Genomic DNA, 545325 nt, shown 5'->3' with positions numbered 1-545325 from the left:
AACACCACAGTTCCCTTAATTCTAGAACTAGGCTGCTCCTACCTTTCGTTCTTCTATCTCTAAAGCTCATCCTGGTTGTTGGTAGATAGATTTTGTGAATTTAGGAATAAAGAATGCCTTCACCCTTTTCTGTCTCACCCCCCCCCCCTCCAATTTTTCTAGAACTAATGGCTATTCTTCTCTAATCTCCCTACTGTTCTCTAATCCCCCTACTGTTCTGAATCAAAAAGCTATTACAAAGCCCCTTTGCTCTGTTAGGTTGTTCTTTATGTCCTGCCCACTCCCTCCTCTATTGTTCTGGATCAAAGTGTATTTCCTCCCAAGGTCAAGTGCCCTCCTACCTCTCTGAAAAAAGTCCAATTGCCATACATATGAAATGGAAGGAAATACAAAATAATGAGGGGTCCCCCCCCCCCCCCCCGTCCACGCACACACACCAATTAATAGCTGTGGGAGTAAGGCTGTTGTCCTAAGTATAATAAACAGGTGGCAAATTTAAAAAATTCGAAATGGGATACTGTCCCGCTGATATGCAACTATTATTTCATATCAATTCTCAAATTCAGTTAAGTTAAATTCGATTTCAGTTCATTTCAATTAGAATCCTGTTCACTTAAAATCCTGTTCAACTTCAATTCAATTCAAATTCAGTTCAATTTAATTTCAATTCAATTTAAATTCAATTCAATTTCAGTTCAGTTCAAAAATAGGGAAGTCAGTTTTAGTTTAGTTTTAGTGATGTCATGTTCTGTAGATCATTTTCCTGATTCTTTTATCGATATGATGTGAAACAGGTCAGATTAGGAGATATATATATACACACACATGAGCAGTGCTAATAATATTACTCAAATTTTTAGTTCTACACATGCAACTACATCTAGAGGCACAATCTTTTTTTACCATTTCTGAAACAGAAACAGAAACCTCTAAGTTTAGAAATGTTGCTATCACAGTTGTCAAAATTTAAACAATAGCCACTCTGATATCACAGTGTAAACCACACCAGTTACCCTAAGTTCAAAATCCAAGACTTCATTACTCCTATGTTTTAAATAGTAGGAAAATTCAAATCCACTTATTGTAAATTTAGACTGGTCTTAAATTCCCGTATGCTCTTTCCAAAATGAAGTGAAGTGCACTAGTTGTCAGAACTAGACCGCTTGTCCTAACATTAAAAGTGTATGACAAATACCAAATCGACGAATGTGGGGGTGGGGGGTTCTTTTCCGTATCAGACAATGCTGGGTCAAGCTTCTGCAGTCTCCATGTGTCGGAGTAGGTCCACGTCACTGCCGCAAAGTCCCACCACCACCATTCCACATGGCAAGTGATCTGCGCATGTTGAGACCATGTGATGTTGTGCCATAACTCTGTCATCTCCACAGCTGGTGTCAAACTGCTGACAGACTCCAGTGCCAGGCTACTCCAGACTGCACAGTGCGCTGCTACACAGAGGCTGCATTTACCTACGAGTCAGCACCACGCCATCAAGTGGATGTGTAGACAGTTGTTCGTCGCCTATCATACTCTATAGGTAGTGCACCTGTACCACAGCCAGCTACATCATTTTGCACTGAATATGTATACGGCCTCGTATTGTGCTGTTTGCTGGACCCCCCTCAGCTACCGCCTACCGCCTGCTGCAACCTTTGCACAGCAATACCGTCTCCACCCTTGCCCACTCATTGCAGTAAAGTTGTGATACATATCTGAGGCTTGCAGTACATTGCAGCATACGACCTCACTCAACAGACGCTTACACAGATGTATTCCCAAGGTGTTAACGCCACCTCACTTTTAGATCTGGGTGGCACACTACTGTGCTATTCATCATATAAACAGACACGACCGTTATGGCCACAAACCGACACCCACCACGTGCCAGGGTGTGTAGGCGTACCTTTCGCGAAACATTAGCACCAAATTTTACAGAAAACACAGTAACAATGGCGACTGAACACAAACCTACAGTCCTCAGACCTGTTTTAAAGTAAAATCAGCCAGGCAGTATTGCACAGATCTGTTGGAGATCCACAGATATTACTACGATGTAGGTACCAGGCGTTTTCCTCTCTCCATAAATAAAGCTACTTGACAATCAACACTTAATGTACAGGAGTACATTCACGTTCGACCATCGCTAAGGTACTGTCACTTTATGGCTAAGACTATCAGTCAGATAAATCGTTTGTACTGAAATCCGAAAACAAATGAGATTGACCGCCAGTGCTTGAGATGGGAATAACTTCTTAATAGAATGTCTGTCTACGTTACTGTGCCGGTACTGTGCTGCACAATACGAGAATGCTGTTGATGTCATTGCCACCTCTCGAATATGACACAAAACGCAGAATCCACCGTGTAATGCATTGTATTTTCCAATAAAAATTGCATGTTACGAAGTTAGAGAATAATTGTTCTGTAACTGCGAAAGGGTTGCATGACTGTAACAGTAACGGTTTGAAAGGTGCACACTGATGTGACGACTTAATGTTGTTAAGATTATGACAATGAAAAGTTTCGGAAAATGACAAGGATGTGATTGTCCAAACAGTTTCCCCATTTACTAGAATGTAAATAAAACGAGATGGGTTTTCTAACTATGAAATAGGACGATCAGTAGGTGTCGTTGCAATTCAGAGATGTATGGACGTTCTTTTACTGTAACATTAATGTGACAGCTGTGACAGGCAGCAGGACGATTCATATCACCCTTAAGGACCTCGAAGACTTGAGGAATAGGTACTCATACGGAAGCATACACTTGTTTTCCACCTCGCTAAAGTATCATTTCTTGATGCTCTGATATGTTTTACACGAAGCCTAATGATAAAATTTCTCATTAGGTCAATATTACCGATATGGACTTATACACAGACTCGAAGATGGTTCATGAGAAATGGGAATGTATACTTAATAGCGTGTTGGTCCACCTTTCTTCGCACACAACAGAGTGGCATGATTCTGTGTTACATGGATAGGACGAGCCCTGATAGGTCGAAAGGGGCTAAAAAGTGTAATTTTAGAACCAGAATTTTTTTAATGAAATATATTCAGGTGGAACGTTTCCTGCTGAAACCGACATATGCACACAAGGTGAGAGAATAGAACCCACAATGGGAGCATATTGATTATGATTTACCGCCACCCAACAGAGATTTTTTGCATATGTTAAAGTCAAATCATCTGAGCACTACTGCGCTGATCTGCAGCACACATGCCTTCAAGTGCTGTATTGCCACCTGACATTTTCCTCGCAACGTGCAATGTAACTCCATATAAGAATGTTCACATTCGGCAGTATAAAGTTTTTGAATGTTATAGCTACAATATATTACCAACAATAACAATTTGCTTTATGTTCTTTCTACATTCTGCTTAGAAGTATTACGTAAGAATGATTACCTGTGACAGATAGTTTCACATGCATGCATGCATGTCCGAAGGAGCGTTGCATAGTACCTCTTAACAACATGGGAACTGCAATATAGTACACACATCAAAAAAAGTTTTGCATCACCCCGGTTCCCAGAACTCCTGAAGATAGAAGTTGACTGTGGATATTGCTTCATAGACACAGTCCCTTTGACAGATACGTGGGGAGGCTCTGGCGCCAGTCGCTTACTCCGTTCGATTCACTCGGATCGATTGTTTCCCTCTGGTGTTACTTATCTTTGCCTCGTTGGACGGTGGTGATGTTGGTAGGCTGGCGGGCAGACTGGGTTTTGGCTTCGGAACGGCCGGTACGTGTCGCTGCTCAGAGAGTGAAACTTGTGTTTGCGTGGAGTTAGCTGGATTTGACCGGTGTATGTGGCTCGGAGTGCGGAAGCGGGCCTGTTATTGCAAGTTCTTGAGGCGTGACTGGGCCATGGCCTTCTACACAGGACGCTGAGCAATGTGTTATTCATTTTGGCTAGTGGTGTTGAACTATGTACCACGCAGCTGTGTATTGAAGAAGTAGACATTCAAGCTTTCTAGTTTTGCACTCGGGCCTACCCGTGTTATCACTAGCTTCTACCTTTTCTTGTGAGTGCAAATATTATATTGGAACTGCGACATACTGGTGTAATAATATTATGCTTTGTCTTATCGTTGCCCTTTTAAAACTAGTTTGTTTGTGCTGGAGCAATTTTACATGTTTTGAAATTTGAGGTCTACAGTTCATTCTTTTAACCATTTTTAATTTGCCTTTGTCTTGATGTGATTTATCTTCGCAGAATTTTATCTTACTACATTCTGGGGCTGTTAACATTGTTTCTTTTGGCTGTGGCTGTGTGTTTGTGCTTTTCCGTTGCAGCGCTGCATCGGGCACCTAGTCCATGTCTAAATCGATGTCCGGAGTACGACGCCTCGGCCGACCAGTACCAGAGGGAAAGGGAGGCTCTTTTGGCCGCGGGGAAAATGGCAACCGATACGGCGGCCACTGAGTTCTTCGGGTTGCAGAGAGTGGAGATCTTGCATTAAGTTAAGTTTCCTCTGCATTGGGACGCCAAGGCGTCTGTTCCGTTTGCTATACTGCTTATATATTTACCTTCAAAACCATAAAGGAAGGAGACTATGGTTCTGAATTATACCTTACGTGGAGCGGGAGTTGAACTTATGTACGTATAAAAGAGAAATACTTGATGGGTAGCGGAAATTGAAAATTATGTGAATTGTCCTATTGCGCTTGCTAAGGTGACCTATTTAAAAGAAACTTATTTGACCTTTATTATTCAAGTGCCCTTTGTTAAATGAAACTGATTTTATCTTTTATTATTGAAGTGCTTACAGTTAGTGTAGAAGTTATACAAAGCTCTTGTTTGCAACTGATTCAATCAGAAAGGTTTTGTGTAATGTATTTTTCTGACTTGTGTATTTTTTTCAAAAGAAACTTTTGTCACCTTTATTATTCAAGTGCTCTTGTTAAATGAAACTGATTTTACCCTTTATTATTGAAATGCTTACAGTTAGTATAGAAGTTATAAGAAGTTCTTGTTTGCACCTAATTCAATTAGAAAGGTATTGTGTTGTTGTTGTGGTCTTCAGTCCTGAGACTGGTTTGATGCAGCTCTCCATGCTACTCTATCCTGTGCAAGCTTCTTCATCTCCCAGTACCTACTGCAACCTACATCCTACTCAATCTGCTTAGTGTATTCATCTCTTGGTCTCCCCCTATGATTTTTACCCTCCACGCTGCCCTCCAATACTAAATTGGTGATCCCTTGATGCCTCAGAACATGTCCTACCAACCGATCCCTTCTTCTGGTCAAGTTGTGCCACAAACTTCTCTTCTCCCCAATCTTATTCAATACTTCCTCGTTAGTTATGTGATCTACCCATCTAATCTTCAGCATTCTTCTGTAGCACCACATTTCAAAAGCTTCTATTCTCTTCTTGTCCAAACTATTTACCGTCCATGTATCACTTCCATACATGGCTACACTCCATACAAATACTTTCAGAAATAACTTCCTGACACTTAAATCTATACTCGATGTTAAGAAATTTCTCTTCTTCAGAAACGCTTTCCTTGCCATTGCCAGTCTACATTTTATATCGTCTCTACTTCGTCCATCATCAGTTATTTTGCTCCCCAAATAGCAAAACTCCTTTACTACTTTAAGTGTCTCATTTCCTAATCTAATACCCTCAGCATCACCCGACTTAACTCGACTACATTCCATTATCCTCGTTTTGCTTTTGTTGATGTTCATCTTATATCCTCCCTTCAAGACACCATCCATTCCGTTCAACTGCTCTTCCAAGTCCTTTGCTGTCTCTGACAGAATTACAATGTCATCGGCGAACCTCAAAGTTTTTATTTCTTCTCCATGGATTTTAATACCTACTCCAAATTTTTCTTTTGTTTCCTTTACTGCTTGCTCAATATAGAGATTGAATAACATCGGGGAGAGGCTACAACCCTGTCTTACTCCCTTCCCAACCACTGCTTCCCTTTCACGTCCCTCAACTCTTATAACTGCCATCTGGTTTCTGTACAAGTTGTAAATAGCCCTTCGCTCCCTGTATTTTACCCCTGCCACCTTTAGAATTTGAAAGAGAGTATTCCAGTCAACATTGTCAAAAGCTTTCTCTAAGTCTACTTCTAAGATAAGTCGTAAGGTCAGTATTGCCTCACGTGTTCCAGTATTTCTACGGAATCCAAACTGAAAGGTATTGTGTAATGTATTTTTCTGACTAATGAATAAGAGACACTTGTAGAAAATATTTGGTAAATACTGTGCCCTTTGGGTTAAACTGTTGATCAGTAATAAATTACTTGCATCTTGCAAGTCATCTCTACTTGTTATTATTTCACTTGTCACCGGTTTGCACGTAAACGCCACGTTGCAGAGATGTCACTAAACCCGCCTAGAAAGCACGACCAGCTCCTATTAGACGGATGGGGTCCGACAGCCGACCAGTTCATCATTCTAACAGGAAGGAGGTACACAGCTCTTGTTGTCTGTAGTTCAATCACGCCTAGACGGTCACCACTGCGGTTCGATCGCACCGGCATTGTTAACTTTGTGCTAGGAAGGGTATCAACAAAGGAAGTGTGCAGGCGTCTCGGAGTGAACCAACGGGAAGTTGTTCGGACATGGAGGACATACAGAGAGAGACAGGAACTGTCGATGACATGCTTCGCTCAGGCCCCTCAAGGGCTAATACTGCAGTGGATGACCACTACCTACGAATTGTGGCTCGGAGGAACCCTGACAGCAGTGCCACCATGTTGAATAATGCTTTTCGTGCAGCCAAGGCCGTCGAGTTACGACTCAAAATGTGCGTAATGGGCTGCATGATGCGCAACTTCAGTCCTGGCGTCCACGGCAAGGTCCATCTTTGCAACCACGACATCACGCAGCGCGGTGCAGATGGGCCGAACAGCATGTCGAACGGACCACTCAGGACTGGCATCACGTTCTCTTCACCGATGAGTGTCGCTTTTGCCTTCAACCAGAGAGTCGTCGGAGACGTGTTTGGAGGCAACACGGTCGGGCTGGATGCCTTAGACACACTGTCCAGCGAGTGCAGCAAGTTGGAGGTTTCCTGCTGTTTTGAGGTGGCGTTATGTGGGGCTGACGTACGCCGCTGCTGGTCATGGAAGGCGCCGTAACGGCTGTATGATACGTGAATGCCATCCTCCGAACGATAGTACAACCATGTCGTCAGCATATTGGCGAGGCATTCGTCTTCATGAACGTAAATTCGGTCCCCCATCGTCCACATCTTGTGAATGACTTCTTTCAGGATGACGACATCGCTCGACTAGAATGCCCATCATATTCTCCAGTCATGAACCCTCTCGGACATGCCAGACAGATTGAAAAGGGCTGTTTATGGACCCACCAACCACTCTGAGGGATCTACGCCGAATCGGCGTTGAGGAGTGGGACAATCTGGACCAGCAGTGCCTTGATGAACTTGTGGATTGTGTGCCACGACGAATAGAGAACCTGCAACTGGGTGTTAGAGGTTAGGGTGTGTGCAGCAATCTGGACCACCACCTCTGAATGTCTCGCTGTATGGTGGTACAACATGCAATGTGTGGATTGCATGAGCAATAAAAAGGGCGGAAATGATGTTTATGTTGATCTCTATTCCAATGTTCTGTATGTGTTCCGGAACTCTCGGAACCGAGGTGATACAAAACTTTCTTTGATGTCTGTATATTCCTCTTATTAGGTTGCTACCAGGCGGAAATAGTTAATTTTATCAGAAAAAAGTAAATATTAGTATGTGATGGTTAACAGAAAGAAAACTCTTCTCTGAAAATCGAACATGACCGTGTTGCCTAAAATGGAAACGCGTCTCTTAACTCCACGGTTATTAAAGTTCCTCAAATTTAAGTTGAAATATGATGCTTTGAGAGGATAAGAGTGCAGATCATTTTACGTCGTTTATTCCAGTTTTGCACGTTACCCACTTCCTAACAATCTCTAAACACAATCGTGTTCGCATTAACGTTAAACGTATTTCACTTTGACAATGAAGAATACCATTGCTGTACTGCTGTTCCAAACTACTTTTTCAGATTACAGCTGTCCTCTATAGCCTTTTTGTAACTCTTCAAGCAGTAATATGCTACATCAACGGATGCCGCTAGCTAACAATAACCATACTGTTTCGTCCACGGTTGTGAGCACTATTACGCGCATCCACTGTCCGCCACCGTAGCTGAGTCGACAGCTGCCGGCTTGTCATGCTGGGGGGCTCGGGTTCGATTTCCGGCTGGTTGGAGGTTTTCTCCGCTCAGGGACTGGGTGTTTGTGTCTTCATCATCATCATTTCATCCTCATCGACGAGCAAGTTGCCTAAGTGGCGTCACCTTGAAAGACTTGCACCAGGCGATCGGGTCTACCCGCCGGGAGTCTCTCGCCACACCATATTTCATTTCATTTCAGCGAATAAACGGTATCGTTGCTGGTTACCTTACCTACCGATGTAATACCTCCGAGTTAGTAAATCAGCACTTTAACATGCTATTAAAATAATTCCGGTGCAACGCATCTACACTATCTAACAAAAGTATCCAGACACCTATTAATGGACATTAATACGAGTTTGTCCGTCTTAATGACGGCTTCAGTTCTGCTGGTGACACTTTCAATGAGATGTGGGAACGTCTGTGAAGGAATTGTAGCCCATTCTTCCAAAAGCGCCGAAACCAAATAAAGCAGTTATGTTGGATCTAGGGTCTGGAGCGAAGTCAACGTTTCTACCTCATACCAAAGATGTTCCATTTGGTTCAGGCTGGAACTGTGAGCAGACCAGTGCATTTCAGGAATGTTGTTGTCCACAAACTATTACTTCAAATATGCTGCTTTACAATAGGATGCATTGTCATCCTGATGCTGTAATCGTCTCCTACCTCTTCCTCTGCTGTATGCAGTATACAACATTGTACAATGTGTCATATCTTTCCACATTTACCATTTGCTTAAGCACAATAAGGGGAGCTATCTCGAAATTACCACTGAGTCCAGTAGTGGAAGATACCAAATGCACATACCGATAAATAAACACATACAGTTTTTAGGTAATACTATTATATCAGATAAACCTAATAAAAGCGGAAAGCTGCAACATTCGAAAACAACAACAAAGGCCATCAGCTGGAACTACAATATTTCTTTAACACATGTACAGTTCAAATATTAAAATGAGGTAAAGAGCACAAAATCGTACAACAGCTTCAAAAGTTATTGCCAGCTTCGGCTTTCCAAAACGATATGTTCTGAAATAATAGTTTCTCAAACAGGCTAATCATGATACGGAGGGGATCACACTCGTCAATGCCCTAAAGCACATGTAAGAAACAATTATAACACATGTCTTAAAATGAAGTAAGCAACTACATCCTTTGTGGTCTAAAAGGAGGAGGAACACTTTCTAGGGTAACGTGACCTGAAAACCAAGTAACAGAGCTAAAACCGATCTTAAACCAGGTGCCCCATTGAATAAAAGTCTGCTAGTAACTATGACTTCAAAAACAAGGTTTTACCAGTACTTGAAATGAAGATCAGGCATTAAAAGATTAAAAAGAATTTCCTACCCCGTATGATTTCAAGATGAAATCCCCGTATGAAGATGAAATGGGAGATATGATACTGCGTGAAGAGTTTGACAGAGCACTGAAAGACCTGAGTCGAAACAAGGCCCCCGGAGTAGACAATATTCCATTGGAACTACTGACGGCCGTGGGAGAGCCAGTCCTGACAAAACTCTACCATCTGGTGAGCAAGATGTATGAAACAGGCGAAATACCCTCAGACTTCAAGAAGAATATAATAATTCCAATCCCAAAGAAAGCAGGTGTTGACAGATGTGAAAATTACCGAACTATCAGCTTAATAAGTCACAGCTGCAAAATACTAACACGAATTCTTTACAGACGAATGGAAAAACTAGTAGAAGCCAACCTCGGGGAAGATCAGTTTGGATTCCGTAGAAACACTGGAACACGTGAGGCAATACTGACCTTACGACTTATCTTAGAAGGAAGATTAAGAAAAGGCAAACCTACGTTTCTAGCATTTGTAGACTTAGCGAAAGCTTTTGACAATGTTGACTGGAATACTCTCTTTCAAATTCTAAAGGTGGCAGGGGTAAAATACAGGGAGCGAAAGGCTATTTACAATTTGTACAGAAACCAGATGGCAGTTATAAGAGTCGAGGGACATGAAAGGGAAGCAGTGGTTGGGAAGGGAGTAAGACAGGGTTGTAGCCTCTCCCCGATGTTGTTCAATCTGTATATTGAGCAAGCAGTAAAGGAAACAAAAGAAAAATTCGGAGTAGGTATTAAAATTCATGGAGAAGAAATAAAAACTTTAAGGTTCGCCGATGACATTGTAATTCTGTCAGAGACAGCAAAGGACTTGGAAGAGCAGTTGAATGGAATGGACAGTGTCTTGAAGGGAGGATATAAGATGAACATCAACAAAAGCAAAACGAGGATAATGGAATGTAGTCGAGTTAAGTCGGGTGATGCTGAGGGTATTAGATTAGGAAATGAGACACTTAAAGTAGTAAAGGAGTTTTGCTATTTGGGGAGCAAAATAACTGATGATGGTCGAAGTAGAGAGGATATAAAATGTAGGCTGGCAATGGCAAGGAAAGCGTTTCTGAAGAAGAGAAATTTGTTAACATCGAGTATAGATTTAAGTGTCAGGAAGTCATTTCTGAAGGTATTCATATGGAGTGTAGCCATGTATGGAAGTGAAACATGGACGATAAATAGTTTGGACAAGAAGAGAATAGAAGCTTTCGAAATGTGGTGCTACAGAAGAATGCTGAAGATTAGATGGGTAGATCACATAACTAATGAGGAAGTATTGAGTAGGATTGGGGAGAAGAGAAGTTTGTGGCACAACTTGACCAGAAGAAGGGATCGGTTGGTAGGACATGTTCTCAGGCATCAAGGGATCACCAATTTAGTATTGGAGGGCAGCGTGGAGGGTAAAAATCGTAGAGGGAGACCAAGAGATGAATACACTAAGCAGATTCAGAAGGATGTAGGTTGCAGTAGGTACTGGGAGATGAAAAAGCTTGCACAGGATAGAGTAGCATGGAGAGCTGCATCAAACCAGTCTCAGGACTGAAGACCACAACAACAACAACATGATTTCAAAAGCACCTTCAGAGCCAAAATCTTGCTCTCTAAGGAAAATAGATCACTAATCTTAACTATGAAATGGCTCTGAGCACTATGCGACTTAACTTCTGAGGTCATCAGTCGCCTAGAACTTAGAACTAATTAAACCTAACCAACCTAAGGACATCACACACATCCATGCCCGAGGCAGGATTCGATCCTGCGACCGTAGCGGTCACGCGGCTCCAGACTGAAGCGCCTAGAACCGCACGGCCACACCGGCCGGCTCTTAACTATGAGCAGACCTATAAAAATATAAAAGCGTTTAAAATAATTCCATGAAAACATTTAGCAAGAAAAAAAGGTGCATGCTCACACACAATTTTTAAAACACTGCACCAATGTGTATCAACATGAGTATAGAAAGTTTAATAGCAATCAAATAAATCAAATTATTTAAATATCGGAAAGCGTCTGACCACATAGTGTACCACCCGTAATACAAACTTAAACACATTGCTCTCAGACACCGTCAGGACACAGTCAGACTATTAACAAGATTAATCAAATGGTTCAAATGGCTCTGAGCACTTTGGGACTTAACATCTGAGGTCATCAGTCCCCTAGAACTTAGAACTACTCAAACCTAACTAACCTAAGGACATCACACACATCCATGCCCGAGGCAGGATTCGAACCTGCGACCGTAGTGGTCGCGCGGTTCCAGACTGAAGCGCCTAGAACCGCTCGGCCACACCGGCCGCCCAAGATTAATCCATAGCGTACATCAGTACCAAAGCTGACAAGTGTTTGCGTAACAAACTGTAAAGCTCTCTGTTTATTACCCAGAAAATCCACAGGCTGTGAGGCGAAATCCAGGGAAATTACTAAATGCCCCAACTGGCGGTGCCGCTTGACCTTTAGATGAAACAGACAGCACATTCAGCGGCACGCAAACGACTCGTAATCCCGACGGAGGATCAGCTGATCCAGAAAGCATAATTATTTCACGTCAAAGCTCAGTTTACGCTAAAAACGTAACTGGAACTCCACATTACTTGCAGGTGGCTCTGCGAACATCTCATTCGCTGTAGGTGACAAGCCCGTGAGCCGCTCCGCGTACAGCCTATAAGGGGACTGATTCGTGAACGCAAGGGGAAATTTTGAAAAAGTTGTCAGTTCTGTAAATAGCGTAGCTCAAGAATAAGAGTTGTAAGCCATGTAATGCTTACCCTCTCTTAACAGATCTTCTGGGTACACATTCATGTATGAGCCACAGCTTTTGGTCTCAAATAGTTTTCTGGATTCTGTTTTGTGTAACAAGCGAAATAAAGCATGTTATTTATTTATGTGCAGCATAGATACATATACTCGAAATTAAAACAAAGCAGAAGCTTGTATTTCTCTAGAAGTTCGTTACACTATTTTGTTTAAAGCTGACTTTTAAAAACGATGTTGCTTTCATAAATTATGGTTCAACAATTTTTTAATGGCGATTATCAAAAATGTCAGTAATTATCGCATAGTTTTTCGTTAAAAGAAACTTTCAGCTTCCAAATTTAAGTCACAAAAATAGTCTACTTTTTAGTTCAGTATGTTTTCGGCGAATATACAAACTTCAGCCCTCTATAATTGTTTTTATATAATGTCTACCAGAATACTAAAAAAGTGAACTTGCTGGAAATTCAAATTAGCTACCCTCCATAACGCTAATGCATCCTACGTCCTTATTCATCTTCTTTCTGGTGTTATCTCTCCCTATTCTTTTTCATACTAATTATTCTTGCTTCTTTGGTGGCTTCCTACAATGATTTGTCTGCTCTGGAGAATCTCCTGAGGCCAATGGCAATTAAAGTTCTTTGCGTATTTAGTCCACCAGGCACTCCCATCAGTTTCATACTCTCAACATTAGAAAAAAGACTACATCCCTTTCTTACATCCTTTTTAATTCGAGCACTTCGTTCTTGGTTTTCACTCTTACTGTTTCCTCTTGGCTCTTGTACATATTGTTTATCACCCGTCTTCTCCAATAGCTTACATCTTGCACCATTGACAGCGTCAAACGCTTTTTCAGGTTCACAAATCCTATGAACGTGTCTCGATTTTTCTTTAGTCTTGCTTCTGTTATCAACCACAACTTCAGAACTGCCACTTTGGTGCCTTTGCCGTTCCTAAATCCAAACTGATCGTCATCTAATACATCCTCAATTTTCTTTTCCATTCTCCTGTATATTATTCTCGTCAGTAACCTGGATGCATGAATTGTTAAGCCGTTTGTGCGATAAATCTCGTACTTCTCAGTTCTTGCATTCCTCAGATTGGAGTGGGTGGTAATTTCCCGAAAGTCAGATGGTATATCGGCAGACTGATACATTCTACACACCAACGTGAATAGTCGTTTTGTTGCCACGTTCCCCAATGATTTTAGAATTTCTGATTGTATTTTATCTACCCCTTCTTGTTTATTCGATCTAAAATCTTCCAAAGCTCTTCAAAATTCTAATTCTACTACTGGATACCCTATCTCTTCTAAATATATTCCTGGCTCCTCTTATATCACATCAGACAAATCTTCCTTTTCATAGAGGCCTTCAATGTATTCTTTACACCTATCCGATTTCTCCTCTGCATTTAATAGTGGAATTCCCATTGGACTCTTAATGTTTCCATCCTAATTTCACCGAAGATTTTGAATTTTCTGTATGCTGAGTCAGTCATTCCGACAATCACTTCTTTTTCGATTTCTTCACATTTTTCATGCAGCCATTTCGTTTTAGCTTCACTGCACTTCCCATTTATTTCATTCCTCAGCGAATTGTATTTCTGTATTCATGAATTTCCCTGAACATTTTTGTACTTTCTTCTTTCATCGATCAACTGCATTATTTCTTCTGCTACCCATGGTTTCTTCGCAGTTATCTTCTTTGTACCTATGTTTTTCTTTCCAACTTCTGTGATTGCCCTTTTTAGAGATGTCCAATCCTTCTCAACTGTGCTGCCTACTGAGCTATTCCTTATTGCTGTATCTGTAGTCTTAGAGAACTTACAGCGTACCTCGTCATTCCTTAGTGCTTCCGTATCTCACTTCTTTGCGTATTGATTCTTCCTGCCTAATCTCAGACTTCAGCCTGCTCTTCATCACTACTACATTGTGACCTGAGTCTATATTTGCTCCTTACGCCTTACAATACAGTTTCTCATTTCTGAATCTCTGTCTGACCATGGTGTAATCTAAGTGAAATCTTCCCGTATCACCCGGCCTTTTCCAAGTATACCTTCTCCTCCTGTGATTATTTTCTTCTACTCCTCAATGTTGACAGTGTTTCGCGGTTCAGACTGTAGTTTAACGAACGCCGCGCTATGTGCGCTTGAGAATAAACGTATTTGGAGCGGCGAAAGGAAGTGACTGCGAGAAGGAACTCTGTGTAGGCGATGTTGCTCTTTGCTGATATGGCATCCTTGACACTCGATTCGTAATGGTTTTTACTGTGGCTTGAGATACTCCAAAAAGTCGTGTTGTCGGAGTGGATCTAATTGTATTGTTGCATGGCAGTCATTACGGAATTAGTTGGAGAATTAAGTTTATTTCAGTGCTGAGACGTAATACCGTGTGAACAGAAATACTAAAATGGTTGTTTTGTTACAGATAACTATTGTATAAATAAATATTTATTTAACGGTGAGCAGTTTCATCATTTTAACAACTTTGGAAATTTGTGCTTTAAGATTACATACACGCACGATTAGACATTCGTCTCTGCGACCTTATGAGTGGTAGTTCGAGACTGCATGCGGTCCGATCCTGTGTCAGTAGACTTTCATTTACTAATATTTTCAACCCCCGCCGAGGGCGGAGGCTACAGCTTCGTTTTGCTACCATTTGATCATTACGGCGACTGTACGAACCTACATCATACAAGTAAACGTAATAAACATAAAAATAGCTGGACAGTCCTGAAAGCTTAGATCCATTTAAAGACCCTCTTAGCTAAGGGGAAAACTTCTTTGTGAAGCACATTAACACTTAACTTAAAGTTCAAGTAACATTCATTTCAAATTTAACATTTCAATTTTACTATTCATTGAAGTAAATAGAAGTTTAAATTTCTCTCCCTTTGTTTTCCTGTCGCCATGTAAAACAGTCCCCCATGACTATTAGATTTTCATCTCCCTTTACGAACTGAATTATCCATTCTAAATTCTCATATACTTTCTCCATATCATCTTCCGATTGCGACGACGGAATGTATACCTGAAATATAGATGAGAGGAATGCATGATAAAATTCTCCTTCACTTTGACATTCGCGAATGACCGATCGCATTCTTACAGTTGGTTCATTCTCTAAGCAGCCACACATAAATTCTAATCTGTGCTCTAATAACTAGTTGGGAGGAAAACAATGAGAGAATTGCTGAAGCCACGGTTGTGGAAGAATTTCGTTGCCAGAGTTCTTACATGTTTTGAATTTACGTGTAGTAATGAACAGCTTATAGTCAAAATCATCATGAAGGTGAGTCGCATATCGGTCATTGTTACGTCGTGTCGGCGGTTCCATCTCTCAATTCGGTGCACCTTGCCAATTTCTTTCAAAATTTCCAAAATGCTCTGTGTTATTATTTTGTGGCGTTTTCGTATTTCTAAATCCTTCTTCCCGTATTGGAGCGTGAATGTCCTCTGAAATATGTAATTCTTGTATTACTTGTGCCAACTGATCTTGTACTTCGTAGATTTCTCTTTTGTGTTGCGTATTAATTTGATTCTGATTTTGTTTGAGTTTCCTAATTTGTTCGTACTCTTCTGTGTCAGTAAAGGCTACCCGTCTTGTCTCATTCAGATTATCATCTACTTTCGTAAAATTATTTAGCTGACTCGAAAGTTCGATTTCTTTCTCTGATAATGAACTGATTATCTCCGTGCGTCTTTCTGAACCAAGTTTCAGTGTGTCCATTTGTGTTGAAGCGTATTTACTGTGTCCTTTAAGATTTCCTGAGTTTTTGCAAGTTGCGTAACCGAATCGGTAGATGCAACTGAGTCAATTTTAGCTTGCAAGGTCTCGTGATTTTCATGAACAATAGTTTGCAGTTCATTTATGGTTGCTTCGTGATTCTGTAATGCATTTTCATGACGCGAAAAAATAGGGTGAAAATGCTCACAAATTTGTGTTTTTACGTCATTACAGACTTTCTGACATTTCGATTCGACTTTAAGTAACTCAGCAGTTAAATCTTCACGTGTTTGTTCAAGCATTTGCTCAGATGTGTTTAACTTTTTAAGATTTTGTTCCATTCTGTCTAACTTTTGTAGCTGTTGCTGTGTTCGATCCTGATTTTGTTCCATTTGTTGCTGTGATGCTTTTGATTTTGTTCCATTGCGTCTAACTTTTGAAGCTGTTGTCCCATTTATTGCATTAGTTGTAATAAGAATGCACTGGTGTCTGAAAAATGTTACTCTATACTTTTCGGCAGTGCATATGCACCGGAAAAATTCGCATTTTGAAAAGCAGAAAATGTGTCTTGCCTTTATTGAGAAACGGGTAATGACGCAAAACCTGAATCTACAGTATTTGCAAGATTGTGTCCTGTCATTTCGGATTCCTGGGGCGAGCTGTTGCCGACCGATCTATCTACAATACTACCCTGTTCAACAGCTGTTTCACTGTCTACACCATTATTTATTGTCTGGTCCATTTCCCTATGCACAATTAACAAATTACTATTCTGAATATTTGTTAATTCATTACATGGAGGCGCTAACACACTACTCTCGTCTTCACTGTCATTTCTCATTTTACTTTGCAGCCCAGTGTTACTTTTTTCACAAGCCATAATCGTTAAAATAATTCACACGATAACACAGAAAAGCACAATTTGAAGAGCAAAATAAGAAAACACATTAACATAGCACTGAAAATAATATCTAATTAATTGCAAGAACGGCTGCGAAATACTTGGTGCAAATCTACATGCATGTCACAACTGTTTTACAGTACAACAATGAAAAACAACTACAAAGGAAATTCTCTCAACAATTACGCGCTAGCAATAAACAATAACTACACTAATTACTGAAGCTACAAGAAAAAAGCAGAAGATTCCAGTGAGGTATCCTCGACTAAGGGTCGACTTACGAAAAGTCCCCTTAGATGTCCGTACAACCTTGTTCTGCACAGAAGATGGCACTCCAGTCAACGGACAACCACGCCGACGATAACGTCAGAGCACCTATCAAACAGGATAGTGAAACTTCCTGACAGATTAAAACTGTGTGCCGTACCGAAACTCCGCAGAAGAGCTTCTGCGAAGTTTGGAAGGTAGCTGACGAGCTACTGGCAGAATTGGAGCTGTGAGGACGGGTCGTGAGTCGTCCTTGGGTAGCTCAGTTGGATTCGGTCAGAGGGTTAGCTGCCATCTGTAATTTTAAAAAAATGAGTTAGTGGATCAACGACGAACTGAAACGGGTGTCTTGCGACGTCCGCCACAAGCAGATACAACGAACGAAAACGAACAAAATGAGATTTAAAAAAAAAAGTTGGTAGAGCACTTGCCCACGAAAGGCAGAGGTCCCGAGTTCGAGTCTCGGTGCAGCACACAGTTTTAATCTGTCAGGAAGTTTCATATCAGCGCACACTCCGCTGCAGAGTGAGAATCTCATTCTGGAAACGGGATAGTGTTTGCAGGGTAGTCCCACACGCACGGTCGCTTTGTAGACAGGCAGAGACGGTGCAGTATGGCACAGAGAAGATACCCACCAGACACTCTGTGGTGGAGGACCGTAAGAATGGAAGCAGGACAGTCGCAAATTCATGTGGCCCGATGGCTTAATGTGAATCATTCTGTTGTTTCTCGGATGTGGTGACACTTTACAGAATTCGAAACTGAAGACCAGAGCAGGGCCGACCATGTGTGATATTGGACAGAGAGGAGTGTTATTTGGCTGTATGCGCACGACGGCACCGCCTTAGTACTTGCACGGCAACTGGCATTTGACCTCGCAGATATCCACTACATGTATTGAGACAAAAGGTGACAGCAGGCTTCGGCAGAATGGCCTTTATTGACAGAGACCTGCTGTTTGTGTAACTCTGGCGCGTCTTCACAGAAGGGAACGTCTGGAATGGAGTTGTCAACATACCACCTGGACGTCGAAGAGTAGGCCACTGTTCTTTTCTCAGGTGAGTCGCGATTTGGTCTGGAGAGTGATTCTCGACGGATTCACATCTGTAAGGAACGTGTAACACGATTTCAGGACCCAAAACATTGTGGAAAGAGACCGATATCGAGGAGGTTCGCTAATGGTGTGGACAGGGATTATGTTGACCACTCGAATACCTCTTCATGAAATTGTCCTGGTGAATCATCAAAGTTTAATAGCTGTCACGTATAATGACGAGATCTTGGGACATCATGTGCGATTGTTGCGGCGTGCTGTGGGCCCAGACGTCGTACTAATGGACGATAATCCTCGATCTCGTGATTGATGTTTCCTTGGAAACGAAAGCTGTTGCACGCATGGCGTAGCCAGCTCGCTCTTCCGATTTGAACGCCGTGGATCATGTCTGGGATGCACAAGGGAGACGGGTTGCAACACGTCAACATCCTCTAGCCTCTCTCCAAGACTTGCAAGCGGGTCTACAGGTGGAATAGCGTTATTGCCTCAACATGAGATTAATGACACCATTCACAGCATACTCCGTCGAAATTCTCCCAGAGGTGGTCAGCCCCCATACTGAGCAAATCCGCTAAGAAGGAAAAAAAGGAAGAACCTTTTTGCCTACCGTAATGCATGTTGCACTTATTTACGTTCTACATTCTTTACATTGTTTCTACTTTACTATCACCTGTTTATACTGCTTTGAGGTAAAATAAACGTAACCTTGCAGAATTTATGATTGTTGCTATAATTTTGGACACCAGTGTAGTACAGTTCTCTTACAGGTATAATAAAATGTTTTAAACACTTTAGTTTCCTTTTATTACACATTCAACTGCCTCTCTATTGTTTAACTTTTTGAGAGAATGGTTCATAAAAATAATTATATGTGCAGTTACTTTTTTGCTGGACAGAAAAATGGCAACATTTACGGAAACAGTCCACTATGATACTACCAGATAGCCTAGCGTGTTACATTTACATAACTTCAGCTCATACATCAAAATACCTCACACAAATTTATTAAATGAAACTAATAAATAAACGAATGAAAATCATTGCTATGCCTTTATGTTTTTCTTGTGTGTGTCTTAAATATATGTTAATGACTTTACTGTATCATTACAAAGTCTCCCTTCTAGCTCACTGAAATGGTTTACTTCGTCTAATTAATGTACTTCTAAGCTGAATATATTGAGAGTTTGATTTTAAAATAATAATAACTAATAGGTTACATAGTAATCTGTATATTGAGCAAGCAGTAAAGGAAACAAAAGAAAAATTCGGAGTAGGAATTAAAATCCAAGAAGAAGAAATAAAAACTTTGCGGTTCGCCGAGGACATTGTAATTCTGAAATGGCAAAGGATCTGGAAGAGCAGGTGAACAGAAAGGACAGTGTCTTGAAAGGAGGATATAAGATGAACATCAACAAAAGCAAAGCAAGGATAATGCAATGTAGTCGAATTAAATCGAGTGATGCTGAGGGAATTAGATTAGGAATTGAGATACTTGAAGTAGTAAATGAGTTTTGCTATTTGCTAAAATGTAGACTGGCAATGGCAAGGAAAGCGTATCTGAAGAAAAGAAATTTGTTAACATAGAGTATAGATTTAAGTGTCAGGAAATCGTTTCTGAAAGTATTTGTATGGAGTGTAGCCATGTATGGAAGTGAAACGTGGACGATGAATAATTTAGACAAGAAGGGAACAGAAGCTTTCGAAATGTGGTGCTACAGAGGAATGCTGAAGATTAGATGGGTAGATCACGTAACTAATGAGTAGGTATTGAACAGAAATTGAGAGAAGAGAAATTTGTGGCACAACTTGACTAGAAGAGGGGATCGATTGGTAGGACATATTCTGAGGCATCAAGGGATCACCAATTTAGTATTGTAGGGCAGCGTGGAGGGTAAAAATCGTAGAGGGAGACCAATAGATGAATACAGTAAACAGATTCAGAAGGATGTGGGTTGCAGTAGGTACTGGGAGATGAAGAAGCTTGCAGAGGGCAGAGTAGCATGGAGAGCTGCATCAAACCAGTCTCTGGACTAAAGATCACAACAACAACAACAAGAGTAATTACACACGCTAGTTTGCACAGAACGTCATCTGCCAGAGGCCTCCTCACATCTTCCGTGGAGATTGGTGAGATCCGTTATTGGACGCATCCTGGAAGCACTGGGTCATGTCAGTCAGCTAATCCGTAGTCTACCGGCGAACAAGCTGGGACGTCAGATAAGATCACCGTGGCCTAATTGTAGGCGGGCTTAGAGCTTGAACTGAATCGGCAACTATGCGGCACTGTGTTCAGTGGGTTCACCACACAGACCTTGCCTCGGCCGCAGTGAACTTTGCAGAACGCCGATGCGGCGTTAGTCAGCGGTAAACGTCTTGTCAGGCGAGTCTGACGCTGCAGTACACCTGCTGCGTGTGATCACGACGAGCTCTGATAAACACGGGGCAGGAATGCCAGTCCGGATGCGGTCTGAGTCACGCCCGCATATAAGGCTCGCCGATCGGGACCCCGGTGTGGGCCCGTTAGGCGCCCTAGCGGCACCACAGCGCGGTCGGTGTGGTAGGTGCGTGTCTACACGGGACGCCGCCCGTCAGGCGTACGTCACCTCGACTGCTGCCTTGCTTCGTCCCTTCTCCTCTCGATTTTTTTAAACTCACAGATCTTTCATCGGGGCAATATACAGGATGGTCCATTTATAGTTACCGGGCCAAATATCTCACGAAATAAGCGTCAAACGAACAACTACAAAGAACGAAACTCGTCTAGCTTGAAGGGGGAAACCAGATGGCGCTATGGTTGGCCCGCTAGATGACGCTGCCATAGGTCAAACGGATATCAAATGCGTTCTTTTTAATAGGAACCTCAATTTTTATTACATATTCGTGTAGTACGTAAAGAAATACGAATGTTTTAGTTGGATCACTTTCGTAGCCTTCGCGCGGTTCCAGGCTGTAGCTCCTAGAACCGTTCGGCCACCCTGGCCGGCCGGACGGTATTTGCTTCGTGATACATTACCGGTGTTAAAATGGACCGTTAACGAATTTCGGAAAAGGTCGATATCGTGTTGATGTACAGCTATTGTGACCAAAATGCCCAACGGGCGTGTGCTATGTACGCTGCTCGGTATTCTGGACATCATCCAAGTGTCCGGACCGTTCGCCGGATAGTTGCGTTATTTAAGGAAACAGGAAGTGTTCAGCCACATGTGAAACGTCAACCACGACCTGCAACAAATGATGATGCCCAGGTAGGTGTTTTAGCTGCTGCCGCGGTTAATCCGCTCATCAGTAGCAGACAAACTGCGGAGAATTGGGAATCTCAAAACCGTCGGTGTTGAGAATGCTACATCAACATCGATTGCACCCGTACCATATTTCTGTGCACCAGGAATTGCATAGCGACGATTTTGAACGTCGTGTACAGCTCTGCCACTGGGCACGAGAGAAATTACGGGACGATGACAGATTTTTTGCACGCGCTCTATTTAGCGAAGAAGCGTCATTCACCAACAGCGATAACGTAAACCTGCATAATATGCACTATTGGGCAACGAAAAATCCACGATGGCTGCGACATGTGGAACATCAGCGACCTTGGCGGGTTAATGTATGGTGCGGCATTATGGGAGGAAGGATAATTGGCCCCTATTTTATCGATGGCAATCTAAATGATGCAATGTATGCTGATTTCCTACGTAATGTTCTACCGATGTTACTAGAAGATGTTTTCGCTGCATGGCAGAATGATGATGTACTTCCAATATGATGGATGTCCGGCACATAGCTCGCGTGCGGTTGAAGCGGTATTGAATAGCATATTTCATGACAGGTGGATTCGTCCTCGAAGCACCATACCATGGCTCGCACGTTCACTGGATCTGTCGTCCCCGGGTTTCTTTCTGTGGGGAAAGTTGAAGGATATTTGCCATCGTGATCCACCGACAACGCCTGACAACATGCGTCAGCGCATTGTCAATGCTTTGCGAACATTACGGAAGGCGAACTACTCGCTGTTGAGAGGAATGTAGTTACACGTACTGTCAAATGCATTTAGGTTGACGGACATCATTTTAAGCATTTATTGCATTAATGTTTTATTTACAGGTATTCACGCTGTAACAGCATGCGTTCTTTGAAATGATAAGTTCATAAAGGTACATGTATCACACTGGAACAACCGAAATAAAATGTTCAAATGTTCCTACGTCCTGTATTTCAATTTAAAGAACCTGCCTGTTACCAATTGTTCGTCTAAAATTGTGAGCCATATGTTTGTGAGTATTACAGCGCCATCTATCACAAAGCGAAAAAAATGGTCCAACCAAAACATTCATATTTCTTTACGTACCACACGAATATGTAATAAAAATGGGGGCTCCTATTTTAAAAAACGCAGTTGATATCCGTTTTACCTATGGCAGCGCCATCTAGCGGGCCAACCATAGCGCCATCTGGCTTCACCCTTCAAGCTAGACAAGTTTCGTCTTTGTAGTTTTTTTGTTTGACGCTTATTTCGTGAGATATTTGGCCCGGTTACGATCACTGGACCGCCCTGTAGTGCTACGACTTACAAGAGAGTCTTTTTCTACGACTAATTCAGTTGCCCCCCCCCCCCCCCCCGTGAACCCATTGTTTCGCAAGTTGATCGACAGGTGAACACTAAAGATAAAAGCTTTATCTGTGAAATACGTAAGTTACAGGAGACGAGTATTAATAGACGGTACTTTTAGGGTTTCTTACCTCAGTCGGTAAAAACGGACCCCATATACGATCACTTTGTTGTCTGTCTGTCTATCTTTCTGTCCGACTGTGAAAACCCCTTTTTGCTAGTAACGGGCAGAGACATCAAGTTGAAAGTTATCTCACGTACTCTAGTCTACGGCCTCTTTTCGGTTGCAAAAATTCAAGCTTCTAAGTCAGTGTAATCAAAAGATATGGTCACTTAGTCACGTAATTTGACACTGGGAAACTCACTCATGAAAATCTATAGGGTACTTCCCTTTGACCTAGAATCATGAAATTTGCCAAGAAGCAAGGTATCTCAGTATGAGTGAAGGGAAAAAAAATAAAATTGGTAAATTGCTATTGTACCAACTATTTTTTCCGTTAATCACTCTTTTAGGACTCATTTTTCTCCAGAATGTGTATAGATATCAAGTTGATATTTATGTCAGGTACTGAAGTCTATAGTCTCTTGTAGTGTAAGAAATTTAAGCTTCTAAGTCAGTGAAAACAAAAGATACGGCCATTTATGTTACATATTGTGATAGTCGGAAACTCACTCATCAAAACCTATGGGGTACCTCCCGTTGACCTAGAATCAAAAAATTAGGTAACGATCAAGGTCTCACAGTACAAGTAAAGGAAACAACACGAGTATATTTAATTTTTAATTATACCACAGATTGTCTTTTATTTATTTTTTGCCATTTGTTGTCTGTCTGCCTGTCCGTCTGCTAAGACCGGTTTTCGTCAGAAAGGGGTAAAGGTATTGTGTGAGTTGAGATTTATGTTAAGTACTAAGATCTATGATACCTTGGAGGTGTAAAAAATTTAAGCTTCTAAGTCAGTGCAACCAAACGATAAGGCCCACCTGCAAATACTCCTTTTTGTTAGGAACGGGTAGAGATATCAGATTGAAATTTAGGTAAAATACAGAAGTCTTTGGTCCCTTGGCAGTGCAAATAATGTAAGCTTTCAATTCAAAGCAATCCGAAGACACGGCCATACGTGTCACATATTTTGATACTCACAAACCTATGGATGACTACCCACGTAGCTGTCGAGCTTGGTGATCCAGTGGAGCCAGCAAGATACTCATCGTATTCGGTCAGAGGGCTGTCCACCCTCCGTATGAAAAGAAAATCCAGTGAAGTTTTCAACAAAGTACTTGAAGAGCCGTCATGTGACATCCGCACAATCCAAATTCCGAGAACATTGCATTGGCGAACAAACGAACAAAATTGGGGGGGGGGGGGGGGGAGGCGGTAAAGTGTGTGCCTGGAAATGAAGATGTCGCAAGATCGAATATCGCTTGGATTGCGGAGTTTTTAGTCTTTATTTTAACCTAGCCTTCACCGAACGAGGTGGCGCAGTGGTTAGACACTGGACTCGCATTCTGGAGGACGACGGTTCAATCCCGCGTCCGGCCATCCTGATTTAGGTTTTCCGTGATTTCCCTAAATCACTCCAGGCAAATGCCGGGATGGTTCCTCTCAAAGGGCACGGCCGACTTCCTTCCCCATCCTTCCCTAATCCGATGAGACCGATGACCTCGCTGTCTGATCTCCTTCCCCAAACAACCCAACCCAACCTAGCCTTCACCTCTCAGTAATACGACGAGACGCCAGAAACTACACGTGGGTCGGATTCAGCGTTAAGCCCTAGGTTCCCTTTCCCCGGTTGGATAACTGCGTTCGGTTAGAGGCACGCGAGTCTCTGAAGTGGCGTCCACTAGTAAGACTTGCGCCAGGCCACTAATCGACAAGAAATCGCTTTTATTAATAGTATTATTATTATTATTATTATTATTATTATTGCTATTATTATCGTCTAAATATATATTCAAGTTTGTACGGAACCCTCAGAGCGCGAGGCCTTCTTTCACTTACACCGTACTTTTTTTAATAACAATGCAGTCTCTTCCTGTGGCTTTGCTAAGTCAAGCAGTCATGTATCCACTGCAAGTACTCAGACGATCTGCTACAGCATTCACGTAAATTAGGATGAACGATAACACGTCCACAAAACTTTCCTGCGGTATACCTGATTTTAATGTTCGTTTTCGAAGCTGGTTCTCCGTCTGAACATACGTACGTCCTGGTATTTAATAATTTATGTCCTCTATCGAACGTTGTATACATGGAAGAATCCTGGAGATACTAGAAGGTATCAGATAGATTATATAATGGTGAGACAGAGATTTAGGAACCAGGTTTTAAATTGTAAGACATTTCCAGGGGCAGATGTGGACTCTGACCATAATCTATTGGTTATGAACTGTAGATTAAAACTGAAGAAACTGCAAAAAGGTGGGAATTTAAGGGGATGGGACCTGGATAAACTGAAAGAACCAGAGGTTGTATGGAGTTTCAGGGAGAGCATAAGGGAACGATTGACAGGAATGGGGGAAAGAAGTACAGTAGAAGAAGAATGGGTAGTTCTGAGGGATGAAGTAGTGAAGGCAGCAGAGGAACAAGTAGGTAAAAAGACGAGGGCTAGTAGAACTCCTTGCGTAACAGATGAAATATTGAACTTAATTGATGAAAAGAGAAAATATAAAAATGCAGTAAATGAAGCAGGCAAAAAGGAATACAGACGTCTCAAAAATGAGATCGACAGTGCAAAATGGCTAAGCAGGGATGGCTAGAGGACAAATTAAGGATGTAGAGGCTTATCTCACTAGGGGTAAGATAGATACAGCCTACAGGAAAATTAAAGAGACCTTTGGAGAAAAGAGAACCACTTGTATGAATATCAAGAGCTCAGACGGAAACCCAGTTCTAAGCAAAGAAGGACGATGTACTTGAGGACAATATTATGGAAATGGAAGAGGATGTAGATGAAGCTGAAATGGGAGATACGATACTGCGTGAAGAGTTTGACAGAGCACTGAAAGACCTGAGTCGAAACAAGGCCCCAGGAGTAGACAACATTCCATTAGAACTACTGATGGCCTTGGGAGAGCCAGTCCTGACAAAGCTCTACCGTCTGGTGAGCAAGATGTATGAGACAGGCGAAATACCCTCAGACTTCATGAAGAATATAATAATTCCAATCCCAAAGAAAGCAGGTGTTGACAGATGTGAAAATTACCGAACAATCTGTTTAATAAGTCACGGATGCAAAATACTAACGCGAATTCTTTGCAGACGAATGGAAAAACTGGTGGAAGCCGACCTCGGGGAACATAAGTTTGGATTCCGTAGAAATATTGGAACACGTGAGGCAACACTGACCTTACGACTTATCTTAGAAGAAAGATTATGGAAAGGCAAAACTACGTTTCTAGCATTTGTAGACTTAGACAGCTTTTGACAATGTTGACTGGAATACTCGCTTTCAAATTCTAAAGGTGGCAGGGGTAAAATACAGGAAGCGAAAGGCTAATTACAATTTGTACAGAAACCAGATGGCAGTTATAAGAGTCGAGGGGTATGAAAGGGAAGCGGTGGTTGGGAACGGAGTGAGACAGGGTTGAAGCCTCTCCCCGATGTTATTCAATCTGTATATTGAGCAAGCAGTAAATGAAACAAAAGAAAAATTCGGGGTAGGTATTAAAATCCATGGAGAAGAAATAAGAACTTTGAGGTTCGCCGATGACGTTGTAATTCTATCAGAGACAGCAAAGGACTTGGAAGAGCAGTTGAACGGAATGGACAGTGCCTTGAAAGGAGGATATAAGATGAACATCAACAAAAGCAAAACGAGGATAATTGAATGTGGTCGAATTACGTCGAGTGATGCTGAGGGAATTAGATTAGGAAATGAGACACTTAAAGTAGTAAAGGAGTTTTGCTATTTGGGGAGCAAAATAACCGATGATGGTCGAAGTAGAGAGGATATAAAATGTAGACTGGCAATGGCAAGGAAAGCGTTTCTCAAGAAGGGAAATTTGATAACATCGAGTATAGATTTAAGTGTCAGGAAGTCGTTTCTGAAAGTATTTGTATGAAGTGTAGCCATGTATGGAAGTGAAACATGGACGATAAATAGTTTGGACAAGAATAGAATAGAAGCTTTCGAAATGTGGTGCTCCAGAAGAATGCTGAAGATTGGATTTGTAGATCACATAACTAATGAGGAGGTATTGAATAGAATTGGGGAGAAGAGGAGTATGTGGCACAACTTGACAAAAAGGAGGGACCGGTTAGTAGGACATGTTCTGAGACATCAAGGGATCACAAATTTAGCATTCGAGGGCAGCGTGGAGGGTAAAAATCATAGAAGGAGACCAAGAGATGAATACACTAAGCAGATTCAGAAGTATGTGGGTTGCAGCAAGTACTGGGAGATGAAGAAGCTTGCACAGGATAGGGTAGCATGGAGAGCTGCATCAAACCAGGACTGAAGACCACAACAACAACATCGAATTCATATTTACTTGTAAGCTTATACTAGTGCAACGCAATTGCATCGTGTCCACAACTACATCCATAACTACATGGATACTCTGCAAATCACATTTAAGTACCTGGCAGAGGGTTCATCGAACCACCTTCACAATTCTCTATTATTTCAATCTCGTATAGTGCGCGGAAGGAATGAATACCTATGTCTTTCTGTACGAGCTCTGATTTCCCTTATTTTATCGTGGTGATCGTTCCGCCCTATGTAGGACAGTGTCAACAAAATATTTTCGCATTCGGAGGAGAAAGTTGGTAATCGGAATTTCGTGAGAACATTCCGTCGCAATGAAAAACGCCTTTCTTTTAACAATTTCCAGCCCAAATCCTGTATCATTTCTGTGACACACTCTCCCATATTTCGCGATAATACAAAACGTGCTGCCTTTTTTAAACTTTTTCGATTTTCGATGTACCCCGTCAGTACTACCTGGTAAGGATCCCACACCGCGCAGCACTATTCTAAAAGAGGACGGACAAGCGTAGTGCAGGCAGTCTCCTTAGTACGTCTGTTACATTTTCTTGTCCTGCCTTCCCCACAACATTTTCTATGTTTTCCTTCCAATTTAAGTCGTTCGTAATCGTAATATCTAGGTATTTAGTTGAATTTAGGGCTTTTAGATTCGACTGATTTATCGTGTAACCGAAGTTTAACGAGATACTTTTAGTACTCATGTGGAGGACCTCACACTTTTCGTTATTTAGGGCCAATTGCCACTTTTCGTACCATTCAGATATTTTTTCTAATTCGTTTTGCAGTTTGTTTTGATCTTCTGATGACTTTATTAATCGATAAACGACAGCTTCATCTGCAAACAACCGAAGACGGCTGCTCAGATTGTCTCCCAAACCGTTTATATAGATAAAGAACAGCAAAGTGCCTATGACACTACCTTGGGGTACGCCTGAAATCACTTCTGTTTTACTCGATGACTTTCCGTCAATTACTACGAACTGTGACTTCTCTGACAGGAAATCGCAAATCCAGTCACACAACTGAGACGATATTTCATAAGCACGCAATTCCACTACGAGTCGCTTGTGTGGTACAGTGTCAAAAGCCTTCCGAAAATATACGGAATCGATCTGAAATCCCTTGTCATTAGCACTCAACACTTCATGTGAATAAAGAGCTACTTGTGTTTCACAGGAGCGATGTTTTCTAAACCCATGTTGACTGTGTGTCAGTAGACCGTTTCCTTCGAGGTAATTCATAATGTTCGAACACAATATATGTTCTAAAATCCTGCTGCATAGCGACGTTAACGATATGGGCCTGCAATTTAGTAATTTAGTGGATTACTCCTACTACATTTCTTTATTACATCTATTACGAGGGAACTTCAAAAATCAAGTTAAACATTATTATGGTAGACTGTACTTCATTTGAAGTGGCACACATAGTCGGCACAGTTTTCCAACACAGTCACCAAACGTCTGAATGCATAGTCTCTCGGCGATATGGGTTAATAAAATCTTGGGTCTGCAGCCACGTCAGGCGGTTAAAAACCTACAAGCTTTCGGCCAAGCTCTCCTCGGCCATTGGCAGGTGGTAAATGACTGCCGTATCGCCGTTACGTAGCCACGACGCTGGCTGAGACGCCACTGGTACGCTCTCCCTTGCCAGCTGCGCTAATGTTTTCGTCCAGCGTCCGTCGCGCCAGCTACAATGTCGCAATGACCGCGTCTCAGCTGTGTTGAGTTGCAAAATGTCGTTCTTGTTGATGGTGTTTTCAGAAATGATTATTCCTACCGTTTCTTTTATAATGCTATCCCATAATCCCTTCGTCCTCATAATGACTGATATTTCGTCGAATAGAATTCGGCGTCGATTTTCTAAAGCGTGTTCTGCCACGGTTGATTTTTCAGGGATTGCTCCACTGTGCGTACTGTTTGGCCGACGTAGCAGCAGCCGCATTGGCACGGTATTGCACTCATTACAGATGTTGTAAGCCGTAGATCGTCTTTAACAGTCCTCAGCAGCTGTCGTATTTTTGCTGGGGGCCTGAACACTGATGAGACGTTGTGTCTCTTCAGGAACCGGCTAATCTGCAGTGACACTGTGCCACAGAAAGGTAAAAACGCAAGTGTCTTGTTCTCTCTTTCGGTGGTGTTTTTCCTGCGTGTCTCGCCAGGAATAGCCTGTGGTACCTGGCGATGATTATAACCGTTTTCCCGAAAGGCTTTTCACAGATGTCTTGCAAGGAGAGACCCCAGCGGTGAGCTCGACTTTTTGAAATTATCAGTACGGTGATGTAGGTTAAGATTCCAGGTACCACACACTGCAGCCATTCACCATAGTGAATCCTCGTTTGCTAGCAATCAGCGAAAAAAAAATTCGGTATTTTATGTGACACTTGACAGTCTTAAAAAAATTACGTTATATACTGTGGTTGTGCTGTGTAATGAGTAGCAAAACAGTTTCTCTTGTAAGACGTTATTGATTCGAATCTCATTAGGCGCAGAAAGTTATTTTTATTTTTAAATCTTTATCGAAGTTACTTCGATCATTATTTTTCTAAATTAATTAGTTTAAACGTAATTTTATATTTCTATTCCTTTGTCACATCATTTTAATCACCATATGAAGATTTTCATTTGTTTCATTTTTTGCGTCATTTTTTAAACACTCGGAGTTTTTGTGAAGATAAATTTAATTATATCTATCTATTATAACATTCAGAAAATTCTGATCTATCACTTAAAACCAAAACACGCAATAATTTATTTAAATTTGTGCAGTGGTGTGCAATTTTTTGCCTCGTAATCGTCATACAAACATTTAAAACATAACCTAAATACTTATTGCACTATGTACAAAATAACGCAGACGAAAATTTAAACGGAAAACCGGTTTATATGAAAAACAAAATTCAGGCAAAATGAGAAATCGATATAATGAACGGAATGATGTGAGCGAAAAAAGAGGGTGATAAAACAGAAGAAATTAAATCGAAATTAATATATAAAATTAGTTAAAAACACATGAACAAAGATTTTAAGTAGAGAAAGAATGATAGGAAACAAATGAGAGCAAATGAAGAAGTTGATATTATGATTAGAATTATGTGACAAAAGAATGGAAATAAAAAAATTACTTGTAAATCAGTTAACTGAATAAAAATGATGATAAAAGTCATTTTTATAAAGATTTAAAAATGAAAAGAAACTTACCACACCTGACAGAAGTACACCACATAACCTGCGTTCATAAGGCAACTTTTTTAACGCTAATGAGTGTCACACAAAATTCCGATTTTTCTTTTCCTCAGTTACTCATAAACGAGGGCCCACTGGGATGAATAGCTGCAGTGTTCTGTAACTGCAGTCTTAATCTACATCATCATATAAATAGTTCCAAAAAGTCGAACGCACCACTGGGGACCATCCCTTGTTAGTTATAGTGGCAGATTTTCAGCGTCTGAAACAACTTCAGCCCGGTGGACGAGGAAGTTCAGAATGCCACGTTTTTGGGCCAGCTGGTGGTGGCTAAGAGCGTGCAGATGCCGATCCGTGTGTGTAGGTTTCATGTAAACACTATGGCTCAGGTGTCCATTGGTTTTCCGGCGTCTCCGAGTATCTGTAAACAACGGTCGGAACATTTTACCAATCATGCAATTCCTCGACGTCAGAACTCGCCTCCCCGGCCACAAAGCCATTCGAGAACCGCTGTGTGAACATACTCATCGCCAGAAAATCTTTTTCCACCCCAGATGTTTTTCCAACTAGTTGACAAGGTCTAAACCAAATGTGCGAGATCTAGACTTTCCGACCGGCATCACTCACGCCTGTGCGAGTGAAATAGTTACCTACATTTCGCTACGACTGGATGTGACATTTGATTTGATCCATTTACCGCCAGAATTTCATGGTGAACCTCCAGAATGAGATTTTCACTCTTCAGCGGAGTGTGCGCTGATATGAAACTTTCCTGGCAGATTAAAACTGTGTGCCGCACCGAGACTCGAACTCGGGACCTTTGCCTTTCGCGGGCAAGTGCTCTACCAACTGAGCTACCCAATCACGACTCACGCCCCGTCTTCACAGCTTTACTTCCGCCAGTACCTCGTCTCCTACCTTCCAAACTTCACAGAAGCTCTCCTGCGAACGTTGCAGAACTAGCACTCCTGAAAGAAAGGGTCCTTTCTTTCAGGAGTGCTAGTTCTGCAAGTTTCGCAGGAGATCTTCTGTAAAGTTTGGAAGGTGGCTGTGAGGACGGGGCGTGAGTCGTGCTTGGGTAGCTCAGTTTGTAGAGCACTTGCCCGCGAAAGGCAAAGGTCCCGAGTTCGAGTCTCGGTCCGGCACACAGTTTTAATCTGCCAGGAAAGTTTCATGGTGAACTTGTTTGCAGTTTAGACTCTTTGCCCACAAGAGTAGTAGTGCTGCGGGTACTTCAACTTCTTAGTACATTTCCAGTACGTTTCCCCGCCCGGGACTGGGTATTTGTGTGATCTTCATCATTTCATCGTCTTTCGGGAAAGTAACGAGACTGGACAGTGAAAAGATTGGGAATTTGTACGTGCACTGGTAACCGCGCAGTTGAGCGCCCAACAAACCAAGTATCATCACCATCACCATCATCATCAGTTGCTGTGCCATCTGAATCGCATAACGCGATGCATCTGTTATCTGTACCGCATCAGAAATGTCTCTGCAGGAAACTCGGAACACGTACTCTCTTCTGAAAATATGCCACTCTTGTTGCGGAGTGGCATTAGCTTGAGACGAGATGTGCAGCTTACTTCCTGAGCTCCCTACGTGCTAATATTTATAATACGCGCAGCCGTGTTCTTAACCGATACGTTTCCTTGAGTAGAAATATACAAACATTCGGAAATGTAGAGGAGAACGTGGTTCCCATTAGGGGAAGGCGGGTTTAGTGCTGGTAGCGTTTCTCTTTCCCCTGACGAGCGATACTCGGTCCGTGCTGCCAATCTGCCCGCCGTAGATCACCGACAAAACGGTCCGTGCCGACGACTGCCTACAGTGCTGTTTTGTCTGTCTGCATTGTGCCCCCGTAGCTGTTTCTAAAGTGATCGTCTTTCTGTGAATCTGGCTATGACCTCGATGTGAATATTTCACTTTACCTTGCACAGTTCAATCTGTTTCCTGGTAATCGTTAACAGACTCACGAAGACACTCTCGTCTTATGCCCAGTGCGACATATGTCTTTCTTTAATTAGTCTTGATACTGGTTTGACGGTGTCCTCCTTCTTCTCCTATTTGGTACTAATCTTTTCATCTATACTTATCTACTGCACCCAACATCCCCCGTAATCTTTATTTTGCATATTCTAGTATTCGTCCGCCCCTAACATTTTTCCCCTCTATTGCTCTTCCTCCGCCTGGATAACTATTCGCCGCGCGGGATTAGCCGAGCGGTCTCAGGCGCTGCAGTCATGGACTCTGCGGCTGGTCCCGGCGGAGGTTCGTGTCCTCCCTCGGGCATGGGTGTGTGTGTTTGTCCTTAGGATAATTTAGGTTAAGTAGTCTGTAAGCTTATGGACTGATGACCTTAGCAGTTAAGTCCCATAAGATTTCACACACATTTGAACATTTTTGATAACTATTCACGGATGCCGTAGCAGACTACCAGAGTATCTGCTAGTTCTTCCAGTAACAGCATTCCACAGAATCCGTTCTTCATCAGCTCTTGTCAGTACTTCAGTGCATTTAATTTGTAACATTCTTCGATAGGATCAAATTTCGAATATTAATTCAGATGGTTCAAATTTCTCTAAGCATATGGGACTTAACATCTGAGGTCATCAGTCCCCTAGACTTAGAACTACTTTAACTAACCTAAGGACATCACAAACATCCATGCCCGAGGCAGGATTCGAACGTGCGACCGTAGCAGCCGCGTGGTTCCGGACTGAAGCGCCTAGAACCGCTCGGCCGCTAATGCCGGAGAATATTAATTGGTTCTGCCGTCGTTGTCAAGTATAAAAGCTTCATATTTATAAATCGGAAGCACAAATAATTCGTCTGTTCTACTGTAATAGTTTATTTGGATAACCAGTTTTCGGCTACACGCATTCCCCCCCCCCCCCTTGTCTTATCCTCGCCCCCTTCCATCTAAAAACCTCACACACACACACACTGTTTTAGTCTTAACACTTACTGGCGTGTTTCATCCACATTTATTTACTTTTTAGCTTAAACATTTTCCGTTGTGTTATAACTGCTCTTTCGAAGAATGCATTTACTCCGTTTTTTAATTTCACTATAGGCCTGTATCCACTGTGATGAGAATAGTCACGATAGCGTTGTAGTCCAAATTCCAGTTAACTAAGTAAATTGATACTATTGAGCAACTACATTATATCGTTGTGTAAACATCTCAGATGCTTTCAGTACCTCCTCTGGATTTCCAATGGCCCACATTTCACTGTCATGAATTGCTGCCCTGTGTATTCTTCGTCATATCTATATCAGTATCTGCTACCATTTGTAATAGTTTCGGTGGTGCGGACACTGTTACAAACTGAAGTCAGGGCATAGTATAAGGTGACCAGTTCGCCATTGCGGCAAGCCTGGGACATCGCACCACATCCGCGTGTGGTAGCCGCGGGGTCTCAGGCACCTTGCCACAGTTCGCGTGTTTCCCCCATTCGGCGGTTCGAGTCTTCCCTCGGGCAGGATGTGAGTGTTAGTTTCAGCTAGATTAAGTAGTGCGTAAGCCTAGGGACCGATGACCTCAGCAGTTTGATCCCATAGGAACTTACCACCACCACCACCACCTTGCACCAGTCCTGCCCGGCAGTATTCCGGCCCTGGCACCATGTTATCGTCCGTCCCTGGTAGCTGAGTGGTCAGTGCGGTGGAATGTCATACCTAACGGCCCGGGTTCGATTCCCGCGCTGGGTCGGAGATTTTCTCCGCTCAGGGACTGGGTGTTGTGTTGTCCTCATCATCATTATTTCATCCCCATCGACACGCAAGTCGCCGGAGTGGCGTTAACTCGAAAGACTTGCACCAGGCGAACGGTCTACCCGCCGGGAGGCCCTAGCCACACGGCATTTCCATTACAATGTTATCCAGACAGCTGGCTTCTCCGCCTGGCAACGTGTTAAGAAGTGGAGGGGTGCTGGAGCAAAACAGTAGAGATGTATTACTGAAGAAAGCCGCTTCTGGTGTTTCCTTGTTTCGAGTATCCTCCTGCAATGGTGCTACCTAGACGGGAGAAGTCCTTCATATCTCGCACGACTGTATCGTTTTAGATTCTACTGCTCTTCATCACTTTCGTCTTTACGGCATGTTCTATGCTTACAAGGATACGGCCATAGACACAGGCAAACGATTCTGCTCCTATTTGGCAGGTAGCTTGTGTACAACCTAAATGGAAGACTCTAAAGTATTCTGAATCAGTGATCCCGTTTTTGAGAAAACTACCCCTAATGTTCATAACACTCAATCTACACAAAAGTGATGGGATCGGTAGGTAACTGAAAACTTAACATTTTTCATCATCACATATGGAGTCCGCAAATGCATATTTTCCTAGAAACATTTTCGTCTGATGCTTATGTACCAATAAGGTAAATACTGTTCCTCAAAAGTGCCTCCTGGCGAAACGACCAAGGCATCTGACTGACTAGCAGGGAACCTCTGTTCGATTCCCAACTGCAGCCTGTAGTTTCTTTTTTCCCATATCGAAATTGGTAGGAATAGTAGCGTTAATATGATAAGTAAATGAAAAATTAAAGCATTAAATGTTTGTGTATTTGACATACGTATCAAGCAATACAATATGTAAAAGAAATCTTTATACGTCTCTGTACATTTATTTCGACACATCGTATTTTTTTCTTTCCTCTCTTATACGTAGAATCACCTGAATTGTCTAATCATAGAAATAATTTTATTGCCTCTTGGCCAGAGACTGTAATTAACGAACCGTACTTCAAGAATTTGGGGAGCAAAATAACTGATGATGGTCGAAGTAGAGAGGATATAAAATGTAGACTGGCAATGGCAAGGAAAGCGTTTCTGAAGAAGAGGAATTTGTTAACATCGAGTATAGATTTAAGCATCAGGAAGTCGTTTCTGAAAGTGTTTGTATGGAGTGTAGCCACGTATGGAAGTGAAACATGGACGATAAATAGTTTGGACAAGAAGAGAATAGAAGCTTTCGAAATGTGGTGCTACAGAAGAATGCTGAAGATTAGATGGGTAGATCACATTACTAATGAGGAGGTATTGAATAGAACTGGGGAGAAGAGGAGTTTGTGGCACAACTTGACAAGAAGAAGGGACCGGTTGGTAGGACATGTTCTGAGGCATCAAGGGATCACACATTTAGCACTGGAGGGCAGCGTGGAGGGTAAAAATCGTAGAAGGAAACCAAAAGATGAATACACTAAGCAGATCCAGAAGCATGTAGGTTGCAGTAGGTACTGGGAGATGAAGAAGCTTGCACAGGATAGAGTAGCATGGAGAGCTGCATCAAACCATTCTCAGGACTTAAGACCACAACAACAACAACTTCAAGAAATATTCAGAAGTCTGTCTATCGATTATTTTATAAATGAAACTAGCTGTATCCACTTATTCCTCATGCATATTTGCGCCTTTTTCTTGACTGACGTCGAGCTGAGAAAAGTAAGCGGTAACCTGTTACTGGGCCTAAATAGATTATAATGTAATCTTAATGGAGATTCTATTCATTTGAAAACATTTTAACCCTCCTAGTTTCCTGTTTAGTGAATTTGATTTTACATGTATTTCTCTGCTTTTACAGTGGCCACATCGAAAAGACAGTGCGGATTGTTCGGTTGTATAACGACTGGACACCTCACGTGTTATTAATCCCTCGGTACAAAACAGAACCACCCTGACATTTATTTTCCGATCGTAAGAATTTATTCATACTGGTCGTCGTGTACCAACGAAAAATGACGTCGTCAGTTGCCTCGTTGGTATGATGTTCAAGGCCCCACTATTGAATTTCATAAATGCATGCTGACTTCTAATCCGTTAGGATTTTACAGCATTTTGTCTAAAAAGAGACTAACTTTTATTTACTGTCATCGGTGCTTTCTCTTAGTGGTATTAGAGTTACATAAATTTTCTCGGTATTTATAATTATCTTTATATCATGACCTACTGTGAAACATGTTATTTGAAATATCTCAGTCCTCAGAGAGAGAAGGAGGAACGGCTCAATATGATAAGTACCATCCATCTATTTGTTCTAAGGAAGGTGAGGACGTGTAACAGAGTGAGTGAAAGAACCATTGTTAAGCGACAAGGACTAAAATTTTAATTTATTAGTAAGCTAAGCTGTTTAAGAAATTTACTGGCTAACCTTGTTACTATTCCTTATTCATTTTCTTGCGTTATTAACCCTTCAATTCCTACTAATTTCGGTGCGGAAAACAACACTGCAAAATTTATTTGAGAATCGAACATGGGTTATCTGCTGCCCAGTCAGATGTCATGGTCCCTACGCCAGTAACGATATCCCTTACCTCATGGGTGCAGTAGTTTGGCGCCCGCTGCTTCGCTTTTGGAGTCTGTATGGTCCGCACAGAGTTTTTTTGTTTCTCTTTAATAACATTTTTATGTTGTTCAACCCTTCTAAACTTTTCACGCTAATTAAGGCTACAGAAGTATGATTTTTTCCGAATTTGCTTCTGACCAAAAAGCGATTTATACACATCAAAAAACGTTTTGCATCACTCCAGTTCCCAGAACTCCTGCAGATTGACGTCGACTGTGGGTACTGTATCACACGCACAGTCCCTTTGAGTGTCAACAAGGGAAGTGTCCAGGCGTCTCGGAGTGAATCAAAGCGATGTTGTTCGGACATGGAGGAGAAACAAATAGACAGGAACTGTCTATGGCATGCCTCGCTCAGGCCGCCCAAGGGCTACTACTGCAGTGGATGACCGCTACCAACCAATTATGGCTTGGGGGAACCCTGACAGCAAAGCCACCATGTTGAATAATGCTTTCCATGCAGCCACAGGACGTCGTGTTACAAATAAAATTGTGCGCAATAGGCTACATGATGCGCAATTTCACTCCCGACGTCCATGGCGTGGTCCATCTTTGCAACCACGACACCATGGAGCGCGGTACAGATGGGCCCAACAGCATGCCGAAGGGACCGCTCAGGATTGGCATCACGTTCTCTTCACCGATGACTGTCGCATATGCTCTCAACCAGACAATCGCCGGAGACGTGTTTGGAGGCAACCCGGTCAGGCTGAACGTCTTAGACACATTGTCCAGCGAGTGCAGCACAGTGGAGGTTCCCTGTTGTTTTGCGGTGGCATTATGTGGGGCCGAAGTTCGCCGCTGATGGCCATGGAAGCCGCCGTAACGGCTGTACGATACGTGAGTGCCATCCTCCGAACTATAGTGCAACCATACTGCCGGCATATTAGCGAGGCATTTGTGTTCATGGACGACAATTCGCACCCCCATCATGCACATCTTGTGAATGACTTCCTTCAGGATAACGACATCGCTCGACTAGATGGCCAGCATGTTCTCCAGACATGAACCCTATCGAACATGCCTGGGACAGATTGAAAAGGGTTGTTTATGGACGACGTGACCCACCAGCCGCTCTGAGGGATCTACGCCGAATCGCTGTTGAGGAGTGGGACAATCTGGACCAACAGTGCCTTGATGAACTTGTGGATAGTATGCCACGATGAAAACAGGCATCCATCAATGCAAGAGGACGTGCTACTGGGTATTAGAGGTACCACGTGTACAGCAATCTGGACCACCACCTGTGAAGGTCTCGCTGTATGGTGGTATAACATGCAATGTATGGTTTTCATGAGCAATAAAAAGGGCGAAAATAATGTTTATGTTGATCTATATTCCAGTTTTCTGTACAGGTACCGGAACTCTCGGAACTGAGGTGATGGAAAACATTTTTGGTGTGTGTAGTAGCTGGAGTCTAAGGTTTTTGTTAATCGTGCACTTTCTTGGGGTGACGTGTCCATAGGAACTATCGTCTCCTAACACATATTTCTTTACATCAAACCGAGAAGTGAAATACCAATTTTCATAGATTTAGCGACAATTTTTTTAATCTAACAAAATATTTTATTACAAATTTTCAGCTCCTATTTCATCTCTAAAGGGTTGAATTTCCAAAAAAAGGTGAAACACGTATTTTATTATTTGTAACAGAGATGCCAAGTACAGATTTTGATAGATTCAGTTTTGAAATTATTTCCATAATGAAATTTCATTGATCTTTTCAGTCCTATTTCAACCCCATAGGGAGCTGTACTTACAGAAATACTGAAACACATACTTTTGTTATTTCTAGCTGAAAAGTCAAATACCAGTTTTCATAGATGTAGCTTAAAAATGCTTTCACAATGAAATATTTTCGTAAAACATATCATCTCCTATTTCACCCAATTAGTGGTTTAATTTCCAAAAACACATGCATTCTTTTTTTTTTTGTTTCTATCAAAGAAGTCAAATGCAAATTTCCACTAATTTAGCTTCAAAAATGCTTGCTTAATGAAATATTTCCACAAAGAATTTCATCCCTTATTTCATCCCCATATTGGGTACACACGTATGTTTTATTTCTAACTGAGAAGCCAAATGCAAATTTTCATAGATTTAACTTTGAAAATCCTTTCATAATGAAATATTTCATAAAACATTTCATCTCCTATTTCATCCCTTAGGGGTTGAATTTCCAAAAACACTGAAATCCGTGTTTTTTATTTGTAACTGAGAAGTCACATACCAACTTTCATAGATGTAACTTACAAAAATACTTTAGCAGTCCTTTAATTTTGATTTATTTTCAAAACTCTTTCACCCACTATTTCACCCACATAAGGGTTAAATTTGGAAGGAGGCTGAGAAACCTGTTCTTTTATTTATGACCGAGAAATGCGATACCGATTTTCGTAGGTCTGCTTCCTAATTGCCTTAATAGCGACATACTTGCAAAACACATTTCATTCTTTGTTTCACATGCTTATGGGTAGAATTTCGAAAAATCTCTTCTTAAATGGCTTGGGATGAGCGATGATGAGTCAGTGAGTGATTGAGTCAGTCAGGACATTACTTTTATATGTACAGAGATAAGCGGCAGTCGAAAACCTTTATCTTCCTCTATTTCTAGGTAAAACGCTTTCGTGGATCACATATATGGTGATGAAAAATGCTCAGTTTTCAATTATCTATCGCCCAGTCAATATTGAACAGATTGCACGTCATGTAATTTAAGGGTGGTATTCTCAAATACAGGAAGGAATTGAGCCAAAACATTTTAGTCTTTCATTTTAGGATGTAGCTCGTGACATATGTAGTATGAGCCGATTTGATGGGCCATGTCTAAGGCTTTCCTCTGATTATTGTGCTTTTTATTGCTTTGAACAGTTCTGTCTCTCCCTTACACTACTCTGAGCCAGAGGAGTTACGTTGTGTGTGAAACTCATCATTATTATCTCTTCCCCTTCCACTCTTACTCCTTTTTCGATAATTTATTACACCTTCTTCTTATGAGTTGTAACTCTGCCTTCCATTTTCTTAACACGAACTTGCCTATGCCGACCTTCCGTCTTTATTCGAGCTATAAACATTGTAAACTGTCCAACAGTGGCTTTAGTACAGACAAAGTATGTATTAAACTTAATTTTATACCGTAATGCCACATAAACTGTGAAATCAGGAAGTGTCCATCACGTTAGTATTAAAAGTTGTGAGATAATTTTTAAGAGCTTTGTGTTCAAAACCAGTGTGGAAAAATAAGTGCAGTGACCTTTTGTTTGTAACTTTCACGTGAACTATCGTTTAAGTATCATGCATATCATATCGAGTATTTATGCGCCGCAGCCAATAAGCCTTACGCTTTTATGAGTACTTACTTAGACGTTACCTAAAAGTAGGGGGACAAGGATGGTGCCAACCCACGTTGCATTGTTGCCAAATTTATACAATATGGCGGCGATGACGTCATCCAATATGGCGGCATGTAGACTTGGCAACAGCGCATGACGTCATCCAAGATGGCAGATTTTGGCAGAAGAATAGTCCAATTGTGCTATGTCCACTAACCTAACCTCAAGAAAAAATGGCGGGAAGTTTGAATTTTGGTGGGAAAATAGTCCAGTTGTGCTACGTCCACTAACCTAAGCCTCCAGAAGAAAAAATGGCAGGAAGTTTGAATTCCTACAGGATAATGCATGCATGGACCGTACTTGTCTTTTTATTACTATTGATTATCATTCATTAACAACCATTATTATTTATTATAATTTATTATTATTTATTATCATTTATTATTATTTATTATCATTTATTTTTACTTGTTATTATTGACCTGCCTCCATTAGAAAATTCCCTCCAAATTCAAATTCCAACACGATAATCCCTGCAAAACCTTACTTTTGTGTATTATTTATTAACATTCATTAACATTTATTATTATAGGCCCACCACCACTAGAAAATTACGCCAAATCCAAATTCCAACGCGATAATATCTCGAAAACTGTACTTCTATGTATTATTATCATTTATTATTTATTCAAGATGTCCGATTTTCTCGGTGAGAAAGCCATTTTACTTACATCCATAACAAAAATCTATCACAAGTTCAAATCCCCAACACCATAATAGATCACATATACGAGCATTCTCCGTCACTTATATTTTTCACTGGTAGCCTATCATAATCGCGTCAAATAATAAACTGCACATACAGTAACGTAATTCAAGTCCTTTGATTTTGCAGGGGGTAAGGGACTGAAGACTTTATTTCAAGCAGTAAGGTCATCACTTGTTCTCCAACACAGTCAGCACACACGTCTTTGATACCACAGTGTGGTCACCACGACGTTCGCCCTCCAACTGAATTAGCTCAAATCCTCGCCACCCCCTGGCCAGCGCGCGGAGACACTGCCTACGCCAGTCACGTGAGGCGGCCGGCCATTAGCGCTGGGGGCCAGCCCAGCGATCGCTCCCACGTCGTAAACATTTTTTCGCTGGACACGCTGGAACTTGTCGAGTTTGATGTCATAGCGGCCCCTTGTCCGCTCACCATGTGTATTCGTCGCCTACGCACGTTTCCCGCCAAAATTGTCTGCCTCGGAGCTGAATCACACAACGGTCGACCATTCACTACCACGTTCAAACCTGTCGATGCCGACCGCTCACCGTCCACCACGTGTCCCTGTGCGAGCGGGAATGCAGTGCTACACTTTTGGCGGCAAAAGTTTGCTCGACAGTGGAATCCGCCATGACTATATAACAACACGTTTGGACCGCACTTGAACGCCCGCTAATTGACTCGCTCTCGCGCGCGCGTAATATCTGTACAATCGCTTAGCCGCGGCCCGCTTACGTCACACACCGTCTATACACTCAACGGACATAGCCTTCTGTAAATACCTGGAAAATGTCTGTTTATTTCAGACACTACGGTCATGCAGGTGTGTCCCAACTGACTTTTCCATGCTCACACAGCGAAACTCCAGAGCGCAGATGACGTACGCGCGGCCGGCTGAGCCCGCTCCATCGACAGCTCCCTGGCCGGCTGCCGTCAAGCGACCAGCGGTGCCCGCACAGCCCCCACGGCCAGCGTGCCAGGTAGGCGGCGTCTCAGAGTCCGACTAGATAAACATCTTTCCTCGACCGCGAGCACTTAATGTCTGCCACGATGGAACCTGCCGACCGCGTGCCAGGCAAGGGATACGTGTGGCGCCAGAGTCTGACTGACAGTGGAATACACCGTGACCGTATAACAACACGTTTGCTCGTCGCGAGAACGCTCGCTAATTCACTCTCACCACCCCGCTATATTAAATAATTGAATTTACAATTCCGTATACGTATGCAAACGTGTTCATCTCCCTAATTTCAACTACTTTTCGAGGACCAGACCGCCACCTCCTCCTCCTAGGAACCAGCGCCAAGTTTGAAATCTGCCAATAAACTAAGCTCACTTGCGCTTCCGCCACCAACCTAAGAAAATTGTTTCAAACTAAGCCACCAGCACTCAGCCTGTTCCTACACGTTTCTGGTAAACAGACTCACCCTGCACTAGGTCCATGGATGGAGGAACTAATTTACATTATTTACGAATGGAGTATATGCATCACACCGACATGTTCCACATCATACAGACCTGCAAAAAACTCCTACATAACTCATTTATAATGTTCTAGACACACGCTTGCTAATTGTAAACAGTTAAAAGTAACTCATAGCACAGCCTACAGACACGCGAACCGCTCGTAAATAATGCAAAACATTTACCACCAAATAGCCAAACAACAGCTAATTTTCGGAAATAGTTTCAGAGCATATCCTAACAACGCATAGCAGAGCCTGCAGATCCGCTTGCAAAATAACTCAGCAGACGTGCGCAGGTACCCCCACTCTGCACCCTGCCCACAGGATCGTGAAGTCACCCATCCGTCTGATTTCAGACCTCGCACAGCCCCTACTCGGCTTCCGCAAGCGTGAGTTGGCGCGGTCAACGCGCTCGTCAGCGGTCAAAGCACACACATACGTCCGTCCAGGACCGCCATCCCGAGCAGCAAAAACCAAACGCGGATGAAAGTCAACTTTATATCAACACAGCATAATTCCAAAGCGCAGCCACCATACGCTAGACACATCATAGCAGCACATGTCTTTACCTCCTATGACACTGTAGCACACTGCACATTGCTCCTCACAAGACATTACACGGCCCTTTAACTAAACATAACTACACATCCCTGTTCTCTCCTCGTAGCGTGGCCAGCCATCTAAAAACCGTCTCAATATTATTCCTACTTTACACATTTTTTTAAAAATAACATCTAATTTACACCTCCCACCACACCTAACCTCATGCCCGTTCCACCATCAACATATGCAAGCGTCCTTAACCCTATCTTGACACTCATATATCACCCCACAAACCATGCCCATCAATCAATTTACCATTCTCATCCCCTACTTTCGAATTACAAACGTAGCCTCTATCTAAACACCAATCAACTCATCTTTCTCGCACTTTCAACAGTAAAATTAACTTTACACACACCCAGAAATACCAAACGCAATTAAAGAGTCAAACTTTTATACAGAGCATCAAGCACATACGACAATATTCCAAGCCTGGTCCATATTTACCACATCCACCTGCAATTAAATATTATTACCATTGCCGCAACATTCTGCCAGCGCTCGATTTCTACCTATTTTTCCGCTCTTACTCACCCCGCCGTTGAGAGACTCCTATATTCGAACACATAGCATCATTTAACTATCACTTGCTCCCATCTATTAACTCATCCATCAGGTCTGGGGGCAAGGTCATCCCTTTCTTTCTTTGTTTCTTTCTGTCAGCAGCAGACAGCTATTTTCTTTACAGTGGTAGCTAAACTGCGCCATCAACTTAACATCATCAATCGCGAAACATATATTCAAATACATAACCACACTTACTCAATTACACAGCGGTCCCGCTGAGGACATGACCTTCAGTATTACAGTTCTTAATCCAATAACCACCGAAACAAGTACTAAATGCTCGAACTAATCCCATAGCGCCTTACAAAGCGAGTGTCCGAGCGCCGCCGGCGGCATGTCAAAGCCACACAGCTGTCCATCTAAACAGCCATCTACTCAGCCCCAGGACCAGAATGCTGAAGTGGGTTCTCCCTATACCTGCTCTCCAGCTATTGTCTAACGACATACAGTGCACAAGTGGATTCCTGAATAGCGCAGATCTCTATCTCCCCCTTGCATCTCCAACAGGACATGTAAACAGTGTCTCCCCCAGCCAGCGAACCCAACGTCATTCCCCCTTCGCTCATAATTTCCACTCGCATATATAAAACCATATTCACTCCTGCCAAAACACACTTAATGATAGAAAAGCATTCTCCCGTTCTAAGCATAGACGAGTATGTATTTATCTTCACCCATCTGATCTCTGCAATTTAAGTCAGAGAAAGACATATCTATTACTTTATGCAACCTGTCTATAAACAGAACGATCTCAGTTACTACAACAGGACCTTGCTTTGGCCATTCGACGGAAATGCCCGCAATGTTGTACGCCTCAAACTAGGTACAAGTACATCAGATCCTCAACACCCTATCAACTTTAACTCTACCATCAAATAGTGAAAAAGTCACGAAGGCACCAATGCGATCCACCTCCAGCGCGGACAAACGGAATTCACAATACTCCCCCCGAATAACTCAGAGTGCAACCATCCAAGAATTCCTAACAGCTCACCAAATCCAACACCTCAATCTACAAATGCTTATATGAACAAGATCATATTAAATATACACAGACGCTGCAGAGAGCCCTTTAAAGTTTGATCACCCATACTCTAAGCGAATGAGAAGCTGCCTCTGGCCCTTGTTCAAACAGTGTTTTCTAACACGCTTTTGCACACTGCCGAGCATTCGTCTTTCTGCCGCGACTTCGAAGTCGTTGTCTGATTCTAAACAGACATTAACACGGACTGATGCACGGTCTCTCACAGGAAACTATACCTTGCACCTTATAAATCATATTCTTACAGTCGATAGCATAACATTGAATGATTTTAAATAAAGGACACCCACAACACAAGGAAAATAGAAGAGCCTCCTGGCGTTGTAGCCACTTCCCTCGAAAGTGATTGACCACCTCTACATTTAAACTCATGTGTCGCAGTGACCGAATAGTTTATAACTCTGCAGTCAATTTCTAGTGATTGGTCATTTTTGCACACAAGTACAGGATCACCATTTTCGGTGCTCTCAACCCTGGAAGTTGCGGTCCATCAACCAAAATTTCTCCCCCAACTCAAGAAAGCATTGTCAGTCAATCATCGTGTCATACCCAATGGACAGATGCGATGGATAAGACACCACCGATCTACTGTAATATTATCTAAAAATGGCTGTGAGCACTATGGGACTCAACTGCTGAGGTCATTAGTCCCCTAGAACTTAGAACTAGTTAAACCTAACTAACCTAAGGACATCACAAACATCCATGCCCAAGGCAGGATTTGAACCTGCGACCGTAGAGGTCTTGCGGTTCCAGACTGCAGCGCCTTTAACCGCACGGCCACTTCGGCCGGCTAATATTATCTATCACAGCTGATGTAGCGAGAAATTTTACAGTAAGTCCAACACTGGCCAATCATGTGACGGCTTGTTTTCTTAATTTCAGTATCATAGCTAATCCATACATGCTCTACTTTGCAAGTATCATTGCGACCATTCATAGATGACTGCTCAGCACGTTCATTCACACTTAATTCTCGAACACATAAAGACGATCAAATTATACCAGACAACGCTATACATATTTCTAAGACCTCGCGCATAGTACTCGATCAATCTCTCTGCGTATGGCGGTCGCAGAGCTATCTAGTCCTCTTACGTTAAAAGACCATCCTCACCTCGGCATTGACCTACCTACCCCACAACATCGCTACCAAATTATTCCTCAACCGAGCAGACGAATACAGCTACACTCCACCTATCTTGACTGAATAGAGCTTTCCTAGTCCTAATCCATCCAAGTGCACCACATTTCTCGAAATGTAACTAAGTCTTGGAGCTTTGCACACCATATCGATCTATAGTAACAGATCTCAATGTGCCTTAATTTAATAGCATACAGTTAAGAAGAACAAGAACGGAGCGATATTTATACACAACGTAGTTCGATAGATTTTTAAGCAAATCGTCCAATCTATCATGTGTAAAGTATTGTTATAGAGTCCATGATCGGTGCATCGAAGGTTCCGGTAGGAGAGAGAGAGAGAGAAAGAGAGAACATAAACACACACACACACACTCCTAAGACTAGAACGTTCAGCACTTAAAAACGGGCAATAACCTTAGATCGCTTACTTTTCCGTCCTGTCAGACATACATCCTTCTCTCCGGTCACCTTACGCTGAGATATCTCTACCCCAATCGTAAAACTTTTCCTTTCTATGATACGAGCCCAATATACCCCTGCGGACACGTCTAGTGCCCAATGATCACACCAGATCACGAGTCAGAAATAATACTATTACTCCATCAGGTCTATATAATAAATGATAGTTATTAGCAGCCGGTACATCCTACAAGCAAACAGATACGTATAACAGCAGCGTCCAACCTGTGAAAATTAAAAGTCATCCCGTCACCGACTCCGTAAACACCCGTCTGTTGGGTAAGTGTGTACACAATGATTACAGCCCCTCACAAATACCCACAGCTAACTTAGTTATGACGCTGAAGTCTCCATTTACACCAAGCATGCGACAGGGTGGGGATCGCGTAAATCAAATTGCATTTAGAGGAATGTGTCAACCTTCATCACACATGAGAGGGAAGTCCTCTGATGGCCGACGGGTTCACCGTTAACCATCGCAAGTAGACAGCGCTTTAAACCACATACCGAACACGGAGCCACATACGACTAGAACGCTGGCTATATCACGTGACTAAAACATCCAAATAGAATACTTGAAAAAGAAATCTACCTTCAGCAACTTGTCCTTCTCTAGAATAAATGTGTCAACGTTGGAATCGCACTAGTTTCAGCTCTGTCTCAATCGATCATCCAGTACACCCTCTGTTATGATTTGACACAGATGTAAGTTTAGACGTGAATGATTCTCTGTCCTCCTGAAAAGCTCCAAATACAGTATTCAACTCGCGTGTATCACTGCTACCTCAGTAGACATACACTATAATAGGAACTCAACGAGAAAAATTGACTGCCTTCCTTATTCGGCTCGCTTCGAAGTCATCGTTTTCGTGCATTCCTCTTGTTGCCGCATACTTGACTCCATGTACAAATTCCACCCTGCGAACCAGAAGATAAGCAAGTACGTCCTCATTTTCACCGCATTTCGGTGTATATTAGTTTAGTTTATATCTATGCGCTAATCAGTTTTCGCATTTCTTTCGATTTTATGTCAGATCCATCCATGCGACCGCGACATAAGTTATCGTTCTGTGTTCTAGAATTGACTCTAGGTAACAAAGGCGTATCCAGTCACCTCCACATTCGGAGAGCGCTTGCTCTGTTTTCTGTATCTCTTTGTATATGCACGCCTCGCGCAAGGCTCCCAGGACCGGCGGTAGAATAGGGTTAACGTTCGAATGTGGATCCACCGCGAGTTATATGGAGAGCGGTGTTCGGATGCGGCAACAAGAGGAATGCACGAAAACGATGACTTCGAAGCGAGCCGAATAAGGAAGGCAGTCAATTTTTTCTCGTTGAGTTCCTATTATAGTGTATGTCTACTGAGGTAGCAGTGATAGACGCGAGTTGAATACTGTACTTGATGCTTTTCAAGAGGACAGAGAATCATTCACGTCTAAACTTACTCACATCTGTGTCAAATCATAACAGAGGGTGTACGGGATGATCGATTGAGACAGAGCTGAAACTAGGTGCGATTCAAACGTTGACTCATTTATTCTAGAGAAGGACAAGTTGCTGAAGGTAGATCTTTTTTCAAGTATTCTAGTTGGATGCTTTAGTCACGTGATATAGCCAGCGCTCAAGTCGTATGTGGTACGTGTTCGGTATGTGGTTTAAAGCGCTGTCTACTTGCGATCGTTAACGGTGAACCCGTCGGCCATCAGAGGACTTCCCTCTCATGTGTGATGAAGGTTGACACATTCCTCTAAATGCACTTTGATTTACGCGATCCCCACCCTGTCGCATGCTTGGTGTAAATGGAGACTTCAGCGTCATAACTAAGTTAGCTGTGGGTATTTGTGAGGGGCTGTAATCATTGTGTACACACTTACCCGACAGATGGGTGTTTACGGAGTCGGTGACGGGATGACTTTTAATTTTCACAGGTTGGACGCTGCTGTTATACGTATCTGTTTGCTTGTAGGATGTACCGGCTGCTAATAACTATCATTTTTTATATAGACCTGATGGAGTAATAGTATTATTTCTGACTCGTGATCTGGTGTGATCATTGGGCACTAGACGTGTCCGCAGGGGTATATTGGGCTCGTATCATAGAAAGGAAAAGTTTTACGATTGGGGTAGAGATAGCTCAGCGTAAGGTGACCGGAGAGAAGGATGTATGTCTGACAGGACGGAAAAGTAAGCGATCTAAGGTTATTGCCCGTTTTTAAGTGCTGGACGTTCTAGTCTTAGGAGTGTGTGTGTGTGTGTGTGTGTGTTTATGTTCTCTCTCTCTCTCTCTCTCTCTCTCTCTCTCTCTCTCTCTCTCTCTCTCTCTCTCTCTCTCTCCTACCGGAACCTTCGATGCACCGATCATGGACTCTATAACAATACTTTACACATGATAGATTGGATGATTTGCTTAAAAGTCTATCGAACTACGTTGTGTATAAATTTCGCTCCATTCTTGTTCTTCTTAACTGTATGCTATTAAATTAAGGCACTTTGAGATCTGTTACTATAGATCGATATGGTGTGCTAAGCTCCAAGACTTGGTTACATTTCGAGAAATGTGGTGCACTTGGACGGATTAGGACAAGGGAAGCTCTATTCAGTCAAGAGAGGTGGAGTGTAGCTATATTCGTCTGCTCGGTTGAGGAATAATTGGGTAGCGATGTTGTGGGGTAGGTAGGTCAATGCCGAGGTGAGGATGGTCTTTTAACGTAAGAGGACTAGATAGCTCTGCGACCGCCATACGCAGAGAGATTGATCGAGTACTATGTGCGAGGTCTTAGAAATATGTGTAGCGTTGTCTGGTATAATTTGATCGTCTTTATGTGTTCGAGAATTAAGTGTGAATGGACGTGCTGAGCAGTCATCTATGAATGGTCGCAATGATACTTGCAAAGTAGAGCATGTATGGTTTAGCTATGATAATGAAATTAAGAAAACAAGCTGTCACTTGATTGGCCAGTGTTGGACTTACTGTAAAATTTTTCGCGACATCAGCTGTGATGGATAATATTACAGTAGATCGGTGGTGTCTTATCCATCGCATCTGTGCATTGGGTACTACATAATGATTGACTGACAATGCTTGCTTGAGTTGGGGGAGAAATTTTGGTTGATGGACCGCAACGTCCAGGGTTGACAGCACCGAAAATGGTGATCCTGTACTTGTGTGCAAAAATGACCAATCACTAGAAATTGACTGCAGAGTTATAAACTATTCGGTCACTGCGACACATGAGTTTAAATGTAGAGGTGGTCAATCACTTTCGAGGGAAGTGGCTACAACGCCAGGAGGCTCTTCTATTTTCCTTGTGTTGTGGGTGTCCTTTATTTAAAATCATTCAATGTTATGCTATCGACTGTAAGAATATGATTTATAAGGTGCAAGGTGTAGTTTCCTGTGAGAGACCGTGCATCAGTCCGTGTCAATGTCTGTTTAGAATCAGACAATGACTTCGAAGTCGCGGCAGAAAGACGAAATGCTCGGCAGCGTGCAAAAGCGTGTTAGAAAACACTGTTTGAACAAGGGCCAGAGGCAGCTTCTCATTCGCTTAGAGTATGAGTGATCAAACTTTAAAGGGCTCTCTGCAGCGGCTGTGTATATTTAATATGATCTTGTTCATATAAGCATTTGTAGTGTGAGGTGTTGGATTTGGTGAGCTGTTAGGAATTCTTGGATGGTTGCACTCTGAGTTATTCGGGGGGAGTATTGTGAATTCCGTTTGTCTGCGCTGGAGGTGGATCGCATTGGTGTCTTCATGACTTTTTCACTATTTGATGGTAGAGGATAAAGATGATAGGGTGTTGAGCATCTGTTGTACTTGTACCTAGTTTGAGGCATACAACATTGCGGGCATTTCCGTCGAATGGTCAAAGCAAGGTCCTGTTGTAGTAATTGAGATCGTTCTGTTTATAGACAGGTTGCAGAAAGTAATAGATATGTCTTTCTCCGACTTAAATTGCAGAGATCAGATGGGTGAAGATAAATGCATACTCGTCTATGCTTAGAAGGGGAGAATGCTTTTTTATTATTAAGTGAGTTTTGGCAGGAGTGAATATGGTTTTATATATGCGGGGTGGAAATTATGAGCGAAGGGGGAATGACGTCGGGTTCGCTGGCTGAGGGAGACACTGTTTACATGTCCTGTTGGAGATGCAAGGGGGAGATAGAGATCTGCGCTATTCAGGAATCCACTTGTGCACTGTATGTCGTTAGACAATAGCTGGAGAGCAGGTATAGGGAGAACCCACTTCAGCATTCTGGTCCTGGGGCTGAGTAGATGGCTGTTTAGATGGACAGCTGTGTGACTTTGACATGCCGCCGGCGGCGCTCGGACACTCGCTTTGTAAGGCGCTATGGGATTAGTTCGAGCATTTAGTACTTGTTTCGGTGGTTATTGGATTAAGAACTGTAATACTGAAGGTCATGTCCTCAGCGGGACCGCTGTGTAATTGAGTAAGTGTGGTTATGTATTTGAATATATGTTTCGCGATTGATGATGTTAAGTTGATGGCGCAGTTTAGCTACCACTGTAAAGAAAATAGCTGTCTGCTGCTGACAGAAAGAAACAAAGAAAGAAAGGGATGACCTTGCCCCCAGACCTGATGGATGAGTTAATAGATGGGAGCAAGTGATAGTTAAATGATGCTATGTGTTCGAATATAGGAGTCTCTCAACGGCGGGGTGAGTAAGAGCGGAAAAATAGGTAGAAATCGAGCGCTGGCAGAATGTTGCGGCAATGGTAATAATATTTAATTGCAGGTGGATGTGGTAAATATGGACCAGGCTTGGAATATTGTCGTATGTGCTTGATGCTCTGTATAAAAGTTTGACTCTTTAATTGCGTTTGGTATTTCTGGGTGTGTGTAAAGTTAATTTTACTGTTGAAAGTGCGAGAAAGATGAGTTGATTGGTGTTTAGATAGAGGCTACGTTTGTAATTCGAAAGTAGGGGATGAGAATGGTAAATTGATTGATGGGCATGGTTTGTGGGGTGATATATGAGTGTCAAGATAGGGTTAAGGACGCTTGCATATGTTGATGGTGGAACGGGCATGAGGTTAGGTGTGGTGGGAGGTGTAAATTAGATGTTATTTTTTTAAAAAATGTTGTAAAGTAGGAATAATATAGAGACGGTTTTTAGATGGCTGGTCACGCGACGAGGAGAGAGCAGGGATGTGTAGTTATGTTTAGTTAAAGGGCCGTGTAATGTGTTGTGAGGGGCAATGTGCAGTGTGCTACAGTGTCATAGGAGGTAAAGACATGTGCTGCTATGATGTGTCTAGCGTATGGTGGCTGTGCTTTGGAATTATGCTACTTTGACACAAAGTTGACTTTCACCCGCGTTCGGTGGTCGTGGCTCGGGATGACGGTCCTGGACGGACGTGTGTGTGTGTGCTTTGACCGCTGACGAGCGCGTTGACCGCGCCAACTCACGCTTGCGGAAGCCGAGCAGGGGCCGTGAGAGGTCTGAAATCAGACGGATGGGTGACTTCACGATCCTGTGGGCAAGGTGCAGAGTGGGGGTACCTGCTGAGTTATTTTGCTAGCGGATCTGCAGCCTCTGCTATGCGTTATTAGGATAGTTTACGAGTACTGAGCGTACCTACACATCTGTGTGATGCATCATTTAGTAGCAGTTTGCTATAGTGTGTACTGGAATTACGATTGGGTGCGTATCTGTGGGCTGTGCAACATGCCCCAGGGCACATCTGGAATTGGTGTTTTGTGATAGCGTGATAGATACACTGTATGTTAAAATAAGTTGTTCGAAAAAAATAATTAGAGTGTTCTCAATGATAACACACGCCTGCAGCTCAGATCTGAGTGATTTGGTTTTTCCGTCACCATCTCGGTTGTACGCGAGTAGTAAATGTTTTCCCGACCGCGTTAATCGAGTGTGTCAACGAGCTATGAGCTATTCTGAGAATAGACGTGAAGGCAGGTCCAGACCTGAGACGCCGGCGGTATACATGAGAAGAACAATGCAGCTTTCGCATGAGTCGGCTGTGACGAGCGCTCGGAAGCTGAACTTGGCTGGAGACTCTGGATACCCCTTCCCCGCAGGACTGCACGCGCGCGCGGCCTGCCTTGAAGCGTAATCTAAGGCGCATAGGCGATATCAATTTCTCCGGTGATAGGTGCGAATGTGACTGTGTAGAGGTCATGTTTGAGGGAGGCCAAGCAGAGACTTTTGGTCGGTTTGGCAGCTGGTGGTGTTTGGTCGCGTCTGTTGCACTATTTTGCGAGCATGTCTATGCACTGTGCGGTGCTTTATTTGCAGAGTTTTAGAGTACAGAGCTCGTCTGCTGAAATTGTGTACTGCATTATTTGAGAGCTGTTCGCTATTGTGTGGCGAAATTAGGTGTTGTTTACGTGTTTGTGGCCTGTGTCAGATGACCACAGTCGGATCAGTGCGAGTGTTTTGTGGCAAATATACTCCACGACTAAATAAAAGGGCTCCAAATAAATAGAGTGCAGCCCTTCCTTACTTCCCCGAGCAGCACAGTGCAGTCTGAGCTGTTTTTGCGCAATAACGGCAATCTGGTCAGATTGTGAGTGAGTAGACAAATAACTGGACAAATTTATTTGTAGAGGAGTTACAGGTCTGGATTGCAATGAATATCTTGATGGGTGTGGTTGTGTTGCCAAGTGTAGTACACTACTGGAGTTCAGAAACTGCCTAATGTGAGCGTTACATATCGAAACCTATGAGAAGTAAAAGTTTCAACAAGATATGTCGCAAATAAGTAAAGTACACTTGTTCCTCCTTCCATCAGCCTATGCACTGAAATTATTTCCGAAAATTAGCAGTTGTTTGGCTATTTGGAGGTAAATGTTTTGCATTATTTACGAGCGGTTCGCATGTCTGTAGGCTGTGCTATGAGTTATTTTTAACTGTTTACAATTAGCAAGCGTGTGTCTAGAAAATTATAAATGAGTTATGTAGGAGTGTTTTGCAGGTCTGTATGATGTGGGACATGTCGGTGTGATACATATACTCCACTCCTAAATAAAGTAAATTAGTTCCTCCATCCATGGACGTAGTGCAGGGTGAGTCTGTTTACCAGAAACTTGTAGGAAGAGGTTGAGTGCTGGTGGCTTAGTTGGTGACAATTTTCTTAGGTTGGTGGCGGAAGCGCAAGTGAGCTTTGTTTATTGACAGATTACAAACTTGGTGCTGGTTCCTAGGAGGACGAGGTAGCAGTCTGGTCCTCGAAAAGTAGTTGAAATTCGGGAGTTGAACACATTTGCATACGTATACGAAATTGTAAATTCAATTATTTAATATAGCGGGGTGGATTCCACTGTCAGTCAAACTCTGGCGCCAAACGTGTCCTTTGTCCGGCACGCGGTCGACAGGTCCGGCGTTAAGTGCTCGCGGTTGCGGAAAGATGTTTATGTAGTCAGACTCTGAGACGCTGCCTACCTGGCACGCTGGCCGTGGGGGCTGTGCGGGCACCGCTGGTCGCTTGATGTCAGCCGGCCAGGGAGCTGCCGATGGAGCGGGCTCAGCCGGCCGTGCGTACTTCAGCTGCGCTCTGGAGTTTCGCTGTGTGAGCATGGAGAAGTCAGTTGGGACACACCTGCATGACCGTAATATCTGAAATAAAGAGGCATTTTCCAGGTATTTACAGAAGGCTATGTCCGTCGAGTGTATGGAGGGTGTGTGACGTAAGCGGGCCGAAGCGCAGCGATTGTACAGTTATTACGTGCATGCGAGAGTGAGTCAATTAGCAGGCTTTCTAGTTCGGTCCAAACGTGCTGTTATATAGTCATAGAGGATTCCACTGTCGAGCAAACTTTTGCCGCCAAAAGTGTATCACTGCGTTCTCGCTCGCACAGGAACACGTGATGGACGGTGAGCGGTCAGCATCGACAGGTTTGAACGTGGCGCCAAAAGTGTGGCAGCGAACAGTTGACCATTTCGTGATTCAGCTCCGAGGCAGACAATTTTGGCGGGAAACGTGCGGAGGTGACGAATACACGTGGTGAGTGGACAAGGGGCTGCTGTGACTTCCAACTCGACAAGTTCCAGCGTGTCCAGCGAAAACATGTTTAAGACGTGGGAGCGATCGCTGGGCTCGCCCCCTGTGCTAGTGGCCGGCCACCTCATGTGACAGGCGTAGGCAGAGTCTTCGCGCGCTGGCCAGGGGGTGGCAAGGATTTGAACTAATTCAGTTGGAGTGCGGATGTCGTGGTGACTGCACTGTGATATCAAAGATGTGTGTGCTGACTGTGTTGGAGAACAAGTGATGACCGTACTGCTTGAAATAAAGTCTTCAGTCCCTTCCCCCTCCAAAATCAAAGGACGTGAATTACGTTACTATAAGTGCAGTTTATTATTTGACGCGATTATGATAGGCTACCAGTGAAAAAAGATAAGTGACGGAGAAAGCTCATACATGTGATCAATTATGGTGTTGGGAATTTGAAATTGTGATAGAGTTTTGTTATGGATATAAGGAAAATGGCTTTCTCACCGAGAAAATCGGACATCTTGAATAAATAATAAATGATAATAATACATAGAAGTACAGTTTTCGAGATATTATCGTGTTGGAATTTGAATTTGGCGCAATTTTCTAGTGGAGGTAGGTGTGGTGTCACCACTAGACACCACACTTGCTAGGTGGTAGCCTTTAAATCGGCCGCGATCCGTTAGTATACGTCGGACCCGCGTGTCGCCACTATCAGAGTTTGCAGACCGAGCGCCGCCACACGGCAGGTCTGGAGAGACTTCCTAGCACTCGCCCCAGTTGTACAGCCGACTTTGCTAGCGATGGTTCACTGACAAAATACGCTCTCATTTGCCGAGACGATAGTTAGCATAGCCTTCAGCTACGTCATTTGCTATGACCTAGCAAGGCGCCATTACCAGTTACTATTGATACTGTAAAACATGTACCGTCAAAAGCAATGTTCACCATTTATAGATTAAAGTTAAGTATTCCACAGCTACGTCCATTTTTGCTAGTCTAATTTCCTTTACCTGTTCCAGACCTCACGCCAGCCTGCATGAGCTAAAACGCATGCCTTTCGGCTTCCTCTCATAGTGGGTTGGCTCTCTTGCCAATCCACAACAGTAGGCCTATAATAATAAATGATAATGAATGATAATAAATGATAATGAATGTTAATAAATAATAATGAATAATAATAAACAAAAGTAAGGTTTTGCAGCCATTATCGTGTTGGAATCTGAAATTGGAGGGAATTTTCTAGTGGAGGCAGGTCAATAATAACAAATAATAATAAATGATAAAACAAATAATAATAAATGATAATAAATAACAATGAATGTTAATCAATGATAATCAATAGTAATAAAAAGACAAGTATGGTCTTTGCATACATTATCCTGTTGGAATTCAAACTTTCAGCCATTTTTTCTTCTTGAAGCTTAGGTTAGTGGACGTAGTAGAATTGGACTATTTCCCCGCCAAAATTCAAACTTCCTGCCATTTTTTCTTGAGGTTAGGTTAGTGGACATAGCACAATTGGACTATTCTCCCGCCAAAATCCGCCATTTTGGTTGACGTCATGCGCTTTTGCCAAGTCTGCATGCCGCCATCTTGGATGAATAAATTTGGCAACATGCAACGTGCACTGGCACCAACCTTGTCCCCCTACTCCTAAAGCCTGCTGTAGGTTACTTTCGTTATTCAGGAGCTAATTTAGTAGTTGTGCAGTTCCTTGATAGTGGAAACTGTTTATGTGTGTGGAACACACATTATCAAGAAATCAAAACTTGAATATAAAAACCATCCAGAGACATTTCGTTACATATGAGGTGAATTCACGAGGAAACTAAGACGACCAGTTTCTAACCTACTCAGAACGCCTTATCGTTTATATTTCAGTTGGGAGATCAGGGTAAAGACTGACCATATCATAAAACGTACACTAGGTGTACCACTACACTAATTCAATGGCTAAAAGCCAAAAAAAGAACATTTACAATTTGGCATACCAATGACCTGGCGAGTGCCTCAAAACTGTATTAATGATTGCTAATTCTGTTTGACAGATTGTAAGCGTATTGTCATATCGCTGGCTTGGTTGAGGAGTATCATTGCGGGCAGCCGCGTCTGTAGAGAGTCGAGCACGGACACGAAACTGTTATGTTGTGTAGTGTGTAGCTCTGCATGTTGAAGCATTGTTAGTATTCAGGTTGAAGTGTTGCTAGAAGTGCTATAACAGTAAAGTGATTAAATATGGAAGTAATTCAGAGGAAAGTGCGCCAAGATGTAAGTAAAAATGAGCAGTGCCGCCGATAACGTATTTGTGTATCCTCTCGTTGCGGGTCGCACAGTATCAATCATCCGCGCCGTGTTCGGTCTCCCAGAATGAACTGATGTGAATCAGTAGAAATTAGTTACTATAAAAGAGTGCAGTCAAATGCCAGTGTCTTGTAGCGAGCGTGAGGACATGCGTTCGATCATCGAGTTTCCGCATTATCAAAAATCAGCCGCGCCGCGACGGTTATGGGCACGCTCGTACAAGTGAGAACTTAGAACTGAAAGATTCACTTAACGAACAGTGTTATATCTTTACTAGATACAAGGAGGACTGTTACCAGATATCTGTATGTGTGACGAGCGTAAAAACTTTCGTTCGATCATTCGGCTTCCGCATCATCAACAATCACCCTCGTCGTGTCAGTTACGCATACGCTCGTCTGAATTTTTGGACTGTTAATCATCAAGATTGTTAATTGGGATAAACATTTACGATTTAGAGTGTAAACAGTGCAACCTGTGGTTTCCATTTCGTCTCAGAATATAGATGTTCAGGCCAGACATAGGACAGTATTGTGGAGTGTGGAGCCGAGCAGTACGGCCGCCGCGGGATTATCAGGTACGTGGTGTGGACAGGGCGCACGGTCAAGAAAAGCAACGGTCACGAAACGAGAAGTTGGTGTAAAGTACCCCACCCATTTGTACTACCGGGCATGTTACATGGCGACCATGACAGGACTTGCAATTTTCGGATAAGAAGAGCCGTATAATTTGTTAGGAGAGTGAACCATTTGTGTACAAACACTGATTCTTAGTTTATATTATTGAGTGACGTCATGCGAGCTTTGGGGTGTGTACGTCAAAGAACTTGTGACACAGTGTATATAGCAAAGAGCTAGTGCTACTAAGTAAACATACTCCACAGTGGTGCGCTTTTAACGACGCTAGCGGCATCTATGTGTGAAAGGGAACAGTTATTTGGCAGCCATTATGGAAGACGGCGCTAGTGGCACCTATGGGCGAAAGTGAAAACTTTTTGGCAGCCGTCACCGTGTATGACGTGAGCGGCGCCTAAGAGCGACGCAGCAAATATTACCAGTCTTTGCGGAGAGGGTGCAGTGCTGACAGCCAGGCGACGTCAACCAACGCCGCAACTGAGTCGGCGCAACGCAAGTCTCGGCTACTGAGCCAGAAGACAACGCAAAGTAAGTCGCGTATCACAACGTTACCTCACGCAACTGAAGCAACGAGAGTAATTAACTGGCAGTGCAGATTGCATTCTATAATTACGTTATTACAAACAGTGACAGTTTTAAATTCATTTGTATAACCAAAATTACGAGACATTGCTTACTTGCCAATCGTATAGTAAAGTAAATGTCGCTGTCAGATCGTGCTTACTTAGCAGTCTAATTTTTAGCAACAGTTAATACAATTGCAGAACTATATTTATGTTTGCTTATATTTAATTTTTTTTCTTTTACGTGATCTTGTATATTATGTGTGCTTCTGAGCACGAATAACAACGTTGAATGCATATGGCGTTGTAGTTTGGTTGTGGTTATTGCCATCCATTCTGTGTTGTTCTGGTTTGTTTATTGCTCGCTTGGGTGACTTATCTGTGGTTCAATATGACAGCTAATGAGGTTCGTGCAACTGCAGTAGACAAGGAGGTGGAGACGAAAACAGAAGCAAGGAGTAGCGGAGTGTCGGATTCCTGTATAGGTGACAGTAATATATCAATAGAGATGGGAAGTCCTAATGCAGTGTCATCACCAATCATGGAAACGCCTAGAAGGGATGAGTGTAGATTTAGGTCTGACATGTCTATCGTTGACATGTTCAAAACGTTATTACATGATAATAAACAATTGAAAGAAGACATTAAGCGCCAGAGGGAAGATATTATGTGCCAAAAAGAAGATATTAAGCAATCGGTAGAGCAGATAAACGAACGAGTCAGTAAAAAGATCGATGAGGCTAATGAGGCTCTAAGGAAACTGGCTAAGTCAAGTCATCAGAGGATAGATGAACTGACCGTTCGGTTTGAGGAGAACGTTGCAGGCAATACTAAACGTTTTGAAAAGGTAGAATCGGAAGTCAAAGAAGTGAAGGAAGAACTTACTAAAAAGGTTGAGGTTTACAACAGGCATTTCGAACAACTAAGTGAGGAAGTGAAATACTGTAAACACAGGACAACGGCTGTTGCGCTAAGCCAGGGTGCTTATGCATGCCGAATAGAAGAGGTGTATAGTGAGGTAGGAAAGACTAAGGAGCAGGTTGGTCAACAGGTGGAGAACCAGGTGAAATCACTATTACGTAATGGAAACATTGTGGGAGGCAGCTTAATTGGTATACAAAATGATGAGGTCTTCCTTGGCATAGGGAATTTTAAGGACTTCGAACCAAATGAGAGGTGGCATCCTAAGCATTTCTTAGATCAATTTAAGGGCGTGTTGCCTGTATTATGGGACGAGCAAAGAAAGGTACGCTTCGTTGCAGCAAGATTGGAAGGTGAAGCTGGTACCTGGTGTATGAGAATAGGACATAAGTGTAGAACCTTTACTGAATTTGGAAAGGAATTTTTGCAACAATATTGGTCAAGATGGAAGCAAAATGAGGTACGTAATAGTCTATACCAAGGTAGAAGGTTTGAGAGAGGGCGTGACCAGAACTTATAGAAGTTTTTGCAAGATAATTACGAGAGGAACTTGTATTTAGGTGAACCAGTGATGGCAGAAGCAATAGTGTCCCTGATCATAAGTAAGCTACCAACTGGAGTTCAGGATACGTTGCTAGCTATCACTAAAGGTGATGTAGAGGCAATGAAATTAGTCTCAGGACAATTAGATAAGTTATATGAGTCACAAGGTATGGGAGGAGGAGTAGATGATAGAAGAGTATCAGGGAGCAACGAACCCAATACAGATACCCATTCAAACCATGACAATATACATAGTGGACGACATTGGAATAATTATAATGACAGGAGACATTACGGTGTTTTCTGTGTCCATAGTGGTCACAGAAGCAACGATGGCGGCTACGGATATCAGAATTCAAGCACAATGCATCGGATGACCAGGTGCGAAACTGGAAACATAGGAAGTGGGAAGAGTATACAACCTATTTTGAGGGTGTAATCAACAGCATACCTCATGCTACGAGGGCAAACACCATGTGGAAAACAATGAACTATACTATAGTGAGCAAGATTAATGACTGATTGATATATTGTGACGTGTCTGAATCTGTATATATGTCACCTGCTATTCTCATTAACTACAGACATTAATTTCTGCTTATTATGAGGTTTCATGAGGACACTCTAATCGAGTGAGATTTAACTAGGATGTGTTACTGCCATATGCAATTTTTTTTCTTTTTTTTCACTTTCTGTCTATTCAACCTAGATTATTTGTATTACATTTCTTCTTGCCCACACATTGATGTGGTTTGAGTGATTACTAGTCTCTAGTGTATGTAGGTTGTGCTATCCAAAGGTTTTTCATTTAAAAGTTTCTTACTACTCCTGCTTAATGATTGCTATTAATTTTTGTACAATTCACTTAGCAACTAAATTTAATTTAGTGGACATCCATATATTTTTCTTCTTAACAGCGTATGTGTTTATTATGTCATCTACAACATCGTAATGTTTACTGTAGTAGTAACGGACTATGAGTAAGTTGGATACGTATTGCTAGGACAACACCGAGACCATCATTATCCTGTTTCATGTACGGCAATGGACAGATTACCGCGAGGCGAGAGTGGCGAGCTAACGACTATACTGCACATCTGCCGATCGGCGCAGCATCGACGCTACAGTCACTCCCCGCCCCTTTCAATGCAAAGAATGCTCCCTTGTGACGCAGTGTTGTGAGAAGTGAATATTTTTTTTTTGCTTGATTCTGGCGGTCTAGTGCTGATGGAGGTTTTTTAGTTTTTTGCCTAATAGTGCCACCAGTGATGTTGTCTACTTGGAATAGCAGTGAATGCGTGTGTTTTCCTACTTTTCTTTATCTCCTTCTTTCAGGCATCTGTGTATCATGTCTAACCTTTTGTATTTGTAAACTTTTCTATTTCAGGGACTTGGTATTCTTGTGTCTTATTGTATGAACTCTTTGTTTATCAACTGTGTTGTAACTGTGTTTTGCTATACAGGTTGCACTGTAGGTAGGGATCTTTTATTATGTAACATTTTGCGTATTTGACAACTGTTCTTTATGTTTACATGATTGTGAATAACTCACGTCTGGTCCACAATGTGGCAAGTGGTCTATGCCCGTCGGATGGGGCAGTATACCCCCCTCCCCTCACATCATCTCACTAACAACCTTCAGGAGGGAATTATCTAGATTTTTCGATATTCTCTTCGACAAGTCGAAAACTTTTTTCGTGCAGGAATGTAATCGTATTGTCATATCGCTGGCTTGGTTGTGGAGTATCTTTGCGGGCAGCTGCATCTGTATAGAGTCGAGCATGTTGAAGGATTGTTAGTATTCAGGTTGAAGTGTTGCTACAAGTGTTATAACAGTAAAGTGATTAAATATGGAAGTAATTCAGAGGAAAGTGCGTCAAGATGTAATTAAAAATTAGCAGTGTCGCCGATAACGTATTTGTGTATCCTCTCGTTGCGGGTCGCACAGTATCAATCATCCGCGCCGTGTTCGGTCTCCCAAAATGAGCTGATGTGAATCAGTAGAAATTAGTTACCATAAAAGAGTGCAGTCAAGTGCCAGTGTCTTGTAGCGAGCATGAGGACATGCGTTCGATCATCGAGTTTCCGCATTATCAAAACTCAGCCGCGCCGCGACGGTTACGCGCACGCTTGTACAAGTGAGAACTGAGAACTGAAAAATTCACTTTACGAACAGTGTTATATCATTACTAGTGACAAGGAGGACTGTTACCAGATATCTGTATGTGTGACGAGCGTAAGAACTTTCGTTCTATCATTCGGCTTCCGCATCATCAACAATCACCCGTGTCGTGATGGTTAGGCGTACGCTCGTCTGAATTTTTGGACTGTTAATCATCAAGATTGTTAACTGGGATAAAAATTTATGATTTAGAGTGTAAACGGTGCAACCTGTGGTTTCCATATCGTCTCAGAATATAGATGTTCATACCAGACATACGACAGTGTTGTGTTTTAACGTTGGTGACTCCGCTAAACCCGCTTCCATATTTCGATAGCTAATTTCAGGCAAGCCAAAAGCAGTGTGGAGCAGAACAGTACGACCGCCGCGGGATTATCAGGTACGTGGTGTGGACAGGGCGCACGGTCAAGAAAAGCAACGGTCACGAAACGAGAAGTCGGTTTAAAGTACCTACCCATTTGTACTTCCGGGCGTGTTACAAGATGTAAACTGCTTTTCATCAGAGACTAAAAAGAATGCTGAGTATCTTAATCTGTTCCCCATAGCGAAGACCTATAGGTGCCAGCTCCTCCTCCATGTGGGAAGAACGTCTTATTTCTGAACATGGATCTACAAACTCAGAGGAAGCCCAGTGTCAGTAAAATGAAAAGGATCACTTTCCAATACAAAAATCACATTAAATAACACTAGGAGACCTGAAAGGTCTAGTTCGTGATTTATACTTATGCAAGAATCATGGGTAAATTTTATCTTCACGTTTTAAAGAATAGAAGTTACTCCATGAAGGAATTATTCAGACAACGTAATAAAATCTGATAACATATTACTGTATGGTGAGCAACTTTTGTGCTTGTAGTGATTTAATACGTTTCATGAGACAATCAAACATACCGTATCGTGAATGGAGGACGCATACCTCCACTACTATCATGCTGCAGATTAATGTTTGTTTATAGGCACTTCCAGGACAAACTTGCAGGCTTACAGGTAAATCACATCAATGCGTTCCCATCTGTGCATGTTGGATTCTTTGAGAGAATGAAACAGAATTGCTTCAATTTATCAGAGAGAGCGCTGTGGATGTGATACGCGGGTTGCAGTGGCAATCATCAAAGCAAAGTCCTTTTCGTCGCGCCGAGATCTTTTCACGACGTGTCAGTCACCAACTTTCTCTTCTGAATGCGAAAATATTTTGTTGACGCACACCTACATAGTGAGAAACTATCATCAGAATAAATTAGAGAGAACAGAGATCGAACGAAAAGAGTTCAGCGTTAGTTTATCCTAAGCGCTACTGGAGAGTGGAACGTTAGAGAAATGGTCTGATGGTGTTTCGTTGAAACCCTGCCAAGCAATTAAGTGCGAACTGCAGAATAATCAGGTAGGTGCAGAAGCTGTTAACAACGACGGCGAATCAGAAAGTCTTTGCCTATATTGTTTATGCAAATCACGGCTGTAAATGCGAAGCCAGCACAATGCATCTTTCATGGAGCAGACCAGCCTTATCTGCTGGTAGCCTCGTGGGACGGTGCTGCTGTCAGTAGTTTAAGATGGCGCTTGTGCTTCACTCATCCACAACGTACGGGCTACGAAGTGTGATCCATTTTCTGTGGAGCAAAGGACGAACTACCATCGAAATTCATGGGGAAATAAAGCCTACATTTGGAGAGAAGTGTCTCCCATTGACAAGGGTGAGTTGTGGTGTTCTGAGTTCGCAAAACGCCGTGAAGACGCATGACAATAAGCTTTCATGGAGTCCACATTCGTCGCTGACTGACTGCAACATATCTCTGGTGAAGACAATTGTGAAAGCAAATCGGCGTGTTCGCCTCAAGGACATTTGGCATTTGGCATTTCATATGGGAATGTTTACAAGTTACAACAGTGTTCACGCCAATGTGAGACCACATGTGGCCATCATAACTGCTGACAAGCTCTCGTCATTTCTCTGGGAAAGTCTGGACCACCAGTCATACAGTCTCGACGTTTCCCCCAGTCATTTCCATGTTTTTGATTCTCCGAAGAAGTTCATGGGAGAACAGCGATTCACGATCAACAATAAAACCAAGCCAATACTTCGATGGTGGATCCACGGTCATCCACACCACTTTTCACACAGGGGCATCTCAGGTTTGGAGGATAAATGTCTGAACGAGGGGGGAGGGAGGGGGAAATTGTGTGGAAATACAGTGTAAGGCACATAGAATAGTGCATATACTGTTAATTACAAGTTTGTACATTATTCTGGATAGTAAAAAATAGGGGCAAAGATTTGCCCTCACGTAAAGAAGACAATAGGAAAATGTGTGGCAGTCTTAAAGTAATTGTTTTATGAATTGGTCTCCAGAGTGGTTTCATGGTTATTACTGTTTCTTTGTCTATGGAACAGCCATGCAACAGACAAACATTATGCATTTCAACAATGGTCATCAAGAGAGGAATTGGCTCTAGGGAAACTCCTTAGTGTTTCTACCTTTGGTATATTTTCATTATGTCTTCCTTCACTTGCTGGATATAAAACTCGGAATTACTAAGAATTCTGTAAAAGGGATAGATAAAAGCGGTAAGTCTTTCATTCAACTACATGAAGTGTTCCTTGAATTAAGTAACACAAAATTGAATAAAGATTAGGAAATTAATGCATGATAAGAACTCTGAAGAAAAATTAAATCAATTAGAGCTTGTAACTTTGTGTTCTTTTAAGAATGTCACTGAAGTTTCCTAGGGAATGCAAGGGCAGAAAACAGTGACACATCAGTGGGAAATCTTATAGAACCACATAACCTTGGCTGCAGAATATGTCTCCAAATACTTTTCCTTCATCAACTTTCATATTTCTCCCCTACTAATTTGGGAGGTGTTAGTGAGGAGGGTGTGGAAAGTTTCGGTCAGGTCATATTGCAGTTTGAAACCCGCTACAAAGGTAGATGGAAACATTCAACTTTAAGTGACTACTGTTGGTTTTTGAGGCGTGAACGACCTGTGATACATATAAGGAAGTTTTCATCAAAAGGACCCAACAATCCATCATCAACATCACCATCCAGCAAATAAATGTTGCATGTTTGATTGTAAAAATCTACATTAGGTTTAGGACAAATGGTTCAAATGGCTCTGAGCACTATGGGACTTAACTTCTGAGGTCATTAGTCCCCTAGAACTTAGAACTACTTAAAGCTAACTAACCTAAGGACATCACACACAACTATGCCTGAGGCAGGATTCGAACCTGCGACCGTAGCAGTCACTCTGTTAAAGACTGTAGCGCCTAGAAACGCTCGGGCACCCCGTCCAGCGTTTAGGACACTACAGTAACTTAGTTTTATGACATTAAGTTTATTATAATCCTACAAATCAGTGAAAGAACAATGCAGATTGGATTAGATTGCATGTATTCTCTGCTTTAGACACGGATATTTTAAAAACTCCATAACTACAAAAACATGGCAAAACACTAACTGCAATTTCAGAATCAGTTGGCCAATTAGTTTCATACACCATGTTTAATCTCTGTTCTGCATCCTGATCTGGATCTTCTAAAGGTTTTAAGGGCCTTATTTTCATCTTATATTGTCGACCATTTTCTCTAGGGCCGCAAATGCTAAGGACATAAATATTTCTTCAATCTGCTTTCCATTTCTATGATGCAAGATTGCATGATCGTTACTCTCGTAGTTTTGTCTCTGTCTGAAAATAAAGCAGTCCAGAACACTTTCAATTTTTCTTCATATTCTTCTGAATATTGTTCCAACGATAAGTTGGAAAATTTGACTTTCCAGGGCGATCGTCTGATAATTTCCACATTTATCCACAAGCACCTTCTTTGGTAATGCTTTTCTGGAAACATAGAACACTTATTCCCACTTTGAGATATTATTTCTCCCTGTTATCTGTCATCTTAAAATATGAAATGTCTATATTTGTCCAGTTTTCTTCATAATAATGAAATATCAAGTCATCAGTATTTGCTGAATAGAAGGCTCTCCATGAGTAACGTCAATGAAAAGCTTAGCTTCTTTCACCTCTGTTCAGTCAATCAGCAACAGATCATCCTCTTGCACAAATTTTTGGTGACTGAATATGTTTTATCTGTTCCAGTTGTGAGATGTTGATGTACAAATTTATATCTGTGTATATATAATCGAGTAGCTACTGTATATTATATGGTGGAAGTTTCTTTGTAACAGTATTAGCAGCTATATCTCCTATTCCATTTGCCTTGAAAACGAGGGGAAAATGACGTGGTACATGTGGTGTACATAGGGCACCACCTACCCTAATGTCTCACATTATCATTATAAGCCCTATGCGAGGTATACGATGGATGTTGTGGAATTGTAATATTGATCAGAACTGCTATGGTTTCTCAGTGCATATATGAAGTGAAGAAACCAAACTATTCTGCCCAAATATTTGTATTTATTCCAGAATAATTGTAAGAAAGTTGTCACTAAATGTTGTACATTCCATTCTCAGAGCTGTATTAATTTTATAGTTAGCAGTACCAACTCTACTTTCTCACAATGATCTATAGCAATTTATGCTACAAGTATTATAATCCAAAAGAATGCAGTTCAGTTGTGTTTATACCATAGAAAATGATTACAGTAAGTCAGTTCTGCTACAATTGTGATAAATATATTTCTTCATAATTTCACTGGCTCTTTTGCTTTGTTTTATTATTGGTCACGTAACAACTAATATATGGGATAAAATATGTTGCTACGAAAAGAGCCCCAAATACCTTTTAGTGATGCTGTGCTGTGACTTTCTTTGGATCATTAATTATCAACGAAACAAAATCTATTATGTTAATACTATTCTGGATCTGGCTTTCTATTAAAGGAACATTGTTACGTTACTGTAACTCGCCATGAAGTTCAACATATCTTCCTTACTTTACAGTTATTGAAAAGGTTACTGAAAATTATTTCGTTATCAATACTGATGTTACAGTACGCAGTGTTTGTTCAACATCAAAATTTTGCAGTGGATTTTTGTTAACAGTAAAACACCAATAACTACCACGACTAACACAAGGACATGAGACTATTATCAGAGAAAAAGATGTTTTTACTATAATGTTTGCCAGACCAGAACAACACACAGCAAGATTTCTTTTATGTTATGAAGGTAAATCATCTTTATGCACTGTTAATAGTATATCATCTGTAGCCCGCCTCAACCTGTAAAACACATCATAAAATCTGCTGCTCTGCTCTGCAATTCCGAAAGCTGAAAGAAATAATTTTAGTTCACTATTACCTGTCCACTTATATGCGGTATGATTGGTTTCATTTAATGGAGTTTGAATGCGCCACAGCAGCGGCTCGTTCGTTCGTAGCGCAGCTCTTTACAATGAGTATGTAATGGTATACATCTCTCAATCTTGACAAAAGAATGCTAAGCAAGCGTACAATATAATATCACAGGCTCTTCCTACTCACGTAACTCCAAGAACTCGACAGAGAAATTAATGTTCGGTTACTACTATTTATTCTTGTCACATATTCTCATCTTTGTTTGATATTTAATAAGTATCATCTGTGGCGGTTTCAGTACTCGCCAACACAGATATTATCTTTAAAAAAAATCGGTACATAATTCTATACAAGAACAAAACATGACACATAATGCTTTCTCTTTATTACATAAAGTTCACACAATCGTTGTCCACACAATTACAATCATCCAGTTCAATTATTCTTTTCTCCTTTTTTTACCACATATAATCTGTGTTTTGCTAACAGGCGTTACAATAATCATGAAATGGAATAAGATTTTCTAGATAAGCAGCAAATAAATAGCCAAAGTTCGATCTTTGGAACATATTGACTAGCTGTACTACAATACGAACTTCTGCATAAGACAGCAATTAGTTTCATGTTCTTCTTTTTCGTCCCAAGAAGTATTATGCCTCAGGCACCTGCTCCAACTTCATAGGATTTATTCCTATCTTTTCTTTGGTCTACCCACACTTCTTCTTCCAGGTGGCTTTTATCTAATTACTGCTTTTAGTAGTCTTCTTTCATTAATCCATTCTAGATGATCTTTCCATCTCTTTATGTAATTGTATTTTAGTATTTAGAATAAGTATTTGCAACTCTTTCTAATCTATTCATTTCAAAATCAACATCATTTGGAGCATCCTGTTGCAGATGTTAAAAATATTATTTCCGCTGTCTGAACGCGACTTTTGTCTTTCTCCCTCTCATTATTGATGACTCATGTGTATGAACAGCAGAGGGACAGCCATGACATTATTCAATGTGAGTTAGGTCTCTGTTCACGTATTGTTTTCTAATATTTTCTTATTGTGGTGTATATCATTTGGAACGTATTTAATTTGATATCTATGTCGCTGTTGTCACCAAAAGATAAGAGTATATTACATCAAAGTTAGCTAAAGTTACAGACTTATTCTATTAGTTGGTTATTGATCATTGTTTTGGGTCTTAGGCGATTTCTCTCGAAGACAGTCATCACTTCCATTTGGTTATGGAAATATTTAGAACATATTGCATTGAACACAGCTTCAAGTTATGAAATGTTCTTTGTACTCCATTTTCTGTTTTATCTATATGCAACATGTTGCCAGCAAATAGCAGCATATTAAGAAACTCCCTCTGTTGTATGTTAATATCTTGCATTCAAAGTGCACTATGCCACATAGGGGTGGTATCTTCTAAATATTTATTAGCAGTGTTGAAGAATGACTACATCCTTGTCTTCCTCTTTGACTTACAGTTGATACTTGCTGTTCTCTTTCTTTTTGTAAAATGATCTGTGTGTTCAATACAGTCCATGGGGAGGCACTTTCATGTTCAAAGCAGATACATCTTAGATTCTCAATAGTGCAATTTTTCCAAAACTGCTAAAAATTTTTTGAAGAGTTATCTGCCATTTGTTGCTCTTGTAACTATGATATTAGCAGCAGAAATTACTATGGATAATGTTACTGACAATTCTCTATCTAATATCGCTAGCAAAAGAGACTGTATCTCATTTAGTGAGGAGTGTTTTACTATTCATTTGGGTGAAAACAGAATAAATGTACCTTAAACATTTCAGAAAATATCTGACATCAGTCACCCTGTATGTTCTGCAAATCACTGTACAGCACATGATGAGAACACTTCATGCCAATACTAACGATTTTCTGTCATATTTCATTTGTACATAATAATTTCAAAATTTTGAACAATATTTATTGTTTCTAAAAATCTGTTCTATGAGATTCTGTATTTCCTTTATATTTTCCACTTAAACGTAGCCCAAAAATTTAAGTCTTAGTAGTGGGTGTGACATTTCACAGCAAATGTTACACATCAATATATCTTTAAAAACACTGTTGTGAATAACAGTCAACAACAGTTTACTAAATTTGTATTTTTTAAGGTGAACATATAGAAGTTTTATTACTTGTAAGAAATTAATGCTATACACTCATTAACACTGACAAAGGACAACATTGATATCAAATGTTAGTCTAATAATTAATAAACATGAAAAATAACTCACAGTGAAAATTACTCAGTCTTTAATGAAAAATCTGAAGTTCCCTGATACCGATATCTCATTCAACAATGTTTTCAAACAACACACAACTCAATGCAACTAAATAAAAAATATTAACCTCAGTCCTCTTTGTACACTTTTCTAATCCCATTACATCTCATTTTGCTAGTCAAATCTTTCTCCACTGTTTCACAATATTCAAACACAAATCATTTTACTTAAAAACATATGCACTAAATTTTACATCTACATTGCCATCAATCCTCTGCCCAGTGTCTGTCAGTACTGTAGTGTTGCAGAATAGTAAAGAGTTGGAAACATGGAATCTTGTCAAAGTTTCGTTGCCTATGCCGAGAGCCAGAGGCAGTAAGTTAGCCAAGAGGTAAGAGGATTGCACATATATGGAATGTGTCGTCAGGCAGGGGCAATGGCCTGGTTACACACAACAGGCGAGAGAGAATTGCTTATCACGCGGGTTTGTGTTAAACGGAGACTTTCGTAGAGTGCAAGACAGAGGTATAGCATCGGCTGTAATGCACTTCACAACTTCGCGTAAGTCTGCCGTAACATCACATAACTCTGTCGCAAGAACACCTAAGGGGCGAGTACGACAGATGAATCAGCAGTATAAGTGGAACGAATGCGTTCATTACAAACGAGCATGACGTCAGGGCGTCGCTCGTGCTTCCTTTAAATACGCCAGCTTTGATAGCAACAAGGCACTCGCACTCGCAGTTAGACTTGCAGTTAGATGTGTACTGGGTCGCTGCATAGCGCTCAGCTCGGTGATCGACATGTTAATCTTTATTCAGTTCAGTTGCAGTAAGGACGGCCCATCCAGCATCAAACGTGATGGCACAGTACCAGCTTTGGTCCTCTCTGCTGCCGCTCTCAATCATCAATCCAGGATTAGCAGACATCGCGGCAGACTCGCTCGCCGCCAATGCTGACCACATGAGTGAGCCGCCGCCGAGAGCGTGCGGGCCTAGGCCCTGTGCCGCCTCACAACCGAGTGAGCCGACGACGCTGGGGGACTTCAGCCTGTTCCGTCCACCACGGACGAGCCACCAGGAGGAGCAGGGAAGAAGACGGGGTGGGATAGAGTACACTCCGCACTACAATAACGCCTCTCGTGCCGACAGCGCCGGGGACTCTAACACAGAGCCTCTACGTGCAGCAGCCCGCTGTCCGCCGGGACCCGGCCGGCCAGTCGGGCGCCGCCAGCCGTGCGCGGCCAAAGTAAGGGCATTCCTCCGCTATGTCACAGCACGCGGTGCTGTGCTAGCAAGACTGTGCGGCCCGGATCTGGTGCCATCTCTACGAGTCAGAGAGGACTCGGGGAAGATCGGTGTTATGAATTAATAATGTTTCTTTGGCGTTTCTGACGCGTCTACAGCCATTTCCTAGAATCCCGACAAATGGAGAGGTCACCGCTCGGCCATCCAATCCACCGTAGGCGACCGGGACCACCGGGGCGCCTACAGTACTCCTCTAACGACAGAACTCCCACGCTCCTCACTGCCAAACAGTGATGACAAAGTAAGCACATTTTCCAGCAACACAGCTACTCTGACCAAAGACTGTGTGCAAATAATAAGCAAACACTATGTGTCACATAGTGTGAGACATCCAAATTATGTACAAATTCAAGAAATGAAAATAACAAGCTCCCAGTAGACCTGTTTCAGTTCAAGTGGTGGTATCAGAGCCTAAAGAACCGAAAGCAGATTTTTAGTTTTGACAGAGACGAAGAAGAAAGGTAGATGCAATTAAAAAATTTGCATTAGTGTTGACGAAGGGCTATGGGCTGAAGCTGGGATGTAAGTTTTGGTAAAGAACAGTTGCAAAGGGAGATAAATGACAGGTTCTTGAAGTTCATGACCGTGATGCTACATAGTGAAGTAATTCTAATAGCAACATATTCTCCCTGTGACATTGTTGCCATCATAGAAAAAGAGGAATACTTTGCCTTCCTTGTGGATATTACTGAAGCAAGTTCCCCACATCAAGAACTGTTTGTCCTCTGAGACTTAAACAGTAGAGTTGGGTCTTGAATAAACAATTAGGTGGCTGGGTAATTTGGTGAAGAAACACTGAATAACAATGGTAGTAGAGTAACTGATGTTTACATTCAGACACAATGTCAAATTATGAATGGGTTTTTTCAAGATAAGGACATCCTTAAGAACTACATTATTACAACCAGTTAGAAATTTAAGGCCAGTTATAGATTTAGTAACTGCCAAGCAGAATAGAAATTCGGTAGTTCAGGATATGATAGTGTTTGAGGGTCAGGATGTGGATCAAATCACCATATGGTATTGGGAAGAGTGATAATCCTCTAAGATCCAAAGATATAGAGAGGGAATATGAATAATAACTCAGTATCGAAAAGTCATGGCTGAATGTAGGTCTTATACAGGATTGGAGTATGTGAGATCTACAGCAGACATGAGTTGAGCAGCAACTCAGACTGGGTAAGGACGCCGCTCCAATATCACAATAGCACTATATAAGGACTTAAAATTATGTTTATTGGTAGTTGCTGAGGATGCTCAAAGAGGGCGGAGGAGCGGATAGACGTTTAGGGCACTCTCTTGTCCTAGGGGTGGGAAATTGCCCCTAAAGGCAGAAGAATCAGCAATGATCAACGACATGAGGATGCAGAAGGCAATGGAAACCACTGCATTAAAGACACGTGTATCCACAGGACATGTGGCCTGTAATTGAAGAAGTGTCATGATGATCTCTCCATTGGCAAAAGATTCCGGAATAGTCCCCCATTCAGATCTCCGGGAGGGGACAGCCAAGGGGGAGGTTACCATGAGAAAAAGATTGAATAATCAACGAAAGGATAACGTTCCATGAGTCGGGGCGTGGAATGTCAGAAGCTTAAACGTGGTAGGGAAACTAGAAAATCTGAAAAGGGAAATGCAAAGGCTCAATCTAGATATGGTAGGGGTCAATGAAGTGAAGTGGAAGGAAGACATGGAATTCTGGTCAGATGAGTATCGGGTAATATCAACAGCAGCAGAAAATTGTATAACAGTGGTAGGATTCGTTATGAATAGGAAGGTAGGGCAGAGGGTGCGTTACTGTGAACAGTTCAGTGACCGGGTTGTTCTAATCATAATCGACAGCAGACCAACACTGACAACGATAGTTCAGGTATACATGCCGACGTCGCAAGCTGAAGATGAACAGATAAAGAAAGTGTATGAGGATATTGAAATGGTAATGCAGTATGTAAAGGGGGACGAAAATCTAATAGTCATGGGTGACTGGAATGCAGTTGTAGGGGAAGGAGTAGAAGAAAAGTTACAGGAGAATATGGGCCTGGGACAAGGAATGAAAGAGGAGAAAGACTAATTGAGTTCTGTAACAAGTTTCAGCTAGTAATAGCGAATACCCTGTTCAAGAGTCACAAGACGAGGAGGTATACTTGGAAAAGGCCGGGAGATATGGGAAGATTTCAATTACATTACATCATGGTCAGACAGAGATTCCGAAATCAGATACTGGATTGTAAGGCGTACCCACGAGCACATATAGACTCAGATCACAATATAGTAGTGATGAAGAGTAGGCTGAAGTTCAAGACATTGGTCAGGAAGAGTCAATACGCAAAGAAGTGGGATACGGAAGTACTAAGGAATGGCGTCATACGTTTGAAGTTCTCTAACGCTATAGATACAGCAATAAGGAATAGCGCAGTAGGCAGTACAGTTGAAGAGAAATGGACATCTCTAAAAAGGGCCATCACAGAAGTTGGGAAGGAAAACATAGGTACAAAGAAGGTAGCTGCGAAGAAACCATGGGTAACAGAAGAAATACTTCAGTTGATTGATGAAAGGAGGAAGTACAAACATGTTCCGGGAAAATCAGGAATACAGAAATACAAGTCGCTGAGGAATGAAATAAATCGGAAGTGCAGGGAAGCTAAGACGAAATGGCTGTAGGAAAAATGTGAAGACATCGAAAAATATATGATTGTCGGAAGGACAGACTCAGCATACAGGAAAGTCAAAACAACCTTTGGTGACATTAAAAGCAACGGTGGTAACATTAAGAGTGCAACGGGAATTCCACTGTTAAATGCAGAGGAGAGAGCAGATAGGTGGAAAGAATACATTGAAAGCCTCTATGAGGGTGAAGATTTCTCTGATGTGATAGAAGAAGAAACAGGAGTCGATTTAGAAGAGATAGGGGATCCAGTATTAGAATCGGAATTTAAAAGAGCTTTGGAGGACTTACGGTCAAATAAGGCAGAAGGGATAGATAACATTCCATCAGAATTTCTAAAATCATTGGGGGAAGTGGCAACAAAACGACTATTCACGTTGGTGTGTAGAATATATGAGTCTGGCGACATGCCATCTGACTTTCAGAAAAGCATCATCCACACAATTCCGAAGACGGCAAGAGCTGACAAGTGCGAGAATTACCGCACAATCAGCTTAACAGCTCATGCATCGAAGCTGCTTACAAGAATAATATACAGAAGAATGGAAAAGAAAATTGAGAATGCGCTAGGTGACGATCAGTTTGGCTTTAGGAAAAGTAAAGGGACGAGAGAGGCAATTCTGACGTTACGGCTAATAATGGAAGCAAGGCTAAAGAAAAATCAGGACACTTTCATAGGATTTGTCGACCTGGAAAAAGCGTTCGACAATACAAAATGGTGCAAGCTGTTCAAGATTCTGAAAAAAGTAGGGGTAAGCTATAGGGAGAGACGGGTCATATACAATATGAGTGGACGATCAAGAACGAAGTGCTCGTATTAAGAAGGGTGTAAGACAAGTCTGTAGCCTTTCGCCCCTACTCTTCAATCTGTACATCGAGGATGCAATGATGAAAATAAAAGAAAGCTTCAGGAGTCGAATTAACATACAAGGTGAAAGGATATCAATGATACGATTCACTGATGACATTGCTATCCTGAGTGAAAGTGAAGAAGAATTAAATGATCTGCTGAACGGAATGAACAGTCTAATGAGTACACAGTATGGTTTGAGAGTAAATCGGAGAAAGACGAAGGTAATGAGAAGTAGTAGAAATGAAAACAGCGAGAAACTTAACATCAGGATTGATGGTCATGAAGTCGATGAAGTTAAGGAATTCTGCTATCTAGGCAGTAAAATAGCCAATGACGGACGGAGCAAGGAGGACATCAGAAGCAGACTCGCTATGGCAAAAAAGGCATTTCTGGCCAAGAGAAGTCTACTAATATCAAATACCGGCCTTAATTTGAGGAAGAAATTTATGAGGATGTACGTCTGGAGTACAGCATTGTCTGGTAGTGAAACATGGACTGCGGGAAAACCGGAACAGAAGAGAATCGAAGCATTTGAGATGTGGTGCTATAGACGAATGTTGAAAATTAGGTGGACTGATAAGGTAAGGAATGAGGAGGTTCTACGCAGAATCGGAGAGGAAAGGAATATGTGGAAAACACTGATAAGGAGAAGGGACAGGATGATAGGACATCTGCTAAGACATAAGGGAATGACTTCCATGGTACTAGAGGGAGCTGTAGAGGGCAAAAACTGTAGAGGAAGACAGAGATTGGAATATGTCAAGCAAAGAATTGAGGACGTAGGTTGAAGTGCTACTCTGAGATGAAGAGGTTAGCACAGGAAAGGAATTCGTGGCGGGCCGCACAAACCAGTCAGTAGACTGACGACCAAAAAAAAAAGAAAGAGGATGCTGTTGAATGAGGAGGAAGAAGATGGACAGGTGCTTTGTGGATGACAAACGCTTTAAGACAAGGACCAAAAAAAAAAGAAGAGTGCTTACCAGAAGAATTAAACTCTGAAAGGCATGAAGATACAGATCAAGACAACACAGTTAAAAGAGAAGTATAAAGGATATTTATCTGAGTTAAAGACGAGATGTGGTATAACAAATATGCTGATGTAGAGCATTTAGCTGGTTACAGTGAGGTTTCAGAACCTTGGTGATTTATATGTCAGTAGCATGTCAGAGAGTTCTGGACCATAGAGCATTTCTGAGTCAGATTTCCATGATGCCAATGAACAATCTGATACCACAGTTACAATTTTCAGATCTTACTGAACTGAGAAGTGGGTTCAAAAAAATATAATTTGCCTATACGAAAAAAAAATACATTTCCAGGATGCCAAACATGAATCTAATTTCTCAGTTTCCCCCAACCAAAAAATCTAATTTCCCTGCATTCAAAAATTAAATTTTACATAAATACAATGGAAAAAAGGTGAACTGAGCTATTCAAAAGAACTTAAAAAATTACAGCAAATAAAATCATAATTTACGTGATACAAATCATAAAACTTTTAAATTTTTTTGAAACTCATTAATATGAATAAATCGAACTTTATTTCCTTTTTAAATCAATAAATAAAATCAAAATTTATAAATTTATCTTATTTATCACCATCATTTTTAAAGATTTTAATATATAGATCTGGAAGTTTAATTTTATATTTTTCACTTAAAACTAATAAAATTTTATCACCAAATTTAGTTGGTTAAAATTCAGCTTCTGCAATTGCATAAGACTTATATTTTTTAAGTTCTGATAATTTAGTGAACACTTCTGAACAACCATTACTAGTTGTTAAGTTCAGTTAATAGATTTTCAGTGCTACCATTCATGGTCGTTTTTATTTATATACAAAAAATTTATGAATAAAAATTTAAAATGTTTAAGGTAGACTTTTCGTCGACTTCAAGCTTTTCAATTTTTTAAGAACTGAAGTTTTCACTTTTTATCATTTCTAGTCTTCTGAGAAAATTTCAAAAGGACATGACAACAAGAACATAAAAGATATTTAAATTTCTCTAATGTTTCACTAATTTATTTAAGTAGAAATTTTCCGCAAGCATTATTTGTTGGTAATCTTAAGTTAAATTCTTTTTACCATACATAATAATACAGGCAATAGTAACATTTGGAATATTCCCATTCAAGAATGCACATAATTTCATTGTTGCTTTTTGAGTAGTCACAACATTCATTCTTCTAATCATATTAAGTACATAAATAGGATAATATTTAATAAAATTGAAAGGACTTATTATTTCACTGAGCTATTCTTTTAAAACTTCTGTAAGAATCATAAGCTTTTAAGAAGTTATTCAGTGGATTAAGTTTCCATAATTCTTGTGGAAAATCTTCATTTCTTCCATTTTTAACACAGATATTTTGTAATGATTGAATAAAGAATAATCAAGTAATTGATTATTCTCGATTAGTTTGGAAAACAACGAAAACAAAGTAAGGCATTGCAAATTTTTAGAATTACAGTAATTAGCAATATCCATTTCAAAATTTCTTTTTCCCTGTAAACCAGCAAATTCTATAGTTTGAAGTTCAAAGAAAGGAATTAGAATTTTACGATTTTTTGTCTTTCCTGCTCAAATTCAGTTGAATGTTCTGGTACATTTTTAACAACAGGAATACGAATTTCCATACTTTTAAAACAATTTTACCATTTTTGGTAATGTTGAACATAAATGACAAACATAAATGTTAAAAATAGAAATCTATAAAAAGGGAAATGAAATAAAAGAGGAAAACGACAATTGCAAGAAGAGCTTAAGAAATGGAAATAACAAACAACATCTGAACACGAAAAATTTAAGGAAGAAGATCAACCAGTTACCGATACAATAGAAGAATTTAAACAAGGAATTGAAGGATTAGAAGAAAAAGCAATTGAAGAAAATAGAGAAGTTGAAAAACAAATGGTTGTCATTATTTAGAAGAATTTAATAATATTCCACTATGTTGATGGACTGATGATAATCCTGCAAAGTATGATGACACAGTAAGTGCACAAGAAGTTATTAGTTTATTACAGAATCATAGAAAAGGAAGAAAATTAGAGAAAATGAAAAATACATTAAAAATTATTGCAAGTGAAAGAATTTTAGAATTTATTAATCAAGGTGAAGATGCTATTTTTGGATTAAGACCTGTTGTTCCTTATAAATATGTTGTAAAATTACCACTAGAATTCAATTGTTTTAAAAACAGGGTGTATACGACCTGGGACAACCGGGAAATACGGGAAAAACCCGGGAATTTTTTCATCCGTGAGAAAACCGGGAAAAACCCAGGAATTTTTCGGAATTCCGGGTATTTTTCATTGTTTTAGCTTTCAATTAAATTTGTTGTAATTTTGACTGCAGAATTGATTCTCTAGCAAAGAATGTTATTGTATCCTGCTACTGGAGAATGATACTGCAGCAATAAAATATAAACAAGAGGGAAAAAAATAACACTTTAATGGCAAAAGAAATCTGCAATTTACAACAACAAAAAACCGTGCATGCACAAGCGTCTGCAAATAGCAAAAATATGTCAAAGGCTGTAGGCTGCAGACTGTAATTCTTCGTAACAATAAACTGCTTGCTATGAGCATGGCATCACAACTGTTCACATTAGGTTTGTTTGACCAATTGCCAGTGGTCTGTTGCACATGCGCATTTGACTCACGTGTAAGCAGTACCTTCTCCCGCTACTTGAAGTTTGGCTGTTAGCTGTATCGGTAGTTGCAGCAAGCAGCCAGATACAAATGAGAAAAATTTTTCCTGCACACCCTAGCTGCCAGATTCACACTTGCACAGAGTTGTCGTGGGGAGCGGGTTAACCTCCACGTGACCCGTGTTTACGTTAAGTGACTTCGCTGCTTCTCTTCGTGTACAGCTCCCACGTCAAATGAAAACAAAACGGGTTTCTTTGGCTGGGAGCTATCAAGTGAATTAAAATACATTCACATTATCACGGAGGGCAAAAATATATTATTAATTTCAGTTTTCTGATTTTATTTTATTTCCAAGTTAGTAGCAGTCAAGCATTAATCACCTTGCAGAACAGTGAAGTTATTTTTGCAAGTTTGCTACAGAAATTTGGCTTTATTAATCTTTCTGCCGAGGCAATCATTTTATTTGAAACGAAGTGTTTCATTCTGCAGTATTGGCTAGTTCCAACTGTTCGCTGAATTTCAAGTGCAAATTCAAGTGCATATTATCATCCTCTGCCATATACGGCATTATGCGATAATAAAGAACCAAAAAAGAGATCGTAGAGCACTGGTACTCCAAGAAAATTTACATCCCAAAAACCACACTGAAAAGCTTAATATCAGATGGGACCTACTTCATTGTGAATCTGGAAAAAGCCAATTTGCACTTCAAGCCGAATTATGCATTTTAGCATGGTTTACGAAATTCCACTTCTCTTTGGAGTATCCTCTGATGCACTGTTTCATTTATGGTGTAATGTAAGCTCTCTTAATGCTTTATACACACGAACATACAGGCTTCCTACACCACTGCAGTTGCACATGCACAATAATACCTGTTTTCTGGCGCTCTCTGGTAACTGGTAAATCGAACCTATTTCTAACAGTCTCTGGATAGTATTGCGAACAGTGGTTAGAAAAGCGTTACTTTCAAAGTAAATTTCTTTTTATGCAAGATGAATTATGTTACATGTGAGAAAGTGGGATGGATATCTAAATCACAGAGCATTCGAAACTGAACAGTTTGAGGACGAGCCACTTACAAGAATTTCGAGCCAAGACATTTATGTCATAATTTTAAATTTACTGGCACATTTGTGTGATGTGGCTTAAAGTATAAGACACGCAAAAAAAGATCAATATTAAATGTGAAAACTTAGCTTCTGTTGTAGCATGTTAATCATAGAGACTAACATTATATGTGAAAGCTTAGCTTTTCTTGTAGATATACGGTACTATGTACATTAACGTAAACGGTTAACTGTTCCTCTTGCGTGTTCGCGCTATGTAACCAGTGATCTTGCTAATGGCTGACTATAACACGTGTCCTATGCTCTGAATAGCTGCTGTCATCGGCTGACGAGATCTCGTGGCTTGAGATATGACTCGCTTACAAAAGGACATCGCAACCTCGGTTTCAATGCTCCAGAAACTAACTGTGTTTGGTGCAATTCGAATTTATACTTTCGTAATACGAAAATACGCAGCGTATATGTTGCTGTAAATCAAACGTCTTTCCAAAACTTCTCTTCTTTTTTTTTATTTTTATTTATTTTTTTTATTAAAAGTCTCTCCAAAACTTCTTTGCCCTATCTTTTCTTTTCTTCCGGGAAGTTCTATGCGATTGTATAAAACGTTAACCACTCAAAGGAATGATAAGTTTTACAGTTCTGAGGGAAAATCTACGAAAACCTTACTGTCACTTAGCACAGAAAAAGTGTATTTTCGCCCGGGAAAAAGCATATTTTTTAAACGGGATATGCAGGAGAAATCCAGGAATAATCCGAGAATTTTTTTTCTTTGTCCCTGTATACACCCTGAAAAAAGAAATTGGCGGAAAAGAATAGAAGGAATAGATAGATTAATGGAACTTTTAACTAGAAAACAAATAACCATGGATGATTTGGGAACAGAATTTGACTCTCTAGATTTAAAAATCTTTGCAAGAATTTTATATGATTCAAATGCAGCATGTAATGAAAGTAATCAAAATGAAATAATATCAAGTACAGGAATTAAATATTACTATTTAATAAAACAATAGTCAAGAACACTTGCGTAGCTTTTCAGAAAGAAATCTTACTGATACATTAGAAATAGTTGGTAAAAAATATTCAGAAAATCCAGTCGAATATGTTTGGGTGGACAGTGTTAGAGATTTAATTGTGAAGAATTAGCAGGAAATAAAAATTACCATAATGAAACAGTTGAAATAGCACAGATGTTAATAATTTTAGTGATTTCAAGATCGATAATCCAAAAGGAATTTCTTATTTTATTAGATTTATGAATAACTTATAACATACACTTTGCAAATGTTAAAAATAATGAAAATGATTAGTTAATAGTTTTACTTAAAATTACCATCCGAAATACACATTTAGGCTATAAATTTTTTGGCCCAGGAACCAAATTAGAAGAAAGATTAGCTAGAGGAAATCAAGGAATTAATCTGTAAGACAAAGTATATAAAAACATTAAATTTCTTTTATAGATAATAAAGAATTAGAAAAAAGATATAATGCATACAACTGATGCTCTAGTTGTAGATATTTCTAGAATAAAAATAAATGACTTTCACTGTGATGTTATGCAACCAAAATATAGTGAAAATATTGATTTATGTTATATGGATACCGAATCTTTCATTTACAATTTAAGAACTGAATATTTCTATAAATATAAGAAATCAGTGATACACAAATTTTGTACATGTGAATATCAAAAGGATAAAATTTGTGATCCTAGTAAATAAGAAAGTTTTACAAATAATAGAATGTAAAAACTGTGGAAAAATTATGTAAGAACACCTTAGTTTATGAGCAAAAATTTTCACTAATAAAAAAAACCTAAAGGAGTTTAGAAATCAATTGTGAAAAAGGAAATTACTTTCGATGATTATAAGTCATGTTTAAATAATAAAATAAACCAATATAGAATAATTAATTTGATTATATCATTAAAATATGAATAATATACAGTAGAATGTAATAAAAATGTTTTTAGTTCTGATGATGATAAATGTGTTGTATTACAAAAAAGTAAACCCAAATAAAATAAAATAAAAAAGATTTCTTGCAAGAATGAAACAGTTATACAAACGACAAGAGTGAATTATTGAGGGAATTACACACTTGCATAAAAGATTAAATAAAAGATAATGAGTTTTTAAGATTTTTCCTTGATATGGCATTTTTTGATGTCTTGATAAATAAAATTTTCAAAAACATTTTCCAAGAGAGCATTCAGCTTTTAGATAATCTCATTCTTTATCATTTTTATATTCTACATCTATTTCTCATCATTCAGTAGTCACAGTTATTGATTAATATATGTAGAAGAATTTTTAGTTTCCTTTCTACATTTCTCAGATATACATTTTTTAATATACCAGTTGTGAAGTTGTTCTCTTGGTGCCTTTCTTTGACTATCTTTACAATATAAACTGACGGCAAATTACGTCTTGTTATTTTAATTAATTTTTAAATTTCGTTTTCTTCATTCCACAGTGGACACATCATTTTATTTTTGCTTGTGGATTTAAAAAATAATGAACCTATTTTAATAATAAGAATATTTTAATAATTATTGATGAAAATTACAATCCATTGTTCAAAGCAAAATATCTAGCTGAAATATTGGAATACAAAGTCCTCTAGAAATACCGTTTAGAAGCATGTAGATGAAGCAGTAAATTAAGTTTACAAAATTTCAAGATCCTCGATATGGAGCGTTTTAAAAGAAAAGAAAAGAAAGTCATCACATTTATTAATGAATCTAGTTTATATTCTCAAATATTAAAATAAAAAGGAAGAAAACAATTTAGAAAATGGCTTACTTCTGATGTATACCCATCCATTAGAAAACATGGTGAACATCAGATTAGAAAAGAAATAGTAGATTCCTACAAAAATTAAATGAAATATTTACGAGAATAAATAAATTGGATGAGAAACGAATAGAAAATTTGGAAGAACAATTAACATTGCTTCAGAATTCAGAAAAAAATGAGCAAATAAATACAATGTTACCACATGTTGTTCCTCAATTAAATGATGAAAATTTAAGACCATCTTTTGTTATTTTAAGATATGTGATTATGATTTTAATGTTATTATTATGTTATTTGAACACAATTTACCAATGTAAATATCAAATATATATTATCAGAAATAGATATCCAAATTGTGAAGAATTTTCTAGAATTAATTAGGTAGCCAATTCAGTAAATTCGTATAAACTAATGAAAGACCGTTTATTAATTGATGGTATCGAAATTATTTTAACATTTTAGATAAATATTCACGAGAACAATTGTTTGAAATGCAAGAAAACTTACAAATGCTTCTTAAAATACGAAACTATATTTCTGTTACTTTTTTCCAAATTAAATTTTTAATAACATTAATAATTATTTTATGTGGCTCTAATAAACAAACTCCACTAGGTCCATTACTTGATGCTATCAACTAATATTTAAATTACCCAAATAATTTTGACAGTTAATCGTTTTTGTAAACGTATATTTTATTATCAAAATGAATATTTCCTTTAATGAAGCAATAAACATTTTGAAAATTATATCCAATACCAAACATATCTAAGTTTTCAATGATGAATTCCATTTATACATAAATTTCTTATTATGATTTTAAAAACTTTCTTTAGTTTTATTCAACCAACTATTCTGTGAATTATTGAAACTCATCCATTTAGCAAGAACTTTACTACCCTCCTTATTTAAAATTTGAACAGCTAGAAGATTCGTTTTTAATAAGTTGTGTTCATAAAATTTCATGTTAATGATGCACCATTGAAATCTTTCAGTTTATATGTGATTGGATTGGAATGACAAACATCTTCTATTTAGAAAATTTCTGTTCAACAATTTACTGTACATCCTTTTTCAAAAAGTCCTTTAAGTTTACTTATTCTTACTTTATCAGCGATTTTATATTTATTTTCAGTATCTAACTAATTCATTATGTAAACAGATTTCAATAAGATTTTTTTAGTTTCTTTGTTTGTCTTTTCGGGCCATTTTTACTGTTGAATGATTTTTATTATCGTAGTCATCAATTAATTTCAGAAGTAAGACACTCTGTTTGCAATTTCATTGAACAGCAAATTTCTTATACATCTTTTATGTGTTGTATTAAATTGTTCAACAACAGAATCTTATAATTCACTAAAGGTACAATAATGATTAATATTAAATTCTTCAAATTCTTTATTAAAAAATTCTTTACCATATTTCAGCCCTCCAGGGAAGGATTTTTTTCGATATATTTAACTAAATTTTTACCTATTCTATATGTAACATGAATTGCCCAAGCAATTTGGATTAAATGATTAAAACAATTAATAAATATTTATATCCTTAATTTATTTTCCAAACCTTATCGACTTTCCAGAATCCATTTCGACTAAATCAGATTGCCATAAATCAATTCCAAAAGAAGTTAAATTTCGTCTTTTGATATTCTGTCTTAGTGATTAATATAATGCATTAATAATTTGTTCACGAATATTTCGAGCTTCACCTACAACATTTTTAATGGGTTTACTTTTTTAATTTTAAAAATTGAACAATTTCCTTCAATTGTTGGTTTTCGATATTTAGTTTTTAATCTATGTGGATGAAGTGTTTCAGTAAACTTCTTGTACTTCAAACAGTAAATGTTTATCATTTGTCATTTATGTAGAATAAAAAACAATTCAATTATTTCACCAAATACAATGATCATCACATCACCTAGAACATTTGTAACGGAATCTTTTAATGTTATGGTTAGAAAATTTGATTTGCAAACTATTTTGTTTGAGTGCACTCTAGGGTTTATTTTGTAAAGTTTGTCAACAACACTCTCAGAAGATCAAAATCACTTAATGTCAAATCTCAGTTTATCTTTTGACCTACAACAAGAAATATTTAAGTATAAATTCATATTCACTGGATTTGTGTAGTTTTTGTTCACCTCCAGTCATAAAAGTAATATTGTTGTTAAGTTCTAAAAGTTTTGTCTCCAAATATCTCTTACTAACTGCATCAAAATCACCAATGTATAATAAATATTTACAGTTCTATTTTTAAAATCAATGTAATGCATACCTACTTTAAAAACAGCATTTAATATTTTTCTGAACTTGCCTAGCAAACTGTTTATTTGTGTATATATGTGATTGAAAATCTTTGAGTTTATTTCGAAAAATGTCCATTTATTAAATACAAAATTTTGTTAAACTTATAATTCACGCAAAATAGTTTTAAAATAGACAAGCACAAATGACAACATATTACTTCATTGAAATTTTGTATGCTCTCATCTTTTAGTTTAAATTATTTTTTCCGAAATAGTTAACTAATTATATTGGGACTTTTCCTCAATACGAATCAAAAACAAATTTTATATCTTTAGTTTTATAATATGCTCATATGGATCTAAATATACTATTCAACATTCAAAATTTTTTGGTTATTTATCTAATTCACCCATCATAACGACCCCACCAAATGATTAATTTTTAATTGTTTGACTATTGTATCTATGTCAAAATTAGGTAAAAGATTATTAATTTTTCGATTATTTCTTTGAAATTTTGTTTTCCTTTTCTTTTTCGTTTCCAAATACCACTTCTTGTTTCTTAAATTCCTTATAACTTTTTTCTTATTCAGAATAGCATTTGCAATTGTTGTTGAACCACCAGTAAGTAAACTAGTAGTCACTAAATAAGTCAATGCATCTTACAGTAAAAGAAGAAATTCACCTTTGTGTGGTATTAGTCCAGATCATTCTTTGTATGTTGTTAGATATTCAGTAATCTTTTTCGCAGCAAGAATAGTTAATGAAACATTTAAATATCCATGTTTGAATATCAGTTAAAAATGGTTCAATAATATTTAATTGTTCATTACTGAGCTTTAGTGTCATTGATTTTGGTTTAGTTTTGCCACTTGGTAGCAAAGTATAATAAATCAAAAGTTATTCATTTAATTATATATAAATTTAAAAAATAGAGAATATCTATAAACCACACCCATTTTTATCAACTTCTAGGCTTCCTCCTAATTTTCGTTTTCCATACATAGCTCCTCTTACTGCAGTACTCATTCCAATATAAATTGCCTTTTTTTATTTTATGGTCTTCTTGGACCACTCTAGAAAACTTTATACAAAGAATTTTTTAGTTTCCTGTCAGTGCAGTACTTCTTCATTCTCTCATTTCTCATCCTTCTTTCTTCATCAGAATTCAAAATTCCCATTGCCTGTTTGCTGAATCTCGTTTGCAGTCTGGTTTGTTTCTCTGTGAGTTTTCTGATTTTGTCAGGCTTATTTTGTAAGGTATAAAATGGTTTGTTAAACAGTATTTTATTTTCTTCAAATGAACTGCTACAAAATTTTATGAAAATCCATTAGTATGTTAATAATTTGGTTTTTAAATATAATGTGTATACTTTCCTGGATCTGATTCGATTTCAATATTTTGTCGATTTCTAATGTTTACCATTGTTTTTCTGAACTAATCTTTTTCAAAATCGTTAGCTGCCTTCTTTCATATTTCTGATCTAAAATCAAACAAATCTTTTTCAAAATCGTTAGCTGAATTCTTTCACATTTCTGTATTAAAATCAATATATTTCCTCTACCATTGCCTAATATTTCTATAATGTAAAACATTTTTCTTTATTATTTTATTTTGTTAATAATTAATTTCCTCCTTCAGGTGCTAAGGGTAAATCTTTATTTAAATTATGTAATCTTCTTTGTTATTCGAAATCAACTTTGAATATAGCCATATTTATAATCATGTGGAAATTTAAGTATTTTTTATGAGTAAAATACTTTGGATCCATGCAACCGAATTTTTAAATGGTGGATTTTGAGACATTGCTGAACCATACTAATTATTTGCATCTAAATATGAAATATAATTTGTCTGTCTGTTGGTTTCTAACTTTTCACATATTTGTTATTTGATTTTGTGTATATTTTAATAGTTTAAGAAATTCCATCTCGAATTTCTTTTTCAATAAATAGACTCATATCATATTCATGTAATAAATCTAATTCAGTTTTTATCATTTTAACATTAAGTCCCAAGATAGTCCTGGAACTGTAAAGTATGAAAATGGTTCAAGTTTATAAGATTTAATACATGTCATTCTAAATTTTTTTAAATCTATTGAAATTTCAAGATACTATTTTTATTTAATTTTCTATACAAACCCAAATTTTTTGTATTGAACTTTTTGGAAACTGTTTTTGCTCTTTCATAATCTGTATCATATATATTATCTTTATAACTCTTCAATAAAAACACTCTTTTTTAGGTAATTTTATCTTGTAATTTTTCTTCAAATACATATATTCATATGGGTAAACTCCTTATTTGTGTATTAAAACTAATTGTTCACCTTTCTCTAAATTTTTCTTTTGTAAGATTAGATGGTGATTTATCAATACTTGAAGCCATAAATTTAAATCTATCTAAAAATCTTATCGTTGATCCAGCTCTAACATGTTTACTAAAAGAAATACATATTTGTTCATAATTTAGAATTGCTTCAGTATCTTTACTAACAACTGCTTATTCTTCAATAAATAAACTAACGTTGTAATTTGATAAATTCTGATTATAAACTGGATTAAATTTAGGATTTTATTAATTAAGATTGCCATTCTCAATATTTTCCTGTTAAATGGCAATGATCTTTTACTTCCTTTTCTCCAAATTCAAATTATTTTTCACAAATATGACAAGTTTCCGAGTTTTTATAATGGATTACATCTTTTTTAGTCAGTTCCATTGGAATATTTCGTATATATATTCTAGCAACTTCTCTTGATTCATCTTAGAACATTTCAACGAATTTTTGTGCTGCATCATTACCTGTATAAGTAATTTGACTTTTATATTCACCATTAGAATATTTAACACAATAACCAACTAAAATTGGTAAATGTTTATGATATTTGTGATAATATTTTTCAGGATCTGGTTCACAAGTTTTAATTTTTTATAAGAAACGTTCGAAATCTGCATAAATTAAAAATGAACTTATAATTAAATATTATAATTTTAAAATTCAATTTTTGACTTTTAGAAACATATCTATTATTACTTCTTTATGTTCTTTGCAATCGTTTTCATGAATGCCTAATTTTACTTGTGAATGAATATATCTTAACCATCGACTGCAAAGATAAATTTGATATCCATTTGTTCTTTGTGTACTACTTAATACAGAAAATTTTTTATCCAACACTAATGTGAATAATTTTCGTTTAGTGTTCAAAGAATATTAACATGTTTGTCTTGTTCATTTTGTGTGTGATAAAGAGGATATATAACTTTATCTTCTTCAGTGCTTTCACATGTGTAAACAGTAATTGAAATGTTAGAGTTCTTTCAAATTTTGGAATATCTGTTAACTGAACAGGAAAATTAATTTTCTCTTTTTCAAAAATTTCATCCAATTTGATTCCAATATTTTAATTCTTCATGATCATTTAGTAGCTACAAAGCTGATTTTATTGAATAAAGAAAACATTTTTATATTTTTTATGTTAATTACAGCTTTTTTATCTTCAATTATGTAGTAAATTGATCTAAGGAGAGAGAAAAACTGGATTGTGTCGGTAAACATTTAATTCTAAATTATCCATAGCAACCAGATTTTTTCCCTTGTGTTTCTTCCATTTCAGTTAATAGTTTATTTGGTGATTTTTTATAAAAATCTTCTAAATCAGTTGTTCTAAATAAAACTTGATCTAATGTTTTAAAATTAAGGTCTTGCCTTTCTTCTTGTCTTTTACAGTTACAATAAAATTTTATGTTAACTGTACTTGCTCTTCTCTGAATTAAAATATTCTTTGATTTAGTGATTATTTCTTCTTTAATTTGATTAAAAATTCTTGTGATGCCATGATGTAATCAATATAGTTAATTCTATAAGGTATTATTCTTGATGGGAAAGGTGAAGCTTTTCTATAAATTTGTGTAGTTGATATGAAAAAATCTTCATCATCCAGAAAATTGAAACCTGGTTAATTTTTCTGATAATTATTTTGGTTAATGTCTTGATATTTATGTACTAGAAACTTTTGAAAATAATTCTCATTGTCGTTAATGGTTCTCCCACAGAGCAATTGACAAGATCGATTAATTGTTGCTTTTTAAGATAAATAAAGTTTTTTTAATTTTTTGTTTTTCAGCTTTTACAAAGATCATTTTATGATTTTTTGCTGAAATTGTTAACGTTTTTAATTTTACTTTCAGGTTTTTTGATAAGATTAATTAATTGACTTTTTCTACATTTAGTACAATGTTTTATATTTTTCCCTATACAGATTTGATTAATTCCTTTTCAAGTATTTTATTCAATTCGTTATTGTTATCACTGTTATTAATATTATCAACAGAATTTACATTAAAATCAATTAATTGACTTTTTCTAAGTATATAACACTTCAGTTTCTCTGTTTCGGCAACTGATTGAAGTTTTTTTAAAGTTTTATGTTTTGGTCCTGTCTTCTCTATTTCATTACTTATTTCTTTCCTGCTAAAATAATCAATAAATTCATACAGATATTTTCTAGTTACATCTGAGTAACTACTTTCTTTAGAGTAATTTTCTGTATCTTTATAACTCAATTGACACTTTCCTTTGCAATAATTTTCTAAGCCATTAAGTAACTCAACTTTCTTCGAAGTTTTTTCATAGTATTTCTAGGGAAGGTAATTTCATTTTTTATGTTATTATAACATTTACTGTTAAATGTGCCTTTTGAGATTTTAGGTTTGGAGGTTCTTATTTATAAAGAATACAATTTATTAAATTAGAAAATTTTGAAAATTAGAAAATGAGAATTTGGTTTTTTCAGAATAGCTAAATGAGATTTTTAAATTTTTTTATTTTTCTTTTATTTAAATTAAGATTTCCTTTGCTATAAATCTCTAAGCTTCTTTAAAATAGCTCACTTTTGCTCACCATTTTGTTTCCTTTGTATTTATGTAGAATTTAAGTTTTCGATATAAGGGAAATAAGATTTTTTGGTTGGGGAACTGAGAAATTGGATCCTTTGTCGGTATCTTGGAAATTTGACTCAGAAATGCTCTTTGGTCCAGAATCAGCAGACACATACTACTTACATGAAGTGAGAGCTCCTGCTAAAATTAGAAGAGGTACTAGAGTGACTGCCATTTCGGAATGGAGTGTACATTTTAAAGATCTTCTTAAAGAGGACAGTGAAGATTTATGAGAAGGGAGAACAATGTGGGAACTGCTCTTGTGGAAGAGATGGCTGATAATGAGGTTTATCACTCCCTTTAAAAATCAGAAAATGGAAAGGCAGTGGGTCCTGGAGATATAGTAACAGAAATATTTAAGTACAAAGGACCAAAAGTACCAGCAGCGCTTAAGTGGTTAAAGTGGATGAAATAGCTAAGAACAGAGGATGCCATATATTACAGCTATATAAAAAAAGGAGCAGGACAGGACCACCTTATTGCACAGGAATAAGTACAATGGTTTCAATGAGTAGGTTTTTCAGTACTATAGTAAAGAACATGGTGGAAAATGTTGCACATGTTATTGTATCTCAGGGACAGTCAGGTTTTACTTCTGGAAAAAGGTGTATTGATAACATCTTTTGTGTTCGCCAGATGTGTCAGAAAATGATTGCAAAAAGTAAAGATCACCATTTGATGCTTGTTGATTTAGAAAAGGTCTATGATTCCATACCATTTGTTGATTTAGAAAAGGTCTATGATTCTGTACCAGTGACATTACCGTAGACAGCATTGGAAAATGTTGGAGTGTGTGGTGCATTAATAGAGTTGGTGAAATGCATATACCACCATTGCAAGGCAGTTGTAAAGGTTGGTGGTAAGATACAGGAAAGCATTAAAACAACTAAGAGAAAAAGACAATGATGTTCTAATTAAGTGGTATTTAAAAGTTGTTCTTGGCTACTGGCATAGACAATGCAGAAGCTTGGATATGGCAGACAGCATCAACATTTACATTCATTACTGTTTGCTGACATTCAAGTACTTGTGGCTCTGGATAAGGGTGACATCACATATCAAATGGGAAAGTTAATAGACACTTATAAATAATGGAGACTCACAATTAGTATGAATAAACTGGAACAACATTTATTGTTGGAAGCGGGCAAGATGAGGATTTTGGATTTGAGCTTGGCCTGATAAGGAACATGGAATCGTTCAAGTATCTGGATTCACTGTTTGCTAAGGCTGGCCAGAGTGAAGTGGATGCACCACACAGGATAAGTAAAGCAAGGCTAGCCATTAGATTTTTAGATGGTATCTTTTAGAGGTGGCACGTATCACAGAGGAAAAGTCAAATGAGGGTAGCTATTAGATCATTAAATGGTTGTTTTTTGGAGTTTGCTCATACCTGGATGAACAAAGGAAATAGTGCTACATACTGTGGTTGAAAGGATTCTGGTATATGGCTCTGATTTTTGGACATTAAATGAGAGACAAAAAGGGAAAACTGAGGCTGTCGGAATGGGTGGAACATGAGAGCAGCCTGGTTGTATCGACCAAGGACACAGTATGTAAGAATGGAGATGGACGTGGTGGAACCAGTCACAGTTAGTCGAGTATTGAGGTGGTATGGATATGTCCAACAGATGGAAGAACAACAATGGCTGCAGTGTTTGTTCCACTGGTCTCCACCAGGGGAAGGAGCCGAGGGAGACCAAGGGCAAAAATAAGGGGAACTGTAGCCAAAGCCGTGGGAAGGAGACGTCTTTCAGAAGAAGATTTACAGGATAGAAGTTGGTAGCATCTGAGGACAGGCAAGTGCTGATAAGTGGATATGCCTGCTATAGTATGTAATTATAAAATTTGTACACACTTATAGGCATTCTTTCAATGTAGAAAATTTAATGCTATTTATACGACCCTATGTACGACCTGAGAAGCATGTGGATTTACATAGAGTTACGTGGACAAGAAAGACCTGTCTATTTCACCAGAAAAGAAACTTAAATTCGTAAACTCTCTAGTATACCGACTGAGTGCTGAAAGTGAAACATTACTGATCTAAAAGCATAAGAATTAATCTCTAGTCCTGTTCCATGTGAGAATGTGGCTGAAAAAAGACACAAGGTTTCAAGTTCCCACAAATCGTTCATAACAATAAGAAGTTTAAACCCCATTAAGCGCAAACATTTCCCTTGAATTTATTTGATACACTGACAGTGAATTTACATTATCGATCGTTCAAAAGGAAACTGTTTCTTCTTACTGCCATCACATGTGGTAGCAGTTCAACTGCAAACAGCGTACTTCCTACAGAATTCATAGTTATTTGTGCACATCACTCCCAAAAAAACAAATACCACCATAATTTCCCACTTACATCCACAAGCTGAAACAAAATTATTCAACAGAATCACGGCTTACTTCCAAAACATTCCAAAATCTGTAGCCATACCATAATAGAGGTTCTACCAAGACACGACTGATCTTGCCTAGATGCGCTGAAGGAGCATCAGATAACAGATCCTGATCATCGGACCTTAACATAAAATCCCTGAACAACAACTCGTCCTGACGTAACAATTAAACTGTCCTACCACTCTGCCTACATTCCTTCCTTGGCAAAACTGTTATAGCAGACTACAGACTTAAGTTGCCTGCAAGAAATATGCATTCCTATCAAATACAACCATACATTCTGGGTTTTATTACAGGATTAGAACACAGGAGACCATCAGGCACACAAAATATAGATATAATAACTGCGAACAACGATTCTTTCCTGTCTTGATCCCTGCCACCATTGCGTATGGGCTGACAGAGGTAATGAAACACAGAAATCATTCAACATCAAGGATTAATTGTATAAACTGGGTCTAAAGTATCTACTTTACCCTCCATTATCAGTCGTCGACCTCTGCACTCTCTTCAACTATCATTCTTTTCCTCTACAATAATCTGTGATTCTGATAACCAAGTCACATACATAAACCTATAAAATTCCCAGAAAAGCTTTCTGGGCGAAAACCATGAATGTTTGTTGACCCTTAATGTACTGATCCTATAAAGATGATGAAGATAAAAACAGAAAAATATGCATAATAAATCCCACTCATACAATCATTGTTCCCCTGCTCCATTCGGGAATAGAAAAGGAAATGAACAGTAAAATGTGACATAACGAGAAGTACCCTCTCCTACACACCTTATGGTGATTTACATTGTGCAGATAGAGATATAACAATGAAAAAATGTTTTCATTTCACTCTAAACATTACTCCACCATAACTTTCATGTTATTAATTGTTCTGTGTATAAATATTTAGCCTTTATTAATCCAAGAACCTCTTGCTACAGCTAGTCGACAAGCGATTTAATGCTAACGTCAAAATAATATCTCAGTAAAATAGTATGGTCTTTTCAAAATGGACATAATAACTTAACACTAAAACCACTATTAAATTTATCGTAGAGTGTAGGTGGTATTGGTAAAATTATTTACTGCTCAAGTCAACCAGCAGTTCTCCTCTCTTCAAATTCTTTATATAAATATTAGCCACCAACTGAAGCTATTCTGTTTAACATTCACTGCATGTTTCGCCGACAGGCTGTTCTCTTTTTACAGAGCAGCTGTTTCCTAACGAATTTTCCATCTCACTGAAAATGCTTGTCAGCGTTAAATCTTTGACAACAAAAGTACTTTTGATCGCAGAATGAAACTCCAGTTTGTCATTTATAAATGGGGAGAAATAATTGCTTTTAAAATGCTGCAAACGAAATACTATTTCAGAGGGAGACAAAGCTCATATGGTGTCAGCGATATTTATCCCCTGCAGTCTGCCAGATTTTACGTAAATTAAATAGTCATCATTTCAAACGCTATAAAACGGTTGTAAACATTGCTCTCCACAGTAACTCTCATTTTAGATTTCACGAAACTCCGTTCGCACTGTCTCTCGCTTTTGTCGAAGTATTTAGGCGCTTTTCTCGTAATTTCCTAATTTGTCATAATTATATCAACTGCCAACTATTACATTGTCGGCCACGACAGTTTCTAGGTTAAAATCATACACTTTATAAATAATAAATTTATAAGGATGAAGCTTATCTATCAAATTATGAATTACTTACAGACTGAAATGTTTCACTACTGACACATGTTTTTCATTTCCTGCTTCCGGGGACGAGACTGTTAACACAGGCTAAAGCGATTGTTGACGAGCTCCAGATTTCGCTTTGAATCACAATAGGGCGATGAAATTATAATCAGAAGTACTTGATTGGTAAATGTAGTAAATGGGGTTCACAGTACTACTCGCAGTCTAGTGGGATAAATTACAAACCTATCAGCAGTCTTACGTGGAGTGAGGATATGTAACACTAACATTAATTGAATTTTGCGTTAGTGTTTGGTAGAACATATCAACAATATGAAATAGGCATTTAAAAGCTTATCACAGCCTCCTACATCATCGTGATACATATTTCTACCATCTCATGTTCCTCTGTCCGTCATAAAGCGTTGTGTGCTATGTATTCACATCTTCCCTGCAGTGTGATGGTAAAGTAAATGGTTGAGAATATCTGTTATGGCCTCACGCCAGGTGAGCTCTACGGAACTTTGCTGTCCTTCTCTACATATTTTCTTTTTTCTTCACTTCATACAAATGGTGAGACACTTACAACGACAGACAGTACCTTATTTTTGTAAATTTCTGGAAAATAACTGAAAGTTAACATTTTCAATAACTGACAGTTAACATTTACTGCGAGGAAGCGTGTATAGTTTCTTAACCATGTGGAACGTACCTAACCAGAGTAACAGAATGACAATGTAAGATTTGGCACAAGTACCTGCTTGGCTGATTACGAGAACTGGCGTTTTATTGTACATACAGAGTTATTATTTTAAAAGTTTGATCATGGTTAAATTTACTTGGGTTCAGTAGCAGTTACCCCTTCCTTCATTGATTCAGTTTTCCGTTGTTATGAGTATTATACTTCTGTGCGGTGTACGTGCGACGTGCTTGGTGCCCAGTTATCGATGCTACCTGCCCTGTGTATGCCTCTGTACTGTTGCTGAGAATCGGGAGCACGTCTGCCCACAAGTGGGGCGCGCACGACCATTAGACGGATATCTCGAGGGCGGCGACCTAGCCTGTAGAGAATTATTGGCGCCATCACGCCAGATGGAATTTAATTGTCAGCTGCCCGACCGTTGTACGAAGCGGGCCTACTCGGGAAACCGTTGCGAGCCTATATTGTGGACTTTATAGTGACCCTTATCCTGTTACGGACAGTAATTCCGTTCCTAACTGAAGTGTGACCTACTGCATCTTGGTTCCTTTCGGATCTAGCTGGTATTTGTAGTCGTTCCTCCGATATTCTGTTGTGAATATAGGCGCTCGTTTTTATTTTTCTGTCAGGCTGTGTGTAGCCGATTATCTGGACACGTATTCGCGATTTGTCGTGAACGTGGATTGTACTTTTTTATTTTGATTCCTACTGACCACGTTACTAGGCAGCGTGGCTTGGTTGACTGTGTTCGCAAGCGTATGCTTACCATTAATTTTTAATAGCTACCTGTTCAGCGTTAGCCAAGCTTGTTTTATTTATTGGTTTAGATTAAAGTTCAGTCTTGATCACGTCTGTTTTAATGGGTAACCGGTTTCGGTTTTTTTTATAAAACCATCATCAGACCCATTGGCTCCCTTGGGTTGGTAGGTGGAGCTCTCCTTGCTGCTGTGCAGTCAACTGATCAGTTGACTGCACAGCAGCAAGGAGAGCTCCACCTACCAACCCAAGGGAGCCAATGGGTCTGATGATGGTTTTATAGAAAAAACCGAAACCGGTTACCCATTAAAACAGACGTGATCAAGACTGAACTTTAATCTAAATATAACAATTGATCACTGTATTCCAAAAATGTTTACCAAAATTATTTATTGGTGTTTTATATTTCATTACAGTAGCGTTTAATTCTGCTTACATATGTGTGTTGCAGGAGAGATTAGTATTACTTCAGACGCGTTTGGAAGTAAGTTCAACATCCCTCAAGATAACTACTAATGGCATCTTATGTTCTTAAACAAATTTCGTGTACTAGTAAATCCTAAGGCACCTTGGCCCATTGTAAAACTTGCTTGCATGGCCGCCAACTGTAGATTCTGTTATCCCGTATCTGCCTTAAGCGTTATTAAAGTTTTTTGAATTAGTGGAATTTTGTTCGCTTAAGACTGGCCAGTGTTACCTAAACTGGTCTTTAGCGCCAAAGCATCTTGTTTCGTAATAAAACTTTTATGAAACCTTTAAGTACCTGAAAGGGCTTCACCGTGGCAGAAATTTATCAGTGGACTTTGAGCCGTTTCTGCAGTTGCTAAGTGTAGTTATTTGTTTAATCAGTTCCAGTTCTTGAGCTGCGCTATGGCAATACGTAATTCTTACTGTAATTGCACAGTATTTTAAATCACACTGACAGAAAAGGAAACGTCACAACACCGAGGATGAGTTGTGCGACATAAACGGAAGTTGGTAGGCGTGCTTCAGCGTGTGAAAGATGATGTCTATCAGATTTTGATATCTATCAGATTTCACGCCAGTCGTAAAAGAGTAGCGGTAGTAACGCCGTTATGAGGATGCAAATCAGATTTGCTTTAAACACACGCTACAACGGTATGGAGCCTTAGTTACCTTTGAGATTAGACGCAGTGAGTTGATGTTAGGAAACAATGCCTTTAAGGCGACAAAGACGCCAGTGCGTACATCTCACTGAGTTTGAACGAGGTCGTGAAATATGGCTATGAGAAGCTGGACGTTCCTTCTGGCATTGTGCAGAGAGACTTGGCAGGACTTTAGACACTGTACGTGATTTCTGGCAGCGATGGTCATGAGAACATCCGGTCGCAACAAGACGGACACGTGGTACTCGTGCTACCAAGAAGGAAGACCATCGTGTTCGGTATGTGGCTCTGTCTCGTAGTACTGCATCTGTAGCAACAATTTCACCAGCAACTGCCACGACAATGACACAAAGAAGTATTCCAAATCGGTTACTTCAAGGAGATCTCCGAGGCAGACGCCCTGCAGCGTGCAATCCACTAACTCCAAACCAACGCCATTTGAGACCTGAGCGATGTCAAGCGAGAGCTCATTGGAGGGCGGGGCGGAGGTTTGTTATGTTTTCTGGTAAAAGCTAGTTCTGCATCGGTGCCAGTGATGGTCTTGTGTTGGTTAGGAGGACGCCAATGGAGGGCCTGTAACTAACCTGCCTGTGTGCTAGACACACGGGACCTATGGTCGTATGACACCAGGGGCACTTTCATGGTTATCCTACGCACCCTGACTGCAAATTTGCACGTCAGTCTCTTGTTCGACTGTTGTGCAGCCATTCATAAACAGCATTTAAAAATGGTTCAAATGGCTCTGGGCACTATGGGACTTAACATCTGAGGTCATCAGTCCCCTAGAACTTAGAACTACTTAAACCTAACTAACCTAAGGACATCACACACATCCATGCCAGAGGCAGGATTCGAACCTGCGACCGTAGCAGTCGCGCGGTTCCGGATTGAAGCGCCTAGAACCGCTCGGTCACCGCGGCCGACTAAACAGCCTTCCAGGGGTTGTTTTCCAATAGGATAACGCTGTCCCACAGAAAGCTGTTGTAACCTAACATGCTCTACCGACTATCGACGTATTGCCTTGGCCTATTCGATCGGCAGATCTGCCTCCAGTCAGGTACATACCGGACATCATCGAACGACTATTCCAGCGTCATCCACGAACAGCGTGATCCGTCCCTTTATTGACCGACCAAGTGCAACAAGCGTGGAAATCCATCCTACAAACTGTGACATCCGACAACTGTACAACACGATCCGTGCTTGTAGCGGCATTCCACATTTACAATGGCTTACCTCGCGCTTACATTAACCCGTGTTCTTGCAATGTTAATCACTTAGATACGTTACCTAGAGAAATGATTCTTGAAATTTCATTTCTCTACCTTAATTATTTTTTAGTGTCACAATTTTTTTCCATCAATGTATTTTGATACGAAAAAGATGGCTAAATTATTCTAGGTGCACCAGCGTGAGGCGACGTTTATTAATTAATTAATTTATTTATTTTAAGTATTACCCTGCACCCAAGCATTTTAAGAACTGTACTTATCAATGTGGTGAACACTGTGTTTAACTGCCTTATTACTGCTCATCAGTGCTCAGGTTATTAAACTGTGTAACTATAAAGTTTTCAATTGCTTTCTGATAATAAACTGCAGTGTAAGTATATACAATTTTGTTGTCCCGGCAACTTGCTACTCCCCAACCACCTGCCTTAACTCCGTCTCGTAAACTGACACACAGCCGAGAGAGCGGTGAGCTGACCACATGTCCCTCCATATGAGCCTCCAGTGACGCCTGTGGTCGGAGGATGACACGGCGACCGATCGATACCGTTGGGCCTTCATGGCCTGTTTCGGGCGGAGATTAGTTTTTTACCTGCCTCAATTTCATTTTCATCTTTAAGTCAGTTTAAAGAGACCTATTGTATTACTCTACTGGTACTTCGTGAACGTATTACAACAGGGGAGAGACTGCAATGAATGTATGACCTTCGTCAATATACAGGGTGTTACGAAAAGGTACGGCCAAACTTTCAGGAAACATTCCTCACACACAAATAAAGAAAAGATGTTATGTGGACATGTGTCCGGAAACGCTTAATTTCCATATTAGAGCTCATTTTAGTTTCGTCAGTATGTACTGTATTTCCTCGATTCACCGCCATGATTTCATACGGGATACTCTACGTGTGCTGCTAGAACATGTGCCTTTACAGATACGACACAACATGTGGTTCATGCACGATGGAGCTCCTGCACATTTCAGTCGAAGTGTTCGCACGCTTCTCAACAACAGATTCAGTGACCGATGGATTGGTAGAGGCGGACCAATTCCATGGCCTCCACGCTCTCCTGACCTCAACCCTCTTGACTTTTGATTTATGGGGGCATTTGAAAGTTCTTTTCTACGCAAACCCGGTACCAAATGTAGAGACTCTTCGTGCTCGTATGGTGGACGGCTGTGATACAATACGCCATTCTCCAGGGCTGCATCAGCGCATCAGGGATTCCATGCGACGGAGGGTGGATGCATGTATCCTCGCTAACGGAGGACATTTTGAACATTTCCTGTAACAAAGTATTTGAAGTCACGCTGGTACGTTCTGTTGCTGTGTGTTTCTATTCCATGATTAATGTAATTTGAACAGAAGTAATAAAATGAGCTCTAACATGGAAAGTTAGACACATGTCCACATAACATATTTTTTCTTTGTGTGTGAGAAATGTTTCCTGAAAGTTTGGCCGTACCTTTTTGTAACACCCTGTACATGGGATAGGCAAAATATTGGGAACACTTACTTGGAAATGGTTAATTAATAAGGGGCTGGACCCCCATTTAGCTGTAACACATCTGCGATTCTTCTTCGAATACTGGCGTATAATTATTGTATAGACTCCAGTGGAATGTTATACCACTCTTCTAACCCCTTGTAGTGACGAGGGAGGCGGAAATCTGCTTCGGAGTCTGCGCTCCAATACCGCCCACTAGGGTTCGATAATGTTCAATGTACTGGCCAGGGAAGACGCTGCAATTCAGTTTCATGCTCTTCATACCACCATTGTACTGTCCTGACAGTGGGAATTCGTGCATTACCGTCCTGAAATATGGCATCATTGTTGGGAACAATATTTGAATCATGTGGTTGATCTGGCCACCTAAAATGTTCACATAATCGTTGGCTGTAACAAGGCCTTTGAGAATAATGATGGGATCAGCAAAATACCATGATGTGGCTACCCACACCATCACACTTCCACCTCTATACTTAACCGTTGGAATCAAGCAATCAGGATTGTAGGTTTCTTTGGCATTCTTCAGACGTAATCCCAGCCCGATGTTGGAAATGACGAAAACGTTGACTCGTCGGACCATATGACGTGCTTTCATTGATCAACCGTCCAGGATTTATGCTGCTGACACTATGTTTTACGCTTTGTAATGGGTTTGCTTAGAGAAATATTATTGTGTGGCGTATTTATCACTAACCATTTCGGAGCAAGTTAATTTTTGCAAATTTTCGTAGCTGAAATAAGAGAAAGCCCTTACGCGGCAACCGCCAGAATTTAAAGAAAACTACTGTTAATCTTTTTCAAATAAATCAAAATGACACCGAAGGTTAACAATACAATTAAACTGAAAGCTTTGTAAGTTATTTCCGCGGCTCTGTGCCGTTTAATATTGACAATATTCAAATGAGACGTTGCTGACGTGCAAATGGCTGACAACAATCTTTCATAGGGTAGCGCTGTATTGCGCGATTTGTTGTTCTAAGAAAATAAGCCAGTAGTTTTCTAGCATGTAGGAATGCTAAAGATACATAAATGATGGTTTTAAGAGCAAATAAACAAGTAAATTTAATCAAAATGCATCATAAGTACACTTACAATGTCTCTCACGTTGGTTATCGTCACTAATGGTTTCGACATAGCGGCTCGTCCATGGATATTCGCATTATGGAGTTCTCGGCGGACAGTGTCGATAGATATGGCGTCTAGAAGATGGCAATTGAGCTCTGCAGTCACTTTAGCCGCCGTAGTTTAGTGCTGTTTTCACAATTCGTGTTAGCGTACGACGATCTTTGTCATTTAGTTTTGATTTGCGTCCACTATTACGTTTACACGGTGACGTCTTTCCATGTTTTGTGTAGGCTGTCATGACTGTTGAAACAGTTGCTCTTGAAACATTCAGTAAGTTGGCTGTCTTGGATACTGATGTTCCAGCTAATCGGGCCTTACAAACTGTCCTCTTTGTAGCTCTGTTATGTGTTTCATTGCACGTCGACCTCGGCCTCTGAATGCAAATACGAAGTGTGTACTACTTGCCGGCCGGGGTGACCGAGCGGTTCTAGGCGCTACAGTCTGGAACCGCGTGACCGCTACTGTCGCAGGTTCGAGTCCTGCCTCGGGCATGGATGTGTGTGATGTCCTTAGGTTGGTTAGATTTAAGTAGTTCTAAGTTCTAGGGGACTGATGACCTCAGCTGTTAAGTCCCTTAGTACTCAGAGCCATATTTTTCTGTACTACTTGCAAACAACCTGCACTGATCCCTAGTCGCCGGCCGAAGTGGCCGTGCGGTTAAAGGCGCTGCAGTCTGGAACCGCAAGACCGCTACGGTCGCAGGTTCGAATCTTGCCTCGGGCATGGATGTTTGTGATGTCCTTAGGTTAGTTAGGTTTAACTAGTTCTAAGTTCTGGGGGACTAATGACCTCAGCAGTTAAGTCCCATAGTGCTCAGAGCCATTTGAACCATTTTTTTGACCCCTAGTCGGCACTGATCACGTACAGTCCAGCGAGACACGTGCCTTACCTACGTTGTTTACCGTCAAACACAACCATCCCATTACTCCCTACGTACCCATTATTTTGCCTATCCCCTGTACGAAAACTGAATGTGGTGAAAGGACTGACTGACACTCTGTCAGTATAGTAGATGCAAATGTCAGGAACCCTGCCGCCACACTACAAAGCTTTCCGAGGGTAAACCACCGGTTAAACAATTAAAAATTGAAAGTAAGGACATTTTTTAGGAACATTGATAACGATTTTGGCCACCAAGAGAAACAGTCGGACAACCAAAATACCTTAGAGTCTGACAGCTATTACTTTGAAATAATGTTGCTCAGAATTTAGCCCACTCAGTGCTCTTTTTGCCTTTTTCACTGTTTTTGGTACAGCCACAGCGTGTCTTCACTGCACGTTTGACTAACGTATTTCAACGCGTATCTGTAACACTTTCATGCTTTAATGTTTAATCTATGCAGATACGCCAGTGTGCAAGTTAACCCCCGCTGTACTACACTGTTACGTGGCCAGCTCCCATTGCTAAGGGCAAAGTAGCTCAAGCTCTCCCAGTCACTCTATTAGCACGTTTTACTGCGTGGGGTAGTCCTGTGGAATGCGGCCCGAAATTTTGTTCTATCCAGAAAATTAAAATAGAACGTAGTTTACTTGATAGCGATAAATGTAAAATGTATAATCGAATTCGAGACAGTACCTGAAACGGCAACTGTTAGTTTTGCTTGACGGTAATTCGAGAGATAGTAAACCAATTATTACCATTTAGTTAAAGGATAAAACTCTGGTCGGTTATTCAGTTTGAGTGTGTAGACGACATAAATAATCCAAAAATTTTGTTTCAGTTTTATGACGAAGAGAAATTATTCGTAAAAGTCAACCTGAATCACCTTCTCGTACTTGTGATTGTGTTGAGTCCAGCTGGGCGAGCAATACGAGCGAACTTTGTGGTTCTCTCCAACATTTAAGAAAACACGCTGTGCTTCATAAAGACATTGCTGAACATAATGAGAAGGTGACATTTGAATTTTTGTTCTAGATACGGTATTCGTAACCGGATCTCTCGCTTTTCCATGTGGTCGATTTTACCAAGTAGGCATTCGAGCACCTGATGCAACAGACACAAATTCTCAAAATCACATTAGTTTGTCTCAGCTTTTTTCCGAACATATTGTGTTGTTTTTTAATCTATATGTTGTGTTCCGTTCTGTATGTCAAGTTGTGTGCTTTAATTGTGTGTACACGTGCAGTTCATTAAACTGTATGATTTATAGGCACATATAGATATAATTAAAAATCACAGTACACACTAAAGCGACAACACAACTTATCACGGGCAAGTTACGCAGTCATTTTATGGAAGTATTATTTGAAGGTTTAATGCCGGCAGTATGAAATACATAAAGAGCCTGTTAACAAAACATCTCATTTTATTCTTGTATTACAATTTCATTAAAATTAATACTGTTTTAATGTCATGGATTTGCTTAGAGAAATATTATTGTGTGACATATTTATCACTGATCTTTTCGGAGTAAGTTAATTTCTGTGAGTTTTGGTAGCTGAGATAAGAGAAAGCCGTTATGCGGCAACCGTAAGAATTTAATGAAAACTACTGTTAATCTTTCTCAGATAAATCAAAATGACACAGTAGGTAAATAATACAATTAAAATGAAAGCTTTGTAAGTTATTTCCGCGGCTCTGTGCCGTTTAATATTGGAAATATTCAAATAAAACGTTGCGGACGTGCAAATGGCCGACGACAATCTTTCATAGGGTACCGCTGTATTGCACGGTCTGTTGTTCTGAGAAAATAAGCCAGTTTTCTACCATGTAGGAATGCTAAAGATACATAAATGATGGTTTTAAGAGCAAATAAACACATAAATTTAATCAAAATGCATCATAAGTACACTTACAATGTCTCTCACCTCTATCCTCATTCGCGATCAAGACCAGAGTAAGCAATTACGTAAAATCATTCCACTGTTTCACGGCTGTTAGTATTTTAACATAGCACAGAAAACAATATACACAATAAACCGATACTGTTTTTAAATACAATTACGTTGAATGATAAATATTTTCTGTACATTTTTACGTACGTCTTTCAAGAACTATGAAATTCTTAATTCATAGCACTGTTCGTAATTCCATCTGAATAAATATTGTTCTCCCCAGGGCAACCAGTACAGTATGCTTCAGTTTGAATAGTCTGATCATGGTATGCGGTGGCAGCAGGCGTCAAACAATAGATGTTCATAGTTGCTTATTACATTGCCTTGAAGATACATCACGTACACTGTCATTTGCGTGCCTCTTGATATGGTACAGAGCAGGGAGCTTGGAGTGGAAACTGCCAGTACAAGCCCATTTACCACATTAAAAAAAAAAGAAAAAAAATGCCTCTGAGCACTATGCGACTTAACTTCTGAGGTCATCAGTCGCCTAGAACTTAGAACTAATTAAATCTAACTAACCTAAGGACATCACCCATATCCATGCCCGAGGTAGGATTCGAACCTGTGACCGTAGCAGCAGCGTGGTTCCGGACTGAAGTGCCTAGAATCGCTCGGCCAGAGCGGCCGGCATGGTCTCTGTCACCAAGATCTGAAGTGCACACCGCATGGTAAAGTGATGTGAATGAATGAATGACAAAAAGCCTGTGTTGTCCCATTGAGGGCAAAGGCCCCCTACAGGTAGGGGTAGCTGCTTTTAGAGATTCATGTGGTGAGCTAGTCCGCTTAAGAGGGTACCGCACTTAATGGACACTACACACTGAATTACACTTGATCACTTAGTTGTAGTTCCAGTTCTTTCCATTCCTTTCTGTTTCTGGCTATGCAGGTCCACTCTCTTTCTGCTTGTTTTCTGAATAAGTCCCACCATTTGCGTCTTGGTCTTCCTGGAAGTCTCTTGCCGATGTATGGGTCCCATGTGGCACCTCGTGTCGTCCATCTGTCGTCTTGCAGCCTCGCCACTTGGCCGCTCCGTTTCCATTTGGTCTTCGTAGCTGTTGTGCTATGTCTATTGTGGCAGACATCTTGTGTATCGAGGTTTTCGATATTCTGTCTTTCAGAGATGCCAAGGATCTTCCTCTGCATTTTCCTTTGGCATGCCTGTAGAGTGTTTCTCTCTTTCGCTTTGAGAGCCCCTGTCTGTCATCCACATAATAACAATGGAAAACGCAGCTTTCGAGTGCCTCCATTTTGAGACTCCTTCTCAGCGTTCTGTGTACCAATATGAACATTAAGGTCCAGAAAGCTTTCCAAGCTAAGGAAACTCTTCGTTTTATTTCTTTCTCCATTTTGGTGTTAAAAGAAATTATTTGGCCTAGGTATATGTATTGTGATGCATACATTAGTTCCGTTCCTTCAAGACATATTGTCGTTTCTAATCCATTTCTCATTACTTGCGTTTTAGATTTGTTCATTGTGAGTCCTGCCATCTTGCTTTGTGTGTTAAGCTCCTGGAGCATTGATTGCAATTCCCTTGCGGTTTTGGCGAAGAGGACTACGTCGTCAGCGAACCTCAAATTTGTTAATTTCTTAAAAAACTTGGGGCTACATAAAAAGCTGGTCTCATTTAAATTCGTTCTACAGCAAAGGCGCATAAATACATGAATACTAATTACCTTGTTGTAGGTCGATGTAACAATATGTAGGAAGATTCTTCATCAAAATGATGAAAGATGCAATCGCCATCCACAAATCGCTCTTCAACTGTGGGAAGGATGTGCTTAAAACATCAATGTAGGCCTGTGCTGTGATAGTACCACACAAAACAACAAGGGGTACAAGCCCCATCCGTGAAAAACACGACTACGCCATAACACCACCGCCTCCGAATTTTACTGTTGGCACTACACACGCTGGCAGATGACATTCACCGGGAATTCGCTATATGCATACCCTGCCATCGGCCCCACGAAGCCCCTTCGTCAACAAGGCACTGTGCAAGTTGGTGGTGGTTCCATAATGGTGTATTTACATGTAATGGTACGGGTCCTTTGGCCGAACTGAACTTATCATTGACTGGAAATGTTTACGTTCGGCTACTTGGAGACCATTTTCAGTCATTCATGGATTTCATGTTCTCAAACAACAGTGTCATGTCACCGGGCTACAATTGTTTAAGACTGGTTTGGAGAACGTTGTGAACACTTCGAGCGAATGATTTGGCGACCCACATCGCCCGACATGAATCCCACCGAATATTTATGGGACATAATCGAGAGGCCAGCTCGTGCACAGCATTATGCACCGGCAACTGTTTCGCAATTACCAACGGCTATAGAGGCAATATGGCTCAATATTTCTGCAGGGGACTTCCAACAACTTGTTTAGTCCGTGCCACGTCAAGTTGCTGCACTACACTGGGCAAAAGTAGATCCGACACGATATTAGGAGATATCCTATGACTTTCGTCACCACATTGTACGATGGATCAGTGTTTCCGTACAGCTCACTGACTCAGCATCGACTGTTGCAACGTTGCTCCTCTTCAAATACGAAGACAGAAGGAAAGAAAAATTAGCACACGGAAGTCCGTTTCATCAACTGGCCGCGCCATATTTTTTTGGCTCCTCTACCGGCCTGCCGTGAAACTGGGACTCAGTCTCTGTCAGACGACGCTTACAGAAAGGTGACGTCTTTCGCATAAACATGCTACGAGATCTATTAGTTTGTGATTACACTACTTCGCGAACCATTGGAATCAGGTGCAACATTCACAGGAGTGTCTGCCGAGAGCAACCTTGAATGAAATAACAAGTAAATTTAGTTGCGGAAATTGTACATGCTAGTCTAAGGAAAATTAGTTCATTACGAAAGAAATGGCTTACATACCACTCCTCCCTACGATACTGTTCGTCAATCTGGGACATTAAAAGTGTTAGAATAATAGAAGAGATAGATAAGATCTAACAAAGAGCAATAATTTCGTCACGATATCCAGTAGTAAGTGTGAGAGCGTTAATCCAGGGGCAGACGTTGCAAGAAAGGCGTTGTGGTTCGTGGAAGCATTTTATTACGAGAAGAGTCGGACAACATAGATATCTCAAGTAAGGAGCATGGCGTGAAAACCAGGGAAATTCCACTTCTTACGGAGACAGCTATCCTCCCGTGAAAGAGAGGAAGAAAGACCTACTGAAAGCTATGGTCCAACGATCACACACTATGGGTTAAAAGAAAACCGAAGAAAGACGAAGATACTGAGGAGTAGCAGAATTGAGATTAGCGATAATCTTATCACCAGAGTTTGGGGACGACGAAGTAGACGAAGAGATGGAATTCTCCTAGCGTGGAACCAAAACCACGCATAACGGACGAAGCAAAGAGGATGTAAGAAGCCGGATAGCACAGTCGAAGAGAGCGTTCTTCGCAGAACGACGTCTACTAGTATCAAACGTTGGCCGTAATTTGAGAAAGAAATTTCTCACAATGTACGTTTGGAGCACTGTATTTTACGGTAGTGAACCACATACTGAGCGCAAACCGCAACGGAAGAAAATGGAAGGGTTTCAGATGTGGTGCTACAGAAGAATGTTGAAAATCGGGTGGACTGATCACGTAAGGAATGAGGAGGTCCTCCTCAGAACAGCCGAAGAGATAAACGTGTGGAAAATATTGACAAGAAGGGTCGGTATGTCAAGACGTGCATTAACACGTAGGGAATAACTTCCACAGTACAAAAGAAGCTGTAAAGACTATAGAGCAGTGGTTCCCAACATTTGTGAGATCATTACCTGTGAATGCAGTAAAATATTTGCCAGTACGCCTCTCCCCGCCCATCCGTGACCCCCCCCCCCTCCCCCCATCATCACTTTTTAACTATGAATTACGTAACGTCAAACAAATTAATTAAAGAATAACGTCAGCTTTGCTATTAAAGAATAACGTCAGCTTTGGTAATAAATACAGCCACTTATTATGAAAGCCCACCAGCAGCTAATAGAGTATAGTAAAACAGAGAAAGAGAATAAATTTCAGAGGGAAGATTTAATTTGTTATTATTAAGCAAGAGAAAGAAATCCTAAGAAGAGGTTACATAGTTTGTTGTAAAAGGGAAGGTTATCAGGAAGACAAGAGGTATAGAGGAGACGGGAAGGTTTAATCGCAGATTCATATGCAGGTGTAGATGTTTCCAACATTGTCATTTCCTACTGGGTGGGACCCCGCGTAATGCGAACGCGGAGTGTTCGGTGGGAAATTCCTGCGCCAGCGGCGCGTCCGTGTGATGGTGGTGAGGCGTTGGCGCGCACCCCTCCCAGAGGAGGGGCAGAGCCAGAGGTACCGTACGCCGGCCGGCCGCCAGGTGCGGCGGCCTGGTTCCGCACAGTGCTGCGACGGCCGACGACCCGCGTGGCCACCGCGATCCACTTGCTGCCACCTTGAACCCAGCGAAGGACGCGCGCCGGCCGCCCATTCTCAAGGACATGGCGCTCCTCAGGGGACCCTGCTGCTGCCTGCTCGCGGTAAGTCTCCGCCCGGCTCACATCTGCAGGCGTGCATTTCGCGGGCGCATTCTGCACCTCCATTCTACTCCAAAAGCTTCCATTCCGTTTCTGGGTCAGGAAGGCAAGTGAATGTTATCCTCCACCCCTCTCCTATCCCATTCGCGGACGATATGAGAAAGAAATGTAACTGCACGCACGCTTCGTGATGTTTCCTGATCTCTCCTATTTTAATACTGACTTTTTAAATTTATTCATTTACTTACTTAATCTTGCAGTATTAGGGCCATCGGGTATTCTGTTACAACTAACCAGGGATTCTAAATAATTTACATTCTAAAAGAATACGTTGTCCATTGTAGGCTGTGTTGTACTTTATTATGAGGCGTATTCGGAAAATAAGGTCCGATTTGGCGCGAAATGGAAACCACTGTGAAAATCCGATGGAACTTTGCAAAGATGTGATGGGCAGTGTCTTTTGTGTGCCTGTCGATCGCTTCACGTCGCTCTTTTCAGTTCAGAGCCCAAAGTGATCGTGCAGAAATGCCTACAACAACAGTGTCTCCAGCCAAGTATGTGAATCTGGGCCGGCTGCGGTAGCCGAGCGGTTCTAGGCGCTTCAGTCTGGAACCGCGTGACTGCTACAGTCGCAGGTTCGAATCCTGCCTCGGGCATGGATGTGTGTGATGTCCTTTGGCTAGTTAGGTTTAAGTAGTTCTAAGTTCTAGGGGACTCATGACCTCAGATGTTAAGTCCCATGGTGCTCAGAGCCATTTTTGTGGATCTGGTGAGAGATTTCGCCTGAAGCTATGCAGCCCACATAACATAAGTGTTACACGCTTCTTTCTTCGAGACAATTTTCAACCGCGTTCTGCAGGGGCAATGAAGACACTCCTGCAGCGTTTTCGATGGGAAGTGTTTGATCACCCATAATGCAGCCCTTAATTGACTCCCTCCACGGTTTATCTCTGCTCACCTGAACCACTGGCTACGAAGACAACATTCTGGCAAAACCGACGAAAGGCAGACCAGCGTAGAGAACTGCCGGAAAGCATAGGCGGCTGCTTTCTGTCTACCGAAAAGTTTGTACAACGCCACGACAAATCTTTAAGTCGGAGTGGTTACTATTTAGAGAGACAGCTGGGAGATGGGGCTAACTTTTGCACATAAGAACTTTTTGATTTTGACTGTGGTTTTCATTTCGCGACCGATCGGACCTTACTTTCCGAACAGCCCTTGTAAAACAGTACTGATAGCTAATTTTGGCCGTGAGTCATTATCAAGCACATTTGCTATGTCGTGTATTGCATATCGTGATATAGCAAATGTGGTTGATAATGCCTCACGGCCGAAATCAGCTAACAGCACGATTTTAATAAAACACAATACAGCCTACAACGGACAATGTATTGTTTTACTAAGCACTTAGATGCTTAGATACCCACGGAAGCAAAATTTACAATACTTTCAGCACATTAAGAATGTTGTAAGTTACATTTAATGTCCACCATTCTTAAATTACTATGACTAAATAGCGCAGAAGAAACACAGGCAGGTGGGTTTAAACTACTAGCACTAGCTACAAGTAATGGATCCGGAAGAGGGGGTTGGGATGGGGAGAGAAAGTGTAACGTAATAAAACACAAATAATACAGATAGATAAAAAGAAAGGAGTGTAACTGACTGAGAAGTGAAAATACAGAGAAGCGCAACTGTGAGAAGACAGAAGTATTTGCTTTACTATTTGACGGAGGGAGATGGACAAAATATGTTGATTTTTTGCGTAAACGCTGACGTCACTGCACTGAACTGTGCGCAGAGTACAGGGTAGCTTGTTCCAGACGGGGGTAACAACAATAGGTAACGAGTCAGCGAATGTTTTTTTTATGGTTGCGTACAGCTATGGCACTATATAAATGACACCTTGCGTTTCGATTATGATGGGATGGCTTGTACCAAGTCTGTGATGCTAGGTACCGGAACCAATGCGTATTGAAGAGATATGCGGATATACTCTCTAAAGAATGAAAATAGTCGTATAAATAATGTTCATCTACAAGTGCGCATTGTATGGTATTTTATTGCTAGACCCAGTCTCTATATCAAGCAGTAACCTTGTACGTTACAGTTCTTACTGGGAGCCACCTTTCTCAAGCCGACAACACAACGTTCTTATCATTATAGACGGTTTTTGTGCCATTCGCAGGTATTGTGGTAAGTTTCAGTTCTATATCTGATAAACGACTTCTATAAATCGACACCTTTAAATGGCGTCAAAATGAATTGTTGCTTTAATGAGGTTGTGATTCGGAGTTTTTAAACTTTTTTTTAAACTAGTGATTTAGTACAACATCTGCATGTCACCATATTAAAACTGCCAGTTTCTGTCAAATAACAGACCATCCTGAAACTTAAACAATGTTAATTACAAGGCACGCGTCCATTCATGATTACTTTTATTTAGATCAGTGCTTCGCCCTGTTAACATATGGCCTAAAGTAAAATTTGAGAAACTTTCGTGCAATCTATAATTTTTGTGGAGTTGATGGGAACATTGATCTAGATACATGTGATCGAGACAGGATGCATACCCTGTAATTGACGTCCAACTATAGGTCACAGAATGATCTGCTTTTGACCGAAAGTGGTACTTCTAGTAAAGTACAGCTATTGTGCCAAATCACAATGTTTCGAAGTAATTACTCTTCGAGCACTGTTCGGGACTAGCCCACAACGAATCTTAAGCTGGCACATCCAAGCTACTGTCAGTTGTTTTAGTCTTGGGGAAAACTTGAAAAATATAATCATGTAAATATGTGGTAACCTGTTGAAGCTTCAGCAGGTGACCAATTCGACTCAAGCCACGCTTTTTGGTTCTGAGCTGTGTACGTTATTCAGTTCTACAATGGTTCAAAAGTATTGACCTGAGAAACATCAAATGAATCATTAGTTTAGTTTTATAATTCTCTATCCAGAAGTGCAACTCACGCTCAAGGCCAGGATGAATTTATCGATCCAGTCTCCAATTTGACTGAATAGTCCGTAGGTGCGCAGCTTACTGGCGATACTACACCGCGAATAAAACTTTCCACAGTTCAACAAACATGGGATTAAATGGGAAGCCGTCTCGTTGCTCTCGTAAATAAAATCAACGAACTGGTTTTCGCGCAATTGCTACTTCCCATCGAACAGGAATCAGTAACTAGGAAGTGTGACGGTTCTGCTACCTGTTCTGTTTACGGAGCTCATCGAATCTAGTCAGTCTGCTTTTATTCAAAGATATTCTTTATTTATTTTCAACACTGGACACATAATTCCGTGTGTTCTTGCCTTCGTAGTCCTGTAACTCTTCGGATCCTTAGCTAACAAAAAAATTCTAAAACCACAACTGCAGCCATCAGACGCTATTTTATAGTATTACCTGCCAACAATCGTATCTGTAGCCACAAAAGAAGACAAAGAAAACTTCTCGTTTCATGCATCTATGTTAAACAAATTATCACAGTAACTTAAATCATATCGCTGTCATTCACATGTGCTTCTAATAAGTTCACTATCCAGTTAAATTTTACAATTCCCGGCGGGGTCAGGGATTTTCTCTGCCTCGTGATAGCTGGGTGTTGTGTGATGTCCTTAGGTTAGTTAGGTTTAAGTAGTTCTAAGTTCTAGGGGACTAATGACCTCAGAAGTTAAGTCCCATAGTGCTCAGAGCCATTTGAAACATTTTGAACCATTTAAATTTTACAACAGTCGTTTATGGCCTGAAAATAAAATTCGAGCTACTTGATATACATGTCTGGTTAAAAGGAAGTCATAATAATGAACCGTCAACAGTTGCTTGTAAAGAAAAACTCGCTACCACGTTAGATCGAAATTTTATACTGTCTGATGATGGTCGCTTCTATCTAAATTGGCAGTGAATCAAGGTTTATGTCATCAGCAGTTCATGGTTGCTCTTAAATATGACTTTCTTTAAATATTTATGAGCTGTGGATCGTCACCTGCACAACATACATTATGTCAGGTGTTTCAGTTCTGGCTCCTTAGACATCATATGCAAATGAATTCAACAAATGAGTTAACAAAATATAAATTCAGCTACAAATTAAATAACTATTTCGGAGATAGAAGCAGTATTCAGTCGGGTGATCGGGATCTACTACAGAACATCGTCAAAGTCTTCGACCAGGAGTAAATTTATTTCTTATAATGACCGACACTAAATCCGTATTCAGCTGGTGTCAGGCAAATCGAGGCTGTTAACTAAAATATTTTGATTGACTTAACTCAGCAGCAACATTTCTGCTGCTTCTGAAAACAAGACCGCACATTATCTTCCTTCATCAGTTGAGCGTGCCGTATCATTTTGGCTTCTACAGTGGTATACAACGGTACTGTGACATGAGGATTTCAATGTGTACCAGAACTGCAGATGTATACCTGCAAACAAATAATTATATAACTTAATTTCTTTTGTAGAGTAGGAAATCAAAACTTTATGATCACCCGTCTCAGAAAATGCGGACAGGTGAATAAAACTAAACGGTAAACATTACAGCACGAGGAAATTTCAGTGAAATCCGAAGCACAACATTTTGAAACGGGCGTAATGTAATATCCAGGTATGTATTTTGCAGCAACTGCAGAAGTTAAATACATTTTATCCTGGAAGGTAATTTTTAAGCGTGCGTCAGTTATAGGGCGTGGGTCCATAGGTCGCTTTTCCTTTTGAAGAGGCAGTTTCAGTTTCCCGCGAGTCCTCATTCTGGCGGCGTCCCGACCCGTCACGGGAGCGGCTGGACTAGTTCTGCTTCTTCCGCGAACGGCTGCCACTGACTGCATCGAGTACGTCACGATCCGACGGCGTCAGCTGTCTGTTTCGCAATGAGGGCGCCGGCCGGCAGCCAGCAGCCGAGTAAAGCGCGGTCGAACCTCTCTGAGTTCCTTTCAAAACAGCAATAAATTCCTTGTAATACTTGAGCTTGCCCCGGCGTATCGAATGTTGAAACAGACGAATACAACCGCGTGTAACTTCCTCTACAATTACCGAATAAAAAGAAGATTTCTGTTATTATAGAACAATCTCCTTTCTTGAAGTAGCACGCCGGTCCAGTGGCTTGGTACAGTGTTCCAAAAAAGGTCCTCAAACATAATCATATTATTTTTTAATTCTGTTACGAAAACAACCCGCACCAGCAGTCCCTAATTGCTACTATGTAAGACAGAAAAGTTATAAACCTGCAGTATAAATCATTACATACAAGGCGACACACACAGTTAATAAAAGCTCTACCAATGAAAATGAAATCTGTGCCGAAAACAATTACACCCCCACAAGTTACACATATGGCAACGGCCTTGCCGCAGTGGATACACCGGTTCCCGTGAGATCACCGAAGCTAAGCGCAGTTGGCACTGTTGGAATATTCACTAGTGTAGTGCTGGGCAGTTGGATGTGAACAGTGCGTAGCGCTGCGCAGTTGGAGGTGAGCCGCCAGCAGTGGTGGGTGTGGGGAGAGAGATGGCAGAGTTTTGAGAGCGGACGATCTGGACGTGTGTCCGTAACTCTCCCAAAGCACGGCCACTAGCATTACAAGCCACTAGCATTAGCGAGTCAGTCACAGCTATTTCGAGATTAATAAAATGCTGTCTCACCAGATTCAATGGGAGTCCAGTGTATTGATGAGATTCACATAATGCCTCCGGTGAAGATAAATGCGCTTCACCAGTCGCTGCAAGGCATGCCGGGCGCCCACACGTACGCCTTCGTAGCTAGAGGCCAACCAAGAGTTTGCGATTCGCTCGGTGGTAAATTCACGTTTATTTTTTCGGATTGTTCCAACCATTGTCAGCTTGTCATTTTCCAACAAGTCAGCCGCAAGTGGAATAGATGTGAACCAATTATCATATGTTACATTCCTACCAGATTTGGATATGCATTTCACCATTCTTTTGACAATAGCGTGAGTTGTGTATCACAGAGATAAAGCCCATCCACTTGCTTTCCACAATATATTTCTAAATGGCTGGTATAGAACATCCTTGCATCTGTAAGTGCAAACATTTTTATACCATATATTGCCGGTTTTGATGGAATGTATTGTATAAATCCATATCTGCCCCTGAATGCATGCAGCATATCATCTACTGTAACTAGTTCTGGTAAACTATTATGTTTCTTGCAGTTTTCATTGAACTGATCTATCAAGAATCGGACAGCAGCTAATTTGTCTGTTTCCTTCCGATGAGCTCTGTTTCTGACGTCATCAAATCTCAGACATGTCAGCAAGAAACGAAAACGGTTTATGCCCATTGAAAGTCTGAAGTACTGCACTCCAGTACGATCTGCAGCCCAGAGACCTAGTAAATTTGTGTGTGATGGTCCGTAGCACACCCGCCAAGAAAAGGAGTCCTAAACGAGCTTTGATTTCTGTAATGTTAGTGTCTGCAGCATCTCTTTCTCTGGAATATTTAGAACGGATAGTAGCAACGTAAATATTAGTGCAGCGAACAATTTCTTCTATAATGTCATCTGTGAGGAAAAGTAGTAAGCAATCAATTGGACGCTTGGCATTTTTTGCTTCGCCTATGACTCCTGGTAAATGCTTGACAATATTATGTTGAGGTCTTCTTACTCTTCTGTTTTGGATTAGAGGTCGATGGCTCCATTGCATAACGTCTTTCCCAAAACACCAGTCAAATTTTTCGATAGAATCACTTTCGTCCAGCGACTGTTCACTGTCTGAATGGTGATCACTTTCGGTTATTGACTCCAGATCACTACATTCTTCATTACCAAGCTCTTCGTCCAACCACTGCAAAACCTGATCGTCATCCACCGTTCTACTGAAAAAAAAGTGTATAACTTATTTCATAATCGGTGTTGGTTAGTGAAAAAGCTCATAATTGTATGACAGTTTGGATAATGAATAAAGAAAAAAAGTTTCTAAACGAAACTGTCTATGTTTTTTAATATTATAAAAGAAGAAACCTCCTTACCTGCAATATATCGTAAAAGAACTGATGATAGAACCGCGCCACACGAATGCACACTCGCGGACTGACACTCCGCACCTCAGGAGACTGCTGCTTCTGGCAATAATGACTAACTTCAATTGTTTCCAATAATTCGCTACGGAAGGAGGAGAAGGTAGAAAAAGCCGCTAATGGAAATCCTGAATTTATAAGTGATTGTTGATGGAAAGATAAAACTACGGACTCACAGTCCGCGGTGCGTGTAACGGAGGGTTAAAAACAACAGTGATATTCATGATTATAATACCATAAAAATAGAAAGACTTACACTATCCTCTGCTCAACCTATCTTTGGCACAGAGAGGGGTAAAATATGCTGCTATAAAAATTTTCGACAAATTACCAGATGAAATAAAGTGTCTGGCAGACAACAGTAATAGCTTCAAAAATAAATTGAAATCATATCTCCTTGACAACTCCTTCTATACCACAGATGAATTCTTGAATAGGAATAAATAAATCTATAAATATAGTATATGCAGTTTGTGCCACTTAAGGGAATGGGGTAAATAATGGAAATATTAATCTTTAACTCTGTACTGTAATATACACTCCTGGAAATTGAAATAAGAACACCGTGAATTCATTGTCCCAGGAAGGGGAAACTTTATTGACACATTCCTGGGGTCAGATACATCACATGATCACACTGACAGAACCACAGGCACATAGACACAGGCAACAGAGCATGCACAATGTCGGCACTAGTACAGTGTATATCCACCTTTCGCAGCAATGCAGGCTGCTATTCTCCCATGGAGACGATCGTAGAGATGCTGGATGTAGTCCTGTGGAACGGCTTGCCATGCCATTTCCACCTGGCGCCTCAGTTGGACCAGCGTTCGTGCTGGACGTGCAGACCGCGTGAGACGACGCTTCATCCAGTCCCAAACATGCTCAGTGGGGGACAGATCCGGAGATCTTGCTGGCCAGGGTAGTTGACTTACACCTTCTAGAGCACGTTGGGTGGCACGGGATACATGCGGACGTGCATTATCCTGTTGGAACAGCAAGTTCCCTTGCCGGTCTAGGAATGGTAGAACGATGGGTTCGATGACGGTTTGGATGTACATATATACACTCCTGGAAATGGAAAAAAGAACACATTGACACCGGTGTGTCAGACCCACCATACTTGCTCCGGACACTGCGAGAGGGCTGTACAAGCAATGATCACACGCACGGCACAGCGGACACACCAGGAACCGCGGTGTTGGCCGTCGAATGGCGCTAGCTGCGCAGCATTTGTGCACCGCCGCCGTCAGTGTCAGCCAGTTTGCCGTGGCATACGGAGCTCCATCGCAGTCTTTAACACTGGTAGCACGCCACGACAGCGTGGACGTGAACCGTATGTGCAGTTGACGGACTTTGAGCGAGGGCGTATAGTGGGCATGCGGGAGGCCGGGTGGACGTACCGCCGAATTGCTCAACACGTGGGGCGTGAGGTCTCCACAGCACATCGATGTTGTCGCCAGTGGTCGGCGGAAGGTGCATGTGCCCGTCGACCTGGGACCGGACCGCAGCGACGCACGGATGCACGCCAAGACCGTAGGATCCTACGCAGTGCCGTACGGGACCGCACCGCCACTTCCCAGCAAATTAGGGACACTGTTGCTCCTGGGGTATCAGCGAGGACCATTCGCAACCGTCTCCATGAAGCTGGGCTACGGTCCCGCACACCGTTAGGCCGTCTTCCGCTCACGCCCCAACATCGTGCAGCCCGCCTCCAGTGGTGTCGCGACAGGCGTGAATGGAGGGACGAATGGAGACGTGTCGTCTTCAGCGATGAGAGTCGCTTATGCCTTGGTGCCAATGATGGTCGTATGCGTGTTTGGCGCCATGCAGGTGAGCGCCACAATCAGGACTGCATACGACCGAGGCACACAGGGCCAACACCCGGCATCATGATGGGGGGAGCGATCTCCTACACTGGCCGTACACCACTGGTGATCGTCGAGGGGACACTGAATAGTGCACGGTACATCCAAACCGTCATCGAACCCATCGTTCTACCATTCCTAGACCGGCAAGGGAACTTGCTGTTCCAACAGGACAATGCACGTCCGCATGTATCCCGTGCCACCCAACGTGCTCTAGGAGGTGTAAGTCAACTACCCTGGCCAGCAAGATCTCCGGATCTGTCCCCCACTGAGCATGTTTGGGACTGGATGAAGAGTCGTCTCACGCGGTCTGCACGTCCAGCACGAACGCTGGTCCAACTGAGGCGCCAGGTGGAAATGGCATGGCAAGCCGTTCCACAGGACTACATCCAGCATCTCTACGATCGTCTCCATGGGAGAATAGCAGCCTGCATTGCTGCGAAAGGTGGATATACACTGTACTAGTGCCGACATTGTGCATGCTCTGTTGCCTGTGTCTACGGGCCTGTGGTTCTGTCAGTGTGATCATGTGATGTATCTGACCCCAGGAATGTGTCAATAAAGTTTCCCCTTCCTGGGACAATGAATTCACGGTGTTCTTATTTCAATTTCCAGGAGTATATATATATATATATATATATATATATATATATATATATATATATATTAAAAATTTTTGTTTCTTCTACATCTACATCTACATTTATACTCCGCAAGCCACCCAACGGTGTGTGGCGGAGGGCACTTTACGTGCCACTGTCATTACCTCCCTTTGCTGTTCCAGTCGCGTATGGTTCGCGGGAAGAACGACTGCCGGAAAGCCTCCGTGCGCGCTAGAATCTCTCTAATTTTACATTCGTGATCTCCTCGGCAGGTATAAGTAGGGGGAAGCAACATATTCGATACCTCATCCAGAAACGCACCCTCTCGAAACCTGGACAGCAAGCTACACCGCGATGCAGAGCACCTCTCTTGCAGAGTCTGCCACTTGAGTTTACTAAACATCTCCGTAACGCTATCACGCTTACCAAATAACCCCGTGACGAAACGCGCCGCTCTTCTTTGGATCTTCTCTATCTCCTCTGTCAACCCGATCTGGTACGGATCCCTCACTGGTGAGCAATACTCAAGTATAGGTCGAACGAGTGTTTTGTAAGCCACCTCCTTTGTTGATGCACTACATTTTCTAAGGACTCTCCTAATGAATCTCAACCTGGTACCCGCCTTAGCAACAACTAATTTTATATGATCATTCCACTTCAAATCGTTCCGCACGCATCCTCCCAGATATTTTACAGATGTAACTGCTACCAGTGTTTGTTCCACTATCATATAATCATACAATAAAGGATCCTTCTTTCTATGTATTCGCAATGCATTGCATTTGTCTATGTTAACGGTCAGTTGCCACTCCCTGCACCAAGTGCCTATCCGCTGCAGATCTTCCTGCATTTCGCTACAATTTTGTAATGCTGCAACTTCTCTGTGCATTTCTTGTGCACTTGACATGTTGCACATCATAACGGCTACTGTACTGTGCGACTGATCAATGGAACACGCAACCAACTTACTAACTAACCAAATCTTCCTATCATCTATCATAATATTTGCAGATAATGAGAAGAGCAGCTGAATACGCGTTGTATGCAAAGACGAAGAAGTGCGCAGGCACACTTACACTTGTTTACTTTAGCGTAAACCGTAAACAAGAAGGAGGAGGTGGAGCCGGAGTTACGGTATAGCGTGTTCGGCATAGCCCCGAACGGCCGACGGCCGCGGTAATTACGGTGACTAACGACGGGAGGCCGGTTCGCCGAACTGGGACGAGCGCCCCTCCATCGGGACGGCATTCCTCCGCCCACGCCTCGCGGGCTGCGCCGGCGCCACAATACGACCGGCCGCGGGGTCAGCCACCAGCCCGCCCGGGCCCTCACCACACACACGCGCGAGCGCGCGCTCAGCCGCAGGTGCGCGCCAAACTTCCGCATTGTTGTGCGCCGTACGTCAGCCGCAGCGCCGCCTCCGCCGCTACCAGCCTCCCTGTCCCGCGCGGGAGCGGGGGGCGGGCCGGCCTCCGCAACAGAGGGCAGGCCGCGTTGTGCTGCGCAATCCTCCACTCCGAGGGCCCCCACTCAGAGACACCGGCGCGCTAGCGTGACGCAGCGGTTCTCGGCACGCTCCTCTGCTCTACATCTGTAGCGCCTGTCGCCAAGTCGCTCGTCTCGCTGGGCTTGCAGGCAAGGATGGGAAAAGCCGACCTGTTAAAACCGATATTTTAGTTCCAAATGAACAATATTTTTCGGTATTTGTTTCATGCCTGTTATAATAGTTGTTTTCTGTTTTTTTACTAATAGCTGGGAAAAATATCGAAATGTCAATTAGCCACAGAAGCAGTACTAAGATTTTTACTACATCTACATCCCTACTCTGCAGTTCCCGCTTAGGGGCCTGGCAGAGGGTTCATCGATTCACAATAATTCGCTATTATTCCACTTTCGAACAGCGAGCGGGGGGGAAAAAACGATAACTATATCTTTCCGTGCGAGCTCTGACTTCCCTTATTTTGCACTCATGCTCATAAATTAACTGCAGAATGTGGTGCCACGCGACGTGGCACTACACAAAACTGTCGCTAATAGCATAGGCACATAGGGAACACACACGACACAGATCTGTAAGTCCACGGTATTGGTGATAAGTTGAGAAAACCGTCCCGAAATACATGTGCTACAAAAGGTCACTGTTTCCTGCGCATGTACCCCGACATTAGTATGGGATATGACCATCGTGCACACGTACACAGACCGCACAACGGGTTGGCATACTCTGGATCAGGTGGTCGAGCAGCTGCTGGGGTATAGCCTCCCATTCTTGCACCAGTGCCTGTCGGAGCACTTGAAGTGTCGTAGGGGTTTGAGGATGTGCAGCGATACGTCGACCGAGAGCATCCCTGACGTGCTCGATGGGGTTTAGGTCTGGAGAACAAGCAGGCCAATCCATTCGCCTGATATCTTCTGTTTCGAGGTACTCCTCCAAGATGGCAGCTCGGTAGGGCCGTGCGTTATCATCCATCAGGAGGAAGGTGGGACCCACTGCACCCCTGAAAAGGCGGACATACTGGTGCAAAACGACGTCCCGATACGCACTACCTGTTACAGTTCCTTTGTCAAAGGCATGCAGGGGTGTACATGCACCAGTCATAATCCCACCCCACACCATCAAACCATGACCTCCATACAGGTTCCTTTCAAGGACACGTAAGGGTTGATATCTGGTTCCAGGTTCACGCCAGATGAAAACCCGGTGAGAATCACTGTTCAGACTGTACTTGGACTCGTCCGTGAACATAACTGGGACCACTGTTCCAATTACCATGTACTGTGTTCTTGACAACAGGATTTACGCGTTCCCCTGTGACCAAGGGTCAGTGGAATGCGCCTTGCAGGTCTCCAGGTGAGTAAACCGTCGTCTGTAGACTGTGTGTCTGGAGACAACTGTTCCAGTGGCTGCGGTAAGGCCCTGAGCAAGGCTCTTGCAGTACTCCGTGGCCGTCTGCGGGCACTGATGGTGAGATATCGGTCTTCTTGTGGTTTGTACACTGTGGACGTCCCGTACTGTAGCGCCTGGACACGTTTCCTGTCTGCTGGAATCGTTGCCATAATCTTGAGATCAAACTTTGTGGCACACTGAGGGCCCGTGCTGCGACCTGCTGTGTTTGACCAGCCTCCAGTCGCCCTAATACTCTACCCCCTCATAACGTCATCAATATGTGTTCTTTGAGCCATTTGCAACACACAGTCAACGTTAGTACATCTCAAAACGTCTGCACACCTACTGTACCGTACTCTGGCATGTACCAACACACTTCTGCGTATGTGGACTGCTACCAGCGCCACCGTGCCACGACCGCAGGTCAAATTCACCGCATGGTCATACCCCGAGGTGATTTAAACCCGCAAACCGCCCACCACAGCGTTGTTTCACCATGTATCAGCATTATCCTTAATTTATGAGCATGAGTGTATTATAATGATCGTTTCTCCCTACGTATGTCGTCTTCCACAAAATTATTTTCGCGTTCGTGGGAGAAAGTTGGTGATTGAAAATTCGTGAGAAGAACCACCCATAATGACAAACGCCTTTGTTTTAATGATGTGCGCCCCAAGTCCTGTATCATGTCCGGGACACTCTCTCTCCTCTCTCCTATATGGTAAGGATCCCACACCGCGCAACAATATTCCAAAAGAAGACGCACAAGCATAGTACAGGCAGTCTCTTTGGTAGATCTGTTTCATCTTCTAAGCGTTACGCCAATAAAACGCAGTCTTTGGTTCGCCTTCCCCACAACACTTTCAATACCGGTACGTTCTTTCCAATTTTAGTTGTCCGTAATTGTAATTCTTTGGTATTTAGTTGAGTTTATGGCCTTAAGATTTGACTGATTTATCGCGTAACCGAAGTTAAATGGATTCCTTTTAGCACTCATGTGGATGGCCTCACACTTTTCATTATTTAGGGTCAATTGCCAATTTTCGCACAGCACAAATACCTTTTCTAAACCGTTTTGCAATTTGTTTTGATCTTCTGATTACTTTACTATACGATAAACGACAACAACTTAAGATGGCTGCGCAAATTGTCTTCTAAATTATTTATATAGGTAAGGAACAACAGCGGGCCTATAACACTACCTCGGCGATCGCAAGAAATCAATTACATTTTACCCGAAGACCTGCCGTCAATTGCTACGAACTGTGACCTCACTGACAGGAAATCACGAATCCAGTCGCATAACTGCGGTGATATTCCGTAAATGCGCAATTTGATTACAAGCGTCTTGCGAGGTACGGAGTCAAAACACTTCTGGAAAGCTAGAAATAAGAAAGCAGTTTGAAAGACCTTGTCTGTAGCTGACAACACTTTTTCAATAATCTTTTTCAAAGAACGACTAATTTTTATTCGTAAAATCTGCATTGCTTTCAAATACTGCGTTATCGTACAAAACGAGGAAAAGCAATCAGTGCTATTTTATAACAATACCGACAGAAACGAGCAACAAACACATGGCGCGAGCAACAGTACAATAATGCTAAGGCAATAATGTACCTGTTACCATGTGGCGTGGCCTATTAGATGGAACCGGTGGACGTTCAGTGTGAAAGACTTGGACCATGTGTTCTATACGGTAATTTCTCACTGTCATCGTCGGACATCAATCGCTTTACAGAATAGCACCTGCGCCGGCCGCTGTGACCGAGCGGTTCTAGGCGCTTCAGTCAGGAACCGCGCTGCTGGTACAGTCGCAGGTTCGAATCCTGCCTCTGGCATGGATGTGTGTGATATAGATCTAAGTCTAGGGGACTGATGACCTCTGACATTAAGTCCCATAGTGTTTAGAGCCATTTGAACCATTTTTTTGAATGGCACCATCCACAGCCTGGAATTATTTTACGAAGTACGGTACCAGTGAAGTTCAGAGCTCCATTTGCTTTAAAAGGTCAAAAGCAGGAGGAGTCACACCAAACTTGCGACATAATACAAGGAGAACACTTAAAACCTAACAGTTCATTCAACATTCACAATAAAAATAGAAGGCAGCCCATCTACTATATGTCTCAACTGTGAAGACATCTTATTTTGCAATAGAGCTCCATTTGCTTTAAAAGGTCAAAAGCAGGAGGAGTCACACCAAACTTGCGACATAATACAAGGAGAACACTTAAAACCGTCTGTTCATATATCTTTGATGTTATAACGCATTTTTCTTTTGTCCTGTAATATGGAGATAAAAGCTGTTTTCTAGATGTATTATGTAACTGGAAATTATTTCTTTTTTGTAAGTAGATAAATATGTTTAGAGTTTATTGGTTGTGGAAAGCTTTAATTTTTGTTTGTTTATCGTTTACAGCAATAAGTTTGGTAGAAAATAGTTGTGTAAAGATATGTCTAATTTACTTTGGTGTTGTATAAACTGTGGGCGAGAGTATTGAGAAAGAGAGTGAGCAATATCGATAGTCGATCCAACAAAGTGGTGTGTGTTATTGGGTAGCTAGAGAGGCGGACAAATGTTTTACTGTGGGAGTTGTGACTTTTACGAACTAGTGAAGATTGAGTTTAATGGCAAGTACGTATTGAATGACTGTTTTATACCAGTACGCGATATGATAATAGTGAGTGTAGAAACTGGGCGAAGTAAATACTGAGACTGTGCCGTGAGACGAAGTAACTATGACAATGCAACCTAGAATGGGCGGTATTGTAGCTTTGTGTCTGTGAATTGAACTGCACCTGTGTTTTGACTGTGTTTTCGTACACTCAAGTACTGTGAACTTACATATTTACTCGCGTTTCGATGAACTGTCGGACGCCTACAATCAGTAACAGTCGTTATGAACTTATGCGAACTGTCTATTGTGTGTGAGTACATTCCCGCCCAGGACGGTTTATCGCGATCGCGGCAGTCATAATACGAATTGACTTTCTATAGAATTCGCCGTCGGCAAGTTTTATAAACTGTGTGTGGCATAAGTAAACTTGAATTGTGTGTGCCAGAAACATTAATACTGTTCACATACGGACATCCGTAACAATAATTACATCGACCAACCTGTGGCCTGTAAAACGCCACTGTAATCAGCTTTGCAGCTTAATGAATACCACCGCCCGCCCGATTACGAGGAAAAACCATCAGCTGCAATCACACGACCGTGGGAGCAGATCTCAGCGTTTCACCAGGACCAGCCAGCTGCCGTCGATATCGCGACCATCGTATCAACACACAAGATAAGATTTGAAAAGCCGGCCGAAGTGGCCGCGCGGTTCTGGCGCTGCAGTCTGGAACCGCTAGACTGCTACGGTCGCAGGTTCGAATCCTGCCTCGGGCATGGATGCGTGTGATGTCCTTAGGTTAGTTAGGTTTAACTAGTTCTAAGTTCTAGGGGACTAAAGACCTCAGCAGTTGAGTTCCATAGTGCTCAGAGCCATTTGAACCATTTTTTTTTAAGATTTGAAAGCAGCGCTCTCCTCTCAAACACTCAAAATTATTGCAAACAATTTTAATTTCCTTTTGGCTGACATACACGTAACATTTCTCTTCTTTAGAATGAAAGTGTTCCCCACGAAGTGGTGTGTTCTATGTAGACATTGTTGACTTCAATTAGCAGTAGCCATTTCCCTTTTAATTATTTTCATTTTTTTTCTTTACATTTTAAATCCGCTGCCGCTGCATGTGTATTTTTTTATAACTTTTGGAGGGTGTGTGTCTAAATCGTGTGCCGTATCATTTACCAGAAGTATTGTAATGCTTTGCTACTTGGACAACGGCGCCCGCCATTAATTTCTTAAACGTCGGCCAATGACAGTGAAGCTCGCTTGCTATTGGTGCCAACATTCTATAGTGGGTAATTCAAAGGCGGGTAGCTGTCAAACCACACGGGTTGTGATTACTTTGAATGAGAGTCGTGTAAAATTGTGGGTTCATCACTCAACTTTGGTATTCTTTTGTTTATTGACGTTAGAAACAAATTTTTTTTGTCAATGTCCTTAAATCTTATTTAATATGGTTATTCTATGCTAAACTGGGATAAATGCACGGTCAGATATTGTGTTGGGAAGTAAAATTTGGAGAAACGTCTATTTAGACACGGCTTGATTTGGACTGCATTAGTTAACACGGTATTTTTCGGGTATTTTGGCGATACTTAGTGACAGGGTAGAATCGCAGTCGTCACACTCCACATCAAGCCTCTATCTGCTTTTAGCCGTTGAAAACGGACAAATTAAGGAGAGAAATAGAGTTCTTTCTTACGCTTTAGCCCTGACTATTCGTAATATCCAAATAGTGGTGTGATTCTCAATTAGAACATGATCTTTGAGCAGACTTTTAAAAGATTAGAATCAATAGGAGAATACTAGTGGTTTTTTGTAGTGGTCAACCACTTACCATTTTTCGAGAAAAGCAGCGAATGGTGAATGGACTTTCTTTTATTTGCCTGTTTGATGTAATATTTTGATTCTACGTGTCTTGAAAATGAGAGAGTCAACATTTTTTTAATCTTTCTTCTATTCGTAAGTTTATTACAGGAAATAATAGGAATCAAAAACCTACAATCAGTTATTGTCAGCGGCTTTAACAGTCCGGTTAAACTGGCGTTGAGGAAAAAAAAAAAGTGGAGTTCCTTAACGCGGTAGCTGCTTGGCTGCAAGGACGTGGCAGTGCTGTGCGTTGATATTCATACGAGGGTTGTTTGAGAAGGCCTCCGAATGGAATAGAAAGAAACGATTGACCTCGGTGAAACTTTTTTGTGTTTCATTGTAGTCTCCCTGCACGTTAATGCACTTGGTCCAGCGATGTTCCACTGCCTTGATCCCCTGCAGAAAATTAGATTCCTCCAGGGCTGTAAAATACCCATCAACTTCGGCTGTCAGTTCTTCGTTTGAAGAGAGTCTCCATCCACCGAAGGGAATTCTGAATTTTGGGAGGAGATGGAGATCCGATGGAGCCAAATTAGGCAAATAAGACGGTTGTGGTAACAGTTCGTATCTTCATTTTTACCGAGGCAACGACACTTATATTTGGGCACGCAGTGACTTGATGAAAAATGATTTTCTTCCTTGCCAAACCTGACCTTTTTTCGCGCATCTTTTGCTGTAGTTGGTCCAGGAGGTTAGCGTTGTATCCTGTAATTTCCTAAAAGTGCATCGGTAAATTCTGTTCAAGGTATGTTTCGTTTAAAGTTTGGCAAAACCATCTGCCGATGACACAGTCAATTCGAAATGATCTCGTGTGAGTGTAAAGGGAAAAAGCACGGGACAACCAAAAGTGTCTGAAGAGGATGTTGACCGTGTCAGAGCATCTTATCTCCGTAGTCCTAAGATGTCTTTTAGGAAACCAAGTCCTCAACTTCAGCAGCCAAAGACGAAAGTTTCAAGAAAACATTTATACATGGGTCCATAGCCGTTACAGATAGTACATGCTTTAAAGCCACATACAATGTACTGTAGGCCTGCTTTATAACTTTGCAAGTGAAGTGTAGCAGCCGGAAGATGAGTTTTTTGATCGTGTAGTGCTCCGTGATGAGGTATTTCTTCATCTAAGTAGGAAGGTAAATACCCATAATGCTTGTATCTGGGGTCAGAACATCATCACGAATCTGAACAATATAAAAGAGATTTCCCAAAATGTAACGTTGTGTGCACTGTGTCCCGATAGCAAATGTACGGACCATTTTTATTTTATTTTATTTAACTGGTGCTACCATAAAAGGAGTAGCTTATTTCGGTACGTCGCAAGAATGGTTCTTCCCCCGTGTAGAAGGTGAATCTGAACACTTTACTTGGCGGCAAGATGGAGCCCTTCTCAACTGGCATCAATTTGTACGTGAGTGATTGAACGTCCAAGTCCCTGACTACTGAATTGGTCGTAGTGGTCAAAACGACAGAGCTCTTTTCTGCTGACCTCACGCCAAGCGATTTCTTCCTTTAGAGCTTTACAAAAGATCATGTCTACGTTCCACCGCTACCTAACGAGTTCTTAGAGTTGAGACACAGAATTGAAGAGGATATTGCTTCCACTACTCCAAACTCGTTACCCAAAGTGTGGTAAGAATTGGTTGGATGTGTGCCGTATAACTAAAGGTGCATGTATTGAATGTTTCTGAAAAACACAAGGTTAGTTTACCTTCAACTTGGTCTATGATTTGTTGTAAATAGTCTAAATTAAACTGTTGCAATATGACATTGAAAGTGGGACATTATTTTACCAACACCGTTTGTAATGAGTTGCCGGCCGGGTTGGCCGAGCGGTTCTAGGCGCTACAGTCTGGAACGGCGCGACCGCTACGGTCGCAGGTTCGAATCCTGCTTCGGGCATGGATGTGTGTGATGTCCTTAGGTTGGTTAGGTTTAAGTAGTTCTAAGTTCTAGGGGACTGATGACCTCAGCAGTTAAGTCCCATAGTGCTCAGAGCCATTTGAATTTGTAATGAATTGGTAACTACGCTGCAGGGATCGGGTAAGTTATCTAAGTTAGTTCATTCTACATATACACGCACTAGGCATTTAGTCCATTAAAAATAGCACCATCACTATCTCAAGGCAACCACACTGCGCTAAATTTTGAACAAGTCATCGACTTAACTTTCTTGTACAAATTAACAGATATACACACACCAAGTCTTCATACTTGTGTCTCAGATATATTTCCCCACGAATAAAACAGAAATAGTCCTAATCATATGTTCTAACCGAGATTCTCGGAGGGTTTCGCTCTGTTCTAGGGCAAATGTTGGAACTGGTAATACATCATCGTCTTCAAGGATTAAGCCTACTGGCCTGGTTCACCTCAGAAATGTTCACGTCAGCTCTTTAAGGGACGTCCAACGTTCCTCTTGCCGGTTGGGTTGTATTGTATTGCCGCTGTAGTTATTCTCCCATTAGACATACGTTAGACATGGTCTTTCCAGAACAGTCGGTATTTTTTATTTACATTTGTAATAGGTTCAACTTTTAGTTCTTCTCTAATATCGCCGTTTCTTTAACGGTCCAACAATGGATAACCCGCTACAAAGCAGAGGAACTTTATCTCTGATGATTCGATTCGTCGTAATTAATCAGATGTTAGGGTCCAACATTCGCTACCATACAGTAGCAAAGATAGCGCTGTAAACTTGTAGAGCTTAATCAATGTCTCTTTCCGTACGATTATGATTTAATATACGTTGTATAGTTCCACAGAAATGTCTGAATCTAGCTAGTTTAAGCTCTGTATCATCCCACTTGGGAAATTTAAAATTGCGTCCTAATATACAAATTCTATTACTTCTTCAATTATTCGTCCATCTACAACAATTTTGGCTCATATGGGTTGCAATCCTTGAAATGTCAGCACCTTTGTTTTTTCTGCCGACATTCTCTTCCCGTATTTAGCGGCAATTTGACTCAATTTGTGTACCGAAATTAAAACCTTTTCTTAAGATTCTCGTGCTATAACCTGATCGTGTCCAAATAGCATCGTCATAAAATTCAAATGATAACTTCTTAATGCATCATTTAATGAAGTGTACCATTTACGAATGACATCATCAATGTAAGCGCTAAAAATGGTAGGCGACAGTGGGCAGCGTTGCCTGACATCAGCGGATTCTGTCGCACAGTACAGATCCTCATTTTATTATTTTTATATAATGACTGAATTGCCGTAGTCAGCTGTGCCGGAACTCTGAATTCCTTAAGTGAGTGCCATAGCATTTTCCGCTTTCCCTTGTCAAATGCCTCTTCATAGTCGATAAAAACAAGGTAAGTTGGCAACCTAAATTCCCTTCTTCTCTGAGGTATGTTAATGCGTCAGGATTGGCCTGGGGGGGAGGGGGGGGGGGGGGAAGCAGTAGGGACCCGTCGAGGTGAAGAATAAAACATAGTTTAAACTGTATCAAGTTTTAATGCCGTAAAGAAAGGCAGGCCTGGAGAAGGCACCGAGATTGAATGGGCTGCCGCCCAAGAGAGGAGGTGACGAGGGCGTCTGATCGATTTGGAAGCTGCCAGCAGAAGAGAGCGAATGGTGTGTCCGCTCCCGGCAGCTGGCCGCAGTTCCACCCCCACTTGACCACCTCCAAGCCTCGCTATTGGTCGGTCAGATCGTAAGACGCGTAGTTCGGTAGCGTTACCTCGTCAGCAACACGTGAGTTTAGCTGCTGATGGTTCAGCACGTGAGTTTCAGGGTCGTTCTATCCGGTTCTGGGCAACGTGACTGAGACACTGCAACTTACCGCCATGCAGAAGGCAACGACGAACATCAAGTGAAAAAATAAAAATCAAACTTCATACTAATAAATCCATTCAGTATCGGCCCACACTGTACAGTTATTAGTTGCGAAGTGAAAAGAGAATCAGAACATGAGCTACCTTTCCAAATCCATGCTGTAACCCTAACATACACGCTTCCGCTATTGGTATTGTTGTTGTTGTTGTGGTCTTCAGTCCTGAGACTGGTCTGATGCAGCTCTCCATGCTACTCTATCCTGTGCAAGCTTCTTCATCTCCCAGTACCTACTGCAGCCAACATCCTTCTCAATCTCCTTAGTGTATTCATCTCTTGGTCTCCCTCTACGATTTTTTCCCTCCACGCTGCCCTCCAATGCTAAATTGGTGATCCCTCGATGTCTCAGAACATATCCTACCAACCGATCCCTTCTTCTAGTCAAGTTCTGCCACAAGCTCCTCTTCTCCTCAATTCTATTCAATACCTTCTCATTAGTTATCTCATCTACCCATCTAATCTTCAGCATTCTTCTGTAGCACCACATTTCAAAAGCTTCTATTCTCTTCTTGTCCGAACTATTTACCGTCCATGTTTCACTTCCATACATGGCTACACTCCATACAAATACTTTCAGAAACGACTTCCTGACATTTTAATCTATACTCGATGTTAACAAATTTCTCTTCTTCAGAAACGCTTTCCTTGCCATTGCCAGTCTACATTTTATATCCTCTCTACTTGGACCATCATTAGTTATTCTGCTCCCCAAACAGCAAAACTCATTTACTACTTTAGCGTCTCATTTTCTAATCTAATTACCTCAACATCACTCGATTTAATTCGACTACATTCCATTATCCTCGTTTTGCTTTTGTTGATGTTCATCTTATATCCTCCTTTCAAGACACTGTCCATTCCGTTAAAATGCTCTTCCAAGTCCTTTGCTATCTCTGACACAGAAGTACAATGTCATCGTCAAACCGCAATTTTTTTTATTTCTTCTCCATGGATTTTAATACCTACTCCAAATTTTTCTTTTGTTTCTTTTATTTCTTTCTCAATATACAGATTGAATAACATCGGGGACAGGCTACAACCCTGTCTCACTCCCTTCCCAACCGCTGCTTCCCTTTCACGCCCCTCGATTCTTATAACTGCCATTTGGTTTCTGTACAAACTGTAAATAGCCTTTCGCTACCTGTATTTTACCCCTGCCACCTTCAGAATTTGAAAGAGAGTATTCCAGTCAACATTGTCAAAAGCTTTCTCTAAGTCTACAAATGCTAGAAACGTAGGTTTGCCTTTCCTTAATCTTTCTTCTAAGATAAGTCGTAGGGTCAGTATTGCCTCACGTGTTCCATCATTTCTACGGAATCCAAACTGATCTTTCCCGAGGTCGTCTTCTGTCAGTTTTTCCATTCGTCTGCAAAGAATTCGCGTTAGTATTTTGCAGCTGTGACTTATTAAACTGATAGTTCGGTAATTTTCACATCTGTCAACACCTGCCTTCTGGTATTAGTCTCTTATTTACAATTGTAGCACATAGTTTGTACAAGGAATTTAGTACACTTAGTCCACGATAATTTGTGCAGTGTGATAATTCTAACATTCCAAATCAGGAACCACTTTACCCTATTTTCAATTCACTGGGGTTTGGGTGAAAAGAAACGAGCATCGAATCGAAAAGTTATAGAAAATGTTATAATGCGGGATAAAAGGTGGAATACAAGTTACGGACACGACAGGAGCTATAAACGGGACACAACTCCTGCACAGTGACGTCTTTCGCACGAGTATGTCTCCTGTGTGCGCCATATGTGTCTTTCCAAGCAATATCAATCGGGAACTCTTGTTAGCTGTTATGTTAGCTGCTCCGCGACATGGATCGATACATATTTTCTCCTAGTGAGCAGCTGAGTGTGAAATGAATCCCTGCAGTTGAGCCGATTAATCAAAGGGACTGCCTTGAAGCACGGCAAGCGGCAATGATAATACTCCGCCTGGCAGATCAAGTGGCTGGCGAGATTTGCGAGGCGGGCGTAAGCCGCTTAAAACAAACCGCGGCAGCACGCCGCGTTTTGGGCGCCTGGTGTGTTGCGGCAACAGGAGGTAGGGCCGCACCGCGCAACCATAGCGCCGGCCCTGACGCCACAGGTTGCGCCCTGAGGAACGCAGGCTGCGGCAGCGGCGGTTGCCGGCTGCTACCGGACAGCCGCGGCCCCTCGCGGCTGCGCAGCGGGTCGTGGCGAGACCTCGGTTTTATCTGCCGGATGCGAGATAAACCTTGCCCTGAATAGGGTCACTGGGACTCTGTTCCGATAGCGAGTCCCGCCCCAGTTGCCGCCCGTCATCCTCTCCGTGTTCACTGGCGCTGCTGACAGCATTTATTTATTTAAATGTCAAGTTCCGTAGGACCAAATTGAGGAGCAGACCTCCAAGGTCATGGAACGTGTCAGTAGCATTCGCTCTGGAAAGCAGTGTCTCAGAAACGCAGGCCCGTAAAGTAACCAACTACTGCACTAAATTAATTCAATACCTAATTGGGAGAAACATGTTACTAACTACAGGTGGTCGACAAAAATATAGAAGCACCAAGAACGCAACACGTAACCATGCCTAACAATGTGTAAGAAAACCGGCTGGCATTCAAAGCAGCTTCCAGTCGTCTTCGAATGGGTTAACACAGGTCCTCAATGTTTTCTTCTAGTAAAACAGTGGCAAGTTCATGTAACTATGGTGGACGTGGATAGCGATTGTAAAGTATGTACACTACAGGCCATTAAAATTGCTACACCACGATGATGACGTGCTACAGACGCGAAATTTAACCGACAGGAAGAAGCTGCTGTGATAGGCAAATGATTAGCTTTTCAGACCATTCACACTAGGTTTGCGCCGGTGGCGACACCTACAACTTGCTGACATGAGGAAAGTTTCCAACCGATTTCTCATACACAAACAGCAGTTGACCGGCGTTGCCTGGTGAAACGTTGTTTTGATGCTTCGTGTAAGGACGAGAAATGCGTACCATCACTTTTACAACTTTGATAAAGGTCGGATTGTAGCCTATTGCGATTGCAGTTTATCGTACGCGACATTGCTGCTCGCATTGGTCGAGATCCAATGACTGTTAGCAGAATATGGAATCAATGGGTTCAGGAGGGTAATACGGAACGCCGTGCTGGATCCCAAAGGCCTCGTATCACTAGCATTCGCGACGACAGGCATCTTATCCGCATGGCTGTAACGGATCGTGCAGCCACGTCTCGATCCCTGACTCAGCAGATGGGGACGTTTGCAAGACAACAACCATCTGCACGAACAGTTCGACGACGTTTGCAGCAGCATGGACTATCAGCTCGGAGACCATTGCTGCGGTTACCCTTGACGCTGCATCACAGACAGGAGCGCCTGCGATGGTGTACTCAACGACGAACCAGGGTGCACGAATGGAAAAACCTTTTTTTTTTTTCATATGAATCCAGGTTCTGTTTACAGCATCATGATGGTCGCATCCGTGTTTGGTGACATCGCGGTGAACGCACATTGGAAGCGTGTATACGTCGTCGCCATACTGGCGTATCACCCGGCGTGATGGTATGGGGTGCCATTGGTTGCGCGTCTCGGTCACCTCTTGTTCGCATTGACGGCACTTTCAACAGTGGACGTTACATTTCAGATGTGTTACGACCCGTGGCTCTACCCTTCATTCGATCCCTGCGAAACCCTACATTTCAGCAGGGTACTGCACGACCTCATGTTGCAGGGCCTGTACGGGCCTTTCTGGATACAGAAAATGTTCGACTGCTGCCCTGGCCAGTACATTCTCCAGATCTCTCACCAATTGAAAACGTCTGGTCAATGGTGGCCGAGCAACTGGCTCATCACAATACGCTAGTCACTACTCTTGATGAACTGCGGTATCGTTTTGAAGCTGCATGGGCAGCTGTACATGTACACGCCACCCAAGCTCTGTTTGACTCAATGCCCAGGCGTATCAAGGCCGTTATTACGGCCAGAGGTGGTTGTTCTGGGTACTGATTTCTCAGGATCTATGCACCCAAATTGCTTGAAAATATTATCACATGTCAGTTCTAGTATAATAATTTGTCTAATGAATATTCGTCTATCATCTGCGTTTCTTCTTGGTGTAGCAATTGGCCAGTAGTGTATGTAGGACTGTAAAAGGATCTTAACCACAGGCTCGACATACGCTACGTACCATGACTAATGGAGATGTAACCCGTGTGCGCAATTTCTGGTTAAGCAACCTCACAAGGACAATTATAAATTTAAAACTTACAAGGTCGTCACGAGCCCAAGCCCTTCCTAACATTTAAGAAAAGACCGAACTGGATATTATCAGTTTAATTAATATGAATTTAATTATAAGAATGCAGTTTTTTAAAAGAAGCTAACAAGATGTACAGCGTTGTATGTCGTATATCAATGAGCTTAATCAAATGTGATCATTTCTTAATTTTGAGACAGTACACTGTTCACTTTGATTTTTTTCCCGTTTTTGTTCATCACAAGCAACTTAAAAAAAATCAGGGAATAGAGAGTTAATTTTAAAAATGGCATCCATGAGAAAGATAAAGGACGCAGAGTTTATCTTTTACGTAGCACATTTATTTCATTACTGAATTTCATGCACATCCTATGAATACACATGACTAGTGCCTCAATGAAAAATTTAACTAAATAATTCGCCAAAAAACGGTAGAATAGCGCAATTAAAAAAGGAAAAACACACAAAAGGGAATTGGAACACAATAATTCAATAATTCCATCTACATACCCACGACAGAAATAGTTCAAAGAGATAACTATCACCATTATGCTCATGCACTAGCTTGGAAAGAGGTTTATCCGATTCGCAAGGTTCGTATAGTAGATATATGACATGGAATCCGTGCCTGCCGCTTACGAACGGCCGAACTTCAGCACGTATTGAACTTGATTACGAGTTAACTGTTCAGAAACTGGAAATTAAACCAGGCACAAATGTAAGAAATTTTAATGGTGCAATAGCAGAATGATTTCGCCGTCACGAAATAAAATTAACTCGGCAAGACAGAAACCCTCTCTAGGAGCTACGAACTGTACTCACCAACCGGTAGCTGCAGAGTGTCTTTTCGCCACCGAGCTTCGCCAAACTACGGGTGCAGCGGAAGCTACCAGTCGGGTAGGCTTCTGCCACCATCCTGAAAAACCAACCTCAGACTAAAATGGGTAAACCTCTCTGTCCAGGCACTGGGATCCTAAGTTGGTCATCCTGTGCTACCCTCCAAACGAGAAGCAAACATCACCTGCTCCTAGCAGACGACAACCAACTCAGCGTCCCCCCAAAAGAAACCCGGAACCACTCGTAAAAACACTCATTCAGTCACGTAAAAGCACTCATTCAGTCACATTCACGCACACATAGGGTAGGGTGAAGGGAAAGACGTAATAAATACAGGACATGACTTCCTATAAAACACAAAAAAACATAATATCATTTAATAAGCCTTAGTTTGATTGCTCAGTCTTTCTGGGAGAGTTAATAAATTAAACCGCAATCAGGCGGTGGTCAGAATAGGATGCACAGAATCCAGTGAGACAAGAGTCTTATGAAACGACTCCACAGAGACGTTTCAGGATCACGCACCCTCCTCTCCAAAAAAGATCACAAACGCTTAATAATACTGACATGAGATAACTTTGGTGGCCAGATGAGGTTCAGAAATTGATCTTCGTGCTCACAAAAATCAGTCCTAGACGACTCGAGCTGTGTGAACCAGGCCCTGTCGTTTTGGAACACAGCCTCACAATTGGGGAGCAGACATTGTATCACGGGATGGACCTGATCAAACGAAATGGTCACATAATCCGTGCCACTAATGTTGCCCTGCATAGCATTCTTGGGGGCCTGTGGAATACCACGACATGGCTGCCCAACTCGTCACCGAATACCCGCCATGTTTCACTCTAGGAACGTAAGCTGGGCCAACAGTTGGAAACAGCGTCGAACGAGACTCATCCGTTCGCGTAACTTTCTTCCGTTGTCCACGTTTTATGGCTTCGGCACTATTTTTTCCTGTTACGGGCATTTTCTTCACTGATGAGTGATTTTCGTATTCCAACTCGCCCTGTGATTCCCTGCTTATGCAGCTACCTTCGTGTTGCTTTGGTGCTGACAGGGTATGCTAGTGTGTCATTCAGTTCTGCAGCGAATTTTGCAGTCCCCTAATTTTTCGTCACAATCCTTTTCAATGACCGTCTGTCAGATCGCTTTACACACACTTTCGTCCGCGTTGTCACTGAGCGGATGTTGTTCTTCCACTTTCCCTGTCTGCAGTATAAATCTCCGATATGGTACCAGTTGAAACAGCAAACACTTCGGCTCCCTGTATTACAGAAGCAACTACCATACTAAGACCAACAATCTGGAATTTTGCAGTTGCCGTCCCCTAATTTTTTCGTCACAACCATTTTCAATGACCGTCTGTCAGATCGCTAAACACACACACTTTCGTCCGCGTTGTCACTGAGCGGATATTGTTCTTCAACTTTCCCTATCTGCGGTACAAATCTCCGATATGGTACCAGTTGAAACAGCAAACACTTCGGCTCCCTGTTTTACAGAAGCAACCACCATACTACCACCAACAATCTGGAACTTTTTCCAAGTCATAGCTATTTGTGTAACCCGAATACGAACAACTACACTTCCAACAGGTTTACTTGCTGACAGATCTGTGTAGGACTCATTGTGTTTTGTATTCATTGTTCTACGTTGCGTGCCTCAACAAGGACATCGCGCGATGATTCCGAATACTTGACGAGGCCAGTTATTTGCTGGCACGGTTTGTATGCTCGATATCCCATGTGCGTAGCACCATCGAATATCAGCCTGTATGAAGATGCCCGAATCATGTGAAACATATCACTGGGAAAAAAAGTAACAATTACAATGCTGCAACCAAGACCTTGTTTCTTCACCAACAACTTGCTCACGTTCTAATTTGCTGAGCTGTGACATGATGCACTCACAACTACACAGACCACGGTTGTGACGCGACTACCACTTGCAGTGTATAGAAAACGTAGCACGGGTGTCGTTCGTAGTCAAATACAACGGCGCCACCTGCATGCTTGGTTAGCATATGCATTTATGTTCAAGCATACACAGGGTGATGTTTTCCACCATATACAAAGTCTAGGGATTGATCGATGAGAGGATATGGAACATAAAAGATCTGATGAACTTATCTCTGGAATTGCATGGTTTACATGCTAGAGACCATTTATTCAATCTAACGTTGTTACAGAGACTGCGGTCTAATACGCGCTGTACCACGTAGCCACATTTACAATGTGTAAGGTTTCCTCCTAGAGAGTGGTACTATTCGTCATACGTTATGTCCTAGCACCCTCCCCTGCCGTAGTAACTGGTAATGTTGTGTCCGATTCACTTCTCCTGCTGACTCACCTTGTAGTGGTCGTGACACACCGTTGTACACAATGGTTCCGTATTCGAATCGAGAGCTTGCCGACGTGGTGTTTACTTACGGAAAGGCAAACGGCAGCGGGCCGCGGGTAGCAAGGTTGTTTCAGGAGACCAATCCCCGCCGACAACAACCACAGCATTCAGTGTTTGCAACAGTGTTTCGCCGTTTGTCTCATACAGGGTCGTTTCAGAAAGCAGAAAATCATGAAGGACGTACCCGAAGCGTTCGCACACAAGACTTGGAAGAAAACGTGATTAACACTGTGGAAGGCGACTGCAGTTTCTATACCATGCAGTTGGGACGCAGTTCAGGGTAAGCCAGACGACCGTGTGGAACATTCTCCATAACAGTAGTTACTACTCTTATCACTTTCAGCGTGTGCAGGACTTACTAGCAACAGACTTTCCACATCGGGAGCAGTTTCGTCACTGGTTTCTTCACTAGTCAAACACGATTCCGGGATTTGTGTTATCCATCCTATTCACAGATGCCACCTTTACGCGGAGTGGTATCTTCAACTTTAATAACAGTCCTCTATGGGACAGTGTGCAAAACCCCCATGGTATGGTGACAGAGAATCATCAGCATCGGTGCAGCCGGAATGAGCAGACCGGGACAATTGGCGACCATATTTTGGGACCAGTCTTCCTTCCACGTCGCCCAACAGACCGGAACTATCGGCGTTTCTTGCGGGTGATTTTGCCCACCCCCCTGCTGGAAGAAGTGCCATTGATGATTCGGAGGGTTATGTGGCTGCAACATGACGGTGCTCCAGTCTACTTCGCCGTTAACGCCAGGACTCATCTCAGTCGTGTCTTCCCTGGTCGATGGATCGAACAAGGGAGTCCAGTTGCATGGCCTGCTCGTTCACCGCATCTCAACCCGTGATGTCCGCAGTTAATGGGGGTTCAGTCAGTCATGGACTCCACTAGATCCCGACGAAGTTCGCAGCCGGGGGTCGAAACGTTAATCGTATAGAAGAAATACGACGCGGCCTAACAAGCCAGAAGATTTTTACCTGCGGTAACAACGACCACGAAAGCCTGAACATTTATATTTTATCCATTCTGTACATTCTCCACCTCTGACGGAATTACAAGGTCACTGGCATAGGTTAAACGCTCGATTTCTTCTTCCCAATTTTTAATTCCTTTCCCAAAATTGTCCTTGGTTTCCTTCACAGCTTGCTCAGTGTAGAGACTGAACAACGTCGGTGATAGGCTACATCCTACTCAACTACTTCCTCTGTTGTTTCACGTCTAATACTTCTGTAGTGTAGTTTCTCTTGCAAGTTGAGATAACCTTTCGCTCCTTGTTTTTATCCTTAATAAGTCCAGTATTTCAAAAAAAAAAAATCTTTTCCAGTGAACATTGTCAAAAGATTTTTCTAAACCTAAAAATCTAAAACAGATCATAGGTTGAATATTGCCATGCGTATTCCAAAACCGATCTTTCTTCAGATCGGCCTCTACCAGTAGTTCCATTCTTTCGTGGCGTAACTCCGCACACACCAGGCGTGTTGACATCGCTCTTAACGAGAGATGCCCCATTGCAGCTGGTTGCGCACGACCAACTCCATTTCACGAAATCTGCCATCTTATATGCGTAGCACTCTCAGATATTAGACGAAGAACAGCGGCAGAGGTTGAAAAGAGAAAACAGGAAAATGATTCAAGGCACGCCATGTTTGGAAGCGAAGCATCATTTCCTAGACTGCAGTCTAGAAACAGCTTTCTTCGAACAGCTGAAGCCATTATATTATACCTTCCGCTCGCCGAATAGTATAGTGGTGAAACAAGGAAAACTGGAAATATTAAACAAAACCAAACGGAGGAGTCCGCTCCTGGTTTCCAACTGCCCCACCGCATGTGGAAGACTTTGTACAGATTGTGAACGGGAGTGACGAGGCGCAAACAAAACTTGAACCAGTGGAGCTGCCTTATGAAAATACAGCCTGTGAATGTGGAGAATTTCAAGATGCTGACCACTTCTTGCTCTGCCCGAAGTTTCCTGTAACCCGCACGCTGGAGAACTTTGTGTCAGATACGTTCCAGCGATCAAGAATGCCGAATTCTGCGCCTCAAAATCAATGTGACATGTACAAAGTTTTGTGTACATATCGTAGATACGTTTTGAATTTGTAAAATTCTACAGATTCACATCTAAAGACTGGAAAGTTGCTCAAATCACAGAATACCCAAGAAAGGAAACAGGAGTAATCCGCTGAATTACACAGTCATATCACTGACGTCGATTTGCAGTAGTATTTTGGAACATATAATAAGTTAGAACGTTATGAATTCCCTAAAATAAAACGATTTATTGACAAATAGTCAGCACGGATTCAGAAAAAATGTCGTTCTTGTGAAAGGCAACTGGCTCTTTATTCTTAATAAGCAACGAGTGCCGGCCGGTGTGGCAGAGAGGTTCTAGGCGCTTCAGTCTGGAACCGCGCGACCGCTACGGTCGCAGGTTCGAATCCTGCCTCGGGCATGGATGTGTGTGATGTCCATAGGTTAGTTAGGTTTAAGTAGTTCTAAGTTCTAGGGGACTGATGACCTCAGAAGTTAAGTCGCATTTGAACCATTTGAAGTAACGAGTGCTATCGCCAAGGGATGTCATATTGATTCGTGAGTTCCTGTCAGAAATGTGGCAGCTAATAGAAACTGACGAAAAGCCATCGAGAAACACGAAAGCAATAACTGGCGTTACACAGGAAATACTGAAGGATGGCTAGAGGACAAACGTAAGGATGTAGAAGCGAGTATCACTAGGAGTAAGATAGATACTGCCTACAGGAAAATTAAAGAGACCTTTGGAGATAAGAGAACTACTTGAATGAACATCAAGAGCTCAGATGGAAACCCAGTTCTAAGCAAAGAAGGGAAAGCAGAAAGGTGTAATGGGTATGTAGAGGGTCTATACAAGGGCGATGTACTTTAGGACAATATTATGGAAATGGAAGAGGATGTAGATGAAGATGAAATGGCAGATACGATACTGAGTGAAGAGTTTGACAGAGCACTGAAAGACCTGAGTCGAAACAAGGCCCCCGGAGTAGACAACATTCCATTAGAACTACTGACGGCCTTGGGAGAGCCAGTCCTGACAAAACTCTATCATCTGGTGAGCAAGATGTATGAAACAGAGGAAATACCCTCAGACTTCAAGAAGAATATAATAATTCCAATCTCAAAGAAAGCAGGTGTTGACAGATGTGAAAATTAACGAACTATCAGTTTAATATGTCACAGCTGCAAAATACTAACGCGAATTCTTTACAGACGAATGGAAAAACTAGTAGAAGCCGACCTCGGGAAAGATCAGTTTGGATTCCGTAGAAATGCTGGAACACGTGAGGCAATACTGACCCTACAAGTTATCTTAGAAGCTAGATTAAGGAAGGGCAAACCTACGTTTCTAGCATTTGTAGACTTAGAGAAAGCTTTTGACAATGTTGACTGGAATACTCTCTTTCAAATTCTGAAGGTGGCAGGGGTAAAATACAGGGAGCGAAAGCCTATTTACAATTTGTACAGAAACCAGATGGCAGTTATAAGAGTCGAGGGACATGAAAGAGCCGGCCGGAGTGGCCGAGCGGCTAAAGGCGGTACAGTCTGGAACCGCACGATCGCTACGGTCGCAGGTTCGAATCCTGCCTCGGGCATGGATGTGTGTGATGTCCTTAGGTTAGTTAGGTTTAAGTAGTTTTAAGTTCTAGGGAACTTATGACCACAGCAGTTGAGTCCCATAGTGCTCAGAGCCATTTGAACCATTTTGACATGAAAGTTAAGCAGTGGTTTGGAAGGGAGTGAGACAGGGTTGTAGCCTCTCCCCGATGTTATTCAATCTGTATATTGAGCAAGCAGTGAAGGAAACAAAAGAAAAATTCGGAGTAGGTATTAAAATCCATGGAGAAGAAAAAATTTGAGGTTCGCCGATGACATTGTAATTCTGTCAGAGACAGCAAAGAACTTGGAAGAGCAGTTGAACGGAATGGATAGTGTCTTGAAAGGAGGATATAAGACGAACATCAACAAAAGCAAAACGAGGATAATGGAATGTAGTCGAATTAAGTCGGGTGATGCTGAGGGAATTAGATTAGAAAATGAGACACTTAAAGTAGTAAAGGAATTTTGCTATTTGGGGAGCAAAATAACTGATGATGGTCGAAGTAGAGAGGATATAAAATGTAGACTGGCAATGGCAAGGAAAGCGTTTCTGAAGAAGAGAAATTTGTTAACATCGAGTATAGATTTAAGTGTCAGGAAGTCATTTTTGAAAGTATTTGTATGGAGTGCAGCCATGTATGGAAGTGGAACATGGACGATAAATAGTTTGGACAAGAAGAGAATACAAGCTTTTGAAATGTGGTGCTACAGAAGAATGCTGAAGATTAGATGGGTAGATCACATAACTAATGAGGAAGTATTGAATAGGATTGGGGAGAAAAGAAGTTTGTGGCACAACTTGACTAGAAGAAGGGATCAGTTGGTAGGACATGTTCTGAGGCATCAAGGGATCACCAATTTAGTATTGGAGGGCAGCGTGGAGGGTAAAAATCGTAGAGGGAGACCAAGAGATGAATACACTAAGCAGATTCAGAAGGATGTAGGTTGCGGTAGGTACTGGGAGATGAAGAAGCTTGCACGGGATAGAGTAGCATGGAGAGCTGCATCAAACCAGTCTCAGGACTGAAGACCACAACAACAACAACAACCCAGGAAAGTGATATAGGCCCTCTGCTTTTCCTGATCTACATAAACGACGTAAGGGACAATCTGAGCAGCCCTCTTAGATATTTTACAGATGATGCTCTCATTTACCATCTTGTAAAGTCTTCAGATGATCAAAACCAACTTCAAAATGATTTAGAAAAGATATCGCTATGGTGGGAAAAATAGTCACTGACTCCAAACAGTGAAAATAATGAAGTTATCCACATGAGAACTAAAAGAAATCGGCTTATTTATTTAGCGTGTGGCTAATACAGAGATATCATGAAATTAAATTACATATACATATGTACATATTGACACACAAGAAACTTAAGTTTGTCTTTACAGCTGAATATCCAGTCCTTCAATCCAACGCACTGCATCTGGAGTTGCTAGCAGGAAGTCCTCTTCAGCGCCGTGATAGGCTCGAATCCTGCATTCACTGACAATGTGGTGAACAGCCTGGTATGGAGCCCCGCAGTCACAGGCTGGATCAGGCAGCTTCTTCCACTTAAAGGGAGCATCCCTGCAACGGCCATGGCTGGTACGGATTCTGTTGAGAGTAGTCCAGGTCTTGCATGGTAGGTCGAATCCACTTGGAAGTTTAGCACCTGGGAAGATTATATGCAGGTACACATCTGTCACTGCTTCTCACCGACCTTTCCATTCTTCAGGAGGTTTGAAATCCTTAGCAACGATATCAGCAGCATCGCACAGAGTTGGATGGCGCGATTTCAGTCTCTCACGATTTAAAAGTGGCACGTCGCTATGCACGGGTAGGTTAGAATTCCTGGAGATCTCGTGGATTTCTCTCATAAGGGCAGTACATCTGCGTAGATCAGGAGGCATTATACCGGTTAACAGTGGAAGCCAGTAAAGTGGAGCGGATCTGATCGCGCCAGATATTATGCGCATTGTCGTATTCAGCTAGGTGTCAACAAGCCTTGTATGATGACTGTTCGTCCAAACAGGTGCACAATACTCAGCACTTGAGTGAAATCCGCGAAATTTCGGTTAGACAATAAGTCACACAAATCTAAATACTGTAAATTGAACTAGATACCTAGGGATTGCCTTTACGAATAACTTAACAGAAATAATTGAACGATCATATAGATAATGTTGCGCGGAAAGCAAACTAAAAACTGCGATTTGTTGGCAGAACACTTAGAAGTGCAACAGGTTTACTAAAGAGACTGTTACACCACGCTTGTCTGCCTCCTGTGGAAAACTGCTGTGCGATGTGGGATCCACAGCAGATGAGACTCTAAATCAGACGAGAGTGACATGGGACATCGAAAAAGTTCAATAGGGCAGCTCGTTTTGTATATGAGAGGATGTGCTACGGACATAATACTCGAACTGGTGTGCCAGTCATTAAAACAAAGGCGTTTTCCGTTGCGGCAGGATCTTCTCGTGAAATTTCAATCGCCAACTTTCACCTTCGATTGCGAACACTATCATCTACATAGGAAGAAATGATCATCACGATAAAATAAATCAGAGCTTGCGCAGAATGATTTAAGTGCTCTTTTTTTCCCGCTGGCCGTTCGAGTACGGATGGATAGAGACAGCTTGCATGTGGCTCGATGAATCCTCTGAGGCGTAGCGCCGTATACCGATCCTGCCTTGGAGGCGGTTAAGTGGGAGATGTGTCTCAGAGCTGGATAGTGACAGGTGGTGACGCGAGACTGGACGCGCACGTAGTTTACGTATCAGCGGATATAGGACAATATTGGATAGGGAACTGATTTAGTTTCGATTGTGCCCAGTAGAGTGCACTAAAGTAATAGAATGTTTTTCATAAACTGTTCTAGTATTTTCATAAAGTGTTATTATGTCTTTTTGTGTATGTAAAATGTTATAAATGTGTTTTAGCAGTATGAATTACGCGTGAGTGTGGATTAATGTTAATGTGAAGATAATTGTTTAACGAGTTATGTAGTAGGATTTAGTGTGGCAACATTTCGAAGAAGTATGGATATGGACAAAGGGTTGGCTCTGAGCACTATGGGACTTAACATCTATGGTCAGCAGTCCCCTAGAACTTAAGGTGCGTTTACACTGCGATTTGTATCGGCACATGTATGAGATACTTGTATATACGACTTTGCGACATGTATCGCGACTTGTATGAGTTGACAAGTATCAACCTCATACATGTATGAGCGTGCGTTTACACTGGTTGATATGTATCACTGTGCGATAGCTTCCGACGACGATTTGGAAGTTTTCACATTTTTATGTGCTGATACACTTGCTCTTTTGGAAGATGATAGGAAGAAAAGGCGGAGGAAGCGTAGATGGTGGCACAGAGAGTTTCTCGCGAATTAACGCCATATTTTAGAAATTATGTTAGGATGAGTATGGAAGATTTCCGCGGTTTGTTATCACTTGTGGCTCTTCTTGTGTCCAAAACCAACACAAACTTTCGGGAAGCGATTCCACCAGAGGATCAGTTGGCAGTAACACTCCGTTTTTTAGCCACTGGGGATTCCTCGTAAAACGAAGATTTCATGACAAAACATTTGCATTGTCGCGCGATTGCTAATGCCGACGTCTCACACACGATTGTCGGCATCCGTTGTCAACATTATCACGCGAGGCCGCCGGAATAACAGCAAAACATTGATATACGTGCCAGATGCATGAAAAAATTATTTAATGTATGACATACTCTGATATATATAAAACTTTTACCTTCACTTCTTGGGATAAAACTTGCACAATGGCCTCGCAAACACGAAGAATAATGTTGCATATGGCACTTTTTGATATTTTATGCAGATACATTAACGTCGAAACGACAGTCGGCACCTTCAAAACTCAAACAGCCGCCAAAGAGCCTGGTACTACGCATGCGCTAATCGTCGAAATAAGCGGCAGTCGACAAGACGACAGGAAATGATAGTACTGCGCATGCGCGAGTTCTTCAAATGTCGCTCATACATGTCGCGTATATGGCCAAAAAGCGATATACAAAATGTATACGCGACATGTATGAGCTCGAGGGTCCGCATACAAGTTCCGTGAATTTTTGTATGAGGTGATGTATCGAGATATGTCAAATTGACATGTCGCTCATACATGTATCCCAGTGTAAACGTACCTTTAGAACTACTTAAACCTAACCAACCTAAGGACATCACACAACACCCAGCCATCACGAGGCAGAGAAAATCCCTGACCCCGCCGGGAATCGAACCCGAGAACCCGGACGTGGGAAGCGAGAACGCTACCGCACGACCACGAGCTGCGGGCATGGACAAAGGGGATTTTTGTAGAATAGATCAGTAAAGTAAGTTTATGGTAAAGGGAAAGTTAATTCAGATGTAAATAACAATAGTAAATAACATTATGCATAAGCAAAACTTCAGCATATTAGATAATTACGTCGGTAAAAAGTGCAGTCGTTAGGTTTACTATTTTGCGATTGGTTATTGATGAAAAGCGCGGATTGACGCGGGAGAATGTTGTCTTGCTATTGGCTGTTGAGTAAACTGACCAACGGTAAAGCAATATTCTTTGCGCGCCTTTCTCTGCTGGTAGAGAAGACTTAGAGCATTCTAGAAAAAGAGGCGAAGCCTAGCCATGAAAGAGATCGGATGTGTGCAGTAGTAGTTCCGATGGAAATGATAGTTGCCGGATCTAGCAGTGTTTCATACATCAAAAGTGTTGGAAAGTGATGGCATAATTTTTCCGATGGGCGTGTAGAAATTTCGGAATTTTTAAGTGAATTTTGTGACGAGATAAGACATATATTCCGCGTGGCGTGTTGAGCAGGTCGGTGGCTAAAAACTGAGTCTGCATTAGGTACCGACAAACTTAATATTTGGCGAGCATTCTCAATCAAAAACAATCAGTATTTTTGTAGCTATTACGTTTTCGGGAAATGCAACACCATAAACTTGCTAACGTGAGTGAAAGGGATTGTGAGTGACTGTGTTAAGACTAGCACACGCTTGGCAGTGATACTTGTTCAACTAAGTTTCAGAATATATTAATTGAGGACAAAATTTCCAAACTTTCATTTCGCGTTTCTCCCGAAACGTAGATTAGTGACTTAAATTGCAGCCTGGTTCACGTCGAAGCACAGTAGGTTTCACTCGGCTTTCCTACTGATGATCTGCTGAGACAATGCTCACAGGTAGGTGCAGGTTCGTCGTAAGGGACGGAAAGTACCGCGCCGCCGCACCTCCGCCAGGCACTTCACTGTGAATTGCAGAGTAATCATGTAGACGTAGATAGCTGTACCGTCCTGGACACGAAAATAATAATAACAATAGCGTTAGGATGTTGCAGTCATAGCATATGACATTGGTGCTTGGTTGATACAGCTGTTGGCACCTGCCCGCTCCTGGCACTCGGTGAGGATTCTTGGCGCGTCAGCCGCTGCTCGCACACCTGACTGTTTGGTGACGGCTCCGTGTGGCCGTGTGGCGGCAGGAGTCCCATTAACCGCTACAGCGCACAGGCATTGTCCACGGGACAATGGACACGCGGCGGGCGCGCAGAAATTCCGCAGACACCTCTCATTAGCGGAACCGCTAATTACGGCCTTATCTCGCCCTGTCCAGCTACCCCGTTCCTTAATCTCCCAGTCCGACTTGCTTCCTGCACCGTAATTCCCGGCTAGACGCTCTTTTTTGCCCCACTTGTTCCGTACGCCTGTGGCCCCATCTCTACGATAAACTGTTAATTGACTTCTCTCCTGAACACCACTTCAGAGGGAGGCAGATTGTTGTCAAAGTTGCAACTCGGAATGCAAACTACTTCTGCAAAGCCAGCACATCCCAACTCCAAAGCGCTGTCGGCAATTTGTATAAACCGGATTACAGAGTGCTGCGCTAGTTGACCTAACGACCAAAAGTTAACTTCATTCAGAATTTTCGTACACGTGGAGCATTTCTTTTGGTAGCCCTTTTAACTCGTGTATAGTAATTTTTTCACTACCTCCAGGTGCCTCTAGACTGAAATTTGTGAAAAGTTATTCAGGAAAAAAAACACACCCAGAATGGACTGAAGCATGTTTACAGCAGTAATTTAAGAACAAGTTTGTAACACTGGAGATATAGGCGGTGTAGTATGACGTCTAGCATTCTGACTTTCGGTTCAGACTCCACTGTTATGCACCTCCAGATAAATACATCGATCTAACTGATGGTTTCTAAGTAACCGCCCGTCCTATATAACATTAAACAAAACTCCCTAATTTTCCATCAAGCTGCAGTCGTGCTCTAAGGATCGGTCTCACCATTCATTTATACTGTATAAGATACATAGCTGATGCTCCTACATCTACATCTACATCTACATGGATACTCTGCAAATCACATTTAAGTGCCTGGCAGAGGGTTCATCGAACCACCTTCACGAGCTCTGATTTCCCTTATTTTATCTTGGTGATCGTTCCTCCCTATATAGGTCAGTGTCAACAAAATATTTTCCCATTCGGAGGAGAAAGCTGGTGATTGGAGTTTCGTGAGAAGATTCCGTCGCAACGAAAAACACCTTTCTTTTCATGATGTCCATCCCAAATTCTATATCATTTCTGTGACACTCTCTCCCATGTTTCGCGATAATACAAAACGTGCTGCCTTTCTTTGAACTTTTTCGATGTATTCCGTCAGTCCTATCTGGTAAGGATCCCACACCGCGCAGCAGTATTCTAAAAGATGACGGACAAGCGTAGTGTAGGGAGTCTCCTTAGTAGGTCTGTTACATTTTCTAAGTGTCCTGCCAATAAAACGCCGTCTTTGGTTAGCCTTCCCCACAACATTTTCTATGTGTTCCTTCCAATTTAAGTTGTTCGTGATTGTAATACCTAGGTATTTAGTTGAATTTACAGCTTTTAGATTAGACTGATTTATTGTGTAACCGAAGTTTAACGAGTTCCTTTTAGCACTCATGTGGATGACCTCACACTATTTGTTATTTAAGGTCTACTGCCACTTTTCGCACCACTCCGATATCTCTACTAAATCGTTTTGCAGTTTGTTTTGATCTTCTGATGACTTTATTAGTCGATAAACGACAACGTCATCTGCAAAAAAACCGAAGACGGTTGCTCAGATTGTCTCCCAAATCGTTTATATAGATAAGGAACAGCAAAGAGCCTATAACAGTACCTTGGGGAACGCCAGAAATCACTTCTGTTTTACTCGATGACTTTCTGTCAATTACTATAAACTGTGACCTATCTGATAGGAAATCACAGATCCAGTCACATAACTTAGACGATATTCCATAAGCACGCAATTTCACTACGAGCCGCTTGTGTGGTACAGTGTCAAAAAGCCTTCCGGAAAAGCAAAAATACGGAATCGATCTGAAATCCCTTGTCAATAGTACTCAGCACTTCATGTGAATAAAGAGCTAGTTGTGTTTCACAAGAACGATGGTTTCTAAATCCATGTTGACTGTGTGTCAATAGACCGTTTTCTTCTAGATAATTCATTATGTTCGAACACAATATATGTTCTAAATCCCTGCTGCATATCGACGTTAACGATATGGGCTTTTAATTTAGTGGATTACTTCTACTACCTTTCTTGAATATTGGTGTGACCTGTGCAATTGTCCAGTCTTTGGGTACGTATCTTTCGTCGAGCGAACGGTTGTATATAGTTGTTAAATATCGAGCTAAAGCATCAGCATACTCCGAAAGGAACCTAATTGGTATACAGTCTGGACCAGACTCCTTTTAATACACTAGTGGCACGGTTTTCCATTCGTTCCACTAATCTCTACAGCGTGTTCCCATTTGTCACGTGGTCCTTAGAGAGCATCCGTGACCTTATCAACTTTGACTATAAAGTTTGTATTAGTCAATCTCCACACAGTTCGTGTTCAGGAGCTTGTAATCTCCCCCCTCATTCATAATTCCAGTTATTGCCCACAATAAGCAATGTCTTTTATAAAAAATTTGATACGAGCGAAGATTACGATGAACTTTCTAGTTTACTTAGCTTTTGGTGTAGAGTTGGCTCCAGATTCTTCCTGTCCAGGGGTCTGATTCCTCAAGCTGAAATTCTCACATTTTAGTTCCTCATGGTTAAATTGATCCAAATAAATTTGAAGATTGTTGTTGCAGAATTTTTGTTGTAACGGTATGTATTTTGTCACATTTTAGTATATCATACAGTCGTTTGAATTTTCACGTTAACAAAGCCGGAATCACATTGTTCTCCCAAAATACAAAAACACGTCCGATCACATCACAGGCATGTTTACTGCTACACTATGTGATCCAAAGCATCCGGACACCCCCAAAAACATACTTTCTTCATATTGGGTGCATTGTGCTGCCACCTACTGCCAGGTACTCCAAATCAGCGAGCTCAGTAGTGATGAGACATCGTGAGAGAGCAGAACGGGGCTCTCCGCGAAATTCACGGTCTCCCAATGTGGTCAGGTGATTGACTGGGTGTCACTTGTGTCATACATCTCTTGGTTGGTTGGTTTCTGGGAGTTGAAGGTGTAAGTAGGCTGTTTAGGTTTTTATGTTGGTGGCGCCACGTAGCGCTCTATATGAAAATCACTGACTGTGCTGTGTGAAGGCTGTGGTTGGTTTGCATTGTTGGAGTATATGCTATTGTAGTGTTGGGCAGTTGGATGTTAACCGCGCGTAGCGTTGCGCAGTTGGAGATGAGCCGCCAGCAGTGGTGGATGTGGGGAGAGAGATGGCGGAGTTTTGAGAGCGGATGATCTGGACGTGTGTCCATCAGAGACAGTAAATTTGTAAGACTGGATGTCATGAATTGATATATGACTTTTGAACACTATTAAGATAAATACATTGTTTGTTCTCCATCAATATCTTTCATTTGCTAACTATGCCTATCAGTAGTTAGTCCCTTCAGCAGTTAGAATTTTTTATTTAGCTGGCAGTAGTGGCGCTCGCTGTATTGCAGTAGTTCGAGTAACGAAGATTTTTGTGAGGTAAGTGATTCATGAAAGGTATAGCTTATTATTGGTCAGGGCCATTCTTTTGTAGGGATTATTGAAAGTCAGGTTGCGTTGCGCTAAAAATATTGTGTGTCAGTTTAGTGTTATTCAGAATAAGTAAAGAGCGAAATGTCTGAGTACATTCAGTTCTGTGCAGCTGTTTGAAAATCAAATAACGTAAGGGATTTATCAGCACAGTTATTCATTAATTTTCCAAAGGGGAGGTTTCAAAGGGACCAGACTACAAAGGCCATCAGTCCCCATACATTTCCACACTCCTAAACATCCCTAGGTCACTGTTTCCCATGTGATAGTGAAGTGGAAGCGTGAAGGGACACGTACAGCGCAAAAGCGTACAGGCGGACCTCCTCTCTTGACTGGCAGAGACAGCCGACAGTTGAAGAGGGTCGTAACGTGTAATAGGCAGACGTCTATCCACACCATCACACAGGAATTCCAAACTACATCAGGATCTACTGCAAGTACTATGACAGTTAGACGAGGGGTGAGAAAACTTGGATTTCATGATCCAGTGGCTCTTCATAAGCCACGCATCACCTCGACGTCTCGCTTGGTGTAAGGAGCGTAAACATTGGACGATTGAACAGTGGAAAAACGTTGTGTGGAGTGACGAATCACGGAACACAATGTGGCATTCCGATGGCAGTATGTGGGTGTGGCGAATGCCCTGTGAACGTCATTTGCTAGCGTGTGTTTCTTCAACAGTAAAATTCGGAGGCGGTGGTGTGATGGTGCGTTCGTGCTTTTCATGGAGGGGGCCTGAACCCCTTGTTGTTTTGCCTGACACTATCACAGCACAGGCCTACATTGATATTTTAAGCACCTTCTTGCTTCCCACTGTTGAAGAGATATTCGGGGATGGCGACTGCATCTTTCAACACGTTCGAGCACCTGTTGATAATGCACGGCCTGTGGCGGAGTGGCTATACAACAATAACATCCCTGTAATGGACTGGCCTGTACAGAGTCCTGACCCGAATCCTACAGAACGCCTTTGGAATGTTTTGGAACGCCGACTTTGTGCCAGGCCTCACCGGCCGACATTGATAACTCTCTTCAGTGCATCATTGAAGAATAAGCTGCCATTCCCAATAAACCTTGCAGCACCTGATTGAACGTATGCCTGCGAGAGTGGAAGCTGTCATCAAGGCTAAGGGTGGGCCAACGCCATATTGAATTCCAGCATTACCGACAGATGGCGCCACGAAGTTGTATGTCATTTTCAGTCAGGTGTCCGGATAGTTTTGATCACATGGTGTACTTCACTCTGCGGTAATAACCATATTCCAAAGGGTTTACAATTTTTCTTGAAAAATGAATTTCTACTAACCTTGATTATTAGTTCATAAATGAAGCCAGAAATAAACATAGCAATCACTACTGTTGTTGTTGTTGTTGTGGTCTTCAGTCCTGAGACTGGTTTGATGCAACTGTCCATGCTACTCTATCCTGTGCAAGCTTCTTCATCTCCCGGTACGTACTGCAGCCTACATCCTTCTGAATCTGCTTAGTGCATTCATCTCTTGGTCTCCCTCTACGATTTTTACCCTCCACGCTGCCTTCCAATACTAAACTGGTGATCCCATGATGCCTCAGAACATGTCCTATCAACCGATCCCTTCTTCTAGTCAAGTTGTGCCACAAACTCCTATTCTCCCCAATCCTATTCAGTACCTCCTCATTAGTTATGTGATCTACCCATCTAATCTTCAGCATTCTTCTGTAGCACCACATTTCGTAAGCTTCTATTCTCTTTTTGTCCAACCTATTTATCGTCCATGTTTCACTTCCATACATGGCTACACTCCACACAAATATTTTCAGAAACGACTTCATGACACTTAAATCTATACTCGATGTTAACAAATTTCTGTTCTTCAGAAACACTTTCCTTGCCATTGCCAGTCTACATTTTATATCTTCTCTACTTCGACCATCACCAGTTATTTTGCTCCCCAAATAGCAAAACTCATTTACTACTTTAAGTGACGCATTTCCCAATCTAATTCCCTCAGCATCACCCAACTTCATTCGACTACATTCCATTATCCTCGTTTTGCTTTTGTTGATGTTCATCCTATATCCTCCTTTCAAGACACTGTCCATTCCCTTCAACTTATCTTCCAAGTCCTTTTTGCTGTCTCTGACAGAATTACAATGTCATCGGCGAACCTTAAAGTTTTTATTTCTTCTCCATGGATTTTAATACCTACTCCGAACTTTTCTTTCGTTTCCTTTATTGCTTGCTCAATATACAGATTGAACAACATCGGGGACAGGCTACAACCCTGTCTCAATCCCTTCCCAACCAATGCTTCCCTTTCATGTCCCTCGACTCTTATAACTGCCATCTGGTTTCTGTACAAATTGTAAATAGCCTTTCGCTCCCTGTATTTTACCCCTGCCACCTTCAGAATTTGAAAGAGAGTATTCCAGTCAACATTGTCAAAAGCTTTCTCTAAGTCTACAAATGCTAGAAACGTAGGTTTGCCTTTTGTTAATCTAGCTTCTAAAATTATTCGTAAGGTCAGTATTGCCTCACGTGTTCCCATATTTCTACGGAATCCAAACTGATCTTCCCCAAGGTCGCCTTCTACCAGTTTTTCCATTCGTTTGTAAAGAATTCGTGTTAGTATTTTGCAGCCGTGGCTTATTAAACTGATAATTCGATAATTTTCACATCTGTCAACGCCTGCTTTCTTTGGGATTGGAATTATTGTATTCTTCTTGAAGTCTGAGGATATTTTGCCTGTCTCATACATTTTGCTCACCAGATGGTAGAGTTTTGCCAGGACTGGCTCTCCCAAGGCCGTCAGTAGTTCTAATGGAATGTTGTCTACTCCCGGGGCCTAGTTTCGACTCAGGTCTTCCAGTGCTCTGTCAAATTCTTCACGCAGTATCATATCTCCCATTTCATCTTCATCTATATCCTCTTCCATTTCTATAACATTGCCCTCAAGCACATCGACCTTGTATAGACCCTCTATATACTCCTTCCGCCTTTCTGCTTTCCCTTCTTTGCTTAGAACGGGGTTTCCATCTGAGCTTTTGATATTCATACAAGTGGTTCTCTTTTCTCCAAAGGTCTCTTTAATTTTCCTGTAGGCAATATCTATCTTTGCGTAATTAATAATAGAATTTTTAAATGTGCCTAATAATTCGTAATGTCGAAAGTTTCCAAAACATATAACTTTAACTGTACATTCTCAGCTCGTACTTAACATCGAAAATAAAGTAATTCCTTTTCATATATTTTAGCTTTAAATACATCGTATTGTGTATAAAATTATATAAAAGTTTTCAGAAAAGCAGCTGAGATAATTCTGACTTTGCCCAAAATTCGAAAAGTAATACTCGTTTATCTACAAGTACTGTTGAGGAAAAGTAATGCTAGAGGAGGACGTCCCATTATAAGCATGTGTCTTTCGGCCTCTTTTTCTATATCGTTGTACGCTACCCACTTGCATCTTCTAGCAGCTAATAAAGTTCCCACATCTGTTCAAATATCTGGAACACCTTCACCAGAACTGTACCGCATCCGCCATCCTTGCTAGTCCGTCGACCCTTCCCAATTTCCCAAAACACTTTCTTCTCATATCAGTTTCTCTCCAATCCCATATGCAGCCAAATACGGGGTGTGTTTTTTAAGTAAGTACCGTTTTGAAATTAAAAAAAGACGTGCTAAGATATCTCAATAATTTTATTTTTACATGAAAGCCTGTACCTTAATCTACTTTTCTATATAATTTCCGTCAATATTGAGGCACTTGTCATAACGTTGTACCAGTTTTTGTATATCCTCCTCATAGAAGTCTGCCGCCCGACTTGTTAACCACTGCATCACCATTGTTTTGACTTCGCCATCGTCTTGAAGACGCTGACCGCCCAGGTGTTTCTTCAAGTGCAGGAACAGCTGATAGTCACTGGGCGCAGGATCGGGGCTGTACGGAGGATGATCTAGAGTTTCCCATCGAAAAGATGTGATGAGATCTTTGGTCTGATTCGCCACATGCGGACAAGCATTGTCTTCCAGCAAAACGCTGCCGTTGCTCAACTTGCCACGTCTTTTGTTCTGAATTGAACGGCGCAGATTGTGCAATGCCTTACAGTAAGCTGCTGCATTGATTGTCTCATTACGAGGCAGATATTCCACCAGCAATACTCCTTTTCCGTCCCAAAAAACTGTGCACATGACTTTCTGGGCAGAGATTCTTTGCTTAAACTTCACTTTTCTAGGTGAATCTGACCTCCGTACAGCCCCGATCTTGCGCCCAGTGACTACCATCTGTTCCTGCAGTTGAGGAAACACCTGGGCGGTCAGCGTCTTCAAGACGATGACGAAGTCAAAACAGTGGAGATGCAGTGGTTAACAAGTCAGGTAGCAGACTACTATGAGGAGGGTATTCAAAAACTGGTACAACGTTATGGCAAGTGCCTCAGTATTGACGGAAATTATGTAGAGAAGTAGATTAAGGTACAGGCTTTCATATAAAAATAAAATTATTGAGATATCTTAGCAAGTCTTTTTTTAATTTCAAAACGGTACTTACTTAAAAAACACGCCTCGTACTTCACCTAGGCATGAGCAAGCAGTACCATTCCCCTTAGTTTCAAGATGGCACACATCCCCGTCTTGTCAAGCGTAGTATAATGAACGATTTTTGTCAGTGTCAAAGAATTTTTATAACTTTTTAATTACTTTTACCATAGGCCTAAGGGCGGCAACATGGCTGTTCCACATATAAGGGGGGAGAGACTACAAACAGGTATTACACCAAGCATGGAAATAGCCGTTAATCAAAATGGATTCAAATAACCTGAGTCCCAGCAGTCCACATCCATGTAAAAAGCGCAAAATCAGAGTCTGTGACAGTACTACCAAGACAGACAGATCTCCAAGAAATGTGTTAGTAATATCGTGAAATTTTGGATCCAGAATGTTACGCTGCCATGATAGAGAAGCACATATAAAAGAAATGGTTAGAATAAAGTTCGCATCGGTAAGCAGTCACTACATCATGCATGCAGTTACAGCACCGGATGGTTGCCGTCTTTTCCACAATGGAGGTACTGGACGTGACAGCTTGGTCCAAAGTACTCGTTCCATTCTGGAGCACTGCACTGGATGAGGGCCTGTCCGCTTTGACGGTTCAGCACCGTCTGCTGAGTCTGGCAGCTACCATGGCGACCACACCGTCAGGTCTCCATGTTTGTGTGCCACATTGCCTATTGAACCTGTGTAGGAGGTGGTTCGTCGGCCACTTACTCATTCTATTCCTCTAGCAATCATTCTTGATGTTTTGTGGACTCGCGTGGAGTATCATCAGGAATATATGGAGGCTCTCTTTGATTCTGTAATGGTGTCACGTTTGTATTGACCATTAGGGTGACACCAGTGCTACAGGACAGCCACTTCTGTCTCCGGAATGGCATGTGCAAGGGGCTGCCGAGTTGGGATCCTGTAGTACTGCGGAGGGCGCGGAGTCTAGAAAGTGACTCAATAAAAGATTCTTTTTCTAATACAAATTAAAAGGTAGTCTTGATCAAATACTCATTTATCTAAAAATATGGTGACTAGTTTCAATCTTAACAACTGGACTATACAATCCACAGCCGTAACGGTGTATTTTGTTAGAGACCATCGATTTTAGTCTAGGATCAGATCATCATCGGGTCCGAAAACCATCGCAGCTATGCATTTGCGTAACTGGAATACTAGTTATCATCTATACGAAGATTGTAACTGTTCTCGAAAGAACAGATACCATTGATGGCCGTGCAGCTTCTCTAGAATAAATGATAGTTAATTGAAACCCTCAGCTGCCGACAGGTGTTGTTGGTGTACCTCGATGGGGACAACTGAAAATGTGTGCCCCGACCGCGACTCGAACTCGAGATCTCCTGCTTACGTGGCAGACACTATCCATCTGAGCCACTAAGGACACAGATCAATAGGGCAACTGCACGGACTTATCCCTCGCACGCTTCCCGTGAGACTCGCATTCCCAACTGTCCACAATCTACATACGTAATGTACCTAATAGATATTTGCCATCCACTCATTACTCGCGCACACTAAGGTGACGATTCCCGTAAGAGTTCGGACAAACTGTGCGCATTCCCACAGACGAAGGTCAATGGCTGAGTAGCCTTTAACTATATATATGAAGATTGTAACTGTTCTCGAAAGAACAGATACCACCGATGACCGTGCAGCTTCTCTAGGATAAATGATAATTAATTGAAACCATCGGATGCCGACAGGTGTTGTTGATATACATCGATGGGGATGAGTGGATGGGCAAATATCAATTAGGTACATTACGTATGTAGATTGTAGACAGTTGGGAATGTGAGTCTCACGGGAAGCGTGCAAGGATAAGTCCCTGCAGTCGCGCTATTCATCTGAGTCCTCGGTAGCTCAGATGGGTAGTGTGTCTGCCATGTAAGCAGGAGATCCCCCGGGTTGGAGTCGCGGTCGGGGCACACATTTTCATCTGTCCCCATCGAGGTGTACCAATAACACCTGTCGGCAGCTGATGGTTTCAATTAATTATCATTTATCTTAGTTATTAGATGATATTCTAAATACGCACATGAGTAGCTGAGGCTGTTTTTGGATCTGATGAGCCGGCCGCTGTGGCCGAGATGTTCTGGGCGCTTCAGAGCGACTGTTACGGTCGCAGGTTCGAATACTGCACTGGGCATGGATATGTGTGATGTCATTAGGTTGGTTAGGTTTAAGTAGATCTAAGTTCTAGAGGACTGATGGCCTCAGATGTTAGGTCCCATAATGCTCAGAGCCATTTGAACCATTTGGATCTGATGGTGGTCTTATCCTAGACCGAAATCGATCGCCTCTAATAAAATATGTCGTTACATCTGTGTCTTGCATGTTGCGGTTCTTAACATTCGTTAAAGCTGTACAACACCACCTCCGTAAAACAGTGCGAATCAGCTTTAGATCACCATCAGACTATGCCACAAAGTTGGCAGGTGGAGTTCGGTGACTCGGAGCAGAAACCCTAAGTGCGAGGCAGTCGAAAATCGCTGGTATTTCCAAGTATGATAACAATAAACATTCTTCATTATTCCTCGTTTCTCATACAGCATATCGATGGCTGCAGCCAGGTGTCGGCCGTCGTTGACGGCAGCGATTGAGTCCACTGAGACAACAAAATGCTGAGACTGCATTACGCAGCTGGTGACTACGCAGCTTACTGAAGCAAGACGGGTGGTCAGCCCTTGCAGTGCAGTAAGCTTACGGCTCAACTGGCGGCGTGCACAGCCCGCTGTCTGAGGCGGCTGGCAGGGGCGAGCGGACGTCTCGAATCAAACCCGGGACTCGAGAAGTCTGACTAGAGTGTAAGGTATTGGTATCCAATAGGGGGGGGGGGGGGAGGGGTCTCGCCTCGACGGATCCATTTAGAAACCGGAGCCATCAGAGATCGCTGACGGTTCGTAGATCAGCGGCTTCGCGTAGTAGACAATGTTGCTCGATGAAACTGTGGCTACTCGACTGTACATCTGGCTGTTGATCGGTGCACCGGATGATTGCACGGCGTCGATGGAAGTGCTGCTACCGTTGAACCGGGAGTATTTATATTCGCCTTTGCTGTGTGTGCTGTGGCAGTAAGCTCTGTTACCGTCACGTAGCTAGCTGTGAAACCCTGCTTTGTGCTACAGTGTGCAGCAATGTAGCCGCCGCGCCGCCATGCTAGACCGCTGCAATGCAGAACACTACGCCACAGTTATTACACTGTCCAGTTCTGGGAAATTACACAGGTGGCTGACCTGCACATCCTCTGGGAGGCTACTGTGGTCTGCCTGAGACAGGTGCCACAGCGGTTTCGCACCACAACATGGAGGAGCGTAATATCACAATGTATTTTGAAGTCAGAGATTGAAACAGTTCTGTCTGTTATTCTAATAATTTGTAAGTTGTCCTAACTTCTGATTAAAGACTCACTGGAGCTCCATGTACACTTCTCGATGCGGCACATTCTGTAATTTGTCGAGGGAGGCCACTCTTGGTTTTCGCCAAGAGAGCGCCATATTTGAGCAAGTAGCTCACTCGTAATAAAAAAAAAAACTGAGAAAAGTATTTAACAATAAACCTGAAGGAGTGTCATGCGACGTTCACCCGGACCATATGCCGGAAAGAAAAGAAAGGAAGGTAGCGTTTTTGACAAGTAATAAGAGCGTCTTGGGTCCCGCGTTCGAAACCAACCACCGCTTAAATTTTGAATAAAAATCGTCAGAAATCGCTACCCCAGACTTCTGACATGAGTCACCTCCGGTCTTCCAACGGCCTTGAATAGAAGACGGAGGAGCGGACAAAGATTCAGGGCACTCTCCTTCCTTGGGGAGGGAATCTGTCCCTAAAAGGCGGAAGAATCGACACCGATCAACATCTTGAGGATGCAGAAGGGAATGGAACCACTGTATTAAAGTCACATAATGTGTATTCACAGGACATGTGGCCGGTAATCGAAAATTTGTTATAATGGCCTCTCCACTTGCAGTAGATTCCCTATTAGTCCCCCGTTCGGATCTCCGGGAGGGGACTGTCAAGCGGTGGTGGTGATGGGGGGTGGGGGGGACGATCTTGAGAAACTGAGAAACAGCTGCAGTAACCAATGATAAGCTATCATTCTATGAGACGGAGCCTGGATTGACAGAAATCTGAACGTGACAGGCCAGGACACCTAGAAAATCTGAAAAAGTAAATGCAAAGGCTCAATCGAAACATAGTGGGAATCATTCAAAAAATGTTCAAATGTGTGTGAAATCTTAAGGGACTTAACTGATAAGGATATCAGTCCCTAAGCTTACGCACTACTTAACCTAAATTATCCTAAGGACAAACACACACACACCCATGCCCGAGGGAGGACTCGAACCTCCGCCGGTACCAGCCGACACAGTGCAAATCATTAAAGTGAAATGGAAAGAGGATACGAGTTTCGGGTCATACGAAAATAGGGTAATGTCAACAGCAGCAGTAAATGGTGTAAGAGGCGTAGGATGCATTCTGAATAGGAAAGGAAGGCAGAGAGTAATCTGCTGTGAACAGTTCAATGGTAGGGTTATTTTCATCAGACTCGATAGCAAACCAACGCCTACAACGTGTAGGTCAGGTACACGTGCCACAGTCGCAGGCAGAAGATTAAGAGGTAGAGGAAGTATATTAGAATATTGAACGGGTAATTCAGTACGTAAAGGGACATGAAAATCTAACAGTAACGGGGGATTCGAATGCAGTTGTAGGAATGGAACAGAAGAAATGGTTACGGGAGAGTATTGGTTTGTTAGTAGAAATGAGAGAGGAGAAAGAATAATTCAGCCTTGCAATAAGTTTCAGATGGTAATAGCGAATATTCTGTTCACGAATCATAAGAGGGGGAGGTGTACCTGGAAAAGGCCACGAGGCACGGGAAGACTCCAGCTGGATTACATCGAGGTCAGACAGGGCTTCCGTAATCAGATATAGCATTATAAGGAGCACCCAACAGCAGATATAGGCAGAGACCACAAACTAATATAGATGAAGAAGAGACTGAAGCTTGCTCTGGAAGAATCGGTACGGAAGGAAATGAGATACTGAAGTACTGAGGAGAGATTATACGCGTCTGAAGTTCGCTAAGGCTGTCAGTACTGAAAAAAGGAATGCCAAAGTAGGGAGTTCAGCTGAAGAGGAGTAGCACTCCGTCTTCAGACCACAAATGGCCCATCGGAACCATCCGACCGCTGTATCATCCTCAGCTAAGGATGCGGTCGTTATGTTGGTTTTCTTTGACCGGAGCCACTACTATTCCGTCGAATAGCTCCTCAATTGGCATCACGAGGCTGAGTGCACCCCGAAGAAGAGGAGTAGACATCACTGAAAAAGGCGATCAGAGTTTGGACAGTCAGATACAGGTGTTAGGAAGGTAACTGCGGAGAAACCTTGTGTAATAGAAGACATACTTCAGTTGATCGACGAAAGTACAAAAAGGTCAGGAAAAGACAAGAATGCAGCAATATACACTACTTAGGATTGAAAGAAATAGGAAGAGCGTTGCAGCCAAGGCGAAACGACTGGTAGGAAGAGTGTGAAGAAATCGAATAAGAAATGATCGTGGGGAGGGCTGTCTCAGATATACACTGAAGCTCCAAAGAAACTGATATAGGCATGCGTATTCAAATACAGAGGTATGTAAACAGGCTGAATACGGCGGTGCGGTCTGCAACGCCTATATAACACAAGTGTCTGGCGCAGTTGTTAGATCGGTTACTGCTGCTACAATGGCAAGTTATCAAGGTTTGAGTGAGTTTCAACGTGGTGTTATAGTCGGCGCACTAACGATTGGACACAGCATCTCGGAGCCAGCGATGAAGTGGGGATTTTCCCGTACGACCATTTCACGAGTGTACCCTGAATATTAGGAATCTGGTAAAACATCAAATCTCCGACATCAGTGCGGCCGGAAAGAGATCCTGCAAGAACTGGACCAGCGACGTTTCGCTGGCTCTCTGCTTTGTTTTATTATTGCTCGCGTAACAACTAATATATGAGATAAAATATGTTGCTACGAAAAGAGCCCTGAGATACTTTTAGGGATGATGTGCTGTTACTTTCTTTGGATCATTAAATTTCAACAAAACAAATTATATTATGTTCTTATTATTCTGGATCTGGCTTTCTATTAAAGGAACATTTTTTCGTTACTGTAACTCGCCATAAAGTTCAACATATCTTCCTTACCTTACAGTTATTGAAAAGGTTACTGAAAATTATTACGTTATCAATACTGATGTTACAGTACGCAATGTTTGTTCAACATCAAAATTTTGCAGTGGATTTTTGTTGACAGTAAAACACCAATAAGTACCATGACTAACACGAGAACATGAGTCTATTATCAGAGAAAAAGACGTTTTTACTATAATGTTTGCCAGACCAGAACTACGCACAGTAAGATTTCTTTTATGCAATGAAGGTAAATTATCTTTTTGCACAGTTAATAATATATCATCCGCAGCCCACGTCCACCTGTAAAAAACATCATAAAATCTGCTGCTCTGCCGTGCAATTACGAAGCTGAAAGAAATAATTTTAGTTCACTATTACCTGTCCGCTTCTTTGTGGTATGATTGGTTTCATTTAATGCAGTTTGAATGCGCCGCAGCAGCGGCTCGTTCGTTCGTAGAGCAGCTCTCCGCCACGAATAATGTTTAAATAGCTGAAAATGTCTTAAAAGGATGGGATAAAATACCAGGCAAGCTTATTACAAATCATAATGCAAGTTTTCACTAAGTAACTCTATTCAAAACATTTAAACAGATTAAATTATTACCCACCTTTATCAATCAGTACCTAACGGCATACGTCTCTCAATCATGACAAAAGGATGCTACACAAGCGTACAATATAACGTCACAGGCTCTTCCTACTCACGTAACTCCAAGAAGACGACAGAGAAATTAATGTTCGGTCACTACTATTTATACTCGTTGTGACGTATTCTCATCTTTCTTTGATATTTAATAATTATCGTCTGTGACGGTTTCAGTGCTCGCCGACGTAGATATTATCTTTTAAAAAAATCGGTACATAATTCTATTCAAGTATAAAACATGACACATAATGGTTTCTCTTTATTACATAAAGTTCACACAATCATTGTCCAAGCAATTACAATCATCCAGTTCAGTTATTCTTTTCTCCTTTTTTATCACATACAATGTGTGTTTTGCCAGGAGACGTTACAGGCGACTGAAGAGAATCGTTCATCGTGACAGAAGCGCAACCTTCCGCAAATTGCTGAAGATTTGAATGCTGAGCCCTCAGCTAGTGTCAGCGTGCAAACCATTCAACGAAACATCATGGATATGGGCTTTCGGAGCCGAAGACCCACTCGTGTACCCTTGATGGCTGCATGACACAAAGCTTTACATCTGCTGGTGGAGACTCTGTAATGGTGTGGGACGTGTGCAGTTGGAGTGATAGGGGACTACCTATACGTCTAGATACGACTCTGACAGTTGACATGTCCATTGTGCGTTCCGACGGACTTGGGCAATTCCAGCACGACAGCGCGATGCCCCGCATGTCCAGTATTGCTACAGAGTGGCTCCAATAACACTCTTCTGAGTTTAAACACTTCCGCTGCCCACCAAACTCCCCAGACATGAATATAATTGAGCATATCTGGGGTGCCTTGCAACGTGCTCTTCAGAAGATATCTCCACCCCCTTGGACGGATTTATGGAAAGCCCTGTAGGATTCATGGTTTCAATTCCCTCCAGCACTACTTCAAATATTAGTCGAGTCCATGCCACGTCGTGCTGCGGCACTTCAAAACAACCTTCGGTGAAAATAAAAGCAGGTTTTGATAACACTAATGGTGCAATGGGAACTCCACTGTCAAAAGCAGAGGAGAAGATGGATAGGTGGAAATAGTACGCTGACGGCCTCTACGAGTGTGGGGACTAGTCCGATGACGTGACTGAGCAAGAAATGTGAGTCGATATCGAACCAGAGGGGATACAGTATTGAGTCATAATTTAAAAGGGAGCTGGGACCCTTGAGATAAGTTGAGGCAGAAGGAACAGAAAGCATTTCATCGGAATTTCTAAAGTCAATGGGGGCAAGTGGTTTAACCTGCAGCTTGCAGATGGTGAGTTCAGGCCGAACGTGGTTCTCTGACGTTTTGATGATGTCTCGGGTACCAAGAAATGAACCTAATGGTTCAGGTTACCGCGAGCATGAACGAGTATGTTTACTGCAGCATTCTCGGTGACTAAGTGTTGTCCTTTCTTCCACATCTTCATGATGAACATGTTTTGGACAATGCCGTCAATCTGTGTGACACCAGCCTTGTTTATAAGACTAAAAGCACCTTTTTCCGATGAGGTGAACGCTCAAGCACCCCATCGCACATCGACTCCTCAGATAAATCAGATATGAAACGTCTGAGACTTTTTGGAACAACGGATGAATATAACAGTAGCTCTACGGGAACTAATCTTCAATGAATGTCTTCAGATGGATGTGGCGTAACTAGAAATTCGGGGGTTTCGTCCTCGCTGAACTAAAGCCATTATCGAGCATAGAGACAAACGATTGTCTCTGTAGGCTAAATACTTTTTTGTTTGTTGTACTTACTTTTATAGTGTATACGTTTCTTAGAGATGAAGAGAAGCCTCTATTTCGCCTCTCACTAACAAGCACATAAAGACCAGTGTGCACTCATGTGCGTCCTGTTGTTTGCCCACAGTATCCAGCAGGTCACGTAAACTTCAGCTCTTCGTTGTTAGTCCAGCGCAACTACACTACAGGCCACTAAAATTGCTACACCACAAAGATGACGTGCTACAAACGCGAAATTTAACCGACAGGAAGACGATGCGGTGGTATGCAAATTATTAGCTTTTCAGAACATTCACACAAGGTTGGTGCCGGTGGCGAGACCTACAACGTGCTGACATGAGAAAAGTTTCTCTTACACAAACAGCAGTTGACCAGCATTGCCTGGTGAAACATTGTTGTGATGCCTCGTGTAAGGAGGAGAAATGCGTACCATCACGTTTCCGACTTTGATAAAGGTCGGATTGTAGCCTATTGCGATTGCGGTTTATCGTATCGCGACATTGCTGCTCGCGTTGGTCGAGATCCAATGACTGTTAGCAGAACGGATCGTGCAGCCACGTCTCGATCCCCGAGTCAACAGATGGGGCCGTTTGCAAGACAACAACCATCTGCACGAACAGTTCGACGACGTTTCCAGCAACATGGACTATCAGCTCGGAGACCATTGCTGCGGTTACCCTTGAAGTTGCATCACAGATAGGAGCGCCTGTAATGGTGTACTCAACGACGAACCTGGCTGCACGAATGGCAAAACGTCATTTTTTCGGATGAATCAAGGTTCTGTTTACAGCATCATGATAGTCGCATCTGTGTTTGGCGTCATCGCGGTGAACGCACTTTGGATGCGTGTATTCGTCATCGCCATACTGGCGTATCACCCAGCGTGATCGCATGAGGTGTCATTGGTTACACGTCTCGGTCACCTCTTGTTCGCATTGACAGCATTTTGAATAGTGGACGTTACATTTCCGATATGTTACGACCCCTGGCTCTACCCTTCATTCGATCCCTGTGAGACCCTACATTTCAGCAGGATAATGCACGACTGCATCTTACAGGTCCTGTACGGGTCTTTCTGGATACAGAGAATGTTCGACTGCTGCCCTGGCCAGCACATTCTCCAGATCTCTCACCAACTGAAAACGTCTGGTCAACGGTGGCCGAGCAATTGGCTCGTCACAATACGCCAGTCACTACTCTTGATGAACTGTGCTATCGTGTTGAAGCTGCATGGGCAGCTGGACCTGTACACGCAATCCAAGCTCTGTTTGACTCAATGCCCAGGCGTATTAAGGCCGTTATTAAGGCCAGAGGTGGTTGTTCTGGGTACTGATTTCTCAGGATCTATGCACCCAAATTGCGTGAAAATGTAATCACATGTCAGTTCTAGTATAATACAGGGTGTTACAAAAAGGTACGGCCAAACTTTCAGAAAACATTCCTCACACACAAATAAAGAAAAGATGTTATGTGGACATGTGTCCGGAAACGCTTAATTTCCGTGTTAGAGCTCATTTTAGTTTCGTCAGTATGTACTGTACTTCCTCGATTCACCGCCATGATTTCATACGGGATACTATACCTGTGCTGCTAGAACATGTGCCTTTACAAGTACGACACAACATGTGGTTTATGCAAAATGGAGCTCCTGCACATTTCAGTCGAAGTGTTCGTACGCTTCTCAACAACAGATTCGGTGACCGATGGATTGGTAGAGGCGGACCAATTCCATGGCCTCCACGCTCTTCTGACCTCAACCCTCTTGACTTTCATTTATGAGGGCATTTGAAAGCTCTTGTCTACGCAACCTCGGTACCAAATGTAGAGACTCTTCGTGCTCGTATTGTGGACGGCTGTGATACAATACGCCATTCTCCAGGGCCGAATCAGCGCATCAGGGATTCCATGCGACGGAGGGTTGATGCATGTATCCTCGCTAACGGAGGACATTTTGAACATTTCCTGTAACAAAGTGTTTGAAGTCACGCTGGTACGTTCTGTTGCTGTGTGTTTCCATTCCATGATTAATGTGATTTGAAGAGAAGTAATAAAATGAGATCTAACATGGAAAGTAAGCGTTTCCGGACACATGTCCACATAACATATTTTCTTTCTTTGTGTGTGAGGAATGTTTCCTGAAAGTTTGGCCGTACCTTTTTGGAACACCCTGTATACCTGTTTATCGTCTGTATTTCTTCTTGGTGTAGCAATTTTAATGGCCAGTAGTGTACTTTTTTTTAATTCTTTTACTTATGCATTTTAGGTACACACCAAAAGTTTTGGCTACTTATGCGTTACCCACAGTTTCTAAACGTAAATACCCGTTCACTCTGAAGATTTTATAGCATTTTAAAAAAGTATTTATCACCTTCTCATGCTAGATGGACGGTATCCCTAATCCGTTTTTATGTATTTTTCCCAAGTAGACATTCTGAAGATACCACAAAAAAGCGAAACGTCTCAATAAACCTTCTGCTTTCTTTGCAACGTAATCTGTTTTTATATATAGGTGGTGTCCGTTCTTTCGGACATGTTCGAAAGAACAGACACCACACTTACATAATTAAGGCGAGGACGACCAACTGATAACTTCTGCGCGGATGCACACCACGCTCGAAATCTCAAGGGGATGGGTGAAACATCGCGAGTAATGAGAACAATAAGGAAGGGGCACTACATTAGTAGTGTGTGGATAAGTTTAGAATTTGGGTCTGAAGAGAGGCTATGTGCTGATACGACTACCACTGTGTCCGGATGGCGCAGTGTTGAACGCATCTGTCCAGTAAGCAGGAGTCTTAGTTTCGAATCCCGGTTCGACACAAATATTCAACGTTCACCAATTGATTTAAATCAGTGTCCGCTGGCAGCTGATGTCATTCATTTCTTTTGGTCTAAATTACTTTTTCCTACCGAATATATATCACAGTTGCGGCACCATGGATGTAGGGTGGGAGCATTTATATTCAGTAAAAACATAAACTGCTCCATCGCTCCCCTTGTATCAATGGTTTGAGGAACGCTGTACCAACACCGCGTTTTTATGTGCCTCCTTCAAAACTAGATCAGTCATAATGAAGAGATCTCGGGTGCTGTCGAGCGAGATGGCTTATCTTGTACCCAGACCGCAGGAACCAGCATGAGATGTGGACGGCCTTAAATCAGGATGGTTCTGATCGCTTTCGTATCCCGTCGACTCAGCACCACGAAGCGTCGCCGCTGTCATCAGGGTAAAGCAGGGTGCCATGAGCTGCTAGGGAGTCTTCTTTTTAACCCAGTTATTCACATGGGAATACATTACCGTTGCACGACTTGAGACTGAGAAGCCCTATGGATAGAAGCTTTATCCATGAAATACATACACTTTACAGTAAACTAATATTTACAGACAGCTTACGGTTTAAAAAAATTATGTCTATTCCACTGCCTCTATGAAGGTAAGCATTTTGTGGGTATTATGCGAATTATGAACAGAAGCATACTTCCAACATTTTCCTTCGGTATCCCCGATGTTAAGGCTCGTTTTCACAGTCGATTCTCCAACCAAGTATGACTTTAACGTCCATATCTACATCTATACTCTGCATGCATGGCTAAAGGAATTACCCATTCTACCTCGTATCAGAATTTCTTCCCGTTCTATTCCCTTACGGAACGCAGGAAGAAAAAATCCTTTGAGCCCTGCGTAATTAGTCTAGTTTTGTCTTCACGGACCCCAAGAGAGCAAGTCTAGCATCTGATTTGGGTATGTCTGAGCCTGTGTGGTAACTGCATTTCAAATCTCTACAAAGTACGACACCCAGGTATTTGTACGAGTTGACTTATTCCAGTTGTGACTCATTGGTGCCGTAGTCATAGAGTAGCACTTTTTTTCATTTTGTGAACAACACTTACTTAGATTTGTCAACATTCAAATTAAGTTAACAGTCTTTGCACTACTTTGAAATCTTATCAGTGCCTTATTCGTATTTGTGCACCTTTTTCAGATGGTAGGTTCTGCTTCATTACACATAACCGCATCATATAAAAAACAGAGATTAGTATTAATTTAATTAATGAAAGGCCGCTTCAGTTTCTGACACGTAGTTTACTTTTAAATACACGACCACTTTCGGCATTCACATCCAGGCTATATTCGCCGGCCGAAGTGGCCGTGCGGTTAAAGGCGCTGCAGTCTGGAACCGCAACACCGCTACGGTCGCAGGTTCGAATCCTGCCTCGGGCATGGATGTTTGTGATGTCCTTAGGTTAGTTAGGTTTAACTAGTTCTAAGTTCTAGGGGACTAATGACCTCAGCAGTTGAGTCCCATAGTGCTCAGAGCCATTTGAACCATTTGAACCAGGCTATATTCAAGTACACCCGAAAAGTGTGCTCTGGTGAAGAAGAGTTTGATATTGTCTGCCAGGTCACTAATGTATGACATGAACAACAAGGATTGCAGAACACGTCCTTGTGGCGACCTTGCAGCTAATTTTACATGTGTATATCCCATATGACTTTCTGCATCGATTTCATATCTGAGTATGTGCTAGTACTCCGCTACATCACAATAATTCTTAGTAAAGTTTTCAGTATGCACTGCCATATTCTCAACCGTTCCGTTTCTTGAGTAGGAACATTCAAACCCTGCAGCAACGCAGAGGAGACCGTGGTTCCTCATTAGGGCAAGACGATTTTAGTGCTGGTACCGTTTCCCTTCCCCCCCCTCCAGGCCGGTCGTGTTCCGTGCTGTCAGACTGCCCGCCGTAAACCGGAGACCCAGCTGCCCATGTTGCCCCCTCTGCCTACATCGAGGCCCTGTAGCTTAAAGTGGTCATCTTTCGAGGAGTACTGCTATGAACTTCGACGGGAATGTTTCGTTCACCCTCGACAATTCAGGTTGCTTCCCGGTAATCCTTAACAGGACTGGACAGCGTTGTCTCACGCTACACGCACAACAATCGGCTCCACTTTTTTTGTCACTGTTCATTCGACTGGTCTGATGCTGACCTCCATCTTTTCCTATCCCATGCTCATCTTTTCATATCCACCGTAACTTCTACGTTCAGGATCCTCTATAATGTATCTTGCTTATTCTGTTCTTTGTCGTCTCTATTATTTTCCCTACATATTGCTCCTTCCAGTGTGACACTAACTCCTCTTGGATACTGCAGACTGTGTCCCACTTAACTGTCCCTTCTTCTAGCAACAGCTTTCAGTAGACCTCTTACCTCGCCAAAAATTTTTTAGTACTTCTTTTCAAACGTTATCTGTCCAAGAATTTTATAATATTCTTCGACAGTATCGCATTTCAAATGCTACAATTTCCTTATTCCCCGCACTTTCCATAGACCATGTTCCACTCCATGCGTACGTACTTTCAAGAACATTATCTTCTTTTCCATATCAATATATTAGACCTGTTTTAATGAAGAAAGTACCTTCGCCATTGTCAAGCTACTTCGAATATCTTCCTTGTTTTGGCCATGCTCCTAGAAATGAGTGCGACTCTTAAAATTTTTATAATACCATGGTTCTAAAAAACAAATGAAATCTGTTTATATTAAACAGCTACTTTCTAATGTTTTGCGAGTTGATTTCCGTGTAGTTTGTTCGATTTGCTCTAATAGTATATTAAGTATCATCATTTAAAGATTGTGTGCGCACCGAAAAATGTATTTGACTAGAGAACATATCCCGCCTATGACTTTGTGATGTCACCGCCAGACACCACACTTGCTAGGTGGTAGCCTTTAAATCGGCCACGGTCCGTTAGTATACGTCGGACCCGCGTGTCGCCACTATCAGTGATTGCAGACCGAGCGCCGCCACACGGCAGGTCTAGAGAGACTTCCTAGCACTCGCCCCAGTTGTACAACCGACTTTGCTACCGATGGTTCACTGACAAAATACGCTCTCATTTACCGAGACGATAGTTTAGCATAGCCTTCAGCTACGTCATTTGCTACGACCTAGCAAGGCGCCATATTCAGTTACTATTGATATTGTGACTCATGTACCGTCAAGAGCGACGTTCATCACTAATGGATTAAAGTTAAGTATTCCACCAGCTACGACCGTTTTTCTAAATTCTAATTTCCTTGTCATGTTCCAGACCTCACGCCAGCCTGCGTGAGCTAAAACGCGTGCATTTCGGCCTCCTCTAGTAACACGGTGTTGGCTCTCCTGCCAACCACAACAGATTCTTTACCATTCTAAATCGACATTAACACCCAAACAATGTGGACATCGGCTTAGAAACCCTTTTGGCGCAGAAACCCCATCCAAAGCAATAATTTATAACTGGTACAGCGAATTCAAGAGAGATCGGTTATTTCTCTAGAGATGGACGGCTAAGAACTGTTGTTAGTGATGAAAATATTGCAGCTGTTCGAGCAATGTTTGAAGAAGATCGACGGGCATCTTACAAATTTATTCGAATCAAAATTTTTACGTCAACAGTTAGGCGGTGTCAATGGATTCCACGTAAACTGGTTCCTAATCAAAAACGCAGCGCATTGATTGGTGCAGAAAAACTCTGAAAAACATTCCAAGGCGGCATTTCAGATTTGGTTTGCAAAATCGTTACCGGTGATGAATCTTGTGTGCATTGTCAGATCCCGAAAAGAAGAAAAGCAGCGGGCTTAGTGGGTCTGTCGAACAGAAAATGGTTCAAATGGCTCTGAGCACTATGGGACTCAACTTCTGAGGTCATTAGTCCCCTAGAACTTAGAACTAGCTAAACCTAACTAACCTAAGGACATCACATACATCCATGCCCGAGGCAGGATTCGAACCTGCGACCGTAGCGGTCTCGCGGTTCCAGACTGCAGCGCCAGAACCGCGCGGCCACTTCGGCCGGCTGTCGAACAGAACCTTCAGAACCTTATCCTACAGAAGTACAACGAAATCGCAGCAATAGTAAGAAGATGGTTGCTAGTATTTTTTTTTTTTTTTTAAGGCGAGACTCATTATGACTGTAGCGTTAGAAGACAGAGGTATAGACGATGCCGATTGGTACACAAATGCCTGTTAGCGCAAATAATTTGAAAACGTTCGTGACGGAAAAAAAACATCGCGACAGCACATCACCGCATACAGCAAAACTGACAGCTGAGTATCTGGATACACTGAAGGTCATCACCATGGACTCTCCACCATACAGCCCTGACCTAGCACCTTGTGATTTCTATGTCTTATGTGTCAAGGCCGGTGGCAGAACGGGGGTGACTCTTTCTGTCAGAAGTCTGCGGCAGCGATTGATGACAATTAATATTCAAAATTTAAGCAGCTGTTGCTTTCAAACCGGGACCTAGGACGCTCTAATTACTTGTCAACACTACCTTACTTTCTTTTCTTTTTGGCATATCGTCCAGGCGAACGTCACATTACATTCCTTCACGTTCATTGTTAAATACTTTTCTCAGTTTTTTTCTCCAAAAATTAAAAACAAAATGCATGGAATCATTTTTTGTCATGAGCTTAAGCAGTGAGGCATTATACACTACTGGCCATTAAAATTGCTACACCACGAAGATGACGTGCTACAGACGCAAAATTTAACCGACAGTAATATCATGCTGTGATCTGCAAATGATTAGCTTTTCAGAGCATTCACACAAAGTTGGCGCCGGTGGCGACACCTACAACGTGTTGACACGAGGAAAGTTTCCAACCGATTTCTCATACACAAACAGCAGTTGACTCGTTATTGACAGCTGATGATGACGACTTGTGGATTATGGCGCTAAACAGCGAGGTCATCAACGCCGTCACTTGAATTAAATGGAGACGAGCGCATTGGAAGTTGATCAACAGTGTTAGTAAATTGAAACTCTGCCTTAACAGACTTCTCAACACGTACTTGTCTCTGTTCACCTTGACGTTTAACACAACCTCTTGGCTTCAGTACATATAGATTATCCGTCTTTATCTGTACTCTAGCGCGAATATTACAGCGGGTCCATAAGGTACCTTTACAACTTGAGACTTTAATACCTTTAAAGCTGTACTAGATATTAACAAATTGTTTTCAATACGTGGTCAGATAACTCATAAAATTTTGTTTCCTTGTTCATGTACATCATTAGTGCCACGGATAATGTCTAGTCGGAATTCCATTTCCCTCCACATACAACTCAAGATCTCTACTGTGACATTTTGAAATCCATTGCGAATGTGTGGATTCATGTCCTGTAGGTCTCTAACCTTGGTTGGGTACACCAGATCCCTTAAAAAACCCTACAGGAAGAAATCTAGTGGTGCGAGGTCGGAGGATCGTAGTGGCCATCGAATTGGACTATTCGTCCAACACAGCTATACGGAAACTTTTCGTCTAGAATTTGACGGACATTTAGGAACCTGTGGGGCGATGCCCCATCCTGCTGAACGTGACATCAGGTTTCAGGTGTTCCAGTTGTGCCACAGCAAACTCTTGTGACGTCTCCACATCCGATGAAAAAGAATGGACCAATGATGCAATTGTGCATCCGTCCGCGCCAAAAAATGGTTCAAATGGCTCTGAGCACTATGGGACTTAACTTCTAAGGTCATCAGTCCCCTAGAACTTAGAACTACTTAAACCTAACTAACCTAACGACATCACACACATCCATGCCCGAGGCAGGATTCGAACCTGCTACCGTAGCGGTCGCGCGGTTCCAGACTGTAGCGCCTAGAGCCGCTCGGCCACCCCGGCCGGCCGTCCGCGCCAAACATTGACCTTTAGGGTGTCTCTTTCCACTTCAAGTGTAACGTGAGGATGCTGTGAACCCCATATACGAACGTTATGATGAAGCAATTTGCCGGATACATTAAACGTTGCCTTATCAGAGAAACAAATCTTTTCCAAAAAGTCATTGTTTTTGTCAGTCTTGCCAAGACTGTGCATTGCAAACTGTTCGCGCTGAGGTTTTTCGTAGACACAAATAACGTATGCCAAGCCCTAATAATTGGTCGGGACGGTGGCTACTTTCCATACCGTGTTCGAAAGTGTCGTTGGACTTGGGTGTCGCACGTCGTCTGTATGAACCAGGGCATACACTCAGCTTTCTCCTGTGGCACCCACATCTTATCACGCTTCCAAGTTCAACTTTGCGTCAGAATTGCGTCACCTGGAGTGTAGAAAAGAACTTTACGAGTTATCTTCTCACATGCTGAGACCATCTGTTAATATCCAGTGTAGTTTTAAAGTATACTTTGGTGCTTTTCCCTTTCTGAAATTAAACTCTCAAATTATTTCTTATTACACAGGACTGAAATGCGAAACTAGTATTTAACACCTCCACCTTCATTACTTTTCAGTAATAAACTGACAAATAAAGATTTATCTATGCCCTTGAAGATTCAACACTAAGTCAGTTCTGAACTCTGAACAGGTCCCAACTATTTCGAATTAGTCACACTTACAAGAATATTCACATCAGTGTCAGTGGCAAGAGTTCTAAAATTTTTCGTGTGTCATTTTCTTACGTCCTTCGGGGGAAAATAATTCATTGCGATTCCCAAAAATGTTGCATCTGTAACTAGCTAAGTAATGTGGCATCAACTCCCGCTGCAAACGCGTAAGTGGCTTGCGGTCCGCACCTTATCCCACTATTATAGCACTGGTTTGTATGGAGCATTATTACCTCATTATTTATTCAAATTACCAGAGTCAGAGTGAACGCAACAGCTTTTTATTCTAGTAAACACGGTAGAATTGAGTACTCCACACGTTTTGTTACCTTGGCACGGAAACAGAAAAGCTCAGAGAGTTCCTGCGACAAATAAGATATACTTAGTCCCTTTTACAAGCCCTCAGCGAGCTTAATGGAAAAGTAATGTTTAATTCATGACGGGCACCACAGCTGACGTAACTTACTTTAACGGCTATAGCTGCATGACTGCTTTACTTATTTCACCACCTGTTTCGGTCATGTGAGATACGCATACGTAGAACAAGTTTCACTCGACAAGGGGTCACGACAGAACAACCGGTGTTGGGAACGGCTATTTCTTAATATCCTCTAGACTGAACTGCCCAGCAATAGCGTCTAATAACGCCATATTGTGTAAATTTGATGGTGAGATTGCGATCATTACAGTGATCACTGTTTATTGGTAAGTATTTGAGCCCCCATGAAAGTAAACTTGAACACTGAGAGATTCACGTCTTTCGAGGATAACACATCTTTTAAATTTTTCAGTTCGTCGTCATACGGGTGCAGGACCACAGCTTCTCTTCAGATCGTGACGTTTTGCTGGTTACTGTGACCAACGAGTAAAAGAAATAATATTTTGTTTATGTTCTACCTCTAAACAAAAACAAAGGATCCCACTAACATTCTATGAATAATTCAGTACGGCTGAAGTCAGCGTCTCCAACAGAAAACCTGTGCCATACGAACACACAAGCATCTGCACATGCGGCACGTATGATACATACAGTGGTTCTATCTATACTTGACACATCCTCACGTTGCCCTCATTCAGCTCTGATATCTCATGAGATGATAGTTCGGGTAACAAATCAGCTGTACGACTAGGATATAACTCTTAACTCACTCATTAGTTACACTATTCACCATATAGCGGAGATGCTGAGTCGCCGATAGGCAGAACATTGCTACAATCCATCCTGGATTTTCCATTGTTTCATTAGTTACACTGTTATTTTAGTGTAAATATTAATTCGCTGTATGTTTCAGTTTTTCAATTTATAAAAGGTAGTCCCTTACAAATTGCAGGTTCTATATACGTGGAATTCGTTTTTGAAAGATATGGACATGTTAGAAACATAAGATAGAGAAAATTTACCATACTACTTCCACAATAAAATTCAGTGGAATGTTACCGTGAAGCATATCAAACGATAGAAATTTGTCTGTGTAATATGCATCTGGAGACAGACTTCCGTTAAGAAAAGTAACCCATGGTCTTGAGTAATTCATATTTATTAAAATATGGTGTTATATGAAAAACTAAATCTGAATCGAGGTATTTTGAACTCCTACTTCTATTGCGATACTTCAAACACCTGTTTTGAAAAGTGTCTGAAGTGCTATGCTGGTTTGGTGGGATCGGCCTATGGATTCTGTCATCCACAGTGCCTGTAGTCTCACTGCCAATAAAAAATGGTTCCAATGGTCAAAAAAAGTTAGAAAATTCGTAAGCAGAACAGAATAAAAGTGGCTGACAGTTATGTGTTTGCGCTACACCTGCTTTAGCAACAACCAGTTACAGAATGATCTTCGTGTGCTACCCCAGGTCCTGGTTACCACAGTCGGCTAAAGAGGTCTCTTGTTGCAATAACCTGATTGTTGAAATTTGTTATAGGGGTTTCTCTGTACGGCGTTTTTAAACTGTGTGATACAATCTCACAAAATAGCAATAAACGTATACAGAAAAATGATAAGGCTACCATTATGTTGCAAAGAGAACTCAATTATTAGAAGATCGAAACAACAGGACTTTTTAGCTGCCATAGGCGCATTGTGTTACTTGGGAAAATATCAAGAGTATGTATTGGACGCGCGGACGGTCACTTCAGTTTCTTTCGTAATGGAGCAGCTGGTGTGAGGCAGTCGACAGCCATGAACTATGATGGGCACAAATGGCACTAACGTTTCTGGGAACTTTCCTTGTGATGGTCTTCGGGGCCAGGACCCCACCAGAAACAATGTGGTTCGTGGCCAGATGCAGAAAGAAAAAAATTATCTTCGATATACCCTAAATTTAGCAACAAAACTACAGTGTACATAGGAATATATACACTCTATGACAGGAAAAAAGGTGCACCACGAAAGAATTATCCGATTGGGACGAAAATCGATAGATGTGATGTACATACACAGACAAACAAATGATCACAATGTCAGAAAAACTGGATGACTTCTTCAAGAGAAAGAGCTACACAAATTGAGCAACTCATAACGGGTTGGTCCACCTCTGGACCTTACGCAAGCAGTTATTCGTCTTGGCATTCATTGACAGAGTTATCGGATGTATTCCTAAGAGATATCGTGCCATATTCTGTCCAATTTGGCGTGTTAGATCGTCAAAATCTAAAGATAGTTGGAGAGCTCTGGTCACAATGCTCCAAACGTTCTCAACTGGGTAGATATCCGACGACCTTGCTGGCCAAGGTTTGGCAAGGGCGAAGAGAAGCAGTAGAAACTCTCGTCGTGTGCGGGCGGCCATTATCTTGTTGAAATTTAAGAACAGAATGGCTTGCAATGAAGCGTAACAAAATTCAACGAATATCGTCGACATAAAGCTGTGCCGTAAGGGTGTCGCAGATGACAATCGAAGGGGTTCCGCTGTGAAAAGCCGGCCGGTGTGGCCGTGCGGTTCTAGGCGCCTCAGTCTGGAAGCGCATGACTGCTACGGTCGCAGGTTCGAATCCTGCCTCGGGCATGGATGTGTGTGATGTCATTAGGTTAGTTAGGTTTAAGTAGCTTTAAGTTCCAGGGGACTGATGACCACAGATGTTAAGTCCCATAGTGCTCAGAGCCATTTTGAACCGCTGTGAAAAGAAATGGCACTTCTGGCTGGAATCTCATTGACTGGAATAGAATTGTCTTGAGTCCCGCTTCAAACTGAGCCCCGACGACCACTGAAGACGCGTCGGCGGATGTCTCGAACAGCGGTTGGATACTAACCTGATTGTCTCCCGACAACAGGGAACGGTGGTCTCGTGCGCTATTTCCCTTAATAGCAGGACCTAGTGATCTATGTGCTATCTGGACGTAGATATCAGAGCATGGGTCTTCGACGTGCCTGCAGATTCTTGGCGCTTACATTGTCTGCCATGTTCTAATTATAAAAAATTGTCACCGGTCTGTAGCTAATACAGAGTTCTTTACTTATCTGTCTTTGAATAGGTTGATGTGGGAGTAGAATCGAAAAGTATTTTCACTTTGAGTCCCCAGACATGTCGTGGCAGCCATGTTGTAATTAGGCAGGAAACGGCACGTTGGCCGACAAGTTCAGACAACTGGAGTTAGACAACCAGGTAGTACAGAGATCACTGGCAGCACCCCTTTAGTTGTCCACTCTGCAGCACCGCAGTACGCCGACGGTATTCGACGCCTGTTTGTTGCCCTTCATGGCAAGCCACCTTGGGCAAGATAATGCTCCCCTGCACACGGTGAGAGTTTCTACTGTTTCTCTCCGTGCTTCCCAGATCCTTTCTTGGCCAGCTAGGTCGCTGAATCTCTACCCAGTTGAGAGCATCTGGAGCATTATGGGCAAGGCCCACCAACTCTCTCGGGATTCTGATGATCTAACCTGCTAATTGGACAGAATATGGCACGCTGTGTCTCAGGAACGTGTCCAACAACTCTATCAATGAATGCCAAGACGAATAACAGCGTGCATAAAGACGGTATATGGACAGCATCACATTCTTACATTTTTGTCTTGTTATAACCGCTTCAAAGCTGTAGAAAGCTTATTAAATTAACGGTCGTTGTTTCAAGGGTCTTTCCTCGTCGTCGTAAGGGTCTTGCTTGCTCTTCGATGACAAAAGCGGTTATTTCACCGTCCGGGAATTTTTGAGAACCATGGCGTGCGTGCAGTTTTATATTTCCGTCGGGATGGCTTTTGGTTATTCGATGTTTCGGATGACCGGTATACGGATGATCGACGTCCTACTGTCCAGTACTATATCATCGGCTATCGCGGCCACGAATGCTGGTTCAGCAGACATACGCCGTGTATATAAGAGGATTGCCCAGAAAGTAATGCAACGCATTTTTTTCTTCAACAATTCTTTATTGAACATAGTGAGAATTACAAACACTAAAGGATGGTGTTTAACCTACACACCCTATTTCTCCACGTAATCTCCATTGTGTACTTTGGCCATCTTCCAGCCCGAAACAAGGGCGTGTATGCCCTGTCGGTACCAATCCTTGTCCAGGTCGCGGAGCCAGTGCTTCACTGTGTGAAACACCTCTTCATCGTCCTCAAAATGTCTTCCACTAATGTCTGTTCTCGCGAATGACAACATCAGCTCGCTGTAACAAGTCAGGTGTGACAGCCGTGGATGGTCTCTCCGACCGCTGCAAATAGTGGCGCTCCGCCGAACCGCCCTCTGTGCTCACCGACTAAATGTATTTCTGTCGACAGCAGATGCACCATAGACTTTGCACAAGCATTTGTGAATATTCTCCAGATTTTCTTTCTCTGCAGTAAAAAATTCAATGACGGCACGTTCCTTGTAACGTGCATCACCTATAGACGCCATTTCGAAACTGTCCTGTAGCTACGCTATCTGTCGGAAGTGATGGGAAGTTGGTGCGCTCACTTAGGAGACTTCAAATAATACATACATAACGTTTCGCATTCGTAGCATTGTTTTCAGCCGAGAAAATAAAAATGCGGTGCATTACTGTCTGGGCAACCCTCGCTGAGTGAACATTGCTAGTCGTATTTAAGAACCGATCACGTGCATTCTAGGCTACCGTTGGAGCAGGTTGTGATTGATAAGCTGCATTTGGACTGATAAGATGGCAGTTAGCAAAAAACCAGCGACCATTGCAGTTCGAGGTAACACTAGTCTTGTTACCGCCTCTCTCCCTCTCTCTCTCTCTCTCTCTCTCTCTCTCTCTCTCTCTCTCCCTCCACAAACACATCACACACGCCTGCACGCACTAGCATAACACATTAAATGAAATAGGAAGATAAGTCGCAGCAATCTCTAGATTTTTCCTCTGTGTCTGTAATTTCCGTTTATTTCTGCGATTTTTTTATTTCTGTGGTTACTGGGTGTATCTGAAAGAAAAAAAAATTGTTTATTTTACGATGAGTCGACAGTCCGACACGTTTCCGGCTCTCTTTATGAGAGGATTACTGGTTCACATAGCTGCGTACAGCGGATGCTCTTTGTTGAGTGCTACAGTTAGCGAAGCGTATAACACAAACTGTAATTGCATTTTAATTACGTATCTAGCGCTTTTGCAGATTTAATTACGAAATCTGTTTGTCCAATTTGTCCAACGAGGTGTTGCAACAGGAAGTGCAGAATTATCTGTACCGCTAATGACACGAATAACTTCTGACACATTGTTCACAGTTTCATAACAAAAATATATAAATGCGATATCGCGGAGGAATCATCAAACGAGTAATAAACTAAAGCTACATGTGATTCTTGCTGACAAACGAATATGCTTAAAATTTCACATCGACTGCCAAAGTACTGACAGTATTTGTAATCTGAGAAGCTGCGACTAGATCGAATATGAAAATCTACACTTGATCCAGACTCTAAGAGCCGTTTAATGTCTGACATTTGCATTGCCTTTCTTCTTCCGACTGTACTGATTACTGTATTCAGTTACATTTTCTGTAGACCGTTTTACAGTTTTTATCGTAACGTTGACGAACGAGTCTCCTTACAGGCTATGTACACTAGTGGCCACTAAAATTGCTACACCAAGAAGAAATGCAGATGATAAACGGGTATTCATTGGACTAATACATTATACTAGAACTGACATGTGATTACATTTTCACGTAATTTGGGTGCGTAGATCCAGAACAACCACCTCTGGCCTTAATAACGGCCTTGATACGCATGGTCATTGAGTCAAACAGAGCTTGGATTGCGTGTACAGGTACAGCTGCTCATTCAGCTTCAACACGATACCACAGTTCATCAAGAGTAGAGACTGGCGTATTGTGACGAGCCAGTTGCTCGGCCACCATTGACCAGACGTTTTCAGTTGGTGACAGATCTGGAGAATGTGCTGGCCAGGTCAGCAGTCGAACATTTTCTGCATCCACAAAGGTCCGTAAAGGACCTGCAACAAGCGGTCGTGCATTATCCTGCTGAAATGTAGGGTTACGCAGGGATCGAATGAAGGGTAGAGCCACGGGTCGTAACACATCTGAAATGTAACGTCCACTGTTCAAAGTGCCGTCAATGCGAACCAGAGGTGACCGAGATGTGTAACCGATGACACCCCATACCATCACCCCGGGTGATACGCCAGTATGGCGATGAGGAATACACGCTACCAATGTGCGTTCGCCGCGATGTCACCAAACACGAAAGCGACAATCATGATGCTGTAAACAGAACCTGGATTCATCCGAAAAAATGACGTTTTGCCATTCATGCAGTACACCATCGCAGGCGTTCCTGTCTGTGATGCAGCGCCGAGGGTAACCGCAGCCATGGTCTCTGAGCTGATACTCCATGCTGCTGCAAACGTCGTCGAACTGTTCATGCAGATGGTTGTTGTCTTGCAAACGTCCCCATCTGTTTGACTCAGGGATCGACACGTGGCTGCACGATCCGTTACCGACATGCGGATAAGATGCCTGTCATCTCGAATGCTAGTGATACGACGCCGTTCGGATCCAGACGGCGTTCCGTATTACCCTCCTGAACCCACCGAGTCCATAATCTGCTAACAGTCATTTGATCTCGACCAACGCGAGCAAAAATGTCGCGATACGATAAACCGCAATCGCGATAGGCTGCAATCCGACCTTTATCAAAGTCGGAAGCGTGATGGTACGCATTTCTCCTCCTTACACGAGGCATCACAACAACGTTTCACCAAGCAACGCCGGTCAACTGCTGTTTGTGTATGAGAAATCGGTTGGAAACTTTCCTCATGTCAGCACGTTGTAGGTGTCGCAACCGGCGCCAACCTTGTGTGAATGCTCTGAAAAGCTAATCATTTGCATATCACAGTATCTTCTTCCTGTCGGTTAAATTTCGCTTCTGTAGCACGTCATCTTCCTGGTGTAGCAATTTTGATGGCCAATAGTGTATTTACGATATGTTTGTACATCCAAATGCTGGCCATTTGCAGGTAACGAAATTGAAAAAGAATAAAATGTTTGAATACTCCTCACGTAGAATTTAATATAAATAGACTTGCGTACACATTCCAACAACTGTCTATGTGCTCTATATGGGTTGTGACCACCTCCGGTAGTATTACAGGCCTGACAAAGTTGAGCACGCTATGAATAACGTCATCAATGTCATGTTGAGGCAATAATGCCCATTCCTCCTGAGGAGCTGCTCGCAAGTCTTGAAGAGCGGTTGGTGGATGTTGACATGATGTCATCTCTAGTGCATCGCAGACGTACTGTGTAGAATTAAAATAGGGAGAGCTAGGCTAACAGCCAGCCGCTGTGGCCGTGCGGTTCTAGGCGCTTCAGTCCGGAACTGCGCTGCTGCTACGGCTGCAGATTCGAATCCAACCTCGGGCATGGATGTGTGTGATTTCCTTAGGTTAGTTAGGCTTAAGTAGTTCTATGTCTAGTGGACTGATGTTAAAGTCGTGTGACTAGGGCCTCCCGTTGGGTAGACTGTTCGCCGGGTGCAAGTCTTTCGATTTCACGGCACTTCGGCTACTTGCGCGTCGATGAGGATGAACTGATGATGATTAGGACAGCACAACACCCAGTCCCTGAGCGGAGAAAATCTCCGACCCAGCCGGGAATCGAACCCGGGTCCTTAGGATTGACATTTTGTTGCTCAGACCACTCAGCTACTGGGGGCGGACTAGGGGACTGATGACCTCAGATGTTAAGTCCCATAGCGCTTGGAGCCATTTGAACCATTTTTAGCTAGGCTAGCAGGCCACGCCACGCGTGCAGTGTTTCCTAGAAAACATCAACCACTCGTGCTCTATGAGATCGAGCATTATCGTCCATCAGTATTAAGTCTGGCAGAACAGCACCTGGCAGCAATCATTCATGAGCTCCCAAGATATCGTCACGATACCTGACAGGAATTAAATCTTGCAGTTTCGCCCGTACAATTTCATGAAGTTGTGTTCGAGTGGTCAACATAATCCCTGTCCACAGCATTATGGATCCTCCTCGATATCGGTCTCTTTCCACAATGGTCGGGTATCGAAATCGTGTCCCACATTCCCTTTAGATGCGAATCCGTCGAGAATCACTCTCCAAACCAAATCGGGACTCATCTGTGAAAACAACATTGGCCCACTGTTTGACTGTCCAGGCAGTATGTTGACGTCTCCACTCTAGACTTTCCCCTCTGCGAAGGTGCGTCAGAGGCACACATACAACAGGTGTTCAAAAATGGTCCAAATGGCTCTGAGCACTATGGAACTTAACATCTATGGTCATCAGTCCCCTAGAACTTAGAACTACTGAAACCTAACTAACCTAAGGACATCACACAACACCCAGTCATCACGAGGCAGAGAAAATCCCTGACCCCGCCGGGAATCGAACCCGGGAATACAACAGGTGTCCGACAATAAAGGCCACTCTGTCGAAACCTTCTCTACACCGTTTGCTTTGATACAACACGTCCAGTGAATGCAGCGAGGTCAGATGCATCGAAGGCGGTACCGTCGTGCCCTTACAGCTAAATAACGGTCCTCTCTTTCTGATGTCACTCGTGGTCGGCCCTGCGGTGGTCTCCGGGATACAGTTTCGGTCTCTATAAACTGTCGCCACATCCGAAAAACAACAGAACGATTCACATTAAGCCATCGGCCACATCAGTTTGCGACTCTCCTGCTTCCATTCTTCCTATGGACCTCCACCGCAGAGAGTCTGTTAGGCGTCTTTTCTGTGCCATACTGCACCGTCTGTGACTGTGTGTGCAGCGACTGTGGATGTGCGACTACCCGGCAATGACTAGTCCGTTTGCTAGGTGCCCTGACGTCATCGTTGGCGTGGTTTTCCGTTGACGGAAATGCCATCTTCCACGCAGAAGACGATCATACTGACATCTGCTGACAGTTTGTATGATCATAACGTTAATTAGACACAGGACGGAGAAACAGCGGTTTGTCACTTTAATTCTGGACACCATTGTAATCTCCGGACAGGGCAGCGTCTCTGAGGACGCTGCGCGCGCAAAAGTAAGCAATACAGATACTAATTGCGCATCCAAAGATATCCAAAAATAAGAAAACTACCTATAAACTTATATACACACACCTTTCAATTGTAGATAACGTTGATATTAGTTCAATCGAAGGCAAACTTTTCGGACTGAGTCATTCATATAATTTTACAGCTCGCAGAGAAATGTGATTCTGATTCTGCGCCACTCAAAACTTGAAAGAACGTACCTCTCAGCTTTTGCCATACACCCGTTCCTTACGAATGGCAATGGGAATTTAGTAATACGTGTGATATGCTTCCATTTTCCTAATCCGTTCTCTCTCGGTCCATCCCTGGCTCTGAGGAAAGCAGGCAGCGAAAGGCCAACTGGCTCCGGCCTGGTTTTCAATAGCGCTCCGCACTTGATTTATGCGAAAACTGAGATTTCTCTCCAATTTACGCTTCGCCTGCTCACAGACGCATAAATCAGAACGAACGTTTCCACAAAGCCAGCGCTGCTCGGTAATAAGGGAAGGAAGAAAAATTTCCGATATTAAATACGAGGGCATTTCCTTCATGCCGATCACGGAGTGGCATGAACAATAAAGAGCTAGTTTGGACTTCACGCCAGACCTGTGCTAATTGCTGGTGTCATGATGTTCAATTTGGTCTCTGAAGACCAGAACGACAGCGCAGTACGCTGAAGCAAAGACCTGGAAAACAAATGTTGGCGTTGGATATCTTGCCTCGTGAGCGATTGTCCTCGTGCCGATTGATGATCGGAGATGTTCTGAAAAACTATCATCGTAAACAATAGAATTACGGTACCTTCACCGACAACGGGCGTGCAAAGTTGGTTTCATGTACGGTAAATCGCTTATTTGTCTAGTAAACTACCTGACAAAAAAATGAAGCACCCCTTAGAGATTCTCGTACACATCATCGGCGGATATGAAAACAAGTATTTTCTTCATGTCGCTATCAACACCAGTAATATGTTTCGAAAATTCCGTGACACAGAGCTGTATTGACTTCATTGTTATTATTACCAGTTTCGATACTAAACTGTCATCTTGGTTTGAAGGAATTGTCGAAACACATATAAATTTGTGACATACAGTAACCCAAGTACATCTGTGTCTGTTGATGATGTCACGTACTGGAGTAATACAGAGAAAAAGTTTGACGTTAAGAATACTGTATGTCAAACTAATCCATTCTATGTTGGTATATTGATTAGTGGATCGAAACTTAAAGCAGACGGTACTATTCAGAAATTAAATATTTTTCGAGGTATGATTTAAAGAACGCCTTCAGTCACAACTTTTCGTGTTTTATTCAGTACACGATGCATTTCGGACCCTGTGAGTCCATCTTCAGGTGTAATTCGTCTTAATACATGCTTTATTTTTTTCTCTTGAATGGGATAAAATGCATATTCCTGTCACAAAAAGATTTGATGTTAGGTTACGAATTTCGTTAGTCAAACGTGAAAAATACGTGCGAAACAGTGGAATAGATGAACAGTGTAAAATTAACAAATAATTCAAGAAAAGCGTTTTAAAGTTCTAGCAACAGCATACGTTTCTTTCTCCATTGTTTTCAAACATATCACTTCATTCATTCAAAAAAAAATCCTGTTCTGTTGCTAAAACGTACTTTACCACGTATCCCACAACACTAGCCAAAAAATTTTGCTCACGTATATTATTTCTTACGCCCTTTCATCTTTTACTTTACCGATTCATTTTACTTTCTTTGTATTCCAGTACAAAGAAAATTGAGAAGCTTCCAAATTCTTTTTCTCCGTTTTTCCCACTATTCAAATTTTATTTCCAAACACTTGCACTTCAGACATTCATACTTCAGTTCGATGTTCACATCTGGTACAAGGAGATGTTTCTTGTTCAAGAACATTCTTCTGCAGAATACTCTCCAACTCTAACTATGAGGACATCTCCGATTTCTTTTCAACTAGCCTTTTAATTAATTTCCATTTACTCTTTGTTTATTCTTAATGAAACTTATATTCCAGAAATTTATCCATCTCATTCAACATTTCTAGTTCTTCCCATGCTTTCGGCCTGGATGGCTGTGTCACCAGATGAACCATTGCGCGATTTATTATGGTGCTTCTTTGCCTGTTTGGCTTAGAGTGAGGGTGGGCCACAGCTATTTTTGACCCCACGTTTCAAAGGTACGTGAGACTTCCGTGATTTCTCACTTTTATTACTGCCACTTGTGTTCTGTAGTTACTGCAGGTTAATAGTATGTCCCTGTACCATATCCTCATTCGTTGCAGGGTTTCTAACTGTGTTTAACGATAATGATCGAAGCAGACGAAATTAATTAAAATTTGTACCTCGACTGGAATCGAACCCGGGTCATCTTGTTTGCTAGACAGAAATGCTAACCATTAGACCACCGCAGCAGGATGGTCACTGTTTCAGGTGAGTGCCCTCCCCAACACAAACTTCAAATCATTTTTCCCTGACATTGTCACTACTGCCAGGGCTCTACGATATTGGCAAGCACCCCAGCATTTGACGTAATGGGACGTCCTTGTACCACTGGTGATCTTATAGATCTTAGTTTGTGTTGGGGAGGGCACTCAGCTTAGGTAGTTCGTGCAGGAATGTTGACCATCGTACTGTGGTGGTGTAATGGCTAGCATTTCTGCCTAGCAAGCACCGGCCGCAGCATACATTTCAATTCATTTCGTCTGCTTCGATCATTATCGTAGATAATAAAAAGAGACTTAAATGTCTCAGAGACACATTTGTGTTTAACTTTACACTGTCGAACGATTTCTCTGCATCCCTATAATATCTGCATAATAAAGATTACTTTCGTGATGGTTTCACTCTGTTATGACATTCACCAGAAGTTCCGATGACGTTTCACTTAGGTTTTAAATATTTAATTTCATATTGAGGCATTTCCTTTTGTCAGAAAGTCAAGTTTGATAATGTAATAATTTAATAAACGTAGATAAAACATTTTAAATGACACTATTCAATTGCGGTTCACGCCGCAAAGGGAAAATAATATTTCTGTAGCCGATACTGCTCAGCCTGAGAGAAAAAAGACATTAGAGCTTTCTCAAAGAGATAGAAGGGAGGAGGCATCTGCACCCGTCACAATAGTCCATGTCAAATTAATAACAGACGAAACACAATTGTAAAACTGTTTTCAAAAGGATTCTGCCATATTTTTTGTTTGTAATGCAAATATGTCAGCCTAAATTCGCGGCTTTGTCATCACAGAGGGGGAAATATATACCAGGTGTATCATAATAGCAAAAACTGACACAAATGAACAACGTATGATAACAGAAGCAAAAACGTTTCAGTACACATATGCCCTGAACGAATTTTTACGCTGCAGCACAGCGTGCGCTGATTTGAAACTTCCTGGCAGATTGAAACTCGTACCTGGGACCTTCGCCTTTCGGAGAGCAAGTGCACTACCGAGCTATCCAAGCACAATTCAGACGACCCTACCTCACAGCTTTACGTCCGGCAGTACCTCATCTCCTAGTTTCCAAATTTCATAAAAGTTCTGCTGCTCACTATGCGGAACAAGCGCTCCTGGAGGCGTCGCTTAGACGCAGCCTTATGTATTCTTTCCTGAATGAACTTTGCGGCGGAAGGTGTGCTGATTTGAAACTTCCTAGCCGTTAGTGATAGTCACACATGGGATGCAGAACTTCTGTGAAGCTTGGAAGGTAGGAGATGAGGCACTAGCGGAAGTAAAACTGTAAGGGCGGGGCGTGAGTCGTGCTTGGTTAGCTTAGTCGGTAGGGTAGTTGCCCGTGAAAGAAAACGGCCCCGTTTCGACTCGTGGTCTAGCACACAGTTTTAATTTGCCAGGAAATTTCAATAACGTATTTGAAAAATAAAGTCTCCATCCAACTAATCCCAAATATCACCCATGGCTTACCTTAACAAGAGATAAAATACTGCTTCAGCATGTTATATGTGAAAGTTTACTGTATACGTGCACCTGTTAAAGATGGTATCCAAGGCTCGTCCACGCATTTGGATACACTATTTCACTCGCCTCTGAATTGTTTTACGAATTAGTTCGAACACCACTAGATGATCTCTTAAATCTTAAGAAGACTGAACCAGATTTTTCTGCAATATCGACAGGAGTGCTGTATACTTCAATGCTGAGATTACGTCAGACAGAGGGATGTAGAGGACTGATGAGGTCACGTGATCACGGAGGCCAGGGCATAGGCTCTGCTCGGCCAGTCCATCCTGAAACGTATTGACGTATCCCCAACCATTGGCTGTGGGTGAAACGTGAGCCCATTTCTATGCAGACTTAATCGAAAAGTTTACATTTAAAATACTTTTGAAAAGATGGGCGGGCGTATTACAATTTTGCTTCTCTTTGTTTACTGAAACTTCGCAAGGGAGGTGATAAGATCGGCTGTGCTTTCGAACCTGTGACATTCTCTGATTAAAAGCTTGTCTTAATGTAAGAATGATGTGGCCCGATACTCGAATTACTGCATTTTAAATCATTTAATAGTATCACATTTATTAACACAGTATTCAAAGGAAAAACAATTGGTAGCAGACTGGAAAACGCAATTGGATGCGAGCAGACAGGGAAGGGAACCTCTCGTAAGAAATTTTAGGTTTTCGTATACAGTTTATTCCAATGTCCGTCCAGTACTTTGGAAATTGTCAGTCACCACATCATAAGCGTGTAAAATGAACCACAAAATCAGTTTTCTGTATCCATGATGTGTACGCAGCTTTACAAAATGTGTGTTAAATCTTATGGGACTGAACTGCTAAGGCCATCAGTCCCTAAGCTTCCACACTACTTAACCCAAATCATCCTAAGGACAAACACACACACCCATGCCCGAGGGAGGACTCGAACCTCTGCCGGGACCAGCCGCACAGTCCATGACTGCAGCTCCTTAGACCGCTCGGCTAATCCCGCGCGGCAGGCAGCTTTACAGAAATGGTTCAAATGGCTCTGAGCACTATGGGACTTAACATCTGAGGTCATCAGTCCCCTAGACTTAGAACTGCTTAAACCTAACTAACCTAATGACATCACACACATCCATGCCCGAGGCAGGATTCTAACCTGCGACCGTAGCAGCAGCGCGGACTGAAGCGCCTAGCCTTACATTTTACGTGGATAGTTTCCACTGTCGACTAAGCCTTATGGCTATGCCATAGCATTTATATATATCATTTTATTGTTGACTAGACCTTATGACTTCGTTTCTCTTGTCACCAAATATGTAACACGTGTTATTACTTCTTCTGAATAAGACAATTTACATCTTGCGAAACCTAGGTAAAGATTTGAATAAACTTTTGACGTGCAACTGATTGGCTCTATGATACCCATTGTAGCCATAACTCTTGCGTTGCTGACTGCTGCCACGTTCAAGATTTTAAAGACTACGCGGGGTTTAAGAACAGTCTCATCTCTCAAATGGAGACGGTAGATTTCTTAGTTACAAATGAGTTGTTTGTTCGTGAATTAACTGCTGTACAACTGTGTTTACGTTGAAAAGTGTATTCATCTGCGAAACGTGGAACAGCCGTTGTGAATTGTGGTGCAACTATCGTAAATGGGTCCCAGTACCAAATACGTCTTCCCCTCCCCCTTTCCCCTCATCCCCCCCCCCCCCCGACCACCTCTGCCGACCCTCCCATTTTTTGTTTACTACTCGCCCCGCCACCCTCCCTGTCATCTCATCAGGGCTTTAAAAGTTTACTACACTTGAATGTGTCAATAAGACAAAGGAGTCATTTAAACCGTGGATAAAAATTTAAACTGGATTCGAAATGTATTTTCGTAAAATTTCGAATCGGTAAATAGTACTTGTCTTATTTTTCTGTAACTGAAGATCTCTTCAGAGTAGTCATTCCACGAACGAAAGTAAATCAATGCTGACTCCGGTTTCGAAAGGTTGAACTATGTTGTTTTAACAAATACAAAATTAAAATTACTAAAACCTTGTTTTTGCGCTCACAGTTGACCAACTTATTCCAGGAAATGTTTTTCGTGCTTTCGTTGCTGCAAATATAGCTCAATAACTCCATAAAATTATACTTTTTTGTCTCATTCGTTTCAGTGATAAGTTCAACAAGTTCACGGAGCCAACTTTGATACTTACTTGCCTTAGATGTTTCGAGGTATTAAAGAAGGAGCTTAAGTTTGCTGCCGCCGACTGAAACAGCAGCTGTCAGCATAATTTGAACAACCATTATTAAATTCTAAAAGATACTCTCGTCACCGTATTTAACAAGTAACTGCAAGAGTTGCTCTAGTCTTGACAACTGAATGGAATCGCGGCTCCATAGCATCTTGCAGACCAAAATCTGTGCATACGGTTGTTTACTGCCCACCTGGTTGCTGTAAATGTTGCGAAAATTTTCACGTTTGATCTTCAGGTTCTCCTTGTCAGACATCTTGTGCAGAGAAGAAACCTGAACTTCTCTTAAGTTTTATCCAATGACAAGAAGCTTTCTTTTCATTTCTGCATTTCTTCGCCTTCTTGTTCCCGATCCTCGTTCGTCCTCTCTCCTCCCGGTTTCCTCGTCCTCGCGTCTCGGTCTCTGTACCCCAGTTGCACCACGTTCTCCAGACATAGTTTAAACGTCATGTCACCTTCTGCAACACTGCGGCACCGCCCTCGTCAAACGACGCGCAGATCTGTTTCAATTGTGTGAAGCCGCGTCCACACTGCCACTGGGAACATGTTTCAGTTGTAAGCATTGTTTCCTGCAATGTTTTGTATCTGCTTCCGACTTTGTTTCTTGTCTCTGTTTCTGTCCACACTGACAGCAAACTTTTTATCAGTGTATCGCATCGTCTACAACGCTATTTGTTATACAGAATGGTTCAAATGGCTGAGCACTGTGGGACATAACATCTACGGTCATCAGTCCCCTAGAACTTAGAACTACTTAAACCTAACTAACCTAAGGACATCACACAACACCCAGTCATCACGAGGCAGAGAAAATCCCTGACCCCGCCGGGAATCGAACCTGTTATGCAGAGGGGTCCAAAAAAATGTAACCACTGTTTAAAAGTCCATAATTTGCAAACTAATTGACGGAATAGTCTCATGTATGGTGAAAGTGTAGCTTAAAGTCCAACTTAAATATATCACTGTAGGTGTTCGAAATGGTCACCATTAACATCCACACACAAACGATGCCGCCGAACTGCAGCACAAACTACTGGACATTTGCACATGAATGTACGATGGATTCTCGAAGTTCATCCAATGTGCGTGGCTTTTGTCGATAAACGACGTCCTTTAGTGTTCCCCACAGATAAAAGTAGAGAGGAATTAGGTCTGGGGAACGTGGTGAATACTCCACAGCACCTGTACGCCCTATCCATCTTCCTGGTAGATTTTCTTCGAGATACGGCCTAACACGATTTTGGTAGTGGGCTGGGGCACCATCTTGTTGAAAGTACTCTTCCGTCTCCATACAAGTCTTGGATGGCAGGGAAAATGGATGTCTGAAGCTTCTGAAGGTACACATCACCGGTAATTGTGCCGTCAAAGAAGAATGGCCCAATCAAGCCCCGGTAAGACAACCCACACCACACATTTACTCCTGGCAAATTCACGGCTTTTTCTACATGGAGCCGGCCGGTGTGCGGTTCTAGGCGCGTCAGTCTGGAACCGCGAGACCGCTACGGTCGCAGGTTCGAATCCTGCCTCGGGCATGGATGTGTGTGTGATGTCCTTGGGTTAGTTAGGTTTAAGTAGTTCTTAGTTCTAGGGGACTTATGACCTCAGCTGTTAAGTCCCATAGTGCTCAGAGCCATTTGAACCATTTTTCTACATGGACGTTCGGATTTTCGGCGGTCCCGTAGATGCAATTGTGGCGATTTACTGTACCGTTGAGTTTGAACTGTGCCTCATCAGACCACACAATCATCTCTGCAACCTCTTCATCGTTGCCCACCATGTTAGTAAACCACTCGCAGTATTCCATTCTACGATCTGGATCGTCCTCGTTCACTGCGTGTAGCAATCGTGGGATGTAGCACTTCCACTTCGCTGTCTTCAAAATTCACCGAACACTTGAGCGACTCACTCTAGTTTCACGGGCACACTGTCTCACGGACTTCTGTGGTGAGCGAGTGAATTGTTGTAACACACGACGGGAGTTAGCTGTTACAGGTCGTCCAGATCGTTGTTTGTGTACATATTTAACACAGCCTTCGGCTTCAAATTTGTCTCGAATGCGACGAATCGTTAAACGTGTCGGTGGCTCTGTTTGATACTCATTTCGCTATTGCCGTTGAACCTCATTAAGGTTTTCGTACTTAAAATACCACTTCAAAACTGATTCCTTTCATCCAATGTAAGCCTTGCGCCAGCCATGTTTACTCGAATAACTAGGTGCAACTAAGAACAAAACACTGACTATCTAACGGCTGTCATCTGAAAAAAACAAAACAACGCAACACAACGCTTGTGTGGCGATTGCCGGAACTACAAACTACTACACGACCAAAGATGAGACAACTCCGTTAATTAGTTTGCCAGTCATGGACTTTTAAACAGTGGATACATTTTTTTGGATCCCTCTGTATTGTTTTCATACTGTCTGCCTGTGATGTGTTATGCTGCATTATTAACACTCGATGATTCACACAGACAAAAGGAGAGGAATCGTCGTTGTTTTTCTTCATTTATTTATCGTGACTTGTGGTCTGAAGACCATACAGCCTTGTCTCAGTGCTTCGGAGTTTTGTAGAAGAAGGTTGCGTCTATCAAATAATTTCGTAATTGGTTTTAAAACTTGTATAGAAGTTGGTAAGAGTTGATAACATCAGATTAGTTGCAAGAAATCGATTTGGTGGTTTGCATACAGTCGTCCTTGTAGGTGAGCGAAAACATACTGTAGAAGAACTGGTGAGAAAAACTTGCTACATATTGGAACTCAATATGAAAACAGCTCTAGTTTTCTTAATTTCACTTGTATATCATCTAACGATTTTGAATCTCTGCCAAATATGGTATTACTATTTAAAAAACGAAAGACAAATTTCAGGAAAGCACTTACAACGAGACACGCCGTTAGTTTTAGTTTTTTTAGCAACGGGAGATTAATTCTAGACCCTAGTGTATTTATTTCGTATTTCGAAGCAAGCTACGGCAAAGACCTTAGTTTGTTTTCTACGCAGTCCTCGTCAATATTCAACCAAATGTAGAAACAGTTGTCTGCAGAGCGTTTTGTGTTTTATTGCTATTCTTGTGCTGCTTGCTTCATATACAGGGTGGTCCACTGATCGTGACCGAGCCAAAGATCTCACGAAATAAGCGTCAAACGAAAAAACTACAAAGAACGAAACTTGTCTAGCGTGAAGGGGGAAACCAGATGGCGCTATGGTTGGCCCGCTAGATTGCGCTGCCATACGTCAAACGGATATCAACTGCGTTTTTTTAAATAGTAACCCCCATTTTTTATTACATATTCGTGTAGTACGTAAAGAAATATGAATGTTTTAGTTGGACCACTTTTTTCGCTTTGTGATAGATGGCGCTGTAATAGTCACAAACATACGGCTTACAATTTTAGACGAACATTTGGTAACAGGTAGGTTTTTTTAAATTAAAATACAGAACATAGGTGCGTTTGAACATTTTATTCGGTTGTTCCAATGTGATACATGTACCTTTGTGAACGTATCATTTCTGAAAACGCAAGTTGTTACAGCGTGATTACCCGTAAATAACACATTAATGCAATAAATGCTCAAAATTATGTCCGTCAACCTCAATGCATTTGGCAATACGTGTAACGACAGTCCTCTCAACAGAGAGTAGTTCGCCTTCCGTAATGTTCGCGCATGCATTGTCAGTGCGCTGACGCATGTTGTCAGGCGTTGTCGGTGGATCACGTTAGCAAATATCCTCCAACTTACCCCCAGAAAGAAATCCGGGGACATCAGATCCGGTGAACGTGCGGGCCATGGTATGGTGCTTCGACAACCAATCCACCTGTCATGAAATATGTTATTCAATACCGCTTCAACCGCATGCGAGATATGTGCCGGACAACCACCACGTTGGAAGAACATCGCCATTCTGTCATGCAGTGAAACATCTTATAGTAACATCGGTAGAATATTACGTAGGAAATCAGCATACATTGCACCATTTAGATTGCCATCGATAAAATGGGGGCCAATTATCCTTCCTCACATAATACCGCACCATAAATTAACCCGCCAAGGTCGCAGATGTTCCAGTTGTCGCAGCCATCGTGGATTCTCCGTTGCCCAATAGTGCATATTATGCCGGTTTACGTTACCGCTGTTGGTGAATGACGGTTCGACGCTAAATAAAAGGCGTGCAAAAAATTTTCATCGTCCCGTAATTTCTATTGTGCCCAGTAGCAGAACTGTATATGGTACGGGTACAATCGATGTTGTTGTAGCATTCTCAGCAGCGACGTTTTTTAGATTCCCGGTTCTCGCGCAATTTGTCTGCTACTGATGTACGGATTAGCCGCGACAGTAGCTAAAACACCTACTTGGGCATAATCATTTGTTGCAGGTCGTGGCTGACGTTTCACAAGTGGCTAAAGACTTCTTCTTTCCTTAAATAACGTAACTATCCGGCGAACCGTCCGGACACTTGATGTCGTCCAGGACACCGAGCAGCATACATAGCACACGCCCGTTAGGCACTTTGATCACAATAGCCATACATCAACACGATATCGACCTTTTCCGCAATTGGTAAACGGTCCATTTTAACAGGGGTAATGTATCACGAAGAAAATACCTTCCGCACTGGCGGAATGTTACGTGATACTATGTACTTATACGTTTGTGACTATTACAGCGCCATCTATCACAAAGCAAATACGTGGTCCAACTAAAACATTCATATTTCTTTACGTACTTCACGAATATGTAATAAAAAATGGGGGTTCCTATTTTTAAAAAAACGCAGTTGATATCCGTTTGACCTATGGCAGCGCTACTAGCGGGCCAACCATAGCGCCATCTTGTTTCCCCATTCAAGCTAGACGAGTTTCGTTCTTTGTAGTTTTTTCTTTTTAAACTTATTTCGTGAGATATTTGGCCCGGTCACTATCAATGGACCACCCTGTATACGACAAGCAGAACTCAGCCTGGTACAACGAAAAGAACTCTACAGTCTGCTGCCTTGTCCACTGCAATTTTTTTCAGAAAATCTTAATACAGTAATTGAAAACAAAAAAACATAACAGTTCTATAGAACACACGACACAGTGTGACACATAAACATAAACACTAGCGCCGTGCGACTGTAATATCTGGGACAGTGTTTCCCCGATCTGTAGCGACACTGCTACTGATAGATGCTTCTGTGTTTGGAAACATGTTTCTGAACGGTGTCCACATCAAACAGCCGGAACCGTGTTTGAAGACATGTTTCAAGCTCGGTGTGTACGCGGCCGCATTGCCGGCAGGTGTCTGGCACCGGCTCCCCGCGGACCGAGGTGCGGAACGGCGCAGAGGTGGGCGGGCCGAGTCAGTCACCCCAGGTAACGGGCCGCGACCCGCTGACACAGCTACTGTGCATGCCTGCACCGACACCCAGCCAGCCAGCCAGCCAGCCGTCGCCAGGCACGCTCCCCTGGCCGACCGGCAGAGATATTCTGTAACTCGGCAGAAACTCCAAGAAGGCTCGCTGCGACGTAAAGTGTCCCTGCAGTGACGTCACGCCAGTATAGGAAGTTATGGTAACTACGAGGGTCACTAAAAAGATGCACACATTTTTTTTATTCATATTTTATTCTACATGTTTGAAAGCTTTACAGTGTGTAGACACATCCACATATTTTCATTTCTCCACATAATTTCCATTCCTCTCAACTGCCTTACGACATCTTGGAACCAGCGCCTGTATACCCGCACGGTAAAATTCTGGACCAACCTGTTGGAGCCACTGTTTCGCAGCGTGCACAAGGAAGTCATCATCTTCAAACCTTGTTCAACGAAGAGAGTCTTTCAGTTTCCCAAAAAGATGATAGTCACATGGAGCCAGGTCAGGACTGTAAGGCAGTTGTTTCAGTGTTGTCCATCCGAGTTTTCTGATCGCTTCCGTGGTTTTTTGACTGACATGTGGCCGTACTTTGTCGTGCAACAGCAGAACATCCTGCTTTTGCCGATGTGGTCGAACACGACTCAGTCGAGATTGAAGTTTCTTCAATGTCGTCACATATGCATCAGAGTTTATGGTGGTTCCACTTGGCATGATGTCCACAAGCAAGAGTCCTTCGGAATCGAAAAACACCGTAGCCATAACTTTTCCAGCAGAAGGTGTGGTTCTGTACTTTTTTCTTGGGTGAATTTGCATGATGCCACTCCATTGATTGCCTCTTCGTCTCTGGTGAAAAATGATGGAGCCATGTTTCATCACCTGTCACAGTTCTTCCAAGAAATTCATCTCCACCATTCTCATACTGTTCCAAAAGTTCGTTGCATACCGTTTTTCTTGTTTCTTTGTGAGCCACTTTCAACATCCTGGGAACCCACCTGGCACAAACCTTTTTTAACGCCAACACTTTCAGTATTATGCAAACACTTCCTTACCCTATCCCAACGTAGAGTGACAATTCGTTCACTGTGATGCGTCTGTCAGCAGTCACCAATTCGTTAACTCTCTGCACATTGTCTGGAGTGTGTGCAGTACGAAGCCTGACGCTGCAAGGACAATCCTCAGTATTGCCGTGCCCGCTTTCATCACGTAACCTGCTTGCCCACCGACTGACTGTATCGCGATCGAAAGCAGCATCTCGATACACCTTTTTCAACCTCTTGTGGATGTTCCCCACTGTCTCGTTTTCACAGCACAGGAATTCTATGACAGCGCGTTGCTTCTGACGAACGTCAAGTGTAGCAGCCATCTTGAAGTCAAGCTGTGACGGCGCCACTCACGGGAACAGGTTGAACTAAGTTTGTAAACAAGCGAGAAGGATGTATCTACACACTGTAAAACTTTCACACATGCAGAATGAAAACTGTATTTTTACAAAAATAGTGTGCATTTCTTTTGGAGTGGCCCTCGTACTTCAACAGATACAAATGAGACTTTTCTGAATGCTCATAAATGCATTTCCACATGATTTAGTTTTAGAGCCACTGTTATTTCTCGTGTATAGGGTCTTTTACTTATTTCTTTATTTATTTATTCTTGCGACATCCTTTTGTCTGGAAAGATAATATAGGCCACATAAGTCACATTCTCTTGGTTAGTGATAAATTTGTATATAAACTACTTATTTCCGATATTTATTTTTTTAATGCTCCTACTACTTGTAGTATATCAAAACTACTAGAAAACAGCTAACCAGTTACCTAACTACTAATATTACTAAAAGCACTACAGAAATTGTTCTGTGTTTGTTCGTTTATTTTGGTGCATTCAACCCGTATATGGTTGTTTCGGATAGTGGATCTGTCCTCATACCACCCTGGGCAACAACCATAGCACAGGGCTACGGACAGCACGACAGCAGCGTTTCCATTATAACACTCAATGCCACAATCATTGTTACGTCTTGAAGTCCACACTTCCTTAATCACTTGCACCAGCGCAACGTAAATTCTTCAAAATCTATTTCATTCGGTAGTCGCCAACCTCTCTTGTCTTGTCTCCATACGTGGCATACGGTCGATGGGCAGTCAGTAATGCACCAGTCCACACGACGGATTAAGGAATTCATTTTTAGTCTCTCCCTGTTAGGGAGAAATCCCTATGTTCTCCTGTCCGTGCATCAAGTGTCCCGTTCTTGTTGCAGAGGACTTGTCACGTACACACATCAAAAAAAGTTTTGCACCACCCCGGTTCCCAGAACTCCTGAGGATAGACGTTAACTGTGGATTTTGTATCACAGACACGGTCCCTTTGACTGTTCAGAGATGTCATTAAACCTGCCCAAGATTTAAACAACCATGCATGAGCAGCGCCTATTAGACGGAGGGGGTCCGACAGCCGATCAGTTCCAGTCATTCCACCAGGAAGGCGGTACACGTCTCGTGTTGTCTGTAGCCCAACCATGCCTAGACGGTCAATACCGCGATTCGATCGCGTTACCATTGTTACTTGGTGCCAGGAAGGGCTCTCAACAGGAGAAGTGTCCAGGCATCTCGGAGTGAACCAAAGCGATGGTGTTCGGACATGGAGAAGATACGGAGAGACAGGAACTGTCGATGACATGTCTCTCTCAGGCCACCCAAGGACTACTACTGCAGTGGATTATCGCTACCTACGAATTATGGCTAGTAGGAACCCTGACAGCAACGCCACCATGTAGAATAATGCTTATCGTGCAGCCACAGAACATCTGTTACGACTCGAACTGTGTGCAAAACGCTGCATGATGCGCAACTTCACTCCCGACGTCTATGATGAGGTCCATCTTTGCAACCACGACACGATGCAGTGCGGTACAGATGGGCCCAACAATATGCCGAATGATCCGCTCAGATTGGCATCATGTTCTCTTCACCGATGAATGTCGCATATGCCTTCAACCAGACAATCGTTCGAGGCTTGTTTGGAGGCAACCCGGTCAGGCTGAACGCCTTAGACAAACTGTCCAGCGAGTGCAGCTAGGTGGACGTTATCTGGTGTTTTGGGTTGGCATTATGTGGGGACGACATACGCCGCTGGTGGTCACGGAAGGCGCCGTAACGGCTGTACGATACATGAATGCCATCCTCAGACCGATAGTGCAACCATATCGGCAGCATATTGGCGAGGCATTCATCTTCATGGACGACAATTCGCGCCCCCATCGTGCACATCTTGTGAATGACTTCCTTCAGGATAATGACATCGCTTGACTACAGGGGCCAGCATGTTCTCCAGACATGAACCCTATCGAAAATACCTGGGATAGATTGAAAAGAGTTGTTTATGGACGACGTGACCTACCAACCACTCCGAGGGATCCACGCCGAATCGCCGTTGAGAAGTGGGACAATCAGAACCAACAGTGCCTTGATGAAATTGTGGATAGTTTGCCACGACGAATACAGGCATGCATCAATGTAAGAGGACGTTCTGCTGGGTATTACAGGTACCGGTGTGTGCAGCTATCTGGACCGTCACCTCTGAAGGTCTCGCTGTATGGTGGTACAACTTGCGATGTGTGGTTTTCATGAGCAATAAAAAGGGCGGAAATGATGTTTAAGTTAATCTCTATTCCAATTTTCTGTACAGGTTCCGAAACTATCAGAACCGAGGTGATGCAAAACTTTCTTTGATGAGTGTACCTCATGACATCGTAAGTAAACTCATGAGTGACTGAGTTGGAGAGGGATGTTTTGTACGGAAGAGAGCACTCTTGTGGCCATAGCAAGGAGAATAGTGCAGCTCGTCACTTGGCTGAGATGTCGCCATAGCTTCTGCCTACCGTTGGCGTGGCAAACAGAAGGGCACGATCGACTGTATCAACTAGTTTGATCTTGGTCAGATGATAATTGTTCGACGGATGCTACGCCCCAGCTCTCGTTCCACACGATGAGTACCTACTGACCGAGGTAATACTGTGGTTAGCTGACTGGACTTGTATTCGGGAACGATGGCTTTCAGATAGCGTCTGGCAGCTCAGATTTACGTTTTTCGTTTTTTCTTCCATGCTTCTACGACATTTCGATGCGAGGGAAACCGCAGCTTTCGATGTGAATAGCCCCTGCCAGTGCCGTCTTGAAACTTCCCTGCAGAACGAAATTAAGGAAACACTCCCCTAGGCTGTCGGTTAGCCATTTCCCAACAATACACTGCCTTCTAGGAGCACTAGTCCAGCGATGTTCCAGGACCCGTTACACGGGGTCTGGAAAGTAGGAGAGAGTGATGCTGTCGGGAGAGAAGCTTTGAGGACAGGTTGTAATTCGTGACTGGGTACTCAGTCTGTAAGAGCAGCGCCGTCGAAAGGCAAGATTCCAGGTGCAAATACCACAGTTTTAATCTGTCAGAACGTCTCGAAGCAGTGCAATGTCCGCTGTGGAAGAAGTATTATGGGCAGCAGCTGCAACATTTATCCCCAATATTCTTATTTAGCTAGTCCAGCAAGGTTGATCTTCAATAAGCGGGGCTCGTACCAAAATACTACATGTTGCTCCCAATGTCTTACGTATAGAGCTTATCACAATTAATGGCATAAATGCATATAGCTGAAAGTAGACAATACTAGAAGCAAACAAGTCTCAGTAAACATGGGCTCTAAAACGCTTACCTTGAGATCTATGTGTAATTCCTCATCATCGGTACTGCGAAACAGATCTCTTCTACTGCAAGCTCTCTACTTTCTCTGTTTTTAGAGGTGGTAGTGTAAACCAAAACAAGGAAAATTTTCAATGAACAGGGGCTTTAAAATGCATACCTTAAGAGCTATGAGTACTTGTTCATCTTCGCTGCTATGAAACACATCTCTTTTACTGAGCAGGGCGCGTAGCTCTTAAGGTGTGCATTTTAGAGCCCATGTTTACACAAACTTCATTGCTTCTAGTATCGTGTACATTCAACTCTCTGCACTCACCCCATTAGTTATAATATACCTTGTACCCATTGTCGAGTTTGTCGTTTTATTGAAAGACGACGCAACGATTTAGTTATAAAAAAACCAGTTCGCAGTTGACGACTTCGAATCGTCAAGGAAGATGGATCTGTACATGTTACATTGTCACAACAGTGTGGAGAAAACTGTGTGGTCCGTTACGTCCATACGCACAAGAATGTGGTAATTACGTGACGTTGTGTTATTAAGTGGTTTAGTACTCGATCACTGCGCACGACCGTAGTCGGCCACTGGTTGTATACACACATCACCACCGTAGTAACATGTCCTTTCCGAACCGAAATGTCACGGTGTGACTAACGTATCTTCCATTACGAGAATTCTGTCTCGTCCGAATTCACTCAGGTGCTCACACTGAGCACTTCGACTTCGAACAGACGTATTGGCACGTACTTCTACGTTTCCACATTGATGACTCTTCATTCTTTTACTTTGTCGTAACACTGATTTTTACAGTAACTTCAGGATGAGAGATGTACGAACGCGTACGCTATCGTAGAGGTCCTAATTACTTATTGCTGCTCCACCGTTCTAAACAGCCTCCTAGTACTGTCTCACTCATGTAATTCTTTCTGTGTGTTGCAATTTTCAAAAATATTAAAACAGTTAATTAGGTGTTTTAGTTATGACTTAACTTGCAGGTCTTTATCTAATGGTAGCAAATACCTGTGTCGCAATTTCGTCTATTAGCTGAGGCGATATTAGCTTCGAAATGGTCTCCGCCATAGTTTTTGAGAAATATCTTAACTTACCTGTCGACATTGAGCTAATTATCAAATAACACTAAGTGCACTCTCCCATCAATCACACTGTTCACGTTCAGACAATGGTGATCTTTCAAAGTTTTCCACGCGAGTTCCTTCCAGGCTGTGAGGGATCGAGAGTAGAAATACGTGTAAGGGGCAATGAAATTAAAACGAGATAGATGGGAAAAAAGTAAGTAAACTGTTTGTTACTCTGTTAATATATTTATCCCAGTGTGAGAGAACACGGTCATGGAAAAATGTTTGCGGTTGCCAACGGAACCATAATTGTACTCGGGCGTGCATCTCTTCGAGCGAACCAAATCGATGATCGTGAATGTTTTCCTTCAGGGCTCGAAAAATATGGAAATCGCATGGGGAGAGATAGAAACTGTGTGGAGGACGTGTAAGGGCTTCTCACCAGCGAAACTTCAGCAACCTAGTCGAAAAAAACCTTAATTAAAAATTAGCATAACTGCTATTAACTGCTGTAACACTAATTCAGAACAATCTCTAACAAAGCACTTATCCACCTCCTTCTGGTACAACAACGCCTGTAAGAAACTTTTTGTATGCTGCTTAGTCCTATTGTTCATCATCGTTTTATCCACTCATTTCTCTTTTAAGAACATTGCACTGCATTTGGTTAGTGCTAACTGTTCTCTCTTCTGGCCATACTGTGAAGCACTTTGCGTCACTCAAAATGATCGCAACTTCACACAGAATTCGTCATTCCTGAGTAATTCACCTTCTAGATTAGTCCTCCAGACAAACAAACAGTAAAATGTTCTCAGGAGATTGTTCGTAATTCATGTTTAAAGTTTTAATGAAACTGTATCTCGATAACTGTATACCCAATTATTTAACGTTTACGATCACATATAATGTTAATAGGCTACATAATAAAGAAATTTAGCTTTTTTGAATGATTAGCAGATGACACTGCCCAAGGCTTAGTGGGAAGTTGACATGTGATATTTCGGTAACAACCGGTGTTAACTTACGCTGAAATTGTTGGTGACGAATTTGCTTCCATTATTTAGACACAGCCCGGAATCTTTCTGCAGGGTTCGCAGGAGAGCTTCTGTAAAGTTTGGAAGGTAGGAGGCGAGGTACTGGCAGAAGTAAGGCTGTGAGGACGGGCGTGAGTCGTGCTTGGGTAGCTCAGTTGATAGAGCACTTGCCCGCGAAATGCAAAGGTCCCGAGTTCGAGTCTCGGTCTGGCATACAGTTTTAATCTGCCAGGAAGTTTCGGAATCTTTATGTTCTGTCAGGAACACAAAGCTACAAATGGGAAAACTCTACAAGTGGGAAAGTTACTTCCAAGATTATTTTTGTGTGCCGAAAGCTTATAGGGAGAATTTACAAGAAATAAGTGACTATCGACTGAATCTTGTCTCCAAGGCTCATCTTACCTGTGATGCAAAACTGTAATTCTGTTCTAAAATTCTGCTTCGTAACGTCTTATTCCTTGATTTTTTTTTCAGTAAAACACTCTACACTCGATAACATCCACGTCTTTTGACTCACATATTAATGATCTGTTCAGTTTAATGCTATCTCTCTACTTCATTTGTATTTCATATCAAATAAAACTTCGCAGATTCAGATAAAGCTACTTGTACAAATTGAATCCATGGATCACAATAAAAACGAAAATACGTTTCAGCACATTACCTACTATAAACCACTACCTCTGCAGGCAGGTGTAGGTGGAACACGGTGATAAATCGTAATCGACCACCGATTTCTGTTACCGAATTTCAGTAAATACGCATCAATACCTCAACCAGACATCACTCAAGCAAATCTTAAACGTTATTGTACATTCCGACGATATACACGTGTTGTTTTTCTAACGGTATTAGGAAAGTGAGTACCTTTCGTCACGCTGTGATTAAACATGCTAAACATGCATAGTGAAATATTTTACACCCCTGCTAAGATTTTTCAGTTTCTCTACAAGGGCTCACGTCTGAATTCGAATAAAGTAACCTCTCAAAACCAGCACTTCAGTTTTCGAAATTAGAGACAGCTATTCTTTTCTCCTCTTCCTTATGTTACTAACTACTACATCGGGTATGCACACAATAATCACGCAGATATAATCAGTCCGAGCATAACTTTAGTTTATAGGTTTTATCTTACGCAGCCTCCTTTTTCCTCCTTTCTGTTCGAAACTGTGACGGGACCCGTAGTCTTCTATCTTAACTTTATCTCTTTTCATTTGAAAAATGAGACTCTACAAACTTCCCAGAACTTTTCGTATAAAGGCCTCCAAAAGGCTTGAAATGAAATAAGTAAATAGATTAGAATTTAACATCATTAGGGATGACGCACTGACGATTAGAAGACTGGAGAACAGATCTGATTTAGTAGAGAAATTCGTTGAAATTGAAAGCAAATTCAGTATCAAAATAGTAGGACGGATATCTATACTTCTCCTGAAAACCGAATAACTTCTGGAAAGCCGAACAAAGGAACTACCTGTCATTACACTATCGTGTAAAGGCAGACCTGAGTTTGGTGTCCGAAAATCACCAGCGTCCAGTTGAGTGTAAACGAGGACAGAGCGGAACTGAGACAATACGCGACTTGTTTCGCCAAAGACGTGCAAATAAGCTCTGCTGAAAGAAACACGACCCACTTAGCGGAGTGATGCGAAGCAAGAGGCATGTTTACCATTGGGCTTTGTGATTCTACATTTCCCGACGTGGGACTCTTACTACCAAGAAACTCACTACTTTTCGTCTCTGTATGCTGAGCGTGGTTTGCTTACTAGCAAATCGAGAGGTCAGTTGAATTTATTACGGGTTATCTAAAATTTTTGAGATTTAAGAATGCACACTAATGTGAGGATGATTCTAATTTGTTCCAAATTAAAATAACCTTCTTTGCGTAGTGACTTACAAAAATCTTTTTTCGTTCGATTTTTAACAAAAATGTAGCTGTCGTGCAGAAAATCCAAAAAACGGTAGTCAGTCCACGTTTCAGCCACGGAAAGTGGCCTTTTGCTAAATCAATTTGAACAGAGTCATGTATTGTCTCAGGGAATAGACTTGTTAATATGCCTCTCAATTTGTTACAAAAAAAAACTTTCGACTGCCTCACCTGACAGTAACGCAAAGTTGACATCTTCAAAATATCGTGTCTCCTGGACAAATTATTTCGACCCGTTAAGGCGTACCTTCTCCTGGCATTGCATTCTTCGGTTGATCGGTCGATATATTTTGTACTTACTTTGGTGTGTATGACAAGGGCTCGAACCTGATTCATTCCTCCTGGTAGAAAGTTATCGTGCAGAAACAGTGTCACTTGCAGTGAAGAAATGGTAGTTAGACAATTCCCGGCTTGCTAGACAGTGGTATGATAAACATTCCTTTTATCTCACGATAAGTGATTCTACTGTGTTACGGATGCAACAACAAACTAGAAGCGCTAAAATAAATACATTTTCAGAACAAGCAACGATTAACATTTGGCTGTCCACGAACAAAAACTACTCTTTTCCGAAACGATTTCAAGTACTTTTGTCGCACACATGCACGTATGACAAACCAAGAAAAGTCTAGACTTCTCAAAGAGAGCACTAGCTGCGAAGTTCCTGAAAAAATGGCTATAAATTTTTATTCCATTCGTGCACTTAATGTACCTTCTGGCAAGTAGTGTAACGAATTACATCTCAATCGTAATAATTCTGTTGTGAAGCAAATATTACATCATTATAACAAAAAACAGAAATGACAGGTATTGAGACTATACAGTACATAAAAATAAGAACAATAGCAACAACGATAATTACAATAGTAGTGACTTAAACACTAGCTGAATCTAGGCTGACAATAACGCATAATAATAATTATTATAATAATAACAGAGTTATGAGTGTACAAAATGGAAATAGAAGAAACAAAGATAGGGTACAGACAATGAGCAAAAAATAGTGACTGATCACACGATACGAAAAATGAAAAAGGATGAAGAAAGTGTGGCGGAAGATGAAGGAACACTCAAACCTGATCTTGTATTGTTGAGCAAATACCATTATCACGACATTAATTACCGCAATTATTGAAGAAAATGCTTCAATCTACCACAAGCTACACTTAGATGGTGAAGCCTTGGTAAGCCAGGTGGCTAACTATATCCAAAGGACAACAGCAGCAATAGAGAAAGAGTTTGTAGTGTGGCCTTATGCTGCAGGTGAGGCATTCAATATACCAAGAGTCGTCCAAAAAAAAAAAAGGAACTAGTGAAACAACACTGCTAATTAACAGGTGTCGCTCCATTACGCTTACTGCTGCGATGCTCCACGTTACTTTCGTTTATGAACAACGTTCGTTATGAAAGGTAGCGTGCTGAATTGCCGCTTGCTCCAAATCTTTGACGCAGTAACACAATGGAAGACGAAGCTGTTCACTAGAGAGGTCTGATTGTACAGACTACCGTTCACTGGAACAACCTGGAGAGGTTGCTCTCCAGTACTTGTTTCTTATTCTAATGTTTGGAGGAAAACTTTATTAAGAAGCGCTTTTACATCGGCCGTGAATTTCCTTACGCTGCTAACCGGTGTCCTCGACGTCACGCTGAGCCACACGGTTTAATGTTTGTTTGCAACGTTTTTACGATATCTTCCTCGCAGAAGGAGCGTGAAGCTGTACGTAAAGGTTTAATAAAGCTATAGAAGTCTCAAGGCAGGAGTATTAATGTCCCTCGCTGGGCGTTTTACTGCTGCCGTAAAAGACGAACAAGGCTGGGTAAACGAGTTCTTTTGAGGCACTTTGATTGTCGATAGAAAACCGAAATAAGGGCACAGTAGCAAGAATCAGGCAAGACTCCGGCGTTGATGCAACTCGTGGTGTTACATGGACGTCTTTCTCGGAGAGCATTTTGCAACTGGTATATTTGCAAGACGGCTATAATGATTTGAACTTATATTAAAATATTCTTCCTTGCCATTTGTTAATTCCATATTTACGACTGGATAATGCGAAATGAGACTATTCTATCTGTGTTTTGAACGTACTTTCCTTACAAATCCATCACAAGCCTGTATTTGACTATCGTTATGAAAGACGCTAACGAGCTGGTAAACAACTTTGGAATATTTTATTTTGTTTTATTTGCTGTCATTTACGTATGGACTGCCACCTAGTTACCAAACCAGGTCGTGTTTTCACAATACTGCACAAATACAGAATACGAGGCGTATTTGATTTCTTCTTATTTTAACGAAGTTAAATAACTTTGTAGCTTCAAATATTTGTAAACTTAAAACTAATTAAGAACCGTAATACTTAAAAGTAACAATTTGTGGGTTAAGAAGATACCAAAATGGGGAAGTAGGGAAGAGTTTAGATTTACAGAATGGCACTACCGATGAGGAGCGAGATGTCTGAAAGACACTGAGCCTCTGGCTTCTAAAGCGTCTCCGACCGATCTACTACTACTCGCCATCCGAGGGCGAGAACCTCAGTAATACCGTGCGTCTCCAACCCTCATTCTGCATCTGCATCTGTTTCACACATGGCAGCGAGTGCTATCCTGTATTTTTACATTTCTCTTACAGTCTAATGTTAATGTGTTATGAACGCTTGTTTTCGTGACAATCCGGTGGCTACACATTTGGTCCTTATGCTGTGTCTGTCTTCGCCTACACCGCTGTCGCCTGATTTTCTACCGCTTCTACTGTCACCCGTGTCTCTAGTATTGTCCGTGGAGTCATTTCTTGGCGGTGATCGTTGCTGCCTGGACCCTTGTCGCTGCAAGTACGGTTTATGCAGCACTACATGTTCTGTCCCCCCCATGAACCATAGACCTTGCCGTTGGTGGGGAGGCTTGCGTGCCTCAGCGACACAGATAGCCGTAAAGTAGGTGCAACCACAACGGAGGGGTATCTGTTGAGAGGCCAGACAAACGTGTGGTTCCTGAAGAGGGGCAGCAGCCTTTTCAGTAGTTGCAGGGGCAACAGTCTGGATGATTGACTGATCTGGCCTTGTAACGCTAACCAAAACGGCCTTGCTGTGCTGGTACTGCGAACGGCTGAAAGCAAGGGGAAACTACGGCCGTAATTTTTCCCGAGGGCATGCAGCTTTACTGTATGGATAAATGATGATGGCGTCCTCTTGGGTAAAATATTCCGGAGGTAAAATAGTCCCCCATTCGGATCTCCGGGCGGGGACTACTCAGGAGGACGTCTTCATCATTAGAAAGAAAACTGGCGTTCTTCGGATTGGAGCGTGGAACGTCAGATCCCTTAATCGGGCAGGTAGGTTAGAAAATTTAAAAAGGGAAATGGATAGGTTAAAGCTAGATATAGTGGGAATTAGCGAAGTTCGGTGGCAGGAGGAACAAGATTTTTGGTCAGGCGAATACAGGATCATAAATACAAAATCAAATAGGGGTAATGCAGGAGTAGGTTTAATAATGAATAAAAAAATAGGAGTTCGGGTAAGCTACTACAAACAACATAGTGAACGCATTATTGTGGCCAAGATAGACACGAAACCCACACCTACAACAGTAGTACAAGTTTATATGCCAACTAGCTCGGCAGATGACGAAGAAATTGATGAATTGTATGATGAGATAAAAGAAATTATTCACCTAGTGAAGGCAGACGAAAATTTAATAGTCATGGGTGATTGGAATTCGAGAGTAGGAAAAGGGAGAAAAGGAAACATAGTAGGTGAATATGGACTGGGGCTAAGAAATGAAAGAGGAAGCGCCTGGTAGAATTCTGCGCAGAGCATAACTTAATCATGGCTAACACTTGGTTCAAGATTCATGAAAGAAGGTTGTATACATGGAAGAACCCTGGAGATACTAGAAGATATCAGATAGATTATATAATTGTAAGACAGAGATTTAGGAACCAGGTTTTAAATTGTAAGACATTTCCAGAGGCAGATGTGGACTCTGACCACAATCTATTGGTTATGAACTGTAGATTAAAACTGAAGAAACTGCAAAAAGGTGGGAATTTGAGGAGATGGGACCTGGATAAACTGAAGGAACCAGACGTTGTAGAGAGTTTCAGAAAGAGCATAAAGGAACAATTGACAAGAATGGGGGAAAGAAATACAGTAGAAGAAGAATGGATAGCTTTGAGGGATGAAGTTGTGAAGGCAGCAGAGGATCAAATAGGTAAAAAGACGAGGGCTAGTAGAAATGCTTGGGTGGCAGAAGAAATACTGAATTTAATTGCTGAAAGGAGAAAATATAAAAATGCAGTAAATACAGCAGGCAAAAAGGAATACAAACGTCTCAAAAATGAGTTCGACAGGAAGTGCAAAATGGCTAAGCAGTCATGGCTAGAGGATAAATGTAAGGATGTAGAGGCTTATCTCATGAGGTGTAAGATAGATACTGCCTACAGGAAAATTAAAGAGACCTTTGGAGAAAAGAGAACCACTTGTATGAATATCAAGAGCTCAGATGGAAACCCAGTTCTAAGCAAAGAAGGGAAAGCAGAAAGGTGGAAGGAGTATATAGAGGGTCTATACAATGGCGATGTTTTTGAGGACAATATTATGGAAATGGAAGAGGATGTAGATGAAGATGAAATGGGAGATATGATACTGCGTGAAGAATTTGATAGAGCACTGAAAGACCTAAGTCGAAACAAGGCCCCGGGAGTAGACAACATTCCATTAGAACCACTGACAGCCTTGGGAGAGCCAGTCCTGACAAAACTCTACCATCTGGTGAGCAAAATGTATGAGACAGGCGAAATACCCTCAGACTTCAAGAAGAATATAATAATTCCAATCCCAAAGAAAGCAGGCGTTGACAGATGTGAAAATTACCGAACTTTCAGTTTAATAAGTCACGGCTGCAAAATAGTAACGCGAATTCTGTACAGACGAATGGAAAAACTGGTAGAAGCCGACCTTGGGGAAGATCAGTTTGGATTCCGCAGAAATATTGGAACACGTGAGGCAATACTGACCCTACGACTTATCATAGAAAGTAGATTAAGAAAAGGCAAACCTACATTTCTAGCATTTGTAGACTTGGAGAAAGCTTTTGACAATGTTGACTGGAATAATCTCTTTCAAATTCTGAAAGTGGCAGGGGTAAAATACAGGGAGCGAAAGGCTATTTACAATTTGTACAGAAACCAGATGTCAGTTATAAGAGTCGAGCGACATGAAAGGGAAGCAGTGGTTGGGAAGGGAGTGAGACAGGGTTGTAGCCTCTCCCCGATGTTATTCAATCTGTATATTGAGCAAGCAGTAAGGGAAACAAAAGAAAAATTCGGAGTAGGTATTAAAATCCATGGAGAAGAAATAAAAACTTTAAGGTTCGCCGATGACATTGTAATTCTGTCAGAGACAGCAAATGACTTGGAATAGCAGTTGAAGGGAATGGACAGTGTCTTGAAGGGAGAATATAAGATTAACATCAACAAAAGTAAAACGAGAATAATGGAATGTAGTCGAATTAAGTCGGGCGATGCTGAGGGAATTAGATTAGGAAATGAGACACTTAAAGTAGTATATGAGTTTTGCTATTTGGGGAGCAAAGTAACTGATGATGGTCGAAGTAGAGAGGATATAAAATGTAGACTGGCAATGGCAAGGAAAGCGTTTCTGAAGAAGAGAAATTTGTTAACATCGAGTATAGATTTAAGTGTCAGGAAGTCATTTTTGAAAGTATTTGTATGGAGTGCAGCCATGTATGGAAGTGGAACATGGACGATAAATAGTTTGGACAAGAAGAGAATACAAGCTTTTGAAATGTGGTGCGACAGAAGAATGCTGAAGATTAGATGGGTAGATCACGTTACCAATGAGGAAAGTTCGCAGCTCGTGGTCGTGCGGTAGCGTTCTCGCTTCCCACGCCCGGGTTCCCGGGTTCGATTCCCGGCGGGGTCAGGGATTTTCTCTGCCTCGTGATGACTCGGTGTTGTGTGATGTCCTTAGGTTAGTTAGGTTTAAGTTGTTCTAAGTTCTAGGGGACTGATGACCATAGATGTTAAGTCCCACAGTGCTCAGAGCCATTTGAACCATTTGAATGAGGAAGTATTGAATAGGATTAGGGAGAAGAGGAGTTTGTGGCACAACTTGACAAGAAGAAGGGATCGGTTGGTAAGACATGTTCTGAGGCATCAAGGGATCACCAATTTAGTATTGGAGGGCAGTGTGGAGGGTAAAAATCGTAGAGGGAGATGAATACACTAAACAGATTCAGAAGGATGTAGGCTGCAGTACATATTGGGAGATGAAGAAGCTTGCACAGGATAGAGTAGCATGGAGAGCTGCATCAAACCAGTCTCAGGACTGAAGACCACAACAACAACAACATATTCTGTCAGCGCAGTCGTTGAGATCTGTCCACAACGTCTGGTCTCTCCAGTTTTATGTTTTCGAGTGAGTTTGTTAATTTCTTTTCCTGCCACCAGCTGTCGCAGTACTTGATCTGGGGTACCTCTCTCCCCACAGCCTCCTGACCAAGGATTACACGCAGAAAATAAACCATGCTTTCGCTGAGATTAATATGATTCGTCCCCAGTCGTTCTCTTATCCTGGGGAAGAATGCTTGTGCACTATGGACCTTCTCACAGTTGTCCCACTCCCTTTGCCATGAATTCACTCTCCGGTTTCTGAGCCCTGTTTCAGTAAAAAAACAAACACACACACACACAGACAAACAAAAAAACACACAAACAAAAATACACACACACACACACACACACACACACACACACACACACAAACACACGCACACAAAAACACACACACACACACACACACACACAAAAACACACACACACACAAAAACACACCTGCACGCACGCGCACTCACACAAAAACACAAACACACAAAAACACAAACACACACAAAAACACACAAACACACACGAAAACACACAAACACATACAAACACAAACACACACAAAAACACAAACACACAGAAAAACACAAACACACAAACAACACGCACGCTCTTCGTTCCCTAACACATACACATGCATGTAAAACATTTTAATTTTTCTCAACGAAGGGTGATGTCCCAGAAATAAAGTAATATGGTTCCAGTGCCCCGGTTCCGATCAAGGTATTCGGAAGGCTTGCCTTGATTGTAACCCCCTCCCATACATTCCCAATTGGGACACCACATTTACCCCATTATCAGCTGTGACCGGTTTCAGTTCGATAAATGTGATTTTTGAGATCTAGACTGTTTTTCTAAGTGTAATTGTGACAATCGGTTGCTGTTTTTCGCTAAATGTTTTCGAAAATACTTCGTAATAATTCGGGTCCTACTGATTAATGCAGAACATCTCACGACGACACCAGCGCACCCCGCGGCGATGCTCCGGTCACTACTCGGACGGTGCGGCATCTGGCTTATCGGTTACAGCCGAGAATAAAGGAGACAAGTCAGGAATAGCCATAGAAAGAAGTTCGAGACAATCTTTGCACCGTTTAGCACCACAAAATGCGTGTCAGTAGCACCTGTTCGGAGAGCTACGTGCAGCCTCAAAATGGAACACTGGAAGCGCTACTTCATGTTACAGATTCACCTACCACTGCAGAGCAGCTATGATTTTGGTACTAATGGCCTATAAACATTCCCTTACGTATAAAATCTGACCCGTGAATAAACTATTACAAAATCTGACTACCGTTCTGTTAATGATGAGGTAGAAGCATACTTCCACAGCGCAACGGAATATGTAAAGAGGAGATATTAAATGAATTAAAGGAAACCAACTACCAACAAAGACCATCAACGATTCTAATATAACCTATAGGTGTAAATGTGTCTCTTCTTGTAGAAAACACGCGTACAGTGTGGATGTGACTACGTTGTGCTGCTTAATGCCTCACGTCTAGAAGTATGAAAATGCAAAATGTCGGTACATTCAGGAGTGCAAGACGTGCTTTAACTTCTCTACAGTTCAAACGTTCCACGGTCAACCGAAAAAAATGCATGTAAAGAAGAAAAGATTTTGCCTGCCGAAAGCAGTTTATAGGACTATGTACTCCATTCTACTTTTTATTACTTTGGCTAATGAATTAGAAGTTTTGAGTTGGAAATATTTGTGACTTAACTATGAAGTCATAAATGGAAGTTCATAAAGGGTTTTTACGTCCGGCTGCCAAACAGACACCATCAAACATATCTTAAACAATTTTTCTAGGAAATATAATAGTAACTGTTCTTATTTGGTTTTTCTTTTCAGTGTCGAACTTTACGTCTTCTTTATGAACTGTTTGTCAGATAAATTGGCCGTGCGGTTAAAGGCGCTGCAGTCTGGAACCGCAAGACCGCTACGGTCGCAGGTTCGAATCCTGCCTCGGGCATGGATGTTTGTGATGTCCTTAGGTTAGTTAGGTTTAACTAGTTCTAAGTTCTAGGGGACTAATGACCTCAGCAGTTGAGTCCCATAGTGCTCAGAGCCATTTGAACCATTTTTTCAGATAAATGGGTAGTCATTGCGTTTCACTTCACTTTTATATTAACCCAAAATAGAGTCTTATCTAGAAAACTTTTACAACAGGAAGAGGAATAAAATTGTTCGCGTCCTCTCTTCATCAAGACACACTCACGGATTCCTCTCTCCCAGCAGACTTTAAAAAAAAAAATTGACAATCCCATCCTCCCATCTAACAGCATCTCTGCTGCAGCACGTCACTTCCTCTTTGGAAACATTTATCAAGTGCCATTACAACTATGAACTCCGCTAAAGGCAGATCGTTTGTAGTAAGCTGCGCTCTCAGTGGCTACTAACGCGAACGTAGTCTTGATGAGCACATATGCAGTTGGGCATAAAAGCTCGTAAGATTGAGCGATGACTTCAGGAGAAAAATAGTTCATTAGAGACTTCAAGTTAACGTCATGTATTATTCAATAAACAGGCTTGGAAATTCACAGACAGTAGATGTAAATGCCCCCAAGGGACCACGTGAATATACAATGCCACACAATCGCAAAAGCTGATTATCAACCCAATACGCTTTCAGATTATGGTAATACTATTTAGTGAGCGAGAAAGCAAACTGAAAGGCGACTTATATATGCAGATGACTCAAGAAAAAATAGATACTAATCCTTGCTGAGTCAGGGCTGACCTCACTCACATGAATATAGACTTGCAAACATCAAAGTCATGTAATACAGAATCGCGCCCAAGCAGCGTCAGCAAGCAAGGCTATCACCATAAATCCTGAACGCTGCAACTTAGAAAAATGCACAAGACAAAATGTCTGAACTTAACGAACTGTCAGCAGCTAGAAAGACAGTAACAGCTGAAGGCGACGACCGCGGGAAGAGTGTCTCCACATGGGTCTATTCGATCTCGAAATTCTACGCCAAGCAAACTGATTCGCTAACGAGACACTGCGCTTAAGGTATAGCTTGCAGCTATTTTTGTCACTGTACAACAAAAGATACGACTTCTCTAGCAAACTATACAGGGTGAGTCACCTAACATTACTGCTGGATATATTTCGTAAACCACATCAAATACTGACGAATCGATTCCACAGACCGAACGTGAGGAGAGGGGCTAGTGTAATTGGTTAATACAAACCATAAGAAAATGCACGGAAGCATGTTTTTTAACGCAAACCTACGTTTTTTTTAAACGGAACCCCGTTAAATGAAACAACAACTTTACTGTTACCAGTCACCGTTTTATTTTTTCCACGACTCGTTTCGAAGGTTTAAACCTCCATCATCGGGTAGATTTACATTAGTTAGTAAACTTGTTGTTTCATTTAATGTCAGTAACAGTCACGGTAAAGCCTAACCTAAAAATGTTCGCATTTAAAGGGAACCCCGTTAATTTTGTTAGCACATCTGAACATATAAACAAATACGTAATCAGTGCCGTTTGTTGCATTGTAAAATGTTAATTACATCCGGAGATATTGTGACCTAAAGTTGACGTTTGAGTACCACTCCTCCGCTGTTCGATCGTGTGTATCGGAGAGTACCGAATTACGTAGGAATCCAAAGGGAACGGTGATGGACCTTAGGTACAGAAGAGACTGGAACAGCACATTACGTCCACATGCTAACACCTTTTTATTGGTCTTTTTCACTGACGCACATGTACATTACCATGAAGGGTGAGGTACACGTACACATGTGGTTTCCGTTTTCAATTACGGAGTGGAATAGAGTGTGTCCCGACATCTCAGGCCAATAGATGTTCAATGTGGTGGCCATCATTTGCTGCACACAATTGCAATCTCTGGCGTAATGAATGTCGTACACGCCGCAGTACATCTGGTGTAATGTAGTCGTAGTCTGCCAGAATACGTTGTTTCATATCCTCTGGGGTTGTAGGCACATCACGGTACACATTCTCCTTTAACGTACCCCACAGATAGAAGTCCAGAGGTGTAAGATCAGGAGAACGGGCTGGCCAATGTATGCGTCCTCCACGTCCTATGAAACGCCCGTGGCCCGTGTTTGTTACAACACGCAACTGAATGTCGGAGGTTTCAAGCGTCAACTTTAGGTTACAATATCTCCGGATGTAATTAACATTTTACAATGCAACAAACGGCACTGATTACGTATTTGTTTATATGTTCAGATGTGCTAACAAAACTAACGTTGTTCCATTTAAAAAAACGTAGGTTTGTATTAAAAAACATACTTCCGTGCATTATTGTATGGTTTGTATCAAACAATTACACTAGCCCCTCTCCTCACGTTCGGTGTGTGGAATCAGTTCGTCAGTATTTGATGTGGTTTACGAAATATATCCAGCGGTAACGTTAGGTGACTCACCCTGTATAGTATTTGAGCCGTACGAGTGACTCGCAACTCACGTCTAGACACACAATATTTAAGAACAGAGCGACCCACTCTGATACTCTTGCTCGACATCATTGCTTCAACCGCGTATTGTAATTTGTGCATGAAGGTGTGATTGATCCTGAAAAGACCTACTTTTCTGCTGAAAAATGGTTGCACTTATTGCGGTACGTAAACCCACAGGACAATCGACATTGAAGATCTGAAAATTCTCAAGAATCTCTGCATCATGTGCAAACAGAAGTGGAGTGAATTTCCTTTACTTCACGTCTATGGTTACAATTTTTTTTTTTTATCAGACAACCAGTTTTGGTCTATAGTGACAATCTTCAGATCTTGTTTTATAAAACCGTGTCCTAATATACTAGAGCCATAGTGTAGACCGAAACAGGTTGTCTGATGACAAAACATTTGTGACCATAGACGTGAAGTAAAGGAAATTTATTCTACATTCGGATCACTGTTCAATGCGCGACCATGTCGCAGCGTGTGAGGATTGGAATGTTCAATAGGTGCTACACGAATCTGTAAGTCAACCTTTTTCAGCCAAATCGTAATTTCTGAAATGTAGAATTTTTTTCATAGAACTGAAAACTAACGAAAGGACCTACGGCTATTCCATGAGAACAATGCCAGAGAACCCCGCCGTCTGTTCGTCTAAGCGACAGTATTAAAAGGTGTTTTTGAAGACAAGAACTAGCTTCTTCAAAACTCACAGCTATCACAGCCCCCCCTTCACCTGCACGTTACCCTGAATTGTTGCCCATAAAACATTCTATGTAAACGTGATTGCTCATGAACTTGATAGTCATGATATTCCAACACCCACTGTCAATGTTTTCGGAGGGAAAGTGGGTTGGGGTGGGCGGGGGGGAGAGAGAGAGTGGGTAGGAGAGATTGTTCATGACCATCTTCGGTGTTTCCGTATGAATTCATTTAGTGGATCTGATTACAACAAAAACGGAGCAGGAAGGGGTCAGATGGGAGTGAGGTAGGAACGACGTCACACCATACTCCATAATTAATAACCTGAACAGTTCTGTAATCTTTTGCGCGTTACCGTGTTCCTAATCTGTGACACAACGCTCATTTCAGACAAATGCTCGACATCTGAATGTACACAGACAATCCATACTTGAAACTTGTAACCTCCCCCTCACTTATCGACCTTAATGACAGTGAAAAATTAAACCGCGTGTACCTAATGGAAATTTGGGAAAAGCAATCGTCACCGAAGTTAATCTGTCGGTAAAGAGGGAGGAAATGGTTACATCTAAATTAAAGGAAAAATGCAAATGAAATTGGTGGAAATTAATTTTGAGAAAAGGGTAAAATTAATAAAGAAAGTAAATGTGCGGTCGTTACGTTAACAATTAACTGGCGTTAATTAGATATTTGAGATTTGGTGAAAATTACGGTCGCCAGTCCTATGGACAAATACTATAATAACTGAAAAAGAAAGGTTATTGCACATATAATTAGCACTAAAAGCGTGGCAACTGATGGTTGACACGTGTTGTGTGGAAACTGGATGTTTGCCAGAAGTAATAAATTTCGCTACACTCTGACTTAATTTAGCAAAAGAATTAATAAAACCGGAAAATTGAAAGTTAACTTAGTGACTGAAATTATTAGTGAACTTTGTTTCTGAAGCACTACGAAATTCAATAAAATAATGTTAGTCTTGGGCACCTCAACAATTATTTCAAAAGCTACTTGAATCTACGTAATTTAGAAATAAGAGATTTAACTTTTACCTTCAATTAAATGATTCTGAACAATTAACAACAGTAAAATTTAGTACGTACCAAGCTGAGCTGCAGTCACAGGTAAGCTAAAATATGGTAAAAAAACTCGCACTCTTAATTTGTGCCTGTGTAATCTAAATATTGTAGCCAGCTATGGACACTTTAACTGAACTTTGAAATTAAAGCAGTGAAATGGAATGATAATACTTTAAAGCTGGCGTATGAATTTCAGTGACACTCGGGTTCATTCCAGAAAAGGAAGGGACCCTGCTTGGTAATGCAATCTGGACAATGAGCAACAAAGGTTCATGCTAAGTTGCTGTATTTTTTGATGAAACAGTTTGAAAAGCTGAGGTCTGCCATACAGTTCTAAAACTTTACGTGCTTTTAGTCTTCCTTGTTGGTTGATTGAAGGTTGAAGTCGTCGATCGAGGAGGTGGCGACAGTCACTCATTGTCGGCTGTCGCTATTGCAGAAGCTGGATGTTGGCGCGCCTTCTTCTCGACACGGTCACCAGGCGAAACGAGTTCTTCATGTGTGCCAGCTAATGCTTCCCGTTCGTGACACCGTGTCAGAAACTATCATGGCAATTCGAGTGCAATTACATGCTGCCAAACCCCGAAAGCGCGGCAACTCGCGGGAGCGTCACACAACACACCTGCTCCACCGCCCTACTCCAGCCAGACTCTTTCTGGCCGCGCTCCATGCGGCAGAGTTCACACTACCAAAGATCCTAAACACTTTGGTATCTATATATATATATATATATATATATATATATATATATATATATATATATATATATGTAGTAAAACAATTACAATATGTAAAGGCACAGAAATGTCATATCTTCAGGTAACAAAATAAGGAAAAAAATTTATAGTACAATAGATGGAAATAGGAGGATATGCATTTCCGGCGTTGCAAACTGACTGACATGGAATGCGTTTGGATGTAACCGTTGTCTCGGTTGAAGAGCTGCTTACGACAGGGTTAAATAGAAAACGTAGATACCAAATTTATAAACAAGTATTACACACTCTTTACGTTGACCACTATCTATCTCTTCTGTCTATGCCTGTGGCACGAGCGCTTTTGGACACGCGGCGAATGTAAAGGGACACCAGCTATTCACTAAAAAATAACCTTACGTTTCTAAACTAATCAAAATGGCTCTGAAGAGCGATTAAAGGAAAATTCACGAGCAAGAGATGAACGAAATTTTGTTGTTACTCATTCATATCTTTTGACCTGTCGGTGTCTGCATAACCAGGAACTTCTGCTTTGTTCTAGATCTAGAAAACAAGGATAAAACTTTTATGTCCTAAAAAGTATCATTTGCGTATTGAGAAAAATATTTAATACTACGACGGACCAGTGTACAGCTCTCAGACTGGACGTAAGTGAAATGTCCACTGTGGATTTCTTTTTTCTTTTACTTACGCCGTCCTTTATCGACCAATTTATAACGAACCCCTCGTCCTTGGAAGAACAGACCGCACAACCTCGTCGGGTCGTTGGATGGTGATGTAAGTTAATCAGCCCCAGCAATAAGCATTTCACGGACGTCACGAGGGTAAGAGGAGATGGAAAGCGTATTAGAGACAGACAGAATTTTCTGTGTTTCATTACTTGGCAGTTTCATCCTTTTGCTTTTTAATATTTGTACAAAACATTATCTGCGTGTTCACTTACAGAGTCCGTTTTGCGGTCTTCGGTACTGACTTCTAAATACGTCCACAGATCTATGGCCGTGCGTTTCTTCTCTCCGTCATTTGGAATGAAACTTCCCACAGTCATAATGCTATAATTTCAGATAGAACTACGTTCACGCAGCGTAACGGAAGCGTGTAGCTTATGCATCTGACATGACAATTTCTTGTGTTAATCAGAATTTACTAAATATACAAGGCTGTGGCTAAGCCATGTCAGAGTCAGCTCTCAGCCGTGGCAGCGTGCGGACGGCCCCGCGCGCCGGCCAGTGCTCCGCTGCGGGCGTTGTTTACTTCCGCATCGTAACTTTAAGGCTTGTGTCCGTCCACCGTGAACAACATGTCGAGCGCTTACCGCCGTTGCGACCCTTAAAGTTTCCTTCCCAGCTGAACATGCGCGACCTCGTGCACATGAAGTTGAAACGTTCATACGTGAAGAAGTTCGTTTAGATCCTAACCACGTTGTCGGAATCCGTTTTTCGATCACGAGTAGTGTCGATTATATTAAAATGACAAACACCGAGGTGTGTGAAGATGTTATTCGCCGCCATGCCAATGGACTTAAGTTCAAATACTCTGATGGTCACGTCGGAGCTCTAACACTTGAACTCGCAGAGTACGGTCAACGCACGATTAGGGTGTTTGAACTACCTTTTGAAGTGCCGAAGGACGAAGTTGTCTCTGCGTTACAACCATACGGTAACGTCATCGGTTACGTAGAGGAAAAATGGCAAACATTCACGACCTACCATGTCCTTAATGGTGTGCGTCAGGTCAAAATTGAACTGAAAAAACATATACCGTCATACCTGACAATTGGCGGGGTGCGAGCCATTGTCATGTACGACGGCCAACCCCGAACATGTGCGGGTTGTGGACAAGAAGGCTACGTCAGATCTGCCTGCATGCGACGCCGCCTGATCCAGACGCCGGTCGGCGAGGAAGCGTCCCCAGCGGTGATCACTCAGATCCCTGTCACATACGCCAAGGTTGCCCAGGAAGGTAGCACGTCTACACAGAGTCTTCCTGCTCCGTTGACGTCGTCTGATCAGGTAGATGCAACCGCTACTGAGATTCCTTCTGAGGTGCCACAGACGCCAGATCCTGACCTGCCGAATCCTCGCAGCACTGTGACTGAAAATGCTACTGAGATGGACGTTGATTCGGGAGTGGTACGTACTTCTGCTTTCCTTCAGACTGGTCCGGAGTCAGACGAAAGCCACCCGCAATCAGTCTCTGAACGACATGTTCGAAAACAAGGGTCGACGCGAAAGAGAAAGAAACGTAGCCGTACGCCCCCTGATGAATCCATTCTACGGATGGATACCAGGGATGCAGACCCGAAGATGGACGACAAACCGATCTTTGATGACCAAAAGGCTGATGCGAACGACCCGCCACAGGCGACCACTGGCAACGAACACCCCTCCTTATTGGCGCCGTCGCCCCGACAGGTCGACATTGAAGAGAGCCTGTCCGCTGAGCCGAAAACTACGTCTCCTCTCCACGTGGATGATGTGCACAGCCGATGCCCTACCGCAGTATCAGTCTCCTGGGCAGACGACGTGGAGATCGAAGGGACTGGGGTGGATGCTGCTGATGATGGGGCACCCCCATCGGTTGCGCCCGCGCCCGCAAACTCTCCACAATAGCAGCCTCTTCAGCGGACCGGCAAGATCGACGACCTCTCGCTTCTGAAGAAGGAGCCCCACCTGTGCCTGTGGGACTCCAACACCAGCATTATCGTGTCGCAACGATTAACCTCGCGACCATTCGTGCGCCCCACAAACTAGCGCTGCTCCGTGATATGATTTATAATGCGGACATAGTTATTGCGCTTCTTGAGGAAGTGCATGTCGCCGATTTTTCACCACCACATGGCTTCACGGCGATCTTTCTCCCGCTTCGGACACCGGTAGTGGTGTTGCCATCATCTTACGAGAAGGTCTTCCTGCCGAAGATGTCCTATACCTCCCCAACGGCAGAGGTATAGCGCTTACTCTCTTTGGTGTACGCATCGTCAACATTTATGCGCCGTCGGGCTCCAGCTACCGTCGTGAACGCAATGCCTTCTTCGCGAATGAAGTTACACCCCTTTTTATGGGACCACACGATGACTGGGTCATGGGTGGAGACTTCAACTGCACCCAGCGACCTCAGGATCAATAGCCGCGTCACTCACCACGCGCAGCTCTTGGAACAGTCGTCACGCGGCTACAATTTGTCGACACGTGGAGACATGTTCACGGTGATCTTACGGGCTTTACGTACTACACTGCGCACTCCTCTAGCCGACTGAATCGCATCTACATCTCGCGATCCCTAATTCAACACACTCGACAGGCTGAAATTTGGCCGGTTGCTTTCTCAGATCATGAGGCTTACTTCTGTGATGTTGTTCTCACAAGACAGGCAGTATGGCACGGACGTGGTTTATGGAAACTGAACACGGCACTTCTTAATTCACCTGACTGTCGACTTTTAATACACTCCTGGAAATTGAAATAAGAACACCGTGAATTCATTGTCCCAGGAAGGGGAAACTTTATTGACACATTCCTGGGGTCAGATACATCACATGATCACACTGACAGAACCACAGGCACATAGACACAGGCAACAGAGCATGCACAATGTCGGCACTAGTACAGTGTATATCCGCCTTTCGCAGCAATGCAGGCTGCTATTCTCCCATGGAGACGATCGTAGAGATGCTGGATGTAGTCCTGTGGAACGGCTTGCCATGCCATTTCCACCTGGCGCCTCATTTGGACCAGCGTTCGTGCTGGACGTGCAGACCGCGTGAGACGACGCTTCATCCAGTCCCAAACATGCTCAATGGGGGACAGATCCGGAGATCTTGCTGGCCAGGGTAGTTGACTTACACCTTCTAGAGCACGTTGGGTGGCACGGGATACATGCGGACGTACATTGTCCTGTTGGAACAGCAAGTTCCCTTGCCGGTCTAGGAATGGTAGAACGATGGGTTCGATGACGGTTTGGATGTACCGTGCACTATTCAGTGTCCCCTCGACGATCACCAGTGGTGTACGGCCAGTGTAGGAGATCGCTCCCCACACCATGATGCCGGGTGTTGGCCCTGTGTGCCTCGGTCGTATGCAGTCCTGATTGTGGCGCTCACCTGCACGGCGCCAAACACGCATACGACCATCATTGGCACCAAGGCGGAAGCGACTCTCATCGCTGAAGACGACACGTCTCCATTCGTCCCTCCATTCACGCCTGTCGCGACACCACTGGAGGCGGGCTGCACGATGTTGGGGCGTGAGCGGAAGACGGCCTAACGGTGTGCGGGACCGTAGCCCAGCTTCATGGAGACGGTTGCGAATGGTCCTCGCCGATACCCCAGGAGCAACAGTGTCCCTAATTTGCTGGGAAGTGGCGGTGCGGTCCCCTACGGCACTGCGTGGGATCCTACGGTCTTGGCGTGCATCCGTGCGTCGCTGCGGTCCGGTCCCAGGTCGACGGGCACGTGCACCTTCCGCCGACCATTGGCGACAACATCGATGTACTGTGGAGACCTCACGCCCCACGTGTTGAGCAATTCAGCGGTACGTCCACCCGGCCTCGCGCATGCCCACTATACGCCCTCGCTCAAAGTCCGTCAACTGCACATACGGTTCACGTCCACGCTGTCGCGGCATGCTACCAGTGTTAAAGACTGCGATGGAGCTCCGTATGCCACGGCAAACTGGCTGACACTGACGGCGGCGGTGCACAAATGCTGCGCAGCTAGCGCCATTCGACGGCCAACACCGCGGTTCCTGGTGTGTCCGCTGTGCCGTACGTGTGATCATTGCTTGTACAGCCCTCTCGCAGTGTCTGGAGCAAGTATGGTGTGTCTGACACACCGGTGTCAATGTGTTCTTTTTTCCATTTCCAGGAGTGTAGAAGACACTTGGATCACATGTAATAGACGCCGTCCCACGTATCCGTCTACCATATCCTGGTGGATCCAGTGTGCAAAACCTGCTCTTCGAAAAACATTGATCCGGTATGGCAAAGATGTTGTCGCCTGGAGGAAGAGCACTATGGACTTTTACTACAGGATCCTACGAGAATGCTCCAAGATGCCAGCCTCCCCTGAGCGCCATACAAGAATGAACCACGCTAAGGCCCAAATCTCCAATCACATGCGAAGGCATTTGGAAGGAGCGATAGTACGATCTCGTACTGCTGATCGCATGCCTCCTGAACATCCGTCGATGTACCATATTATCCAAGAACGCCAAAATCGACGCCGAAAATTGATTCATGTCCTAACAGACCAAGAAGGGCGTCTCTACGTAAACCAATCTGCAATAGGGAATGTGCTTCACGCCCACTACCAGCAGCTCTACGCCGCAATTCCACATTCCCCAGAGTTGATCGAGGAAGTCTCACAGCTCAACTTCGGTGGTATCCCAGGAGATGCAGGGATTGACTTGATGTCAGAGGTGACTGATAATGAAGTCCGCGATGCGATCCGGGCGGAACCATCAATCGCTCCCCAGGACCCGACGGTCTTCCACTCGAATTTTATCGCACCTTCCGTGATTTGCTAGAGTCCACCTTCACCTCCATCTGTAGGGAACTGATGTCTCCGGAAGTACCTGTGCCGGACGCTTTCATGGAAGGAATTATTATTCCTGTACATAAACCGCATGGTGGCAACAATATCAGTGATATCACCCTCCTTAACAGTGATATGAAAATCTTCACTCGCCTTTTGGCGGCATGACTTAAAAACGTTGGCCGATATGTTGTGTCGCCAGACCAAGCATCTTTGGGAGGGGATAATAATATCCGCACGGCTTTATGCCGCTACAGGGATATGATCGCCGTTACCCAGGCACAACGCCTCTCTGGGGCACTTGCGTCTTTGGACTTTAGTCAAGCTTTTGATAGGGTTGACCATTCGTTCCTTACGGCCGTTCTCCACCATATGGGTTTCCCAGTCCCTGTTATCACGGTAGTGATGCGCCTTCTGCGGGGTGCCTCATCCAGGATTATGTGCAATGACAGACTCACTCCTCCGATAAAAATAGGTCGATCTGTACGTCAAGGTTGCCCTCTATCAGCGATTTTGTATGCCTTTTCCTTGGAATCCTTGCTATGTGGACTAAGACAACGTTTGGTAGGGTTGTCCATAGATCGCTACCGATTCTGTTGCACGGCTTATGCTGACGATGTAGTCATCTGTTTACGTAATACCGACGAGGTTAGAGCTGTTTTGACCTGGGTAGCGACTTATGGTGAGGCATCGGGTAGCTCTTTAAACGTACGTAAGTCACAAGTTATGTTTATTGGCACGGGACTTCCCGTGGAGTGCCTTACACCTCTCACCACCGTTTATACCATTCCCTGTTTGGGAATAGATTTTTCATCTGATCTCCGGCGTTCAGCCACCATCAACTGCCGACGCCTCCTTTTAATGATCAGAGCAGGTCTTATGGACCATCGCCTTCGATCCCTAGATATTCTCCAACGAGCTCGATATGTCAATATCTATATCGCATCCCGAATTCCCCATGTAGCACAAGTTCTACCTTTCCCGCTTACTGTGGCACGTCGCATGTTGGCAGCGATGGCATCTTTCGTCAGCTCTGGGCTGTTGTTCAAAGTTAACTATGCAACCCTTACTCTTCCCCGTGAACGAGGTGGGATAGGTCTGTTTCACGTGCGGGATAGAGCTCGCGCCCTATTTGTCAGCTCCCAGATGACGGTATGGACACGTTGCCCAACGAGACTCACTGGTCTCCTCCTGTCGGCATATTCACCGGTCTCACTGTCAGCCCCAGTGATGATCTCGGATGTTCCGGCCCAGATCCATTATATACGATACTTCTTTCTTGAACTCAGTTATCTGCGCCTCACCTTACCAAGACAGCTTTTACTCAAGACAAAGGCAGTAAACAATGTCCTCCAATTAGGTCGTCCACCTAACCCGATTGAACAAAAGTTCCCCCAGGTTGACTGGCGTCATGTATGGCGCGCGGTGTTCGCCTGTTACCTTGACAGGAATGTTCAATCTGTCTGGTACCTAACTGTCAATGGTAAGCAAATCAACCAATTTCGCCTTCATCGTATCCACCTCGCCCAATCACCTCTATGTTCCACGTGTGGAGTGCCAGACAATGATGAACATCGGTTTGTTTGCGTACCGGCGGCGGAGGTTTGGAACTTGGTTCGTCGTTTGTGGCTTTTCTAACGCGGGACATTCCGGATCGGATTACTCCACTTTCATTATTATTTCCGGAACGTGACTATTTTCCTCGGACAAAAACCAATGCTGTGAATTGGATTCGCGGACATGCCATTCACTACCTATTTGGACAAACTGTAGACTCTCTACTCGATTTTTGGACATACCTCAATGACCGTCATTATGTCGTTGTCCGTCACCCAAAATACAGACAATTTTTCTCAAACTTCCTTGGAAGTGCTTTCCACGACCCGCCTCGCAGCTGGAATGTGTTACCCAAAGAGAGGAGAAGGTTTCCTGTTTGAACCAATGAACATTTCTGAACAATTGAACGGAACACATCAATTTCGAGAAGACGTGACTCAACATACTACCAGCGGGGCGCAGAAGGCCTCTGATCAATTACACAACAAAAACAATAAAAATAAAATTCAGAAAAAGTAAGATTTTGTTTTGTTTGTAAGGACAGCCCTAACCTTAATTTCCCATCTTTCCCCTGGTATATAGGTAGCTCTCTGGAGTAGGTTTAGTCAGGAGCCAACGCCTGAAGTGGACCAGATTGTTTTTGTCATAGGATGAAAAGTGGCGGTGCACTTAGGGTTTTATTGTAGTTCCCAAAAAAAAAAAAAAAAAAAAAAAAAAAAAAAAATTGCTAGAGCACTTGCCCGCGAAAGGCAAAGGTCCCGAGTTCGAGTCTCGGTCCGGACACAGTTTTAATCTGCCAGAAAGTTTCATGTGGATGAGTCCTTGTAAGGTGGGAAATTATAGCCACCTTACAACTATCCATGATCCAAGAATCCTTTCGTGTTTCCAGATGACTTTTATATCACGTATTCCGATTTCCATCCATTCACACGTACCTAATCCAGAAATCAATGCAAACTAAACGTAGATGTGTCTCGAAAAAAACTAAGATTCAGAAACAAATTATAGTCCGACCTCCGTTACATTACCTTCCATGAAACGCTTAATTAGATTCGAATTACCTGTTGCACGAAATGGTTGTTGTCTTGTTTGGTGCGGTACGTTTAAGGATGTCTGTAAGACAAGCATGATTGGCAGTGAATGTGACGTAGGCGGAAGCCTTTGTTACCAGTATACGTACAAATTTAACACAGCCCAGGACTATCGATTATAAAGGATACAACCCCCCCTCCCCATTTCATGTTATGAAAGAGACTAGAACTATTAAACTTCCTGGCAGATTAAAACTGTGTGGCGGACCGAGACACGAACTCGGGACCTTTGCCTTTCGCGGGCAAGTGCTCTACCAACTGAGCTACCCAAGCACGACTCACGCCCCGTCCCATAGCTGAGCAGTAGAGTGGATATTTCATTCTGGAAACATCCCCCAGGCTGTGGCTAAGCCATGTCTCCGCAATATCCTTTCTTCCAGGGGTGCTAGTTCTGCAGGTTCGCAGGAGAGCTTCTGTGAAGTTTGGAAGGTAGGAGACGAGGTACTGGCGGAAGTAAAGCTGTGAGGACAGGGCGTGAGTCGTGCTTGGGTAGCTCAGTTGGTAGAGCACTTGCCTGCCAAAGGCAAAGGCCCCGAGCTCGTGTCTCGGTCCAGCACACGGTTTTAATCTGCCAGGAAAGTTTCGTTACTTAATATATTTGGACTTCTCAGAATGCATCTTAAAGTACAGGAAGATTACTCATTTTGCGCTCACAATAAATTCCCGCTCATAATTTACGTGACAGTAATTTTGTTTCACGATGTGTGTCTTGTATATTTATCAACACGGCACACAACTCATAAAAAAATTTGTAGCATTTTTTTGTAAATGTAAACTCTCTAGAATATTTAATGAATGAAATTATAAACTGTGAAAGCTTCACTGTTTGTGCTGGAATGATCTTACGCTGCAACCTGGTAAACGCTTTCTGTCGGTAAGAGAAAGCTTCAGACCTTTCCCTTTAGAAAAAATGCTGTTGATGGCAGTAAAGTGAAACGAAATGGGAACGAATCTGATTTCACAGTCTTAAATGCAAATAAAGACGCAAGATTCAATTCTTTGCCTCCCTGATGCTCTCTGAAGGTAATCTGAAATCTGTTTCCTGCTATGATAATGCATAGTCATACAAAGTAATAATGGCGGTACATTGTTTTCTGGCCTTGAATAAGGAAATTTATTCTATTGAAGAACACTATCTTGTGATGTCATTCCGGTACTTTGAAAGATTCAGACTGATTGAGATTCCTCTAGCTTTTCAGTGAAATGATAAGTAATAAGACTACTCGGATGACGACAGCGTATTTCTAGCGCAGCATTACTGAAAATCAAGTGTCGAAAAATGTTCCAGTGTCCCATGCGTCCCTTTTCTGGCAATCAACATTTGAAGTAGTATGCTGATGCATTAGCTCCATACTTAACAATCATATACAACCGTTCGCTCGACGAAAGATCCGTACGCAAAGACTGGAAAGTTGCACAGGTCACACCAATATTCAAGAAAGGTAGTAGGAGTAATCCACTAAATTACAGGCACATATCGTTAACGTTGATATGCAGCAGGATTTTGGAACATATATTGTGTTCGAACATTATGAATTACCTCGAAGAAAATGTTATATTGACATACAGTCAACATGGGTTTAGAAAAAATCGTTCCTGTGAAACACAACTAGCTCTTTATTCACATGAAATGTTGAGTGCTATTGACAAGGGATTTCAGATCGATTCCGTATTTCTGGATTTCCGTAAGGCTTTTGACACGGTACCACACAAGCGACTCGTAGTGAAATTGCGTGCTTATGGAATATCGTCTCAGTTATGTGACTGGATTTGTGATTTCCTGTCAGAGAGGTCACAGTTAGTAGTAATTGACGAAAAGTCATCGAGTAAAACAGAAGCGATATCTGTCGTTCCCCGAGGTAGTGTTATAGACCTTTTGCTCTACCTTATCTATAGAAACGATTTGGGAGACAATCTGAGTAGCCGTCTTCGGTTGTTTGCAGATGACGCTGTCGTTTATCGACTAATTAAGTCGTCAGAAGATCAAATCAAACTGCAAAACGATTTAGAAAAGATATCTGAATGGTGCGAAAAGTGGCCGTTGACCCTAAATAACGAAAAGTGTGAGGTCGTCCACGTGAGTGCTAAAAGGAACTTGTTAAACTTCTGTTACACGATAAATCAGTGTAATATAAAAGTCGTAAATTCAACTAAATACCTAGGTATTACAATTACAAACAACTTAAATTGGAAGGAACACATAGAAAATGTTGTGGGGAAGGCTAACCAAAGACTGCGTTTTATTGGCAGGACACTTAGAAAATGTAACAGATGTACTAAGGAGACTGCCTACACTACGCTGGTCCGTCCTCTTTTAGAGTACTGCTGCGCGCTGTGGGATCCTTACCAGATAGGAGAGACGGAGTACATCCAAAAAGTTCAAAGAAAGGCAGCACGTTTTGCACTATCGCGAAATATGGGAGAGAGTGTCACAGAAATGATACAGGATTTGGGCTGGACATCATCAAAAGAAAGGCGTTTTTCGTTGCGACGGAATCTTCTCACGAATTTTTTCATAATGCGGGGCCACAGTCATAATATGTTTCTTTGAAGTCAATACCGCCATTAGACTGTTGTTTATTTGCAGTTTTACACTTACACAATCATGATTTCGGCTTCAAAGAGCCATTATCTAGTGTTTTCTGAAAGCTTATTAGACAATGACAGTGAAATACATAATACTTGTTATGTGTTTCACTGTTATTGCCTAATATGCTTTCAGAAACACTTGATAATGGCACTTTGAAGCCGAAATCATGATTGTGTAAGTGTAAATGTAACACTGCAAATAAAGAACAGTCTAATGGCGGTACTGACTTTAAAGATCTTCTCACGAAATTCAAATCACCAACTTTCTCCTCCGAATGCGAAAATATTTTGTTGACACCGACCTACATAGGGAGGAACGATCACCGCGATAAAATAGGGAAATCAGAGCTCGTACGGAAAGATATAGGTGTTCATTCTTTCCGCGCGCTATACGAGATTGGTATAATAGAGAATTGTGAAGGTGGTTCGATGAACCCTCTGCCAGGCACTTAAATGTGATTTGCATCGTATTCAAGTAGATGTAGATGTAGAAGTTCACAAAATTAAATCGTAAACGGTATTTTCAGAGCGCCTAAAAATGCGTCAGATCTGTTTCATCGTATCAGGATTACCACCTTTGAAACAAGTTGACCGCTCTACTGAAGAGGTCACGAGGTGGTTGGCGGCGCCTTCAGTGGTCTGCGAACTTCTCTTGCATACCAGCTCAGGTGCCAAGCATGCGGCTGAGAACGAGTTATCTCGGTCCTTCCTGTGACACATCGAATGTATTTGCATCGCTCTTTAATACGATTTGGCAACTCTCCCTCCAAAACAAGGAAAACAGGGAGCGCTGGCTGACAGCCAGATGACGCTCTATTTTTTTCTCCTCGCTCCTTTTATAGAACAGATATTAAAAGGCAGCTGGGAATGGTTTGTTTATCTCTCGCGCAGCCGGAAACCTGAAATTTCTGAAAAATCGTCTGCTGCTGGTAGTGCCGTTAAGTATATGCACCACGTAGTTTTTAAGACGTCGCAGCATGGAAATGAGATAGCACTTGTAATAACTCGTCGGCTTAGGCATAGGATCAGTGCGCAAATGCTGATAACGCTTCTAATGACAAGTCGTCGTCTCACAGGCAGGACCAGTATGTAAATGCGTTTAATGCATGTGATCCGTTTTTCAAGCTAATGTTCTTTTCTTGTGTTAAAATCTTCTCACAAGAGTTAAATAAGTAATTTAAGAGAAGCTAAGGCGTGCGATTTCCTTGACAGATTTAACACATTCTCTACTTTTCATTTTTCTCCCTATGTTTGAGAAAATTTGGCACTTGATATAATATGAAAACTAAATGCGGTAACAGCGCCCTCGACACATTAAGAGCTCAAAAGCATCCCACTTACATGAACAGTAAGCGAACCACAGTACAGTTGTAAAACCATCTCCGAGCCTGTAGAAATGACTGTTCGGAAGATCATTTATCCGGTTCATATTTTAATCAGAGCAGCGATTTCACACTCATTTGAGTCTGGCATACGACCGTTCCAGGGGAAGCGATATTACCCATCACAGAAGCAAAAGCCTACGTCCGCAGTTTCCAACACACATGGGTTTAGGATGACGGAATCGATGGGTTGGTTTTCCCTTATCAAACAAGAGTGACCTCTAGGGCAGATTCACAATGCTTGCTCAAGAGAGAGTCACTAGTTTGCTAAGTTGAGGTAATAATTAGAGACTTTTCACTGATGTATTACTACGAGACAATGTAGCTGAATACAATTATGCGAGATGTCCTGCCAAGAGGCTGTTATCGAAATAAGGAAGAACGAAGGTGTTCAGTTCGACATCCTGTCAACTCCGTGGCTATCAGAGACATATTTTCGCAAGAAGAGGCTGACCTGTCAGAATGCTCGCCTTTGATTGAAATGCTTCTCATTTCGCAAGCCTACCCTGTTTTGCGGAAACACCTCTGTGTTAAAACGATTTCGGGAGTTACTGGAACTGACAAAATCTAACAGTAGTCCGATAATCCTCCTGGATGTAAGAAACAGGTCGTGGTGGGCCTTCGTGGGCGTAGGTTATGTATGAAAATGTTTCATACTTCCATGACCTGCAAGTCGTGCTCCACAGCAGTCTATCGAAAGGTTACGTGAATTTGCAAGTGCCTGCCTCATTGTAGGCGTGGAATTTTTTTTCTTGTTTTTGTAGGGCAGTGCTGCACCTCTGTGAGTGCACACTTGATTGACGGGCAGCCACTTACTGTATAAAACCGCGACGATCTTAGCTAACTGGAGTTCACGTTTTGATGAAACAGATGGTCCAAGATACGATTAATTAAAACCGATAAACTGTATTTATTTTGAGAAAATTCAAAGTTTTTTCAATTTTTGGTGATCCTCTCGAGATCTGAAGGTTTTTTTTCAGTGCTGTGCAAATACAAATGGCGTAATAAATCAAATAAAATGCAATTACTCTAGAACGAGGCACCGGAGACCACATCTCGTATACCAAAATACTCAGAAAAATCCCCGAACAAGGTCAGAAATTTTGAATTCATCCTGTGCGTGAAATCTGGTGACAAAATACCATGCTGCAAAGAGAGAAGCTGCCAATTTCGAACAACTGATGGAAAGTGAGGGCAACACAACCAGATAATAGGCGTTAGAGATCTCTGTGCTCACACAAAGTCTGTTGGAAATTAGTGTTTGTTACGAGCTGTATTTTCCATTCAAGGATCAACTTCGTTTCTGTTAAGCATTCTCTCTCCGGTATAACGCACTATGTTCTCGCAGACAAAATCACTTTGAGGAACGAAGGGGTTGCAGTTGTGAAACGATGCTTGAACCGTGCTCGTGTTGGTAGCGCCTCGCACACAAAATGCAAATAGCCACAATCTTTTAAAAAAAAAAAAAAAAAAAAAAAAAAAAAAACGCTCTGAGGAGAAAGTGACTGAAATTTCATGGGAAGATCCTGTCGCAACGAAACAACCCTCCTTTCCTACAATTTTTATCACCTAATTCCTGCATCGTATCTGTGGCACATTCTCATCTGTTTCACGATAATAGAAATCGAGATACCCTTCTTTGAACTATTTCGATGTCCTACATCAATCCTGCATTATGCTGGTCCCACACCACACACCAGTATTCCGTAAGAGGGCGGAACAGCATAGTGTGAGCAGTCTCTTTTGGAGACCTGTTTCATTTTCTAAGTGTTCAACCAAGAAATCAGTCTTTAGTTTGCTATCCCCACAACGTTATCTGTGCTATCATTCCGATTTAAGTTACTCGTAGTTGTAATCCCTAGGTATTCTGCTAAATTTACAGCCTTTAGACGTGTGCGATTTATCGTGTAACCGAAATGTAGCGAATTTCTTCTATTACTTCTGTGGATGACCTCACACTTTTTGTTATTTAGAGTCAATTGCCAGTTTTCGCACCATATAGATATTTTGTCTAAATGATTTTGCAGTTGGTTTTGATCATATGATGACTTTACAAGAAGGTAAATGACAGCATCATCTGCAAGAAATCTAAAGAGCTGTTTTATTTTCTCTAAAATCTTTTGTGGAGAGCAGGAGTAGAAGAGGGTCTATAAGACTTCCTTAGGGGACGCCAGATATTGATCCTGTTTACTCGATGACCTTTCGCCAATAACTATGAACTGTGGCCTTTCTGACAGCAAATCGCCCATCCAGTTATAACTGAAACGATACTCCATGGACTCGCAATTTTAGTGGAAATCACTTGTGAGGGAAGGAGTCAAAAGCCTTTCGGAAAACTAAAAATATGGAATAAATTTGACATCCGCTGTGGATAACACTCATTACTTCTTGAGAATAAAGAGTAAGTTGTGTTTGACAAGAACAATATTTTCTGAAACCGTGTTGGCTGCTTGTCAATAAATCGTTTTCTTCGAGGAATTTATACTGTTCGAACACAGTATATGTTCAAAATCCTACTGCAAATCGACTTAGTAACGTGAGAAAGATTTACCATCGGTGGATGACTTGACGGTCTCTTGACTACAGAAGTCTATATTTAGCTAGCTGTTCCGGGATTTCGAAAATCACCTCGCCGTGACTCTGGGAATGCCTGCAACGCAGTGATTTTCTCATCCGAGGAAACAGGAAGTCACTGCTCTGCATGTCTGAAAAATACGGAGAGCGAGGAAAAAAAATGGTTCAAATGGGTCTGAGCACTATGGGACTTAACTTCTCAGGTCATGTCCCCTAGAACTTAGAACTATTTAAACCTAACTAACCTAAGGACATCACACACATCCATGCCCGAGGCAGGATTCGAACCTGCGACCGTAGCGGTCGCGCGGTTCCAGGCTGTAGCGCCTAGAACCGCTCGGCTACCACGGCCGGCGAGGAAAAATTTTATAGCCAAATGAAACAGCTCCTGTGACTGCGTGCTGTCCAGTAAGGGACTTTTTCGTGGAGCACAAACACGTTCTTGAATAGTTTCCGTCTTGACAGCTTCCCGCAAGGATACTTCGTTAGTATGTTCCTGTGACGGTTTGACGCTTACGAACTTAATCTGTTAGCACCATACTGTGCAAGTGTCCCTGCTGGTCGCTTCGGCTCGCTCTTAATGTCGGCGTGGCCCAGCCTGTGGCGACCGTTGCCATTTCTAAAATGTGGTGCAGGAAGCTGGAAACTCATGACTTACACTTTTGTCGCTGACCGTATACTTCAGCTACCTCACAACCTCACAAGCGGGGTGGGGAGGGGGGCTGAAATGGGAGTCACCAAATGTGTTCAGCTAGTGCAAGTACACTGTACTGAAAATGAAGAGACACGTATTTCTGCTTTTTGCTAGACACTTTTTGAAAAAAATCTAAGTCAAACTTAACGACGGAAAATCGTATTTTCAGTGCTATACATCAATAGATCATATAAACGCAAACTTTTTTTGTTAACATAATATGGGGTCCAAAGTAGTGGAAGGGTCCAGTAGTGTACTTGACTGAGAAATAGCGGCTCCGGTCGCGAAAACTGACACCAGCGGGAGAGTGGTGTGCTGACCCCATGAGACTCCATATCTGCATCCGAAGCCACCTGTCGGCTCAGGATGACACGGCGGTCGGTCTGTACCGTTGGGCTTTCCGAGGCCCGTTCGGGTTTTAGTTTTAGTTTATATGTAATGAACTGATAATCGTGATACATGACGCGCTACGATAGCACTTTCGTAGATAATGACGATCCTCAACCAACCTGCACCGTGAAAGTGATATCACCGAAATTTACCTCTCTTTGTCAACCGTGTGACGTTTACTTTTCGGACATCTATAGAGTTTCATTTCATGACTTCAATATCATGCGACACCACAGCAGATCACAGAATTGCAAGGTAGGGCGGATGCTACCAGAATTCATGCCTTGGTCCATAAGCAGTTGTCCACGTCTCTCTTTCGAGATATGCTTTTATACGCTTGGCACGCATCCAAATCGATATCTGGCAGATCTGTCTTTAGCAACGCGAATCAGATACGTTTTCCACGAGCAATGTGCTGGAAAACATGCCAATGCAGCAAGATTTCGTTCGTGTGGTACGCATGATACGAGAAATATTTATGTTTTGCTTGCTTCTGTGGTAAGTGTCGCCCCATTGATCGCTGGAACGTTCGCGAATAGACGGTCAGTTAGGATTATGCAATAATATACTCTAGGCGTATTTTTGTACTACGTATCACAATAAAAATAGCTGCCAATAAATGATATATAGATTATTAATCATACGTTTGGTTGTTTTATGTTTAAAAAAAGGGCAGAGAAATGTACACCAATTATTGCAATATTATCAGATTCACCGAAAACAATATCGAAGGGAAAAAGAGCCACGACCAAGAATCGAATACGGACCAACAGTTTGGTAGTGAAATGGCTTGACCGATCGACTACCGAGGTCACTTCACGAGACATGTAGAATGGGAGGGACCCAACCAACAACATGAAGACATTAAAAGTTAACAATTTGAACATTATTAATTCGAAATAATTATGAAAAATCCGCCTCGATTGCACAAACTACCTAGTGTTTACCTAGGGTTCAGCGTGTATAACCACGGCTTCTTCACAACAAATATAAAACGGCTTGCCTAAATAGGCATAGTCAAAGTCTAAAGACAACACCTATAGCGGCAAAACACCATAAATTATTTTTACAAATATACGGTACATATGTACAAAGTCAATGTTACTTACCTCAACCCTGTGTGTGCTGCCTCGCTCCAACCAACGTACGATGGTCACAGGCTCTCCACCGAAGAGGCGGATTTTTCATAATTATTTCGATACTTACGATTGCTGACGCGCTGCAATGCTGAAAGTTCATTATTAATTCGGACCCCATATTATATTTATTAAAAATGTGTGCTTTCCGATGATCTTTCGATGTACAGCACTGAGAATATGGTTTCCCGTCATCAACTATGACATAGATCTTTTTAAAAACTAGGTACTGTCTAGCAGAAAGCCGAAACATGTGTCTTGTTATTTTCAATATAGAACGTCCTTGTAGAACTTGATCAAAATCGGTGACCCACATTCTAGTCTCCCTGCCCCCTCCCCCGCCTCCTTCCCCTCCCACCCACCCCTTGTCAGCACGGAAGGCGCAACGTTGTTGCTCTGCAGATGCAGGGAACGAATCACGATTTTCCAATTTATCAGTGGACTGGTGTGGCCGAGCGGTTCTAGGCGCTTCAGTCTGGAACCGCGTGACCGCTACGGTCGCAGGTTCGAATCTTGTCTCGGGCACGGCTGTGTGTGATGTCCTTAGGTTAGTTAGGTTTAAGTAGTTCTAAGTTCTAGGGGACTGATGACCTCAGATCTCCCATAGTGCTCAGAGCCATTTGAACCAATATCAGAGGGCTGGGGCGTTTTGCTTTGGTTCCTGTAGAAGTATGCCACGATACTGAGACGCGGAGTTTTCAGTACCTACCAGGACTAGAGACAAGTAGTTGCGAACAAACAACATTTAAATACGTAACTTTATTTTTTTCAGGATCATTGCCCAAATTTTTGACCAAACCTCGTATTCCAGTCGCGAAAGAAAACCTCAAAAGCGAAAATGTTACAGCCGGTTGATCACAAAGAGACACCGGAGATCCATTAGTTTATGGCTGGAGCCCCACGAATGCAATATTTTCATCCAAATAACGCAATTACGCAGAAGACGGCGGCGCTCTGCTGGGAAGGCATCCTGCGCGGGAGGTTAAGTCTCGGGGATGCCATATTCAGAAGGAGGCCCATAAAGAGAAGGCGGGCCTGGCTGGCGGTTATTACTCTGCCCGCGGGCCGCGGACCATTTATTTTCGCGCCGCAGTTGTCTCCGCGCCGCGCCGCGCCGCGCCGGCAGGTACAAACAAAAACACGGCGCACAGTACGGCAAGGCGCGCTCTTATTTTCTTCCGGCCTGTTGACCCGCGGACCGTGTTTTGCTGCGCCGAGGTCGGCCACCCGTGAAGGCACGGCGCAGCTTCTGGCGGAGCGCCCGACCGCGGGCCGAGACCCGCGTGCTGCCGCAGCACAGCACAGTATTCTGCAGGCTGCCGGTAGCCCACCACAAAAGCCAGCGGCGCCGAGGACCGCTTCTAGTTGCCCATCTTTCCTTCATTGCCTTGCCTTTTTTAAAATGATTCTGTAATCGAACGTATGCGTACACTATTTGATCATCGGGGCACTGCTGTGTAATGATGATGCCGGCAGAGGCGGACTCGCCAGTACAAAGGGAGGCCGGGAATACAGTGTTGTCAGTAGAGAATGGGCCGGGCGGGAGAGCTTAGTGATTTTATTTAACGTGGGATAGTCACTGGCTCAAGAAGAATATAATAATTCCAATCCAAAAGAAGCAGGCGTTGACAGATGTGTAAATTACCGAACTATCAGTTTAATAAGTCACGGCTGCAAAATACTAAGGCGAATTCTTTACAGGCGAATGGAAAAACCGGTAGAAGCCGACCTCGGGGAAGATCAGTTTGGATTCCGTACAAATGTGGGAACACGCGAGGCAATACTGACCCCACGACTTATCTTAGAAGCCAGATTATGAAAAGGCAAACCTACGTTTCTAGCATTTGTAGACTTAGAGAAAGCTTTTGATAATGTTGACTGGAATACTCTCTTTCAAATTCTGAGGGTGGCAGGGGTAAAATACTGGGAGCGAAAGGCTATTTACAATTTGTACAGAAACCAGATGGCAGTTATAAGAGTCGAGCGACATGAAAGGGAAGCAGTGGTTGGGAAGGGAGTGAGACAGGGTTGTAGCCTCTCCCCGATGTTATTCCGTCTGTATATTGAGCAAGCAGTAAAGGAAACAAAAGAAAAATTCGGAGTAGGTATCAAAATCCATGGAGAAGAAATGAAAACTTTGAGGTTCGCCGATGACATTGTAATTCTGTCAGAGACAGCAAAGGACTTGGAAGATCGTTGAACGGAATGGACAGTGTCTTGAAAGAAGGATATAAAATGAGCATCGGCAAACGCAAAACGAGGATAATGGAATGTAGTCGAATTAAGTTGGGTGATGCTGAGGGAATTAGATTAGGAAATGAGACACTTAAAGTAGTAAAAGAGTTTTGCTATTTGGGGAGCAAAATAACTGATGATGGTCGAAGTCGAGAGCATATAAAATGTAGACTGGCAATGGAAAGGAAAACGTTTCTGAAGAACAGAAATTTGTTAACATCGAGTATATATTTAAATGTCAGGAAGTCGTTTCTGAAAGTATTTGTATGGAGTGTGGCCATGTATGGAAGTCAAACATGGACGATAAATAGTTTGGACAAGAAGAGAATAGAAGCTTTCGAAATGTGGTGCTACAGAAGAATGCTGAAGATTAGTTGGGTAGATCACACAACTAATGAGGAGGTATTGAATAGGATTGGGGAGAAGAAGAGTTTGTTGCACAACTTGACTAGAAGAAGAGATCGGTTGGTAGGACATGTGCTGAGGCATCAAGGGATCACCAATTTAGTATTGGAGGGCAGCGTGGAGGGTAAAAATCGTAGAGGGAGACCAAGAGATGAATACACTAAACAGATTCAGAAGGATGTGGGTTGCAGTAGGTACTGGGAGATGAAGAAGCTTGCACAGGATAGAGTAGCATGGAGAGCTGCATCAAACCAGTCTCAGGACTGAAGACGACAACAACAAAAGTCACTGGCATGTCACCTGAGTAACAAATCCATCAGCGACATTTCTAAAGCTGCTCAAGTTGGTGACGCGATTGTGAAGCAGAAACGCAAATGAACCACCATAGATAAACCAAGACCGAACAGACCTCATGCGCTTGTGTATTGTAATATCTTGTACCGACATCTTTTATTAACCTGACACGTTCCACATCATTACGAAGTGTCGTATTCATGATCTATAGAACAAGTATTAATCTAATCTAATCTAATCTAACGGAACAGGGACCGGCAAACACTGCGGAGCATGGCTGTAGAAGAATCACGTGAAATCAGCGGCGCGCACCAGTTATGAATTCGAACGTGCCACCGAGCAGTCCAGCTAGGACAGTGACTGCGCAGAGAGTTGAAAATAATGGCTTACACTGGCCGAGAATCACCTCATAAACCACATATTTCTATAGTCATTGCTAATCGGCATTTTAGGCACTAGAAAGGGCGATGCCAATGTACAGCGGATGAGTATAAAAGAGTGATTTCGGGTAGTGATTCACGCTGTACTCTGTGGCATCTGATGGAAGGGTTTGGGTCCGGTGAATGCCTGGAGAACGTTACCTGCTATCATGATCAGCGCCGACAGTGAAGTACGCATGAAGTGATTTTACAGTACAGGCGTGTTTTTCGTGGCTGCCTTATTGTGATGAAGAAGACGCTGAAGGACAGAAACATAGTTTACAGCAAGGTGTAGTGCGTACAGTAGAAGAACAGTTCGGAGACGATGACTGTTCGTACCAGATGAGAGTGCGCCCTATTGTAGAGCAACATTTGTGAGGCAGTGGTTTGTGGACAGAAAGACTTAAATAGACTGGCATGTCCAGAGTCCCGTCCTAAATCCAATGAAACGACTTTGCATTGAGTCAGAACATCATCTTAGCTCCAGACCCTACCGACCAATATCACTACTCTTCTCTGCTTTCGGCTCTTAAGAAGAGTGGACAGACATCCCTCCCACAGACATTTTGACACCTCAGAGAAGGTGTCCCCAGCAGAGCTCAAACAGTCAGAAAGGCGAAGAATGGACACAACACATATTAATGTCGCCTAATAGATGTCTAGATACTTTTAATTTGACACTATATACACGGTGTTTAAAAAAGGACTTTACAACTTCAAATATACATATAAATTTATTGAAAGAAGTTATTGTTATTTGTAGGGAAATAAGTCTTTTTTACCTTAAACTACAGATGTTGTATACGGCTTCCGTTGGTTATCCTGCACACATCCCATCGGTAGGTCTTGTAAGCAATTTTATCAGTGTCTTTTATTGCTCATACAATCATCAATCTGTACAGTTTCACATGAAAACGGTTCCTCAACTCACGCCAAACAGTCGTAGGTGGGATTTGCAGTTCGCAAGATGCGCGCCGAGACGATTTCGTTGGGTCGTTGACAAAACGTTGTCTCACTTCCTCGACGACGTCGTCAGATGTGCTCGGACAAACCTGATTATTTCCCGCGTCTTACCGAGCACCCTTTTTCAAAAAAAAATTTATGCCAATCATAAACTGTAAGCCTACTAGGAGTATCTTTAGCGTACTTCGTAAGGAAATTATGCTGAACTGTTGTCGCCGACTTCGATACTTCAAACCAAAACACGCACTGTGGGGTCCAGTGAAGGCAGCCATCTGTAACGTAACTGCCGCTAGCGCTCCTTACGGTGCTATTTGGCACTAGCGAACTATGCCAGACAAAGCTTGATTATTTTCCTACAAATTAACACTACAGTTACCTCTGAAGATACTACGAATTTATAAGAATTTCAAGATTGTGAAGTCCTTTCTGAAACGTCCTATGTATCGCGGTTTCGGAATGCGTCCTAAGTGCGCATATTTTGATTTTTCTGAAGACCGAAACTCTCGTTTGTACATATGAACATAAATTCCACTAATAGGGACCTTCTGTAGCTTATGCCGCTCAGATGATTTCTGTTGATGCCTCTAAGGAGCAGCTAGTAATTAATAGTTTTACGAAGGCAACACCGCATGAATTACGAGCTCATTCGTCCAGGACGTTCCTTTCGTGCTAGCTGGATACCTGCGTCTTAAGCCATTTCCAAGATACGTCGCATGGCAGGTATTGCTCCCCCACACATTCATCTTACAGTTTCAGCCAGTGTGGAGAGAACAAACCTGGTCGACAAGCCAAGCCAGAAAGAACAAACCTGGTCAAAAAAACGTGCTATCCAAGACATGATTATGTGCCAACTGCCCAGAGATTCACCTCCAGGAAAACATGAAAACCAACAAACTCTTACAAGTGACTCCATCCAAAGCATGAGAATACTGAAAAGACAAGACTTACACGATACCCGTTGGTTTCAGATTCTGAAAAATCGTCCTCTTTCTCACCAACAGAAGTGGACTGAATGATGTTTCTCAACCGCCCACTGTCTAGAGCCGGACTGATCCAGATATAATCTCCAAAAATGGGGGATTTCCGTGGCCTAGCGGTTCTAGGCGCTTCAGTCTGGAACCGCGCGACCGCTACGGTCGCAGATTCGAATCCTGCCTCGGGCATGGATGCGTGTGATGTCCTTAGGTTAGTTAGGTTTAAGTAATTCTAAGTTCTAGGCGACTGATGACCTCAGCTGTTAAATCTCATAGTGCTCAGAGCCATTTGAACCATTTGGGGATTTCCACGCGGCACAACCAACTGCGAAATGTAAGTACTACGTACCAGTCGCTCTGTTGCCGGCTTAATGCCGTGTCCAGCACTGAGGTAGATCTGTTTCAAGCAGTTCCAAATACCCTTCAGGTCATCCGTTTTGGGGCTTCCACGGACCTTTACCCGTACATATTTACTTAAAATTACTTGAGTTATGCATTCTCTAATTTCATTTTTTGTATCTATGTAATTATTCTTCTGACACGGATAAAAAAAGATCATCCATGAGATTCGTCAACTAGCTGTTGGCAATATGGTTCAATAAACTCAAACCAAATTGAAAAAAAGATAATTACGTGTTCTGTAACTGTTGGAAGCCAATCAATACAGTTCCGTACTGTCGCTTAGTGACCAAATTGAGAGATCGTCAGACGTAACAGTAACTTCGGAAGTACCCCGAGAGGGTCCTTACGAGCCCTAACTGCATACGATATATGTCAATGACCTCTTGGGTAAAGTCGGAAACTCCGCGGACGGTGCTGTTATTTTTAAAACTACGCCAGAAAATTGTAATGAAATGCAAGAAAACGACCAGAGGAAAGGGGACTTGGTGCAGGGATTGACAGTTGATATTCAGCAGAAAAAATGTACGCATAAATATTCTGAAACCCTGTTATTGTTTGATTACGTGATTGCCGAACGGTCACTGGAAACAGTAACACACATTAAATGTATTGGGACATGCGTACATCTGCATCTATAGCAGTATTCAGGAAAACCTCTGTGTAGTGCATGGTGTAGAGTACCTCCCATTTCGTTACATTTGTGGGTTCTTTCCCGTTCCTCGCGCGTATGGATTGTGAAATGTATTATTGTTTAAATGACTCTGTGTACAGTATAATTAGTAAAATTTTCTTTCTGGTACATTCGGGAGCGTTAGTTAGGTGGCTGTAGTATAATCCCAGATTCCTCATTTAATACTACTGGTTGAAACAGTAGGCTTTCGTGGTATAGATGGCATTTATTTTCAGTCGTCTCCCAGTTCTGCTTTTCAGCATTTCCGTGATGCTCTTAAGTGAGGCAAACAAGTCTGTTTCCCTACGTATATTTTTCCCTGTTAGTCCTATTTGGTATTTGTTCACAAACATAAGTAATATTTTAAGATAGGACTCACGACAGTTTTGTGAGCAGTTTATTGCAGTAGATTGCATTTCCCCAGGAACCTATCAATGAACAGAAGTCTGCCAACTGCTTCACTACGACTGAAACTATGTGACCATTTCATTTCATATGCCTATAAATTGTTATACGAAGATATTAGTAAACCGAGAATTTACGAAAGTCAAGAAATCTCATTTTCTTAAGTTGTAAGATAGCGTAAATGGATCCACGATCCCTATAATAGTTTTTTCGCCATCTGGAGCACAGTGTTTACTTTTATTTATTGTGACCGGTGTCTGTTCTGTTCGAAAATCGTCATCAGATCGCGGATCACAAGGTCTGATGATGGTTTTCGAAGACAATCAGAAGCGTTCATAATAAATACAGATCCTTTGTGAAAAAACTGTGATACCACTCCATCTCTGAAAAATGAAAAGTGCATTCGTATCATACTACCTTTCTACGTTTTGTGTAGTGCATTATATTATACATACTTCTAAGGGTTCAAAGCAAGCTGCTAACATGGACATCACTTTGAATTCTAATTAAGACATGGCTGGATATTTTTATAATAGTTCTTCATGGTACATTTCTCTATCACCAGCAAAATATTGGCGTCCACTATTAACATTACTTGACAAGTCTTTACGGAGTGAACTGAAATGAAAGAACCACATAATAAAAAACAATCGCAAGCAAATCAGGGTGTACACCGATATTCACTGGAAGAATCCTAAGTAAATATAATTCTCCCGCGAAGAAAGCAACCTAGAAAACCCTCGCTTCACCTATAGGTGAATATTGCTCCTTACTACAGTCAGTTCCATAAGAAAGCGTACGCCGTTACCTGTCCGAAATAAAAGACACTGCTATAAATATATGTTTACACGAGAATACAAGTTATTTCTCATTGCACAATTACCTAACAGTTAATCCAATGGTCGCCATTATCGATTATAGCTTGGCATATTTTGGCATGCTTTTCACGATGTTTTCTGTATATTTTCTCTTTAACGATCTCCACATCGTCCTGATTTTATATGACAACTGCTTCAAAGTACATATTGGCTTTCCTTTAAGCTTCATCTTAATATACGATTAACATTTACGATTGTATTTGCTTCCGGAGACATTGCAGGCCAATCCATCGTGAACGCCCCACTGTCTTGTTTCCACGCTGTACAGAGACGGCCTCGAAGTTTCGGATCATTATCCTCTTGAAGCACCCAGTCTGCCTCGTTCGAACCAAACAGCCTCTTGAAGGACCTCAGAAGGCATTTTTAATAAATATTGCATATTTTTTCGACTTTTAAATTGGATTTAAATAAGTGCAAATAGCCAAAACATTCCATTCTCGCTCTGTTTATCAGTACACTTTGCAAATTCGCATTGACTACTGATTCGAGACCGGCCGCGATGGCCGGGCGGTTCTAGGCGCTTCAGTCCGGAAATGCGCGACTGCTACTGTCGCAGGTTCGAATCCTGCCTCGGGCATGGACGTGTGATGTCCTTAGGTTAGTTAGGTTTAAGTAGTTCTAAGTTCTAGGGGACTGATGAACTCAGATGTTAAGTCCCATAGTGCTCAGAGGCATTTGAAGCACTCCAGACATGTCGCTACGGACGTTACATTTAAAATTACGGTGTACACTTCCCTGTGGAACTGACTGTAGACAGGACTGACAGAGAAAATGCAGAAGATCCAAAGAAGAGCAGCGTGTTTCCTCGTTTAGTAAACCACACACGCGTTCCAAGAGCAACTCGTCCAACCCCAGTGGCAGATGCTAGAAGAGAGGTTTGTGCATCACGCTGTGTTGTAGTGCTAAAATTCTTAAGTCTTATACCGTACTTTGTAAATACAATATCCTCTTCCTTTAAAAAGTCTTCTAAGTCTTCCTAAACAGAAGGGCGATAGGAGCGATGTCGTCTGTAAACATAGCATTGGTATTTGGTCCCCTAAACTTTTATTTCTCTTCCCAACTTCAGTTTTACTACTGCAGTTGCTTCCTCGGCGTACAAGTTGAAGCGACGGTATGTACACATGTAAACTCTTAGTATTTCTACATATACATGTCACTGTTCATAACAAACTCGATAAAAGTATCGTTATACACTGAAGAAGCAAAGAAACTGGTACATCTGCCTAACATCGTGTAGAGCACGCAGAAGTGCCGCAACACGATATGGTATGGCCTCGACTAATGTCTGAAGTAGTGCTGGAGGGAACTGACGCAATGAATCCTGCAGAGTTGTCTATAAATCCGTAAGTGTACGAGGAGGTGGAGATTCTTCTGAACAGCACGTTGCAAGTCATCCCATATAAGCTCAATAATGTTCATGTCTGAGGGGTTTGGTTGCCAGCGGAAGTGTTTAAACTCACAAGAGTGTTCCTGGAGCCACTCTGTAGCAATTCTGGACGTGTGGGGTATCGCATTGTCCTGCTGGAATTGCCCAAGTCCATCGGAATGCACAATGGTCGCGAATGGATGCATCAGACAGGATGTTTACGTACGTGTCACCTGTTAGAGTGTCCGCCTCGATAGTTGAGTGGTCAAATGGCTCTGAGCACTATGGACTCAGGTCATCAGTCCCCTAGAACTTAGAACTACTTAAACCTAATTAACCTAAGGACATCACACACATCCATGCCCAAGGCAGGATTCGAACCAGCGACCGTAGCGGTTGCGAGGTTCCAACTGAAGCGCCTAGAACCACTCGGCCACCAGCGGCCGGCAGTTGAGTGGTCAGCGCGTCGGAATGCCATGCTATGGTGTCCGAGTTCCATTCCCGGTTGAGTCGGAGGTTTTCTCCGCTCAGGAACTGGGTGTTGTCTTGACTTCATCGTCACATCTTCCTCATCGACGCGCAAGTCGCCGAAGGGAGGCCCTAGCCACGCGACATTTCATTTATCTGTCAGAGTCGTATCTAGACGTATCAGGAGTCACAAATCACTCTAATTGCACACGCCCCACACGATTACAGAGTCTTCTACAGCTTGAACAGCCCCCTGCTGACATGCAGGGTTAATGGATTCTTGAGGTTGTCTCCATACCAGTATACATCCATCCGCTCGATACAATTTGAAACGAGACTCGTCCCACCAGACAACATGTTTATAGTCATCGACAGTCCAATGTCGGTGCTGACTCGCCCAGGCGAGGTATAAAGCTTTGGGTCGTGCAGTCATCAAGGGTACACAAGTGGGCCTTCAGCTCCGAAAGCCCATATCGATGACGTTTCGTTGAATGGTTCGCACCGCGACACTTGTCGATGGCCCAGCATTGCAACTTGTAGCAATATGCGAAAGGGTTGCACAGCTGTTACTTGAACGATTGTCTTCAGTCGTTGGTGACGTTCTTGCAGGATCTTTTCCCGGTCGTAGCCATGTCGGAGATTTGATGTTTTACCGGATTCCTGATATTCACGATACACTCGTGAAATGGTCGTATGGGAAAATCCCCACTTCATCGCTACTCGGAGATGCTGTGTTCCACCGCTCGTGTGCTGAGGCCGGCCGGTGTGGCCGTGCGGTTCTAGGCGCTTCAGTCTGGAACCGCGTGACCGCTACGGTCGCAGGTTCGAATCCTGCCTCGGGCATGGATGTGTGTGATGTCCTTAGGTTAGTTAGGTTTAAGTAGTTCTAAGTTCTAGGGGACTGATGACCACAGATGTAAGTCCCATTGTGCTCAGAGCCATTTGAACCATTTTTTTCGTGAGCTCAAACTTACTCAAATCCTGATCATCAGTCTTGCAGCAGCAGTAACTGATCTAACAACTGCGCCAAATAATGTCGACCGCAGCGCCGTATCCTGCCAGTTTACATATATCTGTATTTGAATACGCATGCCTATACCAATTTCTTTGGCGCTTCAGTGCATATTCCACGGTATTTCCGTGGTCAGCTGCGTCCGTTTTTGACCAAACGCGTCATTCGATGATATTTGCAGCGAATTCTTTTCTTCCAGAATACTTGCTAGGTGGTCTCAAAGTAAGCAGTTTATAGCTTTTCTCTCGAAAAATTTCGGTCCAAATATTATTGAGCGCTAGATTACTGTACACCTCATTTCAACAGTCCTCAAATATCATCAAAAGCGCACATGAAACTATTTAAAACATAATTTTTAGTATCTTGATAAATAAAAGTTATGTATTTAACATATAGGGAAGTAGTCACGTCGGTACGTACTACATTTTATTGCGAACGTTATTCCGGTAGCTCGAACAGCTTACCGTGTATGAGGATGCACATATTACATGGCAGATCCTGTTTATAAAGGTTTCCTCGTCCCAAATCCGGTTTTGAATACCGCAATGATTTACTATGCATGGTACTATTGGAGTCGAGATGTCCTTGCCTTCTTCAGAGAATATTATTCTCCTCTCTAGCATAAACTGTTGGCTCTTAATAATAATAACAAAAAAATACGCTTGTTTACAGAAAATGAATTCTTACGTCTTTAAATATTAATGAAAATTTAAACCGGACCTCGAAGTAACTCACAACTTGCCTTCATCGGTTTGTTCTTGTATGTAATTTTCTTGGTAATACCAAACACAAAAATTTAGAAGGCCAAATGAAATATTCATTCTCTCTTAAAATTACATGTTTTTATTACGCACACAGCTTTATTCTACGAAAGTTTTGGATTTGTTGGGTATTTAAGAGTTTTTTTTAATTTTTGTTATTTTATCGGCTTTGAATTTTACACACACACACTAAATTTCCCACAAAAACGCAGCAATATATATTCAGGTCACCTGCAGCATTCACAAATACCATGACATACTTGAACGACATTCTCTAGATTCATAATATCTCGTACAAACGTGATAATGCACAAGAATTATAAAAATATACAAGACTGTATACATAAAGAATGACTTAATAAACTAAATTTCCTTTGATTGACTGTCTTTCTCTTGTGGAAGAGCTAAGAACTTCCACCTACACCACTCCCAAGATACTTTGACAACAGTCTGAAAACATACATGTCCGCTGTTAACAGGGTCGTCTCGACGCTGAATGGTCGGCTATGGCCCATGTTCCTCAACTTCAGAAGTAGAGCATCAGTCGCTTGTTTCCATCGTTGACAACTAAGTATCACACGGTTAAGATGTTCTTGTGTTTAATGTTGGTGGGCAGTGTTGTTTATTCTGTACAATAACGCAATAAAATGGAGCAGTTGAATGTTTTACATTTTCTCGAAAATGATTAAAGTGTCCCCATAAATGGAGCTCTCAATCGAACCAGACCAAACGACGGCGACCCCTAACGACACTATCGTTGTTGTTGTGATGGTCTGGGTTGATGGTGCTCTCCGTATTAGTCCGCCCTGCACCAATCTCTTCATTTCTGCGTAGCTACTTCAACCTACATCCGTTTTACCTGCTTACCGTAATCAAGCTTTGGCCCATCTCAACAGTTTTTGCCCTCCACACTTCATTACAAAATTGGCGATTACCTGATGCCTCAGGGCCTGTCTCATCAACCGCCCCGTTCTTTTAGTCTAGTTTTGTCATAATCTTCTTTTCTCTTCAATTATGTTCAGTAGCTTCTCATTAGTTACTTCACCAATCCTAATCTTCAGCGTTCTTCCGTAATATCACGTTATAAAATTTTCTGTCCTCTCCTTGTCTAAACTGTCTATCGCCCACGTTTGACTTCCGTAGAAGCTACTCTTCAGATAAATATCGTCAAAACACCATTATTGCTAGCACATTAGAAGAAAGTAGATGATGATCAGTTTGGATTAAGGGACGGTAAAAGTACCAGAGGGCCAATCCTGGGGTTGCCGCTGACATGGGACAAGACTGAGGAAAAATCAAGACACTTAAGCTATAGGGAAAGGCGGAGAATGTATCACAACGTATACGAGGACCAAGAGCGAACATTAAGAATGGGAGACAAAGAACGAAGTGCTCGGATTAAAAATGGTGTAAGACAGGGATGCTGTCTTTGGCCCCTATCGTTCAATCTATAGATCAAAGAAGCAATGACGGAAATAAACGTTCAAAAATGGCGGTAAGATTCAGGATGAAAGGATTTCAGTGACAAGATTCACTGATGACATTACTATCCTCAGTGAAAGTGAAGAAGAATGACAAGATATGTTGAATGTAATTAGCAGTATATTTTGAGTCCAGAGTATACAATGAGAGTAAACGTAAGAAACGCGAAAGTGTAGAGAAGCTACAGAAATGAGAATAGCGAGAAGCTTAACGTCGAAATTGGTGATCACGAAGTAGACGAAGTTGAGGAATTCTGCTACCTTGGAAGGAAAATAACCCATGGCTGACGAAGTAAGGAGAACATAAAAAGCAGACTATCACAGGCAAAAAGGGCATTCCTGGCCAAGAGAAATCTACTAGGTCTCAGCTTGAGGACGAAGTTACTGAGAATGTACACTTTGTGGGCAGCATTGCGTGGCACTGAATCATGGTCTCTGGGAAAACTGGTACAGAAAAGAATCGAAGCGTTTGAGAAGTGCTGCTACAGAAGAATGTCGAAAATCAGTTGGGTTCGCCACAGAATAGGCGAGGAAAGAATATGAGGGTCACTCCAAAAGAAATGCACACTATTTTTTTTTTAAATCCATATTTTATTCCACATGTTTGAAAGTTTTACAGTGTGTAGATACATCCTTTAGAAACAATATTTTCATTTCTCCACATAATTTCAGTTTCCCAAAGAGATGATAGTCACAAGGAGCGAGGTCAGGGCTGTAAGGCGAGTGTTTCAGTGTTGTCCATCCGAGTTTTCTGATCGCTTACATGGGTTTTTTTACTGACATATGGCCGTGCATTACCGTGCAACAGATAAACATCCTGCTTTTGCCGATGTGGTCGAACACGACTCAGGCGAGCTTGAAGTTTCTTCAGTGTTGTCACATGTGTATCAGAATTTATGGTGGTTCCACTTGGCATGATGTTCACAAGCAAGAGTCCTTCGGAATAGAAAAACACCATAGCCGTAACTTCTCCAGCAGGAGGTGTGTTTTTGATTTTTTTTTTTTCCCCTTGGGTGAATTTGCATGATGCCACACCCTAGCCATAACTTCTCCAGCAGGAGGTGTGGTTTTGATTTTTTTTTCCTTGGGTGAATTTGCATGATGCCACTCCATTGATTGCCTCTTCGTCTCTGGTGAAAAATGATTGAGCCACGTTTCATAACCTATCACAATTCGTCCAAGAAATTCAACTCCACTATTCTCGCACTGTTCCAAAAGTTCGCTACATACCGTTTCTCTTGTTTCTTTGTGAGCCACTGTCAACATCCTGGGAACCCACCTGGCACAAACCTTTTTTAACGCCAACACTTTCAGTATTCTGCAAACACTTCCTTCCCCTACCCCAATGTAGCATGACAATTCGTTCACTGTGATACGTCTATCAGCAGTCACCAATTCGTCAACTCTCTGCATATTGTCTGGAGTGTGTGTGCAGTACGAGGCCTGCCACTGCGAGGACAATCCTCAATATTTCCGTGCCCGATTTTATCACGTAACCTGCTTGCCCACTGACTAACTGTACTGTGATCGACATCAGCATCTCCATACGCCTTTTTCAACCTCTCGTGGATGTTTCCCACTGTCTCGTTTTTATGGCACAGGAATTTTATGACAGCACAATGCTTCTGACGACGTCAAGTGTAGCAGCCATCTTGAAGACATGCTGTGACGGCGCCACTCACGGGAACAGGTTGAACTAAGTTTGAAAACAAGCGGGAAGGATGTATCTACACACTGTAAAACTTTCACACATGTAGAATGAAAACTGTATTTTTACAAAAATAGTGTGCATTTCTTTTGGAGTGACCCTCGTATATGGAAAAGCAGAAGGGACAAAGTGACAGGACATGTATAAGACGTCAGGGAATAACCACCAGGTACTAGAGGAACCTGTAGAGGGTAAAAACCGCAGAGGAAGACAGAAACTGGAATACATCCTGCAAATAATCGACGACGTAGTTCGTAATTGCTACTCTGAGATGAAAAGGTTGGTACGGGAAAGAAATGTGGCGTGCCGCATCGAATCAGCCAGAGGACTGATGACTTAAATATAAATAAATAAAAAGATGACAATGCTGTTCTAGGATGCGATTACTCTTGCTTCCGGGCGGTTCTACGAAATCAGTCGTAGCTACGTTGCACTGGACGCAATGCCGAAGTAAGTTCTGTTGGATGAGCTGAGTTAATTAACGGGGCCACTCGTCGCGGCAGTACGGAGCGCCGAGCGCTAGCCGCGTCGCTCGGCTCGGCTCGGCTCTGTTCGGGTGTGCTCGGTACTTCTCGGCTGTGCTCGCCATTCTGCGCTGTCGATGGACGTGGAGTGTGTCCGCTCTGAGCTAGACCTTGGCTCGCTTATTAACGTCGCGCTCTGCTAGGGGCCGGGCGCCGATAAATATTCAGGCCGCTTTATTAGACGGCACTCGGCTAATATTTACAGCGGGCGCCTGCTCTTTCCTCCTCACTTCCCCTCTCCCTCACAGCATCGCCTCGCTGCGCTCTCGTTAACTTCCGCTTTCGGCAGCTGTCTTATCATCTCCACAAAGCCCTCGCAACAAGTAGACGCTTGTAGATGTGCAGCTTTAGAACACGCCAGGCGACCCTTCTTCCGCGGTGATTCCTCTGCACAACAATATTAAAGTCCTACATTACCAATCAATCAGACTAAGAACAGCCGACCAGTTGCAAAGGATAAAGTAATCTTTACCTAGGTTTCAATAGATATAAATCTATCTTCTTCAGAAGACGGCCTGGGGACAATGAACATCGTAATATATATTAAGGTATGAAACTTGAGTCAAGAATAAAGTTTAACATATGTTAGGAAAATATTGTATTACAAGATGTGAGAAAGATTCTTGGTACTTACAGTATTATAACATGAAGTGATATGTCCTTATCGTTTAGGCAAACATCCGCATAGTTACATTAATCATATAAAATATAGCCCTGAAAACAGGGTTTGTCAAACAAATAAAATAGGTACATAGAAGTTGCAGAGCGCCTAAGCGACTGAGTAAAATCGGCCAGCGTAGTAGCACAGCGGCCACGGCAGGCTTTAAACCCGTACTGTGTAATATATAACATTAATGCTAGTAACCTCAGTAGTCTATTTCCTCAGGAAGCTATAATGCACTTTCAAATCTTCCAGTTTACTACCGTTTATATAATGTGTTCTTTTCACGATGTACGGCTGCTACTACAGCGGCCCTCATGTAATTTTCTCTTATTTTATATTACGTAGTAACTGGATTGTAGACCAGGTCTCGTAATTTTCTTAAAAGCCATTACTGATTGTTCTTGATGTTTTGACTTATATACGTTCTATGGGCTTCACTAATATGGTAATATAACTTTATATTTGGCTATATAGACCACTGCATGTAACTCACGGCGGAAGCACCACCTGTCTTTTTGATGTATGTATCTACGTTATTGTTCCTATACCTCCCACAATGTCATAACGGGAATGTTAAATGCTTGCCAATTTATTTATTATCACTCTATTTAAGAACGCATTTAATATTGATGTTTCAAATGTTACTTCAGTACGCCTATCGGCACATAGTTCGCGACATGAGCGCCACCTGCCGTGGCCGCTGTGCTACTACGCTGGCCGATTTTACTCAGTCGCTTAGGCGCTCTGCAACTTCTATGTACCTATTTTATTTGTTTGACAAACCCTGTTTTCAGGGCTATATTTTATATGATTAATGTAACTATGCGGATGTTTGCCTAAACGATAAGGACATATCACTTCATGTTATAATACTGTAAGTACCAAGAATCTTTCTCACATCTTGTAATACAATATTTTCCTAACATATGTTAAACTTTATTCTTGACTCAAGTTTCATACCTTAATATATATTACGATGTTCATTGTCCCCAGGCCGTCTTCTGAAGAAGATAGATTTATATCTATTGAAACCTAGGTAAAGATTACTTTATCCTTTGCAACTGGTCGGCTGTTCTTAGTCTGATTTACGTGGAACCGTTGCTGTAGCGCAGCTATGTTTAAAGTACTGAAATTCGTGCCTGCCGAGGTATCAAAAGCTGCATCCAGGTATATGGACATCAAATTAAAAATTGTGAAAGCAGGTATGGCTATTGACTTTAATCACCAGTGCCTAGAGAAAGACATTATCCCTGATTATGTGAAGGCGTACGTAAATTTTAAACAGTGTAACAGAGTGCCTTCTATTAAAAAGAAGCTAGTGCATTTAGTCATTTCCGAGAGCACAGTAAATTTGTACAAGAAAAAAGATGTCCTTAATAGTGAAGCCTACTGTATACACCTATTTTTAACTAAAGCCTTTAAAGATCTTTGTAATTTTCAAATTGACCACCTGTGGAATAGTATTAATGAATGGCTCTCTAATCGTAAAGAAATAATCAAGGCCAGACATGAAAGAAAGCTTTTAAAGTTTAGTAATAGGACCACAAGTAAAAGTGATAATACAGCAGACAATAGTGTTAAGCACCTATTTTACGACAGAGTACTAAATAAAACCAATATTTCTCTTACGCAGGCCGAAAATGACTTGTTGTGTAAAGGCCTTAAATATAACTTGCCTGCTAAACTCGATAAATATCCAGTTATTTGTAATCTCATTGTAGATCTAAAAATCGGTTTAGAATCTCTGAAATTAGAGAAAACGGAGCAAGTCAAATGTGCCTACGAATGTAACAACATAATAGAAAAAGAAATTAAATTATCGCCTAATAAGCAATCGGGCGATTATAGTATAATAAAAAGCATTAATCATAAACTTAGAGAGCACGACGCATTAATCACTAAGAGTGACAAAGGGAACACCGTGGTCGTGGCTTATAAAAATGAATATATAGAGAAGACTGTAAAGTTTTTTGAGGAAAACGACATCACTGAGGTTACTGTAGATCCTACTACTGAACTGCAAAATGAAATCCGGCGTACTTTAACGAATTCCGTCAGCTTGTTCAATAAGTTCCAAAAGAAAGGGCTTATAAATATGAACCCTAAACCACCAGTGCTCAGAAGTCAGTTTAAACTGCATAAACAAAATCACCCGATCCGCCCTATAGTGAATGGTATAGGCAGTCCACATCACACACTTGCTAGGCGCCTCCATTTTAAAATTAAAGATGCTTTCACTTTTGAAAATAATTTTTCTGTAAAAAACAGTAAGGAATTAATTAACAATATTCAATCTATAAGTTGTACACCTGACACTAGACTGGTGTCCTTTGACATCGTCAGCCTTTACACAAATGTTCCGGTTGATGAAACCATAGACCTTGTAAAAGAGAATCTTCTTAAACATAAAAAATTAAGTGAAACTCAGATTGCCGAACTCATTGGTTTGCTTAAGGTCGTTTTAAAATACAATTACTTCACATTTAACGGGAAAATGTATGTACAACCAGATGGTCTAGCAATGGGTAGCCCCCTCGCCGGTATTCTAGCAGAGGTTTTCATTAACGCCCTGGAAACAACGTTCTTCAATTCAAGTTCAGAATTACGCCACAAAATCCGCTATTATGCACGGTATGTTGATGACATTTTCATTGCTTTTGATGGCACTGATCATGAGTTAGAGCATCTCTTTAACACTTTCAACGGTTTACATGAAAAAATTTCCTTCACAAAAGAACTTCAAAATGATAAACGTGAACTTAATTTTCTCGATTTAACAATTTCTATAGAAGATAATTCCTTCCATTTTAATATCTTCCGCAAGGAAACATATTCCGATAATGTCATTCCTGCTGACTAAACCCATCCAAAAGCTCATAAATTGGCATTTTTTCATTCCGCCATCCACCGAATGGTAACCACTCCTTTATCACCTGCGGATCAAAAAAAGGAATTGAATGTCATCAAAGCGATTGCGGTTAATAATGGGTATAACCAGAATATGATCGAGTACCTGCTCAATAAGAAAATCTCCCAAAAATGTTCGACTTTGAGAAATATTCTGCCCACGGATACCACAGAAACTAAAAAATTTATTTCCATCCCTTTCCTGGGTAACTTATCGTATAGGATTAAACGTCTTCTAAATAAAAAATATAACTGTAACGTCTCCTTTTCTACAGATAACAGTTTAAAAAGAAATCTTGTACAGTCAGTAGAGATTGCCAGGGACTGGTTTTCTAATTCAGGTATTTACAAGCTAACCTGTAATAACTGCCCCTCTTATTATATTGGTCAAACCGGCAGAGCTGTGAAAACACGATATAAAGAACATCTGTTGGGTAAAAAAGGAACGAATATTCGCAACTCTACCTTTGCTGAACACCTCTTGATAACCGGCCATACGCCTAAACAGTTAGAAGACACGGTTATCCTACATAGACAGGTCAAAGGACGGAGACTAGATCTGTGGGAAGAGCTATTTATTTTTAAACATCTAGAGCTCAAAGACGGCAATATTCTGAATGATCAGTTGAACCTTGCCTGTAAACAATTTTTCGAAGGCTTTAAACCCGTACTGTGTAATATATAACATTAATGCTAGTAACCTCAGTAGTCTATTTCCTCAGGAAGCTATAATGCACTTTCAAATCTTCCAGTTTACTACCGTTTATATAATGTGTTCTTTTCACGATGTACGGCTGCTACTACAGCGGCCCTCATGTAATTTTCTCTTATTCTATATTACGTAGTAACTGGATTGTAGACCAGGTCTCGTAATTTTCTTAAAAGCCATTACTGATTGTTCTTGATGTTTTGACTTATATACGTTCTATGGGCTTCACTAATATGGTAATATAACTTTATATTTGGCTATATAGACCACTGCATGTAACTCACGGCGGAAGCACCACCTGTCTTTTTGATGTATGTATCTACGTTATTGTTCCTATACCTCCCACAATGTCATAACGGGAATGTTAAATGCTTGCCAATTTATTTATTATCACTCTATTTAAGAACGCATTTAATATTGATGTTTCAAATGTTACTTCAGTACGCCTATCGGCACATAGTTCGCGACATGAGCGCCACCTGCCGTGGCCGCTGTGCTACTACGCTGGCCGATTTTACTCAGTCGCTTAGGCGCTCTGCAACTTCTATGTACCTATTTTATTTGTTTGACAAACCCTGTTTTCAGGGCTATATTTTATATGATTAATGTAACTATGCGGATGTTTGCCTAAACGATAAGGACATATCACTTCATGTTATAATACTGTAAGTACCAAGAATCTTTCTCACATCTTGTAATACAATATTTTCCTAACATATGTTAAACTTTATTCTTGACTCAAGTTTCATACCTTAATATATATTACGATGTTCATTGTCCCCAGGCCGTCTTCTGAAGAAGATAGATTTATATCTATTGAAACCTAGGTAAAGATTACTTTATCCTTTGCAACTGGTCGGCTGTTCTTAGTCTGATTTACGTGGAACCGTTGCTGTAGCGCAGCTATGTTTAAAGTACTGAAATTCGTGCCTGCCGAGGTATCAAAAGCTGCATCCAGGTATATGGACATCAAATTAAAAATTGTGAAAGCAGGTATGGCTATTGACTTTAATCACCAGTGCCTAGAGAAAGACATTATCCCTGATTATGTGAAGGCGTACGTAAATTTTAAACAGTGTAACAGAGTGCCTTCTATTAAAAAGAAGCTAGTGCATTTAGTCATTTCCGAGAGCACAGTAAATTTGTACAAGAAAAAAGATGTCCTTAATAGTGAAGCCTACTGTATACACCTATTTTTAACTAAAGCCTTTAAAGATCTTTGTAATTTTCAAATTGACCACCTGTGGAATAGTATTAATGAATGGCTCTCTAATCGTAAAGAAATAATCAAGGCCAGACATGAAAGAAAGCTTTTAAAGTTTAGTAATAGGACCACAAGTAAAAGTGATAATACAGCAGACAATAGTGTTAAGCACCTATTTTACGACAGAGTACTAAATAAAACCAATATTTCTCTTACGCAGGCCGAAAATGACTTGTTGTGTAAAGGCCTTAAATATAACTTGCCTGCTAAACTCGATAAATATCCAGTTATTTGTAATCTCATTGTAGATCTAAAAATCGGTTTAGAATCTCTGAAATTAGAGAAAACGGAGCAAGTCAAATGTGCCTACGAATGTAACAACATAATAGAAAAAGAAATTAAATTATCGCCTAATAAGCAATCGGGCGATTATAGTATAATAAAAAGCATTAATCATAAACTTAGAGAGCACGACGCATTAATCACTAAGAGTGACAAAGGGAACACCGTGGTCGTGGCTTATAAAAATGAATATATAGAGAAGACTGTAAAGTTTTTTGAGGAAAACGACATCACTGAGGTTACTGTAGATCCTACTACTGAACTGCAAAATGAAATCCGGCGTACTTTAACGAATTCCGTCAGCTTGTTCAATAAGTTCCAAAAGAAAGGGCTTATAAATATGAACCCTAAACCACCAGTGCTCAGAAGTCAGTTTAAACTGCATAAACAAAATCACCCGATCCGCCCTATAGTGAATGGTATAGGCAGTCCACATCACACACTTGCTAGGCGCCTCCATTTTAAAATTAAAGATGCTTTCACTTTTGAAAATAATTTTTCTGTAAAAAACAGTAAGGAATTAATTAACAATATTCAATCTATAAGTTGTACACCTGACACTAGACTGGTGTCCTTTGACATCGTCAGCCTTTACACAAATGTTCCGGTTGATGAAACCATAGACCTTGTAAAAGAGAATCTTCTTAAACATAAAAAATTAAGTGAAACTCAGATTGCCGAACTCATTGGTTTGCTTAAGGTCGTTTTAAAATACAATTACTTCACATTTAACGGGAAAATGTATGTACAACCAGATGGTCTAGCAATGGGTAGCCCCCTCGCCGGTATTCTAGCAGAGGTTTTCATTAACGCCCTGGAAACAACGTTCTTCAATTCAAGTTCAGAATTACGCCACAAAATCCGCTATTATGCACGGTATGTTGATGACATTTTCATTGCTTTTGATGGCACTGATCATGAGTTAGAGCATCTCTTTAACACTTTCAACGGTTTACATGAAAAAATTTCCTTCACAAAAGAACTTCAAAATGATAAACGTGAACTTAATTTTCTCGATTTAACAATTTCTATAGAAGATAATTCCTTCCATTTTAATATCTTCCGCAAGGAAACATATTCCGATAATGTCATTCCTGCTGACTAAACCCATCCAAAAGCTCATAAATTGGCATTTTTTCATTCCGCCATCCACCGAATGGTAACCACTCCTTTATCACCTGCGGATCAAAAAAAGGAATTGAATGTCATCAAAGCGATTGCGGTTAATAATGGGTATAACCAGAATATGATCGAGTACCTGCTCAATAAGAAAATCTCCCAAAAATGTTCGACTTTGAGAAATATTCTGCCCACGGATACCACAGAAACTAAAAAATTTATTTCCATCCCTTTCCTGGGTAACTTATCGTATAGGATTAAACGTCTTCTAAATAAAAAATATAACTGTAACGTCTCCTTTTCTACAGATAACAGTTTAAAAAGAAATCTTGTACAGTCAGTAGAGATTGCCAGGGACTGGTTTTCTAATTCAGGTATTTACAAGCTAACCTGTAATAACTGCCCCTCTTATTATATTGGTCAAACCGGCAGAGCTGTGAAAACACGATATAAAGAACATCTGTTGGGTAAAAAAGGAACGAATATTCGCAACTCTACCTTTGCTGAACACCTCTTGATAACCGGCCATACGCCTAAACAGTTAGAAGACACGGTTATCCTACATAGACAGGTCAAAGGACGGAGACTAGATCTGTGGGAAGAGCTATTTATTTTTAAACATCTAGAGCTCAAAGACGGCAATATTCTGAATGATCAGTTGAACCTTGCCTGTAAACAATTTTTCGAAGGCTTTAAACCCGTACTGTGTAATATATAACATTAATGCTAGTAACCTCAGTAGTCTATTTCCTCAGGAAGCTATAATGCACTTTCAAATCTTCCAGTTTACTACCGTTTATATAATGTGTTCTTTTCACGATGTACGGCTGCTACTACAGCGGCCCTCATGTAATTTTCTCTTATTCTATATTACGTAGTAACTGGATTGTAGACCAGGTCTCGTAATTTTCTTAAAAGCCATTACTGATTGTTCTTGATGTTTTGACTTATATACGTTCTATGGGCTTCACTAATATGGTAATATAACTTTATATTTGGCTATATAGACCACTGCATGTAACTCACGGCGGAAGCACCACCTGTCTTTTTGATGTATGTATCTACGTTATTGTTCCTATACCTCCCACAATGTCATAACGGGAATGTTAAATGCTTGCCAATTTATTTATTATCACTCTATTTAAGAACGCATTTAATATTGATGTTTCAAATGTTACTTCAGTACGCCTATCGGCACATAGTTCGCGACATGAGCGCCACCTGCCGTGGCCGCTGTGCTACTACGCTGGCCGATTTTACTCAGTCGCTTAGGCGCTCTGCAACTTCTATGTACCTATTTTATTTGTTTGACAAACCCTGTTTTCAGGGCTATATTTTATATGATTAATGTAACTATGCGGATGTTTGCCTAAACGATAAGGACATATCACTTCATGTTATAATACTGTAAGTACCAAGAATCTTTCTCACATCTTGTAATACAATATTTTCCTAACATATGTTAAACTTTATTCTTGACTCAAGTTTCATACCTTAATATATATTACGATGTTCATTGTCCCCAGGCCGTCTTCTGAAGAAGATAGATTTATATCTATTGAAACCTAGGTAAAGATTACTTTATCCTTTGCAACTGGTCGGCTGTTCTTAGTCTGATTTACGTGGAACCGTTGCTGTAGCGCAGCTATGTTTAAAGTACTGTCTTACATTACATTACTCGTATTCCATGGATCCACCGAAGAGTGATCTCTGGGCCAGAGAAACGGGTCATAATGCACATTTTATTTTATTTAAGGACAGTATGACTAAGGCTCTCAAAAGAGGTTGTTTTCTACACCATGCGTCGTCTCCCGCATCCAGGTTTCCATTTTTCCCATCCTGCAATTCCTGTTCTTGCATGGCTCTGCCCTACATCGCACGCCTCACCTCCATCGTTCCAATGTAGCCGGGGTCTTCGTCTCTGTCTGTCTCGTGGAGGTCTCCAGTGCCAATTTTTAGAAAGCCTCTTTCCCAGGCATTCTTCTAAGGTGTCCACACCATGTTAGCCGTTTATTGTCAGTTGTGTCTACCATATCTTTCATAACTCCCATCTGATCTCGTAACACTTCATTTCTTATTTCGTCTCTTCTTGTTACTTCACGTAACTCCGTTTCCATTGCCCTTTGGAAATTTGCGGTAAGTTCCTATGGAACCAAACTGCTGAGGTCATCGGTCCCAGGGCTTGCACACTATTTAATCTAACTTAAACTAACTTACGCTAAGGATAACACCCACGCCCATGCCCCTCTCTGACCGGCGTGGGGGAGAGGGGGGGGGGGGGGGGGGTTAACCGAGACAAGGCACCTGAGACTGCACGCAGCTATCCCACTGCCTTTAATTTCTTCTCATCCACAGTGGAAACTTCACACAGTTCAGCCCCAAACAGAGCAATGTATATCCTCCATTTCAAATTTTTTGATGTCGTTTTATTCCAAATGATGGCACGTAACCGCTTTATTGGCACCATTTCCTTTCCTGTTCTGTGCTTTATCTCCTCGTTGCTTCCACCTTTATCCGAAATGATAGTTCCTAAGTATTTATAAGAATGGCTACACTTAACTATAGATCCGTCACCATCAACCCCTTTCTATATCGCCAACAACCAAGTATTCAGTTTTGTGAAAATTTTCGTGCCCCGCTTTACATAAAAATGTAAAATAAAAGTGTTAGATAAATCAGATGCTGCAGAGGGAATTAGACTAAGAAATGAGACGCTAAGAGTAGTAGAGGAGTTTTGCTATTGGAATAGCAAAATAACTGACGATGGCCAAGATAGAGAGGATATAAAATGCAGACTGGAAATATGAATAAAAGCATTTCTGAAAAAGAGAAATTTAATGTTAATACAAATATAAATGATAGGAATTCTTTCCTGAAAGCTTTGTCGGAAGTGATGCCTTTTACGGAGATGAAACATGGACGATGAACAGTTCTGACAAGAACAGGAGTGACACTTTTGAAATGCGATGCTTCAGAAGAGTGGTGAAGATTATATGGGCAGCAAGGATGGAGATAAAAGAAACTTGTGGCACAGTGTGACTAAAAGAAGGGATCAGTTGATAGAACACATCCTCACAAGAATAGCAGCTAGGTGATGGAACGAACTGTGAAGGGTAATAGTTGTAGTCAGAGACAGGAAGGTTCAAATTATGCTGTAGGTAAGCAGAGATAAAGAGGACCCGCCAGAGTAGCCGAGAGCGCTAACGCGCTGCTTCCTGGACTCGGGTAGGCGCGCCGGCCCAGGATCGAATCCGCCGGCGGATTGATGACAAGAGCCGATGTGCCGGCCAGTCTGGATGTGGTTTTTAGGCGGTTTTCCACATCCCGCTAGGTGAATACCGGGATAGTGCCCACGTTACGCCTCAGTTACACAGCTCGCAGACATCTGAACACATTCACACTATTTCACGATTTCCACTAGACGCAGACAGCTGGGGTACACCAATTCCGTCCCGGGGGGTACAGGGTGGCGGCAGGAAGGGCATCCGGTCACCCCTTAAACTTAACATGCCAAATCCGATTAACCATGGTCGACCCTGCGTAGCTGCGGGACAAGGCGCAAGCGATAGATAGAAGCAGAGATGAAGAGGCTTATACAGGACAGAGTCCGAATACCTAGTTTTTTAAACAAATCTTCCAAAAAAAAATATTCCGTAACTCATAACGAATGGAAATACGCAAAGTAACACAGTTTCTTCATTTTTAAATCATTATGGCAGTAATCATGCCTACTACAAACTTAGCTGAATTTAAGGTTTTCATTAATTCTAGGCAACGTCAGCATGTCTTTGTGCTTCAAATTCTCAGAGTGTATCATGTGACTAACGCAGAACTGGTACATTTTGCCCTCTGCCACTCAGATAAAACAAAAACCTAGAACTATCTGTTTCTACTGCTCCATAATATTTTAACTTCTTCGTTATGGCAACATTGTTCACATTGCAAGACTTAACACACGTGCAGCAGCATCATCTCCTTCGCTGACCAGTATTTTTCCTCCACTTCGGTCATCAGTTCAACGTCCAATTTCCTTTTCTCAGTCATCATTCATACCGTGCAAGTATATACACTCCTGGAAATTGAAATAAGAACACCGTGAATTCATTGTCCCAGGAAGGGGAAACTTTATTGACACAGTCCTGGGGTCAGATACATCACATGATCACACTGACAGAACCACAGGCACATAGACACAGGCAACAGAGCATGCACAATGTCGGCACTAGTACAGTGTATATCCACCTTTCGCAGCAATGCAGGCTGCTATTCTCCCATGGAGACGATCGTAGAGATGCTGGATGTAGTCCTGTGGAACGGCTTGCCATGCCATTTCCACCTGGCGCCTCAGTTGGACCAGCGTTCGTGCTGGACGTGCAGACCGCGTGAGACGACGCTTCATCCAGTCCCAAACATGCTCAATGGGGGACAGATCCGGAGATCTTGCTGGCCAGGGTAGTTGACTTACACCTTCTAGAGCACGTTGGGTGGCATGGGATACATGCGGACGTGCATTGTCCTGTTGGAACAGCAAGTTCCCTTGCCGGTCTAGGAATGGTAGAACGATGGGTTCGATGACGGTTTGGATGTACCGTGCACTATTCAGTGTCCCCTCGACGATCACCAGTGGTGTACGGCCAGTGTAGGAGATCGCCCCCACACCATGATGCCGTGTGTTGGCCCTGTGTGCCTCGGTCGTATGCAGTCCTGATTGTGGCGCTCACCTGCACGGCGCCAAACACGCATACGACCATCATTGGCACCAAGGCAGAAGCGACTCTCATCGCTGAAGACGACACGTCTCCATTCGTCCCTCCATTCACGCCTGTCGCGACACCACTGGAGGCGGGCTGCACGATGTTGGGGCGTGAGCGGAAGACGGCCTAACGGTGTGCGGGACCGTAGCCCAGCTTCATGGAGACGGTTGCGAATGGTCCCCGCCGATACCCCAGGAGCAACAGTGTCCCTAATTTACTGGGAAGTGGCGGAGCGGTCCCCTACGGCACTGCGTAGGATCCTACGGTCTTGGCGTGCATCCGTGCGTCGCTGCGGTCCGGTCCCAGGTCGACGGGCACGTGCACCTTCCGCCGACCACTGGCGACAACATCGATGTACTGTGGAGACCTCACGCCCCACGTGTTGAGCAATTCGGCGGTACGTCCACCCGGCCTCCCGCATGCCCACTATACGCCCTCGCTCAAAGTCCGTCAACTGCACATACGGTTCACGTCCACGCTGTCGCGGCATGCTACCAGTGTTAAAGACTGCGATGGAGCTCCGTATGCCACGGCAAACTGGCTGACACTGACGGCGGCGGTGCACAAATGCTGCGCAGCTAGCGCCATTCGACGGCCAACACCGCGGTTCCTGGTGTGTCCGCTGTGCCGTGCGTGTGATCATTGCTTGTACAGCTCTCTCGCAGTGTCCGGAGCAAGTATGGTGGGTCTGACACACCGGTGTCAATGTGTTCTTTTTTCCATTTCCAGGAGTGTAGTTTCCTCAGTCATATTTCGTATGTGAAGTAAATAAAATTTCACCCCTATCAGAAAGTAATTTACAAATAATGCGGAGCATTTGCTCCCACGTTCATCAATCTATCAAACAAAATTACATTGCTGGAACACTCCAATCATCAGTTAATTGAAGGGATTTAAAATTACAATTAATACTAACAGGCCGTGCTAAAAACTACAACCTCCGACTTTTTTATGCTATAACTCTTCAGGCTTTGCTTTATTTAAAAATGTTGTTAACTTTATCCACCATTATCCTTCATGTCTACATATTTATTTCTCAACATAGTCATCCGGCTACGAACACATTTCTCCCATCGACAGACCAGTTTGTTGATACGGCCACTGTAGAACATCTGACCTTGTTGACGCAGCCACAAACTCAATTCTGCTTGGACCACTCCCACACTATCTAAGTGAAGTCCGCGAAGGTGTTCTTTAAGTTTTGGAAACAGACGAAAATCGGATAGATCCAAGTAGGGATTGTGTGTTGGATGATCGATGGCAGTGGAACCAAGGCGTCGGATCGTTGCAGACAGTGCAGGGCTCGTGTGTGGTCTGGCAGCGGCATGCCGAGGGAGAGGGACGAATTCTTCGAATTCGGAACTCGATTACGTCACGCTGTTTCTAACGCAGTGGCATAGTTACGTTGCACGACGCCGTGTTACACGATACAGTTCGGAGTCCCCTAGCGCTGTATAGCAGCAAATACGTGGACATGAAGAATCAAGATGTAGAATGTTAATAACGCTTGTAACATAAAAATCGGAGGCATTACTTTTCAGTATGCCCTCGTACAACAGCATTTTTGATAAATATACCTCACTTCAACACAGACAATTACAGCCATATGGAAAGAAATGAGCTAGCAGCTGCCTATTGTACTTACAGTTAATGGTGCCGGTTACACCTTCAGTTTTCATAACCTTAGTATTTTCTATAAAGAATGTAATTACAATTAATTAAACACTTTACTCCCTCAATTAACACGTTTCAAAAGTAAACACCGACGTTAACCGTGAACATTAAAATGGAATATACACAACTGCATGTTAATATTAAAAATTAAAATTGTGGCAATTACAGTTTACGCCTAAATATAATTCTCTATCGAACCATAAAAACCTAAGAACAATCACCAAACGAACAAGTACATGTGAAGATTAAATATTCTTTTCCGGATAACGAGAACTGCTGGTATTATAATAACGGATGACGTGGCAGAGATAAAATTTTATCTATTGCTCGTAATAACTGCCGTGGACAGGCACAATGTAGATAAGCTTATTTCATAAGTGACTTCGAAAATTTTTGCATCTTTTACATGTATTTTGTTTATGCTAAGCACTTTAACTATCCGCCTTGCCTCTGTTTACAAATATTATAAATGTCGTCTTCTCGCTTCTATTTAAGCAGCAGCGGCAGCACAAACGGATTGCTCTGACGAGATATTTTCTCTTTTTATATTTCTATTCTGTGATTCAAAGTTAGTATAACTGATTACAACCACTACAGAACGTTGTTTCGCGCTGTAATGCAAGATCACTTAGTAGCAAAAAATATATACAGGTAGCCTTCGTTGTGTTAAATTTGCGACATTTCTTAAGAACTAGTGCAAAAAACAACTTGAGGTGAGTAACGAGGTAACTGAAAGTTACCATACGTTACTACTAAGTATAGCTACGAAAATGGCTGTTTATAATCTCTCGTATGCGTTTGTCTATTCTGTCAGTCACAGTTTGAGCTGACATTGCCTGGAGTCTTTGGTACTGTATGAAATGTTTGAATGTCTCAAAGCCCTCATGTCCATCGGGACGCTTCAGGAATTGAAATGAAAGCATAGACAAGATATTTCATCAGTAAATAACGACGGAGATAAAGTTGTATGAGCGTTATTCGACAATTTCTTTATACGATTGTAAAGTTTGAAGAATGAATCAAAAGCAGATGGTTAATACGAAAATAACAACAGTCCCCAATTGAAGCCGCACGAGGTCTACAAAACCATTCGACTTCGTCATGCATGCATGTCCGAAGGAACTTTGCACCGTAATCATATTAACATATGCACTGCAATATCATATATATCTGCCGATAACGAGCAAGCGACTTTCAAGTACGACGTCTGACCTGTACGGGAATATACCGGGTGATCAAAATGTCAGTATAGATTTGAAAACTTAATAAACCTCGGAATAATTTAGATAGAGAGGTAAAAATTGACACACATGCTTGGAATGACATGGGGTTTTGTTAGAACAAAAAAAAAAGGTTCACAAAATGTCCGACAGATAGCACTGGACAGCAAAACGTCAGTGACTGCACAAGACAATCGTGTATAAAAGGAGTTATAATGAGAGAGAGAATCAGATGCGCCAGCAGTCACAGCATGTTGCCATTACCTGAAAAGGCGCTTTTAGTGCAGCTGTATTATCGGAATGGGGAATGTGCTAGTTCAGCGTTACGATCCTATCGCCATAGGAAGGGGATTCGAACGGGTAAAGGTCCGTTGACAAATGCAGCTGTGGCGAGAATGATTTTGAAGTTCGAAGCCACGGGTTGTTTAGACGATAGACCCCGTAGTGTCCGACTGAGCACAAGGCGTAATGCTGCTGAGACAGTTCAGGAAGAAATGGAGACTGTGGCGGGTTCGTCTATACACGGGGAAGTCAGCACTCGTGCAGTCGCACGTCGCACCCTCATTCCATACAATACTGTTTGGTTGGCACTGAGGCGTGCCCTCCGATGCTATCCGTACAAAATCCATCGGCATCATGAACTGTTACCTGGCGATTTAGTGATGCGGAGGGCATTTGCGGTGTGGGCGTTTCAAAAGATGGCGGAAGATGACGATTGGTTGAGTAACGTGTTGTGGACCGACGAAGGTCATTTCACGCTCCGAGAGTCTGTCAACGCCCACAACTGTAGAACTTGGGCTACCGAAAATCCTAGAACTGTCGTGGAAATTCCATTGCACGACAAGAAAGTCACGGTATGGGTTGGATTTACCACATCTACCGTTATTGGGCCTTTTTTCTTCGAGGAAATGCGTGATTCTGGTTGTGTAACTGCTACTGTGACGGGTGAGAGGTAAGCCGATATGTTAGAGAATCGCATCATCCCCAGCCTGGCTGATAAACACCTGCTGGAACGTACGATGTTTATGCAGGATGGCGCTCCACCCCGTATTGCTAGACGCGTGAAAGATCTCTTGCGCGCATCGTTTGGTGATGATCGTGTGCTCAGCCGCCACTTCGTCATGCTTGGCCTCCTAGGTCCCCAGACCTTAGTCCGTGCGATTATTGACTTTGGGGTTACCTGAAGTCGCAAGTGTATCGTGATCGACCAACATCTCTAAGGATGCTGGAAGACAACATCCGACGCCAATGCCTCACCATAACTCCGGACATGCTTTACAGTGCTGTTCACAACATTATTCCTCGACTACAACTATTGTTGAGGAATGATGGTGAACATATTGAGCATTTCCTGTAAAGAACATCATCTTTGCTTTGTCTTACTTTGTTATGCTAATTATTGCTATTCTGATCAGATGAAGCGCCATCTGTCGGACATATTTTGAACTTCTGTATTTTTTTTTTTTTTTGTTCTAATAAAACCCCATGTCATTCCAAGCATGTGTGTCAATTTGTACCTCTCTATCTACATTATTCCGTGATTTATTCAGTTTTCAAATTTATACTGACTTTTTGATCACCCGGTACATATGACGACATATGAAAGTTCGTGTCTGGCCGTGAATCGAGCACTGACAGCCAAATGATGCCGGCACGGTAGCTCAGCGTGTTCGGTTAGAGTGTTAGCTGCCCTCTGTAATAAAAAAAACTAAGTTAATGGATCAATGAGGAACTTGAAGAAGCGTCATGGGACGTCCGCCCAGAACGAACAATAACGAACAAAATGAGATCGCTAAAAAAAAAAATGACAGTGTGGCCGCTCGCGATAAGTGTGAAATCCAGGTTCGCGTCCCGGTCCGGCACAAATTTTCCATGTCATTCCATTCTACAGCTGATGTTAGTAGTCCTTATTCGTAATTGCGAATTCATTTTATGTGTTTCGTAACGGTTGTGGTCACTGCAGTGCCTGTTACTTTGGATATGCATCGTAATCAGAATAAACAGGTACTGCAATATCGTATTGCAATTACACAGTCGCAAATGACCTTATGGTGACGACTGTGGGGGTACATTGTCTTTACTCCTGGACAATGTAGTACGACTTATTGCTAAGCAGATCCAGAACCATTCTGCATTTCGTTTTGAAGTCCCGCTTAACACCATCAGTGTTATTGTAATTTGTTGTGGGAGTCGCCATTTAGATAATGGTGGAAGTGTCTTGTTAATCGAAATTGGTGACTGTGGTGTAGACTCCATGAATTCTTGTGAGTCTCACTTGTAGCCTTGTGTGTTTGGTGCAACTAATGCTGGAGGACGTAGAGCGAGGGAGGAGAAGGAGGAGATTTGTGATCAATGTCTCGTCGACAGTGAGGTCATTAGAGACGGTCCACAAGCTCGGATTAGGGAAGGGCGGGGAAGGAAGTTGGCCGTGTCCTTTCAAAGCAATCATCCTTGCATTTGCCTCAAGCTATTCAGGGAAATCACGGAAAACCTAAGCCAGGATGGCCGGACGAGGGTTTGAAGCGCCGTCCTCCAGAATGTGAGTCCATCGTGTTAATCGCAGCGCCACGTCGCTCGGTGACGTAGGGCCTCGATAATATATTAAGATTTCACCAGGTTAGCTTGTTATTTACTTGACGGCTGAATCAAATGGTTCAAATGGCTCCAAGCACTATGGGACTTAACTTCTGAGGTCATCAGTCCCCTAGAACTTAGAACTACTTAAACCTAACTAACCTAAAGACATCAAACACTTCCATGCCCGAGGCAGGATTCGAACCTACGACCGTAGCGGTGGCGCGGTTCCAGACTTGACGGTTGACTAACCTCTTCCGGAGTTATGTTGTGTTACATAATCAGATCACACAAATGACACTGCAGCGTATCAACAACTGAAAACGAGGTAAAGGCAGGTAAGTTAGCATGTAGAGTGTGTGCAGATGAATTTAGAATACACAGCGCCAGAAAGAAAGGCCTGTGTTACAACTCAGTTCGCACCCCTGTTAGTTCTTTTTTTTTTTCTTTTTTTTTTTTTTTTTTTTTTTTTTTTTTTTTTTTTTTTTTTTTTTTTAAATATACTATGCGACTTAACTTCTGCGGTCATCAGTCGCCTAGAACTTAGAACTAATTAAACCTAACAAACCTAAGGACATCACACACATCCATGCCCGGGGCAGGATTCGAACCTGCGACCGTAGCGGTCGCTCGGCTCCAGACTGTAGCGCCCAGAACCGCACGGCCACTCCGGCCGGCCCCCTGTTAGTTCTCCCTTTACAGTACCCGGCAGTTCGTTCCATCCTACGCTGCAGGAGTGCTTTTTGGGCGTTTTACTTTCTCTCCAGATGAATCGATGTAATAAGGATTCACGGAAAACTCTTCTGCGAAATTCCGATTACGGCAGGTCTTATTCTGAGCTTCATGTATAAATGACAAGAAATTCACGGGAGGAAATTTAAAATGTTGCTAGGTAACCTCCACGTTTCTGAAAACTGTGTAAGCAGCATGTAGAAGCTGCTTGATGGTGATGTCAAACACGACCAGAAATCATCAAAATTCTCTGATACGGGTTTCTGATGTGTTGACGTAGCAATAAGGGTCCTCACATAACAACTGATGATGAAACTGTTAGTTCGAAATGTGCGTTGGTACAGTGACAATGCTATCGAAAAGGCAGTAGAAGGATTTTATTACTAAGCCACACAAAAATTTTTGCAGCGGTTTTTTATCATTAGTAATATTTTTAATCGACCATCAAAATAACTCGACTCTCGCCATCGGCAATGCTTTTAGGTCATTGCTCCACTGAATGTTAGTAATCCCGTTGACTCTTAGAGCTCCGGAAAGGAATTGCACGCCATTAAGTATATGGGTCAGCAGAACGATTATTCAACTAAGGTTGTCCACGATTTGTTAAAAAAAAAAAAACGAAACAAAAAAGCTTGAAGGGAAAAGAGAGTAGTACCCTCCTCAGACTAGACGAAGAGGTGACCAAGAACAGTTGTAGAATCCTTTACTTTGGTCCCATTTCCGATAAGCTAGGAAGGTATCTGAAGCCTGCGGGTGTTACCTCGTCCTTGTTGTACCTAAAAACAACGGGCAATGTTGGACGCATCATGACGAACGTGTGCTTTGTATAATAATGCTGGTATTCACTGTACCAAGTGCCTACAGTGTGCGTGTAGATAAGTGGGGCAGACAGGGAGAAATTTTCAAACAAATCTTAGAGAAAATGATGCTTCCTGTAAGTCAGCTTTAATGGTGCATTTGTCATGCAATAAGCACAGCTTGCGTAACATTAAAGATGAATTAGGAATCTTGCATGTACAATCAAAGGGACCAGGCCTTAACATGTTGAAAGAGTTAGAAATCATGAAGTACAAGTTGCAACATCCAGACAGTAGCCCCAGTCAGCAAGCAGAACTTACACGTAAAGGGATGCTCAGCAACTACTTGCAATGTCTACAGCGGTCTCCACTACAACAGGCTGTATTTGATAATTTTCGCGTCTCCTCCACTGACCTTGAAGGGTGTGTGTCATGTCAACTGTATGGTGTCGTAAAATCTTTTCAAAACTAGGTTCAAGTTGCGAGGTGCCGTGGTGGAGACGAGTTTGTACCTCTCTAATTCAGTCGAATTGTGCATGAGAACGAGACATGCGCTCGATCCTCTCCTTAGCTACCGCCTAATTAATTATGCACACAATGGTAACGGAAGAAAATGATGGAGGACCCTGCTAGTTGGTAAAATAAGGAGTGCACACTCACAACAATTTAATAAAAAATCGTAAAATACTCAGAAAAAAAGAGAACTTTGTCATAATAAACAACAGGAAATTGGATTCTGCCTATATCTGCGAAATGATATGTGGATTAAATATTACAATGAGATTTATTATATATCAGAACTTAAATTCACATGGTTGTCGACACACACAGTAGGTTAAAGGATAGGGTATACTGAAATATTATGAGAATAAGAGTTGGCTCGAGAACAAGGGGCTCCTACTCTCTGTGATGCAATAGATTGACGATAATGGCTGGAGGTCCTAATGAATCGAATATTAATCTCCCGTCTATATATCAGTATCGCATTTAGTAGTGAGAGCTCAAATGGGATCACATGGAAAAACAAGCAAGGTGACTTGTAGCAAAGTGAGTACGCGTGCTGCTGAGGGATTCAATATAAAAATGATAGGTCCTACAATGCCGGAGCCGCTAAATACTGTACCAGACCTGAAATCTGCAGCACGTCGTCTGTAGGCAGCGTCCTGATGATGTAGGCGCCGACTTCTGCCGTGCAGCGACTCTGTGTCAACCCCTGCCCGAGAATTCAGAGTTCTTCCGAAAACGAGCGACCAAGTCGCAAGACCGTCAGATTCCGAGGAAGATCAGATCCCCAATCCCCTGCCAGCGCAATGCAGGAGCAAAGCCAACATTGCTCTACTCCCTACTCTCCTCGAAAAATGCGAGTCAGCATTCAGTTCTGATTCCAAAATTCCCCCACACTGTCTCAGAGTGTCATTCGCGCCAATAGCGACCGTTCTCTCCAATTTTGAGCAGGGCTTTGTGACGTCAACTAGCCTCAGTTTAAGTTGACCAATCATGCCTCTGCTATTCAGCTGACGGCACTGAACTTGCCGTTTGACCAGCTACGAAAACAACCTGCCTAGACCACCAGCCATCTGGCGCCAGACAGTCACACCCAGCAGGGCACAGTCCACAAGTATTCTCAGAATCAGGAGGACAATGCAGTCAGTCGGTGCCAGGAATCTTCGTTCCGAACGCGTTGGAACGGTAAACACTGATGTGTCGACAGAAGTGCCGACACAGTGTGATTTGAGGGGACCGCAATGCACGCTATAAACACACGAAGGATGGCGTGAGGTCTGAAACAGGATACGTAATGAATGCTATAAAGAAAAGTACGTAGCTTTTGGAATACTTAACTTTAATCCATCCTTGTTGTATACATCGTTCTTGATGAGACATGCTTTATACGATAAGTATCAATTGCTATGTAAGGCTAATGGCGCCTTGCTAGGTCGTAGCCATGGACTTAGCTGAAGTCTATTCTAACTATCTGCTCGGCAAAGGAGCGAGGCTTCGTCAGTGTAGTCGCTGGCAAAGTCGTCCGTACAACTGGGGCGAGTGCTAGTCCGTATCTCGAGACCTGCCTTGTGGTGGCGCTCGGTCTGCGATGACTAACAGTGGCGACACGCGGGTCCGACATGTACTAATGGTCCGCGGCCGATTTAAAGCTACCACCTAGCAAGTGTGGTGTCTGGCGGTGACACCACAAACACATAAGCTGTGGCGACACTCAGACGTCTCGCAGGTCGTTTCGCCCTGCATACAATAGGCGAAACTCGACCGACGTCAGTCGTTCCGCCAGGTGCTTAAGCCTACTGTACGAACCCCTCAGAATTCAGGGAAGTGCAGCCCCCAACCTGAAACGCAGTGTGCCGCGTCCTCCGATGCTCGCCTCACACAGGCCACCCAGGGAAGTAAAACAACATGTTTAGGAATCAAGTAAAAGTATTTTTTTGAGCTCTCAGTACAAATACTCTCATTACAATAACCTTATTCGGTCTGTTACTACCGTGCAGTGACATAGAACATTAATAAAATTGATCAAAATGAGAGGAGACATGCAATTTTTTTTTTTTTTTTTTTTTTAGTCACACTGGCTTCTCCGTTACTGGAGATTTTATGCGTTATGATTATGTAGATTACCCTATAAATGGTGCTGTGCTATCTACACCCATAGCTTTGCATTCTTAATGTGACATCTCTCTATACTGACATATCTTGATCTATTATGTTTTACTTATGGTATATCGGTTTGGTCCCTTTTTTATACTGTAGTTACTTTAATTTTATATTTTGTGCTATGGTTTTATTAATTTTATTTCTTGACAATTTCACTATACCTTTAAATTATTTTTATTTCCTGACAATTGCAAGTCTTGTTTTTATTGCTTGTTCTGAACTAGGCCTATCTTAGCTGCTACCGTGCATAAGTAAGGTGGTATTAGAGCTATTAGTAGCGAGTAAAGTTTGGGAAAAAACGCAGGGGTGCGACCGTGCTGTTTGCTATGATTTTCTTCGCTGGTCCTTTTTTGCCCTCGGTATTAATTCCGGTGGCGGCCACTCTCCAACGTATATCAGCTCACAGGAACCTCTTTACGATTCGCGCGGCAGTCCGTTGTCCGGCCTCGCTTGTCTTCTACGGTAAGGACCGAGACGGGCACTTACATGGTAAGCTACTTCCTTGGTTCACAAATTGGCAGTCTACGACATTTATGCCTTCAGATTAATTTCTTAAGTCCACATCTCTAGTCGTTCGCTGTTGGTTCATAGGATACATTGGGCAGAGAGTATGGGCTTATTTGCTGTTATATTTATGTTTTATCTGTTACACTCCGTTTACCCCGTGTAGTAATGGTTGACTCAGAGAATCTTTTCATACCTCTATCGTACGGGATTTCGCATGCTACTTGATAAGTTTGCTGGACTGTTTACGTGACTGGTACGACTTCTCGTATAAGGTCGTCCGCAGCTCGTGGTCTAGCGGACGCCGGCGTGGTAGCTCATCGTGTTCGGTACTGCCCTCTGTAGTAAAAAACAATGCACAGATTAACGATGAACTTGAAAGGGTGTCATGGGACTTCAGCGGTTAGCATTGCTGTCTCTGGATCACGGCGTCACGGGTTCGATTCCCGGCCGGGTCGAGGATTTTCTCCGCCTGAGGACTGGATGTTTGTCCTCATCATTTCGTCATCATTCAGGAAGTGGTGAGATTGGACAGTGTAATGATTGGGCATTTATATGAGCGCTCATTATCACGCCACTGAGCGCCCGGCAAACCAAAATCATCATCATCATCGTGTCCAGTCAAGGTGTAACCCGATGTTCACATTTCTATAGGCCCTTTTAATGATAATTAGTTTCATGAAGAATTGTTTTCTGTAGAGTACGAAGGTGAGATTTACATCCTGAATACACAACCGTTCGCTCAACGAAAGATCCGTACCCAAAGACTGGAAAGTTGCACAGGTCACATCAATATTTATGAAAGGTAGTAGGAGTAATCCACCAAATTACAGGCACATATCGTTAATGTTGATATGCAGCAGGATTTTAGAACATATATTGTGTTCGAACATTATGAATTACCTCGAAGAAAACGGTCTATTGACACACAGTCATCATGTGTTTCACAGGAACGATGTTTTCTAAACCCAACTATCTCTTTATTCACATGAAGTGCTGAGTGCTATTGACAAGGAATTTCAGATCTATTCCGTATTTCTGGATTTCCGGAAGGCTTTTGACAGTGGAGCACACAAGCGGCTCGTAGTGAAATTGCGTGCTTATGGAATATCGTCCCAATTATGTGACTGGATTTGTGATTTCCTGTCAGAAAGGTCACAGTTCGTTGTGATTGACGGAAAGTCATCGAGTAAAACAGAAGTGATTTCTGGCGTTCCCCAAGATAGTGTTGTAGGTCCTTTGCTGTTCCTTATATATATATATATATATATATAAACGATTTAGGAGACAATCTGAGCACCCGTCTTCGGTTGTTTGCAGATGACGCTGTCGTTTATAGACTAATAAAGTCATCAGAAGACCAAAACAAATTGCAAAACGATTTAGAAAAGATATCTGAATGGTGTGAAAGTGGTAGTTGACCCAAAATAACGAAAAGTGTGAGGTCATCCACATGAGTGCTAAAAGGAACTCGTTAAACTTCGGTTACATGATAAATCAGTCTAATCTAAACGCCGTAAATTCAACTAAATACCTAGGTATTACAGTAACGAATAACTTAAATTGGAAGGAACACATAGAAAATGTTGTGGTTCAAATGGCTCTGAGCACTATGCGACTTAACTGCTGAGGTCATCAGTCGCCTAGAACTTAGAACTAATTAAACCTAACTAACCTAAGGACATCAAACACATCCATGCCCGAGGCAGGATTCGAACCTGCGACCGTAGAGGTCACGCGGTTCCAGACTGAAGCGCCTTTAACAGCACGGCCACACTGGCCGGCAAAATGTTGTGGGGAAGGCTAACCAAAGACTACGTTTTATTGGCAGGACACTTAAAAAATGTAACAGACCTACTAAGGAGACTGCCTACACTACGCATGTCCGTCCTCTTTCTAATACTGCTGCGCGGTGTGGGATCCTTACCAGATAGGACTGACGGAGTACAATCGAAAAAGTTCAAAGAAAAGCAGCACGTTTTGTATTATCGCGAAATATGCGAGAGACCAGATAGGACTGACGGAGTACATCGAAAAAGTTCAAAGAAAAGCAGCACGTTTTGTATTATCGCGAAATATGGGAGAGAGTATCACAGAAATGATACAGGATTTGGGCTGGACATCATTTAAAGAAAGGCGTTTTTCGTTGCGACGGAATCTTCTCGCGAAATTCCAATCACCAACTTTCTCCTCCGAATGCGAAAATATTTTGTTGACACCGACATACATAGGGAGGAACGATCACCAAGATAAAATAAGGGATATCAGAGCTCGTACGGAAAGATACAGGTGTTCATCCTTTTCGCGCGCTATACGAGATTGGAATAATAGAGAATTGTGAAGGTGGTTCGATGAACCCTCTGCTTGGCATTTAAATGTGATTTGCAGAGTATCCATGTAGATTTAGATGTAGATGTAGATGAAACCCGGCTCGTGTGTACGGTTTTATCCAAATGAAGGATGTGTCAAGAGCGGATTTATTCGGCTCGAAAAATTTTCGAGCCTATTTCATAATGTAACCGGAAAGATTGTCACAGAACATGTAGTGGAAAAATTCGATTAATTTGCGATTTGTTTGTAGCCATCGGTAACTTCCTTGTACCACAAGCGACAACAGTTGTATTCGAGACCCAGTTAAGCGCAGTGCTGTAGAGTTCCCCAGATAAGCCGACCCGCGACCGCAGCGCCTCCGTCGCCGCGTGGCCCTTTTCTGCGACGCAAAATTCCGCGATAATCCTCGGTGGCCCATTAGCTCCGGAATTTGTCGCTCATACCGCCTGATTATTATACCATTATTACGCCGCAATGAAATCGGAAACGATATCATAGAGTAGCATACGCAACCGTAATGGCCAATACAGTGGTGATATCGCGGCTAATAGGATTTGTTAGCGCGAGCGGATTATGTGCCGGCGGTAACGATCACGAGGCGGCGTGCAAATTTGTTTGCAAGTCCGCTGGGGGCGCGTGGCACACCGATGGCCTAGCCGTCTGCGTTCCCCAACGCCAGCGACACCGCACCCCCCCCCCCCCCCCCCCCATGCGTGCGCAGTGCTAGCAAGTGGATACGTTCCCCAACGCCAGCGACACCGCCCCCCCCCCCCCCCCCCCCATGCGTGCGCAGTGCTAGCAAGTGGATACCGCAAGATCGGACTCAAGCATACCATTGTTTCGTTCCCTGGTGATTACTATTTTTTTCGTGTAGAAATATAAAGGTCTTGTTGCTTATTTCGTTGTCAGATTACGGCATCCACAAGATTTGGCCTTTGCAACTTACAAGGACTGCGTGTACTCAGCCCAAAGTGATTAAAATTCTTCTGGGTATTATGCCGCGTCATTGCTAAAAACTAGCAACAATAAGAAACTAAAACCGACGTTTCGGCCGAATTGCAACGGTCTTCCTCAGGGCACGACTGTTATGCATGGGAATAGGTGCTTCTATTTATTACAGACTATCGACGTCTGACGTCACTGTTGTAAAACTTTTAATTGGCTCTCTAATATGATTGGCTAGTCATGACGTAAGGGAATATGGAAGGAAAGAGGCTATTCGTGGATGTCCATGTCGTCAACAATTGGTAGCTGTCCGCCAATCAGCGTTCGTCTTCTGGTCGGTAAGTTTTCCTCCTGGTGTGCGCGGAAGTGGACTGACAGTTGCTCTACAGCTGTTTGTGCAGATACGTCCGTGTCCCGTTTAGCTAGAGAGCCCGTATACAGAGAGAGTGGCCATAGGTGAAGTTGCCCGTGATTGGTTGATTAGCTTTGGCAGAAAAATGGAGCCAAACGTCTCTCGCGCTTCCAATGTTCGCCATGCTTTTGAGTTGAATTCGAGTTCAGAGGACTTTTGGAAACGATTAAAAGGTATTTGAATTATTGGAAGACTTGTTATGCGTTGTGCATGCATGTTCGATTTAGTTGTATATCGTTTTTAGTACGTAATTAGCGTTTGCGATCTTAAATACGAGTTGAAATAATGAAGCGTTTTGTGTTGAAGTAGGTAGGCCTACATGTTTGAAGTAAACACGTTAGTAATTATATAGTATTGTTTTTGACATCTGTAAGTCGTTCTGCAGACGTTCGTAAACGATGCCAGGTTGTGCTGCATTTGGTTGTTCCAATAGAGCCGAAGGTGGATTTCGCATGGTAGCATTTCCACGCAATGAAGAAAGACGAAAGCAGTGGTCGGTCGCAGTCAACAGGGCTGACATAAATCAAACAGGAGCCTTGTGGAAACCAACCAAGTACTCTTATCTATGCGAAGTAAGTCGTTTTTGCTTTTTACTACATATAAAACAACTTGCAATATACATAGTCAAATTTGAAAACATACCTGTAAATTGCCTGTGTGAAAATTATTGTAACACATTACTCCTATAAACAAAGGCATTTAACGAATGATTTCGCCATATTGTCTTGTGCTTTTGATTCGGTGAGTGTGTGCTCCACTACTCCACTACTGGCCATTCAAAAGTCCCGCCCGCAGTGTGGCAGAAAAATGGCCGCCGTATCGTCCGGTTGGCCACTCTCTCCTATATAGGCTCTCTACGTTTAGCTTCTGCCCCGCGAGCTCTCGCGGCCGGTTGGACTGGGATGGCCGGCAGCCAGGACGCCGGGAGTTTGTAGCCATCTTCTCTGTTGATGTTGTCAGGCTGCTTAATAATTTCGATCGCTCCTCGTAAGCTGACAGGTCGCCCTGTATCTCCTATGTAGACAGCTCCGCACTCACACCGTAGTTCGTAAACACCTGCAGTGTTAAGATTGTTGACTACATCCTTGGTGGAACCTATCATTTCGTGGATCCTGTGACTGCTTCGAAAAATCAGTTTGAAACATCGTCGGTGGAGGACCTTGTCTAGCCGTTCACTGACGCCTTTTACATATATTTACATATATACATACATACCAGGGGAAGCTTCTCTTCTTTGCCTTCTTCTCGTTTTCTGTTCCCTTTGGTTTTAGCTACCTTTCTTATGATGTTATCATAGCCGTTGGCACGAAACATGGGTTGTAGCTCCTTTAATTCTTCTTTGATGTTATTTTCATCGCTTATCCGGTATGCTCGGGCAGTTAACGCATTCTAAACAGAATACTTTTGAGCTGGGTGGTGGTGGCTCTCCCCGAGCAGGTACCGATTAGTGTGTGTTAGTTTCCGGTACACTTTGTGTCCCAGTTTACCTTCGGCAGCTCTGTATACTTTCACATCCAGAAATGGCAAGGTACCATTGTTTTCAGTCTCGTGTGTGAACTTTATATTTTTGTGCAGGCTATTTAAGTGCTGGAGGAAGTTTCCCAATTCCGCTTCACCGTGAGGCCAGATAACGAATGTGTCGTCCACATATCGTAGCCAACAACCGGGACGTAACGGAGCAGAAACTGGGGCCGTTTGCTCAAAGGCTTCCATGAAGATGTCCGCAGCTACAGGGGAGAGCGGGGAACCCATTGCCACTCCATCTAACTGTTCTTATATCAGCCCAAAGTGTCAGTAATACCCTCATTTTTCTGTTGTGTAACTTATGCTGTTCTAGTACGGTGGTGTCCAGCCTGTGAGTAATTACCCCCAGAGGGGTAAAATCAAATTTCCTGAGCGGGAAAATTGTGCCTTCCGATTCAAAAAGAAAAACAGATTTCAGTTGTTTATTACAGACAAACTATAAAAGACAGAAAAACATAGTCTCTCGGTAGACGAAGGTTCAAAGTTTTGACACAGCTGCGCTGTTGTTCCCTTGTAGCAATATAGCGACTACACTACAAGAGAAACCATTTTGCGTGTTCGAATTTGCGCGAAGTCAGTCCACTGTTCAAGTGCGTTTCGCCTTCGATTCAGCAAGAACTACCTCTGCACAAGCAGATTTATGACTGCCACACAAAATTCTTGGAAGTTGGTTGCTTACGCATAGTGAAGTGCACTGGTCGGAGGAAAATGTCGAGGGCAGCCCCACGATACGGATTCTCAACTTCCTCAAACAACAGTGTGGCTTGTTCTGAAACAACAGCCTGCATATGAAGCCTTTTAAGTTGCAGTTACTCCAGAACAATTACGACCCGGCGACCATGACAGAAGGTACGAATTTCGCATTTCATTTCTCCACGATATGGCAGAGGTCACTTTTTCCGAACGATTGACTCTTCAGAATAATTGACGTTCCATCTAAAGTATCGGGTAAAGGTAAATTGCCATTATCTAAGAATCTGCGGGTCAGAAATTGTTGGCGTCGATTTTGAACATGAAGGAGACACATCGAAACTGAATGTGTTTTGTGCTGTTTCGTTCACAAAGTTTATGGACCTTTCTTTCTTGAGGAGGAAACTATGACAGGAACGTCATCCACATGAGCACTAGAAAGAATCGGCTAAATTTCAGTTACCCAGTAAGTCAGACAATTTAAAGGCTGTAAACTAAGCTAAATGCTTAGAGATTTCAGTTACGAATAACTTAAACTGGAACAATCACATAGTAGGGAAAGCAAAGGCTGCGATTTATTGGCAGAACACTTAGAAAATTTAACAGGTCTCTAATCAGACTGCTTTCACTACGGTTCTCCAGCCTCTTCTGGAGTACTGCGGTATGGGATCCGCGTCATACAGCATTGACGGATGACATCGTAAAAGTTCAGAGAAGGGCAGCTCGTTTTGTATTTTATCGCGGAAGAGGGGAGAGAATGCCACGGATATGATACATGATTCTGGGTGGCAGTCATTAAAACAAAGGCGTTTTCTGCTGCTGCAGGATCTTTTCATAAAATTCCAATCACCAACTTTCTCCTTACAGTGTGAAAACCTTTTATTGGCGGTTACCTCCATAGGGAGAAATGATCATCATAATAAAATAAGAGAAATCAGAACTCGCACGGAAAGATTTAAGTGTTCGTTTTTCTCGCGCTCTGTTTGAGAGTGGAACGGTAGAGAAATAGCTTAACGGTGATTCGATGAACCATTTGCGAGGCGCTTGTTAATGAATTGCAAAATAATCACGTAAATGTAGATGTGAGGTGCCGCGTTACGTTAACACAACCATGCCACAACTTTGGATTGGAAGAGATGGCCCGCATCCCGTGGTCGTGCGGTAGCGTTCTCGCTTCCCACGCCCGGGTTCCCGGGTTCGATTCCCGGCGGGGTCAGGGATTTTCTCTGCCTCGTGATGGCTGGGTGTTGTGTGCTGTCCTTAGGTTAGTTAGGTTTAAGTAGCTCTAAGTTCTAGGGGACTGATGACCGTAGATGTTAAGTCCCATAGTGCTCAGAGCCATTTGAACCATTTTTTTTTTTTTTTTTGGAAGAGATGGACAACACGATCTTGTCCTTTTTTTTTTTTGTCTCCCAGGTCATCTTGCGATTTTTTCTTTATGTGGGGCTACTGCCCACCTGTGGCAGCTACTCTTCAAGAACTGAGAAATCGAAAGTTGAAACTGCCGATTCAATAACCAGGGACCTGTTGATTCGTGTGTGGAATGAAATGGATTACGGTATCGATGTTTCTCGAGCAACGATGGTGCTCATGTTGAGTGTTTGCTTAGTGTCTAAAACTTTGAACCTTCCTCTATCCAGTGACATGCGCACTGTGTTTCTGTTTAATATTTTGTGATATACAACTGAAATCACTCTCTATTACCGTTACGAAACTAGACCATTTTTTAAAATCGTTTAATCGTTACTGTTATCACTATTTAGTTGGACTTCTATTGTTTCCACAAGTTACCAACAATACATTCTTTTCTTTATACTCTGTGCCATGCGTCTTTGACATTAAAATTGAGACATATGTATCACATATGTTTAAATGTCTCATGAAAATGCCTTTTCCGAGTTGTAGGTTGTTCCCGATCATAGACCATTAGTTATTTCATTATTCACTTTATAACAAGAAACTAACTGACGGCACAACACAACAGAAACATTAGCGACAGTTATCAGACACGAAACACTGACAGTCTGAAGTTTTTCATTTTCCGCCAGTTAGGATACGGAGACTCCAGCGACCAAGTGATTTACAAACAGAAAGTGAAGCGCACTCATTTCAGCTGGGTTGATTTTCAATTGGTGTGCTAGGAAGAGAGATTGTGGGAAAGCCGGACCAGAAGAGAACGGAAGCATTTGAGATGTGGTGCTACAGAGGAAAGTTAAAATTATGTGTACTGGTAAGGTAAGGAACGACGAGATTCTCCGCAGAATCGGCGAGAAAAGGAATATATGCAAAAAAAAAAAATTGACAAGAAGAAGTAACAGCATGGTAGGACATCTGTTAAGACAACACGGAGTAACTTCCATGGTAATATAGGGTAAAAACTATAGAACAAGACAGAGACTGGAAGATATGCAGCAACTAATTGAGGACGTAGGTTGCAAGTGCTACTCTGAGATGAAAAGGTTGGCAGCGAAGTGGAATTCGTGATGGGTCGCAACAAACCAGTCAGAAGACACATCACTCAAAAAAGAAGAAAAACAAGGGAGAGAGATGGTGCAGAGGAAGCATGTTTCGTAACAAGTGTCTACTCTCTAGGTGGGTAGTTAGCTTTCTCTGAGAACTGCTTCGTCATTTCACAAAATAAGCTTGGTAGAAATAAGCAGTACCAACTATATCACTGACTCGATTGTTCGTTACTCAATAAAATCCGAACTAACTATTTACCTTCCGTTATTCTTCTTCCTAAAGTTGGGTCCGGTGCTAATGATGACAACCGACGATGTTGTCTTCAGGGATAATCACCTCAGCAAGGTTGGGAACCTTTGCTCTAGTTCGATGCGATTCTCTACCGTTGTCGATGAACCGTGATCCAAAGTTTTACTAACAGTTTGGATATCAACGCCAGCTGTCGAACACCGCGAGTAACGCAATCGGCTAAGGCGGCAGATAACACGTCTGCAAGAACTGCATTCGAGTCTCGCAGTTACGTATAAAAACTACCATCAAACATTTGTGTCACTACGACGGATCATGTTTTTCAGATAAGAAACGTCAATACTGGTGATAAGCGCAATGGCACATTCGTGTTGAGGTGTAGTAGAGCTATAATAAAGAACCATGATGAAATGAGTAACTGAGTAGGCTTCCGCAGTCAGAGTCAGTTGACCGCACCGCGTCGTATTATAAAAAAACTATTACTTTTCGATCGAGTGAGACTATTACCGGGCTATAACTGCTTCTATTAATTATATACCGCCTTTGTATTGCTTGCGAAGCGTCCATGAAAAGTAGCTGTGTCCCCCTCCTCGCGGAATGTGCCGGGTCTGTTTGCTTCCCCACGCAATGTACTGCAGACTATCGTGGTATTACACGTTGCATCAAAACTTCGTTATGACTGGTAATTTGTTGGACTTTTATTTCAACTGTGTACTGCTTATCTACGCCACCACTTCGTTGTATTTGTTAGTTTGTAGGTTCGTTTATTTTGAGGTAGAATAGGAAAGAGAAAGATTGATGATATCCTGTTAGAAATGCTGGATTAAGTCGTCTTAGTATAGTCGTTGATTGATACGTTGCTTAGACAACTAGCAATTCCGTTTAATATAGCGCTCACATAGAGGTGCAATAAGGAGAGTTCTCATGACGTAACAAGCTCGAAATCGACGTCGGCGATGTCAGTTGCTCAAAACAATAGATTCTGGTGAAAGTGCTTTGATAAAAAAAAATGCCAGGTTGCAACATTTATTAGTGAACTAATCGTATTGACTGCAGTCTAAAATGTAAAGGATGACATTTCATTCGTAAATAGACTCGCTCAAGTGATATTTTCAATTACATACATGAATTTTGATTGTGCTGTTCACTTTTACTGTAGTGATTTTATTTCTGTGACTCGACGCTAGATTTCCCATCAGTACAACCCGAATATCACTCTGGGTGGGCGCTGTGAGAAGTAAAGATTGAAAGACTGGAAACTTATCAAACATAGCAAAATTTGTTCTCAGAATTTTAGGGAAGAAGACGTAGACCGAACATCAGTTTCGTCAGTCCATATGAAAGTAAATAGTGAATTACGAAAGCAACCTTTTTATATCACATACTTCTCTTCTTGGCAGTTCGAAACGTATAATAAAACGAAATCATATAAACGATGCCAAATTCGTCCTATTACTGGATCAAATATGCATTTGAGACCAGAAGAAGGTCGGAGAATGCCTTCGTTGCACTGCGTTACTCACGAAAGTAATAGGTTGGCCTTGTATGCGGGAGAAAGGTGGTTCAAACCCCCATGCAGTCATGAGAATTTAACGAAATATCAGGATGATCCTTGCCACAAGAGTAAGACCCATATTTATCAAATTAAAGCTGTAAGTACGTAATATTTTTTTCTTTTTTTTCCCCCCTCGGTGCACTCGCATCGCTAAGTCAGCTTGAAAATGGAAGACTCCAGTAATGTCAGCCATTCTCATGTCCAGGAAAGCATTGACTCTCGAAGCAGTAACGAAATTAAACAGATGTCATAGATGCAGTAGTACTAGCCACTGCGGCCATAGGTTGCATTGGCGCCGAGGAAACGTTACAGGCAACAACTTTGTTTCTATAACGACGTGTATTAAAGAACATATTCCTATGCAGTCGCTCGGTCTCAAGTGCCTGCTTCCAAGCACTGCTCAGTACAAATCTATGTTGTGCTAGTGCAGCGTCAAATTAGTCCCATACTCGGCGAATGAGCGAAGGGGAGCAGAAGCGAGGAAACCTGCATCGCTGTTCTAGGCAACGTCCTAGTGGAAGTGGTTTGCCGTTGCCTTCGTCCGTTCTATTATGTTGTGTCCAGTGCGACTGTCGTGAAGATGACTGTGTTGAGTGGATAAGTGCTGTGGCTGTGTTGTAATGGATGAAAGGAAGGAAGAGGGTGAAACCTTGTGCTAACACCTAACCTATTCCTCTGGGATAACACAAAGGGGACGCTAAGCTTAACGTTCCCATCCTACGAACGGATCACTACCAACCAGTCTCACACGCCGTCACTTCCTAAGACACTCCGAAGAGGATCATAATTAAGTCGAGGATGTTGGAGGAACGACTGGAGATCAGGAATTTTACAGCGGCACCTCTCCTCTCCATTATGGTGCGAGTTGTCACCATTATGTTTCGAAGAGCCAAATGTAACGTCCTAGAAGGTCAATCAAAAGACTGGTTGACAAAAGCGCATTATACATAAATATACTTTTGGGTTAAGTAAAAAAATCAAAGTGTGTGAAATCTTATGGGACTTAACTGCTAACAGTCCCTAAGCTGACACACTACTTAACCTAAATTATCCTAAGTACAAACACACACACCCATGCCCGAGGGAGGACTCGAACCTCCGCCAGGATCAGCGGCACAGTCCTGCAGGGAAGAATGTATCTACACACTGTAAAACCTTCACATATGCAGAATGAAAACTGTATGTTTACAAAAATAGTGTGCATTTCTTTTGGAGTGACCCTCGTACATCTGTTATGCACCTGAGAATGAGAAAAGCTGGAAACAGCCAGTAGTGCTTGGTAAAGCACTGTTTCGAAATAACAGTCAGGTGGAAATGTTGTCATTCCTTAAATTTAATGAGGCTGTGTTGTCCATGCAGAAGAATTCAGTCAAAGAGAATAGTTGTTTGCTGACAAATGGAGCTGAATCCCCATCCAAGAACTAACTGAAGGGCTTGGTGCTCAAAAAGTGCTTGTTGTAAGTGTTACTCAAAAAGCAGCCAGAAACGTTACGCAAACAAATCAAATCCAGCTGTGATATCGTAGATCGATACCACCCGACTGGCGTCCGCCCCCGGTAGCTGAGTGGTCAGCGCGACAGAATGTCAATCCTAAGGGCCCGGGTTCGATTCCCAGCTTTGTCGGAGATTTTCTCCGCTCAGGGACTGGGTGTCCATCGACGCGCAAGTCGCCGAAGTGGCGTCAAATCGAAAGACTTGCACCCAGCGAATGGGGCCTTAGTCACACGATCCCACTGGCGTCCAACAGTTGGTAAAGGCAACAAAATTTCCGCCAGACGTCGACAGATATCGTGCGGGACCCAGCAGAACCAATGGAGCATGGCCGCTGAGCCACTCCCCCAGCGCCTCTGTACCACAAGCGCCCTCTGCCACCGCAATACTACACGGTCAGCGACAGCCACAGGGTCCATTCGCAACGATGCACTGCACAGCAGCAAAGGACTCACCGCCGAGATGCAGCCCAGTCACGGTCCTGTCACCATCGATCATGCATCACTTAAGAGAGCCTCACCCTATAATCCTCTTGTTGCTGTTTTATTAGCTAGACTTTACAGCCGCAAGTTCATTCGTAAAGAGTCTTCGTACGCTTTTAGAAAGCTACATGTTAAGTACCGTTCCTGTTTGCTAAACTACTAACCATTAAAATTACTAAACCAAGAAGAAATGCAGATGATAAACGGGTATTCATTGGACGAATATATTATACTAGAACTGACATGTGATTACATTTTCACGCAATTTGGATACATAGATCCTGAAAAATCAGTACCAGAACAACAACCTCTGGCCGTAATAACGGCCTTGATACGCCTGGGCATTGAGTCAAACAGAGCTTGGATGATGTGTACCGGTACAGCTGCCCATGCAGCTTCAACACGATACCACAGTTCATCAAGAGTAGTGACTGGCGTATTGTGACGAGCCAGTTGCTCGGCCACCGTTGACCAGGCGTTTTCAATTGGTGAGAGATCTGGAGAATGTGCTAGCCAGGGCAGCAGTAGAACATTTTCTGTATCCAGAAAGGCCCGTACAGGACCTGCAACATGCGGTCGTGCATGATCCTGCTGAAATGTAGGATTTCGCAGGGATCGAATGGAGGGTAAAGCCACGGGTCGTAACACATCTGAAATGTAACGTCCACTGTTCAAAGTACCGTCAGTGGGAACAAGAGGTGACCGAGACGTGTAACCAATGGCACCCCATACCATCACGCCGGGTAATACGCCAGTATGGCGATGACGAATACACACTTCCAATGTGCGTTCACCACGATGTTGCCAAACACGGATGCGACCATCCTGATGCTGTAAACAGAACCTGGATTCATCCGAAAAAATGACGTTTCGCCATTCGTGCACCCAGGTTCGTCATTGAGTACACCATCGCAGGCGCTCCTGTCTGTGATGCAGCGTCAAGGGTAACCGCAGCCACGGTCTCCGAGCTGATAGCCCATGCTGCTGCAAACGTCGTCGAACTGTTCGTGCAGATGGTTGTTGCCTTGCAAACGTTCACATCTGTTAACTCAAGGATCGAGACGTGGCTGCACGATCCGTTACAGCCATGCGGATAAGATGCCTGTCATCTCGACTGCTAGTGATACGAGGCCGTTGTGATCCAACAGGGCGTTCCGTATTACCCTCCTGAACCCACCGATTGCATATTCTGCTAACATTCATTGTATCTCGACCAATGCGAGCAGCAATGTCGCGATACGATAAACCGCAATCGCGATAGGCTACAATCCGACCTTTATCAAAATCGGAAACGTGATGGTACGCATTTCTCCTCCTTACAAGAGGCATCACAATAACGTTTCACCAAGCAACGCCGGTCAACTGCTGTTTGTGTATGAGAAATCGGTTGGAAACTTTCCTCATGTCAGTACGTTGTAGGTGTCGCCACCGGCGCCAACCTTGTGTGAATGCTCTGAAAAGCTAATCATTTGCATATCACAGCATCTTCTTCGTGTAGGTTAAATTTCGCGTCTGTAGCACGTCATCTTCATGGTGTAGCAATTTTAATGGCCAGTAGTGTAAATTCGTTCGCTGTTCATTCCTGCTCCTGTCCAGCTTTCTATGACGACAGCTGCTACACCACTTTGTAGCCCATCTCCTTTCCGTTGCGTACGCAGTATTACACAACGCCAGCAGACTACTGGCACAACGTCTGGCACAGCAGCGTCCTTCCAGTGTGTTGACGTTGAGAAACGGAAAGCTCCGTAGTTCCAGGAATATTGCGCACAAGAGCAAGGGCAGCCCCCAAGGACTTCCCGGTGTTGACTGGTTCTCCTGATGAGCCGTCACGCCGTGTTGCCGCAGCTGGCGCCGTCGCCGTGCTAGCTCCTCTGGCAGCGGAGATGACGCCAGGGGGCGTAACGGACCGGCCACCAGGTAGCAGCCCGGAACACGCCCACCCCACCCCACAGCCCATCGGCCAGCGACCGGTTCCTCCCGGCGCGTAGCTGCGCCGCGGGCAGTCACTCGCTCCAGTTTCACGTTCCCACCGAGCAGGTGGACCCTGATCAGCTGTTAACACCACGCAGAGGAAATCCTGTCCTCCATCCACGGGCAACGTCGGCATGAGACTGCTGTTACTACAGTAAAGACACTGTCACAACCTACAATGAAATGTAATATGGTAAAAATAAAATCTATAAGACGGCTTTGAATGGCTGTGCCATCGACTTACTTTTTTTGTTTGCAGGCTGTTGTAGCGCTGTCACCGTCCATTATTCTTGACATAGAATGTGTGGCTATAAAATAACGGAAAATTTCCTGTAAAACATTTCTTTTCAAAAATATACATATTTAATTATTTTCACCCTCCATATACTCTCTTCTCTTACAATTCTCTAAGTGAATTTTCCAGCTGCTGGATGTCTTCTTCTGTGAGGTCTTTGATAAATCATGCTACTTTTTCCCCTCACTGTTTCAACGCAATGAAATCTTTTTTCTCCTAATGCAAATTTGACCTTGGGGAATAGATAAAAGTCACATGGTGCTAGGTCAGGCGAATAATATGGGTGGTCTAACACTGGGAAGTTGAAGAGGGATGTGCATCTCTAAAAAAGGCCATCACAGAAGTTGGGAAGGAATTCAGGGGTACAAAGAAGGTAACTGTGAAGGAACTATGGGTAACAAATGAAATACTTTAATTGATCGATGAAAAGAGGAAGTACAAAAAGGTTCTGGGAAACTCAGGAATACAGAAATACTAGTCGCTGAGGAATGAAATAAATAAGAAGTGCAGGGAAGCTAAGACGAAAAGGCTGCAGGAAAAATGTGAAGACATCGAAAACTAAATTATTGTCGGAAGGGCAGACTCAGCACACAGGAAAGTCAAAACAACCTTCGGTGACATTAAATGGCTCAAATGGCTCTGAGCACTATGGGACTTAACATCTGAGGTCATCAGTCCCCTAGAACTTAGAACTACTTAAACCTAACTAACCTAAGGACATCACACACACCCATGCCCGAGGCAGGATTCGAACCTGCGACCGTAGCAGTCGTGCGGTTCCAGTCTGAAGCGCCTAGAGCCGCTCGGCCACACCGGCCGGCGGTGACATTAAAAATAAGGGTGATAACATTAAGCGTGCAACGGGACTACCGGTTCTAGCGCTTCAGTCTGGAAACGAGCGACCGCTACGGTCGCTGGTTCGAATCCTGCCTTGGGCATGGATATGTGTGATGTCCTTAGGTTGGTTAGGTATAAGTAGGTCTAAGTTCTAGGGGACTAATGACCTCAGATGTTAAGTCCCATAGTGCTCAGAGCCATTTGAACCATTTGAGCAACGAGACTTCTACTGTTAAATGCAGAGGAAGAACGGGTACGTGGAAATAATACATTGGAAGTTTCTCTAAGGGGGAAGATTTGTCAGATTGATAGAAGAAGAAACAGGAGTCGATGTAGAAGAGATAGGGGATCCAGTACTAGAATCAGAATTTAACAGAGCTTTGGAGGACTTAAGATCAAATAAGGCAGAAGGGATAGATAACATTCGACCAGAATTTCTAAAATAATTGGGGGAAGTGGCAACAAAACGACTATTCACGTTGGTGTGTAGAATATATGAGTCTGGCAACACACAATCTGAGTTTCGGAAAAGCATCATCCAGAGAATTCTGAAGACGGCAAGAACTGACAGGTGCGAGAATTATCGCACAATCAGCTTAACAGCTCATGCATACAACATGCTTACAAGAATAATATACCGAAGAACTGAAAAGAAAATTGAGGATGCGCTAGATGGCGATAAGTTTGGCTTTAGGAAAGGTAAAAGCACGAGAGAGGCAATTCTGACGTTGCGGTTAATTATGGAAGCAAGACTAAAGAAAAATCAAGACACGTTCTTAGGATTTATCGACGTGGAAAAAGCGTTCGACAATGTAAAATGGTGCAAGATGTTCTAAATTCTGAGAAAAGTAGGGGTAAGCCATAGGGAGAGACGGGTCATGTACAATATGTACAACAGCCCAAAGTGAATAATAAGAGTGGACGACAAAGAACGAAGAGCTCGTATTAAAAAGCGTGTGAGACATGGATGTAGCCTTTCGCCACTACTGTTTTATCTGTACATCTAGGAAGCAATGATGGAAATAAAAGAAAGGTTCGTGAGTATAATTAAAATTCAAGGTGAAAAAATATCAGTGATACGATTCGCTGATGACATTGCTATCTTGAGTGAAAGTGAAGAAGAATTACATGATCTGCTGAACGGAATGAACAGTCTAATGACTACAGAGTACGGATAGAGAGTAAATCGAAGATAGGCGAAGGTAATGAGCAGTAGCAGAAATGAGAACAGCGAGAAACTTAACATCAGGATTGATGGTCACGAAGTAGATGAAGTTAAGGAGTTCTGCTACCTAGGCAGTAAAATAACCAATGACAGACGAAGCAAGGAGGACATCAAAAGCAGACTAGCAATGGCAAGAAAGGCATTCCTGGCTAAGAGAAGTCTACTAATATCATATATCGGCCTTAATTTGAGGAAGAAATTTCTGAGAATGTACATCTGAAGTACTGCATTGTATGGGAGTGAAACATGGACTGTGGGAAAACCGGAACAGAAGAGAATCGAAGCGCTTGAGACGTGGTGCTACAGACGAATGTTGCAGATTATGTGGACTGATAAGGTAAGGAATGAGGAGGTTCTGCGCAGAATCGGAGAGGAGAGGAATATGTGGAAAACACGGATAAGGAGAAGAGACAGGATGATACGTGAGGAAATGACTTCCATGATACTAGAGGGAACTGTAGAGGGCAAAAACTGTAGAGGAAGACAGAGCTCGGAACACCTCCAGCAAATAATTGAGGACGTAGGTTGCAAGTGCTACTCTGAGATGAAGAGGTTGGACCAGGAGAGGAATTCGTGGCGGGCCGCATCAGACCAGTCAAAAAAAATAAATAATTAAAAAATTTGTAGTTTGACCAACAGAAACCCAATGAAGATACACAATTCCATGAATATCGATGAAAACAATTATTAACGCTTAGAAACTTGCTTTGCTCATTCGAGGTTTCTCCTTCTTGGTGAAGTTGACCCTTTCTGTGCATGGACTGGCGCTTATCGTTGTCGGTGTTGGTTTGCTGTCGATTCTGATAAGAATAACCCTATCGCTGAACTGTTCACAGCAAACACTCTCTGCTCAAATTTTCTGCTGATGTTGATATTACCCTATACTCATCTGACCAGAAATCCTTGTCTTCTTTACACTTCACTTCACCGTCCCCTACTATATCTAGATAGAGCCTTTGCATTTCCCTTTTCAGATTTTCTAATTTCCCTACCACGTACGAGTGATAGGCTCTTAGAACGTTATCCTTCCGTTGATTATTCAGTCTTTTTCTCACGCTAATCTCTCCGTTGATAGTCCCCTCCCGGAGATCCGAATGGGGGACTTTTCTGGAATCTTTTGCCAATGGAGAGATCACCATGACACTTCTTCAATTACAGGCCACATGTCCTGTGGATACACGTTACGTGTCTTTAATGCAGTGGTTTTCATAGCCTTCTGCATCCTCATGCCGTTGATCACTGCTGATTCTTTCGCCTTTAGGGGCAGTTTCCCACCCCAAGGACAAGAGTGCCCCGAACCCCTGTCCGCTCCTCCGCCCTCTTTGACGAGGCCGTTGGCAGAATGATGGGTGACTTCTTATGCCAGAAGTCTTCGGCCGTCAATGCTGATTATTAATAAAAATTTAACCAGTGGTGGGATTCGAACCCGAAACCGAAGATGTTTTGATTGAATCAAAGTCGCTACTCTTTTTTATCTCATTTTGTTCTATATTGTTCATTGAATTTGTTCGTGGCGGACGTCCGATGACACCCGTTCAGGTTGTTCGTTGATCGGTTCACTCAGTTTTTTTACTACAGACAGTAGCTAAACACTCTGACCGAACACGCTGAGCTACCGTGCCGGCCATCCCTAGACCACTGGTGCAAACTCTATTGTTATTCCTCTACTATTGCAGGCCGACTCCAATAGAACCAGTTTCACTCATAGTCAAGAATACAACTTCCAGACTGAGACTCCACCGAAAAACCGTCAGAGGTTGTTCACGAATACCTTCTGATTATACGTGATCACTGATAAAATAGTTGCTTTATTTTATTTGGTTTCTTGCATCAATTAGCTTTGTGTCTGCATTGGACTGAAAATAGTGCACAACAGTGTAAATGTCGGAAGTATGTGCTGTGTGACTTGTTTCCACGCGCTGACGTTACCTACTGTTGACAACAGTAATGGCCACGTTATGTCGTTGGCCCCCAGTTTGTACTCAGTGCTGCTCGGTTCTGTCTAGCGTTTTGTTTTCCGGCAGTGGTAGTTGTGCGTTAAAGTGATACACAGCTGTACTAAGGATAGATTGGAAGATGAAAAGTTGCCCGATGTAATATAATCCCGATTAGTGTTGGTGCCATTACGGCTTCGCGTATCGTTAAAATACACTCCTGGAAATTGAAATAAGAACACCGTAAATTCATTGTCCTAGGAAGGGGAAACTTTATTGACACATTCCTGGGGTCAGATACATCACATGATCACACTGACAAAGCCACAGGCACATAGACACAGGCAACAGAGCATGCACAATGTCGGCACTAGTACAGTGTATATCCACCTTTCGCAGCAATGCAGGCTGCTATTCTCCCATGGAGACGATCGTAGAGATGCTGGATGTAGTCCTGTGGAACGGCTTGCCATGCCATTTCCACCTGGCGCCTCAGTTGGACCAGCGTTCGTGCTGGACGTGCAGACCGCGTGAGACGACGCTTCATCCAGTCCCAAACATGTTCAATGGGGGACAGATCCGGAGATCTTGCTGGCCAGGGTAGTTGACTTACACCTTCTAGAGCACGTTGGGTGGCACGGGATACATGCGGATGTGCATTGTCCTGTTGGAACAGCAAGTTCCCTTGCCGGTCTAGGAATGGTAGAACGATGGGTTCGATGACGGTTTGGATGTACCGTGCACTATCCAGTGTCCCCTCGACGATCACCAGTGGTGTACGGCCAGTGTAGGAGATCGCTCCCCACACCATGTTGCCGGGTGTTGGCCCTGTGTGCCCCGGTCGTATGCAGTCCTGATTGTGGCGCTCACCTGCACGGCGCCAAACACGCATACGACCATCATTGGCACTAATTTGCTGGGAAGTGGCGGTGCGGTCCCCTACGGCACTGCGTAGGATCCTACGGTCTCGGCGTGCATCCGTGCGTCGCTGCGGTCCGATCCCAGGTCGACGGACACGTCCACCTTCCGCCGACCACTGTCGACAACATCGATGTACTGTGGAGACCTCACGCCCCACGTGTTGAGCAATTCGGCGGTACGTCCACCCGGCCTCCCGCATGCCCACTATACGCCCTCGCTCAAAGTCCGTCAACTGCACATACGGTTCACGTCCACGGTGTCTCGGCATGCTACCAGTGTTAAAGACTGCGATGGAGCTCCGTATTCCACGGCAAACTGGCTGACACTGACGGCGGCGGTGCACAAATGCTGCGCAGCTAGCGCCATTCGACGGCCAACACCGCGGTTCCTGGTGTGTCCGCTGTGCCGTGCGTGTGATCATTGCTTGTACAGCCCTCTCGCAGTGTCCGGAGCAAGTATGGTGGGTCTGACACACCGGTGTCAATGTGTTCTTTTTTCCATTTCCAGGAGTGTATTTCTTAAAATGACAACGTCCGTACACGACATAATTAAAAACTGCTTACCATCGTTCGCGACCAGTATAACTGAACGCCTGTGCTTTATAACCCTTGTTCAATTACACTGACCACCAACGATGAAAAACATGTACGTTTGAAATATTATTGATATTAAGTACTTGACAGTAGTCTGAAACAAAACTGTTAAAATGGGAATGGAATGTGAACGTGTATTTTATCTCGTCGCTTATGCCTTTTGCCCTGTACTGAACTTTTCTGACTGTGAGAATGTGAATTTAATTTAGCCGCGAGATTGTAGACTGTCAATAACTTTAAATCAAACCAAAACTGCATGAATTTACGTAACACAAAAACTGAATCTGATGCAACACTATTGATTTGAAATTAGCCCTGATAATAAAACAAAACTTAATCAATTTGAAAATAATGGTTCCCGTGCTTAATGAATGCTGTCTCTGAAATAATAAAATTTCCTACCGCTGTCTGCGCAATGGTAACACTCTTCGCACTTCTCTCTGTTAGTACTTTAAATTGAATAATTAGCAAACAGCTATTGGGCAAGGCCGTAGCTTAGCATACATTTTAATTAAATCGAATAAGACTGAGACAATAACTTCTTGAGAAAAATGGTTAATCTAAAATGACATGGATCAGAGAAGTGGTATTGACTTGGGAAAGTAACAATATGGCACTAACTTTAAAACTTGTATATTGACTTTTTGAAAATAAATAATGCTCACAATCATCACACTCAATAAACGGATTGTACATTAACAATTAGCTTTACAAAATCATTAGATGTGTGTGCTATAAGTTGTCTCAACCATCACTTATGAATATGCGCATTGCATTAGTAACAAAACAACTTTCTTTGACTTAATTATTTCCAACTTCTGTTGAGATTCCTTTTACAGCTAGCAAACATCATAGTATCTTGCAAATAAAAAAATCGTTACTGCCCGTAGCGAGTAAATATGTATCCAGCACATATCAGATACAACACGTCTTTACACTTGAGTCCTCTATATATTACTCAATCTAAAGTTACTCTAACACATTACCCATAACTCCTTGAGTCAGCGATCGCTGTTGAGCAGCGATGCTACTACACAATCGATACTACATTTGAACATCTCTGGTTCAATATAATGTTTTCTTACACAACTTGAATTAATTTACCCCGTGTATATACCTTTGACATGTATGGATGTTGCCATTTCAAGAAACGTTTTTACAATGTATGAAGCCGTAATGGCACCAACATTAATCAAGAGTATTTTCCGATCTGAAGATAGCTAGACTGTTAGCCGAAATTAGTAATCAATCTAAATAAACAAGATTTCATATACGGTCTTTACTTCATGGGTTTTCAGTCCCTAACATAAATGAAAAAGTTTATAACAGTATTGTCAAAAATTGCAGTACATCTACATCTACATCCATACTCCGCAAGCCACCTGACGGTGTGTGGCGGAGGGTACCTTGAGTACCTCTATCGGTTCTCCCTTCTATTCCGGTCTCGTATTGTTCGTGGAAAAAAAGATTGTCGGTATGTCTCTGTGTGGGCTCTAATCTCTCTGATGATATTCTCATGGTCTCTTCGCGAGATGTACATAGGAGGGAGCAATATACTGCTTGACTCCTCGGTGAAGGTATGTTCTCGAAACTTCAACAAAAGCCCGTACTCTCTTACATAGTCTTCCACTGGAGTTAGTCATCTCCGTAACGCTTTCGCGAGTACTAAATGATCCTGTAACGAAGCGCGCTGCTCTCCGTTGGATCTTCTCTGTCTCTTCTATCAACACTATCTGGTACGGATCCCACACCGGTGAGCAGTGTACTATAACCTACTTCCTTTGTTTTGGGATTGCATTTCCTTAGGATTCTTCCAATGAATCTCAGTCTGGCATCTGCTTTACCGACGATTAATTTTATATGGTCATTCCATTTTAAATCACTCCTAATGCCTACTCCCAGATAATTTATGGGGTTAGCTGCTTCCAGTTGCTGACCTGCTATATTGTAGCTAAATGATAAGGGATCTTTCTTTCTATGTATTCGCAGCACATTACACTTGTCTACATTGAGATTCAAAACATGACTCTGAGCACTATGGGACTTAACATCTGAGGTCGTCAGTCCCCTAGAACTTAGAACCACTTAAACCTAACTAACCTAGGGACATCGTACACATCCATGCCCGAGGCAGGATTCGAACCTGCGACCGTAGCGGTCGCGCGGTTCCAGACTGAAGGGCCTAGCACCGCTCGTCTACACCGGCCGGCATTGAGATTCAATTGCCATTCCCTGCACCGTGCATCAATTCGTTGCAGATCCCCCTGCATTTCAGTACAAATGGCTCTGAGCACTATGGGACTTAACACCTATGGTCATCAGTCCCCTAGAACTTAGATCTACTTAAACCTAACTAACCTAAGGACAGCACACAACACCCAGCCATCACGAGGCAGAGAAAATCCCTGACCCCGCCGGGAATCGAACCCGGGAACCCGGGCGTGGGAAGCGAGAACGCTACCGCACGACACGAGATGCGGGCGCATTTCAGTACAATTTTCCATTGTTACAACCTCTCGATATCCTACTACATCGTCCGCAAAAAGCCTCAGTGAACTTCCGATGTTAATCTGTCAAGCACTTTTGGCGAATTTTGGTAAAAAATTTTCGTCTCCAAGCGCGGGAGTCGTCTTCGGAGGTAAAACGGTAACTAAAATAAACAGTAACTGATGTAAACACCGGCTTTGAAAGCCCTATATTGTAGGATTAAACAATTTATGGCTGAAAACTTTGAAATGAATGATAGAAAGTTACAAAAAAGAAGCAAATGTAGAATATTCTTAGAAAAAGTATGCACATTGCCTCCATTGTATATCTGGTGTAGAAGCTCGAGAGGGATTACATAGCATACAAAAACTCGTTTTACGTCAGTGCGTCTACAATATTTATTCTGGAAAGCTGAGAAAAGGACAAATTTAGTGCAGGAAGGTACCGCACGCTACGCCAACACAAGCTATTGCCACAGCAAAGACCCTGCAGGGCGATAAATAGCGGGAGCTGTTGTACCAAATGAGAGGAAAGAATCCAGTTAGACCTGTATCAGCGGACGTAATAAGTGAACGCCGCGGGCGACCAAAGGCGTGAGAGCGCCTTCCGCTCAATAAGCCCGGCGGACGACACAAGGGGCCGGCCAGAGAATGGGGCGGCACCCACAATGGGAGCCTGAGGCTGCCGCTACACTGACCGCCAGCCAGCCAGAGGCATTGACGGAGACCCCGCAGAGGGGCGCAGCTGATGGATGGCCGGACGTCTGCGATTGAGCCGCGCCGCCGGGCGACCGGCGATCGGAAAACGCCCGCCGCAGATTCGTCTCCGTCACTCGCACGCCGCGACCGCACTCTGCAAGCACGAGGCCGAGCAACAGGTCACGTAGCGGCAACTTTTTGTACTGCCCCATCTGTACTCGTGCGGATTAGTTACAGCAGACAGGAAAGATTGGTACAAGCCGTCCTCAGCGAAGACCGGATTTGGATCCGGAGAAATGTATTTACTTTTTACTAGCTGTATCCGGCTACTCTTTGCTTTGGGTCATATAAATGGAAAAGAAAGGAGAGAGGAAAATGGGATGCCTAATCTCATTCTCTCCCCTGTCCCTGTCTAGGACCCCCTCTGCATTTCTTTATCGATCTCCTCCTCGTTGCCCCCTCTCTCGTTCCATTTTCTCCTCCCCCTCTCTTTCCCTCCGTCTTCTCCTCAACCCTCTGTTTCCCCAACTCCTACTGCTCCTTCTCTCTCCCCCTCTCTTAGTCGATTACCTCCTTCTTCCTTTCTCTGTCCATTTTCTCTCTCCCCCACCTCTGTTTCCTCCTTTCCCTTCTCTATATCCACCACCTCCTTTCTATTTTCTATGTCCGTCTCCTGGAGCCACTCTGTAACAATTCTGGACGTGTGGCGTATACATTGACCTGCTGGAATTGCCCAAGTCCGTCAGAATACACAATGGACAAGAATGGATGCAGCTGATCAGACAGGATGCTTACGTACGTGTCACCTGTCAGGGTCGCATCTAGACGTATCACGGGGTCCCCTATCACTACAACTGCACACGCCTCCACCATCTTGAACAGTCTCCTGCTGACATGCAGGGTCCGTGGATTCATGAGGTTATTGTGGTATCGATAGCTACGATGCCACAGCGTAGGTTGGCACTACGACACCGACGACAGCGCCCTCTAGCAGACGCTGTCCAGCTCTACGAGCTTCCCTCCAGATTCTCCCCTTTTCATCAAGAGCAGACGGCCTCGAAACATCGCTCCAACCTCAGCTTGCTATTGAGACTATATACCACTTACGACGGGAATACGGTTATGCACCTAACGGCTTTTCAGTTGTAAAGTTACGTATGTCATTGACTAATAATTAAATGTACTTTCACGTAAAAAGCTGTACCGAGAATCTTAACTCACCTGCTCCTGCTCACTTCCTACATTCGGCCTACTCATTCCGTTTACAGGGGCAGAACCACTCGCTGCCATCCAGGCGGGATACAAAAGTTGTCTCCATACCCGTAGACATCCATCCGCTCGATACATTTTGAAACGAGATTCGTCCGACAAGGCAACATGTTTTCAGTCACCAACAGTCCGATGTCGGTGATGACGGGCACAGGCGAAGCGTGAAGCTTTCTGTTGTGCAGTCATCAAGGCTACACGAGTCGGCCTTTGGCTCCGAAAGCCCATATCGATGATGTTTCGTTGAATGGTTCGCACGACGACACTTTTTGATGGCCCAGCATTGCAACTTGTAGCAATATGCGAAAGGGTTGCACTTCTATCACGTTGAACGATTCTCTTCAGTCCTCGTTAGTCCCGTTGTTGCAGGATCTTTCTTCCGGCCGCAGCGATGTCGGACATTTGATGTTTTACCGGATTCCTGACCTTCAGGGTAGACTCGTGAAATGGGAGTCCGGGAAAACCCGCGCATCGTCGCTGTCGCGGAGATGCTGTGTCCCACCGCTCGTGCGCCGGCTATAACACCAGGTACAAATTCACTTAAATCTTGATAACCTGCTATATTGTAGCAGCAGTAAACGATCTAACAACTCCGCCAGACACTTGTTGTCTGCCGGCCGCTGTGGCCGAGCGCTTCTAGGGGCTTCAATCCGGAACCGCGCTGCCGCTACGGTCGCAGGTTCGAATCCTACCTCGGGCATGGATGTGTGTGATGTCCTGAGGTTACTTAGGTTTAAGTAGTCGTAAGTCTAGGGGACTGATGACCTCAGATGTTAAGTCCCGTAGTGCTTTGAGCCATTTGAACTTGTTGTCTTATATAGGCGTACCCGACCGTAGAGCCGTATTTTGCCTGTTTAGATATTACTGTATTTGAATACGCATGCCTATATCAACATGATATCGACCTTTTCCGCAATTGGTAAACGGTCCATTTTAACACGGTTAATGTATCACGAAGCAAATACCGTCCGCACTGGCGGAATGTTACGTGATACCACGTACTTATACGTTTGAGACTATTACAGCGCCATCTATCATAAAGCGAAAAAAGTGGTCCAACTAAAACATTCATATTTCTTTGCGTACTGCACGAATATGCAATACAAAATGGGGGTTCCTATTTAATAAACGAAATTGATATCCGTTTGACCTATGGCAGCACCATCTAGCGGGCCAACCACAGCGCCATCTGGTTTCCCCCATCAAGCTAGACAGGTTTCGTTCTTTGTAGTTTTTTCGTTTGATGCTTATTTCGTGAGATATTTGGCACGGTCACGATCAATGGACCACCCTGTATATAGCATATATAGCATATAGAGCTAAATGTTTGTCACAGTTACGTGTAAAAATTTGAAGAAAATCGGAAAGGTACATTTTGATATTTTAGATAATATCTATTACATTCTGTATTACATATATTTTCTTATGCAGTGTACGTTTTAAAGTATACATATATTAAAGAATTAGGTACATCAAACAGAATTCTTGACTAATGATTCAGATGAGCTATACATTGAAGGAAAGGAAATCGAGAAGATAATCACTTTCTGTTATTTGAGATCCATTTTATAAATCGAGGGAGATCAGAGTCAGAAATCAATAAAAGCATTAGTAGCGGACGGAACGTCATTGGGATGCTTAACTCAGTCTTATGGAGCAGGAATGTAACGAGCGGAACTAAAAAATTAATATAAAAAGCCATATTAGAGAGTGTGGTTCTGTATGGAACGGAGACCTGCACAATTAACCTGAAGCACATTAAAAATCACAAGCCGTAGAGATGGACTTCTGGAGAAGATCGGATAGAATCTCCAGGAAAGAGAAGATAAGGAACACTGAAATAGTAAGTAGAATGGAAATAAAAGAAAGAATATATGTCGTAATGGATAGGAAGAATGGAGAAAGCCAACAAGTGAACATTTACATTTTTATTTACATACATTTAGCCTTACCACATTAGTGGCGTCTCCTACACCGGAACGTGTACAGACGGGGCAATTCTGCACCTGCGCCTCCCAGTCACAGATCTAGGGCTTTGTTCTGGGAGAAGATGGGAAGAATGGAGAAAGCCAGAATACCAAAATTGATACTGGAGTGGGAACCGGAGGGTAGAAGATTAAGAGGACCACCTATGACAACCTGGCTCCAAAATGTACAGCACACAATGAGGAGAATGGGAGCAGAGGAAGACGACACAAAAGATCGAAACAACTGGAGGAATATTTTGAAATTGTAGTTTAAGAACGTTTATTCTTTGAATAGTAATTCCCGAGTAAATTGTTATGTTGGAGATAGGCCTCTGTAATGAGGAAAAGCTCAAAATAAATTTAAAAAAAGGTACCTAAAAACACAGCCATATCATAATTCAATGCTGTGTCAAAATTTCAAAGCAATCGGTCAACAACTTCCCGAGATTAACGATTTTGAACAAGTGAGCATTTACATTTTTATTTACATATATTTAGCCTTACCACATTAGGGGCCTCTCCTACATCGGAACATGTACAGAAGGTGCAATTCTGCACCTGCGCCTCCCAGTCACAGATCTAGGGCTTTGTTCTGGGAGGAGATGGGAGCGCACAGTTCAATACCCCCACCCCATAATATTTAGCTTTCCGTCATCCTCATTTTTAACTTGCCACAGAAGCCTAGGATTTTAAAAATAGTGAAAATATATTATTTTTTATTGTTATGGGGTCAGCCAGAAATTGCTCCAATTATATTTTAAAAACAGAATTCAGTATCATGACAGATCAGAGATGAATGACATGGAACACAGCTCAACATAACACATCAATTACATTTATATCCATCTTTTTGACTTGCAGCTCCTTGTATTGGCCGTGTTTGCAGTTAAAATTTTTGGATGTGAGGTCCACCAGTTATGCAAAACACAGTTTTTCTCAGTACCCAAACAGTTTTCGGCACCACCGTGCCATCATCAGTGGGTTTTAGTTTTTATTTATTCTGCAATGTGAACATTTTTGTTAAATGATTATAAAATGATGTGCATTTTTAGTTCAAACAACAGATCATTTCTTTTTGTAAATACTTTTACATTTGGTGTCCATGAATTTTCTGGATCACTTTTGTGTTGATTATGGATAAATTTAACAATCAGGAATATATGACCTCACATGCAACACTTGTCAATCAGTATACATAGGACAAACATGCAGAAACTTCAAAACAAAATATTCGGAATATCTGAGAGCTTTAAAAAGCAACAGCTCCCATAGCACATTTGCTGACCATCTTATAGCCGACAATCACCACCCAACCACAATAGAAACAGACTTGACAATACTAAAACCCAGCTACAGTCTATACAGCAAACTGACCATTGAAGAAAACTTCCATATACAGAAGGCAATAGCAGAAGGAAAACAGGTCTTAAACGAATACACTACACTCTGAAATGGTACACTATTTAACACATTAAAGGAACTTTACAAATAAAAACAGCACAAACAGATAAAGTCTACACACACGCACACACACACACACACACACACACACACACACACACACACACACACATGCACACACGCGCAAAAAAATCAGATGCAAACAAAATTCAAATTTGGAGCCGTACTCTCTGGTGAACAAATGAACACTGACTGGGGTGGGACACATAACAAACCACAAACACACTGTGCTCTGGTGTAGTTAAAAGTGTTTTACTACGCTATTTGTGGAAAATACTTGTTACAGTTACGTGTGCATCACAACATCTCAGCATGCTGCGGAGAATGGAAGTGCTTGCCACACGAAAACGTAACTGAATACGAAAATAGGCGCGAAAACATCGCGAAAAACTAAATTACATTCTAGCATTCTAGAAGACAGGTTAACTTCTAGCAAAAAAACTTTCTGGTGCCGAAACATGTTTGGGCACTGAGGAAAACGGTGTTTTGCATAACTGGCGGAGCTCACATCCAAAAATTACATTTATGCTCTTGTTCCTGAAATGAAGTGCACTAATAAACAGTTGACGAAGTTGCACAGGGGTGACTGTAACCAACACGATCGGCAGTGATTGTGAACTGTTTACTGGATCAACTACCGCAATGCACTAAAATTTGCCAGCGACTGCTCCTGCTGCTGCTGCCGTGAGTAGGGGCACTGAGTCAAACTCACTCTAAAGGTTCCCAGTCCCAGTCCTGCGAAATGCTCACCAGGCACATGTAGAAATCGCGAATGAGGTGGCCACAGCGTATCTGCGCCGGGTTGAACAGCGGACCTACAAATACCCTCGTTCGGTTCCACCTTTACGAACAGACTCCACAGCCCGAGCATAAATCTATTCCCCTCCTGCACGGCACAAAAGCGAATCGACTCCTTGCTCCATGGCACCCGACCGAATCGTCCCTGGCTCACATTTCATGCAAGCCTGCGAAGAACTCCACATGGAGAACGCGCCATAAAGCTAAAAACCACCAGTCGAAAATGGCAGTGATGTCCTCCGCCAATAGCATATCACCTCGTGTACCGTACAGTCACCATCCATAAAACTGGGAAAAACTGTTCCTCCAATCCTAACACATCTCAAAGCATCGAACAGGCATCCACTGTTAAGTTTTCTGACATCAGGATTTGGCGTCCCAATCAACCCACTGTTATTTTGCGCGTGCAGGGAATAGTGAGGCTTGTGTCATTACTTGGCCTTGAAAAACCGCAACAGCTCTCCCAGCGACACAGCATCGGAAGTCCTGCAGTGGCGCCCCATTTCGGCCGCTTCTGCGAAATGTTTTCGCAGGTTTAACTGATACCAATATTGCGGAATGGTTTCCAGGAAACAATTGAGGACCCTTGCAGAAACAGCAGAATGCACTGCACCTTGGCTGCGAACGGTTGTCAGTGCTCAAGGCTTCTTGCACCATACGATTTTATGATTTGGGCATCCGCAGCTTAAGTACACGACAAAATATTTTTAAAATACTTAAAAAATTTCAAATATTTTATCATGTACCTAAGCTGTGGATGCCCAAACTGTAAAATCATATGTGCTAATGGAATTACAGTAATTGTATGTGTGTGCTCGACTGCATAAATAAAGTGGAAGAAAGGCAGGTCCTAAGGACTTTCCGTCTTTCAAGTGGTAATGCCAAGAAAAGCATTTCTCAAAAAGAGAAATTTGTCAACAAGAGTACAAATTTAAATGACAGAAACTCCTTTCTGAAGAAATGTTTACCTGTTACCATTTCCTTACGGAAAAATCTGACATTGCTAGTAATGCTTTCCGTCATATGTAGGAAAGACGGCAGTGGTGACGATCCACGACCATACAGATAATTCTAAATTAATTCGCTGTCTGCAAACCCCTTGTCCACTGTATCATCCTGAAAAACTGGCATTCAGAGTTGTTTGAAATTCTACAAATGATTATTTTACTCAAAAGAGATTTTGTAATTCTGACTCTGGGCTTGCTGGATGCCATAAAAATGGTATCACAGGTCACCTTAAGCCGCCTTACCTGGAAGGGGCACGGTGCAGTGTTTTTAAGTGAATTAGGCACGATGCTGTCAGAGAGATGGGAGCAAAACGGCTTCACATTTCACTGCGCATGTTCGATTCCGATAAGTAGTGAAGTGACAATTCTCACGGCAGCCCTGTTGAAATGCAGCGATGTGTGCTTATTTTGTTTTGAAAAAAAAAACTGTAGTGAGGACTATGGGACCAGATTGCTGAAGTCATCGGTCCCTAGGCTTACACACTAATTAATCTAACTTAACTTACGTTAGGGACAACAAACACCCACATGCTCGAGGGAGGACTCGAACCTCGGACAGGGGGGGGGGGGGGGGGGGGGGGGGGGGACCGTGACAAGACGCCATAGACCGCATGGCTACCCCGCGCGCCTTTGTTTTGAACGATTATAAATTAACTTTCTGTTTTAAGTTCCATTGAAACAAATGAAATCATATGATATGAAACCTTGGATCTGGAAACCTTGGTCAAGAGGACTACAGAAAAGATAAATACAAGGTGTTTGGAAACTCCCATTACAAACTTATAGGACTTGTACAGGGACTGTGTACATAATATTTTGAATAGGACCCCATATCCGGAATCGTACCGTTTCCATTCTACGACGATTTCAGCTCAGATCTTTAACTCAACCACTTCTGCTTGAGGAACTGCATTAGGCGTGACGCAGTACAATTACTAGGTAACAAGTAAACTTGAGAACGTTTGTTTGCATTAACACTTAAACATTACGTGTTTGCATTATTTCGGAACAAAGAAGAACCCAGCGTACTGTGTGTACAGAATGTAATGTTTAAGTGTTACTACAAACAAATGTGCTTAAGTATTAAATGGATGTCTCGTTATCTTTTCTTCTACTGTTACCTAATATGTACTGCCTCACGCCTATTTCAATTTCTCAGGGAGAAGTAGATGAGTTAAACACCACAACTGGAACGGAAACGGTACGTTTGCGGACATGGGTTCCTACTCAAAGGATTATGTACTCACTCCCCTGTTCAAGTCCTAGAAGATTGTAGCGGGAATTTCCAAATACCCCTATATTGGCTGGAGTTATGGGTCTGAGAGACTAGTAAATGCGATGTCGGCTTTATGCTTATGTATCACAATATCAACGATCTAAGGCGTGAACTGTGAAAAGAGATTTAGGTATATAAACCAACGGACCGATTAACACGTTCTTCTCTATCGAAGTAAGTCCGTTAACCCCGCTCATAGACGTCAAAATTAGTGTCCAGGTCCTACCTGTACCTCTCAACTGCATCAGATTACTGCGTCCCCATACGCGTCCTCTAGTCTACGGATGCGGCTCGCCTCAGGAGTGTGCTGTGGCGGCAGACGGCTGCCACGCAGAGAGATCAGTGGCGACCCCAGCCTCTGTCAGCCAGACGGCAAGGGGTGAGGACGCATCAGTGACGACTGACTCACTACCAGGCGACGCTCGCCCCGAATTCAGACGTACTTAAGTTGGCCGTCTCCGCTAAACTACTTCTCCTGCTTTCTAAGCACCTTTTACCGACCGGTGAATCGAGAACGTCAACTTATATCCACCAAATAATATCGTCCAATTTCACTTTTGCCGGCTTTCTCAAAAATAGTGTCCGCAGCTCAAGGTCTTGCGGTAGCGTTCTCGCTTCCCGCGCACGGGTCCCGGGTACGATTCCCGGCGGGGTGAGGGATTTTTCCCGCCTCGAGATGACTGGGTGTTGCTGTGTCATCATCCCCATTACGGTCGGAGGAAGGTAATCGCAAACCACCTCGGCTAGGACCGTGTCTAGTACGGCGGCACGGGTCTTCCGCATCGTCCCCTACTCTCCTCGGAGTACGGGACCTCGTCATCATCATCAAAAGTATTTGAAAAGGTTGTGTTCAAGCGTCTCCTTAAGCATCTGACTGCAAATAACATATTGTCCAAATCACAGTTTGGATTTCTTAAGGGTTCTGATGTAGAGAAAGCTATTCACACTTACAGTGAGAATGTACTTAATTCATTAGATAGTAAATTAGAGGCTACTAGCATTTCCTGGGACCTGTCAGGAGCCTTTGTGTGTGTGAACCACAGCTTTCTCTTAAGTAAATTAGAATATTATGGTGTCACTGGCAATGATGCGAAATGGTTTGAGTCTTATCTATCTAACAGGAAACAAAGGGTATCCTTGCGAAATACCTGTGCAGTAAGCAGTCAGTCTTCAACTGACTGGGAATTAATTACATATCGTGTTCCTCAAAGTTCCATCTTGGGTCCATTGCATTTTCTTGTGTACATTAATGACCCCTCATTTGCTACATAGCCAGATGCTAAGTTTGTTTTGTTTGCAGATGACACAAACATTGCAATAAGTAGCAAGTCAAGTACAGATTTACAAATAGCTGCTAATCAAATTTAGTGGTTTAAAGCTAATTCACTGTCATTAAACTTTGAGAAGACCCACTGTATACACTTCACAACCTGTAAGAGATTTCCTTCCAATATGTGTATAACATATAAAGACATGAAGATCGAAGAGGTTGACAGTATTAAATTTGTGGGATTACAACTCGATAATAAATTCAGTTGGGAGGGGCGTACCATGGAACTGCCTAAGCGCCTAAACAAGTCTGTATTTGCCGTGAGAATAGTGTCAGCTGTAGGAGATATGAACATAAAAAACTTGTATACTTTGCCCACTTTCATTCTATTATGTCATATTCTGGGGCAACTCATCAAACCGAGCAAAAGTTTTTAGGGTGCAAAAGCGTGTGATGACAACCACTTATCGTGTAAATTCAAGAAAATCATGTAGAAACCTGTTCAAGGAAATTGGTATTCTAACCACTGCTTCTCAGTAAATTTATTCGTTAATGACGTTTGCTGCTAGTAATACATCTCTATTTCCAACCAATAGCTCAATAGGTCAATAAGAACAATCTACATAAATCACTTACCTTGGTCCAAAAACGGAGTCCAATATTCAGGAACACACATTTTTAATAAATTGCCAGCAACCACTAAAAACTTGGTTTCAGATAAAGCACGGCTTAAACAGAGTTTGAAAGACTTTATGACAAGCAACTCCTTCTACTCCGTAGATGAATATCTTAGCAGAGACTGTTAAGCCAGCTTAAGTAAAGATATCTGTTAGATTTCAGTTTTGACCGCACTTGGTCACAACAGTCAAGATTAGGTATTTTGTGTATGATAAATTTATTAATAGTGCATAACAGTGTTTCAGTTTGACAGCGCGTTAATTCTGTAAATATTAGCCGTTTCAGTTTACCGCATTGCATTCACCTATTCCGACATCTCTTGACAAATGAGCAGGGTAGTAAGTATTATATTCAAATGCTTTACGTTTCTATGTTATAATTTCTGACATGTTCCACACCCACGAGAATCATCTCACTTTTTGGGTCTATAGAACGAAAACTGAATGTAATCTAATCTAATCTAAGGCTCTAAGGATACGTGTAGCAACTCAGACGGCGTCATTTGTAACAATTAGAATCAAATATGTTTTCACTTGCTACTTCCCCGACCACCTTGTTGAAATTAACTAAAAAAATGGCTCTGAGCACTATGGGACTTAACATCTGAGGTCATCAGTCCCCTAGAACTTAGAACTACTTAAACCTAACTAACCTAAGGTCATCACACACGTCCATGTCCGAGGCAGGGTTCGAACCTGCGACTATAGCGGTCGCGCGGTTCCAGACTGAAGCGCCTAGAACCGCTCGGCCACTCTGGCCGGCTGAAATTAACTCTTTTATTTTCAGATACGTATCCCACACACATGTGCGTAGGCAGCAAGGGTACAGAGTCGTCATAATTGCTCGGTGTAATGCCTGCTTGCTTTCACCAAGGTAGTCATTAATTACTTTTTCCACAAGGCAGCGACAACATCGTCGTCCTCTATCGAAATGAAGATAGTGTCCTTCACTACCTTCCTATCCGCACTACGTTTTGGATGATGATGATGAGATGATGATATTTGGTTTGTGGGGCGCTCAGCTACGCGGTCACGGGTGTCCGTCCGTACAAAGTCCCAATTTTTGCACAGTCCATTTCTTTTTCCACAGTCCAATCGAGCCACTGTCACGAATGATGATGGTGACGATGAAACGATGAGGACAGCAGAAACACCCAGTCCCCAGGCAGAGAAAATTCCCAACCCGGCCGGAAATCTAACCCGGGACCCCGTGACCAAGAGGCAGCAACGCTAGCCACTAGACAACGAACTGCGGACTCTGCTACATTTTGGAGCCGCTGCGTTCATCTTCCTGCTGCAAGTGCTTCTAGTGTCAGCCGATACCAGGATACGAGACACTCTGGGATGCATTTTAAGCCCATCTCACTGTTAGTCTGCTGTATATCTCCTACCAGATTGCCTTGCTTGAAGTGGTGCTGAACAAACCCCACGTTTCCTGTAGGAAGTGGCATATGACTCCTGGTAACCGAATTAAATAGTCAATCCTGTATTTTATAGCTCCCAGGTGAAGTCCAACGAACTGTGGAGGTACAAGAGAACAGGCGATAAACTTAGAAGACATAAAATATTTAGCGAGCACTTAAAGTTTCCACCACTAGTGGGATAACATTTAACTTCTGATCAGCTGCACAAAAACGGACGAAAACTGATGTCCCAGTACTTATAGAACACAGGAGACTGATCATTTAAAAAGGTCCGAACACAAGAGATCATAGTCTGATATCACTTACCGCTGATCTGCAGAATCTTCTCTCGCCTAGTAGCCTGAGATACCTCGACGCGGTGACATCCAGATTCTGAGCAGAGTGCAGCCATTGGTTCTTTTGCAACTTGTTGATGAAACGTCTAGTTATCAAACCCTGCAAATCAGGGCTTGGACTTTTTCACTCAGGCATTGAAAAACGTTTCTAAAGTATAAGTGCAATTACGTTCAGGGGCTCATTTGGAATAATTAACATACCGTTATCTTCCTCGTTTCATTGACAATATAAATTCGTAGAGTTCTTTATTTTATTTTATGTGGCTACCTATTAGTTGCTTTTCCTCCTCGTAAACTGTCCCTAACCCTACAAATTTCATCATTGTTCGCTATATTTCAGCAGATGGCCGCCCTATAATCATTAATACAGCTGATGGGAAAAGAGCATCACTTCATAACGAGCGACGAACATTGGAATATTTACTTGCACGATGCGATCTGTTGGCCAACGAGGAGTTAGATAAGCAAACCTCAACAACAATACTGACATGCAGGCCAAGCGTATACACTGACATAGTTAAAGCGTAAAAATCAACAAAAATCGAGCGTGCAGCAGCGTCATAAACAATGTTTTGTGAAGTTCGAAGCTGTAACTGCCGGGGGTGGTTCATTAAAAATATATACCATGTTTCTGTGCGTGTTTCGACAAAATATGAGCATGCAGATGGGGACAGGTACCGCGAAAATAACAATACGTAATCGCAAAATATAGACGCAAGGTATTTTCAAGTTGCTTATAAGGTCCTTGTTCAACCGATTCTTGAGTCCTGTACAGCAAAGGGGACGCTTACCAGGTAGGACCAGACATAAAGAAGATCTAACGAACAGAGCAGCGTTTGGTCACGGGATCGTTTATAAGGCGCGAGAGCGTTACAGAGATGCTTAACAAACTACAGTGGCAGACGTTACAAGAGAGGCGTTGTGCATCATGGAGAGGCTTACTATTGGTATTTCGAGGGAGTACGTTCCGGGAAGTGTCGGACAACATATTTCTTCCTCTAATGTATATCTCGGGAAATGACGACGACGAGGAGAAAATTCGAGAAATGAGAGCTAATACAGAGGCTTACCGACAATCATTTTTCCCACGCGCCATTCGCGAGCGGAACAAGTAAGGGGAAATCAGTTAGTGTTAACACAAGTACCTCCGCCCCACACTGTTAGGTGGCTTGCGGAGTATGATGCAGATGAAGAAAATTAGATTTAAAAATATTTATGTTTCTACAGGGTGGTCCATTGATAGTGACCGGGCCAAATATCTTACGAAATAAGCATCAAACGAAAAAACCACAAAGAACGAAACTCGTCTAGCTTGAAGGGGGAAACCAGATGGCGCTATGGTTGGCCCGCTAGATGGCGCTGCCACAGGTCAAACGGATATCAACTGTTTTTTTTTAAATAGGAACCCCCTTTTTTATTACATATTCGTGTAGTACGTAAATAAATGTGAATCGAGAACAGCTGCCAACATGAGTGACGTAGAGGTAAATATCCTCTGAGTAGTGAAGCAACTTAAATCACTTAATAAAAGTAAGTCTTCTGGTCCAGACTGTGTACCAACTAGGTTCCTATTGGAGTATGCTGATGCATTAGCTTCATACTTAACAATCATATACAACCGTTCGCTCGACGAAAGATCCGTACGCAAAGACTGGAAAGATGCACAGGTCACACCAATATTCAAGAAAGGTAGTAGGAGTAATCCACTAAATTACAGGCCCATATCGTTAACGTCGATATGCAGCAGGACTTTAGAACATATATTGTGTTCGAACATTATGAATTACCTCGAAGAAAACGGTCTATTGACACACAGTCTACATGGGTTTAGAAAACATCGTGCCTGTGAAACACAACTAGCTCTTTATTCACATGAAGTTCTGAGTGCTATTGCGATTGCGTAATTCTGGATTTCCAGAAGGCTTTTCACACTGTACCACACAAGCGGCTCGTAGTGAAGTTGCGTGCTTATGGAATATCGTCTCAGTTATGTGACTGGATTTGTGATTTCCTGTCAGAGAGGTCATAGTTCGTTTTAATTGACGGAAAGTCATCGAGTAAAACAGAAGTGATTTCTGGCGTTCCCCAAGGTAGGGTTATGGCCCTTTGCTGTTCCTTATCGATACAAACGATTTGGGAAACAATCTGAGCAGCCGTCTTAGGTTGTTTGCAGATGACGCTGACTAATAAAGTCATCAGAAGATCAAAACAAACTGCAAAACGATTTAGAAGAAATATCGGAATGGTGCGAAAAGTGGCAGTTGACCTTAGATAACGAAAAGTGTGAGGTCATCCACATGAGTGCTAAAACGAACTCGTTGAACTTCGGCTACACGATAAATCAGTCTAATCTAAAAGCCGTAAATTCAGCTAAATACCTAGATATTACAATTACGAACAATTTAAATTGGAAGGAACAGACAGAAAATGTTGTGCAGAAGGCTAACCAAAGACTGCGTTTTGTTGGCAGGACACTTAGAAAATGTAACAGACCTGCTAAGGAGACTGCCTACACTACGCTTGTCCATCCACTTACAGAATACTGTTGCGCGGTGTGGGATCCTTACCAGTTAGGATTGACTGAGTGCATCGAAAAAGTTCAAAGAAAGGCAGCACGTTTTGTATTATCGCGAAATATGCGAGAGAGTGTCTCAGAAATGATCTGGATATCATTGAAAGAAAGGCGTTTTTCGTTGCGACGGAATCTTCTCACGAAACTCAAATCACCAACTTTCTCCTCCGAATGCGAAAATATTTTGTTGACACCGACTTACATAGGGAGGAACGGTCACCAAGACAAAATAAGGGAAATCAGAGCTCGTATGGAATGATATAGGTGTTCATTCTTCCTGCGCGCTATACGAGATTGGAATAATAGAGAATTGTGAAGGTGGTTCGATGAACCCTCTGCCAGGCACTTAAATGTGATTTGCAGAGTACCCATGTGGATGTAGATGTAGAAACAGTTGCGGGGGGAAGGAAGACGTGACAGATCAGCGTGCTTGACTTTGAGAAGACGAGTGTAGTGATCCGCCACAAACAGCAGACGACACCGCGTGGGCGCCAGTGAAGAACGGAAAGGTATGCTAGCGCGCGCGGAAGCGGGGGAAACGTGCAGGAATGCGACCGCCCCCCCCCCCCCCCCTTACTTGCTCGGGCGGGCCTAGCGGTCGCGTGGTCACGGCCCGGACCCCGCACCTCTGGAATGGAACGCGCCGCTAACGGTCCCTGCGGCTCCACGCCGGGTGGTTTCGGCCCACCTCGCGTCAGTGCGTATCGCCTCTTCCTCCGCATAGTTGAAAACCAATGCCTAGATTCGTCCTCTCCTTGTGTGCCATTCGTGATGTCTTCCAAGGAAATGCTATTTCAGTCAGTTTGGGACCCACCGAGCGAGGAGCTCAAGTGGTTAGGTCGCCGCGCTCAGATCTGGGAGCGAACGATTCAAATCCCCGTCCACCATCCGAGGTTTAGGTTTCCCACAGTTCTTCCTAAACCGCCCGTGGAAAATGGTGGAAAGATTTCTTTGGAAAACTCATCTGATTTCCTACCCTACCCTTATTCCATCGGCGCCAGTACTTCACTTTCTGTGGCGACACTGGCAGAACGATAAACTTTAATCCTCGTTCCTTCATTATCCCGTTTAATACACTACTAACCATTAAAATTGCTACACCAAGAAGAAATGCATATGATAAACGGGTATTAATTGGACAAATACATTATACTAGAACTGACATGTGATTACATTTTCACGCAATTTGGGTGCATAGATCCTGAGAAATCAGTACCCACAATAACCACCTCTGGCCGTAATAACGGCCTTGATACGCCTGGGCGTTGAGTCAAACATAGCTTGGATGGCGTATATAGGTACAGCTGCCCATGCAGCTTCAACCACGAGACCACAGTTGATCAAGAGTAGTGACTGGCGTATTGTGACGAGCCAGTTGCTCGGCCACCATTGACCAGACGTTTTCCGTTGGTGAGAGATCTGGAGAATGTGCTGGCCAGGGCAGCAGTCGAACATTTTCTGTATACAGAAAGGCCCGTACAGGACCTGCAAACATGCGGTCGTGCATTATCGTGCTGAAATGTAGGCTTTCGCAGGGACCGAATGAAGGGTAGAGCTACGGGTCGTAACACATCTGAAATGTAACGTCCACTGTTCAGAGCGCCGTCAATGCGAACAAGAGGTGACTGAGACGTGTAACCAAAGGTTCCCCATACCATCACGCCGGGTGAGACGCTAGTATGGCGATGACAAATACACGATTCCAATGTGCGTTCACCGCGATGTCGCCAAACACGGATGCGACGACCATCATGATGCTGTAAACAGAACCTGGATTCATCCGAAAAAATGACGTTGTGCTATTCGTGCACCCACGTTCGTTGTTGCGTACACCATCGCAGGCGCTCCTGTCTGTGATGCACCGTCACCTGATAGTCCATGCTGCTGCAAACGTCGTCGAACTGTTCGTGCAGATGGTTGTTGTCTTGCAAACGTCCCCATCTGTTGACCCAGGGATCGAGACGTGACTGCACGATCCGTTACATCCATGCGGATATGATGCCTGTCATCTCGACTGCTAGTGACACGAGGCCGTTGGGATCCAGCACGGCGTTCCGTATTACCCTCCTGAACCCACCGATTCCATATTCTGCTAACAGTCATTGGATCTCGACCAACGCGAGCAGCAATGTCGCGATACGATAAACCGCAATCGCGATAGGCTACATCCGACCTTTAACAAAGTCGGAAACGTGATGGTACGCATTTCTCATCGTTACACGAGGCATCACAACAGCGTTTCACGAGGCAACGCCGGTCAACTATGATTGTGTATGAGAAATCGGTTGGAAACTTCCCTCATGTCAGCACGTTGTAGGTGTCGCCACCGGCGCCAACCTTGTGTGAATGCTCTGAAAAGCTAATCATTTGCATATCACAGCATCATATTTGGGAGGGCACGATTCAAATCCCCGTCCACCAGTCGAGGTTTAGGCTTCCCATAGTTCTTCCTAAACCGCCACTGGAAAATGTGGAAAGATTTCTTTGGAAAACACATATGATTTCCTACCCTACCCTTATCCCATCGGAGCCAGTGCTTCACTTTCTGTGACGACACTAGCAGAACGATAAAATTTAACCTTCCTTCCTTCATTATCCCGTTTAATATTATGTCAATACAAGCGCATAAAGCTACAGTAAAATTATCGCTGAAGAATACTAAAACGTGTGACTTCAGGAACCGTAAGGAAAGAACAGTTGCTGAGGACTGTAATGTACACCAAAAAATTGAAAGCAAGAAATCAACAAAGTATAGTGATTAGGCAGTTTGGCTGGCCGTAGGAGCTGGAGAAAAATACCCTTGCTAGCAATTCCTAAAACAGTATTCTGCGTTTTGCTGATCCATTGGTTACAGCAATCATACAAATACCTGTTTGATGAACATGGATTCAGAAGAGTGCTTTCATGCAACCTTCTAAATAAACACTGTACTTTTGAGCAACATTGGCTTTTGTTTAGAAATCGAGTTCCAGAGTACAGTCCTGCTAGGCGAAATTTGTGTCTGGCGGATTGCTGTACTGCGTCATGTTATGCTTCAGAGGACTGGGAAGGAGTTATTCGCTTACGAGGGTCACTCCAAAAGAAATGCACACTAGTTTTATAAAAATACACTTTTCATTCTGCATGTGTGAAAGTTTTACAGTGTGTAGATACATACTTCCCGCTTGTTTTCAAACTTAGTTCAACCTGTCTCCTTGAGTGGTGACGTCAGAGCATGTCTTCAATATGGCTGCTACACTTTACGTTCGTCAGAAGCAACGTGCTGTCATAGAATTCTGTGCTGTGAAAACGAGACAATGGGAAACATCCATAAGATGTTGAAAAAGGTGTATGGAGATGCTGCTGTCGATCGCAATTCAGTTAGTCGGTGGGTAAGCAGGTTACACGTTGAAAGCGGGCACGGCAATATTGAGGATTGTCCTCTCAGCGGCAGGCCTCGTACTGCAAACACTGCAGACAATGTGCAGAGAGTTAACGAATTGGTGACTTCTGACAGAAGCATCACAGTGAACGAAATGTCACGCTACGTTGGGATAGGGGAAGGGAGGGTTTGCAGAATACTGAAAGTGTTGGCGTTAAAAAAGGTTTCTGCCAGGAGGGCTCCCAGGATGTTGACAGTGGCTCACAAAGATACAAGAAAAACGGTATGCAGCAAACTTTTGGAGCAGTACGAGAATGGTGGAGATGAATTTCTTGGAAGAATTGTGACAAGTGATGAAACATGGCTCCATCATTCTTAACCAGACACGAAGAGGCAATCAATGGAGTGGCATCATGCAAATTCACTCAAAAAATAATTCAAAACCACACCTTCTGCTGGAAAAGTTATATCTACGGCGTTTTTCGATTCCGAAGGACTCATGCTTGTGGACATCATGCCAAGTGGAACCACCATAAATTCTGACGCATATGTGACGACACTGAAGAAACTTCAAGCTCGACTGAGTCGTGTTCGACCATATCGGCAAAAGCAGGATGTTTTGCTGTTGCACGACAATGCACGGCCACATGTCAGTCAAAAAACCACGGAAGCGATCACAAAACTCGGATGGACAACACTGAAATACCCGCCTTACTGTCCTGACCTCGCTCCATGTGACTATCATCTCTTTGGGTAACTGAAAGACTCTCTTCGGGGAACAAGGTTTGAAGATAATGACTCCCTTGTGCACGCTGCCAAACAGTGGCTCCAACAGGTTGGTCCAGAATTTTACCGTGCGGGTATACAGGCGCTGGTTCCAAGATGGCGTAAGGCAGTTAAGAGGGATGGAAATTATGTCGAGATATGAAAATATTGTCCTAAAGGATGTACATACACACTGTAAAACATTCAAACATGTAGAATAGAAGGTGGAATAAAAAAAAACAAATAGTGTGCATTTTTTTTCGAGTGACCCTCGTATTTAAAAAAAAAATGGAATTCGATGACACATCCACAGAACACAGCATACTCAGTAATAAGGCACAACCATGCACAGCTCGAATTTTTCCGCCCCCCTCCCCCCCCCCCCCCCCCCCCCCCGCACACCGAGAGATCAAAACTGTCTTAAAGGGAAAACACACTTTATTTCGAAGAACTACACTGTCCAATCACACTAATGTGATCACCTGTCAAAAGCCTAAACTACCACCTTTCGCAGCATGAACTGCTGCGAGACATGGAAGAAGAGCGTCAATGAGGTTGTGGAAGGTATGACAGGGATATAGAGCCATGCTGATTCCAGTGCCAAGCCCAGCTGCTGCAGGTTTATCGGTTGAGCACCCCTTGCGCAAACTGTCTGATCTCGAGTGGATTTAAATCCGGGGATTTTGGTGGCCAGGCGAGCACGGTGAACCCATTCAGGTGCTCTTCGATCCACGCCGTACACTGCAGGCTGTGTCGTACTGGTAGCCGTTATCACGCTGTATATAGGGGTGGACATGGTCCCCAAGGATAGACGCACATGTTTGTTGATCCTTCGTGCCTCCCAGAATGATGAGATCACCCAGGGAGCGCCACGAAAACTCCTTGTTTGGTTCCAGATTTGCACTCCACATTCACCAACTGTCCGATGGAGCAAAAAAGGTGATTCATCTGAAAAGACCACCTGTCGCCACCCAGTGGACATACAGTTGCACTAATGCAAATTCGTCGCCGATGGACAGGAGGAGGAGGAGGAGGAGGAGATTAGTGTTTAACGTCCCGTCGACAACGAGATCACTAGAGACGGAGCGCAAGCTCGGGTGAGGGTAGGATGGGGAAGGAAATCGGCCGTGCCCTTTCAAAGGAACCATCCCGGCATTTGCCTGTAGCGATTTAGGGAAATCACGGAAAACCTAAATCAGGATGGCCGGAGACGGGATTGAACCGTCGTCCTCCCGAATGCGAGTCCAGTGTGCTAACCACTGCGCCACCTCGCTCGGTGATGGACAGGAGTCAGCACGACTGCGTGAACCATGCTCCTGCTGGGCAACCCTACAAGCAGCCCCTTGGCTCATCTGGACAGTCAGTTGTTCGCCATCTAACGCCCTTGGTGAACAACAGTCGTGTAAGCGTAGGCTTCCGCGGCCGTTGTCTTCTTCAATAAAATTCTTCAGGGTATCAGACCGCATCGTCATAATTTAAAATGCGCCAACGTTTCGGCCAGCGTTGCAGCTAACCTTCATCAGGGCCTTACGTTAACTGCTAAATGAACACACTTGGTTCCTTAAATAGCTGCACGAGAAAACCGTGTCGTTACTTGATTGGCTGTAAAAGGAGGAGGAGGAGGGGTGAAAGGTATGCTTTACTGGTGTTTCCTTTATTATCTGTCACTGGCTGAAATAGCTGTTTTCTATTGGTCTTTATATTAATCCACCTCATTGGAGGAGACGGACGAATAGCGAACAGGTGATGGCTGTGACGTCACACTGTTGCCATGCTGTCCAGAAACCGGCTGCGGCGTGCCATTGCTTTGTGTGCTCGCGACCACTACTGCGGCTCTCCGCGTGTCTGCATGGGCCGCCACGGCTCTGCCGCCGCTCCGTAGCCCTGCTATTGCAGGCAGCCAAGACCTCGGAAGCTTGTACCCGTCCTCTCTATTCATGTTGGCGAGTCTTTTAGCTATTTCTATCGCCTCTCTAATCTGTGGATTAGTCTACATAGGTGAGACGGGACGTCCGATTAGCACAAGGCTCTCGGAACATGAAAGATATATCCGCCTGAAACAACACACTAAGTCAGCAGTGGCGGAACACCGAGACGAGTGCGGGAAACCAATATTTTTTCAAGAATCCCGCGTCCTGGCGAAACAGCCTCTCACTTTCAAAAGAAAGATTAGAGAGGCGATAGAAATAGCTAAAAGACCCGCCAACATGAATAGAGAGGACGGGTACAAGCTTCCGAGGTCTTGGCTGCCTGCAATAGCAGGGCTACGGAGCGGCGGCAGAGCCGTGGCGGCCCATGCAGACACGCGGAGAGCCGCAGTAGTGGTCGCGAGCACACAAAGTAATGGCACGCCGCAGCCGGTTTCTGGACAGCATGAAAACAGTGTGACGTCACAGCCATCACCTGTTCGCTATTCGTCCGTCTCCTCCAATGGGGTGGATTAATATAAAGACCAATAGAAAACAGCTATTTCAGCCAATGACAGATAATAAAGGAAACACCAATAAAGCATACCTTTCACCCCTCCTCCTCCTCCTTTTACAGCCAATCAAGTAACGACACGGTTTTCTCGTGCAGCTATTTAAGGAACCAAGTGTGTTCATTTAGCAGTTAACGTAAGGCCCTGATGAAGGCTAGCTGCAACGTTGGCCGAAACGTTGGCGCATTTTAAATTATGACGCTGCGGTCTGATACCCTGAAGAATTTTATTGAAGAACAACAGTCGTGTCGGCGCCGGTTTTACACAGCGCTATTTTGGCATGTACGGTTACTTTAATCAAGGCAACACTTCAACAGTTTACAAACTTTACCGTTTCGGAAATAGTTTCACCCTTGGTCTGAAGGCCAAAGATGACGCTTTGTTGGAAGTCAGGTAAAACGCGCACCGTTTCTGCATTACAACGATTGCACTGTTTTCGGCCCCGCCCCCCTCTAATACACTTTATACAACCACCACTGTTAGTCCCGTCACCGGCCCTTAATGACTGATTACTGAACTTTTTCGTCGAAAATAGGCGGGGCCACTTCAAAGTGGACCGTGTATAAACAACACAAGTGGAAGTACAAGAGAATACAATATTCGTGTTTATCCAGTCCTGCCTCCAGAGCTGAAATTTTCCCGAGCTATTAAAAATGTATAATACTTTAAATATGCAGAGCGCAATTCAGACAGAGTGTTTCAAGTCAACGAACGCCTGCGGGACGTGCCGGCGCAGCCAGACAAGCCACGCACGCGCGCCGCCCCGTGCTCCCGTTGTCTGTCACATCACACGTCACGTCACGGAGCTGACAGGACCTACAGTGCTGTCCGTAAGAGCCGTTTGTGGGAACAGAATTTAATTACACACCCAGTCTCCTGCAGCGCGGTTTAATTTCGGTGAAATCTGACGTTCTTTTCAGCCGGCAGAGACGATTTAAAATGCAGAAAGTTAATTCTGGGGGTGAAGCCTTGTAACAGATGTCAGCTGCCGCAGCTGCTGCGCTCAGCTGCCTTTGTGGGTCTGAAGGCTCTAATTTTACAAAACGACTGCTTCTTTCTCGGCACGTACTGGATTCATTCACTACAATTTTTTTTCTGCGTGTGTGACTCGGCAGCACCAGAAATAAGACATTAAGATTACTAAGAACAGTTAAATTGAATGACAACAAGGCTCAGTCTTCAAGATGTAAACACGAGACGGTAGCGCACAAGGAAATCTGGGAGTACTACAGATGCTGTTGCTAAATGCTACACTCCTGGACACGAAAACTGCAACGTCGTGGAGGAATAGTTATAAACAAATAAAATTTATGCTACCAATACCTAACGATGACCCCAAAAGCTGTTAATTTCATATTACTGTATTTACATTGCTACTAAAAAATCGATATTTACAGTCTCTTTCAGGAGTTGCCGATAACACATCGTTAAGTCAACCAATAGTGTCAAGGGCAATATACACTACTGGCCATTAAAATTGCTACACCAAGAAGAAATGCAGCTTCAGCACGATATCACAGTTCATCACGAGTAGTGACTGGCGTATTATGACGAGCCAGTTGCTCGGCCACCATTGACCAGATATTTTCAGTTAGTGAGAGATCTGGAGAATGTGCTGGCCAGGGCAGCACTCGAACATTTTCTGTATCCAGAAAGGCCCGTACAGGACCTGCAACATGAGGTCGTGCATTAACCTGCTGAAATGTAGGCTTTCGCAGGGATCGAATGAAGGGTAGAGCCACGGGTCGTAACACATCTAAAATGTAACGTCCACTCTTCAAAGTGCCATCAATGCGAACAAGGGGTGACCGACACGTAACCAATGGCACCCCATACAATCACGCCGGGTGATACGCCAGTGTGGCGATGACGAGTACGCGCTTCCAATGTGCGTTTACCGCGATGTCGCGAAATACGGATGCGACCATCATAATGCTGTAAACAGAACCTGGATTCATCCGAAAAAATGACGTTTTGCCATTCGTGCACCCAGGTTCGTCGTGGAGTACACCATCGCAGGCGCTCCTACCTGTGATGCAGCGTGGCGCTACAGTCTGGAACCGCGCGACCGCTACGGTCGCAGGTTCGAATCCTGCCTCGGGCATGGATGTGTGTGTTGTCCTTAGGTTAGTTAGGTTTAAGTAGTTCTAAGTTCTAGGGGACTTATGACCTCAGCAGTTGAGTCCCATAGTGCTCAGAGCCATTTTTTTGTGATGCAGCGTCAAGGGTAACCGCAGCCATGGTCTTCGAGCTGATAGTCCATGCTCTGCAAACGTCGTCGAACTGTTCGTGCAGATGGTTGTTATCTTGCTAACGTCCCCATATGTTGACTCAGGGATCGATACGTGGCTGCACGATCCGTTATAGCCAAGCGGATAACATGCCTGTCATCTCGACTGCCAGTGACACGAGGCCGTTGGGATCCAGCACGGCGTTCCGTATTACCCTCCTGAACCCACCGATTCCATATTCTGCTAACAATCATTGGATGTCGACCAATGCGTGCAGCAATGTCGCAATACGATAAACCGCAATCGCGATTGGCTACAATCCGACCTTTATCAAAGTCGGAAAAGTGATGGTACCCATTTCTCCTCCTTACACGAGGCATCACAACAACGTTTCACCAGGCAACGCCGGTAAGCTGCTGTTGGTGTATGATAAATCGGTTGGAAACTTTCCTCATATCAGCATGTTGTAGGTGTCGCCACCAGCGCCAACCTTATGTGAATGCTCTGAAAAGCTAATCATTTGCATATCACAGCATCTTCTTCCTGTCGGTTAAATTTCGCATCTGTAGCACGTTATCTTCGTGGTGTAACAATTTCAATGGCCAGTAGTGTATGAACTTGCCACATTTTCTCCATGCAACTATTCTTTGATATTCATGTTCCACTGATTAGTGATCGTACTCCATCTTGATTTTACCCATTACTAGAAACAAATATACTTTCGCAATTAATTTTTTTGTTTGTTTGCAGATACATGATTCAATCCTGGTACACACTGAAATATCCACGCCACAGTAAGCATGCCGCGACAGAAACCAAAACGAAGTTGCGCAGCCCGTTTATGAACTGTGGTGTGGTAACGTAATTCTTTTTAGGAAGAAGCGGAAATGTTGCAGCTCTGTCAGGCCAAGCCAGATGACTTCTGTAGCAGTCTAGATTAGCCTGACACAGCTGAAAAATTTTTGTCGCCTTCATTATCAAAAATATCTTAACACAAGAATCTGCATTACGTGGAAAGCATTGACAGACGATCATCCACGCAAAAGCCCCTCTGCAGTTAAATACTGTAGAAAGGTAAAAAAAATGTGAAACCGTGATATAAAAATCAATAAAAATTCGTAGTCACTTCCTTTGTGACCATGTCGTCCACTTAGAACGTAGCCCATCAGCAATCATCCTTCCGCAAATATATATATATATATATATATATATATATATATATATATATATATATATATATATATTAAGAAAAATAAATAAGCGTACGTTGACCATGAAGACTGGAAGTGTCACAATGGCAGCAATTCGCGTGCGCGGCCACTTCTCCTTCCGAAAGAAAACGTCCGAAGTTAAACACACATGTAGGACGTGCTATCAAGTCTCACCGTTTTTATTCCAGACATGAGTGGTGTCTTTTCCAGAGGACTTGTTCATAGAGCAGACACCATTCTGGGGGCGACGGAGGTTTGATGAAAAAGTTTCAGGGCGAATGCACATGAAACGCCTAAATTCCTACGGGGTTAATGGGCGGATATCATTGCGTTGCACCGAGCGAGAAGTTGGAAATCTGAGTCTAACGAGAAGCGTATTCGGATGGTCGACGCGCTGCAATGGAGTACCTCAGACTATGTATTACAAAAGCCCGCCCGGTTAGCCGTTCGGTCTAACGCACGGCTTTCCGGACTGGGAAGGAGCGCCTGGTCCCCGGCACGAATCTGCCCGGCGGACTTGCGTCGAGGTCCGGTGAGCCGGCCAGTCTGTGGATGGTATTTAAGGCGGTTTTCCATCTGCCTCGACGAATGCGGGCTGGTTCCCTTATTCCGCCTCAGTTAATGTCGGCGATTGCTGCGCAAACAAGTTCTCTAGGTACGCGACCACTACCAATTCTCTACCACGCAAACATAGGGGTTACACTCGTCTGGTGTGAGACGTTCCCTGGGGATGTCCACCGGGAGCCGAACCGCACAATAACCCTGAAAGAGTGGTTCGGTGTTGGGCGGTGGAGGGGTGAAGTGGACTGCGGTAGTCGTCGTGGCGTTGTGGACCACTGAGGCTGCGGCGGGGACAGAGTCTCTCCGTCGTTTCTAGGCCCTCGCTTAACAAACAATACAATACAATACCAATGCATTACAAATAACTTCAGTAACCTGAATATGATCCTGACCACAGCAGAAGAAACAGTGGCCATCGCAATGTTTTTAAAATCAAAACTGTAAAAAAAATGTGCGTAAGCAATCGTTCTAGAGAAGCAGGGCATCCGAATTTGATTCCCGGTCCGGCACAAATTTTCAACTCTCGCACTGCAAAGCTGCAATGCTCTGTGTGATTGGGTATTACTTCCTTCCTATCTCTTTACCATCCCGTTTATTTTCTATTCCTTTCACCCCAATTACTCATGGCTTACCATTTATTTTTATGGAAACGTGTCAGTTTATCAACCACTCCGATTGCTTAGTGTGCTGTCCACTCAACGGAGCCGCGCAGAATTAGCCGAGCGGTCTGATACGCTGATACGCTGGTCCCGGCGGAGGTTCGAGTCCTCCCTCGGGCATGGGTGTGTGTGTTTGTCCTTAGGATAATTTAGGTTAAGTAGTGTGTAAGCTTAGGGACTGATGACCTCAGCAGTTAAGTCCCATAAGAGCTCACACACATTTGAACATTTGAACACTCAACGGACAAAATTGTTGAGAATACTCGGAATACCTTTCCCCAAGTTACAGACCCGAAGGAAGGTTAATCTAGATGTTCCACTCAGTCAAGAAGAAACTGGGAAGCATCTTACCCCAGTTGCTCTATCAATCACCTAAAGTCTATTCTGTAAGTTATTTACGTGCTGTTATATATTATCCCAAGAATTTTGAGCTTTTGGTAGCCCTTTTTTTTATGTGGGTTGCAGCGTCAACAGATTAGACTTTTAGGAGACCAATGCTTGATGCAGCAGTTGAACCTCGATTTAAACATACGTAATTTATTGCGTGTAAAGACTAATTATTGTTTGTTAAACCATTGTTGAATAACTCTCGAAAAGCCACAAGCGTAAAATATCTAGATGTTTGCGTATTTGCGTCGAGAGCGGTTTAGGACAGAACGACTACATACAACTTGTTACGAGAAAGTCAGATGACAAAAATATTCCAAAAGAAATTCAGCATAGTAACGATTGAGGTAGCTGGTAAAAGTCTAGTCTGTATGGGACACTTACAATGTGGAATTAACAAAGGCAGAGAGGAAATATTCAAAGAAGAACTGCATGTTTAGGAACGCTTTTTATAAATTTCTTTTGAGACTCCTACTTGCCAATTTATTGAAACACCTGGATAGTCATTTCATGTGGTTACAGACTGCATCATTCGTCGATGTACTTACGAAGCACTCTTGATGCGTTGCTGTTGTTGTTGTGTTGTTGTGGTCTTCAGTCCTGAGACTGGTTAGATGCAGCTCTCCAAGCTACTCTATCCTGTGCAAGCTTCTTCATCTCCCAGTACCTACTGCAACCTACATCCTTCTGAATCTGCTTAGTGTATTCATCTCTTGGTCTCCCTCTGCGATTTTTACCCTCCACGCTGCCCTCCAATGCTAAATTGGTGATCCCTTGATGCCTCAGAACATGTCCTACCAAACGGGCCCTTCTTCTAGTCAAGTTGTGCCACAAACTTCTTTTCTCCCCAATCTTATTCAATACCTCCTCATTTGTTATGTGATTTACCCACCTTATCTTCAGCATTCTTCTGTAGCACTACATTTCGAAAGCTTCTATTCTCTTCTTGTCCATACTAGTTATCGTCCATGTTTCACTTCCATACATGGCTACACTCCATACAAATACTTTCAGAAACCACTTCCTGACACTTAAATCTATACTCGATGTTAACAAATTTCTCTTCTTCAGAAACGATTTCCTTGCCATTGCCAGTCTACATTTTATATACTCTCTACTTCGACCATCATCAGTTATTTTACTCCCTAAATAGCAAAACTCCTTTACTACTTTAAGAGTCTCATTTCCTAATCTAATTCCCTCAGCATCACCCGATTTAATTTGACTACATTCCATTATCCTCGTTTTGCTTTTGTTGATGTTCATCTTATATCCTCCTTTCAAGACGCTGTCCATTCCGTTCAACTGCTCTTCCAAGTCCTTTGCTGTCTCTGACAGAATTACAATGTCATCAGCGAACCTCAACGTTTTTATTTCTTCTCCATGAATTTTAATACCTACTCCGAATTTTTCTTTTGTTTCCTTTACTGCTTGCTCAATATACAGATTGAATAACATCGGGGAGAGGCTACAACCCTGTCTCACTCCCTTCCCAACCACTGCTTCCCTCTCATACCCCTCGACTCTTATAACTGCCATCTGGTTTCTGTACAAATTGCAAATAGCCTTTCGCTCCCTGTATTTTACCCCTGCCACCTTTAGAATGTGAAAGAGAGTATTCCAGTCAACATTGTCAAAAGCTTTCTCTAAGTCTACAAATGCTAGAAACTCTTTCTTCTAAGATAAGTCGTAAGGTTAGTATTGCCTCACGTGCGTTGCTATAGCATTTAATTAAATATTAATATTTGCACACAGGAGCCATCGTAAGTATCAGTAGTACAGCAAAGTCGTGCGGTAGCGTTCTCACTCCCCACGCCCGGGTTTCCGGGTTCGATTCCCGGCGGGGTCAGGGATTTTCTCTGCCTCGTGATGACTGGGTGTTGTGTGCTGTCCTTAGGTTTATTAGGTTTACGCAGTTCTAAGTTCTAGGGGACTGATGACCATAGATGTTAAGTCCCATAGTTCTCAGAGCTATTTTATTTAGTACAGCAAAGACATAAATTCGGCTCCCTTGCCTTAAGACTGGTCTCGAACATAAGTCAATGGATTTTCATTCGCCTCACCTGTTCATGATGCACGGCCTGTAACGGAGTAGTTACACGACAGTAACATGCCTGTAATGGACTGGCCTGCACAGAGTCTTGACCTGAACCCTATAGAACACCTTTGTGATGTTTGGGAAAGCCGAATTCGTGCCAGGCCTTACCGACTGACATCGATACCTCTCCTCAGCGCAGCAATCCGTGAAGAATGGGCTGCCATTCCCCAAGAAACCTTCTAGCACCTGACTGAACGTATGCCTGCGAGAGTGGAAGCTGTCATCAAGGCTGAGGGTGGGCCAACACCTTACTGAATTCCAGCATCACCGAAGGAGGGCGCCACGAACTTGTAAGTCATTTTCCGCCAAGTGTCCAGATCAAGTGTAGAATTCAACTTTAAAAATGATTTTATTCCAAACGGGAAACAAACTGATGCTTTCCACCGAGAATGGGCGTCGCTTGAAAGACGTGATGAGCAGTACCTGTTCGGAGTGGCCCCAGCTACACATTGCAAAAACAAAATTGCCAAAAATTGTCGAAACAACAGAGAAAAAGCGCCTGACGACTCTTACTAAGGACACCCGGTGAATAGACATAAAGCTTCGCATCACTGTGCAGACGAAAGAAGATTATCCACAGACACCACCCGTGTAAAATTACTCGGAAAACCGATATCCGATCAGGCTGGCAAAATAGGTGAAGTCTAACATGTGGATACGACAGAGAAAAACGATTTGCAAAATTTAGCTTGGTCTTTCGGAATATGCAGTGGAGAGAAGGAACGGAGATACGACTCGGAGTGGCAGCTGGTCGAATTGTGTGCCACGCTGAAGGTAACGGGCCACTGTGGACGCTCCAGTACGGCTCCCGGCCCGGTTGACTGACTTTCGGTTTCCTGGGTGAAGGTCGCCGACTAGCGCCGAGCGGGATACAGTTAGCCGGCGCCTACGGTACCCGCCACAGCCCCGACTCCCCCTGAGGGACGTGACCACAATGCGAACAGCATTAGCAGGCGCCAGCTGCTGCTCGTTGTCGGGTGTTTACGCATGCGCGAAAACTTCAGTCCTGTTTTGTGTGAGTGCGTGCGTGTGTATGCCCGCATCTCGTGGTCGTGCGGTAGCGTTCTCGCTTCCCACGCCCGGGTTCCCGGGTTCGGTTCCCGGCGGAGTCAGGGATTTTCTCTGCCTCGTGATGGCTGGGTGTTGTATGATGTCCTTAGGTTAGTTAGGTTTAAATAGTCCTAAGTTCTAGGCGACTGATGACCATAGAAGTTAAGTCCCATAGTGCTCAGAGCCATTTGAACCATTTTTTGTGTGTGTGTGTGTGTGTGTGTGTAGTGAATGATCTACATCTACACTCCGCAAGCCACTTTACAGTGAGTGGTGGAGGGTACTTTGTGCACCACTGTCACTTCTCCCTTCACCTGCTCCAGTCGCGAATGGTTCGCGGAAAGAACGCTTGCCGGTAAGCCTCAGTGTGCGCTCGAACCTCCCTAATTTTACCTTCATAGTATTTTCGCGAGATATACGTACGAGGAAGCAATATATTGAACAGGAAAGCACACCGTGATGCAGACGATTTTTTACAACAGGAAGCATTAGCACGCTGATACAAACATCGTCTCCGAACTACTCCTTTACTATACACAGTAGGCAGTGCCGTAAAAGGTCTTCATATCCTTCCGTTTTCAGCGTTTGCTTAAGTGCAATAATGGGCCTAAACACGAAGAACCTCCCTATATAGCAACACTGCCTCCTCCGACCTTCATTGTTCGCACTACACATGCAGATAACGTTCTCCTGACATTCGCCAAACCCAAAGTCTTCCATCAGATTTCTAAGGGTATCGTGTAATTCATGACTCCAAATCACTCGTTTCCGGCCATCCACTGTTCAGTGGCGTCGCTCTTTACAACACCTCAAGTGTGTAAAGACCGATTTAGCACTCACTGCAGAAATGTGTGGTTGATGTTAAGTTGCTCCACCGATATACCCCATTCTCTTCAACTCGGCTGTTGATTATGTGATTGTGAACAAGAAACGTGAAGGGATAACCAATAGCGGGCCGTCGTCATGTACTGATCAAATTCTTTACCTGCCGATAACAACAGACATCGAAGGTATGCACTAGCGAGTGCACTTGCGAGTCAGATAACAGACGAAATTTGTTCTCCGGCACGTAAGGCTTCATCAGCACGGTCATCCTATGTTTTCTAGATTTTGATGAAGTAATGATTATATTTTTGTATTTTTCCACATATCATCCACGAAATTTTCTTTTGCCAGCCGCGCGGGGTAGCCACGTGGTCTAGGGCGCCTTGTCACGGTTCTTGCCGCTCCCCCCGTCGGAGGTTCGACTCCCCACTCGGGCTTGGGTGTGTGTGTTGCCCATGGCGTCAGTTTGATTAAGTAGTGTGTAGGCTTAGGGACCGATGACCTGAGTAGTTTGATCCCATAAGACCTTACCACAAATTTCAAAATTTCTTTTGCCTTACCTTTTCCTACTTTCTTTACGACACTATTGATAAATACAAGGTACTGAGCATTATTCGGTTTACTGCAGTATAAGAAACTTAAAAATTTAAAACAAAAACGGCCCCGGATTACCGTTCCGGCCAACCACTGCCCTCAAACACCATTACTATAAAATGCTCAAGCCTCACCCGGCCTTTTTCTAACGCTCGGAGAGCTGGAGCTCCCACTTCGTTTCTGTGCAAGCCCTGCATATACCATAAACTTGGAGGAAACGGGTGATGACGAGTAGGCGCAAATCCCTCGCGAGGTTGAATGACAGATATTGTACATAAATGCGTGTTGCTTTAACTCTACGCAAGAGTTCATCAATAGAAGGTGCTTGAGAGTAGTGGAGTGCTAGTCTCTGGGAAACCCACGACCTGATGTTTCAACAGATGAGAGATCAGGAGGATGTGTGGGCCAAGGTAATGGTGGGACACCCTCTGTATCGAGGTAGGTCAGAACAGCACAGTAACATGCAGTCTGGCGTTACCCTACGTGAATATGGCAGAGACATGTTAAAGGTAGAGAAAATCCACCGACATTAACGCGTTAAATATGTGACGGCTGCTATCCAAATTGCTGCCTCTGTTAATTAGAAGTGATCTATTATGTACCAATGGCACCCCATACCATCAGCTTGGTCTGTGTGACGATTTCGAAAGCAATCCTTCGACCCCCACACACGGACATGTCCATCGTGAAGCTGCACACAGCACTGACACTCGTATGAAAAGACGGCGTGGTACAACTCCTTGTGTCCATTGTTGTCGTTGGTCCCATCGCTGTCGATGCGCCTCTCTCTCCTGCTGAGTCAAGAGAGGCTGCAACGATGATAGTTGCACTGTCCGTCTGGATACTTCTCTTGCTGTAAAGAAGTCAGTTTCCTTTCTCAAGTGTGCTTGTACGATCCCGCACGGCCGAGAGACTAGTACGTCACCCCTCTCCTGCGCTAGTCGCATGGGTACGCTGAGATCCATGTTCGCAAAACAGGCGTCTGATTCCGACCAATGCGAGCAGCAATGTGGCAGAACGATCAACTGCAGCCTCGATAGGCTACGATACTGCTACTGTGGAATTTAGACATGAATTGGTAGACGTTTCTTTTACACGAGGCATAATACGAGCTTCTCGCAAACAAACAACTTTCCAATCAACTTCTCAGAAAGTAGCCCTCTGCGAAGTCTTTGCTTATATACAAAAAAGTTGGCCAGATATGAGTAGGACTCGCTCCATTCCAGAAGCCGAGGAAACTGACGATTTTTGCCTGAAAGTGACTTTGATATTAGCAACATTACGGTCCCAGCTTTAACTTCAAGTACGAAGTCGGATAACAAATGACAAAGGGAACTTTTTTTTCGTATGATATAATTACAAATTAACAATTGAGAATTTTCCCCCTTACTTGTACAGTGAAACCACACTTCCTCCCAAATTTCATGATTGTAGGGCAATGGGAAGCGCCCTAAAAGTTTTGATGACTAGTTTTCGAGTATCAAAATATGTGACATAAATGGCCATATCTTTTGACTGCATTGACTAAGAAGCATAAAATTTTTACACTGGCAGGGGACTATCGACTTAAGTATGTGACATAAATTTGCACATGATACACCAAATTGTTGCAGAGGAAAAGGGCGTTAAGGGGAGGAAACCACATTAGGAGGCTGTTTGACACTGATTTTTTGGGATTTCTTTGGGTGGGAGGAATTAATTAGATTTTAATCAAATTTTGACGTCATTTCATTCATATTTTGAGCAGTTTTTTTGAATTTTTTTGAATAATTTCAGCTGAAAATAACAAAGTTACGCTGTGATGTCCGCTGAAGCTTGTGAGTATAGTTCTCCAATTGCGTGCAGTGTGGCCGTTCCGATGTTCATTTGAAATCATAAAGGTTTTGATTTTTCATTAATAACACATTTTCTAAGAATATGAACCTCAATGCAGGTGAAAATAATGAAAGTTGAAAATTTTGCAGGTGTTGCAATAATTATTTCGATTTTCACGATTTTTTCTCTAATTATGCAAAGAAAAAACCCTTACATTCATGATATCATCTCACAAGTTGATTCATATAATTTGTAATTTTATAAAGGACCATACTATCAATTTTCATAATGATCGGTTCTATACTTTTTGAGTTAGACTGAACGCAAATGTGAAAAAAGTCATTTCGAGATAAACGCGTTTGAAAAATAAATTCCTCGGAAACCAGAAATTTAAGAAAGTTAACAATAATCTAAAATGCTTACCGATTAATCTGCGATTCCAGCACCATGTAGTAATCCTTGTTCTTTCTTACAGGCTTCGTTTTGCGCTTGCAGCAGTGCTTTCCGAGCTTTCCGACCTCCCTACGATTCCAATGAACTAAGTCGATTCTGCCAGCTCACGCGCTGGTTATCCATTTGTTCGGCGTAATTGAAGCTTTGCGTGCCTACTACAATTCCTGCCTCGTTCATGACCATCAGAAGGGATTAATTTCCTTCATTGAATAAGCCCGCTGCTAAATACGATGCCAGTTCAACGACTTTTAGTCCGGAGTGCAAGTGTTTGGGAGCTAATCGCCAAATAGTGGAATTAAAACTTTCACTCCCACTCGTTTCTATGCTCATGAAATCTAAACGAATGCAAATTTCGCTTTGAAATTTTGACAGCATATTCTTGGATAGTTAAGCTAACAGTTTATGCAATAAAAAAATCGGACTTTCTGAACCTCATAGTGTGGTTTCCCCCCTTAACAGACGGACAGACAGACAGGCAGATAAAAAATGGCAAAAAATGTTTTTAGTGCTATATAATTACAAATTAACAATTTTCGGTATTTTTTCCTGTACTTGTGCTGTGAAACCCTGTTTCCTGACAAATTTCATGATTCTAGGTCAATAGCAAGTATCCTATAGGTTCTGATGAGTTGAGTTTCCGAGTCTCAGTATATGTGACGTAAAAGCCCATGTCTTTTGATTGAATTGACTTACAAGTTTAAAATTTTTTCATCTCCAAGGGACGTAAGACTTTAATATGTGACATAAGTTTGAATTTCACGCGTATACTCGTTACGGAGAAAAATATTTCTTAACGTTTGGACAGAGAGTCAGAAGGACTATAAAGCATTCCTATAAGGGTTCCATTTTTTCAGACTGAGGCACGGAACCCTAAAAAGGAGATGGCATTGCTGCATTATGCGTTTGTGCTGAAACGCTAATCATTCGCTTATCGAAGCATGTATTTCGGTACATGTATTTGTTGCGCGTCATTTTCATATTGCTGTACATTTAATGGCTAGCGGGGTGTATACCACCTTACTAGCCCTAATCTCATTTTCCTTCCCCCAACCCGAGCTCATGCTCCATCTCTAACGACCGAGTCTCAAAGACACGTCAAACCCTAATCTACCTTCGTCCGGAGTGTCACTCCTCATGTTACGCGTCACGACGCTTTCTCACAAGCTGGTACATTACGCGGTACGCTAAAAGGGCAGGTCAGCTACTGTCTGCTTTGCAGGGTGGAATTCTCGCCCCTCGTCCAACTTCGCCTGACGTGTGCGGTGGCTTGGCGGGCGTCGACGCAGCATCCTGCCATCGACACGATACGATGCGCCGCCCCCTTCCCTTCCCCAACGTGACGTCAGACGGCGCAACGCAAACACGGTGAAAGCGGAGGCCAAGATGAGCCGCGACACCCCCATTGTGCGGGACGCGGGGACAAATGAAGGCGACGGCGACCACTAGGACAGTGGGGAGGGGAGAGAAAGGGCTAGAGGGGGCAGGTCGGTGCAACGGCCTATGCCGCGGAGGCGGATCCAAACAATGAGGGCGTGCGCGACGCCGGCCACCTCTCTACTGCGCTCTGGTTACACAGTTCGCACAGAGTCTGCCGCCATCTAGCTCATTGTCACTTCCAGCCAACTCGCAAAGCATATTGCTTAATTCACAGCCTTATTCACCGACGCGACTACCTGAAGACAGTCTGAAGACCGTACGTCTGCAATTATGCGGTCATTATAGAGTCCGCGTATATTTTTACTATTTCTGCTACTGTCCACATTTTTGTAGTTTTGAGAATTAAGATCTTCTGATTTTTATTTTCATCTCGTATCGCCAACAATTTACATCGTTTTACTTAAGTTACTCAAGTGCGGCATTTGTTTTTAATCGACCTGTTATGCTATTAAAACCGAAAATATCGATCTACATTGCAACAGACTGCAAAATATAATTTTTAGACATTTAAATTAAAATTTTTTTAAAAATTTGCTAACCCCCGAAGACCACACTATGTCTGTTCACATTTCCGCTTAAATGAAGTGGCTATTCATGACTGAAGACGACACGATCTAGAAAATCTTCGTCGTCATGCAAAGTTGGCACATATGGACTGGATGCGCGTGGTGCTGAGGGATGTTGAGATTAAACATTCGTAAGAAAAAATGCGTTGCTCTTTCATTTAATGTATTATTTACAATTGTAAGCTAAATTTAACAAAGACTATAAAGCCATTTTGAAAAGCCTAGTGATGCTGTTCACGTACTGAGATGCACCACACCCTTATCGTTTCGCCATTTGTCTTGTTCTCTGAGTTGCGCCTTATAATCTGCCCATCCCCTCTGCATTTATAAGAAGGGTATTTGTAAAGTTTTTATTACCGCGAAAAAGTTAAGTTTCCGCCATTCAACTTTGTAAGTAGGCTGTTTAGGTTTTTATGTTGGTAATGCCAGTAGCGCTCTGTATGAAAATCACTGACTGTGCTGTGCGCAGTCTGTGGCTGGTTAGCATTGTTGAAATATTCGCTATTGTAGTGTTGGGCAGTTGGATGTGAACAGCGCGTAGCATTGCGCAGTAGAGATGGGACGAACTCGTTGATTCCCGTGAACTACTTCATTCATTTCACTCTTTGCCATGAAGCGTTCAAATGAAGTAGTTCATTCATGAAGTACGGAAGCCTGGCGAAGTTGCACAGTTCGCCGCTCAGCCGCGGCTACGCTCGCTTCGCCTCGCTCGTACAATAAAGGTTCGTAATACTTCATAATTTTACCAACAGATGGCCAACTATGCAGTAACGTGCACGCAACGTTTTACGCTCTTCCAGCGTCTGAGCTAACTTAAATAGAGCATGGTCGAAGGGGACAAAGGAAAGATAAACAGAGAAGCCTGTCACATATAAAGAAGGTATAACATTTAATCTTGCTCGACATTTTCTCATGAAGCGCCCAAAAAAGTCTTTATCTGCCAAGTGAAACATTATTTGTTGTATTCATGGACTGAAAAACTAGGGCTACCAACAAAATGCAGTCCAATTTCATGTTCCTTTTAAAATTTAATCCAAAATAGAGTGAGTATGTTTACCACTGTCACAAAGTCTATATATCTACGTTAAGTAATTATTCAGAAGTTTTCCTGTAGATTTTATTTTGTTGAGAATAATATAACCCTCCAAATTCAAAACGTAAACTGTCGCCTGTAGTAATTGGTACGATTTCAGGTCAAATCCCTCTTTCAGTGTTATTAACAAAACTTTTATTTTCATGTTGGCTGTGCGTGCTCACACAGCCAGCCTCTTCGTTTGTATCTGTAATATTAATTTGTCCGAAAGCGCTGCCAACGGTAGGCTACCGGTAGACGCGAAGTATAACTGAACTGCACAAATAGTCACGGGTAATGATGTCAGCACTGCAGGAAGCAGCTGACGCTGCCTTCCCCTCGCCCCTCACCTCCCCAACCCCTCGCAAACCAATAGTTTCCCACATACGCCGCGCGATTCGTCGACAGGCAGTAGAGGGGGGACTGAAGTGAAGGGAGAATGAGTGACGTAACGCCGATATAGTGGGATGAGGGAGAAGGGAAGAGAGTGAGTGAACTAGAAGAAAGTGTGGAGCGTGTTATCTGTGAAGAGTTTGAAGTACCAGTTCATTGAAATTGAGTGGTTAGTTCACACTTCACTGGAGTGAAGCGTTCATTTGAACGACTCATTCACGAGCTCCCCATCACTATTGCGCAGTTGGAGGCGAGCCGCCAGCTGTGGTGGATGTGGGGAGAGAGATGGCAGAATTTTAAGAGCGGACGATCTGGACGTGTGTCCGCCAGAAAGAGTAAATTTGTAATACTGGATATCATGAACTGATATATATATATATGATGACTTTTGAATATTATTAAGGTAAATACATTGTTTGTTCTCTATCAAAATCTTTCATTTTCCGACTATGCCTATCAGTAGTTAGTGCCTTCAGTAGTAGTTAGAATCTTTTATTTTGCTGGCAGTAGTGGTGCTCGCTGTATTGCAGTAGTTTGAGTAACCAAGATTTTCGTGAGGTAAGTGATTCATGACAGGTACAGATTATTGTTAGTCAGGGCCATTCTTTTGTAGGGATTATTGAAAGTCAGATTGCGTTGCTCTAAAAACATTGTATGTCAGTTTAGTGTTGATCAGAATAAGTAAAGAGAGTAATGTCTGATTCCGTTCAGTTTTGCTCAGCTGTTTGAAAATCAAATAACATAGAGGTTTTCCAGCACTGTCATTTATAAAATTTTCCTAAGGGGATGTTTCATAACTTGCTTATCGTATTACTCCTTCCCCACACATTCCGCCTTCAATTCATTTCTTCACAACGATCAATGACTTGTTGGAGACTCCGGTTGTAAAAGTCTGCGTTTTGACTGCTCAAAAATTAGTTTGTCATCATTCCGGAAGTATCAGTCACGGAATGGTTTCTTCATCCGAGGAAAGAGGAATACGGAGGCTGCAAAATCTTATATCCTTCTGAAGCAGTACGTGTGACTATATCCTCTGCAGAATGAGCTGCAGCGTTGTCATGGAGCAGAAACACCTCCTTGGACAGCCCCCTGCAACACTTCTTGTTGACAACTTCCCTTAACCTCCCCAGATTTCGGTAGTCTCCGTCACAAATTTTCAACCTTCCCCATTGATTTAAATCAGTGCCAATGTCTGTAATTCATTTGTGTGTTATTTCATAGTGGCTGCTGAATCGAAATGGTGCCTGTTCTTACGGACATGTCCGAAATGGTTCAAATGGCTCTGAGCACTATGGGACTCAACTGCAGAGGTCATTAGTCCCCTAGAACTTAGAACTAGTTAAACCTAACTAACCTAAGGACATCACAAACATCCATGCCCGAGGCAGGATTCGAACCTGCGACCGTAGCGGTCTTGCGGTTCCAGACTGCAGCGCCTTTAACCGCACGGCCACTTCGGCCGGCACATGTCCGAAACAACAGACACCACATATAAATAATTAAGGCAAGGGTCGTCTGATGTTTTCAGTGCGGATGCACACCAGACTCCAGTTCTTCCGCGTATTTGCGGATTGCCGTGAGTAACGAGGATAATGATCAAGGGGCACTACATTAGCAGTGTATGAAGAATTGAGAATTTGGGTCTGATGGGAGGCGCGTTAGGGTAGTCAGTGCAGTTGCGATGACCACTGTCCGGATAGCACAATGGTCAACGCATCTGCCTAAGTAGGAGACGCGGTTTCGAATACCGGTCCGCCACAAATTTTCAATCTTCCCCATTGATTTAGATCAATGCCCATTCGCAGCCAACGTCCGTAATTCGTTTGTGTCTTGTTTCAGTGTTAGTCTTTTTTTTCCTTTTTTTTTTTTTTTTTTTTTTTTTAAAAAAAAACGCTGTTCTTCGACCATCAGGGTCTCCGCTTCTCTCGCGATCTTCTATTTCGTTCTTCATCATTCAGGCTTGTTTCGTTCCACTGGAAACGCCTGTGCCCTCTAACCGCTGTCAAATCCTGCAACCTTGTTGCCGTATACTACTACAACCCCAGCACGAACTACTGCAGCGTTGTTCCACTTCAAATGCAGGAAACAAATTTTCACACTACACTCCAATTTATCAAAGGTTACGTAGTTTGCTTTTGGGTCCTCTAGCGGCGTACTGTGGTGCTGTAGCGTGGGGATCTCAGTGTGTACCAGGACTGCAGACGCGTATCTGCGGACAAATCGAAACTAGTTGTCTGCCTTTGTTATTTCGAGGTGATAAAAAACTTTATCGCTACCTCTTTTACTACTCGGAAGTGACAAAAATTTCTTACTCTCATATAACACTTTATCATCTCAAGATCGCCTAAACATTAAAAATATTCACATTACTGGTTCCAGCAAATTATTGTCATGTTCAGAAGAGATAATTAACCCGCAAACAATGTCGTGATGGTGTATTGCATTGGTACATCAGATCTTAGCGTTTTTCCATAAGTTTAATAAACACAACAGATACACGTAACGGAGACTTTAATCATCGAAACATATTCGCCTTCACTATCTACAACAGTCTGCCAACGCTGGTATAACTCTTCAGTTCCGCGACTGTAGAAATTCGTGGTTCTGAGGCGAAGAACTCGTAGAGCCTTGTCCGAAGGGAATTTCCATTCCAAAAGAACGTTTCTTGAAGGCTGTTCGGTAGCGGAAAAGTGGAAGATCTGAGGGCGCAAGATAAGTGAATAACGCGGGTGCGGAATGACGTCCCAACGCAACAACTGTATAGTATTTCTTGTCAGTCTAGCAGAATACGAACGGGCGTTAGTGTGGAGTAGCATCAATTCACGCAGTCCTCCTGTTCGTTGATCTCTGACTGCGTCTGCAAGACGTCTCTGTTGCTGACAGTAAATATCAGTAGTGATTGTTACACCTCGGGGAAGCAATTCGTAGTACACCACACCGGCACTGTTCCACCTGATACCTAACATCTTTTGTGGATGCGCGCAGGTCTTTGTACGGGGCTCAACCATTCCTTTCTTGCCTTAGAGTAAAGACACCCTTTTTCGGCATCAGTAACGATACAGGATAAGAATAGTCCATGATGTTCACGAGTCAATTGATGACGAGCAAGCAGAGATGCACATATGGCCTCCCACTGATGTTTGTGATACTGACTCAGAGAATGCGGTACACCCTATTTTTGAACCTTCCCAATTGCATCCAAATATTGCGCAATGGTGAAATGATCGCAGTTCATCGAATCTGCCAGTTGTCGACCGAGCGCTGTGGTGACTCGCGTTTGGGAGGACGACGGTTCAGGTAAATGCCGGGATGGTTCCTTTCAAAGGTCACGGCCGATTTCCTTGTACGTCCTTCCCCAACCCGAGCTTGTGCTCCGTCTCTAATGACCTCGTTATCGATAGAACGTTAAACACTAATCTGCTCCTCCAGTTGTCGAAGACAGTGACGTGGATAGTTGTAGATTAATGCGTTTAAACTATCTTCATCAAACTCCGACATTCTTCCTGAACGTGGAGCTTGACTAATGTCAAAAGGATCCTCCTTAAAAGGAGAAAATCATATACTTGGCATGCTCTATCCAATGGCATTATCCCAATTCACGGCGCAAATGTTTCTGGCTGCCTCCGCTGCTGTCACTCTTGTACTGAACTCAGACAGAACAATATGTCGTAAAAGTTCCGATTTTTCCACTCCGATGTTTCAGTGACAAGTAGTCGATACATACCTGTATGTCACTGCCCTTTGACTTTGGGGAGAAAACATGTAAAGTGCCCAACAAGACGAGCAAATGCATTGTGCTTAGCGACAGGGAGAAATTCTAATTTGGTCTTAAAACTTGGTCCCGTATTTCTCCAAGTGCGACTCACTGCCAGCCCTCTTATCACTACTGTAGTAGGGCTCTAACGCATTAGAGGCCTTCTGGCTGTGAGGGCGCGTCGTGCGGTATGTTTGCATAGCTCAGGCGGTAAAGCACTACACCGCCAAAGACAAAATTCCCAAGGTTGTGAGGGAGCATCGCTTCCCTACAAAAGGCAAATGTCCCAGGTTGAGTTCCGGTCCGGCACAAAGTTTTAATCTGTCAGGAAGTTTCAAATCTGCACACACTTGTTGCAAGTGAAAATTTATACTAGCATAAAATATGTCAATAAAATATGCGTATTTTACTGGCATATTTTATACCATTTTCCTGTTGTAGTGTTCATACATCACGAAGGAACTGTTTGTGCCTTAGTTATCGCATCTGAAGGTGGCAATAATTTGCAGAAACCCATAACGTCAATATCTACAGACGTCTGGTAATCTTGACATAATAAGTTCCTTTATGAACATTTATAAGGTCGCATGCTTCCATTTAGTAATACGACAGTTCTCAATAAAGTTACTTACTTTGGCTTCGTCTTTAAAAATGTTGTGATCAGTACACAATATCCCAACGATTTTTTGTCAAATGCTTGACTGTTGCGTAAACAAGATTACCTGAAAATTAGAGTCGATTTTTGTCCGAGTTTTCACAGCCAAACGAAGAATAGTAAATGGAAAAAGGGGAATCAAATTGACCAGAGTGAGATGTAGTTTTGCAAAGAAGGAGTTAATTTGTTATCAGGGTAATTCAGAAATTTTAATTAGTGATTTGAAGTAAAACTGTAATATTTCACGAACAGTTGCTGCTACCTTTATTGCAGCTTACTATATAAATAAAGTGTCAAAAACTTCATCTATTCAAGACCTGGCTATTTTGGGCGTACAAAGTTACGTTGATGTATAAATTGCGTAATGCTTTCTTTCAAGACGAAGAAAATAAAATATATATCAAATTACAACATGTAATGAAACTTCTCTGTTTTCTCTTTATCTGTATGCCCTTAATAATAATAGAATACAGATCTGTATTTAAATGTGTTACATAACGTGTTTCCCCCCCCCCCCCCCCCCCCCCCCCCATGAACCATGGACCTTGCCGTTGGTGGGGAGGCTTGCGTGCCTCAGCGATACAGATAGCCGTACCGTAGGTGCAGCCACAACGGAGGGGTATCTGTTGAGAGGCCAGACAAACGTGTGGTTCCTGAAGAGGGGCAGCAGCCTTTTCAGTAGTTGCAAGGGCAACAGTCTGGATGATTGACTGATCTGGCCTTGTAACAATAACCAAAACGTCATTGCCGTACCGGTACTGCGAACGGCTGAAAGCAAGGGGAAACTACAGCCGTAATTTTTCCCGAGGGCATGCAGCTTTACTGTATGATTACATGATGATGGCGTCCTCTTGGGTAAAATATTCCGGAGGTAAAATAGTCCCCCATTCGGATCTCCGGGCGGGGACTACTCAAGAGGATGTCGTTATCAGGAGAAAGAAAACTGGCGTTCTACGGATCGGAGCGTGGAATGTCAGATCCCTTAATCGGGCAGGTAGGTTAGAAAATTTAAAAAGGGAAATGGATAGGTTGAAGTTAGATATAGTGGGAATTAGTGAAGTTCGGTGGCAGGAGGAACAAGACTTCTGGTCAGGTGACTACAGGGTTATAAACACAAAATCAAATAGGGGTAATGCAGGAGTAGGTTTAATAATGAATAGGAAAATAGGAATGCGGGTAAGCTACTACAAACAGCATAGTGAACGCATTATTGTGGCCAAGATAGATACGAAGCCCACACCTACTACAGTAGTACAAGTTTATATGCCAACTAGCTCTGCAGATGACGAAGAAATTGAAGAAATGTATGATGAAATAAAAGAAATTATTCAGATTGTGAAGGGAGACGAAAATTTAATAGTCATGGGTGACTGGAATTCGAGTGTAGGAAAAGGGAGAGAAGGAAACATAGTAGGTGAATATGGAATGGGGGACAGAAATGAGAGAGGAAGCCGCCTGGTAGAATTTTGCACAGAGCACAACATAATCATAACTAACACTTGGTTTAAGCATCATGAAAGAAGGTTGTATACATGGAAGAACCCTGGAGATACTAAAAGGTATCAGATAGATTATATAATGGTAAGACAGAGATTTGGGAACCAGGTTTTAAATTGTAAGACATTTCCAGGGGCAGATGTGGACTCTGACCACAATCTATTGGTTATGACCTGTAGATTAAAACTGAAGAAACTGCAAAAAGGTGGGAATTTAAGGAGATGGGACCTGGATAAACAAAAAGAACCAGAGGTTGTACAGAGATTCAGGGAGAGCATAAGGGAGCAATTGACAGGAATGGGGGAAATAAATACAGTAGAAGAAGAATGGGTAACTTTGAGGGATGAAGTAGTGAAGGCAGCAGAGGATCAAGTAGGTAAAAAGACGAGGGCTAGTAGAAATCCTTGGGTAACAGAAGAAATATTGAATTTAATTGATGAAAGGAGAAAATATAAAAATGCAGTAAGTGAAACAGGCAAAAAGGAATACAAACGTCTCAAAAATGAGATCGACAGGAAGTGCAAAATGGCTAAGCAGGGATGGCTAGAGGACAAATGTAAGGATGTAGAGGCTTATCTCACTAGGGGTAAGATAGATACCGCCTACAGGAAAATTAAAGAGACCTTTGGAGATAAGAGAACGACTTGTATGAATATCAAGAGCTCAGATGGAAACCCAGTTCTAAGCAAAGAAGGGAAAGCAGAAAGGTGGAAGGAGTATATAGAGGGTCTATACAAGGGCGATGTACTTGAGGACAATATTATGGAAATGGAAGAGGATGTAGATGAAGATGAAATGGGAGATATGATACTGCGTGAAGAGTTTGACAGAGCACTGAAAGACCTGAGTCGAAACAAAGCCCCCGGAGTAGACAATATTCCATTGGAACTACTGACGGCCGTGGGAGAGCCAGTCCTGACAAAACTCTACCATCTGGTGAGGAAGATGTATGAGACAGGCGAAATACCCTCAGACTTCAAGAAGAATATAATAATTCCAATCCCAAAGAAAGCAGGTGTTGACAGATGTGAAAATTATCGAACTATCAGCTTAATAAGTCACAGCTGCAAAATACTAACACGAATTCTTTTCAGACGAATGGAAAAACTAGTAGAAGCCAACCTCGGGGAAGATCAGTTTGGATTCCGTAGAAACACTGGAACACGTGAGGCAATACTGACCTTACGACTTATCTTAGAAGAAAGATTAAGGAAAGGCAAACCTACGTTTCTAGCATTTGTAGACTTAGAGAAAGCTTTTGACAATGTTGACTGGAATACTCTCTTTCAAATTCTGAAGGTGGCAGGGGTAAAATACAGGGAGCGAAAGGCTATTTACAATTTCTACAGAAGCCAGATGGCAGTTATAAGAGTCGAGGGACATGAAAGGGAAGCAGTGGTTGGGAAGGGAGTAAGACAGGGTTGTAGCCTCTCCCCGATGTTGTTCAATCTGTATATTGAGCAAGCAGTAAAGGAAACAAAAGAAAAATTCGGAGTAGGTATTAAAATTCATGGAGAAGAAATAAAAACTTTGAGGTTCGCCGATGACATTGTAATTCTGTCAGAGACAGCAAAGGACTTGGAAGAGCAGTTGAATGGAATGGACAGTGTCTTGAAAGGAGGATATAAGATGAACATCAACAAAAGCAAAACAAGGATAATGGAATGTAGTCTAATTAAGTCGGGTGATGCTGAGGGAATTAGATTAGGAAATGAGGCACTTAAAGTAGTAAAGGAGTTTTGCTATTTGGGGAGCAAAATAACTGATGATGGTCGAAGTAGAGAGGATATAAAATGTAGGCTGGCAATGGCAAGGAGAGCGTTTCTGAAGAAGAGAAATTTGTTAACATCCAGTATTGATTTAAGTGTCAGGAAGTCATTTCTTAAAGTATTTGTATGGAGTGTAGCCATGTATGGAAGTGAAACATGGACGATAAATAGTTTGGACAAGAAGAGAATAGAAGCTTTCGAAATGTGGTGCTACAGAAGAATGCTGAAGATTAGATGGGTAGATCACATAACTAATGAGGAAGTATTGAATAGGATTGGGGAGAAGTGAAGTTTGTGGCGCAACTTGACCAGAAGAAGGGATCGGTTGGTAGGACATGTTCTGAGGCATCAAGGGATCACCAATTTAGTACTGGAGGGGAGCGTGGAGGGTAAAAATCGTAGAGGGAGACCAAGAGATGAATACACTAAGCAGATTCAGAAGGATGTAGGTTGCAGTAGGTACTGGGAAATGAAAAAGCTTGCACAGGATAGAGTAGCATGGAGAGCTGCATCAAACCAGTCTCAGGACTGAAGACCACAACAACAACAACGTGTTTTTCTTCGAACAATACCTGAAAATAAAATAAAATTGAAGAAAACGGTTAGATGTTTTGTGAAATAATTTGTCCCCCGTCTTCCACCCCCTCCCCCCTCAGTCAGGATCTTTCTCCGACCACAATTCTGACGTTGTCTTTCGTGGCCAGGTGTGTTGTACTCCTATACCGGAATCTTCGCAAAAGCGATCGGCAACCCTTCGGGCACGTCGGTCACGCGTGTAGCCTAAATGACCCCTGCAAGCATCAGCGTCGCGCACTCGCCCTGTCGCGGTAACGGACTGACACAAGGCGGCAATACCAGCGCTAGCAGAGGCCGCCACTTCCAAGGGACCTACTCGCGTCCGCCACGCACTTGACCAGAAAACAGTGCCGCGAGTATTCCACCGCCGGCCGCTACAAAATTCAGCGCCATTGCTGCACAGGTCAGTCCTTTCGGCTTCGAGAGCCTCTCCTAGCCTCCGGGCGGGTGCTGTTCATCCCATCGTCTTAAGACGCTCTCGAAACCCATCGTAGGGACCGACGCCACTATACTGAGCCTTCTTTGTTGTTCCCTTGGCTCACTCACACTGTATCTAGGATAGACTTTTCTACTTATTTGCTGGTATTATTCAGGACAGCTTATTCGGACCTAGAATATTTTACATACAAGTGTTTTTGTCTATGAAGGTCCTAACTGTGTTACCTTCTCAAACTCTGGAATCACCATACCGTCTTTACTGTGAGACACTGCAATTACGATTTTGTTATTATCGTCGAAGCAGACGTTTCTTTCCTTAGTCAATAAACTTATGTAAACTTTGGTCCTGTTTTCCCACTGTCAGGATGAGCGACACATCATACACCACTGTTTGTAGACACGTTGAAGAACCCACCGGGAAACGTCAACAGACCCAGCACCTTCAAATACCGTGTTGCCGTGGGCACCGCCAAGCACGACTGCCGCTTTTTGCCACTCTGTCACGTCCTTACATTAGTCATGTTTAGGCACAATGTCCGCTTGAAACATAAAAGTCTGGACGATCGCTACTGCCTTATGTTCACGTAGAGGCAGTGAGCGTGGTTGAGCACGTGATTCGATGATTCGATCGCTGCCTCTTTTGTTAAGGGATAACGATTCATCTACGCATACGCACTGGGGTGACTAATTTTTTGTCCAGTGAGGTTATTTGATATATAGCAGACAGAGGTGATCATGTTTCCTACCGAAGTAAGTATTTAAGACAATACTCGCAGGTACACAACCAGAAAAGAAAATGCTTCCAACAAAATTTTAAATCGTTCTGCTTTAAACATATTTCCATTGTTCTTTAAAACAACGGACTGCCTACTGTTTCACACCGTAGTGCGTAAAACACGAACGACAAGTGCCAAAATGGTTCAAATGGCTCTGAGCACTATGGGACTTAACTTCTGAGGTCATCAGTCTCCTAGAACTTAGAACTAATTAAACCTAACTAACCTAAGGACATCACACACATCCATGCCCGAGGCAGGAATCGAACCTGCGACCGTAGCGGTCGCGCGGTTCCAGACTGTAGCCGCTAGAACCGCTTGGCCACTCCGGCCGGCACAACAAGTGTCGTACATGGGCAATCACCACTAGTTAGAACACAATTTTTATTTTAAAAGAAAATTAAAAATAAATAAAAGCTGCTTTCAAGGTTCTTGATCGGGGAGTCAGCAAATTTTGCACGCCGTAATTGTTTCGGCATCTGGACGAATGAATAAAAAAACTTTATATATCTATTGTGTTATGAATGAATCTGATGAAGCAACGCATTTTTTAGAAAGGAAAGATACCATAAACATCATCTTGCAGACAGTGTTTTAAGAAGTTATGCATTATAAGTAAAGACACATGGTACACTTATTCTGCAATGAAATATGTTTCATATAATTTATCGCAGTTAAAAATAAATTACCATGCTCATTATTTGCAATATAAGCCGTAAAATGACGTACATTATTCTGTTTTACAGGTGACCGTAGCTTATGCAGCGAGAAAAAATTCGGTAACTTGGATATAGACATATAGTGTACGATAGATATAAAAGTTACTTTTGAAAGCAAACTGAGAATATTGTCTGCCAACTCCGCCTTCTCTAAAGCCCTGCTTTTATTTATAAACTTGTAGTATATCTAGGGGAGAAGAATGACATCTTCAATTCTAAAATTAACTCTTTTTTTGCGCGTATTCATCCTTAAATCAGTAGTGTCTGTCGCATCTTTAACCGAATCCATAACGACGGAAAGCGTCGCGACTATTTTGCTGCATAGAAGGCATTTTGAAGTATGTATTATCTAGAAAACACATTTTCTCTACTTGGGAAATCATTTATGAGTTACGCAAGAGTAGTATGCCATCGTCTGGAGGTGGTTACTCCTAAATAAACTGCGACGACCAAGGTGTTTTTCTTTTGTATTATCATTACAATGCAAACCGTGACTCATTCCTCGCCATTATGTTATATTATGCAACTGACAGAGCGAATATTAATAATTCTCCATCAGAAGTACACGTTGATTTACTACTTTTGATTTAAGAGACCATTACTTCCTTTCAGGCATCTGATATTTCAAGGTGTTCTAATTATTTAGCTATTTTAGACTGACAATCTAAAGTTACATTCTAAGTACAGGCTCGTATTCGGCTGAAATAATGATCGAATTCCCCTACTGTCATACTAACTGGCTTTCTCTACATTCTCTAAACCCCTTGAGAGGAATTTTAGTTTGCTTGCTAAGGCTACAACCGACTTTTTTCTTTACGCCTCAAGTGAGTTAGTGTTCAGTGTCCAACGGCCTCGATGCCCACGAGGCGCTGAATTAACCTCCTTGCTTTCCACAGCACAAATTATGCATGGAATGGCAAATATTTCACCCAAAACATGACAAATAACCTACATTTTTATTTTCGTATATTAGGCTGTGTGTACAGTCACTCTACTCTTACAGGCAGCTAAAGAAATTACCTTGAATTTCCCTGTGATAACGACTGCGTTTAACTTTCTGAGCAATTCTATGTCTATACGTTTCGTTTTTATTTTATTCCATTCGTTATTTACCGCCAGCCATTGCAGTACGACCATTACTTCATCAGCTGCGACAATACGTACCGCTATCGCCGTGAAATAAGGCCTTTTTTGCCAGATTTATATCGTAAAAATTCCCCTTCGGTGACTTGCATTCAACGAAGCGGCTATAAACCGATGGAGGTATAAATTCCAGAGGTCGCCATTAATTTCCTTCCGGAAGTAAAACAGAAAACATCTTTTGCCTATCGTATGAGCCGAAAATCGTCAGTAGGGCTTTGAATCGTTGTTGGAAGAAACAAGGATCAAATCTCGATACGAAATGTGTGAGCTAGGTTTCCTGCGGCTGTCAAATGTGTGTCAATCGCAAATCTATCATTGTCAGAGGTCTGGTCCTAACGATTCCCCGGTTTTCAAACTTTTAACTGTATTAACATATTTTCTTCTGGATGGGCACCACCGCCCACCGCAGGATATTGTTGCATCAGGTTGTATTTCAGATGACTGTATTGTGCATTACTGATTTCGGGCTATAGATGCACTCGAGAATTTGAAATATAACCTATTGGAACAATGCCCTTCTTCTCGTATTAACATGATTTGAAAATATTTTACTTTCTCTTGGGCCTGCAGCATAGAATACGTCGGTAAAAGACACAATGGAGGTGAATGCTCCAAACTAGCTGCATTAAGGTAAAATGTTTTTTTTAAATACTTTACACGACAGGCCGGTTTCGGTTTATTGCCATTATCAAGTAACGTCTAGTTGGAAGTGATCTATAGTAAAGTCTTTCTGTCACATCTGTAAGTATAATAGTTCTTGTAGTTAAGAAATGTAAAAATATAGTGCTTTCCCTCTTTCGGTGTGGTTGTGGCATTTGAGGTCGTCTCGTCGATATAATGTTCTTCAGTAATGGAAGAAGCCCTAGATATGACATTAATTTACGGCGAATGTCATAGAAATGCAAGCACAGCTGTGGCAGAGTACGCCGAACGCTACCCAGGTCGACGGCGTCCTTCACATTGTGCCATTTCCATCATCTGCGCATGTCTCACGAAAACGGATAGCTGTGCAACCAGACAGCGTGAAACACAGCAACTAACAAAGATAACAAAATTGCCGTTTAGCTGCTGTTGCACACAGTCCTGAGGTTCGTGTACGACAGACTGCACGCGCTTATGGAATAAGCCTTAGTAATGTGTGAAGATTTTTGCATAAGCCTACGTTTCATCCGATCACCTCACATCTCCAAGAACTGTACGGGAATGACTCTGAATCTCGCACTGAATTCTGTCGTTTGCACTTCAGCAGTTGTAACGTCACCCTGACTTCCTAAGTGATGCGTTGATTACGGATGAAGCTTCGCTCACAAACGATTGTCATGTGAATCTATGGAATATGCAGTACTAGTCAGCGCAAAATCCCCACTGGCTTCGGCCAGTTGCCCACGGACGACATTGGGGTGTCAATATTTGCTTCGGCATGATTGGTATCCGTACTGTAGGTCCCTATTTTTATCAGTGAACATTAACCAGACGGTATTACGCATCATTTCTTCAAGACTCCAGCATGATGGATGCCCCAAAGACTCCGAACGTGTTTCCACGTAAGTTGTGGATGCAATGTTTCCAAACGGCTGGGTAGGACGGGGAGGTTTTGAAAAAATGGTTCAAATGTCTCTGAGCACTATGGGACTTAACATCTGAGGTCATCAGTCTACTAGAACTTAGAACTACTTAAACCTAAGGACATCACATACATCCACGCCCGAGGCAGGATTAGAACCTGCAACCGTAGCGGTCTCGCGGTTCCAGACTGAAGCGCCTAGAACCGCTCGGCCACTACGGCTGGCGGAGGTTTTGAGCCAGCCAGACCGGTCCCCCCACGTGAGGCCGTTAGACTACTTTCTCTGGGGCGCAGTGAAAGAGTGTGTGTACCACGAACCCTCAACGACACCAGAGGATATGCAACAACTGTATTATTGCTGCGAGTGCGGCAATATTTGTGGAAACGCTACAGTCAGTACAACGCTTACTTGTTCACCGTCTCCACAAGTGTATTCATACAAACGGTGATCACTTCGAACATCTGTCGAGATGACGCAGGTTCATCGGACGTGACGTTATCGGTCATCTGTGAGTGCTTTTTCCGTGCTGAATGTGCTGCACAAACTTGAAGTTTCTGTGGGCTACAAGCGACTAATAATTGTGTTTGGGACACGTTTTATCATTAAACTGTACCTATAGTTTTCATTTCTGTAGGAAAACACATGTTACTTAAAAAATCTAAGTTTGTATTGAAAGTGTGTTCGTTGACTTTTTATGATTCCTGCTTTCCTGCCCATTGTGTGAGCCTCTGACGTAGGTACATCTCTGCACAATTGTAATTTTCACATTTTTTTTTCATTTCGGAAACACATGAGGTGGCAGACTTAGGTGTACTATGCTTTATTGAGGCACTGAGTTATTATTTCGTGCGACTCGCTACACGGCTCGCCATTTTAGTTGCAACAACAATACAGATACCGAATAAGTAAAGTTTGCTTATTATGCGTACGTAGCATGGCAGGAAGAACAAATACACGGTGCGAAATTTAGAAAACAAAAGTTGCACCTCTGAAAGCGACAACGGTTCTAGCCCGGAGCATCGGATCGAACTGAATTTCGATAACGGACACGGGTCTGTTATTCGCACTACCAGAGTGAGTACTTGTCTTCTGATGAGTCCACTTCATCACTAAAAGTGCCGGCCGGAGTGGCTGAGCGGTTCTAAGCGCTACATTCTGGAACCGCGCGACCGCTACGGTCGCAGTTTGGAATCCTGCCTCGGGCATGGATGTGTGTGATGTCCTTAGGTTAGTTAGGTTTAAGTAGTTCTACGTTCTCGGGGACTGATGTCCTCAGAAGTTAAGTCCCATAGTGCTCAGAGCCATTTCATTTTTTTCACTAAAAGTATGTGGTGTGGCTGTACGTTCATGCATGGCGCAGTAAACAATACAATAAGGTGAGAAAATATGGGATAGCGATATGCCGATATGCACATATACTGATGGCGGTAGTTCGCATACATAAGGCATAAAAGGTCAATGCACTGGCGGAACTGTCACATATACTCAGGTGATTCATGTGAAATGATTTCCGACCTGATTACAGGGGCACGCCGGAAATTAACAGATTTACTATCCAGAGAGGTACACTACTGGCCATTAAAATTGCTACACCACGAAGATGACGTGCTACAGACGCGAAATTTAACCGACAGGAAGAAGATGCTGTGATATGCAAATGATTAGTTTTTCAGAGCATTCACACAAGGTTGGCGCCGGTGGCGACACCTTCAACGTGCTGACATGAGGAAAGTATCCAACCGATTTCTCATACACAAACAGCAGTTGACCGGCGTTGGCTGGTGAAACGTTGCTGTCATCCTCGTGTAAGGAGGAGAAATGCGTACCAACACGTTTCCGACTTTGATAAAGGTCGGATTGTAGACTATCGCGATTGCGGTTTATCGTATCGCGACATTGCTGATCGCGTTGGTCGACATCCAATGACTGTTAGCAAAATATGGAATCGATAGGTTCAGGAGAGTAACACGGAACGCCGTACTGCATCCCAACGGCCTCGTATCACTAGCAGTCGAGATGACAGGCATCTCATCCGCATGGCTGTAACGGATCGTGCAGCCACGTCTCGATCGCGGAGTTAACAGATGGGGACGTTTGCGAGACAACAACCATCTGCACGCACAGTTCGACGACGTTTGCAGCAGCATGGACTACCAGCTCGGAGACCATGGCTGCGGTTACCCTTGATGCTGCATCACAGACAGGAGCGACTGTGATGGTGTACTCGACGACGAACCTGGTTGCATGAATGGCAAAACGTCATTTTTTCGAGTGAGTCCAGGTTCTATTTACAGCATCATGATGGTCGCATTCGTGTTTCGCGACATCGCGGTGAGCGCACATTGGAAGCGTGTATTCGTCATCGCCATACTGGCGTATCACCTGGCGTGATGGTATGGGGTGCCATTGGTTACACGTCTCTGTCACCTCGTGTTCGCATTGACGGCACTTTCAACAGTGGACGTTACATATAAGATGTGTTACGACCCGTGGATCAACCCTTCATTCGATCCCTGTGAAACCCTACATTTCAGCAGGATAATGCACAACCGCATGTTGCAGGTCCTGTACAGGCCTTTCTGGATACAGAAAATGTTCGACTGCTGCCCTGGCCAGCACATTCTCCAGATCTCTCACCAACTGAAAACGTCTGGTCAATGGTGGCCGAGCAACTGGCTCGTCACAATACACCAGTCACTACTCTTAATGAACTGTGGTATCATGTTGAAGCTGCATGGGCAGCTGTACCTGTACACGCCATCCTACCTCTGTTTGACTCAATGCCCAGGCGTATCAAGGCCGTTATTACGGCCAGAGGTGGTTGTTCTGGGTACTTATTTCTCAGAATCTATGCACCCTAACTGCGTGAAAATGTAGTCACATGTCAGTTCTAGTATAATACATTTGTCAAGTGAATACCCGTTTATCATCTGCATTTCTTCTTGGTGTAGCAATTTTAATGGCCAGTAGTGTAGTTGGAGCTAGACGCATGGGACATTCCGTTTCGGAAATCGTTAGGGAATTTAAGTTTCCGAGATTCAGAGTGTCAAGAGTGTGTCGAAAATAACAAATTTCAGGCGTACCTCTGACTACCGATAACGACTGAGACCAGCTACGTTTACGTAGAGTAGTCAGTGCTAACAGACAAGCAACACTGCATGAAATAACCGCAGAAATCAATGTGGGATGTACGACAACCGCATCCATTAGGATAGTGTTGTAACCTCCCCCTCACTTATCGACCTTAATGACAGTGAAAAATTAAACCGCGTGTACCTAATGGATATTTGGGAAAAGCAATCGTCACCGAAGTTAATCTGTCGGTAAAGAGGGAGGAAAGGGTTACATCTAAATGAAAGGAAAAATGCAAATGAAACTGGTGGAAATTAATTTTGAAAAGGGGTAAAGTTAATAAAGAAAGTAAATGTGACGCCGTTACGTTAACAATTAACTAGCGGTAATTAGATATTTGAGATTTGGGGGAAATTACGGTCGCCAGTCCTATGGAAAATTACTATAGTAACTGAAAAAGGAAGGTTATTACACATATAATTAGCACTAGAAGCGTGGCAACTGAAGGTTGACACGTGTAGTGTTAAAACTGAAGGTTTGTCAGAAGTAATAAATTTCGCTACACTCTGACTTAATTTAGCAAAAGAATTAATAAAACCGGAAAATTGAAAGTTAATTTAGTGACTGAAATTAATAGTGAGCTTTGTTTCTGAAGCACATCGAAATTCAGTAAAATACGGTTAGTCTTGGGCTACCTCAACAATCATTTCAGAAGCTACTTGAATCTACGCAATTTAAAAATAAGAGATTTAACTTTGAACTCGAATTAAATGATTCTCAACAATTAACAATAGTAAAATTTTGTACGTACCAAGCTGAGCTGCAGTCACAGGTAAGCTAAAATACGGTAACAAAACTCGCGCTCTTAATTTGTGCTTGTGTAATCTAAATATTGTAGCCAGCTATGAGTACCTTAACTGAACTTTAAAATTAAAGCAGTGAAATCGAATGATATTACTTTAATGCTGGCGTTTGAATTTCAACGACACTCGGGTTCATTCCGGAAAAGGAAGGGACCCTGCTTGGTAATGCAATTGGGACAATGAGCAACAAAGGTTCATGCTACGTTGCTGTAATTTAGTGAGAAAAATTTAACAGTTTGAAAAGCTGAGGTCTGCCATACAGTTCTAAAACTTTACGTGCTACCAGTCTTCCTTGTCGGTTGATTGAAGGTTTGAAGTCGTCGATCGAGGAGGTGGCGACAGTCACTCATTGTCGGCCGTCGCTGTTGCAGAAGCTGGATGTTGGTTCAAATGGCTCTGAGCACTATGGGACTCAACTGCTGTGGTCATAAGTCCCCTAGAACTTAGAACTACTTAAACTTAACTAACCTAAGGACATCAGACACATCCATGCCCGAGGCAGTATTCGAACCGGCGACCGTAGCGGTCGTGCGGTTCCAGACTGTGAGCTGGATGTTGGCGCGCTTTCTTCTCGACACGGTCTCCAGCCGAAACGGGCTCTTGATGTGTGCCAGCTAACGCTCCCGTGCGCGACACCATGTCAGAAACTATCATAGCAAGTCGAGCGCAATTACATGCTGCCAAACCCCGAAAGCGCGGCAACTCGCGGGAGCGTCACACAACACACATGCTCCACTGCCCTCCTCCAGCCAGACTCTGCTCTGCCCGCGCTCCACGCGTCCGAGTTCACACTACCAAAGATCCTAAACACTTTGGTTCTCCACACGACCTATCGATGTAATCGTTCGATACCATAGTTTTCCCTAGGCAAGACCCAGCATAAAAATACAAATAGTATTTACAAAGCAAACCAATTATACATCGACATAAATGCATAAATATACATATACAAATAGTAAAACAATTACGATATATAAAGACACAGAAATGTCATATCTTCAGGTAACAAAATAAGGAAAAAATTTATAGTAGAATAGATGGAAATAGGAGGATATGCATTTCCGGCGTTACAGTGTGACGAAATTTGGTGTTAATGTACTACGTCAGCAGACGACCGACGCGAGAGCCTTTGCTAACAGCACCACATCACCTGCAGCTTCTCTCTTGAGCTCATGACCATATCGATTGGGTTCTACACGACTAGAAGACCATATCCTTGTCAAATGAGACCCGATTTCATTTGGAAAGAGCTGATGGTAGGGTTCGAGTGCGGCGCAGATCCCACGAAGTTGTCAACAAGGCACTGTGTAAGCTGGTGCCGGCCGATGTGGCCGAGCCGTTCTAGGCGCTTCAGTCTGGAACCGCGCGACCTCTACGCTCGCAGGCTCGAATCCTGCCTCGGGCATGGATGTATGTGATGTCCTTATATTAGTTACATTTAAGTAGTTCTAAGTTCTAGGAGACTGATGACCTCAGCTGTTAAGTCCCATAGTGCTCAGAGCCATTTGAACCATTTGTAAGCTGGTGGTGGTTCCATAATGGTGTGGGCTAGTTTTACACGGACTGGATATGTCCTCCGGTCCAACTGAATCGACCATTGCCTGTAAATGGGTATGCTCAGCTACGTGGAGACCGTTTGCAGCTATTCATGAAATTCGTGTTCCCAAACAACGAAGCGCCATGTCATGTGGCCACGACTGTTCGCGACTGGTTTGAAGAACATTCTGGACGATTCGAGCGAATGATTTGACCACCCAGATAGCGTGACACGAATCCCATCGAACATATACGGGACATAATCGAGACATCAGTTCGCGCACAAAATCCTGCACTGGCAACACTTTCTCTATTGTGGACGGCTGTTGAGACAGCAATGCTCGCTCTTTCTCCAAGGGACTTCGAACGACTTTTTGAGTAGATGCCACGTCGAGTTGCTGGCCGGGCAAAAGGAGGCTCCGACACATTGTCAGAAGGCACCCCATGATTTTTTTCACGTTGTATGCCTCTCTTGTGGGCCGCTAGTCGTTCGATACCGCTAATATCCTGCGTGGCGTTAAGATTCTTCTAAATCTATCGATTTCGTATTCACATGACAGGTGTAGGGGTCCGACTAACGAGAGCGGCAACATCGCGAAACGGTAAACCTAAATCCCGACAGGCCCGATCCTGCCGCTGTCTTGTTCCGATGCGTGTGGTTAAACGCTTCTCCTTCTTACACGAGACACATCACGACACTCGCACAAACAAACAACATTCAAATGCGACTCCTGAATGAGAAACCGACTGGGCAATCTTTTGCGTTACTTACAATTACTTTAAGCGGTTGCACTGAAATGCTATTTTCTTATCCAAGCACTTAGTAGACTTTAAGCCAGTTCAGGTTTTTTGCATGTTTCGCCTCATGACGTCGTAATTTTAACGGGCAACAATGTATTAGATAGCAAAACAACGACTCGTAGGTCCTCGTGTTGTACTGGCAGAGCTATCCCAAAACACGTTTCGTTTCGTGATTTTCGACTTAATCACTTCTCCCTCTGAAAAATCACCCATTTCCGTGCTACTCTCACCCAGCACCTCGAGTAAAGTTAACGCAATACTATTACATGGCACGACGGCATTTCGGTAAAGATTGGTAACTGTACGACCCAAGGAAATTTTGGGAACGTGGATATGGCTATGTAAGCCTATTTGTCCGTCGCTGACACAGAAGACCGCAAACCTTCTTTCCTTCCCGTCTGGGCAAGCTGTGCAGTGACTAGAGTACATGAAAAGCTTACTGGGACAGGGTAAATGCTAGCTACAATGAAGTCGATAATTCGATTGTAATACTGGCATTTTAATTTGATATCCCCCACAACTGACAAAATTTACAAAAAAATGTGAATTTATTTGTCCACCCACACACTCCTGTGAATGGCACATTAACAATTTGCAATTACGCGCAGCTATGTTGATAAATATTCGGTACCTCTCAAGGATAACTACCAGATCAAGAATATTAGGTAAGTTGTTGGAAGTGGTTAAGCGTTGGTAAAAATCTCGCTTCTGAGCACACAAAGAGCTCTAACCGCAGAACTCTGCACGGAACACGCGTTGGTGTAGTGCTGCGATACGGAACTTATATCTCCCTTCGAAGACGATGACCAAGACGCCGTCTCCAGGTCCGTACCGCTCGATGGCTGAAGTCGAAGTCCTCTCTCTCCACAATTCTCCCGTCTCCCGTCTCCCGCGTACGAAAACGCGGCGGAAGAATACTCAGTTTCGCCCAATGTCTAACGCTCTATCGTCGCCGAAATCCCACCAACGGCATTTCTGAGATCTACCCAGTGATCGAGTAGGTCATAACGCCACTAGGCAAACGAAATTCCTGTCTTCGCCACGTGTTGTCCAGCACAGGTGGCTCCGGATGCCGGGCTATCCGCAAAAGCGCCGTATTGTCCCACGTTTCCTGGTGACCGCTACCTGCCGCCCACAGCGGCCCGGCGAGCTACGACCATCTGCAGACTTTATATTCCACAATTCTCAACTTCCGACACTTTTCACCAACACTTTAAGTTAGTGGTTCAATCATGCAGACATGCAGGGAATACGGCTCGAGAGTGCCTCATATTTATCATAATTCAATAGAGTCATGACCTGATGCCCTTGCCAGTCCCTTTATTATTAATACTAATGTTGGTAAGCTAACGTGTAAGTGCCCATGTCCTGTCACCTTACAAGTGAAGAAGAAAAACTGGACGTGGTTAACCTGCCTTCAGCGTCATTCGATGTCAATTAATGTAATATAAATGCAATAGTAAATAGGAGTGCCCACACCGATGTGCTCTTTTTTTCAGAGGCGGTTTCAAAATAGTAAATCTTTCCGGCTTGTCTGTTGGGTGCAGAAGGGCGTAAAATTGCTACTTAATGTTTGTCAAGGTTTGGCGCTTTTTCATTGTTTTCTTGTTGTCCGTCCAAGCAAAAATGGAATCAACACAGCAGAAGGCACAAATTGTCCTTTGGTACGCTGAGTTTAAATTCAGTGTTATGGCGGAAAGGCACTTTCGTTTTGTTTTTGAGAAAGTAGCACGAGACGCCAAGAGCATTAAAAGCAAGGCATAAGCAGTTTCTGACCACTGGCAACATTCGTGTCTTTGAAGAACAGGCCGACAATGTCCGGCAAGCGTTCCAACGAAGTTTACGCAAATCAATTCGTGAGGCCCCACGGGAACTTCAAATGCCACGTCCAACAATTCAGAATGTCCTCAAAAAGCTGTTGTGTCTGTATTCGAACAAGGTGCAGATTCTGCAGACCACAGAGGCCTGTGATAAGCAACGGCATATGGATTTGCATGTGAAATGCTTTACCGAACCGTCCAGAATCCTGCTTTCTTCTCAAATATATTGTTTTCTGGTGAAGCCACATTTCACGTTTCTGGATCCGTGAACAAGCATGACGGTCGCATATGGGGTCGCAGAAAACACAACCATCAGGGAAAAGCTGCGAGACAGCCCAAAAGTGAACGTTTGGTGCGACCTCACCTGCAACAAGACAATTGGACTGTAGTAATTCCTTCGAAATTTCGTCGCTAAATACTTATTTTATGACGCTTTTCGAGTAATCGTCTGAAGTCGTGTAGACCGTTCGCCGGGTGCAAGTCTTTCGATTTGACGCCACTTCGGCGACTTACTCGTCGATAGGGATGAAATAATGATGATTAGGACAACACAATACCCAGCCCCTGTAACTAACCACCTTCCACACGGAGCACGTCCGTATCTGACCACTGACTTTGAAAGGGTACAGTACCGCCCGACATTGAAAATAGGTACAACATTCTTCGTAATTCTTGTCAGAACAACATTTTTTTTGTAATAATAACTCAGTTTCACTTAATACACTTAAATTACATGAAATAGATCACACTAGCAACATACACCACAAATAATAGTCACAACGTTAGAATCACTTCACTTTCAGCTTTCCCACTTCAATTAGTATTCATCCTAGTTTCACATGACACTGCCCCACTTCGTAACTTTTCTTTCCTACTACGAACTCTGGAGGAAATATGCACGTCTTCTTGTGCAATGCAAGCCAAGTGGCGGTGCTGGATAGACGGCTGACTAACCTTGTTCTCTCTCAGAGTATTAGAGTTTGAATCCAACACGGAAACATAACACCCAATGTAATATTAAGAACATACTCGTCACACACGCGAGTCCTCAACTGATACCATGGTCGAGTACTTCTCTTTATCCTTTGTCTCATACACAGATTGAGACTCACACAGTACTCACCACGTGGAAGTACTCGTCTCTAATTTCAAGTCCTGCACACGCCATTTCTTAAATATTTCCAACTTGTGGTACACACTCCAGTAATTCAGCTTAACTTTAGCACTCGGAAGTATTTCAACTTAGTACTAGCACTCGCAAGTATTCCAACTTAGTACTAGCACTCGCAAGTATTTCAACTTATTGCTACACGTGGTTTCACTGTGACCATTGGTCATTTCCGAAGATTACTACGATCCCCTTAATATTACCTGCCTGTCATTTAATTCTCCCCCCAAAAGTTCCTGAAATAGAGAAATAATTGTTCCAAACTACTCTTAAGTATTTCACATGCATATCATTTTCTTCTTTCTTTTGTCTTTACGGAGCACACCTAAGACAGGTCTTACCAACACAAGATCCAGCACCACAGTGCTGAAACATGGCCGTTCTTCATGTCACCTCGCACCTATGCCGTAGTGGGGGATCACCTTGCTACCGTATCGGTCAGCCACATTTCAGGCGCTCAAAGCTCAGGTAAATCTCATCTCTTTGGTTCCACCAAAGGTGACCAAAGGACCGTCTCAAAGATGATCATCTATTGCACATTCACTATCTGCGGTTAGCAGACGACCATACATTCATTCATTTCTCAGATCTCACCAAACTGGGTGTAGGGATTTATTTTGCGGGAGTGCACATGTGATCAATTAAGTAAATAAATTGTCATTCTTTCCTACACTGGTATCCGGCTTCAGTGTATTAAGTGAAATTGAGTTATTATTACAAAAAATATGTTGTTCTGACAAGAATAACGAAGAATGTTGTACCTATTTTCAATGTCGGGCGGTACTGTACCCTTTCAACTTCTAGTATCAGCTGCACGCAGTTGACGTCAACAAGTGTATGGGCCTGAAGAGGACGTTGTTACAACGTTGAAACTAGCTGCCAAAATAAAATCGACACCTTAAATACAGCTGGAGGAATTTCTTCATTTTTAATATAAATTTATACCAGCTGACGTCCCAATGTCCTCCATTTCAACTATGGATGTACGAAGATTGGGTTTAATGTCTCGTTGAGATCGAGATCATTAGCGACGAGAACACAAGCCAGTGTTGTATCAAGGATACGAAAGGAAATAGGTCTTGCCCTTTAGAGGAAACATCCGGCATTCGCCTGGGGAGTTTTAGGGATATCGCGGATAACCTAAATCTGGATGGCCGGACGAGAGTTTGAACTGTCGTCCTCTCGAGCGAGTGTAGACACATTGTATAATAGTAAACGTAGCATTAAGACAATCGGGAGCCAAGAAACTAGTGGTGGGCAGGAAATCGCGTATCTGTTAGAAATCACAGTGACTGAGAAGTCACAGATATCACAGTAGCAACTTTACAGAATCTAACTGCGATTTCAGTCACAGTTAGCAGTCGCAAGTAATATTTCACATTGACAGACGTGAGCCATCTATTGGTCGAATTTAGCACTGCTTTCTGCGATTTCCGTGACAAGTCGCAACTAAGAGTCGCAAGTAGCAACTAAAAAGCGCGGTTAACAGTGCCATCTGTTGGCCAAAGTTCGTACTACGTCCATCTCTGCGGTACGCTATGGAGTCTAACTGCGATTTCCGTGACAAGTCGCAACTAAGAGTCGCAAGTAGCAACTAGAAAGCGCGGTTAACAGTGCCATCTGTGGGTCATAGTTCGTACTACGTCCATCTCTGCGGTACGCTATGGAGTCTAACTGCGATTTCCGTGACAAGTCGCAACTAAGAGTCGCAAGTAGCAACTAAAAAGCGCAGTTAGCACTGCCATCTGTTGAGCAAAGTTCATACTACGCTATTCGCTACCGAGTCAAACTGCGATTTCTGTGACAAATCGCAACTAAGAGTCGCAAGTAGCAACTAAAAAGCGCAGTTAACATACTTTTCCTAGTGTCATCTGTTGACCGACGGATGTACTTCGTTATGAGAGCCTTGTACCTCACGAGATCGATGTGCTGTGTGTGCATATGAAGGGCTTATTTCAATGGTGGTACAAGTCCATTTTTGTTAATTTTGAGATATAGAGTCGTAAAGTTAAATGAGTGCTGAAAAATCTGCAGTTGAGATACCAGAAATATTCAAGCACATGGCTTCTTGCTAGAGATGAACCTTTATTTATGTTTGTTTGGATCACTAATTTCAGAAGCATTATAGACAGAAAAGTGTAGGTAATGGACTTGTACCACTATTGAAATAAGCCCTTCATATTATATGACGACATGCACATTCAGCATCAGTTATGGTTGGTCAAATACTGCTGTGACTCTGAATGTATTATATTAATAAGAAGCAACATTGCCTTTTTCTCCTGAAAATATCAAGTAACGTAACAAATGTGTTTGATTCTGCTTCCAATATGACAGTTTTGGTTAATACTCCACATGCCTACAGGACTTTGCAATGTTAACACAGCAGAACTCAGACATCTGTATAAGTGTAGAGAAATGAAAACAGTCATATGAATGCCTCACTTTTGTTCCGACACAGTTCAAGACTCGGGAGAAAAGTTTTACACCTTGTGTTCTACATGGCAACTTCATACACAAGAACTTTTTGCCGACACTACTACCACCTACACAAGTAAGCTTTTCCTGTGTCACTTTCAAGTAATGCACTTAAGCTATTCCTGATTTAACTGGAAGATCTGTACTTCCCACTTTCATATCAACAGCCTCAAAATGCATATTGTAGACTTCGGGATATGTTACAGGTCAGTATCACACCAAGATTGTGGAGAAGGGGGGGGGGGGGGCGGCGGCATGTCACTCTCCAAGTGTTTACCAATAAATAAGTGGCGGAAAATTACGGGTATAGGACGGCTTAACATGTGGAAAATGAGATTTTGATTATTCACTCAATGTATTTAACATTTATTATTTCTTTAAAATCGCACAACAACTTCAATAAAACACTTTAATCAGTCACACACTTATTTCATAATTATTTCACTTTTAAACTGCAAATCCTCTAAGAGCTGTCTTGAATCTTCACGAGTCTCTCTCAACAGCCTTGATGTGGATAGATATGTACAGCAACCAGTAATCAGTCAGAACTGCGTCTGCAAAAACACAAGGATTATTAAACAATTTTTGCTGTCACTAATTACTAGCAATATAATTGACAGAGTAGATTGCTAATATTTGCTATACCACATTTGCTAATATTTGCTATATCACATTCGCAAGAACGATCTCACTGAAGTAATTAAGTCCATCAAAACGCTTAGAAACTAACCTGTCGTCTGACGAAAACGGTCTAAAGACTGGCAATTTCTTCAGATCTGTTGACAATGATATTTTGAATTATCACTTTACTGAGTGACTGAAATGTAGTTCAGGTACCTATGAACATTACAATATGTTAGAATTCATTTTCTAAACACGAACTATTACGGTACTGTGCGGCTACTTACATATTAATTACACTATTAATATTTTCACAGTTGTTTCTTTAATACAAAATTAAAGCCAACGGAAGAATAAACGTAAAACATACTTACCAATGACAGGTTTGTTGAGATGCAATTTTCTGTGTGGACAGATGTAACTTTTTCATACGGTGGTACGTCGCAGAAATCGCAGGAGTCACAGAAATCGCAGAAGTAGCAGAAGTAGCAGAAATCGCAGAAGTAGCAGAAATCGCAGAAGTAGCAGAAGTCGCAGAAGTAGCAAAAGTCGCAGAAATCGCGGAAGTAGCAGAAGTAGCAGTGGCGGAGGGATACGCGACTTAGGTTCCTTAACTGCGACTCTTAACTGCGACAAATCACAGTTAAGAATAACAGATACTGGAAAGTAGCATTCACAGAAATCACTGATATCGGAAAATCGCAGTTTAGCCCATGACTACAAGAAACGATGACGTTAGCTTGTCGGGAGCGTTAGTGTATACTTTGGCTGCCAGTGGGACTGTATTTCCAGAGCGTGATAAGACACGAGTGCCGACGCACAGTGACACGCGGATAGTCGGCGAGGACAGCGCCGTGGGTGCTGCGGCCGGATTGGCAGACCTCCAGCAGTGTCGGCCGCGGCCGGGCCAATGAACCCTGCGGATTACGGCCAGCTGCCGGCGACGAGCAGCCGGCGGCCAGATCCGGGGTCACGCCGGGCGCCCACACACGCCGTCTCCGGGGGCAACAGCGGTTAATAAAAACCCCAACACTGTACCCGCCTGCCGCCTGCTCTCGTTACAGGAGGAGCGTCCAGCATACTGGCAGTGCGCAGCCACCTGCATCACACTCAATCTGTCGAGATCAAGAACAACTGCCAAGATGAGGAACGTAGAAGTAGATATCCTCGGTGTAACAAAGCAGCCTAAATCACTTAATAAAGGCAAGGCCTCCAGTCCAGACTGTATACCAGTCAGGTTCCTCTCAGAGTGGGATTCTTAGCCACATATGTAATAGCTCTCTGAAGCAGGGTATTTTTCCAGATAGACTGAAGTATGCCATTGTTAAACCACTGCATAAAAAAGGGGATACGTCTGATGTCAACAACTACCGCCCAATCGCTCTTCTGACTGCCTTATCCAAAATTCTTGAAAAAGTAATGTATTGTAGAGTAGCTTCACACCTTTGTAAAAATAAAGTTTTAACAAAATGTCAGTTTGGTTTCAAGAAGGGTTTTTCAACGGAAAATGCTATATATACTTTCACTAATGAAATATTAAATACTCTGAGTAACCGAAAGTCACCCGTTGGGATTTTTTGTGATCTATCATAGGCTTTTGATTGTGTAAATCATGGAATACTTTTAGATAAGCTCAAGTACTGTGTTATGAATGCGACAGTGCTCAAATGATTTAAATCATACCTAGCTGGAAGAGTGCAGAAAGTTGAAATAAACAGTTCACATAATATGCAAAAAACCGGTGATTTCTCAAACTGGGGAACAATCAAGAATGGGGTGCCGCAAGGTTCGGTCTTGAATCCTCTGCTGTTCTTAATATATATTAATGACTTGCCATTAATATTCACGAAGATGCAAAGCTGGTACTTTTTGCCGATGATACAAGTGTAGCTATCACACCCGACAGACAACAATTAACTGGTGAAATTTTAGGTGTTTTTCAGAAAATCATTAAGTGGTTCTCTGCAAATGGGCTCTCATTAAACTTTGACAAAACACAGTATATACTTTTCCACACAGTAAATGGAATGACCCCATTAATAAATATAGACTTCGATCACAAATCGGTAGCTAAGGTAGAATATTCAAAATTTCTAGGTGTATGCATTGATGAGGGGTTGAACTGGAAAAAACACACTGAGGATCTGCTGAAACGTTTGAGTTCAGCTACTTATGCTATTAGGGTCATTGCAAATTTTGGCGCTATATATCTGAGTAAATTAGCTTACCACGCCTATTTTCATTCTCTGCTTTCGTATGGCATCATATTCTGGGGTAACTCATCATTGAGTAAAAGAGTGTTCATTGTACAAAAGCGTGTAACCAGAATAATTGCTAGAGCTCACCCAAGATCACCCTGCAGACACTTATTTAAAGAGCTAGAAATCTTCACCGTAGCCTCACAATATATATATATACATATTCACTTATGAAATTTGTAATTAACAATCCGAACAAATTCAAAAGTAATAGCAGTGTACATGGCTACAACACTAGGAGAAAGGATGATCTTCACTACTCAGGGTTAAATCTAACTTTGGCTCAGAAGAGGGTAAATTATACTGCCACAAAAGTCTTTGGTCACTTATCTAATAGCATCAAAAGTCTGACAGATAGCCATATAGCATTTAAAAGGAAATTAAAAGAATTTCTTAATCGCAACTCCTTCTACTCATTAGATGAATTTTTGGATATAGTAAGTGGGTAATTTCCCAACCTCCACAAAAAAAGTTAAAAATTATTGAGTGTCATCTAATATTTTGCCTAATGTAATATCTTGTATAGACACCTTTTATTAACCTGACACGTTCCACATCATTACGAAGTGTCGTATTCATGATCTATGGAACAAGTACTAATCTAATCTAATCTAATCTAAAGAATATGCTGATAAAATAGCTCCATACTTAGCAATTATATACAACCACTCGCTCACAGAAAGATCAGTACCTAAAGAATGGAAAATTGCTCAAGTCACACCAATACCCAAAAAGGGAAGTATGAGTAATCCGCTGAATTACAGACCGATATCGCTAACGCCGATTTGCAGTAGTGTTTTGGAACATATACTGTATTCGAACTTTATGAAGCACCTCGAAGAAAACGATTTATTGGCATATAGTCAGCATGGATTCAGAAAATATCGTTCTTGTGAAACACAACTAGCTCTTCATACTCATGAAGTAATAAGTGCTATCGACAGGGGATGTCAAATTGATTCCTCATTTTTAGATTTCCAGAAGGCTTTCGACACCGTTCCTCACAAGCGTCCTCTAACCAGACTGCGTGCCTATGGAATATCGCCTCAGTTGTGCGACTGGATTCGTGATTTCCTGTCAGAAAGGTCACCGTTCGTAGTAAAGTCATCGAGTAAAACAGAAGTAATATCCGGCGTTGTCCAAGGAAGAGTTATAGGCCCTCTATTGTTCCTGATCTGTTTTAACGGCATATGAGACAATCTGGGTAGCCGTCTTAGATTGTTTGCAGATGATGCTGTCATTTACCGTCTTGTAAAGTCGTCAGATGATCAAAACGACTTGCAAAATAATTTAGATAAAAGTGGCAATTGATCCTGAATATGGAAAAGTGTGAAGCTATTCACATGAGTACTTAAAGAAATCAGGTAAATTTCGATTACGCGATAAGTCACACTAATCTGAAGGCTGTAAATTCAACCAAATACTTAGGGATTACAATTACAAATAACCTAAATTGGAACCATCACATAGATAATATTGTGAGTAGAGCAAACCAAAAACTGCGATTCATTGGCAGAACACTTAGAGGGTGCAACAGGTCTACTAAAGAGACTTCTTACACCACGCTTGTCCGCCCTGTTCTGGAGTATTGCTGTACGGTGTGGGATCCGCATCAGGTGGGACTGACAGATGACATCGAAAAAGTACAAAGAAGGGCAGCTCGTTTTGTACTATCGAGAAATAGGGGAGATAGTGTCTCAGACATGATACGTGAATTGGAGTGGCAATCATTAAAACAAAGGCGTTTTTCGTTGCGACGGGATCTTCTCATGAAATTTCAATCACCAGTTTTCTCCTCCGATTGCGAAAACATTCTGTTAGCACCCACCTACATAGGAAGAAATGATCATCACGATAAAATAAGAGAAATCATGGCTCGCACAGAAAACTTTAAGTGCTCGTTTTTCCCGTGTGCCGTTCGAGAGTTGGAACAGTAGAGAGATAGCATGAAGGTGGTTCATTGAACCCTCTGCCAGGCACTTTATTGTGAATAGCAGAGTAATCACGTAGCTGTAGATGAAGATGAGATACACCACACACATTTAAAGTGAGATCCAAACTGCAGAATGTTTTGTTTCTTTCGCGACTGTCCAGTGTCGCAAACAAAGCACAATACACTGACTGAAACAGATACGCCATCGAGACCTTGACCGAACGCAAGCAGGTCCGGATGGAATCCCAGTTCGGTTTTACAAATCGTACTCGGCCGCCCTGGCTCCTTACTTAGCTTGCATTCATAGCGAACATCTCGCCCCGCGCAAAGTCCTAAGCGACTGAAAGGCAGCGCGGATGACACCTGAATGTTCTTTTCCTTTTTTGAATCATCAGTCTTCTGACTAGTTTGATGCGGTCCGCAACGAATTCGTGCCCTGTGCAAACCTCTTCATCGCAGAGTAGCTATTCCATCCTACATTCTCAATTATTTACGGAACATACGGGGCTATTACAAATGATTGAAGCGATTTCATAAATTCACTGTAGCTCCATTCATTGACATATGGTCACGACACACTACAGATACGTAGAAAAACTCATAAAGTTTTGTTCGGCTGAAGCCGCACTTCAGGTTTCTCCCGCCAGAGCGTTCGAGAGCGCAGTGAGACAAAATGGCGACAGGAGCCGAGAAAGCGTATGTCGTGCTTGAAATGCACTCACATTAGTCAGTCATAACAGTTCAACGACACTTCAGGACGAAGTTCAACAAAGATCCACCAACTGCTAACTCCATTCGGCGATGGTATGCGCAGTTTAAAGCTTCTGGATGCCTCTGTAAGGGAAAATCAACGGGTCGGCCTGCAGTGAGCGAAGAAACGGTTGAACGCGTGCGGGCAAGTTTCACGCGTAGCCCGCGGAAGTCGACGAATAAAGCAAGCAGAGAGCTAAACGTACCACAGCCGACGGTTTGGAAAATCTTACGGAAAAGGCTAAAGCAGAAGCCTTACCATTTACAATTGCTACAAGCCCTGACACCCGATGAAAAAGTCAAACGCTTTGAATTTTCGGCGCGGTTGCAACAGCTCATGGAAGAGGATGCGTTCAGTGCGAAACTTGTTTTCAGTGATGAAGCAACATTTTTTCTTAATGTTGAAGTGAACAGACACAATTTGGGTATCTGAGCGGTAGAGAATCCTCACGCATTCGTGCAGCAAATTCGCAATTCACCAAAAGTTAACGTGTTTTGTGCAATCTCACGGTTTAAAGTTTACGGCCCCTTTTTCTTCTGCGAAAAAAACGTTACAGGACGCGTGTATCTGGACATGCTGGAAAATTGGCTCATGCCACAACTGGAGACCGACAGCGCCGACTTCATCTTTCAACAGGATGGTGGTCCACCGCACTTCCATCATGATGTTCGGCATTTCTTAAACAGGAGATTGGAAAACCGATGGATCGGTCGTGGTGAATATCATGATCAGCAATTCATGTCATGGCCTCCACGTTCTCCCGACCTAACCCCATGCGATTTCTTTCTGTGGGGTTATGTGAAAGATTCAGTGTTTAAACCTCCTCTACCAAGAAACGTGCCAGAACTGCGAGCTCGCATCAACGATCCTTTCGAACTCATTGATGGTGACATGCTGCACCGAGTGTGGGAGGAACTTGATTATCGACTTTATGTCTGCCGAATCACTAAAGGGGCAAATATCGAACATTTGTGAATGCCTAAAAAAACTTTTTGAGTTTTTGTATGTGTGTGCAAAGCATTGTGAAAATATCTCAAATAATAAAGTTATTGTAGAGCTGTGAAATCGCTTCAATCATTTGTAATAACCCTGTATTACAATCTCCGTCTCCCTCTTCAGGTTTTACTCTCTGCAGCTCCATCTAGTACCATGGAAGTTATTCCCTGATGTCTTAACAGATGCCCTATCATCCTGTCCCTTCTTTTTATCGCTGTTTTCCATATATTCCTTTTCTCGCCAATTCTGTGGAGAACCTTCTCATTCTGTATCTTATCAGGCCACCTAATTTTCAACCTTCTTGTGTAGTACCATATCTCAAATGCGTCGATTATATCCTGTTACGGTTTTCCCACAGTCCACGCCTCACTGTCATACAAAGCCGTGCGCCAAACGTACTTTCTCAGAAATTTCTTCCTCAAATTAAACCTGTGTTTGATACTAGTAGGTTTCTTTTGGCCGGTAATGCCCTTTTTGCCAGTGGTAGTCGGCTCTTTTGTCCTCCTTGATCTCTTCTCTGTGGTTATTTTGGTTCCTAGGTAGCAGAATCCTTAACTTCATCTACTTCGTGATCACCAATCATGATGTTTAGTTTCTCGCTGTTTTCATTTCTGTTACTTCCCATTACTTTCGGCTTTCTTCGATTTACTCTTAGTCCAGATTCTGTATCTATAGACTGTTAATTCCATTCAACAAATGTTGTAATTCTTCTTTACTTTCATTCAGAATAGCAATGTCATCAGCTAATTTTGTAAATGATATCCTTCCACCCCGAATTTCTATCCCATTCTTGAACCTTTCTTTTATTTCCGTCATTGCTTCTTCGATGTATAGATTGAACTGCAGGGGTGAAAGACTACATACCTGTCTTACACCGTTTGCAATCCGAGCACTTGGTTCATGGTCTTCCACTCTTACTGTTCCCCCTTGGTTCTTGTACATATTGTGTGTTACCCGTCTTTCCCTATAGCTTATCCCTATTTTTCTCAGGATTTCGAACATGTTGCACCATTTTACATTGTCGAACGGTTTTTCCAGGTCGACAAATCTTACGAACATGTCTTGATTTTTTTTCAGTCTTGCTTCTATTATCCACCGCAACGTTAGAACTGCCTCTTTGTTGCCTTTACTTTTCCTAACCCCAAACTGATCGTCCTCAGTTTTCTTTTCTATTCTTGGGTGTATATTATTCTTGTAAGCAGTTTACGTGCATGAGCTGTTAAGCTTATTGTGCGATAATTCTCGCACTTGTCAGCTGTTGCAGTCTTGGGAACTGTGTGGACGACGTTTTTCCGTAAATCCGATGGAATATCGCCAATCTCATACTTGAACACACCAACATGAATAATAGTTTTGTTGGCACTTCCCGCAATGATTTTAGAAATTCCGATGGAATGTTACCTGTGTACAAGAAGGGTAAAAGATCGGGCCTGAAAAATTGCAGACCAATATTCTTAACATTGGTTTGCTGAAGAATTCTTGAACATATCCTAAGTTCGAATATAATTTCCTACTGACTGAAAAGCTCCTGTCCATGAATCGGCATGGTTTTAGAAAGCATTGCTCGTGCGTAATGCAGTTTGCCCTTATCTCACATGATATACTGTGAACTATGGATGAAGGCAATATGCAGATACCATATTTCTAGATTTCTGAAAAACGTTTGACACGGTACCCACTGCAGACTGTTAAAACGAACGTACTCTGGCTAATGTGCAAATAAAACTGCGAGGAAACGCTTCTGGGAAACATTCAATTTTGTCAGATGCCCTATTCAGTTTGGATTATGAGATAGTTGTGCGATCCTGAGTGATAGTATGTCTAGGTACAAATGAACTGTTTGGCGTGGACCACACGATAGAAACTTTACTATGAGGTGGTGTAGCACACGCAGTCGTTCCGTTTGAACTCAGTTCATCCCTGGTGGTGATAACGACTGACCACCAGTTTCCATCTTCTCTCATATCAGAGTCGTCCTGATCGACCTGGTATTCTTCGTCTGACGAATCGTCTGCAGTTACGTCACAGTCAGATTTCGCCGACATCCGCTGTAATTCTTTGCGCGTTATTTTTCTTCTGTTGTTCATCTCAGGGGCATACAAAAACATAAGACAACAGTGGTAAAAGCCAGTTTTTCTACTCATTCGCGAGCCTGGAAATACACAAAACGATCGCCGTAAAAGCCACTCTGAGAATGAAGTACACCTTTCCTGCAGTACCGCTTGGACTTCCATAGCAGTCTCTGCTGATAAACGTGTTCTATAATACTACATTACAAATTTTTATGTACTTACCAGGTTCTGATTGGGGAGGAAAAATAAACTTGGAGATGAATAATTAACAATTATTTGACAAATCAACACAACATAAGCGCAGCACACTGTCTCTGCAACATCACTGTAACGCAACTGGCGGAAAACATTAGTTTCCTTCTTGGAACATCATATGGGTTGCTCTCGATGGACATTATTCGAAACTAGATGTGTCTTACTCACATCCTGACCGGTGGGGCAGCATCCTACGAGCACTGGAATCACTACCGCCCCCAGTAGTCTACGAATACCACTTCACAGGACGTATATATCCTGTTGGTAGTTTAAGTATTATGAAACTTTTGCTCCCAGCAGTTTAACATATTCTAGCTTTTGCCAGACCCTCCCATTTTTCCCTTCTATTGCTCCTTCTACCGCCAAGTTAACTAATCCTGATTGGCTTAACAGATGACCCACTAACCCGTTTCCTTTTTCTGGTAAGAGTCTTCTGAACACTCCTGTCGTCACCCATTCCTTACAGCACCCCTTCATTGTGTGCTTTAGTATTCAGTATCACGTTTCTAACGCTTAGTTGCCTTTTTCGGATTTTCTATTGTTCACATTTCTTTTGGTCTAAGATTCTCTAAATTCTGACAGTAATAACAGACGAATAATTAATAATATTTCCGAGATAACAGTCAAAGTTGTAAATCAAGTACGGCCCGCGCGTTAAATAACCGTACGAGTTATCACTGCGTCTTAACTTCTGTATTGGGTACACAAAGAAAGGATGAAAAGTTTTAAAACGTTAGTGAACGTTTAACGGCATCATACCAGTGGTAAGATTCGTGATGCTGGAGTAGGTCCTCTGATAGAAACACATAAGGCTTAGAAGACGTATTAAAAGGAGTGGATAGGAAACTAAACAATGAATAGGGATTGTGGTCAATAAAAGATACTGACGATGAAGTGCAGAAAAAAGAATTGTCAGCTACTAAATACGAAAACTATGAAGAATGGAGATGCATCACAGTAAGCGAAATTATTATTTCTAGGAAGTAAGATACATGGGGTGGCCGAAGCGTCAGAGACATCGGAAACTTATTGAGGTAGGCCTAAAGAACTTCGATTGGCTAAAAGTATCTTCTGGCTAGAAACGAGGAAGGAAATTCTTACGCTGTAATCGACCACAACATTTTACGAAAGTGAAACGTGAAAAGTGAGGGACTTAAAAAGAAAGTGCCGACGCGAGAAATATTGAGAATTAAGTGTAGAGGTAGGAATGAAATGAATAGGTACTATAAAGGCGAAATGTGTTTGTGAAAAGTCTTACGTGAACAACGGCTAGGCTAGTGGTACATATTTTGAAACACGCAAGAAGAAGTCACACTACTCGGGAATAGTAAAGATACACAAAGATTAGAATATGTAACACAGATTATGTAATACACTGGGTGTACAAAGATGAAAAATTGAATAAACTAGAAAGACAAATAAGAAAATGTTGGAGGACGGCATCAAAATAGAAAAACTACAAGAAAGAGAGATAGCACGAACAAATAGCAGAAAGTAATCCATTCAGTGCACCGATAGAAATATTTCTCTGAAAATGAATTTCCATTGAGATTCGATTTACAATACAATTATTAACAAGTAAGTAGAGTTACACAAGCTCATATGTAATATTAACGCAAAGAAGATTGCATACCATGCTAACCAGACAGGGAATGCTTTGAACTGATCCTTGAAAAAACGTACTGTAAGACCAGCTCCAAAAGATATACGTGTAACTTGAGCAGGTGGAGATTTCGTTCCCCGTCCAACACTGGTTTCTAATTTCACTCGGACCGGTTCCGGTTCCATACACCAAAAACTGGCAGCGAGTTCGACAACAGCGATACCCTAGAACGGAGTGGCAGAGCACTTAACTCGAAATACGCTGCACAATGGTAACATATGTAGCGGTGTCTGCAATAACCGTTCTATTAGTAGGACCCTGGATAGTTTTTAATATTATTCGATTTTACACCCGAAACTGTAGGAACCAATGGCTTGAGGAGCGGTGCATGCTGCTTTTGTAACTCCATCTCCCTCCCACCATCCACCCCCACCCCTTATGTATTTACAATTACAAGTAGAAATTATCATAAACAATTTCCTTTGACACAACTAAATAAAAAAAATTAACAACTGCACAGAGGTAACATTTTTATAACCGTAAATTAAATTTCCTTAAGAAACAGAAATTTCAAAACACAAATTTGTTTTAAGAAAGAGAGTACAATAATAAAGAAGAATGTCCCAAATTTAACAACTCCTGATATGCAGAAGAAGCTTTGAGAGAATGACTCTATCACTAAGTACAAAATTACAGTGCAGTTATGAATGCTTGCTGTGCCTAAAAGAAACGAAACGAAAGGTCGAAACTTGCGCTGCGCTGGACAGCATCGCAAAGAGTTTCTATAGTACGATTTTCACCGGTGTGCGCGCGCAGGTATTGATGCATCACAACGAACCATGTAGCTTCAACGAATCAGGCCACGTCAGTCGAGATGTGGACGGTAACACAGGAAAGTCCAGTATACACTGTGCCTTGTTAGATTCGAATCCGTGGCCAACGTTCACGTACAACGAAGAGCCACCAAACAGAAGTAACAAAAATCGGTGGGATAAGCAGTTAAAGATACCTGCAGTTTGCTGGACGAACCCCATTCTGGTAGACCTTCGGTAAGTGTTGATGCTAAAAGGGATACCTATCTAACGAGCCCGAAAGAATCGGTGCGTGTTTGTGGTCGAGAATTAGGCCTAAAAAAGATTACAGTTCATAAGGTTTCAGTTGTTGCATGCTGTCTAACCGAAACGATTCGAGTTTGTTAGAGATATGCTTAATGAGGTAGACCATGATGAACGGTTTATGAACAAGAGTCTGTTTAGCGATGAGGCCACATTCCATGCCTGTGCTCATGCTCAACGCTAGAACATCGGAATATGGGTTTCTGAAAATCCTCCTACCTTCATTGAGTATGAACGGTAACACTGCTAAGGTTAACGCGTGGTGTGCCCCGGTGCATAGTAAAGTTATAGGCCCATTTTTGTTGGCGGAGCACACTAAGACGTCAAACACTATCTTGACGTGTTGCAATTGTATGCCGTGCCACAGTTCTCAGGTTTCATCTTTCAAGTCGGCGCTCGCCCACACAACGCCAACAATGTTCGCTAGTTTCCGGATACGTACTTTGCCCAGCGTTGGATAGGAGGGGCTGGTTTGAAGTCATGGCCACCACAATCTTCGAACCTAATGCCTTTAAACTTCCACTTTTGGGGTTATGTGAAGCAACGTGTGTGCAGTGAATGTATTAACGAAATTAATCATGTATTGTATAAAACATTCTCAGACTTCTTGCTGCGTCTTTCGAGAGTAAAACCTCGAGCTTTCGACGGCTTATACCATCGTTTACGTCAGGAACAACTGACTGTGAAAATTGCTGCTGTGTTGGCTTTATATAGCCCAAAGACGGCTTCTGATTGGTCGGTGTTTACATCTTACAGTCACAGACGGTGTCAACGTCGGCGCTCGTGGCGCCACCGCTCCCGCATTACCAAAAACATTGCGACGATTATCACTGGCTCTTCTCTCCATCGAGAGCTCGCTTGAAGGTTTCCTCCATATTCTTATTTCTAAAACCTACTTAATTATAGAGTCCCAGTATCTGGAAGCCAGGGACAAAATTTTTGTTTCTTCAAACAGTATTTTTCGTTTGCTTCTGAGGCTGTGCTCAGCAATCAATGGAGTGGCATCATGCAAATTCACCAGAGGAAAAAAAAATCAAAACCACACCTTCTGCTAGAAAAGTTATGGCTACAGTGTTTTTCGTTTCCGAAGGACTCTTCCTTGTGGACATCATGCCAAGTGGAACCACCATAAATTCTGATGCATATGTGACGACCCTGAAGAAACTTCAAGCTCGACTGAGTTGTGTTCGACCACATCGGCAAAAGCAGGATGTTTTGCTGTTGCACGACAATGCACGGCCACATATCAGTCTAAAAACCCAGGAAGCGATCAGAAAACTCGGATGGACAACACTGAAACACCCACCTTACAGTCCTGACCTGGCTCCAAGTGAGTATCATCTCTTTGGGAAACTGGAAGACTCTCTTCGTGGAACAAGATTTGAAGATGATGACTCACTTGTGCACGCTGCCAAACAGCGGCTGCAACAGGTTGGTCCAGAATTTTACCGTGCGGGTATACAGGCACCGGTTCCAAGATGGCGTAAGGCAGTTGAGAGGGATGGAAATTATGTGGAGAAATGAAAATATTGTTCCTAAAGGATGTATCTACACACTGTAAAACTCGGAAGGCGCACGTTCCGAGTTGTAGGTTGGATGAGGGAGAAGAGTCCAATGAAGTTCTGCGAGCTCATCTCGGACGCGCAGACTTTCGGAAGGCCTTGCTTTGTCATGGAGAAAAGGAAATTCCTTTGCAGTTTTGTGGCGACGAACACACTGAAGTCGTTTCTTTAATTTCTTAAGAGTAGCACCATGAGGGTAGACATCAAACAGAATAACCCCTTCAGAGTCTCCGAGGACCGTCGCCATGAGTTTACCGCCTAAGGCTGTTGATTTGAACTTTTTCTTCGGAGTGATAAATCCAAGTACCATTGCCTGTGACGATGTCTCACAAACAGTTGTCACGATCAGCCTCATAACGTGCAAGCAGTTCAGCACAGATGGTCCTTCGTTGAGATTTATGGTGTACTGTTAGGCGGCGAGGAAACCAGGAGGCACCCCAACTGGTGGACGAATTTGTCAGCACCACTAATAGAGACATCCAGTTGAGCAGCGTGGTGTTTGATTATGATCCGTTGGTTCCCTCTAACTAGAGTGTCTGCGCGTTCCAACACTGCAGGAGTCACAGCTGTATGCGATTGGTCAGCTCGCGTTGCGACCGTACAGGTTTGCGCAACCTTGTTGCGATGATGACAGACACTCACCCAACAACTCACCGTGCTTTTGTTCACTGCCAGGTCTCCAAAACACTTCTTCAAGTGCCCATAAATATCTGCAATGCTCTGGTCATCAGCCACAAGAAACTCAGTGACAGCTCTCTGATTGGAACGCACCTCCGCTGCAGACGCCATTTGGAAGGCTACGCATAGCGCCGCCATCTATTGGAACTTTATGAAATGATAGGGTCTGAAGTAGGATTATTACACTATGTCCCACAACAAATTCCGCATTTTTAAACCGAAATTGGCCAGGGGGAAAAGGTGTTGCATTTGCACTGAACGCCTCTCCTATTTCATTTGCAAACTTTTATGCAGTTTCTGACACTAGCAGAATGCGTGTTTGTATTTTTGTGTATCGTCAGGGTGTCGGCTGGTGTTGCAGGTGTTGTTGGCGCTGGTGGTGGCCTGGGGAGACGACGAGGCCCCGCCGGAGGGCTACTACGCCTTCATGGAGGCACCGCTGGCGCAGCCGCCGCGGGTGCGCAGACCGCCCTACGCGCAGTCCGACCACGACTGTCCTGGTCAGTACTGGCTCCTCGTCAGCGTACGTTTGTTCCAGTTAAATGGATGTTCACAAAATTAATTTCTTTAGATATATTTCTCTCAAAATGACCAGTAAACAGTTACATAATTGCCTTTATGGTGAAATGTTAGCAGCAGTAACACACTGACATCCTCTACTCTTTCAAGCAAACTTCGAGGGGCGTTTGAAAAGTCCGTGCGAAGACCGAGAGATGGCACCACCGGCACGTGTCGAGGTCATGTTTAGTTAGTAGCATCTTTCGAAACAACGCACACCAAGTTTCAGCCATACTGGTCTATTCCTTTGTGTTTCGCATTCAAGTGCATCAAGGAAGGCAAAACGCCTCAGGAGACTAAAGAGAAGCTTGATAAACATTACGGTGACTCTGCACCTTCGATAAGAACGGTTTATAAGTGGTTTCAAAATTTTCGGAGTGGCCATATGGGCACAAGTGATGCTGAACGTGCTGGGCGCAGTGTGGAGGTTACAGCTCCAGAAATCACTGACAAAATCCATGATATGGTGATGGATGGCAGCAGAGTTAAGGGGCGTGAGATTGCTGGTGCTGCGGGCATCTCGAGTGAACGGGTACATAATATTTTGCATAAACATTTGGTCATGAGACAGCTATCCGCAAGATGGGTTCTGCGATTGCTCACGCTTGACCAAAAACGGAATCGTGTGAAGTGTTGCAAAGATGGTTTGCAGCTGTTCAGTAAGAATCCGCAGGACTTTAAACGTCGTTTCGTCACTGTGAATGAAACGTGGATACATTACTATACTCCTGACACCAAAGAACAATCTAAACAATGGGTTACCAAGGGAGAATCTGCACCAAAAAAGGCGCAGACCATTCCTTTGGGCGGAAAGGTTTTGGCGACTGTCTTTTGGGATTGGCAAGGGATAATCCTCATCGACTATCTGGAGAAGGGTAAAACTCCAGAATGAGATTTTCACTCTGCAGCGGAGTGTGCGCTGATATGGAACTTCCTCGCAGATTAAAACTGTTTGCCGGACCGAGACTCGAACATGGGACCTTTGCCTTTCACGGGCAAGTGCTCTACCAACTGAACTACCCAAGCACGACTCACGCCCCGCCCTCACAGCTTTACTTCTGCCAGTACCTCGTCCCCTACCTTCCAAACTTTACAGAAGCTCTCCTGCGAACCTTGCAGGACTAGCACTCCTCAAAGAAAGAATATTGCGGAGACATGGCTTAGCCACAGCCTGGGGGATGTTCCCAGAATGAGATTTTCACTCTGCAGTGGAGTGTGCGCTGCTATGAAAGTTCCTGGCAGATTAAAACTGTTTGCCGGACCGAGACTCGAACTTGGGACCTTTCCCTTTCGCGGGCAAATGCTCTACCAACTGAGCTACCCAAGCTTGATGGGGCGCGAGTCGTCCTTGGGTAGCTCAGTTGGTAGAGCACTTGCCCGCGAAAGGCAAAGTTCCCATGTTCGAGTCTCACAGTTTTAATCTGCCAGGAAGTTTCAAGGGTAAAACTATTACAGGTGCATATTATTCATCGTTGCTGGACTGTTTGAAAACCGAGCTACAAGAAAAACGCCGGCGATTGGACCGCAAAAAAGTCCTTTTTCATCACGACAATGCATCAGCACACACCTCAGCAGTTGTGGTCGCAAAATTAATGGAAACAGGATTACCACTCGTTTCACATCCCCCCTATTCTCCAGACCTGGCTCTCTCGGACTACTATTTGTTCCCGAATTTGAAGAAATGGCTGGCGGGACAGAGATTTTATTCAAACGAGGAGGTGATTGCTGCAACTAATAGCTATTTCGCAGACTTGGACAATTCCTGGTATTCGGAGGGGATCAACAAATTACAACAGCGTTGGGCGAAGTGTATAAGTCTAAAAGGAGACTATGTCGAAAAATAAAAAAAGTTTACCCCAAACGCGTAAGTACTTTTTATTTTTGCACGGACTTTTCAAACGTCCCTCGTAAAGACAATTCATTTTTATTACAGTGGTCTGAGTGTGATCATATATTTAGAACGTTTCTTTATTTAAATACTGTTGAAATGTAATAGTTTAGTGCGGGACGTGGTCAAGTTGAGTCCAATCTTGTCTGTAGGTCTTAAGAACGATGTGTGCCGCGCTGTTTGAGGCACCATGCCACGGATTGCGTGGCCTCTGCCGTCGGAGGTTCGAGTCCTCCCTCGGGCGTGGGTGTGTGTGTTGTTCTTAGCATAATTTAGTTTAAGTAGTGTGTATGTCTAGCGACCCATGACCTCAGCAGTTTGGTCCCTTAGGAATTCACACACATTTTAACACTTGAACGATGTGTTTTTGGTGGTAATGGCTTCAGCCAGTGGAAAAGCAGACACTGCTGAAGTCAAGTGGAGGCGGACACTTTTTCAGGGTGCGTTTAAGGCAGCGATTCGGGACGCTTTTACGTTTGTGCTTGAAGAAGGCAGGCTGCCTGTGGTAATGAATGTTATGTGATCGTGTAGGTGATAAAGCTGTTATAAGACTTTAATTTTTGAGGGCAGTTTTACGTGAGATGTTGAATACTGTGGGGGCACTTTGAATTCTGGAAAAAGGCAGACCTGTCTGAGCTGATGTGAGTCACTCGGTCCTGTATTCTAGGCAGTGAACAACCGCTACAATGCTCTTTTGCCAATTCCAGTACAGAAATGGAATAGACAGAGTATGAGTCTCCACTCTTCATCTCACGTGTGTTAATTTGTAAATCATCACGTTCAAAACTGAATTATTTTGAACCATGAATTTTTCTTGTGTTGTGATCATGAAATGGACTTAGTTCTCCCGCGTCTATGCTGACTATTCAGCTTGGGGATTCTGCTACCATTCTCATACCGCTCTCAACGCGACTTCACTGCATTTGATAAGGCTATTTCCTGTCCGTATTTTAACTGGGAATTGTGCAACCACTTTCCGTTTATTTGAGATGTAGTTTCTTGGATAAACATTTAACGTAATCCTCTGTCGTCTACATCAATTACAGAGGTTAGAGTAGAATCCTTTTTATTAAATTACTCGTGTATCTTTTATTTTATGTTTCTGTGTATTTTATGAATTCGCAATTCTAGCCAATGCATAAACTATTGTACTGCAGGATCGCAGTTACAGATTATTTTTTGCAGCGACTTAGCTCCTGCGCATGAAAGCAGACGTGTGCTGTTCGCCTCTACGATATTATCAAGCTATTCCTTTTTTAAACAGTTACCTATGGTGCAAGCAACATCAGGTAAATTTGCCACTGGTTTGCTCGTTTGGAATGCTGTTTAGAGAGCAACTACTCCGCAGAAAATTGTTAGGTGACGTTGCAAACTACATAACCGTTTTAAAAAAGAACTACTGGAGTTACAGGACAACATACCAACTTCGTGTGTATTTCTTTGGATACGTTGTATTCTGTCGGATCTACGTGCAGTGCAAAAGCGCTGTGTGAGAGACAGAAGAGGATTATTTATCAAATCCACTGCTAGGTGGTGTCGGTGGCAAGATCACACAATTGTTCTTAGCATACCATTAAAAACAAACGTGTGGTTGTTTTAACACCATTAGAATATAGAACAGTGAAAATTTAAAATAGCCTTGTGTCGTCTTCTTCTTTGTCTTCTGATAGTCACAGATTAGGTCTATCTACCACTTCTGACCTCACATCCGTCAATTAACTCACCGTCCTATGTTCCTTTAGGTTTGTATTGTGAGACCATTTTTGGAATCATAGTTTCTTCCATTTGTTCCAGATATTCATTCCAGTTTTCTTCTGTTTTGTCATTTACTGCAAACATATTCAATATGTCTAATCTTTTCGTTATGAATCCTTTTCAACTTAATACAATCTTTGACTGATTGTCTAAATTTCATTTCAGCCGCCTGAACACATCTAAAATCTTCCCCATTCATAACCTAAATTTGACTGCCATACAGTAGAACAGGTACAGCCAACACCTTATAAAATATCATTTTTGTGTCTGTTCATGTATTTTTTTAATTTTTTGCATCTAGTGCGACATACAATCTGATCTCTCTGTAATTTAATAATTATTTGCACCCTTATCTTCGTTAAAAGTAATGTAGCTCCCTAAGTGACTGAAGTCCTGAACCTTCCAAAAATTTAATCTTCAGTTAGAGCATTGTTTTATTCTGGATATTTCCAATGGAATATTCAATTAGGTATATTTTTGTTCTGCATATTTCCCATCGAATGCCATTGTCTTAGTTTTATTTACTGCTATCTTAAAATTACAATACTTTCCAATTAAGTTTAAAAGATGGATTGATTTTCCTAGTTGAGGTTTTGCCATTTATACAATATCGTCATCATATAATAGTAAGTTAACATTAAATAATCCACGTAAACGTTAAAAGAGTAGGCGATAAAGTACACAGTACTCTCATACCTCTGTTTATTAGAGTATTCTCTCCTGTGTAACTGAGGACATCAAGTGCAGTGGAAGTTCCACTGCACAGACTGTTAATGCAGCTTAAGTGATTTGGGCATCGATGGTTCTCATAATTATTCACAGGATCTTTCTGTACATCCTTATATAATACGTTAAAATAATCTGTACGACTTAGAATTTATGTACACAGTAGTGATTTTCTTATGATAAAAAACGTTCGATAAAGTGTACGGCAAGTGGATAAAACTATACATAAAACCATTATACTACAGTACATGAAAAATAAGGATATGTGGTATCATCAGTTTTCTGCTATATCAGCAGGTACTTTGCGTCTCCATTTTCTGTAATACAATGCTTCCTTCTTAATGGTACTGTATGTTTTGCCGTTCATCACATCGTCCAGGATCTGAAATCTCTTCCTTCCTCGCCTCTTCTTTCCTTCCATATGCCCTTCCAAGAATGTTTTTATAAGCCTTTCCTTCTTTCTTAATATATGTCCAATACAGTTTGATTTACTTCTGTCTATGACATCTTTGCTCTCCCACTCTCCTCAGTACTTCTTCATTTTGCACTCTCTCCACACTTCTCATTCCTTCGATCATAGCTATGTCCACATTTCAGAAGCTTCCAGCCTTGCTTTATCTTTCTTCCGCAGTGTCCACGTTTCAGCATCATGTATTAGAATACTCATACAACACTTCATTAGCCTTTTCCTCAGTTCATTGTCCATATTTCTGCAGAAAATTCACCTTTTCGTATAAAATGCTTTCTTCACCATGTTCTCGTTTTAATTGTTCTGCTGTCCTTCCACTCACTTTCTATCCTGCTTCCGAAGTATTTAAGGCTTTGCACATGTTCTAACTCTTCTCCATTCAGGTTTATCTTTATCTTTTTATTTCCCTCTAGTGCTATTGCTTTTGTTTCCTTTGTATTGATTTTCATTCCGTAACTGATACACAAGGCTATTAAACATCAATAGGCAGATTAGCTGTCGACAAATGCTCTTCCTGGAGACTGCTAGCTCCGTGCTGAGATCTACCAAGTTGTTTACTTGCGACGTTGATAGAGCCGCACCTCGCTTTCGTGGTACCGTTTGCAGATTACTCATGAAGAATATATACCTGGTGTATCACATTCGGTAGCGAAAACTGACATTGGTAAAGGTATACAATAATAGTGGCAATAACGTTCCAGGAAACTCAAGTCCGCAAAGCAGTCGTTCGCGAGATAATTGTGAATGTGTGCTTGCGGGTTGTCACAGACTTTAATTCGAAATAATTCCCTCGTCAGTACAAATGCATTTGAAATACAAACTTTAAGATCTAATTTGGTTCAATTTCACCTGTAATCTACTTACAATTTACTCTCCACTCTGCAACAGGTCCTTTAGAAGAACTTTTCGTTAGTTCATACATATTATAAAATTGGATATATACGTGTGTGTGCGAGTGTGTGTGTGTGTGTGTGTGTGTGTGTGTGTGTGTGTGTGTGTGTGTGTGTGTGTTCCATATGTCCTGTAAACCACGGAACCGTTTTCAACCAAACTTGGTACACGTTTCCTTTACAGTCAGGCAGCAATCGCTGTGCGGATGGGTTAAGAACCACATACCTAACATAGTTAAGATGATATGACGTCACAAAGAATAAGATGTGTATAAAACTGCAACATCGTGCATGACGTTTAAATGTATTTCTTATGTGCCACTAACTGTATTCGCAATATATTTCTTAGGCAGTAGCCACATACGCCGCCAAATGTTCGTCCAAAAGTATATACTGCTACCACTTATAGTTCTGAAAATATGACATATAAACACCGATATGCGTGAAGAACTGCCACAGTGTACATGGCCATTAAATTTGTTACTTTTTTCGACTAATTACATTCTCAATACATGTTGTAGACAGTGTTCGCATATGCCGCGGAATGTACCTAAGAAATTTTATTGCTGGATGACACATGGGCAAGAAATATGACGTCATAAACACTGAAACGCATGAAAAATACCTCCATCATGCATGAAGTTTTAATACATTTATTCCTTACTACTGAGATACTCGTACAGACGAGACAAATTAAGGGAATTCCTGACATGTAGCAGCACTTTTGACAGCTTTCGACTGTGAAGTGCAAACGCCTGTAGACGAAAACCATAGCTGTTTACGGAGCTGTGAAGATGTATTTCCATAGGGATGTTTACAAAATCGCGTTGTAGATACGCGAAGCAGATGCGCCCAGCGTACTGAAACTGTCCCGGATCACGTTTGTTAATTTGGATACTGTACTTACACATTTGTGCATTACACATATTTATTTGTACCGGTACGTCTGTTTCATAATTTAACAGGTGTTTTCGCGAGTACATAGAAATGAATTTTTTTTCATAGTTCACTACGAACAAAGCAAATTTTTTGTTTGCGTTTGCAATTGAAAACGCAAAAATACCCGGCTAATATCAGGTCTGTCAGCTATTTTCGAAAAAAAATGATTATCAGTGGAATAATGATTTTACTTGTCAGCAGCATACTAATGCTTCCTCCAACACTACGATTGTGATGTTAGTAGTGTGCTGGCAGTGACTGCAAGAAGTCTGAAGAATCACGTGCATAAGTTGATTAAAAACAGAAATGTATTTCTCTTGAATTCAGACATAATTTTTGTTGACCAGGGGTATGGCCACGTCTTGTAAAAGATTCGGGTTCAGAGGTTTTCAATGACAATTTGTAAATAAAGTGTTGACTTAGCTCTCGTTATTTCATTGCCTCCAACTGTGTCAAATTTACAAACTTCCTAAATGAGTACAAGATACACATGCACCGTATCTAGAAACCAACAGTACAGGGTGTCAGCCAGTCAAGGAATATTTTAAAAAAATGTATTTCAAAGGCCCACTCAAACCTTAAATTTTATCCCAGAGCAACTTACGCTGTGCCTACGTGATACAAGTTGTCTGTCTTTCAGAACCGAGGCAGTTCTGTCCAGTTAAAGCTGTTGACAAGAGACGCCTTGAGCCTTAGGCTGAAAGTGCTAGTGAATTCATGCCATCGGTTTTAGCCAATAGTGTGCCTGGGATACGGGGTCACGTGTGTGGACTCTGGAGCGTTTCACAGTGCAGAACACGGTTGCCTCTCTCTCTTGTGATCCAGACCTCGAGCAGAACGGACGTCTTTCTTGGGAGGCAGATCCTCTGGCTCTGCATTCCATGGAAATGTGTGACGAGGGCCTCCCGTCGGGTAGACAGACCGTACGCCTGGTGCAAGTCTTTCAATTTGACGCCACTTCGGCGACTTGCGCGTCGATGGGAATGAAATGATGATGATTGGGACAACACAACACCCAGTCACTGAGCGGAGAAAATCTCCGACCCAGCCGGGAATCGAACAAGGGCCCTTTGGATTGACATTCCGTCACGCTGACCACTCAGCTACCAGAGGCGGACTCTGCATTCCATGACCGGCCACCAACATCAACTAACATGAACCGCCTCCCCTTCCATTGTCCACTTCAATCTGAACCCGAAACTTTTACAAGACACGGCCATACCCCTGGTCAACAAAAAATATGTCTGAATTCAAGAGAAATACATTTCTGTTTTTAATCAACTTATGCATGTGATTCTTCAGACTTCTTAAAGTCACGGCCATCACACTACTAATACCACAATCGTAATGTTGGAAGAAGCATTAGTATGCTGCTGACAAGTAAAATCATTATTCCACTGATAATCATTTTTTTCGAAAATAGCTGACAGACCTGATATTAGCCGGGTATTTTTGCGTTTTCAATTGGAAACGCAAACAAAAAATTAGCTTTTTTCATAGTGAAATATCGAAAAAATTTCATTTCCATGAACTCGCGAAAACACCTTTGATACCATGAAGCAGACGTACAAAGAAATATGTGTAATGTACAAATGTGTAAGTACAGTATCCAAACTAACAAACGTGATCCGGGACAGTTTTAGTACGCTGGGCGCATCTGTTTCGCGTATCTAAAACGCGGTTTTGTAAACGTCTCTTCGGAAATACCTCTTCATAGCTCCGTAAACCGCTATGGTTTTCGCCTACAGGTGTTTCCACTTCGCAGTCGAAAGCTGTCAAAAGTGCTGCCACATGTCAGGAATTCCCTTAATTTGTCTCGTCTGTACGAGTATCTCAGTAGTAAGGAATAAATGTCATCCAACAATAATTCAGTTGTTCGAGCTCCTAGACTGGCCTAAACCTAGTAACGTCCGACCCTAGGCGCGCCCCTTGTATACCGTACAATGAAATATATTCTCTTCATTTTAACTAATTTCCTATTCTGTCATTTAAGGGCAGCCCTTGATGGCCACTTACAAGTCCTGACCGCTCGTCCTCCTGTACATTGTCGTTGTAAGCAGAATCCAACACCCTTCTTCCCCCTTCCCTGCCCATGTACACAACTAATATGCTCATAGCATGAACCTAAAAGGAGACACTTTAGGATATGTGATTTCTTGTTTCGTCATAAATGTTAAATAAAAATGCTTACACTAACAAATATCAATCGAAAGTGTTACGTATGGAGCGGGTCAGGTGTTCATAGACAGCTATTTGATTAGTGGGAGCCGGTTTCTTGTTTGACAGAATCGGTTCAACGCCCAACTGAGGCATCTTGGATTCTTTTGATGGTTTGGGGGATGGAAGCAGCTGTAGAGATGTTGTGAACACAAGCGGTTCTTTTTTAATTCTTTCAAGTTTAACAGTCATCCCATCTCTGGCGCAGTTTAGCGTCAGCTCCTAATATTTCCACTTGGTATGACAGGCGAAACAAACAGCTTCTGGCACACCCATAGTGCCTGGAAGTGGCGCACAGACTAACATATCTGGCACGCCGGGCGCTAAGTCGACTCCTGGACCACAGCCCGGCTCGGAGCTGTGATGGCTGCTGCAAGCAGCGACGTCTCTTAGGCTGTGGCTCGCGTCCTGGTGACGTGATGGTAGGCAGGGCTGCCCTGGAAGGCGAAACCTGAATCGTTGGCTGTGGTGTTGCATCAAGTAGCGGCATGCACGAGCGACAGGGGGCTGGTGAGTCGTCCGTTCGTGCCTTGGAAGCGGTGGGGTGTTGGTTGCCGCGCTCGGCCGTTCAGGCAGTGGACTGTGGACAACCGTTTGGAGTCCGGCAGCATCGTAATTGCTTCATGGCTGCGCCAGTAGATCTCGTGGCAACGATCGACACTCTGCGGGCGAAGCAAAACAGCCCAGCCAAACCGATAACAGCCTACTCGGCTGGACTGGAGTTCAAATGCAGCTGCTCGATGCGGACTTTGTGGAAAGGCTGCGTTTTTGTGTGTCATCGGAGAAAGGTACATGACAGGGTCGGTGAGCGATGTCCATCTGCTGTCTCGCGGCTGTATAGCAAACTGCAAACACTATACGGGGGGAGGGGGGGGGGGGCTGGTCAGTGTCTCAGGTCGCTGGTACGCGGAAGTGGTGGCACAAAAGCAGTTGGCCTCTGCTGAATTGCTGTATCAGCAAGGGCGTCGTCCAGCAATGGTCAGTATGTGGGTCCTGCTGCTTTTTCCATAGCTCTGGCGGGGTCTGTTGTGTCACATGTATTTGTATGAAGTTAGGTGTTCTTCTTCGCGTAATTTTAATAAAAATTAATCACAATTAGTGTTATATTGACTTCAGTTGCACATTTGCCAACATTCGTATGTAACAATAACTTAACCAGTTCCCCAGTTAGGTGGGGAATTTAATCGAAAACTTTACATTTCCAGTACTCTTGTACTAACTGAGATGATACTTCGTACTGAAGCCAGTTTTGGCTCATAACCACACACTTGCCATTATAATCAATCAAGTTTCAATTTTATTTTACTGACAATAAGTAGTCTTGACAGTTTTCAAAATGCATTAAGAGAGTATTGATACCGTTATTTTACATCAAACGCCCCAAATATGAAGTTTAGAAAATTATAAGGTATTGATAATGCTGAAGTAATTTCAAATAATACAAATTTTTAATACGGTACATTAAACAAACGTAAACAGAAAGGCTGATAATTATCATCACATTATGGTTCAGTGACCTCTAAATTCACTTAGAACGTTAACTTCTTTATTTTGAAGTACATATAGAAAGTTGTAATTGATCTAATATGAAAGCACTGCGTACAAAACAAACTGGAAACTTAAAATAGTAAATTCTGATGCCACAAGAATAATCTGTGACTGAATAATCGCTAGTAAAAAAAATGATAAATGTAAATATAGAGTGTAACAGCACCATGAAATTTCAGATACACGACTTCAATGCAAGTGACAAATTTGTATCAATCACTAGGGATTCACCATAAATCAGATTTTCACTACTAAATAAAGGTGCTAGAATACCCAGTTCCATTACAGGTTATACCTATTAAAGCAGATATTGAAACGTAACCCTGATAATCATAATGAAGATTGATTCACTGTGGTCCGCCACGAATTCTTCTCTTGGCTAACGTCTTTATGCTTCATGATCACTTGCACTCTACATCTTCAATTACTTGTTGGATTTGTTTCAATCACTGTCTTACCCTACAGGTTTTACACTCTACAGATCCTTCTAGTACCAAGGAAAGTGATCCAGGATGTCTTAACACATGTCCAATATCCTGCTGCTCTTCCTTGTCAATGGTTTCCATATGTTCGTTACTTTGACTGTTCCGTAGAGAACCTCTTCATTCCTTATAATTCCACCAAATTTTTAACATACTTCTGTAGCACCACATCTTGAACGGTTCGATTCTTTTCTTTTCTGGTTTTATCACAGTCCACTATTTACTACCATACAATGTTGTGCTCCAAATGTACGCTTTCAGATGTTTGATAGCAGTAGACTCCTTTTGTCCAGGAATTCCATCTTTTTCTGTCCTAGTCTGTTTTTTATGTCCTCCTTGCTTCTTCCGTTGTGCGTTGCTTTGCTTCCAAGGCAGCAGAATTCCTTTACTTCCCCTCCTTTCTGGTCCCCAACAGTGATACTAAGTTTATTGCTAATCTTACTTCTGCTGCTCCTCATTCCTTCCGTATTTCTTTGGTTTAGTTTCAGTTCATCTTCTGAACTCATTAGACTGTGCTTCCCGTTCAACACATTCTGTAATTCTTCTTCAGTTTGACAGAGGATGACAGTAACGTCAGGCAACATTATCTTTGACATCCTTCCGTCCTTCATCCCGAATTTTAATCGCACTCTTGAGCCTTTTATTTCCATCATCGTTTCTTCAATGTAAAGATTGAACAATAGGGGCCAAAGATTATACAAAGTAATGTTATATTATAACGATGATCGCGATTTACTTCATTTGTAATGAAAAGTAAGGTACAATTGGTTAAATGAGACAAAAATTGGTAAACATTGAAAATTTATTAAGAGCTGTATCTTGCCTAGCATTAATCCTTTATCGAGGGCATCCACTGTTTTCACGATTTGCCACATTTGTTTTAACTTTCTGGATGGATCCACTTCCCGTCGCTGCAGTTGTCAATTAACCTAATGGATGTCAACCGTATAAACTTTGTTCTGTTTGAGCGTATTTTAAATATTTGTATACTGTATTTTCAAAACGGGAGGTTCGGATGTTGGGGGAGCGCGGGAGGGGGGGAGTGGTCACAGTTTATTATCCCTCCCCCACAATATAAGTTGCCATCGCTTCCACTTTTAACAAGCTGCAAGTGATTCCGATTTTAATAATGACAACAACAGAATTATAAAAGTTGTTTTAATATAATAATGTGCTTACATCAATGATTAGTACATCACTTCAGACACAGCTTCCTAGCATCATTTGAAAAGTATTCGTGCAGTAATTTGAAAAGTGCAAGCGTCTTGAAATTATTTTAAGAACTATAATAATAACCAACGTTCACAAATTTGACAACTTCATTACGTAAAAAATCTAAGTGCACCCTCACCATTACCAGTCTTTCACTTAGCACTAATTTGTGAATGTTTAAATGAGGGAAAGGCTGATTCTTTCAGTCGTTTTAGAATGCGTTCGGGTAAATCAATCTTCCTTTTTTTTTCCCTCAGTAGAGAGTCTTCCTCCCCCCCCCCCCCTTGCCCCCCCTCCCCCTTGTCATGCCTCTCTCAACTTCTTGTTTTTAGCCTTTCTACTTGTTGACTCAGGAACCGTGCCGGATTTGCCGCTGGCAGCAAGTATGATTAGTCGGTGAATGGACACCTTTTCCTGGCTGAAATAGCTTTCAGAGGCCGGTGAGGTCTCAACCCAATCCACTTGACTTAGCCCACAGGAAAGGCTCTGATAAGTACCAGGTGTAAATTGTAATTGTCTACAATCCCTTGCCATTTTCGACAGTCTTAGTTTTCAAGCTTCTTTGTTCTCCGAAAGTTAAAAATTTGAAAATTAATTTGCGTAAAAACATAAATATTTTTAGTAAAATGGTCTTCCGAAGGAGGATGGGGGGTGTGGGAGAGGGGAACACAGATATCATGAACCTCATACCGACCTCCTCCACCTCTGGATACACGTCTGGACGTTTCTCACATATTTTACCACACAAACCCCTCGATATAACAATGACTATGCACATTGAACAAATTGTGCCTGGGATATAAGTTCCAATATACCTGGTCAAAAATAGCAGGTTGTGGTGAGCTACTGTGATGTCCACACAATTCGAGGAACATGGGATATCCTCGTAAACACAGCTCAAACAGCCTACAAAAAAAGTAAATTGTCATGTATTACGTTCACCTCGGCCTATCATCACTTCCCCAAATATTGCGTTGGGGCAGTCTTGGAGAGAAATTGCAAAATGTGCTGCTGGGCACAAGGGCTGAAACCACATTTTTATCACAAAAGACTGATAATATTACAATTATACACTCCTGGAAATGGAAAAAAGAACACATTGACACCGGTGTGTCAGACCCACCATACTTGCTCCGGACACTGCGAGAGGGCTGTACAAGCAATGATCACACGCACGGCACAGCGGACACACCAGGAACCGCGGTGTTAGCCGTCGAATGGCGCTAGCTGCGCAGCATTTGTGCAACGCCGCCGTCAGTGTCAGCCAGTTTGCCGTGGCATACGGAGCTCCATCGCAGTCTTTAACACTGGTAGCATGCCGCGACAGCGTGGACGTGAACCGTATGTGCAGTTGACGGACTTTGAGCGAGGGCGTATAGTGGGCATGCGGGAGGCCGGGTGGACGTACCGCCGAATTGCTCAACACGTGGGGCGTGAGGTCTCCACAGTACATCGATGTTGTCGCCAGTGGTCGGCGGAAGGTGCACGTGCCCGTCGACCTGGGACCGGACCGCAGCGACGCACGGATGCACGCCAAGACCGTAGGATCCTACGCAGTGCCGTAGGGGACCACACCGCCACTTCCCAGCAAATTAGGGACACTGTTGCTCCTGGGGTATCGGCGAGGACCATTCGCAACCGTCTCCTTGAAGCTGGGCTACGGTCCCGCACACCGTTAGGCCGTCTTCCGCTCACGCCCCAACATCGTGCAGCCCGCCTCCAGTGGTGTCGCGACAGGCGTGAATGGAGGGACGAATGGAGACGTGTCGTCTTCAGCGATGAGAGTCGCTTCTGCCTTGGTGCCAATGATGGTCGTATGCGTGTTTGGCGCCGTGCAGGTGAGCGCCACAATCAGGACTGCATACGACCGAGGCACACAGGGCCAACACCCGGCATCATGGTGTGGGGAGCGATCTCCTACACTGGCCGTACACCACTGGTGATCGTCGAGGGGACACTGAATAGTGCACGGTACATCCAAACCGTCATCGAACCCATCGTTCTACCATTCCTAGACCGGCAAGGGAACTTGCTGTTCCAACAGGACAATGCACGTCCGCATGTATCCCGTGCCACCCAACGTGCTCTAGAAGGTGTAAGTCAACTACCCTGGCCAGCAAGATCTCCGGATCTGTCCCCCATTGAGCATGTTTGGGACTGGATGAAGCGTCGTCTCACGCGGTCAGCACGTCCAGCACGAACGCTGGTCCAACTGAGGCGCCAGGTGGAAATGGCATGGCAAGCCATTCCACAGGACTACATCCAGCATCTCTACGATCGTCTCCATGGGAGAATAGCAGCCTGCATTGCTGTGAAAGGTGGATATACACTGTACTAGTGCCGACATTGTGCATGCTCTGTTGCCTGTGTCTATGTGCCTGTGGTTCTGTCAGTGTGATCATGTGATGTATCTGACCCCAGGAATGTGTCGATAAAGTTTCCCCTTCCTGGGACAATGAATTCACGGTGTTCTTATTTCAATTTCCAGGAGTGTAGTTTTAACCATGAGATAATTTTTTTAAACATGGAAGCACTATTACTGAACATATGAATCCACATAACTGTAACTGGAAGTAATGAAAGTTCTTAGGGTGGCGGAAACAGCAAAACGTCATTTACAGACACAGTCAAACAATGATTCATGACATTCTGCCAAACTTTTTAATGTATTCTTGTATGGACACACAGACTGACAGCACTTTCATTAATGTAGTTGTATAGCAAGATTATTGCTCCACTAAATATAGCCAGATTCTGACCAAGTCTACCGTCAATTGATGGTGTTCCCACGAAATTTCACTCATTGTGCTCACAGAAAGCGCGTTAAATTGTTGAGAATGAATGTTATCTCCATAAGTTTAATTATACTATGCCATGAATTACCGATTCACGCACCGTAGTATTCCTGCCTCGACTGGCCCTGGCGCCAGCATTGGTGTTGCGTCGTGCCACGGCAAAGCGTGCCTGGAACAGTAAAATCTTGCGCACAGCGCCAGAAGGCGTGGAGCGGCGTGCTGTTTCAGCGAGGAACATACCAAAAACTGCGCCCACTGAAATTTACACCCTGCGATATTTACACCCAGAAAGGGTCGAGGAAGGGTCCACTAATCCCCTTACCTGGCAGGTAGAAGAGCTGAGGGGACGCTATCTAGAGGTTCCTAAACTCGCATTTCCAAGCCGTACTACACAGAACGCTGTGAACCGAGAATGTCAATGTTAATAGTGCATCAACAGCTTTCTACAAGAAATCGTTACACGTTACAAAACCTTTTTTTCTAGCCATTTGATCGAAACTTCAGAAACGGAACTTCCCGTGATTATACAAAAATCAGTTGACAATTATCATGAGATTTTTGAAGACGGTATCCTTGCACAGATTTCAAGACTAAGAAGATTTTTCCGAAACTGTTCCTAACTTTATTTTGGCGCTAAGATTTTTATTAACTTTGTGTGTTTTGATAGCGTTATGCACCAGAATTCTTTTTCACAAAAGTCAAATTAATTAAGAATTATTTTGGATCCGCTATAACTCAAGCTCAACTGTTTGATTTATCAGTTAGTTAATAAAACATGGAATAGCTAAAGATATCGATACTGATAAGACAGTTTCAAAATCTGAAGCCGAAAAGAAGGAAGAAATTCTAAGCTACGTGCTAGTCACCTGTCGCGAAGAAGTTCTGCGGCTACTTGTTCTGCTTCCTTAATATTCAGTTAAAGTTTGTTTTATTAAATACGTTTTATTTATTCGTTTTCATCCATAAGAAATCGTTTGCGAGTTATTTAACATTATACTATGATTATGTAATCACGTATATGGGTAAAACTCCCACAGACAAATGTTTTATTTTATGCTTTTGTGATCACAGCAAATATCACCAAGACATTCAGTAACTTTTAAATAGTTCGTGAGTCTTACCTTTACGTCATTAAAGCATGCGTAGTGTCTTAGAAGTTTTATAAAGTCAACATCAGCGAGGCAGCCTAGTGGACTTGGCTTCAGTGCGGGTGGTTGCTTTCTGTCAACATGGGCATCGTTCCTGTCTCGAGAAGAAGACGGTACTTGGCTTCATGGAACCGAGAAACACAGAACAGGGCTGTTAGCCACAGTGTGATTTCGGCTACGACGATTAAAGGAAGTCGTGCTTTTTTTGGTCAGCACGGTTTTGTAGTGCAGACGAGTGTGATTGGGTCGGCCAAATTAAATTACCGAGAGATCACAATTTTCAAATACGGTGCGGCCGCTGTAGGGTGGTGTATTAAAGTTTGAAAAATGAATTTTTAATCTCTTCCTGTTGCTGGTAGTCACTGTTTTGTTGTTCTCAGTTATTGTGTCCAGCAGAGGGTAACTTGGCCTGGTGTTTTCGAATGGTGCTTCTCGTTCTCTTGTAACTGCTTGTGAAGTGTTAGTAGGGTGTTGGTGTTGGTTGGATACATCTTAGGCCTTGGTATTCTGCATTAAGATACATTATTGTCGGTTTTCTTGTTCTCTTTCTACTGTTGTTTTATAATTATGGGTAGAATATGTTTTACCCCTTTATTGTAAGATTGGTCAAATTCAATGGGACAGATTATTTTATTGTGTATCCTATTGTGTTAGATATAACGTTTTGCATTTTTGTTCCTAATTGTCTTACTTTTCGAGGGAGGGAGGGAGGGGGGGAGGGAACGAATGGAAAATGAGTACTGAGTTCGCTACTTGTAATGCTGAATCCTAAAATTCGCTCTCCCCCTCCCTCCCTCCCTCCCTCTCCCTCCCTCCCTCTCTCTCCCTCCCTCCCTCCCTCCCTCTCAAACACACACACACACACACACACACACACACACACATACACACAGAAAGAGAGAGAGAGAGAGAGAGGGGGGGGGGGGAGAGGGACAGAGAGACACGCGCACACAAACGCGTATTACGCAGCATCCACGCTTACATGCGCAATCTCCATTGTTTTTCGTTGCACCCATGTTCACCACAAATGTCCATTCCACTTGACAATCAGCTGAACTACTCTGACGACAATCCTAAGCATGCCCTCTTAACTGTGCCTATAGAAACTACAAAGACCCATCTAAAACCTGTAGAAGTGAGTAATAGTAAACGTGGAACACCTTGATTCTATCGACCATTCGTTCAGCAGTTCACTTAACACCTGAACAGTTTTGCAGAAGTTGGCAGAATTTGCAATTACTGCAGCCTGGCTCTTTTTGGTTGGTGGATAGCTATGTCTAAATAAGACGTGGAAATGCCCCCCTTTTTTTATTTTAGAGCCGCAGCGTCATCCTGATTTTACTCTACATGCTGATATTTCCCCCCATGTCTCAAGTCTGCAAGTCCATAAAATACCACAGTGTTCATGCGCAATTTAATTCTCGTTTTTTCCGTTTTGTACTGAAAAATTGAATCAGAAAGGACAGTTTTATTTTTGCCACCATTTTAGCTGCCTGTCTGATAAAGAGGAAAGGAACAACAAACGGAGAAACAAAGTATTCGCAAATGGGGAATTTTGTGGGATATGTTGCAACCACACGTGCCAGAAGTACATTTATCACACGGTCCATCCTTAAATAGAAGGAAAAAATTCTTAAAACGTGTGACGATAAAAACCGGGAAAGAAAAGATCGAAGCTTTCGAGATATGGGGCCATAGAAGGATATTAAAAATAGGTGGACATAAGATAAAAATCTGTTAGGAAAGCAACTTGTGGCAAACACTGATAAGAAGAAGGGTAAGGTTGATAGGACACGATGTTGAGAATTAGGTGCACAAGATTTTAAAAAATGAGGTTCTCCGCAGAATAAGTTAAGACTGCTAAGTGTGGAAAACGCTGATCAAAAGAAGGGATAGGATGATAGGACATTTGTTATATCAAGGAATAACTTCTTTGGCACTTGAGGGAGCTGTAGAGAATAATAGCTATAGGGGAACAGAGACTGTAATATATTCAGCAAATAATTAAGGACGTTGCTGGTGCAAGTGCTACTCCGAGAGGAAGGGGTTGCCGCGGGGCCGCATCAGACCTGTCAGAAGACCGATGGCTCAAAAGTAAAATCATTTTAGCACACACTTTGCAGTGGCGCACAAATTACAGACCTACGTCTTCGACCATGTAGTTGTAATTAACACCTTCAAAAAAATAAAATTTCGTATTCTTAATTTCGGGCAGGAGAAACACGTGAAATAACGACAAAAACCTTGTGCTTTTGTGATAGATTATCTTAAATGCATGTGTAACAGCTAAAATGGAATTAGCTGCAGAAATAAATGTTTCAACACTCCAAAAACGTTTCATTGTCTACATATGACAGTCTGGAGAATGTGAAATCCCCAAAATTGGCGATTTTTTTACAAAAGCTCCAAATTTAGCGCCGTTTTCAATGCGGGATGCTAATAGCAGTTTCCATCACGAAACTTTATCTCGAACCTGGCAGAAAATCCAAAGATATTCTGGTAGCATGTAAACAATACCAGCGACAAGACACAATCAATACTTTCTCTGGGCGACAGCAATGGAAACAATGTCGATGACAGTGCTGCAAAAGGAGAGTTACAAAATACAGCCTTCTGAAATTCTTTCACCAAAGAAGACGAAGTAAATATTCCAGAATTCGAATCAAGAACAGTTGGCAACGTAACTTAGGAGTAGATATCCTTGGACTAGTGAAGCAACTTAACTCCATTAACAAAAGCAAGTCTTCACGTTCATATTGTATACCAGTTAGGTTCCTTTCGGAGTACGCTGGCGTAATAGCTACATGCTTCGCAACCATTTACAACCGCTCGCTCGGCGAAACATCCGTACCCAAAGACTGGAAAGTAGAACAGGTCACACCAATTTTCAAGAAAGGCAACAGGACTGATCCACTTAATTACACGCGCACATCATTAGCGTCATATGAGGCAGGATTTTGGAGCATATATTGTGTTCGAACATTATAAATCACCTCGAAGAGAACGGTCTATTGACACACAGTCAACAAGGATTTAGAAAACATCGTTCTTGTGAAACACAACTAGCTCTTTACTCACACGAAGCGCTGAGTGCTATCGACAAGGAATTTCAGATTGATTCCGTATTTCTGGGTTTCCAGAAGTCTTTCGAAACCATACCTCTCAAGTGGTTTGTAATCAAATTGCGTGTTTATGCAATATCACCTCCGTTATGCGACTGGATTCGCGATTTCCTGTCGGAGAGGTTACAGTGGTAGCAACTGAAAGGTCTTCGAGTAAACAGAAGCGATTTCTGGCGTTTCCCAAGGTAGTGTTGTAGGCCCTCTGGTGTTCTTTATTAACGATATAGGAGACAATCTGAGCCGATGTCTTAGGTTGTTTGCAAATGATACTGTCATTTATGGTCTAATAAAGTCATCAGAAGATCAAAATCAATTGCAAAACGGGTTAGATAAGATAAATGTTTGGTGCAAAAATTGGCATTTGTCCCTAAATAAAATCTGTCGACCAGAAACGCAGACGTGTTTGTAAACAAACAAAACACTACTTAACTTTGTTGTTCCGTGGTGATAATTAAAACTTCACTATAGTAGATTCTGTCACCATCACTGAGCTAAGCAAAAATGTTACGCGGGTGCAGAGCAATTCAGGAGGGAGTATTTCAATAAAATGTTCTCGATTAATTTTCCATATAGAAATGTGTTACAATCCGAACTTCAGATCTAGTGCGAAATTCACGCAACAGGTTAACAGAAAGCTAATTATGTTACGAGTCTGTAACAATATTTAGCCAGCATTTTTTTTTTCTCAGTCGTGCTTTCGGGAAGGTAGTTTCTGTGGTATATGACTAAGCATTTGTGGACACGATTATATGGGTGACGCCTGAGTAGTGCTTGTTGACATTTCGCGAGGTGTCCACGAGGTAGGTTCTTGTCACTGCAAAGCGGGACGCTGAAACAGTCAGACGTGCTAACTGACGGCTGGCGTGACGCGAGCAGACGCCGGCAGGAAGACGCTACTTGGGACCACTCTAAGCAGCTGCATCATCTCGCCTGACGCTGACAGGCAGCTGGAAACACTGTGCACTTTCTCTTACGCATACGCACCCGTACACCGCCATCTACGTCGACATATACACTGAAGCGCCAAAGAAACTGGTACAGAGATACGTAAACGGACAGAATACGGCGTTACTGTCGGCAATGCCTATATAAGACAAGAAGTGTCTGGCGCAGTTGTTACTACTTCTACAATGGCAGGTTATCAAGATAAGTAAGTTTGAACGTGGTCTTGTAGTCGGCGCACGAGCGATGGGACACAGCATCTCCGAGGTAGCGATGAAGTGGGGATTTTCCCGTGCGACCATTTCACGAGTGTACCATGAATAGCAGTAATCTGGCAAAACATCAAATCTCCAACATCGCTGCGGCCGGGAAAAAATCATGCAAGAACGGGACCAATGACGACTGAAGACAATAGTTCAACGTGACAGAAGTGCAACCCTTCCTAAAACTGCTGCAAATTTCAACGCTGGGCCATTGTTCGATACAGTTTCCCACAGTCGTTTAATGAACAAAGTAAGAGCGTAGCGTACGGACTATCAGACCAATTATGTGATTGGATTGAAGAGTTCCCACATAACAGAAAGCAATGGAGAGAAGTCTTCCGAAGTAAGAGTGATTTCAGGTGTGCCGCAGGGGAGTGTCGTAGGACCGTTGCTGTTCACAGTACACATAGATGACCTTGTGTATAACATCGGAAGTTCACTGAGGCTTTTTGCGGATGATGCTGTAGTATATCGAGAAGTTGTAACAATGCAAAATTGTACTGAAATGCAGGAGGGTCTGCAGCGAATTGACGCATGGTGCAGGGAATGGCAATTGAATCTCAATGTGGACAAGTGTAATGTGCTGCGAATACATAGAAAGAAAGATCCCTTATCATTTAGCTACAATATAGCAGGTCAGCAACTGGAAGCAGTTAATTCCATAAATTATCTGGGAGTACGCATTAGCAGTGATTTAAAATGGAATGATCATATAAAGTTGATCGTCGGTAAAGCAGATGCCAGACTGAGATTCATTGGAAGAATCCTAAGGAAATGCAATCCGAAAACAAAGGAAGTAGGTTACAGTACGCTTGTTCGCCCACTGCTTGAATACTGCTCAGCAGTGTGGGATCCGTACCAGATAGGGTTGATAGAAGATAGAGAAGATCCAACGGAGAGCAACGCGCTTCTTTACAGGATCATTTAGTAATCGCGAAAGCGTTACCGATATGATAGATAAACTCCAGTGGAAGACTCTGCAGGAGAGACGCTCAGTAGCTCGGTACGGGATTTTGTTGAAGTTTCGAGAGCATACCTTCACCGAGGAGTCAAGCAGTCTATTGCTCCCTCCTACGTATATCTCGCGAAGAGACCACGAGGATAAAATCAGAGAGATTGAAGCCCAGACAGAGGCATACCGACAATCTTTCTTTCCACGAACAATACGAGACTGGAATAGAAGGGAGAACCGATAGAGGTACGCAAAGTGCCCTCCACCACACACCGTCAGGTGGCATGCGGAGTATGGATGTAGATGTAGATGTAGATGTAGAAAACAAGCATCAGCGTGGGAACCATTCAACGAAACATCATCGATATGGGCTTTCGGAGTCGAAGGCCCACTCGTGTTCACTTGACAACTGGAAACATATTGCCTGGTCGGACGAGTCTCGTTTCAAATGGTATCGAGCGGATGGACGTGTACGGGTGTGGAGACAACCTCATGAATCCGTGAAACCTGCGTGTCATCAGGGGACTGTTCAAGCTGGTGGAGGCTCTGTAATGGTGTGGGGCGTGTGCAGTTGGAGTGATATGGGACCCCTTATAACCCTACCTCTAGTATTATAATTTAGTATGCTTTTACCTAAACAACAGAAAAACCTGTCTCTATGTTGTCATGTATACTACAACCCAACAGAACAAATAGCCATGTTACGGGAAAACCCACATATAACTCTCTTACTAAAATTTAGTTTAGTTTCCAAATAAAGCACACTATGGGAGAATAGTCATCCAGCTGAAGCCACTCATTGACGATTAGATATCATAGAGCTACGGATCTGTAGGGATGTTGACATCTACGTTCCAGTTGCAGTTCGAAATAGACCCAGGAATTTTCTATGCGATTAAGATCGGGTATTTTAGAGGGCCAGTCGAGAGGGAGTGGGGTGCCTCAATGTTCGTCAAACCAGGAATGTACGCGTGCTCTCCTATGGCTACGGCTGTCTGCGTATTGGAAGTGTCCACAGCATACTCATGACGAAGATGCAAAAGGAAATGAAACTTGCTGTTCGTGAACTTCTCTCTCTATACGTATGACAATGTGTGTATGTATATTCAACATCTGCTCGTAAACGGCTCGGTTTCAGCCAAACTTGATACCCATGTCACTTGCTATCTGGAAAGCAGCACTGTGGTGGTAAAAACCACTTGCCTTTCATAAAAAGGGGGAGAAGTGAAGAAGCTTAACGCACCGTTCGAAGATACCCAGTGGTAGTCATTCAGCACGTTACACATGATTGCAAACTTTTACGAAACATTTCCTCGCCTCCAACCCCCCCCCCCCCCACCCCCCCAAAAAAAAAAAAGTGAAAGGAAAGACGTTTATCGCGTATTACATTTTTGCTGTTCACGCAGTAAAACTGCCATATCAGGCGTGACATTTTAATATATTACTTCTTTACCACTAATTCTATTCTCAATACATTTCGCAGACAGTATTCACAAACATCTCTGACTTTACTTACAAAATTTATCACTGTAGGACACGTAGTCCAAAAGATACGACGCGCTAAACACAGAGATGTCTGTGAAGTTATGTTTTCTTAAAACGGAGAGCAAAGCACCCAGACTTTACTCATCCCGTGTTTGATAATGAAAGCACTTAGCGACTTCGAACGAACTTTGAAAGTAATTTCAAACCTTTTCCAACATCTTTCTCGCTTACTTCGTTAACGTCAAATACTTAACACATTTACTCACTTGTAAACCAATGAGACGTTTGAAGCTGTTTTATACAAGGGAGTTCAATTCTTTGAAGAACCGCGAGTCTACTGGTTACTTACTATCTGGAAAAAAGCGTTGTGAGATAAGAACTGCTCACATCCCTTAGGGATAGGAATGAAAAAGGGCTGACATTGAAGCGTAACTCAGGAACATCTGGAGCAATTTCGACCAAAGTTGCTAGGTATTTTACTTTATCTGTATAAAAATACTGCGGAAGTAAGAATCCCCAATGCCGTTAGGCCTGGGGGTGTGCATGAGAAGGGGATGACGTAAAAATGTTCAAAATGGCGTCCTTTCCTTGACTGAATCTGCCAGATTTGTTCGTGTATCAACGTGGAATGTCCAGTGCGTTACAAGGAAATGTATACCATTCGCATCCATGTGATACGGCTAAAAAAAGGGGCCGTGCAGACTTTAGATCATACCACAGTTTCTTCATTTTATGTCTCTTTCTGTGCTTCCACTCATCGTCCTCAGTTTACCTAATAACTCTTTTACTTGTTCAAAGTCTTCGTCGTTAATTAGTACCATTTCCTTTATTAATGGCAGATAATACATTATGTTAACTTTAGTGTTGTTGATTTTAAGGTGTACTTTCAAACTTTTTCTGTAATCATTTCCACTCATTATTCAAGTTTATTTGGACCAGAAGCACACTGTATACTTTGACAAGGAAAGCGAATATAGTACATAGACGTTTTGAGAACACATATAGCTCCCTCTTTTTCTTGATACAGAATCTCTTTGCTTGACACCTCTTTCAATTCCGAATTTCCCATTATCCCAATGAAGTGTACTAGAATTGATGCATACATTCTTCAGTACACTAAAATTATTAGAATAAATTTCTGGTTTCTCAAAGGCTATTAGCACATATTTTGTTGAGACTGAATCAGAAAGCTTTCTTAAAATGTAGGAATACAAGGTATAGTGGTAGTGCATATTTATGGCTCTGGTCCCCAATTTCATTCAGGACCTGCAGATAGTCCACTGTACAATAAAAACCAAACAGTTCCTTTGCCTGACAGAAATTCAAAAAGTTTTTCCGTATGTGGTCGATTTTTGTTTTAGTGAATGTCTCGTACACTGCAGTGGTTGACAGGTCTATAATGGTGAGATCAGATAACAATCACTGACTGCCTCTTCGCGACTGTAAGGGGGAAAAATTACTTCCAGCGATTCGTATTCCATACAGTTCTGTCGACACATCCAGTTACTCCATCTGTCATTATCAAAGCAAGCGGTTCAAAACAGGTTCAGACATTGATCACATAGTCTTAACTTCACTGCAGTTGCGTGACGCCCATATTACGCAGTCACGGTGAAAATTTCTCGGCCTAACTCGCAGACGGTGCAACAGCGACAAAATTTTGTTTGTGTTGTATTGGTAAATATTGTTCAGGTGTTTCATAAGTTTTTTAAAAAAAATTGGTCGAAGTTAAAGAAAATCTACTTAGTCACCAGCAGTTAGAAAATTGATGTATGAAGTTAACGTGGCTTATCTTCAAAAATTGCAATAAAAAATTAATCTGGTATCGGACAATTCGTGGTTAAAGATTTATAAATTAGCTGGCATTATACGAGTAACAAGAAATAGTATGAGGAAGGTACTTTCAAGAAGAGTCCCGTGTTTTCTAAAATGCTTTAAAAACGCATTATAAGCTATCTTAAGTGCATGCTATCTTGCAGGTCTGAGGGATCCAGTACCACAACGTTCGCTGGCGAATCTGTGTGGAGATCTCAACAAGGGCCTGCTGCCCAAGAATCCAATGGGGCAGAGCGTCTATGGTTTCACATATCCCTTGTAAGTACACTAAATTCTATAACAGAAAGATGTATTGCATATTGGATCATCTAAGTGGCTCCGTTTAAAGACTAATTTTGCTCTCGTATTTCTAGTGATTTTTTTTTCCGTGACTGAAACTGATTTTGTTTGCTTGGCACACTTTGCCTCCAAAAAAAGTTTTCTTCCCTAGTACGGCATTACAGAATACCATCGTTCTGTTAACAGACACGAAGTTGTCTATTTCCAATCTCAATGATCCATAACACATTTATTCTACAAAGTAATATTAACCACATAAATATGCCATCACTAACTTTTTCGAAGTGTTATGTGTGCGTAATATTTCGCTAGCCTCTGCGCATGATTGTGCAATAACATTGGAGGTAATAGTGAACATGCTCAAAGATAAAACTACAAAAACGCAAATCAGAGGAGGTATTAAAACTGACAAACATAAGCGACAATTATTATAAAACACTTTAAGTCTCTATCATTCTGTTCCATCTGCCAGTTGTTTATGGTGAAAAATTCGAAACAAAGGCTCGTTTGTTAGAATAAATCAATTCGTGCTTACAACAACACCAATAAATGGAAAGCGGATACAATAAGTGTAATACGTTAATTGTGTTACAAATACACTGGAGAGCTAAAGCATTATGGCCGCTGATGATTGCGAGATTGAACGCCACCTGGTAGAGATGCGGGCACATGACGTAGTAAGGAAAGTATATAGTGTGCTAAAGAACAATATTCCGTATTTTGTGAACCAAAACAAGAAAAAAGTCCCGTAAACGTGGCCTCTAAAATGCATTCGTTATACGCATATAGGTACTTGGTCGTCGTCGCTACTACGAAACATACGAGTTTGCCGGAACACTAACTGGTTCCATTGGGACTAATGTACGCGCTGCCCTTACCCTGTACTGTGAAAACGTGTTACACAAACCGTACTAACAGATGCTTACCGTGTGTTGTAGCCATGGGAAATAACAAAGGAATGTGTCCCTATTTATTTACTAGTACATTCTGTAGGTCGGTCGTCTTAGCAAAGAGCTTGCAGTAATGAAGATGAACCAGTGCTCGTAGCTCTGGAGATATGCGTTTTAGATCCCCGGTTTATCTGATAGTTATGTATTGATTTGGTCTGTACCACCACCTCTCAAAATATGAAATACTTTTTTAATACCCTGTACAGGCCGATAGAGACGAATGGAGAATCATACTAGCGATGATCAGGATCGCAAATGCGGGAACCCGCTAGCATAAGCGACTTTGACAAAGGGCAGACTGACAGCCTGGTACATTGGGAGTAGCATTTCGGAAATAGTGAATCTGGTTGGGTCTTCGCGTGTTACTATCGTGAGCATCAATGGGAAGTAGTTGAAACACGGTGAAACCACGAGTGGGCAACAAGGTGTCGGATGTCCATACCCCATCACAGAACGTGAACACACGAGGCTTCCTCACTCAGTAATGAAGGACAGGCGTCGATCTGTGTGGCAGATCTCACGACAGAGTACATCGCTGGTGAAGTTACAATTGTCTGGGAGTACAGTGTCCAGCGCACGTTGTAGAACATGGGTCTCCGCAACTGACAACCTCTGCGTTGTACCGTGTTGACCAGCGACACCGTCAATTACGACTGCAGTGAGTAGGGGATCGTTGAGATAGGACCGTGGAACATAGTAAACATGTCGCGCGGTCGGAGGAATCACATTTCTTGTTATATCAGGTAAAATATCGTGTCCACATACGCCACCATCCAGGCGAACGACTGTTCGAAACACGTAGCATGTCACGAATGCAGGCCAATGGGGGCAGCACTATGCCACGAGGAAGATTTACCTGGAGTTCCGTGAGACTTGTGACAGTAATAGAAGATGCTATGACAGCTGTGAACCACCTGCATTCTACCTTCAATATTTTTTGAGATAATGGGTCATGTACAGAAAAAGCGTAGTTGCGATATACTGAGATTCAAAAAATTTTTAGATACAAACTTTTATACAGATTTCCAGTTCTGACTCTTTGATGGACTACAATTGTCCTGACCCATTATCTGCGTCCTCTTCAGTGTCACAATCGCCATCTCTTGATTCCTTCTTTTCTTTTTTGTTTCTTTTCCCATTTACTGAGCAGAAAACTCTGGCCTACATGAAGCACATCCAGTTCTCGCAGACCTATAGCTGTGTTCTGCCCTAATCTCGCCGTTACCTTCTTCACAACCTTCAGTCTTTTATAGATTCCATCATCAAAAGTTATTACAGCATGAGACACAGCTAACTTTAGAGTCATGAGGCCAACAAAAACATTTTTAGGCATACGGTACCACACAACATTACTGAATGAATCTTTCACATTCTGGGTCTTCCGATATAAAGATTTCTTTACCAAATCGTTGAATATAGGTTTAATTGCCACCATTCTTGCCAAAAGTGAAAGGTAACCAGAAAATTCAGTTTCCCTACATTTACAGCATGACTACACGAAGCCCACGCCTACTACAGTAGTACAAGTTTATATGCCAACTAGCTCCGCAGATGACGAAGAAATTGAAGAAATGTATAATGAAATAAAAGAAATTATTCAGATAGTGAAGGGAGACGAAAATTTAATAGTCATAGGTGACTGGAATTCGGTAGTAGGAAAAGGGAGAGAAGGAAACGTAGTAGGTGAATATGGATTGGGGCTAAGAAATGAAAGAGGAAGCCGCCTGATAGAATTTTGCACAGAGCACAACTTAATCATAGCTAACACTTGGTTCAAGACTCGTAAAAGAAGGTTGTGCACATGGAAGAAGCCTGGAGATACTGACAGGTTTCAGATAGATTATATAATAGTAAGACAGAGGTTTAGGAACCAGGTTTTAAATTGTAAGACATTTCCAGGTGCAGATGTGGAATCTGACCACAATCTATTGGTTATGAACTGTAGATTAAAACTGAAGAAACTGCAAAAAGGTGGGAATTTAAGGAGATGGGACCTGGATAAACTGACTAAACCAGAGGTTGTACAGAGTTTGAAGGAGAGCATAAGGGAACAACTGACAGGAATGGGGGAAAGAAATACAGTAGAAGAAGACTGGGTAGCTTTGAGAGATGAAGTAGTGAAGGCAGCAGAGGATCTAGTAGGTAAAAATACTAGGGCTAGTAGAAATCCTTGGGTAACAGAAGAAATATTGAATTTAATTGATGAAAGGAGAAAATATAAAAATGCAGTAAATGAAGCAGGTAAAAAGGAATACAAACTTCTCAAAAATGAGATCGACAGGAAGTGCAAAATGGCAAAGCAGGGATGGCTAGAGGACAAATGTAAGGATGTAGAGGCTTATCTCACTAGGGGTAAGATAGATACTGCCTACAGGAAAATTAAAGAGTCCTTTGGAGAAAAGAGAACCACTTGTATGAATATCAAGAGCTCAGAAGGAAACCCAGTTCTAAGCAAAGAAGGAAAGGCAGAAAGGTGGGAGGAGTATATAGAGGGGCTATACAAGGGTGATGTACTTGAGGACAACATTATAGAAATGGCAGAGGATGTAGATGAAGATGAAATGGGAGATACGATAGTGCGTCAAGAGTTTGACAGAGCACTGAAAGACCTGAGTAGAAACAAGACCCCGGGGTTAGACAACATTCCATTAGAACTACTGACGGCCTTGGGAGAGCCAGTCATGACAAAACTCTGCTATCTGGTGAGCAAGATGTATGAGACAGGCGAAATACCCTCAGACTTCAAGAAATATATAAGAATTCCAATCCCAAAGAAAGCAGGTGTTGACAGATGTGAAAATTACGGAACAATTAGTCTAATAAGTCACGGTGCAAAATACTAACACGATTTCTTTACAGACGAATGGAAAAACTGGTATAAGCCGACCTCGAGGAAGATCAGTTTGGATTCTGTAGAAATATTGGAACACGTGAGGCAATACTGACCCTACGACTTATCTTAGAAGCTAGATTAAGGAAAGGCAAACCTACGTTTCTAGCATTTGTAGATTTAGAGAAAGCTTTTGATAATGTTGACTGGAATACTCTCTTTCAAATTCTGAAGGCGGCAGGGGGAAAACACAGGGAGCGGATAATGGAATGTAGTTGAATTAAGTCGGGTGATGCTGAGGGAATTAGATTAGGAAATGAGACACTTAAAGTAGTAGATGAGTTTTGTTGTTTGGGGAGCAAAATAACTGATGATTGTCGAAGTAGAGAGGATATAAAATGTAGACTGGCAATGGCAAGGAAAGCGTTTCTGAAGAAGAGAAATTTGTTAACATCGAGTATAGATTCAAGTGTCAGGAAGTCGTTTCTGAAAGTATTTGTATGGAGCGTAGCCATGTATGGAAGTGAAACATGGACGATAACTAGTTTGGACAAGAAGAGAATAGAAGCTTTCGAAATGTGGTGCTACAGAAGAATGCTGAATATTAGATGGGTAGATCACATAACTAATGAGGAGGTATTGAATAGGATTAGGGAGAAGAGAAGTTTGTGGCACAACTTGACTAGAAGAAGGGATCGTTTGGTAGGACATATTCTGAGGCATCAAGGGATCACCAATTTAGTATTGGAGGGCAGCGTGGAGGGTAAAAATCGTAGAGGGAGACCAAGAGATGAATACACTAAACAGATTCAGAAGGATGTAGGTTGCAGTAGGTACTGGGAGATGAAGAAGCTTGCACATGATAGAGTAGCATGGAGAGCTGCATCAAACCAGTCTCAGGACTGAAGACCACAACAACACACACTTCCTTCATTGATCGGATAAGTTTTCTACAAATTTATACGCAAATTAGCACCTGGCGTTTGTGATACCCCCAAACTGCGTTTCTTAAACGTACTGTATTTTACGCTTAGTAATTTTATATAGTACAAAAGACCAATACATGCAAGTACACCACAGAAAGCGCTGACTAACACCTTATTTTCATGCAAACTAGTGTCAGACAATGGACTGGTTTTTTGTAATGCCAACTTCCGAGACGTACCAGTAGCATCAAAACAAGGCATTCACATCCTAATAGACTGTATAGTCCAAAGATATGAATCCTGAACTCTGATAGCGTATACGAGGTGCCGAAAATTGTCGCATGTCAAATTTAAAAATATTTTTTGGATGTCTTAAAAGTGTCTGTTTTTAAGTTATTATGCACCAAAATGTTCAGCAGTGTCTAAAGTACATCATGGAATGGAAAACAGAAAACGTCAAATTTCATCTAAATTCACCTGCGCGTAAAATCTGGTGCAAGAAACCTTCGGAAACCTAGCAAGGAATCCATGTCACGCAGAATCACTGCTATATTGTGTCCCAAAGATGGACTAGCATGCTATTAGACACGTGGTCATAATGATAACCTGAGAAGAATTCGTCATTGGAATATGCCGAGAAAAACATCAATCACGTGGTCATAATGTTTTGACTCATAAACGTGAACGACGCTTCTCCGTTACTTTGAAAAGTCAAATGGGTCTGAGCACTATGGGACTTAACATCTATGGTCATCAGTCCCCTATAACTTATAACTACTTAAACCTAACTAAGGACATCACACAACACCTAGTCATCACGAGGCAGAGAAAATCCCTGACCCCGCCGAGAATCGAACCCGGGAACCCGGGCGCGGGAAGCGAGACTCCGTTACTTTCATACGCCCTTTCACAGACGTACATGAACTAAGTTTTGTGATACATTTTTGTAGACCACGGTAAAATTACAAAGACGAAGAAGGAATAGTAGGAATGGTAAAATGATTGTTAACAACTTTATGAGTAATAATTGGAGATATGACATCTCGGGGAACCGTGACCATTGCAACTATAGTGAAATAAGATGCACCGTCTGGTTGACTTGCCATGCTTTATTTGGGTTACCGGTTTCGGCCCGTAATACTGATCATCTCCAGGTTCACATAAACATTACTCCGAAGTGTAGTTTGCCACCAGGCGGTAATTCAAAGAGACCCAGACGGTGCCGCTTTACACTGTACGTGAATGGTGCTCACCATACATGTCGCAGAATTCCTTCTAAGTTCTAACCGCACCACCTTTTTTTTTTTTCCAGTGAACTGCTACGCAACAAGACGCTGCAGTTCCTGAGCCGGACGCTGCCCATCCTGAGAGAGGACGAGACGCTGCCCAAGGTCGCGCGCTTCGAAGAGGAGGACATCCAGACCAATACGTGAGCTCGCACTCCAACCAGCCATTCTGCAGGGGCTCTTTCCAAGAGTCGAGCTATTAGCTCTATCGCTGGCATATCAGAGTCTCGGGAAACTTAGGAAACTAGTTACTTCTCCGTTAAGACTGTCTTCAGGGACTTTTGCAACAACAGTCTTATAGTATTTTAATCACAGTTATTATTTCCCAAAATTTCTTGTTTATTTCACTGCAGTTGTAATTCTTATTCTTCTCTATCTTCTGCCCATGTACCCTTTTTATTTGTGCTTTGTCTTGCCTGTAAATCTTTCAAATCTTCACACTCAATTCTAAATAAATCAGCTTGCGGCTTAGTGAAACAGATAAAGACACTCGACTCGTTTTCGGAATACCGAAAACTCAGAGGACAGATTAGTCACGCACTTAAAGGAGCGCTTTAATGGCAGTGGAACACTGCAGATTAAGTAGAACTAGCAAGCAGTCTTAGGAGTCGCCATTGCTGTCGTCATATTAGTCAAGCAGCGTGTATATTCCAGTCAGTTGTATGAAATCAGCCCATTAAAACGCGTAGACACGCAGAAGTGACAGAATGGCAGAAATGAGCAGTCTTGTTTGGACGTGACCATGACAACACTGTGAATGAAGTTACGCAATTGATTGGTGTATCAAAGTGGACTGTCCAACGTGTCTACAACCAATGGTGTAATACTCGGAGCCATGTAACACCGTGTGAGAATAGTCGTATTAAAATGAGCCTAAGGGACAGGTCGAAGACGTGTGTCACGACTTGTCAGTGATAACAGTTATCAAACCCGACGGTAACTGATGATGTCAGCAACTGTTGCTCCAACTCAACCAGTTTCCGAGCGGACATTGTCAAAGGAAGTACATATAATGTACATTAGGAGTCTACAAGGTCCCCTTGCGGTATCAAACGCCCATAGAATTTCCCAGTTTAGCCATGAGTTCGTAAAAATTTATGTAGGTGGCTAACATTATAACTGATCATGCCTTCCCATCCGAGACTGCACTAGTTACCGATTTCCTGTATTAACGAAACGGCGCGTAGAGCTTCCTCCTACCCGTTTTCTGTGAGGCTCTCAGTTCTTGAGCGCCAGAAGACTTACGGTTCCCCTATGTATTTATAGCCAAGAAAGACTCGTTATCCAAAAGTCGCGTACTTCTTCCCGCTCCAGTGATTCACTACTGCGCCAAGTGGTCCATCCGTTCGTTACTGATGCCTGCGTCGGAAACAGGGTCCAACTCTTTACTGTTGAATTCTGCAGCACTGCTTGAGGCAGCGAATTGTAAAATTCAGGAAATTAGATGCTGTCGAAAAGAGGAGGACAAGTTAGATATCTTGCAAATGGCCAAAGCTCACAGCGACACATAAAGCTGCACGTCTTGTATTGGCCAAACTGCACAGTAGCCGCACAGTACCTGAATGGAGGCGTCAGATGCGCTGTGTGGGGGGGGGATTGTAGATCTGTCGGAGGTTCTTATATGACTTTTCACCGATGTTCTTTGTTATCGTGAACATGAAGCAGAATGTTTATTTCAACATTTTCGGTAACAAAGTGTTGATCCCTCTTCTTCAGCTTCATGGCGAGTTTGCTGCGGTTACTTCCATCTTGAAAGATGACGACAGGCGCGTTCACCTGGCTGCACGCATACGTTCCTAGTTTGAGAAATACTAATGCTCTCTATATCTGATCGACCGGTTCATTAATTCAGACATCTCAGTCCCACAGAAAACGAGTGTAACAATTTGGAATAGTGTGTGGAACGTAGGAATATTTCCGCAGTTTGGTAACTCTGCAGGATCTAACGATCAATACTTGGCTTCAATTGGATAACGCATACATGAATTAACCTGTGAACTCTCCTCCTCAGCGAACTGAAGCCTTTATCAAGACAATCCACGTTGGAGTGTAGAATGTATGAGACAGGCGACATATCATCAGGGTTTCGGAAAGACATCATCAACACTAAGGCGCTATAGTCATGGACTGTGCGGCTGGTCCCGGCGGAGGTTCGAGTTCTCCCTCGGGCATGATTGTGTGTGTTTTTCCTTAAGGATAATTTAGGTTAAGTAGTGTGAAAGCTTAGGGACTGATGACCTTAGCAGTTAAGCCCCATAAGATTTCACACACATTTGAACATCATCAACACAGTTCTGAAGAGAGAAACAGCCGGCAATGACGAGAATTATCACACAATCAGCTTAGCGGCTCATGCATCCAGGTTGCTCACAAGAATAATTTACGGAAGAATCGAAAGAAAAATGAAAGATCGTTGGATGACGATCGGTTTGGTTCTATAAAATTTAAAGGCAGCAAAGAGGCCATTCTGGCGTTGCACTTGATAATGGAAGCAAGACTGAAGAATAATCAAAACCTCTTCATAGGGTTTGTCAACCTGTAAAAAGCGTTCTGCAATGTTAAGTAGTGCAAGACATTCGAAATTCTGGGAAAAATATGGGTAAGCCATAGGGAAAGACGGGTATTATATAATATGCACAGGAACCAAGAGGGAACAATAAGAGTAGAAGAAAAAGAACAAAATGCTCGGATTAAAATGGTGTAAGAGAAGGATGTACTCTTCCGCCCCTACTGTTCAATCTACACATCCAAGAAGCAATGACGAAAATAAAAGAAAGATTGAAGAATGGGCTTAAAATTCAGGGTGACAGGTTATCAATGATAAAATTCGCAGATGTCATTGCTATCTTCAGTGAAAGTGAGGAAGAATTACAGGATCTGTTGAATGGAAGGAACCGTCTAACGAGTACAGAATATGGATTGAAAGTAAATCGAAGAAAAACGAAAGTAATGAGTAGTAGAAGAAATGAAAACAGCGAGAGACTTAACATCAGAACTGATGATCACGAAGTAGATGAAGTTAAGTTAGGAAGCAGAGTTAACCACAATGGACTAAGTAAGGACAACATAAAAGCAAGACTAGTACTGACAAAAAGGGCATTCCTGGGCAAGAGAAGCCTACTAGTATCAAATATAGACCTTAATTTGAGGAAGAAACTTCTGAGAATGTACATTTGGGGCAAAAAAAAAAAAAAAAAAAAAAAAAAAACAGCCTTGTATGGCAAGTGAAACATGGACTATGGGAAGACCTGAGCAAAAGAGAATAGAGGCATTTGAGATGTGGTGCTGCAGAATAATGTTGAAGATTACGTGGACTAATAAGGTAAAGAATGAGGAGGTTCTCCACAGGATTGGCGAGGAAAGGAATATAAGGAACACAGACAAATAGAAGGGACAGGATGATAGGACAACTGTTAAGACATCAGGAAATAACCTCCATGGCACTACAGGAAGCTGTAGAGGAAGACAGAGACTGGAATATATCCAGCAAATAATTGAGGATATAGGTTGCAAGTGCTACTCTGGGATGAAAAGGCTGGCACAGGAGATGAGTTGGTGGCGGGCTGCATCTAATGTCAGAGGACTGATGGCTAAAAAAAAGTCAAGGCTAGAGGCGGCGGGAGTGACTAATGCCTTGTCTTGTGTGCTTATTTTCTGCCATGTGTCACTGTCATTTGACGTCAGTGCAGGGACGCTTTCTTCGAAGACATCGCGATTATTATTCAGCTCCAGCTAAGTTTGTCACTTGTGACCGCGAGGCACGCTGTAATTCATTACAACATATAAAAATGTTTCTCATTGTTTTACAGTCCGTGACGTCACTCTTTACTTGTGGCGATCGTCATAGAAGACACGCAATGAGCAGCGCTAGGTTGCTTGATGATCAGAGGATGTAATCGCAAGAACGAATCCAATTTGACGCTATCCCTTCTTCAAACGACAATGACGGGAATAGGAAAGAAGCGTACAATGCTCATTCTGTCTGGCACCACAGACAGAAGTAATATTTGCGATCACTCGGCAAGACAGCAAAGTAATTTTCCATTTTAGATGGGGATCCTTTTGATGTCTTACTCGTAAGTAATCCCTTGTAGATAGCTTGAACGTGCCCAAAAAACAAAGCAGGAATTTTGTCGCCTCTCTTGAGGACATAGTCTGGGATTCAGATTTCAGTGAATGTGCGAAGAACGCTAGAGTACAGAGACAGCGTGGGATGAATGTTTATAGCACGCACCCCCGCAATGAGCAATACAGTCTGACGTCACCCAGATACAACCCACTTGCTGCTTCTGTCGGCCATGTGACTCGTTCGGACTACCAAAATGCAACCTCCGAACAAGGCAGTTTACAACAGCTTATTTATTGACAGCTGTCGTACACCCAGTTCATCACATGGTCGAGATACAGAACTGCCTATTCCTCATATTTACAACAGTCTCTTTGTATTTCCTCCTCTTCATATATGTATTCTGCAAGTTCCACATGATTGTGAATGCATAGTGAGTTGACCAACGACTGTTTAGCAATCCCCCACACCGCTTATAACAGTGGCACACAACACCTAGTTGTACGGGGTTAGTGGAAGTTGCAGCGAACGGACCACTGAAATTTGTTACTCTTTTTCCTGTCTTGTATGCCATCCGTATATTTCATGTGGTCCTTGTCGTCTTCGATTCGGCATCAGTTTCTTCGAGAGGGATTTCGACAGGGCAGATCACACAAAGCATCATTCTTTCACTACGATGAAGCGGACAACCAGAGATATTCAGTTCCAGACAACATAAACCCTCTACAGCCTACATATTCGCCGAGAGAAAATTCAGCAACTGTATTGACATTTCAAAAATATATATATCATTTATTTTCCAGTTCCAGTTGCACATTTTTGTAGAGTATGACTAGTTTCGAACTTCGGGGATGATTTTCAGATCTACGTAGTAACGTCAGCAGTTCGTCGTTTCTGTATCGGAACTACACATCCGATGTGTCTGATTTGTCATGCCGAAAAAATGGCAGTGGTGCTGAAAAATAAACGATATATAACTTTCTTTAAATTCAACAAGCAAAGCGAAACTAAATCAGTTTCTTTTTTCTTTCCTTTTTTTTCATTTCATGAGATTGAGTTTTGGCCTTGCCATGAGTTCATGAAGAGAGATGGCTGAAGCTAAATACTCGTACATTAGCAAGCACTGTGAATCTTGAAACTTCGTGGCAGATTAAAACTGTGTGCCGGACCGAGACTCGAACTCGGGACCTTTGCCTTTCGCGGGCAAGTGCTCTACCAACTGAGCTACCCAAGCATGACGCACGCCCTGTCCTCACACGTTTACTTCCGCCAGTACCTCGTCTCCTACTTTCCAAACTTCACATAAGCTCTCCTGCGAACCTACCAGGACTAGCACTCCCGGAAGAAAGGATTCTGGAAACGTCCCCCAGGCTGTGGCTAAGCCTTGTCTAGGCAATATCCTTTCTTCCAGAAGTGCTAGTTCTGCAAGGTTCGCAGGAGAGCTTCTGTGAAGTCTGGAAAGTAGGAGACGAGGTACTGGCGGAAGTAAAGCTGTGAGGACGGAGCGTGAGTCGTGCTTGGGTAGCTCAGTTGGTAGAGCACTTGCCTGAGAAAGGCAAAGGTCCTGAGTTCGAGTCTCGGTGCGGCACACAGTTCTAATCTGCCAGGAAGTTTCATATCAGCGCACACTCCGCTGCAGAATGAAAATCTCATACTGTGAATCTTCTTGACAGACTGAAACTGACTGCGAGATGGGTATTCGAAACCAGCCCCTTACCATGAAGGCTAGTTGCCAACTGTGAGTTCGGATATCTCAGTCGATATAGTCAATGCTCGCAAAAACCCTTCAGTCTGTGTTCACATCCCAGGAAGTTTCACAACAGCGCACATTCTGTTCATCTACTGCCTCTTCACCCATTTTCGCAAATCATCTTACTATGTGTGGCGGAGGGTATTTTGAGTAGCGCCGCAACTTTCCACTTTTCCTGTCCCAGTTGCGAATGGTTCCCGGGAAGAATTGCTAGTAAGCCTCCTTCTGTGCTTCATGATCATTCATGATCCTTTTATATATAGCAGGGAGTAATGTATTGGTGGACTCTTCTAGAAACATACGCCTTCGGAACTTCAACAGTAAAGCTCAACCCTGTGATTCAGAACGCCTCTCTTGCAGCGTATGCCACTGGAGCTGGTGGAGCATCTCCATGGCGGTTTCGCGCTTATTAAATAAAGCTGTAACGTAACGCACTGTTCGTCTTTGGATATTATTTATTTCCTCTATCAATCATGTCCGGTACGGGGTCCAGACTGACGAGTAATATTCAAGTATTGGTCGAGCGAGATGATGGAAAACATCAGTCTAGATGAACGACCATTATGTCTTTTACCACCTTGAACACGTGTAAAAAAGTACTTGTCACCATTAAATATACATGGTTATATAAATATCTTCGTGTATAAGTTATTATTATTATTATCGTATGTATCAATTACAGTAATACACATTTAGCAAATCAAATATATATATATATATATATATATATATATATATATATGTGTGTGTGTGTGTGTGTGTATATACACACACACACATATGTGTGTATACACACACACACACACACACATATATATATATATATATATATATATATATGGACATGTGAAATTATATACAGTACACAAGTTTTACAACGGCTCAGACTATACTCGGATGTTGACGGACTCGATCCAGTGGAGTGCCTCGTGGGATGCTTGATGGAGCTGCTCAATGCCACCAGGGAAGCGTCTGACTGGACATTCATTCTCAATGTGGCTCATTGTTTGGGTGTCACCACAGTCACACACACTGTCACTTGAAAAGCCCCACTTGTGCATGTTGTATTTGCACCTACCCTCTTCCGTCCGATATCTGTTTAACGGCACCCACACCTCCCTTGGTTGGTGGAAGCCTGGAACTGGAACTATTGGATTGTCTAAAAGTTCGTGGTTTCGGGTTCTTGTAGCTTGCCACTCACGTTTCCACTCTGCGTCCTGGTCGAATCTTGTGGATAGCATTTGGACTCCCATTTCATATGCTGGTCCTCTAGATTTGAGGCGTTTCCTGGGCAGTGATAGCAAATCGTCATGGAGAGGGTTCGAGTTGTTTTCAGAAACTTGTTGACAGAGGTTGTAAAGAGCAGCCTTCAGACAGAGGTCTGGTGGACAGATGTTTGGAAGCACTGGTAGCCAGCAAGTAGGTGTAGACCAGACTGTACCACTAATTACTCTCATAACTGAGTTCAGTTGGACGCCTACTTTCACTACGTGGGCGCTTCGGAGCCAAACTGGTGCAAAGTATTCTGCTGCAGAGTATACCAGTGCAAGGGATGCTCCTCGGAGGACTGATGTGGTTGCTCCCCATGCACTGCCTGCCAGCTTTCTCACGAGGTTCACTCGTGTTTGTATCTTCTTGGCCACGTTGGAAAGGTGTTTTTTGTATGTTAAAGTTCTGTCCAGAGTGACTCCCAGGTATTTTGGGGTGACTGTGCCAAGAGGGCCTAACTTTCGGCTGATGTTTGCTGACGAAAGGCGATTAGAGAGGTGGAACGGGCTTACCTCGGTTTTAGAAACATTTTGACTCAGTCGCCATGTGTACAAGTTATGAGTATTGTTTTAATATCTTAATATCCGCATGTCTGCTGCAGTGGACGCCCTCGATAACTTGTTTTTAATATTGTAATGTTTATATGAATGCGTGGTGTCTATTCTTTCGAACATGCCAGAAAGACACCACTAGGAATCCGCAGCTGTGATACACATGATGTAAACTGAAGGTGGAGAGGGGAGAAAGGAAAGGAACTAATGATAGCAGCTGCATCGGGACTTAATGCGGAGTCAGCGGCGACGAGTAAATATGTATGCCAGACTGGCACTCGAACCCGGGATCGCCTGCTTAGTAGGCAGTGGTGTTAAGCGCTGCGCCACCCGGACACAGTGTTTACAGCAAATGCGCGGCGTGTCTCGACAGACTCCGCAGCTGACCCACTCTCCCACCTGGCACCACCTGTCCACGGTCCCCGTCCATGTCCTCCAGGCTCGCTAATTTTAGATTCCGCTGGAGGTCGAAAGTAAATGTGTATCTGCACCGAAGGTTGTGGACATGTCCGAAAAAACAGACACCACACATTCATGCAACTGATTGTCCTCGATGGGCAATGAGTCCACAAACTTCATCGCGGATGCACATTTACATCCGACCTCCAGAGGCAATCTAACATTGGCGACAATGAAAGTCATGGACGGCGACTATAGATAGGTGGGATTGTGGGTCAGCCGGGGAGCGTGCCGATATAATCCACGCACTTGCGATAAACCCTATGTCCGGACGGCGCAGTGGTTAACGCACCTGCCTATTAACCAGGAGATCCCGAGTTCAAGTACCGGTCCAGCACACATTTTCACTCGTCGTTGCAGCTGATATCGTTAGTTCCTTTCCTTTCCTTTTCTTTCATCCCCGTCCACCTTCAATTTACGTAGTTCTAATGTCTGCCTGTTCATAGATTTGTCCTATAATGTTTCTTCCAATGCTAACTTTGGATTCGTTACCAGATGCTCTACTAATTTGTTCCACCTTTTTTTGTGACGATTTACCGTAGACCCGTTCGTTCGCCTATTCTATTGGGTCTGTATGTGACACGTTACAGTGCTTACCCTGCACTTTAGCTCGCCACGCCAAGTGAAGGTTCCGCTTGTTTACAGACTGAGCCGAAGTAGACGCAGTGCGACCTTGGACGAGCACGGCGAGGCCGCCGCCAAGGACCCGGCGAGCGTGGAGGAGGAGGAGAAGAAGGCGAAGGACAATGAACTCAAGCCGCCGGAGGAAGGACCTCTGGAACTGGAGGAGGGACGCGGGGCCCGAAAGTACTGCGACAAGGGCGGCGGCGTGTAAGTCTGACAGAATGTCGCAACCACTTTTATTTCCTCTTCGCTAATCCACTTAGCACTATGGCTACATTTATTACCCTTAACCTATCACAGTTAATAAGATATTCTAAATAGATTAGATAAAAATGATTAAATTTTTCCATCATTGAGTTACAACAAAAATGCACTGCCGTAAAAAAATTACAACACCGTCAAGGAGCCGCACGGGGTAGCCGCGCGGTCTTAGGCGCCTTGCCACGGTTCGAGTGGCCTTCCCCGTCGGCGGTTCGAGTCCTCCCTCGGCGTGGGTGTGTGTGTTGTCCTTGGCGTAAGTTAGTTCAAGTTAGATTAAGTAGTTTGTAAGGCTGGGAACCGATGACCTCAGCAGTTTGACCCATAGGAATTTACCACCACCACCAAGGACTGTGTTGAGTGACACGGCTGGCCGTTGTGGTCGAGAGACCTGTCTGTGCGTCCTCTTGTTTTGGCTCTGCAAGTAACAACTGTGTTGTGTTTAGAGGTGAACAGTTTGTGCAACATCCATTCTAGGATAAAATCATTATCCACCAAAGAGTACGTACTACTGTTGGAGAACTTGAAGCATTTGTACAGGGTTGCATTATGGGCCACGAAAAGCTGGTTCAAATGGCTCTGAGCACTATGGGACTCAACTGCTGAGGTCATTAGTCCCCTAGAACTTAGAACTAGTTAAACCTAACTAACCTACGGACATCACAAACATCCATGCCCGAGGCAGGATTCGAACCTGCGACCGTAGCGGTCTTGCGATTCCAGACTGCAGCGCCTTTAACCGCACGGCCACTTCGGCCGGCTACGAAAAGCTGGATGGGCGTGTCGATGGGTTGCTGCTCATGTTGAGGCATGTACCTGTGTATGTCGCTGGTGTGAGTAGTGTCTGTGGAACATTTCCTCACCCTTAGACCTGGTTCTGGACGTCCGCGTACAAATGCACATCAAGGTAGATGGGTTATGAGAGCACCTAACGTGTCAGCACAGACAAACGGGGACCGTCTGCTTGCAGCTGTGCTAATGTCAGATGACCCCGGGCCAGGCTACCACTGATATCACGACACTGCCAAACACATGTACTCTTGTGTCGTGCTATTCAGATCTCCATGTCTGGACTACTCAGCAGTGCATCATCGTTAACAAAAGCAAAACTGGCATTCTACGGGCCTCAGTGAAAAATGCTAGAGCCGCTAACGGGGAAGAAAATTCTTGAAAAGCTTGCTTTAAAGCTTCAGAAATGTAAAATTATGCACATCACAAAACGAAAAACTTTGTATTCTATGACTGCAGTATCAATGAGTAATCGGTCAACTCATGCAAATACCTTGTTGTAACAATTTGTCGGGATATGGATAAGGAAATGAGCGTTTGGCGTCATTGGCCGGGAGGTCCCTTGCGTGGAAGGTCCGGCCGCCTTGGTATAGGTCTTATTACATTGAACGTCACATTGGCCGATCTGCGCGCCGGATGAAGATGAAATGATAATGAAGACAATACAACACGCACTGCCTAAGCGGAGAAAATTTCCGACGCAGCCGGGAATCGAACCCGGGCCCGTAAGACGGCAATCCGTCACGCTGACCACTTTTTTTTTTTGTAATCTCATTTTGTTCGTTTTCGTTCGTTTCATCTGCTCGGTGCGGACGTCGCAAGACACCCGTTTTAGTTCGTTGTTTATCCAGTAACTCAGTTTGTTTATTACAGAGGGCAGCTAACCCTCTGACCGAACACGCTGAGTTACCGTGCCGGCGGCCACTCAGCTATCGGGGCGGATTGTCGGGATATGAAATCGAACGACCCCTTAGCAATGGGTAAAGCGGGTGGCAAACGGCGGTTGACTGGTAAATTACTGGGGAAACGTAGTCAATGTACAAAGGAAATTGCATACGAAACCCTCGTGTGAACGATTCTAGAATATTGCTCAAGTCTGTGCGACCCGTACGAGGTAGGACTAGCAGAGCATTGAACGTATACGAAGAAGGACATTTTTTGTTTGACGCATGAGAGAATGTCAGGGAGATGCTAAAAGAACTGAACTGCAGACGCTTGAAGATAGATGTAACTAGCCCGTAAAAGCCTACTTAGAAATTTCTAGAACCAACTTTATACACAATATATTAGAACCCTTACGTATTGCTCCCATAGCGATAGCGAAGACAAGATTAGATCAATTATAGCGTCCAAAGAGGCGATTAAGAATTCTTCCCGCGCCATATGTGAACGGAACAGGAAAAAACCCTAACAGATGTTACAATGGACAGTATTTCTCAGTGGTTTGCAGAGTATAGATGTAGATGTGACATAATGAGTTTTAAAGTGATAAGAAGCATTTACGTCGTGTGCGTGACTGAATGTTCCTGGTAAGTAATTAGTGAAGCAAAACTGAGCAGTTTGAAGAGAGCGCAGAGGTACGTGAATGGCAGGCGTTAGGAGGACATGACAAACTAATTCCTTAGTCGATCTAGTATGAAAACTGAATAACGCAAGATGTGTTTAAAAATCGAGTTAAGCAATTAAATATCTGAAATATTCTTACCGTAAAACAGTTGAAAGAAATAGACCTGCATTATTAAGCAGGACAAGTGATGATGCATTACCAGAGACATCTACTATAGACTTGCTACAAGTCAAAAACTGAACTGCGTTTAATTTTAGCAACTTTTATCATAGCAAAACAGTCATTGGTTACAGTCCACTATATGCACAGGGAGATTTTAGAGCACCTACCGATGTCGTTTCAGCAACCCACACCGTTATATCTGGCCTAAAAAAAACGACGCGCGAGATTTTTATATTTTCTCGCTCGCTACGCGCATACAATTAGTCCTACAGAAAAAACTAGTAGAATCTTTTGAAGGAAATTTAATGTAGTTAAATTTTGTTATGGGATACGTTTCCGCTGGAGGCATAAAAGTCACCTTCAAACGCTCCTCCATCCCCACACCCATCCCTCACCAGACGGGACTTCAAGTTTGTCGTTCGTGGCACTTCCTCCTACCACTATGCAAAAATTTCCGACTACACGAACTATTCACGATTTCGACCTTTTTTTGTCTCTATTCATTGGGCTATTACGCCACCAGCATAGTCGGTTATTTCATTAACATAATTAATTTACATGTTCCGGTGAGGGCAATGAAAGAAAAACGACGTTTGCAAACATTTCACCAAATCAAATTATACTGTCAGTTCGATCCAAACGTGACCCTTACAAGCACAGTAGTTTCGTAGTCAGAACGCCTGATAAACGCATCTATGTTATTGTTTATTTCATGCTGTTAACATTCACAAAAGTGTTAGGTAAAATTTACACAAACGTTAGTTTTACAATTTGTAACTGCTCGATGACCCTGGTGGCGTAATAAGGCCAGTCAATGAAGACCAAAAAAGGTCGATCGTGAGAAAAATAATTAGTGCAGTCGCAAATTTTTGTATTGCTGTAGGGGAGAGTGCCTTGAACAACAAACCGGAAATTCTGACTGATGGGGACTGAATGTGGAACGGGAGATGGGCAGGGGGGGGGGGGGGGGGGGGTAGGGGGGAGCAGCGAGGAGCTCCGTTTGAAGGTCACTTTTGCACTTTTCTCCTGAGTACCTCGAGTATTTCAACGTCTCACGAAAGCGTATCGCAGAACAAAATTTAATTACGTTAGATTTCCTATGAAACGGCCCTGGTCATTTTTTTCTGTGGGACTAACAGTTTGCGCGTAGCGAGCGAGAGTATATGAAAATCTCGCGTGTGCTTCTTGAAGGCCAGAACATTGCGTGTTGCATAAAACGACGTCGGTAGGGGCAGCCTGAATCATCCTGTAAGGCACACAGTTCAGTATGATGGCCCCTTGTGTATGTAATGTAACTAACCGTTTTCGCTTTTCATATTGCTCTAAACTCAAGCGAATACCTTAAAAATTCAAAGAAGTAGATAACGGGGGCTACAAACAGCCTTCTCTTAGTGGTTACTTAGACAAATACCTTCCCTTGTACAACATTATATCAGAGAAATTAATAGACTTTTCTATTTTTAGCGGAGTATATATACACTACTGGCCATTACAATTGCTACACCATGAAGATGACGTGCTACAGACGCGTAATTTAACCGACAGGAAGAAGATGCTGTGATATGCGAATGATTAGCTTTTCAGAGCATTCACACAAGGTTGGCGCCGGTGGCGACACCTACAACATGCTAACATCAGGAAAGTTTCAAACCGATTTCTCATACACAAACAGCAGCTGACCGGCGTTGCCTGGTGAAACGTTGTTGTGATACCTCGTGTAAGGAGCAGAAATGCGCACCATCACGTTTCCGACTTTGATAAAGGTTGGATTGTAGCCTATCGCGATTGCGGTTTATCGTATCGCGACATTGCTGCTCGCGGTGGTCGAGATCGAATGACTGTTAGCAGAACATGGAATCGGTGGGTTCAGGAGGGTAATACGGAACGCCATGCTGGATCCCAACGGCCTCGTATCACTAGCAGTCGAGATGACAGGCGTGGCTGTAACGGATCGTGCAGCCACGTCTCGATCGCTGAGCCAACAGATGGGGACGTTTGCAAGACAACAAACATCTGCACGAACAGTTGTACGACGTTTGCAGCAGCATGGACTACCCACTATCAGCTCGGAGTCCATGGCTGCGGTTACCCTAGACGCTGCATCACAGGCAGGAGCGCCTGCGATGGTGTACTCAACGACGAACCTGGGTGCACGAATGGCAAAACGTCATTTTTTCGGATGAATCCAGGTTCTGTTAACAGCATCATGATGGTCGCATCCGTGTCTGGCGACATCGCGGTGAACGCACATTGGAAGCGTGTATTCGTCATCGCCATACTGGCGTATCACCCGGCGTGATGGTTTGGGCTGCCATTGGTTACACGTCTCCGCCACCTCTTGTTCACATTGACGGCACTTTGAACAGTGGACGATACATTTCAGATGTGTTACGACCCGTGGCTCTACCCTTCATTCGATCCCTGCGAAACCCTACATTTCAGCAGGATAATGCACGACCGCATGTTGCAGGTCCTGTACGGGCCTTTCTGTGTACAGAAAATGTTCGACTGCTGCCCTGGCTAGCACATTCTCCAGATCTCTCACCAATTGGAATCGTCTGGTCAATGGTGGCTGAGCAACTGGCTCGTCACAGTAGGCCAGTCACTACTCTTGATGGACTGTGGTATCGTGTTGAAGGTGCATGGGCAGCTGTACCTGTACACGCCATCCAAGCTCTGTTTGACTCAATGCCCAGGCGTATCAAGGCCGTTATTACGGCCAGAGGTGGTTGTTGTAGGTACTGATTTCTCGGGATCTATGCACCCAAGCTGCGTGAAAATGTAATCACATGTCAGTTCTAGTATAATATATTTGTCCAATGAATACCCGTTTATCATCTGCATTTCTTCTTGGTGTAGCAATTTTAATGGCCAGTAGTGTATTTCACTGGTGGCAGCAGCATGAGATATTTGTGAGTCATCAGGTAGAATGACCCTCATATATTCACTCATGAATCAAGGCAAAATTGTTTTGTGAAAAGCTGAGGTAGACGAAGTATTGGCTCGTTTTATGTCCGACGCTCTCCCACTAGTGTGAAGCGCAATAATCGTTGTATATATAGGTGGCATGCTTACAATAGCGACACAGCACATAATGAAGAAGGTGTAAGTAGGCTGGTTAAGTTTTTATGATGGTAACGCCACGTAGTGCTCTGTATGAAAATCGCTGACTGCGCTGTGCGCAGTCCAACGAGTTGGTGCAGTCTGTGGCTGGTTGGACTCTTTGTTGGAATATTCGCTTGTGTAGTGTTGGGCAGTTGGATGTGAACAGCGCCTAGCGTTGGGCAGTTGGAGGTGAGCCGCCAGGAGTGGTGGATGTGGAGAGTGAGATGCCAGAGTTTTGAGAGGATACTATAAGCGGACGATCTGGACGTATGTCCGCCAGAAAAAAGAAATTTGTAAACATGGATGTAATTTTTGAACATTATTAAGGTAAATACATTGCTTGTTCTCTATAAATAAATATTGTGTGTCAGTTTAGTGATGATCAGAATAAGTAAAGAGAAAACTGCTTGAGTACGTTGAGTATTGCTGAGCTGTTTGAAAATCAAATAACGTAGAAGTTTGCCATCACAGTCATTCATAATTTTTCTAAGGGGACGTTTCAGAGCTACTACAGTGTAATAGTTGCAGCGCGGTCGCATTAGTCGTAGCTGTGAGGCATAAACTCTGGATAACTTTGGCACATTTAGACAAACTAATTTACGTTTATACAGAATTTTAACTAATTTACGTTTATACAGAATTTTTGCAATCATACCGATTTTCTACGTACTCTTTACCCATTAACGATGTACTTTACTTCATTTGTGTTTATCTCACACACACACACACACACATACATTTATCTATTGCCCACATATACATTATAAGCATTTATGTCATAATTTACCTAAGAAACATGCCCAAAACCGAACGCGTGCTAATTTCCTATACGCAGATGGCAAGCACGCAGGCAACCTACACGTTTTCTATAGGAGGGAGAGAGCCCCAGAAACCGTCACGAGATACGTGTCGCATTGAGATGTACTTTAGTTTGTGTTGTAACCCCATAGATAATGCCAACCAGTGGCTTCTACAAGCCAGTTATTCAATGTAATGAACGATTAATGGCCAACATACCGTTAAGCGGATTATGTGCGAGCTTGCCTGGAATTCGAAAGTAGGTTGTAACTCTATGCATCGGGGCCACGCAACGGAGCTAATGTAGCAGTCGCCTAGGAGAGAGCCGCACTGACTTCAGATGTGGCTGCGACCGTCGTAAATTCGCAGGAGGTAGCAGGACCCATTTCAGCAGACCAAAGGTGCCCTGTTCCCTCCAGGGCTAGAGCTACAACGCCACACTGCCACTGCCGCCTGTTGTGAGCGGTGAGTGGCGGTAACAGGTAACAGGTAACAGGTGGGAGTCAGAGGCGTTACCCTGATGCTTGCAGGTGTAAATGAACTGTACTTATGGGACATGCTTGGCTATCACGTATATCAATATTTCTTCCTATACGAATGTCAGTTTGGAGATAGAATGATCCACAATGCGATCCAAATAGGCCTCAATTCTCAAAACACAGAAATGTTTTGATTTTCGTTCTCTTGGACACTTAGTTGTGTAGTTAGTGCGCATTTGCTATGACATTGTACGGAACCACGAGGGAGTTCAGTGCCCTACTTGTTCCGTAGACTTCTACAAGTGCGTTTCAACTTTAGTACCCAGAAGCGTGTGTTGGACGTAGAAACCGTAGCAGATCTTTACTTATCAATTCCGATACTTCTAGTAAAAGATTGGTTCTGACTAGGTGACGCAGATGACAAGCACGACGATCATTTATGCGTCACGTGCTGTATAGTGGCTACTAACGCATCACTACACAATACACACCCTGGACTAGTACACTACCGACGCTTCAATATTTCTTCAGAGCAACCTACGCGCGTCTTTTTAGACAGTCAATATTGTGACTGCAGAACGATTAGCTATTTTATCACCGACAGGCACTCTTATTAGGTCAACCCACACCACAACTAAAATCAGCTATACGGACTTAGCCTTTCATAATATTACACCACAAAAGTTCCCGTGACGTCCCGGAAAATCCTACGAGCTTTATTCGTGCCAAAGGTCTGTTCTTTGAAAGTTTTCCCAAGCGCCAATCTATACTCGGATTTTGGGGAAAATCCGCTCCAAAAGTCCACGAATCCTCACATAGAGAGTATCCCTGCTCCCATGCGACTGGGAACAAAACCCCATTAGATATTTGCCCTTTTCGCAATGACTACCGCAGTCTCTCGCACCGCATGTAATGCACGTAAACTCTCTGTCCGGATTGAAATGACTCCAACAAACCATCCCTAAGTACGCGAAGCAAGTAGCTCTTCAGCCTGTTCCCGCACATACGTTTAGTTTCCCGTCTGCAACTCCAGGGTGAGTTTTACAGCGCTCGTTACTGTAGCTGCCCGTTCTCTATAGGCATCTACAGCTTCAACAACGTGCGGAATCTCTTCTCGAACTTCTGCCTGCAGCATTACGGTAACGCATTTTAATGCACGAGATATCCTTTTGCAACAGCTATTCTGTGAGCTCCTTAAGAAGAAAAATCGGACTGACCTGTCATATTCCCTATATCAGTTTCAAGTACAGAATAACGTTACACGGCATAATTTATTTCGCTATCATTGTCTGAAACCTCCAATCGTTTCTGAAATGCCTCAGACAAATCTGCTCGCGGTTACGTCCGCGTCTTCACTGCGAGGCCTGCGGCAGTAGGACGACGAAATGAGGCGTAGATGTTGATCAGCACCATTACCATCACTTCTTGCTCTCATTCAGAATGTGAGAGGCATCTTACAGACACGCTACCCTCAATTTCTGTCTCCATTGGTATCTTTGAATACAAGTCACATCTTGCATTAGTAGACGTGCAGAGTCCATCTTAACTGGTGGCGGAGAGCGTTGCAAATTCACATCAGATGCGGAAGGGATCACGACTCAAGTTTTTTATGAAGATTTTTCACTGCAAACAATTTTATCATCTGTTAAAATAACTTTTGAGAACATTTCTCGTGGAGAAACTGTCTTGACCCCAATAAAACATTTATTACGATGTTTGCCGGTTTCGGTCAATGTTTGACCATCCTCAGAGGCTTATACCTTGATGGTAGGCGGTAGCGGCGAACAGATCAGATGCTGTGATGCCCCAAACGTCAACTGCGCTCGATCGTGGAGTCACAACACCTGCTCCGTTCGTCGGCACCGGCTACCATCATCGTATGGTCAAATACCGACCTAAACCGGTAATAGTCGAAACTGTTTGTGATCGACTTTAAAGCCTGTTAAAAGCATAGAACATATTCTGTTCATTTATACTCATGGACAGCTATCTCGCAAATAAATGCCGTGTTGAAAAGAGAGCCACACAAATGGTACTGGACGAGGTGTCACGCGACTGCCATGTTGTCAGACCTTGTACTCGTAATCAGCGGGACACACGAGCACGGGACGTGCAAGACACTTGATATCAGTGTATTTCATCGTGGTCTCATAACAACTGCTCGACGTATGGGACACTCCACTTGTGAGACGGTTCAGGCACTAGGTTTTTCAAGCCACCCTACAAGTGGCTCGACACCTCCATAGTTGACTTCCATGAGCAACAATATTTTGATGACGGGGGTAAAATCTGGCTATTGCGGATTGGAGCACGGCCAAAGTGCAGTAAATAATGCGCCAGTTCAGTGCTGAAGAGCACCGTTCGTTCAGCTGTCGTGCAGTATCGTTCGGAACCAACACCCCGGAATGGAGTCTAGAAGAAAGGTGTGCATCTATTCATCATTCGTCACAGGGTGCAAAGATTAGTAAGGAAGCGTGCCACTGGGCGCTAGAAAAACGAAAGAAGGTCGCCCGTACAGACGAATCACCGTTTTTGGCCAGTCAGTGGCATTGATAATTCCGCCGAACGCCTGATATTTCTGAAGGAGTCGCTGTGGCGATGATACCGCTCCATGAAGTATAAATTTCTAAGCTAATAGATGCCTGTGATTTTTCAGCCATATTTCTTGGGCTTCATTCAGTAACACCATGCAGGCTTTCAAAAACTAAAATGTGTGGGGGCCCCTAACTACGTACCCTCTGACTCAGAGTTGAAATATTAGAAGTCTTGGCTAGGGGCTGGGATACGTAGTTGCCGCATTACATACCAAATACTGCTGAGTCTACAGTATGCAATAAGAATATACACATGAATCGAAACATCGAAGGTTCCTATCACTCGGCAATAGCGAATTTTGAAAGTAACATTGAAAATTATAAATGAAAGATTCCAATTAAATAAAATGTGCAGGTGCTATTTCTACGCCTTTAAATGATGAGTGCGATAGCAGAAGTACCTTTAAGAATGCCATTTATTACTGCAAAACACTTACTGATGTCGATGGTCCAGCAATTAAATAAAATATAAGTTGAATAACAGCGAAACAATAGATTCCTACTTCACGTAATTAGTTATGAACAACAACATAGCTCGCGAGATATTCACTTCTAAACGCATACTACGTCTTCACTGCAGAAGCCATGGAAATGGTTCAAATGGCTCTGAACACTATGGGACTTAACATCTGAGGTCATCAGTCCCCTAGATCTTAGAACTACTTAAACCTAACTAACCTAAGGATATCACACACATCCATGCCCGAGGTAGGATTCGAACCTGCGACCGTAGCGGTCGCGCGGTACCAGACTGAAGCGCCTAGAAGCCATGGAAATCTCACAAGGGCAAAAGTCGGCACTACGAAATAGGTCTATCTCCCGCGACAACGCGCAAACTGCTCAACACTCTCCAAGTCTTTCCTGCGACTGTGCGTCCGTTGCGCCTAGCTGTCCAGTACTCTCTCATGTCGTCTCCCGTACTGTCCAGAACTCTCCTGTCCTCTCTCGAAACGAAGTTCCTCCCCCACTTCCATACAGTCTCTCCACGTGTCCTTTTTGGAACGATCGCTGTGATTGGCTAGAGCGCTCCCACCATGTCTTCAAGCCAACACACATTCACACACATAATGAAACACATTCGAAATACTGGATTTACATTTAAATAAGTTGAAATTAAATAAGTATTCCTACAGATGGACCATAAACACTCTCTAACACACATTATTAAAAACATAAACAAATTAAACAAACATATATCAAAGGAACAGAACAGAAGTAAGACAGTCGCCCAATGTCTCGGTGCTTTCTAAAACATAGTAAATATTTGACCAATTTCTTCATGAATAGGATATATCGGATATAAACAAAGACATAGACGAATAAATATATTTATAAGCATGCTGCTACCGTTTTTTCGTGTAAGTGTTGAGTACTTATGACCTGACGCGATTAACAGTAATCGGCCACTTTGACCTCCAGTAAATCATGTACTATTCAAGTTACATGCCTGTAATTCGTACCAATTTAGGTTTACACTAATAGCTTTCTAAAGACATATCGATCGACAAAATCGGATGAACCGTTTAGATTTTGGAAACTCGTTGCTGGGTGTTGCTTGTATAATTTTTCGTCAGATACTAAACTATAAACTAATAAAGATATTCAAAATATGATTACACCATCAGAATCGTCGTGCGAATAATGGGAATGTACGTGTTGCTTTCTGATGTATCATGATTCATCTGGCTACTATTAATTTCTATACGAACTGTGAAATGTCTGCCATTAAGGTTTCACAAAGTCCGCCATCTTTGGCACTCCCGGCGTGTGTCCTTCATCGATACAGCGTCACCATGGAATTCCCAGCCATGCGATCGGCCTGGACCACATGGTCTGGCCATTGTGCGGCATCGCAGGTTTCGCAGTAACAGTGATTACAACACTATTATAAGAAAGTTGATGAACGCGAACAGAAATAAAACAAGAGAAAAACTTCCGCTAGTGTACTTACCATAACTGAAGCACCTCGGTGAACGGCTAGGCAACGTCCTCCGCTTACGAGGTTTGAAACCGATTTTCCGCAGTAGCCACAGGATTCACAACACGATAGGTTCCACCAAGGATGCAGTCAACAAACTAAATACTGTACGAGTATATGAACTACGATGTGAGTGCGGAGCTGTCTGCATAGGAGACTCAGGGAGACCAGTTAGTACACGAGTAGCTATGTGCGATTAGCACAGCATAATAAATTGGCGATAGCGGAACACCACCCTGACTGTGGCCAACCTGTCTTATTCCAGGAAGTCCGTGTGCTGGCAGTAGAGCCGTTGACACGGCAATGCAAAAGTCGAGAGGCGATTGAAATTATTAAGCAGCCTGGTATCATAAGCAAAGAGGACAGCTATGAGCTTCCGGCGTCCTGGCTGCCTGCTACAACTGTCCTACGAACTCGACTGCCCAAATGGAAAGATATGGGGAAATCTTCAATGCATTTCCGCGCACACGAGGAAGGAAACGTGCCCACCAGAAGACAAGCGCTGATTGGCAACTTTCGCCAATCACTAGCAAAGCGGCTAGCCCGAGAACAGCTTCCTCTTCCGTCGTGACTAGTGTCTTATATTCTATGCCCAATAAAATTTCAGAAAAAAATGACATATTGACACCGATCGTCTGTAATACAGAGCCACCTCTCCTCCATAAAAACTCTTGCCCTGAGGAAGGCCATTGTAATAGGTCGAAACGTTGGTTTTAAGTTTGTAATAAAAGTTCAATTTATGGGCGTCCACCTTATTGTATGGACGAGGGACTTCAGCTGATGATATATAAAAGAAAAAGTACCACCACAACTGTATCTTGAGAATATCTTTATTCTATCACACGACTAGTTTCGGCGGCACAATACCGCCATCCTCATGCTCCACCACTGCCGACAAAGTATTTAATTTCCCTGGCGCTTTTACTGTGGGTTCCTTGTTACTAGCATACGTGATTTAGCTTTCATCAGGCGTATACATGGTGGTCCATTGATCGTGACCGGGCCAAATATCCCACGAAATAAGCGTCAAACGAAAAAACTACAAAGACGGAAGCTTGTCTACCTTGAAGGGGGAAACCAGATGGCGCTGTGGTTGGCCCACTAGATGGCGCTGCCATAGGTGAAACGGATATCAACTGCGTTTTTTAAATAGAAACCCCCATTTTTAATATATATTCGTGTAGTACGTAAATAAATACGAATGGTTTAGTTGGACCACTTTTTTCGCTTTGTGACAGATGGCGCTGTAATTGTCACAAACATATGGCTCACAATTTCAGACGAACAGTTGGTAACAGGTAGTTTTTTTAAAATTGAATTACAGAACGTAGGTATGTTTGAACATTTTATTTCCGTTGTTTCAATGTGATACATGTACCTTTGTGAGCTTATCATTTCTGAGAACGCATGCTGTTACAGCGTGATTACCTGTAAATACCATATTAATGCAATAAATGCTCAAACTGATGTCCGGCAACCTCAATGCATTTGGCAATACGTGTAACGACATTCGTCTCAACAGCGAGTAGTTCGCCTTCCGTAATGTTCGCACATGTATTGACAGTGCGCTGACGCATGTTGTTAGGCGTTTTCGGTGGATCACGATAGCAAATATCCTTCAACTTTCCCCACAGAAAGAAATCCGGGGACTTCAGATCTGGTGAACGTGCGGGCCATGGTATGGTGCTTCGACGACCAATCCACGTGTCATGAAATATGCTATTCAATACCGCTTCAACCACACGTGAGTTATGTGTCGGACATCCATCATGTTGGAAGTACATCGCCATTCTGTCATGCAGTGAAACTTCTTGTAGTAACATCGGTAGAGCATTGCGTAGCAAATCAGCATGCATTGCACCATTTAGATTGCCATCGATAAAATGGGGGCCAATTATCCTTCCTCCCATAATGCCGCACCATAGATTAACCCGCCAAGGTCGCTGATGTTCCACTTGTCGCAGCCATCGTGGATTTTCCGTTGCCCAATAGTGAGTATTATGCCGGTTTACGTTACCGCTGTTGGTGAATGACGCTTCGTCGCTAAATAGAACGCGTGCAAAAAGTCTGTCATCGTCCCGTAATATCTCTTGTGCCCAGTGGCAGAACTGAACACGACGTTCAAAGTCGTCGCCATGCAATTCCTGGTGCATAGAAATATGGTACGGGGAGCAATCGATGTTGTAGCATTCTCAACACCGACGTTTTTGAATTTCCCGATTCTCGCACAAATTTTCTGCTACTGATGTGCGGATTAGCCGCGACTGCAGCTAAAACACCTAGTTGGGCATCATCATTTGTTGCAGGTCGTGGTTGACGTTTGACATGTGGCTGAACACTTCCTGTTTCCTTAAATAACTTAACTATCCGGCGAACGGTCCGGACACTTGGATGATGTCGTCCAGGATACCGAGCAACATACATAGCACACGCCCGTTGGGCATTTTGATCACAATAGCCATACATCAACACGATATCGACCTCTTCCGCAATTGATAAACGGTTCATTTTAACACGGGTAATGTATCACGAAGCAAATACCGTCCACGCTGGCGGAATGTTGCGTGATACCACGTCCTTATACGTTTGTGACTATTACAGCGCCATCTATCACAAAGCGAAAAAAGTGGTCCAACTGAAACATTTATATTTCTTTACGTACTACACGTATATGTAATTAAAAATGGGAGTTCCTATTTAAAAAAAACGCAGATGATATCCGTTTGACCTATGGCAGCGCCATCTATCGGGCCAACCATAGCATAGCGCCATCTGGTTTTCCCCTTCAAGCTAGACGAGTTTCGTTCTTTGTAGTTTTTTCGTTTGATGCTTATTTCGTAAGGTATTTGGCCCGGTCACTATCAATGGACCACCGTGTATACTCGACACTGCGTTGTGTTATTGGAGAATGAGGTGTGAGTGCCTTGGATCCAGCTCTCACCACTATGCGTGAGTGCTCACAGATCAGGATGGCTCTCCAACGCCTAAGGCGTCTCTTGGTGGCAATGCAACTAGGTAATTGCCTTTAACTCAGTTGCTGATGAATGTGTCAGCGATGATGGTAAACAGTCGACTTCCAAGTGAAGTTGAGATTGCCAGCTGAATTCAGTCACACTGTGTTTCTGTCAAAACAGTTGGAAGCGGAACGCTAGATCAGGTGGCGAAAGACAGGGAGGAAAGAATTTTGAAATCGCCTGGAGTGATTTAAGGAGAACATGCTCCCGTAACAAGTTACTCTCTCTAGGTTCATAAGCTATTGCCACGTAAAGTTGCTACGGAAATGCACAGAGCAATGAAAGAATTTTAAGGAAGTCAGAACTCCGAGAAAACAAAAAAATAGCGGAGGGGGCGCGCCCAGCCCAGCAGTAACAAATAGCTGACGTCAGAAGCGATAGTGGCTGTCCTTTCTCCTAATGGGGACGAAAATGGGTACGGAACTCGGAAGACTGAAAAGAATAGGTCACTTTAGAGAATGTCCTATTAACTAAGGAAGCTGAAAACAGGAAGACCTAGACAATATTTTACTGTATTTGTGTATCCCGATGCTTGCCTGCTGTTCAGGAAAGTATACAGCATTACAGTATTTTAATTGAAAACACTGTTCTGATTACTGCAGCTCCCGAAACTCACAGTTTTTCCAGTCAATTTCACAAATTCAGACTTAAGTGTCACATGCATACCGTGAAACAGCTTCCTAAAAAGATCTTCCACAAAGACGTATATACTGTTTTCTTTTTCTGAGTGCCCTCCTGCAGCAGAAAGAAAGGATATCAAGTTTTAATGAAGTGTCGTGTACAACAACGAGTTCTGGAGGATGAAAGACGTCAGATCGACAATATAGAAGGAGGGAAGATTGCCGAAAGCGTATGCTGTTCACTGTTAAGTATCACGGCTTATGGTTCTCTCTCTTTCTCTGTCTTACTTCGCCCCATGTTCTTTTGTCTCCCTCAGAGGGAGTCTCTCTCTCTCTCTCTCTCTCTCTCTCTCTCTCTCTCTCTCTCTTGTTTGCAGGAGCAGAAAAGTTCACTTCCACAGCCCACGAGGCAATAAGTACCACCCTTTTACAGTCTCGTTCTGAAAACTAAGCTAGAATTTACGTCAGCACAGTTCCTCCAAGTTTAATAACTGAGTATAATCAAAACTTAAACGGATACGTTTTAAGCGGTATTCTTGAATGCGACAGTAGTTTAATGTTGTGTAAATCAAAGGAGTAATAAGCAATCTAAATTATTTTAGGAAAAGAACTAAGTTATTCTTCTTTCACCTTTGGTATGTTTTCTTTTATGCCGGCCGCTGGTGGCCGAGCGGTTCTGGGCGCTACAGTCTGGAACCGCGCGACTGCTACGGTCGCAGGTTCGAATCCTGCCTCGGGCATGGATGTGTGTGATGTCCTTAGGTTAGATAGGTTTAAGTAGTTCTAAGTTCTAGGGGACTGATGACCTCAGATGTTAAGTCCCATAGTGCTCAGAGCCATTTGAACCATTTTTTTCTTTTATACTAATTTCAGCTTTGTACACTTTACTGAAATTCATTACGCAGGCGCAATTAAATCAGTGAACCACAGTTTCTCTAGCAATTTGGAAGATAGAATAAACGTCGATTCCGACAAAAATTATTTAATATGAATTGACATCCGCCTTACGTCGACTGTGACTTTGAATGTCGATATCTTCTTGTAGAATAAACTGATGTGGCACTTTCTTGGTTGCTTACATGCTGCCGGTTTTCATTGCTTTACCCCTGGAGTGACACTACTCCCTTCGTTCTCTTTTTTAATTCGGGCAGTTATTTATTTTGGCCTGTTCAGAATGATCTCTTTATGATACGAAAAATTCAGGCATAAGACGTAGCCAGTAGCGTTTCAGACACTTCACTTTTCTTTTGTAGGATGGCATTCAGGCATCTGCAGTATCCCTGCCAGATTGCAGTTACGGCGCATCACGTCGTAAAGAAAGGGCCGATCGCAGCAACTGCGGTAGTGCTGCTGAACACAAGCACGTTTAGACGAAATCCGCAACTAAACCGACCACGAAACATTTCTAGACCATATAATAGTTATTACGCGCCGTGAAAGAGATGGGTATGTGTGAAATTTGTGACGACTTTCAGAGAAAAACCACTTTTACAAAATCCATTTTGCACCAGAACGGCTAAACGTCCAAAAAGTACATGTGCTATGATTACAGATTTCCTTGAGCGTTAATAAGACGCAGGGAGAAGCAGTCAACTCCATCTTCCTTCGGCAGTACAGTCGTTATACTAGTGCTGTGTACGTGGTATCGAGTATCTACGAAAGTTTTCCCGCTCCCATTTCGAGCAGTAACTCTTCTTCGACATGCACCAACCTGTATAGTGATACCCTTGTGATGGATCAGGACCTATTTCACCACTCATTTCGCCGCAAAGGAACAGACAGCAGAATTCACCGACTACTACAGGGCTACTGCAAGCACTATTGCTTGGTCTCCGCTGCTAGTAGCAATCGGAAACGAAGGACTAACAGCCTGAAATCTTCCGACTGATAGCACTTCGAACTATGCAGTGGAATTCTGAAGGAAAAGTGAATACATGATACTGATCTGGACGATATATGCAGAAACAAATTAACAAGTAATTTTCAGGCACTTTTTGGATAAAAAGTGCCTGAAAATTACTTGTTAATTTGTGAAATTTTTCCTAGCGACACCTTCACATATTTACGTTGTTCCACACAAAAGGCAGTTTTCTTTGTTAAATACAAGCATCTACTTTATACAGATTCTTCTAAAACTGGCCCCTGTCACAAACATGTTGATGCCTCTTCTCTTGGCACTGTATCCCCAGAACCCTTACACAGTAGGCAAATTCCAATTCCAAAACGTTTCACAACTAATAAAGATAATGTTAAATAGTAAAACTGGGCAGAAGGATCCTGAATGAAAGGATTTAGGAAAAGGTCTATGGTTCCTTTCTGAGTTTTTGTAGTACAATGCGAAGTTATTCGCATTTTGTCGGTACACCACTGTAACTAGCTGTAGAGGAAACAAGTTACGCGCACGACATGTGGATGCCGGCTTTAAGCACTGTATTTTCAGGTTCCACTTAGCATGCGATAACGAGCAGCCGAGAAATCCGAGCGGCTGCTGTTATATAACGTTACCGACTGGCTGCCAAAAGTCTAAACGAAATTAACAAGTTGTCAGAAAACTAAATGTTATTCTGGTTATCTCCTGTTGTTAACAGTAGAGGTCACAGATTTACTATTTTTGTGACGATTTTTCCATTTTGTTCAGTTTTGTGCAAATAATTTTCGTATTTCGCAATTGAATCCTGAAGAGATAAGAAATTTTCTTTAGAATACTTCCAATGCAATTCGCTCTGGCATATGTCTCGCCTACAAAAGGGGTCGACGTTTACGCCCCACTTTAAAAGGCCTTGTTAACTGTAGAAACACTAAAAAATGTGAAGAGCACCGGACCATCAGTCTATTTCTCATGCAGCTAAAGTCTTGCTGAGAGTGTTGTATAGAAGGTTATATGGCAAGCTGGATAGAGGGATTGCAGAGGAGCAGTTCGGATTTAGAAAAAGAACAAGAGATGCTATTGGCCTGCTAAGAACTATAGGGGAAAGATATATGGAAAAGGGTAGAGAAATCTTTGCTGTTTTTATAGATTTAGAAAAGGCTTTTGACAGAATTCAGTGGAACAAGCTGATGGATATCTTGAAGAGGAAAGGAGTAGATGCCGGCCGAAGTGGCCGTGCGGTTAAAGGCGCTGCAGTCTGGAACCGCAAGACCGCTACGGTCGCAGGTTCGAATCCTGCCTCGGGCATGGATGTTTGTGATGTCCTTAGGTTAGTTAGGTTTAACTAGTTCTAAGTTATAGGGGACTAATGACCTCAGCAGTTGAGTCCCATAGTGCTCAGAGCCATTTTTTGAAAGGAGTAGATTGGAAAGAGAGACGACTGATACAGAATCTATATTTACACCAGAAAGTAAGGATAAGGATTGGAAATGATATATCAGAAGGAAGCAGCATTGGCCGAGGTGTCAGACAAGGTTTCCCCACTGTTGTTTAACGTATACCTTGAAGAGATTATTGCGAAAAGCTTAGATGGAAAAAGAGGAATATGTATTGGTGGAAAGAGAATAGAATGTTTAAGATTTGCTGATGACATGGTATTAGTGGCAGAAAGTAGGCGGACAGTGAATAACATGCTCAAAGATCTGAATGAAGCTTGTGTGGAATATGGGATGCAAATAAACACAGCAAAAACAAAGAGTATGGTCATCAGTACAAGACACAGACTGTCCAATATTAAAATAGGACAATCTACCATTAGCCAAGTAAGTGAATTTAAATATCTTGGAAGCACAATAACTGAAGACTTGAGATGTCACCAGGAGGTGAAAAGTCGAATTGCCATAGCGAAGGAGGCATTCAACAGAAAGAGGTGACTCATATGTGGCAAATTAGATAAAAGTCTAAGGAAAAGGCTTGGCAAATGTTTTGTCTGGAGTGTGGCACTATATGGGGCAGAAACATGAACACTGAGACGAGAGGATGAAAAAAAGTTAGAAGCATTTGAGATGTGGATGTGGAGGAGAATGGAGAGAATAAGCTGGATGGAAAGAGTGAGTAATGAAAGAATATTGGAAAGGGTTGGTGAGAGAAGATGTCTGCTGAAGGTTGTAAGAGAAAGGAAAAAGAACTGGTTGGGACATTCATTGAGAAGGGAGTGCTTGCTAGTAGATGCTTTGGAAGGATTGGTTTGTGGGAGAAGGCTGAGAGGAAGAAGGAGATACAAGATGATAAAGGGAAGAGGAAATTATGCAGACCTGAAGAGTATGGCAGAAGACCGGACAGCCTGGAGAACTACCAAGTGAAAACCTGCCTTTAGGCAGAACACTGATGATCATGATGTTAACTGTTTTGAGGGGCCCAGTGATTGAGACCAATAATAGCTCTTTCCGCTTATTGTTATATTTTGATTCTCAAGAGGTATTCTCTTTTATAAGTGTATTGACATAAGTTTTCAAAACGTACGCTGAATTACATACAAATACTGTAAAAAGAAAATACTGTTCCCAGATCTGACGAAATTAATGTTCAGTTTACATTAGAGATGATGTTATTACAACTATATTTACCACACAAGCTTACGCTGATATTAGTTTTGGATCCATTCAACTGACACCCTCAGTTTTATGAGAAGTTAATAACAAAGTCATTTACTCCGCAATTACATTATTGTCTCTGTGGAGGTTAACCTTCAGTTTAAGAAGATTAAAAGTCACTGACAAATCATTTTCGCTAATTCATAGATAACTTTACAGTCATTTGTAACAAGATCACACTGACGCAATCACCCAGGAAATTAACATCGACTGTCATACTTTTTTTTTACTCTGTCCTAGTAGTAGTGGTCCCTGGACTAGGTTTGGTACATAGTTTGCGAAGGATCAGCGAAGTAGTATTTTGTTCGATCATTACGCGGCGAAAGATTTCGAGTACCCGGTTACCTTCTTCTCATGTGGAAATTCTTTCAGGTCTGAGTGTGCAGTTTTCTGTCATGTTTTAGCAAAACTAAGCAGTTGTAGAAGCAATAGTACAAAATGCCACAGAACGACTAGTTTGAAGCCTTCTGGTTTAAAGAACCACACTGCCGCTTGCAGTAGTTTTACCGTCTAGGTACAAAAAAATTAGTTTTGGACCATTTGAAGTCATCGTTTCACACGTAGCGCATTTCGGAACATCAGACAACAGTGTCGAAATGTATTGTTTGAAGTACTTAATTGCCTCACAAGCCCATCGTTATCAGATTTCATTGACAAATTTCCTAGCGTTTGCCACGACTCTTGAAATACCTCAGTCTAAGAAAAATAACACTTAACTATATCTGCAACCAGGTAGGAGAGTACTGTTATCAAATCACCAGATAAATACGTGAGATAATACCACTAACAGATCACTCTAAGTAATCGACAAGTTATCAGCATTGTGGACAGTTGTATTATGAAGCCGGCCGGAGTGGCCGAGCGGTTAAAGGCGCTACAGTCTGGAACCGCACGACCGCTACGGTCGCAGGTTCGAATCCTGCCTCGGGCATGGATGTGTGTGATGTCCTTAGGTTAGTTAGGTTTAAGTAGTTCTAAGTTCTAGGGGACTTATGACCACAGCAGTTGAGTCCCATAGTGCTCAGAGCCATTTGAACCATTTGTATTATGAAAGCTACCATAGAGTGAATAAAAAAGGAACAAAGGTCACTTTAGTTCCTGCGTTACATCGTAAAAATCTCTGAAATGGTGGTACGACCTCGATACAACACGCAGTGACAATAATGTATTGAGTACCAGCTTAGATTAACGCTTTTGTGGACAGGATGTAGCAAGTTTCCTATCGTCGCGAACAGATGCATTGCCCAGTCAGCTATTCGAGAACGTCACGTTTCATTATCATTTTTCGAATGTAAGAAGTTTTAACTTTATCTTGTGTAATAAAATACTGCTCTCTAAAACTGATTACTTCTATTCTCTTTGCTTCCTTACTCAAAATATCGTTTATTTCAAAACTTACAGAAGAACGAGACTTTTTAAAATATATCCTTTAAAGGAATCATCGGAAAAAGTTAAGTTAAAAGACACTGCTGAACTATAGTCACATACGTAAACGACTGCGATGGCTGACGAATGAATACACGTCAGTCAAGTGCGAAGAAACAACTTGCACTCATCATCATTTTCACTGAGAGGTACTGGGTACACTTCTGGAATATATCACACGATTAATCTGACACGTGACGCTTGTAAACTACTGGCCCAAATAATATATACAGAAGTACAAGTTAAAATTGAAAACGAACCGAATGAAGATTGGTTTAATTTCAGGAGGGAAAAATGTACCAGAAAAACAAATCTGATATTGCACTTGGCACTGATACGCAGAATGAAGAAAAATCAGGTTACCTTCCTCGCGTTTCTTCACCTAGAGGAAGCCTTCGACAATTCTTGGATTGGAGCTAAAGTACGGAGGCAAACTGTCATCATCATCGTGCAGGGGTATACAATCATAATCATCATCTTCATCGTCGTCGTTGTCGTCGTCATCGTCGACACAGTACAGACTCAGTTTCCCGGATACTGTTAATGAGCCTCTTCCACTTCCTCCTGTCCATGTACCACCTGTCACGGATAATATCATCCGTTGTCCTTCTCCTGGCAGCGAGGTCATCCTTGATCATGTCCAATCAAAGGTTTCTGGGCCTTCCTGCAGAACTTTTGTTCCAACTCTCTTCCCATATTTATTCGGACTGTTCTTGTAGGCTCCAACCTAATTACATGCCCGTACCAAGGTAGTCTAGACGTACTGATCCAGTCTAAAAGAGCTGCCTTGGCTCCAGCTTTCTTCCTTATCTCCTTATTCCTTGTTCGCTTGGTCTCCTGGATAGACGGTCTAAGAAATTTCATTTCTGACACCTGGAGTCATGATGACTCTTTCTTTGTGACGGTGCTAGCTTCGATATTGTAAGTCAACATTGGTATGAAGTAACTGTCGAACATCACCAGTTTTGCTTATTCTGGAATCACGTCTTCCCATATACTTGTTCTCCATTTGTAGGTATAATTCAGCTCCCTTTTGCACTCTGTTGGTGATCTCCTGTCCAATCGACTTATCCCTGGAAGTAAAGATAATTTCATTAAGTGCACAAAAACTTTTGTTGATATTCTTCATTAAATCATCCGTAACAGTGATGAACAATAGTGGTGACAGTCTCTTTGAAATCTACTCTTGGTCTGAAACCATGAGGATAGTTCTTTCCAATTTGTACACAGCTTGTATTGTAATTCTACAGCATCTGGATTTTCCATACCAGTCCTTCAGGTACATTCCCTTTCCTGAGACCCTCCCATATCTGCTCCCTTTTCAACACTAACATATGACTTTTTTACATCAGTCACACAATTAAAAGGTTCTTGCCTTTCTCCAAAGGGCAGACAAGTAATAAATGAAACCCAAGTGGAATTAAAACAAGTGGAAAGTCAACAAAAGCAAGTTCATGACACGGAGGGTCTAAGACAGCGTTCAGTTTATCACCACCATTGTTCAACTTCTGGCCAACTGCCTTGCCGCAGTGGGGTAACACTGGCTCCCGTCAGATCACCGTGGCTAGCACTTGCAGAGGTCACTGACCGGGTCTGCCGAGTGCTGTTGGCAAGCGGGGTGCACTCAGCCCTTGTGAGGCAAAGTAAGGAGCTACTGGAATGAGAAGTAGCGGCACCGGGTCGCGAAAACTGGCAACGGTCGGGAGAGTGGTGTGCTGTCCATATGCCCCTCCGTATCCGCATCCGCTGACGCCTAAGGGCTGTGTATGACACGGCGGCCGGTCGGTGCCGTTGGGGCTTCGAGGCCTGTTCGGTCGATGTTTGTTTGTATTGTTGAACTTGTACTCTGAGGAAGCTATGGACGAGGTGAAAGGACTGCAGTGCTATGGTCGCCAGACGACGCAGCCGTTCTGGCCGAGTGTAAGGAACGCTTTGAATGTCTGTTGAAAGGAATGGCAGAACATGGCTTGCGGATGAAAAACAATGAGCAAAGGTGATGATGAGTAGGAGAAAGCAGAGAAAGTAATTGCTTAACTACAGGACTTTGACTGGCACAATGTTGGAGGAAGTGAAAAAATTCTTCTGTCTAGTAACAAGGGTTAGGCAGGATGGCCGAACCGAGCGAGGTGGTGCAGTGGTTAGACACTGGACTCGCATTCGGGAGGACGACGGTTCAATCTCGCGTCCGGCCATCCTGAGTTAGGTTTTCCGTGATTTCCCTAAATCACTCCAGGCAAATGCCGGGACGGTTCCTCTGAGAGGGCACGGCCGACTTCCTTCCCCATCCTTCCCTAATCCGATGGGACCGATGACCACGCTGTCTGGTTTCCTTCCCCAAATCAACCAACCAACCAGGATGGCCGAAGCAAGAAAGTTATCAGAGGTAGACTGCCACAAGCGAAGAGAGCTGTCTTCAATAAAATATTTCAATATGGAGATGAAGACGTTGATGAATGTGCCCATATAGAACTCAACGTGAGACGTGGACCATCACACTTCTGAAGAGGAAGAAACCATAATCATTTGAAACGTTGATCTATCGAAAAATGTTACAAATTAAGATAGCAGGTAAAGTATGAAATGAGGAAGTGTTAAAAACAGTAGGCTATGAAATACACTTAATTCTATGGCAAATTCTTACCAAAGGAAGGGATGTGTTACTGGGATGTCTGCTGCTGCATCCAGGAGTAGTCAACTTGGTGCTAGACGAAGGGAAAATATTAGTAGCAGATGAAGACTAGAATATGCAAGACAGACTGCAGAGGGTACAGTGTGTACTAGTTACGTCGAGAAGAGAATGTTGGCTCAAAGAAGGAAAACACTAACCAGGAAAGTACTTGGGCTCGAACAAACACAAATACACCAAAATCGTGTGAGAAATAAGTCGTCCGTTAGAGGCCTCTGCGTATGTCATTCCGCATTGCACACTGACCTCCCGGTACGCCAGTCGGGACCAGCAGGGACTGTGCAGTGTGCCTCTGAAGTTGCGTTTTGTGACATTATTTGTGTATTGAAGCGTCAGGTGGCTCGGCGATTGGTAATCAATCCTGCTAATGTATTGCGATTGGTTGAGATGAAGTTACGAAGAACCCTTCTTCGTGAAGATGGTATTGGTGTAGAAGACGAATCATTCGCATGTTTTCTGGTATCTATCACAGTGCAGAAGATGACGAAACAACATTCTGTCAGTTTTGAATCCACATTTGTCGAGAAAGTCATTAGTACTTTGTGACTCCTGGTCTGGACATAAGGTTGAACGAGTACTACTGGAAGCATCTGGCGGAAAACATGTAGATTTAAAAACCATTCCGCCTAAAACTACAAAATATGCACAACCTCTGGATGTGTATTTCTTCAGGCAATATAAAATATATGACAAGAGAATAACAGACTTCATTTAACTACTTTCCAGTAATATGCAGCCCAAATTGCACGACACAGTCTTTATCATGAATATGCATTCTGTCATTTACAATCAGTTATCTGCGGGAGTATACAGACGAATGCTTCGTTACGCGTGGCAGAACGCTGGCTACGATATTGGTAAACCAGTGAACAACTTCAAAAGTGTCATTGACGTGTCGTTCAACACTGGTATTATAGAATGTGCAAATATGCTATGCGATCAACTTGCATTTCTTCACTGTGCATTTTGCAGTCATTCGTATTGCTCGGAGCATTTTATTGACATTCCGCATTTACATTTACAGTTAAGATTGCTGCATTGCGTATGGCGTCTACAATTACATCTACAGTGATATCTAGAGCATGACTGCAGAGTTTTGCAGAAAAACGACACCCACCAGCACATTCAGAGGTACATGATGGTCCTGTAACCAAACGTTCATACAGATCTGTTTGTTCGAGCCCAAGTACTTTCCTGGTAAGTACAAAATCAAAGCAGTCATATACTGATGACGTAAGAGAATAAAAGGCCAGGAAGTTTCGATCTCCTGATCATTACAAATCATCATCGGGTTGTGTCTGGGCAATGTCGTACCATATTTAATCGTTTGGCGACAAGAATGACGTATTTCTGGCGGGAGGTCATTTCTAGGATTGAATCAAGAGACTGAAAGTATGATTTTGCAGTTTCTGTACTTTAAAGAGTGAAAGTGGTTCTGGAAGGTATAGTCACACGCCAGTCACCGTTGTCTAACAGTGAAAAGCGAGAGATTCGCTGCACTGTAGTTCGTCTAACCGTTGGTAAAGTAAGCGGTTTCTCGCAGCGACACCTGTCATTAGGTTGTTGCCCGCAGCATTTAACTATGGCGGTACCAGTTTTCTCCGAATCGCATCTAGATGAAAATAAACCTTCTCAACGAAGTGCGGCTATAGCTTGCTAAATAAATTGTTTGTATCATACGTTCTTATGTGCAGAAAGTGCGACAACAAATTGATATTCTTTCCTTTTTATCCATTGTTCAGCGCAGTTACGAGTGCGATACTTTGCAAAATAGTGTGTTAAAATTCACTGCGGAAAATATGACGAATCCGCGAACTCGTGCAACATTTTTCTATATCTTGAAAAAGGAAAGAGCCTTTTCCATCCTTCACCCCCCCCCCCCCCACCCCCCCACCCAGCCACCCACTCACAGTTTCAATTCACTTCTCGCTCCTAACCTTCTCCCCCTCTCCTCTAACTCACTGCTATATACATATGTCCAGTCGTGATGGTTTCCCCTCCCCTACAAAAAAGAAAGAAAAAAACCTCCGCCGGCCGGAGTGGCCGCGCGGTTAAAGGCGCTTCAGTCTGGAACCGCACGACCGCTACGGTCGCAGGTTCGAATCCTGCCTCGGGCATGGATGTGTGTGATGTCCTTAGGTTAGTTAGGTTTAAGTAGTTCTAAGTTCTAGGGGACTTATGACCACAGCAGTTGAGTCCCATAGTGCTCAGAGCCAAAAAAACCTCCATCGCTATTTCTTCTCTACTCTTACACAGTACATAAATACACAGAAACATAATTAAATAGAATTACACACATACAATGTTGTAATTTGAAAAAAGAAATGTAGGTCAAAGACAAAGTAGTGGGAAGATTATGTTGGCAACATTACAAAACACAAACAACAACGTATACTAGCAGTACAAAAACAAACAGAATACAGTGGCGTGCATAAAAGTGTTGTGAAAAACATAAGAAATGCGTAGTGCTGCAGAACAGCTAAAAATTAGACCAAAATTATCAGTGTCTAACACAGAAAAACAACGATGTGCTAGCAGATGGCATTTCCCGATGTAAGCGAGAAATTAGCCAAATAATCACCGTTAAGTATAAATCACATATTCTTTTAATGAACTGTTTTTCGATATAAAAGCGAATCAAAATGTAAATAACTTAATTACAGGAGACTGATGATGCTTTACGTCAATAAAGCGAAACGCGTCTGGTGAAAAACTCACGCATTTTTGAAGCTTCCACGACAGAACAAAAATACCCTCAAAGATTATAAAGCAACTACGGACACTGTGGCCACACAAATGAAGAACTTGAACACTACCCTGCAGTTCAGAGATAAAGTCCGCAATACGTACTGTAGAAAACATTGCCGTGCCCGCGAGCGCACGAGGAAATTTTAAAATCTCAAGACCTCTCGCACGAAAAATTTTAAACCCTTTCAGAAGCGACTAGTGAGTCTTACATCCGCAAGGTGCTTTCTCACGTAGACCACAAACAACAGGCTCACTGAGACCAAGACGGCCTCTGCCCATATACAGCAATATGTCGTTGGAAAAACCACGTAAATCCAATTTTTTTTTTACATATCACTACTAAAATTACCTATCAGTCGGCACTACACAGCTCTCGCTTACACACTGATCCCTCTGGCATGTTACAAAATGCCAGTTACATTATGATTTACAGGTAAATCCTGAATATGTCGCTCCAGTCCCAAGCGAAGGCTTTTGAATAAATGAAATCTATGTTAAAAGTATTGTTATTAAAACATACTGTTACCACAAGTCGTATCTATCACCACGGACTAGAATTTGGTCAGCTTTTAGGTGATGTCCTTAGTGTTTTGCCCTTTTGAAACATATCTACACATTTTTATAGCCAAACAATCAACATGGACGTCACCCTTAATTATTGAAAACTATGAAAGATCATTATATATCTACAAATTCTCACACTGATTCCTTATGATAAACTGCTGTTAGATTCATTGACTTTCAAACTATTTTTACATAAGTTAACTTTTCAGTCATCAGAATGAACATTCTATCTCATTACTAAAATTGTGTTTGTTTAATAAAAATTCAGGTACTGTATTTCGGAAGCGCTGGTCAAATGCTGTTAGTGGACACTTCATTTATTATGTAAACAAGAAAGGTAGAGTTACGTCTTCATTCTACATCTGCATTTACATCTATACTCTGCAACCCACTGCGAAGTTCATGGCACGTTACGTCCCAATGTATCAGCTTTTATGGTTTTTTCACATTCCATTAACTTATGGAGCACGGGAAGAGAGCTTTCTCAAATGCCTCCGTGCGTGCTGTAATTAATCTAATCTTGTCTTCACGACCTCCACGGGAGCGATACGAAGGAGTTCTATACCCATCTAGAATCATTTAATGCGCGTTCATGAAGCTTTGTAAGTAGCTTTCTAGGGATAGTTTAGGTCTATCTTGAAGAGTCTGTGAGTTCATTTTGTTCAGCATCTCTGTCACACTCTCCACGGGACACACAGACCTGTGACCATTCGTACTGTATACGTTCAGTAAACCCCGTTAGTCCTCCTTTCTGGTACAGGTCCCAATTCTTGAACAGTGTTCTAGGATGGGTCGAATGAGTGATTTGTAGGCAAGCTCGTTTGTAGACTGAATGCATTTGCATAATATTTTACTAATAAACGCCGGCCGCGGTGTCCGTGCGGTTCTAGGCGCTGAAGTCGGGAACCGCGGGACTGCTAGGGTCGCAGGTTCGAATCCTGCCTCGGGCATGGATGTGTGTGATGTCCTTAAGTTAGTTAGGTTTAAGTAGTTCTAAGTTCTAGGGGACTGATGACCTACGATGTTAAGTCCCATAGTGCTCAGAGCCATTTGAACCATTTGAACTGATAAACGGACGTCCGCTACCTGCGTTACCTGCCACTGAGCCTGTGTCATCATTCCATTTCATATCCCTACAAAGTGTTACACCCGGCTATTTACATGAGCTGACCAATTATAAATGTGACTCGTTGATAACTAGTCGTTTTTTGCGTTTGGTGTAGCGCACAATTTTACGTTTCTGAATATTTAATGCAAGCTGTCAATCTTTCCACCACTTTGAAACCTTATCAAGATCTGATAATATTTGTACAGCTCCTTTCAGGCAGTAATTCATTATAGATAACAGCATCATCAGAGAAAAGTCTGAGATTACTATTAACATTGAACGCAAGGTCATTAGTATACAACATGGACATCGAGAGTCGTAACACACTTGTCCAGGAGCACACCTGAAGCTAAATCTACGTCTCACGATGACTCTCCATCCAAAATAGCTTGCTACATCCATTCTACTAAAATAACCCTGAGTTCAGTCACAAATTTCGCTTGATACACCATACGATCACAATTTGATCACAAATGTACACTATGTGGTCAAAATTATCCGGACACCTGGCTGAAAATGACTTACAAGTCCGTGGCGCCCTCCATCCGTCATGCTGGAATTCAATATGGTGCTGGCCCACCCTTAGCCTTGATAACAGTTTCCACTCTCGCAGGCATACATTTAATCAGGTGCATTTCCTAAAAGGTTACATGGAAATGATGTCCCTTGCTTCTTGACAGTGCGTAGGGGAACGATGCGGGAGACCCGCACCGCCGTACTAGGCAAGGTCCTAATGGAGGTGGTTTGCCGTTGCCTTCGTCCGACCGTAATGGGAATGAATGATGATGATGAAGACGACACAACAACGCCCAGTCATCTTGGGGCAGGTGAAAATCCCTGACCCCGCCGGGAATCGGACCCGGGAAGCAAGAATGCTTCCGCGAAACCACGAGCTGCAGACAAAAAGACATTCTAATTAACGGAAATATTTTCCCTAATAATCGATGTTAGGTAAATATAACTGTGTCTCAGGAGTGAGTTTGTTCGATTTTGTGGACTCTTAGAAGGTGCTGCCCTACTGACTGGTCATGAAGCTTTCCTTTTTGTCTCATAACTGTTCAGGGATATTGAAGCTTTTATTTGAGTACACTATAGACAGTACAACATGAGTATCATATGGACAAGGGAGGAAATGTGCGTTTTAATGGAGGTAATTTTAGCCGCGTCCATTTTTGTAAATAAATTGTGTGGTTTGCGAGCTAGATACAGCCATCAGCTGCATTGGGAAGCGGTGCTCCCTGCCGCCGTTGGATAAGCAGCTGAGCAGCAAGTCGTATACTCCTAGCTCACTCATTTGTTACATAGTTTAATTCTTAATTTCTTTGCGTGTTTTTGGTACATGCATTGTTTAATTCATAAATTTCGGGCGTATTATAGTATTTGAGAGTTGTAGCATCGCGTTTTAGTACCTGAATAGTGTAAATTCGCGTAGTCGTTTGTCTACTGTTTTTGTTTTGAACGGCCAGTGTCGGTTGGTCGCAGTCAGTGTGCTCCCTGCCGCCGTTGGATAAGCAGCTGAGCAGCAAGTCGTATACTCCTAGCTCACTCATTTGTTACATAGTTTAATTCTTAATTTCTTTGCGTGTTTTTGGTACTTGCATTGTTTAATTCATAAATTTCGGGCGTATTATAGTATTTGAGAGTTGTAGCATCGCGTTTTAGTACCTGAATAGTGTAAATTCGCGTAGTCGTTTGTCTACTGTTTTTGTTTTGAACGGCCAGTGTCGGTTGGTCGCAGTCAGTGTGCTCCCTGCCGCCGTTGGATAAGCAGCTGAGCAGCAAGTCGTATACTCCTAGCTCACTCATTTGTTACATAGTTTAATTCTTAATTTCTTTGCGTGTTTTTGGTACTTGTATTGTTTAATTCATAAATTTCGGGCGTATTATAGTATTTGAGAGTTGTAGCATCGCGTTTTAGTACCTGAATAGTGTAAATTCGCGTAGTCGTTTGTCTACTGTTTTTGTTTTGAACGGCCAGTGTCGGTTGGTCGCAGTCAGTGTGCTCCCTGCCGCCGTTGGATAAGCAGCTGCAGCAGCAAGTCGTATACTCCTAGCTCACTCATTTGTTACATAGTTTAATTCTTAATTTCTTTGCGTGTTTTTGGTACTTGCATTGTTTAATTCATAAATTTCGGGCGTATTATAGTATTTGAGAGTGTAGCATCGTGTTTTAGTACCTGAATAGTGTAATTTCGCTTAGTCTCCTTCCGCCGCCGAGCAGTGTCAGCAGTGCGCAAGTAGCAGCATTACTGCATTTACTAGGCAATCTTGTATTTTAATAACCGTTTAAATTTTGTCGATTTGTTTGCGCTCTCTGTAGATTAGTTTAGACGTTCTTTGCAAAACAGTTTTTAGCATGGATAGGGACTGCAACTGCTGTGTTCGGATGCAGGCTGAGTTGGCATCCCTTCGCTCCCAGCTTCAGGCAGTGTTGGCTTCGGTCACACAGCTTGAGGCTGTTGCCAATGGGCATCACTGTGGGGGTCCGGATGGGGGTTTGTCGGGGACGGCCAGCTCGTCCCACGCATCCCCTGATCGGACTAAGACTGTGGTTGCCCGGGATACTGCCCGCATTGAGGCTGATCCCTCACCTGTGGTAGAGTGGGAGGTCGTTTCAAGGTGTGGCAGGGGGCGAAAGACATTCCGGAGGGCTGAACGGAAAGCCTCTCCAGTTTGTCTGACGAACCGGTTTCAGGCTCTGTCTCAGGCTGATACTGATCTTCGGCCTGACATGGCTGCTTGTCCTGTTCCAGAGGTTGCCCCTCAGTCTGCAAGATCCGGGCAGTCGCAGAGGGTGGGCTTACTGGTAGTTGGGAGCTCCAACGTCAGGCGCGTAATGGGGCCCCTTAGGGAAATGGCAGCAAGAGAGGGGAAGAAAACCAATGTGCACTCCGTGTGCATACCGGGGGGAGTCATTCCAGATGTGGAAAGGGTCATTCCGGATGCCATGGAGGGTACAGGGTGCACCCATCTGCAGGTGGTCGCTCATGTCGGCACCAATGATGTGTGTCGCTATGGATCGGAGGAAATCCTCTCTGGCTTCCGGCGGCTATCTGATTTGGTGAAGACTGCCAGTCTCGCTAGCGGGATGAAAGCAGAGCTCACCATCTGCAGCATCGTCGACAGGACTGACTGCGGACCTTTGGTACAGAGCCGAGTGGAGTGTCTGAATCAGAGGCTGAGACGGTTCTGCGACCGTGTGGGCTGCAGATTCCTCGACTTGCGCCATAGGGTGGTGGGGTTTCGGGTTCCGCTGGATAGGTCAGGAGTCCACTACACGCAACAAGCGGCTACACGGGTAGCAGGGGTTGTGTGGCGTGGGCTGGGCGGTTTTTTAGGTTAGATGGCCTTGGGCAAGTACAGAAAGGGCAACAGCCTCAACGGGTGTGGGGCAAAGTCAGGACATGCGGGGACCATGCAGCAATCGGTATTGTAATTGTCAACTGTCGAAGCTGCGTTGGTAAAGTACCGGAACTTCAAGCGCTGATAGAAAGCACCGAAGCTGAAATCGTTATAGGTACAGAAAGCTGGCTTAAGCCAGAGATAAATTCTGCCGAAATTTTTACAAAGGTACAGACGGTGTTTAGAAAGGATAGATTGCATGCAACCGGTGGTGGAGTGTTCGTCGCTGTTAGTAGTAGTTTATCCTGTAGTGAAGTAGAAGTGGATAGTTCCTGTGAATTATTATGGGTGGAGGTTACACTAAACAACCGAACTAGGTTAATAATTGGCTCCTTTTACCGACCTCCCGACTCAGCAGCATTAGTGGCAGAACAACTGAGAGAAAATTTGGAATACATTTCACATAAATTTTCTCAGCATGTTGTAGTCTTAGGTGGAGATTTCAATTTACCAGATATAGACTGGGACACTCAGATGTTTAGGACGGGTGGTAAGGACAGAGCATCGAGTGACGTTATACTGAGTGCACTATCCGAAAATTACCTCGAGCAATTAAACAGAGAACCGACTCGTGGAGATAACATCTTGGACCTACTGATAACAAACAGACCCGAACTTTTCGACTCTGTATGTACAGAACAGGGAATCAGTGATCATAAGGCCGTTGCAGCATCCCTGAATATGGAAGTTAATAGGAATACAAAAAAAGGGAGGAAGGTTTATCTGTTTAGCAAGAGTAATAGAAGGCAGATTTCAGACTACCTAACAGATCAAAACGAAAATTTCTGTTCCGACACTGACAATGTTGAGTGTTTATGGAAAAAGTTCAAGGCAATCGTAAAATGCGTTTTAGACAGGTACGTGCCGAGTAAAACTGTGAGGGACGGGAAAAACCCACCGTGGTACAACAACAAAGTTAGGAAACTACTGCGAAAGCAAAGAGAGCTCCACTCCAAGTTTAAACGCAGCCAAAACCTCTCAGACAAACAGAAGCTAAACGATGTCAAAGTTAGCGTAAGGAGGGCTATGCGTGAAGCGTTCATTGAATTCGAAAGTAAAATTCTATGTACCGACTTGACAGAAAATCCTAGGAAGTTCTGGTCTTACGTTAAATCAGTAAGTGGCTCGAAACAGCATATCCAGACACTACGGGATGATGATGGCATTGAAACAGAGGATGACACGCGTAAAGCTGAAATACTAAACACCTTTTTCCAAAGCTGTTTCACAGAGGAAGACTGCACTGCAGTTCCTTCTCTAAATCCTCGCACAAACGAAAAAATGGCTGACATCGAAATAAGTGTCCAAGGAATAGAAAAGCAACTGGAATCACTCAATAGAGGAAAGTCCACTGGACCTGACGGGATACCAATTCGATTCTACACAGAGTACGCGAAAGAACTTGCCCCCCTTCTAACAGCCGTGTACCGCAAGTCTCTAGAGGAACGGAGGGTTCCAAATGATTGGAAAAGAGCACAGATAGTCCCAGTCTTCAAGAAGGGTCGTCGAGCAGATGCGCAAAACTATAGACCTATATCTCTTACGTCGATCTCTTGTAGAATTTTAGAACATGTTTTTTGCTCGCGTATCATGTCATTTCTGGAAACCCAGAATCTACTATGTAGGAATCAACATGGATTCCGGAAACAGCGATCGTGTGAGACCCAACTCGCCTTATTTGTTCATGAGACCCAGAAAATATTAGATACAGGCTCCCAGGTAGATGCTATTTTTCTTGACTTCCGGAAGGCGTTCGATACAGTTCCGCACTGTCGCCTGATAAACAAAGTAAGAGCCTACGGAATATCAGACCAGCTGTGTGGCTGGATTGAAGAGTTTTTAGCAAACAGAACACAGCATGTTGTTATCAATGGAGAGACGTCTACAGACGTTAAAGTAACCTCTGGCGTGCCGCAGGGGAGTGTTATGGGACCATTGCTTTTCACAATATATATAAATGACTTAGTAGATAGTGTCGGAAGTTCCATGCGGCTTTTCGCGGATGATGCTGTAGTATACAGAGAAGTTGCTGCATTAGAAAATTGTAGCGAAATACAGGAAGATCTGCAGCGGATAGGCACTTGGTGCAGGGAGTGGCAACTGACCCTTAACATAGACAAATGTAATGTATTGCGAATACATAGAAAGAAGGATCCTTTATTGTATGATTATATGATAGCGGAACAAACACTGGTAGCAGTTACTTCTGTAAAATACCTGGGAGTATGCGTACGGAACGATTTGAAGTGGAATGATCATATAAAATTAATTGTTGGTAAGGCGGGTACCAGGTTGAGATTCATTGGGAGAGTCCTTAGAAAATGTAGTCCATCAACAAAGGAGGTGGCTTACAAAACACTCGTTCGACCTATACTTGAGTATTGCTCATCAGTGTGGGATCCGTACCAGGTCGGGTTGACGGAGGAGATAGAAAAGATCCAAAGAAGAGCGGCGCGTTTCGTCACCGGGTTATTTGGTAACCGTGATAGCGTTACGGAGATGTTTAATAAACTCAAGTGGCAGACTCTGCAAGAGAGGCGCTCTGCATCGCGGTGTAGCTTGCTGTCCAGGTTTAGAGAGGGTGCGTTTCTGGATGAGGTATCGAATATATTGCTTCCCCCTACTTATACCTCCCGAGGAGATCACGAATGTAAAATTAGAGAGATTAGAGCGCGCACGGAGGCTTTCAGACAGTCGCTCTTCCCGCGAGCCATACGCGACTGGAACAGGAAAGGGAGGTAATGACAGTGGCACGTAAAGCGCCCTCCGCCACACACCGTTGGGTGGCTTGCGGAGTATCAATGTAGATGTAGATGTAGAAATTACGTTAACCAGCATGTCCCATGCAGACGCTGTCTGTCTCTCGTGCGTTTGGATTTCCCGTCCGCGATCAAGTCGATGTCAACTGCCTTTCCTGATTCAGGAAAGCCTTACATCATGGAATGCCTTTAAACAGCCATTTGCCTGGGAGTTCCACACGCACTAACGTATCAGCGTACCTGCTGCCCCCCTGACAGCTGTGGTTTACTTCTCAGCCAGTTCATCCCGCCAATGGCAGAGGCTCAGTTGTCGTCTGCAGCTGCGACACGCTACCTCCTCACAAACTATGCCCGTCTATGTCCAGACACGCTCGGTCTGTAAAACCCATTTGCACAAAAATGGTTCAAATGGCTCTGAGCACTATGGGACTTAACTGCTGTGGTCACCAGTCCCCTAGAACTTAGAACTACTTAAACCTAACTAACCTACGGACATCACACACATCCACGCGCAAGGCAGGTTCGAAACTGCGACCGTAGCGGTCGCGCTGTTCTAGACTGTAGCGCCTAGAACCGCTCGGCCACTCCGGCCGGCCCCCATTTGCACAGCTGCGCCACCCTTGCTATAGTATTTGTGGTGTCACCGCCAGACACCACACTTGCTGGGTGGTAGCCTTTAAATCGGCCGCGGTCCGTTAGTATACGTCGGACCCGCGTGTCGCCACTATCAGCGATTGCAGACCGAGCGCCGCCACACGGCAGGTCTAGTCTAGAGAGACTCCCTAGCACTCGCCCAGTTGTACAGCCGACTTTGCTAGCGATGGTTCACTGACTACTTGCGCTCTCATTTGCAGAGACGACAGTTTAACCTAGCCTTCAGCTACGTCAATTGCTACGACCTAGCAAGGCGCCATATCCAGTTACTATGTCTTCTGAACAGATAATATTGTGACTCATGTACCGTCAAGAGCGACGTCCATCATTAATGGATTAAAGTTATGTATGAAACTAATTACGTCCGCTTTCTGAATTCTAATTCCTTGTCATGTTCCAGACCTCAAGTCAGTGTAGTCCTTCCCTCCTCACGGCAGTCTGCGTGAGCTAAAACGCGTGCATTTCGGCCTCCTCTAGTAACACGGTGTTGGCTCTTCGGCCAACACAACAGTATTCATGGCAGATACTTTGACCATGAGATGGCTGTTGTTGGTGTTACTTTCGGCACACTAATAGCAACATCTTACAGGATCTTATTCAGTTTCCTTTGAGTCATCATTTTTTTTATCTGATGCATCCCGCCACGAATTCCTTTTTTCTGTTAACATCTTCATCTCAGAGTAGGAACTGCAGCCTACGTTCCTAATTATTTGCTGATGCATCCCGCCACGCGAAATTTAACCGACAGGAAGAAGATACTATGATATGCAAATGATTAGCTTTTCAGGGCATTCACACAAGGTTGGCGGCGGTGGTGACACCTACAACGTGCTGACACGAGGAAAGTTTCCAACCGATTTCTCATACACAAACAGCAGATGACCGGCGTTGCCGGGTGAAACGTTGTTGTGATGCCTCGTGTAAGGAGCAGAAATGCGTACCATCAAGTTTCCGACTTTGATAAAGGTCGGATTGTAGCCTATCGCGACTGCGGTTTATCATATAGCGAAATTGCTGCTCGCGTTGGTCGAGATCCAATGACTGGTAGCAGAATATGGAATCAGTTGGTTCAGGAGGGTAATACGGAACGCCGTGCTGGATCCCAACGGCCTCGTATCACTAGCAGTCGAGATGACAGGCATCTTATCCGCATGGCTGTAACAGATCGTGCAGACACGTCTCGATCCTTGGGTCAACAGATGAGGACGTTTGCAAAACAACAACCATCTGCACGAACAGTTCGACGACGTTTGCAGCAGCATGGACTATCAGCTCGGAGACCATGGCTGCGGTTACCCTTGACGCTGCATCACAGACAGGAGCGCCTGCGATGGTGTACTCAACGACGAACCTGGGTGCACAAATGGCAAAACGTCATTTTTTCGGATGAATCCAGGTTCTGTTTACAGCATCGTGATGGACGCATCCGTGTTTGGCGACATTGCGGTGAACGCACATTGGAAGCGTGTATTCGTCATCGCCATACTGGCGTATCACCCGGCGTATGGTATGGGGTGCCATTGGTTACACTTCTCGGTCACCTTTTGTTCGCATTGACGGCACTTTGAACAGTGGACGTTACATTTCAGATTTTTTACGACCCGTGGCTCCACCCTTCATTCGATCCCTGCGAAACCCTACATTTCAGCAGGATAATGCACGACTTCATGTTGCGGGTCCTGTACGGGCCTTTCTGGATACAGAAAATGTCCGACTGCTGCCCTGGCCAGCACGTTCTCCAGATCTCTCACCAACTGAAAACGTCTTGTCAATGGTGGCCGAGCAGCTGGCTCGTCACAATACGCCAGTCACTACTCTTGATGAACTGTGGTATCGTGTTGAAGCTGCATGGGCAGCTGTACCTGTACACGCCATCCAAGCTCTGTTTGACTCAATGCCCAGGCGTATCAAGGCCGTTATTACGGCCAGAGGTGGTTGTTCTGGGTACTGATTTCTCAGGATCTATGCACCCAAATTGCGTGAAAATGTAATCACATGTCATTTCTAGTATAATATATTTGTGCAATGAATATTCGTTTATCATCTGCATTTCTTCTTGGTGTAGCAATTTTAATGGCCAGTAGTGTATTTACTGGATGTATTCCAGTCTCTGTCTTCCTCTACAGTTTTTACCTTCTACACCTCCCTCTAACTACCATACAAGTTATTCCTTGATGTCCTAACAGATGTCCTATCAGCCTCTCCCTTCTTCTTGTTAGTGTTTTCCATATATTCCTTTTCTCGCCAATTATGCAGAGAACCTCGTCTTTCCTTATCAGTCCACCTAGTTTTCAACATTCTTCTGCAAGACCACATCTCAAATGCTTCGATGCTCTTCTGTTCTGGTTTTCACACAGGCCACGTTTCACTACTGTACGATACTGTGCTCCAAATGTAGGGGAAGTCCGTATAAATGACATAACATTTCGTTTTTAGGTTCTTATTGCTTCATAAACCATGATGTTAAATAACATTTGTATCAGGACAGTGCCTCATTCACTTGTAAGTTTCGATATCTTGGTGTCATGTTTTTAAATTAATACAAACCATAACTTTCTACATTCTTGTAAAAAGTGCATAATATGTGGTTTTAGAACGTTGTCGGGGGTAAAATGACATAGGAGTACGAAAAAGGAAGAAATTTAGATAAACATGAGATATTTAATATCTTATTAGATTTGTACTTAACAAATAAATCACTATTCCTGAAAAAATTCTTCAGCAGCATCAGTTAAGGTTCCTCAGTGCAGTCGTACATAAAGTGAAGACTGAAGGTAGAATTACGAATGTGAATCCATGAAACAACAAAGTTAATTCCGTTTTTGAAAAAAAAATAATAATTCGCACCAATCCTATCTATTTGCGGGTACCACAAATAATGTTTCTGGTTTGTGGCTTACTCCAGCACTTTCAGTGTGTGGGCTGACAACCGGTGTTCTCCGGGTTTTGAATGCAATTATAGTTCCAAGCAGTACAAACATTGACAATCTTCGGGAGCATCATTGCTGTCACCAAAAAAGGTCTCTTTTGTACAATATTTCTCTTCTAAAATTAAGTTTCCTGTTTGCTCTTCTCGGCTATTTGGACTGCAAGTTGTCTCACCTCCTTCATTGTCATACCAACCATGCGCGATTCCAACAGTTTCAGGTGGTGTACCAATTAACGCTCCAATGCAGTGTTGAAAGTTGGCTGGAACCTACCCAGTCCTTTCTGAACACCACTGAACATTTTGTTCGTTTTCCTAGTTCGTCTTCTATGCATAGCCTGAGGAACTGCGGGTGCTTTCGACGCCCGCAGTCATCCCATGTCACCTCTTGTAACAACATCTATAGCCTACTGTGTCTGCACCGCATCCCAAGACTGTCTTGACGATTTCCTGCCATCTGAAAGGGGAAATTCACCTACTGTACTTATATCTGGCCTACGAAAATTCATTGCATTTGCGCATCATTACACATTTATTAATTCGTGTCTAATGTTTCGTTTTATTCAATTTATTATACCTACTAAATTTAAACACATACGTAAAATACATAGCTTAATTAATTAATTAGTATCAAAGATCACAGAGAAAAGAAATAGAGTCCACATCTGGATGACATGACGTGTCATTTTACCCTGACAGTCACTGTGGCCTGAAACGCCTTCTTTGATTCCTTCGAGAAACGTTCAACTACCTCGTCCTCTAGCAGGACAGTCTACCTCTCAAAACATAGTTAAAAGTATGTTTTACGAAATAACTTATACTTTTCTCAAACATTTAATTACCTGCAATACTAATGACTGAATATATGTGAATAAAAGTAAAAATGTTGGATACTTACCTGTAAGTTTTTCGTTCGCAGTACCAAGACGAAAGCTGGCAGCTCTTCGCTATATATGTAGGAACAGGTTTGCCGATCGACCTTTCTATACAGCTTAGTGCAGGTGTTGCCACTCAACTGGTTTCGTCCATAACCTTGCTGTGTCACTTTACCCGGGTATGTCATTATAGCCTGACTTCCTCTTCATTCTCAGATATATCTCCCGCAACTTAAGGCCTATCTTTGATACTAGTAGACTTCTCTTGGCCAGGAATACCCATTGTGGCGGTGCTAGTCTGCTGTTTGTGTCCTCTTTGCTTCGTTCATCTTGGGTTACTTTACTGCCTATGCAGCAGAATTCCTTAACTTCGTCTACTTCGTGATCCGCAATTCTGATGTTAAGTTTCTCGCTGTTCTCAATTCTGCTACATCTCGTTATAAATGTGAAGGTGAAATTTTTTTTTCTCATACAGCAAGACTCGACGTCGCTACACATTACTTCGTAACGCGACGTTACTATTCACTACTTGTGTAACATACGACCTTGTACTTTATGTTACAGTCTCCTGTATACTCTCAGATATGTTATCAACGGAAATTTGAATCATAACAAATACGATCAAGAACAACGAGTTCGTGATGAATCTTCCGCGTGCTGTTGCCTCAAAATGGCATACTTTCCCCACGCAGAAGTTACAACACGAAAATAACCAAATACGAAAATCCTTTAACGAATATGAGGTTTTCTGTCATTTAATTACAACAAATCGTCCCAATAAGGATGAGTTTCCGAGAGGTCTTCAATCTGCTGGAGCTTAGAAGCAGCATATATTCATAGGACATAAATTGTAAAACACAACAAATATGTGCTTCAACTGAAAACGACGAAATCCAGTATGGCGTCTTCGAGGATCTACTTGTGACGTAGAGCGTCTTCCTGTCTCTTATTGGTTCAACGTATCGTGGCACGTCGCCGAAAAATCGTGGAACGTATTTTGTTTCTGTGCATCACTGCCTTCACAATGTGAAATAGCAGGAAGTGACATCATAAACATCGTCTTTCTACATTTTACTGTCAGTCCATGTTCCGTACTCATTAGACTGTTCTTTTCATTCAACAGAAGGAACTTGCCCCCCTTCTTGCAGCGGTTTACCGTAGGTCTCTAGAAGAGCGTAGCGTTCCAAAAGGTTGGAAAAGGACACAGGTCATCCCCGTTTTCAAGAAGGGACGTCGAACAAATGTGCAGAACTATAGACCTATATCTCTAACGTCGATCAGTTGTAGAATTTTGGAACCGCGTATTATGTTCGAGTATAATGACTTTTCTGGAGACTAGAAATTTATTCTGTAGGAATCAGCATGGGTTTCGAAAAAGACGATCGTGTGAAACCCACATCGCGCTATTCGTCCACGAGACTCAGAGGGCCATAGACACGGGTTCCCAGGTACATGCCGTGTTTCTTGACTTCCGCAAGGCGTTTGAAACAGTTCCCCACTGTCGTTTAATGAACAAAGTAAGAGCATATGGACTATCAGAACAATTGTGTGATTGGATTGAAGAGTTCCTAGATAACAGATCGCAGCATGTCATTCTCAATGGAGAGATGTCTTCCGAAGTAAGAGTGATTTCAGGTGTACCGCAGGGAAGTGTTGTAGAACCGTTGCTATTCACAATATATATAAATGGCCTTGTGGATAACATCGGAAGTTCACTGAGGCTTTTTGCGGATGATGATGTAGTAAATCGAAATGTTGTAACAATGGAATATTGTGCTGAAATGCAGGAGGATATGCAACGAATTGACACATGGTGCAGGGAATGGCAACTGAGTCTCAATGTAGACAAGTGTAATGTGCTGAGAATACATAGAAAAAAAGATCCTTTATCATTTAGCTACAATATAGCAGGTCAGCAACTGGAAGCAGTTAATCCCATAAATTATCTGGGCGTAGGCATTAGGAGTGATTTAAAATGGAATGACCATACATAATTAGTCGTCGGTAAAGCAGATGCCAGACTGAGATTCATTGGAAGAAACCTAAGGAAATGCAGTCCGAAAACAAAGGAAGTAGGTTACAGTACACTTGTTCGCCCAGAGCTCGAATACTGCTCAACGATGTGGGATCCGTACCAGATAGGGTTGATAGAAGAGATAGAGAAGATCCAACGGAGAGCAGCGCGCTTCGTTACAGGATCATTTAGTAATCGCGAAAGCGTTACGGAGATGATAGATAAACTCCAGTGGAAGACTCTGCAAGAGAGACGGTCAGTAGCTCGGTACGGGCTTTAGTTGAAGTTTCGAGAACATACCTTCACCGAGGAGTTGGTTCAATTGGCTCTGAGCACTATGGGACTAAACTTCTATGGTCATCAGTCCCCTAGAACTTAGAACTTCTTAAACCTAACTAACCTAAGGACATCACAAACATCCGCCGCGCGGGATTAGCCGAGCGGTCTAAGGCGCTGCCGTCATGGAATGTGCGGCTGGTCCCGGTGGAGGTTCGAGTCCTCCCTCGGGCATGAGTGTGTGTGTTTGTCCTTAGGATAATTTAGGTTAAGTGTTGGGTAAGCTTAGTGACTGATGACCTTAGCAGTTAAGTCCCATAAAATTTTAAAAAAAATCATAAACATCCATGCCTGAGGCAGGATTCGAACCTGCGACCGTAGCGGTCGCGCGGTTCCAGACTGTAGCACCCAGAACCGCTCGGCCACTCCGACCGGCCACCGATGAGTCAAGCAGTATATTGCTCTCTCCTATGTATATCTCGCGAAGAGACCATGAGGATAAATCAGGGAGATTAGAGGCCACACAGAGGCACACCGACAATCTTTCTTTCCACGAATAGTACAAGACTGGAATAGAAGGGGGAACCGATAGAGGTACTCAAGGTACCCTCCGCCACACACCGTCAGGTGGCTTGTGGAGTATGGATGTAGATGTAGATGTAGACTCTGTAATTCTTCTTCACTTTCAATGAGGATAGCAACGTCATCAGCGAATCTTATCAACGTTAATCCTTTCACCTTGAATTTTAGTTCCACCTTGAACATTCTCTTATTTCCTTCATTGGTTTTTCGATGAACAGATTGAACAGCAGGGTCGAAAGAGTACATCCCTGTCTTACACCCTTTCTTCTACTCCTTCCCCTGCAATCGCAATCCAGTCCCTCAGTCCTCGAGCTCTGAGTGAATAGTTTTCTGTCTTGCTTCGTCTGAGTACTATAGCCATTCACCAGCATAATGGAACAGCTATCTGGTATCCAGGACACTGTGTTGCAGACTGTGCATGCTGTACAAGATGATCAACGGAGAGCCGCTGAGTGGCGGCGTGGCGGAGCGTCGCGACGGCAGCGTCCCCGGCGACGGCGACGCCGAGGACGGCGCCAGGAGGCCGCCCCCGCCGCCGCCCCCGCACTACCGGCGCACCGAGCCACCGGCCGCCCCCGGCCAGGGCCCCAGCGCGCTGCCGCCCACGCCGTGTCCGGCGCGCGTCGAGTACGCCACCCCAGTCTTCGCCAGGAACTACCAGGGCGTCTGGAGATACGTCGTCCAGATCCCCTACGAGGGCTACTTCACTCAGACCGTCGAGGTCGTCCGCTGCCTGTGAGTGACACTTGTGCAACTTGTTCTTCTAGACTTCAGACCAATTTGGGTTTTCGAGAAATGAATAGAATACTCGCCCTACTCTTATTTCAGAGAAAGACAAACCTACATTTATAGCATTTATACCAGGGGCGTTCAATAAGTAATGTAACACTTTTGCTTCCTGATAGCAGTTTGGTTTCATTCAAGAGTCCAATACACCCTATTAACCACACTCTTATGACTACAAAATCCTATTTTTCAACGTAACCTCCGCTAAATCTGACAGCCTTACGCCGCCGCTCTGGGAATGCCTGTACGCCCGCTTGGTACCCCTGTGTTGGTCTACATCTACATCTACATCTACGTGATTACTCTGCTATTCACAATAAAGTGCCTAGCAGAGGGCTCAATGAACCACCTTCAAGCTGTCTCTCTACCGTTCCACTCTCGAAAGGCATGCGGGAAAAAGGAGCAGTTAAATTTTTCTGTGCGAGCCCTGATTTCTTTTATTTTATTGTGATGATTATTTCTTCCTATGTAGGTGGGTGCCAACACAATGTTTCAGCAATCGGAGGAGGAAACTGGTGATTGAAATTTCATGAGTAGATTCCGTCGCAACGAAAAACGCCTTTCTTTTAATGATTGACACTTCAATTCACGTATCATGTCTGTGACACTATATCCCCTATTTCGCGATAGTACAAAACCAGCTGCCCTTCTTTGTACTTTTTCGATGTCATCCGTCAGCCCCACCTGATGCGGATCCTACACCGCACAGCAATACTCCAGAATAGGGCGGACAAGTGTGGTATAAGCAGTCTCTTTAGTAAAACTGTTGCACCTTTTTAAGTGTCGGAGCCAACTTTTTGCTGTATCAGTGGCCTCGCAATTATGCAGCACGTAGTGCTTCCTGCGAGAGTGCATCCTTCATTGGACCAAACAGATGGAAGTCGGAAGTTACGAAATCCAGGGTGTAGGGTGTGTGAGGAAGAACAGTCTAATCATGTTCTGTGAGCTCCTCTCATGTATGCAGATTTGTGTGAGGCCTTGCGTTGTCGTGGAGAAGGAGAATTTCGTTTGCATTTTTGTGGCGACAAACGTGCTCAAGCCGTTCCTCCAATTTCCAGAGGGTAGCACAAAACACTTCAGAGTTTCTAAGTAGTTTTTCAGGGCGTAGTTTGCTTCTGTCTTCAAATGTTTGCTAATTTCGCTCTCTCAGCACCTTCTTGGCACTCCACCATAGGTTAAACAAACCCGTGACCAATTTGTAAAGTGCACACCGAGTGATGCTAATTTGGTAGTGAAACAAATGAATGTTTTCGAATTGGAGAGGATATACAATGCAGATTTCCAACAATTAAAAAAGTTCTGAATGGGAAAATTGTATTTAACGACCATCATAATGCTGAAAAAATTTACCTCTATTGTAGTCTTATACGGAAGTGAAACGTGAACGATAAACAGTACAGACAATAAGAAAACTGAAGTTTTTAGAAATGTGAAGATTTGAGTGGTGCCGCGCGGGGTAGCCTCGTGGTTTCAGGCGCCATGCCACGGTTCGCGCTGCTAACCTCGTCGGAGGTTGCAAGTCCTCCCTCGGGCACGCGTGGGTGAGTGTTGTCCTTAGAGCAAGTTAGTTAAAGTTAGATTAAGTAGTGTGTAAGGCTAGGGACCGATGACCGCAGCAGTTTGGTCCCATAGGAACTCACCACAAATTTCAAATTTGAGTGGTGGCTCGAAAAACAGATAAAGATGTGCCTGAATCGAATCGGGGGAAAAACAAATTTACGGTATAATTTACTAAAAGATGGAATCAGTTGATCGGACACACTGTGAGACATCAAGTAATGTTCGATCTACTCATGGAAGGCAGTGTGAGAGACAAAAATTATCGAGGAAGGTTAATGCATCACTACAGTAATCAGCTTCAAGTGAATGTAGGATGTCGCAGTTATTTATAGATGAAGAGGCTTACACACAATATCCAACTGATACAGTGATATGTCAACGGAAGTGACATATGAGTCATGTTTAAAAACTGTCTACGATTAGCGAGGTACATCGTATTTTGCCAGATTGGACACCAGTTATCAAAATCAGTGCGATGCAAAATCTACACAGTCTAACTAGAAGAAATTCGGAGAAAGTAAGCAACATCGTACGGTGTGAAGATGGCTTCACATGAGACGCTGTTGCTGAGTTTCTCCAATATAATATGATTCCAGACACAGAGCTCGGTATATAGGCTGCAAATAGGAATCGCGAGTCCGCCAGTAGTCGTTAGTGATATACTTAATCACTGTGCCAGTAATTTTTTGGTCTTCGAGTTTACGAGATGAATCAAATTAATGCAGACGTTGAAAAATTTTGAAGAGAGGAGGAAATATTATTACTTGGAAGAAGCTGCTAGTCGGAGAAATGATGCGAATACAGAGAACTGCATGGTGCCTGATGTGCTGTAAGGAGTGGAAAACTGGGGGGGGGGGGGGGGGGGGGAAGGGCGGTACAACAGGTAAAGCTATGTTGGCGAAGGGAAGGATGGATAGAACAGATCATTTGTAGGCGTTGTGGATGGTGGAAGAATGCATCTTGTTTAGTTTATTATAGACTTTTAGCAGGACGCTCAGTAGACGTAGTCACAAGTTACTTTGCGGTCGAGCTAGTCCTAGCTATTTCAGTGTATTAATTGGGCAGCTATATAGCCGAGAGCGCTAACGCGCTGCTTCCTGGACTCGGGTAGGCCCGCCGGCCCCGGATCGAATCCGCCCGGCGGATTAACGACAACAGCCGGTGTGCCAGCCAGCCTGGATGTGGTTTTTAGGCGGTTTTCCACATCCTACTAGGTGAATACTGGGCTGGTCCCCACGTTCCGCCTCAGTTACCCGACTCACGGACAGTTGAAACACATTCACACTATTTCACCATTTCCACTAGACGCAGACAGCTGGGGTACACCAATTCCATCCCGGGGGGTATGGGGTGGCGGCAGGAAGGGCATCCGGCCACCCCTTAAAATTAGCCATGCCAATTCCGTTCTTAACCCTGCCGACCCTGCGCACAATGCGGGATAAAGGCAGTAGCAAAATAAGAAAAGAAAGAAGAATTGGGCAGCTATATAAATCCGCTACAGCGCGTTTGGTCATCGTAACAATTATGACTGATAACTGTTATCAAGCCTTCTACCGCGGTGCGACCTCACAACGGTGTATGAAATCAGGTACGAAAAACAAGCTGTTGATGGAAAAGCAGGGGCCATTATGAATATTGTGATAAGCTGTATCATTAAGCACTGGTGTCACGGCTGCATCAACGTATCAGGGAGTATCAGATTGTCTAGTCTATTAAACGAGTTACTTCGTCTCTACCTACGACAGAAAGAGACAGAGGTGGTCACGGAAAAAAGTTAAAGTGATTCTTGGACCTATGTCTTCTACATCTGCGAGCACGTCGTGGTCTTCAGAGGCGTTTGACTGATGTATAGCCACCCAGATAACCGTCTGCCGTTCCATACACACCCGTCACAGATGGAAAAGTTGGCGATAGTATTTTCCCAGCATTGTATAGAAAAGCTACGCCGCTTTCCCTGCGAATGTCCAAATACTGGGGAGATGTCTTGCAGAGGATATGTTCTAATTACGAGGGTCACTCCAAAAGAAATGCGCACTATTTATTTTTTAAATCCATATTTTATTCTACATGTGTGAAAATTTTACAGTGCGCATATACGTCTTTTAGGAACAATATTTTCATTTCTCCACATAATTTCGATCCCTCTCAACTGCCTTACGCCATCTTGGAACCAGCGCTTGTATACCCGCACGGTAAAATTCTGGACCAACCTGTTGGAGCCACTGTTTGGCAGCGTGCACAAGGGAGTCATCATCTTCAAACCTTGTTCCACGAAGAGAGTCTTTCAGTTTCCCAAAGAGATGATAGTCACATGGAGCCAGGTCAGGACTGTAAGACGGGTGTTTCAGTGTTGTCCATCCGAGTTTTGTGATCGCTTCCATGGTTTTTTGACTGACATGTGGCCGTGCATTGTCGTGCAACAGCAAAACATCCTGCTTTTGCCGATATGGTCGAACACGACTCAGTCGAGCTTGAAGTTTCTTCAGTGTCGTCACATATGCATCAGAATTTATGGTGGTTCCACTTGGCATGATGTCCCCAAGCAAGAGTCCTCCTGAATCGAAAAACACCGTAGCCATAACTTTTCCAGCAGAAGGTGTGGTTCTGTATTTTTTTCTTGGGTGAATTTGCATGATGCCACTCCATTGATTGCCTCTTCGTGTCTGGTTAAAAATGGTGGAGCCATGTTTCATCACTTGTCACAATTCTTCCAAGAAATTCATCTCCACCATTCTCGTACTGTTCCAAAAGTTTGCTGCATACCGTTTTTCTTGTTTCTTTGTGAGCCTGAAAACCCTCCTGGCAGAAACCTTTGTTAACGCCAACACTTTCAGTATTCTGCAAACCCTCCCTTCCCCTATCCAAACGTAGCGTGACATTTCGTTCACTGTGATGCTTCTGTCAGAAGTCACCAATTCGTTAACTCTCTGCACATTGTCTGGAGTGTGCGCAGTACGAGGCCTGCCTCTGCGAGGACAATCCTCAATATTGCCGTGCCCGCTTTCAACACGTAACCTGCTTACCCACCGACTAACTGAACTGCGATCGACAGCAGCATCTCCATACACCTTTTTCAACTTCTTGTGGATGTTTCCTACTGTCTCGTTTTCACAGCACATTCTATGACAGCACGTTGCTTCTGACGAACGTCAAGTGTAGCAGCCATCTTGAAGACATGCTGTGACGGCGCCACTCACGGGAACAGGTTGAACTGCCGGCCGGAATGACCGAGTGGTTCTAGGCGCTACAGTCTGGAACCGCGCGACCGCTGCGGTCGCAGGTTCGAATCCTGCCTCGGGCATGGAAGTGTGTGATGTCCTTAGGCTAGTTAGGTTTAAGTATTTCTAAGTTCTAGGGGACTGATGACCTGAGAAGTTGAGTCCCATAGTGCTCAGAGCTATTTGAACCATTTTTGAACAGGTTGAACTAAGTTTGAAAACAAGCCGGAAGGATGTATCTAGACACTGTAAAACTTTCACACATACAGAATTCTAAGTCCTATGTCTGACTACATAACGCCAGGAGAGACGGACAGTATCGCTTTATTGGAAATAAATGGGCTTTTTATTGGGATTTCAGGTAACGTTGCGATAGCTCTAAGGGTAAAGAAGTCTTTCAGCTATAAAATCTGCCGCGAAAAACAGGAAAGTGCAAAATTAATCACGCTGCAGCGAAACTTCTGGATGAATGCGTAAGGGTGCAGATTTTAGTTTAAATGAGGAAAAACAAACTATGAACTACGTAGCAGCATTAGTTAATTCGTTTCTTCTTGATTCCAGGATTATTCTGGCTAATGTGGCAGCATTCAGAAGCGGTTTTGCTTTTTTTATTTAATAATATTGCTCTGGGCTGCTGGTCATTACTCTTTTCCATCGAACTGATAGATAAAAATGCGCACTGAGCAACCTTTCTTGCATTTCAGCAACCAGGATTTTAAACGCACCACCAAAATCATTGCGGGAGAGCGCAGTTGGCCAGATTACCACGTATTTCTAAAAGCGACAGGTTTCGCGACACAAAAACTAATGTCATTGTGCTGGACCTCAAACACAAATCTGAACAAGCAGCTGCACAAGCTCCACCAGGAAAGGCCTTTCTTTCTCGGATGAGGACTCAGTGCAACGGCCGTCTGTGTTTCACGAGCTAAGTTCATAGTTTCGAGTATTTATTCGAAACATCAGATGATGTACAGCGCTGACCCCTTTCTCAGCTTCCATTTATAACGAATCCCTCGTCCAGCGCAAATTCAAACAAGCGACTGGAAAAAAGCGCAGGTGACTCCTGTGTATACGATGGGTAAAAGAACAGACCCACAAAATTACAGACCAATATCCTTAACATTGGTTTGCTGCAGAATTCTTGAACATATCCTTAACTCGAATATAAGAGACAGAAAAGCTTCTGCCAACAAAACAACACGGGTCTAGAAACCATTAAGAGCTAAGAGACAAAAAAGCGTCTGTCCACAAAACAACACGGATCTAGAAACCATTAAGAGCTACAAATCCAAAACACGAGTATTGGAAACCATCGCCCGTGCGAAACTCAGCTTGTCCTTTTCTCACATGATATCCTGCGAATCGTGGATGAAGGGCAGCAGGCAGATTCCATATCCCTAGGTTTCCCGAAAGCGTTTGACACTGTGACGGTTAATCAAGGTGCGAGCATGCGGCATAGGTTCGCAGACATGTGCATCACTCTAACACTTCATACGTAGTAGAACCTATCACATTCTCCACGATGGCGGGTGTTCATCAAGGATGATAGGAGTATCAAGTGAGCAGCACTCTGCAACTGCTTACTGTTGATATCGCCGTTGAGTGGCTGTAGAAAGATACGGCATGACTTCGAGGAACCCCTTGAGTGCGAGATCGCAAGTTCAATCTCGTTTGATCATACAATGTAAGCTTTCACGGCCGGTATTGTCTTCACTTAAAACTTCCGGGCTGATAGGCCGTGGTCGAAGTATAAAACTATGACTCATATCAAAAAGTAGACCTTTTGCAGCGCTACATTACGCAGAAATTACTCTTAAATATTAGTGAAATCGTCATAACCAAATGCTTTCGCCAAATCTGTTGCACATTCCTTCAGGAAAGCATTTCTGATCGTTGCCGAAGATTAAGCATACTGCATATGAGCACTTAAACACTTTTCTCTAAGACTTGATGGTTCAGGTAACTTTTCTATTTTTTTTTTTTTTTTTTTTTTTTTTTTTTACTTATCCACTAAGGCGCATCATTCGTCATAATATTAACGCCCGTCTTCATGATGTGAAGAGAAATGTCGAGTAAGATTACTTTGTTTTGATTTAAGCACTTTTGACATATTAAACGTTCGGATTTTTCATCGGAATTGAGTACAAAACACATCTTAATCCCCCATACATCATCGAAAACATGGTTTTCCAGTGTTCTCTCTTTTCGATTTTCTCGAAAGCCGTAACAGCCACAATAATAAGCAGTTCTAAATCAGAATAATAGCCACAGTAGGAACAAAAATGACAATCTGAGCATTAGAGCAATATTAAGGAGAATGAATCGGAGTAAATGCCCGTCAAGGTGCGAGAGAGTGGGCTTTCAGGAAAGAAAACGCTGCCCGTCTCGACTACAGGTAAACCAGCACATCGTACACTGCGGTCTGGCCATGACCACATTGTATGAGTAGGAGTAAAGGTGGAGGGAGAGCGCCCCCTGGAGGGGAATGTCTCACGAGACGCACTTTCCCAGGCCTTCCTAGCTGTTCACCTGACCTCCATCCTCTATATCTCTTTACCTATGCGGGCATTCAAAGGCATTGGTGCATTCCACACCCATCAATAACGTGCACACGGCACAGGACTGTGTGTCACATCTACATGGCCAAATTTGTGGGCAGCCAGATATGTTCCGACGAGCTCGTGATTTATTTAGAGAAGTAGCGCTGAAGGATGCATAAGAATGAGAGGTAGCCACACTCAGCATGTCCTGTATCGTTAACAGACAGACTAAGAGTGGCCCACATCTAAACAAATGTTTGTTTCAGGACGTCTTTAAAGGACTTCAATAGTTTTGATCGCATTTTTAAAAACACCATGTATAATGAATCAGGAACTTTATTTCTAGATTTTATTCTACAAATTTTACGCATACAATTGACGGTTATTAACTAAAGTAATTGTTTCAAATGCGAAATAATTATTTAAATTATGTTTCCTTTATTCCAGGCAACAATGTTAGATTCGATCTAGAAAAAAATAACTATTGCAAAAAAATATGATAGTACTTGCTGAGAGACTGAACAGAGAGCTCTACATCTACACTACTGGCCATTAAAACTGCTACACCAAGAAGAAAAGCATATGATAAACGGGTATTCATTGGACAAATATATTATACTAGAACTGACATGTGATTACATTTTCACGCAATTTGGGTGCATAGATCCTGAGAAATCAGTACCCAGAACAACCACGTCTGGCCGTAATAACGGCGTTGATACGCCTGGGCATTGAGTCAGAGCTTGGATGGCGTGTACAGATACAGCTGCCCATGCAGATTCAACACGATACCACAGTTCATCAAGGGTAGTGACTGGCGTATTGTGACGAGCCAGTTGCTCGGCCACCGTTGACAAGACATTTTCAATTGGTAAGAGATCTGGAAAATGTGCTGGCCAGGACAGCAGTCGAACATTTTCTACACTCCTGGAAATGGAAAAAAGAACACATTGACAACGGTGTGTCAGACCCACCATACTTGCTCCGGACACTGCGAGAGGGCTGTACAAGCAATGATCACACGCACGGCACAGCGGACACACCAGGAACCGCGGTGTTGGCCGTCGAATGGCGCTAGCTGCGCAGCATTTGTGCACCGCCGCCGTCAGTGTCAGCCAGTTTGCCGTGGCATACGGAGCTCCATCGCAGTCTTTAACACTGGTAGCATGCCGCGACAGCGTGGACGTGAACCGTATGTGCAGTTGACGGACTTTGAGCGAGGGCGTATAGTGGGCATGCGGGAGGCCGGGTGGACGTACCGCCGAATTGCTCAACACGTGGGGCGTGAGGTCTCCACAGTACATCGATGTTGTCGCCAGTGGTCGGCGGAAGGTGCACGTGCCCGTCGACCTGGGACCGGACCGCAGCGACGCACGGATGCACGCCAAGACCGTAGGATCCTACGCAGTGCCGTAGGGGACCGCACCGCCTCTTCCCAGCAAATTAGGGACACTGTTGCTCCTGGGGTATCGGCGAGGACCATTCGCAACCGTCTCGATGAAGCTGGGCTACGGTCCCGCACACCGTTAGACCGTCTTCCGCTCACGCCCCAACATCGTGCAGCCCGCCTCCAGTGGTGTCGCGACAGGCGTGAATGCAGGGACGAATGCAGACGTGTCGTCTTCAGCGATGAGAGTCGCTTCTGCCTTGGTGCCAATGATGGTCGTATGCGTGTTTGGCGCCGTCCAGGTGAGCGCCACAATCAGGACTGCATACGACCGAGGCACACAGGGCCAACACCCGGCATCATGGTGTGGGGAGCGATCTCCTACACTGGCCGTACACCACTGGTGATCGTCGAGGGGACACTGAATAGTGCACGGTACATCCAAACCGTCATCGAACCCATCGTTCTACCATTCCTAGACTGGCAAGGGAACTTGCTGTTCCAACAGGACAATGCACGTCCGCATGTATCCCGTGCCACCCAACGCGCTCTAGAAGGTGTAAGTCAACTACCCTGGCCAGCAAGATCTCCGGATCTGTCCCCCATTGAGCATGTTTGGGACTGGATGAAGCGTCGTCTCACGCGGTCTGCACGTCCAGCACGAACGCTGGTCCAACTGAGGCGCCAGGTGAAAATGGCATGGCAAGCCGTTCCACAGGACTGCATCCAGCATCTCTACGATCGTCTCCATGGGAGAATAGCAGCCTGCATTGCTGCGAAAGTTGGATATACACTGTACTAGTGCCGACATTGTGCATGCTCTGTTGCCTGTGTCTATGTGCCTGTGGGTCTGTCAGTGTGATCATGTGATGTATCTGACCCCAGGAATGTGTCAATAAAGTTTCCCCTTCCTGGGACAATGAATTCACGGTGTTCTTATTTCAATTTACAGGAGTGTATATCCAGAAAGGCCCGTACAGCACTTGAAACATGCGGCGTGCATTATCCTGCTGAAATGTAGGGTTTCGCAGGAATCGAATGAAGGGTAGAGCCACGGGTCGTAACACATCTGAAATGTAACATCCACTGTTGAAAGTGGCGTCAATACGAACAAGAGGTGACCGCGACGTGTAACCACTAGCACCCCATACCATCACGCCGGGTGATACGCCAGTATGGCGATGACGAATACACGCTTCCAATGTGCGTTCACCGCGATGTCGCCACACACGGATGCGACCATCATGATGCTGTAAACAGAACATGAATTCATCCGAAAAAATGACGTTTTGCCGCTCGTCCACCCAGGTTAGTCGTTGAGTACACCACCGCAGGCGCTCCTGTCTGTGATGCAGCGTCAAGGGTAACTGCAGCCATGGTCTCCGAGCTGATAGCCCATTCAGCTGCAAACGTCGTCGAACTGTTCGTGCAGATGGTTGTTGTCTTGCAAACGACCCTATCTGTTGACTCAGGGATCGAGACGTGGCTGCACGATCCGTTACAGCTATGCGGATTAGATGCCTGTCATCTCGACTGCTAGTGATACGAGACCGTTGGGATCCAGCACGGCGTTCCGTATTACCCTCCTGAACCCATCGATTCCATATTCTGCTAACAGTCATGGGATCTCGACCAACGCTAGCACCAATGTCGCGATACGATAAACCGCAATCGCGATAGGCTACAATCATACCTTTATCAAAGTCGGAAACGTGATGGTACGTATTTCTGCTCCGTAGACGAGGCATCACAACAACGTTTCACCAGGCAACGGCGGTCAACTGCTGCTTGTCTATGAGAAGTCGGTTGGAAACTTTCCTCATGTCAGCACGTTGTAGGTGTCGCCACCGGCGCCAACCTTTTGTGAATGGTCTGAAAAGCTAATCATTTGCATATCACAGCATCTTCTTCCTGTCGGTTAAATTTCGCGTCTGTAGCACGTCATCTTCGTGGTGTAGCAATTTTAATGGCGAGTAGTGTACTTGGTTTAGTTCCGTTACGGGGAACAACAGATTTGGATAGTTTTAATGCTGTTCAAAAGTATTTTGACAAAATTGCTGATTTGCAAAAATGCTCTGTCGTTTGTACCAGTACTGTACCAGCTAAGATATGTAGAGTAAATAGCTTCGTTTGTCAATTATGAAAAAACCGAATAAGTTGCTTAACTTTTCATTGCATTATTCGTCAGGAAATACTGCGTAGAAAAGAGTTAGAATGCAGTCCGTAATGAAAAATGTAACGAAAATTACGAACATAATACGATAAGGAAATACATCACTTATTCATCGGAAGTTAAGCAGTTTCTGGTAGAAAAGTTGACACGGTATATGGAGATAGAGTTCTTCACTCCGAAAATCATTGGTTAAGCACAGGAAACTGTTCAGTTCTTTTTCCCCTTAAAATTATCAAGTTTTTGAATAAAGAGATAAAATCGGATGTTTCGGAATTTGAAAAGAGTCTGAAGGGTACACTTTTCTTTTCGAGAATTAGAATTCCTAACAAATGTTACAGATCACTTAAATAATCTGAATTTACATTTGCTTACAGGGAGTACTGTATTGTGTATTTAAGCTGGGGACCTAGAAACGACGGAGAGGCTTCGTCCCGCCATAGCCCTCAGCGGTTCACAACTCCACAACAGGTCACCCACCCCACCGCTACCGCCACACCACACCGAACCCAGGGTTACTGTGTCGGCCCCCATTGGACCCCCCTCACCGGGGACGTCTCATACCAGACGAGTGTGACCCCAAATGTTTGAGTCGTAGAGTAATTATTGTGTACGCGTACGTACCCGTGGTCTAGGGGTAGCGTCTTTGATTCATAACCAAAACGTCTTCGGTCCCGGGTTTGATCCCCGCCACTCCCTAAATTTTGATAAATAATCAGCAATGGCGTCCGAAGACTTCCGGCATAAGAAGTCAGCCTCATTCTGCCAACGGCCTTGTCAAAGAGGGCGGAGGAGCGGATAGAGGTTCAGGGCACTCTCTTGTCCTAGGGGTGGGAAATTGCCCCTAAAGGCGGAAGAATCAGCAATGATCAACGACATGAGGATACAGAAGGCAATGGAAACCACTGCATTAAAGACACGTAACGTGTATCCACAGGACATGTGGCCTGTAATTGAAGAAGTGTCATGATGATCTCTCCATTAGCAAAAGATTCCGGAATAGTCCCCCATTCGGATCTCCGGGAGGGGACTGCCAAGGGGGAGGTTACCATGAGAAAAAGATTGAATAATCTACGAAAGGATAACGTTCTACGAGTCGGGGCATGGAATGTCAGAAGCTTGAACGTGGTAGGGAAACTAGAAAATCTGAAAAGGGAAATGCGAAGGCTCAATCTAGATATAATAGGGGTCAGTGAAGTGAAGTGGAAGGAAGACAAGGATTTCTGGTCAGATGAGTATCGGGTAATATCAACAGCAGCAGAAAATGGTATAACAGGCGTAGGATTCGTTATGAATGGGAAGGTAGGGCAGAGGGTGTGTTACTGTGAACAGTTCAGTGACGGGGTTGTTCTAATCAGAATCGACAGCAGACCAACACCGACAACGATAGTTCAGGTATACATGCCGACGTCGCAAGCTGAAGATGAACAGATACAGAAAGTGTATGAGGATACTGAAAGGGTAATCCAGTATGTAAAGGGGGACGAAAATCTAATAGTCATGGGCGACTGGCCGGCCGAAGTGGCCGCGCGGTTAAAGGCGCTGCAGTCTGGAACCGCACGACCGCTACGGTCGCCGGTTCGAATCCTGCCTCGGGCATGGATGTGTGTGATGTCCTTAGGTTAGTTAGGTTTAAGTAGTTCTAAGTTCTAGGGGACTTATGACCACAGCAGTTCAGTCCCATAGTGCTCAGAGCCATTTGAACCATTTGAACCATGGGCGACTGGAATGCAGTTGTAGGGGAGGGAGTAGAAGAAAAGGTTACAGGAGAATATGGGCTTGGGACAAGGAATGAAAGAGGAGAAAGACTAATTGAGTTCCGTAACAAGTTTCAGCTAGTAATAGCGAATACCCTGTTCAAGAATCACAAGAGGAGGAGGTATACTTGGAAAAGGCCGGGAGATGCGGGAAGATTTCAATTAGATTACATCATGGTCAGACAGAGATTCCGAAATCAGATACTGGATTGTAAGGCGTACCCAGGAGCAGATATAGACTCAGATCACAATATAGTAGTGATGAAGAGTAGGCTGAAGTTCAAGACATTAGTCAGGAAGAATCAATACGCAAAGAAGTGGGATACGGAAGTACTAAGGAATGACGAGGTATGTTTGAAGTTCTCTAACGCTATAGATACAGTAATAAGGAATAGCGCAGTAGGCAGTACAGTTGAAGAGGAATGGACATCTCTAAAAAGGGCCATCACAGAAGTTGGGAGGGAAAACATAGGTACAAAGAAGGTAGCTGCGAAGAAACCATGGGTAACAGAAGAAATACTTCAGTTGATTGATGAATGGAGGAAGTACAAACATGTTCCTGGAAAATCAGGAATATAGAAATACAAGTCTCTGAGGAATGAAATAAATAGGAAGTGCAGGGAAGCTAAGACGAAATGGCTGCAGGAAGAATGTGAAGATATCGAAAAAGATATGATTGTCGGAAGGACAGATTCAGCATACAGGAAAGCCAAAACAACCTTTGGTGACATTAAAAGCAACGGTGGTAACATTAAGAGTGCAACGGGAATTCCACTGTTAAATGCAGAGGAGAGAGCAGATAGGTGGAAAGAATACATTGAAAGCCTCTATGAGGGTGAAGATTTGTCTGATGTGATAGAAGAAGAAACAGGAGTCGATTTAGAAGAGTTAGGGGATCCAGTATTAGAATCGGAATTTAAAAGAGCTTTGGAGGACTTACGGTCAAATAAGGCAGAAAGGATAGATAACATTCCATCAGAATTTCTAAAATCATTGGGGGAAGTGGCAACAAAACGACTATTCACGTTGGTGTGTAGAATATATGAGTCTGGCGATATACCATCTGACTTTCGGAAAAGCATCATCCACACAATTCCGAAGACGGCAAGAGCTGACAAGTGAGAGAATTATCGCACAATCAGCTTAACAGCTCATGCATCGAAGCTGCTTACAAGAATTATATACAGAAGAATGGAAAAGAAAATTGAGAATGCGCTAGGTGACGATCAGTTTGGCTTTAGGAAAAGTAAAGGGACGAGAGAGGCAATTCTGACGTTACGGCTAATAATGGAAGCAAGGCTAAAGAAAAATCAAGACACTTTCATAGGATTTGTCGACCTGGAAAAAGCGTTCGACAATATAAAATGGTGCAAGCTGTTCGAGATTCTGAAAAAAGTAGGGGTAAGCTATAGGGAGAGACGGGTCATATACAATATGTACAACAACCAAGAGGGAATAATAAGAGTGGACGATCAAGAACGAAGTGCTCGTATTAAGACGGGTGTAAGACAAGGCTGTAGCCTTTCCCCCTACTCTTCAATAAGTACATCGAGGAAGCAATGATGGAAATAAAAGAAAGGTTCAGGAGTGGAATTAAAATACAAGGTGAAAGGATATCAATGATACGATTCGCTGATGACATTGCTACCCTGAGTGAAAGTGAAGAAGAATTAAATGATCTGCTGAACGGAATGAACAGTCTAATAACTACACAGTATGGTTTGAGAGTAAATCGGAGAAAGACGAAGGTAATGAGAAGTAGTAGAAATGAGAACAGCGAGAAACTTAACATCAGGATTGATGGTCACGAAGTCAATGAAGTTAAGGAATTCTGCTACCTAGGCAGTAAAATAACCAATGACGGACGGAGCAAGGAGGACATCAAAAGCAGACTCGCTATGGCAAAAAAAGGCATTTCTGGCCAAGAGAAGTCTACTAATATCAAATACCGGTCTTAATTTGGGGAAGAAATTTATGAGGATGTACGTCTGGAGTACAGCATTGTATGGTAGTGAAACATGGACTGTGGGAAAACCGGAACAGAAGAGAATCGAAGCATTGGAGATGTAGTGCTATAGACGAATGTTGAAAATTAGGTGGACTGATAAGGTAAGGAATGAGGAGGTTGTACGCAGAATCGGAGAGGAAAGGAATATGTGGAAAACACTGATAAGGAGAAGGGACAGGATGATAGGACATCTGCTAAGACATGAGGGAATGACTTCCATGGTACTAGAGGGAGCTGTAGAGGGCAAAAACTGTAGAGGAAGACAGAGATTGGAATACGTCAAGCAAATAATTGAGGACGTAGGTTGTCAGTGCTACTCTGAGATGAAGAGGTTAGCACAGGAAAGGAATTCGTGGCGGGCCGCATCAAACCAGTCAGTAGACCAATGACCAAAAAAAAAAAAGCACGTACGTGGAGACAATGTTTGCGCAGCAATCGCCGACATAGAGCAACAGAGGCGGAATAAGGGGAACCGGCCCGCATTCGCCGAGGTAGATGGAAAACCGCCTTAAAAAGCATCCATAGGTTGGCCGACACACCTGACCTCAACACTAATCCGCCGGGAGGATTCATGCCGGTGACCGGCACGTCTTCCCGCTCAGGAAGCAGCGCGTTAGAGCGCGCGGCTAGCCGGGCGGGCTTACAGGGAATAAGTAGAGCTCGCGATCCAGCGCTATCGACTTTCGTCTCTACAGTTAGCCGGCATGACTGTGTCTGCGCAAGCCGTGATGGCAGTGCATGGATCGAGTTGGAAGCACAGGCTGGAGGGTAATGATTCAAATGGTTCAAATGGCTCTGAACACTATGGGACTCAACTGGTGAGTCCCCTAGAACTTAGAACTAGTTAAACCTAACTAACCTAAGGACATCACAAACATCCATGCCCGAGGCAGGATTCGAACCTGCGACCGTAGCGGTCTTGCGGTTCCAGACTGCAGCGCCTTTAACCGCACGGCCACTTCGGCCGGCGAGGGTAATGATTCGCTACACACACTTTGCAAGGTCCAAGCTAGATTATACTGCTGGACCTCTTCGATCAATTCATTGCTCATGAAATGTTTGTGTTAGGGACTGTCATACAGGGTACAGAAACTGGGGTGATGCACCATCCTGCATAAACTATGTCCCTTGTCTTTCTACAAAGCTAACGTTCTCCAATATCACGTTCCCCTTCGTGCAAAAGTTACTAAATTTATTAATTTGCTAAAGTGGACGGCCCTATAAGTCTGTCACCTACAGTTCCCGCCCTCACTTTGGTGCTAACGTAAACCTGATGCTTTGCTTCCACGGTCGCATCTTCCCATACATAGTTATAGTGGTAAGTCATGAGTCTGCTCTGTGTGAATCCCACGTTATCCGGAAACAAAATGCAAACTATAAATTGCGGCTCTTCTGCGCTCCATCCTAGAATCCACAGGCAGCACTGTAATTTGGCATAGTGGGCTTGTGGCCTGATAACTTGCACATTCTCTAAGTTGTACCGACAAAGTGACTACACGTACAGAACAGTTGATGCCTTCAGCAGTTCCAGTTCTTCATACACTTGTTCCATGACCGCCATCTACTTAGCGCTACACTCGTGCCGCAGTGTTCGTCGTGTGAATCACGCGATGTCTGCCGCAATTCCTGTTTCTTGTTGGGAATGATACGGTGCCTGCAACTCGATAACTCGATGGAACAACCTGCTGGAGTCCTTTTTTTTTTCAGATAGAATGCGCATGAGCATGTCGTTCAGCATATACACTGAAGCGCCAAAGAAACTGAAACAGGCATCAAATACAGAGAGATGTAAACGAGCAGAACACGGCGCTGCGATCGGCAGCGTCCGTATAAAAAAAGTGTCTGGCGCAGTTGTTGGATCGGTTACTGCTGTTACAATGGCAGGTTATCAAGATTGAAGAGAAACTGAACTCAGTGTTATAGTCGGCGCATGAGGGATGGGACACAGCATCACCTGGGTACCGATAAGTTGGAGATTTTCCAGTACGACCATTTCTCGAGTGTACCTCGAATATCAGGAATCCGGTAAAACGTCAAATCTCCGACATCGCTGCGGCCGGAAAAAGATTCTGCAAGAACGGGACCAATGACGACTGAAGAGAATCGATCAAAGTGACAGAAGTGCAACCCTTCCGCAAATTGCTGCAGAATTCAATGCTGGGCCATCAACAAGTGTCAGCGTGTGAACCACTCAACGAATCATCGATACGGGCTTTCGGAGCCGAAGGCCCACCCCTGTACCCTTCATGACTGCACGACACAAAGCTTTACGCTTCGCCTGGGCCCGTCAACACCCACATTGGGCGGTTGATGTGCCCTGGTCGAAAGAGTCTTGTTTCAGATTATATCGAGCGGATGGACGTGTACGGGTATGGAGGAAACCTCACGAATCCATCGACCCTACACGTCAGCAGGGGAACGTTCAAGTTAGTGGAGGCTCTGTAATGGTGTGAGGCATATGCAGATAGAGTGATATGGGATCCCTGATACTTCTAGATACGGCTCTGACAGGTGATACGCACGTAAGTGTCCTGTCTGATCACCTGCATCCATTTATGTCCATTTTGAATTCCTATGGACTTGGGTAATTCCAGCAGGACAATGAGACACCCCACAAGTCCACAATTGCTACAAGTGGCTCTAGGAACGTTCTTCTGAGTTTAAACTCTTCCGCTGACCACCAAACTCCCAAGACGTGAACATTATTGAGCGTATTTGGGATGCCTAGCAACGTGCTGTTCAGAAGAGATCTCCACCGTCTCGTACTCTTACGGATTTATGGACAGCCCTGCAGGATTCATGGTGTCAATTCCCTCCAGCACTACTTCACACATAAGTCGAGTCCATGTCACATCTTGTTGCTGCACTTTTGCTTGCTCGCGGGGGCCCTACACGATATTAGGCAACGAAACTCAGTCTCGGAATCTGGCAAAAAACCCAAAGAGATTCTGGTCATACATAAAGCACATCAGTGGCAAGACGCAATCAATACCACCTCTGCGCTATAACAACGGTGAAGTCACTGATGACAGTGCCACTAAAGCAGAGTTATTAAACACGGTTTTCCTAAACTACTTAACCAAAGAAGACGAAGTATATGTCCCTGAATTCCAATCAAGAACAACTGTCAAGATGAGAAACATAGAAGCAGATATCCTCGGTGTAGCGAAGCAGTTTAAATCACTTAGTAAAGACAAAGCCTCCGGTCCAGATTGTATACCAGCCAGGTTTCTTTCAGAGTATGCTGATACAATAGCTCCATACTTAGCAATTATATACAACCGCTCGCTCACAGGAAGATCCGTACCTAAAGACTGGAAAATTGCTCAAGTCACACCAATACCAAGAAATGGAAGTAGGAGCAATCCGCTGAATTACAGGCCCATCGACTAACGTCGATTTGCAGTAGAGTTTTGGAACATACACTGTGTTCGAACATTATGAAGTTCCTCGAAGAAAACGATTTATTCTCACATAGTCAGCACGGATTCAGAAAATATCGTCCTTGTGAAAGACAACTAGTTCTTTATACTCATGAAGTAATGAGTGATATCGATAGGGAACGTCAAACAGATTCCATATTTTAGATTTCCAGAAGGCTTTCGACACCGTTCCTCATAAGCGTCTTCTAATTGAACTGCGTGCCTATGGAATATCGCCTCAGCTGTGCGACTGGATTCGAGATTTCCTGTCAGAAAGGTCACAGTTCATAGTTATAGACAGAAAGTCATCGAGTAAAACGGAAGTAATATCCGGCGTTCCCCAAGGAAGTGTTATAGGCCCTCTATTGTTCCTGATCTATATAAACGACCTAGGAGACAACCTGAGTAGCCGTCTTAGATTGTTTGCAGATGATGCTGTCATTTACCATCATGTAAAGTAATTAGATGACCAATACGAATTGCAAAATGATTTAGATAAACTACCTGTATGGTGCGAAAAGTGGCACTTGGCCCTGAATAAAGAAAAGTGTGAAGTTATTCACATGAATACTAAAAGATATCCGCTAAATTTCGATTACGCATTAAGTCACACAAATCTGAAGACTGTAAATTGAGCTAACTACTTAGGGATTACAATTACACATAACCTAAACTGGAATGATTACATAGAAAATGATGTGGGTAGAGCAAAACAAAGACTACGATTCATTGGCAGAACACTTAGAAGGTGCAACAGGTATACTAAAGAGACTGCTTACACTACGCTTGTGCACCCTATTCTGGAGTATTGCTGTGCGGTGTGGGATCCGCATCAGGTGGGGCTGACGGACGACTTCGAAAAAGTTCAAAGAAGGGCAGCTCGTTTTGTATTATCGTGAAATAGAGGAGATAGTGCCACAGATATAATACGTGGAGTGGCAATCATTAAAACAAAGGCGTTTTTCGTTGCGACGGGATCTTCTCATGAAATTTCAATCACCATTTTCTTCTCCGATTGCGAAAACATTCTGTTGGCACCCACCTACATAGGGAGAAATGATCATCACGATAAAATAAGAGAAATCAGGGCTCGTACAGAGAAATTTAGGTGCTCGTTATTCCCGCGCGCCGTTCGAGAGTGGAACGGTTGAGAGACAGCTTTAAGGTAGTTCATTGAACCCTCTGCAGGCACTTTATTGTGAATGGCGGAGTAGTCACGTAGATGTAGATGTGTACTAGTTTCTTTGGCACTTCAGTATATGAAGGGTGCTTGTCGGTTAACTCAACTGGCTACCCTAGGCGTTTCCAACTCGAGTGCCTGACGGAGTGCAGCTACGCACCCACGGGGCAGGTGAGCAGGGGTGGACGAAAAGGCTACCACGTGGTCAGTCAGTTAGCCGAGCTGGAACCTGTGATACAGTTCTGCACCGGCCGAGTGCACGCGACCATTAATTACGTACCATTTTTTTAAAAAATTGGGCCTCTCTCCCCCCTTGGAGAGCATTGGTGTGATGTGGTGGAGCTCCTGCCCTCCTCCCCCCATAACTTGAGCTTCACAATATCAGTGTTAAATAATTATATTTATTTGGTATGTCCATTTTTATACCACTAAAAATAGCTATTAGGATGCTCGGAATTAATTTTATAAGACAAAATTTTGTTTCTGAAGAACAGAAATATGTTAATATCGAGTATAGATTTAAGTGTCAGGAAGCCCTTTTTGAAAGTATTTGCATGGAGTGTAACCATGTATGGAAGTGAAACATGGAGGATAAATAGTTTAGACATGAAGAGAATAGAAGCTTTCGAAATGTGGTGCTACAGAAGAATGCTGAGGATTAGACGGTTAGATCACATAACTAATGAGGAGGTATTGAATAGGATTGGGGAGAAGAGAAGTTCGTGGCACAACTTGACAAGAAGAAGGGATCGGTTGGTAGGACATATTCTGAGGCATCAAGGGATCACCAATTTAGTATTGGAGGGCAGCGTGGAGGGTAAAAATCGTAGAGGGAGACCAAGAGATGAATACACTAAGCAGACTCAGAAGGATGTAGGTTGCCGTAAGTACTGGGAGATTAAGAAGCTTGCACAGGATAGAGTAGCATGGAGAGCTGCATCAAACCAGTCTCAGGACTGAAGACCACAACAACAACAACTGAATATTCTCTGTCATTTAGTAGCTTTCAAGACAATTAAACTCATTGTGCTGTACCTTAAATGCGGTCATCATTTTCAGCTCTAATTTCACAGTAAAATGGTAGTACGTAGATTTGTAAAGTGTATTACATAGTCATTTTAGCACGTAAATAAACATGCCAGTCCTGAGTAGTACGTGGATGGACACACAGACGGATGAAAATGATCCGCGAAAATACGAGTGATAGTAGCAATCATTTTGAAAGATCCCTAAAAAAACTGACCTTTTATTGATGTATTGGTTACATTAAACGCCACTGAACTTTTGCTTTGCAGATGAAAGAAAACACTGTTTGTGCCTTCCTTTGAACCTTATGTCTAAGCAGCTTTTCAATTTCTTCATTTATATGACCACTAACAGAATTCTTGACAATGAACTTCATATAAACTTCCTTCCGCAGATGATGCGTTTCTTGATGGCGGATTTGTTTCGGCTTGTCGGGATGCTGCTTAACATACTCACTGGTAAAGTTTTGACACAAATTCATGCTGAACACAGAAAACCTGTCCTGCATATTTTGCTGAATATCACTCTGATTCATTGATATCCGGTGATTTTTACCAGCGCGGCAGGGAGTTTCCCGAATGAAATCTGACACTTGTGCGGCACTTGTTTCAAGTAATGGCATCCAGGTCATGGCGCAGTATCAGTCCAGAGAAGCATAAACTTTAATACTGTCTATGCTCGAGAGTAATTCTAGGAAACAAATTGTTATCCGTTATAATAACGTGTATTCTGTTAATTTAAAATTTGACGTGAGATTTTCATTGCCCTCCTTTTAAATGAGATCTGGTGCGATTTTACCAGACCCCTCCACCCCCCTCCCTCCTCCCATTTCGAGCTCAATTAATAGACGTCCCTTCGCAAGCGCAGAAAGCGTGTAATAGGGCTGTCGGGCGGATAGCCTTTGCTAACTGCACCTGCCTGCGAGCGGGCTGAGCGCCGCTGCCAGTGCAGCAACGCTAAGGGACAGCGTTGTAACAGTCTAGACTAAATAAAGGGCTTATTTCAATGGTGGTACAAGTCCATTACCTCCCTTTTCTGATTATAGTGCTTCTGACATTAATGATCCAAACAAACAGAAAGAAACGTTCATCTCTAGCAAGAAGCCATATATGTGTGACTATTTCTGGTACCTCAACTGCAGATTTTTCAGCGCTCATTTAACTTTAGGACTATGTATCTTAAAATGAACAAAAATCGACTTGAACCACTGTTGAAATAAGCCCTTCAAATGATGGCGGAATATCGTGTCTGCCATTTCCTGAGTAGAATAATGGGAATCTATTTTACTGTGCAATTTCATGTTTTCGCAGCGTATTGACTGACCCATTACTTTTAGGGTGTGCAGCTGCAGAAGTCCCATTTCTTCACATAATATTTCGACCGTAGATCCTTCGGCCATCTCCGAGCGAACCTACAGAATTTAGCTACAGCACTCGCGTCCTTCTTTAAACTCGACGGACGCATTACCGCGCATGTGGTCACATATACACTAGAGCCAGAGATATTGCACGGCAGCAAAAAACTTAATAAGAACGGATTCTGAGGCTGTACGCTCGATCCATGCGGGGATATCAGTGCGTCAACATGAGCTGCACTGTAACGATATCTTTGCTACATGGTCAAAGAAAGCGCAGATTCGAGGTTGAAACTGGTATCTCCATTAATTAAACCCTTCGCCAAACGAATTTTCACTGCTTCCTCACCACCGAGTCTCGTAATTATGCATTCCACTCGAGAATTGTCATACAGCCTGTGCGTGGTGCGGCCGTCGGATTTGAAACAACAGAAGCGAATGATGCTACTTCGATCTGTCGGCGCACTCAGAAGAAGGCCAAAAGATGTATGGCCTGAATATAAATAGAAGGAATGGCGTGTTGGAACTTGTGCGTCCGGAATCTACTCTATCGCTCTATTTTTCCCGCTTTTATGTGTCTTTCGCTCCACGGAATCACGAATCTTGTTGTGGTGTCAGCATAGCCTCAAAACGATATGTACGGAATGGTTAACATAGAAGGTAGTTGTAAGTCTGTGACAACAGCATCACACTCAGAGAACTAAGCACAGAAGCGAACATAGCCAAGAAGAAATGAGCAATGAACGTCAACAGAAAGACTACCTGCACCGCTCAGTAGTGACCGTTCTCAACACAAATACTGTAGAAAGGCCCAAACTTCAACAACTATTTGTTTCCCGGTCTATGTTTACAGCGCCTCTCTTTAAATTCTGATCGGCTTTATCTCATGTAAGAACACATCTCAAAAGAAAACACACTGCACTTACCCCAAATCATCCAACTGCAAGGGTCAGAGCTGTACCTAGAAGATAGTGTACATCTAGATCTACATACATACTCCGAAAGTGATCGTACCGTGCACTGCGAAGGGCGCCCTGTACCACTGCTACTCGCTTTCTTTCCTGTTCCACTCGTATAACAGAGCGAAAGAAAAGCGACTCCCTAGAAACCTCATATACATCTACATACATACTCCGCAATCCACCATACGGTGCATGGCGGAGAGTACCTCGTACCACAACTAGCATCTTCTCTCTCTGTTCCACTCCCAAACAGAACGAGGGAAAAATGGCTGCCTATATGCCCCTGTACGAGCCCTAATCTCTCTTATCTTGTCTTTGTGGTCTTTCCGCGAAATATAAGTTGGCGGCAGTAAAATTGTATTGCAGTCAGCCTCAAATGGTGGTTCTCTAAATTTCCTCAGTAGCGATTCACGAAAACAACGCCTCCTTTCCTCCACAGACTCCCACCCGAGTTCCTGAAGCATTTCCGAAACACTCGCGTGATGATCAAACCTACCAGTAACAAATCTAGCAGCCCGCCTCTGAATTGCTTCTATGTCCTCCCTCAATCCGACCTGATAGGGATCCCAAACGCTCGAGCAGTACTCAAGAATAGGTTGTATTAGTGTTTTATTTCGGTCTCCTTTACAGATGAACCAGATCTTCCCAACATTCTACCAATGAGCCGAAGACGACTATCCGCCTTCACCACAACTGCCATTACATGCTTGTCCCACTTCATATCGCTCTGCAATGTTACGCCCAAATATTTAATCGACGTGACTGTGTCAAGAGCTACACTACTAATGGAGTATTCAAACACTACGGGACCCTTTTTCCTATTCAACTGCATTAATTTACATTTATCTATATTTAGGGTTAGCTGCCGTTCTTTACACCAATCACAAATCCTGTCCAAGTCATCTTGTATCCTCCTACAGTCACTCAACGACGACACGTTCCCGTACACCACAGCATCATCAGCAAACAGCCGCACATTGCTATGCACCCTATCCAAAATATCATTTATGTAGATAGCAAATAACAGCGGACCTAGTACACTTCCCAGGGGCACTCCAGATGATACCCTCACCTCCGATGAACACTCACCATCGAGGACAACGTACTGGGCTCTATTACTTAAGAAGTAATGTACCTCCGTACAAGCTCTAATTATTCTCTTTTTATCTTCGTTGTCCTTATGCGAAACGTAAGTTGGCGGCAGTAGAATTGATGTGCAGGCGGCCTCAAATGATTGTTCTCAAAATTTTCACAATAGTGCCTCGCGAAAAGAGTGTCGTATTCCCTCCTGTAGGGGGAGATTAGTGTTTAACGTCCCGTCGACAACGAGTTCATTAGAGACGGAGCACAAGGTCGGACGGGCGGGTGGAGTGCCTTTTCAGGAGAACCACCCCCGCATTTTCCGTTAGCGATTTAGAGCAGTCACGGAAAACCTAAATCTGGATGCCCTGCGGCTGGTTTGAACAGTCGTCCTCCCGAAAGCGATTCCAGTCCGCTAACCACTGTGTTACTTTACTCGGTTATTCACTATAGGGATTCCCATTTGAGTTCACGAAATATCTCCTTGATACTTGTGTGTCGATCGAAGTTACCGGTAACAAATCTAGTAGCACACCTCGAATTTCTTCGATGTCTTCCTTTAATCCTTCCGGGTTGGGATCCTAAACACTCGAACTGTGCGCAAGAATGGGTCCCACTAGCATTCTATACACCGTCTGCTTTGCAGGCGAGCTACACATTCCCAAAATTCTGCCAACAAAACGAAGGCCAGCATTGGCCTTCTCTGCTACGATCCTAGGAATACTCAATGTTTTTTTGCCGCTACGTCAGTCTAATGACTTAGTTTAGAATCGCATGAAAGAATGCGCACTAGAAACGGCCATTAGAAGTTTCCGCCATTTTCTAAAGTTCTTGTTGTTGTTAGACATGACGTTGTGTATTGCTCAGCATTTGTAAATATTTCGCGTTCTATATACTTTAGTGGTGTATAATATATTAAATCTATTTCGAAGTTATTGTTAATTTTCCAGGCAAAGAATTTTGTGGTGAGTAAAATGCTATATACTGCTAGAACTATTTACATAATATGTGGACAGTTTAGTCATACTTCGTCGGTCGTACCTGGAAACAGAAGGAGGCCGGGGCCGGCGCGCCTACCCGAGTCCAGGAAGCAGCGCCTTAGCGCTCTTTTTTTTGTATAATCTCATTTTGTTCGTTTTTGTTCGTCGTATCTGCTCTGGGCGGACGTCGAAAGACACCCGTTTCAGTTCGTTGTTGATCCATTAACTCAGTTTTTTTATTACAGAGGGCAGCTAGTCCTCTGACCGAACACGCTGAGCTACTGTGGCGGCTAGGGCTCTCGGCTACCCTGACCGTCTCCCCACTAATTCCTGTAAAAAAAATGGAACACATGTTTTTAAGAAAAGAAAACACGCTGTCTTCTCTGTATAAACCAAGTGTACCATTTTTAAAAAGAAAACACGCTGTTCTTCTCTGTACCATTTACATCGTTTATTAAACGGACTTTGACCAGCTACCTTTATTTTGGAGCAGTCTTGCGGTACAGTTTTAAGTGGGGGGGGGGGGGGGGGCAGTGGCAGAGGTGTGGAGCAGGCAGACAAGTTGTGGTGTGTGGCAGGCAGACGCGGTGCCACTACCTGGAGGGCGGCGGCTGCCTCTCGTCGCCGCGCTGGGTGAGCCTGCTGGTGGCCGAGGTCTTCTACCCCAACACGGTGCTGCCCGCCTACCAGCAGCGCCAGCCGCGGCCGCCCGTCGCCGCCGCAGACGCCATGCCGCCCGTGCACGACTTCCAGAACTACCAGGACGCGCTGCGCAAGCGCGCCGGCGCCGGCGCCGGCGTCGACCCGCCCACCACCGAGAAGCCCTCGCACTGCGACGGCGTCGACGAGCTCGGCTGCTTCCAGGTAAACCGACGCCGCTACCAGGGCGTGCTGCGCTCCATACCCGGCTACGCCTGGGCTATCCTCTCGGCTGCTGGGGGTGCGAGAGTCAGCATCTGGTATCCAGAGGAAGCGGGCTTTGGCCGCTCTCTAACACAGATCGGCTTTCCTAAATATGCCTAGAGGGCATAGTAGTCGGAGGCTTAACAACTAGTTCAAGTGATGTTGATTTTGAGATATGAATATTAAACGCACTGAATACAACACTGCATTCATAAAATAACACACGAAGAACGTTGAAACATATGCAAGAGCAAATTAAACACAAGCAACCGATTCAATTTTCACCCAAAGAAGTTACGTTCGTAGCGCAATCCTGTCCGTCATGAAATTACCACACACTGGTATACTAAATTCATACTAACTCTCTGTGAAATCTTCCCGAAAAGAATAGCTGAGGGCTACTTTGATGCTTACACCACATGCTTCACGTGGTCAACTTGGTTTACACAAAGAGTGTAACTCCATAATAATTTTGATAATTAAAATAAATTACATCGAAACACAAATTACAAAAGAAAAACCTTGAACTGGTTACTATCGTCTTACTATTAACCTGATGGGTCAAACAATTGTATAAGCACATGGTACTGGTCTCACAAAGTACACCCCACGTGGGTTGAACATAAAGAAAAGTTGCTATATTGAAAAATATTGTCAAGACGAGATGTTATAACCTCACGCACATTCGCATTTAAGATTGATGATCTTAGTTAGAGTTACTGATCATCCACACGTGGTTCCACTTTACTCACAAACTAGTGACAAAGCAACTACTGGAAGAGAATCTGAACTTCACACTCGAATTACACTGCGTTGCAATTTAAGATAACATTAGATATTTTAGATCTAAACCTGAAATAAAGGTGATTAAATTTTCAGTTAGGCTGAACTTAAGAAATCCATTGTCCTACGGACTTAGCAGAGGGCGCGCTTAGCCGGAGATCTTACCACTTCAGACGCTCGCCGCGGACTGACTGCCATGGACCCCTACCGAGGCTGCTTCCAGATACAAAACGGAAGTGACCAGGGAGGCAGCTTCCTATACCAACATGACAAGGGACGGATAGGACCATACTAAGAATAGAAACCTCTTTGCTTTTAGAAAGCGTAGCTACCTGTTCCGACATTCGTCCTACTGCTCTCTAGCAGACAGGCTTGTCTGCTACCATCAAGCACGCAACTAGAAATACATTTACTCATTCATCCTTTCACACAGAAGGGAAGGGGATCACAGTATCTTATCATATACAGTATATAAAAGAAAGCGAATGTAGGTTCCGTGTGAGACTGTGTGACATGAATTACATATAAACTGTGTTTTAAAGTGTAGTAGTGCGACAGATCGTTCTTGAATATGTGTAAAAGTAACACGTTCCACTGCTCAGTCTCCTCCCAGATAGTCAGAAACACCACAGTAAATTTAGAAGTGGAATGTATGCCGTAAATGACAACAGTTTTAAAAAATTAACATGAAAGGAATCCAACAGAGATCTTTCATAACACTACTGGCCATTAAAACTGCTACACCACGAAGATGACGTGCTACAAACGCGAAATTTAACCGACGGGAAGAAGATGCTGTGATATGCTAATGATTAGCTTTTCAGAGCATTCACACAAGGCTGGCGCCGGTGGCGACACCTACAACTTGCTGACATGAGGACAGTTTTCAACTGATTTCTCATACACAAACAGCAGTTGACCGGTGTTGCCTGGTGAAACGTTGTTGTGATGCCTCGTCTACGGAGCAGAAATGTGTACTATCACGTTTCTGACTTTGATTAAGGTCGGATTGTAGCCTATCGCGATTGTGGTTTATCGTATCGCGACATTGCTGCTCGCGTTGGTCGAGATCCAATGACTGTTAGCAGAATATGCAATCGGTGGGTTCAGGAGCGTAATACGGATCGCCGTGCTGGATCCCAACGGCCTCGTATCACTAGCAGTCGAGATGACAGGCATCGTATCCTCATGCAGCCACGTCTCGATCCCCGGGCCAACAAATGGGGACGTTTGCAAGACAACAACCATCTGCACGAACAGTCCGACGACGTTTGCAGCAGCATGGACTATCAGCTCGGAGACCATGGCTGCGGTTACCCTTGAGGCTGCATCACAGACAGGGGCGCCTGCGATGGTGTACTCAACGACGAACCTGGGTGCACGAATGGCAAAACATCATTTTCTCGGATGGATCCAGGTTCTGTTTACAGCTTCATGATGGTCGCATCCGTGTTTGGCGACATCGCGGTGAACGCACATTGGAAGCGTGTATTCGTCATCGCCTTACTGGTGTATCACCCGGTGTGATGGTATGGGGTGCCATTGGTTACACGTCTCGGTCACCTCTTGTTCGCATTGACGGCACTTTGAACAGTGGACGTTACATTTCAGATGTGTTAAGACCCGTGGCTCTACCCTTCATTCGATCAATACGAAACCCTACGTTTCAGCAGGATAATGCACGACCGCATGTTGTAGATCCTGTACGGGCCTTTCTGGATACAGAAAATGTTCGACTGCTGCCCTGGCCAGCACATTCTCCAGATCTCTCACCAATTGAAAACGTCTGGTCAATGGTGGCCGAGTAACTGGCTCGTCACAATACGCCAGTCACTACTCTTGATGAACTGTGGTATCGTGTTGAAGCTGCATGGGCAGCTGTACCTGTACACGCCATCCAAGTTCTGTTTGACTCAATACCCAGGCGTATCAAGGCCGTTATTACGGCCAGAGGTGGTTGTCCTGGGTGCTGATTTCTCAGTATCTGATCACCTAAATCGCGTGAAAATGTAATCACATATATAATGTATTTGATGATATATTTATCATCTGCATTTCTTCTTGGTGTAGCAGTTTTTAATGGCCAGTAGCGTAGCTAATCAGCTGTGCTGACACAATTTCCCTACTGTCAAGTAATGCAATTACTGACTGTGGAGATACTGAATTGCCACTTGTTAAGCAGGTATTTATGTTCCCAGAGTAAATTATATTAAAAAGAGACAGAGGGGAATAGCTATAAACAAGTAGCAGTCGTGATAGTAGATTAAGAAATGAATTAAAATTTGTGCCATGGTCGAGACTTGAACCCAGGCCTCCTCACTTACTATGGAGGAATGCTAGCCATTACACCACCACAGCACTATACCTAACATTGTTGCATGGACTACACGGGAATGGCATTTCGATACCAGGGAGCCTCGGCAATAGTGACTATCTAAGAAGGGGAAAACAAGCCGAAGATGCGAATTGAATTTTGTGTAAGGAAGGGAACTGGAGCAGGGTAGTCTGTGCAGCAATGTAAACTATAGCCCTGTGATGGTGTAATGGGTAGCATCCCTGCCTACTAAGCAACGAGAGTTCGCTTTAAGTCCGAGCTATGGCACAAATTTTAATTCATTTCTTCAGCTTCCGTCATTATCGTAGATGAAGATCAGACTCAAGTGTCTCGAGGAAAATTTAATTATATCAGTTCTGTAAGTAACATTCAAGCAGTTAAAGGAATGAATGTAACTACATTGATCATCAAAGACAAAGTAAATGCCTAGTAGCCATGCTACATTATGAAACAAAATCAGTCAACAATTTTAGATTATATGCCAGCATGATGTTCTTCTGTAGCAAAACCTAGGAACATAATAAATAACTACAAAACAAAAACATGAAATTGTCCAAGCCCTAGACAAAAATAAGATCAACTACTCGAGGTAAAGGTCAGGAGAGAATATGATTTGCCACGAAAAATACTAGGTATTGACGCAAATATTGGCAGAGAGATAATTCTTACCACGTCAGCACCGTTGAAATCATGTTGCAGCGTGTGGTGCAACCCATGTAATTGCACTATATGCAGCCTGATGCTGTGGTGCTATTCCAATGCAGTTGGAGAGCCTCTTCAATGCTGTTCAAGTTTAGGAGGAATACCAGGTGTGCTGACGCGAGAATGAGAATTTAGATCTTACGAGGAAGGCGTGTTAGGATAGGGTGTGCAGTTGAAAAGCCACAATCCCAGGATGGCATAGTGGTCACCGCATTTCCCTCGTACACTGGAGGACTCTGTTCGAATCCCGGTTGTGGTACAAATTTTCACTCGTCGCTTCAGTCTCTCTCTCTCTCTCTCTCTCTCTCTCTCTCTCTCTCTCTATATATATATATATATATATATATATATATATATATATATATATATATACTATTGGCCATTAAAATTGCTACACCAAGAAGAAATGCAGATGATAAACGGGTATTCACTGGACAAATATATTATACTAGAACTGACATGTGTTAACATTTTCACGCAATTTGGGTGCATGGATCATGAGAAATCAGTACCCAGAACAACCACCTCTGGCCTTGATACGCCTGGGCCTTGAGTCAAACGGAGCTTGGATGGCGTGTACAGGTACAGCTGCCCATGCAGCTTCAACAAGATACCACAGTTCACGAAGAGTAGTGACTGGCGTATTGTGACGAGCCAGTTGCTCGGCCACCATTGACCAAACGTTTTCAGTTGGTGAGAGATCTGGAGAATGTGCTGGCTTTCTGTATCCAGAAAGGTCCGTACAAGACCTGCAACATACGGTCGTGGATTATCCTGCTGAAATGTAGGGTTTCGCAGGGATCGAATGAAGGGTAGAGCCACGGGTCGTAACACATCTGAAATGTAGCGTCCACTGTTCAAAGTTCCGTCAATGTGAACAAGAGCTGACCGCGACGTGTAACCAATGGCACCCCATACCATCACGCCGGGTGATACGCCAGTATGGCGATGACGAATACACGCTCGAATGTGCGTTCACCGCGATGTCGCCAAACACGTATGCGACCATCATGATGTTGTAAACAGAACCTGGATTCATCCGAAAAAATGACGTTTTGCCATTCGTGCATCCAGGTTCGTCGTTGAGTACACCATCGCAGGCACTCCTGTCTGTGATACAGCGTCAAGGGTAACCGCAGCCATGGTCTCCTTGCTGGTTCTCCATGCTGCTGCAAACGTCGTCGAACTGTTCGTGCAGATGGTTGTTGTCTTGCAAATGTCCCCATCTGTTGACTCAGGGATCGAGACGTGGCTGCACGATCTGTTACAGCCATGCGGATAAGATGCCTGTCATCTCGACTTCTAGTGATACGAGGCCGTTGGCATCCCGCACGGCGTTCCGTATTACCCTCCTGAACCCACCGACTCCATATTCCGCTAACAGTCATTGGATCTGGACCAACGCGAGCAGCAATGTCGCGATACGATAAACCGCAATCGCGATAGGCTACAATCCGACCTTTATCAAAGTCGGAAACGTGATGGTACGCATTTCTCCTCCTTACACGAGGCATCACAACAACGTTTCACTAGGCAACGCCGGTCAACTGCAGTTTGTGTATGAGAAATCGTTTGGAAACTTTCCTCATTTCAGCACGTTGTGTGAATGCTCTGAAAAGCTAATCATTTGCATATCACAGCATCTTCTTCCCGTCGGTTAAATTTCGCGTCTGCAGCACGTCATCTTCGTGGTGTAGCAATTTTAATGGCCAGCAGTGTAGTAGCATCGTCAGCGGACAGCCTGATGGCGCTAACGCCCCTCTGAACTCGTGTTCGCAGGTGCGGCTGTACTACGACTGGTTCCTGGTGCCGGGCAGCTGCAAGTGCTGGAAGCCCGACTACTTCTCGCGCTTCGTGCGCCGGAAGGTGGTGGGTCCGGAGCTCTGAGGCCGCGCGCCTCCAGGCCGCCCCGCCGACAACTTGCAGCTCCAGCACGCACTTCGCCACACTGACGGTTCTTCCAGGAGTTCTTCTGAAATGGGCGCCCGGCAGGGCAGCGCGCGCGCGCGTGCCTCTCGAGACCGAGTGGAAAGTTTTTTTACCACCCTCCGAGTCGGCGCTGCGTCTGACGGACGAGTAAGAACTCTCAACTGAAATGGAGGCATCGTCAGGCAGACTGGATCCTGGGTGACAATGAGTTCTCACCCGGAGATCTGATAACTCTCACAAATAATGAGAAATATAGCGAAGCTATTTATTTCACTTGGCCAGCAGTGTTAATAATGTCTTTCGTAGTATTTATTGTTTTAATCATGTATTTCGACCAGTTCTATGTTGCCCTCCATCTCTATCCACGATCCACTGATATTTTCATATTTGCATATTTGCTAAACGAAAAATGTTCGGTAATCCGTTTTCCCTCTTACAATCAGTGTCGGTTTCTGTCTCTGATAACAATTCCAGTGCCAAGTTAACTGTTTCTGTACGACTTTTTCATTTCCCACTATCCCTCAGATGGATTTCGTCGGTTAATATTTTCGTACCTCTTCATTTCATATTTCATCTTTGCTCTCAATCTTGAACATCCTTTTCGAGTTTTGTCTTGCATGGTTTTCTCACGGTCCTCGCTTCAGTTCCATGCAATACTGTGACGCAGACGTATAGTCTCATATTCATCTTTGCCAGCCCTGTGTCACTATTTGCTATCACGAGAGATCTTTCCCTCAAGAGAGCCTTCTTCGTTCATGACTGATTCTTTCTAATGCCTTCGTTGTTTCGATCTATTGTACTCTTGTTTCGCGGATATCAGAACTTAATCACTCCTACGATTTGTCATCAAATTGTGACCATTGTTTTTTCCTACTACTGCCATTACCTTCGTCTGTGCTTTTCGATTCCTTAGCGCAAATTAGCAATATTAAAGAAGTACAACGAAAGGTCTAAAATACTACAGTTAAGTACATTATCGTCCAGAGACATTTACATTTCAAACACACGATCTTGGCGTGTCGTTCGGGACAAAATCTCTTGCTATCGTACTGCTTTAACAATAATGCTGTACGTATTATAGGAAACGCTTCAACTCTTCTTTTAGGATTGCACGGAAACTTAATAGCATTCGTAGAAATAATTAATGGTCAGCAGCCTACCTAGACCAAGCATTTTCTGGATTCTACACTAATCTATCTGTTATCTTAGTGTATTTCTCTGTCATCATTACTCAGCCATTCGTTGTACAAAATCAGAAATTTGTATATGATTTAACAATAAATTATTTTATTTGTTATTTTATGTAAAAATTATTTGTTTATTTACTACCTTAATTTGAAGAATATTCCTGATTCAAATTATATTGTTTGCAGGTCATTTAAAAAGGGTGTAAAATAACTTATTTTCACTTTTTCCAACGCGCTTTTCTAATACTCTCACAAGGGTGATACACCGAAGAGCCAAAGAAACTGGTACACCTGCCTAATATCGTGTAGGGCACCCGCCAACACGCAGAAGTGCCGCAACACGACGTGGCATGGACTCGGCTAATGTCTGAAGTAGTGCTGGAGGGAATTGACACCGTGAATCCTGCAGGGCTGCCCATAAATCCGTAAGAGTACTGGAGGGTGGAGATCTCCTCTGACCAGCACATTGCAAGGCTTTCCAGATATACTCAATAATGTTCATGTCTGGGGAGCCTGATAGCGAGCGGAAGTGTTTAAAGTCAGAAGAGTGTTCCTGGAGCTACTCTGAAGACATTCTGGAAGTGTGGGGTGTCGCATTGTCCTGCTGGAATGGCCCAGGTTCGTCCGAATGCACAATGGACACGAATATATGCAGGTGATCAGACAGGATGCTTACGAACGTTCACCTGTCAGAGTCGTATCTAGACGTATTAGGGGCCCCATATCACTCCAACTGCACACCCCCCCACATCATTACAGAGCCTCCATCAGCTTTAACAGTGCCCTGATGACATGCTGCGTCCATGGATTCGTGAGGTTGTCTCCATACTCGCACAAGTCCATCCTCTCGATACAAATTGAAACGAGGTTCGCCCGACCAGGTAACATGTTGCCAATCGTCAACAGCCCAATGCCAGTGTTGACGGGCCCAGGCAAGGCGTAAAGCTTTGTGTCATGCTGTCATCAGGAGTACACGAGCGAGAAACCCATATCGATGATGTTTCGTTGAACGGTTCGCACACTGACACTTGTTAATGGCCCAGTACTGAAATCTGCAGCAATTTGCGGAACGGTTTCACTTCTGTTATGTTGAACGATTCTCTTCAGTCGTCGTTGGTCCCGTTCTTGCAGGATCTTTTCCGGCCGCAGCGATATCGGAGATTTGATGATTTACCAGAGTCCTGATAGTCACGGTACATTCGTGAAATTGTCGTACGGAAAAAATCCCCACTTCATCACTACCTCAGAGATGCTGTGTCCCATCTCTCGTGCGCCGACAATAATACCACGTTCAAAATCACTTACATCTTGATAACCTGCCATTGTAGCGGCAGTAACCGACGTAACAACTGCGCCAGACACTTGTTCTCTTATATAGGCGTTGCCGACCGCAGCGCCGTCGCCCGCATCTCGTGGTCGTGCGGTAGCGTTCTCGCTTCCCACGCCCGGATTCCCGGGTTCGATTCCCGGCGGGGTCAGGGATTTTCTCTGCCTCGTGACGGCTGGGTGTTGTGTGCTGTCCTTAGGTTAGTTAGGTTTAAGTAGTTCCAAGTTCTAGGGGACTGATGACCATAGATGTTAAGTCCCATAGTGCTCAGAGCCATTTGAACCGTAGAGCCGTATTTTGCTTGTTTACATATTTATGTATTTGAATGCGCATGCCTATACCAATTTCTTTGGCGCTTCAGTCTATAAACCTACGCTGCGTTATTTCCTCTTGACATACATATTTCAGCAGCGAATGATTTGGACGCTTTAAATACTAAGCGAGTCGAAAATAAATTAACGAATCAAAGCAAGAGCCACATTATCTAACACACGTGTTGTAACGTGGTCCCGTACAGCACACACAGACTTGTAGTGAGCGAATAAATGTTTCATTTATCTTCCCATGTGGAACAATTTCGTCGTGAGATTATTGATAAGAGGAATAGGGAGTAATAATAACTCCACGCAGCCACCTAGAAAATACTAACTCGTCTATGGACACGACGCTAGTCGAAATGTAACCAGCCCATGAAAGATAACAGCGACCATGACACACCGGAGCAAGAACATTCAAAAAATCTACAGTAACACTGAAACATCCTGAGAGACTAATTGGGACTAGGACCCGAACCATGCCTTCCGCTCTTTCTCACTCAACTATCCAATTACGACTGACGATTTGCTTTCATAGCTTCACATTTGTCAGTAACTCTGCTTGTACTACCAATATTCACAAAAGCTCTCTTGCACTACTTGCTATAGTACCATTTCTGAAACAAAAGATATCTGGAGGACTGACTTAGTCACAGTCTAATGAATGTTTTCTAAACGACTCTCACTTTCTGCCGCAATGTGTGCGCTGGTATGAAACTTCCTGTTAGCACCGTTTGTCGGACCGGAACTGGAATCGGGACTTTTAACTTTAGTGAGAAATGTCCGTATCGACATTCTTTCTATAAACAAAAGCATTGTCCATAGATTAGACAACATACTAAATAAATGTGGGCTGTAAACAGGATGGTAACAAAGTAAACGTCGCAACCACCCATATGTTTGACAGACCTGATATCTCATTCGTAACAGGAATAATGAGAACATTTCGTGCAGAGGCCACAACTGATGAAATTAAAAACACTCTCTATCACAGTATCGACTACCAATACATACTGAGACTGTTTAAAAATTCTGAAGATCAACATCAGCTTGTCGCAAAATTTATCTACAGCACAGAATTGTCACGTACAGAGAACATGGTAAAGTTCTCATTCACATGCACTGCTAGTATTTTACAGGACTTAAATAGAATGGAAGCGGGTACACGAAATAAAATAAAAACATTCTCACCTCTCATTCTGTTGATACACTTTCCTGTCTTCTCTGTCTTTCTGTTCATGCATTTTCCTTTCTCTCTCTCTCTCTCTCTCCCTCTCTCTCTCTCTCACTCTGTCTGACTGTCTCTCTCTGTCTCTCTCTCTCTCTCTCTCTGCATGCCAGCTGAAACAATATAAACCTAAGAAAACAGCTGCAGAGCTTAGAACAGACAAACTGTGTTACGTAAAATAATAAATATCCGAACCTGTGGTGTTATTAAAGCGTATGGAACACATCCAAATAATTGCTTAAGGTGAAATCGTAATAATTGCACTAAATTTCCACATTGCTTACTTATTTCAGAAATACTACTGCTGCTAAAAACTCATGTATCCCAAGGAAACAAAATTATTTTATTTGACTTGAAAGTGCTGCTCTTTACAGAAAACAATACCATTTACACAAGTTTATTACTGTCAGGCTTAACACAAGGACAAGAATTTGAATCACTTACTCTACAGCCACTAAAAGAATTTACCAGACATGCATTAATGCACCAAGTTTACAATAAGCAGTTAGCCTGTATCACCGACGTCTTGGCGTGCACACCGCCTGGTAAGATGATGCAATTTTACTATGACAACTGAAGCCTTTGAAAAACTCCCATAAAACATGGAAACTAATCAAACATACACAAAAAATGAGACCAAATAATTCCAGGCCAACACAAAGAGCATTCTGGCAGCTGTAACAGTTATTATGGAAAACACTACCAGAGCCGACAGTACTGCCATGACAACAAAAGAGTAAATGAAGCTTGTCAAGTTAAATAAAAAATGTTAGCTAAGGTCAATCTTGCAACCACGATCCACGGAAACACACAATTACCTCTGTTGTAGTAGACAGGAAAGCGGAAATCGTTTTCATGGAGGTGTATTCATTGTTTGTAACTAAATGAAAATCCGCTTCTTTCTTGCTACAAGCGTTTCGCTTCTTTTATTTCTGAAGCGTCTTCAGTGGCGATTTCTGATGTTATTAATCCGTCTTTGCCGTCCTGTAGACGAATGTACTCAGTCTGCGTACTCCAGATGGTCGATGTATTTCAACACTTCACTTCCACTTTTCAGTGTGTATTCTGACTGTACGTGTTTACAGCATAGCCCCGACGGGAATTGCTAAATACACTGAATGAAGGTCCGTACCAACCAGTTAGCGAGAGAACTTCGCGACAGGAAACAACGACGGGAACTTCACGCAATGAACGTTTGGGGACGGTCACCGCGTGAGAGGCCATTGCTCGCACAGGCACATAAAGAAGAGTACAGCAAAGGTCATAAGGCTGGAAGAACACGTGACTGGTTTTCTGAACACTACTCCACCCTATTACATCCCGAGGAGAGGACGAGATTAGTGTTTAACGTCCCGTCGACAAAGAGGTCATTAGAGACGGAACACAAGCTCGCATTAGGAAAGGATGCAGAAGGAAATCGGCTGCGCTTTTTCAAAAGAACCATCCCAGCATTTACTTGAAGCCGTTTAGGTAAATCACGGAAAACCTAAATCAGCATGGCCGGGCGCGGGTTTGAACCGTCGTCCTCCCGAATGCGGGTCCAGTGTGCTAACCACTGAGCCACCTCACTCGGTCTATTTCATCTCGACTGACCTGCAAAATCACCTGACTTGGACCCGATAGAAACTCCGTGAGATATGTTGGAAAAGAGGGCAAAACGCCGACATCAGCATCCCCGCAATTTGGTGGAACTGCGCGATCAAATCCACAGCCAGTGTCTTAACCTGGATGTGACGTACCTGCACGAACTCGTGGACTCACTTCCTAACTAAAAAAATGGCTCTGAGCACTATGGGACTTAACATCTGAGGTCATCAGTCCCCTAGAACCTAGAACTACTTAAACCTAACTAACCTAAGGACATCACACACATCCATGTCCGAGGCAGGGTCGAACCTGCGACCGTAGTGGTCGCGCGGTTCCAGACTGCAGCGCCTAGAACCGCTCGGCCACACCGGCCGGTCTTTCTAACCAAACTCAGGAGTTATCAAGTCCAGGGACGGAATTACTCAGTAGAAAATAATGCTTCTAATGATTTCTATAGGTGTGACTAATTCTTTGTCGGTGAGCTTGCATTTGTTGCCACTTTTCATACAAGGAAGGGGACTCAAATAACACAGAAAAACCTTTTTTCCGAGAGCTTCTCTTCATGTACTGAATGGAGAAGGCACGACGAGCATTAGGATTTCGCTTAGTGTCCTTAAAGGCCTCACACTCGTTAACCAGTCTTCTTACATCGGTATTTAATGTACACCAGGTGAGCTGCTACCTAATTTTCATTATAGTTATGAAACCTCCCCTTAGAAAAATTATAAATGACTGTGCTGAAACTGACACAAAGTATTTTTAGCGCAACGCAATCTGACTTTCAATAATCCCTACAAAAGAATGGCCCCGACTAACATTAACCTATACCTTTCACAAATCACTTGCCTCACAAAAATCTTCGTTACTCGAACTACTGCAATACAGCGAGCGCCGCTACTGCCAGCTAAATAAAAGATTCAAACTACTGAAGGCACTAACTACTGATAGGCATAGTTAGCAAATGAAAGATTTTCATAGAGAACAAACAATGTATTTACCTTAATAGTGTTCAAAAGTCATAATATATATAGCAGTTCATGAACATCCAGTCTTAAAAATTTACTGTCTCTTATGGACACACGTCCAGATCATCCGCTCTCAAAACTTCGCCATTTCTCTCCCCACATCCACCACTGCTGGCGGCTCACCTCCATCTGTGCAACGTTACGCGCTGTTAACAGCCAACTGCCCAACACTACAATAGCAAACAACAATGCAAACGAGCCACAGACTGCACACAGCACAGCCAGTGATTTTCACACAGAGCGCTACATGGCGTTCCCAATATAAAAACCTGAACAGCCTACTTACATAGTTTAATAGATTTCCTAATGTCCAAGCAAGTATTCATGACAATCCAGAAAAATGTAGGAAAAATATACATTGTCTTATCAGAAGTGTCCGGACACCCCAATATAATGCGGAATTGACCCCTAGATGTCACGAGAGACAGGGATTAACATGTTGTCAGTAGACAAGCAGTAACAGAGGAAAGAGTCAGTCAGGACAGATTAGTCAGTTCGAATGCGGACCAGTCACTGGATGTGATGTGAGTAAAAAATCGATCAGGGACACTTCAAACCTTCTGAAGCTGTCCATGTCGACTTTAGATGATGTGATCGTGAAGTGGAGACGCGAAAGAACAACCACAACTAAACTAAGACCAGCCAGACCTCATGTACTGCCAGACAGGTACCGTCAGCATTGCTGAGAGTGGTTGCCAAAAATCGCTCGAAATGACCAGAAGGCATTACACGTGAGCTCCTAATTGCTACTAGATGTCCAGCTACCGCAATGGGTGTGCAAAAGCAGTTAAAAAGAATGGGACACAGTGGCAAAACAGCGGCTCATAAGTCACACATTTCTGTAACCACTGCTAAGCGACGCTTGAGGTGGGGTAAAGAGGGACCCCACTAGTCATGAGTCATTCTGCACCCTGTCGTAACCCGACGGAAGGGTGTGGGTTTGGTGAATACCTGGAGAACATTACTCGCCATTACATGTAGTACCAACAGTGAAGTACGAAGAATGTGGTGTTATAGTATGGGGGTGGTTTTCCCTGTTAGGCTCTGGTCTCCTTATTGCGCTTGGGAATACGATAAACGCGGAAGGGTGTGAGCACAATTTATAGCATTGTATATTGCAGACAGCAAAGGAACATTTCGGAGACAAAGACTGTCAGTATCACTATGACGATTCAGTACGTCACAAAGTAGCATCTCTGGGGGAATGCTTTGTGGATAATGACAATCCGGAAATAGACTAGCCTGTTCAGATTCTCGATCGGAACCCAATGGAACAACTTTCGGATGAGTTACAAAGTAGACTTAATTCCAGACCCCAGCAACCAATACCTTCTCTGGTTTTGGCTCTTGAGGAAGAATGTCTGCCATCCCTTCACATACATTCAGACACTTCATTGAGAGTCTCCCTAACAGAGTTCAAGCTGTGATGAAGGCGAAAGTTGGACACACACCCCGTATTAATGTCCACTAATAGGTGTCCAGAGTGAGAATGGGTTAGGAATCTGACGAAGGAAGTTGGATGCGGGAGTGTAGATGCAAAGGAACGGGATCTGTCTATGCTTGCAAAAGAAATTTTTTGCAGTAAGGTATGAAGCGAGATCAGACTAGGGTGTGCAGAAAGAAGAAGATGAAATGGGAGCGTTTGTACCAGTATGTCGCTATGGCATTAAGCTTGACCATGGCCAACAGTTTACTTTTTCTTTATATTAGCTTCAAATGAAGGGCTTATTTCAATAGTGGTACAAGTCCATTTTTGTTCATTCTGAGATACAGAGCCATTTAACTTTAGGACTCTGTATCTCAGAATGAACAAAAATGGACTTGTACCACTACTGAAATAAGCCCATCAAATGTAGGCCGATATAAATATAAATTTATTTACACATACAGTCTCTGTTAGTGGCTGGTACCGTTATTGTGAAAACGTTCCGTTTTAGTTTTAAATAACCAATACTCTTAGGACAAACAGGGCTGTGACCAATATGCCGCACTAATTCTCGCAGAAAGGTAATATCCCGTGAGTCGAATTACTTCAAATAAAATGTATCTTTGAAAGACCAGAGGGTCTCATTTGTTCGCTGCTACTGCTGTTGTGAAATGAGAGTTGTGTGCTGCACTCACACATGGCTAACAGTTTACTTTTTCTTTACATTAGCTTCAAATGTAAGCTGATATAAATATAAATTTATTTACACATACAGCTTCTGTTAGTAGCTGGTACCGTTGTTGTGAAAACCTTCCGTTTTAGTTTTAAATAACCAATACTCTTAGAACAGACAGGGCTGTGACCAATATTCCGCACTATTTCGCACAGAAAGGTAATATCCCGTGAGTCGAATTACTTCAAATCAAATGTATCTTTGAAATACCAGAGCGTCTCGTTTGTTCGCTGTTATTGCTGCTGTGAAATGAGAGTTGCGTGCTACACTCACTCAGAGAGGTAGGGCAGAAACTGCGTCACTTCGGAGACACGTAAAACGAGAAAAACAGGTACTGGGTTGAGGCACACCTGGCGGCCTTCTCCTCGCTGTGTCCCGAAAATATAAAATATCAAACAGCAGAAGCCGGACGCGTGAGGCGCCCCAGGCTGATCCCTGCTCTCCACTGACAACTCCAGGGAGCTCTGCTGGCTGTCTGATTACAATCTGTCTCATCAAAAGTGTTTGAGTGCCTATTGACAGACATTAATACGGGGCTTGTCCACCAATCGCCTTTATGACGTCTTCAAGTCTGCCTGAGGAAACGTTCAATGAAGTGTCAGAATGTCTGAAGGGGGGATAGTAGCCCATACTCCCTCAAGAGCCGAAGCCAGTGAAGGTAGTGATTTTGGACGCTGCTGTCCGGAGCAATGTCGACATTCTAGCTCATCTCAAAGATGTCCCGGTCGGGACTCTTGACAGATCACTCCATCTCAGGAATGTTTTTGTCCGCAAACCATCCCCTCAGAGACGCTGCTTTACGTCAGGGTGCATTGTCGTTATGAAACAATCATCATCTCCGAACTGTTTCTCTACCGTGCGTGTGTTCACATATTTCTGCACCTAACATTTTCTTAAACACAGTAAGGGAACCAGAGCCTAACCACGAAACACGCCTTCATACCTGGCCGTGCGGTTCTAGGTGCTACAGTCTGGAGCCGAGCGACCGCTACGGTCACAAGTTCGAATCCTGCCTCGGGCATGGATGTGTGTGATGTCCTTAGGTTAGTTAGGTTTAATTAGTTCTAAGTTGTCCGCCTCCGGTAGCTGAGTAGTCAGCGTGACGGAATGTCAATCCTCAGGGCCCGGGTTCGATTCCCGGCTGGGTCGGAGATATTCTCCGCTCAGGGACTGGGTGTTGTGTTGTCCTAATCATCATCATTTCATCCCCCTCGACGCGCAGGTCGCCGAAGTGGCGTCAACTCGAAAGACCTGCACCAGGCGAACGGTCTACCCGACGGGAGGCCCTAGCCACACACCATTTCATTTTTATTTCAGTTCTAAGTTCTATGCGGCTGATGACCTCAGAAGTTAAGTCGCATAGTACTCAAAGCCATTTGAACCTGAACACCAGCTCTTCCGTACTTGCTGTTGGCTCTATAAGTGACGGCAGGTAACGTTCTCCAGGTTTTCGCCAAACGCACATACGAGGGTGAGTCAAATGAAAACCTTAAATATTTTTATTGTGCACAAGTGGTACAAAACTGTATCACTTTTCAACATAATCTCCCCCACGCTCAATGCAAGTCCTCCAGCGCTTACAAAGTGCATAAATTCCTTTAGAAAAAAATTCTTTTGCTAGTCCGCGCAAATACTCGTGCACCGTGTGGCGTATCTCTTCATCAGAACGGAATTTCTTTCCTCCCATTGCGTCTTTGAGTGGTCCAGACATATGCAAATCACTTGGGGTAAGGTCTGGTGAGTATGGTGGATGAGGAAGACACTCAAAATGAGGGTCTGTGATTGTTGCAACTGTTGTACGGGCAGTATGGGGCCTTGCATTGTCATGTTGCAAAAGGACACCTCCTGACAGCAATCCACGTCACTTTGATTTGATTGCAGGCTGCAGATGATCTTTTAGGAGATCTGTGTATGATGCACTAGTGACAGTGGTCCCTCTACGCATGTAATGCTCCAAAATGACGCCTTTTTCGTCCCAAAAGAGAATCAGCATAACCTTCCCTGCTGATGGTTCTGTTCAAAGTTTCTTTGGTTTTGGTGATGAGGAATGGCGCCTTTCCTTGCTCGCTCTCTTCGTTTCCGGTTGGTGGAAGTGAACCCAGGTTTCGTCTCCATAACGATTCTTGCAAGGAAGCCATCAACTTCTCGTTCAAAGCCCCGAAGAAGTTCTTCGCAAGCATCAACATGTCGTTCTCTCATTTCAGGAGTCAGCTGCCGTGGCACCCATCTTGCAGACACTTTGTGAAACTGGAGCACGTCATGCACAATGTGGTGTGCTGACCCATGATTAATCTGTAAACATGCTGCAATGTCATTCAGTGTCACTCTGCGATTTTCCTTCACTATGGCTTCAACTGCTGCAATGTTCTGTGGAGTTACAAGTCGTTGTGCCTGACCTGGACGAGGAGCATCTTCCACTGAAGTCACACCATTTGCGAACTTCCTACTCCATTCGTAGACTTGCTGCTGTGACAAACATGCATCACCGTACTGAACCTTCATTCGTCGATGAATTTCAATAGGTTTCACACCTTCACTACGCAAAAACCGGATAACAGAACGCTGTTCTTCCCTGGTGTAAGTCGCAAGTGGGGCGGCCATCTTTATACTGATACTGTGACGGTATGTGTGTATCTGCACTATGCTGCCACCTACAGGCCATTCTGCTTATCAACTTACAGGATAACGGGGAGAAATTTCTATTTGTTATTACAAATTTAAGGTTTTCATTTAACCCACCCTCGTACCTCCGTCGGAATCCCACAGTGTGTAGCGTGATTCATCATTCACAAATCACTTGTTTCCAAACATCCACTGTCGAGTGGCGTCACTCTTTACAACACAACAAGCATCCTTTGACAGTGCCTTTAGAAATTTGTCGCTTATACGGAGCTGTTCGACCATTACAGCCCTTTCTTTTTAGTTCCATAGACTCAGTCATCGTGCTAGCTTGACTGCTGATAGCAGTTTGAGCACACGAGTGATACCTTCTGCTGATTTTATGCGATTTGTTGACAACCACCCTCCGCAATGCTAGACGTCCCTGTCTGTCTGTCAACATAAGCAGTCTGCCTAGTCTTGTGAGATCTGAGTTTCTCCTGGCGTATACAACTTTCAAATAACTTACGGGAATTCAGCCAGGTAACACTTTCAGTGACAGACGATATTTCGACGGGAGAACACCCCGCCATTTTCAAGGCAAACTGCAACGGACAGGCGACGTACATGCAAATTTAAAACCTCGGTTCTCGGACTAGAGCAGGAAAGATAACACACGCACTGGACACTAGTGCCACCAAAGATGACCAAAGTCAGCTACCTCACCTGCGAATTCGCAGTCTCACTATCGATAGCTCTGACTTTGGTCATCGTTGGTGGCACTAGTGTTCAGTGTGTGTTTTATCTTTCCTGCTTCAGTCCGAGAACCGAGGTTTTAAATTTGCATGTACGTCGCCTGTCCGTTGCAGTTTGCCTTGAAAATGGCGGGGTGTTCTCCCGCCGAAACATCGGCGGTCGCTGAAAGTGTTACCTGGCTGAATTCCCGGAAGTTATTTGAAAAATGCCTAGTCTTGGTTTCGGCTTCAAAACCACATCACCAACAGTCGACCTGGACAGCTTCAAAAGGCTCGAAATGCCCGTGATTGATTTGTTACTCACGTGACATCCAATGACTGGTCCACATACGAAGTCATTGAGCTCTCCAGGCCGACCCATTTTGCTTGATCTATTGACAACACGATACTCCCTGGGTCCTTTCATACTGGCGGGTCTGGCTGTCTTGATATCTAGTAGGTGTGTCCGGATTCTTTTGTTCAAATAGCGCAAAGCTAAATGGTGCTACATGTTAGGAACCAGGAGAGGGCCAGGAGAATACGAATGCTGCTGCAATACAACGTACACACACCTTCTGTGTCCAAACTATGAGGCTCTTATAATCTGGAAGTTCACAACACGACACAACGAAAGCGAAACTTATGTAAATTGTTCTAGTCGAATTGGGAGAGTTTTGTTTCACTCATAGTGAGCTCGCTTTTTAAGTTCTGCGTGCTTGAACTTGGCACTGGTATCACTTTGGGGTACAAAGATCTGCAGTGCTTTAAGTGAAGTTAACAGTGTACCATAGTGCACTTTCTTGTTGGTTTAATCACTTTCGTGGTAGTCGAATGATGGTTCAACCAGCAAGGCAGAAAGATATCAATAAATGACCAAAATGTAAAAACTTATGACAGGTTCTCTTAAATAACCCCGTCAGGTGAAATGCGAAGAAGTTACTGAAACCACAGAGATTCTATTTCTCTCAGCATCCCGAATTCTAACAAATTATTTAAGAATTTCTTTGTGGTGGAGGCACTCCGTGTTTAAGTCCTGGACAGAAACAGGAACGACGGGACATAGCAACCTTGCTCGAACAAACATTCGCCCTTGACAATAAATAGATATTGAATGTAAATGTTATTGATTAAATCGGGGATAAAGACATTGAATCACAGCCCAAAGGGCGGAGAGACCCACATTCCCCAGTAAGGAAAAGTGCGAACATGAGTTCACTAGACTTTATTATATTTCCATTCATGACACATTCTAAGTGTAGACAATGAACGTTTCCGGAGACGTTTTGTATGCTGCTCGACAGATGAACGCAGACGTTGAACTGAATGGAGGACTCAAGGTCGATTCGCTCGCGACGCCACAGAACGCCAAAACATTCCACAGTGCATATCAAATGGCGGCATACCCACAGACCTTCAAGGAAATGGAACGGAGCGGAATAGGCTGTCAACATCAAGGATAACCAGAAGGATATTTCTGCGGCTACAGCTGCTGCAGGGAGAGTGGCTTCGGAAGTTAACCTGTTCTCGCCGCGTTTGCACGCTGTAGTAGTAGATTTTGTGCGTTTGTGAGTCCATCGTTATTTTAATGTTGGCCTTGGTTTCGTGAGAGACTGCGAAGGATGAAACTCACCCACAGACTAAAATGGTGTGGCGGATCGAGACTCGAACTCAGGATCTTTGCCTTTCGCTGGCAAGTGCTCTGCAACTGAGCTGCCCAAGCACGACTCTCGACCAATCCTCACAGCTTTACTTCCGCCTATACCTTGTCTCCTACACTCCAAACGAGGTACTGGCGGACGTAAAGCTGTGAGGACGGATGGGGAGTCGTGCTTGGATAGCTCGGTTGTTAGAGCACTTGCCCGCGAAAGGCAAAGTTCCCGAGTTCGAGTCTCGATCCGGCACTCAGTTTTCATTTGCCAGGACGTTTCATATCAGCGCACACTCCGTTGCAGAGTGCAAACTTCATACTGCGAAGGACGCTTGAAGATTTGGAGATTTTCCCTAACAATGTTTCTTTCACAAAAGAGGTCAAATACATGAAAGCTAAAGATAATTTAGATTTTATAATGCCTGTTAAAAGAAAAAAAAACTACGGTGTGCATAAATAATAAGATAAGTATAGGGAACCATTTCAATTAAGAAACATTTACAACAGCAAAAATTTCAGCTCTATTAAAGGAGAAAAAATAGTCGCTTTGACTTCATTTGTTACACAGAAAGAAAACAAAAGACAGTGGGTAAAATAAAAAGGTTCTACATAATCCCTTCTGATATTATTTTATGTCTTTATCTGCATATACTTTCTCAAGAAAACAATTGTTCTGAACTGTTTGGACGACATTTGTTTCCATTTTCTCAGTTCCTTACCATGTGTAAAATTTACCATACACTAAGGAATTTACACTAAGGAATTTAGTAACAGTTTGTAACGCAAGTTTGAAAAGAGCTAGATTCCAGTGTTATCCTGGGATAACTTAGCTACGGGAAATTGCAGGGGTGTTCGAGAATATTTGTTACAGCTGGGCGTTCTGTGTAAAGAATCGCTTGGACTGCAATTCCAGTGGTTTGCAGAGTGCGTTACAGCAATCTACATTCATTCAATGTCCTCAGTAGTGCTCGTCAAGAAATAAAGACTTTAGGGATGCAAGTGGAATGCAGAAATCGTTTTCACTGTCACTTGTCTGACATACAATCCAGTACTGTATATTCCTTACCACCTGTTGTTTTCTGAGTTAGCTTCCCTCACTATTCTCACATCACTTAATAATAAGGAATGTCTGAAATTATCGCTTTATGTCAGTAATGGTGATTGTATGATATTTATTTAATTCCTGCCCCATAAACTTTGGGAAAGTATGAGCAGAAATGCTTAATCAAATTTGTTATGCAGATTTTTACATAAATTGTCAACATGAAATATGAAAGCTCTCTTCCTGTCTCTGGAAAAGTAGTTTTTCTAAAGTTTATTTCATTTTTTTGTTCTAATTTATTTACTGTAAATTCGCACCGTAAACGCCAAGTTATTTTTACATTTCCTACATGAGTGTTCTCTAAAATTAACTCAAAAATCTTTAATAAACAAAACATCTCGTTCTGAGGACTGGATTGGATAAAAAAATGTTTCACATTGCGGCTGCACCATGTCTTGTCTCAGTTCTACGCACACAGGGACAAACACACACAGCTGTTTCCCCTTATGTCGGATATGTGTTAGCTGTAGTGGTCTAGAATAAATCAGGAAAAGCTTTGGAAGTGCGGAACTTTCTTCCCATACCACTGTTTGCTTACAGCTCTTAACATGTCGTAAGTACTGCAAACTTGCTGAAGTAGTTAGAGGGATCCAGGGTCTCATCTTCCTTGCCCATCATGCAGCTAGCACCTTATCAGGATTGTCAAATGCTCACAATACTGGTATTTGATGAGTGCCATTTTGCTCGGCAGTGTCATTGTCCTCTGCAGACTCCATGAAGGTCAGTCTTATGTGGCCTGATCCAAATGCCACATCTAGGCATATGTATGGGATGTAACGGGTATAAATGCTGATATTTCTATTGGTGATTGAAGATGGTGTGCTGAACAATATTACATCAGTATTTAAGTCATTTGCAGACTATTAACAACAGCTATACGACCACGCAGAAAACGTCAGGTAGAAAATTATGTGACGTGTTTGAGAGAAGACTGTTCAATGCAGAGAAAGAACAACCAACACAATGATGTGCGTACATACTAAGGACTCCCAACCTTTCATGTCCTATTTTAGACACAACTAGTTATCCCACTTTTTGTATTTGACGAATACCTTAACAGTAAAACACAATGTTTTTTGTACATACTAAATCCAAGATAAAGATACACAAAATCCATGAGTAGCTGGTGCATAGGCATCGTATCACATAGAAACATGACACAAAATTCCTTTGACAAGTCGTTAGTCATCCATCCATGCGTTCTTTACTTACTTTTCTGCCCACTACACATAGCTCATTACTGTCACATAAAATCTGAATTAACCACAATTCAGACTTCATTTCTACAACAATACCAAATATGGTTACTTGCAACTATTTACAAGCAAGATAATCCATTTATTGGACGACTCTGCATATCGTCTTCTAAACAAGGACCCGTCAACCAAAATACAACGTAGAACTTTAGAGCTTTTTGAGAAAAGCTCGATCTCTAATGTTGTGGACAAGAGGCTTCGTACACATGGAGCTGTTCCTCACAGATTAACTAACATTCATAAAGATACAGCGTCTCTTCGACCAATTATTAGTAATGTTGGGGCACCAACATATAATCTGGCTAAACGTCTAGTAGCGCAGTTGAGCTCTTTAGTAGAAAAATTTGAGCACCACGTTCGCAAATCAGAACATTTTGTTCGATGGCTCAAGAACTTGCGACTTGCACGATCAGATATTCTCTTTAGTTTCGACGTGTTCTCACTTTTCACTCTAGCACCATTGCAGGATTCGCTGTTGCTCATTGGTGAGAAACTGTAATAGGAACTTGTCGATCTGTTTAAGCACGTGCTCACCTCGACTTACCTTTCATTCAGTGACCAATACGTTGAACAGGCTGACGCTACCGATCAGGAGTTCCGCGCTATTGGTCACCGAATTCGGCGTGTTCGCGCCAGTGCACTTTCTTCTCAGACTGCCATAAATAGGAGACTTCGGCAACAGCCTCAGTAGTGTATTCGCCAAACCTGAAGATGTCGGTCAGTTGCATCGATGAAATATTGAGGAAGTTTCACAACATCATTCGACATCTCGACCGAAAACCATATTTACAGCTAGTCCGTCGGGAAAGCCTCAAGCAACACATATTTAACGAAACTTCCTGGCGGATTAAAACTGTGTGCCGGACCGAGACTCGAACTCGGGACCTTTGCCTTCCGCGGGCAAGTGCTCTACCAACTGAGCTACCCAAGCACGACTCACGCCCCGTCCTCACAGCTTTACTTCTGCCAGTACCGCGTCTCCTACCTTGTGGTAGAGCACTTGCCCGAGAAAGGCAAAGGTCCCGCGGGCAAGTGCTCTACCAACTGAGCTACCCAAGCACGACTCACGCCCCGTCCTCACAGCTTTACTTCTGCCAGTACCGCGTCTCCTACCTTGTGGTAGAGCACTTGCCCGAGAAAGGCAAAGGTCCCGAGTTTGAGTCTCGGCCCGGCACACAGTTTTAATTTGCCAGGAAGTTTCATATCAGCGCACACTCCGCTGCAGAGTGAAAATCTCATTCTGGGAACACATATTTACATTATCATCTACAGTCCTTTTACTTTAATCCATTGGACACCTCTTCTCCCTACTAAATCTTTTTCACGTACAGAATAATTCCAAAAGTGAAACAAACAATGCATCATCACAAAATTAGGTAGGATATAGACAGATTTGCACAGATTCTTCTTTTAACTTCAAGATAGCGCTCCCCTCTCGATAATACTGCACTGTAAAAGAAAGTCAGGTTAGTAAACTTTTTACATTTATTATTTCTCCCATCCAAAATTCTCCTCCATTCCTGAAATTATAATCATTACGTGTTTCCCTCTGTAATGTATTACCAAGAAAAACAATAAGTCACAATGTAGTATTCATTGGTGGAGCAAACATAAGACTACATACAAAATGAAATAAATGGCATACCCCATCGGGCGCTTCCCCAGGTGGCGGATAGGGGAAACCTCCTAAACATAGGTGGTACTAGAGAAATGAAATACCCAGGGTGGACCAAAGACTAACAAACATCACAAACCCACTTGCGTCTGTCTGGGATCCAAGAGCCACTGGTCAGCGTCTATTCCACTAACTAAGGTGGCTGCACTCAAGTCTTCTCGAACTCAAAGATCGAGTCGTACACATGTGAAACTGAAATTCAAGGATGATAGAAAAGGCGATCATTGTATCACCACCCCTGGCACCAGTCGATAGACTGGACTTACCTGATCACGGATTCTGGGGGCTTAGGGACACCATGCGGGAAAGAATAGGAGCTTCTCAAGAACTCTTAAAACTCTCAAGACCAAACGTAAGAATTTTAATGGCATGGTTAATGTGAACACTCTTACCAAAACAGGCAAATTAAAAGATGTCACCAATACCCGGGAAAAATTTGACATAAAAATCACCGCACTCCAAAAGACCAGATTTACTAACGAAGGACACTTCAACACAGAGAAATTCAGAATCTACACGAGCAAACCTGAAGTAAACATTAGAGACAAACTACCACTCCTGGGAACCGGATTCGTTGTACACAACTCAGCACTCGACTCAGTGATCAGTTTCACTTCTCCCAATGAAAGAATCTCATCACTGTCAGTAAAATCAGCTAATAAAGCTTACACATTAATCAATGTACATGCCCTTACAAATCAACATAGCAAAACCGATCCTGAAGCCGTGGATAATTTCTGGGAAACTCTAGAAGAAGAAACCAACAAATTACCAAGGTACCATGTGAAAATCCTATTGGGCGATTTTAACGCTCAGCTAGGAAAAAGGAGAAAATTCAGAGATATAGTGGGCCCTTATACCAAACACAAACGTACCAACAAGAACGGTGGGAAACTTATTAACTTCTGCAGGAACTTTGGACTTAAAGTTATGAGCATCCAATTTCAAAAACCTACACACAAACTAACCACATGGAGATCGCCCAGTGTGAGGCAGGGCGAATACCAAATTGACAATGTCGCTATTATGAAAGAAATTCTAAACGTCAGACCTCGCAAAGGCGCTTTCGAATCAGTCCATCATCTCCTACAAACAAAGACAAATTTTCAACCCAATGGAAAGAAAAAAATATCCTGCCAAGAACATGAAGCCAGATCCGGAATACCTGAAACTCTACAAAGCACGAATCATCAAAAAAATTAATCAGAAAAAATCGACAGACTGGAAGAAACTGACATGGAAAATTCACGAAACCATGAAACTAGGACAACTCCCTCGCATCAGAAAACCCCGCTGGTGGAACACAGTCTGTGATCAGGCAATAGACAACCGAATAACAGCCTGTAAAAAATTCAACAACCACAAAACCGAGGAAAACAGACTGCGAAGGTGATTCGAAAAGAAAAACGAGGGTATGAAAACAATGGACTCCGCTAATTCCAACAGGATTTCAACAAAAATAATACAAGAAATTTCTACGACACGTTTAGAGAAAATCTCTAGGGATACCAAGCACCCAGTCTGTCAGTCTGTGCTTCAAAAGACCGGACTGCTCGTTGGAAATCAACTCGAAAAACAACTGCAAAATTAGCCTAGTATTTCTACTCCCTTCTTAACTGTGAACCACCACAGGAAAAACTTAACTTCACAGTCCCGGTACTCATACACCCGGACTCAAAAACCCTGGATCTCGCAGAAATTACCGCGATAATCAAGCAGCTCAAGAACATCTTCAATTTTTTTGGTCCTGTCCTCCTCAGTTGCGCGTAATACTACGGTATGTTGATGATTTTCACTTATGGACCGTCTGACAGCAACTGAATAAAACACAATTTTAGTGCCATACGCGTTTCGCCTTTATTTTCTGCAAGGCATCATCAGTGGCCTGTAATATGTACATATGTTAGCTATTTTATTTACATTTTTTATCACTGTGCCTATAGGTTATAAACAGTTCTGGTGGTTGGTATTTCCTATTAAGTAGTAATGTTTTGAACTGTACTTACAGGTTGCGTAGACAGTTTCTTACATATTACGCTCCTGTTGCATTTTTGGTCTTGTTCTTCTTCCTATGAGCGCCAATTTGCTGTTTTTCCTGCATTCCACAGCACTATGCACTGAACGCTTTTTTTAATGCAATGTTTTGGTTTCTGTTGCCGACTGTCAAATGTTTTTGCCAAAGATCGAATATTACTACTTAATAGGAAATACCAACCACCAGAACTGTTTATAACCTATAGGCACAGTGACAAAAAATGTAAATAAAATAGCTAACATATGTACATATTACAGGCCACTGATGATGCCTTGCAGAAAATAAAGGCGAAACGCGTATGGCACTAAAATTGTGTTTTATTCAGTTGCTGTCAGACGGTCCATAAGTGAAAATCATCAACATACCGTAGTATTACGCGCAACTGAGGAGGACAGGACCAAAAAATTGAAGATGTCAATACAGCTATGTCAAGCATTCCCTGTCAACGTGTACAACAGGTTCAAGAAAATACATCTGAGACTCCATAAGACGATACAGCATATAAAATTCAACAGAACATGCAAAAAGAACGATTTAATTCCAAGCTACATTAATGTAAAGGTTAAAAACAGTTCTACAGTGGCACAAAAGTCGAAATCATTTGCAGAACGATATTGGTTACTACATGAAATTAAGATGCTCTATTCGAAAAAACAGCACCTAAACATGATGCTCTATGAGACTCATCTAGAATTGGCAAAAAACGTAGGAAACGCCGCAGTTTTCATGGCACTAGTAGAAAAAACTGAGCACAACACATACATAGCAATGAAACATTGACAAAACAAACATAAACACAAGATAATGAAACTAACAGTAAAAAAGACGCAAAAATACATTTACAGTTTAAATGTGAAACCACATGAACACCAACACTCATTCCATCCACGCTTAGTTAACCTAACAGAGACAGAACTACACGAAAACGAAAAAATGCTCTTGGAAAAAGGTTTGAAACACTGCACCAATAGCAAGGTGAACAATCAATACATAGAAAATCTCATAGTAGAAACCGAACACATCCTTACACGTGAAGAACAACAAAATAATTGCGAAATAAACATAGGACTGACAAGAGAACTAGTAAAAGAAGAAATAAAAGGCATAATAAAACAAACACAGCAGACACACAATAAGAGCAACCAAACAGAAGCAGCTACTATGAAAAGGTTAAAACAAAAGTTAACAAACAACAACGTATTAATAACAAGAGCAGACAAGGGCAATGTAACAGTACTCATGGATAAAGAGCAATACATCACAAAAACCAAGGAATACATAAACACCAACGCAATACAAAAACTGAAGTCAGATCCAACTACACGATTCCAGGCAAATGTGAAACGAACACTGAAAAACATTGAACACACACTCACAGACAAACAAAAATACTACTTAACACAGAAAAACCCACAAGCACCAACACTCCGCAGTCAACCGAAAGTACATAAAGACGGAATGCCAATGAGACCTGTTATCAACTTCAAGAAAGCCCCAACATACCGCATAGCCAAACACCTCCAAAAGTTAGTTACAAAACACTATAAAGTAGAAAACAACAGAACAGTGATAAACACAGGAAACCTAATAGAAAATATACAGAACATACAGGTACCACACACAGCATCACTGATTTCATTCGATATAGAAAATATGTATACCTCCATCCCTATCACAGAAACAATAGAAATCATAGAACAAAATCTCTCATCCCACAGCAACCTCACCACAGACGCAATAAAAGAAATAACAGATATGCTCAGACTGACAACTGAACAAAACTACTTTCAGTTTGAGGAAGAATATTATCTACAAACTGATGGACTGCCCATGGGATCCCCAATATCAGGAACACTAGCAAACATTTTCATCAGTCACCTTGAAAATCTGATATTTGATAAGATAACCACAAATGAAAGTTTCAAAATCATATAGTGGTACAGATACGTGGATGACATTATTTGTTTGGTAGACGAGCCAAGTGAAAAAATAGATGAACTCCATTCAGAAATAAACAAAGCTCATAAGAACATAAAATTTACACTTGAAAAAGAAAAAGAAAATCAAATAAATTTTCTTGACATTACAATTAAAAAAGAAAATGGAAAACATACATTTAACATCTTTAGAAAACCAACAGCCACAGACACAATAATACATTCCACATCCAACCACCCCCAAAGCCAGAAATTTGCAGCACTAAGGCACATGTTACATAGATTAAACAGAATCCCACTCAGTAAGAGAAACTATGAACAAGAAATGAACACGATCATACAAGTAGCTAGGAACAACGGGTATGACACACATGTGGTACACAGGCTCAATCAAAAAATAAAAACACAAATAAAAAACAAACACAACATTTCCACAATACAAAAGAACTCACAAGCTGAAAACTTACAAACACACTCAACAAACACACACAATGACAACACCACACAGAAAAGAACCAGATGGTACACCATGACCTACACACATAAACTAACACACAGAGTTGCAAACATCCTAAAGAGACAGGGCTTCAAAATAGCATATAAGCCTGGGCAAACCCTTCAATCACACCTAAGCCAGCCAGCTACCAAGAGGGACAAATTCCAACAATCAGGAATATATAAACTTGAATGTCAAAGTTGTGATGCAGTATACATAGGCATGACATGCAGGAATTTTGAAACAAGATACAAAGAACATATCAGATGTTGGAAGTATGAAACAAACCATTCCACATTTGCAGAGCATTTAAAACACTACAACCATCATCCTACAAACATGGAACAAGAAATGAAAATAATGAGAATAAGCAACCATGACAAACATCTTATACAAATGCAAGAGAACTTCCACATCCAGAAAGCCATAGCAGAAAACAAACATGTGATAAATGAACAAACACACATCAGCACAGGCTCCTTACTACACTTAATAAAGGAAATGATGACATAAAAAAAGTATATAACACCAAAATACACACACACACACACACACACACACACACCCCCAAAAAAAAAAAAAAAAAAAAAAAAAAAAAAATGCATAACACCAAAATACAGACAGACACACATACATAGCACAAATATATATATATATATATATATATATATATATATATATATATATATATATATATATATATATATCACACCAAAACACACACACACATACACAGGACATAAACAAAAATAAATAATTAAATACAATAAAATAAAATAAAATAATATGACACCAAAAAACACACACACACACACAGACAAACACACACACACACAAGCGCACACACAAATGCATACACGAACAGACCACTGATACTTCGATAGTTACACTCGTAAGTTTGGCAGTAATATTCGATCTTTGGCAAAAACATTTGACAGTCGGCAACAGAAACCAAAACATTGCATTAAAAAAAGCGTTCAGTGCATAGTGCTGTGGAATGCAGGAAAAACAGCAAATTGGCGCTCATAGGAAGAAGAACAAGACCAAAAATGCAACAGGAGCGTAATATGTAAGAAACTGTCTACGCAACCTGTAAGTACAGTTCAAAACATTACTACTTAATAGGAAATACCAACCACCAGAACTGTTTATAACCTATAGGCACAGTGACAAAAAATGTAAATAAAATAGCTAACATATGTACATATTACAGGCCACTGATGATGCCTTGCAGAAAATAAAGGCGAAACGCGTATGGCACTAAAATTGTGTTTTATTCAGTTGCTGTCAGACGGTCCATAAGTGAAAATCATCAACATACCGTAGCTCAAGAACAGCAAAGCACCAGGAGAAGATGGGATTATGGCAGCACTCTGGAAACTGAACGATCCCACACTGACACAGAAACTTCATCGCCTAATCTCAGACATATGTGAGACGGAGGAAATACCAGAAGACTGGAAATGCGCTCTGATCCACCCGTTACATAAAAACGGTGACAAGACCGACATCAACAACTGCAGACGAATCTCCCTGCTCCCAGTGGCGTACAAAATCATCTCCAAGGCACTTCTAAACAGAATAGAACCCCAGGCGAATCCACTACTTGATGAATACCAGGCCGAATTCAGAAAGGGGCGGTCATATGCGGAACAGATCTGGAGCCTTAAGGCGACACTACAAATGAGAAAATACAGGAATGCAGTAATTACATTCATTGATTACAGGAAAGCTTATGGCTCAATAGACCGCGAAATCCTCTTTAAAACCATGGAAGAATTCTGAATCGACAGAAAGACCCGGAAAATAATATAACGGACACTTACAAGAACAACTTTCAAAATAAAATTCATGAGTGATATATCGGAACCCATTGAAGTTAATAAAGATCATCCAAATTGCTATCAGAAAATAAAACCCTATTAAACTAATATGCCTTGCCTTCGCGACGATATTGCGATTATCACGAAGAACGGTACAGAAGCGATTCATGAAGCTGCACGGAAACCTGAATTGCGAATTTCGTATGAAAAAAAAAAAAACAGCATACGGAAAGACGGCCAGAAAATAAGTCCCCACTAATCGCGAAACACGGTAACATCACACAGGTCTGCCACTTTAAATATCTTGGCGAAACTACACAGTCATCAGGACCAAACAGAATCGCCAATGAACAAAGGATCAGCTAGCTGCAAAAGGCATATAAATTACAACAAATGTATTTCGACAGACGCAAAATTGAGAAATTACAAGACTGTGATTCTTCCGGAAGCAACATACGCAGCTGAAACAATGGTAATTGGCGGTCACTCCAAAATTAGGGAAATAGAAAAATAGGAACGAAAAATTCTTAGGAAGATTTACGGAGCAATCAACAAAAACGGCATTTGGATGAAGAGACCTAGGAACGAACTCTACATAACACCAACACAATAATCGTAGAAATTAGGAAACGACGAGCAAAGTTCCACACACACACCTACAGGATGGAGAACACCAGAACAGCAAAGAAACTACTCGACATTGTAACAAAGAGCAAATGCAGCACGGAGTAGCTGAAGGAGGTTCAGAGGAACATGCAGCAAATCAACATAGAAAATCTCAAAGACCGCAAGTGCCGGAGAAAAATCATATATATAATCATTCATAAATATAGAAGGAAAATTATTCAGGTTAAAAAATTTAATAATAATCAATCTTACTCTTATTTCACCATCATTCAAGGTCTTCTTGATACCACTTTACATTGTCCCAATATTTTCTCCATTTCGTTTCATCTTCTTCTATCCTATTTTCATCCCCCACACTTCCACAAGTATCTCCAGAATTCCTTACTTGATCATAAAGATACGACAACCAAATTATTTCCATAGTTTCATTGATCTGAAAATGTCACATTAGGAAAAATCCATAACACAATAAATACACTCCTGGAAATGGAAAAAAGAACACATTGACACCGGTGTGTCAGACCCACCATACTTGCTCCGGACACTGCGAGAGGGCTGTACAAGCAATGATCACACGCACGGCACAGCGGACACACCAGGAACCGCGGTGTTGGCCGTCGAATGGCGCTAGCTGCGCAGCATTTGTGCACCGCCGCCGTCAGTGTCAGCCAGTTTGCCGCGGCATACGGAGCTCCATCGCAGTCTTTAACACTGGTAGCATGCCGTGACAGCGTGGACGTGAACCGTATGTGCAGTTGACGGACTTTGAGCGAGGGCGTATAGTGAGCATGCGGGAGGCCGGGTGGACGTACCGCCGAATTGCTCAACACGTGGGGCGTGAGGTCTCCACAGTACATCGATGTTGTCGCCAGTGGTCGGCGGAAGGTGCACGTGCCCGTCGACCTGGGACCGAACCGCAGCGACGCACGGATGCACGCCAAGACCGTAGGATCCTACGCAGTGCCGTAGGGGACCGCACCGCCACTTCCCAGCAAATTAGGGACACTGTTGCTCCTGGGGTATCGGCGAGGACCATTCGCAACCGTCTCCATGAAGCTGGGCTACGGTCCCGCACACCGTTAGGCCGTCTTCCGCTCACGCCCCAACATCGTGCAGCCCGCCTCCAGTGGTGTCGCGACAGGCGTGAATGGAGGGACGAATGAAGACGTGTCGTCTTCAGCGATGAGAGTCGCATCTGCCTTGGTGCCAATGATGGTCGTATGCGTGTTTGGCGCCGTGCAGGTGAGCGCCACAATCAGGACCGCATACGACAGAGGCACACAGGGCCAACACCCGGCATCATGGTGTGGGGAGCGATCTCCTACACCGGCCGTACACCACTGGTGATCGTCGAGGGGACACTGAATAGTGCACGGTACATCCAAACCGTCATCGAACCCATCGTTCTACCATTCCTAGACCGGCAAGGGAACTTGCTGTTCCAACAGGACAATGCACGTCCGCATGTATCCCGTGCCACCCAACGTGCTCTAGAAGGTGTACGTCAACAACCCTGGCCAGCAAGAACTCCGGATCTGTCCCCCATTGAGCATGTTTGGGACTGGATGAAGCGTCGTCTCACGCGGTCTGCACGTCCAGCACGAACGCTGGTCCAACTGAGGCGCCAGGTGGAAATGGCATGGCAAGCCGTTCCACAGGACTACATCCAGCATCTCTACGATCGTCTCCATGGGAGAATAGCAGCCTGCATTGCTGCGAAAGGTGGATATACACTGTACTAGTGCCGACATTGTGCATGCTCTGTTGCCTGTGTCTATGTGCCTGTGGTTCTGTCAGTGTGATCATGTGATGTATCTGACCACAGGAATGTGTCAATAAAGTTTCCCCTTCCTGGGACAATGAATTCACGGTGTTCTTATTTCAATTTCCAGGAGTGTATAATCCAAAACTTCTATGTAAGGCAAGATATGGTTCTCTACAGCTTTAGTCCCTGAGTCTCTTGTCTTTTCTGATGTGATGAGGTCCACAAGACGTCTTGCTCCTAAGAGTCTGGACTTCCGCTGCGTTCATATGCACTACATGTTTCACTCTAGAAGGATTTAAGTACATTGGAAAGAATTTCTATACAAGTGAGTACCATTTGCTGAATCATTTATGTGGCTTTATTAGTACATTCACTGCTACTCTGAACGGGTTTGCTGACCTCTTTCTTTTATCACTTTTCCTGCATCTCTCGACAGCCTTTCTGATGTTTTCCTCTGCTAATCGTACTATATAAACGTGTCTTAACCTACTGGAAGCTGGTAGCAGTGCAGTCACCTGCATCTTATCTGGTGGAACCTCATCTTTGAGAACTAAAACTAGTTGTAAGGATATCGAATTGTATGAGCAGTAAAGTCTACATAATTTATCGATCTGTATCATGACACATTCAGATGGATTACATGCTGGATGGTACAATGAAATGTAAAACCTCTTTATCCTTGTACTATGCAGAGCACGGTTCCAAACGACTGATCTGAGCTGTGGACCTTTATCAGAAATTACTTTAATAACACGAAAAATTTTACACAAACTGTGGGATCGGAAATGCTTGTACAACAGACTGACGAGTAGCCCTCCTCAATCACATATAGATACAAAATTGAAAGTGAAATCAACTGCCACCTAAAGATAATAGTGACCTTCACCAGTTCTAGAAAGAGGAAAAGAAAACAGATCAACTGCAGAAGCTCTCGCTATTTCAGTGGGATAATAGGAGATAAAGGTGCAAGGTAAGACACCACTGGTGGTTTCGCCTTTTGATCAGGTTTAGATGAAGAATGCGTGAAACAGGACGACATGTTGCCAAGGCTGTTTTGACTGTGCTACAGAAGTCTCATTTGGAAGGTCTTACGGATCGTCCATACAGTCCCAATCTCTCCCCATGCGATTTTTCCGAAGAAAGACATACATGGCCGCTGATTTGCTTCAGACGAAGAGGTGCGGGCCTAGGTAGAATCATAGTTCCTTAGATAATCACAAACATCTTTGCATTAAGATATTCCTTTTCTCACAGTGGTATAAATGCGTTAACAGTTATTGTAATACATTTAAAAATAAATGAATTAATAATTAATTGATTGAATATTAGTTACTGAATATGAATTGAATTTGTTTAAAATGTCTGCTTGTGCATCGGGCTTCCTTACAATTTTGGTGAAGTTGCAGGCAGCTAAAGGACTCCGTGGGCACTGGCGCTTGTCGTAATTACACAAAAATTCACTTCACACACTTCCATAAATAAAAATGCTTTATATTGGTCTTCTATATTGTATTATTCACGCACATTTAAATATACTTAGACTGCAGTACTTTTGCTCTACAAATGCACATCCTTCTCTTACGAGAAAAAAAGCTCGACCGTCTCCACTAAGAAATATAGTGAAAAATGAATGGGAAAAATGTCTTCTTTTGTCTGTGCCTTCATATTTTAAGTCTCTGCACCTTTACGTTTAATAGGTATTTAATCCTTGTTTTGTCGCAATTAAATACTAACTCAGCGGCATTCTGGGGGCCTTTCCTCTTGCTCCTGTACATTATGGAGATTATATTTGAAATAATAAACAGATCACTTACCTTTTTACATCAGCCTTATTTTCATTTAACTGCCCCTTATACATGGAGGTGACAAAAATCATGGAATACCAAAATGGTTCAAATGGCTCTAATCACTATGGGACTTAACATCTGAGGTCATCAGTCCTCTAGACTTAGAACTACTTAAACCTAACTAACCTAAGGACATCACACATCCATGCCCGAGGCAGGATTCGAACCTGCGACCGTAGCAGCAGCGGGGTTCCGGACTAAAGCGCCTAGAACCGCTCGGGCACAGAGGCAGCGGCATGGAATACCTCCTAATATCGTGTCGGACTTCCTTAGAACTACTACTTAGAACTACTTAAACCTAACTAACCTAAGGACATCACACACATCCATGCCCGAGGTAGGATTCGAACCTACGACCGTAGCAGTCGCGAGGGTTCCGGACTGACGCCCCTAGAATCGCTCGGTCACAGCGGCCGGCTGCTGTCCAGGTACTGAGGCAGTTACTTCACGTTGTCATCAAGCCAGCTGACCAGAGGTGCCAGGGTACCAGGACAACAGACAGACAGAGCAGCCATGGCGTGGGTGGCCTGATTACTTTAGGCCATCCCATGGTTCTGTTATGACTTGAGTGGAAGAAACCAGTGCTGTAGCGAAACAAGCATGGACCAAGCCTGTATAAATATTTCTCACTTTCAGTTAGAGGTGTCTCTATCTGCCTGCAACGAGGTGCAATGAGGGACCTATGGCACTTTGCAGGGTTCACATCTACTGATCTAAGAGTTCCATTGATCTACAAATCTTCTCCTGTGGGCTTAGATGCAGTTAGCCGTGGTGTGGTGCTCTTAGAGTCCAATGCCATGGACTTGACACTCTGCAAGCGCTGGGTCTCCTGATGGCCTCTACTTTGTGACTGATTGCGTACAGCAGTGTTTTCGCTCCAACTTGGGCGGGAAAGCTGCCTGCTGCCAGGTTGCTCGCATGAGTAGAGTCTGACGCTAGATACTGCTTTCTTTCCGGACGCAGTCAACATCGAGATCATGCCCATCCAGGCCATCTGCTTCCGAGGTTGTTAGCAGCCACCAGGCAGCCCAGGTTATGTAGGATGACAGCTCGGCGAAATCAGTGGCCTTGGTGCATTGCTAGTGCTGACGCCACTGCTTCCCATGTTCTCACTTGCCTGCAGCTACGAACCACATGCTGGTCAGTGCCCACCCCAGTGGGCATGTGCTGCCAGCATCCCATAGGCGCTGGCTATCTGGATCGACATCACAGCTACTGTTGTATCATAAATGAGAAATGTATCGTTTTTCATGATGTTTCCCTGACGTCCCTTCAAGCATTTAACAGGTACCCACACACCACACTATTACTTATCCTTACTCTGGCTTGCTAATTCACCTACATCCTGACTTCAAGCTGCCCATCACCACTGCTCACCACAATGGCTGGTTAATTCTGAAGAGTTGTAACACACATTCCTGTAGATAAGACATGAGGCTTACTATGTTTTCGAAGTCTCCCAAACGTTATAGTGACTTCATACTTTATTTTGCAGCGCCAAACATTTTCCATCTTCTCTTGATACTGCCAACTATTACAGTAAGGCTCACACTGGAGTATCCACTTGCAGTACAAAATTTTTACTATTTTCTACCTACATTCTGTCATACAGTGGAGACTAGATGATACTTTCATGAAACAGCGAACTGAACATTAGTAGTACACATTCATATAGGTTAGAAACAAGGGTTGCTTGTCCTTCAACTACCCACTTTCAAAGTCACCCAAATGTTATAGCTGCTCTATGATAAGGTGTTATTTTATTTTGCAGTGCAAAATGCATACCATCTTCTGCTGATAATGCTAAGTAGGCAAGAGAGTGGCAGTTGACACTAACAAATAGGCGTTCAGAACATAAATAGCATCCTAAAACCGGTAGATGTCATTGTATGAGCCATAACGTATAGTGTATGTGCCATAAGCTGACACGATGTGTCAGCTCCTAATCCTTAAAACCGCATTGTAACCTCAGAAGCTGACACCGCGTCCACTTTGTAATACTGACAGTGTAATCCTGTCTCTATACAGTTAACTCTCCTTCGAAATCGAACACAGTCTCTCACCATTTGTTTTCAACTTGCAAACTGTGTTGTTCGGTGTGTGAAATCCCACCCACTAATTATGTGAACTGTTTCCGAATCTTCCGAATTTACGAAATGCACATTTTCTTGTTGTCTTCCAACCGACTAAATGTTCTCATGTGCAACTTCCCATTCTGCAAATGAGTTTTTCGCTTTATTTTCCGCAATCATTGTGAACTTCAAGCAATAATTGATGTTTCTCAAAGTTCCTCTGTAATAGACGTTATTTCAGTATTATGTGGATTACTGTCTACAGCTTTGGATGCTAGCAAGAAAATTAACAGCTCTACTAGTGCATTCGGGATATTACAATGGACGTGGATGGTATCTGCTGACTATTTATCGGATACCATCCTCCAACAGTGGCTATCATTTTGCTCATCATAATCATCCTCTTTGTCATCATCATGATTTTAATCATTTCTTCTTTTTATTCTTCATTATTATCACCATTACCGTTCTCATTGTAATCTGTGTCTTCTTCCTCTCCTCCAATATCTCCACCTTCTGCTTTCATACATAATTCGTTTTCTTTGGCTTTAACATCTTCATCTTCTTTGTCATTTTCTGTTCCGTTCTTCTCCTCTGTCACAACATATAGTATGTGCTCTGGTATTCTTTTTGTAATGTCTGCCTGAGAAATGGGATTAATCACATTCTTCCAGTAGCCAACAGTAGTTCAGACCGCCTATTTGTTTGTGTGCTTGCTTCACGCAGTATTTAAGCCAGCATGTGTTTTCTGCAGTCACAGGCTTTGTCAGGTGAAGTGTTTCTACATTACCTCACTTAGTGCCAGATATTAAATGTCAACTGCCTGTTTAGTACGTTATTTGTAAATATTTAGATATGAAAATAGCATGCTTGATTTGATAGTTCACAATCACGTTTTAGGTAGCAGTTTAATGAATATGTGCTTGCGAAAAATAATAATGTGACACATAATGTTAACATTGCGTTTTTTATACTGCTGTCATATTTTTGCAGACTTTTAGACATTAAAATAACATTTTGACACTTGATAACCATCAACGAACATTTAAGATGGGGAAAATGTTTAATTTGAGAGTCTGCTAAGCATTACACCATGAATAGTACAGAGATCATATCGAATTTTGCACGTTCACTAATGCTGCTTAACCTGTAAGTTTGTGTGTGTGTGTGTGTGTGTGTGTGTGTGTGTGTGTGTGTGTGTGTGTTTTACTGAAATATTTTAGGTTGGAAATATTGCAAATTACACTCTTTACATAATGTTTTAGCTAAATGCTTTTGAACATGGAGCAGAAAATGCTGATCATTCATATACTTTTGACCACAGCCAAGATGTCTGCTTTGGGGCTGCATTGTGACTGACTGTTTCATTTTAATCGACTTCAGGATTCCAAGAAATGAGAAAGGCTTCTTGGAATGTAAATGATTTTGTAGACAAAGGGCGCGTGGCTTGTCAGGTCATGATGATGTTATCGATTAGTGAGGCAGAGCTTGTAACATTGTGCATTTGCTCCTGGAATATAGTCAACCTGAAAGGCAGAGATCCAAGTCGTCAGGCTTGCCATATATGTACTACTTAAGGAAACTGGATGCATACAAGAAGCAAAGTTTAGTACACAGAGCTGTCACCTCTGACAGTAACTGTGGGGCCAACCCAGATGGGCATTGAGTCAAATTGGACTTGGGTAACACATGCAGTTACTTTATTCCAGGCTGCTCCAACTTTTTGCAATATTTCATCAATCATAATGGTTGGCGAGTGGTGGTATGTCAGTCTCTCGGCAACTCGTGACCAGCTATTTTCAACGAATTAGAGAAAAGGAGAATATATTGGTCATTGCAGTAGTCGTACACCCTCCCTATAGGGGTACGTCAGGACAATACAGGAACTTGCAGTCTTGCGTTGTTTTGTAGGAAGGTAACTTAGTGGAGGCGTCGAAAGTAGAGCACAGCCACTGGTCTTAACATGCTAGGGATGTAACGTGATGAATTGATATTACAGTCACAGGATACGACGTTTTTCCCTTTGTGAAGCGCACAGTTTTATATTCAGAACATTTAAATTAAGTTGCCAATTTTACACCACTTTGAAGTCCTATGAAAATCTGACTGAATATTTATGCAGCTTCTTGTTTGAGGTTGCTGTTAATATTCTCCACAAGGTCATTAGTATACAACATGAAGAGCAAGGGTCCAAAAACACTTCCTTGGAGCACAAGCGAAGTTACTTCTACATGGCGATGACTCTTCATCCAAGACGAGATGTTGCGTTTTCCCTACCAAATAGTCCTCTGTCCACTAGCAAATTTCCCTTGATACCCCACATGATCGTACTTTTGACAAACAGCACCTAGGAATCATGAACTGCAGTCTCAATAGGCCGTGATCCTTCCGATGTCGAGTTCTGGAACATGATGTCAGACTCTCTCCTTCTTCCTCGAGGCATAAAATGATCTCACAAACAACCACCATTCAAATCCGATTTGTGAATGGGGAACCCGAGGTGCAATCTTTCTTTCTGTACAGAATGTTGGTGGGTTTGCTCCTACCTCGTTTTTAGCTTGCACTGAAGTGTTACTCATTTTCATATCCAAGAAAAACTACATAGAAATTTAATATTTGTAAGCTGTCTTCATGATGTTCTCGTTTTAATTTCCAGCAGTGTAGATCTAATGCCTGATGAATAAAGTCACAAGTTTTACTCCATTATCACATCTGGTTTAAACAATACTCACTCATTTTGCAAGTACTGCATGTCTTTATTATGTTATTAGTACTGTAAGTGCTATTCACTTGGTACTGCAGAACTTGCATTCCATTGGCTAAGTTTTAATGGTATAGTTGGATAAAAAATAAATTACACACATCTTGTCTCATTATTATGCTACTAGAAGTGGTAGGACTGGGTTGAGTTGTGTGCTTGCCCCTTGCTAAAATAATTTTTTATTTTATTTAAACAATTTCTGAATGTTTATTTTGTCATAAAAATAGTACAATTAAGAAATTTAAAGGCAATTACTTTTCTCAGATTAAAACTATTAAAATATGGGCAAACAAATCACCTTTGTAGGCTGTAAGGGTAGTCACTCAAAGAGAAGAATTTACTTAACACCAAAATGCTCACGTAACAGTGTGCAACAGTGGAAACACACGAAGTATCAATCCTGCTTCACTAAAAAAACTGATTTCAGATACACAGGTATTAAAAGTTACACATAAAACCATTATGCACAGAGCAAATTCTACTTCATATCTTTAAGGGAATTTTTACAGTAAAAATACAATCCAAATAAGCATCACCTGCAACGTGACAGTTAAATAAGAATTGGCATGTTTGCATAGAACACAACGAAAAATCAAATAACATCAAATCTAGTAGCTGAAAGGATACACATCTGGAACACTTACGGAATCAAGAATTGACAGATGTGAAGCATAATTAGAAGGTAAGTACTGGTTTTATGATGTGTGCTTATCAGGCTGAACTCACTCAGTGCACAGACCAGCGCACACCACTTAATAACATCTGCAGCCCTCCAACTACAAGAGAACGGCCCTGTGTAGTAACACACACACACACACACACACACACACACACACGCCCGCACATACACACACGCACGAACATAGGAAAATCCGCTGTCTCCAGGTTCTGTTTCTGTAACAGCCAGCCAGATAGCTCCGACAAACGATCAGGGTAGTGAGTATTACATTCAAATGTTTTGTATTTTCTGTGTTATACTTTCTGATTTGTTCCACACCAACGAGAATAATCTCTTTTTTGGCTCTATGGAACGAAAACTGAATCTAATCTAATCCAATCTAATGTAATCAAACTGCGCCCAGCCTCGCCGTATCGCAGGTCCCCGGCAGCACCCTCTTGCTTGTTGTTGCCAACCACCACGACCGCCACGCTGTGCATTTAAATCCAATGGTCGCTTCCACTACTGAGCTCGCCGTCCAAAACCTGTCTCCTCGTACTGCTTGCTGTCCAGTGAAAGTTCGCTCGGCGGCGCCTGCGTCGCGATGAACCCGCTGCAGTTCCGCCACCGAATTGCTCAACCATGTATGGTCACAAGACATCCGTTCAAGTTGATCGTTGATTCCTTGACTCAGTTTTTAACGTGTAGCGGCTGCGTGACGTCGTGTGACGGCGCAGTTATAAATACACTCTTGGAAATGGAAAAAAGAACACATTGACACCGGTGTGTCAGACCCACCATGCATGCTCCGGACACTGCGAGAGGGCTGTACAAGCAATGATCACACGCACGGCACAGCGGACACACCAGGAACCGCGGTGTTGGCCGTCGAATGGCGCTAGCTGCGCAGCATTTGTGCACCGCCGCCGTCAGTGTCAGCCAGTTTGCCGTGGCATACGGAGCTCCATCGCAGTCTTTAACACTGGTAGCATGCCGCGACAGCGTGGACGTGAACCGTATGTGCAGTTGACGGACTTTGAGCGAGGGCGTATAGTGGGCATGCGGGAGGCCGGGTGGACGTACCGCCGAATTGCTCAGCACGTGGGGCGTGAGGTCTCCACAGTACATCGATGTTGTCGCCAGTGGTCGGCGGAAGGTGCACGTGCCCGTCGACCTGGGACCGGACCGCAGCGACGCACGGATGCACGCCAAGACCGTAGGATCCTACGCAGTGCCGTAGGGGTCCGCACCGCCACTTCCCAGCAAATTAGGGACACTGTTGCTCCTGGGGTATCGGCGAGGACCATTCGCAACCGTCTCCATGAAGCTGGGCTACGGTCCCGCACACCGTTAGGCCGTCTTCCGCTCACGCCCCAACATCGTGCAGCCCGCCTCCAGTGGTGTTGCGACAGGCGTGAATGGAGGGACGAATGGAGACGTGTCGTCTTCAGCGATGAGAGTCGCTTCTGCCTTGGTGCCAATGATGGTCGTATGCGTGTTTGGCGCCGTTCAGGTGAGCGCCACAATCAGGACTGCATACGACCGAGCCACACAGGGCCAACACCCGGCATCATGGTGTGGGGAGCGATCTCCTACACTGGCCGTACACCACTGGTGATCGTCGAGGGGACACTGAATAGTGCACGGTACATCCAAACCGTCATCGAACCCATCGTTCTACCATTCCTAGACCGGCAAGGGAACTTGCTGTTCCAACAGGACAATGCACGTCCGCATGTATCCCGTGCCACCCAACGTGCTCTAGAAGGTGTAAGTCAACTACCCTGGCCAGCAAGATCTCCGGATCTGTCCCCCATTGAGCATGTTTGGAACTGGATGAAGCGTCGTCTCACGCGGTCTGCACGTCCAGCACGAACGCTGGTCCAACTGAGGCGCCAGGTGGAAATGGCATGGCAAGCCGTTCCACAGGACTACATCCAGCATCTCTACGATCGTCTCCATGGGAGAATAGCAGCCTGCATTGCTGCGAAAGGTGGATATACACTGTACTAGTGCCGACATTGTGCATGCTCTGTTGCCTGTGTCTATGTGCCTGTGGTTCTGTCAGTGTGATCATGTGATGTATCTGACCCCAGGAATGTGTCAATAAAGTTTCCCCTTCCTGGGACAATGAATTCACGGTGTTCTTATTTCAATTTCCAGGAGTGTATGCGTATGTGGAGGTTCCAGGGAAAGCGAAGGTTGTCAGATTTAAGTCATCGTCGCCATACAGGTCCAGCCACGATCACCTCTGGATCGCATAACCAGTAATTTGGACAGCAGGCAGTACAAGTCTGACGTGTTGGGGCCGGAAGCTGCGCTCCATATTCGCCGTCTCTGTGATATCTGCCATCGACTTAATGCCAAGCCAGATTAGAGCTGTTGTTTCTGCAGAGCTGGCAGCTCTGTGTATTCAGTTTCAAACCTTGTATACCTTCGAATCACCAACAAATTTAATCACTTATTTTTCCTACTACACCATAAACGCACAATCAGTAAAATTTCGTTACTTGCTCTCGTCCCTGGTCTTGTAATTTTAACGGCCAGTAGTAAGCTTTTCAGAACAACACGGTGACCTTTCTAAGATTCACTAATTTTAAGCTGTTTTGACATGAAACCGAGGGGGAACGCAGTGTATCAGCATCAGTTTCGTTCCCTAACGCTGTAATCAACATACCTCAATGGACCAATTAGAAACACTGTACCTGATATGTGGTGACTTTAAGGCCCATTACGTTGGGGTGAAAAATCAAAGCGGAAACGTAATTTAATCAGGTTTTTTACTGGTTGTGCGCCTACAATGACTTCTATAAAACAGTGTCTTTAAGAAGACTGAATGTTCCTCAGACTTCCTATAAGATAGGTCGATGTGGAGACACGACAGAAAGGACCTGCCGTGTTTGGGCGTTCCCAGGATCACACAGTGAATGAAATTACTCAATCTGTCGATGTGTCAACGAAGACTGTCCAATATAGAATAGTGTACTACCCGCACCAATGTAACATGACATAAGATAAACGGTCCTTACAAACGTCCTAACAGTCAGAAACTGGAGACAAGTGTCACAGCTTGTCAATGAGAACTGGTTTCAAACCCGACAGGGAATTGTCAGTGAATGCAGACTGTCTCAGTCCTATTCGTGAGCATTGTGAAGGAACTGCATATAATGGACATTTTGAGTTAGGTGCCTCACGAAAGGCCATTGCTCACAGCGACCAAAACGCTGCACATCTTCAGCGTGCCAAACAACACTGACAAGGGAGTATTCCCAAATGTCAATAAACGACTTTGACGAAAGTTGTCAGATGCGCAGAGGCGGCAAAGTAGTGAAATATTTACATTTTTGTGCCAAATTTCACTTTCGAGGGGTAAAACACACGCCAAAAGGTAATTTGGTATTTTAGGTTTAGCGGGAATATGTTCGAAACAATTATATATGAAAATATTTTTCATGTAAAAGTTAATATGTAATTAATGTTGTTGAAAACTGTATAATCAGCTTTTGTAATACTCTGAAATTTTTCAAAATACTCCACCACAATTAATTAATGTTGTAAAATGACCACTTCGTTACAGTATTAATTACAGAAGTTTTCAGGCCACATACATCTCTGTGTAATAAAGCTAGTTTCCGAAATACTAATTTTGTAAAATACGCTGTACAAAATGTGCTGTCAGTGTATTTTCAACATACCTAATTAAAATATCTAAACATTCATCACTGTTCTAATTGTTTATTTCCCTTATATTTCTTTTATGTTTTAAATGGTTATTTCATATTTTTCATTCATGATTTCTTTTTGTTTTTATTTTACTGTTTCACATATGTGTATCTTCTTAACTGAAAATAGTAACTCATTATTATGACAGAAAATAATTAGAATAGTGGTAACCTGTAAGAAAATGCTTTCAACAACGTTCTTTTTTACACCATTCAGACAAAATGAGCGGAAACTCTTCACGTAATATACACGACAGAGAAGTCAAAATAAAACAGAATTCTCCAGGATTTAAAATTGTCCTCTAAGTATTAACTCAGAATCATTCAACACAACAAGATCTGAAAATCTACGCACAAAGTTCTTCCTCCGTCAAAAGCCATGTACGCTCCACAGCTGTACCTCTGCCATCTCTTTGGCCACGAAATGTTTCTTGTCCTCGGGTACGACCCGCAAAAACAATTTTTTGACGCTGACCACCCGCCTTTTCATAGTTTCAAAAGAAAGTAATGTGAATTTGGACCGAGAATGTGAGAACCTCTTTTTGAAGCCCCAAAAGTCCTTCTGATGGCATCGAAATCTGGTAAGCAAACATTGCGAGTCTACACCATAAGCAGCAGCTTGAATTACTAGATGTATTGTTCCAGAAAATGTAAAGGACACTATACAGCAATCAAGACAAAAAAAAGCCGTTTATTGAGAGCCATTTATCGTCAGTAACATGAAAGCATTTGACTTCTTAGATTTCAAGGAAGTCGACAGTATGTCGTATAAACACAGCAAATCTAAACATATTAGAAGTACAATTGCTATGGTTAGACCAAATATAAGCATAAGATCAGGATAATTAAATGAAACTGAGGCCGGGGGAAGTATCCCCATTTTGAGAAAACATGTACGACTGCAGGACTTCAAGGAAATCCAACTACTTGCTCTGACAGTTACAAACCACATTTATGAAGAAAAGAAGGAAGATTTGATGTCATACAGTAACTGACAAAAAATGACCACAAACAGTTTTACAAAAGCAGACTGGACTTTTACTAACTTTTTGCTGGGTATTAAACTGTGTTACTTATAGCTTTTCATTCTATTTCCACTTTCAGTAAGTTTTTCGTGCTATCACAACATAATTTTTCTAATTTCTTATGGAAGCTAGATCCATACCATGCTTATCTTTCAAATGAAACAAATTAACAGTACAATTATGGTCATTAATAAGCTAGTATACTTACAGCTCAAATTCGTGACTTTGGCACTTAAAGCCTTTTCTATTTCAGGTCTTCTTATTGCGACGTTAACACCAACATCTTTCAAAATAAGAACAGCCACAGTCATGGGCCTGCACGTATATGTTCCTGGTTTGGCTAACACTCAGACACCTGTCATATCTCCACTGGTTCACTAAATCACCCGACTTTAATGCCATAGAAAATGTCAGAGACTATCTCGCATAGCAGGCGAATCGTAGGAGCCAAGATCCATCCAGCTACAACAATTGCTTCAAATGGACATGGCATCTGTGAAGATAAACATGGACTCTGTTCATCGCCGAAATGAGGCCATTATCAAGGAAGGCTAGAGACAATGTTAATGATATTAGTGTTATGTCTGTTGTGGATGACTAAGTTTCTGACTGGTGCTCTTATCAATTACACCTCGTGTGTAGAATGTAATAACCTGAATCAGAAAGTTAATTATGAGACAGACACACCCTTAAGACCCAAGTTAAATCATTGCACAGAAATGGATCAATTAATGCTACGAAGTGTTAAAACCCTAACTGTGTATCCTTAAGGGGAAGAGTTGCCTAGTATCAAAAACGAAAATGTTTAAGGAGCTAACAAAAACAAAATTTCAGTTAACACATTAATTTATTCAGACAAAGCACAAATACGGAAACCTGTCCATCTGACAATAAACAAAGTTAAAAATACAAAAATGTACCGTGAGCTTCAAACAAAGTGAACCTTCCAATTGGGAAAGTTACTTCAAAAGGTTGAAATGGGTACCTATAACAGCAGCTTATGTTCTGAAATCTCACGATTTTCCTACTGATCGGTTAAAGTGACTGCTTGGATAAATGTTAAATTGGGGGAACCGTATGTATCTGCCAATGCATTGATGGACATGGAACAGTTACATGAAATGCTCAGACTGAATTTTGATCAGGGATTCTCATAACGTGCAAATGCTGCCACTATTGTTCATCATGAATTATCAGTGCAAGATGAGCAGAGAGTTGCCGTCGTCTCTGCCTCTCAGAAGTATGGGAGTCTGTAGACTTGAACTTAGGACCCACAAAGGCTGGTCCAGCAGAGGCCGTAGCCTGCCGAAATGCGATCAGCGCCACGACCAGCGTCGACGTCCCCTGTTGTCTTCTGATCCGAACAGCCCATTCTTTCCTTCCCGCCATGAAAACATAAACACTAGTCATTTTAAAAGTACTTTCTGCCTGACAATGTCGTAACTGCTTCTTCGGTAAAATATTCCGTGAAGAAAGTGCACAATGTTACAAAGCTCCAATGACTGCTCTATCCTCCCCTCTTCTCTAAAAAATTTCCCCCTACGTAATCCGACCTTATGACGTCACACGAACCTTCCCGGGTCCTGCGAAAGTTTAAGAGCTGTGCCCGAGGTGAGCCGTCTTTTGGAAAGCTGGAGATTGTTATCTGCTGAAGGTACTATTCTTAGCAGTGGCAGTATGCCGGCCTCCTGCTGATACAAAGTCTTTTTCCCATTCGACAGCGTTCTGCTTGGCTGTCCAGAGCAGAAACAGCCATAAAACTGAATAAAGCGGTCCACCATGCAGCCGCTCAGCAATGCAGTTCCCAACCTGACATCGCTTCTCTCTCTACCTGCGGTATGACCTCGCTCTGTTTCCGCTAATGGATGGGTCCCAGATGCATACCGAGCCCTCCTTTTTTCCGCTGGACGATGCATCGTCTATCTTGAGTCCACTGGGTATGCAACTAACGGGCTCTTTCAGAAAAACAAAGAATATACCCAGCACCAGACTGAATGCAAAAACGTGTATAAAGACAATAAGTCACCAAGAAGCTAGCACATAAAGCCAATGCAGTCATATTTACTCTTCAAAGTTATTATTTTTGGAGCCTAACTCATTAACCTCTAGTTGAATTAACTATCATAGTGAATGGCTTGGCACTCTTCATAGCACCCCACTCTCATAAAAATTTCGCAACGGAAGTGGCCCTCTTAAGATTTGCATTATGACAGCATGAATCAAAATTACAAACAACAATGAGCTGTATTTGTGGAGAACGTCAAGCTTATCTGTATGGCAACCAACGCCAATGGCTGCCAACATGGTAAAAAAAAAGGTAATTCTTCCAAACACATACTCTAAATGAGGTTCAAGCATCTACAGCAAAACGCCTACAGCCACAAGGAAATCACCATGACATATTCGCATTTAATGTTGGTCTGGTTGCCGAAGGAAAAATCTTGATGACCAATGAATGTGCAGGACACAGACAAGGATTCTATTACCAGCTGTTCAAAAATCTTTCACCCCTTTATCAACGCCAGATTTGAAGTTAAATTATAATAATTATTTATCTTATTCCGCCCTTCACAAAGTGTGGTTCTTGCACATTCACTGAGTGATAGGTTAAAAATATTCAGTGACTGAAGGTCCACTCATACCAAGTGCCTGCCAAGTACATCTATACAGTAATGTCACAAAACATACAGGTTATTATCCAAATAGGCCTCTTCCTTTGAATAATACAGAGATATCCTGAAGATAAATTCATCGACAAATGCAACAATAGATACATATGAAAATTTAGCAAGGTTGTACACAACTAAATATAAGCGCATGGAAAGTAACGTTTAAAACAGACACAAAACACTATACTCGTATACATAGCAAGCCCAGAACTATATATCCTTATAGCTAAGTACTTATATCTAAGTACCCGTGGTCTAGGGTAGCGTCTTTGATTCATAATCAAAAACGTCTTCGGTCCCGGATTCGATCCCCGCCACTGCCTAAATTTTGATAAATAATCAGCATTGGCGGCCGAAGACTTCCGGCATAAGAAGTCAGCCTCATTCTGCCAACGGCCTTGTCAAAGAGGGCGGAGGAGCGGATAGAGGTTCAGGGCACTCTCTTGTCCTAGGGGTGGGAAATTGCCCCTAAAGGTGGAAGAATCAGCAATGATCAACGACATGAGGATGCAGAAGGCAATGGAAACCACTGCATTAAAGACACGTAACGTGTATCCACAGGACATGTGGTCTGTAATTGAAGAAGTATCATGATGATCTCTCCACTGACAAAAGATTCCGGAATAGTCCCCCATTCGGATCTCCGGGAGGGGACTGCCAAGGGGGAGGTTACCATGAGAAAAAGATTGAATAATCAACGAAAGGATAACGTTCTACGAGTCGGGGCGTGGAATGTCAGAAGCTTGAACGTGGTAGGGAAACTAGAAAATCTGAAAATGGAAATGCAAAGGCTCAATCTAGATATAGTAGGGGTCAGTGAAGTGAAGTGGAAGGAAGACAAGGATTTCTGGTCAGATGAGTATCGGGTAATATCAACAGCAGCAGAAAATGGTATAACAGGTGTGGGATTCGTAATGAATATGAAGGTAGGGCAGAGGGTGTGTTACTGTGAACCGTTCAGTGACCGGGTTGTTCTAATCAGAATCGACAGCAGACCAACACCGACAACGATAGTTCAGGTATACATGCCGACGTCGCAAGCTGAAGATGAACAGATAGAGAAAGTGTATGAGGATTTTGAAAGGGTCATGGGCAACTGGAATGCAGTTGTAGGGGAAGGAGTAGAAGAAAAGGTTACAGGAGAATATGGGCTTGGGACAAGGAATGAAAGGGGAGAAAGACTAATTGAGTTCCGTAACAAGTTTCAGCTAGTAATAGCGAATACCCTGTTCAAGAATCACAAGAGGAGGAGGTATACTTGGAAAAGACCGGGAGATACGGGAAGATTTCAGTGAGATTACATATGGTCAGACAGAGATTCCGAAATCAGATACTGGATTGTAAGGCGTACCCAGGAGCAGATATAGACTCAGATCAAAATATAGTAGTGATGAAGAGTAGGCTGAAGTTCAAGACATTAGTCAGGAAGAATCAATACGCAAAGAAGTGGGATACGGAAGTACTAAGGAATGACGAGATACGTTTGAAGTTCTCTAACGCTATAGACACAGCAATAAGGAGTAGCGCAGTAGGCAGTACAGTTGAAGAGGAATGGACATCTCTAAAAAGGGCCATCACAGAAGTTGGGAAGGAAAACATAGGTACAAAGAAGAAACCATGGGTAACAGAAGAAATACTTCAGTTGATTGATGAAAGGAGGAAGTACAAACATGTTTCGGGAAAATCAGGAATACAGAAATACAAGTCGCTGAGGAATGAAATAAATAGGAAGTGCAGGGAAGCTAAGACGAAATGGCTGCAGGAAAAATGAGAAGACATCGAAAAAGATATGATTGTCGGAAGGACAGACTCAGCATACAGGAAAGTCAAAACAACCTTTTGTGACATTAAAAGCAACGGTGGTAACATTAAGAGTGTAACGGGAATTCCACAGTTAAATGCAGAGGAGAGAGCAGATAGGTGGAAAGAATACATTGAAAGCCTCTATGACGGTGATGATTTGTCTGATGTGATAGAAGAAGAAACAGGAGTCGATTTAGAAGAGATAGTGGATCCAGTATTAGAATCGGAATTTAAAAGAGCTTTGGAGGACTTACGGTCAAATAAGGCAGAAAGGATAGATAACATTCCATCAGAATTTCAGAATTTCTAAAATCATTGGGGGAAGTGGCAACAAAACGACTATTCATGTTGGTGTGTAGAATATATGAGTCTGGCGACATACCATCTGACTTTCGGAAAAGCATCATCCACACAATTCCGAAGATGGCAAGAGCTGACAAGTGCGAGAATTATCGCACAATCAGCTTAACAGCTCATGCATCGAAGCTGCTTACAAAAATAATATACAGAAGAATAGAAAAGAAAATTGAGAATGCGCTAGATGACGATCAGTTTGGCTTTAGGAAAAGTAAAGGGACGAGAGAGGCAATTCTGACGTTACGGCTAATAATGGAAGCAAGGCTAAAGGAAAATCAAGACACTTTCATAGGATTTGTCGACCTGGAAAAATCGTTCGACAATATAAAATGGTGCAAGCTGTTCGAGATTCTGAAAAAAGTAGGGGTAAGCTATAGGGAGAGACGGGTCATATACAACCAAGAGGGAATAATAAGAGTGGACGATCAAGAACGAAGTGCTCGTATTAAGAAGGGTGTAAGGCAAGGCTGTAGCCTTTCGCCCCTACTCTTCAATCTGTACATCGAGGAAGCAATGGTGGAAATAAAAGAAAGGTTCAGGAGTGGAATTAAAATACAAGGTGAAAGGATATCAATGATACGATTCGCTGATGACATTGCTATCCTGAGTGAAAGTGAAGAAGAATTAAATGATCTGCTGAACAGAATGAACAGTCTAATGAGTACACAGTATGGTTTGAGAGTAAATCGGAGAAAGACGAAGGTAATGAGAAGTAGTAGAAATGAGAACAGCGAGAAACTTAACATCAGGATTGATGGTCACGAAGCCAGTGAAGTTAAGGAATTCTGCTACCTAGGCAGTAAAATAACCAATGACGGACGGAGCAAGGAGGACATCAAAAGCAGACTCGCTATGGCAAAAAAAGGCATTTCTGGCCAAGAGAAGTCTACTGATATCAAATACCGGCCTTAATTTGTGGAAGAAATTTCTGAGGATGTACGTCTGGAGTACAGCATTGTATGGTAGTGAAACATGGACTGTGGGAAAACCGGAACAGAAGAGAATCGAAGCATTTGAGATGTGGTGCTATAGACGAATGTTGAAAATTAGGTGGACTGATAAGGTAAGGAATGAGGAGGTTCTACGCAGAATCGGAGAGGAAAGGAATATGTGGAAAACACTGATAAGGAGAAGGGACAGGATGATAGGACATCTGCTAAGACAGGAGGGAATGACTTCCATGGTACTAGAGGAAGCTGTAGAGGGCAAAAACTGTAGAGGAAGACAGAGAATGGAATACGTCAAGCAAATAATTGAGGACGTAGGTTGCAAGTGCTACTCTGAGATGAAGAGGTTAGCACAGGAAAGGAATTCGTGGCGGGCCGCATCAAACCAGTCAGTAGACTGATGACCAAAAAAAAAAGAAAAAAAGCTACCCATGTTTTCTCGTAAGAGAGAGGTGTTATTACCGTACTATAAGGAATGCTAAACATAATGCAAGAGTGTTTCAACTAACTAAAATAATAATGTAGTCTGTGAAAATACGGTATGTGTAATTATTCTAATATGATAATGGAAACAAAAAAATCTAAGTTTAAAGTGTGTCATGGAATTTGTAAAAAGATCTTTTTGTGTTCTTGATAATTCAAAATTTCATCTAGTATATTATTAAGTTCAAATATTAACAATAGATAAAATAAACTATGCCCATTCTTATTCATGTTGTTCCAAAAGTCCCTATAAAATAAGTGTGTTCATCTAATGGTAAAATGTCAAAATTATGAAGTGTTCATAACACACAGTAATACATCTTGGAATAGAATACATGATTTAAAAACTATAGTCATCAAATATAAAGATCCACTGAAGGAAAACATGTAAGAAAACTGAATGTCAACCAATATGAGGCTGAAATCACTCTATCGTCACTCAAGAACTATGGGGCGATCACTTTGCCTCATGCGTGTGGTGGGGGGGATGCATCAATGCACAACATATGGGGGGAGGAGGGTCATGGGTCAGTTCGGTGCCCCTCTATCTGGTCATGGCTTGCAGTGTGGAAGTGACATATCTGGCAAGTTCACCACTGACGGCAGAAAGTAGGTAGACCATCTACCTAGGCATGGTCCAGAAACTGAGTCAATGATGCAAGGTGAGAGGGATGACAGATCCAGGCTACTGAGCGAGCTGGATTTTCAAATATAGTAAAGAGAACATAACTAAAGAAGTGAGTACACTCACATAAAGGTATGCCCTTAATGTGGTATACAGAATAACACAGTGAGCAACGCTCCTCGATTTCACCTGCAAATCTCAGAGTGATAGTAAATTGACAGGCATAATGTATATCATAAAATTTTTATTTTTGTGTTGTGAGATTTTGATCACAGATAACGTATGCAGTGTCAGAAGAACTTGAGAAAGATGAACAGAGTGTGAAGTAAGAATAAACAGTGATGACACCCAGATACAAAACACAGCGTAACTAAAGACACACACCTTAGCTTGTATTCAGTAATCACGACTGATGTCTTTTCAATAAAGCAATATTTATGGTTCAAAAATGCACGATTTGCGTAACTAACGGTGTTTGATGAGTTTGCAAATAATTAAGGTTGATTGGTCTAAAGGCATGGCATGAGCAGAAGATTTAGATTGATAATAATCATCTAACAGAACATACTAACGTTGTACTAGTCTTAACATTTATAGACTAAACATTCATATCGCCAAGATAAAATAATGACTTTGTTGCTTTAAGATGCACTGACTGTCATAAAGGTACATATGACAATACTACAAATAAGAACTTAGACAGGGGACATTAATTCTCTTCATATAATCATTAATGATCTGTGACAAGGAACTTTATTTATTTCATCATTACACTTGGGACGAAATTTGTGGATATTTTTCTTCATTTTTTATGTCATAAAATTACCCCATGCGTAAATTTGTAAATGTGTAGTGTTATCATGGAAAGATATTTACATGTTGTGTGTAATGTTGTAGTAGGATAATGTTTTCGTACTGAGTCTGATCTCGAGGACTGTGCAGAGTCATAAGGAAGGGATGGGGATGTGACAATGGAGAGCACCGACTGCGAGGGGGACCAGAGAAAACGTACAGTGAGTGAGCACCCCATTTGGAGGCGGAAGTTGCCAAGGTCGTCCAGCTACAGTATGCTGAGCATTTTCGCTGTCAACTGAAGGATGAATGTGGGACCAGTGGGTTAGAAGAGAGTCAGCTAGATTCTCCCAGAGGAAGACAGACGAAGTATAATACAGGCATGTCTTCCTCAATAAAACACGGTCGACTTGTCCCTGCCCAAATATACATGTTTGGTTTTTTTTATAGGGTCGATACTATGGGAAACATCCAGTTATCCAGTCATCCCTCTGGTCACATAAATTACCACCAATTGTACCTCATTGCTCTGCTGAATGCTATTACACAGCAAAAAACATACAATATGCTCCATGTCCAGTCATATACCGCTACTGACGGTAGGATTGTGAGTGTACTGCAGTGCAACACATATTCCTGTAGTTGTAGGTCATCCTTGTCATTCCTCGTAAGTCATGCAACCCGCACCTTTTGTGCTCCAGAATAAATTAAAAATATGTTCCCATTGAGCAATCACTCATTCAGACGTTCTCTGACATTGAACAACTATAACCTCACAACTTTCCACCGAGATCAAAGTCCAGCCACATCTCTGGCAAGAACCTACATGCACATATTTCAAACAGTTATCTCCAAGCGCTCTGTTGGAGTGGACAAAATCACATGAATACCTAACCTATCACTACCTACCAGTAAAGGAAAACCATAATAATCTTAAAAATAAGATACCCTCTTATTAAGGACCAGCATCCAATCTCCGCGCAACAGTCAACCCACTACGATGCATCTATAACATCGCTACGTCCAGGTAATCACATTCCTGTGACATCTGTGATACTTACCTACACAAAGTATGTGTCGTTGCATCTCATCAAGTTTGCATACCTCCCTCCCAATCACACGTAAGTCTTTTTTAAGAACAACGGCATTTTGAAAGATGACAAACGTATTTTTCACATGTATAGTTAAGGCTCACCAGCCATTTGACCATCTTCTTCTGTGCGGATGCACAAACAGTGCCTGAACTCTTACGGGAATCAGCAACACGCCGCGAGTAATGAGTATAATGGGCAGGGGCACTATGAATATAGTACGGGACAATAAAGTGGGGAATGTGGATCTCACGGGAGGAGTGCCAGAGACAAGTTGCCGCAGTCGCACTATCCTCTGTGTCCTCTGTGGCTCAGATGGTTAGAGCGTCTGCCATGTAAGCAGGAGATCCCAGTTTCGAGTCTCGGTCGGGGCACACATTTTCAACTGTTCCCGTTGACATATATCAAAGACTGTATGCAGCTAAGGGTATTCATTTCATTGTAATACTTTCCATAGTCGTATTTCCTTGTAATTCGAGCCAAAACACAGTTATTTCGTACAGGATCCTATTGGAAACGTTTCTGTTTGAGCTGGTCTCTTCAACAAAAATCTTCTTTTGTATTATTTTGCTACTCCACTTGTTTTCATAACTTCCTTTTCCGTTCTAGGGAGGGTATGATGTGACTAATGTGGTGCACATCAACAAATCTCCTGTTTTATCAAGTCCTCGCCTTCTTTATATATCTTTCTTCATTCCCATTCCAGTTCGCTCACGTTTCTAAACATTCTCTTGTTGAAGGCAAAGCTTCAAGCAGTTCACTATGTTTTTCTTGTGAATAGCTTTCTCTTCGAAATGAATGTGGATTTTCGCTCCCTTTTGTAGAATGTCACCATCTTGTCCGAATCTAACGTTGCACGGTAGCCACTGAGAGACTCCATGAAAATAATCAAATTTATGGCTAGTTCAGGCAGCACCAAGAAATTTACTATCAGAGTGTGTCGTTGACAGTCCAGTTTTAGTCTGCGCTGACAGTACATTTTCTTTCTAAGTCTCATGCAAATTTTTATTTTCTTAATGACAGCACTGGCCAATCTAAATTTTCTGCCCGCCTTTAAAATGCTGTCTCAGCTATCACTGAAATCTGGTTTCCACTGTCGAGAATCACTCTCAGTTTTGTGTCACCTATCATCACTTTAGCTTCTGGGTGGACATCCTTTGGCATTTTACACCTTTCTCCTTTAATAGCACTTCAGACATGTCTTCGTATTTTAGTACATTTATTTGGTTGATTCCGACTTGTATGGCAGGTGTACTCCCCCCATGAACCATGGACCTTGCCGTTGGTGGGGAGGCTTGCGTGCCTCAACGATACAGATAGCCGTACCGTAGGTGCAACCACAACGGAGGGGCATCTGTTGAGAGGCCAGACAAACGCTTGGTTCCTGAAGAGGGGCAGCAGCCTTTTCAGTAGTTGCAGGGGCAACAGTCTGGATGATTGACTGATCTGGCCTTGTAACATTAACCAAAACGGCCTTGCTGTTGTGGTACTGCGAACGGCTGAAAGCAAGTGGAAACTACAGCCGTAATTTTTCCCCGAGGGCATGCAGCTCTACTGTATGGTTAATGATGATGGCGTCCTCTTGGGTAAAATATTCCGGAGGTAAAATAGTCCCCCATTCTGATCTCCGGGCGGGGACTACTGAGGAGGACGTCGTTATCAGGAGAAAGAAAACTGGCGTTCTACGGATCGGAGCGTGGAATGTCAGATCCCTTAATCGGGCAGGTAGGTTAGAAAATTTAAAAAGGGAAATGGATAGGTTAAAGATAGATATAGTGGGAATTAGTGAAGTTCGGTGGCAGGAGGAACAAGACTTTTGGTCAGGCGAATACAGGATTATAAATACAAAGTCAGATAGGGGTAATGCAGGAGTAGGTTTAATAATGAATAAAAAAATAGGAATGCGGGTAAGCTACTACAAACAGCATAGTGAACGCATTATTGTGGCCACGATAGACACGAAGCCCATGCCTACTACAGTAGTACAAGTTTATATGGCAACTAGCTCTGCAGAGAAATGTATGACGAAATAAAAGAAATTACTCAGATAGTGAAGGAAGACGAAAATTTAATAGTCATGGGTGACTGGAATTCGGTAGTAGGAAAAGGGAGAGAAGGAAACGTAATAGGTGAATATGGATTGGGGCTAAGAAATGAAAGGGGAAGCCGCCTGGTAGAATTTTGCACAGAGCACAACTTAATCATAGCTAACACTTGGTTCAAGAATCATAAAAGAAGGTTGTATACATGGAAGAAGCCTGGGGACACTGACAGATTTTAGATAGATTATATAATGGTAAGACAGAGATTTAGGAACCAGGTTTTAAATTGTAAGACATATCCAGGGGCAGGTGTGGACTCTGACCACAGTCTATCGGTTATAAACTATAGAGCAAAACTGAAGAAGCTGCAAAAAGGTGGAAATTTAAGGAGATGGGACCGGGATAAACTGACTAAACCAGAGGTTGTACAGAGTTTCAGGGAGAGCGTAAGGGAACAAATGGCAGGAATGGGGGAAAGAAATACAGTAGAAGAAGAATGGGTAGCTTCGAGGGATGAAATAGTGAAGGCAGCAGAGGATCAAGTAGGTAAAAAGATGAGGGCTAGTAGAAATCCTTGGGTAACAGAAGAAATATTGAACTTAATTGATGAAAGGAGAAAACATGAAAACGCAGTAAATGAAGCAGGCAAAAGGGAATACAAACGTCTCAAAAATGAGATCGACAGGAAGTGCAAAATGGCTAAGCAGGGATGGCTAGAGGACAAATGTAAGGACGTAGAGGCTTATCTCACTAGGGGTAAGATAGATACTGCCTACAGGAAAATTAAACAGACCTTTGGAGATAAGAGAACCACTTGCATGAACATCAAGAGCTCAGATGGAAACCCAGTTCTAAGCAAAGAAGGTAAAGTAGAAAGGTGGAAGGAGTATATAGATGGTCTATACAAGGGCGATGTACTTGAGGACAATATTATGGAAATGGAAGAGGATTTAGATGAAGATGAAATGGGAGATACGGTACTGCGTGAAGAGTTTGACAGAGCACTGAAAGACCTGAGTCGAAACAAGGCCCCGGGAGTAGACAACATTGCATTAGAACTACTGACGGCCTTGGGAGAAGCAGTCCTGACACAACTCTACTATCTGGTGAGCAAGATGTATGAGACAGGCGAAATACCCTCAGACTTCAAGAAGAATATAATAATTCCAATCCCAAAGAAAGCAGGTGTTGACATGTGTGAAAATTAATGAACTATCAGTTTAATAAGCCACGGCTGCAAAATACTAATGCGAGTTCTTTACAGACGAATGGAAAAACTAGTAGATGCCGACCTAGGGGAAGATCAGTTTGGATTCCGTAGAAATATTGGAACGTGTGAGGCAATACTGACCCTACGACTTATCATAGAAAGTAGATTAAGAAAAGGCAAACCTACATTTCTAGCATTTGTAGACTTGGAGAAAGCTTTTGACAATGTTGACTGGAATAATCTCTTTCAAATTCTGAAAGTGGCAGGGGTAAAATACAGGGAGCGAAAGGCTATTTACAATTTGTATAGAAACCAAATGCCAGTTATAAGAGTTGAGGGGCATGAAAGGGAAGCTGTGGTTGAGAAGGGAGTGAGACAGGGTTGTAGCCTCTCCCCAATGTTATTCAATCTGTATATTGAGCAAGCAGTGAAGGAAACAAAAGAAAAATTAGGAGTAGGTATTAAAATCCATGGAGAAGAAATAAAAACTTTGAGGTTCGCCGATGACATTGTAATTCTGTCAGAGACAGCAAAGGACTTGGAAGAGCAGTTGAACGGAATGGATAGTGTCTTGAAAGGAGGATATAAGATGAACATCAACAAAAGCAAAACGAGGATAATGGAATGTAGTCGAATTAAGTCTGGTGATGCTGAGGGTATTAGATTAGGAAATGAGACACTTAAAGTAGTAAAGGAGTTTTGCTATTTGGGGAGCAAAATAACTGATGATGGTCGATGTAGAGAGGATATAAAATGTAGACTGGCAATGGGAAGGAAAGCGTTTCTAAAGAAGAGAAATTTCTTAACATCGAGTATAGATTTATGTGTGAGAAAGTCGTTTCTGAAAGTATTTGTATGGAGTGTAGCCATGTATGGAAGTGAAACATGGACGATAAATAGTTTAGACAAGAAGAGAGTAGAGGCTTTCGAAATGTGGTGCTACAGAAGAATGCTGAAGATTAGATGGGTAGATCACATAACTAATGAGGAGGTATTGAATAGAGTTTGGGAGAAGAGGAGTTTGTGGCACAACTGTAGAAGAAGATATCTCTCTAATGCGACTCTGACTTTCCTTCATAGAGTGCTGTGATTCGTAACTGCCTCTTCATTTCTTTTCAGCTGCCATGCAATGATATTTTCTTGTTGGTTCTTGAATGCAAGAAGTAACTGTACTCCTTGAGTTTCTGCTACTGGTGTCAGGTTAGTAATATCAGAGACTACACCAACTTTCCTTTGCATATCTTTTTTTCCTTAACTTCATTCATACGGTTTCTCTCGTATCCTTCGCTATTTTCCTCTTGTTTTAAACAAATTCTATGACACCAAAACCAACATTTCCTGTCTCACTAGATATGCCTCGTGAAGATGCACGCAAACCCAATGGGGTATCTGTTGTCACTGGCGTGTTCGGCCTCTTGCTCTCTTCTTCTCCGCGTGTCGTATCGTTACTAGCACTACTATGTGCTATGATGCAGTTTCGCCTTACCCTTCATTGTTATTCTCAATATTTTCAACCCTCGCACTATCCACCACACTATTTTCACAATCACTACCAACTTGAATCGACTTTTCTGTGGGAAAAATCAGCTGTTCCTCGTCTGAATCACAATCAGCCGCAACCTGATCCTGTTCCATGATGCTAAATACTTTACTTTTAGACGTCTCTAGTTGAAGTCACATATTACTTTTTATTCTCATTCAAAATTGGATACTGAGTACGATGCTGAACCCAACCAACTGAACCACACTACTACTAATACTTTCCCTCGTCATAACAAATCACAAATCACATCAGTATAAGACACAACCCATCCAAAATTTTACATTGCTGATTCAACGAAACCGTGGATATGAAGCTGAAAATAAAATACATTTGTTATTTATTTTTGAACTGTAAATTATCATGGTTCTAAATGTCTACTGTTGCCAAGTCATTTACATCGAACAAGAAAATGAGGACTGATTGCGTCAATGAATATCCTATGTTGATAAGGTCCAATCAGAGTCTGCCAGTTTATGCAAGACCTCATGTGTGTAGAATGTAATAATCTGAAACATAAAATTAATTGTGAGACAGGCACACCCTGAAGACCCAAGGGAAATTACTGTACACGAAATGTTAAGGCCCTAGCTGTGGATCATTAAGGGCAGGAATTGTTCAATAACAAAAATGCAAATATTTAGGAAGCTAACAAAACCAAAATTTGAATGAACACATTAAGTTACTGAAAGGAAGCACAAATATGGAAATCCATCTATCTGACAATAAACAAAGTTAAAAATACAAAAATGTAACATGAGCTTCAACAAAGTGAATCTTACTATTGGGAAAGTTATTTTAAGGGTTTGAAATGGGAACCTACAACAGTAGCTTATGTTCTGAAATAACTCACGATTTTCCTACTGATCGATTTCAGTGAGTGCTTGGCTGAAATTTAAATTGGAAAAATCGCACGTATCTGCCAAATCACTGATGAACATGGGACAGTTAACTGCAACTCTCAGATTGAATTCTGATCAGGTATAATGTGCAAATGCTGAAACTATTGCTCACCATGAATTATTACTGGAACAAGAGCAGAAAGTTGCCTTCGTCTGTAGTTGTCAGATGTAAGACGTTAGGATCGCATTTCCGCATACTTGAACTTGGACCCCCAATCGACTGCTCAAGGAGAAACTGAAGCCTGTCGAGATGTGCTCAGCGCCACAATGTCGACGTCACTTCTCGGCTATCTGAATCGAACAGCCTGCTCTATATACTTTCTGCAAAGAAAAATTGACCACCAGTCATTTTACAAGTACTCTTTGTCTGCCAATGTCGTAAATGCTTCTTCAGCAAAATATCCCACCAAGAAAGAGCATCATGTTAAAGAAACTCCAACGACTTTCTGTCCTTCCTTTTTCTCTAAAAAACTTTTTTCTACATCATCCGACCTCATGATGTCACACGGATTTCACCATTCGGCATTTTCCATCCAGCAGCTAGTCTCACTTCCCAGATGTGCCCGGCACCAACCGTTTTTTCGAAAGCGGGTGATTCTTATCTGCTAAAGTCACTATTCTTAGCATTGGCAATGTGTCGACCTCCTACTGATACAAAGTCTTCCTCCCAATCTATAACTCTTTGCTTGGCCAGTCAGAATGAAAACGTGCCACAAAACCGAACAACAGCTGCGATTCACTACGCAGCCGCTCGACATTGCAATTCCCACCCTGAAAACGCTTCTCTCTCTAATGACTAATGTCTACATTGTCTGACTCTGTTTCCGCACACGTGGGTTCCAGCGGCATATCAAGCCTTGCCTTTCTCCTGTCAAGCTCTGCATCGCCTATCGTGAACCCACCATGCATGTGATTCCCAAGCTGTCTCACGAAAGCAAAGAAAAGACCCAGCACCAGGTTCAATGTGAAAACGCTAGTTAAAACAAGAAGTCATCAAGAAGTTAGGACATACAGTCAGTGCAATCATATATATGCCACAAAGCTATTTTTGTTAAATCCTGACACCTCATTATCCTCTAGTTTAATTTTTCCAAAGCTGTTTCACAGAGGAAGACCGCACTGCAGTTCCTTCTCTAAATCCTCGCACAAACGAAAAAATGGCTGACATAGAAATAAGTGTCCAAGGAATAGAAAAGCAACTGGAATCACTCAACAGAGGAAAGTCCACTGGACCTGACGGGATACCAATTCGATTCTACACAGAGCACGTGAAAGAACTTACCCCCCTTCTAACAGCCGTGTACCGCAAGTCTCTAGAGGAACGGAAGGTTCCAAATGATTGGAAAAGAGCACAGGTAGTCCCAGTCCTCAAGAAGGGTCGTCGAGCAGATGCGCAAAACTATAGACCTATATCTCTGACGTCGATCTGTTGTAGAATTTTAGAACATGTTTTTGGCTCGCGTATCATGTCGTTTTTGGAAACCCAGAATCTACTCTGTAGGAATCAACATGGATTCCGGAAACAGCGATCGTGTGAGACCCAACTCGCTTTATTTGTTCATGAGACCCAGAAAATATTAGATACAGGCTCCCAGGTAGATGCTATTTTCCTTGACTTCCGTAAGGCGTTCGATACAGTTCCGCACTGTCGCCTGATAAACAAAGTAAGAGCCTACGGAATATCAGACCAGCTGTGTGGCTGGATTGAAGAGTTTTTAGCAAACAGAACACAGCATGTTGTTATCAATGGAGAGACGTCTACAGACGTTAAGGTAACCTCTGGCGTGCCACAGGGGAGTGTTATGGGACCATTGCTTTTCACAATATATATAAATGACCCAGTAGATAGTGTCGGAAGTTCCATGCGGCTTTTCGCGGATGATGCTGTAGTATACAGAGAAGTTGCAGCATTAGAAAATTGTAGCGAAATGCAGGAAGATCTGCAGCGGATAGCCACTTGGTGCAGGGAGTGGCAACTGACCCTTAACATAGACAAATGTAATGTATTGCGAATACACAGAAAGAAGGATTCTTTATTGTATGATTATATGATGGCGGAACAAACACTGGTAGCAGTTACTTCTGTAAAATATCTGGGAGTATGCGTGCGGAACGATTTGTAGTGGAATGATCATATAAAATTAATTGTTGGTAAGGCGGGTACCAGGTTGAGATTCATTGGGAGAGTCCTTAGAAAATGTAGTCCATCAACAAAGGAGGTGGCTTACAAACACTCGTTCGACCCATACTTGAGTATTGCTCATCAATGTGGGATCCGTACCAGATCGGGTTGACGGAGGAGATAGAGAGGATCCAAAGAAGAGCGGCGCTTTCGTCACAGGGTTATTTGGTAACCGTGATAGCGTTACGGAGATGTTTAGCAAACTCAAGTGGCAGACTCTGCAAGAGACGCGCTCTGCACCGCGGTGTAGCTTGCTCGCCAGGTTTCGAGAGGGTGCGTTTCTGAATGAGGTATCGAATATATCGCTTCCCCCTACTTATACCTCCCGAGGAGATCACGAATGTAAAATTAGAGAGATTCGAGCGCGCACGGAGGCTTTCAGACAGTCGTTCTTCCCGCGAACCATACGCGACTGGAACAGAAAAGGGAGGTAATGACAGTGGCACGTAAAGTGTCCTCCGCCACACACCGTTGGGTGGCTTGCGGAGTATAAATGTAGATGTAGATGTAGATGTAATTATCATGTTGAATGAAAAGAGACAAGCCGAATGGCTTGCTGCTTTTTAATATTGGATGTTAATGGTTAAAGTGAAGTTGGGCCGTTTTTTCTCGAAATACATGAGTCGAATCAAAATTTTTTAATCGGATTAATCGGTGCCACCCAAAATCGACTTGTTATTATTCTTCCAGTTAAAGTTGCCCTCACTCATTTCGCAATATGAGCACTTTATTGTTATTGGAGACACAAATATAGTTCCGCTGGTAAAACATCGCTCCGTAGAGCACTCAAAGAGACTGTTTCACTCTAATGATGTTATTATTCCTCTAGATCCAACCCATTATATGCCACAAAGCCGCACTCTCATACATACAGTAACAACGAGGAGAACAGATTTTTGCCCAATTCAGACTTCTAGTTCTGGTCTTCTTGTACATCTTATGATATTTCTTATGTATTATGTGCTGATCGCCAAAGAAAGCTATAGCTTAATAACGCAATGAAACTTAAAACAGGTAAACAGTGCTCCACTACAAAAGGACAAATAAGGGATGGCAAAATTAAGCAATGAGCAGACGTTAGACGGCTGTTTAGCCTTTAAATACACTCCTGGAAATTGAAATAAGAACACCGTGAATTCATTGTCCCAGGAAGGGGAAACTTTATTGGCACATTCCTGGGGTCAGATACATCACATGATCACACTGACAGAACCACAGGCACATAGACACAGGCAACAGAGCACGCACAATGTCGGCACTAGTACAGTGTATATCCACCTTTCGCAGCAATGCAGGCTGCTATTCTCCCATGGAGACGATCGTAGAGATGCTGGATGTAGTCCTGTGGAACGGCTTGCCATGCCATTTCCACCTGGCGCCTCAGTTGGACCAGCGTTCGTGCTGGACGTGCAGACCGCGTGAGACGACGCTTCATCCAGTCCCAAACATGCTCAATGGGGGACAGATCCGGAGATCTTGCTGGCCAGGATAGTTGACTTACACCTTCTAGAGCACGTTGGGTGGCACAGGATACATGCGGACGTGCATTGTCCTGTTGGAACAGCAAGTTCCCTTGCCGGTCTAGGAATGGTAGAACGATGGGTTCGATGACGGTTTGGATGTACCGTGCACTATTCAGTGTCCCCTCGACGATCACCAGTGGTGTACGGCCAGTGTAGGAGATCGCTCCCCACACCATGATGCCGGCTGTTGGCCCGGTGTGCCTCGCTCGTATGCAGTCCTGATTGTGGCACTCACCTGCACGGCGCCAAACACGCATACGACCATCATTGGCACCAAGGCAGAAGCGACTCTCATCGCTGAAGACGACACGTCTCCATTCGTCCCTCCATTCACGCCTGTCGCGACACCACTGGAGGCGGGCTGCACGATGTTGGGGCGTGAGCGGAAGACGGCCTAACGGTGTGCGGGACCGTAGCCCAGCTTCATGGAGACGGTTGCGAATGGTCCTCGCCGATACCCCAGGAGCAACAGTGTCCCTAATTTGCTGGGAAGTGGCGGTGCGGTCCCCTACGGCACTGCGTAGGATCCTACGGTCTTGGCGTGCATCCGTGCGTCGCTGCGGTCCGGTCCCTGGTCGACGGGCACGTGCACCTTCCGCCGACCACTGGCGACAACATCGATGTACTGTGGAGACCTCACGCCCCACGTGTTGAGCAATTCGGCGGTAAGTCCACCCGGCCTCCCGCATGCCCACTATACGCCCTCGCTCAAAGTCCGTCAACTGCACATACGGTTCACGTCCACGCTGTCGCGGCATGCTACCAGTGTTAAAGACTGCGATGGAGCTCCGTATGCCACGGCAAACTGGCTGACACTGACGGCGGCGGTGCACAAATGCTGCGCAGCTAGCGCCATTCGACGGCCAACACCGCGGTTCCTGGTGTGTCCGCTGTGCCGTGCGTGTGATCATTGCTTGTACAGCCCTCTCGCAGTGTCCGGAGCAAGTATGGTGGGTCTGACACACCGGTGTCAATGTGTTCTTTTTTCCATTTCCAGGAGTGTATATTGTTTATGAAAGGTTGCTGGACAATGTTAAAACGTAAAACGTATACATTAATTGTCAATCAGACTTCCGAAAATACCATCGCATACAAATGCATTAATCAAAGAGAGTGGTAACATCAAATAAATCGCGGACAGGTCTGAAATGAAAATTCTGATTTCAGGAATGCTTTTGATACTGTTGATTTCTAAATATTACTTATGATAACGAAACAGTCGAATTTCTCAAGTATTGGAACACTGTGGTTCAAAATCTACCTTAAAAATATCAGTGTTGTTTGTGGATTTCGAAAGTAGTCCTGGGAATGTATGCTCTCAAGAGCGCCTCACGGTTCAGGCTTGGATCTGCTGCTTTCTCTCTGTACAACAGCGAGATTTCATCTTTGTTACACGCTGGTAGCTGTTTGCTAGTGCTCGTTTGTGTTTGTTTCCATCCATAGGCTCGTGTACTTTAATCAAAACTATGCAACTTAATTAGATAGGGAGTCATGGATCAACCGCATAGCAATATGTACACTACTGGCCATTAAAATTGCTACACCACGAAGATGACGTGCTACAGACGCGAAATTTAACCGAAAGGAAGAAGATGCTATGATATGCAAATGATTAGCTTTTCAGAGCATTCACACAACGTTGGCGCCGGTGGCGACACCCACAACGTGCTGACATGAGGAAAGTTTCCAACCGATTTCTCTTACACAAACAGCAGTTGACCGGCGTTGACTGGTGAAACGTTGTTGTGATGCCTCGTGTAAGGAGGAGAAATGCGTACCATCACGTTTCCGACTTTGATTAAGGTCGGATTGTAGCCCATCGCGATTGCGGTTTATCGTATCGCGACATTGCTGCTTGAGTTGCTCGAGATCCAATGACTGTTAGCAGAATATGGAATCGATGGGTTCAGGAGGGTAATACGGAACGCCGTGCTGCATCCAAACGGCCTCGTATCACTAGCAGTCGAGATGACAGGCATCTTATCCGCATGGCTGTAACGGATCGAGCAGCCACGTCACGATCCCTGAGTCAACAGATGGGGACGTTTGCAAGACAACAACCATCTGCACGAACAGTTCGACGACGTTTGAAGCAGCATGGACTATCAGCTCGGAGATTATGGCTGCGGTTACCCTTGATGCTGCATCACAGACAGGAGCGCCTGCGATGGTGTACTCAACGACGAACCTGGGTGCACGAATGGCAAAACGTCATTTTTTCGGATGAATCCAGGTTCTGTTTACAGCATCATGATGGTCGCATACGTGTTTGCCGACATCGCGGTGAACGCACATTCGAGCGTATATTCGTCGTCGCCATACTGGCGTATCACCCGGCGTGATGGTATGGGGTGCCATTGGTTACACGTCGCGGTCAGCTCTTGTTCACATTGACGGAACTTTGAACAGTGGACGCTACATTTCAGATGTGTTACGACCCGTGGCTCTACCCTTCATTCGATCCCTGCGAAACCCTACATTTCAGCAGGATAATGCACGACCGCATGTTGCAGGTCCTGTACGGGCCTTTCTGGATACAGAAAATGTTCGACTGCTGCCCTGGCCAGCAAATTCTCCAGATCTCTCACCAATTGAAAACGTCTGGTCAACGGTGGCCTAGCAACTGGCTCGCCAAAATACGCTAGTCACTACTCTTGATGAACTGTGGTATCGTGTTGAAGCTGCATGGGCAACTCAAAGTATTTATTTCTTCTCCCCAGAATTTAATTCCTACTCCAAATTTTTCTTTTGTTTCCTTTACTGCTTGCTCAATGTATAGATTGAATAACATCGTGGATAGACTACAACCCTGTCTCATTCCCCTCTCAACCATTGCTTCCCTTTCGTGTCCCTTTGGTTTCTGTACAAATTGTAAATAGCCTTTTGCTCTCTGTATTTACTCCGCCACCTTTAGAATTTGAAAGAGAGCAGTCCAGTCAATATTGTCAAAAGCTTTCTCTAAGTCTACAAATGCAATTACCCTAGGTTTGCCTTTTCTTAACCTATATTCTATGAGAAGTCATGGGTCAGCATTGCTTCGCCTGTTCCTAGACTTCTCTGGAATCCAAACTGATCTTCCCCCGGGTCGGCTTCTAACAGTTTTTCCATTCTTCTGTAAAGGATTCGTGTTAGTATTTTGAAGCTGTGACTTATTAAATTGATAGTTCTGTAATTCTCACGCCTGTCAGCACCTGCTTTCTTTGGAACTGGGATTATTATATTCTTCTTGAAGTCTGAGGGAATTTCGCCTTTCTCATACATTTTGTTCGCCAGAATAAAAAGTTTTGTTATGGCTGGCTCTCCGAAGGCTATCAGTAACTAAGGGAATGTTGTCTACTCCTGAGGCCTTGTTTCGACTTAAGTCTTTCAATGCTTTGTCGAATTCTTCATGCAGTCTCATATCGACCCTCACATCTTCCTCTACGTCCTCTTCCATCCGTAATGTTGCATTCAAGTACGTCTCCCTTGTATAGACCTTCTACATACTCTTTCCACCTTTCTGCTTTCCCTTCTTTGCTAAGGACTGGTTTTCCATCTGAATCCTTGATATGAATGTAGGTGGTTCTTTTTTCTCCAAAGGCCTCTACCTACCTGCATCTAAATACATGCCTTAAGAACATTGCTTCTGCCATATCCAACATGACTGACATTTTTCATTATCATGGTAGGAACAAAACTTAATCTTAAACTAAACCCCAAGATGTCACAGGTGGTCCTTTTATTGGTTTGAAGATTTTTATTGAACATTTTCATTCCTGTTCATTTGTTAATCTAGCTACACTATTTTAAGAAAACCTCTGTATGTTCTTGGATAACACCTGAACTGGTAAGAATAAACTGTCACAACATGCAAGAAATAGCTCTTACTTACAAATAATTCAACGATTTAGAAAAATATTTTCACCTAAAATATACCTAAAACTAATCTAGCCATTAGCCCTATCGAATCTTTTCTTGTGTATGTAGTTCAACGCAACACAACAAGTGAAAACTCCAGGTGACTCGAGCTAGTGAAGAATGCTTGGGGAAGGTGTGTGTGTCGTTGTATTGTTAATTATGTCAGCACTTTCTGTTTTCAGTTGAGATGGATGTGACTGCATAGGGAATATGATTTTCATATGCTAGGTTTCCTTCACCAGTTTTGTAATCACCCAGTGGCTGCTATGTAAGAACACAAGAACACATGAACACCCTTACTTTCGACACCTTGTGGGTTTATTGATTATTTTTCTTTGAAGGCTTTTAAATGTAACATATAGGTGCACTCTGAAAGATACGGCACTTAAATCTACCGCATTACTGCTCCTCTAGACACCGTGAAACTTGGCGTCAGGGTCGTAAGCAAACCTCGAGTTGTGCAAGTTTTAAGAAGCTTTTGCGCATACGCAACTCGCGTGACGTAATTGCCTTATTGGCCAAATGCATATGAATTTAATAAACAGCATGCACGGATGGCGATGTGCACAGCTAGCCCTTACCACTTGACTTCAAGTTTACGTCAGTGCCACCAGACGGTAGCACACTGCGGCAGACTTAAACCCCGTTCGCTCAGCGTTCTTGACTTCCTGCTGCTATGGCTGCTCCAACTCCTGTTTCTGCTTTAGTTCATTCTTCTACTCTTGTTTAAGTCCTGCTAGATGATAGCACACACCTCACAAGGGCTAATTCACTCACTATACACTGTAGTAAAATTAGATCGGACGACAGTACATGTTAAACTTGTACTGACAGTAAACCTATTTTGTGGGTTTCTGAATGAGTTATAGTACATTAAGTTATGTATTTTATCATATAGTAATCCATTTCAAGCGAGAGAATCACAAGCGCCTAAAGCACATCACTGTTGATTATACGACTGTAGTATTTATTCATGTTTCTGAAATCTGTTGATCTGGTGCTGAGTCAGGTTTATCTGCGCTGTAGGCCCACATTGCATATATGAAAATTCGCGAAAAGCCGAATCACTGATTTCTCTTATATTTACTTAAATGTGGGATCGACGGCCGCGTGCTTCAGCCCCTTGTGGATCACAACACACAAAGCTGTGCTTGGGTATTTCAGTCAGTAGAGCACTTGCCCACGAAAGGTAAAGGTCCAAACTTCCTACTTTCTTTTGTAATCAGATCTTTAGTAAAAAATGGCAAGGTTATGTTAATCAGAAGACAGGGAGGAGTTGCGATCCAAATAACAATAGATTTATTCATTCTTAACATCACAAGACAAATAAAATGGCTAAAGAAACGTCACACAAACATTTTTATTTGACAAACGCTTTCGTTGATATGGGGTCTATGGTGGACAAAGTCATCAGCTGGCGACCGACACACTAATTGCTTTATCTGACTTCATACACATGATTCTGGAGTATGACACAAAAACTAAGCCACAATCTAGCATCTATACTCTACTGTTTCATGAAGAAAAATACGGTTCCAAAGAACAGGGTGCTGAGAAGCAATTATTGAAGCCCTACGCTGTAGCAGTGAATACTTGACTCTCCTGGTGGTCAGGGCAGTACACGACAATGCGTTCTGCGACTGAAGTCATGGATGGCAGCGGTCTGTTATTAATGGCGCGAGCCCGAAAAATGCAAGTACACAGTATCGCGTTCATCTCATTCAGAATGCAGGTATTTCCCCACAGGCCTCTGAAACCCCGGTGGATTCCAGTGCGCAGGTGGACCCGTTCGCTGGTCTGCCAAACCAATTTGACTCCTTGCCATGACTATGCCTGACGGAATATGTCAAGTGTTCAGACGGCCGACTCAAAACAAATAGGTACACCCACGCATCAGTTGTTGTGTTCGTGATGCTAGAAGCAGTACCTTTGACGGTTAAGATGGTGACTGGCACAGGCTCTAAGTGGCACACTAGCAAAGGACACAAGTCTCACCATTTAGGTAGACATGCAGATCTTTACTAGCGAAGCGCCAGTACAACAGTGTCCTCCTCTCTTTCTCTCAGCTTTCCTCGCCAGCTCGGCAGAAAAGTACATTTACATCTTTGACTACTCCCACTTTAGCACAAGCCAATCAGTAGCTGGAGGCCGCATTCGAAGATGGGAGACTGCCCCTTGCTCTGCATACACAGATTTGGCCAATCAGAGACTTCAAAGTTAATTGGGAGAAAAGGCCTCTTTCCCACGTGTTTATGCCATGTCTTTCGCTAAAAAATACGACCTAGATGGATCGACAGCGCTCCATAAAAAGATCGTTATCTCCCCTGTTGCATCCATTCTGAACTTTCCAAAGAACGGCCATAAACTCGCTAAAAGCCTCGTGCCTTCACATATGTTTTGTAAAAGAGTGTGGACATCTGGGCGTCAGTGACCTGTCCCACGGAAATTCGCAGAAAGCTCACAGTTGTCTCATCGGCTTCCTGCCTAAGAAGGGCCCATCCTCTGCTTTACTGCCAGTTTTCAACGCTCTGTCTATTGCAACGGCGACTTCTCGCCACTAGTCAGCCTACCTGGACGCGCCCGCCAACCGATCGGCGCCATCCAACGTGTCTGCACCATGAGACTGCGGAACTCGGCGGTCTGCAAATGTTTTCAGCCAGGTCCCGCAGAAAAAACACTCCCCTCAGCCGCCGTATGTTTTTGTACGACAGTCGATAAAATCAGCACCCTATTCCCTTGAATGCAGGTCAAGCTAACCGCTATTCATTCACTAGAACACACAAGCAAAAGCGTTTACTACTGTCCACCATTTCACCACGTTGTATGAAGTCAGATCGTGTCCAGGTATAGCAACCAGGCAATAAAGACCAACTTCCACAAGAACATTACGCCGCATAATACCGTATTAGAAGTGAGAGTGCAGTGCAATCTCTCAAAGGGTCCGAGTTCGAGTTTTGGTACAGCACACACATTTAATCTGCCAGGAAGTTTCATATCAGCGCACACTCTGCTGCAGAATGAAAATCTCATTCTGGGAACAGAAAAGTAGATTACTAGAAAAAATTTGCCATAAAGGAACTGGAGCCTCCGAGAACAGTTCATTTCATTGCGAGAGTGACGAAATCAAATGATTGTGACTACAAGCAAACATTTAGCAGGGAAGTGTACAGTTAGCACAAGCTGTTGTGTTTGTTGGAGCATGAGATTATCTGATTTTCCGCCCAGAGGAAAATTCATGAACTAATACATGTGTTAGGGATTTTGAACATTTGTCCGAAAAATAGAAAAGCACATGAGCTCCCACTTCCTCAAAAATGCGAAATGGAGAGTCACGAAAGCTTACTCATAACTTCGTTATTGCCCTAAACAGTACTTAATTATGCACAAAAGAACAGAATACCACAAAACAGTTCTTTCTTTTGTTAGATAAGTTATGCATCTTATTACTAGTATTGTTATTATTATTATTATTTCTTTCCTTTCTCAGACGTTATATCTGGTTAAAAATGGAAAGTGACACAGACCTCGGTCAAGCGTGATTTCCTTTTAACTGTACGGTATATGTTACATTGCATTTAGGAACTTTCGGGCAATTGAACATGTACCAATAATTACAGATTTCTGTAATTGTATATATACGTTTGGATGTAGCTGTATTGTGTTGATGTACTGGTGGATATTGTGTGGTATGACTCCTGTAGTTGATAGTATAATTGGTAAAATGTCAACTTTATCCTCAGCCAGTTGGATACATTTTTCAATTTTTTCTCCTGTTATCTTCTGTATATTTGTTGTATTGGGTATGGATATTTCGATTAGTTGTGTTAATTTCTTCTTTTTATTGGTGAGTATGACGTCAGGTTTGTTGTGTGGTGTTGTTTTACCTGCTAGAATGGTTCTGTTCCAGTATAATTTGTATTCATCATTCTCCAGTACATTTTGCGGTTCATACTTGTATGTGGGAACGTGTTGTATTAGTTTATGTTGTACGGCAAGCTGTTGATGTATTATTTTTGCTACATTGTCATGTCTTCTGGGGTATTCTGAATTTGCTAGTATTGTACATCCGCTTGTGATGTGATCTACTGTTTCTATTTGTTGTTTGCAAAGTCTGCATTTATCTGTTGTGGTATTGGAATCTTTTAATAATATGCTTGCTGTAATATCTGGTGTTTATTGTTTGATCCTGTATTGCAATCATGAATCCTTCCATCTCACTGTATATATTGCCTTTTCTTAGCCATGTGTTGTACGCGTCTTGATCGATGTGTGGCTGTGTTAGATGATACGGGTGCTTGCCATGTAGTGTTTTCTTTTTCCAATTTACTTTCTTCATATCTGTTGATGTTATGTGATCTAAAGGGTTGTAGAAGTGGTTATGAAATTGCAGTGGTGTAGCCAATGTATTTATATGAGTGATTGCTTTGTGTATTTTGCTAGTTTCTGCTCGTTCTAGAAAGAATTTTCTTAAATTGTCTACCTGTCCATAATGTAGGTTTTTCATGTCGATAAATCCCCTTGCCCGCATCTCGTGGTCGTGCGGTAGCGTTCTCGCTTCCCACGCCCGGGTTCCCGGGTTCGATTCCCGGCGGGGTCAGGGATTTTCTCTGCCTCGTGATGGCTGGGTGTTGTGTGCTGTCCTTAGGTTAGTTAGGTTTAAGTAGTTCTAAGTTCTAGGGGACTTATGACCACAGCAGTTGAGTCCCATAGTGCTCAGAGCCATTTGAACCATTTGATAAATCCCCTTCCTCCTTCCTTTCTGCTCAATGTGAATCTTTCTGTTGCTGAATGTATGTGATGTATTCTATATTTGTGGCATTGTGATCGTGTAAGTGTATTGAGTGCTTCTAGGTCTGTGTTACTCCATTTCACTACTCCAAATGAGTAGGTCAATATTGGTATAGCATAAGTATTTATAGCTTTTGTCTTGTTTCTTGCTGTCAATTCTGTTTTCAGTATCTTTGTTAGCCTTTGTCTATATTTTTCTTTTAGTTCTTCTTTAATATTTGTATTATCTATTCCTATTTTTTGTCTGTATCCTAGATATTTATAGGCATCTGTTTTTTCCATCGCTTCTATGCAGTCGCTGTGGTTATCCAATATGTAATCTTCTTTTTTAGTGTGTTTTCCCTTAACTATGCTATTTTTCTTACATTTGTCTGTTCCAAAAGCCATACTTATATCATTGCTGAATCCTTCTGTTATCTTTAGTAATTGGTTGAGTTGTTGATTTGTTGCTGCCAGTAGTTTTAGATCATCCATGTATAGCAAATGTGTGATTTTGTGTGGGTATGTTCCAGTAATATTGTATTCATAATTTGTATTATTTAGCATGTTGGATAGTGGGTTCAGAGCAAGGCAGAACCAGAAAGGACTTAATGAGTCTCCTTGGTATATTCCACGCTTAATCTGTATTGGCTGTGATGTGATATTATTTGAATTTGTTTGGATATTAAGTGTGGTTTTCCAATTTTTCATTACTATGTTTAGGAACTGTATCAATTTAGGATCTACTTTGTATATTTCCAATATTTGTAGTAACCATGAGTGAGGTACACTATCAAAGCTTTTTGGTAATCAATATATGCATAGTGTAGCGACCATTGTTTAGTTTTAGCTTGATATGTCACCTCTGCACCTATTATCAGTTGCTCTTTACATCCTTGTGCCCCTTTGCAGCAGCCATTTTGTTCTTCATTTATAATTTTGTTCAGTGTTGTATGTGTCATTAATTTCCTTGTAAAGACTGAAGTTAATATTTTGTATATTGTTGGTAGGCATGTTATGGGGCGATATTTTGCTGGGTTTGCTGTGTCTGCTTGATCTTTAGGTTTCAGATAAGTTATTCCATGTGTAAGTGTATCAGGGAATGTGTATGGGTCTGAAATGTAACTGTTAAATAATTTAGTTAGATGTGAATGTGTTGAGGTGAACTTCTTTAGCCACAAATTGGCTATTTTATCTTTTCCATGGGCTTTCCAATTGTGAGTAGAATTAATTGCTTGGGTGACTTCATGTTGCAAAATTATCACTTCAGGCATTCTTGCTATCATCTTGTATGTGTCTGTTTCTGCTTGTATCCACCGTGCATGCCTGTTATGTTGTACCGGGTTTGACCATACGTTGCTCCAGAAGTGTTCCATGTCTGTTATGTTTGGTGGATTGTCTATTTTAATGTGTGTTATCTATTGTCTGGTACAATTTCTTTTGATTTGTGTTGAATGTATGGTTTTGTTTCCTTCTATTTTCACTTTTTTTGTATCTTCTAAGTCGTTTGGCCAATGCTTGTAATTACTGCTTCTTTTCATCTCATTGCTCTATCGCTTCTTGTTGTGAGATTTTACCTAACCTTTTTCGTTTTTTTTCTGACATTTCATT

At 42.8% G+C, this 545325-nt stretch overlaps 1 protein-coding gene and 1 non-coding gene across 2 annotated transcripts; one reads left to right on the top strand and one right to left on the bottom strand.

Annotated features, from left to right (window-relative positions):
* Nucleotides 1–106215: 106215 nt before the first annotated feature.
* On the top strand, nucleotides 106216–479511 carry LOC124615945. The gene is made up of 8 exons (XM_047144145.1): nucleotides 106216–106326; nucleotides 364435–364573; nucleotides 389444–389558; nucleotides 395598–395714; nucleotides 404312–404497; nucleotides 446606–446929; nucleotides 472203–472488; nucleotides 478127–479511. The coding sequence occupies exons 1-8, from the start codon at nucleotides 106288–106290 to the stop codon at nucleotides 478232–478234; spliced, it is 1314 nt and encodes a 437-aa protein (XP_047000101.1). The 5' UTR covers nucleotides 106216–106287; the 3' UTR covers nucleotides 478235–479511.
* Nucleotides 479512–495298: 15787 nt separating this feature from the next.
* On the bottom strand, nucleotides 495299–495373 carry Trnap-cgg. The gene has a single exon. It is a non-coding gene; the product is annotated as a tRNA-Pro (tRNA).
* Between the last annotated feature and the right edge of the window lie 49952 nt (nucleotides 495374–545325).

The sequence above is a fragment of the Schistocerca americana genome, chromosome 5, assembly GCF_021461395.2.
Source record: "Schistocerca americana isolate TAMUIC-IGC-003095 chromosome 5, iqSchAmer2.1, whole genome shotgun sequence".
Classification (NCBI taxonomy): domain Eukaryota; kingdom Metazoa; phylum Arthropoda; class Insecta; order Orthoptera; family Acrididae; genus Schistocerca; species Schistocerca americana.
Note: the sequence above shows the minus strand (reverse complement) of the source record. Positions and strands in the feature narration are given on the sequence as shown.

What these genes read in the sequence shown, in the direction of transcription:
- LOC124615945 (XM_047144145.1), top strand. Translation starts at nt 106,288, where the DNA reads ATGGCGCTCCTCAGGGGACCCTGCTGCTGCCTGCTCGCG. An exon ending in GTCCGACCACGACTGTCCTG is followed by an intron (nt 364,574 to 389,443) that starts GTCAGTACTGGC and finishes GCTATCTTGCAG; the next exon opens with GTCTGAGGGATCCAGTACCA. An exon ending in GTCGAGGTCGTCCGCTGCCT is followed by an intron (nt 446,930 to 472,202) that starts GTGAGTGACACT and finishes GGTGTGTGGCAG; the next exon opens with GCAGACGCGGTGCCACTACC.